The sequence below is a fragment of the Ranitomeya variabilis genome, chromosome 2 (genome assembly GCF_051348905.1).
Source record: "Ranitomeya variabilis isolate aRanVar5 chromosome 2, aRanVar5.hap1, whole genome shotgun sequence".
Lineage (NCBI taxonomy): Eukaryota > Metazoa > Chordata > Amphibia > Anura > Dendrobatidae > Ranitomeya > Ranitomeya variabilis.
In genome coordinates this window covers 741,184,090-741,720,738 of record NC_135233.1, presented here as the reverse complement: position 1 = coordinate 741,720,738, position 536,649 = coordinate 741,184,090, and the positions used below count along the sequence as shown (strand labels likewise).

Genomic DNA, 536,649 nt, shown 5'->3' with positions numbered 1-536,649 from the left:
CCTAAAAGGCTTCACTAAACTGTGTCAACCAAGTTTCAGATGTGCTTTGTCTTATTTTTACATTTATTATATATCTAAAGATATGAGGGGTAATGTCACATACAAACACCCATGTGTCATCGCATATTCATTATCTGTACCTCACATACCATAAAATATGAGATTCCTGTAAAGTGTAACCCTCAGTCACCTGAGTGCCGAGTCATAATCTTTTTATAAGATGCTGTTATTCATCATGTCTTCTCTGAGCAGCTGTGACTAGGCACAGTAATTTCCTTATTTCTGAAATTGCCAAATTGCAAGCATCTGGGTCCAAGTCTCAGAGGACTGAGACACTTTAGAGTATGTGCACATGGTGTCTCATTCAGGCGGACTCCACCTGGAAATGTCGCTCATTAAACGTTAAAAAGAAGAAACTTAGTCTACCCTTACAATTTTATATACAAGTTCTTCTAAATAAATTAGAATATCATCAAAAAGTTAATTTATTTCAGTTCTTCAATACAAAAAGTGTAAATCATATATAGTCATTACAAACAGAGTGATCTATTTCAAGTGTTTATTTCTGTTATTGTTGATGATTATGGCTTACAGCCAAAGACAACCCAAAAGTCATCTCAGTAAATTAGAATACTTTATAATACCAGCTTGGAAAATGATTTTAAAATCCAAAATATTGTCCTACTGAAATGTATGTTCAGTAAATGCACTCATTACTTGCTCGGGGCTCCTTTTGCATCAATTACTACATCAATGCAGCATAGCATGGAGGTGATCAGCCTGTGGCACTGCTGAGGTGTTATGGAAGCCCAGGTTGCTTTGATAGCAGCCTTCAGCTTGTCTGCATTGTTGGGTTTGGTGTCTCTCATCTTCCTCTTGACAATACCCCATATATTTTCTATGGGGTTAAGGTCAGGTGAGTTTGCTGGCCAATCAAGCACAGAGATACTGTTGTTTTTAAACCAGGTATTAGTACTTTTGGCAGTGTGGACAGGAGCCAAGTCCTGCTGGAGAATTAAATTTCCATCTCCAAATAACTTGTTGGTAGAGGGAAGTATGAAGTGCTCTAAAAATTTCCTGGTAGACGTGTGCACTGACTTTGGTCTTGATAAAACACAGTGGACCTACACCAGCAGATGACATGGCTCCCCAAACCATCACTGATTGTGGAAACTTCACATTAGACCTCAAGCATCTTGAATTGTGTGCCTCTCCACTCTTCCTCCAGACTGTGGGAACTTGATTTCCAAATGAAATGCAAACTTTACTATAATCTGAAAGCAACACCTTGGATCACTGAGCAACTGTCCAGTTCTTTTTCTCCTTGCCCCAGGTATTACGCTTCTGGCGTTGTCTATTGGTCATGAGTGGCTTGACACAAGGAATGCGACACTTGTAGCCCATGTCCTGAATATATCTGTGTGTGGTGGCTCTTGAAGCAATTACTCCAGCAGCAGTCCACTCCTTGTGAATCTCCCATACATTTTTTTAATGGCCTTTTTTTAACAATCCTTTCAAGGCTGCGGTTATCCCGGTTGCTTGTGCACCTTTTTCAACCACGCTTTTTCCTTCCACTCAACTTTCCATTAATATGCACTCTGTGAGCAGCCAGCTCCTTCATCAATGACCTTTTGTGGCTTACCCTCCCTGTGGAGTGTGTCAGTGACTGACTTCTGGAAATCTGTTACGTCAGCAGTCTTCCCCATGATTGTGGAGCCTACTGTAACAGACTAAGGGACCTTTTTAAATGCCTAGGAAGCCTTTCTAGATGTTTTTTGTTAATTATTCTAATTTACTGAGATAATGACTTTTGGGTTTTCATTAGTTGTAAACCATAATCATTAACATCAACAGAAATAAACACTTGAAATAGATCACTCTGTTTGTAATGACTCTATATAATACGAGTTTCACTTTTTGTATTGAAGAACTGAAATAAATTAACTTTTTCATGGTATTCTAACTTATTGAGAAGCACTTGTAAGCACAGCAATGTCAAATCGACTCTCTGTGCATCAGTTCAGTCTTTTTCAGCTTCTTCAATTCATCTCAAGACAATATCGACCATTTAACGAGCCTTGCCATATGACTTGGGTTAAAAGCCAAACCAGAATCTCAATTTGCAAACACGTGTTTTGCGATGCTGCCCCTCGTCAGTGCAAAGTATGAGATCTGATAAAATCTTACTTTATAGGAATATGAAAAAATATACACTGTGTGCAGAATTATTAGGCAAGTTGTATTTTGATCACATGATACTTTTTATACATGTTGTCGTACTCCAAGCTGTTCAGGCTTAAGTAAATCAGGTGATGTGCATCTCTGTAATATGGAGGGGTGTTGTCTAATGATATCAAAACCCTATATAAGGTGTCCTTAATAATTATTAGGCAACTTCCTTTCCTTTGGCAAAATGGGTCAGAGGAGAGATTTGACGGGCTCTGAAAAGTCCAAAATTGTGAGATGTCTTGCAGCAGGATGCAGCAGTCTTGAAATTGACAAACTTTTGAAGCGTGATCACCGAACAATCAAACGTTTCATGGCAAATAGCCAACAGGGTCTCAAGAAGCGTTTTGGGCAAAAAAGGCTCAAAATAACTGCCCATGAATTGAAGAAAATCAAGTGTGAAGCTGCCAAGATGCCATTTGCCACCAGTTTTGCCATATTTCATAGCTGCAACGTTACTGGAATAACAAAAAGCACAAGGGGTGCGATACTAAGGGACATGGCCAAGATAAGGAAGAATGAAAAACGACCACCTTTGAACAAGAAACAAAAGAGAAAACGTCAAGACTGGGCCAAGAAATATCTTAAGACTGACTTTTCAAACTTTTTATGGACTGATGAAATGAGAGTGACTCTTGATGGGCCAGATGGATGTTCCAGAGGATGGATCAGTAAAGGGCAGAGAGCTCCACTCCGACTCAGACGCAAGCAAGGTGGAGGTGGGGTACTGGTATGGGCTGGTATCATCAAAGATGAATTTGTGGGACCTTTTCGGGTTGAGGATGGAGTGAAGCTCAACTCCCAGACCTACTGCCAGTTACTGGAAGACAACTTCTTCAAGCAGTGGTACCGGAAAAAGTCAGTATTGTTCAAGAAAAACATGATTTTCATGCAAGACAGTGCTCCATCACATGCCTCCAACTACTCCACAGCGTGGCTGGCCAGTAAAGGTCTCAAACAAGAAAAAATAATGACATGGCCCCCTTGTTCACCTGATCTGAACCCCATAGAGAACTTGTGGTCCCTCATAAAATGTGAGATCTACAGGGAGGGAAAACAGTCCACCTCTCGGAACAGTGTCTGGGAGGCTGTGGTGGCTGCTGCACGCAATGTTGATCATACACAGATCAAGCAACTGGCAGAATCTATGGATGGAATGCTGTTGAATGTCATCATAAAGAAAGGTGGCTATATTGGTCACTAATTTTTGGGGGTTTTGTTTTTGCATGTCAGAAATGTTTGTTTATTTCTAAATTTTGTGCAGTTATATTGGTTTACTTGGTGAAAAGAAACAAGTGAGATGGGAATATATTTGGTTTTTATTAAGATGCCTAATAATTCTGCACATTCTGTGCGTAATAGTTACCTGCACAGATATCCTCCTAAGATAGCCAAATCTACAAAAACCCCACTCCAACTTCCAAAAATATTAAGCTTTGATATTTATGAGTCTTTTGGGTTGATTGAGAACATAGTTGTTGATCAATAATAAAAATAATCCTCTAAAATACAACTTGCTTAATAAGTCTGCACAGTGTATTGTATCACCTAATTCATTATGAAGTGAAGAACAAAGACAACTTTTCAGTCTTTTCATATGGTAAACAGTGCTGAAAAAACGAATACTGGTCTTGCTGCACGCCACTGTATGCATGCATGTATGTGTGTGTGTATATATGTATATGTATATATACATATACACACACACACACACACACACACACACACAAACAAAGGGAACACTTAAACAGAATATAGCTCCAAGTATATCAAACTTCTGTAAAATCAAACTCTCCACTTAGTAAGCAACACTGTTTGACAATCAATTTCACATGCTGTTATGCAAATGGAATAGACAGCAGGTGGAAATTATTGGCAATTGTCAAGACACACTTAATAAAGGAGTGGTTTTGCAGGAGGGGACCACAGATCACATCTCAGTACCAATGCTTTCTGGCTGATGTTTTGGTCACTTTTGAATGTTGGTTATGCTTTCACACTCATGGTAGCATGAGATGGACTCTACAACCCACACAAGTTGCTCAGGTAGTGCAGTTTATCCAGGATGGCACATCAATGCGAGCTGTGGCAAGAAGGTTTGCTGTGTCTGTCAGCGTAGTGTCTAGAGGCTAGAGGCACTACCAGGTGACAGGCCAGTACACCAGGAGACGTGGAGGCGGTCGTAGGAGGGAAACAACCCAGCAGCAGGACCGCTACCTCAGCCTTTGTGCAAGGAGGAACAGGAGGAGCACTGCCAGAGCCCTGCAAAATGACCTCCAGCAGACCACAAATGTGCATGTCAGCACAAATGGTTAGAAACCAACTCTGAGGATGGTCTGAGTGCCCGACGTCCACAGATGGGGGTTGTGCTCAGAGCCCAACACTGAGCAGGATGCTTGGCATTTGCCACAGAACACCAGGATTGGCAAATTCGCCACTGGTGCCCTGTGCTCTTCACAGATGAAAGCAGGTTCACACTGAGCACATGTGAAAGACTGATGTGACAGTCTGGAGACCGTTTGGCAGTGAGTCAGTAATGGTGTGGGGTGGCATTTCTTTGGAGGGCTGCACAGCCCTCCATGTACTCACCAGAGGTAGCCTGACTGCCATTAGGTACCGAGATGAGATCCTCAGACCCCTTGTGAGACCATATGCTGGTGCGGTGGGCCCTGGGTTCCTCAATGCAGGACAATGCCTGACCTCATGTGGCTGGAGTGTGTGAGCATTTCCTGCAAGATGAAGGCATTGAAGCTATGGACTGGCATGCCCGTAACCCAGACCTGAATCCGATTGAACACATCTTGGACATCATGTCTCGCACCATCCACCAACATCACATTGCACCACAGACTGTCCAGACTGTCCGCCTCATCAGGAGCATTCCCAGGCTTTGTAGGGAGGTCATACAGGCACACACACTACTGAGCTTCATTTCCTTGCCTTGAGGCATTTCTACTGAAGTTGGATCAGCCTGTAACTTCATTTTCCACTTTGATTTTCAGCATCATTCCAAGTCCAGACCTCTGTAGGATATTAGTTGTGATTTACGTTGATAATTTTTAGGTTTTATTGTTCTCAACACATTCCACTATGTAATGAATAAAGATTTACAACTGGAATATTTCATTTAGTGATATCTAGGATGTGGGATTTTAATGTTCCCTTTATTTTTTTGAGCAGTATATTATACACACTGTATATTATATATACACAGTGGGGGAAATAAGTTTTTGATTCAGTCATTTTGTATTTCTTTCATTTTCTTACTATTGCACCAAAAGTCGTCTCTTTTTCACACAGCGTCTTTCTTATGGTTTTGTAGCCCATTCCAGCTTTGTGCAGGTCTATGATCTTGTCCCTGACATCCTTAAAAAGCTCTTTGGTCTTGCTCATGTTGTAGAGGTTATAGTCTGACTGATTAATTGAGTCTGTGGACAGGAGTCTTTTATAAAGGTGACTATGTAAGACAGGTGTCTTTAACTCCTTAATCCCATATGATGTACTATCCCATCAAGGTGACCTGGGACTTAATTTCCAGTGACGGGATAGTACGTCATATGCGATCGGCCGCGCTCACGGGGGGAGCGCGGCCGATCGCGGCCGGGTGTCAGCTGACTATCGCAGCTGACATCCGGCACTATGTGCCAGGAGCGGTCACGGACCGCCTCGGCACATTAACCCCCGGCACACCACGATCAATCATGATCACAGTGTTCCGGCGGTATAGGGAAGAATCGCGCAGGGAGGGGGCTCCCTGCATGCTTCCCTGAAACCCTCGGAGCAACGCGATGTGATCGCGTTGCTCTGAGCGTCTCTTACCTCCTCTCCCTGCAGGCCCCAGATCCAAAATGGCCGCGGAGCTGCATCCGGGTCCTGCAGGGAGGTGGCTTACCAAGCGCCTGCTCAGAGCAGGCGCTGGTAAGCCTGCAGCGCTGTAAGTCAGATCGCTGATCTGACAGAGTGCTGTGAAAACTTTCAGATCAGCGATCTATGATGTCCCCCCCCCCGGGACAAAGTAAAAAAGTTAAAAAAAAAAATTCCACATGTGTAAAAAAAAAAAAAAAATCCTAAATAAAGAAAAAAAAAATATTATTCCCATAAATACATTTCTTCATCTAAATAAAAAAAAAAACAATAAAAGTACACATATTTAGTATCGCCGCGTCCGTAATGACCCGACCTATAAAACTGTCCCACTAGTTAACCCCTTCAGTGAACACCGTGTAAAAAAAAAAAAAAACGAGGCAAAAAACAACGCTTTATTATCATACTGCCGAACAAAAAGTGGAATAACACGCAATCAAAAAGACGGATATAAATAACCATGGTACCGCAAAAAATGAGCCACCATACAGCATCATCAGCGAGAAAATAAAAAAGTTATAGTCCTCAAAATAAAGCGATGCCAAAATAATAACTTTTTCTATAAAATAGTTTTTATCGTATAAAAGCGCCAAAACAAAAAAATTATATAAATGAGGTATCGCTGTAATCGTACTGACCCAAAGAATAAAACTGTTTTATCAATTTTACCAAACGTGGAACGGTATAAACGCCCCCCCAAAAAGAAATTCATGAATAGCTGGCTTTTGGTCGTTCTGCCTCACAAAAACAGAATAAAAAGCGATCAAAAAATTTCACGTACCCGAAAATGTTACCAATAAAAACGTCCACTCGTCCCGCAAAAAACAAGACCTCACATGACTCTGTGGACCAAAATATGGAAAAATTATAGGTCTCAAAAATGTGGAGATGCAAAAACTTTTTTGCTATAAAAGCATCTTTTAGTGTGTGACAGCTGCCAATCATAAAAATCAGCTATAAAAAACGCTATAAAAGTAATTCAAACCCTCCTTCATCACCCCTTAGTTAGGGAAAAATAATAAAATTTAAAAAATGTATTTATTTCCATTTTCCCGTTAGAGTTAGGGCTAGTGTTAGGGTTAGAGTTAGAGCTAGGGTTAGGGTTAGCGTTGCGGCTAGGGTTGGGGCTAAAGTTAGGGTTAGGGTTGGGGCTAAAGTTAGGATTAGGGTTGGGGCTAAAGATAGGGTTAGGGTTTGGATTACATTTACGGTTGGGATTAGAGTTAGGGGTGTGGTTAGGGTTACCGTTGGGATTAGGGTTAGGGGCATGTTTGGATTAGGGCTTGTTAGAATTGGGGCGTTTCCACTGTTTAGGCACATCAGGGGCTCTCCAAACACGACATGGCATCCGATCTCAATTCCAGCCAATTCTGCGTTGAAAAAGTAAAACAGTGCTCCTTCCCTCCCGAGCTCTCCCGTGCGCCCAAACAGGGGTTTACCCCAACATATGGGGTATCACCGTACTCGGGACAAATTGGACAACATCTTTTGGGGTCCAAGTTCTCTTGTTACCCTTGGAAAAATAAAAATTTGGGGGGCTAAAAATCCATTTTTGTGGGAAAAAAATATTTTTTATTTTCACGGCTCTGCGTTGTAAACTGTAGTGAAACACTTGGGGGTTCAGAGTTCTCACAACACATCTAGATAAGTTCCTTGGGAGGTCTAATTTCCAATATGCGGTCACTTGTGGGGGTTTCTACTGTTTGGGTACATCAGGAGCTCTGCAAATGCAATGTGATGCCTGCAGACCAATCCATCTGAGCTCTGTCATGCGCACAAACGGTGGTTCCCCCCACATATGGGGTATCAGCGTACTCAGGACAAATTGGACAACAACTTTTGGGGTCCAATTTATCCTGTTACCCTTGTGAATATACAAAACTGGGGGCTAAAAATTCATTTTTGTGAAAAAAAAAAAGAATTTTTATTTTCACGTCTCTGCATTATAAACTGTAGTGAAACACTTGGGGGTTCAAAGCTCTCAAAACACATCTAGATAAGTTCCTTAGGGGGTCTACTTTCCAAAATGGTGTCACTTGTGGGGGGTTTTAATGTTTAGGCATATCAGGGCCTCTCCAAACGCAACATGGCGTCCCATCTTAATTCCAGTCAATTTTGCATTGAAAAGTCAAATGGCACTCCTTCCCTTCCGAGCTCTGCCATGCGCCCAAACAGTGGTTTACCCCCACATATGGGGTATCGGCGTACTCAGGACAAATTGAAGAACAACTTTTGTGGTCCAATTTCTTCTCTTACCCTTGGGAAAATAAAAATTTGGGGGCAAAAAGATCATTTTTGTGAAAAAATATGATTTTTTATTTTTACGGCTCTGCATTATAAACTTCTGTGAAGCACTTGGTGGGTCAAAGTGCTCACCACACATCTAGATAAGTTCCTTAGGGGGTCTACTTTCCAAAATGGTGTCACTTGTGGGGGGTTTCAATGTTTAGGCACATCAGGGGCTCTCCAAACGCAACATGGCGTCCCATCTTAATTCCAGTCAATTTTGCATTGAAAAGTCAAATAGCGCTCCTTCCCTTCCGAGCTCTGCCATGCGCCCAAACAGTGGTTTACCCCCACATATGGAGTATCAGCATACTCAGGACAAATTGTACAACAACTTTTGTTGTCCAGTTTCTCCTGTTACCCTTGGTAAAATAAAACAAATTGGAGCTGAAATAAATTTTGTGTGAAAAAAAAGTTAAATGTTCATTTTTATTTAAACATTCCAAAAATTCCTGTGAAACACCTGAAGGGTTAATAAACTTCTTGAATGTGGTTTTGAGCACCTTTAGGGGTGCAGTTTTTAGAATGGTGTCACACTTGGGTATTTTCTATCATATAGACCCCTCAAAATGACTTCAAATGAGATGTGGTCCCTAAAAAAAATGGTGTTGTGAAAATGAGAAATTGCTGGTCAACTTTTAACCCTTATAACTCCCTAACAAAAAAAAAAATTTGGTTCCAAAATTGTGCTGATGTGAAGTAGACATGTGGGAAATGTTACTTATTAAGTATTTTGTGTGATATGTCTCTGTGATTTAAGGGCATAAAAATTCAAAGTTGGAAAATTGTGAAATTTTAAAATTTTTGCCAAATTTCCATTTTTTTCACAAATAAACACAAGTTATATCGAAGAAATTTTACCACTATCATGAAGTACAATATGTCTTGAGAAAACTTTGTCAGAATCGCCAAGATCCGTTGAAGCGTTCCAGAGTTATAATCTCATAAACGGACAGTGGTTAGAATTGTAAAAATTGGCCCGGTCATTAACGTGCAAACCACCCTCGGGGCTTAAGGAGTTAATGCAGGTAATGAGTTGATTAGGAGTGTCTAACTGGTGTGTAGGAACCAGAACTCTTAATGGTTGGTAGAGGATCAAATACTTATTTCTCACTGCAAAATGCACTTAAATTTATATAATGTATACAATGTGATTTTCTGGATTTTATTTTTGATGTTCTATCTCTCAATGTTAAAATTAACCTCCCCTTAAAATTATAGACTGTTCATGTCTTTGTCAGTGGGCAACTTAGAAAATCAGCAAGGGATCAAATAATTATTTCCCCCACTGTGCATATATAATTAATAAATTATAATTATCCCAAAATTGCTAAATCGTACTAATAAAAATCTCTCAACTCTATCTCAAGCAACAATCCCTCATATAGCTATGTTAAGGAACAAATATAAATAAAAAATTGTGAGTCTCTGAATGAGGTGACGTGACTCAAAAATATATTTTCCTGTAAAACATGTTTTTTTTGTACCAAAATAATACAAGCGAAAAAAAAGTATATTTGGCTTAACCATATCGATAACAAAGCGCAGAATACAATTAATGTATTTTTACTATTGTTTCTCCTGGAAAGGTTAATAAAAGTTTTTCAATAAGTTATATGTATACCAAAATAATGCTACTACAAAATAAAACTCATTGTACCAAGAAACAAGTTTTAATACAACTACATTCATTGGAAATGACAAAGTTATGGCTCTTGAAATGCAACAATGGAAAAATTAAGGAAAACATTTTTTTCAAGGTATATAGAAGATACCGTAAATAATTTGGTTTATTATTAATCTATATGTGCTAAAATTTTGATTCGATTTTCAACTAAAAAAATTGTTTCAACACTTGTACCATATTATTATGCTTTTATTTTAATATTTGAAGAAACTAATATAAAGATGTAACATGAGTAAAATCTGCAATAAAAAAAACTGGTCATCAAAATGGGAAAACTTATATGTTGCTGCCTTATTTGATTGATGGCTGTGTTCTACTGTATCTGTTGTACGTGTAACACGTACATTGATTTTACTGGTACAGTTTATGGAAAATGGGAGGAGGGTAAAGCTACACATATGTTCCAGGAACGTGAAGCCTGCAGCTGCATGCCCCCTAAGGCAATTAAAATAATGTAAAATTTATGGTTGATAATTTGTTACTGTAGGAAGTGGAAAGGATTTACTGTAAAAGGGAAAGCCGTAAGGCCTGTTTTAGATGCATTAGTCAGAACTGTAATGTCTTGCCACACAAATGTTTAAGCCTACCTGTAAAGCCATAATGTCAGTTTTCTATCACATATGCAGGAGCTGATCTATTCAATAATTTAAATAATTTCTGGTAAATTTGCATATGATGAATATCAGAAATATAAATACTTTTTATTTGCCCTTCCAAAATACATTCCCTGGGGTCCTCTGGCAAGTGTACCAAAGACCCATCAGTAACCAACACCAGGGCCCCACTTTTTAAATACATGCAAATGTGACTTTATCCTCAATCACAAATTTCTGTAACAGTGAAAAGGGTAGATTATTAAATGCCTTTGCCACAGCGGCAATGCACCAGCAGGGCAGAGGGCCCGGTGTCACCACAGCACCCATTCTGCAAGACAGAGTCCCCATGACTCAACTCCAGACCGCGCCGCCCCACCAGCACAAAGCCACAGCAACAATGGCCACCACACACCAAAATGAAAGGAGCACTGAAGCTCCCCTTCCTCCAGCTCTTCAGTGAGAGCCAAAATGGGCCAGACCCCTTACTTTGCAGTCTCCTGCTAATTAAAATCACCTGTGCCAAAAGGGTGGAGGAGTGCACATCCAAAGAAAAAAAGGACAGAACATGCAATATGCTGAAAAAAAAGAGAATGGACAGCACCTTCAAAAATCATACTTTGATCTAAAGCCGCTAGGCAAAAATGTATATAACTGAACATGAGGTTCTAAGTTTAACATTCTGATCAGACTGTATGAAGCCACTCCACCAGCACAAAGCCGGATGTGCACTCCTCCCATTTGGCACAGGTGGTTTTAATTAGCAGGAGACTGCAAAGTAAGGGGTCTAGCCCATTTTGACTCTCACTGAAGAGCTGGAGGAAGGTAAGTTTCATTACTCCTTTCATTTTGGTGTGGCGGCCATTGTTGCTGTGGTTCTGTGCTGGTGGGGCTGCGCGATCTGGAGTCATGGGGACTCAGTCTTTCATCATGGGTGCTGTGGGGCACCGGGCCGTCTGTCCTGCTGTGGTGGTGGTCGGTCCATGGCTCTGCTCCATCAGGGCGGTAGGACCCACTACGAGGTTTGCCATGACGTGGTAGTGAGCTTCATACAGTCTGATCAGAATGTTAAACTAAGAACCTCATGTTCAGTTATACTGTATATATTTTTGCCGAGAGGCATTAGATCATTGTATGATTTTTGAAGGTGCTGTCCTTTCTCTTTTTCGAGCATATTGCTTCTTTCCTGAGTCTTCACTCACTTTCAAGTGATAGATTTGTATTTTTGCAATACTGTAAAATAATAAAATGTGATGCCTTGTCAGTCACTAGCCACCCTGTGTCAAGGTTTCCTTGTCCTCGCAGAATATGTTTACCATGATCCAGCAAAGACAAGTCAATGACATGTGACCACTACAGGAAATGGCTGATTGTAGTGGTGACGTGTGATCACTGCTGCAGACAGTGAAAGGATGTAACAATCCCTTTAATTGGGGCAAAGTACAGTTTTCCTATTAGTGCTAGTGGTAATCCATTTCTTAGGAAAGCTGGAAAGAATTATCCTGTGCTGCTCAACCACCTACTCAGGGACCATGTAGCAGCTGCGTAACCTTTCTTTATGACATGCTTTCAGATTGTAAGGGTATGTGCACAGGTTGCGGATTTGATGCTGCGGATTTGCAGCTGCAGCGCCCCCACTGCCCCAGGGCCGAGGGGTACCTGGTACCGGGCCTCTGGGGTTGTCACGGTGGCTAGGCCCAGTCCGTGACCCTGCCGAGGGGCGTACAGTGATAGATATGATGGATGATGGTAGTGGTGGTGGTGCGGTGCAATAAATAACGAGGACACCAGGTTGCAGTCTCTTTACCTCTTTACTGAAGATCTCTGGGTCCTCAGTCTGGAATCCGGATAACCAGGCTGCGCAAGCCCGGCCGGTCCAATGGCACCTCCAGAGTTCTCTTTACAGGTGGAAATCTGTGCCTTCCTTCTAGCGCTATGTGTTGCGGTCCTTCCCTGCTGTGCTTACGGAAAGTCCCCACAACTGTTGTGTCTGTTTCTTAAGTTCCCTCACAACTCGATTAGATGATGTTCTGCTAATCCTCCGTCCCTCCCTGATGTTACGGTTGGGACGGCACCCGTTTGACGGGTAGGCTCGGAGCTCTTCCGGGACCCTAGAGTCGCCCCTCTCCACAAGTTGCCCCCCAAGACTGCATAGGTGATTTAGGTGAGACAGCCCGCCTGAGACTGACTGTCCTGCCGTAGGTTCGAAGTATTGCCTGAAGCTGTATATAGAAATACTTCCTTCGGCGTTCCGGCCACCGGTTGTTTGCGCCTCAGTAGGATGTTGCCTCGGTCTTACAGCACGACCCCCACTGGTATTCTCCTTGTTGCTTTGATCTCGTTTCTCACTGAGCACAATCTATCTCGCTTCTAGTCCTTCCTTGGGCTCCGCCGCTATACTGAGCAGGCACGGTCCCGTTACGTTCTCTCAGTTTGCCAAGCCTCTGTCAGGATCCCACCCCTGACAGAGACCCTACTGAATCTTCTCCTGCAACACCCTCTGCCACAAGGTGTTGCCTGGTTCCCATCCAGTCGGCTTTCTGTCTAACTTCCTGCCTGACCCCCAGTTTTACCTGTGTTGTGGAGAGTGGCCTAGTAAATAGAACCCTTAGCTCCCCCTGGAGGCCCGGCGGTGAAATGTATTGGTGTCTGTGATACCTGGTCAGATGAACTCCTTCAGTGCCATCAGACGTACCATAGCTCCCCTTAGTGGCGGAGCCACAGTACTGCAACGACCAGGACTCTGGGGCGCTGCACAGCAGTTTTCCATGCATTGTACAGTACCATGTAAACCAAATACGCAGTGCACATGCTGCGGAAAAGCTGCGGTTTACTTTCCGCAGCATGTTAATTCTTTGTGCGTACCTATTCCACTATACAGGTGTAAAAATGCATGTGAAAACCACACAAAAACCGTGGTAAATCCGCAGGTGAAACACAGGGTTTTACCTGTGGATTTATCAGATTCTGCACGGAAAAATCTGCACACGAATCCGCAATGTGTGCACATACCCTTAAAGTGTTATTTTAAAACGAGCTGAGCCTGCTCCATACACAGAGGGTGTCGGCTGTGTTATACCGCTGCCACTTGCCTCTAACAGCAGCGATCAGCGCCAGTTAGTTTGAAGATTTAGATGCCAATCTCTCTCAGTGGTATTTAAATGGTTGACTCCCGTATGGTGCTTTTAGTTTAACATGGCAGGGAGGGTCTTCTGAAGTACCCCAATTACCTCCATCTATGTACTCACATCTTCTATAGGAGAGCACCATTTTTACTATTAATGCATGTATTGCAAAATACACTGAAAGCATTCAAATAATTGCAGATTGAGGTTCCCAAGGGTGACTAAAGGTTTAGGGTGACTAAAAAGTAGGTGAAAGTTTAATAAAATTAAAAAAAGTTTACAAAAATGCTGTAAAGAATAAAAAACTACAATGCTTTAATTACTATTTTTTGTGTATCGAAAGATAAAATTAAACAAAAAGGATGAAAGCAAATAATAAACCACTAAAATCTACAGCTCACTAAGACGTGACACAGCTCCAGATGGGAAAATAAAAGTTATGTGTCTCAGAAATGGTGACAAAAACAACAACAACAAAAAATTAAAACAAGTTCCAAGTTTTTAAACAATTTTTTTAACCACTAACATACAAAAACAGAAAGCAAATAAATTTGGTATTGAGGTAATCGTACTGAACTGGAGAATCAGGCTGCAAGTTTATTTTTACTGCATAATGTATGTCATCAAAACGAAACCCAATTTATTAAATGGTAGTGTCTTTTAAAACTACATTTCATTCTGCAAAGAACAAGCCCTCAGATGAGTATGTCCCAAAAGAATAAAAAAGTTACAGGTTTTGGAAGAAGGAGAAAAAGACAAAAACACCAAAGTGAAAATTAGCCCTGTCAGAAAGGGGTTTAAATAGAGTTTGTACTCTAGAGTGAAGACATTCCTTCATTTTGTGGTTAAAAAAAAATGTAATAAAAGAAATCTAAAAGAAACAGATATTCAATGTAAAATCTAGACTGGATTCCTAATATCCCTGGTACAATTCTTATGAGGATATAGAACATTTGTTAGGGCGCTGTTTTGATTTCATTCATATTAGGATGTCACTGAAGGCTTGTTCTCATTAGTGGTTGTGTAAAGTGCTTCTCTTCCTAATTAAAATCCTTCCAGAAGTTCATGTCAAGGTCAATGTGAACAAAACCAAATGTGGAATATGACTTTCGTCTGTTTTAAGAGGAACCTTTTAGCAGAGGTATTCAGAAGGACTACAACTTACACTGGGGCAACCCAAATAAATATTTAGCAGCATGCTTCACAAGGATTAATATGCCATGGATCATATTCAAAGACGTAGACATATGCATATGATATACAACACCTGCATATAAAATAATAGATACAATTTTCCCAAATTTTTCCTTTGGCGTGTAAGACTTCAGTGCCTCCCCATTAGGCTGCATTCACACTTGCGTATGAAGTGTTGGCGTGCTGCTGATTTTTTATCGAACGACACACAGACCCATTTAGTATGCCTTATTCGGATCCACAAAATCAAATCTGAACAGGACCCGCTCTGAATTTCACTGATCTCATTCTCAAATCCCTCATTTTAATGAATGTGTGAATACAACATTTTTACTGGCATGGCAGAGAACCCGATAAGGCAAACCACTCTTGTTATATAATACTAGATGGTGGCCCTATTCTAACGCATCGGGTATTCTAGAATATGTATGTGTAGTGTATAGCACAGCCCATGTAGTATATTGCACAGCCACGCAGTACATTGCGCAGCCCACGCAGTACATTGCGCAGCCCACGCAGTACATTGCGCAGCCCACGCTGTACATTGCGCAGCCAACGCAGTACATTGCGCAGCCAACGCAGTACATTGCGCAGCCAACGCAGTACATTGCGCAGCCCACGTAGTACATTGCGCAGCCCACGCAGTATATTGCGCAGCCCACGCAGTATATTGCGCAGCCCACGCAGTACATTGCGCAGCCCACGCAGTACATTGCGCAGCCCACGTAGTACATTGCGCAGCCCACGTAGTACATTGCGCAGCCCACGTAGTACATTGCGCAGCCCATGTTGTATATTGCGCAGCCCACATATATAGCAATGTGGGCATGATATCCCTGTTAAAAAAAAAAAAAAAAAAAAAGAATTAAAATAAAAAATAGTTATATACTCCCCTTCCGTTGGCGCCTGGATCCAGGAAGCGGTTACCGACGCTTAAAAACCACCGAAGCTCCGACGAGCCGCTCGCGCCGGACGCCATCTTCCGTTCCCAGGATGCATTGAGAAATTACCCAGAAGACTTAGCGGTCTCGCGAGACTGCTAAGTCTTCTGGGTAATTTCGCAATGCTTCGCCGGGAACGGAAGATGGCGGCCGGCACGAGCGGCTCGGCGGAGTACGGAGGGTGAGTATAGCAGGTTTTTTGTTTTTTTTAACATTACATTTTTTTACTATTGATGCCGCATAGGCAGTTCGTTACCGCCGGCATTAACCCAGTGTGAGCGGTGACTGGAGGGGAGTATGCGGGCGCCGGGCATTGAGTGCGGGGAGTAAGGAGTGGCCATTTTCTTCCGGACTGTGCGCGTCGCTGATTGGTCGTGGGTGTTTTGCCACGATCAATCAGCGACTTGGATTCCATGACAGAGGCTGCGACCAATGAATATCCGTGACAGACAGAAGGACAGACAGAAAGACGGAAGTACCCCTTAGACAATTATATAGTAGACCTGTTATGAATAATGAATAAACCGCATTCTTGTAGCAGAAGGTATTGAAATTCTAATTGCTAGTTTGTAACAAGTAGCATGTACTCAAGCAACCACGGAAATGAATAACATGCTTGGTTAATTATGATAATTCTATATAACTTGCTTATGTTGTCAAAGTACATTGAGCTTTTAGAATGTATTTCAGTCTATTTGCTCACTGACAGTGCACACACTATTTTATGATACTACTCAGTGACAGTGCACACACTATTTTATGATGCTCTTGGGTTGTTTAGATTGAACAACCTACTATTATGTACACTGTTTGCTTCAACATTATAAAGTGCTCCTCCCTTACCTTTCCCTTTTCTTTCCTCCCCTCTCTTCTCCTTCCCTCCCCTTCCGTCTTTCTCCCCAGAGAGGTGCTACAGCGGGCAATTTCCCCTTTTCCAAACCCATCAGTTTAACATTAAGTGACTTTGATCAGGTAATGCTCCATAGGAAATAAAGTATGCAAAGTAGCTCATGCCAGTCAAACCAGAGACTCAGTTGTGGAAAGCACTGTTTCGGGGATTGTGCCTCTCATCTGTACACAGCATGGTACTGGTTGACTGAATGTCTAGATATGGTTTAGAATTGTCCTAAAAGCGATGCAACTTACCGAACATTATCATGGAATGATGAATATAAAAAAAATAATTGCCCAGAGATCCACAAAGAGACTCTTCATACACGCAGGAGAAGCAGTTCACGTGCCCCTGAGGAGTGGGGTCACCTGCTCTCTAAAGTACACCTTCATATGTAACATTTTTGAAATGCTGTATGGTTCATGAGGAATGTAACTTTGTTCTACAACAAGCACACCCCGTACGCCAGCTTACCTACGATATATATATATATATATATATATATATATATATATATATATATATATATATATATATATATATATGGTATGAAGTAGTGTGTCCTTTTAATCAGCATTTTTAACTATGCCAACAATATTAATCCCATGTTACAGTTTTTAATTGACAAACCAACATCTGCCCATTGTTTCTTTATCACAAATGCAATAAAAAGTAAACATTCCTTAAATCTTCCGTTACATCAGAAATGAGCTTGTTATTCATAAATGTATGCAATCAATTTGCCTGTAAAATGTGGTTCATTTATTACTTTCCCTTTTTGTGATTGATCATGATTGTTAAGACCTTTAGAGCGGTAGAATGTCATTCTGGGTCCAAAACATATTACTCATTCATTTGCATGATTATGTTGTTCTTTATTTAGCAGGTCTGATTGAAGTGCACTTGCTTTAACATCTCGTTATATTCAGAAATTTCACTATTTTTGGCCAAGTTAGTTGTTCAATGAAGTTCAAAACCTACTTATACTGAGGTTTCCAATATTTAAAGACTTGTTCATTCATTAGAGAAAAGGCATTGTCAACCAACTAATGTGTATGGGAACTCCCCAAGTATTCCCTGACATAAGTCCCAACACTGAACCCAAGCATGCATGTGTATGGGAACTCCCCAAGTATTCCCTGACATAAGTCCCAACACTGAACCCAAGCATGCATGTGTATGGGAACTCCCCAAGTCTTCCCTGACATAAAATCCAACACTGAACCCAAGCATGCATGTGTATGGGAACTCCCCAAGTCTTTCCTGACATTAGACCCAACACTGAACCCAAGCATGCATGTGTATGGGAACTCCCCAAGTCTTCCCTGACATTAGACCCAACACTGAACCCAAGCATGCATGTGTATGGGAACTCCCCAAGTCTTCCCTGACATTAGACCCAACACTGAACCCAAGCATGCATGTGTATGGGAACTCCCCAAGTCTTCCCTGACATTAGACCCAACACTGAACCCAAGCATGCATGTGTATGGGAACTCCCCAAGTCTTTCCTGACATTAGACCCAACACTGAACCCAAGCATGCATGTGTATGGGAACTCCCCAAGTCTTCCCTGACATTAGACCCAACACTGAACCCAAGCATGCATGTGTATGGGAACTCCCCAAGTCTTCCCTGACATTAGACCCAACACTGAACCCAAGCATGCATGTGTATGGGAACTCCCCAAGTCTTCCCTGACATTAGACCCAACACTGAACCCAAGCATGCATGTGTATGGGAGCTCCCCAAGTCTTCCCTGACATTAGACCCAACACTGAACCCAAGCATGCATGTGTATGGGAACTCCCCAAGTCTTTCCTGACATAAGACCCAACACTGAACCCAAGCATGCATGTGTAAAAGGGGACTGGGAAAGATAGTAGTTAGCCGAACAGTTTGGCCAATGGTTATCTAGGAGATATGGACACATTTGGAAAGGACCTCTATAGACCGATTTCTCTAATGTCAGACATTCATTATTTTACTTACATACTTTTTATCTGTCACATTTAGTGCTGGTTTATTCATCAGCATTCTAATTATCTTATTTTAGGCTATTATGATGTGTTCTATTTCTTACATATTTTAATTTAGTAATTGATTTGAGCAATATATTAATCTCCCAAAGATTTGAGACTTTTTCTCTTGCACAGAATTAAAATGTATTTGACAATAAATATAATTTGACATGGAATAGATACACAGTATTATTCGGACAGCTCAATAGAGGAACAAGGGGATTGTGTTTGAACTACGTAATAAAGATGGCTCACCAGTACGGTAGCCCATGTCATATCCCGCACATTATGACATAGCCAATTAATACAATGTATGCACAAGAATCACCAAAATATAACTTCTTGACAAAGTATCACAAACATATATTAACTTTTATTTTATATATTTTTTTGTATTGAAGAATGTTTTTATTAACATATTTTGGATTAAAAAAACAGATAATGTATATAAAAAAAGGAAATAGGAGTAAAAAACTGTTGATTTCACTGTAGAGAAACCATTCTATATATAACGTTTATGATACACAATAATATAGCAGTATAAATTGCTATGACATAGGTTAATGAACAACAAAGTAAACTTTAACAGTGGCGTCAAATGAGCGCCAATAACAACAATTGCCCATGTTTCCTCCTATCTCTCATCGAGGAGAATCATAGTGATTGTAGAGGAAATAGTTGTGGAGAATATAGTAGTAGTAGAGGATTTCATCCTCGTGGTGTGTGGCTTTGTCTCCATGTTGCAAACATGGAAGACTAAGGTAGCACTATCGGAGGATCTCCCATCTTTTTTTATTATTTTATCTTTAGTATTATAGAAAAAAAGTAAGCATGTGCATGTCCCTATTCATTAAGCAAAAACAGCTTGAAATGTAGTAAATTTTTTGTGCAACTCCTTTTTCCACAAAAATGTAGCAACTTTTGGTATTTTTTTATGCAGGTCTGCCAACTTTATGAAAAATAAAAATTCAAATGCCTAACCCGAGGAACTTTGTTGGTGATTTTATTGCTGTGGTAATCCATTGGCATCCTGCAATTGCATCACAGAGCATGGATAGCCCACCCTATGTCATGCACCTTAGATGCTAATGTCAGTATTGACCATTTCACATATGGGGTTAAACTACTGGGATTGTTGTTATCTCAAATTCCAACAGTTGTTCAATATATACCAACTGCACCCATGGTCACCAGGCTCACAAGGCAATGGGTGACATTCATCCTCATGTGTCACTATCATCAAGGTGTTAAGTCTCGTGGTCAATAAAATACAAGTTCTGCATTAGTATTGTTGAGCCTCATCGGACCCATATCCATGCTAAATTTAACAAATGAAAAACTGGCCATACAGAGCAGTCTACTTTTATCACGTAAATATAAATATATACTAGCTGAAGAGCCCGGCGTTGCCTGGGCATAGTAAATATCTGTGGTTAGTTATAGCACCTCACTTCTCTTATTTTCCCATCACGCCTCTCATTTTCCCCCTCACATCTCTCATTTTCTCCCTTACACCACTCATTTTCCCCCTCACTCCTCTTATTTTCCCCGTCACTTCTCTCATTCCCCCCTAACTCTTGTCATTTTGACCTCACATCTGTCATTTTCCGATCACTCCACTATTTTTCCTCACTCCTCTCAATTTGCACTCACACCTTTTCATTTTCATCTCACACCCCTTATTTTCACCTCACACCTCTCATTTTCCCCTCAGTATATACATATTTGTCATCTCCCTTATATATAGTATACACCCGTATGTCATCTCCTGTATATAGTATATACCTATATGTCATCTCCCCTGTAAATAGTATATACCTGCTGTATGTCATCTCCTCCTATATATAGTATATACCTGTATGTCATCTCCTGTATATAGTATATACCTGTATGTCATCTCCTGTATATAGTATATACCTGTATGTCATCTCCCCTGTATATAGTATATACGTGTGTCATCTCTCCTGTATATAGTATATACCTGTGTGTCATCTCCTCCTGTATATAGTATATACCTGTGTGTCATCTCCCCTGTATATAGTATATATGTGTGTGTCATCTCCTCCTGTATATAGTATATACCTGTATGTCATCTCCTGTATATAGTATAAACCTGTGTGTCATCTCCCCTGTATATAGTATATACCTGTGTGTCATCTCCTCCTGTATATAGTATATATCTGTATGTCATCTCCTCCTGTATTAGACCGCGTTCACACGTTATTTGCTCAGTATTTTTACCTCAGTATTTGTAAGCTAAATTGGCAGCCTGATAAATCCCCAGCCAACAGGAAGCCCTCCACCTGGCAGTATATATTAGCTCACACATACACATAATAGACAGGTCATGTGACTGACAGCTGCCGTATTTCCTATATGGTACAGTTGTTGCTCTTGTAGTTTGTCTGCTTATTAATCAGGTTTTTATTTTTGAAGGATAATACCAGACTTGTGTGTGTTTTAGGGCGAGTTTCATGTGTCAAGTTGTGTGTGTTGAGTTGCGTGTGGCGACATGCATGTAGCGACGTTTGTGAGATGAGTTTTGTGTGGCGACATGCGTGTAGCAACTTTTTGTGTGTCGAGTTGCATGTGACAGGTTAGTGTAGCAAGTTGTGTGCAGCAAGTTTTGCGCATGGCGAGTTTTGCACGTGGCGAGTTTTATGTGTGGTGCGTTTTGAGTATGTGCAAGTTTTGTGTGAGGCAACTTTTGCATGTGTTGCAACTTTTGAGCATGTGGCAATTTTTCCGTGTGTGCAAGTTTTGCATGTGGCGAGTTTTCCATGAGGTGAGTTTTGCACGTGTAGCCATTTTTGTGTGAGCCTAGTTCTGCATGTGGCGAGTTTTGAGCTGCGACTTTTGTGTTTCGACTTTTTATGTGGCGAGGTTGGTGTATGTGTGGTGAAATGTGTGCTGAGGGTGGTATATGTGTTCAAGCACGTGGCAGTGTGTGGCGCATTTTGTGTGTGTGTTTATATCCCCGTGTGTGGTGAGTATCCCATGTTGGGGCCCCACCTCAGCATCTGTACGGTATATACTGTTTGGCGCCATCGCTCTCATTCTTTAAGTCCCCCTTGTTCACATCTGGCAGCTGTCAATTCGCCTCCAACACTTTTCCTTTCACTTTTTCCCCATTATGTAGATAGGGGCAAAATTGTTTGGTGAATTGGAATGCGGGGTTAAAATTTTGCCTCACAACATAGCCTATGACGCTCTTGGGGTCCAGACGTGTGACAGTGCGAAATTTTGTGGATGTCGCTGCAATGGTGCAGATGCCAATACCAGACATACACACATACACACACACACATTCAGCTTTATATATTAGATATATATTATACAAATATGTTAATTAAAAAAGAAAATCATCATCAACAACCCTCCCTCCCCCAGACATGTCGCTTTGATTTGTCTTCTTAGCCCTTTTCACTGGTCAAATTTGGCAGATTTTATATTTCAGGAAATAAAGTTCTTTTTTTAATGAATGCTTGAGTGTCTGTGTGAGGCATTGGATGAGGAAGTTGCTCCGGTAATTGCTCATGACTGTTGAACTCAGGGTAATAACACAGAAACATCCTGCAGGAGTTAAGTGAAGGATCATAAGTCAGAGCCGCAGTTAGTGGTAGACCACTGTGACCTGCTCTGTAAGGGAAGTGTGCGCTTGTGTGCATTGGAAATTCAACTACCTTTAGCTTTCTTATTCAGCACTATTTATGGAGGAGGATAAATCAAAAAAGATTAAGTGTATCTACAATAGTCGAGGAATACACAAGTAAATCTAGATCATTCTTCAGCATTTAAGGTTATTTACAATAAGAAACATGTGACACTTTTTAGTTTTCAGCCACTAGTTACTATTTCAATATCAATAATATCAACACAGTTGTCCATAAAAAAGATGCACGCTTCTTTTGTAGTAGAGGGAAAAATGTAGAAAAAAATAAATTATGCTGAAATATAAAGCTGCAAAATAATGTCCTAAGAAAGTGAATAAAAGCCATGTTTTATTTAGAATTGACCTGTATAATACACTTATTATACTTATTTATATTTAGAGCAGTGCAATGGTGGTATGCAGCGTCATAACTTGAAGCTCATGGACCCCTAATTAGTGCAAGTCTTTATAATAGCACTGGTCTTTTCATGTAGGCCAAATAGACTTTTGGGGCCCCTTAGGCTCCAGGGCCCAGGTGCGATTGCAACCCCTGCACCTATTGTAGTTTCGCCCCTGGTGGTATGACTGGGTTTTTCTTAATTCCCTCCCTCCAAAAATGTAATGAAAATTAGTCAATACGTTCGTCAAAAAATGAGTCAGTAAATTATATGCACTACAAAATAATAATGGTAAAAACTGCAACTAAAACAAGCTTTCATACAGCTACGGTGACAGAAAAAGAGAAAAAAGTTATGGCTCTTGTAATGCAGAAGAAGTACATAAATAAAGTTTACATGATCTTACTTCTTCTTTTTCTACCATTTTCTCTCTTAAAAAAAAACAACATTATGTCTCTTGGAATATGAGAATGAAAAAAGAAAGACCCATACATGCTTGGTCATTTAGGATTAATTGGGCAAAATAAGATTGCTGCATTTTGTACAATAGAGATCAGTTGCTGGACCTTACGCACACAGATTAGAGTAGACACAAAGTGTCAGTGCTGCCCCTAGCTTACAATCAGGGCATTATTGTATTTTCAGCCCAGAATGCCATAATCTGGTTTCTATTAGAGAGTGCATAAATCTTTAAGACGTCCATTCTCCATTGATTGTCCAACATGCAAATCACTCTGATTTACTGCAAATCTCAAACCTAACAAATTGATTATATCATCTATATTTGCCATTGAGCACTGTCTATATATAGCAGTTAACTACAGATTCTTGGTGTCAACACACGTCACATTGGGATAATAAGCCTGGCCTTGTTAAAACAAGGGGACTCGCCATGTTGGGCATAGATTTGCTCTTTCAGATAGAGACCATAATGGTTTTTCAATCTGGCTAATGATGGTAGACTTGAATATGTAAGTCACCCAAACTGTCCAGCAAGTCCTAATACAGGATTTTAAAAATGAATTGTCTAAATAAAAAAATCCCCTGTTCTATGTTTTTGATGTTTTCTTTTTCACAAACAAAACATACTCTGTTTGCAGTAATAAAATTGCTTCAAAAAAGCAATTAAAAAAAGCAGGTGTTGCTTAGTTTTTCTTGCCTTTCTGGTGCTTTTTCCCTGTGTTTTTGTCATGGTACATTATCCCTTGCGCCTGCTAATAAACTTTAGTGCATAAAAAAATCTGATTCTACTTCATCAGATTTTGGTACCAAAAACACAGCAAACACTGATACTTGCACCACCCATGAAAAACGCTGAAAAAACGCATAGGCCATGTGCACATGTGCTGCCCCAGGGTCCTGGTCATCACAGTGACATTGCTTTCCTCACGGGGAGAGTGATGTTACGCTTGGAGGCAAGGAAGGATAACTTTCACCAGGTAAACACAAACATGCAACATGTTCACACTCCAGGCCACAAGGGGGAGCTTTTAATCCGATTCCTAGGTGACTCCCCTATATATATTGTGGTTTGGAGGGAAAGAGAAGACAGTTCCTATCAGAAAGACAGCGGGGAAGGAAGCAGAGGGGCCGTGCAGCCACGAGAAAATGCTGCAGCTCCTGGACAGAGATAATACTGAAAGCAGAACAGATTGCAGCGAGCGTGTAGGAGAGCGAAGCACAGGAGAGTGACATTAGGTGAGGACGACTGCAACGAGCGATCCCCCTCTGAAGCGCAGATAACCGGTAGCTGGAACACCAAGGTTGTAAGGGACTCTAAGACTTACAACAGAGACCAGCAGGATAGCTGAACTGCAAGTTACCGCTCCGCCTCAATATCCAGGAGGCACAATTACACATAGAGCCCGGGTCGTGATAGAGACCCTGTAAAAAGGCTCGAGTCACCTGTCATACGGGTTTGTGTCCTATCCTATGTGGAGGACAGAGAAGAACTGTGAGGACCTTATCAGAAGCCATAGGCAGTAAGGGACTACAACACCACCGCGCTAGAGGAAGGCTTTTAACTCCACCTCTAAAAGTGGACTCCCAACTTGCCATTAAGCCGGCCGGACTCTGCCTATCCTGTGATCTGGTACCCTGGACTGTGGCTGCCTGAAGTTTTCAGTAAACCAGGTAAAGAGACTGCAAACCTGTGTCCTTGTTCTTTGCTGCGCCATTCACTATCTTCCATTTACACACCAGGAGCCCTGGGGATATACTTCACCTGTGAGAAGTTATACCATCTAGCTGCCATAACATCAGCCCAGAGGACCCCTTAAAGCAGCATCGGTCCCCACTGACCGAATACCACAGGTGGCATCACGAACATAAACTTTATTCAATTTCCCTTTTACATGGGCGCCCAGGGCCACGGACCAGGTCACCACCGTGACATCCCCATCCCCATGTGAACACCGGACCCAGTACCGGGTACCCCACAGTCCTGGCGGGCAACTCACACACATTCAGTATTTGGTCAGTATTTTACCCCAGTATTTATAAGCCAAAACCAAGAGAGGAACAGTCAGAGGAAAAGTATAATAGAAACATAAGCACCACTTCTGCATTTACAGTTAAGTCCATATATATTTGGACAGAGAGCTCCTTTGACCGCATGTTTACTTCACAGCAAAACCTTCCAAATGCAAGCACCACACCTCAAATCAACTCCAGGCCTTTTATCTGCTTAATTGAGAATGACATAACGAAGGGATTGCCCACACCTGTCCATGAAATAGCCTTGGAGTCAATTGTCCAATTACTTTTGGTCCCTTTAAAAACAGGGTGGCACATGTTAAGGAGCTGAAACTCCTAAACCCTTAATCCAATTATAATGTGGATACCCTCAAATGAAAGCTGAAAGTCTGAACTTCAACTGCATCTGAATTGTTTTGTTTAAAATTCATTGTGGTAATGTCTATAACCAAAATTAGAAAAATGTTGTCTCTGTCCAAATACATATGGACCTAACTGTATCACCCACTCCTGGTTTTGGCTTACAGATACTGATGTAAAATACTGACCAAATACTGAACGTGTGAATGTGGCCTGAAACCACTAACATGCTGCATTTTGCAAAAACCAAGATATTGCACAAAATTCTAAGGACAAAAAAAAAGATGTGTGCATGAGATTTCTGAAATGTCATAGACTTTGCTGGTACTGTGAAATGCAGCTAAAATTTGCATAAAAAAGCAACAACAAAAATGCTGAAAAAACACAATGTGTGAACATAGCCTAAGCGTTGAAATAACTTGAAAAGTTCACATCTTCCATATATTTTCTTGTTGCATCTCCTTCTGGATATATGTCATCTATAACCCCTCTAACAAATAGTTTGAAAACAAAAGAATATAAGGGCCAGCACTGCAGGAAATATTCCTCATACCATTTTTTCTCCCTCTTTTTCTAAGATGTATGCCTCCATTACTGTCATGACTTTGTGCCACCTGCTCTACAGGTAATGTACTTTTCGGGAGACTGATAAGTGGATATAAGCACACAAAAGATAGTTTTATGCTGGTCCAGAAACCTTTATTTTAGGCAGTATACTTTTTAAAGGTTTTATCTAACATTGATCAACAGAAGTTTTGCAGTTAAAAGGGAACCATTTTCATGTAATTTAAACACAATTTGTATGTGTAACATTCTTTTTCTTCTTGCATACATAAACTGAGATGTAATACACCCTTGAGAAGCTGACATGCCATATTAGAGTAGGATATACAGTAGGTAGATATTACATGCTATCATGACGTTACCCTGGGCCATCAGTCTATGTAACTGTCTGAATTAGCAATCCTTGATAAAAAACGTAAAACTTTTCTGAAATCCTGTATGCGTAAATTTATAAATACCCAAATGCACACGCTCACTTATACCTTACAAGAATTTTAGGCAGGTGTGAAAAAAATGCTACAAAAGTAAGAATGCTTTAAAAAAAGGCAAACATTAAAAAGTTTATTTTTTTTTATCAATATGCAAAATGAATGAACAAAAGATAAATCTATCTAATCAACATTTGGTGTGACCACCCTTTTCCTTCAACACAGCATCAGTTCTAGATATAATTGCACAAAGTTTTTGGAGGAACTAGGTTGTTCTAAACCACTGGCGGACACAGACAGTAAAGGGCCCCTGTGCAAACACAATATATGGGCCCTTTGCAGTTCAATGGGTTATCATAATGCAGAATTCCACCAGATTTGGAGGTGGAAAAGGGTCTCCTTACCTCCTCGGCTTCTGTGCGGATATGTCTTGGAAAGAAGTCTTGGAAGTGATAATATGGCCTCCACAGAGCTCTGATCTCAACATCATTATGTCTGTCAGGGATAACATAAAGAGAAAAGTATTCGGGCAGCATACATCTACAGAAGATCTGTGGTTATTTCTCCGAGATGTTTGGAACAACCTCCCTGCTGAGTTCCTCCAAAAACTGTGTGCAAGTGTACCTAAAAGAATTGATGCTTTGATGGTAAATGGTGGTCACCAAATATAGATTTGATTTATGATTTCTCTTTTCTTCATTCACTTTGCATTTTGTGAATTGCTTAATTGATAAAAAGAAACTATTAACACTACTATTTTTTGTAAAATTCCATATGTGCAGAGTTTGCAGTCTCACCTGCCTGTGCCCTGGTACCCAAGGGGCCAATAAGATAGCTGTTAGAGCAATCAGACGAGTGCTTTGTGTCAGGCCCCTGACTGCAGCTATAGTGTAGCATACAAAATATTTTTTTAATTCTTTCATGGTTTCGAAACAAACAAAAAAAATGTTATTGCCAGTTACAATTTTTTAGGAAATCTCAGAACAGAAAAACACACATCATTCACTTAAAGTCGCATTTAATATATTCAATGACTAGGATTTTGCCATCTTTTACTCTGCAGTCACCAGCTTGACCATCTTATGCTACCCTCTAGTGTTGCTTCCTTTTTATGAACCAGATTATCATAAAAGCATATATATTGCTTGTGATGTAGTGATGTGTCTTTGTATTAGGGCTCATACTCACTTGCACGAGACTCGGATGACTCTCGCACGGTAATACCCGGCGCTGCTGCCGGCACTCAGATCGGAGCGTGAGCCAACATAGGAATACATGCAGCCACACACTCCGCTCCTGAGTGCCAGGTGCAGTGCCGGGTATTGCCGTGCGAGAGTCATCCTAGTCTCGCACAAGTGAATATGAGCCCTTAGATGTAAGCATACAATTCTGGGACTCGTAGATCATTATTTCATCTTTCTCAATTAAGAGAAATGCATTTGATTGACGCCATGACAATTCTCAGTGATTGTGACTATGACCCAAAGTTAACGGAAATCCGAAACTCTCCTTTCCAAGATTTTCTAATCAGATTTTGTTCCACATGGATACAGTAAAATATATAGTAAGGCGTGAACTTGGTGTAAATGAAATGGTAAAAAAAATAGTTTTGCACTTGCTACTGTTTCCCCTCATAGTCTTCTACGCCTGCATTTTCCCTTAGATATAATTAGGAACGACAAATTAAATAACATGATAGTGTGTTATTCTTTTATAGCCTCTCACAAATTTATGACCATTATTTTAGCAGTATGTATGTAATGTGCGTGACAAACTTTTGACATTTTATCGTTCATTGAATCTATATTTTGTTCACAGAACAAAGACTACAGGAAATGTTCCTTAACCCCTTTACCCCCAAGGGTGGTTTGCACGTTAATAACCAGGCCATTTTTACAATTCTGACCACTGTCCCTTTATGAGGTTATAACTCTGGAACACTTCAACGGATCCCAGTGATTCTGTCATTGTATTCTCGTGACATATTGTACTTCATGATATTGGTAAAATTTCTTTGATATTACCTGCGTTTATTTGTGGGAAAAAATGGAAATTTGGCGAAAATTTAGAAAATTTAGCAATTTTCCAACTTTGAATTTTTATGCAATTAAATCACAGAGATATGTCACACAAAATACTTACCGTATTTTTCGGACTATAAGACGCACCGGACCATAAGACGCAACCCAAATTTGGGGTGAAAATTGCAGAAAAAAAAGATTTTTTTATAAGATGGGGGTCTGTCTTATTGTTCGAATTTACAGAATCTTACCTGAGGGCTGGTGGTGGCAGAGCAGGGTCACAGGAGGCATGGTGTCGGCAGAGGTGGGGTGATGCGGTACGGCGTGCACCTGAGCAGGGTCCCTTCCTGCTTAGGTGGGCAACGCCACGGCCTGTTGTCCATGGGAGGGTTGCAGCAGTGGTTACCGGCAGAGGTGCGGCGATGAGGAGGCGCAGTGAGAGGTATGGCGTGAGAGGGGTCCCTTTCACCGGTGAGGTGATGCAGCAGCTCGGTAAGCAGCAGAGCCGGGTGAATCCTGTTGTTAATTATCGGTGGTGGCAGCCATCTTCCTGAGGCCGTGCATGCGCAGATGAAGTGCTCTGCTTCCCGGGGCTTCAGGAAAATGGCCACGGGAGGCCGCGCGTGCGCAGATGGAGATCGCGGTGGCCATTTTCCTGAAGCCAAGATCTATATCTGCGAACTCGGCTTCAGGAAAATGGCCACCGCGATCTCCATCTGCGCACGCCCGGCCTCCCACGGCCATTTTCCTGAAACCCCGGGAAGCAGAGCACTCCATCTGCGCATGTGCGGCCTCAGGAAGATGGCCGCCGCCACCGATAACAGCAGGATTCACCCGGCTCTGCTGCTTGCCGGGCTGCTGCATCACCTCACCGGTGAAAGGGACCTCGCTCACTGCGCCTCCTCATCCCCGAACCTCTGCCGCCGCACCTCTGCCGCTGCGGTAAGCCTGCATTACGACTATTAGATGCACCCCCTATTTCCCCCCTTTTTTGAAGGGGAAAAAGTGCATCTTGTAGTCCGAAAAATACGGTAATAAGTAACATTTCCCAAATGTCTACTTTACATCAGCACAATTTTGGAACCAAAATTTTTTTTTGTTAGGGAGTTATAAGGGTTAAAATTTGACCAGCAATTTCTCATTTTTACAACACCATTTTTTTAGGGACCACATCTCATTTGAAGTCATTTTGAGGGGTTTATATTATAGAAACTAACCAAGTGTGACACCATTCTAAAAACTGCACCCCTCAAGGTGCTCAAAACCATATTCAAGAAGTTTATTAACCCTTCAGGTGTTTCACAGGAATTTTTGGAATGTTTAAATAAAAATGAACATTTAACTTTTTTTCACAAAAAATTTACTTCAGCTCCAATTTGTTTAATTTTTACCAAGGGTAACAGGAGAAAATGGACCCCCAAAAGTTGATGTACAATTTTTCCTGAGTACGGCGATACCCCATATGTGGGGGTAAACCACTGTTTGGGCGCATGGCAGAGCTCGGAAGGGAAGTAGCGCCATTTGATTTTTCAATGCAAAATTGACTGGAATTGAGATGGGATGCCATGTTGCGTTTGGTGAGCCCCTGATGTGCCTAAACTTTGAAACCCCCCAGAAGTGACACCATTTTGGAAAGTTTTATCACAAGTCCAAAAACAGTGTTGCGTGTCATGATTCCCAATGGCAGGGACATAGTCAAAATCAGGACTAGCTCTAGGAAGATGGAATCTAAGCTGACCGCGATGCTGAACCTAACGCACAACTAACAATAGCCGGGGAACATACCTGCGTTTTATCCCTAGATGTCTCGCACCAGCCGGAGATCTAGCTACCCCTAATAGAGGAAAACACAGACCTGGCTTGCCTCCAGGGAAACCCCAAAAGGATGATAGTAGCCCCCAACATATAATGACGGTTAGTGGAGAGGAAAACACATACGTAGTATGAATACAGGTTCAGCAAAGAGAGGCCCACTAACTAAATAGCAGAAAATACAAAAGAGGACTTCGCGGTCAACTCAAAACCCTACAAAACACCATCCTGAAATGACTTTAAACTCCGATGTCAACTCATGACACTGGAGTGGTCATTTCAGTTCACTAGAGCTTCCAGCAACAAGATTCACATAAATGAACGCTGGACAAAAACATACAAAAATACAAATGATCCAACTTAGCTGAATCCGCAGACCTAGGAGCACGTAGCAAGCAACAGAGGGACTCTGGTAACATTGATAGCCGGCACTAGAATGACTGAGAAGCCAGACTATATAGGAAACTCCCATTTCCTGATGGGAACAGGTGCACTGGAAATAGGAGACAGAAGTCAGCCCGTACCACCAGTAGCCACCAGAGGGAGCCCACAAACAGAATTCACAACAGTTGCGCACACCTCAAAATAGACATATTTAGACCAAAATCCCCATATGTAAAATACTAGGGAAAAAGAAGCATAGGCAAAAAATATGAATTCAATAAAAACATCTTTTTAATAGAAAAATAATTAAAAAACAATAATATTCAACAGGAGAATCCTCTTAATAAAAAGCAGCTGGGAACAACATCAGAATAAGGTAATATACCAATAATGTTAATATAGCAACAATAATCCAAACTGTGTCACAATATAAGAAGGCAGCACAATGATATTCAATGACCTATAGCCAAACCTAGCTAAATAATATATTCAATATATCTAATTGTCATGGAACATACGCTCCTATGATCCTACAAACAGCCATGAATATAGTCTATAACCCTTAGTGGCGTGCTCAGCCTAAGTAAAGTGCATCGTGCATATCAAGTAAACTACACACAGTAATTTTGCTAGAATTTGTAAACTTACATAGATGTGGCTCCAAGTGAGTAGTGTTCCACAGCGACCCCGACAGCGCCGTTTCGCCTGACTGGCTTCCTCAAAAAGGGGGCATATCTTTTTGGAAAGTAGACCCCCCAAGGAACTTATCAAGATGTGTGGTGAGAACTTTGACCCACCAAGTGCTTCACAGAAGTTTATAATGCAGAGCCGTAAAAAAAAATCATATTTTTTCACAAAAATGATCTTTTCGCCCCCAATTGTTTATTTTCCCAAGGGTAAGAGAAGAAATTGGACCCCAAAAGTTGTTGTACAATTTGTCGTGAGTACGCTGATACCCCATATGTGGGGGTAAACCACTGTTTGGGCGCATGGCAGAGCTTGGAAGGGAAGGAGCGCCATTTGGAATGCAGACTTAGATGGATTGGTCTGCAGGTGTCACGTTGCATTTGCAGAGCCCCTGATGTAAGTAAACAGTAGAAACCCCCCACAAGGGACCCCATATTGGAAACTAGACCCTCAAAGGAACTTATCTAGATGTGTAGGGGTCAATAGCCACTGCCTGCTGTTCTTTTATCACTTAAATATAACTCTCATTATTCTCCCCTGCTCGCGCCGATCGTCGGTGGAGCAGGGGAGAATGATGAGAGCCATGTTCTGCACCCAGTGCCGGGTAACAGTAATGTAATGTAATGCTTCCTCCCAGGGCTGCCACTAGAAATTTAGGGGCCCCATACTGGCAAAATTTTCGGGTCCCCCTTGAGACTCCGCCCAGGCTCCACCCCAGGCCTGCCTCCACCCCTCGAACTGTCCACAGTCCCACCGTTCTCTCTTGGTAAAACTACACTTCTCACCTATCACACATTAACATTTCCCATCACCAGATGACATATATAGCCAGCAGCTTTTGTTTTGGCCAAAAGATTTTTTAAGCCGCCACCATAATACGGTCGACACTTTTAGCCGAGCCCCACTCTGCTGTAGCCTATTAAATACATTTGTTAAAATACGCAATACAATTTAGGTATATTTTTATTTATTTTTCAATTTTTAAAATGACCAATAATATCACATACAAGGAACAAATACCGCTACACCATGTCCAGACACCATATTACCACCACATAGTGACTGAATACTACAATACTGATCAGTAATTTAAAAAAACCCACAATACTATCACCATAAGTGCCATTATACACAGGAGATCTGTACTTAGTATGCAGTGTTCGTGTACAGGTAATACAGTGATCACTGGTGACATTATACACAGGAGCTCTGTATATAGTGTACAGTGTATAGCATCAGTGTACAGGTAACACACTGACTCACCAGTGTCGTCTCTAGGTGAAGTCCTTCATCTTTGTTTTTCATCTTTCATTCAGCACAGACCGCCATCACTTCTTCCAGCCAGGGCTCGTCTGTGCAGGAAATAACGCAGTTATCTAGAGCTCCGTTTGCAGAACACATTACTTAATTTTTTCCAACTTCTACACTACACCACATGAAGAAAAAAAGCGACATAGTGTCGCTCTGCACAGTAACAAGACCACCCCCCATTTAAAACAGTATACTCAAAAAATAAAATAAATACATTACTGCAGTAATAATATCCCTTAATTAGCCCCAATGGTAATAATATTCCCCATCCTGGCCCCGTGTATCTCATTCCTGGCTTCAGCCATATGTTCTCGCATTCCTGCCCTCATGAGTATCCATTCTGCCCCATATGATCTCCCCATCCTGACCCATCTGTCTCCATCGTATCCACCTGCCCCATGATCCTGCACGATCTATCTCCAATCCTGCCCCCAGTGTCTCCAAACATGCCCCCATGTCTTTCATTCTGCCCCGTGTCTCCAATCATGTCCGTATCTCCATTCTGCCCTGGGGTATCTCCAGCATTCTGCCCCCAGTGTCTCCAGCATTCTGCCCCCAGTGTCTCCAGAATTCTGCCCTCAGTGTCTCCAGCATTCTGCCCCACTGTCTCCAGCATTCTGCCCCACTGTCTCCAGTATTCTGCCCCCACTGTCTCCAGCATTCTGCCCCCACTGTCTCCAGAATTCTGCCCCCACTGTGTCCAGAATTCTGCCCCGGGCCCCCCAGATCGCCGCTCTAAAAAAAACCAAAAAACAAGTTCTTCTTACCGGGACGCGCTCCAGCGGCGAAGCTCCCTCCACGCAGCTGAAGCGTGCACTCACCAGCAACTGACAATGATGTCAGACGCCGGAGACGTGCGCTCTGTGGCTGACGTCAGCTGCCAGTCTCCGATTGGCTGGCGGCTGTTAACTATTGACGTGCGGGTCCGCACGTCAATAGAGTTACACTGCCGCAGCGCCGGTAGGGGCCCAGTAAGCAGATGTGATGGGGCCCGATGTGGGCCCCCTCTGCCCACTGGGCCCCATGCGCCCGCAGTAATGCCCTGATGGCGGCCTTACTTCCTCCCTGGTGCCCGTCCGCGTGGTACTGATACAGCATACGGATACCTCACATATGCAGCAAGTATTACACACATGGACACTGACATCTCTGGTTCCGGAAATTTCAGGATGTGTGAAAGAGGGGTGTTTTTATGTTTGGCTGCTGTCACACACTAAAATACGCTTTTTATTGCAAAAAATAGTTTTTGCATCACCACATTTTTAAAGCTATAATTTTTCAATATTTGGCCCACAGAGTTAGGTGAGGGCATTTTTATTGCGGAACGAGTTGACGTTTTTATTGGTACCATTTTCGGGCACATGACATTTTTTGATCGCTTTCTATTCTGATTTTTGGGAGGCATAATGAACAAAAAACAGCAATTCCTGAATTTTTTTTTTTTTTTTTGGGGGGGGGAGGTGGGCATTTATACCGATCCATGAGTGGTATTCATGTGTATCCATTCTTGGGGTCAGTACGATTACAGCGATACCTCATTCATCTCTTTTTTATGTTTTGAAGCTTTTACACCATGTTCCAAATTATTATGCAAATGATATTTTTCTCGGATTTTCCTAAATGGTCAGTGCAAATGACAGTCAGTCTAATAAATTTCATCACCCGTTAGAGGATACATCGAATTTTATTGAAGAAACCTCCCAATGATAACAGTTTAATTTCCAAAATGAATAAAAACTCAAAATGCACTGTTCAAAATGATTAGGTTCAGTAGAATTTCTAAACATTTGATGTTTTAACCCCTTTCTGACCTTGGACGGGACAGTACGTCCGAGGTCAGATCCCCTGCTTTGCTGTGGGCTCCGGCGGTGAGCCCACATCAAAGCCGGGACATGTCAGCTGTTTTGAACAGCTGATATGTGCCCGCAATAGCGGCGAGTCGAATCCACCCACCTATTAACTAGTCCAGGGCCGGTTTTAGACAAAGTGGGGCCCTAGGCAAAAATTTATAGTGGGGGCCCCAAATGTTAACATTGCACTGTGGCCCCCATATTTTGGGGCCTTATATCGGCCAACGGGTGTTGTGAATTAGACTTTTTGGCTCCCTCTTGTGGTTACTAGTGATATTACTCTGGGAGTTTCTTCCCTCAGTTTGCACCCACCTGGGCCGTTAGTCCAGGGGTGTTGCTATATAAACTTCCTGGATCCTTAGTCCAGTGCCTGGCATCGTTGTAATCAGATCCTTTCTGTTTGCTCCTATCTGCTGGTCCCGGTTCGTGCTAAATTAAGCTAAGTCCTGCTTCTTTGTTTTTTGGGTTATTTGCTTGCTCTCATTTTTGTCCAGCTTGTACTAAATGTGATTCCTGACCTTGCTGGAAGCTCTAGGGGGCTGGTGTTCTCCCCCCGGGCCGTTAGACAGTTCGGGGGTTCTTGAATTTCCAGCGTGGATATTTTTGATAGGGTTTTTGCTGACCATATAAGTTATCTTACTATATTCTGCTATTAGCTAGTGGGCCTCTCTTTGCTAAATACCTAGCTCATTCTTACGTTTGTCTTTTCCTCTTACCTCACCGTTATTATTTGTTGGGGGCTTGTATCCAACTTTTGGGGTCTTTTCTCTGGAGGCAAGAAAGGTCTTTCTTTTCCCTTCTAGGGTTAGTTAGTTCTCCGGCTGGCGCGAGACGTCTAGAATCAACGTAGGCACGTTCCCCGGCTGCTGTTATTTGTGGTGCTAGGATTAGATATATGGTCAGCCCAGTTACCACTGCCCTATGAGCTGGTTTTTGTGTTTGCAGACTTAGTAAATATTTCTGAGACCCTCTGCCATTGGGGTCATAACAGTATGCCAGGCCAACATTGAATGTTTATGCATTGCAGAAGTGGGATAATAAGAAAGGAAATTCTGAGTTGTTTTTTTTTTTTTTTCCTCTCTTCCTCCCCTTTACCTTTGAGTGGCTTGTGCTTGCTACAGACATGAATGTCCAGACCTTGATTACAAGTGTAGACCAGCTTGCTGCTCGTGTGCAGGGCATACAAGATTTTGTTACCAGTAGTCCTATGTCTGAACCTAAAATACCTATTCCTGAACTGTTTTCTGGAGACCGATTTAGGTTTAGGAATTTCAAGAATAATTGTAAATTGTTTCTTTCTCTGAGACCCCGTTCATCTGGAGATTCAGCTCAGCAAGTTAAAATCGTTATTTCTTTTTTACGGGGCGACCCTCAGGATTGGGCTTTCTCGCTAGCGCCAGGAGATCCGGCATTGGCAAATATTGATGCGTTTTTTCTGGCGCTCGGATTGCTTTACGAGGAACCCAATCTTGAAGTTCAGGCAGAAAAAGCCTTGCTGGCTATTTCTCAGGGCCAGGATGAAGCTGAAGTGTATTGCCAAAAATTTCGGAAATGGTCCGTGCTTACTCAGTGGAATGAGTGTGCTCTGGCCGCAAATTTCAGAAATGGCCTTTCTGAAGCCATTAAGAATGTGATGGTGGGTTTCCCCATTCCTACAAGTCTGAATGATTCCATGGCGCTGGCTATTCAAATTGACCGGCGTTTGCGGGAGCGCAAAACCGCTAATCCTCTGGTGGTGTTGTCTGAACAAACACCTGATTTAATGCAATGTGATAGAATTCAGACTAGAAATGAGCGGAAAAATCATAGACGTCAGAATGGGTTGTGTTTTTACTGTGGTGATTCTACACATGTTATATCAGCATGCTCTAAACGCCTAACAAGGGTTGTTAGTCCTGTCGCCATTGGTAATTTGCAACCTAAATTTATTTTGTCTGTGACTTTAATTTGCTCTTTGTCTTCTTACCCTGTTATGGCGTTTGTGGATTCAGGTGCTGCCCTGAGTCTTATGGATCTGTCATTTGCCAAGCGCTGTGGTTTTGTTCTTGAACCGTTGGTAAATCCTATTCCTCTTAGAGGTATTGATGCTACGCCATTGGCGGAAAATAAACCGCAGTTTTGGACGCAGGTAACCATGTGCATGACTCCTGAACATCGGGAGGTGATTTGTTTTCTTGTTCTGCATAAAATGCATGATTTGGTCGTTTTGGGGCTGCCATGGTTACAGACCCACAATCCAGTCTTGGATTGGAAGGCAATGTCTGTGTCAAGTTGGGGCTGTCAGGGAATTCATGCTGATTACCCGCCGGTGTCTATTGCTTCCTCTACTCCTTCGGAAGTTCCTGAGTATTTGTCTGATTATCAGGATGTGTTCAGTGAGTCCAGATCCGGTGCTCTGCCTCCTCATAGGGACTGTGACTGCGCCATAGATTTGATTCCAGGTAGTAAATTTCCTAAGGGAAGATTATTTAATCTGTCTGTACCTGAGCATGCCGCAATGCGTTCGTATATCAAGGAGTCTCTGGAGAAGGGGCATATCCGTCCATCCTCTTCCCCTCTTGGTGCGGGATTCTTTTTTGTGGCCAAGAAGGACGGATCTTTGAGACCTTGTATTGACTATCGGCTTCTGAATAAAATCACTGTTAAATTTCAGTATCCTTTGCCTCTGTTGTCGGACTTGTTTGCCCGGATTAAAGGTGCCAAGTGGTTCACCAAGATAGATCTTCGTGGTGCGTACAACCTTGTGCGCATTAAGCAAGGAGATGAATGGAAGACTGCATTTAATACGCCCGAAGGTCATTTTGAGTACTTGGTGATGCCTTTTGGGCTCTCTAATGCTCCCTCAGTGTTTCAGTCCTTTATGCATGATATTTTCCGGAAGTATCTGGATAAATTTATGATTGTTTATCTGGATGATATTCTGGTTTTCTCTGAAGATTGGGACTCACATGTGGAGCAGGTCAGGATGGTGTTTCAGGTTTTGCGTGAGAATGCTTTGTTTGTTAAGGGCTCAAAGTGTCTCTTTGGAGTACAGAAGGTTCCCTTTTTGGGGTTTATTTTTTCCCCTTCTGCTGTGGAGATGGACCCAGTCAAGGTCCGAGCTATTCATGAGTGGACTCAACCCACGTCAGTTAAGAGTCTTCAGAAGTTCTTGGGTTTTGCTAACTTCTACCGTCGTTTTATCGCTAATTTTTCTAGCGTTGTTAAACCTTTGACGGATATGACCAAGAAAGGTTCTGATGTTGCTAACTGGGCTCCTGCAGCCGTGGAGGCGTTCCAGGAGTTGAAACGCCGGTTTACTTCGGCGCCTGTTTTGTGCCAGCCTGATGTCTCACTTCCCTTTCAGGTCGAAGTGGATGCTTCTGAGATTGGGGCAGGGGCCATTTTGTCACAGAGAGGCCCTGGTTGCTCGGTAATGAGACCATGTGCTTTCTTCTCTAGGAAGTTTTCGCCTGCTGAGCGGAATTATGATGTTGGCAATCGGGAGTTGCTGGCCATGAAGTGGGCATTTGAGAAGTGGCGTCATTGGCTCAAGGGTGCTAAGCATCGTGTGGTGGTCTTGACTGATCACAAAAATTTGATGTATCTCGAGTCTGCTAAACGCCTGAATCCTAGACAGGCCCGCTGGTGATTGTTTTTCTCCCGTTTTGACTTTGTGGTCTCGTATTTACCAGGTTCAAAGAATGTGAAGGCTGATGCTCTTTCAAGGAGCTTTGTGCCTGACTCTCCTGGAGTCGCAGAACCAGTTGGTATTCTTAAAGAGGGAGTTATTTTGTCAGCCATTTCTCCTGATTTGCGACGCGTGTTGCAGAGATTTCAGGCTGGTAGACCTGACTCTTGTCCACCTGACAGACTGTTTGTTCCTGATAAGTGGACCAGCAGAGTCATTTCCGAGGTTCATTCCTCGGTGTTGGCAGGTCATCCGGGAATTTTTGGCACCAGAGATCTGGTGGCTAGGTCCTTTTGGTGGCCTTCCTTGTCACGGGATGTGCGGTCATTTGTGCAGTCCTGTGGGACTTGTGCTCGAGCTAAGCCTTGCTGTTCTCGTGCCAGCGGGTTGCTCTTGCCCTTGCCTGTCCCGAAGAGGCCTTGGACACACATTTCCATGGATTTCATTTCTGATCTCCCGGTGTCTCAGGGTATGTCTGTCATCTGGGTGGTATGTGATCGCTTTTCGAAAATGGTCCATTTGGTGCCTTTGCCTAAGCTGCCTTCCTCTTCCGATCTGGTTCCTGTGTTCTTTCAGAATGTGGTTCGCTTACACGGCATTCCTGAGAATATTGTGTCTGACAGAGGATCCCAGTTTGTTTCCAGGTTCTGGCGATCCTTTTGTGCTAGGATGGGCATTGATTTGTCGTTCTCGTCTGCCTTTCATCCTCAGACTAATGGACAAACGGAGCGAACTAATCAGACTCTGGAGGCTTATTTGAGGTGTTTTGTTTTGGCAGATCAGGATGATTGGGTGACCTTCTTGCCGTTGGCTGAGTTTGCCCTTAATAATCGGGCTAGTTCCGCTACTTTGGTTTCGCCATTTTTCTGCAACTCTGGTTTCCATCCTCGTTTTTCCTCGGGACATGTGGAGCCTTCTGACTGTCCTGGGGTAGATTCTGTGGTGGATAGGTTGCAGCAGATCTGGAATCATGTGGTGGACAACTTAAAATTGTCACAGGAGAAGGCTCAGCGTTTTGCCAACCGCCGCCGCGGTGATGGTCCCCGACTTCGTGTTGGGGATTTGGTGTGGCTGTCTTCTCGATTTGTTCCTATGAAGGTCTCCTCTCCTAAATTTAAGCCTCGCTTCATCGGTCCTTACAAGATATTGGAAATCCTTAATCCAGTGTCCTTTCGCTTGGATCTTCCGGTGTCGTTTGCCATTCACAACGTGTTCCATAGGTCCTTGTTGCGACGCTACGTTGTGCCTGTGGTTCCTTCTGCTGAGCCTCCTGCTCCGGTGTTGGTTGAGGGCGAGTTGGAGTACGTGGTGGAGAAGATCTTGGATTCTCGTCTCTCCAGATGGAGACTTCAGTATCTGGTCAAGTGGAAGGGCTATGGTCAGGAGGATAATTCCTGGGTGGTTGCCTCTGACGTGCATGCGGCCGATTTAGTTCGTGCCTTTCACGCTGCTCATCCTGATCGCCCTGGTGGTCTTGGTGAGGGTTCGGTGACCCCTCCTTAAGGGGGGGGTACTGTTGTGAATTAGACTTTTTGGCTCCCTCTTGTGGTTACTAGTGATATTACTCTGGGAGTTTCTTCCCTCAGTTTGCACCCACCTGGGCCGTTAGTCCAGGGGTGTTGCTATATAAACTTCCTGGATCCTTAGTCCAGTGCCTGGCATCGTTGTAATCAGATCCTTTCTGTTTGCTCCTATCTGCTGGTCCCGGTTCGTGCTAAATTAAGCTAAGTCCTGCTTCTTTGTTTTTTGGGTTATTTGCTTGCTCTCATTTTTGTCCAGCTTGTACTAAATGTGATTCCTGACCTTGCTGGAAGCTCTAGGGGGCTGGTGTTCTCCCCCCGGGCCGTTAGACGGTTCGGGGGTTCTTGAATTTCCAGCGTGGATATTTTTGATAGGGTTTTTGCTGACCATATAAGTTATCTTACTATATTCTGCTATTAGCTAGTGGGCCTCTCTTTGCTAAATACCTAGCTCATTCTTACGTTTGTCTTTTCCTCTTACCTCACCGTTATTATTTGTTGGGGGCTTGTATCCAACTTTTGGGGTCTTTTCTCTGGAGGCAAGAAAGGTCTTTCTTTTCCCTTCTAGGGTTAGTTAGTTCTCCGGCTGGCGCGAGACGTCTAGAATCAACGTAGGCACGTTCCCCGGCTGCTGTTATTTGTGGTGCTAGGATTAGATATATGGTCAGCCCAGTTACCACTGCCCTATGAGCTGGTTTTTGTGTTTGCAGACTTAGTAAATATTTCTGAGACCCTCTGCCATTGGGGTCATAACAACGGGTCTGCCACTATTAGCTGTACACAGGGGAGTTGCTAGGATCAGAAAAGATTGGGGGCCCCCAACCCCCTGTTAATTTTTTTTTTAAGGCTACCGTCACACTAGCAGTATTTGGTCAGTATTTTACATCAGTATTTGTAAGCCAAAACCAGGAGTTGAACAATTAGAGGAAAAGTGTAATAGAAACATACGCACCACTGACTGAAAATACTGACCAAATACTGCTAGTGTGAAGGCAGCCTAACTCTTCAGATAAAACAGTGCTAACTCTCTGAGAACAGATAATGTAGTAGATGTCACCTGCAGTCCTATGTAACACCACAGATAGACATAACGTTTAAGACTAAGACTATGTTCACATGCAGCATTTTTTTTCTTTCTTTCTTCTTCTTTTCTATTAGCAGTAAAAATGTTGCGTTCAAAACATCTGTGAGTGAGGACGTTTGGTCAGTATTTCAAATCAGCATATGTAAGCCAAAACTAGGAGGGTGAGAAATACAGAAGTGGTGACGTGTTTTTCAGGCTATGTGAACACGTTGCTGATTTTGCTGTGGATCTGCAGCAGTTTTCCATGCGTTGTACAGTACCATGTAAACGTATGGAAAACAAAATCTGCAGTACACATGCTGCGTAAAATACCGCGCAGATTCCGCAGCGTTGTATTTTCTGCAGCATCTCAATTCTTTGTGCAGATTCCTCAGCGTTTTACACCTGCTCCATAATAGGAATCCACAGGTGTAAAAACGTTGTTAAAAACCGCACAAAAACCGCAGTAATTCCACGATAAATCTGCGGTAAATCTGCAGGTAAATCTAAGGGGATTTAAAAAGCGCTACAGTTCTGAAATCCAGTCAGAAAACAAACAAGCGCCTGCAGGAGATTTCAGAAATCTCCTATGTTTTGCTGGCACTTTGAAAAGCAGAATAAGAAGTTTACAGCATTTTACAGCACAAGCAAAAACTGAGATTTTCAGAAATCTCCTGCACACCCTTTTATTTTCCCCTGACTAAATTTCACAACTGCAGCCTTTTTTAAATCTGCAGCGTGTCACTTCTTTTAGCGATTTTTTTCACCCGTAGAAAGCAATGAAAAAGTTTAAAAAGTGCTGAAAATGTTGCAACGTTGTTTTTCGCTGCGTTTTTTGTGAATAGCACTAACTTTATTAAACATGTACTGTAGACAAAATGCATACTGTAAAAAACAAACAGCAAAAGCCCTAAGGCTATGTGCACACGTAGAGAACCCGCAGCGGATTTGATAAATCTGCAGGGCAAAACCGCTGCGGTTATCCCTGCGGATTTAGCGCGGTTTGTCTTGCGGTTTCCGCTGCGGATTTACTCCTACTATTGATGCTGCATATGCAGCAATATGCAGCATCAATAGTAATGTTAAAAATTATAAAAAAAATGGTTATACTCACCCTCTGACATCCCAATCTCCTCGGCGCTGCACGCGGCGGTCCGGCTCTAAAGATGCTGTGCGAGAAGGACCTTCGTGACGTCACGGTCATGTGACCGCGACAACATCGCAGGCCCTGCTTGCACAGCAACTCTGAGACCGGACGGCCGCGTGCAGTGCTGAGAGATGAGTACATCATTATTTCTTATTTTTATTCTTTTTTTTACACAAATATGGTTCCCAGGGCCTGGAGGAGAGTCTCCTCTCCTCCACCCCGGGTACCATCTGCACATGATCCGCTTACTTCCCGCATCATGGGCATAGCCCCATGCATGAAGTAAGCTGATCAATGCTTTCCTATGTGTGCAGAATCGCCGCAATTCTGCACAAAAGAAGTGACATGCTGCGGAATGTAAACCGCTGCGTTTCTGCGTGGTTTTTCCCGCAGCATGTGCACATCGGATTGCGGTTTCCATAGGTTTACATGTAACTGTAAACGCAATGGAAACTGCTGCGGACCCGCAGTGTCAAAATCGCTGCGGTTCCGCGGTAAAACCGAAACGTGTGCACATAGCCTAAGGGTATGTGTCTACAGTAAGTAAACATTGCGGGTCGGCTGCTGTATACTTGTGCAGCGTCCAACCCAGCATGCCAATTTATCTGGCGCAGATGCGAGTCTCCACAAGAGAAATCTCACCCCTGCAATGTATAGGACGCAGGGATTCCGCACAGATCAATGAACACACGCGGAATCACCTGTGTTCAAAACATGCAACACTTTGGATGCACCACATGTCCGCTGCATCCAAAGGGTTGCCATTTCCGGATCCTCTGCACATACCCTAAAAAATGGGGGCTTTGAAAGCAGTGTTTTTACTACCAAGAGAAGGATTTGGCTGCAAAAAAATGCACCAAAAACGCTGATTCCTATGCACACCTGTACTATATGTGTATGGTTTACCCTTATTATTTCACGTGGCAATTCATTTATTTCTATATAATAAATGCCTTAATTCAGCAGACAATATTCCTGTCTTGTGTCATCCAGACAGTAGTGACAGGAGGTCGCCCTGTCAGATTACAAGCAGTGACTGTGGTCAGAGCCAATGCTGATGGCTGCTGTATGTGACTGTGAAACCTGATCCTACAGCAATCAGCACAGAGCTCCGGGGCCACATGAGTAAATCACAGCACTGAGGGGGTCTCCAGGGGGGTTTGGGAGAGACGCCACTGCTGTACACCCTCTGGGCACTTCATACAAGGGCTGCAGAGGTAGGGGGCCCCCTTTCTAGGTGGGGGCCCCAGGCGTCTGCCTGGTCTGCCTGTGCCAAACGCCAGCCCTGCTGCTGTCAAATGCTGACAGCGGCATTTAACTACCGCTTCCGGCCATCCGGCCGGAAATGCATGCATCGCCGACCCCGTCACATGATCGGTCAGCGATGCCTCAGCATAGTAACCAGAGGTCTCGTTGAGACCTCTATGTTTGCTGATGCCGGCTTACTGTGAGCACCACCCTGTGGTCGGCGTTCATAGCAAGCCTGTAATTCAGCTACATAGGAGCGATCTGATGATCGCTGCTACAGTATGTAGCAGAGCCGATCAGGCTATGCCAGCTTCTAGCTTCCAATGGAGGCTATTGAAGCATGGCAAGAGTTTTAAAAAAATAAAAAATAAAGTTTAAAAAAATATGAAATAAATAAAAAAAATATAAAAGTTTAAATCACCCCCCTTTCGCCCCATTCAAAATAAAACAATAAAAATAAAATCAAATATACACATATTTGGTATCACCATGTTCAGAATCGCCCGATCTTTCAATAAAAAGAGGATTAACCTGATCGCTAAACGGCCTAGTGAGAAAAAAATTCGAAAAGCCCGAATTACGTTTTTTTGGTCGCCGCGACATTGTATTAAAATGCAATAATGGGCGATCAAAAGAACGTATCTGCACCAAAATGGTATCACTAAAAACATCAGCTCGGCGCGCAAAAAATAAGCCCTCACCCGACCCCAGATCACAAAAAATGGAGACGCTACGGGTATCGGAAAATGGTGCAGTTTTTTTTTTTAGCAAAGTTTGGAATTTTTTTCAACACTTAGAAAAAAATAACCTAGACATGTTAGGTGTCTATGAACTCGTACTGACCTGGAGAATCATAATGGCAGGTCACTTTTAGCATTTAGTGAACCTAGCAAAAAAGCCAAACAAAAACCACGCATGGGATTGCACTTTTTTTTGCAATTTCACCGCACTTGGAATTTTTTTCCCATTTTCTAGTACACGACATGCTAAAACCAATGATGTTGTTCAAAAGTACAACTCGTTCCACAAAAAATAAGCCCTCACATGGCCATATTGACGGAAAAATAAAAAGTTATGGCTCTGGGAAGGAGGGGAGCGAAAAACAAACACGAAAAAACTGAAAATCCCAAGGTCATGAAGGGGTTAAAGAACTGAAAATGCTCATTTGTTAAATTTGCAGCATTAGGAGGTAACATTCACTGAACAAAGTTACATGTTAACATAGGACCCCTCCTTTGATATCACCTTCACAATTCTTGCATCCATTGAACTTGTGAGTTTTTGGAGAGTTTCTTCTTGTATTTCTTTGCATGAAGTCAGAATAGCCTCCCAGAGCTGCTGTTTTGATGTGAACTGCCTCCCACCCTCATAGATCTTTTGCTTGATGATACTCCAAAGGTTCTCTATAGGGTTGAGGTCAGGGGAAGATGGTGGCCACACCATGAGTTTATCTCCTTTTATGCCCATAGCAACCAATGACTCAGAGGTATTCTTTGCAGCATGAGATGGGGCATTGTCAGCATGAAGATGATTTTGCTCCTGGAGACATGTTTCTGCTTTTTATACCATCTAAGAAAGTTGTCAGTGAGAAACGCTATATACTTTGCAGAGGTCATTTTCACACCTTTAGTAACCTTAAAGGGCCCTACCAGCTGTTTCCCCATGATTCCGGCCCAAAACATGACTCCTCCACCTCCTTGCTGACATCGCAGCCTTGGTGGCCATCCACCAACCATCCGCTACTCCATCCATCTGGACCATCCAGGGTTGCTCGACACTCATCAGTAAACAAGACTGTTTGAAAATTAGTCTTTATGTATGTGTGGACCCACTGCAACCGTTTCTGCTTGCAAGCACTATTTAGTGGTGGGTGAATAGTAGGTTTATGAACCACAGCAAGCCTTTGAAGGAACCTACACCTTGAGGTTCGAGGGACTCCAGAGGCACCAGCAGCTTCAAATATCTGTTTGCTGCTTTGTAATGGCTTTTTGGCAGCTGCTCTCTTAATCCGATGAACTTGCCTGGCAGAAACCTTCCTCATTATGCCTTTATCGGCACAAACACGTCTGTGCTCAGATTCAGCCACAAATCACGCTTAAGTTTTCGGGAAGTATCTAATGTTTTCATCCCTTGACCAAGGCATTGCACTATTTGATGCTTTTCAGCAGCAGAGAGATCCTTTTTCTTTCCCATGTTACTTGAAAACTGTGACCTGCTTAATAATGTGGAACATCATTTTTAAGTAGTTTTCCTTTAATTAAAATCACCTGGAAAACTAATTATCACATGTGTTTAAGATTGATTTCAGTGATCCATTGAGCCCTGAGACACAATACCATCCACGAGTTTATTTGAAAAACAAAACAATTAAATCTTTATGACACTTAAATAAAATTTGCATAATAATTTGAAACACGGTGTATACAATAAAAACTATTTTATAGAAAAAATAATTATTTTGCATCGCTTTATTCTGAGGGCTATAACTTTTTTTATTTTGATTATTATTATGATGATAAAGCATTGTTTTTTGCCTTGTTTTTTTATGGTGTTCACTAAAGGGATTAACTAATGGGACAGTTTTATAGCTCAGGTCGTTGCTGACATGGCAATACCACATAAATGTACTTTTATTGTTTTTTTTTTTTCATTCAAATATTTATTTAGATATTTTTATCATTATTTTTGATTGTTGAAAAATATTTTTCCAATTATTAAAAAATTATTTTTTACTTTTTTCTAACTCTTTCACTTTGTCCCACCATGGGACAATCATTTTTTGCAGGCTGTTCACGTCTATAGCATGGAGATGAAGCAGCATCTTCATGCTATAGAAACTGTCAGCTCTGCACTGACAGACAAACTTGCTCATCATGCACTGGGCATGATCAGCAAGTTTTCTAGGTCTGGTGACCTGGATGTCATCATGACGACATCGGGTGACCATGGCAACAATTGGGACCCTGCGTCACGCTGCCGGCTTCCGGAATGCTGCAATCGTGTTTGATCGCAGCATTTTGGGGGTTAAAGTGCCAGGTGTCAACTGTCAGAATCAGCTGCCATCTGGCAGCGATCGCCTGTGCACCCCCCGTGTGCGTGGACGATCGCGATGACGTAGTATTTCGCTCCTAGGCCCAGGCACATGGACGGAATATTACGTCCGATGTCAGAAAGGGGTTAAACAAGTAAAAAGACCAAACGCTATTGCATTTGTTATCACACACAAGTTGCATTGGGGTAATGCATTATTTTCACTGATGAATTATCTGAATTCGGCAAAAATAATGATATTTTTTAATTCAGCTCCCTCAAAATACTCTAATTCCATTCAAAAAACTTAGCACCTGAAAATTCTGTTTTTGTAGACCCGTGTCATATAAGCAAAGAAATGTTTCATACATACATAAAGAGCTAATACAGTAAGCTGTCCACACAGGATATCATGTGAACGACACATTTGGGTAGTCGATCATCTGTAACATCAGGGCCAATTTCTGCTTCAGCCTCTAGGTGGAGCCTTTGTTGCAGTTGATGCTTGACAGCATCACTCCTGTTTGGTTCCTGGGACTCAGGGCCGGACTGGGGCTAAAATTCAGCCCTGGCATTTGTAGTTACACAGGCCCACTTGTCACATGGTGACTGTATAATATCTTTATAGTGAGCAATGACTGTAGCCGCCCATGGACACTTGCGTGACTAAAAGCCGGCGGCTCCTTCAGTACAGTGGCCGGGCACCGTCATGATGCCATTAACCTGCAGATTAATCCTATGTTGGCAGGTTGATAACATTATTGGACATGACAGTTTCCCCTTAAGTGCTTAGATCGGAGCTAGGTCTGGTCCCAGCACACATAGCATGAGTTTAGCTGTTTATAACAGCCAGTTTCTGCAGTGGACGGCACAAGTACATCTCCTTTGCCCATGCCAAAATTCATAAATAAACACATTTAAAAGACAAAACACACAGAGAAACATCCACCAGAGGGCAGCATGGTATAACACATACGAAAAATGTCCACACATACAATAATCTAATGCTATAATAATCTAATGAAATAAATGGTAGATAGCAAAACATAAATACATCGTTAGTATAATATAATGCATATGGATGCCATATCCTTCATAATTTACTATGCTATAAATCCACTTATGAAGGTACTACAGAACTGCTGCATTAAATCAAGTGGTCAAGAGTAGAGTAAAGCAAATTTTTCAAAATTCGGTTCCGATTACGATCGACAGCGAATATTGTTTTTGCAATATTCGCCGAACACAGTCAAACGTCTTTGGAGGCAATGGGAGTAGAAATTAATGAAAATGTTCGAAACTGTTCATCAAACCTAAATTCAGCATTAACCCCTTAATCCCATTGGACGTACTATCCCGTCAAGGTGACCTGGGACTTAATTCCCAGTGACGGGATAGTACGTCCAGAGCGATCGGCAGCGCTCACGGGGGGAGCGCGGCCGATCGCGGCCGGGTGTCAGCTGATTATCACAGCTGACATCAGGCACTATGTGCCAGGAGCCGTCACGGACCGCCCCCGGCACATTAACTCCCGGCACAGTGCGATCAAACATGATCGCAGTGTTCCGGCGGTATAAGGAAGCATCGCGCAGAGAGGGGGCTCCCTGTGGGCTTCCCTGAGACCCCCGGAGCAACGTGATGTGTAAAAAAATAAAATAAAAATTCCTAAATAAAGAAAAAAAAAAATTATTACAATAAATACATTTCTTTATCTAAATAAAAAAAAAACAATAAAAGTACACATATTTAGTATCGCCGCGTCCGTAACGACCCAACCTATAAAACTGTCCCACTAGTTAACCCCTTCAGTGAACACCGTAAGAAAAAAAAAAAACGAGCCAAAAAAGAACGCTTTATTTTCATACCGCCGAACAAAAAGTGGAATAACACGCGATCAAAAAGACGGATATAAATAACCATGGTACCGCTGAAAACGTCATCTTGTCCCACAAAAAACAAGCTGCCATACAGCATCATAAACAAAAAAATAAAAAAGTTATAGTCCTCAGAATAAAGCGATGCCAAAATAATTATTTTTTCTATAAAATAGCTTTTATCGTATAAAAGCGCCAAAACATAAAAAAATGATATAAATGAGATATCGCTGTAATCGTACTGACCAGACGAATAAAACTGCTTTATCCATTTTACCAAACGTGGAATGGTATAAACGCCTACCCCAAAAGAAATTCATGAAAAGCTGGTTTTTGGTCATTCTGCCTCACAAAAATCAGAATAAAAAGTGATCAAAAACTGTCACGTGTCCGAAAATGTTACCAATAAAAAAGGCAACTCGTCCCGCAAAAAACAAGACCTCATATGACTCTGTGGACTAAAATATGGAAAAATTATAGCTCTCAAAATGTGGAGACGCAAAAACTTTTTTGCTATAAAAAAGCATCGTTTAGTGTCTGACAGCTGCCAATCATAAAAATCCGATATAAAAAACGCTATAAAAGTAAATCAAACCCCCCTTCATCACCCCCTTAGTTAGGGAAAAATAATAAAATTGAAAAAATGTATTTATTTCCATTTTCCTATTAGGATTAGGGCTAGGGTTAGGGTTAGGGTTAGGGTTAGGGCTAGGGTTAGAGCTAGGGTTAAGGCTAGGGTTAGGGCTAGGGTTAGGGTTGGGGCTAGGGTTGGAGCTAAAATTAGGGTTAGGGTTGAGGCTAAAGTTAGGGTTAGGGTTGGGGCTAAAGTTAGGATTAGGGTTGGGGCTAAAGTTAGAGTTAGGGTTTGGATTACATTTACAGTTGGGATTAGGGTTGTGATTAGAGTTAGGGGTGTGTCAGGGTTAAGGGTGTGGTTAGGGTTACCGTTGGGATTAGGGTTAGGGGTGTGTTTGGATTAGGGTTTCAGGTAGAATTGGGGAGTTTCCAGTGTTCAGGCACATCAGGGGCTCTCCAAACATGACATGGCGTCCGATCTCAACTCCAGCCAATTCTGCGTTGAAAAAGTAAAACAGTGCTCCTTCCCTTCCGAGCTCTCCCGTGCGCCCAAACAGGGGTTTACCCCAACATATGGGGTACCAGCGTACTCGGGACAAATTGGACAACAACGTTTGGGGTCCAAGTTCTCTTGTTATCCTTGAGAAAATAAAAATTTGGGGGGCTAAAAATCATTTTTGTGGGAAAAAAAGATTTTTTATTTTTACGGCTCTGCGCTGTAAACTGTAGTGAAACACTTGTGGGTTCAAAGTTCTCACAACACATCTAGATAAGTTCCTTGGGAGGTCTAGGTTCCAATATGCGGTCACTTGTGCGGGGTTTCTACTGTTTGGGTACATCAGGGGCTCTACAAATGCAACGTGACGCCTGCAGACCAATCCATCTAAGTCTGCATTCCAAATGGCGCTCCTCCCCTTCCGAGCTCTGCCATGTGCTCAAACAGTGGTTCCTCCCCACATACGGGGTATCAGCGTACTCAGGACAAATTGGACAACAACTATTGGGGTCCAATTTATCCTGTTACCCTTGGGAAAAATACAAAACTTTTAAAGGAATTTTTATTTTCACGGCTCTGTGTTATAAACTGTAGTGAAACACTTGGGTGATCAAAGCTCTCAAAACACATCTAGATAAGTTCCTTAGGGGGTCTACTTTCCAAAATGGTGTCACTTGCGGGGGGGGTTTAATGTTTAGGCACATCAGGGGCTCTCCAAACGCGACATGGCGTCCCATCTTAATTCCAGTCAATTTTGCATTGAAAAGTCAAATGGCGCTCCTTCCCTTCCGAGCTCTGCCATGCGCCCAAACAGTCGTTTACCCCCACATATGGGGTATTGTCGTACTCAGGACAAATTGCACAACAACTTTTGTCATCTAATTTCTTCTCTTACCCTTGGGAAAATAAAAATATGGGGGCAAAAATATAATTTTTGTGAAAAAATATGATTTTTTATTTTTACGGCTCTGCATTATAAACTTCTGTGAAGCACTTGTTGGGTCAAAGTGCTCACCACACATCTAGATAAGTTCCTTAAGGGGTATACTTTCCAAAATGGTGTCATTTGTGGGGGGTTTCAATGTTTAGGCACATCAGGGGCTCTCCAAACGCAACATGGCGTCCCATCTCAATTCCAGTCAATTTTGCATTGAAAAGTCAAATGACGCTCCTTCCCTTCCGAGCTCTGCCATGCGCCCAAACAATGGATTACACCCACATATGGGGTATAAATGTACTCAGGACAAATTGTACAACAACTTTTGGGGTCCATTTTCTCCTGTTACCCTTGGTAAAATAAAACAAGTTGGAGCTGAAATAAATTTTGTGTGAAAAAAAGTTAAATGTTCATTTTTATTTAAACATTCCAAAAATTCCTGTGAAACACCTGAAGGGTTAATAAACTTCTTGAATGTGGTTTTGAGCACCTTGAGGGGTGCAGTTTTTAGAATGGTGTCACACTTGGGTATTTTCTATCATATGGACCCCTCAAAATGACTTTAAATGAGATGTGGTCCCTAAAAAAAAATGGTGTTGTAAAAATGAGAAATTGCTGGTCAACTTTTAACCCTTATAACTCCCTAACAAAAAAAAATGTTGGTTCTAAAATTGTGCTGATATAAAGTAGACATGTGGGAAATGTTACTTATTAAGTATTTTGTGTGCCATATCTCTGTGATTTAAGGGCATAATAATTCAAAGTTGGAAAATTGCGAAATTTTCAAACTTTTCGCCAAATTTCCATTTTTTTCACAAATACACGCAAGTTATATCGAATAAATTTTACCACTATCATGAAGTACAATATGTCACGAGAAAACATTGTCAGAATCGCCAAGATCCGTTGAAGCGTTCCAGAGTTATAACCTCATAAAAGGACAGTGGTCAGAATTGTAAAAATTGGCCCGGTCATTAACGTGCAAACCACCCTTGGGGCTTAAGGGGTTAATAGGTACCCTATATGGCACGAATATGGCAAATTCAGATTCAGCGACCAATTCCGAATATATTCACTCAACTCTGGTCAGCTCCTAGTCTGTATGATCTTTCCCTCTCATGGCTAATCAGCTTCTGGTTAGCTATACTTGCAGTCATGATAAAAACTAAGTACACCTTCAAATTGTATGGTTTTATGTATAGAGGTTTTAACCCCTTCATGCCGCGGCCCTTTTTCGTTTTTGTGTTTTCGTTTTTCGCTCCCCTCCTTCCCAGAGCCATAACTTTTTTATTTTTCTGTCAATATGGCCATGTGAGGGCTTATTTTTTGCGGGACGAGTTGTACTTTTGAACGACATCATTGGTTTTAGCATGTCGTGTACTAGAAAACGGGAAAAAAATTCCAAGTGCGGTGAAATTGCAAAAAAAGTGCAATCCCACACTTGTTTTTTGCTTGGCTATTTTGCTAGGTTCACTAAATGCTAAAACTGACCTGCCATTATGATTCTCTAGGTCATTACGAGTTCATAGACACCTAACATGTCTAGGTTATTTTTTATCCAAGTGGTGAAAAAAAATTCCAAACTTTGCTTAAAAAAAAAAAAAAAAAAGTGCCATTTTCCGATACCCGTAGCGTCTCCATTTTTCGTGATCTGGGGTCGGGTGAGGGCTTATTTTTTGCGTGCTGAGCTGGCGTTTTTAATGATACCATTTTGGCGCAGATATGTTCTTTTGATCGCCCGTTATTGCATTTTAACGCAATGTCGCGGCGACCAAAAAAACGTAATTCTGGCGTTTCGGATTTTTTTTTGCTTTTTTTTAATTGATAGATCGGGCGATTCTGAACGCGGCTATACCAAATATGTGTAGGTTTTGTTTTTTTTTAATTGTTTTATTTAGGATGGGGCGAAAGGGGGGTGATTTAAACTTTTATATTTTTAATATTTTTTTCACATTTTTAAAAACTTTTTTTTTCCACTTTTGCCATGCTTCTATAGCCTCCATAGGAGGCTAGAAGCAGGCACAGCCCGATCGGCTCTGCTACATAACAGCGATCATCAGATCGCTGTTATGTAGCTCAAATGCAGGTGTGCTGTGAGCGCCGACCACAGGGGGGCGCTCACAGCCACCGGCGATCAGTAACCATAGAGGTCTCAAGGACCTCTATGGTTACCTTCCTGACTCATCGCCGACCCCCGATCATGTGACGGGGGTCGGCGATGACGTCATATCCGGCCGCCCGGCCGGATGCGGTAGTTAAATGCCGCTGTCTGAGTTTGACAGCGGCATTTAACAGGTTAATAGCGGCGGGTGAATAGCGATTTCACCCGCCGCTATTGCGCGCACATGTCAGCTGTTCAAAACAGCTGACATGTCGCGACTTTGATGTGCGCTCACCGCCGGAGCGCACATCAAAGCAGGGGATGCGACATGCGCAGTACATGTACGGCGCATGTCGCGAAGGGGTTAATAAAAGAAAAATCTGTTCTTTAAGGTCTTAAAATTATGTAAATACAACCTCAGAAGTACATAAACACACAACAGATTACACTGTGTCATTATTCAACAAAAATGAGGCCACATTGCAAAAGCAGTGTGCGGAAAATTATGTACACACCATGAATCAATGCGTTCTAGAACCACCTTGATATAGTTCATTAACCCCTTTCTGACCTCGGACGGGATAGTACGTCTGATGTCAGATACCGCGCATTGATGCAGGGCTCCGGCGGTGAGCCCGCCTCAAAGCCAAGACATGTCAGCTGTTTTGAACAGCTGACATGTGCCCGCAATAGCGGCGGGTGAAATCACGATTTACCCGCCGCTATTAACTAGTTAAATGCCGCTGTCAAACACAGACAGCGGCATTTAACCGGCGCTTCCGGCCGGGCGGCCGGAAATGAGCGCATCGCCGACCCCCGTCACATGATCGGGGGTCAGCGATGCTTCTGCAGAGTAACCATAAAGGTCCTTGAGACCTCTATGGTTACTGATCGCCGGTAGCTGTGAGCGCCACCCTGTGGTTGGTGCTCATAGCACACCTGCATTTCTGCTGCATAGCAGCGATCTGATGATCGCTGCTATTTAGCAGAGGCGATCGAGTTGTGCCAGCTTCGACCAAAAAACCGTAATTCTGGCGTTTCAAATTTTTTTCTCGCTATGCTGTTTAGCGATCAGATTAATGCTTTTTTAAAAAAAAAGTAAAAAAAGTGAAAAAAATAAAAAAATATAAAAGTCTAAATCACCCCCCTTTCGCCCCATTCAAAATAAATCAATAAAAAAAAAATCAAACCTACACATATTTGGTATCGCCGCTTTCAGAATCGCCCGATCTATCAATAAAAGAAAAGCATTAACCTGATTGCTAAACGGCGTAGCGAGAAAAAAATTCGAAATGCCAGAATTACGTTTTTTTGTTCACCATGACATTGCATTAAAATGCAATAACAGGTGATCAAAAGAACGTATCTGCACCGAAATGGTATAATTAAAAACGCCAGCTCGGCACACAAAAAATAAGCCCTTACCTGACCCCAGATCATGAAAAATGGAGACGCTACAGGTATCGGAAAATGGGGCAATTTTTTTTTTTTAATTTTTTTTTTTAGCAAAGTTTGGAATTTTTTTTCACCACTTAGATAAAAAATAATCTAGTCATGTTAGGTGTCTATGAACTCGTACTGACCTGGAGAATCATAGTGGCTGGTCAGTTTTAGCATTTAGTGAACCTAGCAAAAAAGCCAAACAAAAAACAAGTGTGGGACTGCACTTTTTTTGCAATTTCACCGCACTTGGAATTTTTTTCCCGTTTTCTAGTACACGACATGCTAAAACCAATGATGCATTCAAAAGTACAACTTGTTTCGCAAAAAATAAGCCCTCACATGGCCATATTGACGGACAAATAAAAAAGTTATGGCTCTGGGAAGGAGGGGAGCGAAAAACGAACACAGAAAAATGGAAAATCCCAAAGTCATGAAGGGGTTAAGGTTTGTGAGCATTCATTTATGGAATGCTTTCATGTCAGAAACTATAACTTGCTCAAATCATTTACATAACTGTGTAACCCTTAAAGGGATCTACTGCAACATATTGCATTTTGAAGCTGGGTCTAGAAGAGGGTCGCATAAGGGAGTGACTAGGGATGAGTGAGCACTAAAATGCGTTACTGAAACTGAGAAATTCCTAATGCTCGAATGCTCATTTCGAATAACAAGTATAATGGGAGTCAATGAGAAATAAGAGCATTTTTTCTGGAAGACCCTACAAGAAGGTCTGGGTGTCAATGAAAATGTTGAAATGGATGGAAAAAGTACTGAATGGAAGGAGAACAGCATGGGAAAGATCCCTGGAAGCATCTCTGACTCCCAGATCGCTGCTGAGAACAATGGTGTCACACTTTTACTCCACTTTAACAACTGACAATGAAACATTCAAATTCAACGAGAAATTAGAGTTTACAGGAAAAAAAAGTCAAGCAACATTCTTTCCTGTATAATCACTTGTATATAAGGCAAAATTGAAAAAAAAGAATGTACGTAAACTAAAATTGCTTTTTTATATACATTTTTAATAAATTTGTACTATTTTTTTTTATTACAAAATTGGAAATGTCATTGTAATTTATGAAGGAAGCAAGAACTGCTAAAAATTAGATGGAAGTGGGACTCAGATACACCTTGTATTAGACATAAAGGAGGGCCTCATACACATTTTGTTCACATTGTCATGTAGTGGTACTCCTAGACTCATAAAGGCTTTGCACTAAGTCCGAAACCATAACAAAAAATTGCAAGCAGGGTCATCCATAAACCCTTGAAGGCACCAACTGTAGTACCTCATTCAAGTATTGTGAACAAAGTGTAGCTGTGGTACTCCTACACTCATAAAGGCTCTGCACATACTGCATAGTAACATAGTAAGGCTACTTTCACACTAGCGTTTTTCTGCAGATGTCGAAATGCGTCATTTTGTGGAAAAAACGGATGAGTCAAAAATAGTGAAAAACGGATGCAACGCATACAGCTAGGGTTGAGCGACTTTTATTTTTATAGGATCGGGTCGGGTTTCACGAAACCTGACTTTCTCAAAAGTCGGGTCGAGTGAAATCGGCCGATCCTATAAAAAAATCGGGGTCGGGGTCGGCCGAAACACGAAACCCAATGCAGTGCAATGGGATACTATGGTTCCCAGGGTCTGAAGGAAAGGAAACTCTCCTTCAGGCCCTGGGATCCATATTTAAGTGTAAAATAAAGAATAAAAATAAAAAATATTGATATACTCACCTCGTGACCGCCACGCGACCAATCACAGGCCGCGACGTCATCTAAGGTCTTTCAAGCGCTCATTCTGAGGTACCGAAGCTGCCGGTTACATCGGGCTGCGTCGGAGAGGTGAGTATATCAATATTTTTTATTTTTATTCTTTATTTTACACTTAAATATGGATTCCGATACCGATTCCCGATATCGCAAACATATCGGAACTTGGTATCGGAATTCCGATACCAGATTCAGAAGATCGCCGACCTCCTGGCCGACCCCACACAGGGGTCGGGTCGGGTCGGGTTTCATGAAACCCGACTTTGCCAAAAGTCGGTGACTTCTGAAAATGGCTGACCCGTTTCGCTCAACCCTACATACAGCATTTCAATGGATCCGTCGCAAATCCGCTAAACGGTTCCGTCGAAATACTGTAAGCGTTGCATCCGTTTTTACCATCCGTTGCATCCGTTTTTACGACGGATCCGTTTTTAAAATGGGAGGCTCCCAAATTTGATTGGCTACTGTAAAATAGGATGGAAGGAGTACTTGGTAGGATTGCGAGTGTGGTAACTGATGTGATATTTGAGACAAATCGCCTGGATATTATAGTGCGGGAGAAGGAGGCGGCAGCAGAAAGACGGAGGATGCTTCTGCAGCAACGTAGACGGAGACGACTCTGGATACATCCGATAAATGAATTGCGGATGACCAGGGGTGTCCAGTCCACTCTCTACCTGGAGTTGCGGCACAACCCAGACAAATTTTTCAATTATGTACGGATGAGGAAGGAGCATTTTGATTATTTGCTGGAAAAACTTGGGGATGTCATCCAAAGGCAGGACACATGGATGAGGCTTGCCATCACACCAGCGGAGCGGCTGATGGTTACACTGCGGTAAGCCTCTTTTTTTATGTCATAGCTCATATTTAATGTGATATAACATACTGCAGAAAATACTGTGCTGAAACATTGCGTAGCATTTTCTGCATCATGTTATTTTTTTATTGTTTGTGGCCATTACACTGCCTTTTTTTATGTAGTTTTTTATATTTAATGTGATATAACATACTGCAGAAAATACTGCGCTGAAACATTGCGTAGCATTTTCTGCAGCATGTTATTTTTTTTTAATTGTTTGTGGCCATTCCACTGTTTTACACCTGTTTCATGCAGTTTTTATTGTGCGTCCCGTCAGAACAAAAATTTCCACAGTGCCATTTATTGAAACTTTACCATGAAACAAAAAAATTTAAAATGTTGTTGGTCTGTGCAATTTTTTCTAACATATTTTTTTTTTTCCACAGCTTCCTTGCTACGGGTGAATCCCTGACTTCACTCCATTATCAATTCCGGCTTGGAATTTCTACAATTTCCGGAATAGTTAAAGATACCTGTCGGGCCATCTGGGATACTTTACAGCAGGAGTATATCCCCCAACCAACAATGAACATCTGGCTGACAAGTGCAGAACTGTTTGAGGAACTGTGCCATTTCCCAAATTGTGTTAGTGCCGTCGACGGGAAACACATCAGGATTGCTAAACCGGCAGGAACAGGCTCTGAGTACTACAACTATGAAGGTATGTGTCCACGTTCAGCCGCACGGTGTCCACGTTGAGCCGCAGCGTCAAAAACGCAGCGTCCAGATGTTACAGCATAGTGGAGGGGATTTAATGAAATCCCGTCTCCACTGTGCATTAAAAAACGCATGCGTTTTTCCCGCAAAAACGCACATGTGTTGCGTTTTTTCAGAACGCAGCATGATGCTACAATGAGCAAATGACACAGGAACACCGCAGGTGACCTGCCAGTGACCTCAGGTGCATTTTTGGTCAGGATTTTACCTGCATAAAATCCTGACCAAAACCTCAAGCAAACCTGAACGTGGACACATACCCTAAGGGTATGTGTCCACGTTCAGGATTGCATCAGGATTTGGTCAGGATTTTCCATCAGTATTTTTAAGCCAAAACCACGAGTGGAACAATTAGAGGAAAAGTATAACAGAAACACATGCACCACTTCTGTATTTATCACCCACTCCTGGTTTTGGCTTACAAATACTGATGTAAAATCCTGACCAAATCCTGATGCAATCCTGAACGTGGACACATACCCGAAGGCTGCGTGTCCACGTTCAGGATGGCCGGCGGTATCGCCGGAGCTGCGAAGCCGCTCGGCGCTAAGCCCCGCCCCCTTCTGGGACGCAATGATGCCGGATGTGTTAACTGTACACATCCGGGATCATCGCCCCCCTCCCATAGGGCCCTGTGTTATGCCTTGCGGGGACGCTGCGTCCCCGCAAGGTGTACGGACATGCTGCGATCTGAAAAGACGCGCAGCATGTCCGGAGTCGCAGGCCTGCCGCGTGCGGGTTTCCACGCATAGTGGACACGGGATTTCAAAAAATCCCCTCCACTATGCTGGAACATCTGGACGCTGCGTGTTTGACGCTGCAGCGCTGCGCAGCGTCAAACAAGCAGCGTTTACTGACCGTGGACACACACCCTAAGAAGTACTTTTCCATTGTACTCATGGCTATAGCAGACACCAACTGCAAATTCCTGGCTGTGAACATAGGAGCCTATGGCCGGTCCAACGACTCACAAGTATTTAAAAACTCTCCGATGGGCCGTTGCTTGTATGGAGATACATATGATTTCCCGCCAGCCAGACCACTCCCGGGAACAAGTGGACAACCCATGCCATATGTATGTGTAGGTGATGAGGCTTTTCAGTTATCGCCGCACCTACTTAAACCATATGGTAGCCGAGACTTAAACAGAACAAAACGGGTATTTAATTACCGCCTTACTCGAGCCAGAAGAGTTGTCGAGTGTGCTTTTGGAATATTGACGGCAAAATGGAGAGTTCTGCTGACTGCAATAAAACTGCAAACCCAAACAGTAGACGAGGTTGTTAAGGCCTGTGTGGTGCTCCATAACTTTATACTTTCCAAGGAGCCCATTTCCGTTGATGATGAAGAATTGGAGACAACCTTGTGGGATTACCGCAGCAGCTCTGTTCGCTCCACAGGTTCTGTTACCAGAATGAGGGACCACTTTGCGGAGTATTTTGTGTCACCTGTTGGGCGGGTTCCATGGCAAGACACCATTGTGTGACATCTTTATTTCACGTTTCATGTATTTATGTTTATGTACAAATTGTGTTTCCCCCAAAAAAAAACAGTTTCCAAAAGTGTGGTTTTCTTGGTAATAAACCCAATATGTTATACCTTTAAATGTGTGGTGTTTATATTTTTTTTACCTTTTTTTTTTAGTTACCATATTACCTAAATGAAGGCACAGACACAAAGAGTAGAGATTAAATCAAAATGAATTTTATTTGAATTTTTTTTTTTTTAAATCATATTTTTTGTAAAAAATATATATATATTTTTTTAAATAATATGTTCTTTTCAACTTTTTTTTGTAAACTTGTAAACAGTAAAATTTTAACAAAACAACACATTGTTTTACAGGTCTTCAAAGTGTGGGGTGGAGATACGAGCGGAGGAGGGGCTGGAAGGTTGGACCACGTCGATAGGTGGGGAAAGCCTACTGGCTTGGGGTGCAGTGGAAGGGGGGGTAAAAGCAGGAAGCTGACCAGAGGGGGGTGTTGTTGGGGTAGGTGGCATACTTACTGGGGAAGGAAAGCTGGGCAAGGAAGAAAACAGTGGGGAAGACATATGGTTTGGTGGCCGGGATGGGAATTGAGACTGGGTTGGGTATTGGGACTGGGTTGGGTATTGGGACTGGCTTGGGTATTGGGACTGGCGTGGGTATTGGGACTGGGTTTGGTAATGGGGGGCCTGGTGTGGAAATGGGGACTGGGATGGGGCCTGGTGTGGAAATGGGGACTGGGGTGGGGCCTGGTGTGGAAATGGGGCCTGGGGTGGGGCCTGGTGTGGAAATGGGGCCTGGGGTGGAAATATAGTGGCGAGGTGTGGGGGTAATTTGGGGTTCGGACAGGGCCTTAAGTAGAGCATCATGGCAGCTATTCATTACCCGCATCTGTTGCTCAAAAGAAAGCTTTTCCATGCTCCTGAGCATGGATTGAAAAAAAGGTTGGCTGGAGATTGACTTACATCTGAATGCAGCCTATCCAAGCGACTGCTGGTTTCACGGCTGGTTTCACTGATGCGCAGTCACTTGCTCTCCCAAAATTTTGAAAGAGCTTTGGAAGGATGCATTCAGATATAAAAACTCAGGAGCATAGCTCCTTTCCTGACCCCTCTGGCGCTGCCGCCACGAACCTAATGGTGGTCTAGAGGTGGCAGGATCAGAGGTGTGGGGTAAAGGGAACGCTAAGGCCATGTGCACACGTTCAGGATTTTTAGCGTTTTTTTCGCGTTTTTTCGCTATAAAAACGTGATAAAAACGCGAAAAAAATGCTAACATATGCCTCCTATTATTTACAGTGTATTCCGCATTTTTTGTGCAAATGTTGCGATTTTTTCCGCGAAAAAATCGCATTGCGGAAAAAAAAGCAACATGTTCATTAAAAATGCGGAATTGCGGGGATTCCGCACACCTAGGAATGCATTGATCTGCTTACTTCCCGCACGGGGCTGTGCACACCATGCGGGAAGTAAGCAGATTATGTGCGGTTGGTACCCAGGGTGGAGGAGAGGAGACTCTCCTCCACGCACTGGGCACCATATAATTGGTCAAAAATAAAAGAATTAAAATAAAAAATAGTCCTATACTCACCCTCGATGTCTTCCCGCCTCTCCGCTGCATGCTGCCGCTTCGGTTCCTATAGCTGCTGTGCGGTGAAGGACCTGTGATGACGTCACTGTCTTGTGATTGGTCGTGAGCGGTCATGTGACCGCTCACGTGACCGCTCACATGACCGCGACGTCATGGAAGGTCCTGCGCGCACACACCAGCTATAGGAAGAGGAACGGACGCCGCTGATGAGATGTCTGGGTGAGTATAACCATTTTTTTATTTTTTTTATTATTTTTAAACATTCTATCTTTTACTATAGATGCTGCATAAGCAGCATCTATAGTAAAAAATTGGTCACACTTGTCAAACACTAATTACGCTTGCAGAATGCTAAAAAAATCGCGAAAAAAACGGAAAAAAAACGCAAAAAAAAAAAAATGCGGATTTCTTGCAGAAAATTTCCGGTTTTCTTCAGGAAATTTCTGCAAGAAATCCGGACGTGTGCACATACCCTAACTGTTGAGCATCAGATTCAAGTAAGGAAGGCTGCAATGATGCTCCAGTACTTGGGGCGGCTGAAGTGGAGGGGACAGAGGGATCAGATGAGGGGTCAGAGGTGTGGGGCCTACCGACGTGGCCCTCGGTGGCGGACTCCTGAGAGATCGCTCCAGAGGGCGCTGAGGTAGATGCAGGTGCCCGATGGCTGGAGAAGGTGCTGTGAAAGAAAAAACAAAAACAATTAATATATTGATAGGAAAAAGCCCTGACTGAAACCAAACAAAGTTAGACAGGCATGGTTATTTAGTGGGCTGTTGAATACTTACGTTCTACTCAGCATGGTTTGCCTGAGGAAGGAGAGGGCCATGCCATGCTTGTATTTAGTCCTTCTCCTTCCTGCTGAGCCACTCAGGGCCTGCATCTCCAGGTTAAACTCCCTCTTGAAGCGATCCCTCAGTGACCGCCACCGCTTCCTAACCTTTACACCTGTGAAGACAAGAATGAAAAGAAAAAAAAATTGTTAATTACAATACATTACATTCAGCTTAAAACATCACTGAAAAGTGAATACTTACATTCTTTACTCAGCTGCTGTGGATGAAGGTCCTCCCACCTCGGCAATACGTTGTGGCATACTTCCTCCCAGAGCCGACGGGTCACATTGGTATCGGCATGCCTGCGGTCAGCCATGTTCCACAGCGGCTCCCGCTCACGAACCTCCTCAATGAGGCGGTCCACATCAATGCTGTCATCAATGTCTTCATCGGGAGCACGCTGTGAAGACTGTGAAAATAAAGAAAAATAAAAAAAAAATTAGTACACTCAAACACAACCAATAGAAGAAAAAAAATATTACAACTCACTGATGGCCGACCGCGGCGACGATTACGCCGACTCTGGGAGCGGCTGGGAGAACCTTCACAGTGTTCAGAATGTGCAGCAGCAGCAGGAGACTGAAAAAAAAGGAAAATAATTATCTTTAATGTAGGCATGTTTTATGTGTTTAGTTATGTATGAAGATCTGTTTTGTGTTTGGTGCAGTGTGATGTGTGAAGCAACTGTTTCGCCACTACTTACACTCGGTCCCTCCGCTACTTGCATCTCTCCACCCGTCTCGTCCCCTTCTGATAGCTCCTCATCTGATTCAGCTTCCTGTTTAAACATAATTAATGCATGTAGTGATTAACAAAAATGTAAAGTATAAAAAAAAAAACATTTAAAATGTTTTGTTAACTTACCGATACACGCTGTTGCTGTGGAGGGGGGCTGTCAGAAGAAGACATTGTGGCTGTGGGATCACTGGGTGGTCCCTGTGGGATGGCAGGTGGCTGTGGTCCCTGTGGGATGGCAGGTGGCTGTGGTCCCTGTGGGATGGCAGGTGGCTGTGGTCCCTGGTGGCTCTGTAAGTAAAAAGACACTTGCCATCTGCTATACACATTGAATTCGCAGATTTAGGGTCTTCAAAACTTACAGGGCCGGCGTCAGCGGACGGCAGGGTCGGGCAGATGCCGGGGCCCCCTGACTTCTGGGGGCCCCCCGGCCCCCAGGATCCGACGGCAATTTTTTTTTATTTTTTTTTTCTTACTTGGGACTGGCCGCCGACTCGCCGATCCAGAGACAGAGGGGACGGAGGAGACGGAGTCCCCGCTGAAAGCCCCGCCCAGCCATATGTTGCCCGGCCCCTCCACGCGGAACGTCCTTCAGCCGTTGCTTGCTGGACCCGGAAGCGAGCCACTGCTGCACCCCGGCGGAATTCCGGACGCAGAACCCGCCGGCTCGCAGGACACAGGTGGCTCTGTCTGTGTCACAGTCACAGAGCCACCGGCTCCAGACCACGGCCGTCGGCCGTCCACTTGCCCATCTCGATCTCCCCATCTCCCCTCGTATCGGCAGGTTCACCGCCGCTGGCCCGCTGCACACCACTGTCACCACACCTGCCCGCCAGAACCAGCAGACAGCAGCCAGTAAGTACTCAATTAACGTCCACTATGTATATACATATGTGTTACTGTGTATATATCATATGTATTTGTATATATGTGTGAGTGTGTGCAGTCATTATACAGTATGGAGCATCATGTGCGGTCATTATACAATATGGAGCATCATGTGCGGTCATTATACAGTATGGAGCATCATGTGCGGTCATTATACAGTATGGAGCATCATGTGCGGCCATTATACAGTATGCATGCGGTCATTATACAGTATGGAGCGTCATGTGCAGCCAGTATACAGTATGGAGCATCATGTGTGTTCATTATACAGTATGGAGCATCATGTGCAGTCATTATACAGTATGGAGCATCATGTGCGGTCATTATACAATATGGAGCATCATGTGCAGTCATTATACAGTATGGAGCATCATGTGCAGCCAGTATACAGTATGGAGCATCATGTGCGGTCATTATACAGTATGGAGCATCATGTGCGGTCATTATACAATATGGAGCATTATGTGCGGTCATTATACAGTATGGAGCATCATGTGCGGTCATTATACAATATGGAGCATCATGTGCGGTCATTATACAGTATGGAGCATCATGTGCGGCCATTATACAGTATGCATGCGGTCATTATACAGTATGGAGCGTCATGTGTGTTCATTATACAGTATGGAGCGTCATGTGTGGCCATTATACAGTATGGGGCATCATGTGTGGTCATTATACAGTATGGAGCACTGTGTGGCCATATTTTTTTGTTTATAACTATTGTATATGAAACAGTGTGATCAGCAGTGCTAAATGGGTGTGCTTGGGACGTGGATATGGGTGTGACTAATTATGAATGGGTGTGGTCAGAGGCGTGGCCTAAAATTTGCCGCGGCGCGCTTCGCGCGCCGCAAACTTTGTCCCTCTTTCCCATCTTCAAAAGTTGGGAGGTATGTATAAGGGGCTGACTTATATAAAGCCCCTCTGCTGTATGGTTTTATAGAATTTACAATAGCTATCATTCATGTAAGAAGTGAATTCTGGCATTGTACTATACCTATATTTCTCTGCTGTATCTGTGCATCATGAATTGTGGTGTGTGTTAAAGGGGGGGGCCACTGAGACTTTTTCGCCCGGGGCCCTCAAAAACCTGGAGCCGGCCCTGAAAACTTACTTAGAAAAAATTCCAGATGTGTGCACGTCTGGGTGTTGCCGAGGTGGCTGTGGTCTCTGGGTGGTCCCTGTGGGATGGCAGGTGGCTGTGGTCCCTGTGGGATGGCAGGTGGCTGTGGTCCCTGGTGGCTCTGTAAGTAAAAAGACACTTGCAATCTGCTATACACATTGAATTCGCAGATTTAGGGTCTTCAAAACTTACTTAGAAAAAATTCCAGATGTGTGCACGTTTGGGTGGGTTTGGGTGGTCCCTGTTGGATGGCTTTGGTACCTGGTGTATCTGTAGGTATAATGAATTTATAGTTAGACCACCCCCCTAACTAGGTAATGTTTAACGATAACCACCCTGCTACAATGATGTGAGCAATGTTCAGAAAGGTGAACACCCAAAACCAAAAACAGATGGTCCTAACCATTTCCATGTACAAAAAAAAAAAAATTAAATTGAAATGTGAACCCACCATGTTAAAAGATAGTTTCCACATATTTTATTTTCAAAAATCCCTTGAAAAATTCACCTCCCCAAAAAAACCTTTAAAGTATTACCTTTATTAAAAAATAAACCCTCAACCAACTCTGTATTGCATGTGTTACCATTTGTACATACACCATTTTTAAATTTTCCTTTCTGAAATGATACTACGGACATTTGTTATTAAACATTTTATTAATTTCTTTTTTATTTTCTTTTTTTTTTTGTTTAAAACATAACAATTAGGAGCTAAAATGCTCTTTATTTTAAATACAAGTACATCAACTGGGAATGTTTTCAACAGTAATAAAAAAAACAACAATTTTAAAGGCCAGCGTCACACTGGCGAGTTTTACGGACGTATGAGCGCAGAAAATACACCCGTAAAATACGCATAACACACGGCCCAATGATTCCCTATGTCCCAGCTCCTATCAGCCGTATTTTACTGATCCGTATTATACGGTTTTGTACGGCCGTACAAAATCGCAGCATGCTGCGTTTGTCACCGTATTGCACAAAAAAATCGCCAATGAAAGTCTATGGGGGCGAGAAAAATACAGATCACACACGGACCAGCAGTGTGACTTGCGAGAAATACGCAGCAGTGTTCTATAAAAAAGCCGGTAATTCAATTGCCGGCTTTTCATTTCTCCTTCCCAAACCCGACATGATATGAGACATGGTTTGCATACAGTAAACCATCTCATATCCCTTTTTTTGCATATTCCACACTACTAATGTTAGTAGTGTGTATGTGCAAAATTTGGGCGCTGTAGCTTGTAAAATAAAGGTTTAAATCGCGGAAAAAATTGGCGTGGGCTCCCGCGCAATTTTCTCCGCCAGAGTGGTAAAGCCAGTGACTGACGGCAGATATTAATAGCCAGGAGAGGGTCCATGGTTATTGGCCCCCTGGCTACAAACATCTGCCCCCAGCCACCCCAGAAAAGGCACATCTGGAAGATGCGCCTATTCTGACACTTGGCCATTCTCTTCCCATTCCCGGGTAGCGGTGGGATATGGGGTAATGAAGGGTTAATGTCACCTTGCTATTGTAAGGTGACATTAAGCCAGATTAATAATGGTGAGGCGTCAATTATGACACCTATCCATTATTAATCCAATAGTACGAAATGGTTAATAAAACACACACACACATTATTAAAAAGTATTTTAATGAAATAAATACACATGGTGTTGTAATATTTTATTAGACTCTTAATCCACCTGAAGACCATCGTCCTGAAACAAAGTTAAAAAAACAAACAACAATATTCCATACCTTCCATCGTTATGTCCCACGATGTAAATCCATCTGAAGGGGTTAAATCATTTTACACATGCAATCACCAAGACGCACACAAACATGCCTGAAAGCACACAGGTGCATGCACACGCACAAAAGCACACAGGCGCAGGCATAACACAAGCATAACACATAACAGGCATAAGATTGGCGAAGGCATAAGGTGCAGGCAGGTGAAGGCATACATACAAAAGCACACAGCCGTACGAAAATACACAGATGCACACACACACACACACAAGAGCACATAGGCTTTATGCAAACACACAAGGATGCACAAAAGCACATAGGCGGACCCAAACACACACGCACACATACACACGTAAAAAAGGCTGGCAGTCCTCCGGCTGGAGCTGGATGTCTTCACAGTGGCAGGCCTCAGGGTGGATCTGGACTCTAGCAGTGCACTGGCTGTTGCAGGACGATGGCAGGCCTCTGGTTATATTCAGGTTTTAAGCTCTTGCTGTAGTCAGTACGTCATACAGACACAAATGCACACACACACAGACATGCAGACACATGCACACAGACACACACAAAAATGGCAATACTCACACTGGCTCTATGGTGGCTGGAGTCTGGGTGTGGCAGGAGTCTAGCTGGCAGGCTGGAGTCTGGGTGTGGCAGGAGTCTAGCTGGCAGGCTGGAGTCTTGCTTGTAGGCCGGAGTCTTCCTGGCAGGCCGGAGTCTTCCTGGCAGGCCGGAGTCTTGCTGGCTGGGCAGATGCTGGGCAGATGCTGGCTGCAGTCTTCTCTCTGTCTTCTTGCTGGCATATGTGGGGTTGAAGGCCCAGGCCAGGTTTATATAGATTTGGGGGTGTCTGGCCAATTGGCTACAAAATCCTGCTTCTGAGCATGCTCAGTGTAAAAAAACGTATTGCAGCGCTGCATTGCATCGTACAACGTGTCTCGACGGATCCTGCGTCCATAGGCTTCCATTGTAGCCAACGACGCATGCCGCAGGATGCGTCGCGACACGTTTTTTAGGCGGAGACAAAAAACGTTACAATCTATGTTTTTTCCAGACGACGTGTCGCTAAATTTCGATGCATCCGTCGTACAACGTACACGACGTATGACAATCCGTCGCAATGCGTCGCCAATACAAGTCTATGGGAAAAAAACACATCCTGCGGGACATTTTGCAGGATGCGTTTTTTCCACAAAATGACGCATTTCGACGTCTGCAGAAAAACGCTAGTGTGAAAGTAGCCTAAGCAAGGCCGAAAAAAGACATTTGTCCATCTAGTTCAGCCTATACTCCGTCAGAATAAATCCCCAGATCTACGTCCTTCTAAAGAACAGAAACAAAGACTCAGGTCCAGAAACCATAGTCACAAATTGGTCCTGCCAGGATCACCCAGAACCAATTGGGATAGTACCCTGAGATACTTCCTATTATATACCAACCTCAAAAAATGAAGTATAACGACTCACAAACTCACAAAAATGTAAAAAAAAAAAATATTTATTATTAAACACTAGACATACAAAAGAAGATCCATATTCAAATAATATAATACTACAGAGTTATTTAAATATTGGGTAAAGGTGCACCAAAAGAACACGCTAAGTGTCACATCATGAATAAGGGAAGGGCACAATCACATCAAGACTGAATCCCAGTAGTCACTAGTTTTTAGCTCAACAGACTACCCATGTCTTTACAGGGATCCACTACTGCACTATTCTACCAAGAACCAATCCCGCGGTCCAGTGACCCAGAGTTTCACACGGGCAGTAAGGACTGTTAGTCTCATAGTAAAGTCTTACCCTTCTCCTTCTCCATAATGCCGACACACGCCCCTACGCGCGTTTTGCCCACTGCTTCGTCTGGGGGCCCGCATGGTGTCTCTATCTCCAACATCCTGTTTTTATAGTCCTCCGTGCCGCCAATCAGCGGCGCATGTCTCTGACAAAGAACGGGCGCCTCATACCGCATCATCTCAGGCGCCAACATGGCGGTGCGGGTCACCGGGAAATCCCGGATGACGTCAGTGACCCGCACTCGTCATTAACATACACCGGAAATGATGTTGTGGCCATTGCTCGTGTCAGGAACATGCGCACTAGCGGCAAAACAATCTCCTCTAATGCCTGATGCTACCGCTGCAATGTAAAACGACACCAGGTAACTGGATGTGTCACGTAACCCTCCTCCTGTCGGTCAGATACTAATTAAGAAAGTGATCTACGTCCACCACTAAATATAAACAAAATATACTACATACAAAAAATATATATATATAATAATACCAATATAAAAGTTGTGCCCAATCCCAATATATACATAAAATAGTGTACAGTGATAATTATTATTACAACAATTGCATACAATAGTCAAATATACATTCAACAACACATGGAATATAAAATTCACAAGTCCATGATTACAGTATATATAAATATATTAAATAATAATAAAGTGCCATCGTGCAAATTGGAGAGTTCCATGCATCGGTATGAGGGACAACGAGACTCAAAGATCCACATCCAGATTGAATTTATTCGGAGGAATATATGAGTAATAAGAATTCATATAGACATTATAACACTAAATAAATACAAAGAAACAAGAAAATACGAGTTAAAAAACAGGGTAAAAATATATATAAGTAAAATAAGAAACAGTGATTCTCCATCCAGAAATGCCAATAAACTACAAGAATAACGAGAAATTTAATTGCTCATTCAGTCCGAAAGGGACCATTGTGTTTAAATTCACTATCCACCTGCATTCTTTTTGCATTAGGATCCGTACGGCGTCACCACCTCTACTCCCCATGTGGACACGATCAATTCCCCAGACTTTCAATTCTTTAGAGTTGCATTTATGTTTAAGTTTGAAGTGTCTGGGGATTGTTTTTAGAGACTCCACGTCATCCACATCACGAGCGGCTTCTATATCTCTCACGTGTTCACGGGTTCTGACTCGTAACTCACGTGATGTAAGTCCTATATATATCAAGCCACAACTACACATGGCATAATATACGACATGCGTAGTCGTGCATGTAATATATTCCCTGATTTCAAATATCTTAAGGCCACTCGATGATGTTAAGGACGTGGATCTCATATGATTCTTACACGCTAAACAATTACCACAAGGAAAGAAACCTTTTCTGCTATCCTTAATACCAAAAAGAGGGGTAGATTTTGAGATGTAGTGACTTGACACGAGAATATCCCTAAGATTTCTACCTCTCCGTGCTGTCATGAGAGGTACCGGGGACAGATGTTTATTCAAAATTGGATCAGTTAGTAGGACCGACCAGTGTTTCTTCAAAATGGTTCTCATCAGGTCCCATTGTTGGTTATAAGTAGAAATGAATCGTACACCTGTATCTCCTACTTTTTTCCTCCTAGAAATACCATCCTGTGGAGCCAAGAGGTCCATTCTTTTGGTATTTTTAGCTCTTACATAGCCCTTCTTAATGCTTCTGTTGCTATAACCACGATCTCTGAACCTATGCCCAAGGTCACTGGCCTGTCCCTCAAACAACGCATCCGAGGTGCAGATTCTCCGAGCCCGAAGAAATTGACCAGTTGGAATAGCATTGATCGTGGAACTCAGATGTGCAGAAGATGCATGTAATAATGCATTTACAGATGTTTCCTTACGGTACATATCAGTGTGTATCGATCCATCCTCCTGCACTCTGAGCTCCATTGGAGACCATTGTTTGATCATAAGTATAAGTAAGTCTGATGTTGGATTTGTTGCGATTCAGACCCACCATAAATGCTTCTAAATCTGTAGCAGACCCCTGCCAGATAAACAAGATGTCATCTATAAATCGGAACCATCCAAGGACTTGGGGAGCGGCCTGTGCACCATCCAGAAGCAAACCCCTCTCCCAAAAACCAAGAAAGAGGTTTGCATAGGAGGGCGCACACACCGCCCCCATCACAGTCCCCCGTTTTTGTAGGAAGAACCGGTCCTTGAATGTAAAAAAATTGTGGGTGAGAATGAATCGCAACAGATCCAACACCAGCTCCCTCAAATCCGCATCCAAATTACTAGTCTCCAGAAAGAATTGAGATGCTTGTAAGCCATCCTCATGTTGGATGCTCGTGTAAAGAGACTCGACATCTGCTACCACAAGAAATGCGTCTCTGTCCAGGGACAGGCCATCAAGACGCCTCAGGATGTCCGTAGTGTCCCTGACATAGGAGGGCAGCGTTTCCACCTGAGGGTGCAAGTAATGTTCAATGAATTTACAAACAGGGTCACACAGCCCTCCAATGCCAGAGACAATTGGACGCCCCGGGGGAGAAACTGGATCTTTATGGATCTTGGGCAGAAGGTAGAACATGGGCACAACAGGGCATTTAACCATTAAACCAGTTAGAACTTTTTTAGTGATAATGTCCCTCTCAAATGCTATCTCTAGGATACAGGCAAGTTCCTCTTGAAAGGAAGATAAAGGATTCTGCGTTAATTGAGTATATGTTTGTCTGTCTCTTAATTGCCTAAAGGCCTCTTTCTCATACTTCTCTACCGGCCAAACTACCACATTCCCCCCCCCTTGTCTGCTGGTTTAATAATAACGTCATCTAATTGTTTTAACTCCTCCAATGACTTTCGCTGCAGAGGAGTTAGATTATCTCTATTCCTTCTATTTTGAATAGTTTTAAATTCTTCCGCTACTAGTTTAGTGAAGATATCAACCTGCGGACATAAAGACAAGGGGGGGAAAGTGGTAGACTTGGAAAAAATTGACGGCGGAGAGGTACCTGTAATATCCGGATTGGATTCTCGTTCCAATTCCTCTAAAGCCTCAATTGCTTCTTGTTCTGTCACATATCCATCCCTCTGACTAGGTGATGGTTTGGAATGGAGTTTGCGCAGTACCAATTTTCGAGAAAATAAGTGGAGGTCCTTTAATGCTAGAAAAAAAATAAAATTATTAGTAGGAGAAAATGACAATCCTAGACTCAATATATCTTTTTGAGTTTGTATATATACACTGCACAGTACCACTCCTCCTGTCCTGTATATATACACTGCACAGTACCACTCCTCCTGTCCTGTATATATACACTGCACAGTACCACTCCTCCTGTCCTGTATATATACACTGCACAGTACCACTCCTCCAGTCCTGTATATATACACTGCACAGTACCACTCCTCCTGTCCTGTATATATACACTGCACAGTACCACTCCTCCTGTCCTGTATATATACACTGCACAGTACCACTCCTCCAGTCCTGTATATATACATTGCACAGTACCACTCCCCCTGTCCTGTGCATATATACACTGCACAGTACCACTCCTCCTGTATATATATATATATATATATATATATATATATATACACTGCACAGTACCACTCCTCCTGTCCTGTATATATACAGTGCACAGTACCACTCTTCCTGTCCTGTATATATAAACTGCACAGTACCACTCCTCCTGTCCTGTATATATACACTGCACAGTACCACTCCTCCTGTCCTGTATATATACTGCACAGTACCACTCCTCCTGTCCTGTATATATACACTGCACAGTACCACTCCTCCTGTCCTGTATATATACAGTGCACAGTACCACTTTTCCTGTCCTGTATATACGGTATACACTGCACAGTACCACTCCTCCTGTGCTGTATATATACACTACACAGTACCACTCCTCCTGTCCTGTATATATACACTGCACAGTACCACTCCTCCTGTCCTGTATATATACACTACACAGTACCACTCCTCCTGTCCTGTATATATACACTGACCAGTACCACTCCTCCTGTCCTGTATATATACACTGACCAGTACCACTCCTCCTGTCCTGTATATATACACTGCACAGTACTTCTCCTGTCCTGTATATATACACTGCACAGTACCACTCCTCCTGTCCTGTATATATACACTGAACAGTACCACTCCTCCTGTCCTGTGTATATATATACTGCACAGTACCACTCCTCCTGTCCTGTATATATACACTGCACAGTACCACTCCTCCTGTCCTGTATATATACAGTGCACAGTACCACTCCTCCTGTCCTGTATATATACAGTGCACAGTACCACTCTTCCTGTCCTGTATATATACACTGCACAGTACCACTCCTCCTGTCCTGTATATATATACTGCACAGTACCACTCCTCCTGTCCTGTATATATACACTGCACAGTACCACTCTTCCTGTCCTGTATATATACACTGCACAGTACCACTCCTCCTGTCCTGTATATATACAGTGCACAGTACCACTGTTCCTGTCCTGTATATATAGTGCACAGTACCACTTCTCCTGTCCTGTATATATACACTGCACAGTACCACTCCTCCTGTCCTTTATATATACACTGCACAGTACCACTCCTCCTGTCCTGTATATATATATATACTGCACAGTACCACTCCTCCTGTCCTGTATATATACACTGCACAGTACCACTCCTCCTGTCCTGTATATATATACTGCACAGTACCACTCCTCCTGTCCTGTATATATACAATGCACAGTACCACTTCTCCTGTCCTGTATATATACACTGCCCAGTACCACTCCTCCTGTCCTGTATATATACACTGCACAGTACCACTCCTCCTGTCCTGTATATATACACTGCACAGTACCACTCCTCCTGTTGTGTATATATATATATATATATATATATATATATATATATACTGCACAGTACCACTCCTCCTGTCCTGTATATATACACTGCACAGTACCACTCTTCCTGTCCTGTATATATACACTGCACAGTACCACTCCTCCTGTCCTGTATATATATACTGCACAGTACCACTCCTCCTGTCCTGTATATATACAATGCACAGTACCACTTCTCCTGTCCTGTATATATACACTGCCCAGTACCACTCCTCCTGTCCTGTATATATACACTGCACAGTACCACTCCTCCTGTCCTGTATATATACACTGCACAGTACCACTCCTCCTGTTGTGTGTATATATATATATATATATATATATATACTGCACAGTACCACTCCTCCTGTCCTGTATATATACACTGCACAGTACCACTCTTCCTGTCCTGTATATATACACTGCACAGTACCACTCCTCCTGTCCTGTATATATACACTGCACAGTACCACTCCTCCTGTCCTGTATATATACACTGCACAGTACCACTCCTCCTGTTGTGTGTATATATATATATACTGCACAGTACCACTCCTCCTGTCCTGTATATATACACTGCACAGTACCTCTCTTCCTGTCCTGTATATATATATATACACTGCACAGTACCACTCCTCCTGTCCTGTATATATACACTGCACAGTACCACTTCTCCTGTTCTGTATATATACACTGCACAGTACCATTCCTCCTCTCCTGTATATATACACTGCACAGTACCACTTCTCCTGTCCTGTATATATACACTGCACAGTACCACTCTTCCTGTCCTGTATATATACACTGCACAGTACCACTCCTCCTGTCCTGTATATATACAGTGCACAGTACCACTGTTCCTGTCCTGTATATATAGTGCACAGTACCACTTCTCCTGTCCTGTATATATACACTGCACAGTACCACTCCTCCTGTCCTTTATATATACACTGCACAGTACCACTCCTCCTGTCCTGTATATATATATATATACTGCACAGTACCACTCCTCCTGTCCTGTATATATACACTGCACAGTACCACTCCTCCTGTCCTGTATATATATACTGCACAGTACCACTCCTCCTGTCCTGTATATATACAATGCACAGTACCACTTCTCCTGTCCTGTATATATACACTGCCCAGTACCACTCCTCCTGTCCTGTATATATACACTGCACAGTACCACTCCTCCTGTCCTGTATATATACACTGCACAGTACCACTCCTCCTGTTGTGTATATATATATATATATATATATATATATATATATATATACTGCACAGTACCACTCCTCCTGTCCTGTATATATACACTGCACAGTACCACTCTTCCTGTCCTGTATATATACACTGCACAGTACCACTCCTCCTGTCCTGTATATATACACTGCACAGTACCACTCCTCCTGTCCTGTATATATACACTGCACAGTACCACTCCTCCTGTTGTGTGTATATATATATATACTGCACAGTACCACTCCTCCTGTCCTGTATATATACACTGCACAGTACCTCTCTTCCTGTCCTGTATATATATATACACTGCACAGTACCACTCCTCCTGTCCTGTATATATACACTGCACAGTACCACTTCTCCTGTTCTGTATATATACACTGCACAGTACCATTCCTCCTCTCCTGTATATATACACTGCACAGTACCACTTCTCCTGTCCTGTATATATACACTGCACAGTACCACTCCTCCTGTCCTATATATACACTGTACAGTACCACTCCTCTGGCCTGGATATATATACTGCACAGTACCACTCCTCCTGTCCTGTATATACACACTGCACAGTACCACTTCTCTTGCTCTGTTGTCAGAGAGGCGACATTGGTCTTTGGGAAGGTCAATAGTAGTTTGTTATTTTCAGTTTTTTTATTTGCAGTTTTTTTATGGGAAAATAAAAAAAGTATATATTGGAAAACCCATTTAAATGGATTATCCCAAGTAATCTCCTATGCCGAGAACTTTCCAATCGCTGGGGTCCAACCGCTGAGACCCCCATGATCCCAAGAGCTGGAGCTCAAAAGAGCACCATGTAACTGGACCTGTGGTCGATTATGTACACTGTGGCACCATTCACATGTGGCTCTTCAAATAACGCCTTTAAGAGGAGTGTTGAAGGGCGTGACAAAGTAAAGCAAAATCCACTGATCGGGGGTGGGGAGTGCTTGAGTATGTGGGCTGGTGGGGTTTGTGTGGCAGGGCTGCTTTTTTGTCCCAGTCCGACCCTGTGTGTGTTTCTGATTATACAGTGGGGCTCTGTCTGTGTGTATATGATTATAATATATATATATATATATATATATATATATATATATATATATATATATATATATATATATATATATTCACATGCTTGCAGTCACAAGACCACCTGTTCCAGGTGCCGGCTGTTGTGAACTCTGTGTTCAGGCTCCCTCTTGTGGTCACTGGTGGTATGGTGTGACTTTTGCTTTGGGCTCCCCCTGGTGGCTTTGTCTGTTATCCTGCTGGTCTCTGGCTATCAGCTGGTTCGTTGTCCTCTGGGAGGTTCCTATATAGCTCTGTTTTACTTCCTCTTGTTGCCGGCTGTCGATGTAAACAGTGCTACTCAGATTCCTTCTGACTACCTTGCTCCCAGTCCATCCAGGATAAGCTAAGTTTTGTTTGCTCATTTTTTGATCAGCAGTGTTTATCATGTTTTCTGTTCCAGCTTGCTAAAATGTAATTTCCTCGCTTGCTGGTTGCTCTAGTGGGCTGAGTTTCTCCCCACACACCGTTAGTTGGTGTGTGGGTTCTTGAAATCTCAGGATGGATATTTTGTAAGGGTTTTTTATTGATCGCATAGACCCCTGCTCTATTTTCTGCTTTCTAGTACTAGTGGGCCTCTTTTGCTGAATCTGATTTCATCCCTATGTATGTGCCTTCTTCTTACTTCACCGTTAATATTTGTTGGGGGCTTCTATATCTTTGGGGATTATTTCTCTGGAGGCAAGCGAGGTCTATCTCTCTCTTTAGGGGTAGCTAGTTCCTCAGGCTGGCTCGAGACGTCTAGGAATTTTTTAGGCACGTTCACCGGCTACCTCTAGTTGTGTTGGATAGGTTCAGATTTGCGATCAGTCCAGTTACCATCTCCCTAGAGCTTGTCCTTAGTTTAATCACTTGCTGATCTATTTGTGATCCCCAGCCACTAGGGATCATAACAGCCGGCACCAGAGAATCCTCACAGTGCAAAGTGCTCACAATACGAGGATTCACACATAGTGACTGTAGACATGTAGCTTAAGATCCGACAACCCCTTTAAGGACGGGCCGCTACTCATGGGCCACTGCTGTGTGCTTGCCCCCCAGGCTAAAATTTTCCAGCCAGCCCCTGCCTCCTTTGTACTCGCTCTAGTTATTATTATTTATTATTATTGTACATTTTTATAGTGCCATTTATTCCATGGCACTTTACATGTGAAAAGGGGGCAAATATAGACAAATACAACTAAACATGAGCAAAAAACAAGGCACACAGGTACATAAGGAGGGAGGACACTGCCTGGGAGGGCTCACAGTCTGCTTGGGATGGGTGAGGATACACTAGGAGAGGGTAGAGCTGGTTGTGCGGTGGTTCAGTAGGTTGAGGATCACTGCGGGCAGCAGGCTTGTCGGAAGAGGTGAGTCTTCAGGTTCTTTTTGAAGGTTTCCATGGTAGGCGAGAGTCTGATGTGTTGTGGTAGAGAGTTCCAGAGTATGGGGGAAGCACGGGAGAAGTCTTGGATCCGGTTGTGGGAAGAAGAGATGAGAGGGGAGTAGAGAAGGAGGTCTTGAGAGGATCGGAGGTTGCGTGTAGGTAAGTACTGGGAGACCATGTCACAGATGTATGGAGGAGACAGGTTGTGCATGGCTTTGTATGTTACTGTAAGGGTTTTGAATATAGTAGAGAAAGCATTCTTACAGCGTGTTCCACCTCATGAAAGAGGGAAAGGGTTTTATTCTACACTATTCCTTGTATCAAAACCGGACGGTACATATCGAACAATAATAAACCTACAGAAATTAAACAACTATGTCAGAAACCAAAAATTCAAGATGGAATCAATAAGATCCACCATCAAAATACTGTTCCCAGGATACTTTAACCGGGGAGGTCGAAGAATTTCAATACAAAACTCTCCCATTCAGAATATCAATAGCCCCCCAGGTGTTCACAAAATTAGTAGCAGAAGTAATGACCCTTTTGAGAGAACAGGACATTCTAATCATTCCATACTTAGACGATCTGCTAATAGTAAGCGACTCGGCCCAGAACTGCATAGTTCAAAGAGACAGAGTAAGGAGAACCATGGAAAACCTAGGTTGGCTCCTAAACTTGAAAAAATCAAGATTGGAACCCAGCAGAGTCCAGGAGTTTTTAGCTCTAAGTCTGGACTCACAGAAACAAGAATGCCGCCTCCCAGTGCGCAAGACACAAAATATCTTGCATATAGTAACAAAAGCCTTACGAAATCCCTCCATGACACTAAGGAAGGCAATGTCACTACTGGGCTCTCTCTCTGCATTATATCCTTCCTGAACACCGGCGCCCAAAACTGTACATAGTACTCCATGTGCTGTCTAACCAGGGATTTCTACAGAGGCAGTATAATGCTCTCATCATGTGTATCCAGACCTCTTTTAATACATCCCATGATCCTGTTTGCCTTCTCTTGTATTGACTGCTTTACATAGCGTTGTATCATCTGCAAATATCGATATTTTACTGTGTAAACCTTCTACCATATCGTTAGTAAATATGTTGAAAAGAATAGGTCCCAACACCGACCCCTGCTGTACCCCACTGGTCACAGCGACCCAGTTAAAGAATATACCATTTATAACCATCCTCTGCTTTCTATCACTAAGCCAGTTACCCATTTTCACACATTTTCCCCCAGACCCGCCATTCTCATTTTGTGTACCAACCTCTTGTGGCACGGTATCAAACGCTTTTGAAAAATCAACATATACCACATCCAATGATTCACCTTGGTCCAGTCTATAGCTTACCTCTTCATAAAAACTGATTAGATTGGTTTGACAGGAGTGATTCTTCATAAACCCATGCTGATATGGAGTTAAACAGTTATTCTCATTGAGATGATCCAGAATAACATCCCTCAGAAACCCTTCAAATATTTTACAAACAATAGAGGTTAGATTTACTGGTCTATAATTTCCAGGTTCACTTTTAGAGCCCTTTTTGAATATTGGTACTACATTTGCTATGCGCCAGTCCTGTGGAACAGACCCCATGGCTATAGAGTCCCAGAGGCCCTAAGTATAAGAAATAATGGTTTGTCTATTACATTACTTAGTTCTCTTAGTACTCGTGGGTGTATGCCATCTGGACTCAGAGATTTATCTATTTAATCTTATTTAGCCGGTTTTGCACCTCTTCTTGGCTTAGATTGGTGACCCTTAATATATGGTTTTCTCTGTGTCTCGGCATTTCACCTAGCATTTTATTTTCCACCATGAATACTGTGGAGAAGAAGATGTTTAATATATTAGCTTTTTCATCGTCATCTACAACCATTCTTTCCTCACAATTGTTTAAGGGGCCTACACTTTCACTTTTGATTCTTTTATTATTGATATAGTTGAAGAACAGTTTGGGACTAGTTTTACTCTCCTTAGCAATGTGCTTCTCTGTTTCCTTTTTGGCAGCTTTAATTAGTTTTTTAGATGAAGTGTTTTTTTCCCTATAGTTTTTTAGAGCTTCATTGGTGCCATCCTGCTTTAGTAGTCTAAATGCTTTCTTCTTACTGTTAATTGCCCCTCTTACTTCTTTGTTTAGCCACACTGGGTTTTTCCTATTTCTTGTCCTTTTATTCCCGCAAGGTATAAACCGCTTACAGTGCCTATTTAGGATGTTCTTAAACATTTCATATTTATTATCTGTATTCTTATTTCTGAGGTCATTGTCCCAGTTAACCAGATTAAAGGCATCTTTAAGCTGGTCAAACTTTGCCTGACTAAAGTTCAGTGTTTTTGTGACTCCCTGGCAAGTCCCCCTAGCAAAAGACAAGTGACACTGTACAATATTGTGGCCGCTATTTCCTAGATGCCCGATGACCTGCAGATTTGTTATTGTCAGGTCTGTTAGATAGTATTAGGTCTAAAAGTGCTGCTCCTCTGGCTGGATTCTGCACCAATTGTGAAAGATAATTTTTCTTGGTTATTAGCAGAAACCTGTTGCCTTTATGGTTTCACAGGTCTCTGTTTCCCAGTTAATATCCGGGTAGTTAAAGTCCCCCATAACAAAGACCTCATTATGGGTTGCAGCTTCATCTATCTGCCTTAGTAGTAGACTTTCTATGATTTCTGTTATATTTGGGGGTTTGTAACATACCCCAATGAGAATTTTGTTACTATTTTTCCCTCCATGTATTTCGACCCATATGGACTCGACATCGTTATTCCTTTTGCTAATATCCTCCCTTAAAGTGGACTTTAGACAAGACTTTACATAAAGTCAGAAAAAAATTATAAGGAGGGTCATCCAGTCCTCCATAGACCCTTGAAGGCAACAACATGTTGGCCTCATTCAAATATTTTCAAAGTATAGTTGATGTGCTCCTACACTCATCTAGACTTTGCACAAAGTGCAAAGCCAAGAAAAAATGATAAGAAGGTTAATGCAGTCATCCGTAGACCCTTGAAGGCCACAACTGGTGGGCCTGATTCAAATATTTTGAAAGTGTAGTTGATATACTCCTACACTCATAAAGGCTTTGCACAAAGGAGGGTAAGACAGTAATCCATAGACCCTTGAAAGCAACAACTTGCTGGCCTCATTCAAATATCTTAAAAGTGTAGTTGATGTAGAAGAAGCTGATTGCAAAGCGTGAGTCGGAGTGAAAGGGGAATGTTTTGTCTGTCCTGCAGGTGATACCTCCTCGTTCTTACCAAGGTAATATGTTAATTTATCAGTAATTCATTCACATGAAAGAAATACCTCTCTGATTATAATTATTTGAACTGGATAGCTTACTATATGATCCTGACGAAGAAGGACACAGCTCCTTTGAAATGTGTTGGTTTCTCTTTTGGTCCCAGAGCTGCTCCGTAGCCACTGTGACATCACACGCTGAGCAATTCTGTTGACCATTTTTTTCCTTGCTGGTATCTAGGGACGCCACCGGCCGGAGCCTCCCCTAGCTCTACGCAGCTTCACCGCTCTCCTGCTACACCACAGTTGATCCAGGCATACCTTGGTATTCACCACCCAGATATACTGTATCTCTACTGCAACCAAGCTGTTGGTAGCTAACAGTCTTACGCAGCAAGAGTGGTCTCATGTTCAGAGTGCACAGAAAGCCAGAAGCATCGGCGAGTTAACAGTGCGTTTTACAAACCCATCCAATATATTTTACAGAGCTTATGTAAGCATTGTTTTTGGGTTGTTGACACCTTTATCTGACTTTCCCCGGAGGCAATAACCATTTGATGGCCTCTTAACTTCTCATGGTGTGGAACTTATATGCCTCAACCAACATTCTAATTATCTTATTGCCCAAACCCGGGCTCCATGGCACTTAAAGGCTGTATATAATGGTCCAGCTGCCTTATATAGGGTTCCCTCTACTGTGTAATATACCATGCCATTGGGTGGACCTTTTATGCATTAGGTGCACATACATATTCTTCTTCGCTTTATACCCTTAAGCGCAATTCAGCTATTACAAGTACCCATTTCTGAAATCTTGTGACAGGGTTGGCACCCATCTGTCTGACTCCAGCTGCTGAGGGTATTGTTCGGGAGGTAGCACTTGTGTGTTCTAGTGTCCTTATAATCTTACTATATATGTTTTTTCATCCTGGCATCTTTGATTAGCATTTCCTATTTTAAATATATCTTCATTGATACATGTAAATTATGTCTATTTAAGGCTGCTCAGAAACAGTACAGAAACATCTGTACTTGGTTATACTTTTATTTATCATCTTATGTGAGGTTACTATATTTTCATTATTTATTTATATATATATAGTTATATAGTATAATTTATCTGCTTGTTATTTCATGCCACATTATGCAGTGGGGAAAAAATTATTTAGTCAGCTACCAATTGTGCAAGTTCTCCCACTTAAGAAGATGAGAGAGGCCTGTAATTGACATCATAGGTAGACCACAACTTTGATAGTCAAAATGAGAAAACAAATCCAGAAAATCACCTTGTCTAATTTTGGTAAGATTATTTTGCAAATTATGGTGTAAAATAAGTATTTGGTCACCTAAAAACATGCAAATTTCTGGCTCTCACAGTCCTGTAACTTCTTCTTTAAGGGGCTCCTCTGTCTTCCACTCATTACCTGTCCACAACGTCAAATAGTCACACTCCAAACTCCACTATGTTGAAGACCAAAGAGTGGTCGAAGAACACCAGAAACAAAATTGTAGAACTGCACCAGTTTGGAAAGACTGAATCTGCAATAGGCAAGCAGCTTGGTGTGATGAAATCAACTATGGGAGCAATAATAAGAAAATGGAAGCTATACAAGACCACTGATAATCTCCCTCAATCTGGGGCTCCACACAAGATCTCACCCCGTGGGGTCAAAATGCTCACAAGAATGGTGAGCAAAAATCCCAGAACCACACGGGGGACCTAGTGAATGACCTGCATAGAGCTGGGACCATCTTAACAAGGGCTACCATTAGTAACACACTATGCCCCCAGGGACTCAAATTCTGCAGTGCCAGGCGTGTCCCCCTGCTTAGGCCAGTGCATGTCCGGCCAATCTGAAGTTTGCTAGAGAGCATTTGGATTATCCAGAAGAGTATTGGGAGAATGTAATATGGTCTGATGAAACCAAAGTAGAACTGTTTGGTAGAAACAAAACTCGTCATCTTTGGAGGAGACAGAATGCTGAGTTGCATCCAAAGAACACCATATCTACTGTGAAGCATGGGGGTGGCAACATCATGCTTTGAGGCTGTTTCTCTGCAAAGGGACCAAGACGACTAATCCGTGTACATGAAAGAATGAATGGGGCCATGTATCATGAGATTTTGAGTGAAAACCTCCTTCCATCAGCAAGGGCATTGAAGATGTAACGTGGATGGGTCTTTCAGCATGATAATGATCCCAAGCACACCACCAGAGCAATGAAGGAGTGGCTTCGGAAGAAACATATGAAGGTCCTGGAGTGGCCTAGCCAGTCTCCAAATCTCAACCCCATAGAAAACATTTGGAGGGAGTTGAAAGTCTGTGTTGCCCAGCGACAGGCCCAAAACATCACTGCTCTAGAGGAGATCTGCATGGAGGAATGGGCCAACAAACCACCAACAGTGTGTGCCAACCTTGTGAAGACTTACAAAAAACGTTTCACCTCTGTCATTGCCAACAAAGGATATATAACAAAATATTGAGATGAACTTTTGTTAATGACCAACTACTTATTTTCCACCATAATTTGCAAACTAAACCTTTACCTTTTCTGGATTTGTTTTCTCATTTTGACTCTCATAGTTGTTGTCTACCTATGATGTTAATTACAGGCCTCTCTCAACTTTTTAAGTGGGAGAACTTGCACAATTGGTGGCTGACTAAATACTTTTTTTTCCCCACTGTATGGTATATATGTACTACTGTATATTATTACCTCAGGATGTATCAGCAATATCCCCCCTACTGGTCACTACTACTGTATTCACTTAATATTTCATTATTGTTTTTAGTCTTGTTTTTATCTCATACTTAATATTCTTTTTTTATTAATGGTCCTCTTTGTCCAGCTGTGATTTCATGTTAGTCTGGAATTGGGTAGACTGTTCAGAGAGGTGTACTGTTTTTCTTCACTGTAAATCTCCCATTTAAGAAGTTCTCAATAGGGTTTAAGACAGGTGACGAAGGGGGCCATGTCCGTATTTTCATCTTCAAGGCCTTTACCTGCAGCCAAGTAGTGGAGTACTTTGGTGCATGTGATGGAACATTGTTCTGTATAAAAATCATCATTTGCTTGAAAGCTGTAGACTTTTTCCTGTACCACTGCTTGAAGAAAGTTACTTCTAAAAACTGGCAGTAGGTTTAAGAGTTGATTTTGAGTGCATCTTCTACATGAAAATGGTCAACAAGCTCATGCTTAATAATAAAAGCCCAAAGCAGTATCCCACCACCACTTTGCTGCCAATAAAAGTCGAAGTGGAGGTCCTTGCTACTGAGCCAGCCACGGGCCCATTCATCTGGTCCGTCAAGAGTCACTCTCTTCTCATCAGTTTATAAAACCTTTGAAAAACTGCCTTCAGATGTGTTTTGGCACAGTCTCCATATTTCAACATATGTGTCTTGTTAATTGGTGGTCAGGTTTCATCCTTCCGTACCTTGGCTATGTCTGAACATCATGAAGGTTGCAGTTCTGGAATATGACAGCACTGGAGAAAATGAGTTTGTTGATGTTTGATTCTTCTCAAATCTTTGGCAGGTAATGTACATCTTTTTTTTAATCTATTTTGCAACTCTGTTGACTATTTGCAACAAAACTTAGTTTTGATAGTTAGTTTTGTGATCACACCCCAATCATTTCAAGAGTGCTGCCTCCCTCTCTGAGACTTACCAATTTTTGACTTTTCATATTAAGATAAATCTTGATAAAGGGTGTTGATATCCTTAGGCCATGTCCTTCATCATTACAAAAATACTCATCACCTGATCTGCTTCATCCAATAAGCCTCCAAGTTTATTCAGTTTGGAATTGGAAAATCTGAATAAAAATTATGAATTGGTCAAAATACTCACTTGCCTAATAATTGTGCACACAGTATTTCAGATTTATGTCCAGAAGTAAAGAAATTGACAACAAACCCCTTAAGTAATATAGAAATAAAATGCTGGTAAAACAAGTAAAAATAAAACCTACCAGAATGCAGCTTATTATTTGATAAAGCATTTGCTCACCAGATTGCCAGCTGTACAAAAATGTACATTGTACATTTACATTGTCCCTTGTTTCCGAACAAGGTGAATCTTTGCAACTCTGATTTCCCGGTGGTGCAGCACAAGAAATATGTCCTGGAGATACAGTTATCAGAGGTTACAAATTCATGAAGTATTACATAAGGATGTATTCTTAGTTTCACAATATCAAGGATATCTCCCAGTGGAAAATCTTTGGGGGTGGCACTTTCTATGAAATATCTTAGTTCCTGGATGAGAATTGCTAATTTACACTACATTTATGAATACAGCATTGTCAGCTGTCTTGGAGATCTGCCTTCACCACTTACTAAATATAGCTTAAAAAAAGATTTAGTAGCAAACACGGAACCTTGCCAGGACTTTTGTGTACAGCATCAAACACACTTAACCGCCATCCTCTATGACACTGGATCTTGGTTTCCAAGAGGAATGGACACTCTCCAAAATAACTATTAGCATAAACCCAACCATACAATTAGCACCTTACTGGAATTAAAAACAATACTTTGTTTTCTTTTGTGTCAGGTATAGAAATACCAAAACTAGAACAAAAATACTTAATAAAACGGTTTCGCTTTTACTTATATTCATGAATATAAACTAACAATTTGCTAGAAAATAATGTGTATCTGGGTTGTTGGTTATCAACTGGCAATGTAAAAATGAGACTATTACTACAATACTCAATACTAGTTACAAAACTAAAAATGATAAAGTGATTGAAAACTGCATGAGATTGTGAAGGAAGTACAAGTGCTTCTCATTAAATTAGAATGCCAGCAAAAAGTTAATTTATTTCAGTTCTTTGATACAAAAAATGAAACTCATATATTATATAGTCATTACAAACAGTGTGATCCATTTCAAGTGTTTATTTCTGTTAATGTTTATGATTATGGATTACAGCCAGGGCCAGTGTTAGCACCTGGCGTACCCGGGCAAGTGCCAGGGCCCTGAGCAGGCGGAGGGCCCACTCGCCATCGAGAACACCTGCACACTATGGGGGCCCAGTGTCTGTGCTAGAGCAGACACCCACGAGTGGGCCCCTCCGCTTGATCAGGGTCCCGGCACTTGTGATACTTCCAGCACGTGTGATGCTTACCTCTCCCAGCTCCACCGCTGCGGCGTTTGATGACTGTGACGTTCAGGTCAGAGGGCACGATGACTTCACGTCTGTGCGCCCTCTGCCTGAGCAGTCACAGTTCAGAACTGGATGACGCTGAGGAGTCTGGAGCAGAGCAGCAGCCAGCGATGAGAGGTGAGTATTTTTTTATGTTTGGAGCATTATGAATTAGGACCATCATACACTGGAGCATCATCATATATGGGGCTCATTATACACTGGAGCATCATATATGGAGCCCATTATACACTGGAGCATCATATATGGGGCCAATTATATATAGAGCATGATATGGGCACATCATACACTGGAGCATTATATTTGGGGCCCATTATATATGGAGCATTATATGGGAACTATTCTATATGGAGCATTATATGGGGCCCATCATATACTGTGGAGCATTATGTGAGGCTTAATATACTATATGGACCATTATTTGGGGCTCATTATGCTGTATAGAGCAATATATGGGGCTCATTGTACTCTATGGGGCCCATCCTATACTCTATGGAGCCCGCTATATATGGAGCAATATATGGGGCCCATCATATACTGGAGCATTATATGGAGCCCATCATATACTGTATGGAACATTATATGGGACCCATTATGTATGGAGCAATATATTGGGCCCATTATACAGTACGGAGTAATACATGGGGCTCATTATACTGTTTTTGAGCAATATATGGGGCCTATTATATACTGTATGGAGCAATATATGTGGCTCATTATACTGTATGGAGCACTATATGAGGTCTATTATTCTGTATGGATAAATATATGGAGCTCATTATTCTGTATGGAGCATTATATGGGGCCTATTATTCTGAATGGAACAATATATGGTGCCCATAATACTATATGGAGCAATATATGTGGCTCATTGTACTGTATGGAGCATTATATGTGGCTCAATATACTGTATGAAGCATTGCATGGGGTCCATTATTATGTATGGAGCAATATATGTTGCTCATTATTCTGTATGGAGCAATATGTGGGGCTCATTATTATGTATGGAGCATAATGTGGTGCCCATAATACTGTATGGAGCAATATATGGGGCACATTATTCTGCATGGAGCATTATGTGATGCCCATAATACTGTATGGAGGACTATACTTTCCGGTTTCTGACCTATTGAACAGTTTACAATAGATATAACTCATGTAATGTAAGAAGTGAAATCTTTGGCTGTATATGTACTATACCTATATTTCTCTGCTGTAACTGTGCATTGTGAATTGTGGTATGTGTTAACCCATTACTTGCCAAATTAGCAATTTTCATTTATTTTTTTTTTAATTACAGATTTTTAATGATTTGGGTCCTAATGAATCAGAAACATAATTTGCAAAATTTTTTCAAGTACGGATTTTTCAGAAAAGGGCGTCCCAATATTCAATTAAAAATGACAATGACATGATTTCCTATTTTGAAAACATTCATTTTACAAACACAACACAAAAAATTGGACCTAATTATAAAAATTATAAAATCTTAGTTGCTAGAAGCTAAAGATTAGGCGTCCCAAAAAAAGACATTGGTAGATAATGGGTTAAAGGGGCCCACTGAGACTCTTTCGCCCGGGGCCCACGTAAACCTGGAGCCGGCCCTGCTTACAGCCAATGAAAACCTAAAAGTCATTATCTCAGTACATTAGAATAATTAAAAAAAACACATGCAAAGGCTTCCGAAGTGTTTAAAAAGGTCCTTTAGTCTGTCTCAGTAGGCTCCACAATCATGGGGAAGACTGCTGACTTGACAGATGTCCAGAAGGCAGTTATTGACACACTCCACAAAAAGTGTTAGCTACAAAATGTCATTGCTAAAGAAGCTGGCTGTTCACAGAGTGCTGTATCCAAATATATTAATGGAATGTTGAGAGAAAGGAAAAGGTGTGAGAGAAAAAGGTGCACAAGCAACCGGGATAACTCCACCCTTGAAAGGATTGTTATGAAACAGCCATTCAAAAAGTTGGGGGAGATTCACAAGGAGTGGACTGCTGCTGGGGTCATTGCTTCAAGAGCCACCACACATAGACGTATCCAGGAAATGAGCTACAAGTGTCACATTCCTTGTGTCAAGTCACTCATGACCAATAGACAATGCCAGATGCGTCTTACCTGGGAGAAAAAGAACTGGACTGTTGCTCAGTGGTTCAAGGTGTTGTTTTCAGATGAAAGTAAACTTTGCATTTCATTTGGAAATCAAGGTCCCAGAGTCTGGAGGAAGAGTGAGGAGGCACACAATCCAAGCTTCTTGAGGTCTAGTGTGAAGTTTCCAAAATCGGTGATGGTTTTGGGAGCTATGTCATCTGCTGGTGTAGGTCCACTGTGTTTTATCAGCGCAGCCGTCTACCAGGAAATTTTAGAGCACTTCATACTTCCCTCTGCCGACAAGCTTTTTGGAGATGGAAATTTCATTATCCAGCAGGATTTGGCACCTGTCCACACTGCCAAAAGTACCAATACTTGATTTTAAAACAACAGTATTACTCTGCTTGATTGGCCAGCAAACTCGCCTGACCTTAACCCCATAGATAATCTATGGGGTATTGTCAAGAGGAAAATGAGAGACATCAGTCCCAAGAATACAAATGAGCTGAAGGCTGCTATCAAAGCAATCTGGGCTTCCATAACACCTCAGCAATGCCATAGGCTGATAGCCTCCATGCCACACCGCATTGATGCAGTTATTGATGCAAAAGAAGCCTCGACCAAGCATGGACTGCATTTACTGAACATACATTTCAGTAGGCCAACAGTTTGGATTTTAAAATAATTTTTCAAGCTGGTGTTATAAAGTATTCTAATTTACTGAGATAATGACTTTTGGGTTTTCATTGGCTAGTGATTGCATAACCTGTATGGAAGGTCACATCTATGGCATATCTTGAACTGTCCACAAAAAATTCAAAGTCTAGATTTTGCAAGGGGATTTCTGTCACTTTTGCCAATCCAGCTGTCTCTTGTTCCACTAACCAGAGACAATCATGTTCCACTTCCTTTTCCACCTCCATTCTCTCATCACCCTCCTTTTGGAGCATACTGAAATCTGTGATGTCTGGCCATGGATAAGTGTTTGCGCTGGACTTGGGACATAACTCGATGTATGTCATATGTATGAATGACAATTGGAAAGTCAAGAACAATGGTGGATGCTTTGTGAACTATTATGTTAACAGCAGCAATAGCTCTGAAGCATGAAGGAACATCTCTTGCTACTGGGTCCAGGGGGGCCAAATAGTATGCAATAGGGTGTTGACGGGAACCATGGGCCTAAATCAAAGCTACTGATGCAAAGCCTTGGGACTCGGCACAATAAAGGTTAAAAGGAATCTCATAATAAATGGATACGAGGGCTTCGGGGGAATTATGCATTAGGTGACTATAATGGTGTTTGTTATTTTTAAATAAAAAAGTAAAAGCGTTTTGTTTTATTTCAAATGATGGTATGTGCACCCGATCAGGAATGGCTCAGTATTTGATGCAGGTGAAATCTGCACCAAATCTGCATCTGAGATCACTGGCACGTCACCTGCGTTTTTCATGCATTTTTTACATTAATTTTTGATGCGTTTTTTCATTGCATCCGTTTTTTTGTCACTTGAAATAAAGCTAATTGAAAGTTGGCTTCTGGGAAGGAAAAAAAAGTGATTTCCTGTTTGCAGATATAAACGCGCAGCGTTTACTGACTGTGGGACATACTCTTAAAGACTTTATTCTGGCTGTCTTTACCATATAACTATAGAATTAGTAATTAATATGTGTCTTATAGACGCCTCTCCATTACTAATCTGTGGGCTTGATGTCACCTGACAATACAAAGGTGACATCAACCCCGCAAATATGAACCCCACTTGCCACCACTACAGGGCAAGTGGGAAAAGTCTGACACAGCTACAGAATTGGCACATTTAATAGATGTGCCTTTTCTGGGTGGCTGCAGGCTGCTATTTTTAGGCTGGGGCAATATCCATGGCCCCTTACCAGCCTGAGAATACCAGCCCCCAGCTGTCTGCTTTAGCTTGGCTTGTTGTCTAAAATGGGGAGGCACAGCGTTTTTATATGATTTATTTAAATAATTAAATAAGACGTGGGGACTCCTCTTTTCTTGATAACCATCCTTGCTGAAACTGACAGCTGAAAGTTGTAGCCCCCAGCTGTAAGTTTTGTCTGGCTGGTTATTAAATATACAGGGGAACCCACACCGTTTTTTAAAATTATTTATTAACAGCACAGGAAGCGGCTGATGAATACTCCCATCAGCTGTTCCTGCTCTGTTATTAGCGGCAGCAGGTGTGGGCTGATGGTAGTAGTAGTCCCATCAGCCCATGCCAGTGACTGGAGGTAAACTTTAGGTTGGACACCCGACTTGAGCACCACCAGCAGCATTATTCCAGAGTGCCGTGTTATTTATTTCCACGGAGGTAAACTTTATACCTCTGATCACAGCCAAGTGCTGACGCTGTATTTTGACCGGTGATGATGATTTTACCTCACCCAGTATTCAGGGGGCTGAACCCGAAAGTAACACGGACTTCCTGGTGAAGTCTGTGCTCAAACAGAAGGTGTTCGGTATGGATGCCGAACTTTACTGTTCAGGTTCACCCATCTCTAGTCCTGGGTTGTCAGGAAACACTTCTAGGGGGTGCATGCATACTGAATTGCCAACTTCGTATAGTTGAACAGGAGGCGCAGGCAGGGGGAGCATATCTGTATCTGCGGGCAGCTTTGAGGGTAACCGACAGTTTCTTTTGATGTTCCCAGGTTTCCCACAGCTGAAGCAGATTTTTAGCTTATGCTTACAGTATAGTCCCCATCCGAGGCTGCCTGGTAATGCCTATCCTCTTCCACCTCCCCTTGTGTCTCTGACATTTTCTAGGGTGGATTCTACTCCCTTTGCAACTTTTACTAGGTCTACTGGACAAAACCCTTTTCCATTCTGATCAGGACACTATAAGGTCTACCCTGATCCTATCCTTGAGTGCATCTACAAATGCTGAAGTCAGTATTTTCGTCTATAACGGGTTATGAGTTGAAAATCCCATGCCAGACCAAACCATCTGCAGTATATCAAAAATATTTTTAAATGGCTTCATCCTTTTTTGTGTAACCTGAGTCCTGCCTTTGCTTTAGTCAAAGCTTCTAAAACCCTCCAGGTACAATAATAGGTCATTTGTATCTGCTTTACTGATCTGAAAAATGCTGTCAATGCTCTTTGCAGGGCCTGGGAGCTGCTTTAGCATGGCCAGCTGGTCCCCATGGATAGCAGTCATTCTAACCTCCCTTGTGTTGTCACTACCTCACATCAGTTTGGGTATCTTATAAGAGGTTGACGTCTCACCTTTCACATCTCCATCATCTACCGGCTCTCCTGTCTGATCCAGGCTAGTCATTTTTGTAGCAGTGGGGGAGGAAACGTCTAGTCCACGCTGTGGGGAGTGTTTTAATGACATGGGTTTTAGTGTACAGTGGGTACATGTGGGTAGTGCATACAGTATTTGTCAGAGTTGGGTATACACCTTTTGCCATCTTATGTTGGGGAGCACCACAGGCAAAGAAGTACCGTATTTTCCGGCGTACAAGACGACTTTTTAACCCCTGAAAATCTTCTTAAAAGTCGGGGGTCGTCTTGTACGCCGGGAATCGCCTTGTACGCCGGGTGTATATGGTGGGTGGGGGGGGGAGTGGTCCTGATGACGACGAGGGGGCGTCTCACAGGAAAGTGAGTATCCCCCATTACCTTATCATAGCGCTGCAGCGTGGGGTCTCTGTGCTGGGAGCGGCGGCTGCTGTGCTGTGGTGCGGCGGCTCCTCTTCTGCAGTGTGGGGCCTCTGGTGCTGTGGGGCGGCGGCGGCGTATCTTCATGCAGTCGGGGCTCCTCCGGCATCTCAAATCCTGGAAGCCCCGCCGGCAACTCCATCGGTACAATGCGGTGGCCTCCGGGAAAATGGCCGCTGCTTAGATTCAGATCTCGTGTCCCGAGATTTCGGGACGAGATCTGAATCTGAGCATGCGCAGCCCCCAGCGGCCGGGCCACCGCATCGCACCTATTGAGCTGCCTCCGGGAAAATGGCCGCTGCTCAGATTCAGATCTCGTCTCCCGAGATCTCGGGACGAGATCTGAATCTGAGCAGCGGCCATTTTCCCGGAGGCCACCGCATTGTACCGATGGAGTTGCCGGCGGGGCTTCCAGGCTTTGAGATGCCGGAGGAGCCCCGACTGCATGAAGATACGCCGCCGCCACCGCCCCACAGCACCAGAGGCCCCACACTGCAGAAGAGGAGCCGCCGCACCACAGCACAGCAGCCGCCGCTCCCAGCACAGAGACCCCACGCTGCAGCACTATGATAAGGTAATGGGGGATACTCACTTTCCTGTGAGACGCCCCCTCGTCGTCATCAGGACCACTCCCCCCCCCCAAAAGGCACATATTCACCGGCCCTATAAGACGACATACGGGTATAAGAAGACCCCCCGACTTTTAAGAAGATTTTATTTTTTAACTGGTAAAGTTGGGGGGTCGTCTTATACGCCCAGTCGTCTTATACGCCGGAAAATACGGTATCTCTGCAGTCTGGATTCTGTTGTCCACAGTTCCAACATGTCCATCCTACAGGTCCATTGAACGAAGGAGGCATCTGAAGAGTAGGGCTGGCAACAAGACTACTTGGAATGGTAGTCAGCTGAATTGTTTGGTGAGTCATACACATCCAAAAAAGAAAAAGTAAAGCAGCACAACCCACAATAGAGATTTAATCTGTACTCAGCCCTGGAGACCGTGGACCCGACAATATCAGGAGGTGCTCGCGTGTAAAACAGGAGAAACCATGTGGCAGTCAGAGAACAAAACGCGGCAACACTCACAGATCCTGTAGTAAAGGCTTGTCTTTATTGAAGCATACTTTAACACATCTTCACAGCTCGGGGGAGTGAAACAAAGGATGAGGTGAGCAGGATAGGACAAATCATATGCAGTCTAGCTGACTGCGCCTGTGCGGCCGCCCTGCCTGTGAATCCCAGCCCCGCAGTGTCTTCTGATTTATTCTCACTGCGGGGCTGGGATTCACAGGCAGGGCGACCGCACAGGCGGAGTCAGCTAGACTGCATATGAGCACAGAGGACGGGCAGCGCTCACTGCGCCTGCCCAAGACAGGAGAAAAGAGCGCAGGCGCCAGCTGATTTCAAATCAGCGCTGAGGAGGCGGCGCCCGGCGCCAAGAAGACTTGAGTGACGGCTGTGTGGCATCTGCAGCAGGGGGGATAGGCCTGCCTCCAGGACTGAAGAAAGGTATTTATGACAAATTACAAAACGGATTATTTCTGCAGTTACAGCACCAATAACTAAAAGAGCCACCTTGTCAGAATGCAGCATTACTGCTGCACAAGGTGGCTCTTTTAGTTAAAAATGCCTGTGGGGGTGACAGGTTCCCTTTAATGTGCAAAGCCAGATTAGAGGTATTGTGACAAACGAGCTCTGAGAATCAATACAGTACAGTACAAGCACACACTTGTAGGGTCCAGCAAAGATTCCGCTTTAATGAAATGCTGGTGGTGTTTGTATTCACTCCTGGCATAAAAAGGGCTTCAAGCTGCCAAGGAACTATTTTGTGGGATTCGGAGATAGTTGTTTCTAAGTGTCTGGTTCGATCTTGAATTTCAGGGACTTAGAATGAGTGTGGGGGGGTGGTCTCTGTGTAAGGCTGTGTGCCACGTTTCTTTTTCTTCGCTATAAAAAACGCATACATTATGCATCCCATCAATTATAATGCATTCTGCAATTTTTGTGCACATGATGCGTTTTTTTCCGCGGTAAAAAATGCATCATGTTCATTAATTTTGCGGATTTTTTGCGTTTTTCCCGCTATTTAATGCATTGGGGAAAAAAACACGTAAAAAATGCGGAAAAAAAACGCGGAAAAAAAACGCATGCGGATTTCTTGCAGAAAATGTCCAGTTTTGCTCAGGAAATTTCTGCAAGAAATCTTGAACGTGTGCACATAGCCTAAAAGCGCTGTGTGATAGATTTAGATAATAAAATAGGGACTGAGAAGACAAAATAGATCCTGATTTCCCTCAATGGTTTAAACACTTTTCAAAATTAACTTTTAATTAACTCAATTAAAATGAGCCTATCAGACTCCTAAAAACCACATGACAAACAACGTACATAATAATAACAAATGCTCCCAGTGAGCTCTGAAAGATAAGCTCCAGCACAGCACGGTGACCAATAGTGACACCTATTCTGATAGATACTAACACTATACCAGAAGTTTCTTTTCTCACACAACCTGTATATAGTGAGCTTTATAGCATATCAGATCAAAAAAGAGTCATTAATGATTGCTACTAAATATAGGAACAATCTCACCCAAGACATAGGTTGCTTCACAGCGTGTTGTGGTATGGATGTCCATGCGTATAAGGTGGCGCTCTGCGTGCCCGTTCAAAACCTCACTCTTATGGATTTCATCCCACCAATTCTTTCTTCCTCCCTCATTCTGAATTCTCCCAACGCGTTTCTCGTGGCTCAATCATCAGGGGAGAAGCCACTTCAAAAAGTTTTTATATTAAATGTGTGTCATCCGTCAGGCACACATAGGAGGGTCGGTTTACCCGGGTGCGGCCCCTTCATTTATATGGCGCGCCACTAACACTACATACGTGACGCACTCACACCAGCGCCCGGGTTCCGGTTTTCAAGCGATCACATGATTCCTGGTTAAGGGCGCCCCAGAGAGAATCATGTCCGCGTGAAGCGCATACTGACACGCAAACGTCACTTCCGGTCCAAAGGGGAGGAAAGGCTCCGCCCCCCGGGGGAGTACGTAGCGTTGTTTGCATGCAGATGAGCATTGCATGCGTCTCCAAAGATACCAGTGAATTTTAACCCCTAAGGTACCCTAAACACAGGTTTACAAACCTTACTAAATCGGGGGAAAGGATTTTTACAAAAAATCAATAAACAATATATACATATATATATCCTACAACTTCCATACCTCGGAAGGAGGATATTGAATAAGACCTTGGTGGTCTCCAAAACTTAGGGTACAATACATCTACTTAAAGGCGTTGGGAAAGAGAACTATGGGAACCATAGCAAAAACCTTTACCATTTATTAAAGATACATGCACAATATGGTAAAAACAAAGAGGATTCCACATTTTTAGAAATTTTTAAACAAGGCTGTTGTTCATTACTATACAACTTATAGGGTTGGAAACTGAGTGAATTATAACTATAAAAGATCCCTGGTTATTAGATGCAAACTGGAGACCTAGTGGGACATGGGCAGCCTACTTGTCCCTAAGGGGACCCCCTACATTATTCCTACCTAGCCAGTGGGGGTTGGCACCCTAAAAGACGAGAGAAGGCGCCCCCAACTCAACGACGGCTGTCCCTATAAGGCCCTAATAGTCCCTGGCTTAAAAATGATCTAACTAAGTGCCCGAAGGGGGAACTCCATGAAAAAGACAGAAAAGAACAAAAGAGGGGAGGTTTTTGGGAAAGATACAGGAGGATTACTGTCAACACCTAGGGAGGTTCTCACCGGGAAGGTGGGGTAGTTATTTGAGAACCATCATTTATAGAAAACAGGCAAAAGTGAGGGTCTCATTGAGACCCAATGGTTGTTGCGTTTTAAGGCGAAATATCCATTTCGTCTCGCATTGCAGTATCCTCCTGTCCCAATTACCACCCCTTACAGGTGCCACTACCCTGTCAATCCCCATGAACCTCAAGCCCGATGCATCCCCGTTGTGTACAATCGTGATGTGTCTAGCCAATGGTGTGTCTCTCTTGAGGGCAATGTCTCTCAAATGCTCACCCACTCGTCTCCTGAACTCCCGTATGGTTTTTCCAACATACTCCATACCACACGAGCATGTTGCCTTATACACTATTCCTCTAGACCGACAATTAATGAAGTGGCGAATTTTGTATTCTTGTTTGGTGACATTACTTTTAAAAGTCTGACCCGTCTCCATTACAGGGCAACCGACACATCCACTACAACGGTAGCAACCTTTTAGCTTGTTGGTAAGCCAGACTTCACTTTTCGGAGGGGAGAAATGACTGTGTACAATTCTGTCTCCTATTGATCTACCTTTTTGAAAGGTGATCAGGGGATGAGGTCCCACCAGGTCTCCAATATCATCATCCATCCTCAAAATCGACCAATGCTTATCAAGGATTGATCTCACTTGGTCTGCTCCTGAATTGAAAGTAGTAATAAAACGACTCCTCGTGGACTCCTCTTTCTGGCGGGATGAATTCAACAAGACCGTTCTACTCATGCCTCTCGTTTCCCTATAGGCTTTCCGGAGGATCCCGTCAGGATAGCCTCTATTTTGAAAACGCTGACGAAGGTCAGTTGCCTGTTCCTGATAGTCAGCTTCTGAGGAGCAGTTGCGACAGATCCTCATGTACTGCCCTTTAGGGATACCTTTTTTCAAAGGGTGGGGATGGTGACTCTCCCACCTTAAAAGGGCATTTGTAGAAGTGGGTTTCCGGTATGTCTTTGTATCCACATGTCCATCAGAGGTCTTTTGGATACAAATATCCAAAAAGGGGAGTTTCTCCCTGTGATGGTCATAAGTGAACTTTAGGACCAGAGGATTTATGTTTAGTTTGGCTACAAAATCTCTCAGTTCCGAAACTTCACCATTCCAGACTAGCAGGACATCGTCTATATAACGTGCCCAAAACATTATCTTTGAGCATTCCACGTCATACAGATCTCCAAAGACAATTGTCTCCTCCCACCAGCCCAGGAGCAAATTTGCGTACGACGGGGCACAAGAATTGCCCAACGCAGTGCCCCTGAGCTGGTGGAAGGTTTTGCCATTGAAAGTAAAGATATTTTTTGTCAAGCAAAACTCCAGTAGTTCCAGAACAAACAGGTTGTGGCCTTGGCATTGTTGGCCCCTGCCTTTTAGATAGTATTTCACTGCTCTTATTCCGTCCACATGATTGATGGACGAATATAGGGCCTCCACATCTATACTACATAGTATGGATTGGGGGTCAAGGGTCAGGTCCTCCAATTTACGCAGGAGATCTGTTGAATCCCTCGTATAGGAGTTAAGGGCTAGGACAAACGGTTTCAATACCTTATCTAGATATACCCCAACATGATGACTAATGCTCTCAACCCCAGACACTATTGGTCTCCCCTTTAAAGGTGAGAGACCTTTATGCACCTTGGGGAGACAGTAGAAAGTTGGCATTGTTGGATGTTTCGGGTATAGAAATGGATATTAATTCTTATCAATGAGGGATTTGGCAAGACCTCTGTTCAGAATCTCCTTCAAGGTTCTCCCAAAAGTGGGAGAGTCACCATCCCCACCCTTTGAAAAAAGGTATCCCTAAAGGGCAGTACATGAGGATCCGTCGCAACTGCTCCTCAGAAGCTGACTATCAGGAACAGGCAACTGACCTTCGTCAGCGTTTTCAAAATAGAGGCTATCCTGACGGGATCCTCCGGAAAGCCTATAGGGAAACGAGAGGCATGAGTAGAACGGTCTTGTTGAATTCATCCCGCCAGAAAGAGGAGTCCACGAGGAGTCGTTTTATTACTACTTTCAATTCAGGAGCAGACCAAGTGAGATCAATCCTTGATAAGCATTGGTCGATTTTGAGGATAGATGATGATATTGGAGACCTGGTGGGACGTCATCCCCTGATCACCTTTCAAAAAGGTAGATCAATAGGAGACAGAATTGTACACAGTCATTTCTCCCCTCCGAAAAGTGAAGTCTGGCTTACCAACAAGCTAAAAGGTTGCTACCGTTGTAGTGGATGTGTCGGTTGCCCTGTAATGGAGACGGGTCAGACTTTTAAAAGTAATGTCACCAAACAAGAATACAAAATTCGCCACTTCATTAATTGTCGGTCTAGAGGAATAGTGTATAAGGCAACATGCTCGTGTGGTATGGAGTATGTTGGAAAAACCATACGGGAGTTCAGGAGACGAGTGGGTGAGCATTTGAGAGACATTGCCCTCAAGAGAGACACACCATTGGCTAGACACATCACGATTGTACACAACGGGGATGCATCGGGCTTGAGGTTCATGGGGATTGACAGGGTAGTGGCACCTGTAAGGGGTGGTAATTGGGACAGGAGGATACTGCAATGCGAGACGAAATGGATATTTCGCCTTAAAACGCAACAACCATTGGGTCTCAATGAGACCCTCACTTTTGCCTGTTTTCTATAAATGATGGTTCTCAAATAACTACCCCACCTTCCCGGTGAGAACCTCCCTAGGTGTTGACAGTAATCCTCCTGTATCTTTCCCAAAAACCTCCCCTCTTTTGTTCTTTTCTGTCTTTTTCATGGAGTTCCCCCTTCGGGCACTTGGTTAGATCATTTTTAAGCCAGGGACTATTAGGGCCTTATAGGGACAGCCGTCGTTGAGTTGGGGGCGCCTTCTCTCGTCTTTTAGGGTGCCAACCCCCACTGGCTAGGTAGGAATAATGTAGGGGGTCCCCTTAGAGACAAGTAGGCTGCCCATGTCCCACTAGGTCTCCAGTTTGCATCTAATAACCAGGGATCTTTTATAGTTATAATTCACTCAGTTTCCAACCCTATAAGTTGTATAGTAATGAACAACAGCCTTGTTTAAAAATTTCTAAAAATGTGGAATCCTCTTTGTTTTTACCATATTGTGCATGTATCTTTAATAAATGGTAAAGGTTTTTGCTATGGTTCCCATAGTTCTCTTTCCCAACGCCTTTAAGTAGATGTATGTATTAGATGTACCCTAAGTTTTGGAGACCACCAAGGTCTTATTCAATATCCTCCTTCCGAGGTATGGAAGTTGTAGGATATATATATGTATATTTTGTTTATTGATTTTTTGTAAAAATCCTTTCCCCCGATTTAGTAAGGTTTGTAAACCTGTGTTTAGGGTACCTTAGGGGTTAAAATTCACTGGTATCTTTGGAGACGCATGCAATGCTCATCTGCATGCAAACAACGCTACGTACTCCCCCGGGGGGCGGAGCCTTTCCTCCCCTTTGGACCGGAAGTGACGTTTGCGTGTCAGTATGCGCTTCACGCGGACATGATTCTCTCTGGGGCGCCCTTAACCAGGAATCATGTGATCGCTTGAAAACCGGAACCCGGGCGCTGGTGTGAGTGCGTCACGTATGTAGTGTTAGTGGCGCGCCATATAAATGAAGGGGCCGCACCCGGGTAAACCGACCCTCCTATGTGTGCCTGACGGATGACACACATTTAATATAAAAACTTTTTGAAGTGGCTTCTCCCCTGATGATTGAGCCACGAGAAACGCGTTGGGAGAATTCAGAATGAGGGAGGAAGAAAGAATTGGTGGGATGAAATCCATAAGAGTGAGGTTTTGAACGGGCACGCAGAGCGCCACCTTATACGCATGGACATCCATACCACAACACGCTGTGAAGCAACCTATGTCTTGGGTGAGATTGTTCCTATATTTAGTAGCAATCATTAATGACTCTTTTTTGATCTGATATGCTATAAAGCTCACTATATACAGGTTGTGTGAGAAAAGAAACTTCTGGTATAGTGTTAGTATCTATCAGAATAGGTGTCACTATTGGTCACCGTGCTGTGCTGGAGCTTATCTTTCAGAGCTCACTGGGAGCATTTGTTATTATTATGTACGTTGTTTGTCATGTGGTTTTTAGGAGTCTGATAGGCTCATTTTAATTGAGTTAATTAAAAGTTAATTTTTATATTTTAACTACAGTCCTACCTTGCTATTACCACATTTAAATTGATTGGTGGTATTATATTAGTGGTTTAAACACTTTTCATAAAAAAAATTTTTTACCTCATGTTTTATCTTGTCTTTTTTAACGTGTAGTAGCAAGTCAGATTGCTGCTGTTTAACCATTTAGATACTGCTGTCAATTGCTGATTGATCTCAAGCGTTATGCGATCGCGCTAGCGCAGATGCTCCATCTGTGCTAGCGGTGACGGACCCGAAAACGGTGCAGACCGCGTCCGAGGGTCCGTCACAGAATGATGGCACATTGCGAACGCATGCCGATTATGACATGCGTTAGCGATGCGCTACATAATGGCAGTTAATGGGTGCGCTAACGCATCCGTTACATAGCGTTAGTGCCGCTATGTAACGGATGCCGTCAGCGCATTGCCATTAATGCAATGTGAACAAAGCCTTAGTAATGTAACTTTTATTACAAAATCTTCAGGCTTACTCAAATTAGTTGATGGAAAAAATGAATGCAGTGATATGTAAAAGTTTGGGCACCCCTGGTCAAAATTACTGTTAGGCTATGTGCACACGTAGGAAAAGTGGTGCAGAATTTTCTGCACAAAATCCGCATCACCTGGTAGAATCCGCAGCCGTGGATTTGCAGCGGTTTTTATGCGGATTTTGTGCGGATTTTCTGCAGTTTTTGCCACTGCGGATTTCTATCATGGAGGGGTGCAGAAACGGTGCAGATCCACACAAAAGAAGTGACATGCACTTCTTTGAAATCCGCAGCAATACCGCACTGATTTTTCTGCACAACTTTTTTTTTTTCCATTGATTTACATTGTACTGTAAATCACAGTGCAGATCTGCAGCGTTTCTGCGCTGAAAAATCCGCTGCAGATCTGCAGCAAATACGCATCGTGTGCACATAGCCTAATTGTGAACAGATAAGAAAGTTGAAGATAAAAAAATATCTAAAAGGCCTAAAGTTAAAGATGATACATTAAATATTTTGGGCCAAACAAAATTATAATTTTTATTACATTTTAAAAATTACAAAAAGGAAAATGGGCCAAAGCAAAAGTTTGGGCACCCTTGGAGATTTGTGTGCTCAGATAAATTTGATTAAGGTTTCAGACCTTAATTAGCCTGTTAAGGCCCCGTCTCACTAAGCGATTTACCAACGATCACGACCAGCGATACGACCTGGCCGTGATCGTTGGTAAGTCGCTGTGTGGTCGCTGGGGAGCTGTCACACAGACCGCTCTCCCCAGCGACCAACGATCAGGGGAACGACTTCGGCATCGTTGAAACTGTCATCAACGATGCCGAAGTCCCCCTGCAGCACCCGGTAACCAGGGTAAACATCGGGTTACTAAGCGCAGGGCCGCGCTTAGTAACCCGATGTTTACCCTGGTTACCAAAAAAAACAAACACTACATACTCGCCTTTCGGTGTCCAGGTCCCTTGCCGTCTGCTTCCTGCTCTGACTGAGCCGCCGTACACTGAGAGCGCAGCGGTGACGTCACTGCTGTGCTCTCACTTCTCACTGTACGGCCGGCAGTCAGTGAGAGCAGGAAGCAGACGGCAAGGGACCTGACGGACATCAGAAGGCGAGTATGTAGTGTTTGTTTTTTTTTACATTTACGCTGGTAACCAGGGTAAACATCGGGTTACTAAGCGCGGCCCTGCGCTTAGTAACCCGATGTTTACCCTGGTTACCAGTGAAGACATCGCTGGATCGGTGTCACACACACCGATTCAGCAATGTCAGCGGGGCCTCAACGACCAAAAAAAGGTCCAGGCCATTCCGACACGACCAGCGATCTCGCAGCAGGGGCCTGATCGCTGGTACGTGTCACACATAGCGAGATCGCTATGGAGGTCGCTGTTGCGTCACAAAACTTGTGACTCAGCAGCGATCTCGCTAGCGATCTCGCTATGTGAGACGGGGCCTTTAGGCTTATGGCTTGTTCATAGTTATCATTAGGAAAGGTCAAGTGATGCAAATTTCCCAGCTTTATAAAAACCCAGCCTCTTCTAACCTTGTGCCAAAAAACAGCAGCCATGGGTTCTTCTAAGCAGTTGCCTAGCACTCTGAAAATGAAAGTGGTGGAAGCTCACAAAGCAGAAAAAGGCTGTAAAGGAACGGCAAACCATTTTCAAGTTGTCATTTCTTCAGTTTGAAATGTAATTAAGAAATGGAAGTTAACGGGAACAGTGGAGGTCAAGATAAGGTATGGAAGACCAAGCAAAATTTCAGTGAGACCTGCTTGTAGGATTGCTAGAGAGGCAAATCAGAATCCCCACTTGACTGCAAAAGACCTTCAGAAAAATTTAGCAGACTCTATTGTTGTGGTACAGATACCTGCACAAATATGGCTTTCATGGAAGAGTCATCAGAAGAAAACCTTTTCTGTGTCCTCACAATAAAATTCAGCATTAGAAGTATGAAAAAGAACACCTAAATAAGCCTGATGCATTTTGGAAACAAGTCCTGTGGACGGATGAGGTTAAAATAGAACTTTTTGGCCACAATGATCAAAGGTATATGTGGAGGAAAAAGGGAACAGAATTTGAGGAAAAGAACATCTTGCCAACTATTAAGCATGGGGGTGGATCAATCATGCTTTGGAGTCGTGTTGCAGCCAATGTCACGGGGGAATATTTAATGGGTAGAAGGAAGAATGGATTCATTGAAATTTCAACAAATTCTTGACATATCACCATCTGTAAAAAGCTGAAGTTGAAAAAAAGGCTGAAGGTTGTACAATGGACCATAGACTGGATACAAAGATATAGAATTCAAATCAAGCTCACATAAACTAATACCTAAAATTTATTATCTTTATTAAATACAAAACGACAAACAACATTTTAAGGCACCAGGCCGGCACAAACTTATGATTTGGTGCTCCTACATATACAAATCCCTATAAGGCCCTACCGGACCCTAATACACCCTTTCTTACAGCGGAGGTTGGCTCCCTAGTTTGAACGCAAATTGGCGCCCCCGCTCACCGACGGCTTACCCTAAATGCACCCTGATGATAAGCAGGTTATCTAGTATTTATCACTTCATCGGGTTCACCTCCCCCCTCTTTTTCCCCCTAGTCCTTCCAATCACCACGGCACAATTGGTTTATCAATTAGATTTTTTACCATCTGCACTCTGCACCTTTATAGGGAACAGCAGGGTGCATTTAGGGTAAGCCGTCGGTGAGCGGGGGCACAAATTTGCGTTCAAGCTAGGGTGCCAACCTCCGCTGTAAGGAAGGGTGTATTAGGGTCCGGCAGGGCCTTATAGGGATTTGTATATGTAGGAGCACCAAATCATAAGTTTGTGCAGGCCTGGTGCCTTTAAGTGTTTGTCGTTTTGTATTTAATAAAGATAATAAATTTTAGGTATTAGTTTATGTGAGCTTGATTAGGTTGTACAATGGCCCTCACAGTCCCCTGATCTGAACATCATTGAAAATCTGTGGCTTGACCCCATGATATTGGTATCCAGGCGGTGGGACACTTTCTAAGAACTAGATCTGTGGAATGCCGGGAATATAATGAGTTTGTGGAACAACTTCTCAATATTGTCCTCACAAGAAATTATTTCCTTTTCAACAGAAGGTACTTCCACCAGCTCAGAGGCACAGCGATGGGGAGCCCATGTGCCCCCACCTATGCTAATCTGTTCCTTGGCTGGTGGGAGGAAAAGTGCATTTTTGGAGAGGAGGAAAGTTGTTGGGACCCATACATCAGCCTCTGGGCCAGATACATCGATAACATCTTGGTGTTTTGGTCTGGCCCAGAGGCTGAATTCAGTCAGTTCATGGAAGAGATAAATATCAATACTATTGGAATGAGGTTTACTTTTGAATGCCATCAACAGAGGATTAATTTCCTGGATCTAACCATCTCCAAGAATCGAGGTGGAGGTGTTAGTACATGTACGTATCGTAAGCCGACTGCAACCAATAGCTTGTTACAGTGGAAGAGCCATCACCCGGTTCCACTTAAGATGGGGATACCAAAAGGTCAGTTCCTCCATATTAGAAGGAACTGTTCAGATACTGAAACTTTCAAAAACAGGCAGACGAACTCCATTACAGGTTTAGGGAGAGGGGTTACTCTAGCAGTGCTTTGCATAAACCATTTGAGGAAACACTCAGCCAAGATAGCTCCTAGCTCCTCCCTCCTCAGGGAAAGGATTCGACCTGAGGATGTATCTAACGTGGTCAGGATAATTGGGACTTTTGATAATCAGACTGAGAGGGTACACCAGATTATTAATAAACACTGGGGTATATTACTGGCCGACCCGAAGCTAGCGCCAAGACCAAATATTACCTATAAAAGAGGAAGCTCTGTAGGGGATAGATTAGTACATAGCCTTTATCAGAGACCACAGGGGATTGGAACTTGGTTGGATAGGAAACCTATAAGTTTCTTTAGGTGTGGCAATTGTACAAGATGTGGGGTAATGTCACAATGCAAGGAGTTTTGCAGTGCCTCAAATGGTAAGAAATTTTATATCAGAGATTTTGGCAATTGTAGATCCTCGGGACTAGTATATAAAGCAACTTGCACACGCCCCCTGGATTTTATTGGTAAAACGATAAGGGAACTAAGAGTGAGGGTTGAAGAACACCTTGGTGACATAAGAAACAAACATGATACCCCCATTGCTCGTCACATTAATGGTGTACATCATGTACGCTTGGAGGAAATTTATTTTCCCACGATTGAGTTGGATAAACCTGGTATTAGGGGGGAGTGATTTTAATAAGAAATTCTGAAACGTGAGGCAGAATGGATTTCAGGATGCAATCTCTGTCTCCTGGGGGCCTAAATGAGTGCCTTTCTTATACTTGTTTTATTTAATCTGCATATTCTATTCGCTATATTAATATCCTTATGAGCTGATATGTTTGGTGTTTTTGGTACCACAGTTTCTTGGTGATTTTCTGTAATGGTTTCCTGGGCCTGGTTTGTCCAACAAATTTGACTTGTTGGTTTCTCCATTAATGAGACTTTATCCCTGTAGCATCTGTAGTTCTATTATGTATTACTGTATACCTGTGGTTCTCTCTGCCCCAATTAAAGATTTGAAAGCTTTTAATAATCATTGCTTTCATCTGCACATGATTGGGGATGTATCCTGGCGTTCCAGCTTGAAACGCACTGATTTGCGCATGACCGGAAAAGATACCAAAGGTCAATAGTTCTATTTCCTTGCGTTCCATTATGGCACGCAATACGGCATGCTATACTGCAAGTTCTGCGCATGATTGGAAGTACACCAAAGGTCAACAGATCTACTTCCTTGCGCTCCACAGTGGAACGCAGCATGGCGTGGTACGCTGTGTGTTTCCGGTATATGTTTTTAAGCGCACATCGGCCGCCATTGGGGCACGCTGAGGGACGGGCATATGGAGACCTAATTGATTCTTTTCACAGGTGGGTATTATATCTGTAATTTTGATTTGCCCCCTGGTTCCATGGACAGGTATTTAACCCCGCTTTATATGAAATCAGTCAGGTATGCTTCCTCTATCTGGACACCACAATTTTGTGGCATAACATTTACCACACCGGGCCTCCTGATGAACCGCACGGACTGGGAAATGCGTCGAGGCGAATCCTTCTGGATAGGATAAGTTCCCCTTACATACCTCAATAGAGGGATATACTATTCATTATAAGCGTTCTATGTTTTGTCGATATATCCCTATACACCCTGAGTACTTACCTTATATTTGAATTTTTTTCTCTTAAGCTACAATTCATCTCTTTCAAAGCTTTATGTTTTCCCACCTTCATTTAGTCATAGGGTCCACTAAGGACAGATTGGGATAGACGTCGCTGAGTGGGTGTTAAATATTAATTAATTGAATTATTCTTATTCAATTCAGTACTGAGCACATTGCTTCTTGCTGACATTACAAAGGGCTATTTCTGTGTATGAAGCTCAGAGCATAAGTCAACACCATATAAAGGACAACACGTGGTCTGTAGGAAACATATATAAACGTCTCTTAGGAGGGTGTGGGGGCTTTTTGTCACGTGGGGGCTGTCATCTCCTGCCTTCACCATCATTCTCCATAGACATCAGACAAGTCCCTCAAGGAAGCAACAGCTGGTAGCGGTAGCCATGATGACCTTCAGATTTCACACAGACAGACGGCTTCTACCATTCAGAACTTTGGGAAAGATGAGTATCAAGTGCTGATATCTACACATGGACAATCTGTTCGTAACTATTTCATCTATTTTTTATGTTTCACTGCAATGTGTTTTTTTCTGTGGACAATTCAATAAACCACTACTGTTGTGAATTAGACTTTTTGGCTCCCTCTTGTGGTTACTAGTGATATGACTCTGGGATTTTCTTCCCTCAGTTTGCACCCACCTGGGTCGTTAGTCCAGGGGTGTTGCTATATAAACTCCCTGGATCCTTAGTCCAGTGCCTGGCATCGCTGTAATCAGATCCTTTCTGTTTGCTCCTATCTGCTGGTCCTGGTTCGTGCAAAATTAAGCTAAGTCCTGCTTCTTTGTTTTTTGGGTTATTTGCTTGCTCTCATTTTTGTCCAGCTTGTACTAAATGTGATTCCTGACCTTGCTGGAAGCTCTAGGGGGCTGGTGTTCTCCCCCCGGGCCGTTAGACGGTTCGGGGGTTCTTGAATTTCCAGCGTGGATATTTTTTGATAGGGTTTTTGCTGACCATATAAGTTTTCTTACTATATTCTGCTATTAGCTAGTGGGCCTCTCTTTGCTAAATACCTAGCTCATTCTTACGTTTGTCTTTTCCTCTTACCTCACCGTTATTATTTGTTGGGGGCTTGTATCCAACTTTTGGGGTCTTTTCTCTGGAGGCAAGAAAGGTCTTTCTTTTCCCTTCTAGGGTTAGTTAGTTCCCCGGCTGGCGCGAGACGTCTAGAATCAACGTAGGCACGTTCCCCGGCTGCTGTTATTTGTGGTGCTAGGTTTAGATATATGGTCAGCCCAGTTACCACTGCCCTATGAGCTGGTTTTTGTGTTTGCAGACTTAGTAGTTATTTCTGAGACCCTCTGCCATTGGGGTCATAACACACTACCTTTTTTATGAGAATATCATGACATTTTTTCTTTAAGAGTAATGTGGTGAATAGTATTGATTAAATAAATGTGCAAAATAAGCATATTTAACAGTGGGGGCGCCAAACAATCGTTTCTTAGGGTGCCAACCTCCACAGCTAGGCAGGGATATATAGGGTTATACCTAGGGTTATCTAGTTTATTTGTTTTTGTGTCACACGTGTTTTTACACATTTGATTGGTGTTTTTAAATATTAATAATAAAATTTATTTTTAAGGGATTATATGTTATACATAGATATTCTTTTTCCCTAATCCAAAACCTTTTTTGAAATATTGCTTGACCTCAAAATAGCAGTGCATGCAAGACGACCCGGGAATCTCACAGAACTGGAAGAATTTATGAAAATCTCTCCAACAAGAATTCAAAGACGCTTGGCTGGCTACAAAAAGCATTTACCAGCTGTAATACTTGCAAAAGTGGATGTAACTAGGTACTAACCATACAGGGTGCAGTGATCAGGTCCTCCCTTATAGTTCTGGGCTGATTCCTGACCTTTCTCAGAATCATCCTTACCCAACAAGGTGAGATCTTGCATAGAGACCCAGACTGAGGAAGATTGACAGACATCTTATGTTTCTTCCATTTTTTAATAATTGCGCCAACTGTTGTGGCCTTCTCACCAAGATGCTTGTCTATTGTCCTGTAGCCCATCCAGGCCTTGTGGAGGTCTAGAATTTTGTCCCTGGTGTCCTTTGATAGTTCTTTGATCTAGACTACGGTGGAGTGGTTGGAGTGTGATTGATTTTGTAGACAGGTGTCTTTCATACAGGTAACGAGTTCAAACAGGTGCAATTAATACATGCAATGAGTGCAAAATAGGAGGGCTTAAAGAAAAACTACCAGGTCTGTGAGAGCCAGAATTCTTGCTGGGTGGTATCTGATCAAATACTTATTTCATGCAATAAAATGCAATTTATTTATTTAAAAATGATACAATGTTCTGTTTTTTTATAGATTCTGTCTCTCGCAGTTGATGTGTACCTACAATAAAAATCCAGACCTCTCCATTCTTTGTAGGTGAGAAAACGTGCAAAATCGGCAGTGTATCAAATACTTATTTTCCCCACTGTACATATATACTGTATAGGACTGGGGTGCTAAGGGCCCACCAGTAACACTGACCTTGGAGGGCCCACTTTTCACATGCATACAAATCTTACACTACCCATGTTCACAAATGAGATGCGTTTTTTTTCTGCACAGAGTAAATCATGTGAATTATACCAAGTACTAGCCATATAGTGAGGTTGAGGGCCCGTGACTGCACACGGGCCCACTGGGGGATTCCTGTTCCCCTATAGGCCAGTCTGAGCCTGCATATATAGTCATGCCCCAAAGTGTTGGCACCCTTGCAATTGTTCCAGAAAATGAAATATTTCTCCCAGAATATTATTGCAATTACACGTTTTGTTATACACATATTTATTTCCTTTGTGTGCATAGGAAAAACAGAAAAAAAGGCAAATTGGACATAATTTCACACAAAACACCAAAAATAGGCCAAGACAAAATTGCTAGCATCCGCCTCTTAATATTTGATTGAACACCCTTTGGAATAAACAACTGCAATCGATCACTTCCTATAACCATCAACAAGCTTCTTACACCTCTCAACTGGTATTTTGGACCTCTGGTCTTTTGTAAACTGCTCCAGGTCTCTCATATTTGAAGGGTGCCTTCTCATAACAGAAATTTTAAGATCTTTCCACAGGTGTTAAATGGGATTAAAATCCTGACTCATTGCTGGCCATATCAGAGCTCTCCAGCACTTTGTTTCCATCCATATCTGGGTGCTTCTTGAAGCATGGGGCCATTGTCCTATTGGAAGACCCATGACCTAGGATGCAAACCCAGCTTTGGCCTTTTTTATCCTTTGACAATCTTTAGATTTCATGATACCTTGCACACAGTCAAGACAGCCAGAGGCAGCAAAACAACCCCAAGACATATTTGAAGCTCCACCATATTTGACTGTAGGTACTGTGTTCTTTTCTTTGGAGGACTCATTCTATTTTCGCTAAACAGTAGAATGATGTGCTTTACTAAACAGCTCTATATTGGTCTCGTCTGTCCTCAATATGCTTTTCCAGAAGGATTTTGGCTTACTCACGTACATTTTGGGAACTGCAGTCTAGATTTTGTATGTCTATGTCAGTAGTAGGGTCCTTCTGGTTCTCCTGCCACAGAATTTCATTTCATTCAAATGTCGACGGATTGTTTGTGCTGACACTGATGCACCCTGAGCCAACAGAAGAGACAGCTTGAATTTCTTTTGAACTAGATTGGGGCTGCTTATCCACTATTCAGGCTATCCTGTGTTGCAACCTTTCAACAATTTTTTTTGCTTTCCACATCCAGGGAGATTAGTTACAGTGCCATGGGTTGTAAACTTCTTGATTCTGTTGCGCACCGTGGACAAGGAACATCAAGATCTCTGGAGATGGACTTATAACCTTGAGATTGATGATATTTTTCAAGTCAGATAGTTTTCTTCTCCTCTTTCAGTTCTTCATGGTTAGTGGCACACACAATGCAAAGTCAACTTGTACCCTTTTTATATGGTTTCAGATGTGATCTTCAAATTGCCTACACGTTACTTGCCACAGGTGGGTTTGAACAAACATCACATGCTTGAAACAAAGTTGTTTACCCACAATTTTGGAAAAGTGCCAACAATTTTCGCCGGCCCATTTTGGGGGGTTTATGTGAAATTATGTCCAATTTGCATTTTTTATCTGTTTTTTTGTGTCGCTCCAATATACACAAAGCAAATAAATATGGGTATAACAAAACTTGTGTAATTTCAATATTTTTTTTTGAGAAATACTTTATTTACTGGAACAATTTCAAGGGTGCCAAGAATTTTGGCTATGACTGTATCTAGCTGTCTCTTTGTACATCTTTAAAACCTAAATATCTGTCATTTCTTTTCTACGTAATATTCCGTTACGTGTTACATGGATGCTGCACAAGGACGGCATACACATACTCACGGATGTCACACGAATGACAAACACGTACACGGTTTTTCCAGTACTGCAAATATCAGGATGTGTGAAGGAGGCCTTAGTTTGACTTGCCAGTAGGAGGCATGACCACTTAAAGTGCCCTGGGCAGCATGAACATCAAATATGGCCCTGCAAATAGGCTTTCAATGGTTATACTGTAAATTACAAACAAAAGCTTACTCACCAGCTCAGGTTCAGTGATGTTCCCAGTGATTATATTTACAGATTGTAGTAGATATATCACAGCTACAGCGCACATGACTGCTGCAACAATTAATTGGGTTCAGTAGCTTGTGCTGTCTACATCAGCAGAGTCACTGAGCGATTTGCTGCAGTAGTCACTTGCAATTTAGTCACAAAGATACCACTACAGTCTGTAAAAAGTCACTAAGATTGGAAAGTCAGCACCAGTGAGAAAACCTGTTAATGTTTAATCCTTTAAAATACCGTTTAATGCCCCTCAAAAATGACTATATAATTTGCGAAACAGCATAATGATAGTATAGGAAATAAGTAACTAATACCTCTGGGACCTAACATAAGGTTCTTGGGAAATGTTTTTTTTTAATAGAATATTATAGTTTGCAGGTAAAATTGTCATTAGTATCTCAACACTTGTATTTCAGTATTGGTGGTTTACTATTGTCATTCTTCTAAACACACATGTATGTGTACATGTACACATGTACCTGTTAATAAGATATACTGCTTGACGCAGTGGTTAGCACAGCAGCCTTGCAGCGCTGGAGTCCTGGGTCCTGGGTTCAAATCCCACCAAGGACAACATCTGCAAAGAGTTTGTATGTTCTCTCCGTGTTTGCGTGGGTTTCCTCCGGGTACTCCGGTTTCCTCCCACATTCCAAAGACATACTGATAGGGAATTTAGATTGTGAGCCCCAACGGGGACAGCGATGATAATGTGTGTAAAGCGCTGCGGAATATGTTAGCGCTATATAAAAATAAAAAAAGAACTTATTGCAGATGTCAAAAGCAGTGCAAATTAAAGGTATCTTGTGCTTTTCTTTTATTAACACTGAAACAAACAGACTTTAAATGCAATAGACATTCAAATGAAATAGTGAACTGTGTACAAAATAATTCTTGCATATATGATAAAGTGAAGATAATATTCGAATATATGAAAAAGAATCAAATGCATAATTTTAGAAGCCTTGTGGTTATTTACTCTCCAAGTTAAATTTCTTCTTTGGTCACTTCTGTGCTTATGGCAGCCTTTGGATTTTAGTTGCAAGTGGAAAGGCAGGCTCAAACACATCATCCTCAACGCCTTCTTCTATTGGCTTCATCTTGCTAGAACTTCTCATGCAGGGGGACTGACCTGCCAAGATGATCAAACATAACATATTACTTTTTGTCACAATCTGACTGAGCTTTGGTATTGTGAATTTGGAGTTTTCCTCTTGTTAAAAGATTGCTTGTTTTTCACACTCCTGAAGATGAGCCTCCTTCTGTAATACCTTTACACAAATAATAAGTCATTACTTCTTTTGTATTGGGATGTATTTCTAAAATGTATGTCCTTTTACTTACGAGTATTAAGTATATTTTGAGAAAAGAATATCAATTATGCATACTATAAAGGTTCAGATCTGGGTAAAAGTTTAAAGTGTTGGTTTTGCCCATAGGGTAAGCATTGAACCCATGGGCTCATCAGAATATACCAATAACCAGAACAACTTTTATTTATCAAATATTAAAAAAAAATCAAAATGATCTAGAAGCATATGCAGTGCCCAACCAGGCATAAATCAAAATTCTGACTGAAATACGGTGAGGTACAAAGACCAAATTCTTATTCTTGAGGTAAGAACCCAATTACAATAACACAAGTACAGAATCTCACTCGCCCTATATTCTCTCAAAAGTCACACCTGCCTATGAGGGTTGGCACCCTAATTTGAACACTGTGTGTTTAGCCCAGAAGCCCCTAATCTCCGCAGATATCACAATAGTGATGGGGTATCACATCCAACCAAATTCAAAAGCCAAACCAATTAACAATAGTATAGATTTACATATACAGGTAGTCTCTAAAGGAAAGATGTTGAAAACAGGGTTTAGAATGAGATCCTCAAACTTCCAATTTATATCAACACAATAGTCAATTCTAATTAACCCATTCAACAAATAAGACCATATTCCAAACTAAGGCCTATATTCAAGTCCTTAATACCCAAGCAACTCAGCCAGAAAGATGAAAAGATAAAAATAATTAATAACCTTCATATGTCCAGGGGAGTGGTAAAGGTGGGCCCTAATATGCTGCTCACCCTTAGAAGTTAAGGCTAGGTTCACATTGCGTTAAAGCAGCCCGTTCAACACATGCATTAAACAGACTGCGTTAATGCAAGTACCGGCCTGCCATCGCGTTAGCGCAGATAGAGCTAGCAGATGCTCTATCTGTGCTAGCGGTGACGGACCCGGAAACGCTGCAACCCGCGTCTGAGGGTCCGTCACTCAATGACGGCACATCCTAGCGAACGCCCATTTTGGGCGTGCACTAGCGATGCGCCCGAAATAGTGTTTAATGGCAGCGTTAACGGACTGCGTAACATCGCGTTATGCCGTGGTGTAACGCAGTCCGTCTAACGGACTGCATAAAGGTAATGTGAACCCAGCCTAACAGGTGTCCCCGCCTAGCCACAGAGGTTGACACCTTAACTTGTACGCAATATGGCACCCCACCCTTAAAACGCTCCCTCCTATATACGCATCTTCATAACTAATGTGACATGTAAGTGCTTATAAGGAGGATATATTGGGAAGTATGAAAGCAACTATGTGGCTATACTCAGTAGGGCCTGAGACACATATGAGAGAAATTGATTAGCAGGCATATAAAAAATAATAGTTGGTCCATCCAAAGATAGAATCATGCAAAACAATTTAAAGACAAATATAGATGTTATATATGCAATTGATTGGCCTTTCTGATTAAATAGACTATCTCCCTATATACCACGGCAGAAGACTACCACTTATCTCTTTATATAAACATTTTGGGAAAGGAATATCAATTGTGCATAGTATAAAGGCTCAGATCTGGAAAAAAGTTTAAAGTGTTGGTTTTGCCCATAGCGTAATCACTTAACTCACCCTTAAAGTTATACTTACCTGATGTCTATTGTTTTGTAGATTCTTGAGGGTTTTCATTTGGGTGATATCTTAAAAGGGGTTGTTTGGACTTATGCTACAAGTATTCAGTCACTGTATGTGACTGCATACTTGTGAATCCTCACAGTCGCATGCACTGTGAATTGTGGGAATTCACTAGTTCAAGGACCAGAAGCGTTGGGCGCGTGACTGCAAGTATGCGATTTGCATATATGTGGTCAGATGCTGACTAGATGGGCATGGCATCGCTTAATGCAAGTGTATTGCGGGGGCCGTAGAATCCTCACAGCGAGGTGTGTGCAATGTGAGGATTCATAAATCTGTAGTTGTATAGAGTGACTGTACACCTCCAGCATAAGACTAAACAAGGGCCATTCTCAGGTCAGTACAGCTGGTACAAAAACATGAATGAAAGTGTTTTGACACTGCCCCTAGCATTACATTGCTGGCTTACAAGACAAGCTCACTTATATAAAACCCTGAGGAGGTCTAGTCCCACCCAATCCTCACAACAGGTGACATAAATAGATCTTGGATACCTGAGTGCCTGACAGAGTGCACTGTGATCTTGGCTGTCAACACTCCTCTCCACACCTCAAAGTAGGAGAACTGATGGGCCGGGGCTGTGATTGCTGCAGTGTCAGTGCACAGTACCTCAGGTCCAGGGTTGCCATCTTGACTTTTTATTTTTTCAGGAGTGCTTAAAAAAAAATCATGGACAGATAATATTGTTTTACAGACACATTGCAAAACCTTTAGAAATCATTATAAGTAATAAATATCTCCAGCTCATAATGATGTGAAGATGTCAGCTGGATTCACTGTAAACTATAATGATAATTACATTCAAAATAATCTGTATAAGTTTCTTTAGCTTCAAAAAAATCACAAACATCTTAAATGTTTGTTTTTACAGACAAGGCAATTAAGTGCCCTATTTTAACGGACAGTCCTGGAATTTCTGGACAGTTGGCAACCCTGGCCTGTACTACATTTGATACTGGCATCATGACGATTCCAGAAGCCTAGGTTTTTTAAGGTTTTTTAGTTAGGCCTATTTCACACTTCAGTTTTTTTGTTTCCGTCACAATCCGTCGTTTTGTGAAAAAAAACAGATCAAGAAAATGTTGGTGCTGGATCCGTTTATTTCTCATAGACTTGTATTAGCGACGGATTGTGATGGATGGCCTTCCGTTTCATCTGTCATATGACGGATCCGTTGTAAATTCTGTGTCCGTCGGGCGGAGACAACGCATCTAGAAATGTTTTTTGTGTACGTCGGAAAATCGCACTGTCCGTCGTAGGCTGTATTGGAAGCCTATGGACGCAGGATCCGTCGCTGTGTGAAGAGACGGAACTAGCGACGGACTCCGTTTTTTTGACTCTCTGTCTTGAATTTTATTCCTAGAAATTCAGGCAGCACCTGCTTCGACAAAAAAAACCCAGATCCAGTGCATCAGGACTCTGACTGATTGCAAAAAGCGGAAGTGTGAAAGAGGCCTAAGAGCATAAGCTGCAGTGATAGATGTGATGTATGTTTGAGTAATTTTAAATCTGTAAAAGGATAGGGGCTTATTTATAACTACATTTTTGGGATGAAGCTTTATTTAACCCCTTAATCCCATATGACGTGCTATGCCGTCGAGGTGACCTGGGACTTAATTCCCAGTGACGGGATACTACGTCATATGCAATCGGCCGCGCTCACGGGGGGAGCGCGGCCGATCGCGGCCAGGTGTCAGCTGACTATCGCAGCTGACATCCGGCACTATGTGCCAAGAGTGGTCACGGACCGCTCCTCGCACATTAACCCCCGAAACACTGCGATCAAACATGATCGCAGCGTTCCAGGGGCATAGGGAAGCATCGTGCAGGGAGGGGGCTCCCTGCGGGCTTCTCTGAGACCCTCGGTACAAGGCTCACCTTGTACCAAGCGTCTCCTCCCTGCAGGCCCCGGACCCAAAATGGCCACGGGGCTACTTCCGGGTCCTGCAGGGAGGTGACTTACAAGCGCCTTGCTGTGCAAAGTGTCAGAACAGCGATCTGACCCTATAGTGTGATGTCCCCACCTGGGACAACGTTATAAAGTTAAAAAATATATATTTAGATGTGTAAAAAAAAAAAGAAAAAAATTACTAAATTAAAAAAAAATATTGTTCCAATAAAAACATTTCTTAATCTAAATAATAAAAAAATAAAATAAAACTACACATACTTAGTATCGCCGCGTCCGTAACGACCCCACCTATAAAACTGTCCCACTAGTTAACCCCTTCATTGAACGTCGTAAAAAAAAAAGCCGAACAAAAAGTGGAATAACACGCGATCAAAAAGATGGATATAAATAACCAAGGTACCGCTGAAAACGTCATCTTGTCCCGCAAAAAACGAGCTGCCATACAGCATCATCAGCGAAAAAATAAAAAAGTTACAGTCCTCAGAATAAAGCGATGCAAAAATAATTATTTTTTCAATAAAATAGTTTTTATCGTATAAAAGTGCCAAAACATAAAATTATATAAATGAGGTATCGCTGTAATCGTTCTGACCCGAAGAATAAAACTACTTTATCAATTTTACCAAACGTGGAACGGTATAAATGCCCCCCCCCCCAAAAAAAAAAAAAAAAAGAAATTCATGAATAGATGGTTTTTGGTCATTCTGCCTCACAAAAATCGTAATAAAAAGCGATCAAAAAATGTCATGTGCCCGAAATTGATACCAATAAAAACGACAACTCGTCCTGCAAAAAACAAGACCTCACATGACTCTGTGGGCCAAAATATGGATAAATTATAGCCCTCAAAATGTGGAGACACAAAAACTATTTTTTGCAATAAACAGCGTCTTTTAGTGTGTGACAGCTGCCAATCATAAAAATCCGCTAAAATACCCACTATAAATAGTAAATCAAATCCCCCTTCATCACCCCCTTAGTTAGGGAAAAAAATAAAATTAAAAAAATGTAGTTATTTCCATTTTCCCATTAGGGTTAGGGCTAGGGTTAAGGTTAGGACTTGGGTTAGGTCTAGGGTTAGGGATGGGGCTAGGGCTACAGTTAGGGTTGGGGCTAAAGTTAGGGTTAGGGCTGGGGCTAAAGTTAGGGTTGGGGCTAAAGCTAGGGTTGGGGCTACAGTTAGGGGTGTGGTTGGGGTTAGGGGTGTGGTTGGGGTTAGGGGTGTGTTTGGGTTAGGGTTTCAGTTAGAATTGGGGGTTTCCACTGTTTAGGCACATCAGGGCTCTCCAAACGCGACATGGCGTCTGATCTCAATTCCAGCCAATTCTGCGTTGAAAAAGTAAAACAGTGCTCCTTCCCTTCCGAGCTCTCCCGTGCGCCCAAACAGGGGTTTACCCCAACAAATGAGGTATCAGCGTACTGAGGACAAATTGGAAAACAACTTTTGGGATCCAATTTCTCTTGTTACCCTTGGGAAAATAAAAATTTTGGGGGCTAAAAAACATTTTTGTGGGAAAAAATGATTTTTATTTTCACGGCTCTGAGTTATAAACTGTAGTGAAACACTTGGAGGTTCAAAGTTCTCACAACACATCTAGATAAGTTGCTTGGGGGTCTAGTTTCCAATATGGGGTCACTTGTGGGGGGTTTCTATTGTTTAGGTACATTAGGGGCTTTGCAAACGCAATGTGACACCTGCAGACCATTCCATCTAAGTCTGCATTCCAAACGGCGCTCCTTCCCTTCCGAGCTCTGCCATGCGACCAAACGGTGGTTCCCCCCCACATATGGGGTATCAGCTTACTCAGGACAAATTGGACAACATCTTTTGGGGTCCAATTTCTCCAGTTACCTTTTGGAAAATACAAAGCTGGAGGCTAAAATATAATTTTTGCGGGAAATGATTTTTTATTTTCACGGCTCTGCGTTATAAACTGTAGTGAATCACTTGGGGGTTTAAAGCTCTCACAGCACATCTAGAGAGGTTCCTTAGCGGTCTACTTTCCAAAATGGTGTCACTTGTGGGTGGTTTCAATGTTTAGGCACATCAGTGGCTCTCCAGATGCAACATGGCATCCCATCTCAATTACAGTCAATTTTGCATTGAAAAGTCAAATCGTTTTCCTTCCCTTCTGAGCTCTGCCATGCGCCCAAACAGTGGTTTACCCCCACATATAAGGTATCGGCGTACTCAGGACAAATTGTACAAGAACTTTTGGGGTCCATTTTCTCCTGTTACCCTTGGTAAAATAAAACAAATTGGAGCTGAAGTACATTTTTTGTGAAAAAAAGTTAAATGTTCATTTATTTTTTAAACATTCCAAAAATTCCTGTGAAACACCTGAAGGGTTAATAAACTTCTTGAATGCGGTTTTGAGCACCTTGAGGGGTGCAGTTTTTAGAATGGTGTCACACTTGGTTATTTTCTATCATATAGATCCCGCAAAATTACTTCAAATGTGATGTGGTCCCTAAAAAAAAATGGTGTTGTAAAAAATGAGAAATTGCTGGTCAATTTTTAACACTTATAACTCCCTAACAAAAAAAATTTTGGTTTCAAATTTGTGCTGATGTAAAGTAGACATGTGGGAAATGTTACTTATTAAGTATTTTGTGTGACATATCTCTGTGATTTAAGGGCATAAAAATTCAAAGTTGGAAAATTGCAAAATTTTCTAAATTTTCACCAAATTTCCGTTTTTTTCACAAATAAATGCAAGTAATATCAAATAAATTTTACCACTATCATGAAGTACAATATGTCACGAGAAAACAATGTCAGAATCATAAGGATCCGTTTATGTGTTCCAGAGTTATAACCTCAAAGGGACAGTGGTCAGAATTGTAAATTAACGTGCCAACTACCCTTTGGGCTTAAGGGGTTAAAATATTTTGTGTGTGAGGTGGGACTTGTCTCTATATGTAGGATTAACTTGGCTATATATGCGATTTGTGGAGGAAGTGGACCTGACTATATAAGCTGTATGTGGGGGAGGGGTTACTTGGCTACGAGTGAGTATGAGAAGATTTGGCAATATATATATATATATATATATATATATATATATATATATATATACAGTGGGGCAAAAAGGTATTTAGTCAGTCAGCAATAGTGCAAGTTCCACCACTTAAAAAGATGAGAGGCGTCTGTAATTTACATCATAGGTAGACCTCAACTATGGGAGACAAACTGAGAAAAAAAAATCCAGAAAATCACATTGTCTGATTTTTTATCATTTTATTTGCATTTTATGGTGGAAAATAAGTATTTGGTCAGAAACAAACAATCAAGATTTCTGGCTCTCACAGACCTGTAACTTCTTCTTTAAGAGTCTCCTCTTTCCTCCACTCATTACCTGTAGTAATGGCTCCTGTTTAAACTTGTTATCAGTATAAAAAGACACCTGTGCACACCCTCAAACAGTCTGACTCCAAACTCCACTATGGTGAAGACCAAAGAGCTGTCAAAGGACACCAGAAACAAAACTGTAGCCCTGCACCAGGCTGGGAAGACTGAATCTGCAATAGCCAACCAGTTTGGAGTGAAGAAATCAACAGTGGGAGCAATAATTAGAAAATGGAAGACATACAAGACCACTGATAATCTCCCTCGATCTGGGGCTCCACGCAAAATCCCACCCCGTGGGGTCAGAATGATCACAAGAACGGTGAGCAAAAATCCCAGAACCACGCGGCGGGACCTAGTGAATGAACTGCAGAGAGCTGGGACCAATGTAACAAGGCCTACCATAAGTAACACACTACGCCACCATGGACTCAGATCCTGCAGTGCCAGACGTGTCCCACTGCTTAAGCCAGTACATGTCCGGGCCCGTCTGAAGTTTGCTAGAGAGCATTTGGATGATCCAGAGGAGTTTTGGGAGAATGTCCTATGGTCTGATGAAACCAAACTGGAACTGTTTGGTAGAAACACAACTTGTCGTGTTTGGAGGAAAAAGAATACTGAGTTGCATCCATCAAACACCATACCTACTGTAAAGCATGGTGGTGGAAACATCATGCTTTGGGGCTGTTTCTCTGCAAAGGGGCCAGGACGACTGATCCGGGTACATGAAAGAATGAATGGGGCCATGTATCGTGAGATTTTGAGTGCAAACCTCCTTCCATCAGCAAGGGCATTGAAGATGAAACGTGGCTGGGTCTTTCAACATGACAATGATCCAAAGCACACCGCCAGGGCAACGAAGGAGTGGCTTCGTAAGAAGCATTTCAAGGTCCTGGAGTGGCCTAGCCAGTCTCCAGATCTCAACCCTATAGAAAACCTTTGGAGGGAGTTGAAAGTCCGTGTTGCCAAGCGAAAAGCCCAAAACATCACTGCTCTAGAGGAGATCTGCATGGAGGAATGGGCCAACATACCAACAACAGTGTGTGGCAACCTTGTGAAGACTTACAGAAAACGTTTGACCTCTGTCATTGCCAACAAAGGATAGATTACCAAGTATTGAGATGAAATTTTGTTTCTGACCAAATACTTATTTTCCACCATAAAATGCAAATAAAATGATAAAAAAACAGACAATGTGATTTTCTGGATTTTTTTTTCTCAGTTTGTCTCCCATAGTTGAGGTCTACCTATGATGTAAATTACAGACGCCTCTCATCTTTTTAAGTGGTGGAACTTGCACTATTGCTGACTGACTAAATACTTTTTTGCCCCACTGTATATGGGCTTGGTTATATATGCCGCATGTGGAGGAGGGCAACTTAGCTTTATATGCTTTGTGTGGGAGAGTAGGGACTGGCTATATATGATAAATATGTGGGGATGGGGGATTTCACAATATATGCTATAAGTGAGGGAGAGTGGAGTTGGCTACATATGCTATATGTGGGGACGGCTACATATGTTACATATGGAGGAGGGGTGCTTGGCTATATGCTATGTGTGGTGGAAGGGGATCTAGATATACAGTAATTAGGGAAGAGTGAATTGGCTATGTGTGGGGGAGAGGGGACTTTGCTATATATGATATGTGGGGAGATGGGGGCTTGGTTATATATGCCATATGTGGAGTCAGGAAACTTGGCTGTTTATGCTATGTGTGGGAGACTGCAGACTGTCTATATATATGTTGGGGGTTAGGGGAGTTGACAATATATGTCATGGATGGGGGAGGGAGACCTTGAAATATATATGTTGGGGTATGGGGTACTTTACAATATATGCTATGTGGGGGAGGGTGGACTTGGCTGTATATGCTAGTTGAGAGGGAGGGGGACTGGTCTATATATGTCACATATATATTGGAGAGGGAAGACTAGTTTGTATATGTTATGTGTGGGTTAGGAGGACCTGGAAATATGTGGCCGAGGGGAGACTTGCCTATAAATGCACTATATAGGGGAGGTTATTCTTGTCTATATATGGGCTACATTATGGTAGAAGAACTTGCCTATATATACACTACAGTTGTGCTCAAAAGTTTACATACCCCGGCAGAATTTTTGCTTTCTTGGCCTTTTTCAGAGAATATGAATGATAACACCAAAAATTTTTCTCTAATCATGGTTAGTGGTTAGGTGAAGCCATTTATTGTCAAACTCCTGTGTTTTCTATTTTTAAATCATAATGACAACTCAAAACATCCAAATGACTCTGATCAGACGTTCACATACCCCGTTTCTTAATACCGTGTATTGCCCTCGCTAACATCAATGACAGCATGAAGTCTTTTGTGGTTGTGGATGAGGTTCTTTATTTTCTCAGATGGTAAAGATGTCTACTCTTCTTGGCAAAAAGCCTTCAGTTCATGTAAATTCCTGGGCTGTCTAGCATGAACTGCGCACTTGAGATCTCTCCAGAGTGGCACAATAATATTGAGGTCCGGAGACTGAAATGGCCACTCCAGAACCTTCACTTTGTTCTGCTGTAGCCAATGACAGGTTGACTTGGCCTTGTGTTTTGGATCGTTGTCATGTTGGAACATCCAAGTATGTCCCATGCGCAGCTTTTGGGCTGATGATTGCAAATTTGTCTCCAGTATTTGCTGATAACGTTCTGCATTCATCATTCCTTCAACTTTGACCAAGTTTCCTGTGCCTTTGTAGCTCACACATTCCCAAAACATCAGTGATCCACCTCCGTGCTTTACAGTAGGAATGGTGTTCCTTTCATCATAGGCCTTGTTGACCTCTCTCCAAATGTAACGCTTATGGTTGTGGCCAAAAAGTTAAATTTTGATCTCATCACTCCAAATTACCTTGTTCCAGAAGTTTTGAGGCTTGTCTTTGTGCTGTTTTGCATATTGTAGGTGAGATACTTTGTGGCATTTGCGCAGTAATGGCTTTCTTCTGATGACTCGACAATTTAGCCCATTTTTGTTCAAGTGCCTCCTTATTGTGCATCTTGAAATAGCCACACCGCTAGTTTTCAGAGACTCCTGTATTTTAGCTGATGTTATTTATGTGTTTTTCTTTGCACCCCGAAAAATTTTCCTGGCAGTTGTGGATGACATTTTTGTTGGTCTGAATGGACAGGTAGTCCATGGTTTTGTTTTTACAGAGCCCCTGATTTTCCATTTAATAACAGTTTGAATGCTGATAATTGGCATTATCAATTCCTTGGATATCTTTTTGTATCCCTTTCCTGTTTTATACAGTTCAACTACCTTTTCCCATAGATCTTTTGACTATTCTTTTGATTTCCCCATGACTCACAATCCAGAAACATCAGTGGCTGGATGAAAGATGCAAGAGTCTGTCTGGATTCCATAAACTCACTCAGCTTGTATGCACACACACACTTATTACAAGCAAACAGGTTAGTCAAAGGTGAGGATGTTATCTTTAGTAGCCATTCAAACCCATTTGTGTCAACTTCTGTGCATGTTTTTACAGAGCCCCTGATTTTCCATTTGTTAATAACAGTTTGAATGCTGATGATTGGCTTTATCAATTCCTTGGATATCTTTTTGTATCCCTTTCCTGTTTTATACAGTTCAACTACCTTTTCCCATAGATCTTTTGACTATTCTTTTGATTTCCCCATGACTCACAATCCAGAAACATCAGTGGCTGGATGAAAGATGCAAGAGTCTGTCTGGATTCCAGAAACTCACTCAGCTTATATGCACACACACTTATTACAAGCAAACAGGTTAGTCAAAGGTGAGGATGTTATCTTTAGTAGCCATTCAAACCCATTTGTGTCAACTTCTGTGGATGTTATCAGGCCAAAATCACAAGGGTATGTTAACTTTTGATCAGGGTCATTTGGATGTTTTGAGTTGTCATTATGATTTAAAAAGAGGAAACACAGTAGTTTGACAATAAATGGCTTCACCCAACCACTAACCATGAGTGGAGAAAAAGTTTTGGCGTTATCATTCATACCATGGGTTTCCTGACCTGAAGTAAAGTCTCATAGGTAAGTTGTTGAGTTCTAGTCAAGGCACGGTGGAATTGCCACTTGTTAAATGATAGAGACTTGACAACAATGCTAGAATAGTAGTATTAGGGTGACTTAAGCAGTAACAGTAATGTTTCACTAACAGGCATGGTTGCAGGGGACCCTGACCATTGAACTGAATAGGGCCCAAAATTTTCAAATGGCATTCGCGCTGACAAAAAAAATTGTAAAGGCTGCGGCTCGCATGTGACATGAGTCATGTCATTCTCCTGGAACAGCGGCACTAACATCATTTCAGGAGGTAGTAGGCAACCTGTTTTATTGAATAGATATTAAAGTGATAAAGTGATATATATTACAACATAATAAGTAATACAATATGAAACATTTTGACTTCATGACGATATCAATAAGCAGTGCATATTGCAGTCAGACAATTTCTAGATTACTGTTGCACAAAAAGGAATCCAGATTATATAGGAACCCTGACGGCTAAGTCAATACACCATTAATTCTGCCTTATTCTGGATATCAATATGTAAATTAAAGTCAATAATGGTAATTGAATGTTATAAAGTAAGTTTCCCCAAGTAATACGTTTACTGTGTTTTTATTGTATTTTTTTTCAAGTTGAGTTTCATGCCTAGTCCACTATGTGTGAGCTTCTTAGAGTCATATCTAAATATGTTTTTGTTACTAACTGCTCACATTTTATTAAATTATTTTGTATCAGCATTATCTGAGAACAGATAAAGGTAATATACTATAGAAACAAACTCATAAAATTGGGTTTCCCCCAAACCTACTAAAATAACCTCTTCAATTAATTTACATATACTGTATGTTCTTTGACAATTATACATGAGGATGACTACAAGTACATTTTAATTTATACTCCTCAACATTGAAATTGCAACATGAAGAAGGAAAAATAATGGAATTATGAAAATTACAGGCTGGATAGACATTAATGATACGCAAATGATGAAAAAAAGAAAACATTTTCAAAACATTTCAATTTACTCAGTGTCCAGTATGAGTGCCACGTACAGAAAAACACACACTTACACACTTTGACATGTTATCAATGAGGTTATTAATGGTTATCTGAGGAATGTTCTGCTCTACTGCTGCTGGCTCCTTTTGTAATTACCAACCAATGATATCCCAGATGTGCTTGATCAGAGACAAGTCCAGAGACGCTGCAAGCCGAGCAAACACATTTTGGCCACACAGACTGCTCACAGTAGCATAAGCAAACTGTGGCTTGGCGTTGTAGTGTAGAAAACTGGATTCTGAGGCACTTTCAAGTTCCCTCATGTAGAGATTTTCATGGGATGGCCCACATGATATTCAGTCAAAAGCAGGATGTATAGAATAGACCTTCATTCCACCCTCCACCATAGTCTTGCTCTGCACCAGTATAGCCGATAAGAGGGGTGGAGTGAGGTCAATGGAACACTTGTAGCTGGATGTCGGTCTCGTAGTTCAATTTTGAATAAACACATTCTGATGGTTTGTGTAGACAAGTGTAATGGAATTATCAACTGAACAATAGTAAGAAAATCATGAAAACATGATCTGTTGGTGGCTCTTGGGGACTGGAGTTGGAGAACACTGGTTATGACACTGTTTGATGCCTTATGCTTTGTGTAGGATGTCCAATTTCACTTGCAGTACTGTTATGGTTCTCAATGGCAAGAGAACATAGCCCAGCAAACATACGAACTAGCTCTTGGAAGGATGGAAACTAAACTGACCATGAACTAAACCTGCCGCACAACTAACAGTAGCCGGGTAGCGTAGCCTGCGTTTTATCCCTAGACGCCCAGCGCCGGCCGGAGGACTAACTAATCCTGACAGAGGAAAATATAGTCCTGGCTCACCTCTAGAGAAATTTCCCCGAAAGGCAGACAGAGGCCCCCACAAATATTGGCGGTGATTTTAGATGAAATGACAAACGTAGTATGAAAATAGGTTTAGCAAAATTGAGGTCCGCTTACTAGATAGCAGGAAGACAGAAAGGGCACTTTCATGGTCAGCTGAAAACCCTATCAAAATACCATCCTGAAATTACTTTAAGACTCTAGTATTAACTCATAACATCAGAGTGGCAATTTCAGATCACAAGAGCTTTCCAGACACAGAAACGAAACTACAGCTGTGAACTGGAACAAAATGCAAAAACAAACAAGGACTAAGTCCAACTTAGCTGGGAGTTGTCTAGCAGCAGGAACATGCACAGAAAGGCTTCTGATTACAATGTTGACCGGCATGGAAGTGACAGAGGAGCAAGGCTAAATAGCGACTCCCACATCCTGATGGAAACAGGTGAACAGAGAGGATGATGCACACCAGTTCAATTCCACCAGTGGCCACCGGGGGAGCCCAAAATCCAATTTCACAACACAGTACAGAATCTATCACTATGACTCTTAGATTCTTAGAATCTGAAGAGACCACATGGATAACCCCATGAAAAGGCTTTCACAAGGAAACATCATACCGGTCCTACTCCTAGGATTATGGTCTGGGGAGACTCCACCAGTGTTTATTCCAGGCACACTAACAGCTCAGTGTTACTCAACGTTAAAAGCCATTAGCCAAAACAACAATGTCAGCTTTTGTGTTGCTGGTGCTACTATGAGCAGTGTGTGTCGCCTAAATGTGCTACCATGGCATGGCAGAGCATTCTTTAGACAACCATTAGAGGGAACCTGTCACCCCCCCCCCCCCAGTCGTTTCAAACTAAAAGAGCCACCTTGTGCAGCAGTAATGCTGCATTCTGACAAGGTGGCTCTTTTAGTTCTGGGTGCTGTAACTTGAGAAATAATGAGTTTTATAATTTGTCTGAAATACCTGCTCCTCAGTCAAGCGGGCCGGCGTTTCCCCCCTGCTTCAGACAGCACACAGCTGTCACTCGCATCTTCTTGGCGCCGGGCGCCGCCTCCTCCTCACCGCTGTTTTGAATATAGCTGGCGCCTGCGCTCTTATCCCCTGCCTAGTGCAGGCGCAGTGAGCGCTGGCCGTCTTTCCTCATATGCAGTCCAGCTGACTGCGCCTACGCGGCCACCCTGCTTGTGATTCCCAGCCCGGCAGTGACTTATGATTTATTCACATTGCGGGGCTGGGATTCACAGGCAGGGCGGCTGCGCAGGCGCAGTCAGCTGGACTGCATATGAGGAAAGACGGGCAGCGCTCACTGCGCCTGCACCAGGCAGGGGATAAGAGCGCAGGCACCGGCTACTTTTGAAAACAGTGGTGAGGAGGAGGCGGCGCCCAGCACCAAGAAGATGTGAGTGACAGCTGTGTGCTGTCTGAAGCAGGGGGGAAACGCCGGCCAACTTGACTGAGGAGCAGGTATTTCAGACAAATTATAAAACTGATTATTTCTCGTTACAGCACCCAGACCTAAAAGAGCCATCTTGTCAGAATGCCGCATTACTGCTGCACAAGGTGGCTTTTTTAGTTTGAAACGACTGGGGGGGGGGGGGGGGGTGACATGTTCCCTTTAATAACCTCACTGAGAGCATGAAAATGCATATTAGTGGTACAGATACCGAATAAATTGAGGTGTTCTGAACATTGGTTTCCCCCATTTTATTCACAATTTGCATGTCTATTGATCTCAATCATTCCATGACTTTTCCTTCTTGGTGATGCAATTTCAATGATGAGGAGAGTATTTCATCAGAGAGAAAAGAAGGAAAATCCCACTTTAGCCCTTTAAGAACCATGCTCGTTTTGTTGGGAAAACTTGCGTGTGTGTATGTATTTGATGTACAGTATATCAAGTTGTGTCCAGTAAAAAGTCTATTTTTTTGAATTTAGTCTTCCTCATTCATCTCTACCTCATCTGGTCCTGGCCTGGCAAGTCAAACTGCAGCTTGCAGTCTGCAGAAGCGTATCACCAAAGAGACAATAGCACACACACCTAGTCAGGACCCACATTTTCCTGTAGCATGGTGGGGTGTGGTTGATGCTCCCCTCACCCATGACTGCTGCCCTGGACCCTGTTACATAGGTGTACTTTTATACAAGATGATGCACAACTGAGAACAATGATCTTTTAGGCTGCATAAAGGATCATTTCATCTGTTGAATGATTGTTTCTGATTAGCAGCCTGTAACCATGGCAAGATAATAGTGCAACGAGTGTTTGTAACACCACTCTTTCACAATTATCTTGCAGTGTAAATGCCCCTAAACTCTTTAATGCCAACGGCAAACATTAGAACATTGTATGTGCTGACTTTAGCACATCATGCACGAAAGTCATATTTAATCCATTCTTTGCAGCCAGTTAAAGGGCATGTCAGTTACAACAGCTAGCAATCGATCTGATAAAATAATTAGAAAATGACAAGTGAAAGACAAAGTTAGCAATATACAGAATTCTGTAACTAGAAACAAGAGAAACGTCAGAAATGAAGATTTAAAGTAGAAGATAAAGTAACATGCAAAGAGTCACTTCAGCATTAGCCTTTTTGTTAATACATAAAGATGCTAAAAGAAGAAAACCTTTTTCGTTAGTATTCATTTACACTTAGCCATCTTAAAGACAATTGAATTAAAAAGATTTGCACTACTGAACAATGGTTTAGTGCGGTAACGGCTTTGCTTAAAAGCCTCGTAAACAATGTTGTAAGATGTACCCGTTAGTACCTTGTGAGTAGTTCTTGTATTTTTTAATGGACGAAATCAACAGAAAACACCATGCGTCACACGACCCATTCCATATGAAATATAGAACTCTTGGTGGTTATTTCCTTAATGTAAAAGAAGATGGTTAGTATTGCTTATTAAGCAAACACTTGACACACATTAGTCTCGGCATTACAATACTTTAAAAAGTATCCCTGTAAACAAAAAATGAGCAATTTGATTAGTTCATATATCAAAGTGGCTTAGTGGTTAGCACAGCAGCCTTGCAGCGCTTGAGTCCTGGGTTCAAATCCCACCAAGGACGACATCTGCAAAGAGTTTGTATGTTCTCTCCGTGTTTGCGTGGGTTTCCTCCGGGCACTCCGGTTTCCTCCCACATTCCAAAGACATACTTAGGCCAGTCTCACACGTCCAGATAATTCCGGTACCGGAAAAATCGGTACCGGAGTTATCCATGTCCGTGAGCTCACGTGGCACATCAGTGTGGCACACGTGCGGCAGCCGTGTGCCGACTGGGTACCACACGGACTGTGCAGGAGACAGCGCTAGAGATAAGCGCTGTCCCCTGCATCTGGTGCTGAATCCGCAATTCATTCCTTCTTCCCAGCATCGTTCGCTGGAGAGAAGGAATGAAAAATCATTGTTTTTTTTATTTTTTTTGTGTTTAAAATAAAGATCCTTGTCACCACCCCCTCCCACCCCCTCTGCGCCCGCCCGCTGTAAATAAAATACTCACCCAGCTCCCTCGATGCTTCCTCTCAGCGCCGCAGCTTCTTCCTGTATGAGCGGTCACGTGGTACCGCTCATTACAGTGATGAATATGCGGCTCCACCCCTATGGGAGGAGTCTCCTGCACGGCACACGGACTGCACACGGACAGCATCCATGTGCGGTACGTGTTTTACACGGACCCATTGACTTTAATGGGTCCGTGTGATCCGTGCGCTCCCACGAACACTGACATGGCTCCGTGTTTTGCACGGTCCGCAAAAAATCAATGACATCTGCAGAGACACATTGATTTTAATGTGTCTACGTGTGTCAGTGTCTCCGGTACGTGAGAAAACTGACACCACACGTATCGGAGCCACTGACGTGTGAAACCGGCCTTATAGGGAATTTAGATTGTGAGCCCCATTGGGGACAGCGATGATAATGTGTGCAAACTGTAAAGCGCTGCAGAATATGTTAGCGCTATATAAAAATAAAGATTATTATTATTAAGTGTGTACCTATATGAAAGCTGTGTAAGATATAAAGAAACATTCATAACACTTACATGAGCTAGGAAACCAAAAAATAAATAGAGAGATTTACATTTTCTCATAGTATACCCATGTTATTGTTACAACACCCCTCATACTGTGAGGGCCTCAAAAGCTACATCTAAGGTTCAAACATCATATCCAGCCAGGTAATCATCAACAGATTGGCATGCAGACATACATGAGAACCAGACCTTAAACAAGAAATGTAAGGGTCCCTTGACAGCCCCCAATTACTACTATAGTGGTATGGGTGAAAGTTTCATTATTCTAACAAGGTTTTTGATGTAACTGATTAGAGCTACAATTTCTGAACACTGTTGTTTTATTCAGCATCCTGTAAAGGCAGGACTAGTCCAGCAGGACGTTACATCCCCCAGACTAGTCCTGCCTCCCTGGGCTAATGACTTACATCAAACACATTATTAGAAAAAAGAAATCAGCACCATACAGCTATATTATTATTATAACGCCATTTATTCCATGGCGCTTTACATGTGAGGAGGGGTATACATAATAAAAACAAGTACAATAATCTTAATCAATACAAGTCACGACTGGTACATGAGGAGAGAGGACCCTGCCCACGTGGGCTCAAAATCTATATCAGACCTTTCTCATAAAAAAGTAGTGCAAACAGAATGTTACTGTATTTGTAGAAGTCATGTAGATGTATTTATCATGGGTCACAAAGCAGCATTCATTGTGTTAGCAATGTTCGCCCCATTCAGATCTTAATGTCCATCAAGATGTTTAATAAGCCTTACAATATGCAGTTATAGATTGCATTACCATCTGTTCCCAAACATGAAGACAGATGCTGGCATGAAGATTTTTTTCTAAAGGGGCACTTACGCAAAGAAGAAGCCGTTGATGTTCCTCGTAAAAAGTTATGCAAACCATCCTCACTGTCACTTGTGCTGGCCATGCTGTTTCTCATCTGCATGACCGACAGCTGGGAACAGAGACTAGACTGACGGTCGATTTTTTTTGCAACCTAAAAGAAATAGGAAATGTTTTCCATCACATATATCCATTTACTGAAAGTACCGTATATATATATATATATATATATATATATATATGAGTACTTTTGAAATTAGTTAGTATTCAATACAAAAAATAGGAATTTTGTTTTTCCGCTTAATTCTGCAAATTAAAAACAGAGAATAAAACCCTTTTTTTTAAAGCAGTATGATTGAAGGGAATTTGTCAGAAGGTTTCTTGCCATGTAATCTGGTACGACCATTATGTAAGAGCAGGAATACTGTATATTCAGAATAAGCGGTTTTGTTTGTACATGAGGAGTAGAACTATTTATGGCCATTATGTACTTGTATCTTGCATTTATTAACATACAAACACTTTAACCCCTCCAAGCCTGTTTTAACCTTCCTGACCAGGTCAAATTTTACAAATCTGACTAGTGTCACTTTATGTGGTAATAACTCTGGAACGCTTCAACGGATCCCAGTGATTATAAGATTGTTTGTTTTTAGTGACATTTTGAACTTGATGATAGTGGTAAAATTTGTTCGACATGACTTGCATTTCTGGAAAAAAAAATTGGAAATTTTTCAAACTTTTTATCTCTATCCCCTTAAACCCGAAAGTTACAAAAAACATTTTTTAGGGACCACATCACATTTGAAATGACTTTGAGGGGCCTATATGACATAAAATACCCCAAAATGACACCATTATAAAAACTGCACCCCTCAAGGTGCTCAAGACCACATTCAAGTTTATTAACCCTTCAGGTACTTCACAGGAACTGAAGCGATGTTGAAGGAAAAAATGAAATTTTTTCACAAAAATGTTACTCTAGGCCCAGTTTTTTTTATTTTCACAAGGGTAACAGGAGAAAATTTGATGTGCAATTTCTCCTGAGTACGTTGACACCCCATATGTGGAGGAAAACTAGAGTTTGGATGCACTGCAGGGCTTGGAAGGGAAGGAGAGCCAGTGGACTTTATTAGCGCAAAATTGTCTGAAATCACTAGCAGATGCCATGTCACTTGCATTGCAGAGCCCGTGATGTGCCTAAATGTGCTCCACAAAAATGACCCCATTTTGGAAACTAGACCAATCAAGGAATGTATATAGATGTGTGGCAAGTACGTTGATCCCCCAGGTGCTTCATAGAAGTTTATAATGTAGAGCTGATATAGAAAATGTTCAGCACAGCCTAAAAGAGGAGGTGCATAGATATAGGTTCCCAAACCTTAATACGTGGAATAGTTACAACTAGCACACTCCAATGTGATGCAAAAAAGGGGGTATTTTATATACATACAGTAACCACAAACGTTTCGGACTGCAATGGACCTTCATCAGTGTGCTAAATATAGCATGACTGGTATATATAGTGGAACCCCGATAGGAATTAACTGATTCGCATCAAAATGTAAATTTTACTGGAAAAATTGCACTGAAAACAGTTTTGAATGGTAGGTCAGTCCGGATAGCGGGAGAGGAAGAGACACATTGTGTTAGTTGTAACTATTCCACTATAATGTAGAGCTGTGAAAATACAAAAAATATTTTTTTTCCCACAAAAATGTTCTTTTAGTCCCAAATGATTTATTTTCACAATGGTAACAGGAGAAAGTGAAAACCAAAATGTGTTGTGCAGATACCCCATATTTGTGGGAAAACTACTGTTTGGGCGCACTGCAGGGCTCAAAGGAAGGAGTGATGCTTTTGAATGAAGACTTTGATGGATAGGTCTGCAGGTGTCATGTTGATTTGGAGAGCCCCTGATATACCTAAACAGAAACCCCCACAAGTAACCCCATTTTGGAAACTAGACCCCTCAAGGAATTTATGTAGACATGTGGTGAGCACCTTGAACTCCTGGGTGCTTCACAGAATTTTACAAAGTTGATCTCTGAAAATGAAAAAAATATATATTTTTCGACAAAAAAATGTTGTTTTAGCCCCAGTTTTTCATTTTGACAAGTATAGCAGGAGAAAATGGACCCCAAAATTTGTTGTGTAATTTCTCCTGAGTACACCGATACCCCATATGTGGTCAAAAACTACCTCTGAGGCACAGTGCAAAGCTCAGAAGGGAAGAAGAACCATATTGGGGTTCATATATTGTTGGAATTGTTTAAGGGTGCCATGTCACATTGGCAGAGCCCCAGAGATGCCAGATCTGCAGAAAGCTCTCATAAATGACCTAATTTTACAAACTACACCCCTCAATGAATTAATCTATGAGTGCAGTGATCATATTAACCATTAGACCATTGGGCAGTGAAGAAAGAATAATGTGGTTTTAGCCCAAAGTTTCACATTTTTCTAAGGGCTAGTAGGAAAAATAGTCCTCAGTTTGTTGTAAGAGTTTTTCCTGAGTGCGCTAATGCCCTACATGTAATCGGGAACTACTTTTCAGGCAACTGTAAAGGTATGTGCACACGTTGCGGATTTGGCCCTGCGGATCCGCAGCAGTTTTCCATGCGATGTACAGTACCATGTAAACCTATGGAAAACAAAAACTGCAGTGTACATGCTGCGGAAAAAAAAGCGCAAATTTGCAGGTTTTTTTTCTGCAGCATGTCAATTCTTTGTGCGGAACTGCAGCGTTTCTGCACCCATTGACTTCCATTGTGTCAGGCCAATCTGCAGAAAACCTGCAGACGTAAAAAAGATCTGCAGTTTTTCTGCGGTTGTGGGTGCGAGAAACGCTGCGGCCCGGGAAGAAGGAAGTGTGTGAGTGGCGTGTGGGCGGTGACTGTGTGCGTGTGTGTGTAGGTGGGGTCTGCGTGTCTGTGTGTGTGGGTTGGCGGGGCTGTGTGTGGGGTCGGCGGGGCTGTCCGTGGGTCTGCCGGGGCTGTGCGGGGGTCTGTGGGCTGTCCGTGGGTCTGCTGAAGCTGTGCGGGGGGTCTGCGGGGCTGTCCGGGGGTCTGCGGGCTGTGAGTGAGTCTGCGAGAGTCTGCCGGGGCTGTGCGGGGGGTCTGTGGGCTGTCCGGGGGTCTTCCGGGGCTGTGTCAGTGTGTGTGTGTGTGTGCAGGCATCGTCCGATGGGACTACAAGTCTTATCCGGCTATGCCTCCTACAGTGACAGTGATTGACACATTAGCCAATGATGGGACAGTAGTAGTCCCATCATGCGGCTAATGTGTTGAATGTAAAAAAACAAAACAAAAAAAAAACAACACATACAGTACATACAGGTCCTTCTCAAAAAATTAGCATATAGTGTTAAATTTCATTATTTACCATAATGTAATGATTACAATTAAACTTTCATATACTATAGATTCATTATCCACCAACTGAAATTTGTCAGGTCTTTTATTGTTTTAATACTGATGATTTTGGCATACAACTCCTGATAACCCAAAAAACCTGTCTCAATAAATTAGCATATTTCACCCGACCAATCAAATAAAAGTGTTTTTTAATACCAAACAAAAAAACCATCAAATAATAATGTTCAGTTATGCACTCAATACTTGGTCGGGAATCCTTTGGCAGAAATGACTGCTTCAATGCGGCGTGGCATGGAGGCAATCAGCCTGTGACACTGCTGAGATGTTATGGAGGCCCAGGATGCTTCAATAGCGGCCTTAAGCTCATCCAGAGTGTTGGGTCTTGCGTCTCTCAACTTTCTCTTCACAATATCCCACAGGTTCTCTATGGGGTTCAGGTCAGGAGAGTTGGCAGGCCAATTGAGCACAGTAATACCATGGTCAGTAAACCATTTACCAGTGGTTTTGGCACTGTGAGCAGGTGCCAGGTCGTGCTGAAAAATGAAATCTTCATCTCCATAAAGCATTTCAGCAGATGGAAGCATGAAGTGCTCCAAAATCTCCTGATAGCTAGCTGCATTGACCCTGCCCTTGATGAAACACAGTGGACCAACACCAGCAGCTGACATGGCACCCCACACCATCACTGACTGTGGGTACTTGACACTGGACTTCAGGCATTTTGGCATTTCCTTCTCCCCAGTCTTCCTCCAGACTCTGGCACCTTGATTTCCGAATGACATGCAAAATTTGCTTTCATCAGAAAAAAGTACTTGGGACCACTTAGCAACAGTCCAGTGCTGCTTCTCTGTAGCCCAGGTCAGGCGCTTCTGCTGCTGTTTATGGTTCAAAAGTGGCTTTACCTGGGGAATGCGGCACCTGTAGCCCATTTCCTGCACACGCCTGTGCACGGTGGCTCTGGATGTTTCCACACCAGACTCAGTCCACTGCTTCCTCAGGTTCCGGTCACCTCTTCTCGTTGTACAGCGTTTTCTGCCACATTGTTTCCTTCCAACAGACTTACCATTGAGGTGCCTTGATACAGCACTCTGGGAACAGCCTATTTGTTGAGAAATTTCTTTCTGGGTCTTACCCTCTTGCTTGAGGGTGTCAATGATGGCCTTCTTGACATCTGTCAGGTCGCTAGTCTTACCCATGATGGGGGTTTTGAGTAATGAACCAGGCAGGGAGTTTTTAAAAGCCTCAGGTATCTTTTGCATGTGTTTAGAGTTAATTAGTTGATTCAGAAGATTAGGGTAATAGGTCATTTAGAGAACCTTTTCTTGATATGCTAATTTATTGAGACAGGTTTTTTGGGTTATCAGGAGTTGTATGCCAAAATCATCAGTATTAAAACAATAAAAGACCTGACAAATTTCAGTTGGTGGATAATGAATCTATAGTATATGAAAGTTTAATTGTAATCATTACATTATGGTAAATAATGAAATTTAACACTATATGCTAATTTTTTGAGAAGGACCTGTATATAGTCCATACTCACCATCTACACCTAATCTACGAAGCTATCACTCACCTGAAAAAAAATTAAAATAATAAACCAACAATATACTCCCTGTGTCCGACGTAATCCAATTAATACGATTGTCCCACGATGATCTCCAGTGGAGAGCTGTAACATGAGCTGATGTGACCACTTTCCAAGGGCTCCGGGATACAATAACGAAAGGTATCCTTCTGCACTGTATCCCTCCGCCGCTGTGAGTACAGTATAGTTCATACTGTCACTTGCGGCACAGCTGCGTGGGAAAATTCCCACGCAGCATTGCCATAAAGCGAGAAAATGAACTAAAGTAACCTCTTCAGTGACGCACTGCAGGAGCCATTGTCTCCTGTCAGTGTGTCACTAGAGGCCTATAGAGCTGTACATCTCCTGATGTGACAGCTCTATAGGGGACACTCGTTATTAATTGGACTGCGTTGGACAGGGAGTATACAGTTGGCTTTTTTTTCTTTTTCTCAGGCGATCGAGGGTGTCGCAGGAGTTAGGCATGGTTGTAAGTATGGTGAAATTAAGAATTTTAATATACTTTTTTCTGGCTGTGTCTTTTTTTTTAAACTCTTTCACTACTACAGGATTAGTAATGGATAGGTGTCTTATTCACGCCTCTCCATTACTAACCAGGCTTAATGTCACCTTACAATAGCAAGGTGACATTAACCCCTTATTACCCCATATGCCACCACTACACGGCAGTGGGAAGAGAGGGGCTAAGTGCCAGAATTGGTGCATCGTACAGATGCGTCATTTCTGGGGCGGCTGTGGGCTGGTGTTTGTATATCCAATATCCATGGCCACTTCCTAGGCTATGAACACCAGCCCGCAGCTGTCTGCGTAGCCTTTCTGGCTATAAAATATAGGGGGACCCCACGTCATTTTTTGGGTCCCCCTATTTAAAAGCCAGTAAAGGCTATGCAGACAGCTGCAGGCTGATATTCATAGCCTGGAAAGGGGCCATGGGTATTACCCCCTTTCCAGGCTACAAATATTGGCCCCTGGCCATTGGCTTTCCCCCTCTGGCACAGAAAATTGCGGGGGAGCCCACGCAATTTTTTTTTAAATTAAACATTGCTCATTAATAAACATTGGCCTTGCTATTATATATCTATGGACATATCTATAGATATATCTATAGATATATCTAGGGATATACAGTTACGTCCATATATATTTGGACAGAGACACAACATTTTTCTAATTTTGGTTATAGACATTACCAATATTGAATTTTAAACAAAACAATTCAGATGCAGTTGAAGTTCAGACTTTCATTTGAGGGTATCCACATTAAAATTGGACGAAGGGTTTAGGAGTTTCAGCTCCTTAACATGCGCCACCCTGTTTTTAAAGGGCAAAAAGTAATTGGACAGATTCAATAATTTTAAATAAAATGTTCATTTCTAGTACTTGGTTGAAAACCCTTTGTTGGCAATGACTGCTTGAAGTCTTGAACTCATGGACATCACCAGACGCTGTGTTTCCTCCTATTTGATGCTCTGCCAGGCCTTCACTGCGGTGGTTTTCAGTTGCTGTTTGTCTGTGGGCCTTTCTGTCTGAAGTTTAGTCTTTAACAAGTGAAATGCATGCTCAATTGGGTTGAGATCAGGTGACTGACTTGGCCATTCAAGAATATTCCTCTTCTTTGCTTTAATAAATTCCTGGGTTGCTTTGGCTTTATGTTTTGGGTCATTGTTTCATCTGTAGTATGAAACGACAACCAATCAGTTTTGCATTTGGCTGCATCTGAGCACACAGTATGGCTCTGAATACCTCAGAATTCATTCGGCTGCTTCTGTCCTGTGTCACATTATCAATAAACACTAGTGACCCAGTGCCACTGGCAGCCATGCATGCCCAAGCCATCACACTGCCTCCGCCGTGTTTTACAGATGATGTAGTATGCTTTGGATCATGAGCTGTACCACGTCTTCGCCATACTTTTCTCTTTCCATCATTCTGGTAGAGGTTGATCTTGGTTTCATCTGTCCAGAACTGTGCTGGCTTTTTTAGATGATTTTTAGCAAAGTCCAGTCCAGCCTTTTTATTCTTGATGCTTATGAGTGGCTTGCACCGTGCAGTGAACCCTCTGTATTTACTTGCATGCAGTCTTCTCTTTATGGTAGATTTGGATATTGATTCGCCTACCTCCTGGAGAGTGTTGTTCACTTGGCTGGGTGTTGTGAAGGGGTTAGGTTACTCTTCACCATGGAGATTATTCTGCGATCATCCACCACTGTTGTATTCCGTGGGCACCCAGGTCTTTTTGCATTGATGAGTTCACCAGTGCTTTCTTTCTTTCTCAGGATGTACCAAACTATAGATTTTGCCACTGCTAATATTGTAGCAATTTCTCAGAAGGGTTTTTTCTGTTTTCGCAGCTTAAGGATGGCCTGTTTCACCTGCATGGAGAGCTCCTTTGACCGCATGTTTACTTCCAATTGCAAGCACCACACCTCAAATCAACTCCAGGCCTTTTATCTGCTTAATTGAGAATGACATAATGAAGGGATTGCCCACACCTGTCCATGAAATAGCCTTGGAGTTAATTGTCCAATTACTTTTGGTCCCTTTAAAAACAGAGTGGGACATGTTAAGGAGCTGAAACTCCTAAACCATTCATCCAATTTTAATGTGGATACCCTCAAATGAAAGCTGAAAGTCTGAACTTCAACTACATCTGAATTGTTTTGTTTAAAATTCATTGTGGTAATGTCTATAACCAAAATTGGAAAAATGTTGTCTCTGTCCAAATATATATGGATGTAACTGTATGTGGCTGTACATAACTGTTTAACCATACGGCTAGACTCAGGAGAGTAGGAGCGCTATTTGCCTCCCGAAGAGCAGATTTTCTTAGAATAGTTTGTGAACTGCATGTATAGAACGCCTTAGAAAAGCAGAATCACCCCTCGAGTCATGCTATAAACAAGCAGCAGTGGAAGTTGCTGAGTGAAAATTGCAAACGGTCATTGTAGTGCCCAGTAAATTGTAGTCACCAGTATGTCGTAGTGCTCAATATATTATGCCCAGTTTGTGTTTCTGGAGATACGCAACTGTAAATTAGGCAGGCTCTCATTACTACTTTAATGCCAAACATATGGATGATAAATGTGGTTTAGGCAAGATTCCATTTAGCTTTTCCGGAGCCTTTGTACTACCAGTAACTTGGAAGCCCCTAAATTTCCATCAACAGATGACAGACCTGAGTGGGGACTTGCTTTTTTTGGGGACCGAGTTGAAGCTTTTGCTGGGAACATTTTACAAAACATTTTACATTGCATTTATCCTGCACTCTACTCTGAACATTTACTTTGGAGGTTCCATCTAAATCTCCAAGTGATGTGATTCAGATGAAACCCCCGAAGGATCCATTCACTATAATGAGGCAGCAGAGTTACTCTGGACTCAGTCTGGCTTTTGTTCAGCGGTGTCCTTTTCAGAGGTGCACAAAACTCTGACTGAAGGCACTCTTATGCACACTTAAAAAGATGGACACCGCTGGATCACAGGTCAGATGGCATCCACAGTACCTCCATCTGCCTCACTAAAGGGAATCTTCACATATTTCAGAGATTTCCATGGAAACTCTGTGTAAGTGCTCAGCGTAGAGCGCAGGATAAAAGTGAGCATAGACTTACTGCGATGTTTGGGAGGCAGAATGAACAATTCAACAGCAGGTGAAGAATTGGTTTTATTTATTTTTTATGCCGTTTCTCGTGCAGTGTAAGCAATGAGACGCCTTTATTCTCCAGGTCGGTGCAATTACAGCAATACCAGATTTATAAAGGTTTTTTATGTTTGACTGCTGTCACAATAAAAAAAAACGCTTTATATTGCAAAAACAAGTTTTTACATCGCCATGTTTTGAGAGCTATAATTTTTCACATTTCATCTGACAGAGTCATGTGAGGGCTTGGTTTTTGCAAAACTAGTTTACGTTTTTATTGGTACCATTTTCTGGCAAATGACATTTTTGATTGCTTTTTATTTCAATGTTTGGGAGGCAGAATAAACAAAAACCAACAATTCAGGAAATGTTTTTCAGGTTTTTTATGCAGTTCACCCTGTGGCAAAATTGATAAGGCAGCTTTATTCTTTCGGTCAGTACGATTACAGTGATACCACATTTATATCTATTGTTATGTTTTGCCGCTTTTACACAATAAAAACTATTTTATAGAAAAAAATAATTATTTTTCCATTGCTATATTCTGAGAACTATAAACTTTCTATTATTCCACTGTTGGAGCTGTATGGTGGCCTTTTTTTGCAGGACAAGATAACATTTTCAGCTATACCATTTTTATTTACATTCGTCTTTTTTATCGCATATTATTCCTCCTCTTGTTCACTGGTATGATGAAAAAGCATAGTTTTTTGCCGTTTACATTTTTTTATGGTGTTCACTAAAGGGGTTAACTAGTGGGACAGTTTTATGTGGTGGGTCGTTCCGAACGCGGCGATACCAAACATGTACTTTTTTTGTTTATTTTTTTTACATAAAAATACAAATTTATGGGTATAATGTATTTGTCATTGTTTTATGATTTAAAAAAAAATAATTTTTACAATGTTGTTTTTTACTTAGTCCATTTATGAAACTTTCATGTGCCTGATTGCTGGTTTAAACCATTGAAATGCACCTGCGTTGCAATGGTTTATAACGGTCAGTTTGGCACTGACACAAGCCCCACAAACCGATGTCTAAGGGGCTTGCTGTAGCCTGGTGACCCAGATGTCAACGTCGGGTCACCATGGCTACAATCGGGCCCCTGCAATCGATAACACTATTGCAGCATTTAGGAGGTTAAACTGCCTGGAGTAGTGTGGGCACAGCTTCTGGCAGTGAGAGTCAGGTGTCAGCTATGATGTTAGATGAACACCCGCTCGCGATCGTGAACACACAGCTCTAGTGCACGCAAAATCGCCAGGGCGTACTCAGTACATCCAAGGTCGGGAAGTCATTTCCAACCAGGACGTACTGAGTGCCTCCAAGGTGGGGAAGGTGTTAATATTTAATTGCATTATTGCTATGTAGACTATACTTTCACATTTGAGGCTCATTTTCAATAAATTTTTGAGCCCACATGACAATAATAAGGCAACATCTTCAGATGGGACCCTACACTAAAGTTCTCTGCACACATTGGACTAACGGCAGAACCCGCGATATTGCACGGTCTGAACTTAGGATGAGTTTTATGGGATGTCCAATCCTGGGAAAATTTACCTTTCTTGGGTATAGACCAACAAATTAAAAGGCAAGTAGAATCCAGCTCTACTTTGCTCTAATTTAAGCAGCTTTGGGCAGCTGTAGAGAATTTCATGACCAAAATGGAAGTGATCATTTACCCCCAAAATTTAGGGTCCCATATGAAAAAGTCACCTTGCCATTAGCAGATAGGCTCCCCCATTTAAAACAAACTGTGAATAAAGAACATCAAACTTATAAGCATAGGCTACATTGAATATATTCCTTTTTGAGCAGCATTATTCCCAAGTCTGCATGCACATTGGCAAGTGAAGGACACTGTTTGGATATAGAAAAATGAAGTGTCATGACTCTGTTGACCAGGGACTCCTTCCCTGTCCCTAACGCTAGGGACATCCTAGATCGCCGGATTACTTCTGATGGTGAAGATGCCGGAAACACGTGCCTTGCCCCTTCCCCCACCCAGGGAAGAGGGGAAGTGGCAAGATGGAGATACACCTCAAGGGAAAATGCATTAGCAATATGTACATTATATTTGATGCAGTTTACAAACAAAATGCATTGAGTACAATGTAATAGATTTTGCCAGCAAATTCTACATGGTCATTATAATTATTATTTAGATTTGTACTTATAACCATAATTGCTAGTTCAGACTACATCACTCTCACAGTTCTTATACACCATTTTTGCATTACAGCAAGTGATGATGATCCCACAACTAAAGACATTTTTGCATTACAGCAAGTGATGATGATCCCACAACTAAAGATTTCCATTATTGCGTCATCGGAATTCAAAGTTTGCAGATGAAGCCAATTTAAAACACAAATTGAAGTTTTAATGCTCTTGTTCTTCCATTCCTACATGTTTATTTTATGCAGATATATTACAATGGGTTTAAAACAATGGAGATTATCTGTACCAGTTTCCTAGCTCAGGAAAAGTTCTGATATAGAAACTGAAAGTTATAATCCTTATCCCTATTTTATTTATAGTATATGCCATAATTCAATGTGGGTTAACTAAAAGTTAAAAGTCTGGACTCTTATTCACAATGTCTAAATGTAGAAAACCCTGCTGCAAATACTAAACACGTGCACATATCCTGAATTGTGACAGAGTAGTAAAGACATTTGTCTTCTGTCTCCAGGATAAGTAATTTACGATCACTGAGATTGGACCCCTTATCACCCTGGAGTTTCTCCATTTCATCTTTTTGCCCATACCTGGTAAAGAGTTTGAATGGAGTGGTGATCATGGTGCTTTAATAAAAGTCTATGGAACTGAAACAGTCAAGACTTTAGTGGTCCCAAATCTATAGACACGCAATTTTCTTGGAAACGCCCTTTAACATACTATATATACTGCAGCATAAACTAACATCCTGGTGTCAATTATGAGTTTCAAAAAGATATGGCTCAAATAATATGTAATAAGGTTTATACCTTGTCACTTAATGTTGGGTCATTTAAGGAGTACAGCTTATTTGTAATGTCTTTACCGATCAAATACTTAAATATTTCATCCAAGAAAGGTTCAGACTCCAGGAAATAGGTTAGCCTTTCCCGAGACCAGCACAAAAACACACAGTTATCTTCGGCAGTTATTGTGACCTAAGAGTTTAAAAAGAGAAAATCGTTGGTGAAAGGAAAAAAGTTTAATTGCATAGGTTTACTTGAGCATGTGACTAACTGCTAAACATATGCACATTTTTCTCCTTAAATTCCTTACTAGAAATGTCATGTTTATTTTTTCTGCAATAACCAAAGAGATACTTGACTACCAAACCTAAAATGCTAGACAGTCAAAGAGAAAAAAATGGAAATATATTTATATTTTCCAGCTTAGCATGCATCAAGTCCTGTTGATTAATCAACCATTGCCTAATGAGTTTCCTGAACTGCTCAAACATTATTTTTGTTTCCATTGTCTTGCCCATCTTTGTGCTGCACCTTTGTTTACATGCTGCCAGAGATTGCGGTGGGCACGATTACCAGTGTAAAGGACTACAGTATCCATCATTTCTCTGTCCTTGCAAGATACTGCCTAAATTACAACTGCTTAATTCCTACCAGATTACAATTTTCATGGTAATGCTGCAATTACTTCCTGTCTGATTTATGCTTGTTTTTCTGCTGCTCAGCATCTAAAACACAATGGTCTCAATTGAATAACACTGGAGTTTCATACACCAGTTTTAAAGAACGGCATGCAGGAATAAGATGCGCCAAATTTATTAAGAGGTGCACACCAGTTTATGAATTTGGCTCATCTCATCAGTGATGTGTGCTTCACCAAAAATGTTATTGATGTAGACTGGAGTAACAATTCTGACATAAGAATTGGCAGCAATTCGGCTGGCAAAGTCAAACTCCATACAGGTTAATCTCCAGACCCCACAAACTGGCAGGAAGGTTTTCTGACGTAAAAGCTTAAATGAATGCCTTCTAAGACAAGGAAGAAGGTGGGAGAGTCAGTATCAGTGGATATAAGAGGCATGTGTGATATGTGATATAGGCGACAAATGTATTTGGGGGAAAACCTCTGAAAAGGAAAAACCACTGGTTTATGAAAAAAAACCTACTCTACACTACACAAATATGAATTAACCCATTTTTAAAGATGATTTCAGAATTTATAATTCGTGGCAGTAAAAATTATACATTCTCTATACATTGTATCTAATGTTACAATTGTTATAATCAGAATAAAATATTTAGAAAGTTTTACTTATAGCTAATCAGGAGACAATTTTCTCTTTCTTTAGTACAGAGCATGGTTCCTTTACTTTAAAACTTGCAAATGTCACATTAGACTGTTGTCCTATAGGGAGCAGGAGGCATCTAAAATTTTAGGATGATATGCGTGGTGCGTCACAGTGCGCGAATCTCACGCTTGCGCAGTGTGGCGCTTGGAGCCACACTTGCGCATTGACGAGTGGGCAGCCGAACTTGCGCAGTGTTGAGCAGGAAGCCATGCTTGCGCAGTGCTGAGAGGGGATAAATAGATAGAAAATATAGACATAACATTTGTATTGAATTGGTTTACCTGAAATTTTTCACCCCTGTCCATCTCTGTTGATCTGAATTCAGGAGAATCAATATATGCATTGGGATAAATGTTATGTAGAAAATGACCTCTGTAGGAAACCTTCATCCTGATATTGTATTAAGACAAATAAAACAGAAATTAGTGTATATTCTGAATTAAGGATTTATGAGTTACTCACTTGAACAAAGTAAGTACCGTAAGTATGGTGAAAATTGAGTGGCCCAGATCTCAACCCCATTAAACACTTTTGGGATAGATTGGAATCCAATTGTGAGCCAAAAATTCTGCCCAACATCAGTGAGCAGTAAAAATGTCCATTGACGCCCTCTACAATCTTGTGGAAAGCCTTAACAGATGAGAAGAGCTGTGAAAGCCACACACGTGGGCCTAACGCCATGTTAAAAGGCATGGTTTTGGAATGTCCAACATAACCAGGTAATAAAAAATACAGCTGTGGAAAAAGTTTTTGTTTTAGTCAATCAGGAATACTAAAATTAACACTATCTATCCCCTCCGAGACTGAGTTTATTAACACCTTCTGTGACAAGAGACCCACAAGGATAAAGACACAAACTATTTCACTACTCGACACCCCAGGAGATGGTTTCAGTAACCTTTTTACTGTTTTAGACTACCAGAGGGGCAAACAATAATCCCTTCTCTGATCTAGTGTAAGGATGGTAAATCAGGACTGTCGCATTCCTGCCCTTGCAGACAACAATTGTGTCATGCAGACAACAATTGTGTCATGCAAACAGTGTCGCGCGTCTTTATATAAAGATATGTTAGGTAGCCATGTGCTATGATGTGAATTGTCACATATTGTGTTATGGTAATGTACAGCGTATAATAATGTAAAGCGTTAATGTAAAATGTGAGTAAGGTGTAGTGCAGAATGTGCATAGGGTAAGCACAGGATAAGGCTAGTTTCACACTAGTGTTCAGCACGTGATGCCCCGCCCACTGCCGCGCTTCTTATTCAGCTCCGCCTATGACTGCACGCGTCCTGCATACCCTATCTTTAACATTGGGTACACAGGCCATGCGGATGTATGCGGATGCCTCCGCATGCGTCGCTTTCACGTGCGCTAACCGCAACAAAATGCAACATGTTACGTTCGGCGCAGCATGAAAACGATGCATGCGGAGGCATCCGCATACATCCGCACGGCCTGCGTACCCAATGTTAAAGATAGGGTACGCAGGATGCATGCAGCAATGAAGAAAGAGGCGCAGCAGTGGGCGGGGCTTCACGGAGGAAGTCCGCAGCCCTGCCGAACGCTAGTGTGAAACTAGCCTTAGACATAGTTTAGTGCCTAAGGTAAAGGCAGATACTGTTGGTAGTGTACAGCATAGACTGCATAGGATAAGATATAGATTACTATTTAGTGAATACTGTTATAAGATAGTGTTTGTAAGGGAGATCTGCACAGCAACAGACTGCAGGGACAGATATAGCTAAGTGTTTGGTCTAGCTCACAGTGGGAAGGGTTGAGGCAAATAGAAAGGAGACTGCTTCCTGTTTCTAGAAGAGAGGTTTTTTTGCTAAGTGACAAGGTGACATTCAAGGTGCGGTGGGCTGATAGCAGAAGCAAGTACAAAGTGCTCTGAGTGGTATGAGGTCTGAGGTCTTAAAAACTTCCTGCAATGTAACGCACCTTACATTAGACAGCACACTGGGGTTGGGACACGATTTTCCAGTAAAGTGCCAGGGTGTTATGGAGATGCAGCTCAACCATGGCTACTGCCCACTGGCACCTTACACTAGTCTACCAGGGATGTTGGTATTATTTTTTACAGTTCAAGACCCTCAATGATAGTGTTATTAATCACCTGTCCTACACCACCATTAATCCTGACAAAATAGCCAGGTATGCTAAACTATCCTAGATAACCACAGTTGCAGATATTTATGTCTACTCCATAGACCCTGGGAAAGTTATCACGTTTATATAAAAAAGGAAACAAAAAAGCAGCAAAGTTTTGCAATTCTCCCTCTGGCTGCTAAGCCTAATAATTGGCCCATACGTCCTGTTTGGTAGTGATTACTTTTCAGCAATCTCATTAAAATCATTGACAGAATTACAATAAAAGGTAAACTGCTGCTATAAGCCTTATCTCTAAATTCTGTTTGTGTCACAGGGTTACCGCAACAGTGTGGAGCCAGAAGACCGCAGCATCTAATTGTTCCTACTCCGGCGCTGAGAAGAAACACTTCTCCGTTATATTAAATGTGTTTTTTTCTTCTGGCAGAACAGGGGTCAATCGGCCTAATTGGAAATCCCGGTGCTCAGCTGTGCACGTTTAGCCACTCCTTTTCCCTTTATAATCTGGGCTCTATTACTAATCCTCATCAGAGCTAGCTTTATTGCTGCATGGCTAACAGTGGGAAAGGAGTTGGTATGAGAAGGAGAGTTGGACAAGTTATTAGTGACTGTTGCTTGGTTTGTATGCGTGGTAATAATTCGTTATCTTTCTCTATTTTGTTTCTTCCCCTTCCTGCACACTCCAGTGGATTCCTCTGTTATATGTGAGTGAAAATTTTGAAAGTCTGGAAATTTCTGTTAACCCTTGTCTGTGTTGCCCTGTTTGTCAGGTTGGTGTTCCGCGGTGCACAGTGGGGGAAGAGAACAGACGGAGGGCTAACTTAGGAGACAAGGCAAGGACAGAGGCTCTGACATCTTCGTCATCTGAAGTATCCCAGGGAGCAGGGCGAGCTAGGGCACCCCCTAGTGTTAGGGACAGGAAAGGAGCCCCTGATCACCCAACAGCTGTGTCGTGACATTATCTATGACCACTACCATTTTCTCTGATCCATGATGGATCCAATCTCTGCTCTGACAGGGCAATTGCAGCAGCTCAGTCTGGAAGTGGCGGATTTACACACGGTGGTTTTGCAGAACTCTGATACATCTGATGTGGGGATCTCATCTCTCAGACAAACCATAGTGGAGCCCAAGGTCACATTGCTGGTCAGGTTCTCTGGGGGAATGACAAGTTTGTTGTTTTCTGAGAGGCCTGTAAACTGTACTTCAAGTTACATCCGTTTTCCTCTTGTACAGAGGAGCAACATGTAGGGATAGTTATCTCGCTCCTTCAGTGGGACCCCTAAGCATGGGTGTTTTTTCTCCCGTCTGACTCACAGTCGCTTCAGACGGTGGAGGGATTTTTCCAGGCACTGGGCCTTGTGTATAATGACCCTGATCACATCACCTTAGCCGAGTCGACACTGCAAGGAGACCACCCAGCGTAGGAACATTGCTCTGAGTTCCAGAGGTGGGCCACGGATACCAAGTGGAATGACCCTGCACTCTGTAGTCAGTTGTTTGGGGCTTACAGTAAGGGTGAAAGATGCCTTAGCACTGTATGAGACCTCTGACTCCCTTGAGGCAGCCATGACTGTTATGGTCTGGTGATGTAGGAGCGACATGCGACTAGCTCTGAGCAGGTGGTGACTATACAGACCGCAGTTCCTGATCTTAACACAGACACTAGCAGTAGCCGTGGGATGTTCCTGTCACTCCCTGGACACCTCGTCACAGCCGGAGAACTAGCTACCCCTAAAGGTAGAAACCGGAAAGCTATCTTGCCTCAGAGAAAATCCCCAAAGGATAGGACAGCCCCCCACAAATAATGACTGTGAGAGGAGAAGGAAATGACATACGTAGTATGAAACAAGATTTAGCAAAGGAGGCCACTTCTAGCTAGATAGAATTAGTACAGGACAGAACACTGTGCGGTCAGTAATAAAAACTAGAAAAAGTCCACCGCAGAGAAATGCAAAAATCTCCACACCTGACTAAAGGTGTGGAGGGCAAACTCTGCTGCCCAGAGCTTCCAGCTTAGCTGAATAGGTTCATACTGATAAGCTGGACAAATGAGCAAAAAATAGAAAGTGCTAAACAACAAAGTCCACAACAAGTGAACTGCAAAAGGAAAAGCAAGGACTTAGCTTTGCTGAACTGGTCAGAGTGTCAGGGAAATCCAAAGAGCCGTGACTCCAGGCTGGAACAATTGACAACTGGCATTGAATGAGGGAACAGGCCAGACTAATATAGCCGAGCCAGAAAGACGATCAGTGAAAACAGCTGCTGATGCTAAATCCCAGAAGCAGCCATACCACTCAAAAAAACAGGAGGGAGCCCAAGAACAGAATTCACAAAAATGCCACTTACAACCACCGGAGGGAGCCCAAGAGCGGAATTCACAACACATGTCTCTGGCAATCCGAGTTGATCGCCGTCTTCACCAGAGACATCGGGAGCCATCTCTGAGTGCGGGAGGTTCGGGGTCGAGGGAGGTCAGCACTGAGCCTACTGAGGAACCCATGCAGATGGATGTGGCATCACATTCTGGTAAACTGTCTGCTGTCTTGCATAAGGGGGGTGTGTATTTCTTTTGTGGTAAAAAAAAGGCCACTTCGTGGGCATGTGTCCTTCCCGACCACTTAGTAAACAATAGCCGGAAAATTAGTGGCCCCGGGTTGGTGGGAGGTTAGCAACCCGGGCGTACTTATCACCTCTGTGGGTAGGACATAGATTTTTCTACCAGCCATAATACACGTGGGTGGAATTTAGGTGGACGTGTCAGTATTTCTGGACAGTGGGCCGGGGTTCAATTTGAACGTTAGGTTCGTCCAGGTCCAAGGCCTCATCCCACATACTCTGTCCAGAACCATACCCATAATTGCCATCGACTCCGCCCCCTTAAGATTGGGGCACTTTACTCAAGCTATCCGAGATTTCCAGCTTCAGGAGGGGTCCATGCACACTGAGGTGTTGGACTGTTATGTGCTAGAGGGTCTGCCTTCACCTGTAGTAATGGGACTTTCTTGTCTCGCTCTGCACAATCCTGTAATAGATTGGCAGACTCAGGAAGTAGTTAAATGGAGTGTGTTCTGTTAAGGACAATGCTTGGGTACCCAGTTGACTAGGATAGATACCCATATAAGAAAAGCACGGCACTCCATTGTTGAAATTGTTGAAATGCTGTTGGTGCACAAGTAGGGTATCCGATCCGCCATCAATAGTCTAAAAAAACTTGGCACTCAAAATTCAAAGAAAAAAGTGGTTCATTTATTATGCATCCAGACAATAATAGTTGAACGTTTTCGGTCCTTACTTGGACCTTCTTCAGAACATACTAGCGGTGTGGATATCTCCTTAATTATATTGTCTCAGTGGGAGATAAAAAGTGTCTGTTGCCTGGGTTTGATGCACATGGGAACTGAGTGTCCACGTGGTATGTTAGCCCGGGTTCTGTACTGTGTGTCTGGTAAGAGGAGTCAGCGCTTTTCTTTGCTGCGAGCTGCGTCACTGTGGGTCTGCGCTGTAAATGGTTTTCTAAGATGGACCTCAGGGGGGAAGTATAATCTCATCCCATTAAAGAGGGGGATGAGTGGAAGACTGCGTTCAATATGCCTGAGGGACACTATGAGAATCTGGTGATGCCTTTTGGATTGACGATTGCGCCCACTGTCTTTCAACACTTTATAAATGACATCTTTAGTCACTTGGTAGGCAGATTCGTTGTGATCTATGTGGATGACATACTAATTTATTCACCTGACCTTGAGTCACACCAGGTACAGGTCAGGCAAGTCTTACATATACTCCAAGAAAATAAATTATATGATAAACCCGAGAAGTGTATGTTCTTGGTTGAGGAGATCCCTTTCCTAGGATATGTGTTGTCTTCCACCGGTTTTCATTATTGGATTGGGATCGTCTAGAGGATTTGAGGGTGTTACAAAGATTTTTAAGTTTCGCCAACTACTACCGTAAGTTCATAAAAAAAACTTTTCAGTAGTAGCCATTCCTCTTACAGATATGACCAGAAAGGGGACGGATTTCTCCAAGTGGTCCAGTCCTGCCAGGGAGGCATTTGATACGTTGAAAAGGTGTTTTACTTCTGTGCCGATTCTTGTTCAGCCTGACGTCTCTCAGCCTTTTATCATTGAGGTTGATGCATCTCAAGTGGGAGTGGGAGCTGTATTATTACAAGGTGTATCTCCTGGTAAATGGCAACCATGTGCTTATTTTTCTCAAAAACTGTCACCGGTTGAGAGAAATTATGACATTGGTAACAGGGAACTCTTAGCAATCAAATGGGCTTTTGAGGAGCGGCATAATTTTTTGGAGGGAGCGGTTCACCAAGCGATGGAAGGGTGGTTATGGCATCTATATGCTCTGATCTGGAAAGAGAGGTGTGGAGAAACGGGGTCAGTGGGTGCTCTCGTCCGCTGGCCCGGCTGTCTTTAGCAAGACTGCATGGACTACGGCTCATACCACTGAACGCCCGCTCTATCTCCCCGTGGGCAATACACTACACAGACAACACAGGGTTAAGGTAAAACAGTGTGGCAATACTTTATTGAACCACAACACACAATAGCAAACAGAACAATCTCACCATGGCTGGAATTGTTTGGTTACATGGGCGCATATAAAATATCACTGCGTCTCCATGTATTTCCAGTATGACACGATGTCAGGGCTGCCAGGGTCACATGGGCGAATATAAAATATCACTGCGTCTCCATGTATTTCCAGTATGATATGTCGGAGCTCCCAGGGTCACATGGGCGCATATAAAATATCACTGCGTCTCCATGTATCTCCAGTATGACATGATGTCAGAGCTCCCAGGGTCGCTACTCCATCTGTGGATGAACGCACAGAGAAGGGGTAACGACAAGCATAGGGAGATGACCAAGAACTGTCCATAGAGTCCATACAAGGTCCAAAGCCAGTTGCCACGAGAGCCACCACCTGGCTTATCTGACCATCTCCATGGAACCAGGCGACCAGCGGGTCCCAACCCTGGCTTTCTCCAAACATATCCATGGTGCAGAGATGGTCACTGGATCAGATCTGTGTCCTTCCACCCGGAGGCGAAAACCCCTAGGTTGTATCCTATAGAATCCTAGATCAGTGTCCCTCGTGATGGTGCCATGATGAATTGGCTGCAGTCCTTTCTCTTGTCTGTTGGGTGTTTTGCAGAATGTCTGGCCGGTAGCTCTGTATTACTTCAGACACCCAGGATGTGATCTGAGTCTTTTTTATACCTAAGGCATGTAAGCTATTTTTAGAATTACCCAGGGTCTTTCAGTCCAACATCAAGATAAGGTAAACAATGGTGATGGGATTAAGTAGCACTATTAGCATATAAGCACACATAAATAAACAAAGCTTAACCCACTCAATCTCTTGACCCACCAGACACAAACATCTAAATTCACAAGCCAATATACAGACAAAAAGCCAGTTCTTTTGGTTTTGCAAAAACATGGTTGTCTGGGAAATTAAGATACAATCTGGTTTCTTCACAAGAGGTGTAAGGGTTCCTGTATTTTAATGCTGTGGGGAGAGCTGCACATGGCAGCAAGGGAGCAGAGCTAAACGCCGGGTACTAACCTGGTAACCAACAGGACCATACACATGTGACAGAGTGGGAGGAGGTCAGGAGGCGGAGCCAGATGCAGGGGAACAGAGAAGAGAAAAACACTAGAGAGTTATCAACAAGCAAAGATCGGAGCCAGGAGATCAGGAGGTACCAAAAGGGAGAGACAAGGGATAGTCAGAAGCAAAGCCAGTGTTCAGTAATCCAGAAGAACAGACAGAGTAACGCACGGAGAGCAAGATAAACACAATGCAAACCGGGCACACACTCCAGGGGTCTAGAACACAGACTAAAGCAGAACATATAGAGATAGTGACCACGGCACTCAGGGCTTCTTGGAGGTGCACAAGTTAGGTATCCAACCCATCAAGCATAAATAAGAAGTACTTGGCACTATGGAGATCTTTTTTGCAAGTTTTAGAAATTGATTTTATTCGGTGCATCCAGCTCAACATATAAACGTTTTCGGTCTATACAAAAAGACCTTCATCAGAAACAATTGTGAGTACTGGAGACCACAGTATGTGTGTGTGGACCTACACATAAGGTCAAACGTCAGCTGGGGCACGGGAGCGCAAGGCGCCTTGATGAATGTGGCGATATGTATACAAAGCGCTGCAGGAGAGCGAGGAACTCGCAGGGGCAAGAGCGCTGAAAACCACCGACGCCACGAACGTCGTGCTGCAGGAATGGAGACGCCATTGTCGGTCAATTTTATCACGGACCTATCCGCATCGACGGGGAATACTGTAATTCTTGTGGTTGTGGAATCCTACAGAGAACAAGGAGTTAATCAGAAATACGTATTGATATAATGTTAAGTGAGACTCTTCAAAGAGACTTAAATAGAGTACAAAACATGTCTTTATTGTATAAACTCACTCACAAAAATACATACGGGCATGTAGCCCAGATACAAAACAGGATAAAATGGGGGGACAGACCAATAAACATCACAAACTGCCGCAAGACCTCTGCTTAAATATTGACAGCAAAAAGAGCACAGAAGTAATTATGACCCAGAGCAGAAAAAAATGCATGTGCAATTCTCCATAGAAAGAGACAATCTTTCCAGCAAGTGCTAGGCAAAGCCCCGGAAAAGAGAACAAACTGCTCATCCGGTCTAAACAGAAGTGATCTAATGCTTACCCATGTGGGGAGGAGACCCGGCAGGGAGTGAACGCACAAGCCCTGACGCACGTTTCGCGTGAATGGCTTCCAACCTTGTGGTTGTGGGTAGATTTAGTTACTGTTACTGTTAACCTGTAAAGAACTGCGGAATATGTTGGTGCTATATAAAGATTATTATTATTCTTCAGTAAAATGTCTAATTTTATCACTTTACCAGTGTTACCAAATGCCAAATCTTTGATGCAAATTTTTGTCTGAGAAATTAGATTACATGTGATCCCGACACATATGGTTTCTGATCAGGGGTGCAGGATGTCTCCAAGTTTTGGAAGGAATTTTGCACCAATCTGGGGATCCATTTGTCATTTTCTTCCGCTTTTCACTCGCAGTCTAATGGGCAGACTGAACGGGTTAACCAGAATCTAGAGACGTACCTCAGATGTTTTGTTTCTGATAATCAGGAGGACTGGGTTACCTATTTACCGTTGGCCGAATTCACTGCAAATAATCGTTGTCAGGAATCATCGGTAAGTCCCTGTTTTGGGGGGCATATTGGTTCCATCCTCAGTTTAGTTCTTTTAATGGTAACCGCCATTCTGGATTACCAGAGGAAGAACGGTTTTCATCTTCCATTTCTACCATATGGCAGGGGGTTACGAATAATTTGAGGAAGATGGGATCCAAATATAAGAGTGTGGCTGATCGAAAATGTTTGGTGAGTCCGGACCTGTGTGTTGATGACTTGGTGTGGCTGTCCTCTAGGAACATTAAGATGAAGGTTCCATCTTGGAAACTGGGTCCCAGGTTTATCGGTTCTTATAAGATCATAGCCATCATCAATCCCATAGTATTCCACCTTGCTTTACTGTCTACCTTTAGGATCCATAATATATTTCATTGTTCTTTCCTCAAAAAATACGATGCATCTTCACTACCATCGCCTCTACCACCATCTCCTGTCATTGTCGATGGTAATCTGGAGTTTCAGATTGCGAAGATCTCTCGTCTTATTTGTTGGTCGTTTCAGCATCTGGTACATTGGAGGGAGTATAGTCCTGAGGAGAGGATATGGGTACCAACATCTGCTTTTCATGGGGTCAGACTGGTCTGGGCTTTTCATGAGGCACACCCTGATAAGCCTGGTCCTGAGGTCAAGGAGGTTCCTCATAGAAGGGCGGGTACAGCCACGAGGTTACCGCGACAGTGTGGTGCCAGAAGACCACAGCTTTTGATTTCTCCTACTCCAGAAGCACTTCTCCGACATATTAAATGTTTTTATTTCTTCTGGAAGAACAGGGGATAATCGCCCATGTTGGAAATCCCTGTGCTCAGCTGTGCTCAGTTAGCCATTCTTTTTCTGTTTATAATCTGGGCTCTGTTTCTAATCCTCATCAGAGCTAGCTTTATTGCTGCATGGCTCACAGAGGGAAAGGAGTTGGCATGAGAAGGAGAGAGTTGTAGGAGTTATTAGTGACTGTTGCTTGGTTTGTACGTGTGGTAATTTCTTATCCTTCTCTATTTTGTTTTTCCCCCCCTTCCTGCACATCCCCGTGGATTCCTCTGTTATATGTGAGTGAATATTTTGTATGTCTCGAGTTTTCTATTAACCCTTGTCTGTGTTGCCCTGTTTGTTGGGTTGGTGTACTGTGGTGCACAGTAAAACCCCTCTTCCCTGGGTGGGGGAAGAGAACAGACTGAGGGCTAACTTAAGAGATAAGACAAGGGCGGAGGCCCCGGCATCTTCGCCATCTGAAGTATCCCGGGGAGCAGGGCGAGCTAGGGTGGCCCCTAGTGTTAGGAACAGGAAAGGAGTGCCTGGCCCCGGCACCCGACAGCTGTGTTGTGACATTTGGCAAATAACATGTACAAAAATAGAATAGTATGATCTGCAATTATAAGATTAAAACATACTTTTTAGAATATATTTTATTATTAAAAAAATAAAATAGATTTTACATTTCATTTCAATGTGATATATATTCCCTGATCAGCCATAATCCACAAAGCACAAAAACATAATTTACATTCACATACATGATGTGCACTTTCAAATAGAAGGGCTGAATTTCAGTTCCAGTCCAGGCCTGACTACATGGTATCTAATTAGGAATCCAGAGGTTAGGTGTACATTCCTCTGTATTATGTAAATGTACACATAACATGCATACTGTACACATTACACAAGATGCATACTGTACACACAAGATGCATACTGCACACACAAGATGCATACTGTACATAAACCTACGTTTGATCTGGTAAAAGAATATCAATTTAGCAGTACCTGGTATTTTGTAAAGTTGGTTACACTGTTTTTATTAAAGACTGCAAAACAAAACGATCTGTCTTTTACCACTAGAGAGTATGCAGTATTGCACTTCACATAAAGGTCTAACTTCAGGGCAACACAACTCAAATATGTAACAAAGGAAAATTAGACATCATATAAAATATCTAGTTTTATAGTCCCACTGCAGCTCCATACTGCTTTCTGAACAGAAGGCACACAACATTCATATTTATTATCAGCTCTAAGCACTTGATATTTTCCACAACCTTGAGCAGCCAAGAGAGCTCATGGAGCTCTTAAAGGGAATGTGTCATAAAAAATTAATACGTTTTAATTTTTAAATAGGATAAAATATGAAAATTTTAAAAGGTTTTATATTTTTAAACACTAGGGGGAGCAGTTGCTGACATTTGTCGCGAAAACCTAGTATACTGCTAGCTCACATTGTGACTGCAGTAAATGTGAGCCAAATCTGATCACACGTTTCTGACGTTACTCCTCCCCTCCTCTTCTGGGTGCTGATTCTAAGATCCTGCTAACTAAAGCCAAACGTGAAATGGTGCCACTCCCTCACTAAATACAATTCCTCCATTTATGGGAAGGTTTACTTACTGCTTTCACTGAATGATAAAAATTACCTGTTATCATGATTCTGGCTATACAAAACTTGTATTGATTTTTTTCTTATTTAATGCAAAGAATAAAATCTGAAGTTTAATAATGATGCACACATTTATTTATTTTATTAGAGGAGGGCATAACTTTGGAATAGAGGGGTAGAGAGGAAAGGGAAAACTTCCAGATTCAGTGGATCAGCGTAAAATGGAGGGGTTTCTCCATTTTAATAAAAGAAAAATACAGGAAAAAGTCCTTTATAAGCAACTTTGTAAAAAAAAAAAGTGGGTCCAAACTCCTCCAGAATGCTGTGAGACTAATAAAGTTATACCGAAAACGATTACTTCATATGAGAGAACAGAATCAGACTATTAATATGCCTAAATTAAATTAACAAAGAAATTTGGAGCAATAAGGTCCAGGGAATAACATAAAAACTTATCATTTTTTTGCAAGAACATCATCATGACAATCAAATTAATGCATGTGACATAAAATAAAAATAGTAGGAGAGACACATTAGAAAAGAGATCAGGTAGATGGCAGCGTGTGCAACCCTATTACATCGGGTAATGACATAATAAAGTGCAGAGTGCGATTCTAGAGTATGAGGGACAAGAATGAGGTAGTGGGGTGGTAAATATGGAAAAAATATGGAAAGAAGCCTGTTCTTTGTTTTCCTGATTTAAAGGGGTCTGGAGATTTGGCGACATAGAGGCTATCAACCAGAATGTCTTTTAACCCCTTAACGTCCAATGACGAGTAGTGTCCGCCCCCCCAGTTTGTTGTGGGCTCCGGCGATGAGCCCGCACCTTTTCCGGCACATGACAGCTGATCTGATCAACTGTCATGTGCCCCTAACAGCCGTGGGTAGAATCGTGATCTACCCACGGCTGTTAAAATGTTAAATGCTGCTGTCAAACTCTGACAGCGGCATTTAACATGCACACGCTGGAAGAGCATCATTACCTCCTCCCATCGGTGCCAGTGTCACATGACAGAGGGTCGCCAATGGGTTGGCATGACAACCCGGGTTCAGTATGAGACCCCTGTGGTTGTCATAGCCGGATAGCTATGAGCGCCACCCAGAGGTCATAGCAAGGGAGCATTTCTTATCTATGGAGTACAAGAGATCGGATGATCGCAGCTTTAAGTTTCCCATGGAGACTATTGAAGCAAGTAAAAGTAAAAAAAATGTTTTAAAAAATATTAAAAAAAATATATATAAAGTTCAAATGACCCCCCATTCATAATAAAAAATCAAATATACACATATTTGGTATCGCCGCATTCAGAATCGTCCGATCTAGCAATATATAAAAAGAATTAATAAAAATCGGTAAAAGTCCTAGCAAGAAAAAAAAAAAATGGAAAATCCAGAATTACGTTTTTTTGGTCGCTGCAACATTGCAATAAAATGCAATAACGGGCGATCAAAGGATAGTATACACACCAAAATGGTATCAATAAAAACGTCAGATCGGCGCACAAAAAATAAGCCCTCACCCGGCCCCAGATCCAAAAAAATGGAGACACTACGGGTCTCAGAAAATGGTAACTTTATGTTTTAAAAACTTTTGAATTTTTTTTTCACCACAGATAAAAAAGAACCTATACATGTTTGGTATCTGTGTACTCGAAAAGACCTGGAGAATCATAATGGCAGGTCAGTTTTAGCATTTAGTGAACATTGTTAAAAAAATCCCAAAAATAATTATGGAATTGCCCTTTTTTGCAATTACACCGCATTTGGAATTTTTTTCCAGTTTTCCAGTGTATGATATAATAAAATCAATGGTGCCATTCAAAACTACATCTAGTCCCGCAAAAAAAAAGCCCTCACATGGCCATATTGATGGAAAAATAAAAAAAATGTTATGGCCATGGGAAGACGGGGAGCAAGAAATGAAAATGTAAAAACGGAAATACCCCTGGTCCTTAAGGGGTTAAATTACTACTCCTTCATGCTGTCATAAGGGGTAATTGTGGAAGGCATTCTTGTAGGATTGGATCTGTTTTCAGTATTGGCCAATGTCTGTTTAGGACAGTTCTCATCATATCCCATCTATGGTTGTAAGTAGACATATATCTGAGATTCGCATCTTTAGGTTGTCTCCCTCTGGTAACTAATAGATCAATTCTTGAAGCATTTTTTGCCCTTAAGTATCCCTTCCTAATGCATCATTTGCTGTATCCTCGTTGCTCCCCAAGGTCCACAGCTTGCTCCTCAAATAGATGGTCTGATGTGCAAATCCTCCTGGCATGGAGGAATTGTCCAGTGGGCATGGCCCCAATCGTGGAACGCGGATGTGAGGATGAGGCATGCAAAAGTGCATTTACTGAGGTTTCCTAGCGGGACATGTCAGTGTGCACAAAACTACTAGCCTGAGTGTAATATCCAGAAACGAGATTTAATTATGATGGTACTTGTAGGCGAGACTGATATTGGAGTCATTGCGATTCAACCCCAACATAAAGTCATGTAAATCACTAACTGGGCTCTGTCAAATGAAGAGGGCATCATCAATAACATCATCCGGGACATGTGCGCCACATGGACCGGCATTTAGGGGCTGACCTATTTAAACCCCCGGGACATGGCACAAGACACTCCCCTTCTTTAAGAAGCATCTACGCAAAACGCGCATTAAGGGGCCAGCAGGGAGACACACGGTCATTGCCAGCTACAATGGGTGAGCAGTAGTAACGGTGGGGTGCTTAGGAGTTTGGTGGTTTCTATATTTGGTACCTTTGATCTATCACCAGCCCTCTCTGCACCTCATATTGCCTTTACATTTATACAATTGTTTTCATATGAGTTATGATCTGACTTACCCCTGGTTACTCCATTGTCCCTGGTTTCTCCTCTGCTGTATCAGCATGTCTCTGCATTTATCCCCCCTTTTTGATGCCAATATATGTGGCTTGTATTATATGTATGTAATTTTCCTTTAATAACATTTTTTGGGGACTTTATTATCCTTTTTGTGGCGTATGTACTCCATTTTCCTTTCGGTGTTATCATCAATATACCTATACCATCCAAGGATTTGGGGGGTGGCATGTGCCCCATTCAGAAAAAATACCTCTCTCCCAGAATCCCAAAAACAGGTTAGCATAGGATGGCACACGTGTGGCTCCCTTTGCTTTTCCCTGCTTCTCCAGGAAGAACCGGTCCTTAAAGGTGAAAAAAGTATGAGTTAAAATGAGTCGCAACAACTCCAATACCAGCTCAAGGTTACTGGTGTCAAGGAAAAACTGGTGGCCCTTAGCCCATCATCAGGGCGGATGCTGGTATATAAAGAATCGACATCCACTGTGACGAGAACCATATCCGTGTCCACGAAAAGACCATCTTAGGCTACGTTCACATTAGCGTTGTGCGACGCAGCGTCGGGCGCCGCTGCGTCGCCGCATGCGTCATGCACCCCTATATTTAACATGGGGGCGCATGGACATGCGTTGTGCTGCGTTTTTTTGGCCGCAAGCGTTGGGCGCAGAAAACGCAGCATGTTGCATTTTTTTTGCGTCCAAATTTCGGCAAAAAAGGACGCATGCGTCGCAAAACGCAGCGTTTTTGCGTGCGTTTTGTTGCGTTTTTGTTTGCGTTGTGCGTTGCGTCTCCGACGCAACATCGCACAACGCAAATGTGAACATAGCCTTACCCGCCTTAGGACGTCTGTAGTGTCCCTGACATAGGAGGGCAGCGTCTCAACCTGTGGACGTAGGTAATGTTCTCTAAATTTACAAGTCGGATCACATAGCCCTCCTATGCCAGGGACAATAGGATGCCCAGAGTGAGAGACCAGGTCCTTATGGACCTTGGCGAGAAGGTAGGGATAACTGAAAAATGTACCAGGAGTCCCCCCAGAACTTTTTTGTCAATTATTCCCCTTTCATATGCAATTTCCAAGATGCTTTGCAGTAGGCTTTGGAAGCTTGATAAGGGACTCTGGGGCACCTGTGGGTATAGGGGTCTTTTTTATGTAATTGTCTAAAAGCTTCTTTTTTGTACCTCTCCACCGGCCATATAACCACATTTCTCCCTTATCTAGAGGCTTGATAACTATATCATCCCACAACCTAATTTCTCCCAGTGCTCGTCATTGGGGAGGGGTCAAATTGTCCCTTTTGTTATAGTTGATAATGGTTTTAAAATTCTCAACACCTAATCTAGTAAAAATCTCGACCTGCGGACATAAAGACAAGGGGGTAAACGTGGTATACCTAGCAGAAATTAAAGGCGGAGAGGCACATGTATCCAGCATGCTGCGATCTGGAACATTGCCTATGGCACCCGGTAATGACATGTGCAGGTCAGTTACGTCAGCGCAATGATCACTGTGACCCGTAGTGCCATGTTGTCAGCCGCAAGCGATGTAATCTCCGGCATAGATGACTAGACAGATGAGCTGACATCAGCAACTCTACACCTCGTGGGGTGGATATTTAAGATCTGGCTCGACACACAATGCAGCATAGCCCACTGAGGAAGCCAACGGGAAACACTCGTTGGGGCTGTGTGGCGTGTGACCCGAGACATCTTTATTATGGGTTAGAATCTTCAGGACATGGGGTGGTCATACCAGTTTGTTGCACTATTGCTCTAGATACCACTATCATTGTTACATATTTACCGCCCCACTACCTCATTCTTGTCCCTCATACTCTAGAATCGCACTATTCACTTTATTATGTAATTACCCAATGTAATAGGGTTGCATACGCTGTCATCTACCTGATCTCTTTTCTAATATTTCTCTCGTACTGTTTTTATTTTATGTCACATGTATTAATATGATTTTCATTATGATGTTCTAGCAATAAATTTATACCTTTTTATATTATCGTTTTGAACTTGTTGCTCCAAATGCTCTTCTTTAGTTTAACCCCTTAGTGACAGAGCCAATTTGCAGCTTAATGACCAAGCCAATTTTCACAATTCTGGCCACTGTCACTTAATGTGGTTATAACTCTGGAATGCTTAAACAGATCCCACTGATTCTGAGACTGTTTTTTTCATGACATATTGTACTTCATGTTAGTGGCAAAATTTTTTCGACATGACTTGTGTTTATGTATGAAAAAAAGAAACCAGGCAAAAAAGATTGAACATTTTGCAATTTTCAAACTTTTAATTTTTATGCCCTTAAATCAGAGAGTGGTGTTACACAAAATAGTTAAAAAATAACATTTCTCACATGTCTACTTTGCATCAGCACAACTTTGGAAAAAACATTTTTTTTCTGTTAGGGCGTTATGAAGGTTAAAAGTTGACCAGCGATTTTTCATTTTTTCAAAAAAATTTACAAAACCATTTTTTTAGGGACCATCTCACATTTGAAGTGACTTTGGTGTGTCAGAAAATACCCAAACAGAACAGAAACAGAAAATACCCAAAAGTGACACCATTCTAAAAACTGCACCCCTCAAGGTGCACAAAACCACAGTCAAGAAGTTTATTAACCCTTCAGGTGCTTCACGAGAACTAAAGCAATGTGGAAGAAAAAAATGAACATTTTACTTTTTTCACACAAAAAATTACTTGGAATTTGTTTTATTTTAACAAGGGTATCCAGACAAAATGGACCACAAAATTTGTTGTGCAATTTCTATTGAGTACGCCGATACACCATATTTGGGGAAAAGCCACCATTTGGGTACAATGCAGGGCTCAGAAGTGAGGGAGCACCATTTGACTTTATGAACTCAAAATTGGCTGGAATCAATTGTGGCGCCATGTCGCATTTGGAGAACCCCTGTTGTACCTAAACAGCGGAAACCCCCCAATTCTAACTCCATCGCTAACCCCAACACACTCCTAACCCTAATCCCAACCCTAACCACAACCCTAACCACAAACCTAACCCCAACACACCCCTAACCCTAATCCCAACCCTAACCACAAACCTAACCCTAATCCCAATCCTAACTCTAACTTTAACCCTAGCCCTAACTTTAGCCCAACTCACTTTAGCCCAACTATAACCCTAACCTTAGCTTTAGCCCAACTCACTTTAGCCCAACACTAACCCTAATGGAAAAACGGAAATAAATGTACTTTCTTTATTTCATTATAGTGTCTATCACAGTGATCAAAATTAACCAATAGGAAAATGTTCCTATTGTTGCCGGGTGTCGGCCAGCAGATATCGACCCACCATCTTCTCCTAGAAGAAGACACCTGGGGACAGCAGAGGGGAATTCCTGGACTTCAGAGGTACGGGGGGGGGGGGGGGGGGGGGGGGGGCGATCAGGAGACCCCACACATCAGAGGAGAGAGAAATTAAATGGAAAATCAAGCTTTTTTTTCTTTTTGCAGTTGCCGTTATATTATTAATAACGGTGATCACAACACACGGGGTCGGTAAAAACTGACCCGAATCATTTTATCTGGGGTCTCAGCTACCCCCGGTAGCTGAGACCCCGGAGAAATTCCGACTCTGGGGGCGCTATACACTTTTTCCACAGTACCCGTAATTGCCGTTGTGAAAAGGCATATCGGCAGTCGTTAAGGGGTTAATTCAGTCCTGGAGTGTCCTTCCTTAATCTTCTGTATTGGACCTCTCCACAGGGTTTGGGGTCCCTACAGCAGATCTTTATTAATGGTTCCTTTTATGGTCTGTATTTACCTTAATAATATGCCTAATCACGAAAAACTGGCAAAAAATTGTCAGGAAGTGTTAATACATGAGCCAAATCCTGGTCAAATAGAGCAAATACGTCACTAAGCTTAACCCCTTCACCCCAAGTCTGTTTTCACCTTCCTGACCAGGCGAAATTTTACAATTCTGACCAGTGTCACTTTATGAGGCAATAATTCTGGAACACTTCAACGGATCCTACCGATTCTGAGAATGTTTTCTTGTGATATATTGATAGTGGTAAATTTTGGTCAAAATGCTTTGCGTTTATTTAGGAAAATATCCAAAATTTGTCAAAAAATTGCAAAAATTTTGCAATTTTCAAACCTTGAACTGTACATCAAAATAATTTTTTTAATTTTTTTTTTCATTAGGACATTAAAAGGGTTAAAAGTTAAATCAGCGGCACCAAGTGTTTGGCTACTATCACACTTCTCTTTTTTACAAACATTTTTTTGCATTATCATATTTTGAGCGCTATAATATTTCTACATTACTGTCGCCAGAGTAATGTAAGGGATTGTTTATTGCTGGACGAATTGGTACCCTTTTTGAGGCACATAACATTTTTTGAGCACTTTCTATTCCAATTTTTGGATGCAGAATGAACAAAAACCAGCAATTCAGGAACTATTTTTTTTTTTTATGCTGTTCAACGTGTGGTAAAATTGATAAGGTATCTTTATTCTTCGGATCAGTATGATTACAGCAATACCACATTTATATCATTTTTTTAATGTTTTGCACAATAAAAACAATTTTTAGAAAAAACAATTGTCTATGCATCGCTATATTCTGAGAGCTATAACTTTATTTCTCTGCTGATGGAGCTTTATGGCAGCTTATTCTTTTGTGGGACAAGATGACATTTTCAGTGATAACATGTTTATCTGCATTCGACTTTTGGATTGCATTTTATTCCACTTTTTCTTCGTTGGTATGACGGAAAACCATTTTTTTACGTTGTTCACTGAAGAAGCAGTTATTGTCCATCCAGACGCGGTGACACCAAATGTGTACTATTTTTATTTTTGTGTTTACATAATTATATGTATTTATTAATATAATATTTTTCAGGTTCTTTTTGTCAATTTGCTATATAAAAAAATTATACATTTTACAACTTTTTGTTTTACTTTATTTCATTTTCTTTCTTAGTACCTCTATGGGAGTTTAACTTCCATTACTCTGATCATTGCAATTCCATGTATTATACCTGTCAGTATTACACTAACAGAACACCTTTTAGACCATGCTCCTGCCATGGTCTAACAAGCCACCGTAGCTAACTGAACCAGAGGTCGTCATTTGACCTCCAGTTGCCATGACTACCATTGGCAGTCCAGAATTACGGGGGGGGGGGGGGGGGTAACGATCGGAAGGGAGAGGGGGCACCACATCCTAGCCTTCTAAATCGCCATTGATCGTGGCATTTAGAGGGTTAAACAGCCGGGGACTCTGTGGTGTAATAATTATAGGGGATAACTCAGGAGACTCTTTGCGTGGAACAAGACAACTACAGGACACAGTTTTATAAGTGGTAAAGTCTATATTATCACACGGTGATTCAAACAGGTGCAGAGAGAAACTCAAGTCCACAACACTTGGTGCAAATATCAAATGCAGCTCAGCAGTCTATAGGAAACTTCAGAGGAAAATGCAATCACGCAGAAAGTCTATGAAGCACAATTATTCTTGAGGATACTTGACACGAATAAGTCCTTGCTTAGTCCACAACACAGATAGATATGCTTATAAGGCAGTTCAAATAATATCTTAGCTCAACCAGGGAGGTCTGAGTAATAGTCGCAGGTTCTTGCAGAGCAGAAACAGCTTACATGTCCAGCACATGCAGATGGAAGCAAACACGAGCAGCAGATGAAGGAGGATTACTGGAACTGGTGTATGCAGCAGGAGTAGCAGGATAACCCCACAGGTTCACAGGAGCAGGTATATAGCCAGGGAGTCACCAGAGGTCAGGAGCTGGATGCAAGGCAGAATACTCTAGCACAGACTGAAGGCTGGGGTGGAGTTTTATAGCAGGAAGACACAGTGCACATGAGACCAAAGACGCCATCTTGGAAAAGGGCAGTAATGCACAAAAAGGTAATAAAAAAGTTCAGAGTCCTGACATTACTCCCTCCTTAGAAGCGGCCTCAGGACGATCCTGGACCTGGTTTCTCAGGGAATCTCTGATGAAAACGAGAAATCTTCTGTTGGGCATTGATGTTTTCCACAGGTTCCCAAGAGTCTTCCTCAGGGGGATATCCCTGCCATCTTATCAGATATTGGAGCTGATTCCTGCGAATCCTGGAATCAACAATTTCCTCCACCACAAATTGTTCTTGCCCATCAATCACCACAGGCTGCGGAGGTGGCACAACACGTCCCTGGAAGGTATTAGGAGATACAGGCTTTAGTAAAGATACATGAAAAACTGGGTGTACCTTCATAGTCCTAGGCAGCTTCAGCCGGCAGGCCACAGAGCTCACAATACCGTTGATCTAGAAAGGACCAATGAATTTCTGTCCAAGTTTTTGTGAAGGAACGTTTAACTTCAGATTCTTAGTTGCTAACCACACGGAATCTCCTACCTTGAACATGGGTGCAGGTTTACGGAATCTATCAGCCGATCTCTTATAACGTTCTTGAGCTGTGGTCAGGGGGATTCCTTCAGAACCTCCAGATTTTGCCTCATCGCAGTCAGCCTTTCCTCCACTGCCGGAACCGGGGGAACTGATTGGAGACCTAAGTAAAATACACAGATGATAACCCAGATTGGCAAAGAAAGGTGTAAATTTAGTGGAGGCGCTCTGAGAATTGTTATATAAAAAGTCGGCTAACGGCAGCAACTCCAACCAATCATCCTGGACATCCTGGAGATGGCTGACATAGCATCTTAGATATCGTTCCAGCGTCTGGTTGGTACGCTCAGTCTGACCATTTGTCTGGGGATGGTAAGCGGAAGAGAGACAGACATTAATATTGAGTGCAGAGCAAAACCCCTTCCAGAATCTTGAGGTGAACTGCACTCCACAGTCAGAGATGATCTCATCCGGAACCCCATGCAACCGAAAGACATTCTGTATAACCAAGTTCACTGTATCTTTAGTGCACGGAACAAAATGAGCAGCTTTAGTCAGGCGATCAACTACCAGCATGATTGTATTCATGCCCCCCGATGTAGGCAGCTCCACAATAAAGTCCATTGATATAGACCCCCAAGGGCGGGACGGAACAGGTAATGGTTGTAGAAGACCCGTAGGTGCCACATGAGGAGTCTTGTAACGAGCACATACCTCGCAAGAGAGAACATAGTCCTTGGTATCCTTCAGGCAAGTTGGCCACCAGAAGAATCGGCTCAGGAACTCTTGTGTCTTCTGTACCCCCCTGTGACCAGACAACTTGGATTCATGTACCAACTTGAGGATCTGCAGACGGACGACCTCAGGGACGTAGATATGTCGATCTCTGAACCACATGCCACCCTTAAAGACAAGATTAATATCCACAGGTGGGTTGGCCAGAAATACATCACCGTCATAGGCCTCCCTGCACTCCTTCCACAAGTCCTGATCGTGGATAACTCCGATGAAATTGGCATCAGATAGAATGGTCTTGGACAGGGCTCCAGGTACGGAATCCGCAGCATGGTTTCGGGATAAAGCATCAGCCTTCCCATTACGAGAACCTGGACGGTACGAAATAAAGTTAAATTGATTTAAAAATAACGAGCCTGACGAGGAGAAAGACATCTAGCGGATCTAAGGAACTCTAAATTGCGATGGTCAGTTAGCACTATGATTTGTTGTGCAGCTCCTTGCAGATGATGCCTCCATTCTTTGAAAGCCGCAATAATAGCCAGCAATTCCTTGTCTCCCACATCGTAATTCTTCTCTGCTGAGGTTAGTCTACGGGAAAAGAAAGCACAAGGATGTAGCAGACCCTTCTCTCCAGTTCTTTGGGAGAGAATAGCCCCCAAAGCATTATCAGAAGCGTCCACCTCCACAATGAAAGAAAGTGTTAGATCTGGGTGTATCAACAGCGGTGCTGATGTGCAACAGATCTTAAGCCGATCAAAAGCTTCTTGAGCCTGTGATGACCACTTAAAGGGCTTTTCCTTCTTTGTCAAGGAAGTAATGGGACGGACAATATCAGAAAAATTTCAAATGAAGCGTCTGTAGAAATTTGCAAAACCAATAAAACGTTGGACCTCCTTAACGTTCTTGGGTAACGGCCAGTTAAGGATAGCCTGAATCTTACCAGATTCCATGTTCAGCCCCTGGGGAGAGATGATATAACCTAAGAACTGTATCTCAGAACGATGGAACTCGCATTTATCCGGCTTAATATACAGATGGTTCTCTTTTAGACGTCTTAAAACAGTTTTGACATGTTCTTCATGTTCCTGTAGAGAGTCAGAAAAGATTAGTATATCGTCCAAATAGATCACTACAAACTGGTCCAACAAATATCTGAAAATGTCATTAGCAAAGTGTTGAAATGTTGCAGAGGCGTTACAAAGCCCGAAGGGCATCACAAGAGATTCAAAGTGTCCATACCGGCATCTGAATGCTGTCTTCCACTCATCCCCTGGACGAATACGCACCAAATTATAAGCCCCACGAAGATCCAGTTTAGAGAACACCCTAGCATGGCGGACTCTTTCCAGTAGTTCGGGAATCAGAAGCAAAGGGTAACAGTTTCGTACGGTTACCTTATTGAGTTCCCAATAGTCAACACAGGGTCTCAGGGTCCCATCCTTCTTCTTTATAAAAAAGATAGGTGCCCCTGCTGGTGAAGAAGAAGGACGTATGAAGCCTTTGGCCAGATTTTCATCAATATACTCCTTTAAGGCTTGAAGCTCAGGTGCCGCCAAAGGGTATACGTTACCAAAAGGAATAGCTGCCCCAGGAAGCAACTCAATGGGACAGTCATAATGCCTGTGTGGAGGAAGCTGATCTGCATTCTTCTTGTCACAGATGTCAGAGAACTCTTTATATGCTGGAGGTAAAGAAAATACCTGTACATTTGGTTCCGTAGCCGTGGGCTCAGGGACAGCTTCTGTTAACGCTGAGTTGCTCCTTGTTGGAAAGATAATCTCCTTGGTCTCCCAGTTGATGATTGGGTTCTGAGAACGCAACCAAGGAATGCCTAAAATCACAAGAAAATGAGGAGAAGAAATTAGCAAGAAAGTTGCTCCTGAAGATTAGGCTCCAACAAAATTTCAAGGGGTACGGTCTCCTGATCCACAGGCCCAGAGATTAAAGGTGACCCATCCACTGTTTCCATGGTAATTGGAGAGGCTCTTTGCTGAATTTCAATACCATATTCCTTGGCAAATGCGATATCCATGAAATTGCCACCTGCACCTGAGTCAATCATAGCTGCACTAGAACTCCACTGTCCTGAACACAGGATCTTAATAGGGAGAGAACAGTGAGAGTTCTTTTCCTTCAGCTCCTTGGGGGGTGAAGTCATAGAAAGTGAATGGAATACAGCGTTTAAAGGCAGGCTACATTCAGAGATGTCAGATTCATCATCACAGTTGTCATACTCCCCTAGTGCTGCTAGCACCTTGTTAGGCCGTCTAGGACACTAGGACAATCTAGGACAATTGATCAAGAAGTGGTCAGACTCGCCGCAGTAGAAACATAGACTTTCACAAAGGCGATGCTCCCGGCGCTCATTGATCTCGCGCCTCTGAACGGAATCAATTTGCATGGGCACCTCCTCCACCTCCCGAGATGTTTTACCTGCAGGCTCTTTGGAAGGAAGGGAAAAGTTAGAAATACGGTTATATGCAGCAAACGTCTCCTGCCTACGCTCAGTAAGGCGAATGTCAATGCGCACACAATGCTGTATAAATGTCTCTAGCTCTTGTGGTGATTTAGAGAGTGAGCTAGTTCATCTTTTACAATACTAGACAGACCCCTTTTAAAAATATGCAATTGTGCATAACTGTCCCAATTGGTATCTACTGCTAATCTCCTGAATTCAGTAGCATACTCAATAACAGAATGTTTTGCCTGGCGTAAAGACAATAAAGCAGATTCAGCGGTTGCACGGCGATTAGGATAATCAAACATTAATGCCATAGCGGCCAAGAAATCATCCAAGTTATTTAACCGTGGGTCACGAGACTCAATCATCGGATTCGCCCAAGCGAGCGCTCGTGCGGTCAGCAGCATTATTACACACAATACTTTGGATCTATCATTAGGAAAACGGTCAGAATGCACATCAAAATATAGCATACATTGATTCACAAAGCCACGAAATTTGTTGCGATCACCATTAAATCTGAATGGGGGCAACTTAGGTGGGCTAGTTGGTGGCGGTTGCCAAGAGGGAAAAGTCGCTTGTGCAGCTATTTGCGTGCTTATGTCCTGAAAAGCCCGTCCATACTGGGACTCTATGCCAGCAAGTTTGTTTTCCTGGGCTGCCATGCGGGTGCTTAAGTCCTGCAAAGTCTGTCCAAACACTTGTTGATTGAGTTCAAAGCTTCCAAACTTCTTTTGCAGACCTTCCACATCTTTCTGCAGTGATCTAATTATGGAAAACACCTGCTCTAGTCTGCTTTCTGCAGTCATTGTTCCAGCAGTCTCCTTTTTTTTTTTAGGCTAGAGTATCCTGTAATAATTATAGGGGATAACTCAGGAGACTCTTTTCGTGGAACAAGACAACTACAGGACACAGTTTTATAAGTGGTAAAGTCTATATTATCAAACGGTGATTCAAACAGGTGCAGAGAGAAACTCAAGTCCACAACACTTGGTGCAAATAATAAACGCAGCTCAGCAGTCTATAGGAAACTTCAGAGGAAAATGCAATCACGCAGAAAGTCTATGAAGCACAATTATTCTTGAGGATACTTCACACGAATAAGTCCTTGCTTAGTCCACAACACAGATAGATATGCTTATAAGGCAGTTCAAATAATATCTTAGCTCAACCAGGGAGGTCTGAGTAAGGCTAGTTTCACACTAGCGTTTACCTGATCTGCGGCGGGCTGCGGACTTCCTCCGTGAAGCCCCGCCGCACCTCCGCCGCTAGCTCCGCCTACTTCTGCAAGCGGCCTGTGTACCTATATTTAACATTAGGTACGCAGGTCGTGCCGCAGTATGCGGATGGTGCCGCATGCGTCGTTTTGACGATGCAGCACCCAGCGTAGATGCAGCCATGTAGCATTTTTTTTTTCCGCATCGTCAAAACGACGCATGCAGCACCATCCGCATACTGCGGCACGACCTGCGTACCTAATGTTAAATATAGGTACACAGGCCGCATGCAGAAGTAGGCGGAGCTAGCGGCGGAGGTGCGGCGGGGGGCGGGGCTTCACGGAGGAAGTCCGCAGCCCGCCGCACATCAGGTAAACGCTAGTGTGAAACTAGCCTAATAGTCTCAGGTTCTTGCAGAGCAGAAACACTGTACATGTGCAGCAAATGCAGATGGAAGCAAACACGAGCAGCAGATGTACGAGGACTACTGGAACTGGTGTATGCAGCAGGAACTCAGAGCAGAGTAGCAGGATAACCCCACAGGTTCACAGGAGCAGGTATATAGCCAGGGAGTCACCAGAGGTCAGGAGCTGGATGCAAGGCAGAATACTCTAGCACAGACTGAAGGCTGGGGTGGTGTTATATAGCAGGAAGACACAGTGCACATGAGACCAAAGACGCCATCTTGGAAAAGGGCAGTAATGCACAAAAGGTAATAAAAAATGTTCAGAGTCCTGATATGTGGGCACCATGCCTGGCTGTGAGAGCCAGGACTTAGCAGTTAAGCTGAGATACCACTCCTGTGTCCGCCCGATCTTCAGAACGTACCGGAACTACCATTTGCGGGAACGCACTGCAAAATAGGACGTACTGGTACATCTACTGTCGGGAAGGGGATAATATACATATCAAACTTATGGAAACAGTATAACCCCCCACAGGCCATTAACATAGTCCCTGATAACCCCATTAATTTTAAGGTATCATCAATGTAATAAAGTGAAGGCAACTATGCAGATGTCAAGTAACAAAATAAAACACTCACTTTCCTCTCAGGAGTATACTTAAACGGTCATCAACAGAAGTCTTGTCTTCTACTGCATATGTTTGCCCTTTTTCCAAAGCTTGAATATTACAAAATTGTCCAGTGAGTCTCTTAAATAGCTCAGGAGGCACATGAAGAGGTTCAAACATTTTATGGTAGATGCCTTTTAGCTCTTTTTCTATTTTGATCTAGAATGCAAAGAAAAAGCAGAGATCAATTAAATTAAATCATCTATTTCTAGGGTCCTCATAATCACAATATTCAGATGCACAGCCATTCACAGGTCTGCTATCTAAATGGGGCAAATACTGGTCAGCACAATTATTCTTGTCCACATTTTCCACAATTTCTTACAGGCCTGTATTGACTGAAAGGTTATGGTCACAGCACCAGTATTTGGTCAGTATTTTACATCAGTATTTGTAAGCCAAAACCAAGAGTGGAACAATCAGGAAAAGTTTAAGGCTGGCTTCACATTTGCGTCTGTGTGCGCAGCGTATGATCCACATGCGTCATGCGTACCTATCTTTTACATGGTGTATGCATGGACATGGGTTTGTATGCGCTCGCATGCTTTTGCTTTTTGACGGTGTGCGCCGGGGCATGGCGAACGCAACATGTTGCATTTTTGGAAGCGTCAAAAATCAGTCAAATATGCGCAGGTATGCGCTTGCGGATGAGTGCCTTAAAAAACACATTACTGTCTATGGGAACGCAAGGACTTGCATACGCATGTGTTCGATGCGCTTGTCCAGGAACTGTTTTGAGACACATCCATTGAGACACGCCCTCCTGGAAATATGAAACCCATGCGCATAAAAAGCACAAATGCAAGCAAAAACGCATGCAAACGCTGCGTTTATTGCAGTCATGCGTAAGCTGATGCGGATAAAAAACGCTGCGTTAGAAAGCGTTTTTGCATGCGGTTGCGGATGATACGCTGCGTACATAGCCAAAAATGTGAAGCTAGCCTAAGGCTATGTGCACACGGTGCGGTTTTTCCGCTCGGAAATGGGCCAAAAACTCTATGTAATCCTTATGCCAGCTGATTCAATGAGAATCTTGAACTGCTGTGCACATGATCAGTAATTTTCCTTGAGTATTTGCAGTGTCTTTTTTTCTGCAGCATGTCAATTCTTTGTTCGGATTTTTAGTGTTTTTCACCATTGATTCTCACGCTGTCATCTGTGCTGCAGACTACTCCTCCCATCAGGCTACGTCTGCTGTCACTGATAACAGTGATATTGGCTCCTTCCCAGAATATTAACATCAGCACTTAGCCAGTCGGCTTTCCCTTTGCTGGTTATGAAAATTACGTGGGAGCCCACACGATTAAAAAATAAAAATTGGAAAAATTAACAGTTGCGGTTTGATTACAGCCTATGTAGGTTTATTCTGTTAACACTCCTATATGGGTTGGTTACAATGTGTGTGTTTGTGTTTACTTATCGGCTTAGTAATGAGGGTGTCTGGCTGACACCTTTTTATCACTAAACAAAGGGCTTGGTGTCAATGACAGCTGGTGAAACAGAGCTCTAATTACATTACTCTGATGCCACACATCAGAATGAAAAATTTGGTGTCGAATCAAGAAATTACATCACAATTTTTTTTTTTAAATATTTTTATTTAGCTCAAAAAATACTTCATTGATGTACAAAAAGGCATACAAAAACCGAGGCTAACACGCACCAAAAACATTTTTGCTGCCAAGAGATGCAGAAAGCAAGAGAAGAGAAGCAAATACTCAACGTGCACACATACCCTAATAGAAACACGTCACCACTTCTGCATTTTTAACCCACTCCTGATTTTGACTTACAAATACTGATATGAAATACTGACCAAATACTGATATTGTGACCGTAGCCTAAGACAAAATATATATACATTTTATCCTACAATTCTGCCCCATTTCTCTTGTGCCGTTCATCATTTTACAAAAATCATGATTTTTATATATTTAACACTAGGACTACTGGACTCGTGACCCTGCCTAGAACTACTGAAAGGAGTCATTTTGACTCCTTGCTTGTTTTCGTATATTTTTAGAGTTTCATTTGTGGTTATTTATTAATAATTATATTTTTTGTAATGTATTATTATTGTGAGATCCAACAGTAATGCTTTTGATTGTTTTTTTTCTGCTTTTCTTACTTTTCTACAGAAAATAACAATAATTATAATAGACGTTTTTCAAACATTTTTTTTTATTCAAGTGCACACATATAAACAACAACTGAAGAACAAAAAGCAGAGAAAATGTAGGTGGAGGAGCATAAAAATGAAAATATGGCGCAGAATTCACCTTCTAAACATTTGGTGTTTCGCATTTTAGGCATTGCCTTTGATTTATGGCAGTACATTGCCCACACAAAGACTTACCACAAGTCTTACAATTGCCGACAGATCTATTTTTCTTGCACTTTTCTTTGATCTGGCAAAATTTTGTTTGAACCATCACTTCTGAACATGTAGAAACTTGGGACGTGGAACCCTTTTCCCTATCTGTGACATAAGGACCACTCAACTCTCTCACAAGCGTTTGCAAAAATGCCTTGCGTGACATTTTTTGGTGGGTAATCTCCTTGAATATTATACATGCATTTATACCCGCAAAGTCTAAGGCATTTTCAAATGCATGAACAGGCCATCTCCTTGTGGATGTTCGTGTGGTATATTTTCGTGCCATCTGATCCACTACATCTACTCCATATTTTGTTTCATTGTAAAACTTTACCGTTTCTGGAGTTTTTTTAGCGGAATCAGACGCAACAACAACATCTGGATGGACGGAACTCAAAATGACAACATTTTTGTTGGGCTTTCCTTGATATACTGTAAGTGTAAAATTGTCTTCATTTCTAAACACTTTAGTGTTGTACAATTCCTCTTTCATGGATTTTATTTCTTTAGGCACTTCTCGCCTTATCTTATTCAGTGTTCCCACGATGGTTGTTCCTTTGCTTTTTAGCTGTTTAGCTAATTTTACTGAAGTAAAATAATTATCGGTTGTAACATTGCGACCTTTTTTCAAAAACGGGTCCAATAACTTCATTACCACATGGTCAGCTAAACGGTCCTCAGCACGGCGTGTGTCATCTTTGCCTAGATAAGGGAAGCCATTTGCCAGATATTTGCTCTCCTTATCAACAGCTAGCCAATATTTGTGGCCATATTTATCTGGTTTGGAAGGCATGTACTGCGTGAATGGACACCTAGTTTTGCTTGGGAAAAGTTGCTCATCCACCGTTATGTATGGGCCAGGTTTGTAACACGCAATACAATTTGCAATAAACCTGTCCCACACAGTAGAAAATAGAGCAAACTTGTCCGTTTGCAGTCTCTCCGATCGAGTAGATTTCTCATCAAATCTGAGAAACCTCATAATTTCAACAAAGCGGTCCCTAGACATTGTCGCTTTGCAAAACGGTATTCCCCAGTCATTACACCAAATACTGCTAATCGAGTGACGGTTTGTGCCAGATATTCCACGAGCATAGAATATCGCAATGAATGCATCTAGCTCCTCATCAGATAGAGTAAACTGTAAATTATTGTTCCTGCATGCTTCTGCAAGCGTACAGTTCTTTATATGTGTCAATATATATGAATCAAAAAATAAACGCCATGCGCTCAAAGGACTATCGATAATGATATTTCTTCTGGCGTATCCTGTAGGGCCAGGTGCTTCTCGAAGAATATTTTGGCTGTCACGCCTACCAGGCAAGTGTTGTCCAATTTCAACAGGTTTCCATTGAATACCATCCGCTGAAACTAGTATTCCTTCAGATTCGCCTTCTCTGGTGTTTGTTGTTGCATTACCTTCGCCGCCATCGTTATCTGTTGTTCTTTCATTTCTGGGACGTTTTGCTGATTTTTTCTGTCCACGACCAGGAGGATGGTCACGAGGCAACATAACTGCATGAGCCCGATCCCCAGTTGATGTGCTTGGAATATCTGGAAAAAAGTTGATGAATATTTAGAATTTTTGTTTTGTAAGGGTCCGTGCACACTGGCTGGATTAGCGGCGGAATATCCAACCGGATATTCTCACCACAATCCGGCCCGTACCTGCCCGCTCAGGTACAGAGCGGAGTTTCATACCTGAAGCTCCGCTCCGAACCCCGGGCTGGAGCCGCTGTCTGGGACGGAGCCGTGCTCGCGCGTAAGCAAGCGCTGCTCTGTCCCTGACAGCGGCTCCAGCCCGGGGTTCGGAGCGGAGCTTCAGGCATGAGCGGGCAGGTACGGCCTGTATTGCGGCAAGAATATCCAGATGGCTATTCAGCCAGAATTCTGCTAGTGTGCACAGGCCCTAACTCAGTGTGTGGAAGAACAAATAAATACACATAACTACTTACCTTCTGGATTTGTTCCTTCTGAGTCTTCAGATTCACTTGATATGTTCTGAGGAATGAAATCTTCATCACTGTCAGAATCAAATACATGTTCCTGCAATTCGGATTCCGATTCATCCTCCGGTATGGATTGCAAAGTAGCCAGAATATCCTGAGGCTTTATCAAACGTCTTCTCTCCATATTCCTCACAAATTCCATAATTCTATATAGTTCCCTGCTGAAAAATAGAAATGAAAACTAAAAGAAATAATAACTGTTCTGCCACCTTCAAAAGTAGGTGGGCTGAATCAGTTGACAGACAGCTAAACTATTTCATAACAATTCATACCTGTATGAGTCTTCAGAGCTCGTATGTCTGCGTCTGTTCTCTTTGTCTCTTCAGCTGAACTGAAAGTAAAGTTACTATCCAGAATACTGTCTCCTGCTAGGACCTTAGAAAAACACCACCCTTCATTAGCATAAGATAAGAGCCTAGAGTAAACAAGCTATTTTGTTCAGCATTACACAGTAATACAAGCAGGTAAAACACAAGGAAAATGTGAAAAGTTGACATGTAAATTGAACTACATCTATATGAACATCAGGGTAAATAAGACAGAGTGAAAAAATTATGCACAAAACTTTATAGCAACATTTAGTGACAAAAGGACCTCAAAATATAGTAGGGAGTCAAAATGACTCCCTTCAGTAGTTCTTGGTAAATTTTGAAAAAAACGCGCACATTTTTTACCAAAATTATTTATTCTCACAAAATCTTTTTTCACATCATATTTGAGGAAAAGTCACCGAGTTTCAAGCCGGAATTCTGAAAAATGTAGTCACAGAAGAGAAATAAAAAACGAAAGGAGTCAAAATGACTCCATCAGTAGTTCTAGTGTTAAAGTATCTAAGGAACAAATAGGGGAAGAAGCATATACCTGTACGCTCACTCCTCTTTGCTGCATCCACTTCTTCAGGAGATAAGGTTTCCGCCACTCGTTGCATGGGTCAAATCCCTGGTTTTGGCTTACCCTAATATGGACCAAAATGCTGCCCAAACTACTGCTGTGTAAAAGTTACCCTAAATAGATCTGAAGTGGAGCACAGACTGAAATGTTGTTTATCACCCACCACTGGGATCTTTCGCAATGCTATTTGGACATGAGGGGCTGACAGCAATGACACTAAAATGAAACTGTGTGTCACTTGTCTTTTGAAAAAAAAAAAAGACAGCATCAAATATTCATGTGATCTGCTGCATTTTACAGAAAAAAATCTCACAGCAATGCAAACATCACACAGTAAGAAATGTTCAGCATTAAACTACTGTTAACACTCACTTCCAGATGTAATTATTTATATACTGTATGTGTATTATCATATATTGTTATATGTGTGGGGAGATATATATATATATATATATATATATATATATATATATATATATATATATCTCCACACATATGTACAGTCATGGCCGAAAGTGTTGGCATCCTTGAAATTGTTCCAGAAAATGAAAAATTTCTACCAGAAAATTATTGCAGTTACACGTTTTGTTACACATGTTTATTTCATTGGTATGTATTGGAACATCACAAAAATAACCGAGAAAAAAGGCAAATTGGACATCGTTTCACGCGAAAACCTGGAAAAATGAGCTGGACAAAATTGTTGGCACCCTGAACTTAATATTTAGTTGCACACCCTTTGGAATAAATAACTGCAATCACTTCCTATATCCATCAGCAAGCTTCTTACACCTCTCAACTGGAAGTTTGTACAATTTTTCTTTTGCAAACTGCTGCAGGTCTCTCATATTTGAAGGGTGCCATCTCCCAACATTACGACCCAAAATCCTTAGGTAAATCTTTTGATTTCATGATGCTATGCACAGAGTTAAGGCAGCCAGAGGCAGCAAAAAACAAAACAAAACACCCTTGAAGCTCCACCATATTTGACTGTAATTACTGTGTTCTTTATTTTGTAGGCCTCATTCTGTTTTCGGTACACAGTAGAATGGATGTGCTTTACCAAAAAGCTAAATTTTGGTCTCATCTGTCCACAAGACATTTTCCCTTGGAAATAAATGTCCCAGAGTCTGGAGGAAAAGTGGAGAGGCACACAATCCAAGCTGCTTGAGGTCTAGTGTGAAGTTTCCACAGTCAGTGATGGTTTGGGGTGTCTGGTCATCTGGTGGTATAGGTCCACTGTGTTTGGAGATGGAAATTTCATTCTCCAGCAGGACTTGACACCTGTCCACAATGCCAAAAGTACCAATACCTGGGTTAAAAACAACAGTATCATCGTTCTTGATTGACCAGCAAACTCGCCTGACCTTAACCCCATATAAAATCTGTGGGGTACTGTCAAGAGAAAGATGAGAGACACCAGACCCAACAATGCAGACAAGCTGAAGGCTGCTATCAAAGCAACCTGGGCTTCCATAACACCTCAGCAGTGCCACAGGCTGATTGCCTCCATGCCACACCGCATTGATGCTGTAATTGATGCAAAAGGAGCCCTGACCAAGTATTGAGTGCATTTGCTGAACATACATTTCAGTAGGACAACGTTTCGGATTTTAACCCCTTCATGACCTTGCCGTTTTTTGCAATTCTGACCAGTGTCCCTTTATGAGGTAATAACTCAGGAACGCTTCAACGGATCCTAGCGATTCTGAGATTGTTTTTTCGTGACATATTGGGCTTCATGTTAGTGGTAAATTTAGGTCGATAATTTCTGAGTTTATTTGTGAAAAAAACGGAAATTTGGCAAAAATTTTGAAAATTTCGCAATTTTCACATTTTGAATTTTTATTCTGTTAAACCAGAGAGTTATGTGACACAAAATAGTTAATAAATAACATTTCCCACATGTCTACTTTACATCAGCACAATTTTGGAAACAAATTTTTTTTTTGCTAGGAAGTTATAAGGGTTAAAATTTGACCAGTGATTTCTTATTTTTACAACAAAATTTACAAAACCATTTTTTTTAGGGATCACCTCACATTTGAAGTCAGTTTGAGGGTTCTATATGGCTGAAAATACCCAAAAGTGACACCATTCTAAAAACTGCACCCCTCAAGGTGCTCAAAACCACATTCAAGAAGTTTATTAACCCTTCAGGTGTTTCACAGCAGCAGAAGCAACATGGAAGTAAAAAATGAACATTTAACTTTTTAGTCACAAAAATGATATTTTAGCGAAATTTTTTTTATTTTCCCAAGGGTGAAAGGAGAAACTGGACCACGGACGTTGTTGTCCAATTTGTCCTGAGTACGCTGATACCTCATATGTGGGGGTAAACCACTGTTTGGGCGCACGGCAGGGCTCGGAAGGGAAGGAGCGCCATTTGACTTTTTCAATGAAAAATTGGCTCCAATCTTTAGCGGACACCATGTCGCGTTTGCAGAGCCCCCGTGTGCCTAAACATTGGAGCTCCCCCACAAGTGACCCCATTTTGGAAACTAGACCCCCCAAGGAACTTATCTAGAAGCATAGTGAGCACTTTAAACCCCCAGGTGCTTCACAAATTGATCCGTAAAAATGAAAAAGTACTTTTTTTTCACGAAAAAATTATTTTAGCCTCAATTTTTTCATTTTCACATGGGCAACAGGATAAAATGGATCCTAAATTTTGTTGGGCAATTTCTCCTGAGTACACCAATACCTCACATGTGGGGGTAAACCACTGTTTGGGCACATGGTAAGGCTCGGAAGGGAAGGAGCGCCATTTGACTTTTTGAATGAAAAATTATCTCCATCGTTAGCGGACACCATGTCGCGTTTGGAAAGCCCCTGTGTGCCTAAACATTGGAGCTCCTCCACAAGTGACCCCATTTTGGAAAGTAGACCCCCCAAGGAACTCATCTAGAGGCATAGTGAGCACTTTAAACCCCCAGGTGCTTCACAAATTGATCCGCAAAAATGAAAAAGTACTTTTTTTTCACACAAAATTTCTTTTAGCCTCAATTCTTTCATTTTCACATGGGCAACAGGATAAAATGGATCCTAAAATTTGTTGGGCAATTTCTCCTGAGTATGCCGATACCTCATATGTGGGGGTAAACCACTGTTTGGGTGCACGGCAAGGCTCGGAAGGGGAGGCGTGCCATTTGACTTTTTGAATGGAAAATTAGCTCCAATCGTTAGCGGACACCATGTCGCGTTTGGAGAGCCCCTGTGTGCCTAAACATTGGAGCTCCCCTACAAGTGACCCCATTTTGGAAACTAGACCCCCCAAGGAACTTATCTAGATGCATAGTAAACACTTATAACCCCCAGGTGCTTCACAGAAGTTTATAACGCAGAGCCGTGAAAATAAAAAAATAATTTTTCTTTCCTCAAAAATGATTTTTAGCCCAGAATTTTTTATTTTCCCAAGGGTAATAGGAGAAATTGGACCCCAAATGTTGTTGTCCAGTTTGTCCTGAGTACGATGATACCCCATATGTGGGGGTAAACCACTGTTTGGGCGCACGGCAGGGCTCGGAAGGGAAGGCACGCCATTTGGCTTTTTGAATGGAAAATTAGCTCCAATCATTAGCGGACACCATGTCGCGTTTGGAGAGCCCCTGTGTGCCTAAACATTGGAGCTCCCGCACAAGTGGCCCCATTTTGGAAACTAGACCTCCCAAGGAACTAATCTAGATGTGTGGTGAGCACTTTGAACCCCCAAGTGCTTCACAGAAGTTTATAACGCAGAGCCATGAAAATAAAAAATAATTTTTATTTTCTCAAAAATGATTTTTTAGCCCACAATTTTTTATTTTCCCAAGGGTAATAGGAGAAATTGGACCCCAAAAGTTGTTTTCCAGTTTCTCCTGAGTACGATGATACCCCATATGTGGGGGTAAACCACTGTTTTGGCACACGTCGGGGTTCGGAAGGGAAGTAGTGACGTTTTGAAATGCAGACTTTGATGGAATGCTCTGCGGGCGTCAGGTTGCGTTTGCAGAGCCCCTGATGTGCCTAAACAGTAGGAACTCCCCACAATTGACTCCATTTTGGAAACTAGACCCCCAAGGGAACTTATCTAGATGTGTAGTGAGCACTTTGAACCCCCAAGTGCTTCACAGAAGTTTATAACGCAGAGCCGTGAAAATAAAAAATGTGTTTCCTTTCCTCAAAAATATTTTTTTAGCCCAGAATTTTTTTATTGTTGCAAGAGTAACAGGAGAAATTGGACCCCAAAAGTTGTTGTCCAGTTTCTCCTGAGTACGCTGATACCCCATATGTGGGGGTAAACCACTGTTTTGGCACACGTCAGGGTTCGGAAGGGAAGTAGTGACGTTTTGAAATGCAGACTTTGATGGAATGCTCTGCGGGCATCAGGTTGCGTTTGCAGAGCCCCTGATGTGCCTAAACAGTAGGAACTCCCCACAAGTGACTCCATTTTGGAAACTAGACCCCCAAGGGAACTTATCTAGATGTGTGGTGAGCACTTTGAACCCCCAAGTGCTTCACAGAAGTTTATAACGCAGAGCCGTAAAAATAATAAATGTGTTTCCTTTCCTCAAAAATATTTTTTTAGCCCAGAATTTTTTATTTTTGCAAGAGTAACAGGAGAAATTGGACCCCAAAAGTTGTTGTCCAGTTTCTCCTGAGTACGCTGATACCCCATATGTGGGGGTAAACCACTGTTTGGGTACATGCCGGGGCTCGGAAGGGAAGTAGTGACATTTGAAATGCAGACTTTGATGGAATGGTCTGCGGGCGTCACATTGCATTTGCAGAGCCCCTGATGTGCCTAAACAGTAGAAACACCCCACAAGTGACCCCATTTTGGAAACTAGACCCCCGAAGGAACTTATCTAGATGTGTGGTGAGCACTTTCAACCCCCAAGTGCTTCACAGAAGTTTATAACGCAGAGCCGTGAAAATAAAAAATAATTGTTCTTTCCTCAAAAATTATGTTTTAGCAAGTAATTTTTTATTTTTGCAAGGGTAACAGGAGAAATTGGACCCCAACAGTTGTTGCCCAGTTTGTCCTGAGTACGCTGGTACCCCAAATGTGGGGGTAAACCACTGTTTGGGCGCACGTCGGGGCTTGGAAGGGCGGGAGCACCATTTGACTTTTTGAACGCAAGATTGGCTGGAATCAATGGTGGCGCCATGTTGCGTTTGGAGACCCCTGATGTGCCTAAAACAGTGGAAACCCCTCAATTCTAACTTCAACACTAACCCCAACACACCCCTAATCCTAATCCCAACTGTAGCCATAACCCTAATCACAACCCTAACCCCAACACACCCCTAACCACAACCCTAACCGCAACACAACCGTAACCCTAATTCCAACCCTAATCCTAACCCTAATCCCAACCGTAACCCTAATCCCAACCCTAACCACAACTGTAACCCCAACACACCCCTAACCCTATCCGTAACCCTAACCACAAGCCTATTCTTAACCCTATTTCCAACCCTAGCCCTAATTCCAACCCTAACCCTAAGGGTATGTGCCCACGTTGCGGATTCGTGTGAGATTTTTCCGCACGATTTTTGAAAAATCTGCAGGTAAAAGGCACTGCGTTTTGCCTGCGGATTTACAGCAGATTTCCAGTGTTTTTTTGTGCGGATTTCACCTGCGGATTCCTATTGAGGAACAGGTGTAAACCGCTGCGGAATCCGCACAAAGAATTGACATGCTGCGGAAAATACAATGCAGCGTTTCTGCACGGAATTTTCCGCACCATGGGCACAGCAGATTTGGTTTTCCTTAGGTGTACATGGTACTGTAAACCTGATGGAAAACTGCTTCGAATTCGCAGCGGCCAATCCGCTGCGGATCCGCGGCCAATCCGCTGCCAATCCGCTGCGGATCCGCGGCCAATCCGCTGCCAATCCGCTGCAGATCCGCGGCCAATCCGCTGCGGATCCGCTGCGGATCCGCGGCCAATCCGCTGCCAATCCGCTGCAGATCCGCGGCCAATCCGCTGCGGATCCGCTGCCGATCCGCGGCCGATCCGCTGCAGATCCGCGGCCGATCTGCTGCGGATCCGCTGCCGATCCGCTGCGGATCCGCGGCCAATCCGCTGCCAATCCGCTGCAGATCCGCGGCCAATCCGCTGCGGATCCACTGCGGATCCGCGGCCGATCCGCTGCGGATCCGCGGCCGATCCGCTGCGGATCCGCGGCCGATCCGCTGCGGATCCGCGGCCGATCCGCTGCGGATCCGCGGCCGATCCGCTGCGGATCCGCTGCCGATCCGCTGCGGATCCGCGGCCGATCCGCTGCGGATCCGCTGCCGATCCGCTCTGTGTGCACATGCCATAACCCTACCCCTAACCCTAACCCTACCCGTAACCCTAACCCTACCCCTAACCCTACCCCTAGTTCTAACCCTAACCCTAGTGGTAAAAGAAAAAAAAATATTTTCTTTATTTTATTATTGTCCCTACCTATGGGGGTGATAAAGGGGGGGGTTTATTTATTATTTTTTTATTTTGATCGCTGTGGTAGAACCTACCACAGCGATCAAAATGTACCTGTAACGAATCTGCCAGCCTGCAGATTCGGCGGGCGTACTGAGCATGCGCCCGCCATTTTCCAAGATGGCGGCGCCCAGCGAGGACACGGCCGGACACCGGGAGGATCGGTAAGTATGAGGGGGTGGTGGGGGGGTGGATCGGAGCACAGGGGGGGGGATCGGAGGACGGGGGGAGCGGACAGGAGCACGGGGGAGCGGACAGGAGCACGGGGGAGCGAACAGGGGGACGGAGGGGGGTACCTGACAGAACGGACGACTGGGGAGGAGATCGGGGGTGGTGGGGGGGGCCAGTACATGATTTCCAGCCATGGCAGATGCTATTGCAGCATCGGCCATGGCTGGATTGCAATATTTCACCATTTTCATAGGTGAAATATTGCAAATTGCTCTGATTGGCTGTTGCACTTTCAACAGCCAATCAGAGCGATCGTAGCCACGTGGGGGCAAAGCCACCCCCCCTAGGCTGAAGTACAACTCCCCCTCTCCCTGCAGATCGGGTAAAATAGGAATTAACCCTTTCACCCGATCTGCAGGGATGCGATCATTCCATGACGCCGCATAGGCGTCATGGGTCGGGAAGGGGTTAAAATCATTTTTCAAGCTGGTGTTATAAAGTATTCTAATCTACTGAGATAATGACTTTGGGGTTTTCATTAGCTGTAACCCATAATCAACATTAATAGAAATAAACACATGAAATAGATCACTCTGTTTGTAATAACTATATAGGAGTTTCACTTTTTGTATTGAAGACCTGAAATAAATTAACTTTTTGATGATATTCTAATTTTGGGAGAACCACCTGTATGTATTTTGACTGCAATGATGTACTAACTGTGGGTCTCCCAACCCAAATTTCCAGGCTCATATGCGTCTATAAGACTGCAAGTTCTAGTAGGGAAACCGTTGTCAGTCCGGGAATTGCGGTCCATATATAAACCATGAAATACACCAGTGTGAACTGGGTCTAACACTATTTAATGCATCCATTTCATTTACTGATAATTGATAAAAATTGATGCATGTATTTGCTTAGTACTTACGGGTCTTTTCTTATATACCAGGTAAACAAAATGCATAAAATTGATACCCAGAAAACTGGAATTCCATATCATTATGTCCAAAGCACAACGGAACAGAGTGGCCCAGATAATGAAGAAAGAACAACCTATAGAAAACAAAACAGAGGCTTTAATATCCATCATCTGAATATAATTAATTTTTTTATCTATTTCTGAGGTTAATTAAAGGGTATTTAGGTTAAACACAACCTGCCACCTAACCTCTTTGTATGTGAACACTATTAGATCAGGACGGTCCAATTGTTAGGATCTGTGGATTTGTGTCCCCTGTGGTCACACATTTGCCCTACTGCTGCATTTATAAAGATGTCTCGAGGACTCCCATTCTGGTTATTTTTGGGGTTCCCAATGATCATACCACTTGCAATCTAAAATTTATTCTCTAACCTGAGAATAAATGTGTTTAGTGGGAAAACCTATTTAAATTTTGATCATGTGTATTACATAACTATTTACATTGGATTGTAGTGTGAATATAAAAATTCATATTTTGAGTCCATATTGAAATATACAGAATGATTCAAATGATGACAGAGCAGCATTACTGGTCATACATTTACAGACAGACAAAGTTCATAGTGACACAATCTTGAGAACTGTTTACTCCAATTGTCTGAAGGTTTTTACCTCACAAATAGTTCTACGTTTGTTGTTTGTTATTGTAAAACATGGAGATTTATTTAACCTCTGTCTGCTGTGGATTTATGCTATCCTCGGGAGCTTTTGAATTGTGTGGGTTTATTGCCCCATTGTCTGATGTTTGCCTTGTATCTCTGATTCATCTTATCCCAAAGGCTGGCCACTAGACGGCAAGGCTGAACCAGACTTACACATAGGGCAAATTACTATATAACCCCAGAGAAACATGACTAAGACAGAAGCAGAAACTTGGGTACCTGTACTTATAAGTGTACAGTGTTGTAATACCTGCATAAGTGGGAACGCCCATGCAGTGTTGTGAAATTTCCAGGAATTCTCTGTCTTGGTGCTTGCTTCTCTGATATACCAGATGGATGATGTTTAAAAGCTCCTTGGTGATGATGTGAGTATATGTACTTAATCTTTATATGTATTTAATCTGTATATGTACTTACCCTTGGTTTGTTAAAATATACAAAAGTGTACACAATCATACTATTCCTTTAATTTTGTAATTTGAAATAAAATTGTGTTATATCGCAAGTAATAGCCTTCTTTAAAGTCGTATCCGAACCTTAGTTTTAAAAACTTGGCAATACATGGATAGAGGAAACAAATAAAAAAGGTAAATTGAGAAATATTTCTATTTTGGCATGGACTTTGCATGTAGCAATACACAGACTTCACCATCTCCTATCTGGTGAGGCCCAAAAGGCTACAAACAAAAGTTAATTTTAATCAATACTGTATTTTTCGGACTATAAGACGCACTTTTTTCCTCCAAATTTGATTCTGGGGAGAATCTGTGTGTCCGGGGGAGGAGGAGGCAGCAGCAGGGGCCAGGAGATCGCTGCATACCTGCCTGTGCTGGACGCTGAGCTGTGCAGGAGGACCTGTGTGATGTCAGAAGTGGGTGGGCTGGAGCATCACATGGCAGCTCAGAGCCCTCCCTCTTCTGACATCATCACAGGTCCTTCAAACTCCCACCTAGAATCTGCAGCTTCCTCTTATGTCCTGCGCTGTGGAAAGGCAACAACAACAGGGAGGGCTCTGTGTGTGTGCAGCCATGGGATGCTCCAGCTTTTACCTCACAACAGTGTGGCTGGCTGCCACAATTAAGAGGTCAGTCTTTACAAAACACAATAAAGCACTCTGCCACTCCTTTGGTGAACTATAACTACCAGCATGTCATAGGATCTGCAGGACATGCTGGGAGTTATAGTTCTCCCATGGGATTTTAAAGCAGCACTCCAGTGTTATTTTGCAGTGCTGGAGTGGTGCTTTCACTATAAGCCCTGTGCCCCCATTCTTAAGGCTCATTTCCACATGCGATGCACACGTCCGTATCTCGCATGTGGAAACCAAGCTGTGGAGCCGGCACTCCAGAGCGCAGCGTGCGGCCGCATAGGAACACATGGAGCTGCACAGCTCCGCTCCAAAGTGCCGGCGCCAGAGCTTGGTTTCCACATGCAAGATACGGACGTGTGCCTCGCATGTGGAAATGAGCCCTTATACTCACCCTCCAGCGTCTTCATATCGTACTTCACAGACACCACACTGGTCCCACAGCTTCCAACATAATAACATACTATTATATATAATAACACCACATATAATAGTATGTTATTTATGTTATTAAATATTTTACATTTTTTTTGCTTCAAATATTTTTTTCCCTATTTTCCACCTCTAAAACCTGGGTGCGCCTTATAGTCCGGTGCGTCTTATAGTCCGAAAAATACGGTAGGTCTTGGAATAATAAGTTCCACAATTAGATGTGTATAAATAAAATGTTCCTGTGCTGAGATAATCTTATAAATGTGCTCTGCTGTCTACTGTGTAATGGCTGTGTCTGACCGTACTGGGACATGGTCTGATGATACAACATCTAGGCGGTGGGGGGGGGGGGAGGTTGGAGTATACAGATATTACAGCAGGGGATCACAAATTATTCTTTTTGTGAGGTAAACATTTCACTGTCTGTTTTTAAACAATGTGTTAATTTAAAGAAAGAATCCTTTGTGATCCTGTGCTGTAATGTCTGTATAAGTCTCCCAACCCTCTCCCTCAGGAGATGTGGTATGATCAGACCATGTCCCTGTACGGTCAGACAAAGGCATTACACAGTACACACAGGGGCACATCTATATGATTTTCTTGGCACAGGAACATTTATTTAAACACATCAAATATGGAAATTATTATATTTCCAAGATCTATTGATTAAAATGAATTGTTGCTCAGGGAAAACCCCTTTAAGAAGTCCTGTTCTACATCACTTACAGGGAGGGGTAAGGTATTGTCTGGTCTTCTCATGAAAATCTGCAGTCTTCTGAATCCTTGCAGTGTGCACACCACACGCAGTCAGGATTCTTCCATGTTGCTGGTAAGAGTGGGCAGCCACGTGACCACAAGTATGCGATTTGCATACTTTTGGCCACACTCATTTGTATTGAGTGAAGCCACTCACGTCTAGTCGCCATATGACCATATGTATGCAAATCGCATACTCGCGGTCACCTGACTGCCCGCTCTCACCGGCAGCACCTGAGAATTCTGACAGCATGTGGTGTGCACGTTGTAAAGATATCACTGCATACTTTCACCAGAAGATCCATTTAAATAATTTTATTTTTACATGAAATTCCACCAACTTTACAAATTCAGGACTACTACCTATGAGCTATATTATATTCAGATATTTCTTTCAATCCATACACTTCATTTTACTGGATTCAACTTAAAATATCTCACGTTTATAATAAATATGGACACCTTTTAGGAACTTCTTTACTTAAATGATAATTGATGCTTGAATAAAGTTATCTGAAAATGAAAGTAGATGTCATACTGTAAATAGTCAAATTGTAATATGGAGAAAATGTTGTGTTTCTCCCTAAAAATACCCCCAAATTAACTGCCACCAAGTTCTTCACTTCTAGCCAACACTGCTTGTCAGGAGAAATCTCTCTCTAGGAACTGAAACACAGACTGATTTAAAAATTAAGGGCAGGTCTTCATCTTTGTGCCCGCCAATGTGACGTCTCTCCTATCTGTCATACTACTGTCAAAAGAGAGGAGGTGGAGAGTTCAGGGCAGGCATCCACTTTATCAATGAAATCCAATGTATAAGAATAAAAGAAAGCCGCACTGCCTCAAATTTGAGGGCTACCAATTGTCATGGCACTAATCAGCTCGGAGTCTGAAACACATATGGAGGTGCTTGCGTGGATGCAAAGTCTTTAATGAAACAACTGACAGTAGAAGAAACGCCACAGCACTCACCAGGCTTGCAGTTCAAGTTTTTCTTTATTCAGTGACACATAAAGGCATCTTCACGGCACGGGAGTGTAGGAGGAGTGCAGATATAGAACAGATGAAACGACGACGGCCGTTTCGCGCTAAAGGAGAGCGCTTCCACAGGTCCGTGGAAGCGCTCTCCTTTAGCGCGAAACGGCCGTCGTCGTTTCATCTGTTCTATATCTGCACTCCTCCTACACTCCCGTGCCGTGAAGATGCCTTTATGTGTCACTGAATAAAGAAAAACTTGAACTGCAAGCCTGGTGAGTGCTGTGGCGTTTCTTCTACTGTCAGTTGTTTCAATTTATCAATGACTTTCCAAGCTAGGAAAGGGAGGTACCAGCATTCACAGCGCTGGTAGTCTTTGCAGTGTGTGTACATGTGCACATAAATCAAGTGGATGATCCAACTGCTTTGGGACATTCTTAGGGGTTAAATAAAAAATATGAACAGTGGAAAAACTTTCTTTTAGTAAAAACTACAACAGGTTTTCTATAATCATATTTATTTTTAGCAGAAAATATATTTTGCTGTATGCTTTTATTAAAAACTTATTTTGTTTGCCTTCTACAGTTGTGCTCAAAAGTTTACATACCCTGGCAAAATTTTTGCTTTCTTAGCCTTTTTTCAGAGACTATGAATGATAACACCAAAACTTTTTCTCCACTCATGGTTAGTGGTTGGGTGAAGCCATTTATTGTCAAACCACTATGTTTTCTCTTTTGAAATCATAATGACAACATGGTTAACATCATTCTGAAGCAACCCGATGCCCACTGAGAGCCCCGCCACCGGGAGAAAGTGAACTTTATTCCTCCCACCAGCCTCAGGCTTTCAGTCATAGAGGTGGGCCAGCGCAGTATAGTGAGCAGCGGCTGTATTCGTGCCCCCAGCACTGACAGGCAGTTGTAATGCATCCCATGATGTACAGTAAAAAATAAAACCAAAAACATGCATTAAAGAGAACCTGTCAGCTGATTTATGCTGCCCAAAGCGTGGCGCCATCCCAAGCCAGCTATTTTCAGAACCACTACAGTTGATTGCCTGCTCTCTCACATAGTTAGAGACCTGTCCATCACCTGGAGCAGTGTGGGTGTGACAGCAGTGGGTGTGGACCCATGCGCCACTATCTGGGCTTACCCTAGGGGTGTAACTAACTGACAATCTGGTCTTCATAAAGCCTTTAATGGAGAGCATAGGCTTGGGTCGTTATGGTAGTCACCAGAAGCCACTCTAGGACAGCCCCTGAACCTGCAGCAGCTGACCTTCAGGTCAAAGCAGAAAAACGAAGAACAGAGGGTGAAGACAGAAATGTGGTCAGACAATTCAAGGTCGGGGCAGGCAGTAATACAAAGCCAGAGTCAGGAGTGGAGAGGTCAGACAAAACGTGTAAACAAGCCGGGTCAGGAAAGACAAAACAAGAATGCACATAGACACGTTACCTAGAGACATACTGCAACTAGAACCTATGCTTAGACAAGGTTCCCAGCAACGAGAATTGCCTTATCGTGGCTGCCAAGTACACATGAAGTGACCAATTTATGTGCTGCGTATTCCCAATTTTTCATACTTTCTAGTGCAGTATTGCACGTCAAATTTCATATTTGCATGCGATAGCGATACAGATTGCTACTTTATTTGTTGGTTAGGCAAGGTGTGGAGAGAGGAGATGCCTAATGTATCCACTGCTGGCAGGAGATAGGCAAGGTAAGCAAAACTCTGCAAGACACAGTGGTTTTAAATTCCTGCAAAGTCTGGCCGCGCCTACCAATTGCCGGGTGGAGACTCACCAGCAACATAAGGATGTAGCAGTGGTTTGAAACTGCGAGGAGCACGGTGCACGCAGTGAGTAGGATGGTGGTTACAAACTGTGAGAGTCATTGGCATAATACTGGGTATAAACAATTCGGGTGTGTCATCGGACTAGTCTCGTCCACAGTCTGATCTGTAAAGTATATTTTCTCTGAATGCCATTAGCGCTTTAGAAAAAAATATAACTGGTTGCAGTTGGGTTTGGGCAGCATGATTCAGATGATAAGTTACTTTTTATAGAAACTTGACTCTAGCTCACCCAGTTGCTCTATGCTCATCCACCTGGGGCTCAGACACCGGCCTCGCCCTGGCTTCACATCAAGGATAATAGAAAAAAATTGGAGTCCAGCTCAACAGGATTGAATTTTCCTTTTCTTATTCAAACGAAAATATAGTGCATACAAAAGAAAAATGTACATGGTCGACATAACCCAGTCGACGCATTTCGACTGCAATAAGAAGTCTTGCTCATGACTGTATGCACTGTATTTTCGTTTGAAAAATAAAAAGAAAAGGAAAATCCAGTACTGTTGAGCTGGACTCCAATTTTTTCTAAGTTACTTTTTAACATATACTTTTTATCAAGGAAATCTATGGGTTTCAAATAGTACTGTGTAACATCGACCACAGGTATCCATTAACCCCTTTTCCCCCCAATGCTGTTTGCACCTTCATTCCTGGCCAAATTTTATCATTCTGACCAGCATCACTTTATGTAGCAATAACTTTTGAACACTTCAACTGATCCCACTGATTCTGAGACAGTTTTTTTGTGACATATTGTACTCCATGATAGTGGTAAAATTTCTTCAATAAGACTTATGTTTACAAAACCATTTTTTAGCGACCACAGTAAATTTGAAGTGACTTTGAGGGGTCTATATGACAGAAAATACCAAAAAGTGACACCATTTTAAAAACTGCACCCCTCAAGGTGCTCAAAACCACATTCAAGAAGTTTCTTAACCCTTCAGGTGCTACACATGAATTTTTGGAATGTGTAATGAAAAAAAAACATTTAGTTTTTCAGAAAAATTTTACTTTAGCCCCTGATGTGCTTAAATAGTGGAAAACCCGCCCAAAAAGGGACACCATTTTGGAAGCTAGACCCCTGAAGGAACGTATCTAGATGTGTGGTGAGTACCTTGAACTCCCAGTTGCTTCACAGAAGTTTATAAAGGTACAGTAGTGAAAATAATAAAAAATTAAATTTTTCCCACAAAATGTTATTATAGTCCCAATTTTACTATTTTTTCAAACATAGCAGTAGAAAATGGACCACAAAATCTGTTGTGCAATTTCTCCTGAGCATGCCGATACCCCATATGTGGGGAAAATACACTGGGTGAATGGCAGGGCTCAGAAGGGAAGAAGCGCCATTTGAGTTTTTCAATACAAAATTTGCTGGAATAATTAGTGGCTGCAATGTCGCATTTGGAGACCACCTGATGTGCCTAAACAGTAGAAACCTCCACAAGTGACACAATTTTGGAAACTAGACCCCTCAAGGAATTTATGTAGACATGTGGTGAGCACCTTGAACTACTGGGTGCTTCACAGAATTTTACACACAGTTGATCTGTGAAAATGTAAAAAAATATATTTTTCCCATAAAAATGTCGTTTTAGCTCCAATTTTTTCATTTTCACAAGTATAGCAGGAGAAAATGGACCCCAAAATTTGTAGTAAGCACCTTGAACCCTCCAGTACTTCACAGAAGTTTATAACATTGAGCCATGGGAAAAAAAACAACACATTTTCCCCACAAAAATGTTTTGTGGTCCCAAATTTTGTAAAGCAAAGGTAACAGGAAAAATTGCACAACAGAATTTGTTGTGCAATTTCTTCTGAATACGCCGATACCCAATATGTGGAGGAAATCTACTGTTTGGGCACACAGCAGGGCTTGGAAGGTGTGCCATTTGACTTTTTGAATGCAAAATTTGTTGTAATAATTGGCGGAAGCTAAGTCGAGTTTGGAGAGCCCCTGATGTGCCTAAACAATGGAAACCCCCCCACAAGTGACACCATTTTGGAAACTAGACCCCTCAAAAAATGTAACAAGATGTGTAGTGAGCACCTTGAACCCTCTTCCCCTCCCCCCCAATGCTTCACAGAAGATTATAATGTAGAGCCATGAAAATAAAAAAATCTTAGAATAGTTTGCAGACTCGATATACAGAGCCCTAAGTGCTAGAAGAGCAGGTGTAGTGATGATTTTGACTATGGATGTTTTCCAGAAACAAGCAGTAGTGGATATTGCTGAGTGAAAATTGTAAATTGCAGTTGTATTAACCAGTACATTGTAGTGACAAGTACATTGTGCCCAGCTCATGCTTCTGGAGACACGCATTAAAAAAATTAGGTGGGTTCTCATCAGTACAGAAACACATCTAAAGTCGTGAAGGAGATAGAAGGAACCTGTCAGCTGATACAGGCTACTCAATCCACAGGCTACTCAATCCACGGGCAACATTTATCAGATAATAGCTGTATAAACTCAGCCAGATGTAGTTATGACCGAAAGTGTTGACACCTTTGAAATTGTTCCAGAAAATGAAGTATTTCTCGTAGAAAATTATTGCAATTACAAGTTTTATTATACACGTTTATTTCTTTGTGTGTATTGGAACAACACAAAAAGCAGAGAAACAGGCAAATTGGAAATAATTTCACACAAAACTCCAAAAATGGGCTGGACAGAATTGTTGACACATTTCAAACATTGTGGATAAACAACTTTGTTTCAAGCATGTGATGCTCATTCAAACTCACCTGTGGCAAGTAACAGGTGTGGGGTTTATGAAAAATTACACCTCAAACCAGATAAAAGGGGAAGAAGTTAATTCAATATTTGCATAGTCTGTCTGTGTCTGACACACTAAGCATGGAGAACAGAAAGAGAAGAAAACTGTCTGAGGACTTGAAACCTTCAGATTGTCGATATTTGTCAACAATTTTGGTTCTTAAGTCCAACTGATCTTGATGTTTCTTTGTCCACAGTGCACAACATAATCACGAAGTTTACAACCCATGGTATTGTAGTTAATCTCCTTGGAGGTGGACGGCAAAGAAAAATTGCTGAAAGGTTGCGTCAGTGTCAGTGCGAACTATCCAACGACATTTGAATTAAATGAAACGCTATGGAAGGAGACCCAGGAAGACCCCTCAGGAGACACAGAAACATAAAAAACTAGACTGCAGTTTGCCAAAATGTAAGTAAGCAAAAATTGGTCTAAATAAGCATCTTGTGGACAGATGAGACCAAGATAGATATTTCTGGTAAAGCACATCATTCTACAGTTTACCGACAATGGAATGAAGCATACAAATAACAGAATAAACCCATAGGTGTCCAGAATTACTAATAACTGGCACTTCACATCAAATAGTCACCATATTCAGACTTACATAAACATTGCCGAACGAAGAAACCCAGAGAATGACTAAAATATCAAATGCTTTAATAATAAAATTTAAAAAACAATAAGTGTATAGGACAATATAATAGAGAACTAAAGCGCCCTAACTGGAGAGGGACGATGGGTTATAATATATGATATATAGTGTTAAGAGCCCATACCAGGGACAAACATGTCTCAATAATTAATCAAGATTTGTAGACAAGCCTCATACCTACGTTATCAGGCTCAATGAAAGCTAACCAAGTATGCAATCATATAAAAAATGAATAATACATATTACCAGAAGTGATGGTAAAGGGGATGGCTGCCATACATAGACCACAACGACCCTCCTCACCCCAACGCATGTTTCGCATCCAGCTTCGTCCGGGGGCGTGTTTCCCTGATAAGGGCTCTTAACACTATATATCTTATATTATAACCCAGCGCGCCTTCCCCCCAGTTTGGGCGCTCTTGTACTCTTTTATATTGCCCTATACACTTTTTGGTTTTTAAATTTGATTAATAAAGCATTTCATATTTTATTCATTCTCTGGATCTCTGCAATGTTTATGTAAGTCCGAATATGGTGACTGTACAAAGAGCAGAACAACGTACCTACAGTCAAATATGTGGAGGTTCAAAGATGTTTTCTGGTTGCTTTGACTGTGTTCAAGGCATCATGAAATCTGAAGATTACCAAAGGATTTTGGGTTGCAATATACTGCCAAGTGTCAGAAAGCTAGGTTTGTGTCCTTAGTCATTGGTCTTCCGGCAGGACAATGACCCATGGTGTGCAACCAAATATTAAAGTTGAGGGTGCAAACAATTTTGTCTGGCCCATTTTGGGGGTTTTGTGTGAAATTATTTCCAATTTGCCCTTTTTTCTGTTTCATTTGTGTTGTTCCAATACACACAAAGGAAATAAGCATCTGTACAACAGAACATGTGGAATTTCAATAATTTTCTGGGAGAAATACTTTATTTCCTGGAACAATTCCGTCCATGACTGTATGTTTGACATTGAAATGCCGCATTTAAGAGAAAAAAACATACAATCTGCTTCCCTGGACTGAGAGGTCTATGGCTATATGTGCATGTAGGCAGACACCTGTCAATACTTGAGATGAGCAAACTTTTCAAGGTTTGGTTTAGTTCGGTTCGCGGAACGTTTAGACGTTCACCAAACAGTTCGACAAACGTACCCGAACCCAATTCAAGAGAGGGAGGACAAATAAAACGTATATACAACACCTTAGGGGTGACAATTACCTTTCCAAACAGCTAAAATTAAGGGAAGACACCATGAAAAGTGGCATCATTTGACCCACAGTAGAAATTTGCAAATGGCACAGCAGCAGTCAGCCATGGGCCATGCATGAAGTATCAGGGTGTGGGCCAGCACTTACAGCTTGGAATTGAAATTTCAATTAGGACCTAGTGGTTAACGGAGTGGTGTAAGCCTTCTTTGCTGGAAGCCCTGATACCTCATACAACAGCTCCATTTTCTTTTTCCCAGTCACACTCAAATGGCACAAAAAGTGTTTCATACAGTACTATCGGTACAAAAAAGGAAGGAAAATAACACAGGTAGTTGACTAAAAGTAAGTGCAGGCCTGCCTGTCTTGGAGTCCTATTTACAGAGACAACCACCAGGTGGAGACCCAACTTTGAGTCTCCACATTTCAAAAAAATATTGGCACACACGACTAAAGTGGCATCCATTTCCATAAAGTAGAAACAGTATAATAGACCTTTGACACCCCTTGGAGTCTTCACATTTCAAAAAAATATTGTCACACATCACTAAAGTGGCATCAATTTCCAGAGTAGAAATGTGGTAGTAGGCCTCTGACACACCTTCCACCACATGCAACCCAACAGATGGAGACCCAACTTGGAGTCTCCACATTTCAAAAAAATAGTTTGTAACATTAGCAGCAGTTACAACAGTGGGCACAGAAGACACCACAAACATGGTACAGACTGTAATAATGCAAGATCAATGCATGACACTAAAAACTACACCATTGCCAAGTCTGCGACTGGGGTACAAAAGTAATTGGAGATCCATGACTTGTTCATTTTGATGAAAGTTAGGCGGTCTATATTTTCATGGGACAGCCAGATGTGCTTATCCTTCAAGACACCACCAGAAGTGCTGAAGACACCTTCTGAGAGAACGCTGGCTGCCAGGCATGACAAAACCTCCAAGGCGTGGAGCTCAGGCCACTCTTCCATTTTTGAAGACCAAAATGCAAAATGGTCCAAACCCCCAATAGCATGGATATGGAGCTCCAGATACTCCTGCACCATCCTCTCCAGTAGTTGACAAAGTGTCAGACTTGTACTCTGTTCTGCTGGTGCACGGGCTGGTCTAAAAAATGTGTGAAACAATTCACAGAAATTGGTTATGCCACCTACACTACTGCTACTGATGTTTTTGCAATGATGCCTTGACGTTTCTGGGGTTGGACATCAAGAACAGGGGTGCACACTGTGTGCCTTACTGCTGTCTTGGGTAAAACCACTCTTAAGATTATCTACAAGCGCGTTTCGATACTCCAGCATGTGCGTGTCCCTTACCGGGGGGGGGTTGGCATCTGGCAAAGTTTACTCTTGCACCGTGGATCTAACAGAGTGGCAACCCAGGAGTCAGCACTATTTCTAACCCTAAGAATACGGGAATCTGTTGTGAACTCTATTTCTGGGCTGTTGTGATTTTGGTTTTTGCTCCCTCTAGTGGTCATTAGTGATTTGACTCTGGAGCTTCTGTCTTTTCCTATATCCTCACCTGGGCCGTTAGTTCAGGGGCGTTGCTATATAAGCTCCCTGGACCTTCAGTTCAATGCCTGGCATCGTTGAAATCAGAGCTAATCTGTTGTGCTCTTGTCCTATGATCCTGGTTCCTGTATTTCAAGCTAAGTCTGCTTCCTTGCTTTTTGCTTTTGTTTAGTTTTGTATTTTTGTCCAGCTTGTTCCAATCTGTATCCTGACCTTTGCTGGAAGCTCTAGGGGGCTGGTGTTCTCCCCCCGGACCGTTAGACGGTTCGGGGGTTCTTGAATCTCCAGCGTGGATTTTTATAGGGTTTTTGTTGACCAGATAAGTTATCTTGCTATATTCTGCTATTAGTAAGCTGGCCTCTCTTTGCTGAACCTGGTTCATTTCTGTGTTTGTCATTTCCTCTTACCTCACCGTTATTATTTGTGGGGGGCTTGTATCTTGCTTTGGGGTCCCTTTCTCTGGAGGCAAGAGAGGTCTTTGTTTTCTTCTCCTAGGGGTAGTTAGATTCTCCGGCTGGCGCGAGTCATCTAGCGATCACCGTAGGCATGATCCCCGGCTACTTCTAGTGTTGGCGTTAGGAGTAGCTATTTGGTCAACCCAGTTACCACAGCCCTATGAGCTGGATTTTTGTATCTCGCAGACTTACACGTTCCTCTGAGACCCTGTCCACTGGGGTCATAACAGTATGCCAGGCCAGTATTAAATGTTTAATGCATTGCAGAAGTGGGATTATAAGAAAGAAAATTTTGAGTTTTTTTTTTCCCTCTCTCATTTTTTTTTTTTCTTTTCCCCTTTACCTCAGAGTGGCTTAAGCTTGCTGCAGACATGAATGTCCAGACCTTGATTACAAGTGTGGACCAGCTTGCCGCTCGTGTGCAGGGTATACAAGATTATGTTACCAGAAATCCTAGGTCTGAACCCAAGATTCCGATTCCTGAACTGTTTTCAGGAGACCGATTTAAGTTTAGGAATTTCAGGAATAATTGTAAATTGTTTTTGTCCCTGAAACCTTGTTCGTCTGGAGACTCTGCTCAACAAGTAAAAATTGTTATTTCATTCTTACGGGGTGACCCTCAAGATTGGGCTTTTTCGTTGGCGCCAGGAGATCCGGCATTGGCTGATATTGATGCGTTTTTTCTGGCGCTCGGTTTACTTTATGAGGAACCCAATCTTGAGATTCAGGCAGAGAAAGCCTTGTTGGCTATGTCTCAGGGCCAGGACGAGGCTGAGGTGTATTGCCAAAAATTTCGGAAATGGTCCGTGCTGACACATTGGAACGAGTGTGCACTGGCCGCTAATTTTAGAAATGGCCTTTCTGAGGCCATTAAGAATGTTATGGTGGGTTTTCCCATTCCCACAGGTCTGAATGATACCATGTCCCTGGCTATTCAAATTGACCGGCGGTTGCGGGAGCGCAAAACCGCAAATTCCCTCATGTTGTTGTCTGAACAGACACCTGATGTGATGCAATGTGATAGAAAAACCGCAAATTCCCTCATGTTGTTGTCGGAACAGACACCTGATTTGATGCAATGTGATAGAATCCTGACTAGAAATGAGAGGAAAATTCATAGACGCCGGAATGGCTTGTGCTACTACTGTGGTGATTCTACACATGTTATCTCAGCATGCTCTAAACGTATATCTAAGGTTGTTAGTCCTGTCACCGTTGGTAATTTGCATCCTAAGTTTATTCTGTCTGTAACTTTGATTTGCTCACTGTCATCTTATCCTGTCATGGCGTTTGTAGATTCAGGTGCTGCCCTGAGTCTTATGGATCTCTCATTTGCTAAGCGCTGTGGTTTTATTCTTGAACCATTAGAAAATCCTATCCCTCTTAGGGGTATTGATGCTACGCCATTAGCAGAAAATAAACCGCAGTATTGGACACAGGTTACCATGTGCATGACTCCTGAACACCGCGAGGTGATACGTTTTCTCGTTCTACATAAAATGCATGATTTGGTTGTTTTGGGGCTGCCATGGTTACAGACCCATAATCCAGTCCTTGACTGGAAGGCTATGTCAGTGTCTAGTTGGGGCTGTCGTGGTATTCATGAGGATTCCCTGCCTGTGTCTATTGCTTCTTCTACGCCTTCGGAAGTTCCGGAGTATTTGTCTGATTATCAGGATGTCTTTAGCGAGTCCAGGTCCAGTGCATTGCCTCCTCATAGGGAATGTGACTGTGCAATAGATTTGATTCCAGGCAGTAAATTTCCTAAGGGAAGACTGTTTAATCTGTCGATACCTGAACATACCGCTATGCGTTCATATATCAAGGAGTCTCTGGAGAAAGGACACATCCGTCCGTCTTCTTCCCCTCTTGGTGCGGGATTCTTTTTTGTGGCTAAAAAGGACGGATCTTTGAGGCCTTGTATTGACTATCGGCTTTTAAATAAGATCACTGTCAAATTTCAGTATCCTTTGCCGCTGTTGTCTGACTTGTTTGCCCGGATAAAAGGTGCCAAGTGGTTTACCAAGATAGACCTTCGTGGTGCGTACAACCTTGTGCGCATTAAGCAAGGGGATGAATGGAAAACCGCATTCAATACGCCCGAAGGTCATTTTGAGTACTTGGTGATGCCTTTTGGGCTCTCTAATGCCCCTTCAGTTTTTCAGTCCTTTATGCATGACATTTTCCGGAACTATCTGGATAAATTTTTGATCGTTTATCTGGATGATATTCTGTTTTTTTCTGATAATTGGGACTCGCATGTGGAGCAGGTCAGGATGGTCTTTAAAATTTTGCGTGAAAATTCTTTGTTTGTCAAGGGCTCAAAGTGTCTTTTTGGTGTACAGAAGGTTCCCTTTTTGGGGTTCATTTTTTCCCCTTCTGCTGTGGAGATGGACCCAGTCAAGGTCCGAGCTATTCTTGATTGGACTCAGCCCTCGTCAGTTAAGAGTCTTCAGAAGTTCTTGGGTTTCGCTAACTTTTACCGTCATTTTATCGCTAACTTTTCTAGCATTGTGAAACCTTTGACGGATATGACCAAGAAGGGTTCCGATGTGGTTAATTGGGCTCCTGCTGCCGTGGAGGCTTTCCAGGAGTTGAAACGTCGGTTTACTTCGGCGCCTGTTTTGTGCCAGCCTGATGTCTCGCTTCCCTTTCAGGTTGAGGTGGATGCTTCAGAGATTGGAGCAGGGGCCGTTTTGTCGCAGAGAGGCCCTGGTTGCTCTGTTATGAGACCTTGCGCCTTTTTCTCTAGGAAGTTTTCGCCTGCGGAGCGAAATTATGATGTGGGCAATCGGGAGTTGTTGGCCATGAAATGGGCATTTGAGGAGTGGCGTCATTGACTCGAGGGTGCTAAGCATCGTGTGGTGGTCTTGACTGATCACAAAAATCTGATGTATCTCGAGTCTGCTAAACGCCTGAATCCTAGACAGGCCCGCTGGTCATTGTTTTTCTCCCGTTTTGACTTTGTTGTCTCGTATTTACCAGGTTCAAAAAATGTGAAGGCCGATGCTCTTTCCAGGAGCTTTGTGCCTGATGCTCCTGGAGTCGCTGAACCTGTTGGTATTCTTAAGGATGGTATTATCTTGTCAGCTATGTCTCCAGATCTGCGACGTGTGTTGCAGAGATTTCAGGCTGATAGGCCTGATTCTTGTCCACCTGACAGACTGTTTGTGCCTGATAAGTGGACCAGCAGAGTCATTTCCGAGGTTCATTCCTCGGTGTTGGCAGGTCACCCAGGAATTTTTGGCACCAGAGATCTGGTGGCCAGATCCTTTTGGTGGCCTTCCTTGTCTAGGGATGTGCGGTCATTTGTGCAGTCCTGTGGGCTCGAGCTAAGCCTTGCTGTTCTCGTGCCAGCGGGTTGCTCTTGCCCTTGCCTGTCCCTAAGAGACCTTGGACACATATCTCCATGGATTTCATTTCTGATCTTCCGGTGTCTCAAGGCATGTCTGTTATCTGGGTGATATGTGATCGCTTCTCCAAGATGGTCCATTTGGTTCCTTTGCCTAAGCTGCCTTCCTCTTCCGATCTGGTTCCTGTGTTTTTCCAGAACGTGGTTCGTTTGCACGGCATCCCTGAGAATATTGTGTCAGACAGAGGATCCCAGTTCGTTTCCAGATTCTGGCGATCCTTTTGTAGTAGGATGGGCATTGACTTGTCGTTTTCGTCTGCTTTCCATCCTCAGACTAATGGACAGACGGAGCGAACTAATCAGACTTTGGAGGCTTATTTGAGGTGTTTTGTCTCTGCTGATCAGGACGATTGGGTGACCTTCTTGCCATTGGCTGAGTTTGCCCTTAATAATCGGGCTAGTTCCGCCACCTTGGTTTCGCCGTTTTTCTGCAACTCTGGTTTCCACCCTCGTTTTTCTTCGGGTCATGTGGAACCTTCTGACTGCCCTGGGGTGGATTCTGTGGTGGATAGGTTGCAGCGGATCTGGAATCTTGTGGTGGACAACTTGAAGTTGTCACAGGAGAGGGCTCAGCGCTTTGCCAACCGCCGCCGCGGTGTGGGTCCCCGACTACGTGTTGGGGATTTGGTGTGGCTTTCTTCCCGCTTTGTTCCTATGAAGGTTTCCTCTCCCAAATTTAAACCTTGTTTTATTGGTCCTTACAAGATATTGGAAATCCTTAATCCTGTATCCTTTCGCCTGGATCTTCCTGTGTCGTTTGCTATCCACAACGTGTTTCATAGGTCCTTGTTGCGGCGGTACGTTGTGCCTGTGGTTCCTTCTGCTGAGCCTCCTGCTCCGGTGTTGGTTGAGGGCGAGTTGGAGTACGTGGTGGAGAAGATCTTGGATTCTCGTCTCTCCAGGCGGAGGCTTCAGTACCTGGTCAAGTGGAAGGGCTATGGTCAGGAAGATAATTCCTGGGTGGTCGCCTCTGATGTTCATGCGGCCGATTTAGTTCGTGCCTTTCACGCCGCTCGTCCTGATCGCCCTGGTGGTCGTGGTGAGGGTTCGGTGACCCCTCACTAAGGGGGGGGTACTGTTGTGATTTTGCTTTTTGCTACCTCTAGTGGTCATTAGTGATTTGACTCTGGAGCTTCTGTCTTTTCCTATATCCTCACCTGGGCCGTTAGTTCAGGGGCGTTGCTATATAAGCTCCCTGGACCTTCAGTTCAATGCCTGGCATCGTTGAAATCAGAGCTAATCTGTTGTGCTCTTGTCCTATGATCCTGGTTCCTGTATTTCAAGCTAAGTCTGCTTCCTTGCTTTTTGCTTTTGTTTAGTTTTGTATTTTTGTCCAGCTTGTTCCAATCTGTATCCTGACCTTTGCTGGAAGCTCTAGGGGGCTGGTGTTCTCCCCCCGGACCGTTAGACGGTTCGGGGGTTCTTGAATCTCCAGCGTGGATTTTTATAGGGTTTTTGTTGACCAGATAAGTTATCTTGCTATATTCTGCTATTAGTAAGCTGGCCTCTCTTTGCTGAACCTGGTTCATTTCTGTGTTTGTCATTTCCTCTTACCTCACCGTTATTATTTGTGGGGGGCTTGTATCTTGCTTTGGGGTCCCTTTCTCTGGAGGCAAGAGAGGTCTTTGTTTTCTTCTCCTAGGGGTAGTTAGATTCTCCGGCTGGCGCGAGTCATCTAGCGATCACCGTAGGCATGATCCCCGGCTACTTCTAGTGTTGGCGTTAGGAGTAGCTATTTGGTCAACCCAGTTACCACAGCCCTATGAGCTGGATTTTTGTATCTCGCAGACTTACACGTTCCTCTGAGACCCTGTCCACTGGGGTCATAACACTGGGCTCCCTCTTGTGGTCACAAGTGGTACTGTGTGAGTGCTGTCTTTCTGCAGGTTTGTGACTGGCATCAGCTGTCTCGTTATCTGTGGGCTGGTTTTCTATTTAAGCTCACTTGGACTCTCAGTCTATGCCTGCTGTCAATGTATTCAGTGCTATTCTGATTCCTTCTGACTACCTTGCTCCCAGTCTCTTCAAGAGAAGCTATGTTTCCGTTTTGTTCATTTTTTGATCATCAGTGTTCTATATGTTTCTTGTCCAGCTTGCTAATATGATTCCCCAGCTTGCTTGAATTCTCAGCGTGGATATTTTGGTAGGGTTTTTTACTGACCGCACAGTTCACTATCTGTCTTCTGCTATCTAGTATTAGCGGGCCTCATTTGCTGAATCTGTTTTCATTCCTACGTGTGTCTTTTCTCCTTACCTCACCGTTATTATTTGTTGGGGGCTTCCTATATCTTTGGGGTTATTTCTCTTGAGGCAAGTGAGGTCTTGCTTTCTCTTTAGGGGTAGTCCGTTTCTCAGGCTGCGTCGAGACGTCCAGGATTTTAGGCACGTTCACCGGCTACCTTTAGTGTGTTTGGATAGGATCAGGTTTTGCAGTCAGTCCAGTTACCACCTCCCTAGAGCTCGTGTCTATGTTTAGTTACTTAGCTAGTATTTCCTGTGATCCCCAGCCACTGGGATCATAACAGGAATCATATTGAAGATAGTGCAGCAAGAAACTGATCATGTGTTGGGCGCTTCCATGAGGTCCAAGTCCATGGTTTGTTGATGGCGGGGTAACAATCAACATGGCTTCCTCCAAAACCCAAAGCTGTCAGTCACCTGTCACTAAATGAACAATCACTATCTATTTTCTAAGATAGTGTGCCTCAACAACACTGTTATGAAATGTGGCCTTCTGATTTCTCACTGAAACACAGTTTTATCACAAATGATTTGGATTAGCTAATTGGGCCACCTCACTGCACCCCAATATTAGGCCTAATGATTTTTCAGTGGAAATCTGGCCTTCTGATTTCTCACTGAAACAGCTTTAGCACAAACGAATTGGATTAGCTAATTGGGCCTCCTCGCTGCACCCTAATATTAGGACTAACGATTTTTAAGTGGAAATCTGGCTTTCTGATTTCTCACTGAAAGACAGTTTTATCACAAATGATTTGGATTAGCAAATGGGGTCTCCGGAGGCTGCCACACAGTTTTTGCACAATCTATTAGATGCTGGAAGATCGATTTCACACAGAACAAGATCTTATCTAGCTTGCAGTACTTTCAGGAGTGGCTTCTCTACACTGATACTGAAAACAAGATGTCCGCTTTTCATATGGCCAGGGACATGTAACTTCAGGAGTCAATCACAGAAGACCTTGTGTCATGACATTGTTCGCAGTTTCTGTGTCCCAATTGGCTGGCAGAATCAACACACAAAGTTAAGAGAAGAAAAAAAAAAGCGCGCTGCTCCTCTAACCTCTCCACACACCCTCCCCTCATTAAACATGTCCCGTCCACTCATCATACAGCACCACTATCCTAGCCAAAGTAGTAATAAAAGCATTAGGCCGGCGCCACACTCAGCGTATGAAAATACGGTCCGTTTTTTTATGGCCGTAATATGCAGAAATGTTCCCAAAATAGTGATCCGTATGTCATCCGTAGGCAGGGTGTGGCAGCGTATTTTGCGCATGTCATCCTCCGTATGTAATCCGTATGGCATCCGTACTGCGAGATTTTCTCACAGGCTTGCAAAACCGACATCTAATGGATTTATGGGCTCAAATGTTCGTTAAAACATATATACAGTATACATACATATATATACATATATATATATATACACTCACTGGCCACTTTATTAGGTACACCTGTCCAACTTCTTGTTAACACTTAATTTCTAATCAGCCAATCACATGGCGGCAACTCAGTGCATTTAGGCATGTAGACATGGTCAAGACAATCTCCTGCAGTTCAAACCGAGCATCAGTATGGGGAAGAAAGGTGATTTGAGTGCCTTTGAACGTGGCATGGTTGTTGGTGCCAGAAGGGCTGGTCTGAGTATTTCAGAAACTGCTGATCTACTGGGATTTTCACGCACAACCCTCTCTAGGGTTTACAGAGAATGGTCCGAAAAAGAAAAAAAATCCAGTGAGCGGCAGTTCTGTGGGCGGAAATGCCTTGTTGATGCCAGAGGTCAGAGGAGAATGGGCAGACTGGTTCGAGCTGATAGAAAGGCAACAGTGACTCAAATTGCCACCCGTTACAACCAAGGTAGGCCTAAGAGCATCTCTGAACGCACAGTGCATCGAACTTTGAGGCAGATGGGCTACAGCAGCAGACCACCACACCGGGTACCACTCCTTTCAGCTAAGAACAGGAAACTGAGGATACAATTTGTACAAGCTCATCGAAATTGGACAGTAGAAGATTGGAAAAACGTTGCTTGGTCTGATGAGTCTCGATTTCTGCTGCGACATTCGGATGGTAGGGTCAGAATTTGGCGTAAACAACATGAAAGCATGGATCCATCCTGCCTTGTATGGAGCATCTTTGGGATGTGCAGCCGACAAATCTGCGGCAACTGTGTGATGTGTTGTGAATTCTGTTTTTGGGCTCCCTCTGGTGGCTACTGGTGGTACTGGTTGACTTTGGTCTTGTGTTTCCAGTGCACCTGTTTTCATCAGGAAATTGGGAGTTTCCTATTTAGTCTGGCTTCTCAGTCACTCTAGTGCCGGCAATCAATGTTACCAGAGCATCTCTGTTGCTTGCTACCTGCTCCAAGTCTGCAATTCAGCTAAGTTGAATCTTTGGCTTTTTTTGTGTTTGTTTTGTCCAGCATGCATTTATATTTCTTGTGCTGCTGGAAGCTCTAGTGATCTGAAATTACTACTCCGGTGTCATGAGTTGATAACGGAGTTAAGGTAGTTTCAGGATGGCTGCTTAGGGTTTTGAGGTAACCGCGAAGTCCTCTTTTGTATTTTCATCTATCTAGTCAGAGGGCCTCACTTTGCTGAAACTATATTCATACTGCGTTTGTGTTTTCCTCTTACCTAACCGTTATTACATGTGGGGGGCTACTATAACTTTTGGGGTTTCCCTGGAGGCAAGCCAGGTCTGTGTATTCCTCTTCTAGGGGTAGTTAGCTCTCCGGCTGGCGCGAGGTGTCTAGAGATCAACGTAGGCACACCCCCTGGCTACTTCTATTTGCGTGTTAGGTTCAGCATCGCGGTTACCTGAGTTACCATCTTCCTAGAGCTAGTCCGTTTTTGCCCATGTCCCTGCCATTGGGAATCATGACAGTATTGCCGGCCATAATGTATTAAAGGTATTGGCTAAAGAAGGAGAGAAAAAAAGAAGTTTCTGACACTTTTTTTTTACTCAGAGGTTCTGTCTAGCCATAATTGCAATCTGCTGTTTTTTGTTTTTTTTTCTCTCCTCTTAACCCCTGAATGGCTCAGACCTCTGCTGTTGAGAAATGGATATCCAGGGTTTAGCTTCAAATCTTAATACTCTTGCCTCTAAGGTTCAAAATATCCAAGACTATGTTATACATGCTCCTATGTCTGAACCCAAGATCCCTATACCTGAGTTCTTTTCTGGAGATAGATCTCGCTTTTTTAAATTTTAAGCACAATTGTAAATTGTATCTTTCTCTGAGATCTCGCTCCGCTGGAGACCCCGCTCAGCAGGTTAAGATTGTTATTTCCTTGTTGCGGGGTGACCCCCAGAATTGGGCATTTGCATTGGCACCAGGGGATCCTGCGCTGCTTAATGTGGATGCGTTTTTTCTGGCACTGGGGTTGCTCTATGAGGAACCTAATTTGGAGATTCAGGCTGAAAAGGCCTTGATAGCCCTCTCTCAAGGGCATGATGAAGCTGAAATATATTGTCAAAAATTTCGAAAATGGTCTGTGCTTACTCAGTGGAATGAGTGCGCCCTGGCGGCGAATTTCAGAGAAGGTCTCTCTGACGCCGTTAAAGATGTCATGGTTGGGTTTCCTACGCCCACAGGTCTGAATGAATCCATGACTATGGCTATTCAGATTGATCGGCGTTTACGGGAGCGCAAACCTGTGCACCATTTGGCGGTGTCTTCTGAGCAGGCACCAGAGATTATGCAATGTGATAGAATTCTGTCCAGAAGTGAACGGCAGAATTATAGGCGTAAAAATGGGTTGTGCTTCTACTGTGGTGATTCTGCTCATGTTATATCAGCATGCTCTAAACGCACAAAAAAGGTTGATAAGTCTTTTGCAATTTGCACCTTACAGTCTAAGTTTATTTTGTCTGTAACTTTGATCTGTTCATTATCAACTATTTCTGTGGATGCCTATGTGGATTCTGGCGCTTCCTTGAGTCTTATGGATTGGTCCTTTGCCAGACGTTGTGGGTTTAGCCTAGAGCCTTTGGAAGTTCCTATCCCTCTGAAGGGTATCGACTCCACACCTTTGGCTAGGAATAAACCACAATTCTGGACACAAGTGACTATGTGTATGACTCCTGACCATCGGGAGCTTAGAAGGGTGCTGATGTTGCCAATTGGTCCTCTGCGGCTGTGGAGGCCTTTCGGGAGCTTAAGCGCCGCTTTTCCTCTGCCCCTGTGTTGCGCCAGCCTGATGTTTCGCTCCCTTTTCAGGTTGAGGTTGATGCTTCCGAGATTGGAGCGGGGGCGGTTTTGTCGCAGAAAAGTCCCGATTGCTCAGTGATGAGACCATGTGCATTCTTCTCTCGAAAGTTTTCGCCCGCCGAGCAATCGGGAGCTCTTGGCTATGAAGTGGGCATTTGAGGAGTGGCGTCATTGGCTTGAGGGTGCTAGACATCAGGTGGTGGTCTTGACTGATCACAAGAATCTGATTTACCTTGAGTCCGCCAGGCGTCTGAATCCTAGACAGGCGCGCTGGTCATTGTTTTTCTCTCGGTTTAATTTTGTGGTTTCATACTTGCCGGGCTCAAAAAATGTGAAGGCAGATGCTCTTTCTAGGAGTTTTGAGCCTGACTCCTCTGGTGATTCTGAGCCTACGGGTATCCTTAAGGATGGAGTGATTTTGTCTGCTGTCTCCCCAGACTTGCGACGTGCTTTGCAGGAGTTTCAGACTGATAAGCCTGATCGTTGTCTGTCTGGGAGATTGTTTGTTCCAGGTGAGTGGACCAGTAGAGTCATCTCAGAGGTTCATTCTTCTGTGTTGGCGGGCCACCCTGGAATTTTTGGTACCAGAGATTTGGTGGCCAGGTCCTTCTGGTGGCCTTCCCTGTCTCGGGATGTGCGTACCTTTGTACAGTCTTGTGATGTTTGTGCTCGGGCCAAGCCTTGCTGTTCTCGGGCTAGTGGATTGTTGTTGTCCTTGCCTATTCCGAAGAGGCCGTGGACGCACATCTCTATGGACTTTATCTCGGATCTCCCGGTTTCTCAGAAAATGTCTGTCATTTGGGTGGTGTGTGACCATTTTTCTAAGATGGTTCATTTGGTACCCTTGCCCAAATTGCCTTCTTCATCGGAGTTGGTTCCTTTATTTTTTCAGAATGTGGTTCGCTTGCATGGTATCCCGGAAAACATCGTGTCTGACAGAGGATCTCAATTTGTGTCTAGGTTCTGGCGAGCGTTCTGTGCCAGGATGGGCATTGATTTGTCTTTTTCATCTGCGTTCCATCCTCAGACTAATGGCCAGACGGAGCGAACTAATCAGACCTTGGAGACGTATTTGAGGTGTTTTGTGTCTGCTGATCAGGATGATTGGGTCGCCTTTTTGCCGTTGGCAGAGTTTGCCCTCAATAATCGGGCCAGTTCTGCTACTCTGGTTTCTCCTTTCTTTTGCAATTCAGGGTTTCACCCTCGTTTTTCGTCTGGTCAGGTGGAGTCTTCGGATTGTCCTGGAGTGGATTCTGTGGTGGATAGACTGCACCGGATTTGGAGTCATGTGGTGGACAATTTGAAGTTGTCTCAGGAGAAGACTCAGCAGTTTGCTAATCGTCATCGTCGTGTGGGTCATCATCTCCGTGTTGGAGACTTGGTGTGGTTGTCTTCTCGCTTTGTCCCTATGAAGGTCTCTTCTCCTAAGTTCAAACCTCGGTTCATAGGTCCTTATAAGATTTTGGAGATTCTTAATCCTGTATCTTTTCGTTTGGACCTTCCAGCATCTTTCACCATTCATAATGTCTTCCATAGGTCGTTGTTGCGGAGGTACGAGGTACCGGTTGTTCCTTCTGTTGAGCCTCCTGCTCCTGTGCTGGTGGAGGGTGAATTGGAGTATGTTGTGGAGAAGATTTTGGACTCTCGTATTTCCAGACGGAGACTTCAATATCTGGTTAAATGGAAGGGATACGGTCAGGAGGATAATTCTTGGGTGACTGCCTCTGATGTTCATGCCTCTGATTTGGTTCGCGCCTTTCATAGGGCACATCCAGATCGCCCTGGTGGTTCTCATGAGGGTTCGGTGCCCCCTCCTTAAGGGGGGGGTACTGTTGTGAATTCTGTTTTTGGGCTCCCTCTGGTGGCTACTGGTGGTACTGGTTGACTTTGGTCTTGTGTTTCCAGTGCACCTGTTTTCATCAGGAAATTGGGAGTTTCCTATTTAGTCTGGCTTCTCAGTCACTCTAGTGCCGGCAATCAATGTTACCAGAGCATCTCTGTTGCTTGCTACCTGCTCCAAGTCTGCAATTCAGCTAATTTGAATTTTTGGCTTTTTTTGTGTTTGTTTTGTCCAGCATGCATTTATATTTCTTGTGCTGCTGGAAGCTCTAGTGATCTGAAATTACTACTCCGGTGTCATGAGTTGATAACGGAGTTAAGGTAGTTTCAGGATGGCTGCTTAGGGTTTTGAGGTAACCGCGAAGTCCTCTTTTGTATTTTCATCTATCTAGTCAGAGGGCCTCACTTTGCTGAAACTATATTCATACTGCGTTTGTGTTTTCCTCTTACCTAACCGTTATTACATGTGGGGGGCTACTATAACTTTTGGGGTTTCCCTGGAGGCAAGCCAGGTCTGTGTATTCCTCTTCTAGGGGTAGTTAGCTCTCCGGCTGGCGCGAGGTGTCTGAAGATCAACGTAGGCACACCCCCTGGCTACTTCTATTTGCGTGTTAGGTTCAGCATCGCGGTTACCTGAGTTACCATCTTCCTAGAGCTAGTCCGTTTTTGCCCATGTCCCTGCCATTGGGAATCATGACAGTGATGCCATCATGTCAATATGGACCAAAATCTCTGAGGAATGCTTCCAGCACCTTGTTGAATCTATGCCACGAAGAATTGAGGCAGTTCTGAAGGCAAAAGGGGGTCCAACCCGTTACTAGCATGGTGTACCTATTAAAGTGGCCGGTGAGTGTATATATATATATATATATATATATATATATATATATATATATTGTATTCATATTTCATTCAAAGCGAAATAGCAGACAAGCCGGTAATTCAATTGCCGGCTTTTGCCATCTCCTTCACAAACCCGTCAGGATATGAGACATGGTTTACATACAGTAAACCATCTCCTATCCCTTTTTTTCATATTCCACACTACTAATGTTAGTAGTGTATATGTGCAAAATTTGGGCGCTCTAGCTTGTACAATTAGGAATTAGTCCTACCGGTAATGGTATTTCCAGGAGTCCATCATGACAGCACCACCAGGAGGTTGCCTTTCATATCCTTGATAGGGACAGGAACATAGAAGAGGTTTAATAGCCCCTCCCCACCTCCACCCTTCAGTGATTTTACAAAGTACCACACCAGGATGGATACAATGCAATTTTATTGAACTTCCTCTATATACATGTTTATATCACACATCAGACAGGAGTTCAAGGGAGGGTAAAGAATGGGTGCTGTCATGAACTCCTGGAAATACCATTACCGGTAGGACTAATTCCTAGTTTCCAGGTCATCCCTCCTGACAGCACCACCAGGAGAAATACCAAATAACTCCTATTTAGGGCGGGATAACAGCTTGGAGGACCTTCCTCCCAAAGACAGTCTGTTGATTTGACAGAATGTCCAGCTTGTAGTGTCTGCAAAAGGTATTCGAGCTAGACCAAGTTGCCGCCCGGCAAATTTGGTCCATGGATGCACCTGCGCTCTCTGCCCATGAAGCAGATATCGCTCTCAGCGAGTGGGCTTTTAGGTGTTCTGGAGGAGATTCACCGGCTGAAATATACGCAGCGCAAATGGTAGATTTAATCCATCTGGCTAGAGTAGCCTTTGAGGCTTTTTTGCCTCTATTCTTCCCAGACATCTGGATAAAGAGGTTTGGGTCAATTCTCCAGCCGTCTGTAAGTTTCAGATATTGCAATACTGTTCTTTTAACATCCAGGGAATGAAGAGAACGTTCTTTGTCATTGTTGTAGTTCTGGCAGAACATAGGTAAAATAATTTCCTGGTTTCTGTGAAAGTCTGTCACTACTTTTGGGAGAAACGAAGGATCCAATTTTAGGATGATGCAATCCTCTTGAATTTTTAAGTATGGATCTGTTATGGACAGGGCTTGGATCTCGCCTATTCGCCTTGCTGACGTTATTTCGACTAGGAAGACAGTCTTGAATGTTACAGACTTTAGGTCTGCCTGATCTAGTGGCTCGTATGGAGCTTTCCGTAATTCATTCAGTACCAAGCTGAGGTTCCATGGGGGTACTGAACTTCGTATTGTTGGTCTGATACGTTGCGTAGCTTTGATGTACCTCACTATCCAGGGATGATCCGCTAGCGGATAATCATAGAAGGCACTTAAAGCTGAGATTTGTACTTTTAGCGTACTAGGCCTCAAGCCCATATCAAAGCCTGCTTGGAGGAAATTTAAGATCTGAGGAATATCTGGTTCTTGGGAAACGGATATTGGAGTATTGCTCTGTGCACAAAATTTCTTCCAAATTTTTAGGTATACAACCGAGGTCACCGGCTTACTGCTTCTTTGCATGGTTGAGATGACCGAATCCGATAGTCCTTTTGATCTTAGGATCTCTTTTTCAAGATCCATGCTGAGAGTTGTAACATGCTTAGATTTTGATGGACCAGCGGTCCCTGCGTTAGAAGATCCCACCTCAGTGGTAGTAGAACTGGTTCTTCTACTGCCATCCACCTCTGCAGAGGAAACCAGCTCCTCTTGGGCCAATATGGCACTATTAGGATTACCACTGCAAGACTTTCTTGAATCTTCCTCAAGACTCTGGGAATTAAAGCAAGTGGAGGGAACGCATAGGCAAGTTCCAAGTCCCAATGTTGAGCCAAGGCATCTACGCCAGTTGGATTGTCTCTTGGATTTAATGAAAAGAATTCTTTTGTCTTTGTATTTTGCTTTGAGGCGAATAAATCTATTTGTGGAGTGCTCCATTGTTGAGTTAGCTGAACAAAGACTTCTCCGTTTAGAGACCACTCCGAAGATTGCACTTTTTCTCTGCTGAGAAAGTCTACTATCTGGTTTTTTGAACCTTTTAGATGTACCGCCGTGATGGACTTCACGGTGCCTTCCGCGCCCAAGAGAATATTGATTCTGCTAGTCCCTGGAGGTGACGGTGCCTCGGACCTCCCTGATGAAGAAGAAAAGATACCGTGGTCGAGTTGTCTGAGAAGATTTGGATGTGATGTCCCTGCATCTCATTTTGGCACATTTTTAGTGCTTCCCAAACCGCTCTGAGTTCCCTGTAATTGGGGGAACTGTCGCGTACCGATGATGGCCATGTTCCTTGAAGGTAACATCCTTCTATGTGGGCTCCCCAGCCCCTTGAGCTTGCATTGGTGGATATGTTTACGCATGGAGATACTCTCCAAGGTTTCCCTCTTTTAGGTTTTTTATGTCGATCCACCATGAGAGGGACTGTTTTACCTTGCTGGGTAACCACGTCTTGTTGTCTAATGAACTTTTCTTTACATTCCAGACCGAAAGAACTTCCCGTTGAAGCGTTCTGGAGTGAAACTGGCTCCACTGTACGCTGGTGATACATTAAGTCATCTGTCCTAGAACCCTCATGGCTTTCCTGATGGAAATGTATTTGCGTTTTCTTAATGTTTGAAGTTCTTTTTTGATTGACCGTTGTTTTTGGTCTGGTAGGAAGGAGTATTCCAGTTCGGAATCTAGTAGCACTCCCAGAAATATTTTCTGTGTTTCTGGTTTGAGACTCGACTTTTTTAAATTTATTATCCACCCCAGACATTTCAGGAGTGATATGGTAATTTTTAAGGATTCTTCCATCTGTTGAGATGAATCTGCTACCAGCAACAGGTCGTCCAGGTATGGAGCGATGAGAACTTCCTTTTCTCTTAGATGAGCCATGACCTCTGTCATGAGCTTTGTGAATATCCTTGGGGCAGAGGCAAGACCGAAAGGTAGACACTGAAACTGGAAATGAAGTATCTTCTTGCGGTTTCTTATTGCAAATCTGAGGAATTTCTGATGTGAGGGATGGATGGGCACATGATAGTATGCATGTTTGAGATCTAGTGTGCACATCACAAAGTTCTTTTTTATTAACGGTATGATCGATCTGAGAGATTCCATCTTGAAGTTTGTAAGCCACCCATTTGTTTAATGGTCTTAAGTTTATTATTGTACGGTATTCTCCGCTTGTTTTTTTTAATGGAGAATAGACTGGAGTAATGACCTTGAAACCGCTGATGATGGGGTACCGGGATTATGACTTGCAGCTCTAAGAGTTCTTGTAAGTCTGTTCGAAGCCTTTGATGAACTGCTGACGACTCTGTGTGTGTCAAACAGAACCTCTTGGGGGGTAGATGAGTAAACGTTATTTTGTACCCCTGTGCAACTGTCTGTAGAATCCACTGATTCTGAGTAATGTTCTGCCATCCCTCTAGGAAGTATTGTAGTCTTCCTCCTATATTGTTGGCGTCATTGTTTGCTGGGTCCTGATGACTGGTCTCGAAAGGAACCTCTTCCTCTGCCCCCTTTAGGGTAGCTCCATCTGCCAGACTTCCCTTTCCCACTGTAGTCCTGCCTTGGGTGGGAGCGAGTTTTCCGAAAGAATTGCGTTTTCTTCGGTTTTTCTTTGGGAAAGCCTTTTTTCTTGTCAGATGCTTTCTCAAGCAGCTCATCTAGGACTGGACCAAAAACGTGAGATCCTGAAAATGGAATCGAACACAGTTTGTTTTTTGATCGGGTATCTCCCGTCCAAGATCTCAGCCACAAGGCCCGTCTTGCCACATTTGACAGCGCGTTATTCCTGGCAGCAAATCGCACTGATTCCGCTGAAGCATCCGCCATGAAATCAGTTGCCATTTTCAGTACTGAAAGAGATTTTAGGATTTCTTCCCTAGAAGTCCTGTCTTTAATATGACCTTCCAGCTCGTCTACCCGGAGACTCATGGATCTTGCTACAGAGGTGGCCGCTATGTTTGTTTTCATAATGGCGGCTGACAACTCTCAGGCTTTTTTAAGAAGATCTTCTGATCTTTTATCCATTGGGTCTTTTAACCCCGACGAGTCTTCAAAAGGAATAGCTGTTTTCCTTGAGACTTTTGCTACAGGAATATCAATTTTTGGAACAGATTCCCAGACTTTAGTTTCTTCTGGATCAAAGGGAAGATGGTACTTGAAGTCCCTCGGGACTACTAGCTTTTTCCCACGTCTTCCCATTCTTCCATTATCATTGCTGTAATGTGGTTGTGGAAATACTCTATTTCTGCGGGTTCTTAGGCCCCCGAACATTTCGTCTTGAACCGATAGTGGTTCAGTCGAGTCCTCTATCTTCATAGTGCTCCTAACTGCTTTTAGTAGCACATCCGTGTTTTCGGACGAGAACAGGTATCTTTTGGCGTTCCTCTGGAAACACAACCGAGGAATTGCCACCATCATCTGAGTCTGGATCGGAATAACCTGAAACCTCTCCTTCTTCAAAACTTAAGTCCATATCCCATCTGGGCCTCTTAGGGCGCGGAGACTGGGGTGGCACCAATGTTGATACTGTAGCCTGGACTTTGTCTCTAATCATGGTTTTAATTTTAGTTAATAACAAAACCTGTTCGTCCTTTAGTAGTTTAGCGATGCATTCTTCGCTTAACTTCTTTTTATAACCATCTGGGAGCTTGGTGGTGCATAACGGACATCTGATAGTCCTTTTCTTAACAGTTGACCGTTTGGGAATGTCCTTGTCCTACAAATGTAAAGGAAATCCCTGTAGCTATGGATCTAAAGTCCTGTTAGGTACCCCACACCACGACTACTCACATGGTCCGTGGTCAGCTCTAAGGATTGGACGTCTGGACAACTAGCACCTTCCATCTTACAAAGTCAAGTGTGCTGTCAGCTGTCCGTCATTAAATAGTCAGTCTTACCCGGCTTCAAGACATCTGATTCGTCCACCTTCAGAGCGCAGCTGCTGGCATCTACGGTGATTTCAGGTCCCCAGCTGTACTGCGCATGCGTCATCTGGAACGCACGCCGACCAGCTTGGGACCTAGATCCTGGCGCCATCCTGTTCCGGCCTCTATTTTTGCCGTAGTTCCCTGGCGTACCCGGAAATCCACCAGCGCCGCCGACCCTGGGAATTCGGCCACGCCCCACGGAAGTCGTCATTGGCGCCCTCCGACCCGGAGCGCCGGACCGGAAGTTCGGGGAACGCCGGCTGCACATGGAGCCCGAGGAGGCGCCGGACACCGCAGCAGCAGCCACTGCCTCAGAGCCCCTTTTGCGAAGGGATGAGGCAGCCAACGGGAGCACACAGCTCTACCTTGTCACGGAGGGACCTCCTTCGGTATCCTGCGACTTGGGGAGCCCCACTACGAGACTCCCGCGGCCACAGCCCCCTCCAGGAGGATAGGACCGCACTCAGGAGCACCTGCTCTACCGAGATCTGACTCCGGTAAATCTGATCTTCTGGAGAACTCTCTCCTGCGTCTGTCCCTGATAGGGACAGGAAAAACACTGAAGCGTGGAGGTGGGGAGGGGCTATTTAACCTCTTCTGTGTTCCTGTCCCTATCAAGGATATGAAAGGCAACCTCCTGGTGGTGCTGTCAGGAGGGACGACCTGGAAATAAAGGGTTAAATTGCGGAAAAAATTGGTGTGGGCTCCCGCGCAATTTTCTCCGCCAGAGTGGTAAAGCCAGTGACTGAGGGCAGATAGTAATAGCCTAGAGAGGTACCATAGTTATTGGCCTCCCCTGGCTAAAAACATCTGCCCCCAGCCACCCCAGAAAAGGTACATCTGGGGTAATGAAGGGTTAATGTCACCTTGCTATTGTAAGGTGACATTAAGCCAGGTTAATAATGGAGAGGCGTCAATTATGACATCTATCCATTATTAATCCAATAGTACGAAATGGTTAATAAAACATACACACATTATTAAAAAGTATTTTAATGAAATAAAGACACAGGGTGTTTTAATATTTTATTATACTCTTAATCCACCTGAAGACCCTCGTTCTGTAAAAAAGGAAAAATAAAAAATCAACAATATCCCATACCTTCCGTCGTTCAGTCACGTCCCATGATGTAAATCCATCTGAAGGGGTTAAATCATTTTACACCCAGGAGCTCTGCTAATGCAGCTGTGCTCCTGTCTGTAAAATTTTGTGAATGAATGGAATGCAGGGGAATGTCCTGTAGTTACCTTGAGTCGCGGTGATGCGCCCTCTGCTGGATGTCCTCATATGAACTCGAGCGTGGGAACTGTTTTAGTATTTCATTAAAATACTTTTTAATAATGTGTGTGTTTTATTAACCATTTCATACTATTGGATTAATAATGGATAGGTGTCATAATTGACGCCTCTCCATTATTAACCTGGCTTAATGTCACCTTACAATAGCAAGGTGACATTAACCCTTCATTACCCCATATCCCACCGCTACACGGGAGTGGGAAGAGAGTGGCCAAGTGCCAGAATAGGTGCATCTTCCAGATGTGTCTTTTCTGGGGTGGCTGGGGGCAGATGTTTTTAGCCGGGGGGCAATAACCATGGACCCTCTCTAGGCTATTAATATCTGCCCTCAGTCACTGGCTTTACCACTCTGGTGGAGAAAATTTGCACGGGAGCCCATGCCAATTTTTTCCGCGATTTAACCCTTTATTTTACAAGCTAGAGCGACCAAATTTTGCACATACACACTACTAACATTAGTAGTGTGGAATATGCAAAACAAAGGGATATGAGATGGTTTACTGTATGTAAACCATGTCTCATATCATGTCAGGTTTTTGAAGGAGATAGGAAAAGCCAGCAATTGAATTACCGGCTTTTCTATAGAACACCACTGCGTATTTCTCGCAAGTCACACTGCTGGTCTGTGTGTAGTCCGTATTTTTCTAGCCCCCATAGACTTTCATTGGCGATTTTTTTGTGCAATACGGTGACAAACGCAGCATGCTGCGATTTTCTACGGCCATACAAGACCGTATAATACGGATCCGTAAATTACGGCTGATAGGAGCTGGGCCATAGAGAATCATTGTACTGTATGCAATCCGTATTTTCTGCACCTCTCATACGTCCGTAAAACTCGCTAGTGACGCCGGCCTTAGTGGAAACACAATGATTTACCGAACTGTGACTGAATTTTACCGACGATGAGTAAAAATGCTCATGAAACCGAACACGAATAAAAATGAGCTACATTCGTGGAGAATTTGAGATTGCCGAATGTTTTCCGAACTTGTTCCCTCATCTCTAGTCAATACAGGGCAGCGGGCGGGGAGAAGCTATTAAATTATGTTTTTCTCTGAAACGTCACACCGTTCAGAGTCAAATTCATCTGTCTAAGCTCATACAGCCAGTGCCTGATACATGGTGCCTATGGGCTGGACAGCATGTATCACCTAGTTTCATTTTAAACATATGTTATGAGCTTTTCAATAGTTTTTCATGAAATATCCACTAAAGTGATATCATTATAGGTTATGAGTGATGAATGTGTTATATAAATGCCTAATAAAGGTATCCATCAGCTAATGATAATAGCATCTTTAACACCTTTCTGACATGCGCCATACATATACGGCGCCGTGGTAGCTGCATTCACGAAAACCGCTGTATAGGTAAGACACTGATCGAGTGGGCTCATGCTGAGCACAGCCGCGATCAGGAGCGGGTGTCAGCTCTGTGAGAGCTGACACATTGCAGTCACGACCATGATCAGTGTCAGCACCAATCGCGGACGTTTAACCCCTCTGATGCAACTGTTAACTGTGATACCATCATCGAGGAGCATCGTAGAGGGAGTGAGCTCCCTCTCTGCGATAATGTTGTGTCAATGGTATACATGGTGACCCCAGGCTTTAAGATGGCTGCGGGATCCTTCAGGGTCCTGCAGGGAAGGTAGTCTGTGAGCGCCTGCCAAGAGCAGGAGCTGACACGCCTCCTCCCCTGCATGTCAGACACTGCTGTGTTGCCCTGCAGTACAGAAGCTTTGCAGAGTATCAGATCAGCGATCTGTCGCTATACAGTGATGTCTCATCCTGGGACAATGTTAAAAAGTTAAAAGTTATTAAAAAGTGTACAAAAAAAATTTTTTTTTAAAAAAAATCACCAAATAACAAAAAAATTAAAAAAATATTAACCCCTTTCTGACCTCGGATGGGATAGTACGTCTGAGGTCAGAAGCCCCGCTTTGATGCAGGGCTCCGGCGGTGAGCCCGCATCAAAACCGGGACATGTCAGCTGTTTTGAACAGCTGACATGTGCCTGCAATAGCGGCGGGTGAAATCGCGATTCACCCGCCGCTATTAACTAGTTAAATGCCGTTGTCAAACTCAGACAGCGGCATCTAACCCGCGCTTCCGGCCAGGCGGCCGGAAATGAGCGCATCGCCGACCCTCGTCACATGATCGGGGGTCAGCGATGCTTCTGCAGAGTAACCATAGAGATCCTTGAGACCTCTATGGCTACTGATTGCCGGTAGCTGTGAGCGCCACCCTGTGGTCGGCACTCATCGCACACCTGCATCTCTGCTGCATAGCAGCGATCTAATGATCTAAAAAGGTCGGCGTGATAACAGGAGAAGTGTATAATTGGGTGTCGTCAGCATAGAGATGGTACTGGAAACCAAATCTACTGATTGTTTGTCCAATAGGGGCAGTATACAAAGAGAAGAGGAGGGGGCCTAGGACTGATCCTTGAGGAACCCCCACAGTAAGGGGAAGGTGAGAGGAGGAGGAACCAGCAAAACATACAGTGAAGGATCGGTCAGAGAGATAAGAGGAGAACCAAGAGAGAACTGTGTCCTTGAGGCCGATGGAGCGGAGCATAGTGAGGAGGAGCTGATGATCCACAGTGTCGAATGCTGCGGAGAGATCCAAGAGAATTAGCATGGAGTAGTGACCATTAGATTTAGCTGTTAGTAGGTCATTAGAGACTTTAGTGAGGGCAGTTTCAGTAGAGTGTAAAGAGTGGAAGCCAGATTGAAGAGGGTCGAGAAGAGAGTTATCTGAGAGATAGCGGGTAAGACGGGAGTGGACCAGGCGTTCAAGGAGTTTAGAGATGAAGGGAAGATTAGAGACAGGTCTATAATTAGCGGCACAATTTTGGTCGAGGGAGGGTTTTTTAAGTAATGGATGTATGCCGGCATGCTTAAATGAGGAGGGAAACATACCGGAAGTGAGGGAAAGGTTGAATATTTTTGTTAGGTGAGAGGTGACAGCCGGGGAAAGGGGACTGGAGGAGAAGTGACAGAATGGGGTCACTGGTGCAAGTGGTCGGGTGAGAAGATGCAAGGAGCCTGCTTACTTCGTCTTCTGTAACTGGTTCAAAGTCAGAGAGTGAACTAGATGCAGTGGGGGAGGGAGGACAGTGCATGGTATGAAGAGATTGGGAGATGATTTCCTGTCGAATGTGGTCAATTTTTTCTTTGAAGTAATTGGCCAGACCGTCAGCGCGGAGATATGTGATTGGGGCCTGCTCTCTTGGGTTGAATAGGGACTGGAAAGTGTCAAAGAGACGGTTAGGGTTATTTGACAGTGAGGTGATGAGGGTGTTGAAATACGTTTGTTTGGAGAGGTGAAGGGCAGAGTTGTATGTTTTTAGCATGAACTTATAATGGATGAAATCTTCGGGTAGATTAGATTTTCTCCACAGACATTCGGCGCACCTGGAGCACCGCTGCAAGAAACGTGTTTGCAGCGTGTGCCACGGTTGTCGCCGTCTGTGCCGAGTTGTTCTATGTATAGGAGGAGCCGCTTCATCCAGGGCACTTTGCAGGGTTTCATTGTAATGCTTCAGAGCAGAATCAGGACATGAGATGGAGAAGATTGGGGCCAATGAGGACTGCAAGTTCTTCATAAGTTTCTGGGTGTTAATGGCCTGTATGTTTCTATAAGTGTGGAAAGTGGGGGTGACCTGAGCGGGGAGGCAGTTCTTGATAGAGAATGAAAGAAGGTTGTGGTCAGAGAGCGGGAGAGGGGAGTTTGTGAAATCATCCACTGAGCAAAGCCGGGAGAAGACCAAGTCAAGGGAGTTTCCATCTTCATGCGTTGGAGAGTTAGTATGCTGCGAGAGGCCGAAAGAGGTTAGAGATAAAAGGTGAGAAGCAGATGGGGAGAGGGGAGAAGCAATGGGGATGTTGAAATCACCCATGATAAGGGTGGGGGTGTCACAGGAGAGAAAGTGTGGAAGCCAGGTGGCAAAGTGATCCAGGAACTGATGAGAGGGGCTGGGAGGACAATACACCACCGCCACTCGCATGGAGAAGGGGACGTAGAGTCTGACAGCATGGACCTCAAATGAAGGGAATACAAGTGAGGGTACTTGGGGGATAACTTGGAAGGTACATTTGGGTGAAAGGAGCAGACCAACGCCTCCACCTGCTCTGTTGTCTGATCTTGGGGTATGAGAAAAGTGTAGTCCACCATATGAAAGAGCAGCAGCAGCGGTGGTGTCTGACTGCTGGATCCAGGTTTCAGTAAGAGCCAGGAAATTAAGAGAGTTAGAAAGGAAAAAGTCATGAATGAAGGAGAGTTTATTACACACAGAGCGAGAATTCCAAAGGGCACAATTGAAAGAGACAGAAGGCATGCAGGCAATATTAATAAGGTTAGAGGGGTTTCTGGGTGAAGCAGTTGGGAGGTTTGACTGGCTATAACATGGGGGGCCGGGGTTGGGAGAGATGTCTCCAGCGACTAGGAGAAGGAGGATAGAAAGAGTGAGCAGATGGTTAAGTGATTTGTGAGAGCGTTTCTTGTGTTGGATGGTGGGACTAAATGGATCTGCGCTGCTAAGCAATGTGAGCAAGAGCATGAGTGCTATACATAGGAAAGGCAAGGACAGAGGGGCCGATATGGATGGAGTGTAAAGAGTTTACGCAAGGGCGGTGAATGTGAGTGAGTGCAGCAGCCAGGATATAGATTATACAGATACATATGGGGAGTATTTGTTCTGTTTCAAGTGAATAGGGAATTAGTTTAGAATGTCTTACCTGTCTAACTGCCATGTTATAACTGCCGAATACATAGAAAAAAATACTTTGAATAAAAGTACACGAATAATAGTGCACGAATGCACCCCTGCACAAATGCATCCCCAAACTATGTCTACATTTATAGAAGGCTAGCTCTTAGATCTCACTTTTTTTTTTTTTTTGGGGTGTTTCTCCCCCTCTCGTTACAAATCAATCTAACTCAGTTGAGACAGCAGGACACAATAAATGTAGTGATCAGATAAACAAATGTCCAGGTCTACATGGATCATAAACCCCTTTGAAACAGTTATGTGATTTCTCTGCATAAGGACAAGCAGAAGTGAGTTAAATATCTATAAACACAAACAAATGCATAATAACAAAAAAAAATAAAAAAACAAATCAAACCTACACATATTTGGTATCGCCGCGTTCAGAATCGCCCGATCTATCAATAAAAAAAGCATTAACCTGATCACTAAACGGCGTAGCGAGAAAAAAATTTGAAACGCCAGAATTACGTTTTTTTGGTCGCCACGACTTTGCATTAAAATGCAATAACGGGCGATCAAAAGACCGTATCTGCACCGAATTGGTATCATTAAAAATGCCAGCTCAGCATGCAAAAAATAAGCCATCAACCAACCCCAGATAATGAAAAATGGAGATGCTACGAGTATCGGAAAATGGAACAATTTTTTTTTTTTTCAGCAAAGTTTGGATTTTTTTTTTCACCACTTACATAAAAAATAACCTAGTCATGTTAGGTGCCTATGAACTCGTACTGACCTGGAGAATTATAAAGGCAGGTCAGTCAGTCATTTAGTGAACCTAGTGAACCTAGCAAAAAAGCCAAACAAAAAACAAGTGTGGGACTGCACTTTTTTTGCAATTTCACCGCACTTGGAATTTTTTTCCCGTTTTCTAGTACACGACATGGTAAAACCAATGATGTAGTTCAAAAGTACAACTGGTCCCGCAAAAAATAAGCCCTCACATGGCCATATTAACGGAAAAATAAAAAAGTTATGGCTCTGGGAAGGATGGGAGCGAAAAACAAACACGGAAAAATGGAAAATCCCAAGGTCATGAAGGGGTTAATCCAATTAACACATTTATATATATATATAAAAAAATAAAATAAACAAAAAAAAGTACACATATTTGGTATCGCCGGGTATGGAATGACCCAACCTATAAAACTGACCCACTAGTTAACCCCTTCAGAGTATACAGAGAAAAAAATAAATAAAAATGAGGCAAAAAATTATGCTTTATCACCATACCACCGAACATACAGTGCAATAAAACACGATCAAAAAGATTAATGTAAATAAAAAAGGTACCGTTAAAAACATCATACTATTCCACAAAAACAAGCTGCCATAGATGTTATGATCTGGTGGCCTAGGAGCAGCATGAGACATACTCTAGAGAAGGTGGTACCTGTACTGACCGCAGACCCTGAACTTAACACCGCAACTAGAAGTAGCCGTGGAATGTACCTATCACTCCCTAGACATCTCGACACAGCCGGAGGACTAATTACCCCTAGAGATAGAAAAGGGAAAACTATCTTGCCTCAGAGAAAATCCCCAAAGGATAGACAGCCCCCCACAAATATTGACTGTGAGAGGAGAGGGAAAAAAACATACACAGACTGAAATCAGAATTTAGCAAAGGAGGCCACTTCTAGCTAAATAGAAAGGATAGGACAGAGTACTATGCGGTCAGTATTAAAACACTAGAAAATATCCACCACAGAAAATACAAAATCTCCACATCTAACTAAAGATATGGAGGGTATATCTGCATCTCCAGAGATACCAGCTTGGCTAAACAAACCCTTATACAGACCAAGCTGGACAAGACAAAAACATGGAAAAGAACTGAACAATAAGGCCCACAGCATGTGGACTGCAAAAATCAAGGCCAGAACTTATCTTTGTTGAAATGAACAGCAAAGCAGGAGAGACCAGGCAGGGATGTGAATCCTCCAGGAACAATGAACAACTGGCACTGACTAAAGGGTCAAGCAAGACTAAATAGCCCAGTCAGAATTGCAAAACGTGGACACACCTGATGAATGCTGTGATCCAGAGACAGCAGCGCTACCACTTATAACCACCGGAGGGAGCCCAAGAGCAGAATTCACAACACATAGAGCTCCATCAGCGGAAAAATAAAAAAGTTATATATTAACGGTATAAAAAGACAATCCAGAAAACAATTTCTGAATTGCTGGTTTTTGTTCATGCTACCTCCCAAAAATTGGAATAGAAAGTGATAAAAAAAATGCCATGTGCCAGAAAATACTAATAAAAGCATCAACTCGTCCAGCAAAAAATAAGCCCCCACATGACTTTGTTGGCCAAAATATAGAAAAATTATAGCTGTGTAAAGACGGCGATGCAAAATCTAGTTTTTGCAATAAAAAGCGTTTTTTACTTGATGACAGCTGCCAAACAAAAACGCGATATGATCTGGTATTGTTGTAATCGCACCGACCCGAAGAACAAAGTTGTCTAATCATTTATACCACACAAGGAACTGCGTAATAAATAAATAAAACCAATTCTTTACCTGCTGTTGATTTGTTCATTCTGACTCCCAAATATCACAGTAAGGCTTGGCACACATTTATTCTGCGCTCTAGGCTGAATGCTTTCCATGTAAATCTCTGAAATAAGTGATTCAGACGTAACCCCTGATGGAAGATCCCCTATAATGAGGCAGATCGAGGCACTGTGGATGCCTGTTATGATCCTGGTGGTAGGATCTCAAACTGACCTGACACATATACCCTGAATATATAGGACAAGTTCTGGGGATGTGGAAGCTATACTGACCGCAATCCTGATCCTATCCAAACACACTAAAGGCAGCTGTGGAACGTTACCTGAAAACCTAGACGTCTCGTCACAGCCTGAGAAACTGACTACCCCTAGAGAGAAAGCAAAGACCTCACTTGCCTCAGAGAAATATCCCCAAAGTTTTAGATAGCCCCCCACAAATAATAACGGTGAGTTAAGGGGAAAACACAAACGTAGAGATGAAACAGGTTTAGCAAATGAGGCCCGCTAATACTAGATAGGCAGAAAATAGATAGGTGTCTGTGTGGTCAGTACAAAACTATCAAAAGTAAACCACGCAGAGAATACAAGAACCCCCACACCGACTCACGATGTGAGGGGCGCACTCTGCACCCCAGAACTAACCAGCAAGCAAAAAATCATATAAAAGCAAGCTGGGCTGAACTCAAAATATAATAAGAAACGTTTTCAAGGAAATAATGAGAAACTGAACAAGCAAACTTAGCTTCTCATAGCAGGAGACTGGTCACAAGGAATATTCAGGAGAGCACAGGATCAGGACTGAATACACCGACAGCAGGCGACGAGTAAAGGTCCAGGTGAGTTAAATAGGCCCAGCCTAGCAGGAGATGAAACAGCTGAGCCCAGCCAAGACCAGCCATATCGCTAAAGGCCACCAGAGGGAGCCCAAGAACAAACTCACACAGTACCACTCATGACCACAGGAGGGAGCCCGAGAACGGAATTCACAACAGACGCCATAGAACCTGGGATCCGGCAGTGTTGTCTTTTTAGACGAGCATAAAAGCACGGTTGACCAGTCTTGTGCTCTTCTGAAAAGAAAGACACTGCTGAACAGAGGCGAGATGGAATCCAGAGTAACACTGCTGCCTCATCCTAGCGAATGGATCCCTCGGGGGTTTGATCTGTCACGTCACTCAGAGATTTAGATGGAAACCTCAAACTAAGTACTCAGCATAGAGCACCAAACAAATGCGATCCCAAACATTTTGTAAAATGTTCCCAAGAAAAGCTTTTGTTACGGCTGCGACCGCAGACGCGGCCGAGCCAACGCCTCCACGTCGCCTGACCCCAAAGACATGGGCGAGCGTCCCAAGAAGGAACGCAATGTGGACCCACTGGACCACAGAGTAACCTGGACCTACACAGACTAGGGAAGGGCAGAGAGCAGGGTCTGTGGTAGCTGAACATGTGAACAGGATGTCGATATGCAGAACTAGATTACATTGCAAAACTTCAGGTATGAAGAAATAAAGTTTACTCAAATGAAAGCAAAGTACATAACAAAATATAACGATGTCAGGATCCCGATTCCACACGTGTAGGAAGGGTACACGTCTCAGGATAACAGACGAAGGCAGGAGGACATCACGGGTTGATGCAGTCCCAGGTTATCTGGCTTGGGCATACTAGGACGGCCTCTCTCTCAGGCCTCAGGCGTAGCACAGGCTCAGCAGGAGAACATCAGTCACCGACCTTGGACAGACGTCAGAACTCATCACGGGTTGATGCAGTCCAGGATCATCTGGCACGGGCATACTAATACGGCCTCTCTCTCAGGCCTCAGGCGTAGCACAGGCTCAGCAGGAGAACATCAGACACCGATCCCGGAAAAACGTTATCACTGGGTGGACCCCGGGGAACCGGTGGAACATCGGGTCACAGGCTAGACATCAGGACATCGGATACAGGCTGGACATCAGGACATCAGGACACAGGCAGGACATCAGGACACAGGCAGGACATCAGGGGTCATCAGGACACAGGATGGACACCTTGGACAGTCGTTAGACGATGGCAGGAGTCATCATGGGTTGATGTAACCCAGGGTCATCTGGCACAGGCATACTAGGACGGCCTCTCTTTCAGGCCTCAGGCGTAGCACAGTGTAATAATTATAGGGGATAACTCAGGAGACTCTTTGCATGGAACAAGACAACTACAGGACACAGTTTTATAAGTGGTAAAGTCTATATTATCACACGGTGATTCAAACAGGTGCAGAGAGAAACTCAAGTCCACAACACTTGGTGTAAATATTAAACGCAGCTTAGCAGTCTATAGGAAACCTCAGAGGAAAATGCAATCAAGCAGAAAGTCTATGAAGCACAGTTATTCTTGAGGATACTTGACACGAATAAATCCTTGTCTTAGTCCAAACACAGATAGATAAGCTTATAAGGCAGTTCAAATCATATCTTAGCTCAACCAGGGAGGCCTGGTTAATAGTCTCAGGTTTTTGCAGAGCAGAAACAGCTTACATGTCCAGCAAATGCAGATGGAATTAAACACGAGCAGCAGATGAAGGAGGATTACTGGAACTGGTGTATGCAGCAGGAACTCAGAACAGAGTAGCAGGATCACCACACAGGTTCACAGGAGCAGGTATATAGCCAGGGAGTCACCAGAAGTCAGGAGCTGGATGCAAGGCAGAATACTCTAGCACAGACTGAAGGCTGGGGTGGAGTTTTATAGCAGGAAGACACAGTGCACATGAGACCAAAGATGCCATCTTGGAAGAGGGCAGTAATGCACAAAAGGTAAAAAATGTTCAGAGTCCTGACATTACACCCTCCTTAGAAGCGGTCTCAGGACGATCCTGGACCTGGTTTCTCAGGGAATCTCTGATGAAAACGAGAAATCTTCTGTTGGGCATTGATGTTTTCCACAGGTTCCCAAGAGTCTTCCTCAGGAGGATATCCCTGCCATCTTATCAGATATTGGAGCCGATTCCTGCGAATCCTGGAACCAATAATTTCCTACACCACAAATTGTTCTTGCCCATCAATCACCACAGGCTGCGGAGGTGGCACAACACATCCCTGGAAGGTATTAGGAGATACAGGCTGTAGTAAAGATACATGAAAAACTGGGTGTACCTTCATAGTCCTAGGCAGCTTCAGCTGGCAGGCCACAGAGCTCACAATACCGTTGATCTTGAAAGGGCCAATGAATTTCTGTCCAAGTTTTTGTGAAGGAACGTTTAACTTCAGATTCTTAGTTGCTAACCACACGGAATCTCCTACCTTGAACATGGGTGCAGGTTTACGGAATCTATCAGCCGATCTCTTATAACGTTCTTGAGCTGTGGTCAGGGATTCCTTCAGAACCTCCAGATTTTGTCTCATCGCAGTCAGCATTTCCTCCACTGCCGGAACCGGAGAATTAATTGGAGACCTAGGTAAAATACATGGATGATAACTCAGATTGGCAAAGAAAGGTGTAAATTTAGCGGAGGCGCTCTGAGAATTATTATATGAAAATTCAGCTAATGGCAGCAACTCCAACCAATCATCCTGGAGATGGCTGACATAGCATCTTAGATATTGTTCCAGCGTCTGGTTGGTACACTCAGTCTGACCATTTGTCTGGGGATGGTAAGCGGAAGAGAGCCAGACATTAATATTGAGTGCAGAGCAAAACCCCTTCCAGAATCTTGAAGTGAACTGTACTCCACGGTCAGAGATGATCTCATCCGGAACCCCATGCAACTGAAAGACATTCTGTATAACCAAGTTCACTGTATCTTTAGCTGAGGGGAGGCCGATGCATGGAACAAAATGAGCAGCTTTAGTCAGGCGATCAACTACCACCATGATTGTATTCATGCCCCCCGATGTAGGCAGCTCCACAATAAAGTCCATTAATATAGACCCCCAAGGGCGGGACGGAACAGGTAATGGTTGTAGAAGACCCGTAGGTGCCACAAGAGGAGTCTTGTAATGAGCACATACCTCGCAAGAGAGAAAATAGTCCTTGGTATCCTTCAGGCAAGTTGGCCACCAGAAGAATCGGCTCAGGAACTCTTGTGTCTTCGGTACCCCCCTGTGACCAGCCAACTTGGAGTCATGTACCAACTTGAGGATCTGCAGACGGACGACCTCAGGGACGTAGATACGTCGATCTCTGAACCACATGCCACCCTTAAAGACAAGATTAATATCCACAGGTGGGTTGGCCAGAAATACATCACCGTCATAGGCCTCCCCGCACTTCTTCCACAAGTCCTGATCGTGGATAACTCCGATGAAATTGGCATCAGATTGAATGGTCTAGGATGGGGCTCCAGGTACGGAATCCGCAGCATGGATTCGGGATAAAGCATCAGCCTTCCCATTACGAGAACCTGGACGGTACAAGATAACAAAGTTAAATTGATTTAAAAATAAGTTCCAACGAGCCTGACGAGGAGAAAGACATCTAGCGGATCTAAGGAACTCTAAATTGCGATGGTCAGTTAGCACTATGATTTGTTGTGCAGCTCCTTGCAGATGATGCCTCCATTCTTTGAAAGCCGCAATGATAGCCAGCAATTCCTTGTCTCCCACGTCGTAATTCTTCTCTGCTGAGGTTAGTCTACGGGAAAAGAAAGCACAAGGATGTAGCAGACCCTTCTCTCCAGTTCTTTGGGAGAGAATAGCCCCCAAAGCATTATCAGAAGCGTCCACCTCCACAATGAATGAAAGTGTTGGATCTGGGTGTATTAATAGCGGTGCTGATGTGAAACAGATCTTAAGCCGATCAAAAGCTTCTTGAGTCTGTGATGACCACTTAAAGGGCTTTTCCTTCTTTGTCAAGGAAGTAATGGGACGGACAATATCAGAAAAATTTCGAATGAAGCGTCTGTAGAAATTTGCAAAACCAATAAAACGTTGGACCTCCTTAACTTTCTTGGGTACCGGCCAGTCAAGGATAGCCTGAATCTTACCAGATTCCATGTTCAGCCCCTGGGGAGACATGATATAACCTAAGATCTGTATCTCAGAATGATGGAACTCGCATTTCTCCAGCTTGATATACAGATGGTTCTCTTTCAGACGTCTTAAAACAGCTTTGACATGTTCTTCATGTTCCTGTAGAGAGTCAGAAAAGATTAGTATATCGTCCAAATAGATCACTACAAACTGGTCCAACAAATCTCGGAAAATGTCATTAGCAAGGTGTTAAAACATTGCAGGGACATTACAAAGCCCGAAGGGCATCACAAGAGATTCAAAGTGCCCATACCGGCATCTGAATGCTGTCTTCCACTCATCCACTGGACGAATACGCACCAAATTATAAGCCCCACGAAGATCCAGTTTAGAGAACATCTTAGCATGGTGGACTCTTTCCAGTAATTCAGGAATCAGAGGCAAAGGGTAACAGTTTCGTACGGTTACCTTATTGAGTTCCCGATAGTCAACACAGGGTCTCAGGGTCCCATCCTTCTTTTTTACCAAAAATATAGGTGCCCCTGCTGGTGAGGAAGAAGGACGTATGAAGCCTTTGGCCAGATTTTCATCAATATACTCCTTTAAGGCTTGAAGCTCAGGTGCCGCCAAAGGGTATACGTTACCAAAAGGAATAGCTGCCCCAGGAAGCAGCTCAATGGGACAATCATAATGCCTATGCGGAGGAAGCTGATCTGCATTCTTCTTGTCACAGATGTCAGAGAACTCCTGATATGCTGGAGGTAAAGAAAATACCTGTACATGTGGTTCCGTAGCTGTGGACTCAGGGACAGCTTCTGTTAACGCTGAGTTGCTCCTTGTTGGAAAGATAATCTCCTTGGTCTCCCAGTTGATAATTGGGTTCTGAGAACGCAACCAAGGAATGCCTAAAATCACAGGAAAATGAGAAGAAATTAGCAAGAAAGAAAGTTGCTCCTGATGATTAGGCTCCAAAAAAAATTTCAAGGGTACGGTCTCCTAATCCACAGGCCCAGAGATTAAAGGTGACTCATCCACTGTTTCCATGGTAATTGGAGAGGCTCTTTGCTGAATTTCAATACCATGTTCCTTGGCAAATGCGATATCCATTAAATTGCCACCTGCACCTGAGTCAATCATAGCTGCACTGGAAATCCACTGTCCTGAACACAGGATCTTAATAGGGAGAGAACAGTGAGAGTTCTTCTCCTTCAGCTCCTTGGGGGGTGAAGTCATAGAAAGTGAATGGAATACAGCGTTTAAAGGCAGGCTACATTCAGAGATGTCAGATTCATCATCACAGTTGTCATACTCCCCTACTGCTGCTAGCACTTTGTTAGGCCGTCTAGGACACTTAGGACAATTGATCAAGAAGTGGTCAGACTGGCCGCAGTAGAAACAGATTTTCAGGAAGGCTCATTGATATCGCGCCTCTGAACGGAATCAATTTGCATGGGCACCTCCTCCACCTCCCGAGAGGTTTTACCTGCAGGCTCTTTGGAAGGAAGGGAAAAGTTAGAAATATGGTTATATGCAGCAAATTTCTCCTGCCTACGCTCAGTAAGGCGAATGTCTATGCGCACACAATGCTGTATAAATGTCTCTAGCTCTTCTGGTGACTCAGAGCGAGCTAGTTTATCTTTTATAATACTAGACAGTCTCCTTTTAAAAATAGGCAATTGTGCATAACTGTCCCACTTGGTATCTACCGCTAATCTCCTGAATTCAGTGGCATACTCAATAACAGAGCGTTTAGCCTGGCGTAAAGACCACAAAGCAGATTCAGCAGTTGCACGGCGATTAGGGTCATCAAACATTAATGCTATAGCGGCCAAGAAATCATCCAAGTTATTTAACCGTGGGTCAGGAGACTCAATCATCGGATTCGCCCAGGCAAGCGCTCGTGAGGTCAATAGCATTATTACACACAATACTTTGGATCTATCATTAGGAAAATGGTCAGCATGCACATCAAAATATAGCATACATTGATTCACAAAGCCACGAAATTTGTTGCGATCACCATTAAATCTGAATGGGGCAACTTAGGTGGGCTAGCTGGTGGCGGCTGCCCAGAGGGTAAAGTCACTTGTGCAGCTATTTGCGTGCTTATGTCCTGAAAAGCCTGTCCATACTGGGACTCTATGCCAGCAAGTTTGTTTTCCTGGGCTGCCATGCGGTTGCTTAAGTCCTGCAAAGTTTGTCTAAACACTTGCTGATTGTGTTCAAAGCTTCCAAACTTCTTTTGCAGACCTTCCACATCTTTCTGCAGTGATCCAATTATGGAAAACACCTGCTCTAATCTGCTTTCTGCAGTCATTGTTCCAGCAGTCTCCTGTTTTTTATGGCTAGGAGTATCCTGTAATAATTATAGGGGATAACTCAGTAGACTCTTTGCATGGAACAAGACAACTACAGGCCACAGTTTTATAACAGTTATTCTTGAGGATACGTGACACGAATAAATCCTTGTCTTAGTCCAAACACAGATAGATAAGCTTATAAGGCAGGTCAAATCAGATCTTAGCTCAATCAGGGAGGCCTGGTTAATAGTCTCAGGTTTTTGCAGAGCAGAAACAGCTTATATGTCCAGAAAATGCAGATGGAATTAAACACGAGCAGCAGATGAAGGAGGATTACTGGAACTGGTGTATGCAGCAGGAACTCAGAGCAGAGTAGCAGGATCACCACACAGGTTCACAGGAGCAGGTATATAGCCAGGGAGTCACCAGAAGTCAGGAGCTGGATGCAAGGCAGAATACTCTAGCACAGACTGAAGGCTGGGGTGGAGTTTTAAAGCAGGAAGACAGTGCACATGAGACCAAGGACGCCATCTTGGAAAAGGGCAGTAATGCACAAAAGGTAAAAAATGTTCAGAGTCCTGACACACAGGAGAATATCAGACACCGATCCCGGAAGGACGCTGTCACTGGGTGGACCCAGGAGAACCGGTAGAACATCAGGTCACAGGCAAGGCATCAGGACGTCGGACACAGGCAGGACATCTGGACATCAGGAATACCGGATAGACATCTGGGACACTGGCGTGGCAGCCGGGTCATCGGTTGGGACACTGGCAAGGCCGCCCAGGGCATCAGTTAATCAGGACATCGGACACAGGCAGGACTGTTGTGAATTCCGTTCTCGGACTCCCTCCTGTGGTCATGAATGGTACTTTGGTTAGTTCTGCTCTTGGACTCCCTCTGGTGGCTTCGAGTGAAACTGCTGGTCACTGAGGTTGGCTTTATCAGCTGCTCTCATTTATTGCTATGCTGGCTTCCCTATTTAACTCCACTCAGATCGTTACTTCATGCCAGCTGTCAATGTTTCAGTATTGGTTCAGATCTCTCTTGGACTTCTCTGAGGACCTGTCTACTCCAGCAGAAGCTAAGTCTTTGCTAGTTCATTTGTTGTTACTGCTTCCTGAATATATTTCTTAGTACTGCTTATTTCTAGTCCAGCTTGCTATCATGATATTCCCTTGCTAGCTGGAAGCTCTGGGGGTGCAGAGTGGCACCTCCACACCGTGAGTCGGTGTGGGGAGTCTTTTTGCTTACTCTGCGTGGTTTTTTGTAGTCTTTTGTGCTGACCGCATAGTTCCCTTTTCTATCCTCTGACTATTTAGTGAAGTCTGGCCTCCTTTGCTAAAATCTGTTTCATTCCTGTGTTTGTGACTTTCCTCTTAATTCACAGTCAATATATGTGGGGGTCTGCCTTTACCTTTGGGGAATTTCTCTGAGGCAAGGTAAGGCTTCTATTTCTATCTTTAGGTGTAGTTAGCTCTTAGGCTGTGAAGAGGCGTCTAGGGAGAGTTAGGTACGCTCCACGGCTATTTCTAGTGTGTGTGATAGGAGTAGGGTTTGCGGTCAGCAGAGTTCCCACTTCCCCAGAGCTAGTCCCGATTTTGAGTTTACTCATCAGGTCATTCCGGGTGCTCCTAACCACCAGGTCCATAACAGTACAGCTGGCCTTAAAGTGTTAATGCATCTCAAAAGAGGGATAAGAGAAGTTCTGAACCCATTTTTTTTTCTTTGCAGTGTGTTTTGTCTCTCTTTTCCCCTTAACCTCTGGGTGGTTCAGGACTCAGGTGTAGATATGGATATTCAAGGTCTGTCCTCTTGTGTGGATTATCTCACTGCAAGGGTACAAAGCATTCAAGATTATGTAGTTCAGAATCCGATGTTAGAGCCTAGAATTCCAATTCCTGATTTGTTTTCTGGGGATAGATCTAAGTTTCTGAATTTCAAAAATAATTGTAAACTGTTTCTTGCTTTGAAACCCCGCTCCTCTGGTGACCCCATTCAGCAAGTAAAAATTGTTATTTCTTTGTTGCGTGGCGATCCTCAGGACTGGGCATTCTCCCTTGCGCCAGGAGATCCTGCATTGCTTAATGTAGATGCGTTTTTTCTGGCACTTGGATTGCTTTATGACGAACCGAATTCAGTGGATCAGGCAGAGAAAATCTTGCTAGCTTTGTGTCAGGGTCAGGATGAAGCGGAGATATATTGTCAGAAGTTTAGAAAATGGTCTGTGCTTACTCAATGGAATGAGTGTGCCCTGGCAGCAATTTTTAGAAAGGGTCTTTCTGAAGCCCTTAAGGATGTTATGGTGGGATTCCCCACGCCTGCTGGTCTGAATGAGTCAATGTCCTTGGCCATCCAAATTGATCGGAGTTTGCGCGAGCGCAAAATTGTGCACCATTTGGCGGTGTCCTCTGAGCAGAGTCCTGAGCTTATGCAATGTGATAGAACTTTGACCAGAACTGAACGGCAAGAACACAGACGTCAGAATAGGCTGTGTTTTTACTGTGGTGACCCCACTCATGCTATCTCTGATTGTCCTAAGCGCACTAAGCGGTTCGCTAGGTCTGTCACCATTGGTACTGTACAGCTTAAATTTCTTTTGTCTGTTACTCTGATTTGCTCTTTGTCATCCTACTCGGTTATGGCATTTGTAGATTCAGGCGCTGCCCTGAATTTGATGGACTTGGAGTTTGCCAGGCGCTGTGGGTTTTTCTTGGAGCCTTTGCAGTATCCTATTCCATTAAGGGGAATTGATGCCACGCCGTTGGCCAAGAATAAACCTCAGTACTGGACTCAGTTGACCATGTGCATGGCTCCTGCACATCAGGAAGATATTCGCTTTTTGGTGTTGCATAATTTGCATGATGTGGTCGTGTTGGGTTTGCCATGGCTACAGGTTCATAATCCAGTATTGGATTGGAAATCAATGTCTGTGTCTAGTTGGGGTTGTCAAGGGGTACATGGCGATGTTCCGTTGGTGTCAATTTCTGCTTCCACTCCTTCTGAAGTCCCTGAGTTTCTGTCGGATTACCAGGATGTATTTGATGAGCCCAAATCCAGTGTCCTACCCCCTCATAGGGATTGTGATTGTGCTATAAATTTGATTCCTGGTAGTAAGTTTCCTAAGGGCCGACTTTTCAATTTATCTGTGCCAGAGCACGCCGCTATGCGGAGTTATATAAAGGAGTCCTTGGAGAAAGGGCATATTCGCCCGTCTTCATCACCGTTGGGAGCAGGGTTCTTTTTTGTGGCCAAGAAGGATGGTTCTCTGAGACCCTGTATAGATTACCGCCTTCTCAATAAAATCACGGTCAAATTTCAGTACCCTTTGCCTCTGCTGCATGATTTGTTTGCTCGGATTAAGGGGGCTAGTTGGTTCACCAAGATAGATCTTCGAGGGGCGTATAACCTTGTGCGTATTAAACAGGGCGATGAATGGAAAACAGCATTTAATACGCCCGAGGGCCATTTTGAGTACCTGGTAATGCCATTCGGGCTTTCAAATGCTCCATCTGTGTTTCAGTCCTTTATGCATGACATCTTCCGAAAGTATCTGGATAGATTCATGATTGTATATTTGGATGATATTTTGGTCTTTTCGGATGATTGGGAGTCTCATGTGAAACAGGTCAGAATGGTATTCCAGGTCCTTCGTGCTAATTCCTTGTTTGTGAAGGGGTCTAAATGTCTCTTCGGAGTTCAGAAGGTTTCCTTTTTGGGCTTCATTTTTCCCCTTCTACTATCGAGATGGATCCTGTTAAAGTTCAGGCCATTTATGATTGGACTCAACCTACATCTGTGAAGAGCCTCCAGAAATTCCTGGGCTTTGCTAATTTTTACCGTCGCTTCATCGCTAATTTTTCTAGTGTGGTTAAACCTTTGACTGATTTGACAAAGAAAGGTGCTGATGTGGTGAATTGGTCCTCTGCGGCCGTTGAGGCTTTTCAGGAGCTGAAACGTCATTTTTCTTCGGCCCCTGTGTTGCGTCAGCCAGATGTTTCGCTCTCTTTTCAGGTCGAGGTTGATGCTTCTGAGATTGGAGCAGGGGCTGTTTTGTCTCAAAGAAGTTCTGATGGCTCTGTGATGAAGCCATGTGCCTTTCATTTGGCTCGTCCTGATCGGCCTGGGGGCCCTGGTGAGGGTTCAGTGACCCCTCCTCAAGGGGGGGGTACTGTTGTGAATTCCGTTCTCGGACTCCCTCCTGTGGTCATGAATGGTACTTTGGTTAGTTCTGCTCTTGGACTCCCTCTGGTGGCTTCGAGCGGAACTGCTGGTCACTGAGGTTGGCTTTATCAGCTGCTCTCGTTTATTGCTATGCTGGCTTCCCTATTTAACTCCACTCAGATCGTTACTTCATGCCAGCTGTCAATGTTTCAGTATTGGTTCAGATCTCTCTTGGACTTCTCTGAGGACCTGTCTACTCCAGCAGAAGCTAAGTCTTTGCTAGTTCATTTGTTGTTACTGCTTCCTGAATATATTTCTTAGTACTGCTTATTTCTAGTCCAGCTTGCTATCATGATATTCCCTTGCTAGCTGGAAGCTCTGGGGGTGAAGAGTGGCACCTCCACACCGTGAGTCGGTGTGGGGAGACTTTTTGCTTACTCTGTGTGGTTTTTTGTAGTCTTTTGTGCTGACCACATAGTTCCCTTTTCTATCCTCTGACTATTTAGTGAAGTCTGGCCTCCTTTGCTAAAACCTGTTTCATTCCTGTGTTTGTGACTTTCCTCTTAATTCACAGTCAATATATGTGGGGGTCTGCCTTTACCTTTGGGGAATTTCTCTGAGGCAAGGTAAGGCTTCTATTTCTATCTTTAGGTGTAGTTAGCTCTTAGGCTGTGAAGAGGCGTCTAGGGAGAGTTAGGTACGCTCCACGGCTATTTCTAGTGTGTGTGATAGGAGTAGGGTTTGCGGTCAGCAGAGTTCCCACTTCCGCAGAGCTAGTCCCTATTTTGAGTTTACTCATCAGGTCATTCCGGGTGCTCCTAATCACCAGGTCCATAACACAGGACATCAGGACACAGGCAGGACATCTAGACATCAGGAATACCGGATACCTGGGACACTGGCGTGGCAGCCCAGGACACAGATGGCACAGGACCAGGCAGTGGTGGTCATCAGGTTCCTAGCTACAGCCGTCAGGCTTCGGGCATCGGACCTAGTAAGGAACTCAAGCGTGATGGTGCAAGCACCGCCAGACTGAACATGGGCCGGACGCAGTTAGCACTACATAGCAGGCTGAGCACAGCTTAGTATAAGCTCAGTAAGAACACCGGACTCCATCTTAAAAAGATTAGACCAGCAAGTTCACAGTCACTGGGTACGGGGTGTCAGACACAAAAGGACTTCAGGAACATAACAGGACACAGTTCAGACAGGGTCAAGTACTGGATATGCAGCCTCCAGAATAGGTGGATCTGGGTACTCTGCCCCCAGAACAGGTGGAAAAACAAGACACAAACGAATCTGGGTATTCTGGGTATTCTGCCCCCAGAGCAGGCGGGATCTGGGTACTCTGCCCCCAGAACAGGCGGAAGACAGGCATCAGCGCTCCCAGAACAGACTGCAGACAGAACGGGAGATGGATACCTAACGTACAAGGCAAGACTCAGAAACACAATGCAATGCTCTGGCCCCGCCCAACAGGAAAGAGTTTTTATAGGAGCTGCCCCTCAGCAATAGGCTGAGGGAGCAACACAGGTGTACATTCAAACCCTAATAAAAGCAGGGTAGGTGTGGCTGCGCGCACCCTAAGCACAAACAGAAACCATTACAGCACAGAGAGCACAGGAACTGTGGCTTAGGGCACCTGACAGCGACTAAGCAGCATCCATACAGGTAACAGACAACAGTATGCCTGCAAATTAGGAGAAGAAAAAGGGTTAAAGCAGAGACATGCAGAGTAACGCTGAAGTATCAAGGTATAAACCCACCGGTGTTACAGCTTTAAATCATCCACTAAAAAGCAAATCCCCATTCAGGTCCATTATGTGTCAATGGAAATATAGGGAGCTTCCACGTTACAGGTAGTACAGAGGCTCTGGAAAAGCGAAATGGCTCCTCACACCTCAAAAGAAATTCAGCAAATTCTTCACTCCCAACTCCAAATGGCCCCCTCCCTTCTGAGCCCAAGTGTGTCTAAACCACATTTAGAGCCCACATGTTTGGCATTTCTGCAGCGATGAGAGCCCACCTAATGTATGGGTGAGTGTCTCCAGAATGATGAGCTGGGCATAATGTACTGATCACTGATATACTGGTCACTACAATGGCAGTTTGCAATTTTCACACAGCAACATCCACTACTGCTTATTTCTGGAAAACACCCATGAAGTAAAAATCATCATTACACCTGTAGACAAATTCCCAAAGTGGTATATTTTCCAAAATGAGGTCACTTGAGGGGGAATTCTGATTTTCGAGCGCGTAGGCGCTCTGTACATGGAGTCCTCAAACTATTCTAGGAAAATCTGCGCTCCAGGAGGCAAATAGCACACCGTTCCTCCAGAGTCTCACCGTGCAGCTAAGCAGTACTGTACACATATATATTCAGGAGAAATTGCGGGACAAATTATTGTGCCATTTTTACTCATTTCTCAATATGAAAATGTAAAAATTGGGACTAACAATCTTGGTGGTAAAAATGTAAATTATTTTTTCTTCACTGCCCAATGGTATAAAAATCTGTGACACACCTGTGTTGTCAATATGATCACTGCTCCCCTAGATGAATTCATGAGAGGTGTAGTTTGTAAAATAGGCTCTCCTATGTGGTGGGGTTCTGCTGTTCTGGCAACTCAGGTGCTCTGCCAATGTGACAAGGCACCCTCAAACTAGTGCAGCGAAATCTGCACTGTAATATGATGCTCCTTCAGTTCCAAGCACTGCCGTGTGCTCAAACAATAGTTTTCCTCCAGGTATTGGGTATAGGTGTACTCTTGCGAAACTGAACAAATTGTATAGTGCAATTTCTCCTGTTGCCCTTATGAAATTGCAAAATTTGGTGATACAAAACATTTGTGGGAAAAATTAGATTTTTTTTATATTCACGGTTCAATGTTATAAACTTCTGTAAAGTACCTGGGGGTTCAAGGTGCTCACCACACATCTAGATAAGTTCCCTGAGGGGTCTAGTTTCCAAAATGGTGTCACTTGTAGATGGTTTCCATTGCTTAGGTACATCAGGGACTCTCCAAATGCAACATGGTGTCTGCTAATTATTCGAGCAAATTTTAAATTAAAAAAGTCAAATGGCGCTCCTTCCTTTCCGAGCCCTGCGATGCACCCAAACAGTGGTTTTCCCCCGCATATGGGGTATCAAAGTTCTCAGGAGAAATTGCACAACAGATTTTGTGGTCCATTTTTTCTGTTATGCCTGTGAGAAAAAAAACTGGGTCTAATGAAAAAGATTTGTCAAAAAAAGTTAAATATTCATTTTTCCTTCCACATTCCATTAATTCCTGTGAAGTACCTGAAGAAAGATCAGCATCCGCTTTGTGTAGTAAGGTTAACATTAAAATGAGAGGACCGTGGTACATAATTAAAAAAGTCAGGACTAAGAGCCTTTAGCTTGATATGAGTTGACAACTGTCCTTTTTCTCCCCCTCCTCCGAATTCAGTCCCCCTACCTCCTTTTTTAATTATATACCATGGTCCTCTCATTTTAATGTTATCATTAAAAGTCATGTTTTAACCTTACTACGAAAGCGGATGCTGAAACCCTCCTTCTTTTTTGACTGTTGTGCAGCCGCCGAACTGGAGTCCGTGAACTACATATCGTGATAGAGGCTACAATTTCACATTCTAGGAGCTGAATAATCCTGTTTCTCCTTTCTGTGTTTTTGTTTTTGAAGCACTTGAAGGGTTTATAAATGTCTTGATTGTAGTTTTCAGAACCTTGATGAGTGTAGTTTTTAGAATGGTGTCACTTTTTGGTATTTTCTGTTACATAGATTCCTCAAAGATACTTCAAGTATGATGTAGTCCCTAAAAAATAGTTTTGTAAATTTTGCTGGAAAAATGAGAAATCGCTGTCATCTTTTAACCCTTATAACTTCCTAATAAAAAAATTGTACTGATGTAAAGTAGACATGTGGGAAATTTTATTAACTACCGTATATACTCGAGTATAAGCCGACCCGAGTATAAGCCGAGACCCCTAATTTTGCCACAAAAAACTGGGAAAACTTAATGACTCGAGTATAAGCCTAGGGTGAAAAATGCAGCAGCTACCGGTAAATGTCAAAAATAAAAATAGGTACCATTAAAAGTAAAATTATTTGAGACATCAGTAGGTTAAGTGTTTTTGAATATCCATATTGAATCAGGAGCCCCATATAATGCTCCATACAGTTCATGATGGGCCCCATATAATGCTCCATACAAAATACGCCCCATATAATGCTCCATATAGTTTATGATGGGCCCATAAGATGCTCCATATTAAAATATGCCCCATATAATGCTGCACAAATGTTGATTGTGACCCCATAAGATGCTCCATAGAGATATTTGCCCCATATATTGCTGCACAAATGCAGATTATGGCCCCATAGGATGCTCCATACAGACATTTGCCACATACAATGCTGCACAAATGTTGATTATGGCCCCATACAATGCTTCATAGAGACATTTGCCCCTTATACTGCTCCACAAATGCTGATTATGGCCCCCATAAGATGCTCCATAGAGATATTTGCCCCATACAATGCTGCACAAATGCCCCATAAGATGCCCCATAGAGATATTTGCCCCATATGCTGTTGCTGCGATAAAAAAATCACACACTCACCACTCGTCGCTCAGGCCCGACACTTGCTATATTCACCTGTCCCCCGTTCCACCGTCGGCGCCACTCTGTCTTCCACATCCTCTGCACTGACTGTTCAGGCAGAGGGCGGCGCGCACAGTATTCGCGTCATCGCGCCCTCTGACCTGAGCGTCACTGCAGAGGATGTGGAAGACAGAGTGGCGCCGATGGTGGAACGTGGGACAGGTGAATATGCCCCCGTTATACTCACCTGCTCCTGGCGCGGTCCCTACAGGTCCCTGGTTCTCCGGGCGCTGACAGCTTCTTCCTGTATTGAGCAGTCACATGGTACCGCTCATTACAGTAATGAATATGCAGCTCCACCCCTATGGGAGTGGAGTCGAATCCATATTCATTACTGTAATGAGCGGTACCATGTGAGCGCTCAATACAGGAAGAAGCTGTCAGCTCCCAGAGAACCAGGGACATGCAGGGACCACGCCAGGAGCAGGTGAGTATTGTTAGACAGCTGCCGCTCCCCCTCCCCTACCGACCACCGGGAATGACTCGAGTATAAGCCGAGAGGGGCAATTTCAGCCTAAAAAAATGGGCTAAAATTCTCGGCTTATACTCGAGTATATACGGTATGTTGTGTGACAAAACTCTGATTTAAAGGTAAAAAAAATTAAAAGTTTGGAAATTGCAATATTTTTGCAAAATTTCATTTTTTTCCACTAATAAATAAAAGCAATTTCAAACAAATGTTACCACTATCATGAAGTACAATATGTTACGAAAAAACAGAATCAGTGGAATCCGTTGAAGTGTTCCAGAGTTATTACCTCAAACTGACACTGGTCAGAATTGTAAAATTTGGCCTGGTCATAAAGAAGACAACAGGCTCGGGGATCAAGCCCAAAAAAAGCAATGAGGCATTTGCTATTCTGACTCATGGATATGTAGAACGTAGTAGTGCTTGGATAGACCTCTAATTTTAGGCGCTTCCGTATTCACCTGTACTCACGTTCATACCGATTTAATCAGACAGCTTAACTCAGCCACGATCTCATGTAAGAAGACTCCAGGAAAAGAGGGTTGCTTTAACTGAAATTCTTGTATTATGATGAAAGTAGCAGGTAAAAAGGAATATTCATCAGAGGACATGCGGTAAGATGCATACAGATGGAGAAATGATGACAAAATGGAGAATAAGGGCGAGAACAAACATACATCACAAAATTACAGGGAGAGAGTTGGGACAAAATACAGAGAAAGGCAAACTTCTGCCTAGAAAAAAGGATTGAACACAAGCAATGCAAATATTAAATGATTTCTCAAGTCGTGAGACATGACACTCCCCGTCTGAAATCCTTGGATTTCACGATGTCCGTAATTCTTCGAAGTCGTTCGAACCTGAAAAGGCAAGAGGAAAGAAAACATGCATGCAATAATAAACATCAACATTTTTAAGTCAAACTCGTTGTCGTCGACCCGTAGATCACAGCGAAAGATAAGTCCAAGTATATAAAACCCATCTTCAGATTGGGGAAGCCGCAACATGCCAACTCTTCCACCAACCCAGAATCCAATGGGAATGTTAACAGTTCAATCCAATGGAAAATGTCAATATCCAATAAAACTAGGGAACGAGGAGGAATGCTCCCCGCCGTGAGCGACGTCGGGAGCATGTTCAGTTCATGTGATGTCTTCCTTTAGTAGAAGCAGCACGAGTTCAGTCACCGGGCGGAAGAAGGTTCGGGTAGAGCCCCCTTTTGTCACCTTAACTTCTGATGCGCTCTACTCTGTTGCTCACATATGTATAGAACTGCTTCGTTTGGTTGTGAATGTACCCGAGTACCACCCTGCTGTCTGTGTAGAAGGTAAAATAATCAATTGTAATGCCCATTTCTACTGCCAATACCGCAGCGCAAAGCTCGAGTCTGGGTACAGAGTGTGCAGGTTTTGGAGTTAATTTGGTCTTACCCAGGATGAAACCACAATGTACCTTGTTGGCTCCTAAGGTCATCAGATAAGCTACTGCGGCTATGGCTTCTGTAGATGCGTCAGAGAAAATATGGACTTCTCTTCTGATTGCAGTCAAAGGTGATCTTGGAGAATAACAACGTGGGACTTGGAGTTGCTCTAAGAACTCCAGAGACTTCTTCCATGCCTCCCACCTTTGCTGTTTCTGAGTTGGCAGCGGGGTGTCCCAGTCCGTGTTCTCGGCCGTGAGCTGTCTTAACAATATCTTGCCTTGAATAGTGATGGGTGCTACAAACCCGAGAGGATCATAGATGCTATTTATGACAGATAGGACTCCTCGTTTGGTAAAGGGTTTGTCATAGGGTGACACTTGGAAGGTGAAGGTGTCCCGTTTGATATCCCACAGTAGACCAAGGCTGCGCTGTGTTGGAGGAACATCAGAACCCAAGTCGAGGTCCTTTAGGTTTGAGGCATGGTCCTCAGATGGAAACGCGTTCATTACCTCTTGACTGTTAGAGATAATCTTGTGGAGTCTGAGGTTTGATGTGGATAGCATTTCCTGTGTCCTGGAGAGTAGGTTAATTGCATCTTCACTTGTGGGCAAGGACTTGAGCCCATCGTCCACGTAGAAGTTCTTCTCTACAAATTGCCGAGCATCGGATCCGTACTCTCTCACCTTCCTGGGCTGTTCGTCTCAGTCCATAGATCGCCACAGCAGGTGAGGGACTGTTGCCGAAGACATGGACCTTCATCCGGTAGTCTATGACCTGATTGTTGACATTGTTGTCTTTGTGCCATAGGAACCTAAGATAGTTTCTGTTGTCTTCTTTCACGATGAAGCAATGAAACATCTGCTGAATGTCGGCCATTATGGCAACAGGTTCTTGTCTGAAGCGGATCAATACTCCAAGGAGGCTGTTGTTCAGGTTGGGCCCAGTTAGGAGCAGGTTATTGAGAGAGAGGCCTTCAAACTGAGCGCTGGAGTCAAACACCACTCTGATCTGATTAGGCTTGCGAGGGTGATAGACACCAAAGGATGGAAGATACCAACATTCTTCTCCCTCCCTCAGTGGTGGCGCAGGTTCAGCATGATTTCTGTCAAAGATGTTCTGCATAAAGTCAATGAAATGCTTCTCCATCTCTGGTTTCCTTTATAGGGTACGCTTTAAGGATGAGAACCTCGCAGTTGCTTGCTGCAGGTTGTTCGGCAACCTCGATCTTGGGAAACGAAAGGGTAAAGGAGCTACCCAACTGTTGGAGTCATCTTGAACAAATTCTTTATCCATAACCTTTATGAATTCTTTATCTTCCCTTGTGGGTGCCAACTTGTTGTCATTACTTGTGGAAACGAACACTGATGACCCGAGGTTTTCATCCCAGGGCTGGTGCGTGTTCATGTTGTTGAAGGATTCCTGTTGCCAGTTGGTGTTGCTCACTTTCTCCTTCACCCAGTAGTGATGTGGGTATGGTTGGAAATGGGTGCTGCGACCATTTGACAAGATGCGTGTCTTGTAAGAGGAGATGTTGTTAGGTCTCTTCATCTTGTGTATGCAAACATTGTCTATGATTACCCAGCCTAGATCTAAGCGTTGGGCAAATGGTGCATCGTGTGGTCCGTTAATTTGCTGACGTACCTTGTGCAGCCGGAGAATGTCTCTGCCCAGCAGAATCAGGATATCTGCATTGTTGTTGAGGGCTGGTATCTTGTTTGCTATCCTCTTGAGATGTTGGTGATGAAGAGCAGCCTCTGGCGTTGGGATTTCATCTCGATTGGACGGAATCTGGTTGCACTCGACCAGTGTAGGTAACGGTATCTCGACGGTGTTCTCGAGAGATGTCGCTGTAAGACCACTGGCCCTTCTCCCAGAAACCTCTGTAACACCACTGCAGGTACCTAAGGTGTAAGGGTAGGCATTTCCCTTTAAGTTAAACATATCAAAGAGTTCTGACCTTGCACGTGATCGGTTGCTCTGATCATCCAGAAGGACATACACCTTCACGGCTTTCTCTGGGTGACCGTTGGGATATACGTTCACCAGGCAAATCTTCGCACAGGACTTGTCCCAGAGGTCTTCTCCGCAGACTTCTGTGCATGAAGAAGATATTGTGGTATGGCTTGCAGTTTGAGCTGCGTCCTCCCCGCCATGGCTCGTGGTGGGGGAAAGAGTAAGTGTAGAGTCAGGACTGAATGGGTGGAGTGCTAGTACGTGGTCCTCACTGTCACACTCCATGCACTTAATTGTAGTTTTACAGTCTTTAGCAAGGTGTTCAGTAGAAGCACAACATCTGTAGCATACCCCGAACTTCTTTAGAAGCTCCTTGCGTTCTTGGAGCGGTTTCTTCCTGAAGCCGATGCACTTTTTTAAGGGATGTGGCTTCTTGTGGATGGGACACTCACGATTTGGGTTCTCTATCTTTTCACCCTTGTTACTCTTGTCTGGGGGTGATGTTGGTAAGGGAAGAATATCCGTCTTCTTCACTGACACTGGACCCCTGCGGTTTCTATCATTCGAGCGTGCGCTCACGTATTTAGAAGGAGGTGAAGCTGGGCCACTGGATTCTTCGTAGGAAAAGCTTGGGTCGTTCTTACGCTCTACCACATCTTTTATAAACTCACAGAAGTAGGAGAACGGAGGAAATGACACTTGATGGTCTTTCTTGTATTTTGACCCTAGTGTAGTCCACTTTTCTTGTACACTGTACGGTAGCTTGGAGATAATGGGATTTACTCCACGAGCAGTGTCCAGATAGCTGAGGCCAGGTAGGTGGGTGTCTGCCTTGGCCAGATGGAGCTCTAACAGCAAGTCACTGAGCTCCAGGAACTTTGAACTGTCTTTGCTTGATATCTTTGGAAAACTCTGTAGTCGCTTGAACAGTGCGTCCTCTATGGCTTCTGGACTGCCAAAGTTTTTCTCTAGTCTTTCCCATGCAGCCATACCAGCCGTTGGATTACTGATATGTACAGACCTGAGTCTCTTGACACGCTCGGTGGATTGTGGTCCTAGCCATCTGATTAGCAGGTCCAGCTCTTCGGCAGCAGTGATGCCGAGGTCACTAGTTACGGTTCTAAAGGCATTTTTCCAACCTTTCTAATTTTCAGGTTGGTCGTCAAACCTTGTGAGACCGGTTTTACTAAGTTCGCGTCGAATCATGTACCTTGCGAAGTTGGACATGTCTGTTCCTTCTGACTTAGGATGTACGAATGTAGGCTGAGCGGAGTTGTACATAGGGGTGGAGACGTCCTGGCCTTGAAACGTGGGTAAGTATGGAGAGGCATATGCATTTAGTCCAGCAACTGGTTTGGTGGGTATAGTCTCTGCTACATGCGGAGCTGGCACTGCGCGGTTGTTGAGAGTATAATGACCTGCCGGCATATTGGGTTGCGTGTGGATATTAGCCTGTGGAGTTTGGTGCGATGCGGGGTCTTGGCGCATACTGGAATACGAAGGAAGTTCAAGTTTGGGAGCATTGTACTGACCTTGAATGCAGGGTTCTGTAAGTGGATTGGCATTCTGGTGCCCTGGAGAAGCATGAACGCCATCAAGAGTGTTAGTAATGATCTGCGGTTCGCCATTTTGGCTTAGCACGTAGTCTCTTGTGCGTTCAATAGGGTCCTCTCTCTCCACTTCACACAAACTGATGTTGTCTCTTTGACTCCCACTGATAGCTCGTTCCAGGATCCTTAGCTCTGCCATGGCTGTTGCGTGCTGCATCCGCATCCATTTCTGCTCTCTTTTGTGCTGTGGCTGCATCCATTTCTGCTCTCCTTTGCGCAAAGGCAGCTTGTATCTTAGACGTTTCTGCCTTCGCACGTGCTCTTATAAGCTGCTCGCTGAGGGTGGAATATTTTGAAGAACTTGACCTAGATGAGCGTTTTGAGTGCTTGGACGATTTGGATGAGCGTGTTGATGCATCTGGTGTCCGTGCAATTTTAGCCTCTATCTTGGTTTTAATGTCATGTACGGTGCAGTCCCTTTCAGAATTAAGCTGCTGGAAACTTTGCAATTCGTTTAAAGTCTCTGGCAGATTCAGTTTTTTCAGGAGAGTAATGTATTGGTCAGTCTTCTCCATATACATTTGGTATGCTGTGCATAATTGTTCTAGGACTCCCTCTAGTGGTAACTCATGAGAAGCAGGCCTTGATACAGTGTCTATGTGACTCAGCACTTTCTCTCACAGTGAAGACACATCACGATATACGACACCTTTTGCAGTCTCTAAATTCTCCATGACTTTCCATGTAGGTTTGACTGTACGTTTTCCTCTTTTACTAGCTGGTGGATGGGGATCTGGGTCTCTTTCCTGTGTTTGTAAGTCTGGTAGGGACATTGTATTCCTTGCTTCAGACATGATTTGATTGCAGGCAGGAAGAGTGGATGATGAGGATTATACTTCTGACTGTTTATCTGCGGTGTGTGCTTCTATGCACGCTGGGGTCTGGCTGGAAACTGGGTTACTATCTATCTGGGAAATGTCCTTTTTACTGAAGTTCAGCACAGACCTTGAGTTACTGTCTCTGAAGGCAGGATATTCCTTTTTACTATTCTGACTCATGGATATGTAGAACATAGTAGTGCTTGGATAGACCTCTAATTTTAGGCGCTTCCGTATTCACCTGTACTCACGTTCATACCGATTTAATCAGACAGCTTAACTCAGCCACGATCTCATGTAAGAAGACTCCAGGAAAAGAGGGTTGCTTTAACTGAAATTCTTGTATTATGATGAAAGTAGCAGGTAAAAAGGAATATTCATCAGAGGACATGCGGTAAGATGCATACAGATGGAGAAATGATGACAAAATGGAGAATAAGGGCGAGAACAAACATACATCACAAAACTACAGGGAGAGAGTTGGGACAAAATACAGAGAAAGGCAAACTTCTGCCTAGAAAAAAGGATTGAACACAAGCAATGCAAATATTAAATGATTTCTCAAGTCGTGAGACATGACATTTGCAGCAGATCAGCTACATACAAGCTATGAAAGCATCTAAATAACACCACTGCGAAAAATATAATATGAAAAGAAATCAAATCTTTATTCAACAGTATACACATTAAAAAATTAGAGAAAAAACACTCCCCTTGAGAAAGATCATCTGCGAAACGCGCGTTGGGGCGTTCAGTGGTGTCGCAGATAAGTGGCTTACAGCAGTATGGGTAAGATATACGGTACTCTGTAACCTTCTCCCATTAGGTCAGATTTGGTTATGCTTTAACTTTATGCACTAGTCTACTAATTGGTATATTCCTGGCCTTATGAAAGTTGATTATGGTTATTTAATACCTGCAGCCTGATTTGTATCTGCTTCACCACTTATGTGGATTTGATCTTTTTCCTCTATACCTCATACAGGTTTCATTGGTTATCCTAGTTCATGTTTTTTTCTCTTATTTTTTAATGTGTTTACTGTTGAATAAAGAGTGATTTATTTTTGCATTATATTTTTGTAGTGGTGTTATTTGGATACTTGAATCCGCTTTTTGCTAGTATATGCTTGATAAGCACCCATTTACATTTTTCATCATGATGGGGATATTGGTTTACTTGATTTAAAGCCCCTTTATAGTTTGAAAATGTTTGTGGATATTTTTTTTGGTTATACAAGTTATAAAAGTAGCCAAATGTTCTATAATCTATGGATGTATGAAAGTTGAGAAAATGTACCTTTTTTTTTTAAAGGAAGCTTCAAACTATCTATTTTTTTTAAGGAAAAAGGCATTATTTTTCATTTTGCCACTTATTTTTAGCTAGTACAGAAATACTTAGCACATTCTGAGGCTGACTTACATTTAGACAGCGAGAACTAACATTTGACAATTTTAAACTAAACTGAAGGGTCCCATACACATTAGACTAATGTTGACTGAATGTTGAGGGAGATGTCGATTGGCAGTTCGACATTGAACATGTTCAATTGTATCGTTCTCCTGGAGATAAGCTGCTGGCTGACATGTCAAGTCGGTGGCTGTATCATAAAAGCACATGGGCTCTCAGCTAACGCTGTGGATGACAGCCGTCCTTGAAGCAATGGTGCAATGCGAAATGGCTGTCGTCCACAATGTTACCTGCAACCAAGTTTTTAATGTATCTACAATATAGTAACATTTTATGGGATGGTAAGTACCACTTTTTTCCTATGTTTTAGAGAACATCTAAAGTTATTCCTTTTTTGAAGTTGAGCACCACAATATCCCTTGGTCATATGGAGAGTTCTAGTTACTTCTTAGTGAAGATTCTTGATGGTGCTGAATCAGTCTTGTACAGTTCTCTCTCTCACGCATACAGGAAGAGACCTTTCAATCCAGGTCAGCGGGCGGGCAGAATCTGTCGGGGACAGTCTATCGACTGCGACTGGTCCATCTCAGCTTTTAAACTATATTTTTCTCTGAAACACTGCAGAGATTCAGAGTAGACCAAACCTGTCTGAGATCATGCAGCTAGGTTCCCTTTAGCCCAAGCTACTGGTGTAAGTAGCATTGTAAGTCATCCCAATTATGTTTTTGGTGACTTCTTTTAATACTTGAGAGTTTTGAGAGTTTTTTTTTTTTTTCAAAACTGCAGCATGCCTTAAGTGTACCATTGGTCTGAAAAGAAGGTAATCATGAAGTGAAACAACCTGCTTGGAAAACACCTTGGGCCTAGTGAATATTATTATTATTATTATTTATTGTTATAGCGCCATTTATTCCATGGCGCTTTACATGTGAGGAGGGGTATACATAATAAAAACAAGTACAATAATCTTAAACAATACAAGTCATAACTGGTATGGGAGGAGTGAGGACCCTGCCCGCGAAGGCTCACAATCTACAAGGGATGGGTGAGAATACAGTAGGTGAGGATAGAGCTGGTCATCCAGCGGTTTGGTTGATCGGTGGTTACTGCAGGTTGTAGGCTTGTTGGAAGAGGTGGGTCTTCAGGTTCTTTTTGAAGATTTCGATGGTAGGCGAGAGTCTGATGTGTTGTGGTAGAGGGTTCCAGAGTAGGGGTAATATGCGAGAGAAATCTTGTATGCGATTGTGGGAAGAGGAGATAAGAGGGGAATAGAGAAGGAGATCTTGTGAGGATCGGAGGTTGCGTGTAGGTAAGTACCGGGAGACGAGGTCACAGATGTATGGAGGAGACAGGTTGTGGATGGCTTTGTATGTCATGGTTAGGGTTTTGTACTGGAGTCTCTGGGCAATGGGGAGCCAGTGGAGGGATTGACAGAGGGGAGAGGCAGGGGAATAGCGGGGGGACAGGTGGATTAGTCGGGCAGCAGAGTTTAGAATAGATTGGAGGGGTGAGAGAGTGTTCGAGGGGAGGGGAATATACTATTTACTAAAAGGCAGCCTATTTTAAACTTCTCCGATTTATTTAAAATAACTTCTACCTATAAAGTACTGAAATATATCAGATGCTAGAAAAAACACATTAAGCATCACTAAATTGCTTTAATTTAAATAGGAAGCATTACCAATCACTCATAGCTGTCACATTTCCTAAATATCAACAAAGAAATATGTCACTTCTGAAGGGCCCTCTGATCTATGGCTTATAATTTTCAGGATTTGTAGCAAGCCGCAAATCTTGTGTCAAGCCCTGGCATTTAATCTAGCCGATATAACTCTTTGACCTATTTATATTTCCTCACAGCAATCTGAAAGTTTGGAATGCAAAGCCACTAAATGTGCAGGAAAGTGAATGACATATTTAATTAAAGGCAGAAAGAATAATCTGAATTTAATAGAGAATGCATAAGGTCACGACTGGAGAGCACAATATCGTTTCCTTTGCACATACTTTAGAAACTTTTAATGAGAACTTATTTAATAGGGCAATAATAAATAGTATAATATAATCACCAAAAAATGACTAATAGGCAGTAGAAGGAAAATTATGTTCTATGTTTACAATTTCAGATGCCACTTGGGCACCTAAACAAAACAAAAACTTTTTTCCCTCTCTATTAATTTACTGAGCCCCTACTATGTACAAAGAGTATAACTTTTATCTATTTAGAAGTGATAGGAACACACTGGTGAAGAGATGAAAAGTTGGTAGAGTTTAGCCAGCTGTGGAACCAACCATTATTTATACATATCTCTGGACCTGCTTGCAAGCATTGTCACTAAAGTACAGCCACTACTGATTGAATTGGTGCGCAAGATGCCTGCAGTGCCCCACGTGTTATTGTCACAATGATCCTTAAACATCAATTTAAAATCAGTTGCACATCTCCCTTTATCCAACAAGTTTCGTCTGTCCAGGCAACCTCAGGGGTCTTTGGGGAAATGGAGTCTCATACCTCCTGCTAGTCTATACTGTGCATGCCATTAGACTTATGGCTTATTTACACCGGCTGATTTTAGGTCAGTAATGAGCACTGGTAGAATTCACATCATTAAGTGCTTGTTTACTGGACTATTAACACAGGCCGGGACATAACGCGATAGTTCTGTACCCATATATACTGCATGTTATTGGCAGCGCATCACCTGTTTATGCATGCATAAAAATCAAATTACCCAACAAGACTTTTGCTCATTTGTCCAGTGACTCTTGGCATGTGTGCACCAGCAGATACAGTGGGGCAAAAAAGTATTTAGTCAGTCAGCAATAGTGCAAGTTCCACCACTTAAAAAGATGAGAGGCGTCTGTAATTTACATCATAGGTAGACCTCAACTATGGGAGACAAACTGAGAAAAAAAAATCCAGAAAATCACATTGTCTGTTTTTTTTATCATTTTATTTGCATATTATGGTGGAAAATAAGTATTTGGTCAGAAAAAAAATTTCATCTCAATACTTTGTAATATATCCTTTGTTGGCAATGACAGAGGTCAAACGTTTTCTGTAAGTCTTCACAAGGTTGCCACACACTGGTGTTGGTATGTTGGCTCATTCCTCCATGCAGATCTCCTCTAGATCAGTGATGTTTTTGGCTTTTCGCTTGGCAACACGGACTTTCAACTCCCTCCAAAGGTTTTCTATAGGGTTGAGATCTAGAGACTGGCTAGGCGACTCCAGGACCTTGAAATGCTTCTTACGAAGCCACTCCTTCATTGCCCTGGCGGTGTGCTTTGCATCATTGTCATGTTGAAAGACCCAGCCACGTTTCATCTTCAATGCCCTTGCTGATGGAAGGAGGTTTGCACTCAAAATCTCACGATACATGGCCCCATTTATTCTTTCATGTACCCGGATCAGTCGTCCTGGCCCCTTTGCAGAGAAACAGCCCCAAAGCATGATGTTTCCACCACCATGCTTTACAGTAGGTATGGTGTTTGATGGATGCAACTCAGTATTCTTTTTCCTCCAAACACGACAAGTTGTGTTTCTACCAAACAGTTCCAGTTTGGTTTCATCAGACCATAGGACATTCTCCCAAACCTCCTCTGGATCATCCAAATGCTCTCTAGCAAACTTCAGACGGGCCCGGACATGTACTGGCTTATGCAGTGGGACACGTCTGGCACTGCAGGATCTGAGTCCATGGTGGCGTAATGTGTTACTTATAGTAGGCTTTGTTACATTGGTCCCAGCTCTCTGCAGTTCATTCACTAGGTCCCCCCGCGTGGTTCTGGGATTTTTGCTCACTGTTCTTGTGATCATTCTGACCCCACGGGGTGGGATTTTGCGTGGAGCCCCAGATCGAGGGAGATTATCAGTGGTCTTGAATGTCTTCCATTTTCTAATTATTGCTCCCACTGTTGATTTCTTCACTCCAAGCTGGTTGGCTATTGCAGATTCAGTCTTCCCAGCCTGGTGCAGGGCTACAATTTTGTTTCTGGTGTCCTTTGACAGCTCTTTGGTCTTCACCATAGTGGAGTTTGGAGTCAGACTGTTTGAGGGTGTGCACAGGTGTCTTTTTATACTGATAACAAGTTTAAACAGGTGCCATTACTACAGGTAATGAGTGGAGGAAAGAGGAGACTCTTAAAGAAGAAGTTACAGGTCTGTGAGAGCCAGAAATCTTGATTGTTTGTTTCTGACCAAATACTTATTTTCCACCATAATATGCAAATAAAATGATAAAAAAACAGACAATGTGATTTTCTGGATTTTTTTTTCTCAGTTTGTCTCCCATAGTTGAGGTCTACCTATGATGTAAATTACAGACGCCGCTCATCTTTTTAAGTGGTGGAACTTGCACTATTGCTGACTGACTAAATACTTTTTTGCCCCACTGTAATTGTTAAAGAATGGTTGAAGTAATATTGATTTGACAATATCGGCTCATGTAAAAGGTCCATTAGTTTGACTCAGCTGCGTCTGTATCGCCGATGCATGTCCATTACAGCTAGGGATAGGTTTACTTATCAGGCCTGCTGCAGTTTATTTTAAAATCAAGCTATACTTTATTCAACCTACCTAGTTACAGTGCTCAGTCTCCACCATGGTGTCTGTTATTGTCTGCATCGCTGACGTCACATCGACAGCACTGCTGCCAGTAACCCAGCTCAGCAGCTTTGCCCGAGTTGATGGCACGAGCCACTCAGCTCACTGATTGGTTGCAGCGCTGTTGACATGATGGCACAGACACTACTGTTAAAAAAAATTGTGCCTATACCCTAATTGTGCTGTATCTGCATTCCACCTTGGATTCACTTGCTTACACGTGCTGAATTATTGCTTCTCCAATTATTTGTGGAGCTTATGGTCCATGACACTTCTATCCAAGGGGCTGATACGGTGACAGAAGTAATAAACATTCTCTGCTCATAGGCAGAGGCTGAACCCACATGATAGAGGTAATAGCTGAATTGCCAGGGGAAAGAATATTTGAACATCACAAGCTAAAGGATCTTCACAAAATGTAACTAATTGCTCATAAAGTTTCCTGGCAATTTCTTGAAGTAGTGGTCTCCATGCTACACATATGGCGGGATTGTCTGCTGATATATCACTTATGGGACAAGGTTTGACATCTTTTCTCACATCACTTTCTTACTGCCAGATGAATGATTATTCCATGTCACTGGCATTGCACTGTGACACAGGTCTATTTGGAATGGATTCTAGAGGTTGACCTTCTCTACCGAATAAAGGACAAAGTAGTAGACGAAAGCGATAAGTCGTAAAGACTGAGACATACTACGCGCATTTCCACATATTATTGCATGTGATATGGTAATAGATACAAGTGCAACATATTGCATTCCATTTTTCCCTATGTCTTTTGTTCTTGCACTACTGCCTCTTTGTTAAGATGGGCATCCTTTTGCTATATGAAGGGGGGAAGCCTTTATAAAACCGCATATTAGCACTACTTTTTGGGGGATTCCAAAGGCAGTATGAGTGGGGCCTAAACTGAGCACATAAACAAACCCCCTCCCCCCACCCCCACCTCCAAAAAAATAGCTTATACAATAAAGGAGTATTCATTTATCTGGAAAGATCTTTACAAATAACAAAAAACAATCCCGCAAACTGTGCTTTCTTCACACTCCATAACTTACCTAGACACAGTAAAGCACGAAGAAATATCATATGAAGGTTTAATGTTGTAGGAATAATCAGTCCCAAGGCAAAACATAGATTGGCTAAATGAAAAACCAGGTGGTGAATTTCTCTCCAGTTTTCACACACCTCATCTTCTGTAGTGTTCTGAACGGCAGCTGTAGAATTTATGGGTAGAATTATACTTATTATGTTTTCTGTAGCCATCCTTACAAATCCTGCCAAATAAACAGAAAGCACAAATTTAGATTCTGGCAATATCAGCAACACCTAAACTTTATATTGTCATTACAAAAATTATTTAAAGAGGACCTTTTAATTGATTTTTTTTTTTCAAACGGAGTATCAAAAGTCACTGTTCAACAGATTCCGGACGTTTTTTTTCCCATGATCTTCCGTTGCAAAGTTCTCCCCCCCCCCCAGCAAACAAGTTTTCCATCTTTATTTAATTAAAGCTAAATTACTACACTGCTCAAAAAAATAAAGGGAACACTAAAATCCCACATCCTAGATATCACTGAATGAAATATTCCAGTTGTAAATCTTTATTCATTACATAGTGGAATGTGTTGAGAACAATAAAACATAAAAATTGTCAACGTAAATCACAACTAATATCCCACGGAGGTCTGGGGTTGGAATGATGCTCAAAATCAAAGTGGAAAATTAAGTTACAGGCTGATCCAACTTCAGTGGAAATGCCTCAAGACAAGGAAATGATGCTCAGTAGTGTGTGGCCTCCATGTGCCTGTATGACCTCCCTACAATGCCTGGGCATGCTCCTGATGAGGCAGCGGACGGTCTTCTGAGGGATCTCCTCCCAGACCTTGACTAAAGCATCCGCCAACTCCTGAACAGTCTGTGGTGCAACGTGACGTTGGTGGATGATGCGAGACATGATGTCTCAGATGTGTTCAATTGGATTCAGGTCTGGGGAATGGTCAGGCCATTCCATAGCTTCAATGCCTTCATCTTGCAGGAACTGCTGACACACTCCAGCCACATAAGGTCCATAAGCCATATTAGGAGGAACCCAGGGCCAATCGTACCAGCATATGGTCTCACGAGGGGTCTGAGGATCTCATCTCGGTACCTAATGGCAGTCTACCTCTGGTCAGCACATGGAGGGCTGTGCGGCCCTCCAAAGAAATGCCATCCCACACCATTACTGACACACTGCCAACCGGTCATGCTGAAGGATGTTGCAGGCAACAGATTACTCTCCACGGTGTCTCCAGACTCTGTCACGTCTGTCACATGTGCTCGGTGTGAACCTGCTTTCATCTGTGAATAGCACAGGGCCCCAGTGGCGAATTTGCCAATCCTGGTGTTCTGTGGCAAATGCCAAGCATCCTGCAGGGTGTTGGGCTGTGAGCACAACCCCCATCTGTGGACGTCGGGCACTCAGACCATCCTCATGGAGTCGGTTTCTAACCGTTTGTGAAGACACATGCACATTTGTGGCTTGATGGAGGTCATTTTGCATCCACCTGATGAAGACGGTTTAACTGTTGAAACGCGTTGTGGTTCAACACTAAAATCCTTGTTTTGGTCTCATTTCCAGCGCTCCTAGGACCGTTATTACTATTCTTTACTGCATTTTGCAGGGCTCTGACAGTGCTCCTCCTGTTCTTCCTTGCACAAAGGCTAAGGTAGCAGTCCTGCTGCTGGGTTGTTTCCCTCCTGTGGCCCCCTCCTGGCCTGTCTCCTGGTAGCGCCTCCAGCCTCTGGACACTACGCTGACAGATACAGCAAACTTTCTTGCCACAGCTCGCATTGATGTGCCATCCTGGGTGAGCTGCACTACCTGAGCCACTTGTGTGGGTTGTAGAGTCCGCCTCATGATACCATGAGTGTGAAAGCACAACCAACATTCAAAAGTGACCAAAACATCAGCCAGAAAGCATTGGTACTGAGATGTGGTCTGTGGTCCCCACCTGCAGAACCACTCCTTTACTGAGTGTGTCTTGATAATTGCCAATAATTTCCATCTGTTATCTATTCCACTTGCACAACAGCTTGTGAAATTGATTGTCAAATAGTGTTGCTTCCTAAGTGGACAGTTTGATTTCACAAAAGTTTGATTTACTTGGGAGTTATATTCTGTTGTTTAAGTGTTCCCTTTATTTTTTTGAGATGTGTATATAAATTGTATATAATGTTATATTAAACTATACATCTCTCTACATATATGCAGGAAGATTTACTGTAATAAATGTATCAACCTTCTAGTATTAAGTAAAAATTTAATACAAAAATTTGGCCACTGTAGAATACACATACTTGATGCCCTCCTTTTGAAAACCATTTTGTAGACAGGTAAATGAGGCTAAAGGTATGGCATTAGCAACTTTCAACCAGATAGCCAATGTGCAATACATATATTCGGGGCTAAGTATGATAAAATTTATACTTCAAACTGTAAGTAAGCTTATTATTCTGTCCCATGAAGTGGGAAAAATGCTATAATGATGTCTAGTCTCTCTAAACAGTTTTGAAAAGGGTACAAAAAAGGTGGGAGTGTTTTAACCCCTTAGTTACCACCAATACGTCTTTTTACTGACCTACGTTGTAAGAGACCAGCATCTCCCTACGGGTGACAATCCAGCAGCGATCGGGTGTACACTATCGCTGTATCAGCCATGATGTTGGTATCAACTATAGCCGTTTAACCCCTTAAATACTGCTATCAATTATGACTACAACATCTATGTGGTTAACAGAGTGTGGGAGCTCCCTCTTAAACCCATTGGCACCTTGCGATCTTGATCATGTGGTCCTGAGTAGAGATGGGAGGATACCTGGATGTTCGGGTCTGGCGGGTTCAACAGTACCTGGATCCGAACCTGGACTCCATTCACTTGATTGGGGGCTCGAACATCCAGTGTTTGCCACACTGTCATGTGCATTACAGCACGGCAAACACCGCTTCTGATCGGCGTTGAAATCATCCCCGCTGGTCAGAGTGCTGCAGTTCCCACGCTGTCAAAAAACAGCATGAGCACTCACCTGTGTTTGGAGATTCAAATTTTACCTCCAGTCAGTGGTGTCAGCAGATGGGACTACAGCTCCCATCATCCGACACCTACTGGCACTAACAACAGGGAGAGCAGGAGCCGCTGATGGGTGTATTCATTAACCGGCTCCTGCACTGTAAATAATTAAAAAAAAATGGCTTGGGTTTCCCTGTATTTTTGATAACCAGCCAGGCAAAACTCACAGCTGGGGGCTGCAACCCTCAGCTGCCAGCTCCAACAAGACTGGTTATCAAGAATAGAGGGGTCTCCACTCCGTATTATTTAATTATTTAAATAAATAATTAAAAAAATTGGTGTGGGAGCCCCCCATTTTTGACAACCAGCCTTGCTAAAGCAGACAGCTGGGGACGGATATACTCAGGCTGGTAAGAGGCCAGGGATATTGCCCCCCCAGCCTAAAAATAGCAGCCCGCAGCTGCCCAGAAAAGGCACATCTATTACATGCACCAATTTTGGTGCTCTGCCTGGCTCTTCCCACTTGTCCGGTAGCAGTGGCAAGTGGGGTTAATATTTGTGGGGTAAAGTAGTGTCCCTATACTTTTAGGCTGGGAAGGTCCATGGTTATTGGGCCCTTCCTCCTTTCAGCTGATAAGTGGATTCAACCATCAGTAAAAGAATTATTAAGATGATGCACTTTTTCCTGACACCATATTTGAGCACATGGATGTCATAGTGGAAACAAAGAATGGCAGTTCACCAGCATATCTGACCCAACAATAATTTACAGTCATGCATTTGGCGGTCTGGGAAGTAATGCTACACCACGGGAGAAAATAGGACAGGCCAGCTGCAACGTCTTTTGGGAAAGGTAACGGTTCACCACTGGTTTCAGAAGCTATACTTGTGACAATCATTTGATCAGCAGGTTTTTCTTTATGAGATAACATCTGTAAAGACCTTTAAAAGCGGTCAGGCTAAAATCCATTGACAGAACACAGACAGAAAAGACAATTGTATCATGTTTGCTCCAATTAAATATTAACGGCACATTGTTTCTACAACAAAGTCATTCACCAGCCACAGTAAAACATAAATTATATTACATTTTCCACATCGTGTCCTGAATATCCTATAACTCAGTGCTCTCCGTGGTGCTGAATTACATAAAATGTTGTAGGGCATGTATAATATGTAGCCTATCATTTTATTAGATTTGTTATGTGAAGTCTAATCAATATTGAGAGTATTTCTTTTACAGCTCCTACAATCAAGGTATGAAATCAATGCTTCAATAACTGAAGCAAGGCATCCAGACACAAGATATCCTAGGTATTTTATCATTAGTGCATTGTCAGGTCATGTCTTCAATGTCTTTGCAATCAAATTATTGTCAGTCTTTTCACAGTATACTGACAGCAAAGTTACATACTCTTGCAAAGTTTTTTCTTTTTTTTTTTATTACAGCAAATCTCACATTGATTCTTCCAAGATGTCTGCTGTTGGCATGCAGAGTAGCAAATTGAACATTCACTCAGGTCACTTTAATTTTTTCCTCCTCTTCTTTCATTAGCCCATATTTTTTTTGTTTTTCAGCCAATATAGCCATGTTTTGGTTTTTTTTTGTGCAGGACGAGTTGTACTTTTGAATGACACCATTGATTTTACCTTATAGTGAACTGAAAAGCAGGAAAAAAAATCCACATGCAGTGAAATTTAAAAAAATGTCATTTTTATTTTTTAATTATGATGTTCAGTATATGGTAACACTGACCTTTTAATGTGATTCCCCAGGTCAGTACAAGTGCACAGATACCAAACATGTATAATTTATTTTATTATATTTTATAGTATTTTATAGTTTATGTATAGTTTATTATAGTATATAGAGACATGATGTCAGGCATGACTAAACTTTTGTGGCATAATACACATGACTGGAATACAAACCCTGAAGTCTGCAACTTATTTATAATCAACAGGCTTAACAAGTGGGGAGGAGGTGTTGCATTGTATGTTAGGAAAGCGTATATATCTCCACAGAGATTCAAGCTTCAGAGAATGGTAGCTCTGTAGAAACTGTTTGGGTAAGAATACAAGGAGAGAACAGAAATTACACTATTGTAGGTGTTCACTATAGGCCACCTGAACAGACTGAAGAGATGGATAAACTCTTTTTATATCAGATGTCTCTGTTCTCAAAAAAGTAGGACAGAGTGATCATGGGAGATTTTAACTATCCAGATATTTGCTTGGAATCTTTCTCAGGCCAAAGGAATGAGTCCAGAAAATTCTTCTTATCTTCTCTCACTGATAACTTTATCTTTCAAAAGGTAGGAGAGAGAACAAGAGCATCTGCCATCTTGGACTTGATTCTTATGAACAGGGAGGAAATTTAGATTACAAGAGGAAGAAGCCCTGCAAGAATTCAGGCTAAAGTTGCTCTTCAGAAAGGCAGATTTTAACCCTTTTCTGACGTACTATCCCATCCATGTGGGCTGGGCCCGTATGACCATGGACGGGATAGTACGTCGAAGCCAATCGGCCGCGCACATGGGTGGTGTGCGGCCAATCGGGGTCGGGTGTCAGCTGATTCTCACAGCTGACACCCGACACTAAGTGCCAGGAGCAGTCACGGACTGCTCCCGGCACTTTAACCCCCAGAATACTGCAAGATTGCAGCGTTTCGGTGGCATAAAGAAATATCGCACAGGGAGGGGGCTCCCTGCGTGCTTCCCTCAGAAAAATGCGATGGGATCGCGTTGTTCTGAGGTTCTCCCTGCCTGCAGACCCCGGATCCAAGATGGCCGCAGGGTCCTTCTGGGACGTGGCTACTCAGTGCCTCTTTCACTGACTCTCAGATCGCTAATCTGACACAGTGATGTGCAAAGTGTCAGATCAGCAATCTGACTTTATACAGTGATGTCCCACCCTGGGACAATGTAAAAAAGTAAAAAAAATATATTACACTGTAAAAATATATATTTTTAAAATTCCTAAATAAAGAAAAAAACAAAAATAAATATTGCTCCAATAAATACATTTCTTTATGTAAATAAAAAAAACAAACAATAAAAGTACCCACATTTAGAATCGCCACGTCCGTAACGACCCGACCAATAAAACTGTCACACTAGTTAACCCCTTCAGTGAACACCGTAAAAAAAAATAAAAAACGAGGCAAAAAACAATGCTTTATCATCATACCACTGAACAAAAAGTGGAACAACAAGCGATCAAAAAGACGGATATAAATAAACATGGTACCGCTGAAAACATCCTCTTGTCCATTACAAAACAAGCTGCCATACAGCGTCATCAGCGAAAAAGTAAAAGTTGTAGTTCTCAGAATAAAGCGATGCAAAAACAATTATTTTTTATATACAATAGTTTCTATTGTATAAAAGCGCCAAAACATATAAAAATGATGAGGTATCGCTGTAATCGTATTCACCCGAAGAATAAAACGGTCTCATCAATTTTACCACACGCAGAACAGTATAAACGCCCCACCCAAAAGAAATTAATGAATTGCTGGTTTGTTCATTCTGCCTCACAAAAATCTTAATAAAAAGCGATCAAAAAATGTAGTGTGCCAGAAAATGTTTCCAATAAAAACATCAACTTGTCCCTCAAAAAACAAGACCTCACATGACTCTGTGGGCCAAAATATGGAAAAATTATAGCTCTCAAAATGTGGTGATGTAAAAACTATAATTTGCAATAAAAAGGAGATTTTTGTGTACTCACCGTAAAATCTTTTTCTCCGAGCCAATCATTGGGGGACACAGGACCATGGGTGTTATGCTGCTTGCCACTAGGAGGACACTAAGTAAACACAAAGAGTTAACTCCTCCTCTGCAGTATACACCCCTTGACTGGCCGGAAACGACTCAGTCCGTAGGGTCCCGTCCTTCTTTGGGACCACGAAGAGGTTAGAGTAAAACCCCTTGAACCTTTGGTCTCGAGGGACCGGAGCGATGACACCGTCCCTTTGAAGCACCTGTATGGCCTGAAGATGTGACGCCCTTGATTTGGGAGGGGGAAGACTGGAAGAAGTGCAGAGGGGGGGATGGAAGAAAACTCGATTTTGTATCCGGAAGACACGAGCTCTCTGACCCACTCGTCGTGAACGACCAAGAGCCAATTTTGACGGAACGAAAGAAGGCGTCCGCCTACTTTGTCGGTGTCCGCCAGACACGTCGGCGAGTCAATTGTGTAGAAGGTTTAAGGGATGCGGATGGCTTAGGGGCAGAAGGTCTCGGTCTGGGCTTCCAGGAATGGTTTGGCCTGTATGAGACCTGGGGATTTCGGTTTTCCCGTGGTCCCGAAACAAGGGGAAGAGGAGGACCAACTGGAGTTGTTACAAAAGGACCGGAATCGAAACTGATGTTGATTCCGAAAAGGCCGGGCAGGTTTTTGTTGGGGAAGAAATTTACTCTTCCCTCCGGTAGCGTCAGAAATAATTTGGTCTAGTTTCTCCCCAAATAAGCGGCCCGCTTGGTAAGGCAGAGAAGTCAGCGACTTTCTGGAAGCAGAATCTGCTCGCCAATTGCGGAGCCATAAGGCCCTCCTGATGGAAATTGCGTTTGCAGCCGCTTGTGTTGCGCAATTAGCCGCATCTATGGAAGCGTTGACTACGAATTCTCCGGCCTGAGTTATCTGGTTAGCTAGTCTGGCCGCCTCTGGGGGAAGATTACTGCCATGGACGGTAGAGGTTAACACCTCTGCCCAGGCCACCATTGCCTTAGCCACCCAGGTAGCTGCAAAAGAAGGAAGGAGAGCTGCTCCTGAGGCCTCAAAGGCTGAGCGAGCTAGATAATCAATTTGACGGTCAGAAGGATTTTTGACTGATGAACCGTCGGACAGGTATAAGACTGTTTTGGATGCGAGACGCGATATGGCAGGATCCACAGAAGGAGAGAGAAGCCACTCCTTCACCAGATCCTTGGAGAAAGGATATTTAGCTTCCGTGGCTTTAAGAGCGGTAAAACGTTTCTCCGGGTGTTCCCTGTGTTTTTGGATAATGTCCTGAAACTCAGGGTGATTAGTAAATATCTTTTGGACGCATTTAGTCTTTTTAAAAGATGCGACATGTTCCTGAGAGGAAACAGATTTGTCGTCCACCATTAGCATTAGTGTTTTGTTGACTGCCTCAATAAGGGAGTCAAGTGTCTCCTGACCGATAGAGGAGTCTTGGGTTACAGACTCCTCCGACTCGTATACCGAGTCATGTACGCTGCGACCCTCAGGGGAGGGGAGCGAGAAGATGAGCTCACAGATGCTGAAGCTCGAGCATAGGCAGGAGATGAGGGAAGGGTTCTTTTTCTGGCACCTCGAGAGTCCCGTAAAACGGTACGCCCCCTGTGTTCGGACGGCCCCGCACCGTCGTCAGATTCTGTCGCAGCCGACGGAGGTGAGTTCTGGCTTAAGGAGGGCCCTCGGAAAGAGTCCAATGCCTTGGCCAAGGACTCCATTGAGTGTGACAAGGATGCGGCCCACTCAGGAGGGTTAGGCCCGACAGGGTCAGTGGGGACATTGGAGGGGGAGGCAGAAGGCGGCTGCACACCGGCCGGGTCACAGTTCTGGCACAAAGGAGTAGTGTGAGCACGTGGCAAAGAAGAATTGCAAGTGGCACAAGCGGTAAAAAACACAGTGTGCTTTTTGTTGCCCCTTTTTGCCTCCTTAAATTGAGACACAGTTTACTGTATGTCTGTGCCTCCAAAATACTGTGGAGCCCGGGAGATGCACATGAGAGATATACTCTATGTGCTCGCCCTCCTATATGGGGGAGATCGGGACCGAGTAGGAACCGTCGCCCTGGGTTTAGGTTAGGCGTGCCCCATTCGTCGCAGGAGAGGTATGGGGAGGTATACTCGCCGTGCTCGCCTGTTGATGGTTCGGGGAAGAGCGGACCCTAGAAAGGAGTCCGTCGCCCCTTTCACTCCGTTAGATAAAAAATAAAAATTTACAGAAAAAAATAATAAATGGTGGGGTCTGAACAGACCCAAGTGCCTCCTACAGACACTAAGCAAGAACTGAGTCGTTTCCGGCCAGTCAAGGGGTGTATACTGCAGAGGAGGAGTTAACTCTTTGTGTTTACTTAGTGTCCTCCTAGTGGCAAGCAGCATGACACCCATGGTCCTGTGTCCCCCAATGAGGCGTAGGAGAAAAGCGTCTTTTAGTGTGAGACAGCTGCCAAACATAAAACCCGCTATAAATAGTAAATCAAACTCTCCTTTATCACCCCCTTAGGGAAAAATAATAAAATTTTAAAAAAAAGTATTTAATTTCCATTTTCCTATTAGGGTTAGAGTTGGGCTTAGGGTTGGGGCTAAAGTTAGGGTTGGGGTTAAAGTTAGGGTTAAGGTTTGGATTAGGGTTGGGATTACGTTCATGGTTGGGATTAGGGATAGGGTTGGGATAAGGGTTGTGGTTAAGGTTATGGTTGGGATTAGGGGTGTGTTGGGGTTAGGGTTGTGGTTAGGGGTGTGTTTGGGTTAGGAGTGTGGTTAGGGTTATGGTTAGGGTTGGGATTAGAGTTGTGTTAGGGTTAGGGATAAACTTAGAATTGCGGAGTTTCCATTGTTTAGGCACATCAGGGGCTCTCCAAATGCGACATGGCGTCCGTCTCAATTCCAGCCAATTCTGTGTTGAAAAAGTCAAACGGTGATCCTTCCCTTCCAAGCTCTGCCGTGCGCCCAAACAGTGGTTTTCCCCCATATATGGGGTATCAGCATACTCAATACAAAATGGACAACAACTTTTGTGGTCCAATTTCTCCTGTTACCCCGTGTGAAAATTAAAATTTGGGGGCTAAAAAAATCATTTTTGTGGGAAAAAAATTATGTTTATTTTCACGGCTCTGCATTATAAACTTTAGTGAAACACTTGGGGGTTTAAAGTTCTCACAACACATCTAGATAAGTTCCTTGGGGGGTCTAGTTTTCAAAATGATGTCACTTGTGGGGCAGGTTTCTACTGTTTAGGTACATCAGTGGCTCTGCAAACACAACATGATGCCCGCAGACCATTCCATCAAAGTCTGCATTCCAAAAAGTCACTACTTCCCTTCCGAGCCCCGACCTGTGCCCAAACAGTGGTTTTCTCCCACATATGGGGTATCAGCGTACTCAAGACAAAATTGCACAACAACTTTTTGGGTCCAATTTCTCCACTTACCCTTATGAAAATACAAAATAGGGGCTAAAAAATAATTCTTGTGGGAAAAAAATGATTTTTTATTTTCAAGGATCTGTGTTATAATCTTTAGTCAAACACTTGGGGGTTTAAAGTTCTCACAACACATTTAGATAATTTCCTTGGGGGGTCTAGTTTCCAATATGGGGTCACTTGTGGGGGGGGGTTCTACTGTTTAGGTACATCAGGGGCTTTGCAAACGCAACGTGACGCCTGCAGACCATTCCATCAAAGTCTGCATTGCAAAATGGAACTCCTTCTCTTCCGAGCTCTGCCATGCGCCCAAACGGTGGTCCTCTCCCCCACATATGGGGTGTCAGCGTGCTCAGGACAAATTGGGACAACTTTTGGGGTCCAATTTCTCCGGATACCCTTGGGAAAATAAAAAAATTGTGGGCTAAAAGATCATTTTTGAGAAAAAAAAAATGATTTTATTTTCACGGCTCTACATTATATACACTGCTCCAAAAAATAAAGGGAACATTAAAATCCCACATCCTAGATATCACTGAATGAAACATTCCCGTTGTAAATCTTTATTCATTACATAGTGGAATGTGTTGAGAACAAGAACACCTAAAAATTATCAACGTAAATCGCAACTAATAGCCCACGGAGGTCTGGAGTTGGAATGATGCTCAAAATCAAAGTTGAAAATGAAATTAAAGGCTGATCCAACTTCAGTGGAAATGCGTCAAGACAAGGAAATGATGCTCAGTAGTGTGTGTGGCCTCCACGTGCCTGTATGGCCTCCCTACAACACCTGGGCATGCTCCTTATGAGGCAGCATATGGTCTCCTGAGGGATCTTTTCCCAGACCTGGACTAAAGCATCTGCCAACTCCTGGACAGTCTGTGGTGCAATGTGACGTTGGTGGATGGTGCGAGACATGATGTCCCACATGTGTTCAATCGGATTCAGGTCTGGGGAACGGGCGGGCCATTCCATAGCTTCAATGTGTTCATCTTGCAGGAACTGCTGACACACTCCAGCCACACGAAGTCTGGCATTGTCCTGCATTAGGAGGAACCCAGGGCCAACCGTACCAGCATATGGTCTCACAAGGGGTCTGAGGATCTCATCTCGGTACCTAATGGCAGTCAGGCTACCTCTGGTGAGCACATGGAGGGCTGTGAGGCCCTCCAAAGAAATGCCACCCCACACCATTACTGACCCACTGCCAAACCGGTCATGCTGAAGGATGTTGCAGGCAGATCACTCTCCACGGCGTCTCCAGACTCTGTAACATCTGTCATATGAGCTCAGTGTGAATCTGCTTTCATCTGTGAAGAGCACAGGGCGCCAGTAGCAAATTTGCCAATCTTGGTGTTCTGTGGCAAATGCCAAGCGTCCTGCATGGTGTTGGGCTATGAGCACAACCCTATCTGTGGACGTCGGGTCACTCAGACCATCCTCATGGAGTCGGTTTCTAACAGTTTGTGAAGACACATACACAATTGTGGCCTGCTGGAGGTCATTTTGCAGGGCTCTGGCAGTGCTCCTCCTGTTCCTCCTTGCACAAAGGCTGAGGTAGCGGTTCTGCTGCTGGGTTGTTGCCCTCCTACGGCCCCCTCCACGTCTCCTGGTGCACTGGCCTGTCTACTGGTAGCGTCTCCAGCCTTTGGACACTACGCTGAAAGATACAGCAAACCTTCTTGCCACATCTCGCATTGATGTGCCATCCTGGATGAGCTGCACTACCTGAGCCACTTGTGTGGGTTGTAGGGTCCGTCTCATGCTACCACGAGTGTGAAAGCACAACCAACATTCAAAAGTGACCAAAACATCAGCCAGAAAGCATTGGCACTGAGATGTGGTCTATGGTCCCCACCTGCAGAACCGCTCCTTTATTGAATGTATCTTCATAATTGCCAATAATTTCCATCTGTTGTCTATTCCATTTGCACAACAGCATGTGAAATTGATTGTCAAACAGTGTTGCTTCCTACGTGGACAGTTTGATTTCACAGAAGTTTGCTTTACTTGGAGTTATATTCTGTTGTTTAAGTGTTCCCTTTATTTTTTTGAGCAGTGTACTTCTGTGAAACAATTGGGGGTTCCAGATAAGTTCCTTTTGTGGTCTAGTTTCCAAAATGTTGTCACTTGTCGAGGGTTTCCACTGTTTAGGCACATCAGGAGCTCTCCAAACGCGACATGGCGTCCGATCTCAATTCCAGTCAATTTTGCATTGAAAAGTCAAACGACGCTCCTTCCCTTCCAAGCTCTGCCATGCACCCAAACAGTGGTTTACCCCCACATATGGGGTATCAGCATACTCAGGACAAATTGCACAACAACATTTGGGGTCCAATTTTTCCTGTTACCCTTGGTAAAAAAAGCAAATTGGAGCTGAAGTAAATTTTTTGTGAGAAAAAGTTAAATGTTCATTTTTTTTAAAACATTCTAAAAATTCCTGTGAAGCACCTGAAGGGTTAATAAACTTCTTGAATGTGGATTTGAGAACCGTGAAGGGTGCAGTTGTAACAATGGTATTACTTTTGGGTATTTTCTATTATATAGACCCCTCAAAGTGACTTCAAATGTGATGTGGTCCCTAAAACAAATGGTGTTGTAAAAATGAGAAATTGCTGGTCAAGTTTTAACCCTTATAACTCCCTAACAAAAAAAAATGTTGGTTCCAAAATTGTGCTGATGTAAGGGAGACATGTGGGAAATGTTACTTATTAAGTATATTGTTTGACATATCTGTGTGATTTAAGGGCATGAAAATTCAAAGTTGGAAAATTGCAAAATTTTCGCCAAATTTGTTTTTTTCACAAATAAACGCAAGTCATATCAAAGAAATTTTACCACTCTCATGAAGTACAATATGTCTTGAGAAAACAGTGTCAGAATCACCAAGATCCGTTGAAGCGTTCCAGAGTTATAACCTCATAAAGGGACAGTGGTCAGAATTATAAAAATTGGCCTGGTCATTAACATGCAAACCACCCTTGGGGGGTAAATGGGTTACCAGTGCAAAGTGGAGATCTGGTTTGGATGTGTGAGAGGCGTCCGTCCGATATCCAAGAAGTATCGTTTCTCCTTGCGGAGATTGACATGCTAAGCATGCCGAGATGAGGAGACTTAAAGCTGCATGCTCCTCTGGGAAATATGCTAATTATCCAAATTGATCTCCACTTTGCACTGACGAGGGGGAGTACCCCGAAACACAGTGTCTGGAAATTGATATTCTGGTTTGGCTATTATCCTAAGTCATGTGACAAGGCTCATTAAAGGGTCGACATTGACTTGTAGGATTGCTACCTTCCAATAGGTGGCCCTAGAGTTCTAGTCCTCTTCCTCTCTGAAGAGAAAATTTGCATAATTAGCATCCTAGGGTACTGAAAGAGATAGAGGAAATTGCAGAACCACTAGCCAGGATCTCTGAAAATTCCTGGAGTACAGGATAAGTCCCAGAGGATTGGAGATGGGCAAATGTCCCTATCTTCAATAAAGCAAAGGAGATGGAGCCAGGACATCACAGGCTAGTGAGCCTTACTTCTATATTAGGAAAGAAAACAACAAAGAAAAAATGGAACAAATTATTCAACAGCATGCATGTAAGTATTTGGATAAGAATACAGTAATTAACCAGAGTCAGGATGGGTTTGTAGCAAACAAGTCATGCCAGATTAATCTAATTTCCTTCGGTGATGGAATCCCTGACCGGGTGGATCAGGGAAATGTGGTAGATATCATATATTTTGACTTCAGCAAAGCATTAATAAAGTATCTCATACTATTCTAATTGAAAAAATGACCAAGAATGTGATTGACAAGGCTACGGTAAGGTGGATTCATAACTGGTTCAGTGATCGTACTCAAGAGTGGTAATAAATGGTTGCACATCCAATTAGAAGAGTGTTTCAAGTGATGTACCACAAGGCTCTGTCCTGGCCCCAGTGTTTTTCAACATTTTTATAAATGATCTGGATAAGGGAAATGAAGGTAAATTAATCAAATTTTGCAGAAGACGCAAAGCTAGGTGGGATAGCTAACACTAGAGAAGGCAGAGAAAGGATTCAGAAGGATCTAGATATGCTTGAACAATGGTCAGCAACTAATAGAATATTTTTTAACCAAATTTCTGCACCAAATTTATTCGGGTACATTCACACATCATGTGATACTTTTGATTTATGCCCCACAACTTCGCACTGTAATGTTAGTGAGTGGAGTTTTACCAAAACTCCTTCACTTGGGATAAAAGATTTGACACAAAATGTCAACAACCTGACTGGACTACATTTCTGCTACAATTTACACCAATTTTGTGGTGTAAATTAGAATGGATTTGTCAAGCCATTCTAGGCCACATCCCCTCAACTGAACAGCAAAACTTTGCAACGAGGGCAACTACATGCTGTGCAATATTTGTAAAAAAAATTTCATAACATTTGCAACATTTTTATACCAGATACCTTGGTTCAAAACTGTTTGGAGTCATGCGTTTGTTGTTTTTTTTCTATGATAGATGTCTTGAAAGAAGACTTATAGAAATCCTGAAAATGACCTAGTTGAGGTAGAGACAAGGCAAAACCCTAAGGCTGCCGTCACACTAGCAGTATTTGGTCAGTATTTTACATCAGTATTTGTAAACCAAAACCAGGAGTGGAACAAATAGAGGAAAAGTATAACAGAAACATATGCACCACTACTGCATTTATCACCGACTCCTGGTTTTGGCTTACAAATACTGATGTAAAATACTCACCAAATACTGCTAGTGTGACGGCAGCCTAAGGCCTCTTTCACACTAGCGTCGTGCACTGCACATCGCTATGAGTCGTTCTGTAGAAAAAACGCATCCTGAAAAATTGCTTGCAGGATGCGTTTTTTCTCCATAGACTTAAATTAGCGACGCAGTGCGACACATTGCCACACGTCGCAACCGTCGTGCGACGGTTGTGTCGGACCGTCGGCACGAAAAAAGTTGCATGTAACTTTTTTTGTGCGTCGATAGCGCCTTTTCCGACCGCGCATGCGCGGCCGGAACTCCGCCCCCGCCTCCCCGCACCTCACAATGGGGCAGTGGATGCGATGTAAAACAGCATCCGCTGCCCCTATTGTGCGGCACTTCCACACTATGGGTCGGTGCGCTGCAACGTCGCATAGCGACGTGCAGTGCACGACGCTAGTGTGAAAGTAGCCTAATTCATTTAGACAGGACAGTTCAGAATTTGGCTGCCTGTGTACCTAGATAACTGTAATTCTTGCTGCTTTTCAAGTATTGTGCAGAGATTAAAAAAGGACATTAATAAACTGCCCTATATGATTACACTATATATCTACTTGACAGATAAACAAGGACAAAAGCTGAATGAGAAGACCAGCAGCCATTTAACTGAAGTAATAGAATGCTATCATAAAATAAGTAACAACTCAAAAACTAAAACAAAAAATTTGTGTCCAAATTTAAGCGCCTTTCACAATAATAATCACCTAAGCAATTATTTTGCATGTTTACTTCCAATTATTATCCTGTGACCTTAACCTTCTCTATGGGGTATTGTCAAGAGGAAGATGAAAGACACAAGACCCCACAATGCAGACGAGCTGAACGCTGCAATCAAAGCAACCTGGGCTTGCATAACAGCTCAGCAGTGCCACAGGCTGATAGCCTCCATGTCACGCTGCACTAAGGCTGCTTTCACACATCAGGGTTTTTGTTTCAGGCACAATCTGGCAAATCCGGAAAAAAACGGATCAGTTTTTTTTACACGCCGGATCCGTTTTTTTCCCATAGAGTTGTATTAGCGCCGGATTGTGCCTGAAGGACATGCGTTTCATCCGTTTTTTGCTGGATCCGTCCCTTCAGGCTTTTTTTTTTTTCTTCTCTCTCTCTCTCTCTCTCTCTCCATACATTTCAGTAGGCCAACATTTCGGATTTTAAAATCACTTTTCAAGCTGGTGTTACATAGTAAACTAATTTACTGAGATAATGACTTTTGGGTAGGAATTGGCTGTAAGCCATAATCATCAACATTAACAGAAATAAACACTTGAAATAGATCACTCTGTAATGACTCTATATAATATATGAGTTTCACTTTTTGTATTGAAGAACTGAAATAAATTAACTTTTCTGAGAAGCACCTGTAAACAAGTGCAGTGAGCACTTCCTCTTTTGTTTTGCTCAGTTATTGTTGTGGTTTTTTTGTTGCATTTTTGGGGCTTTTTTGTACGGGTTTCTGTCAGGGTACATTTGTCTCTTGTACATGCTGATAAAGTTTAGTGCATAAAAAAAATCTGACTCAACTTTATCACGTTTTGGCACCAAAAACTCAGCAAAACCGGATACCGCATTTTTTCAGTATTTTTTGCACCACCCATTGCTATAAATTGGAAAACATTAAACGAAGTGGCATTCTGCAACATGCAAAAACCAAGGTATTGCACAACATTCTGAGGACAAAAAAAAACCAAGCTGAGTCTCATAGACTTAGCTGGTACTGTAAAACACAGCAGAAAATTTGTATTAAAAATATGCTGAAAAAACGCAATGTGTGAACAGAGTCTTACTTATGTCAGCAGGAATCTGCCTGATTTTTTTAATGAAAAACTGAGGACAACAAGCTATCATGCAAGTGATTAGAAGCACAAAAATACGCAGACTTGTAACATAATTACAGACTCTATCTGCTCTGTAAAATATCCCATACATTGTACTGCTTTTTAAGATTGACAGCTTGTTGGAGGAGACCTTCCTGTGAGTGTTGAACTGATAAGTGCATGTCCTGGACATTCTCCCAGGATTATTCCTTTGCAGCCAAGAAGATAAACAGGACAGCGATAAGGACTGATTTCTTCACATTCTGTGAGAACATGGCACCCCTTCAGAATCTATATTTAGCCTCTCTTGTCTAATTTCAAAGCAATTCATACGTAATACGTGGACAGCATGTAGCTGCAACGTGTAAGAGACAGCACTAGCTCCTGTGGTCTTATGAGTAGACTTCATCAAACGCTGACGGAATGGCAATATGTTTGGTCAAGGTTTTTATATCATGAAATAACACTTGATGGTTAGAGAAGCACTCCATCTATATATATTTTTATTATATATGTGTATACCTGCATGTAGTGTAGTATGAGTGTATTAATACACTCATCTACTGCTGCTCTCTACGGGATCCAACACCATTCTTCTCTTCTCAGTGACGTCACCACTCTGCACTCTCTGGATGGGGCATCACAACAAGGCTCCACAGATTTTCATGATAAGGCCACGTGCACACTAGCAGTATTTGGTCAGTATTTTACATCAGTATTTGTAAGCCAAAACCAGGAGTGGGTGATAAATCCAGAAGTGGTGCAAGTGTTTCTGTAAGGGCTCGCTCACATGAGCAGATAACTCGGATAGCTCTAGAAACAATCTACATATATAATCGTCTAAGGTCCATTTCCGTCTGTTTGTCTGTAACGGAAATCCCGCGTCGCTGATTGGTCGCGCCAGCCGCCGGCGACCAATCAGCGACAGGCGAATTGGCGTGGGATTTGAACCACGCTTCGCTTTGGGATTTAAACACCAGCGAAGCGGTGTTTAAATCCCGGGCCAATATCGCTGATTGGACGCGGCCGGCTGGCGCGACCAATCAGCAACACAGGATTTCTGTTACAGACAGACAAACAGACTAACAGAAATTCCGCGTCGCTGATTGGTCGTGCCCGGCCAGCCGCGACCAATCAGCAACAGGCTTTACTATTGATGCTGCCTATGCAGCATCAATAGTAAAAAGATATAATGTTAAAAATAATTTTAAAAAAAAAATCGTGCTATTCTCACCTTCTGGCAGCCCCCGAAGCTGTCCCGCTCTTCGCGATGCTCTCGACAGCTCCGTTCCCAGTAATGCTTTGCGAAATGACCCCAGATGACGTAGGATCACGCGAGACAGCTATGTCATCACGGGTTATTGCCGCAAAGCATCACTGGGAAAGGACCTGGCGAGAGCATAACTAACTCCTGGGCTGGATCCGGGGGCCGCCGAAAGCTGAGTATATAACTATTTTTTTATTTTTTTTTAACAGGGATATGGTGCCCACACTGCTATATACTAGTGGGCTGTGTTATATACTCCATGGCTGTGCTATATACTACGTTGCTGTGCTATACACCATGTCGGCTGTGCCTGTGCTATATACTACGTGGCTGTGCTATATACTACGTGCACTGTGCTATATACTTCGTGGATTGTGCTATATACTATGTGGACTGTGCTATATACTGCGTGGGCTGTGTTATATACTACGTGGACTGTACTATATACTATGTGGATTGTGCTATATACTAACTGGACTGCTATATACTACGTGGCTGTGTTATATACTAGGTGAACTGTACTATATACTACATGGACTGTACCATATACTACGTGGGCTGTGTTAGATACTACATGGCTGTGCTATATGCTACGTGGACTGTGTTATATGCTACGTGCCTGTGCTATATAGTACGTAGGCTGTTATATGCTACATGGCTGTGCTATATGCTACGTGGGCTGTGCTATATGCTACGTGGGCTGTTATATGCTACGTGGGCTGTTATAAGCTACGTGGGCTGTTATATGCTACGTGGCTGGGCTATATGCTACATGGCTGGGCTATATACGACGTTGCTGTGCAATATACTACGTGGCTGTGTTCTATACTATGTGGCTGTGCTATATACTATGTGGACTGTACTATATACTACGTGGGCTGTTTTAAGGGCTACATGGGCTGTGTTAGATACTACATGGCTGTGCTATATGCTACATGGCTGTGCTATATGTTACGTGGCTGTGCTATAGGCTACGTGGCTGTGCTATAGGCTACGTGGGCTGTTATAAGCTACGTGGGCTGTTATATGCTACGTGGCTGGGCTATATGTTACATGGCTGGGCTATATACGACGTTGCTGTGCAATATACTACGTGGCTGTGTTCTATACTATGTGGCTGTGCTATATACTATGTGGACTGTACTATATACTACGTGGGCTGTTTTAAGGGCTACATGGGCTGTGTTAGATACTACATGGCTGTGCTATATGCTACGTGGCTGTGCTATATGTTACGTGGCTGTGCTATAGGCTACGTGGCTGTGCTATAGGCTACGTGGGCTGTTATAAGCTACGTGGGCTGTTATATGCTACGTGGCTGGGCTATATGCTACATGGCTGGGCTATATACGACGTTGCTGTGCTATATACTACGTGGCTGTGTTCTGTACTATGTGGTTGTGCTATATACTACGTGGGCTCTTATATGCTACGTGGCTGTGCTATATGCTATGTGGTTGTGTTATATGCTACGTGGCTGTACTAAATACTATGTGGACTGTACTATATACTACGTGGGCTGTGTTAAGGGCTACATGGGCTGTGTTAGATACTACATGGCTGTGCTATATGCTACGTGGGCTGTGTTATATACTACGTGGGCTGTTATATGGTACGTGGCTGTGCTATAGGCTATGTGACTGTGCTATAGGCTACGTGGCTGTGCTATAGGCTACGTGGCTGTGCTATAGGCTACGTGGCTGTGCTATAGGCTACGTGGCTGTGCTATATACTATGTGGCTGTGCTATATACTACGTGGGCTGTTATATGGTACGTGGCTGTGCTATAGGCTATGTGGCTGTGCTATAGGCTACGTGGCTGTGCTATAGGCTACGTGGCTGTGCTATAGGCTACATGGCTGAGCTATATACTACGTGGCTGTGCTATATACTACGTGGCTGTTATATACTACATGGCTGTGCTATATACTACGTGAACTGTACTATATACATGGATTGTGCTATATACTATGTGGACTGTGCTATATACTATGTGGGCTGTGCTATATACTACGTGGCTGCTATATACTACGTGGCTGCGCTATACACTTCGTGGGCTGTGCCTGTGCTATATACTACATGGCTGTGCTATATACTACGTGGACTGTACTATATACTACGTGGGCTCTGTTATATGCTATGTGGGCTGTGTTAGATACTACATGGCTGTGCTATATGCTACGTGGCTGTGCTATATGCTACGTGGCTGTGCTATATACTACGTGGGCTGTTATATGCTACGTGGCTGTGCTATATGCTACATGGCTGTGCTATATACTACGTGGGCTGTTATATGCTACGTGAGTCGTTATATGCTACATGGCTGTGCTATATACGACGTGGCTGTGCTATATACTATGTGGCCGTGTTATATACTATGTGGCTGTGCTATATACTACGTGGGCTGTTATATGCTATGCGGCTGTGCTATATGCTACGTGGCTGTGCTATATACGACGTGGCTGTGTTATATACTACGTGGCTGTGCTATATGCTATGTTGGCTGTGTTATATGCTACGTGGCTGTGCTGTATACTATGTGGCTGTGTTATATACTATGTGGACTGTGCTATATACTATGTGGGCTGTGTTATATACTACGTGGCTGCTATATACTACATGGCTGTGCTATAGACTACATGGCTGTGCTATATACTACGTCGACTGTACTATATGCTACGTGGATTGTGCTATATACTACGTGGACTGTACTATATACTACGTGGGCTCTGTTATATGCTACGTGGGCTGTGTTAGATACTACATGGCTGTGCTATATGCTACGTGGCTGTGCTATATGCTACATGGGCTGTGTTATATGCTACATGGCTGTGCTATATACTACGTGGCTGTGCTATATGCTACGTGGCTGTGCTATATGCTACGTGGCTGTGCTATATACTACGTGGGCTGTTATATGCTACGCAGCTGTGCTATATGCTATGTGGTTGTGTTATATGCTAAGTGGCTGTGCGATATACTACGTGGCTGTGTTATATACTACGTGGCTGTGCTATATGCTATGTTGGCTGTGTTATATGCTATGTGGCTGTGCTATATACTACATGGCTGTGTTATATACTACGTGGCTGTGCTGTATACTATGTGGCTGTGTTATATACTACGTGGCTGTGCTATATGCCACGTGGGCTGTTTTATATGCTACGTGGCTGTGCTATATGCTACGTGGGCTGTACTATATGCTACGTCGGCTGTTATATGCTACGTTTACGTTTACTGAACAAGTTCTGTTATACATATTCTAGAATAACCGATGCGTTAGAATCGGGCCACCATCTAGTGTTATATAATTGGGATGTGCAGATTTGCGTGTTTTTCAACAGACCAGATCTATCTGTGGGGGGAAAAAAACGCAGCACGATGCAATTTGCTCCGCAAATCGGATTCCATTCAAGTCTATGAGTGCATGAAAATTATCAGAGTGCAGTCCGACATCAGCGGACTCAGACAATGGAGTTGATTGAAAAATTAAGTTCTCCATCTTCTCCTCACCTGTGCTACAATTCTCTTTTCCGAGACAATTGTATCACAGTAAACTGACACTTGGATCAAATTCAGATCATAGTTTGATTAAAGTGTCATTAGCATAACTGATCTGATTCTCTCACGTGAGGAAATCTACGTCTTGATTTTGGCTTTCAAATACTGATCTAAAAAGCAGAAAGTATTGTAAGATGGCCGCCGGACGAGTCCTTGAGGGGAGATATGCGTCACTGCAGCTGTTAGCTGTGGTGGTGTGAGCTCGGAAGCATGCTCCAGCATGTATAGTGCTGAGAGAGTTATTTGGCCATTCCAGGGCCGGGTTTTACGAGCGGTCATAAGAGATAGGTGGTAATGACCACTCACAGGAGTGTGGTTTGGCAGATAAAATGGAGGCCGAGTCCCTCATTCAGTGTCTGTGGCTGGAGGTATGGAGACCTCCAGTGTGTGTTGTCAAAGACAATGACCTGAGCGTTCGGACCTGCAGGGCGATATGGACTATTTACTTGCAGTTTGTGTTCACCTTCAGTGTGTGCTAAAGGCACTGACCTGAGCCAAAGGAACCCCCAATACCATATGGACTATTTTTTCATGTTTGTTTTCACTGTGTGTCAGAAAAGGCTGTTCATTTGTTTTTCTATTCAGAGCAGTATATGCAGTTTTAATATACTGTATATACTCGAGTATAAGCCGACCCGAGTATAAGCCGACCCCCCTAATTTTGCCACAAAAAAACTGGGAAAACTTAATGACTCGAGTATAAGCCTAGGGTGGACAATGCAGCAGCTACCAGTAAATTTCAGAAATAAAAATAGATACCAATAAAAGTAAAATTAATTGAGACATCAGTAGGTTAAGTGTTTTTGAATATCCATATTGAATCAGGAGCCCCATATAATGCTCCATACAGTTCATGATGGGCCCCATAAGATGCTCCATATTAAAATATGCCCCATATAATGCTGCACAAAGGTTAATAATGGCCCCATAAGATGCTCCATAGACACATTTGCCACATACAGTACTGCATAAAGGTTAATAAGGGCCCCATAAGATGCTCCATAGAGATATTTGCCCCATATAATGCTGCACAAATGTTGATTATGGCCCCATAACATGCTCCATAGAGATATTTGCCCCATATAGTGCTGCACAAACGTTGATTATGGCCCCATAAGATGCTCCATAAAGATATTTGCCCCATATGCTGTTGCTGCGATTAAAAAAAAAAGTGACATACTCACCTCTCGTCGCTCAGGCCCCCGGCACCTGCAATACTCACCGGTCCTCGTTCCGGCGCCGCTGTGTCTTCCACGTCCTCTGCACTAACGTTCAGGCAGACGGCGCACACTAACCATGTCATCGCACCCTCTGACCTGAGCGTCACTGCAGAGGACGAGGAAGACGGAGCGGCGCCCGGAAAGAGGAGAGGTGAATATTGGGCAGTACTCTCCCCTCCCCATTATACTCACCTGCTCCTGGCGTGGTCCCTGCATCTCCGGTCTCTGACAGCTTCTTCCAGCGTTGAGCGGTCACCGTTACCACTCATTACAGTAATCAATATGCGGCTCCACCCCTATGGGAGTGGAGTCGGGTCCATATTCATTACTGTAATGAGCGGTACCATGTGACCGCTCAACGCTGGAAGAAGCTGTCAGCGCCCGGAGACCGGAGATGCAGGGACCTCGTCAGGAGCAGGTGAGTATGTCACAGCCACTGCTCCTCCTCCCCCCTGGGACAATGCCTCGAGTATAAGCCGAGAGGGGCACTTTCAGCCTAAAAAAATGGGCTTATACTCTAGTATATACTGTACTTGTTTGGACATTTCAACAATACCGCTTCCCATGCCTACCTCAACCGCAGCCAAGTGAGTACAGATCTCTACAGTATGAACACGGCCTAAGATAGACTTCTGGCTCATGGATATAGCGAGACAGCTAGTCTTAAGTGCAGTGACATCACTGAGGAAAAAAGCAGAATATCGGAGAGAGCAGCGGTAGGTGAGTATATCAATAACTCACACTACGTTACATGCATATATACACATTAAATTAAAATAATATATAGATGGGACTCGTGAGTGCTTCTTTAAACAGCCAAGTATATTTGACAAATGCTGTACGTAAATTACATTAAAAAAAATGTACAGCACAGAGTTTATTTTATGGCAAAAACTAAAAATAATCATTAAGGGCAAACATTTCACATACAAATATGAGCTGGCTGACAAGTTAACCACAAAGTCCTTGAGGACAAGAATAATTTCTCCACTGCATTCTAAAAAGTCACAACATCTGAAATCTTGATCTATACAAGATAAGTACCTTTAAAAATGAAGATGCTCTGCTAAAAAAATTAAAATGAACATACCGTAATTTACCTCCTGCCACTCCATCATGACCACAGCACGCGCATGACAGTTTACGCTGTGATTTTCATGTCAGATTTCACCTGTCGACAACGCATAGGAAATAGTGATGAGAGAGTGTACTCGTTGCTCGGGTTTTCCCGAGCACACTTGGGTGACCTCCGAGTATTTGTTAAGGCTGCCGTCACACTAGCAGTATTTGGTCAGTATTTTAAATCACTATTTGCAAGCCAAAACCAGGAGTGGGTGATAAATACAGAAGTGGTGCATATGTTTCTACTATACTTTTCCTCTATTTGTTCCACTCCTGGTTTTGGCTTACAAATACTGACCAAATACTGCTAGTGTGATGGCAGCCTTAGGCTATGTGCACACGTTCAGGTTTTTTCGCGTTTTTTTCGCGATAAAAACGCTATAAAAACTCATTAAAAACGCATGCATTATGCATTCTATCATTTAGAATACATTCTGCATGTTTTGTGCACATGGATGCGTTTTTTTCCGCGAAAAAAACGCATTGCGGTAAAAAAAATGAGCATGTTCATTAATTTTGCGGATTTTCTGCGTTTTTCCCGCAATTCTATGCATCTGGGAAAAAACTAACAAAAAAACGCATCAAAAAAGCGTCATAAAACGCATGCGGATTTCTGGCAGAAATTTCCGTTTTTTTGTCAGGAAAATTTCTGCAAGAAATCCTGACGTGTGCACATACCCTTAGTGTTCGGAGATTAAGTTTTCATAGCGGCAGCTGAATGATATACAGCTATTAGCCAGGCTGAATACATGTGGGGATTCTCTAGCAACCAGGCAACCCCCACATGTACTCATATAAGAAAACAGGCTACACAATATGGCACTTCCTAGAACTCAAGAAAAACCTACACAAACATGGAAGCCAATGCCACAAATAAGAATAAAGTTTAAACAAATTTTTTATTAAACAATAAAATTTCACACAAAAACGGAGACACAAATGCACAAAATAGTGCCGCCATATACAGGGTAATATGGTTAGCAAAATATGTATACAAAAATCCATATACTAGTAACAATCCAAAAAAAGACGCAAAAAAACCCAATCCAAATTCAAATAACAAGAATAGGGCTAACTATGTAGATGCCCTGGATATATCAACCAAAATGTAGCGCTAAATATGTACCCTTAGGCCGGGGACACACTGGTGCGAGATACGGCCGAGTCTCGCTGGTTAAAAGCAAGCTGTGGCACCTGCAGTCCGGAGCGGAGCGTGCAGCTCCATGTATTGCTATGCAGCCGCACGCTCCGCTCCGGAGTGCAGGTGCCACAGCTTGCTTTTAACCAGCGAGACTCGGCCGTATCTCGCACCAGTGTGTCCCCGGCCATATAAGGATAATATACAGGGTGAAATGCTTAATGCATATGTAGCCACATAGAAATAGTATATAAAGTGTAGTACTTAATATATGCCACATAAGGATAGTATACAAAGTGCAGTGCTTAATATATATACATAGCCACATAGGGATAGTATACAAAGTGCAGTGCTTAATGCATATATAGCCAGATAAAAATAATACACAAAATGCAATACTTAGTGTATATATAGCCACATAGGGATGGTATAAAAAGTGCAGTGCTTAATATATATATATAACTAGCCACATGGGAATAGTATACAAAGTGCTTAGTGCCATACAAGTAGTTGCAATAATGCAGATAAGTAATAAATCCCAGACTATTATAGTCATATCGCTACTGCCATAGCCATACTATTAAAAGCTATCATGGGTAAAAGACAATCCATAGCAAATGCTATGGATTGTCGTTTACCCATGATAGCTTTTAATAGTATGGCTATGGCAGTAGCGATATGACTATAATAGTCTGGGATTTATTACTTATCTGCATTATTGCAACTACTTGTATGGCACTAAGCACTTTGTATACTATCCCTATGTGGCTATGTATATATATTAAGCACTGCACTTTGTATACTATCCTTATGTGGCATATATTAAGTACTACACTTTATATACTATTTCTATGTGGCTACATATGCATTAAGCATTTCACCCTGTATATTATCCTTATATGGGTACATATTTAGCGCTACATTTTGGTTGATATATCCAGGGCATCTACATAGTTAGCCCTATTCTTGTTATTTGAATTTGGATTGGGTTTTTTTGCGTCTTTTTTTGGATTGTTACTAGTATATGGATTTTTGTATACATATTTTGCTAACCATATTACCCTGTATATGGCGGCACTATTTTGTGCATTTGTGTCTCCGTTTTTGTGTGAAATTTTATTGTTTAATAAAAAATTTGTTTAAACTTTATTCTTATTTGTGGCATTGGCTTCCATGTTTGTGAAGGTTTTTCCCCACATGTACTCAGCCTGGTTAATAGCTGTAAATCATTCAGCTGATGCGATGAAAACTTAATCTCCGAATACTAAGGCCGCTGTCACACATGCGAGTTTTACGGACGTAAGAGCGCAGAAACTACGTGCGTAAAACTCGCATAACATATGGCACAATGCTTCTCAATGGGTCTCGTCCTATCAGCCGCATACTACGGATCCGTAATATACGGCGTTCTACGGCCGCAGAAAATCGCAGCATGCTGCGTTTGTCAGCGTATCACGCAAAAAACACGCCAATGAAAGTCTATGGGGGCGAGAAAAATACGGATTCCACACGGACCAGCAGTGTAACTTGCGAGAAATACGCAGCGGTGTTAGTGAAAAGTCGGTAATTCAATTGCCGGCTTTTCATTTCTCCTGCCTAAACCCGACAGGATATGAGACATGGTTTACATACAGTAAACCATCTCATATCCCCTTTTTTTTTGCATATTCCACACTACTAATGTTAGTAGTGTGTATGTGCAAAATTTCAGCGCTGTAGCTCCTAAAATAAAGGGTTAAATGGCGGAAAAAATTGGCGTGGGCTCCCGCGCAATTTTCTCCGCTAGAGTGGTAAAGCCAGTGACTGACGGCAGATATTAATAGCCTAGAGAGGGTCCATGGTTATTGGCCCCCCGTGGCTAAAAACATCTGCCCCCAGCCACCCCAGAAAAGGCACATCTGGAAGATGCGCCTATTCTGGCACTTGGCCACTCTCTTCCCATTCCCGTGTAGCGGTGGGATATGGGGTAATGAAGGGTTAATGCCACCTTGCTATTGTAAGGTGACATTAAGCCAGATTAATAATGGAGAGGCGTCAATTATGACACCTATCCATTATTAATCCAATTGTTTGAAAGGGTTAAAAAACACACACACATGATTTAAAAGTATTTTAATGAAATAAACACAGCGGTTGTTTTAATATTTTATTGCTCTCTCAATCCATTTGCAGACCCTCGCTTGGCAAAACAATAAACCCACAATATACATACCTTCTGCTGACCCATCACATCCCACGAGGTAATCCATCTGAAGGGGTTAAAATAATTTACAAGCATAAGCCCTGCAAATGCAGCTGTGCTCGTGCTTGTAATTCCCCGGCGAATGAAGGAAATGTAGGTCATTGACCTACATTTCCTTCAGTCGCGGTGATGCGCCCCTGCTGGATGTTCTCATGAACTGCAGCCTGGGAACTTTTTCCCACGCTCCAGATCATATGAGGACATCCACCAGGGGGCGCTGTTATGACCCCAATGGCGAGGGTCTCAGAGGAACGTGGAAGTCTGCAGAATACAAAAATCCAGCTCATAGGGCAGTGGTAACTGGGTTGACCATATATCTACTCCTAACGCCAACACTAGAAGTAGCCGGGGATCATTCCTACGTTGATTCTAGATGACACGCTCCAGCCGGAGAATCTAGCTACCCCTAGTAGAGGAAAACAAAAGACCTTTCTTGCCTCCAGAGAAGGGGACCCCAAAGCTGGATAGAAGCCCCCCACAAATAATAACGGTGAGGTAAGAGGAAATGACAAACACAGAAATGAACCAGGTTTAGCACAGAGAGGCCCGCTAACTGATAGCAGAATAAAGAAAGGTAACTTATATGGTCAACAAAAACCCTATCAAAATCCACACTGGAAATTCAAGAACCCCCGAACCGTCTAACGGTCCGGGGGGAGAACACCAGCCCCCTAGAGCTTCCAGCAAAGGTCAGGATATAGATATGGAACAAGCTGGACAAAAATACAAAACCAAAACAAATAGCAAAAAGCAAAAGGCAGACTTAGCTGATATAACTGGAACCAGGATCAGTAGACAAGAGCACAGCAGACTAGCTCTGATAACTACGTTGCCAGGCATTGAACTGAAGGTCCAGGGAGCTTATATAGCAACACCCCTAACTAACGACCCAGGTGCGGATAAAAGGAATGACAGAAAAACCAGAGTCAAAAAACTAGTAACCACTAGAGGGAGCAAAAAGCAAATTCACAACAGTACCCCCCCCTTAGTGAGGGGTCACCGAACCCTCACCACGACCACCAGGGTGATCAGGATGAGCGGCATGAAAGGCACGAACTAAATCGGCCGCATGAACATCAGAGGCGACCACCCAGGAATTATCCTCCTGACCATAGCCCTTCCACTTGACCAGGTACTGAAGCCTCCGCCTGGAGAGGCGAGAATCCAAGATCTTCTCCACCACGTACTCCAACTCGCCCTCAACCAACACCGGAGCAGGAGGCTCAGCAGAAGGAACTACAGGCACAATGTACCGCCGCAACAAGGACCTATGAAATACATTGTGAATAGCAAACGACACAGGAAGATCCAGACGAAAAGATACAGGATTAAGGATTTCCAATATCTTGTAAGGCCCAATAAAACGAGGTTTAAATTTGGGAGAGGAGACCTTCATAGGAACAAAGCGGGAAGAAAGCCATACCAAATCCCCAACGCGTAGTCGGGGACCCACACCGCGGCGGCGGTTGGCAAAGCGCTGAGCCCTCTCCTGTGACAACTTCAAGTTGTCCACCACATGATCCCAGATCCGCTGCAACCTATCCACCACAGAATCCACCCCAGGACAGTCAGAAGACTCCACATGACCCGAAGAAAAGCGAGGATGGAAACCAGAGTTGCAGAAAAAAGGCGAAACCAAGGTGGCGGAACTAGCCCGATTATTAAGGGCAAACTCAGCCAACGGCAAGAATGTCACCCAATCGTCCTGATCAGCAGAGACAAAACACCTCAAATAAGCCTCCAAAGTCTGATTGGTTCGCTCCGTCTGTCCATTAGTCTGAGGATGGAAAGCAGACGAAAACGACAAATCAATGCCCATCCTACTACAAAAGGATCGCCAGAACCTGGAAACGAACTGGGATCCTCTGTCTGACACAATATTCTCAGGGATGCCGTGCAAACGAACCACGTTCTGGAAAAACACAGGAACCAGATCGGAAGAGGAAGGCAGCTTAGGCAAAGGAACCAAATGGACCATCTTTGAGAAGCGATCACATATCACCCAGATAACGGACATGCCCTGAGATAGCGGAAGATCAGAAATGAAATCCATGGAGATATGTGTCCAAGGTCTCTTCGGGACAGGCAAGGGCAAGAGCAAACCGCTGGCACGAGAACAGCAAGGCTTAGCTCGAGCACAAGTCCCACAGGACTGCACAAATGACCGCACATCCCTTGACAAGGAAGGCCACCAAAAGGACCTGGCCACCAGATCTCTGGTGCCAAAAATTCCCGGGTGACCTGCCAACACCGAGGAATGAACCTCGGAAATGACTCTGCTGGTCCACTTATCCGGGACAAACAATCTGTCAGGTGGACAAGACTCAGGCCTATCAGCCTGAAATCTCTGCAACACACGTCGCAGATCCGGAGAAATAGCTGACAAGATAACTCCATCTTTAAGAATACCAACAGGATCAGCGACTCCAGGAGCATCAGGCACAAAGCTCCTAGAAAGAGCATCGGCCTTCACATTCTTTGAACCTGGTAAATACGAGACAACAAAATCAAAGCGGGAGAAAAACAATGACCAGCGGGCCTGTCTCGGATTAAGGCGTTTAGCAGACTCGAGATACATCAGATTTTTGTGATCAGTCAAGACCACCACACGATGCTTAGCACCCTCGAGCCAATGACGCCACTCCTCAAATGCCCATTTCATGGCCAACAACTCCCGATTGCCCACATCATAATTTCGCTCGGCAGGCGAAAACTTCCTAGAGAAAAAGGCACAAGGTTTCATAACCGAGCAACCAGGGCCTCTCTGCGACAAAACGGCCCCTGCTCCAATCTCTGAAGCATCCACCTCAACCTGAAAGGGAAGTGAGACATCGGGCTGGCACAAAACAGGCGCCGAAGTAAACCGGCGTTTCAACTCCTGGAAAGCCTCCACGGCAGCAGGAGCCCAGTTAGCTACATCGGAGCCCTTCTTGGTCATATCCGTCAAAGGTTTCACAATGCTAGAAAAATTAGCGATAAAACGACGGTAGAAGTTAGCGAAACCCAAGAACTTCTGAAGACTCTTAACTGACGAGGGCTGAGTCCAATCAAGAATAGCTCGGACCTTGACTGGGTCCATCTCCACAGCAGAAGGGGAAAAAATGAACCCCAAAAAGGGAACCTTCTGTACACCAAAGAGACACTTTGAGCCCTTGACAAACAAAGAATTTTCACGCAAAATTTTAAAGACCAACCTGACCTGCTCCACATGCGAATCCCAATTATCAGAAAAAACCAAAATATCATCCAGATAAACAATCAAAAATTTATCCAGATACTTCCGGAAAATGTCATGCATAAAGGACTGAAAAACTGAAGGCGCATTGGAGAGCCCAAAAGGCATCACCAAGTACTCAAAATGACCTTCGGGCGTATTGAATGCGGTTTTCCATTCATCACCTTGCTTAATGCGCACAAGGTTGTACGCACCACGAAGGTCTATCTTGGTGAACCACTTGGCACCTTTAATCCGGGCAAACAAGTCAGACAACAGCGGTAAAGGATACTGAAATTTGACAGTGATCTTATTTAAAAGCCGATAATCAATACAAGGTCTCAAAGATCCGTCCTTTTTTGCCACAAAAAAGAATCCCGCACCAAGAGGGGAAGAAGACGGACGAATATGTCCTTTCTCCAGAGACTCCTTGATATATGAACGCATAGCGGTATGTTCAGGTACCGACAGATTAAACAGTCTTCCCTTAGGAAATTTACTGCCTGGGATCAAATCTATAGCACAGTCACAGTCCCTATGAGGAGGCAGTGCACTGGACTCAGACTCACTGAAGACATCCTGATAATCAGACAAATACTCCGGAACTTCTGAAGGCGTAGAAGAAGCAATAGACACAGGCAGGGAATCCCCATGAATACCCCGACAGCCCCAACTTGAGACTGACATAGCCTTCCAGTCCAGGACTGGATTATGGGTCTGTAACCATGGCAGCCCTAAAACAACCAAATCATGCATTTTATGTAAAACCAGGAAACGTATCACCTCGCGGTGTTCAGGAGTCATGCACATGGTAACCTGTGTCCAATACTGCGGTTTATTTGCTGCCAATGGCGTAGCATCAATACCCCTAAGAGGAATAGGATTTTCTAATGGTTCAAGAGTAAAACCACAGTGCTTAGCAAAAGACAGATCCATAAGACTCAGGGCAGCACCTGAATCTACAAACGCCATGACAGGATAAGATGACAGTGAGCAAATCAAAGTTACAGACAGAATAAATTTAGGTTGCAAATTACCAACGGTGACAGGACTAACAACCTTAGCTATACGTTTAGAGCATGCTGAGATAACATGTGTAGAATCACCACAGTAGTAGCACAAGCCATTCCGGCGTCTATGAATTTTCCGCTCATTTCTAGTCAGGATTCTATCACATTGCATTAAATCAGGTGTCTGTTCAGACAACACCATGAGGGAATTTGCGGTTTTTCTATCACATTGCACCGAATCAGGTGTCTGTTCAGACAACACCATGAGGGAATTTGCGGTTTTGCGCTCCCGCAACCGCCGGTCAATTTGAATAGCCAGTGCCATAGTATCATTCAGACCTGTGGGAATGGGAAAACCCACCATAACATTCTTAATGGCTTCAGAAAGGCCATTTCTAAAGTTAGCGGCCAGTGCACACTCGTTCCAATGTGTCAGCACGGACCATTTCCGAAATTTTTGGCAATACACTTCAGCCTCGTCCTGCCCCTGAGACATAGCCAGCAAGGCCTTTTCTGCCTGAATCTCAAGATTGGGTTCCTCATAAAGTAAACCGAGCGCCAGAAAAAACGCATTAATATCAGCCAATGCCGGATCTCCTGGCGCCAGTGAAAAAGCCCAATCCTGAGGGTCGCCCCGTAAGAACGAAATAACAATTTTTACTTGCTGAGCAGAGTCTCCAGATGAACAGGGTCTCAGGGACAAAAACAACTTACAATTATTCATGAAATTCCTAAACTTAAACCTGTCTCCGGAAAACAGTTCAGGAATCGGTATTTTAGGTTCTGACCTAGGATTTCTGATAACATAGTCTTGTATGCCCTGCACACGAGTAGCCAGCTGGTCCACACTTGTAATCAAGGTCTGGACATTCATGTCTGCAGCAAGCATAGCCACTCTGAGGTAAAGGGGAAGAAGAAAAAAAAAAAAACTCAGAATCTTCTTTCTTATAATCCCTCTTCTGCAATGCATTAAACATTTAATTCCGGCCTGGCAAACTGTTATGACCCCAATGGCGAGGGTCTCAGAGGAACGTGGAAGTCTGCAGAATACAAAAATCCAGCTCATAGGGCAGTGGTAACTGGGTTGACCATATATCTACTCCTAACGCCAACACTAGAAGTAGCCGGGGATCATTCCTACGTTGATTCTAGATGACACGCTCCAGCCGGAGAATCTAGCTACCCCTAGTAGAGGAAAACAAAAGACCTTTCTTGCCTCCAGAGAAGGGGACCCCAAAGCTGGATAGAAGCCCCCCACAAATAATAACGGTGAGGTAAGAGGAAATGACAAACACAGAAATGAACCAGGTTTAGCACAGAGAGGCCCGCTAACTGATAGCAGAATAAAGAAAGGTAACTTATATGGTCAACAAAAACCCTATCAAAATCCACACTGGAAATTCAAGAACCCCCGAACCGTCTAACGGTCCGGGGGGAGAACACCAGCCCCCTAGAGCTTCCAGCAAAGGTCAGGATATAGATATGGAACAAGCTGGACAAAAATACAAAACCAAAACAAATAGCAAAAAGCAAAAGGCAGACTTAGCTGATATAACTGGAACCAGGATCAGTAGACAAGAGCACAGCAGACTAGCTCTGATAACTACGTTGCCAGGCATTGAACTGAAGGTCCAGGGAGCTTATATAGCAACACCCCTAACTAACGACCCAGGTGCGGATAAAAGGAATGACAGAAAAACCAGAGTCAAAAAACTAGTAACCACTAGAGGGAGCAAAAAGCAAATTCACAACAGGGCGCATCACCGCGACTGAAGGAAATGTAGGTCAATGACCTACATTTCCTTCATTAGCCGGGGAATTACAAGCACGAGCACAGCTGCATTTGCAGGGCTCCTGCTTGTAAATTATTTTAACCCCTTCAGATGGATTACCTCGTGGGACGTGACGGGTCAGCAGAAGGTATGTATATTGTGGGTTTATTGTTTTGCCAAGCGAGGCTCTGCAAATGGATTGAGAGAGCAATAAAATATTAAAACAACCGCTGTGTTTATTTCATTAAAATACTTTTAAATCATGTGTGTGTGTTTTTTAACCCTTTCAAACAATTGGATTAATAATGGAGAGGTGTCATAATTGACGCCTCTCCATTATTAATCTGGCTTAATGTCACCTTACAATAGCAAGGTGGCATTAACCCTTCATTACCCCATATCCCACCGCTACACGGGAATGGGAAGAGAGTGGCCAAGTGCCAGAACAGGCGCATCTTCCAGATGTGCCTTTTCTGGGGTGGCTGGGGGCAGATGTTTTTAGCCACGGGGGGCCAATAACCATGGACCCTCTCCTGGCTATTAATATCTGCCGTCAGTCACTGGCTTTACCACTCTGGCAGAGAAAATTGCGCGGGAGCCCACGCCAATTTTTTCCGCCATTTAACCCTTTATTTTAGCAGCTACAGCACCCAAATTTTGCATACACACACTACTAACATTAGTAGTGTGGAATATGCAAAAAAAATGGGGATATGAGATGGTTTACTGTATGTAAACCATGTCTCATATCCTGTCGGGTTTGGGAAGGAGAAATGAAAAGCCGGCAATTGAATTACCGGCTTTTCACAGATATCGCGCTGTAGTAAATATAAATACAGACTATATATACAGTGGGGCAAAAAAGTATTTAGTCATTCAGCAACAGTGCAAGTTCCACCACTTAAAAAGATGAGAGGCGTCTGTAATTTACATCATAGGTAGACCTCAACTATGGGAGACAAACTGAGAACAAAAAATCCAGAAAATCACATTGTCTGTTTTTTTATCATTTTATTTGCATATTATGGTGGAAAATAAGTATTTGGTCAGAAACAAACAATCAAGATTTCTGGCTCTCACAGACCTGTAACTTCTTCTTTAAGAGTCTCCTCTTTCCTCCACTCATTACCTGTAGTAATGGCACCTGTTTAAACTTGTTATCAGTATAAAAAGACACCTGTGCACACCCTCAAACAGTCTGACTCCAAACTCCACTATGGGGAAGACCAAAGAGCTGTCAAAGGACACCAGAAACAAAATTGTAGCCCTGCACCAGGCTGGGAAGACTGAATCTGCAATAGCCAACCAGCTTGGAGTGAAGAAATCAACAGTGGGAGCAATAATTAGAAAATAGAAGACATTCAAGACCACTGATAATCTCCCTCGATCTGGGGCTCCACGCAAAATCCCACCCCGTGGGGTCAGAATGATCACAAGAACGGTGAGCAAAAATCCCAGAACCACGCGGGGGGACCTAGTGAATGAACTGCAGAGAGCTGGGACCAATGTAACAAGGCCTACCATAAGTAACACACTACGCCACCATGGACTCAGATCCTGCAGTGCCAGACGTGTCCCACTGCTTAAGCCAGTACATGTCCGGGCCCGTCTGAAGTTTGCTAGAGAGCATTTGGATGATCCAGAGGAGTTTTGGGAGAATGTCCTATGGTCTGATGAAACCAAACTGGAACTGTTTGGTAGAAACACAACTTGTCGTGTTTGGAGGAAAAAGAATACCGAGTTGCATCCATCAAACACCATACCTACTGTAAAGCATGGTGGTGGAAACATCATGCTTTGGGGCTGTTTCTCTGCAAAGGGGCCAGGACGACTGATACGGGTACATGAAAGAATGAATGGGGCCATGTATCGTGAGATTTTGAGTGCAAACCTCCTTCCATCTGCAAGGGCATTGAAGATGAAACGTTGCTGGGTCATTCAACATGACAATGATCCAAAGCACACCGCCAGGGCAACGAAGGAGTGGCTTCGTAAGAAGCATTTCAAGGTCCTGGAGTGGCCTAGCCAGTCTCCAGATCTCAACCCTATAGAAAACCTTTGGAAGGAGTTGAAAGTCCGTGTTGCCAAGCGAAAAGCCAAAAACATCACTGCTCTAGAGGAGATCTGCATGGAGGAATGGGCCAACATACCAACAACAGTGTGTGGCAACCTTGTGAAGACTTACAGAAAACGTTTGACCTCTGTCATTGCCAACAAAGGATATATTACAAAGTATTGAGATGAAATTTTGTTTCTGACCAAATACTTATTTTCCACCATAATATGCAAATAAAATGATAAAAAAACAGACAATGTGATTTTCTGGATTTTTTTTTCTCAGTTTGTCTCCCATAGTTGAGGTCTACCTATGATGTAAATTACAGACGCCTCTCATCTTTTGAAGTGGTGGAACTTGCACTATTGCTGAATGACTAAATACTTTTTTGCCCCACTGTATATATATGTGTCTCAATGACATTATATATATATATATATATATATATATATATATATATATATATATATATATATATATATACTGTATATATGTTTTCCCGAACATTTGAGCACATAAATCCATTAGATGTCGGTTTTGCAAGCCTGCGAGAAAATATCGCAGTACGGATGCCATACGGATTACATACGGAGGATGCCATGCGCAAAATACGCTGACACACCCTGCCTACGGATCACTATTTTGGGAACATTTCTCCGTATTACGGCCGTAAAATACGGACCGTATTGTCTTACGCCGAGTGTGACGCAGGCCTAACAAATACTCGGAGATCACCCGAGCATGCTCAGGAAAACCCGAGCAACGAGTACACTCGCTCATCACTAATAGGGTACAAACTGTTGAAACTCAGCACACAACACATTTGTGGATTTTGATGCAGATTTACTTCACACCGATGTCAAGATCAGCAGAGCAAAATGTATAGACTATTTTGTGACTCATATTGTAAAAAATGTGAGTTATAAAATAGTGTTTCCTCTGAGGTGAAAAATTGCTACAGTGGGGCAAAAAAGCCAAAAACATCACTGCTCTAGAGGAGATCTGCATGGAGGAATGGGCCAACATACCAACAACAGTGTGTGGCAACCTTGTGAAGACTTACAGAAAACGTTTGACCTCAAGGATATATTACAAAGTATTGAGATGAAATTTTGTTTCTGACCAAATACTTATTTTCCACCATAATATGCAAATAAAATGATAAAAAAACAGACAATGTGATTTTCTGGATTTTTTTTTCTCAGTTTGTCTCCCATAGTTGAGGTCTACCTATGATGTAAATTACAGACGCCTCTCATCTTTTTAAGTGGTGGAACTTGCACTAATGCTGAATGACTAAATACTTTTTTGCCCCACTGTATGTACTAAAGTATTCACAATGCCCAGAGCTCAAACATAAATCTAGTCTATTTATTGTTAGAGTCTGCAGTAAGTGTAGTTGTTTCCACAGCAATCCCTGTGCCCTCAGAGAAACAAAACAATAAGGCTACTTTCACACATCAGGTTTTCAGTGTCAGGCTAAATCCGGCGAATGTTGGAAAAACTGGATCCGGCGCATATTGTGAAAAACTGATAAGAAGGATCCGTTTTTTGGACGGATCCGGCTAGCCTATCTAGATTATTGGATAAAAGCCGGTAATTCAATTGTCGGCTTTTGCTATCTCCTTCCCAAACCCGTCAGGATATGAGACATGGTTTACATACAGTAAACCATTTCATATCCCTTTGTTTTGCATATTCCTCACTACTAATGTTAGTAGTGTGTGTGTGTGTGCGCAAAATTTGGGTTCTCTAGCTGTTAAAATAAAGAGTTAAAATCGTGGAAAAAACTGGAGTGGGTTCCCGTGCAATTTTCTCCGACAGAGTGGGAAAGCCAGTGACTGAGGGCAGATATTAATAGCCTAGGGAGGTACCATGGTTATAGGATCCCCCCCCCCCCTGGCTAAAAATATCTGCCCCCAGCCACCCCAGAAAAGGCTCATCTGTAAGATGCGCCTATTCTGGCACTTAGCCTCTCTCTTCCCACTCCCCTGTAGAGGTGGGATATGGGGTAATAAAGGGTTAATGTCACCTTGCTATTGTAAGGTGACATTAAGCCAGGTTAATAATGGAGAGGTGTCAATAAGAAACCTATCCATTATTAATCCAATAGTAGTAAATGGTTAATAAAACACACACACATTAGGAAAAAAGTATTTTAATGAAATAAAGACACATGGTGTTTTAATAGTTTATTATATTCAATCCAAATGACGACCCTCGTTCTGTAAAAAAGGAAAAATAAAAAAACAACAATATCCCATACCTTTCCGGTGCTCAGTCACGTCCCATGATGTAAATCCATCTGATGGGGCTAAATAATTTAACAGCCAGGAGCCTGCTAATGCAGCCGCCCATGCCTGTAAAAACTGGGGAATGAATGGGAAGAAGGGGAACGTAGCTACCTAGACTTGCGGTGCTGCGCCCCCTGCTGGCATAACCTCATATGAACTCGAGCGTGGGAATTTTTCTGAATATTTTCTCATGCTGAAAATACCCCGTATGTGGGGGGAAAGCCACTGTTTGGGCACTTGGCATGGCTCAGAAAGGAGGGAGCACTGTTTGACTTCTTGAATGCAAAACTAGCTGGAATCGATGGGGAGCACCATGTCGCGTTTGGACACCTCCTGATGTGCCTAAACAGTGGAAACCCCTAACTCCAACCCTAACACACCCCTCATCCTAACCCCAACCCCTACCCTAATCCCAACCCTATCCACAGCTCTAACCCTAACCCCAACCCTAATTGCAAAGAATGGGAAAAAATTATTATTATTATTAAGTTTATTTTGATCACTGTGATTGATCACTGTGATAGACCCTATCAGAGTGATGAAAATGAACCAATAGGAAAAATCTCCTACTGATGCCTGGTGTTGGCTGGCAGATCTCGGGGGGGGAGGGGGCTCACTGCACATGCGCCCGCCATTTTCTTCCAGAAAGATGACGTGGAGAGCTGGGGGACTGAGCAGGTGGGTCTGGGAATGATGGAAGTACCGGTGGGGCTCGAGGGACCCCATTTCTCTCTCCTCTGGTATGCTAGATTATATCAGAGGAGAAATGAATTGAAAATCTGACTTTTTTTTGTAACCTCCGTTATTCGGTGAATAACAGTGATCACATTACTGGGGATGGTAGAAACCGACCCAAATCATGTTCTCTGGGGTCTCGGCTACCCCAGGCGTATCGGTGGTCGTTAAGGGGTTGAACATTTTTTTCCGTATGGAAGCCACGTTAGATTGATGAATGAGACCACTGCCACAAGTGAATACTAATGCCATTTATGGGGTGTACTTGGACTGCAACAACCTTTGGGAAAGTGGTATACGTCAGAGTAATATCCAATTGAATGTCAGGACCCTAAGTTTGCCAGCAAAACACTGCTAAGAGAATCATACAGCTGTAAGGTGATACAAAGGTGGTACTATATGCCCCACACTCGTCTCGGTATGTCTTATTGTGAATATTATATGTACATGTTATGTACCTAGATGTCTTACGGTATTTTGGATGTGACGTTGTATTTAACTATTAATGCTGCAGTACATATTTTCCATTGTGCATCTTTAGTAAATAGGGTAAGTGCAGTTATAATATTAGCCACTAGATGGGGGGTCAGCTGCAGCTGACAGGGAGGATTTCCTGATTCGAGTTAGTCGAGCCAGGGTGCCCATACCGCCTGCACAGGCTTAAGTGCCTGGAATCATAGCAGTGACCACGCAACGTTCAATAAGGGAGAAGCCCAGCCATCCACAGCATCGGGCCTGATCAGCAGTAGACCAGTACAGCAGCAAGCAAGGAAACTAAAGGCAGAAACTGTGACAGGACTGAGACGCCGGTAGCTCCAGTATGTGGCAGCTTATAGCATGGGCATATGCCCTCAGAACTGGTGCGAAACGGCTGAGGGAACTCTCAGATGTAGTGAGCTTGGACCAGGAGTGCGCTGGGTCATCGCAAAGTACAGTACAGATGGGCAAGTGGCCACTGACTTCGGAGGCTGATGGTCTCTTGTCTGGGACGAAACAGACTAAGGAAGGACTATCCGTAGCAGAGCTGAGTTGGGAGGATGCTGGGGAACTGTGTGGTATGGTTCAACCCGGGTATGTGCTGTGTGACCGAGGGGAAGGTGCAGGGAAAGAGGAAGAAATGTGCAATGTGAAGCCTGTTGTAAATGCTGTGAAGAATGTGGATGTGCTGCTTGGGAAGATAGTGAAGTTGTTTATTTGAAAGTTGAAAAGGACTGTGTCTCAATCTGAGCAAAATCATTTAAAGGGAGCCTACAGCAGAGCAGAGAGGACCCTGACAGAACAGAAAGTGAAGCCACCGGTATGCAGAATAATGGACACTATTTTCATGTGACGGGAGGCCAGGGCACAAATGCCCCAGTGCCATTGGCCATGACTACGGCCCTGGCCCTCCCTCACACAGCCATGCCTTATTAATTCACATGTATGTTTGTTACTTACCTGGTGCCATTTCTTTACCGGGTAAGTAATATACATGCACCCAGCCACCCATGTTATGGAAAAATGTTATTAGGCCAGGCCACTTCTTCCGTTGTTCTATGACCCAGTGCAGATGTTCATGTGCCCATTATATGGACTTTCGGTAGTAAACTCTAATCAGTTTGTGGATATACAGCCCCATAACACAGCAAGCAGTGATGACACTTTGTTATCATGACCAGCATTACCATGTAGAGAAAATTTGTGCTACAATAGCTCTTTTGTAAAAATGGACCAGATATACTAAACTTCACTTCCCATGGCGCCATGACAAAAGTTGCTAATTCACAAGTTTCCCACCATTGGGCAACTTTCAGGCAGTACTAACCACAGCAGACTGATAACATCCAAAGAGACCTACTTGCTTTGGAGATGCTCCGAACGAGCGTATAGACATCACAATTAGCCACTGTCAAAGTGAATAAGATCTTTACACTTGCCTTCTTTACTAACTTTTCTGGCTTGCAACAGATCAGTTTCAAGAACTGATTTTTCACCTGCTGCCTTATATATAATCTTACCTTTTGATATGCGCCAGTCTAACAAAATAATGTTATTCATTCACCAGGGGTTTTACCATTAGGTACGATAACACAAGTGGCTGTTCTCTAGCACTGCTACTCAGATTCTATTGAGGTGACAAAGGACATGTAAAAAGGGCAAAAGACAATAATGGGCATGTCATTTAAAAGCAATCTGTAATAGACGATTCAATACATATAGGTTGCCAACAATTCACTTCCTAGAATGATAATCTGTTATGCAGCCAAAAAGATCATTTTGTCTGACGGGCATGAGCGTTTTCAGCTGATCGGCAGCTTGTACAGACTGCATGATTATTGTGAGTAAGCATTCCTGGAAACACTAGCTCACAATAATTGGATATCTGAAGAGGACCTATCATCAGTTCAAAAATGCGTTTATGGATGATGTCACCAGTTTGCTTCAGAATAATGTCAGGCAACTAGTACTCAATTCCAAAATATTTCAGATGTGACAAGGAAATTAATGCATTAATGCACTCTTAAAGGGAACCTGACAGTATCCCCATGTCCACCAAACCGCCACCATGTGTTTAGTCTTATAAGGCAACGTGCACACATTGCGGAAAGTGGTGCGGATTTTTCTGGACTGATTTTGGTAAATCCGCAGATATGCGGATATCCTGTGGAATTACCGTGGATTTAATGCAATTTTTTTGCAGATTTTGTGCGGATTCCACCTGCGGTTTTACACCTGCGGATTCCTATTATGGAGCAGGTGTAAATCGCTGCAGAATCCGCACAAAGAATTGACATGCTGCGGAATAAACAACGCTACGTTTCCGCGCATTTTTTTACGCAGCATGTGCACTGCGGATTTTGTTTTCCATAGGTTTACATGGTACTGTAAACTTAGGGAAAACTGCTGCGAATCCGCAATGTGCGCACATACCCTAAACCCTTTGTACAGTATAAGAAAGTTAAGTGCATGCTAAAAAAAGAATGTTAAAAATCAATTTCCATTATGATTAGTTTCATTTTAGCCCAGTGTAATCAGAAATGTAATAAAATATAAATAACGATCAGGAAGGCAACAATAAAAATGAAAAAAATACAGGGGTGCACACCCCGAATTTATAAAGATAAAAACAGTACAGCACAGGGAGAAAATTTTACATTGTACCATACTATGCCAGTAGGTGCATAAATCCATACATGATGTGAAGTGTATAATTATCAATACAGCATATATCACGAATAGCAAGGTGCAGAAGTGTTCAAAGTATAGCATCAGTGCAAAAATCATTAGCGGATAGTAGGGGCAGTACTTACTGCACTGTAAGAGGTAGCTGAGGACTCGCTTCTGAGTGGCATCCATTTTGACCACGTCTGTTCCTTGCATTTAGTGATATACCGTACTTTTCAGATTATAAGACGCATTTTTTCCCCAAAATTTTGGGAGGAAAATGTGGGTGTCTTATAATGCAACTGTAACTTACTGGGAAGGGGGGGTCACGGCTGCAGTGGGGCAGGGTCATTGCCGCAGCCAAGGCACACCTCAGGGAAATCACTGAGAAATTGTGGGGACTCCACTCAATGCCAACATTTTCTGTCAGTCCTGGGCCAGCAGCCTTGGGACACTCTTGGGCCACGTAGTATATAGCACAGCGAGGTAGTATGTAACAGCCCACGTAGTAAACAGCACAGCCAAGTAGTACATACCACAGCCACGTAGTATATAGCACAGCCCACGGAGTATATAGCACAGCCCATGGAGTATATAGCACAGCCCACGGAGTATATAACACAGCCCACGGAGTATATAACAGCCCACATAGCATATAACACAGCCACGTAGTATATAACAGCCCACGCACGCAGAATATAACACAGCCCACGTAGTGTATAACAGCCATGTAGTGTCGAACACAGCCCACGTAGTATATAACAGCCCACGTAGTGTATAACACAGCCCACGCAGTATATAACAGCCCACGTAGTATATAACAGCCCATGTAGTGTATAACACAGCCACGTAGTATATAGCACAGCCCACGTAGTATATAGCACAGCCCACGTAGTATATAGCACAGCCACAAAGTATACTGCACAGCCACGTAGTATATTGCACAGCCACATAGTATACTGCACATCCCACGTAGTATATTGCACATCCCACGTAGTATATTGCACAGCCCACGTAGTATATTGTACAGCCCACGTAGTATATAGCACAGCCACGTAGTATATAGCACAGCCACGTAGTATATTGCACAGCCCACATAGTATATAGCAATGTGGGCACCATATCACATTCAGTTGGCCCCTGGATCCAGGCAAAGTGTTTACCGATGCTCATCGCGCGCTCCGGTCCCAAGAGTGCATTGCGGTCTCACGAGACCGCTACGTCATCATCTCGCGAGATCTCAATGCATGGAGCGGTCACCGGAACGTCGCGAGGAGCGGGAAAAGCCTGTTCTGGAACCGAGGGGCCGACGGACGGTGAGTATATAACTATTTTTTATTTTTTAAATTATTTTTAACATAGGAGCTGTCCCTATGCGCGTGTAATAATTATAGGGGATAACTCAGGAGACTCTTTGCGTGGAACAAGACAACTACAGGACACAGTTTTATAAGTGGTAAAGTCTATATTATCACACGGTGATTCAAACAGGTGCAGAGAGAAACTCAAGTCCACAACACTTGGTGAAAAATATCAAATGCAGCTCAGCAGTCTATAGGAAACTTCAGAGGAAAATGCAATCACGCAGAAAGTCTATGAAGCACAATTATTCTTGAGGATACTTGATACGAATCAGTGCTTGCTTAGTCCAAAACACAGATATGCTTATAAGGCAGTTCAAATAATATCTTAGCTCAACCAGGGAGGTCTGGGTAATAGTCTCAGGTTCTTGCAGAGCAGAAACAGCTTACATGTCCAGCAAATGCAGATGGAAGCAAACACGAGCAGCAGATGAAGGAGGATTACTGGAACTGGTGTATGCAGCAGGAACTCAGAGCAGAGTAGCAGGATAACCCCACAGGTTCACAGGAGCAGGTATATAGCCAGGGAGTCACCAGAGGTCAGGAGCTGGATGCAAGGCAGAATACTCTAGCACAGACTGAAGGCTGGGGTGGAGTTTTATAGCAGGAAGACACAGTGCACATGAGACCAAAGACGCCATCTTGGAAAAGGGCAGTAATGCACAAAAAGGTAATAAAAAATGTTCAGAGTCCTGACAGCGCGCGTCTTCATCTCGCGGGACCGCAATGCAAGGCCCGGTGTGTTGCGATAAGCGGCAAATGCGACGGAAGGTGAGTTTATCTTGATTTTTTATTTTTTTCTTAATTTTAACATTAGATCTTTTTACTATTGATGCTGCATAGGCAGCATCAATAGTAAAAAGTTGGTCACACAGGGTTAATAGCAGCGTTAACGGCGAGCGTTACACCGCGGCATAACGTGGTCTGTTAAAGCTGCCATTAACCCTGTGTGAGCGCTGACTGGAGGGGAGTATGGAGCGGGCACTTACTGCGGGGAGTAAGGAGCGGCCATTTTACCAATCAGCATCTTGGGATTTCCGTGACAGACAGAAGGACAGAAAGAAAGACGGAAGTGACCCTTAGACAATTACTGTATATAGTAGATATATATCTTGGAAAAAAAACCCCACTTCTGCAGTCAGGTGCCGGCGGTGGCGCCTGCGCTGCAATCTGATCGCATGTGTTATGTGTTGTGGTGCAGTGACCCACGTTACAGCCAGGGGGCGCTGTGTGTGTGCTTCAAGATGCGCTTAGAGGCATAAATGTGATGAGACAAAGTCCGGCAGGAGTGTAAATGGCCGGTGTGTGTGTTGCAGAGGAAGACACTCTGCGCTGTCAGTCTGAAGTTAGGTTGGTGTGCTGCGACCTGTAGTCCCACAAGTAGTTGTGTAGTTCTAATGGGAGACTGGCAGGGCTAGTTATGAGAGATGGGAGGGTCAAACTAGCCACACACACCCACACTCCCACTCAGGGGAGTGGTTACACCTAGATAATGTGACCAGGGTGTGGGTCACATTGTCAGACTGCATGGATCTGTTGGATCCATGTGCAAGGTCCTGGACGGTTGGTGTTGGAGTCTCCTGGCATGGAGATGTCCTGGAAGCACCTGAGACCGTGGACCTAGTGGACGGTCAGTGTTGGAGTCTCCTGGCAGCGGAAATGTCCTGGAAGCACTGAAGGGAGATGCCCTGGAAGCACTGAAGAGTGAGTCCTGCAATAGCCTGTGTGTTGGATTATCCTGAAGGGGGCTGGAGTCCTAGAAGCACTGCTGAGGCTATGGACTGAATGCTCAAGGGTGTTGGATTGTCCTGATATGGGCTGGAGTCCTGCAAGCACCTGGTAAGAGTGTGAGTCCTGGAATGGTCAGGGTGTTGGATTGTCCTGGGATGGACTTGAGTCCTGTAAGCACTTGGTAAGATCATGGACTGATGGTTGTGTGTTGGAAGTGCCTGTGATTGGACTTCCTGGAAGCACATGGAAAGGCTGCATATACAGAACCTGAGACGGTTTCTGTGTTGGGGAAGCTACAGTTCCTACTGTGGGTCTGGACTATCCGAGGGCCCTGGACACAAGGACGGTGATCCCAGTGAGGCAGTTTCCCTGTGAACCAGCACTGGCAGGAGTCAGTGTGTGGAGCCGAAGCTCCTGAGAGGTAACCCCTGGTATGGGGAAAAACCTGTAATATACGGCAGAGACTTATCTGCCATTGGAACAGACTGCTGGTGGTTAATATGTTCCGTTGATACATGCAATGAACTGTAATGAACTGTGCAGTCACCTGGTGACTGAAGAGATAAGGCGTGACTATTGAATGCTTTGTAAAGCCACACATGTTAAAGTAACAGACTATGTGTAAGCTGGTGGTGTGTAACCTGGCTTATGGTGCGGTTTATGACGCTTAATAAACCGGAATGGACTAAATTTGTGTGAGATATCATGCCTGTATGCGTTATTCCCGTATTCCCGTGAAAAGCGAGTGTCCCCCAAGACCCAAAGTAAGGGAATTGCTACAGTGTATATAATTCATTTGTTTGAGGTTATCCTGAAATTCCTAAAAAAAAATAAAAATCTCTTTGAAAATGGCACCAGCCGAGTCTGTGCAGTAGCAGCTATCTGTGATCCATTAGCGGCTACTGCGCAGGCTGCGCCATCTGTGTAGAGAAAAATAATTTCCTCCTTCAAGATGGCGCGATTGCAGATAGGTGTTATTGTGCAGGCGCCAGCGGTACCATCTTGCTAAAGAAACTAAAAATGTTCTTCTCCAAGATTGGGCTGCCGGAGCCTGCGCAGTAGCAGCTATCGGCAATTGCCAACAACGACCTGACAATGTCTAGTTTAGTGTACACAAATCTCCTGACAGGTTCACTTTAAAGGTTTTTGTGCATATGGCAGCATGCCCGCAGAGTTTGAGGCCATGTGCACACGTTGGGTTTTTTACTGCGGATCCGCAGCGTTTTTGACGCTGCGGATCCGCAGCAGTTTTCCCATGCGGTGTACAGTACCATGTTAACCTATGGAAAATAAAAACCGCTGTGCACATGCTGCGGAAAAAAACGCGTGGAAACGCTGCGGTTTATTTTCCGCAGTATATCAATTCTTTGTGCGGAATCCGCAGCCGTTTAACACCTGCTCCATATTAAAAAACCGCAGGTGTAAAACCGCAGTAGAATCCTCACAAAAACCGCGGTAAATTTGCGGTAAAACCGCGATAAATCCGCAGGAAAAACGCAGTGTTTTTGCCCTGTGGATTTATCAAAATCAGTGCGGAAAAATCTGCACACTAGTCCGCAGCGTGTGCACATAGCCTTAGAGGAAGAAGAAAACGCTGAGTGTTTTTTTTTCCCCAATACGTCTTTTTGGCAGCATCTGTTTGAAAAATTCATTATGTGTACATACCCTTAGCAGCATTTCTACATGAGAACTGTCTGCACCAATATACGCAATAGCAATCTGCTCTGATTATTGTAGTTTTTATTCTTTTTTCACAGCAGAATTGCATGGATTAAAAATCCAGTTGCGTTTTTTCCCATGCATTTTTCAGACTCCCAAAAGACACCTGCTGGGCAAAAAAAATAACCAAAAAACCCTGCACTGTTCCTCAGCGTATTTTAAGTGAATCTGACAGCTGATACAGGCTGCCCAATTCATGGGCAGCACGTATACATATAGTCAAAATTGTTGGTACCCCTCATTTACAGAAAAATCCACAATGGTCACATTGACAAAAGTAATAATAAAGTAATAATAATAAATAAATCTATGAAAATGAACAAATGAAATTCAGACATTGCTTTTCAACCATGCTTCCACAGAATTAAAAAAAAAATAAAACTCATGAAATAGGCCTGGACAGAAATGATGGTACCCTTAACTTAATATTTTGTTTTGTGGCAATCACTGCAATCAAACGATTCCTCAATGAGACTTCTACCCCTCTCGACAGGTATTTTGGCCCACTCCTCAAGAGTAAACTGCTCCAGTTGTTCTCGTGTTTGAAGGTTGCCTTTTCCAGACGGCATGTTTCAGCTCTTTCCAAAGATGCTCAATAGGACTTAGGTCAGAGCTCATTACTGCCCTTACTACTGTATGGGGCCCGGTGATTAGAAGCAGAAAGGGGGGCCCGAACACGCTAGCAGCCCGGTCCTTTCGGGCCCCCCTCTCTTTGCTTCTCCTCATCGGGCCCCTAGACATTTTGTTCAAGGCTTCCGAATGCCCGATGCATAACAACACTGTGGTGTTTTAAAGATACACCTACAGTGTTGTTAATGCATCCGGCAAACTGAAATTGGCACTGCAGCTTTAAGCTGCGGCCGGCCCGGGTACATCATGGTCCTTCCTGACGTCACACGCTGCTCCACTTCCTCATTCCGGAGCACAGCAGTGTGTGGTGTGTCACGAGGGGGCAGACGGCGGATGACGAATGAGCAGGTGGAGGCGGCTGAGCTGTATCTAATCCTATTCTGTGTGATCCCGTCTGCAGAGCCGTGTATCTAATCATCTGTGTGATGACTGCTGAGCCGTGTATCTAATCCTCTCCTGTGTGATACTGACTGCTGAGCCGTGTATCTAATCCTATCCTGTGATACTGTCTGCTGAGCTGTGTATCTAATCCTCTCCTGTGTGATACTGTCTGCCGAGCTGTGTATCTAATCCTATCCTGTGTGATACTGACTGCTGAGCCATGTATCTAATCCTATCCTGTGATACTGTCTCCTGAGTCGTGTATCTAATCCTATCCTGTGTGATACTGTCTGCTGAGTCGTGTACCTAATCCTCTCATGTGTGATACTGTCTGCTGAGCTGTATATCTAATCATCTCGTGTGATACTGTCTGCTGAGCTGTGTATCTAATCCTCTCCTGTGGTATACTGTCTGCTGAGCCATGTATCTAATTCTATTCTGTGTGTTACGTTCTGCTGAGCTGTATCTCATTCTCCCTCTGTGTGACACTTGCCGGTGGGCACTGTGGTATAACCCCTTCTCACTGTTGCAGGTTGGGTGGTCTTGAAAGTAGTCGCTTCTTCCGTTCTCTTCTTCTACTGGGGGCGACGGATGAGAAGGCGGTGGGCGGATGAGAAAGGTGAGGTGGCGGACCAGACGAGGAGGCAGCGGGCGGATGAGCAGGGTGAGTCTCTCCAGTGAGAAGAGGCTTTATGTGGCTCACTGTGGCTGCATCTGGACTGGTATTGCGTGACTAATGATGGAAGGCTAGTGGGGACTGGGGCTGCATCCAACAGGGTCCAGGGGGAGACTAGTGGAACGTATAAGCTACTGGATGATCGTGACCTGCTGCAAAACCAAATTCACAGTTATAACATCAGGCAGCAGTGCTCAGGGTCATCCAGTAGCTTATAAGTTTTGGTCGGGGTTTGGAAGGGGGGGGTGGGGAATTATTGGTGCAAGTTGGTATATATGATTGGGAAACATCTTTATTATTATTATGGCAGTGTAATTTTTGAAAGGGGGCTATCGGTCTGCGCTCGCACAGGAGTGCATGGACTGAGCGCCAATCTCCTGACCAGCATCTTCATATATGCTGTGAGGCTGCTGGGTTCAGGTCAGGAGACCCGCGGTCCAAGTGCAGACCGATATTCACCAAAAGTAGAGCTTTTCCAAGAGAGGGCGGAGAAACTGTGGAAGGCTCAAGGGGTGGAGCTAGGGTGGAGGTGGAACTGGGGGAGGTGCCTGGACAGCGTTTCAAGGGGACCCCGAAATTTTGGCAGTATGGGGCCCTGAAATTCCTAGTGGCAGCCCTGCCTGTGACTGAGATCAAGATTTCTGACACTGGGCAGCATATTTCTCTCTAGAATCCCTTGATAGTCTTGAGATTTCATTGCATCCTGCACAGATTCTAGACACCCTTTGCCAGAAGCAGCAAAGCAGCCCCATACATTTGGCTCATACAACGACGGATGTTGTTATCTGACACTGATGTTCCTTGAGCTTGAAGTTCAGCTTTAATCTGTTTAGAAGTTTTTCTGGGCTCTTTTGTTACCATTCGTATTATCCGTCTCTTTGATTTGTCATCAATTTTCCTCCTGCGGCCACATCCAGGGAGGTTGGCTACAGTCCTATGGATCTAACATTTCTGAATAATATGTGCAACTGTAGTCACAGGAACATCAAGCTGCTTGGATATGGTCTTATAGCTTTTACCTTTAACATGTTTGTCTATAACTTTCTTTCTAATCTCCTGAGACAACTCTTTACTTCGCTTCCTCTGGTCAATGTTGAGTGTGATACACTACATGTCGCTAAACAGCACAGTGAGTATCTGTAGCCCTATATACAGACCCACTCACTGATTCTAAGATTGTAGACGCCTGTGATGCTAGTTAGTGGACACACCGCGATTTAACATGTCCCTTTTGTCACATTATGTTCAGGGGTACCATCATTTCTGGTACCCTATGGTAGGCCTATTTCATGAGTTGTTTTTTTTTTATTCTGTGGAAGCATGGTTGAAAAGTAATGTCTGACTTTCATTTGTTCATTTTCATAGATGTTTTATTTATTATTACTTTTGTCAGATTCAAGTTATTTCTGTGACCATTGTGGGTTTTTCTGTCATTAAACGAGGGGTACCAACAATTTTAACTACGTGTATCAATCATTGGCTGTATGAACTTAGTCTGGTATGTTTGACTCTTAAATGCTGCGGCATTTTAGAGAAAAAAAAAAAAAAACTTCCATGGCCTATACGTGCACATATAGGTAGAGAACTGTCAATCCAGGGCACTGGGCAAGGAGAAGCCGCTGGGGGCCCATCTGTCCACCAAGTGTACTCAGTCGCCGAAAGCTATTAAAGGGAACCTGTCAGGTCCCCATGCCCTCAAACCCAGCAGCATTCCCTATATATTACTAAATTCCCTGCCTAACTAGCCCTGTATAATGTTATTCATTTACATCCATGTTTAAAAAAGTATTTATAACCTCCGTTTTTATTATGCTAATTAGGCCTTTAACTAGTCCATGGGACATTAGTTTCCCCCGACTAGTCAGCCCCTTCCGCATGTTATCACACCCCTAGAAACTATCAATTTGTAATTATTTTTTTAAAGGGGTTTCCTGGACTGCAATATTGATGCCCTATCTATAGAGGTACAACACTTGGTATCCCCACTGATCAGTTGTTACCTAGTCCTGGAGTATGAACTCGGGGTATAAAAAGTTGGAAACCCACAGTTTTGTACACTGTGCAGTCGCCATTCTTGGGTTGTGCATCTCACCTACAATTTACTTCAATGTGATTTGTGCAGCAATACCCGAGAATGACCATTGCACAGTGTACAAAGCTGTTTTCTCACTCCAAACATAAACTGTCCTGAAATAGCAATTTTCATAAACTAATATTCGTATAACATGAACAATCAAGAGATTTTGCCACTTCTGAAGGAATGTATTATAGTGTGATATATTTACATAGTGCACAAGGGAAGCTATAAATTCATGGCAATGTCTCTTAAGCACCGCATACCTATGCAATAGAATAACATATGGAAAAATGCTCCTGGTTTTTATCGAGTAGCCACCAACATCTCTTCTCAGCTCTAGCTTAGGCCGGTTTCACACGTCAGTGGCTCCGGTACGTGAGGTGACAGTTTCCTCACGTACCGGAGACACTGACACACGTAGACCCATTAAAATCAATGCATCTGTGCAGATGTCATTGATTTTTTGCGGACCTTGTCTCCGTGTGCCAAACACGGAGACATGTCAGTGTTCGTGGGAGCGCACGTATTACACGGACCCATTAAAGTCAATGGGTCCGTGTAAAACACGGACCGCACACGGACGGTCTCCGTGTGCAGTCCCTGTGGCGTGCAGGAGACAGCGCTACAGTAAGCGCTGTCCCCCCCACATGGTGCTGAAGCCGCGATTCATATCTTCTGTGCAGCAGCGTTTGCTGCATAGAAGATATGAATAATAGTGTTTAAAAGAAAGATCTATCTGTCCGCCGCCCTCCCACCCCCTGTGCACCCCCCCGCTGTTCTGAAAATACTCACCCGCTTCCCTCGTTGGCTGTAGCTGCTTCCTGCTACTGTATGCGGTCACGTGGGGCCGCCGATTAGAGTCATGAATATGTGGCTTCACCTCCCAAATTGGTGGAGCCGCCTATTCATGACTGTAAATGAACGGCCCCACGTGACCGCATACAGTAGAAGGTGCGCGGCCAGGACAGGAAGCAGCGACAGTCAATGAGGGAAGCGGGTGAGTATTTTCAGAACAGCGGGGGGGCGCACAGGGGGTGGGAGGGCGGCGGACAGATAGATCTTTCTTTTAAACACTATTATTCATATCTTCTATGCAGCAAATGCTGCTGCAGAGAAGATATGAATCGCGGATTCAGCACCAGATGCTGGTACGTGTCGTACCCAGCACGGTGCGTGTGGTACCCAGTGGGCACATGGGCGGCACACGTGTGCCGCAAGTGTGCCACACTGCTGTACACCAGAAACGTAGGGGCACACGGACACGGATAATTCCGGTACCGATTGTTTCCGGTACCGGAATTATCTGGACGTGTGGGACAGCCCTTACATAGTATGTGCTCTTCTGAGGAGTTTCAAAGAATACTCCCCTCTCTAAACCCCCCCTCCCCCCCCCCCAAAAAAAAAAAAAAAAGAAAAACAAGCAAACAATCAAATAAACCATACTTGAGGTGGAGTTGAGACTTTCTGCTTGTGGGTAATGCACATGGCTTCACTTTAGTTCGAAGCCACATGATCCTCGTTTGTTTAGAATACAGGCTTGGAAAGTCATAGCACATAAAGGGGGAAGGAATCAGGGGAATGGGAGGGTCCCTTTGAAAACTGGGAAACCATGTTCTGTTTTTCTATAGTGCTTTATATCTAAAATTAAAATTACATCAGGCCACTTGATCTTACAGGTTACTGGTTTATGTAGCAAGTTTGTTCAGTGCAGCAAATAATTAGATCTGCCAAGAAACCTTCATAGCCCTGGTCTAGATGACTGTCAGAGCCCAAATTATTTACTTTACTGACAACGTACATCTGGATTATTTCCTTTATTATACGGCTGATGGTACATAACCAGGGCCAATTTATTTCAGCTTGATTCCACAAGCAAACACCAGACTACCAGTGTCAGGGAGAAATGTACTTTTTATAAATCCATAGCAACATTAAAAGGAAATAAATATTTTTTTGCCATAATTACAATGTTTGTAAAAAAAAAAGCACACCAGTAGGCCTCAATCACATATCAGTGTTGTATCTGTTTTTTTCACAATACAACATGTACCTATTAAAATCTATGGTGCTGTTCACATGTCTGCTTTTCACGGACTGTGTGTCCATGGAATATCCATGGAGACACAGCCGTTTTGTTTCTGGCAGCATGGATGACAAGGACATCCGTGCGATGTGTATAACACTGCAAAGTATAGGATAAGCTGTGTTAATGGTTTGTTTCTTTATTCATGAAAAACACTGATGACCCTAACGGTAAAACGGACACACTGATAACACTGATCCAAAATATTGATGACACCATTTTTTCACGCACGTGCTTAACACAGACGTGTGAAAGAATCTGTAGGCAGTGTGAAAATTCTAAGATAACTTTTTTTACAGGGCCACATTCACACTTTCAGTATTTGGTCAGTATTTTACATCAGTATTTGTAAGCGAAAATCAGGAGTGGATGAAAAATTGTAGAAGTGGTGACGTGTTTCTATTATACTTTTCCTCTTACTGTTCCACTCATGGTTTTGGCTTACACATACTGATGTAAAATACTGACCAAATACTGAATGTGTAAACATGGCCATAAACTCAAACTTCCTGCCCTAAAACGATTGCATTAAAGGGATTGAACATTGATGGGTTATCCTTAGGATAGGTCATCCATGTCTGATTGGTGGGGTGCTCCACTCTGCATCCGTCGATCAGCTGTTCTCAGTGTCAGACAGAACTGACCTATTATGGTGCTGCAGATCACAGTTCTGTCTACTGTACAGTGGCCGCGGGTGGGTACTGCAGATCCACCCCCTATTGATTTGAATAGGAGGTGGATGTGTATGGTGCAGTACCAAGCAGCGGCCACAATACTGTAGACTGAGCTTGCACTGTATCTGGTCAGTTCCAGACAACAACAAGAACAGCTGCAGGGTGTTGCACCTCCACCGATCAGACTTTCATGACCTATCCTAAGGTTAGGCCACCAATGATAAAGTAGTGGACAACCTCTTTAAAAAAAACTACAGTGGTTTTCTAAAAATAAATGTTGCCTAGCCCAAGTCAGAAAAGAAACTGGATGAAACTTGACTATTTTTTTTTTTTTTTTAACACAAATAGATTTTTATTAAGAATAATATCACAGTATTCATAGTACAATACTTTCATTTTAGATTTTAACAGTAACAAACCCCAACATCACAAACGTAGCCCCCCACCCCCATCCCATTTAGACAGCTCACACTTTCATTAACATATCCTTCAAAGATGTATATTAGCCATTATCACCAACCGTAACCGCGTAGACAATGCTTCCTCCAGATAAAGGCCCCCGAAACCTTTCCCCTCTTATCCACCTTCTAGTCCATTTCCATCCAAGGAGTCCACAATTTGTCAAACACCCCCATTTTCCCCGTTTTCCAGAGCAAGACCATGCTTCACATATTTAAAGGGCACCTGTCACCCCGTTTTTTCCGTATGAGATAAAAATACTGTTAAATAGGGCCTGAGCTGTGCATTACAATAGTGTATTTTGTGGACCCCGATTCCCCACCTATGCTGCGGGATGCCGCGCGTGCGCAGATGGAGATCGCGGCGGCCATTTTCCTGAAGCCGAGATGCAAACTCTGCTTCAGGAAAATGGCCGCTGCGATCTCCATCTGCGCACGTGCTGCATCCCGCGGCCATTTTCCTGAAGCCGCGGCCAGCAGAGCGCCGCTTCTGCGCACGCGCAGCCAAAGGAAGATGGCCGCGCCCACCGATCACCAATGAAATACACCACATCTCGCTCTTTTCACTCCCCTGTGACGTGGATTTGGGACCTTGGGCATGCGCACACCACTACGCCACCAACGGAAAACTAAGCAAGATCTGGGGGAAGACACCACGCCCTTTTGATCAGACCAGCCTGATTGACAGGCGAAAACGACTACTTTGGTAACGTATTTCGGCAGCATAGGTGGGGAATCGGGGTCCACAAAATACACTATTGCAATGCACAGCTCAGGCCCTATTTAATAGTATTTTTATCTCATACGGAAAAAACGGGGTGACAGGTTCCCTTTAAGGTATTCCCCTCTTGAAGGCGGTTCCTCTTTTATCCTATCCCTCACTATTACCTTTCGAGCCATATATATTAATCTAGCGATTGGTATCTTCTGGGTGTTATCCACTTTAATCTCCTCTACATAACCCAGCAAACAAACCACCGTCTCCATTGGAACCACACATCTGTAAGCTCCTTCCTTGGTTTACCTTCACCTCCTGCTTCCCGCCACCATAAAACCCAGAACTCTTTACAGTTACCAAAAAACATTCCAGCACATATAACAAAGTAAAGAAATTACAAAACAGAATTGCAGTACACCATTTAATCCCTTCTCCTCCCTCCATATTAATTATTACAGCACCATCTGGCCATTCAATCAAAATGGCCAAGCTCAATACCTCAAAAGTTGATAATAGCCCAATTATTAAGCAGGTATATCATATGCACAGTTCTCCTCCTCCAGAAACAAAGAAATAACACGTATATGGGTCTCCGCGGATTCTCAGTCTCCTTTGGCTTTTAATTTCTTAGCATTAATGTCAATCCACTGGGTAGCGTCCTCTGGTGTCAGAAAAAAATGGATTTTGTGAAAAGCCACCACTCGTAGCTTCAAGGGAAACAACATAGAATATTACACCCCCAGCTCCCTCAGTCGTCTCTTGAGACCAGTAAACTTCATTCTCTGTTTCTGGACCGCAGCAGAATAATCCGGGTAAGTGGCAATCCTCTGTCCTCCAACCGTTAGATCCTCCATTTATCTGGCCTTCCGGAGAACAATGTCCCTGTCTCTATAGTTCAGTATTTTGGCCAGCATGGTACGGGCGTTAGCTCCAGGGGCAGGGGGCTGCGGTGGGACCCTATGAGCTCTCTCAACTGCAAAAACTATTGTCAACACCTCGACCCCAATTTTCTCTCTCAGCCAGCTTTCAATAAACTCAGTAGGGTTTCTCCCCTCCGTTTTTTTCAGGCAGACCCACTATACGGAGGTTGTTTCTTCTGGATCTATTTTCCAGATCCTCATTTTTTGCTGCCAGTTCTGATATCACTTGAGCAAACTTTTTCTCCACCTTTTGCAGCTTTACTACATGATCTTCTGCAGTGCTCACCTTCTCCTCCACTACACGCATGCATTTGTCCATCTTTTGTAGGGCAGCATTTATCTGCACAATTTCCCCTTTAACCTCCTGCATCTGGAGGGTTAAGGCATTTAAGGATTGCTTACATGAGGAGACTAATGCAAAAACGTCCCTCAGGGTCAGCTCTCCTCCCGGCATCACTTCTTCTGAAGCCCATTACCACCGCCATATTGCTTTCCCCTGCCCCCTTCTGTACCTCATTCTCCCTTGCAAAGATCGCTTCCTCCTCCTCCTTATCAGATCAATCTCCAACAAGTGTCTTCATCTCCACCGCTCCTTCCACCCGGGCAAACTGTTTGAGCTTTGCAGGCACCTCCATGCGCCGCTGACATGCATCGTTAGTTTTACCAACGTCCTCTCTGGCCGCGTCGCCATCTTGGATAGCTCCTGCATCCCCAGCACCCGCGTCTTTCTGCCTCCGTCGGGTCATCTCTTCCTTTACCGGGCCTCCAAAACAGCACCGCTCAGCTCCCAGGACCTTCAGCCAGCAGGTATGGCACAATTTAGAGCAGACAGCAGTGCCTGCACAGGATTTTATCAATAATAGCAGCGGGAGCGCTCTCCTATGCGTCCGCTCACGTGGCGAGCTAGGACACGCCCCCAAGCGACTATTTTTTACAAAGAAAGATCTCAACATCTTAAGCCATCAAGTCTCACTATTATGAGATCTAGCAAAAATTATGATTAGATCAATTTAACAGGAATGTTATGACTAACTACGCAGTCCTTATTCACACATTCATGTTGCATCCATTTTCTTTTCTCATAGATAGAACATGTACTACATTCCAAAAACATACTGATAGGGAATGTAGATCGTGAGCCCCATTGAAGACAGCGATGATAATGTGTGTAAACTATAAAGCGCTGCGGAATATGTTAGCGCTATATAAAAATAAAGATTATTACCCATTATAATCTATGGTGCAATTCATTTGAAGTGTTTTTTCCCCAAACCGTGTGTCCTTGCAAAACACAGGGAACCATATCCATTTTTCTTACATTATCACGGATAACAAGGGCCATTACAAGTTTGTGTCCACGAAAAACATGTACATAACAATGTGCTGTCCGTATGTAACATTGAGTGGCTCAATGATATTGAGGTGAGGAGCCTGAGATGGCCACTCCAGAAACTTCACTTTGTTCTGCTGTAGCCAATGACAGGTCAACTTGGCCTTGTGTTTTGGATCATGTTGTCATGTTGGAACATCCTCGTACGTCCCATGTGCAGCTTCCGGGCAGATGAGTGCAAATTTGCCTGCAGTACTTGCTGAAAACGTGCTAAATTCATCTTTCCTTCAACCTTGACCAAGTTTCCTGTGCCTTTGTAGCTCACACATCCCCAAAACATCAGGGATCCACTTCCGTGGTTTACAGTAGGAATGGTGTTACTTTCATCATAGGCCTTGTTAGGCTAGGTTCACATTGCGTTAGGGCAATCCGTTTAGCGCTAGCGGATTGCGCTACCGCAATGTTTTTTTAGGGGCCGCGTTAGGGGTCGCGTTAACGTCCCCGCTCTCGCAGATCCCCAATCTGCGAGAGCGGGGAACGGACCTCGGGTGCGCCGCGGACGCTGCAAGCAGCGTCCGAGGCGCGCCACAGAAGAACGGCACATCGCTAGTGCGAGCCGAAAAAGGCACGCGCTAGCAATGCGCTACAGGGAAACTTCACATTGCTGTCAATGGGTGCGCTATCGGACCCGTTGCACTGCGTTAATTGCGACATTTTCGTCGTGCAACGCTGTCCGTTAGCGATCACCCAATAACGCAATGTGAACCTAGCCTTAACCTCTCTCCAAATGTAACGTTTATGGTTGTGGCCAAAAAGTTGAATTTTGGTCTCATCACTCCAAATTACCTTTTTTCCAGAAGTTTTTAGGCTTGTCTCTGTTGTTTTGCGTATTGTAGGTGAGACAGTTTGTGACATATTTGCGCAGTAATGGCTTTCTTCTGGTGACTCGTCCATGCAGACCATTTTTCTTCAAGTGCCTCCTTATTGTGCATCTTGAAACAGCCACACCGCTAGTTTTCAGAAAGTCCTGTGTTTTAGCTGATGTTATTTGTGGGTTTTCTTTGCATCTCGAACAATTTTCCTGGAAGCTGTGGATGATATTTTTGTTGGTTTTGTTTTGACAGAGCCCCTGATTTTCCATTTGTTAATCACAGTTTGAAATCTGCTGACTGGCATTATCAATTCTTTGGATATCTTAGTGTATCCCTTTCCTGTTTTATACAGTTAAACTACCTTTTACTGTAGATTCGTTGACCATTCATTTGCTTTCCTCATGACTCACAATCTAGAAGCGTCAGTGGCTGGATAGAAGATGCAAGAGTCTGTCTGGTTCCCAGAAACTCAGCTTTTATGCACACACACTGATTACAAGCAAACAAGTCACAGGTGAGGATGTTACCTTTAGAAGCCATTCAAACCCATTTATGTCAACTTCTGTGCATGTTATCAGGCCAAAATCACCAGGGTATGTGAATTTTTGATCAGTGTCATTTGGATGTTTTGAGTTGTCATTATGATTTAAAAAGAGAAAACACAGTAGTTTGACAATAAGTGACTTCACCCAACCACTAACCATGAGTGGAGAAAAAGTTTTGGTGTTGTCATTCATATTCTCTGAAAAAAAAAGGCCAAGAAAGCAAAAATCCTGGCGGGGTATGTAAACTTTGGAGTACAACTGTATAAATAGAGCGGATGAAATAAGTATGGAACACGACACCAATTTTCAAAGTAAATATATTTTTAAAGGTGCTATTGACATGACATTTTCACCAGATGTCGATAACAACACATCCAATCCACACAGGCAAAGAAATCAAACAATAGATGTCCATAAATTAAGTTATGTGTAATAATGGAAAAAGTATAGAACACGTGAATAGAGGTGCAAAAAACTGTGGAAACTCATGACGCCTGCTGAAATCTATCAATAACTAGAAAGCAATCCTGCCATTTAGTGAAACATTATATCAGCCGGTTTAACTGAGGGCCTATAAAAAGGTGTCTCATCACCAAGGTGCCACACAAGAAACCTCTCATGATGGGTAAAATCAGTGTGCTGTCTCAATACCTTAACAACCTTATTGTTGCAAAACATACTGATGGCATTGGTTACTGAAAAATTTCTAAACTACTCAAGGTTGTAATAACCACTGTTGGAGCCATAATCCAAAAGTGGAAAGAACATCATTTCACCATTAACAGGCAACATGCTCCCCACAAGATTTCAGACACAGGAGTGAAAATAATTATCAGAAAAGTTGTCCAAGAGCCAAGGCCTACCTGTGGTGAGCTACAGAAAGGCCTGGAATAGGCAGGTACAATTGTTTCAAATAAAACAATAAGTAATGCACTCGCCCTCGACTGCCTGTATGCACACTCAACACGCAATACTCCACTGCTGAACAAAAGCACGTGCAAGCACGATTAAAGTTTGCTCAACAACATTTAGATGAGACTGTGAAATGCTGGGAGAATATAGTCTGGTCAGAGGATACCAAAATGGAACTTTTTGGATGCAGTAATACACATGTTTGGAGGCCAAAGGACACAATACCAATAATGAAGTTTGGAGATGGCATCATGGTGTGGGGCTGTTTTTCAGGTTACGGTACTGGCAAATTTCATGTAATTGAAGGGAGGATGAATGGACAAATGTACCAAGACATTCTTGATAAAAAAAAAACCAAACTGCAGCTATCTACCAGGATGACAAAGATGAAACGAGGATGGATATTTCAACAAGACAATGATCCCAAACACACAGCAAAGTAAACTCTCAATTGATTTCATAGAAAGAAAATAAAGCTGCTAGAATGACCCAGCAAATCACCTGAGCTTAACAGAGTATTTATGGAAGGGACTAAGGCTCAGAGTTCATAGAAAGCCCACGAAACATTCTGGATTTGAAATGTGTTTGTGTTTAAAGAATGGACCAAAATTACACCTGTGCAATGCATGCCAGTAGTTTCTCCATACAGGAGGTGTCTTGAAGCTTTCATCTCTAACAAAGGCTTTTGTATGAAGTAATAATTACATTTCAGTAAGAGTGTTCAATACTTTTTCCAGTGTCATTTCTCATTATCTCACATAATTTATGGAAATCTATGGTTTGATTTCTTTGCCTGTGTGGACTGGATCGCTTGTTATGGACATCTGGTGAGAATTTCATGTCAATAGCACCTTTAGAAATATATTTACTTAGAAAATTGGTGATAAGTTCCATACTTTTCCCACCTCCTGTATGTACAAACTCCCCACTTAAAGTTTTTCAGAGTACTTGTTTGCAAAAAGGATTTGCTTTTTTTGAGTTATAAATTTAAATTTCCATGCAATTTTGCTTACAATTACTACTTGATGCAATTTAGGTGAAGTTATGTCATGAGTGTGCTGCACCCAGCAGGGACCATTGGTGCACCTGGTATCAGAAAATCACAGATTCGTTGATCACAGGTCTTCTTTGGACCCTATGCAACCATTCACATGAGTGGTACAGGTTTACTCTTTCTTTTAGTATGGAAGAGGTTGAGTTCTTGGTTTAAGTCAGCTGACATTCCATCTGGCTTTGGTCTACTGCTTATTGGTACACTCCCCCTTCACTATTTAAACTCACTTCTGGCTTTCTCCCATGCCAGCAATAAGTTTTACTATCCTGAAACTTACTTACCTGGAATAGCTGTTATGTTCCTGTAGAAGCCAAAGTGTTCTTGTAGTTGTTTGTGTTCCTTTTGATTCCTGTGGAAATCCTTTGTGTGTTTCCCTATGTCTTTGCCTTTTTATTGTTGTCTTATTGTAGGAGTAAGACTAGTGTCTTGATGCCCAGGTCACTATCTGGGGCAAAGACCCAGGGTCAGCCACACATGACTGTGCATGGGGGAAAGGAGCCATCTAGGGCGATAGATTGCGCAGGTGTCAACATACGGTGAGTGCGGAGTGGTACCATCTTCCCCCCTACCTACTTTCGGGGTTCCCCTTTATCAGCTCCCTCACCCCCTACCTTTGCGTCACACGCATCTCCCTGCCCAGGCGTTATATTATTTCTGGCCCCATTTTTTCGCAAGATCCCAACATGGATGTGGTTCGGGTTCTTGCAGAACAAATGCAGACTCTGTCTCTGGATGTGACAGATCTGTGGTTGTTAGTGGTGCAACAGACCTTAGGTCTGTTGGTCTCGGCTGTCAGTCAGACCCAGCTTGAACCCAAGCTGACCCTTCCGGTCTGGTTTTCTGGGAGACGGGACAAGTTTGCAGTCTTCAGGGAAGCCTGCAAACTTCGTTTCAGACTGCACCCTCATTCCTCTGGAAACAGGTAGGAACTGTCATTTCCCTACTTTAAGGGGGATCTTCAATCCTGGGCCTTTTCCCTTCCGGTTAGTAGATGAGTTTTTTGCAGCCCTACGTCTCATCTAGGATGATCTTCACCTAGTCACCCTTGCTGAGTCAAAGCTACGTAAGCTACAGCTGGGGATCTACCAGAAGAGGTGTTTTGTTCGGAGTTATGCAGGTGGGCCACTGACACCAAGTGGAACGATCCGTCATTTAGAAGCCAATCCTGTGAGGGTCTGCCAAAAAGGCTTAAGGACGCCCTGGTTCTGCATTAAATTACTGAGTCTTTAGAGGCCGCTATGGCTTTAGCCATTCGGACTGACAGACCTGTAGTGACCCATTCCCCAGTAGAATTCTCCAACGGTAAAAGATCTTGTGGTTCACCATAAGATGGGGGTTTTTGTTTTGTGGTCAAAGAGGTCACTTCATTGCGGTCTGTCCTCCCGCACGTAAACTTAAAAATCCGGAGGAAAACTTCTGACCTCAGGTTGTGTGGAGGATTACAACCTGGGCATATATATTTCCTTCGTACGTACATCTGTTTGTCTTCCCTGCAGAGGTTGTGGTAAGTATGAAAATTGAGAATTTCTATAGGCTTGGATAGGGGGGTGGGATCCAATATGGTGTATGCCTGGCTTGCCCAGACTCATGGTCTCACTTGTGACATTCTGGCGAAACACATTCCCATATTTGCTATTGACTCTGTGCCTCTCGTTCAGGGGTATTTCATGTAGATGGTGTATAATCTAAATCTGTGAATAGGGGCCCTTCACACAGAACTCACTTCATGCTATATTCTTGAAGGTCTACCTACTACTATTGTACTAGGCCTCCATTGATTGGTTACCCATAATCTTGCGGTAGGTGGAGAGATTTCTGTAATAACTGCATGTCTCCACCAAAACCCCACCTCCTTTTCTGTCCAGGTTTGAGGCTGCATTTTCAGGAAAGGGTTATCAGGAACTGCCTTCCCATCGTGCCTATGAATGTCTTGTTAACTTGCTCCCTGGAGCAAAACTACCTAAAACCAGGTTATACAATCTTTCTGACACGGAAAGGCAGGCTATGAAAAATTATATTTCTGAAAGTCTTGTTAAGGGACATATCAGATCCTCCTTTTCTCCCATGTCAAGGCAGAAGTATTATACCAGAGGTTTCCTGGGGGTGGTAGTACTGAGGACTCTGTTCCTATCCATCAAGAGTGAGTGATTATTTCTACCATATGTTCAGATCTTGAGGGTGAGGTAATGAAGGCTCAGGGGGATGCTCCTGCTTTCTGTCATTCAGGGGGATTATTTGTACCACCACATTTGCATCTTAAAGGGAACCTGTCAACCTCCCCCCCCCCCCGGGGGGTTTTAAGTAAAATTGCCACCTTCAGCAGCACTAAGGCTGCATTCTGTAAAGGTGGCTGTTATGTTTCTTATCCCTAGGAACACTGAAATAATGATTTTTATAAATTTCCCGCCATACCTCTATTGTGTCCCGGAGGTATGTCTTCTCCCCCGATGTCACCTGCCTCAGAGCCGTCAATCATGCCCCTCTTGCATCTGTGCACCGCCTCCTGTGTGTCTCTTACATGCCCGGCGACTGCGCTCTGCAATCAGTTCTTGGGCATGCGCCGTGTGCGCTGCCAGTGAACTTACATCAGATGCCTGCGTGTAGCGGAGGCCCCAGATCACGCCCCGCAGTGTGTTATAATGTATTCACACTGCGGGGCTGGGAATCTAGAGCCTGCTTAGTGGAGCTTGCTCTAAGGTTTGTCTTTTGGTCCTAGTGAGGCTCCATAGGCCTGTGACGTCACACGCTGCTTGTCAGCGTCGGCCATCTTTGTTTCCTAGTGCAACCAGGGACGCCACCGGCCGGGACATTACCTGGCTCTGCACTCAGCAGCGGCACCCTATCTCAGCCTCGTCCGTCCGCACTCTTGTGTACCCACTCTTCGGCTACCGCTTGCAGGATCACACTTCCTCCGCACCCACCGTAGCACTCGCGGAACACTACACATCCCCAGGGACATTTATCAGGAACAGCAGAGCGTGCAGACAGTTTCAGCACACGGTAAGGGATTCTCATCATTTTTGGGCTTTTTGGCCGTCGCATTTGCCTTGTTTCGTTCCATTTGGACACATAGCGTTGGCGGATGTAGGGTGTATGTTGCAGCATTTATAGGTCATTTTGCTGGCTTCCAGTGGAACTTCCAGCACACTGTTGCATTTAGGGGGAGGTACACTTACCAGCACATCCAGGTTGACTGTACCCCCGTGACCAGGCATAGGCCACCTTTATAACCCAAGCGCAGTACCAGTTATTAGTACATATATTTGGTCTTTACAGAATTGGCACATGTTCTGAGGCTACCAGCAGCTGGGTTATTGCATTAGGTATTTATACAGACGCAATAGGCATAAGTGTAGGGCGCCGGTGATATTGCATTTTTATAATTTAATAAACGTTTTGGATTTTTAATTAAGTTGTGGTGGTTCATGTACTCCAATTTCCATCTGTTCATGTGACTTATGCATTAATGCATTTACTTTGGAAGTAAGACTTTGGTCCTCCTCGGCCGTGGTATTTTGGATTGCTTTTGGTAACGTTGCTCTTAGATGAAGTTGCAAAAACTTTGTGACAGATTCACTTTATTTGAAATGATGTATGGAAAAAAGGAAATGGATTTCTCAACAACCCCTTACAGTATCACAAACGTTGAGCTTCAACTACTATAAGAACATTGTAAAAATCACAAATTTACTATAATTTATACAATGTAACCAAATATATTAACCCCTTTACCCCCGAGTGTGGTTTGCACATTAACCCCTTTGTGACATCTGACGTACTATCCCGTCGAGGTGGGGTGGGCCCGTATGACCACCGACGGGATAGTACGTCATACGCGATCGGCTGCGCTCACGGGGGGAGCGCGGCCGATCGCGGCCGGGTGTCAGCTGCATATCGCAGCTGACATCTGGCACTATGTGCCAGGAGCGGTCACGGACCGCCCCCGGCACATTATCCCCCGGCACACCGCGATCAAACATGATCGCGGTGTACCGGCGGTATAGGGAAGCATCGCGCAGGGAGGGGGCTCCCTGCGGGCTTCCCTGAGACCCCCGGAGCAACGCGATGTGATCGCGTTGCTCCGAGGGTCTCCTACCTCCCTCCTCGCCGCAGGTCCCGGATCCAAGATGGCCGCGGCATCCGGGTCCTGCAGGGAGGGAGGTGGCTTACCGAGTGCCTGCTCAGAGCAGGCGCTGGTAAGCCTGCAGCCCTGCACAGCAGATCGCAGATCTGACAGAGTGCTGTGCACACTGTCAGATCAACGATCTGTGATGTCCCCCCCTGGGACAAAGTAAAAAAGTAAAAAAAAAAATCTCCACGTGTGTAAAAAAAATAAATAATTCTAAATAAATAAAAAAAATATATATATATTATTCCCATAAATACATTTCTTTAGCTAAATAAAAAAAAAAAAAACAATAAAAGTACACATATTTAGTATCGCCGCGTCCGTAATGACCCAACCTATAAAACTGCCCCACTAGTTAACCCCTTCAGTGAACACCGTAAGAAAAAAAAAAAAAACGAGGCAAAAAACAACGCTTTATTATCATACCGCCGAACAAAAAGTGGAATAACACGCGATCAAAAAGACTGATATAAATAACCATGGTACCGCTGAAAACATCATCTTGTCCCGCAAAAAACGAGCTGCCATACAGCATCATCAGCAAAAAAATAAAAAAGTTATAGTCCTGAGAATAAAGCGATACCAAAATAATTATTTTTTCTATAAAATAGTTTTTATCGTATAAAAGCGCCAAAACATAAAAAAAAATGATATAAATGAGATATCGCTGTAATCGTACTGACCCGACGAATAAAACTGCTTTATCAATTTTACCAAACGCAGAACGGTATAAACGCCTCCCCAAAAAGAAATTCATGAATAGCTGGTTTTTGATCACTCTGCCTCACAAAAATCGGAATAAAAAGCGATCAAAAAATGTCACGTGTCCGAAAATGTTACCAATAAAAACGTCAACTCGTCCCGCAAAAAACAAGATCTCACATGACTCTGTGGACTCAAATATGGAAAAATTATAGCTCTCAAAATGTGGTAACGCAAAAAATATTTTTTGCAATGAAAAGCGTCTTTCAGTGTGTGACGGCTGCCAATCATAAAAATCCGCTAAAAAACCCGCTATAAAAGTAAATCAAACCCCCCTTCATCACCCCCTTAGTTGGGAAAAATAAAAAAATTAAAAAATGTATTTATTTCCATTTTCCCATTAGGGTTAGGGTTAGGGCTAGAGTTAGGACTAGAGTTAGGGCTAGGGTTAGGGTTAGGGTGAGGGCAAGGGTTAGGGCTAGGGTTAGGGTTGGGGCTAGGGTTAGGGTTGGGGCTAGGGTTAGGGCTAGTGTTACGGCTAGTGTTAGGGCTAGTGATAGGGCTAGGGTTAGGGCTAGGGTTGGGGCTAGGGTTGGGGCTACAGTTAGGGTTGGGGCTAAAGATAGGGTTAGGGTTTGGATTACATTTACGGTTGGGAATAGGGTTGGGTGTGTCTGGGTTAGAGGAGTGGTTAGGGTTACTGTTGGGATTAGGGTAAGGGGTGTGTTTGGATTAGGGTTTCAGTTATAATTGGGGGGTTTCCACTGGTTAGGCACATCAGGGGCTCTCCAAACGGGACATGGCATCCGATCTGAATTCCAGCCAATTCTGCGTTGAAAAAGGAAAACAGTGCTCCTTCCCTTCCCTTCCCTTGGGCTCTCCCGTGTGCCCAAACAGGGGTTTACCCCAACATATGGGGTATCAGCGTACTCAGGACAAATTGGACATCATCTTTTGGGGTCCAATTTCTCCTGCTACCCTTGGGAAAATACAAAACTGGGGGCCAAAAAATAAGTTTTGTGGGAAAAAAAAGATTTTTTATTTTCACAGCTCTGCGTTGTAAACTGTAGTGAAACACTTGGGGGTTCAAAGTTCTCACAACACATCTAGATAAGTTCCTTGGGGGGTCTAGTTTCCAATATGGGGTCACTTGTGGGGGGTTTGTACTGTTTGGGTACATCAGGGGCTCTGCAAATGCAACGTGACGCCTGCAGACCAATCCATTTAAGTCTGCATTCCAAATGGCGCTCCTTCCCTTCCGAGCACTGTCATGCGCCCAAACAGTGGTTCCCCCCCACATATGGGGTATCAGCGTACTCAGGACAAATTGGACAACAACTTTTGGGGTCCAATTTATCCTGATGCCCTTGTGAAAGTACAAAACTGGGGGCTAAAAAATCATTTTTGTGAAAAAAAAAAGAATTTTTATTTTCACGGCTCTGCGTTATAAACTGTAGTGAAACACTTGGGGGTTCAAAGCTCTCAAAACACATCTAGATAAGTTCCTTAGGGGGTCTACTTTCCAAAATGGTGTCAATTGTGGGGGGTTTCAATGTTTAGGCACATCAGGGGCTCTCCAAATGCAACATGGCGTCCCATCTCAATTCCAGTCAATTTTGCATTGAAAAGTCAAATGGCGCTCCTTTCCTTCCGAGCTCTGCCATGCGCCCAAACAGTGGTTTACCCGCACATATGGGGTATCAGCGTACTCAGGACAAATTGTACAACAAATTTTGGGGTCTATTTTCTCCTGTTACCCTTGGTAAAATAAAACAAATTGGAGCTGAAATAAATTTTGTGTGAAAAAAAATTAAATGTTCATTTTTTTTTAAACATTCCAAAAATTTCTGTGAAGCACCTGAAGGGTAAATAATCTTCTTGAATGTGGTTTTGAGCACCTTGAGAGGTGCAGTTTTTAGAATGGTGTGACACTTGGGTATTTTCTATCATATAGACCCCTCAAAATGACTTCAAATGAGATGTGGTCCCTAAAAAAAAATGGTGTTGTAAAAATGAGAAATTGCTGGTCAACTTTTAACCCTTATAACTCCGTCACAAAAAAAAAATTTTGGTTCCAAAATTGTGCTGATGTAAAGTAGACATGTGGGAAATGTTACTTATTAAGTATTTTGCGTGACATATGTCTGTGATTTAAGGGCATAAAAATTCAAAGTTGGAAAATTGCGAAATTTTCAAAATTTTCGCCAAATATTCATTTTTTTCACAAATAAACGCAAGTTATATCGAAGAAATTTTACCACTATCATGAAGTACAATATGTCACGAGAAAACAATGTCAGAATCGCCAAGATCTGTTGAAGCGTTCCAGAGTTATAACCTCATAAAGGGACAGTGGTCAGAATTGTAAAAATTGGCCCGGTCATTAACGTGCAAACCACCCTTGGGGGTGAAGGGGTTAATGACCGAGCCAATTTTTACAATTCTGACCACTGTCCCTTTATGAGGCTATAACTCTGGAAAGCTTCAACGGATCCCGGTGATTCTGACAAGGTTTCTCGTGACATATTGTACTTCATGATATTGGTAAAATGTCTTTGATATTACTTGCGTTTATATGTGGAAAAAATGGAAATTTGGCGAAAATTTTTAAAATGTCGCAATTTTCCAACTTTGAATTTTGATGCCCTTAAATCACAGAGATATGTTAAACAAAATACTTAATAAGTAACATTTCCCACATGTCTACTTTACATCAGCACAATTTTGGAACCCAATTTTTTTTGTTAGGGAGTTATAAGGGTTAAAAGTAGATCAGCGATTACTCATTTTTACAATAACATTTTTTTTTTTAGGGACCACATCACATTTGAAATCACTTTGAGGGGTCTATATGATAGAAAATACCAAAAAGTGACACCATTCTAAAAACTGCACCCTCAAGGTGCTCAAAACCACATTTAAGAAGTTTATTAACCCTTCAGGTGCTTCACAGGAATTTTTGGAATGTTTAAAAAAAATTTAACTTTAAAAAAAAAAAATAATTACTTCAGATCCAATTTGTTTTAATTTACCAAGGATAACAGGAAAAATTGGACCCCAAAAGTTACATAGTTATTAAGGTTGAAGGAAGACTTTAACCCCTTCCCGACCTGTGACACAGCGTATGCGTCATGAAAGTCGGTGCCTTCCCGACCTGTGACGCATATGCTGTGTCACAGAATGATCGCGTCCCTGCAGATCGGGTGAAGGGGTTAACTCCGATTTCACCCGATCTGCAGAGACAGGGGGAGTGGTGCTTCAGCCCAGGGGGGGTGGCTTCACCCCCCCGTGGCTACGATCGCTCTGATTGGCTGTTGAAAGTGAAACTGCCAATCAGAGCGATTTGTAATATTTCACCCAAAAAAACGGTGAAATATTACAATCCAGCCATGGCCGATGCTGCAATATCATCGGCCATGGCAGGAAAACCTAATCTGCCCCCACCTTACCCCACCGATCGCCCCCCCAGTGCTCCGGTGCGCGGTCTGCCCCCCTAATTCGTTCTGTCCGCTCCTCCGTCCTCCTGTCCGCTCCCCCCGTGCTCCGATGCCCCCTCCCTGTGCTCCGGTCCCCCCCCCCTGTGCTCCGGTCCCCCCCCCGTGATCCGATCACCCCCCCTTCATACTTACCGGGCCTCCCGATGTCCGTCCGGCTTCTCCATGGGCGCCGCCATCTTCCAATATGGCGGGCGCATGCGCACTGCGCCCGCAGGGTCTGCCGGCTGGCAGATTCATTTCAGAAGTATTTTGATCACTGCGATATAGCCTATCGCAGTGATCAAAATGAAAAAAAAGTAAATGACCCCCCTTTATCACCCCCATAGGGACAATAATAAAAATAAATAAAATTTTTATTTTTTTTTCTGCTAGGGTTAGGGTTAGAACTAGGGTTAGAATTAGGGTTAGAATTAGGGTTAGGGGTAGGGTTAGGGCATGTGCACACAGTGCGGATTTGGCTGCGAATCCGCAGCGGATTGCCGCGGATCCGCAGCGGATCGGCCGCGGATCCGCAGCGGATCCGCAGCGGATTGGCCGCGGATCCGCAGCGGATTGGCCGCTGCGAATTCGTAGCAGTTTTCCATCAGGTTTACAGTACCATGTACACCTATGGAAAACCAAATCTGCTGTGCCCATGGTGCGGAAAATACCGTGCGGAAACGCTGTGTATTTTCCGCAGCATGTCAATTTTGTGCGGATTCCGCAGCGTTTTACACCTGTTCCTCAATAGGAATCCGCAGGTGAAATCCGCACAAAAAAACACTGGAAATCTGCTGTAAATCCGTAGGTAAAACGCAGTGCCTTTTACCTGCGGATTTTTCAAAAATGGTGCGGAAAAATCTCACACGAATCCGCAAAGTGGGCACATAGCCTTAGGGTTAGGGTTGGAATTAGAGTTAGGGTACCGTCTCACAGTGGCACTTTGATCGCTACGACGGTACGATCTGTGACGTTCCAGGGATATCCATACGATATCGCTGTGTCTGACACGCAGCAGCGATCAGGGACCCTGCTGAGAATCGTACGTCGTAGCAGATCGTTTGGAACTTTCTTTCGTCGCTGGATCTCCCGCTGTCATCGCTGGATCGTTGTGTGTGACAGCTATCCAGCGATGCGTTCACTTGTAACCAGGGTAAACATCGGGTTACTAAGCGCAGGGCCGCGCTTAGTAACTCGATGTTTACCGTGGTTACCAGCGTAAAAGTAAAAAAAAAAAAAAAAACGTACATACTCACATTTCGGTGTCCTTCAGGTCCCTTGCCGTCTGCTTCCCGCTCTGACTGTCTGCCGGCCGGAAAGTGAGAGCACAGCACAGCAGTGACGTCACCGCTGCTCTCTGCTCTCACTGTACGGCGGCACTCAGTCAGAGCGCGAAGCAGACGGCAAGGGACCTGAAGAACACCAAAATGTGAGTATGTACGTTTTTTTTTTTTACTTTTACGCTGGTAACCACGGTAAACATCGGGTTACTAAGCACGGCCCTGCGCTTAGTAACCCGATGTTTACCCTGGTTACCCGGGACCTTGGCATCGTTGGTCGCTGGAGAGCGGTCTGTGTGACAGCTCCCCAGCGACCACACAATGACTTTCCAACGATCACGGCCAGGTCGTATCGCTGGTCGTGATCGTTGGTAAATCGTTATGTGAGACGGTACCCTTAGGGTTGGAATTAGGGCTAGGGTTGGAAATAGGGTTAAGATTAGGCTTGTGGTTAGGGTTAAGGATAGGGTTAGGGTTGTGTTGGGGTTACAGTTGTGGGTAGGGTTGGGATTAGGGTTAGGATTAGGGTTGGATTTAGGGTTACGGGTGTGTTGGGGTTAGGGTTGTGGTTAGGGGTGTGTTGGGGTTAGGGTTGTGATTAGGGTTATGGCTACAGTTGGGATTAGGGTTAGGGGTGTGTTGGGGTTAGTGTTGAAGTTAGAATTGAGGGGTTTCCACTGTTTAGGCACATCAGGGGTCTCCAAACACAACATGGCGCCACCAATGATTCCAGCCAATCTTGCGTTCAAAAAGTCAAATGGTGCGCCCTCCCTTCCAAGCCCCGACGTGCGCCCAAACAGTGGTTTACCCCCACATATGGGATACCAGCGTACTCAGGACAAACTGGGCAACAACTATTGGGGTCCAATTTCTCCTGTTACCCTTGCAAAAATAAAAAAATACTTGCTAAAACATAATTTTGAGGAAAGAACAATTATTTTTTATTTTCACGGCTCTACGTTATAAAACTTATGTGAAACACTTGGGGGTTGAAAGTGTTCACCACACATCTAGATAAGATCCTTTTGGGGTCTAGTTTCCAAAATGGGGTCACTTGTGGGGTGTTTCTACTGTTTAGGCACATCAGGGGCTCTGCAAATGCAACGTGACGCCCGCAGACCATTCCATCAAAGTCTGCATTTCAAATGTCACTACTTCCCTTCCGAGCCCTGACGTGCGCCCAAACAGTGGTTTACCCCCACATATGGGGTACCAGCGTACTCACAACAAACTGGGCAACAAATATTGGGGTCCAATTTCTCCTGTTACCCTTGTGAAAATAAACAATTGCTTGCTAAAACATCTTTTTTGAGGAAAGAAAAATGATTTTTTATTTTCACGGCTCTGCGTTGTAAACTTCTGTGAAGCACTTGGGGGTTGAACGTGCTCACCACACATCTAGATAAGTTCCTTGGGGGGTCTAGTTTCCAAAATGGGGTAACTTGTGGGGGGTTTCTACTGTTTAGGCAAATCAGGGGCTCTGCAAACATAACATGATTCCCGCAGACCATTCCATCAAAGTCTGCATTCCAAATCGTCACTACTTCCCTTCCGAGCCCCGCCATGTGCCCAAACAGTGGTTTACCCCCACATATGGGGTATCAGCGTACTCAGGAGAAACTGGACAACAACTTTTGGGGTCAAATTTTTCCTGTTACCCTTGGGAAAATTAAAAAATTCTGGGCTAAAAAAATATTTTTGAGGAAAGAAAACACATTTTTTATTTTCACGTCTCTGCGTTATAAACTTCTGTGAAGCACTTGGGGGTTCAAAGTGCTCACCACACATCTAGAAAAGTTCCCTTGGGGGTCTAGTTTCCAAAGTGGGGTCAATTGTGGGGAGTTCCTACTGTTTAGGCACATCAGGGGCTCTGCAAACGCAACGTGACGCCCGCAGAGCATTCCATTAAAGTCTGCATTTCAAAACGTCACTACTTCCCTTCCGCTCCCCGACGTGTGCCAAAACAGTGGTTTACCCCCACATATGGGGTATCAGCGTACTCAGGAGAAACTGCACAACAACTTTTGGGGTCCAATTTCTCCTGTTACCCTTGGGAAAATAAAAAATTGTGGGTTAAAAAATCATTTTTGAGGAAAGAAAAATAATTTTATATTTTCATGGCTCTGCGTTATAAACTTCTGTGAAGCACTTGAGGGTTCAAAGTGCTCACCACACATCTAGATTAGTTCCTTGGGAGGTCTAGTTTCCAAAATGGGGTCACTTGTGGGGGAGCTCCAATGTTTAGGCACACAGGGGCTCTCCAAACGCGACATGGTGTCCGCTAATGATTGGAGCTAATTTTCCATTCAAAAAGCCAAATGGCGTGCCTTCCCTTCCGAGCTCTGCCGTGCGCCCAAACAGTGGTTTACCCCCACATATGGGGTATCATCGTACTCAGGACAAACTGGACAACAACATTTGGGGTCCAATTTCTCCTATTATCCTTGGGAAAATAAAACACTCCGGGCTAAAAATCATTTTTGAGGAAAGAAAAATATTTTTTTATTTTCATGGCTCTGCGTTATAAACTTCTGTGAAGCACCTGGGGGTTTTAAGTGCTCACTATACATCTAGATTAGTTCCTTGGGGGGTCTAGTTTCCAAAATGGGGTCACTTGTAGGGGAGCTTCAATGTTTAGGCACACAGGGTCTCTCCAAACGCGACATGGTGTCCGCTAACGATGGAGATAATTTTTCATTCAAAAAGTCAAATGGCGCGCCTTCCCTTCCGAGCCTTGCCGTGCACCCAAACAGTGGTTTACCCCCACATATGAGGTATCGGCGTACTCAGGAGAAATTGCCCAACAAATTTTAGGATCCATTTTATCCTGTTGCCCATGTGAAAATGAAAAAATTGAGGCAAAAAAATTTTTTTGTGAAAAAAAAGTACTTTTTCATTTTTACGGATCAATTTGTGAAGCACCTGGGGGATTAAAGTGCTCACTATGCATCTAGATAAGTTCCTTGGGGCGTCTAGTTTCCAAAATGGGGTCACTTGTGGGGGAACTCCAATGTTTAGGCACACGGGGGCTCTCCAAACGCGACATGGTGTCCGCTAAAGATTGGAGCCAATTTTTCATTGAAAAAGTCAAATGGCGCTCCTTCGCTTCCGAGCCCTGCCGTGCCCACAAACAGTGGTTTACCCCCACATATGAGGTATCAACGTACTCAGGACAAATTGGACAACAACTTTTGTGGTCCAGTTTCTCCTTTTACCCTTGGGAAAATAAAACAATTGTTGCTAAAAGATCATTTTTGTGACTAAAAAGTTAAATGTTCACTTTTTCCTTCCATGTTGCTTCTGCTGTTGTGAAACACCTGAAGGGTTAATAAACTTCTTGAATGTGGTTTTGAGCACCTTGAGGGGTGCAGTTTTTAGAATGGTGTCACTTTTGGGTATTTTCAGCCATATAGAACCCTCAAACTGACTTCAAATGTGAGGTGGTCCCTAAAAAAAATGGTTTTGTAAATTTTGTTGTAAAAATGAGAAATCACTGGTCAAATTTTAACCCTTATAACTTCCTAGCAAAAAAAAAATTTCTTTCCAAAATTGTGCTGATGTAAAGTAGACATGTGGGAAATGTTATTTATTAACTATTTTGTGTCACATAACTCTCTGGTTTAACAGAATAAAAATTCAAAATGTGAAAATTGCGACATTTTCAAAATTTTCGCCAAATTTCCGTTTTTTTCACAAATAAACTCAGAAATTATCGACCTAAATTTACCACTAACATGAAGCCCAATATGTCACGAAAAAACAATCTCAGAACCGCAAGGATCCGTTGAAGCGTTCCTGAGTTATTACCTCATAAAGGGACACTGGTCAGAATTGCAAAAAATGGCAAGGTCATTAAGGCCAAAATAGGCTGGGTCATGAAGGGGTTAAGTCCATCTAGTTCAACCCATAGCCTAACCTAACATGCCCTAACATGTTGATCCAGAGGAAGGCAAAAAAAAACCCATGTGGCAAAGAGTAAGCTCCACATTGGGGAAAAAAATTCCTTCCCGACTCCACATACGGCAATCAGACTAGTTCCCTGGATCAACGCCCTATCAAGGAATCTAGTATATATAACCTGTAACATTATACTTTTCAAGAAAGGTATCCAGTCCCCTCTTAAATTTAAGTAATGAATCACTCATTACAACATCATACGGCAGAGAGTTCCATAGTCTCACTGCTCTTACAGTAAAGAATCCTCATCTGTTATTATGCTTAAACCTTCTTTCCTCCAGACATAGAGGATGCCCCCTTGTCCCTGTTTCAGGTCTATGATTAAAAAGATCATCAGAAAGGTCTCTGTACTGTCCCCTCATATATTTATACATTAACATAAGATCACCCCTTAGCCTCCGTTTTTCCAAACTAAACAACCCCAAGTGTAACAACCTATATTGGTATTGCAGACCCCCCGTCCTCTAATAACCTTGGTCGCTCTTCTCTGCACCCGCTCTAGATCAGCTATGTCTTTCTTATACACCGGAGACCAGAACTGTACACAACATTCTAAGTGTGGTAGAACTAATGACTTGTATAGAGGTAAAATTATGTTCTCCTCATGAGCATCTATGCCTCTTTTAATGTATCCCATTATTGTATTTGCCTTTGTAGCAGCTGCCTGACACTGGCCACTGAATATGAGTTTGTCATCCACCCATACACCCAGGTCTTTTTCATTGACGGTTTTGCCCAGAGTTTTAGAATTAAGCACATAGTTATACATCTTATTACTTCTACCCAAGTGCATGACCTTACATTTATCCCCATTAAAGCTCATTTGCCATTTATCAGCCCAAGCTTCTAGTTTACATAAATCATCCTGTAATATAAAATTGTCCTCCCCTGTATTGATTACCCTGCAGAGTTTAGTGTCATCTGCAAATATTGAAATTCTACTCTGAATGCCCCCTACAAGGTCATTAATAAATATGTTAAAAAGAAGAGGGCCCAATAATGACCCCTGTGGTACCCCACTGCTAACCGTGACCCAGTCCGAGTGTGCTCCATTAATAACCACCCTTTGTTTCCTATCCCTGAGCCAGCTCTCAACCCACTCACACATATTATCCCCTATCCCCATTATTCTCATATTATGTATCAACCTTTTGTGTGGCACCGTATCAAAAGCTTTTGAAAAGTCCATATACACTACATCTACTGGCTTCCCTTGGTCCAGTCCGGAACTTACCTCTTCATAGAAGCTGATCAAATTAGTCTGACATGAACGGTCCCTAGTAAACCAGTGCTGATACTGGGTCATGAGATTATTCCTCTTCAGATACTCCAGTATAGCATCCCTTAGAATGCCCTCCAGGATTTTACCCACAGTAGAGGTTAAGCTTACTGGCCTATAATTTCCGAGTTCAGTTTTTGTCCCCTTTTTGAATATTGGCACCACATTTGCTATACGCCAGTCCTGTGGTACAGACCCTGTTATTATGGACTCTTTAAAGATTAAAAATAATGGTCTATCAATGACTGTACTTAATTCCTGCAGTACTCGGGGGTGTATCCCATCCGGGCCCGGAGATTTGTCAATTTTAGTGATTTTTAGACGCTGCCGTACTTCCTGCTGGGTTAAGCATGTGACACTTAATGGGGAATTTTTGTTATCACTGATCATATTGTCTGCCATGGGATTTTCTTGTGTAAATACTGATGAAAAAAGTCATTTAGCATATTGGCTTTTTCCTCATCCTCCTCCACCATTTCACCCAGACTATTTTTAAGGGGGCCAACACTTTCATTTTTTATTTTCCTACTATTTACGTAGTTAAAGAATATTTTGGGATTATTTTTACTCTCTCTGGCAATGAGTCTCTCTGTCTCAATCTTTGCTGCCTTGGTTTGCTTTTTACAGAATTTATTTAATTTTCTGTATTTAATGCCTCATCACTACCTACTTCCTTTAATTCTCTAAATGCTTTCTTTTTGTCACTTATTGCGCCCCCTAAAGCTCTATTTAGCCATATTGGTTTCCTCCTATTTCTAGTAGGTTTATTCCCATACGGTATATACTGTGCACAGGTCCTATCCAGGATGCTAATAAATGTCTCCCATTTTCTTTGTGTATTTTTATGTCTCAGGATATCGTCCCAGTTAATTGCATCAAAATCATCTCTCATCCGTTGGAAATTTGCCCTCCTGAAGTTTAGTGTCCTTGTCACCCTTCTACTACACATCTTATTAAAGATACACGAAAACTTATTATTTTGTGATCACTATTCCCCAAGTGAACCCCAACCCTTATATTTGATATGCGGTCTGGCCTGTTGGTTAATATTAGGTCTAGCAGTGCCCCCCCTTCTTGTTGGGTTCTGAACCAGTTGTGAAAGGTAATTGTCTCTCATAGTTGTCAAAAACCGATTACCTTTGCTGGAACTGCAGGTTTCTGTTCCCCAATCTATTTCAGGGTAGTTGAAGTCCCCCATAATAATGACTTCTCCTTGAGTCGCAGCTTCATCTATTTGCTTTACGAGGATATTCTCCATTGCTTCCATTATTTTTGGAGATTTATAACAAACCCCTATCAGTAATTTATTATTTTTTCCCCCTCCCCTTATCTCCACCCACAGGGACTCTACATTTTCATTAAATTCACCTATATTATCACGCCGGATGGGTTTTAAGGACGATTTTACATACAGACACACCCCTCCCCCTCGCTTATCTGTACGGTCATTTCTGAAAAGGCTATAGCCCTGCAAGTTAACAGCCCAGTCATGGCTCTCATCCAGCCATGTTTCAGATATCCCCACCATGTCATAATTATGCTCCAACAACATTAATTCTAATTCGCCAATTTTGTTGGCGAGGCTTCTGGCATTAGTATACATGCACTTGATGTTCCTCTCTGTACCTCTATTCTTTCTTAAATTATTAACTGTTCTAACCCCACCCCCCATACCACCCCCAACTTCCTTATTTGTGCCCATGTCTCTATCTGCCCTATCTTCCCCTCCTATAAATTGAATACCCTCCCCCCCAATCCCTAGTTTAAACACTCCTCCAACCTTCTAGCCATTTTCTCCCCCAGCACAGCTGCACCTTCCCCATTGAGGTGCAGCCCGTCCCTAGCGTAGAGCCTGTAGCCCACTGAGAAGTCGGCCCAGTTCTGCAGGAACCCAAACCCCTCCTTCCTACACCAATTCTTGAGCCACTTATTAACCTCCCTAATCTCCCGTTGCCTCTCTGGCGTGGTACGTGGTACAGGCAGTATTTCGGAAAATACCACATTGGAGGTCCTTGCTTTCAGCTTGCAGCCTAATTCCCTGAAATCAACTTTAAGGACCCTGTTGTACAATTTGTCCTGAAAACGCCGATACCCCATATAAGGGGGTAAACAACTGTTTGGGTGCATGGCAGAGCTCGGAAGGGAAAGAGCTATTTGACTTTTCAATGCAAAACTGAGATAGGACGCCATGTCGGGTTTGGAGAGCCTCTGATGTGATCCTAAACAGTGGAAACCCCCCACAAATGATACTATTTTGGAAAGTAGACCCCTAAGGAACTTATCTAGATGTGTGGCGAGCACTTTGAACCCCCAAGTGCTTCACAAAAGGTTATAATGTAGAGCAGTAAAAATAAATAATCATTTTTTTCACACAAAAATTATTTTTTTAGCCCCCAGTTTTGTATTTTCCCAAGGGTAACAGGAGAAATTGGATGCCAAAAGTTGTTGTGCAATTTTTCCTGAGTACGCTGATACCGCATATGTGGGAATAACCACTGTTTGGGCGCATGGCAGAGCTTAGAAGGGAAAGAGCACCGTTTGACTTTTTCAACACCCAATTGGCTAGAATTGAGATTAGATGCCATGTCAAGCTTGGACAGCCCCTAATGTGCCTAAACAATGGAAACCCCCAACAAGTGACCCCATTTTGGAAACTAGACCACCTAAGGAACTTATCTAGATGTGTGGTGTGCACTTTGAACCCCCAATTGTTTCACTAAAGTTTATAATGTAGAACTGTGAAAATAAAAAATCATTTTTTTCCCACAAAAATGATTTTTTTAGCCCCCAGTTTTGTATTTTCCCAAGGGTAACAGGAGAAATTGGATGCCAAAAGTTGTTGTCCAATTTGTCCTCAGTACGCTGATACCCCATATGTGGGGGTAAACCACTGTTTGGGCACACAGCAGAGCTCGGAAGGGAAGGAGCACCGTTTTACTTTTTCAACGCAAATTTGCCTGGAATTGAGATCAAACGTCATGTTGCGTTTGCAGAGCCCCTGATGTGCCTAAACAGTGGAAACCCCCCAAATTCTAACTCCAACCCTAACCCCAACACACCCCTAACCCCAAAACACACCTAACCCTAACCTCACCACTAACCCGAACAGACCCCTAACGCTAATCCCAAACGCAACACACCCCTAACCCCAACATACCCTTAACTCTAATCCCAACCTTAACCACACCCCTAACCCTGACACACCCCAACCCAACCATAAACGTAATCCAAATCCTAACCCTAACTTTAGCCCCAACCCAAACCCTAACTTTAGCCCCAACATTAACTTTAGCCCCAACCCTAACAGGAAAATATAAATAAATACATTTTTTTTATTTTATTATTTTTCCCTAACTAAGGCGGTGATAAAGGGGGGTTTGATTTACTATTTATAGCGGGTTTTTATGTTTGGCTGCGGTCACACACTAAAAGACGCTTTTTATTGCAAAAAAAATAGTTTTTGCGTCACCACATTTTGAGAGCTATAATTTTTCCATATTTTGGTCCACAGAGTCATGTGAGGTCTTGTTTTTTGCGGGACGAGTTAGTTTTTTTATTGGTGCCATTTTCAGGCACATGACATTTTTTGATCGCTTTTTATTCTGATTTTTGTTAGGCAGAATGAACAAAAACCAGCAATTCGTGAATTTCTTTTGTGGGGGTGTTCATACCGTTCCGCGTTTGGTAAAATTGATAAAGCAGTTTTATTCTTCGGGTCAGTACGATTACAGCGATACCTCATTTATATCATTTTTTATATTTTGGAGCTTTTATACAATAAAAAATATTTTATTTAAAAATAATTATTTTTGCATAATTTTATTCTGAGGGCTATAACTTATTTTTTTGCTGATGATGCCGTGTGGCTGCTCGTTTTTGCAGGACAAGATGAAGTTTTCAGCGGTACCATGTTTATTTATATCCGTCTTTTTGATCGCATTTTATTCCACTTTTTGTTCGGCGGTATGATGATAAAACATTGTTTTTTGCCTCTTTTTTTTCACAGTGTTCACTGAACGGGTTAACTAGTGGGACAGTTTTATAGGTACAGTCGTTACGGACGCGACGATACTAAATATGTGTACTTTTATTGTTTTTTTTAAAAATGTATTTATTTGAACAGTATTTATTAATTTTTTTTCTTTACTTAGGAATTAAAAAAAAATTTTTTTTACACAGTGTAATATATATATATTTTTTTTACTTTTTTACATTGCCCCAGGGTGGGACATCACTATATAGTGTCAGATCGCTGATCTAACACTTTGCAGAGCACTGTGTCAGATCAGCGAGCTGACAGGCAGTGCAGGAGGCTTGCCAGCGCCTGCTCTCAGCAGGTGCTCACAAGCCACCTCGCTGAAGGACCCGCAGGGACCCCGTGGCCATCTTGGATCCGGGGGCCTGCAGGGTTGAGACATGAGGAGGCCCTGTTCTGAGGGTCTCAGGGAAGCAGGCAGGGAGCCCCCTCCTTGCGCGATGCTTCCTTTTGCCACCGAAACGCTGCGATCTTGTTTGATTGCAGTGTTCCGGAGGTTAAAGTGCCGGGACACATAGTGGCGGGTGTCAGCTGTGATAATCAGCTGACAGCCGGCCGCGATCAGCCGCGCTCCCCCCGTTAGCGCGGCTGATCTCATGTGACGTACTATCCCGTCCATGGTCATACGGGCTCAAGTCACCTCGACTGGATAGTACATCTAATCTCAGAAAGGGGTTAAGAGAATTACAACTTTAAAGGCCCCCCCTTTATGATCGCTAAATATCAATATTCTCTCTGGATACTGGTAGTTCCAGCATGTAATTGTTACATGCTGATACACATTATTACGTTTTTATTCACAAGCTGAAGCATCTGCACACTGGACCTAAAGCCATCTCTTGCGACTCCCTGTACACAGGAATGGTGTCCTCTGAGAGAGCAACAAATAATAATCTTTATTTTTATATAGCGCTATCATATTACACAGCGCTTTACATACAGTACATTATCATCGCTGTCCCCGATGGGGCTCACAATAAAATTCCCTTTAGAAATGATTCTTAAAGGGAACCTGTCTGCAGGATTGTGCACAGTAACCTACAGACAGGCGCGATCTACTTACATCACTTGATGCAAGTTCCAGGGCAGCGCGCACGGCGCATGCCTGAGAAATGCACGAGACAGAGAGGAGGCGGCGCCCGGAGGGATAATGGACGGTTGCGAGGCGATTGAGTCAGGGAGAAATCATACCTCCCTGACGCAATACATGTATGGCCTGAAATTTATAAAAGTGATTTATTTCAGCATTCCTAGGGAGATTTTATATATATATATATATATATATATATATATATATATATATATATATATATATATATATATATATATATATATATACAAAAAAAGCAAAGGAGGGCAGCACTCCAAACACTTTTCAAGGTGAAAAAAAGTAGGGTTTATTTAGCCCACATCTCTGTGCAACGTTTCGGCTCACACTGAGCCTTTTTCAATATATATATATATATACACTCACCGGCCACTTTATTAGGTACACCATGCTAGTAACGGGTTGGACCCCCTTTTGCCTTCAGAACTGCCTCAATTCTTCGTGGCATAGATTCAACAAGGTGCTGGAAGCATTCCTCAGAGATTTTGGTCCATATTGACATGATGGCATCACACAGTTGCCGCAGATTTGTCGGCTGCACATCCCAAAGATGCTCCATACAAGGCAGGATGGATCCATGCTTTCATGTTGTTTACGCCAAATTCTGACCCTACCATCCGAATGTCGCAGCAGAAATCGAGACTCATCAGACCAAGCAACGTTTTTCCAATCTTCTACTGTCCAATTTCGATGAGCTTGTACAAATTGTAGCCTCAGTTTCCTGTTCTTAGCTGAAAGGAGTGGTACCCGGTGTGGTCTTCTGCTGCTGTAGCCCATCTGCCTCAAAGTTCGACGCACTGTGCGTTCAGAGATGCTCTTAGGCCTACCTTGGTTGTAACGGGTGGCGATTTGAGTCACTGTTGCCTTTCTATCAGCTCGAACCAGTCTGCCCATTCTCCTCTGACCTCTGGCATCAACAAGGCATTTCCGCCCACAGAACTGCCGCTCACTGGATTTTTTTTCTTTTTCGGACCATTCTCTGTAAACTCTAGAGATGGTTGTGCGTGAAAATCCCAGTAGATCAGCAGTTTCTGAAATACTCAGACCAGCCCTTCTGGCACCAACAACCATGCCACGTTCAAAGGCACTCAAATCACCTTTCTTCCCCATACTGATGCTCGGTTTGAACTGCAGGAGATTGTCTTGACCATGTCTACATGCCTAAATGCACTGAGTTGCCGCCATGTGATTGGCTGATTAGAAATTAAGTGTTAACAAGAAGTTGGACAGGTGTACCTAATAAAGTGGCCGGTGAGTGTATATAATTGTCTAAGGGGTACTTCCGTCTTTCTATCGGCAACTTCCGTCACGGAAATCCCGCGTCACTGATTGGTCGCGCCAGCTGCCTGTCATGGCTGCCGCGACCAATCAGCGACGGCCACAGTCCGATTAGTCCCTCCCTACTCCCCTGCAGTCAGTGCCCGGCGTCCGCTCCATACTCCCCGCAGTCACCGCTCACACAGGGTTAATGCCAGTGGTAACGGACCGCGTTATGCCACGGGTAACTCACTCCGTTACCGCTGCTATTAACCCTGTGTGACCAAGTTTTTACTATTGATGCTGCCTATGCGGCATCAATAGTAAAAACATCTAATGTTAAAAATAATAATAATAAAAAAATCATTATATACTCACCTTCTGCCGCCTTTCCCGCTCCTCGCGACGTTCCGGTGCCAAGGATGGTATGCCAGAAGGACCTTCCATGACGTCACGGTCATGTGACCGCGACGTCATCACACCCTGGGACCGGAAGCTGCCGCCTGCACCGAACACAGGCGACAGAACTACAAGGGGCCCCTCGGAAGGTGAGTATATGTTTATTTTTTATTTTTTAACCTGTGACATATGTGGCTGGGCAATATACTACATAGCTGGGCAATATACTACGTAGCTGGGCAATATACTACGTAGCTGGGGAATATACTACGTCGCTGGGCAATATACTACGTGACTGGCCAATATACTACTTGGCTGGGCAATATACTACGTGGCTCTGTGCTGTATACTACGTCACTGGGCAATATACTACGTGGCTCTGTGCTGTATACTACGTCGCTGTGCAATATACTACGTGGCTCTGTGCTGTATACTACGTAACTGGGCAATATACTACGTGGCTCTGTGCTGTATACTACGTGGCTGGGCAATATACTACGTGGCTGTGCTGTATACTATTTAACTGGGCAATATACTACGTAACTGGGCAATATACTACGTGGCTGGGCAATATACTACGTCACTGGGCAATATACTACATAACTGGGCAATATACTACGTGGACTGGGCAATATACTACGTGGACTGGGCAATATACTACGTGGACTGGGCAATATACTACGTGGACTGGGCAATATACTACGTGGACTGGGCAATATACTACGTGGACATGCATATTCTAGAATACCCGATGCGTTAGAATCGGGCCACCATCTAGTATTAATCATAAGAGCCACCTTCACAGAATGCAGCCTTAGTGCTGCTGAAGGTGGCTCTTTCACTTAATAGGCCCTGGGGGGTGACAGGTTCCCTTTAAAGTCACTTTGAGGGGTGTACATGACAGGACATACCCAAAAGTTACACCATTCTAAAAACTGCACCCCTCAAGGTGCTCAAAACCACATTCAAAAGATTATTAACCCATTACGTGCTTCACAGGAACCGAAGCAACGTGGAAAGAAAAAATTAACTATTTTTTTACAAACATTTTACTTCAGAACCAATTCTTTTTATTCTCACAAGTGTAAAAAGAAAAAATGAACCACAAAATGTGTTGTGCAATTTCTCCTGAATACGCCGATACCCCATATGTTGGGGTAAACCACTGTTTGTGAGCACGGCAGAACTTGGAAGAGGAGTGCCCCCCCCCCCCATAAGTGACACAATTTTGGAAACTAGACCCCTTAAGGAACTTATCTAGATGCGTGCTGAGCACGTTGAACTAGTGATGTGTGGTTCGCGAACGTTTTGAGTCAAAGAGTCTGCTCCCTGCTGGGAACGACGGGAGCCGGCACCCCAGTGAAAGCCACTAAAATCCCTGAATGGCTCTCACTGGGTGTAAAATCCCGGTGTTCGGCAGACGTAACTCCGCCCACCCAAACAAAACTCCACTCACTCATCAATTTAATTGGCTACTAGCAAGTGGGTGGAGTTTCTGACGCAGGTGGGCCGGAGTTTCGGACGCCTTACATCAGCATAAATATGTGTTCACATATTGTGAACACATACTTACTAGGGATCCATTTAGGATCCAAAAAGAGCCGCCTTTTTTTGGTGAGCGGAGCCATGAGAGCCAGATCACCAAAAAGAGCCAGACTGCCCATCACTACTTTGAACCCACAAGTGCTTCACAGCAGTTTATAACGTAGAGCCGTGAAAATAAAAAAATCTTATTTTTTCCACAAAAATGATCTTTTCGCCCCCAAATTTTTATTTTCACAAGGGTAACAGGAAAATTAGACCACGAATGTTATTGTGCAATTTGTCCTGAGTACGCTGATACTCCATATGTGGGGTAAACCACTGTTTGGGCGCACGACAGAGCTCAAAAGGGAAGTAGCGCCATTTGACTTTTCAATGCATAAGATTAAATGGCAAATCGCGCTTTTTTTTTTTTATAGGTTGCCGTTATACGGTTAATAACGGTGATCGCAACCCGGGGGTCGGTAAACACCGACCCGAATCATGTTCTCTGGGGTCTCGGCTACCCCCGGCAACCGAGACCCCGGAGAAAATCCAACTTTGGGGGGGGCGATATACACTTTTTCCACAGCGCTGTTAATTAACAGCGCTGTGGTTTAAGTACCCTTAACTACCGCCGTTAAAAGGAGTATCGGCGGTAGTTAACGGGTTAATAGCCCATATGGGCTTTCAGCAACATTTCAGCTCTAAATGGGAGCCTTCATTTTTTTTCTTTAACCCCTTTCAGCCCTCGGACAGATTATTCCGTCCAAGGGCAGAACCCCCGCTTTCATGTGGGCTCCGGCGGTGAGCCCGCATCAAAGCCAGGACATGTCAGCTGTTTTGAACAGCTGACATGTACCTGCAATTGGCACGGGTGGAATTACGATCCACCTGCACCTATTAACTAGTTAAATGCCGATGTCAAACTCTGACTGCAACATTTATCAAGCGCTTTCCGGCCATCCTGCCGGAAATGTGCGCACCGAAGACCCCCGTCACATGATCGGGGGGTCATCAGTGCATCGGCATAACAACCAGAGGTCTCCTGCAGACCTCTATGGTTGTTGATGCCGGATTGCTATGAGAACCACCCTGTGGTCGGCGCTCATGGCAATACAGGAATTCAGCAACATAGGAGCGATCTGAGAATCGCCTCTATGTAGCAGAGGCGATCTAGCTGTAGCAGCTTCTAGCCTCCCATGAAGGCTACTGAAGCATGCCAAAATAAAAAAAAAAAGTTTTTAAAAATATGAAAAAATAAATAAAAGTTTAAATCACCCCCCCTTCGCCCCATACAAAATAAAACAATTAAAAAAAAAATCAAACCTACACATATTTGGTATCGCCGCGTTCAAAATTGCCCGATCTATCAATAAAAAAAAGGATTAACCTGATCGCTAAACGGCGTAGCGATAAAAAAGTCAAAACGCTAGAATTAATTTTTTTTGTCCCCACAATATTGCATTAAAATGCAATAACGGGCGATCAAAAGAACATATCTGCACCAAAATAGTATCATTAAAAACGTCATCTCGGCACGCAAAAAATAAGCCCTCACCTGACCTGAGATCACGGAAAATGGAGATGCTACGGGTATCGGAAAATTGTGTTTTTATTTTTTTTAACAAAGTTTGGAATTTTTTTTCCACCACTTAGATAAAAAAAGAACCTAGACATGTTTGGTGTCTATGAACTCGTAATGACCTGGAGAATCATAAAGGCAGGTCAGTTTTAGCCTTTTTTGAACCTAGCAAAAAAAGCTAAACAAAAAACAAGTGTGGGATTGCACTTTTTTTGCAATTTCATTTTCCCCATTTTCTAGAACACAACATGGTAAAATCAATGGTGTTGTTCAAAAGTACAACGCGTTCCTCAAAAAATAAGCCCTCAAATGGCCATATTGACGGAAAAATAAAAAAGTTATGGCTCTGGGAAGAAGGGGAGCGAAAACGCAAAACTGAAAATACCCCGGGTCATTAAGGGGTTAAAGAGGAGTGCTGTCTTCAAGTTTTACATTCTATTTATCTACATCTTTGCATATCTAACACCTAAATATCTATCACTTGTATTCTTCATTCTATTCCAGTACTTGTCACACTGATGGTGCACATGGACAGTACACAAGGACACAGACACATGGACATACGTATGCCACATGTTATGGGGTCACTTTGTCACAGAGATGGCACACGGACACCGACAACATCGGTACTGATTTTTCCAGTACCAGAAATATCAGGACGTATGAAGGGTGACTTACACGTCTCTCGACAAATCTATAAAATAATCAGCATCTTGGCCTATGGGGAGACACATCTTATGAAGACAGATACTCATTCATCATGCAATACTATCAGGGTGGCTTCTGATTGGCACCAAATGTATTCTGCAGCAGGACAACTAGAACTATCTTCAGTATAAGGCCGGCGTCACACTGGCGTTTTAAACGGCCGAGTGCAATGCGATAAAAAAATCACATCGCACTTGGACCAATGTTAACATATGGGGCAGCTCCCAGCAGCCGACTTTTTGTCGGCCGTTTTCTTCGGACCGAGACAATCGCAGCATGCTGCGATTGTCTCAGACCGAGGAAGACTCTCGGCTCACTCGCACCTATATGAGCATATGGGTGCGAGTGAGACAACGCACATCACTTGGATATCATCCGAGTGATGTGCGTTATAAGCGGACCCCAGCAATGAAGGAGATATTCATTTCTCCTCCGCAGCGGTGCTCCGATCCTCCCTGTGCGAGAGAATCGGAGCACAGACTCATGACACTCGGATCCTGCTCTGCTGCGAGCAGGAGCCGAGTGTCATTAGCATATCGCATCCGATGCTCTCGGATCGGATGCAATACGCTAGTGTGACCCCAGCCTAAGGCCGGGATCACACATACGCGAGATACGGCCGAGTCTCGCAGATGAAAACCCAGCTCTGGCGCCGGCACTCCGGAGCGGAGCGTGCGGCCGCACAGCAATACATGGAGCTGCACGCTCCGCTCCGGAGTGCCAGAACCAGAGCTGGGTTTTCACCTGCGAGACACGGCCGTATCTCGCATATGTGTGATCCCGGCCTAAAGAAGAACATAGAGTCCTGCAAGTGACGATATGGCCCCACAGAGCCCTGATCTCATTATCATTGATTCAACACCTGTCTTTTACAGTACCAGGGCACTTCACAATACTATACACAACTAATCCCACATCGTTACATGTGAGAAGAAGAAGAGATCCCATTCACGATTAAAACCAATGTTTATTAATATCTTTTAAAATTAACATGATAAAAAAGCAAAATTTACCGTAGGGGACACAATACAAGACTATTTATATAAGTATACTCAATGGTATATTGTTATGTACTAAATAGTCACTTAACCACATGGATAGATACCCACACCGATACAGCAGATCAATACAATAATGATATACACCAAAAGTGGTACTACAACAATATAATACAATAGTATGGCCAGCATACAAAGCCCAGATAATGCATTAACTGCCTATAGAAAGATTATGATAAACAGCACAGTGGCTTTATAAAGGGCAGCAACACAAATAAAGATAAATGTGACCCAAAACACCCATCCGCAGTAAACCGGGGGCGGAAGAAGCAGGAGGCGAAACGCGCGTCGGGGTGAGGGGACGCCATTAATACAAGGTAATATATTCTTTTCTGCTTGGTACGATATTAGTATCCACACTGGTTTACTGCGGATGGGTGTTTTGGGTCACACGTTGCCAGACCGAAAACATTTATTCGTTAATTTTGTCTGGATGCATCAATAAAAAGAAGCAAAATAATTTTCCTCACTACTGAGTGCCAAGTTTTTTCTATTATTAGGGGGCGCGATGACGTCACTGCCCAACGCCTGCGGTCCGGAGGTGAAAGGGAGCAGTGCAGGAACCAGGAAGAAGAGAGGTATTTATTTATTGTTTTTCTTTATGGGGGCTGCCTTATACTACAGAGTCGGCCAGTTGGGGGGGTTATGCCTTATACTACAGAGTCTGCCTGTAAAGGGGGGGTGCTGCCTTATACTACAGTGTCTGCCTGTGTGTGGGTGCTGCCTTATACTACAGGGTCTGCCTGTGGGGGGTGCTCCCTTATACTACAGGGTCTGCCTGTGGGGGGGTGCTGCCTTATACTACAGGGTCTGCCTGTAAAGGGGGGTGCTGCCTTATACTACAGGGTCTGCCTGTGGGAGGTGCTGCCTTATACTACAGGGTCTGCCTGTGGGTAGGTGCTGCCTTATACTACAGGGTCTGCCTGTGGGGGGTGTGCTGCCTTATACTACAGAGTCTGCCTGTGGGGGGTGCTGCCTTATACTACAGGGCCTGCCTATGGGGTGCTGTCTTATACTACAGGGTCTGCCTATCGGGTGCTGTCTTATACTACAGGGTCTGCCTATGGGGGTGCTGTCTTATACTACAGGGTCTGCCTATGGGGTGCTGTCTTATACTACAGGGTCTGCCTTATACTACAGGGTCTGCCTATGGGGTGCTGTCTTATACTACAGGGTCTGCCTATGGGGTGCTGCCTTATACTACAGGGTCTGCATATATAAAATACATCAGCGGAGCAATTGAGACACTTTCTACTGAAAATATATAGAAAATACGTCAACGCAGCAAGCCAGTGAATTTTTACTGCACATGACAGAATGGGGGCGCAGGATGGGAGCAGCACATGACAGGATGGGGGCACAGGATGGGATCAGCACATGACAGATTGGGGGTGCAGGATAGGAGCAGCACATGAGAGGATGTGAGCACCACATGAAAGGATGGGGACGCAGGATGACAGCACCACATGGCAGGATGGGGATGCAGGATGAGAGCACCACATGACAGGATAGGGGCGCAGAATTGGAGTAGCACATACCAGGATGGGGGCAGCACATACCAGAATGGGGGCGCAGGATGGGAGTAGCACATGACAGCATGGGGGTACAGGATGGGAGTAGCACATGACAGCATGGGGGTACAGGATGGGAGCACATGATGAGATGGGGGTGGAGGATGGGAGCACCACATGACAGGATTGGGGCGCAGGATGGGAGGACATGACAGGATGAGGGCACAGGAAGAGAGTAGCACATGACAAGATGGAGGCGCACAAAACAGGATGAGGGCGAAGGATGAGGGCTGCACATGACAGGAAGGCGGTGCAGGATGGGAGCAGCATATGACAGGATGGGGGCGCAAGATGGTAGCAGCACATCACAAGATTAGGGCACAGGATAAAGCAGCACATACCAGGATGGAGACCATATATCAATATAAATGCTCGCCATCCAGACGTAGAACAGGTTCAATAGCTAGCACTATTTTAATGACACTAGATATCAGTTGGTTTTAGATTTCTCTTTCACACATTCACATTGCATTTTATGATGATCCATGAACACTTCTATATTTATAAGAGCATCCTTACTTTGCAGCTTCCCTCTCGCCTAAAACTTTAGCACAGAGGTGTGTGTGTGTGCGTGCGTGTAAACAGAAGCTTAATGGTTAATTCTGTGACACTGTTAGTAGACTATAGTGGGAATATTTTACTGAAAATGTAGGTACACTGTGATTTGAAATTGGGAATATAAATGGCACGTCTAGTCGCCAGAGAAGCCTCCATGTGTGACAGCAGCACCCATCTCCTCAGCGCAGGCTGTGGGTGGAAAGTTTCCACAGGCTTCCCCACATCTCATGAAATATTCAGCGTGTCCTCTCCGGTTACTGAGTGACAGTGGGGGCTGAGCTCGGCTCCTGCACTTGTCACCGTGTCCTACAGTGAACGGGACACTACATGAGTGCAGTCATGCACACCCCGGGATACACAGCAGGGATAACAGAGGCTCGGGTGTGAGGGGACAGGGGAAGTTTAGCGCCGCTCCCTCCCGCCGCCCTCTTACCTGGCTCCGTCCAGCCGCCGTCCCGGGAAAGTTTGTCAGTGAGGAGCTGACAGCAGCCGGGAAGACGTGACTAAAATAGGCATGAAGAGGGGAGGCTGCAGCCTGAGCCGCACACACTCCCCTTCATAGCAGCGGCAGCTCCCTCACTGCTGGGGAGGAGGAGGAGGAGGAGAGACGGACAGGGACAGCAGCAGGGCGGAGGGAGGATGTGCCGTGAGAGCCGGGAGCTGCTGCTGCTGCTGCTGAACTCAGCGCTGATTACGAGGGGCTCAGTGATAAGAGCAGTCCTAGGACACGGGGCAGAGCACGGTGGCGCACGCCGGTCCTTCCTTACTATAATGGTGTACTAATCTTCTCACCTCCGCATCCTGTGAGCCTTCGGTTCTCGCACAGTAGAAAAGACTGACAATTGTGCTACAAATAGTCTGGTAGTGGTCACCCAGAATAGTTTCAGGACGTAATGGCGGAGTTTTTCACGACAGGGCGACACAGCTGCTGGACTTCCCCAGGCAAAGCTGCTTCACAAAAAACAAGGGCAGTTGTTTACTTGAACCCATTGTGCCTTTGTCCTTGTGGGACAGGACCGACACGGTATTTTACACTATGGGCTCATACTCATTTGCGAGAAAAACGGAAGTGCAATCCGATAAAAAATCGGACTGCACTCGGACCAATGTTATTCAATGGGTGACATCTCATCTGCAATTTTTTTCACAGCTGAAATCGGACTGATACTTGTGTGAATTACGTCCGAGTCTCGCATGGTAACACCCAACTCTGCCGCCGGCACTTGGGAGCGGAGCGTGCAGCTCCATGTACTGCTATGTGGCCGCACGCTCCGCTCTGGAGTGCCGGCGGCAGAGCCGGGTTTTAACATGCGAGACTCGGCCTTATTTCACGCGAGTATGAGCCCTGAGAAAAAAAATCGCAGCATACTGCAATTTGCTGCGTATCTCGGTTGAGACTCGCCAATGTAAGTCAATGGGTGCGAGAAAAAAATCGCATGGCATACGGACCATCCGTATGCCATCCGTTTTTTACAGATACCTTACCATTCTGTGGCATAGAACACTAAATGGTCCTGTAAATGATTGTGGAAAAATAGTTGCAGAGAACGCATTGCATAAGCATGTCATACGGATGCTCTGTGAGAAAAATCGCACTGTATTTCATGGCACTCGTCCGTTTTTTTCAGTCCAGATTACGGACCGGTTTTTTATCGCAAATGAGTGTGAGCCCTAAGACTCAGAGCAGGCAGCTTCTGAGGAGAAGCCGGCGTAGAACGAGCATCATCATGCCACTTCTTTTAACGCCTTCACCAATTTGCAATTTTCCATTTTTGAACTTTCGTTTTTTGCCCCCTTTCCCAGAGCCCTAACTTTTACCTATACATCTAGGGTCATAAATGAGGCTAAGGGTTAAGGGTTTCCGAACACTGAAGTGACTAAAAACAGTGAGTTATGACAGAAAATGTACACAGCTGTGTTGTTTTTTGGCATTGCCGTGTATAATGTTCATTTTATGGGGCGTTTCTTCTGGCAGAATCAGCGTGAAAAAGATGTCATGTGCGTGTTCCCTCTCGTTGGTTTCCTGGAGCATTTTTTTTAGCAGCCTTTTCATTGGCCAGTGCTTACCTTGGAAAGGATTTTAAGAAGAATCGGCCTCACTTCTTTTGTTTGAACTGGTGTTTCTCAAAGCCCCGTCAGGGAAAAATAAGAAAAGAGAAGGGTACAAAATAAATTCCAAGGCATTAGATATTCTATGAAACACTGTGAGAGACGCTTCACCAAGAAGTGGCTTAAGGGTATGTGCACAAAAGCGCTGTGGTGGAAATGCATCAAAAACAGCAACGTGTGCACTGCACACGTTGCTGTTTTTGATGCATTTCCACCACAGCGCTTTTGGACGCGCGGAATTGCCTCAAATCCACAGTGCGTTGTGCACACAATGTTAATCAATGGGAAATTCAAAAACGCTGTGCACATGCTGCGGAAAAAAACACGTGAATTTGCAGCGTTTTTTTCCGCAGCATGTCCATTCTTTGTGCGGAACTGCAGCGTTTCTGCACCCATTGACTTCCACTGTGTCAGGCCAATCCGCAGCAAACCCGCAGACGGAAAAAAGTTCTGCGGCTATAAAATATAGGTGGACCCCACGTCATTTGTTGGGGGGGTCCCCCTATTTTAATAGCCAGTAAAGGCTATGCAGACAGCTGCGGGCTGATATTCATAGCCTGGGAAAGGGCCATGGGTATTACCCCTTAACAGGCTACAAATATTGGCCCCCAGCCGTTGCTTTCCCCCTCTGGCGCAGAAAATTGCACAGGAGCCCACACCATTTTTTTCCCGTTTTTTTATTTTCAAAATGAAACATATTGTTCATTAATAAACATTATTATTATTATTATTTATTTATATAGCACCATTGATTCCATGGTGCTGTACATGAGAAGGGGTTACATACAAGTTACAGATATCACTTACAGTAGACAAACTAACAATGACAGACTGATACAGAGGGGCGAGGACCCTGCCCTTGCGGGCTTACATTCTGCAGGATTATGGGGAAGGAGACAGTAGGTTGGGGGTTGCAGGAGCTCCGGTGTTGGTGAGGCGGTAGCTTCGGTAGTGATGAGGAGGCAGCGGGGTCAGTGCAGGCTGTAGGCTTTCCTGAAGAGATGTGTTTTCAGGCTCCGTCTGAAGGATCCGAATGTGGTGGATAACCGGACGTGTTGGGGCAGAGAATATATAGATATTATATATCTATAAATATATCTAGGGATATATCTATGAATATATCTATAGATGGATATCTATGACAATAGATATAAGGGTTGAGGATAGCAGGAGCTCCGGTGTTGGTGAGGCGGTAGATTTGGTAGTGGTGAGGAGGCAGCAGGGTCAGTGCAGGCTATATCTGTCTATAGATATATTTATAGATATATCCATACATAGATATATCTATCCATATATCTATCTAACTATCCATAGATATATCTATCCATAGATATATCTATAGATATATGAATAGACAGCTATGTATCTATAGATCTATCTATATAGAGATCTATCTATAGATCTATCTATCTTTTTCATTCCTTCTATCTATCTCATTCCATCCATCTATCTATATCTATCTATCTAATCAAGCTAAAGGAATGAGATAGATAGATAGATCTATAGATAGATAGGAATCCAAAAAACGGAGGCAGCACACTATTTGTAGTAGAAAAAGCAGGAGCTACTTTTAATAGCCCATCTCAGCAACGTTTCGGTTCTAACAGATGCGAATCTATACACTTGGCCTGGGACAACTCATAAAGTACCATGGATTCCAGTACCACCTTTATGCTGATGACATTTATGCTGATGACACTCAGATCTACCTTTCTGGCCCAGACGTCGCCTCTCTGCTGTCCAGAATCCCCGAGTGTCTATCAGCCATATCCTCCTCCTTCTCCTCTCGCTTCTTCAAACTCAAAGTGGACAAATCTGAACTCATTATCTTTCCTCCATCTCATAGATCTTCCCTACCTGACCTATCTAACGCAATTAACGACATTACACTTTCTCCTGTACTGGAAGTCCCCTGCTTCGGAGTAACCCTGGACTCTGCCCTGTCCTTCAAACCGCACATCCAAGCTCCTTCCACCTCCTGTCGCCTCCAGCTCAAAAATATCTCCAGAATCTGACCTTTCCTCAACCATCAATCTACTAAAATGCTTGTGCATGCCCTCATCATCTCCTGCCTTGACTACTGCAACATCCTTTTCTGTGGCCTCCCTGCTAACACCCTTGCACCTCTCCAGTCCATCCTTAACTCTGCTGCCCGACTAATTCATATCTCTCCTCGCTACTCCTCCGCTTCCCCCCTCTGCAAATCAATCTCTTCACTGGCTCCCATTCCCTTAGCGTATCTAGTTCAAATTACTAATACTAACCTAATTATGCAAATTGTCTCTTCAGAGAGGAAGAGAGCTAGAACTCAGTGCCACCTATTGGAATATAGCAATCCTACAAGTCAATGTTGACCCTTTAACGAGCCTTGTCACATGACTTAGGATAATAGCCAAACCAGAATCTCAATTTGCAGACACTGTGTTTCGGGGTACTGCCCCTCGTCAGTGCAAAGCAGAGATGTGGTTTGGCTGTGTGAGAGGCGTCAGACCATTGTCCAAGAAGTATTGTTTCACCTTGTGGAGATCGACATGCTAAGCATGCCGAGATGAGGAGACTTAAAGCTGCAATGCTCCTTTGGGTAATATGCTAATTATGCAAATTGTCTCTTCAGAGAGGAAGAGAGCTAGAACTCTAGTGCCACCTATTGGCTCGTTAAAGGGTTAACATTGACTTGTAGGATTGCTATCTTCCAATAGGTGGCACTAGAGTTCTAGCTCTCTTCCTCTCTGAAGAGACAATTTGCATAATTAGCATATTCCCAGAGGAGCATTGCGGCTTTAAGTCTCCTCATCTCGGCATGCTTAGCATGTCGATCTCTGCAAGGAGAAACAATATTTCTTGGATAATACTAACCTACAAAGCCATCCATAACCTGTCTTCTCCATATACAGTATCTCTGAACTAATCTCCCTATATCTTCCCTCACAAAATCTCTGGTCCTCCCAATACCTCCTTCTCTCCTCCACACTTATTTGTTTCTCACCCAACCGCCTCCAAGACTGCTTCCGAATATCTCTCATCCTCTGGAATTCTTTGCCCTAACACGTCCGACTATCGACCACATTCGGATCCTGCAGACAAAACCTGAAAACCCACCTCTTCAGGAAAGTCTACAGCCTGCACTGACCCCGCTGCCTCCTCACCACTACCAAAGCTACCACCTCACCAACACCGGAGCTCCTGCAATCCTCAACCTATTGTCTCCTTCCCCACCATCCTGTAGAATGTAAGCCCGCAAGGGCAGGGTCCTCGCCCCTCTGTATCAGTCTGTAATTGTTAGTTTGCTTACTGTAAGTGATATCTGTAATTTGTATGTAACCCCTTCTCATGTACAGCACCATGGAATCAATGGTGCTTTATAAATAAATAATAATAATAATTAGGAGCACACCTATTGGCACATACAATGAAGTGCCCTCCTGCTTTGCGCGTTAAATGCTGCGCTCAGAGATTTAACAGGATAACAGCCACAGTTAGGCCGGCGTCACACTAGCGAGTTTTACGGACGTATGAGAGGTGCAGAAAATACGGATTGCATACGGTACAATGATTCTCTATTGCCCAGCTCCTATCTGCCGTATTTTACTGATCCGTATTATACGGTCTTGTACGGCCGTAGAAAATCGCAGCATGCTGCGTTTGTCACCGTATTGCGCAAAAAAATCGTCAATGAAAGTCTATGGGGGCGAGAAAAATACGGATTACACACGGACCATGCGTGTGACTTGCGAGAAATACGCACCGGTGTTATAGAGAAAAGCCGGCAATTCAGTGCGGTGTACAGTAAAATCACACTGACAGAATAGAATAGAATAGGTAGAATAAATGTCTACACATAGAATAGATATATATATATATATATATATATATATATATATATATATATATATATATATATATATATATACAGTGTATATATATATATATATGTCAGTGAGACACATATATATACATATATATTTATATTTCATACAGCGCTAGATATCATAAAAGCTGGTAATTCAATTGCCGGCTTTTGCTCTCTCCTTCCCAAACCCGACATGATATGAGACGTGGTTTACATACAGTAAACCATCTCATTTCCCTTTTTTTTTTGCATATTCCACACACCCTCTGCTGGATGTCCTCATATGAACTCTAGCGTGGGAACTTTTTAGAGGGTCTTCAGGTGGATTAAGAGTCTAATAAAATATTAAAACACCCTGTGTCTTTATTTCATTAAAGTACTTTGTAATAATGTGTGTGTGTTTTTTTAACCATTTCGTACTATTGGAGTAATAATGGATAGGTGTCATAATTGACGCATCTCCATTATTAATCTGGCTTAATGTCACCTTACAATAGCAAGGTGACATTAACCCTTCATTACCCCATATCCCACCGCTACACGGGAGTGGGAAGAGAGTGGCCAAGTGCCAGAATAGGTGCATCTTCCAGATGTGCCTTTGATGGGGTGGCTGGGGGCAGATGTTTTTAGCCGGGGGGGCCAATAACCATGGTACCTCCCTAGGCTATTAATATCTGCCCTCAGTCACTGGCTTTACCACTCTGGCGGAGAAAATTGCGTGGGAGCCCAAGCCAATTTTTTCCGCGATTTAACCCTTTAATAGCTAGAGGGCCCAAATTTTGCACATACACACTACTAACATTAGTAAAGTGGAATATGCAAAAAAAAGGGATATGAGATGGTTTACTGTATGTTTACTGTATCATTTCGGGTTTGGGAAGGAGAGAGCAAAAGCCGGCAATTGAATTACCAGCTTTTATGATATCTAGCACTGTCTGAAATATGAATATACCGTATATATATATATATATATATATATATATATATATATATATATATATATATATACTGTGTATATATATATATATATATATATATATACTGTATATATGTTTTAACGAACATTTGAGCACATAAATCCATTAGATGTCGGTTTTGCAAGCCTGCGAGAAAATATCAGTACGGATGCCATACGGATTACATACGGAGGATGACATGCGCAAAATACGCTGCCACACCCTGCCTACAGATGACATATGGATCACTATTTTGGGAACATTTCTGCATATTACGGCCGTAAAAAATGGACCGTATTTTCATACGCTGAGTGTGACGCCGGCCTTAGAGTGTAGCTCTGCTCCACACAGCTGTTACAGGGAGATGACTGAATATCACAGCCATCATTTACTGGGAAAGATGAGGACTCGGTTAACGGAGCAGCAGGAATTTCTGGCAAGTACTGCTTGTGTACTAAACGTGATAACAATACTAAAAATAGTGTCCCATCTCCCTCCATATACAATGGGGGAAATAAGTATTTAATGCCTTGCTGATTTTGTAAGTTTGCCCACTGACAAAGACATGAACAGTCTATAATTTTAAGGGTAGATTAATTTTGACATTGAGAGATAGAATATCAAAAATAAAATCCTGAAAATCACATTGTATAAATTATATAAATGTATTTGCATTTTGCAGTGAGAAATAAGTATTACATTCCTTTGGCAAACAAGACAATACTTTGTGGCAAAACCCTTGTTGGCAAGCACAGCAATCAGATGTTTTTTGTAGTTGATGATAAGGTTTAAGCACGTCAAGAGGAATTTTGCTCCACTCCTTTGCAGATATTCTCTAAATCATTAAGATTTTAAGGCTGTCACTTGGCAACTCGGAGCTTCAACTCCCTCCATAAGTTTTCTATGGGATTAAGGTCTGGAGACTGGCTAGGCCACTTGTTGTGAAATTGGATTCTGGGCTCCCCCGGTGGCCACTGGTGGAATTGAACTTGTGTGCATCATCCTCTCTGTTCACCTGTTCCCATCAGGATGTGGGAGTCTCTATATAACCTTGCTCCTCTGTCAGTTTCATGCCGGTCAACAATGTAATCAGAAGCCTTTCTTTGCATGTTCCTGCTACTAGACAACTCCCAGCTTAGTTGGACTTTCGTCCTTGTTTGTTTTTGCATTTTGTTCCAGTTCACAGCTGCTGTTTCGTTACTGTGTCTGGAAAGCTCTTGTGATCTGAAATTGCCACTCTGGTGTTATGAGTTAATACTAGAGTCTTAAAGTAATTTCTGGATGGTGTTTTGATAGGGTTTTCAGCTGACCATGAAAGTGCCCTTTCTGTCTTCCTGCTATCTAGTAAGCGGACCTCGATTTTGCTAAACCTATTTTCATACTACGTTTGTCATTTCATCTAAAATCACCGCCAATATATGTGGGGGCCTCTGTCTGCCTTTTGGGGAAATTTCTCTAGAGGTGAGCCAGGACTGTATTTTCCTCTGCTAGGATTAGTTAGTCCTCCGGCTGGCGCTGGGCGTCTAGGGATAAAACGTAGGCACGCTACCCGGCCACTGTTAATTGTGCGGCAGGTTTAGTTCATGGTCAGTTTAGATTCCATCTTCCAAGAGCTAGTTCTTATATATGCTGGGCTATGTTCTCTCGCCATTGAGAATCATGACAGTTTGACCGGCCAAAAAGGGTTAAATTATTGGCTGAGAAAGGAGAGAAAAAAGAAGTCTGCTGAAAATTTTTTTTTTTTTTTTCTCTAGTTCTGAGTGTGCTCATAATTGAATCACTTGCTAGTCTGCCTATACTGCAGCCTTCCTCTCTTTCTCTCCTTCTAATCCTTGAATGGCTCTGTGTTCACCTGTTTGAAATGGATCTTCAGAGTGTAGCTACAGGTTTGAATAATCTCGCCACGAAGGTACAAAATTTGCAAGATTTTGTTGTTCATGCACCTATGTCTGAACCTAGAATTCCTTTGCCTGAATTTTTTTCAGGGAATAGATCTTGCTTTCAAAATTTTAAAAATAATTGCAAATTGTTTTTGTCCCTGAAGTCTCGCTCTGCCGGAGATCCTGCACAGCAGGTCAGGATTGTAATTTCCTTGCTCCGGGGCGACCCTCAAGATTGGGCTTTTGCATTGACACCAGGGGATCCTGCGTTGCTCAATGTGGATGCGTTTTTTCTGGCCTTGGGGTTGCTTTATGAGGAACCTCATTTAGAGCTTCAGGCGGAAAAAGCTTTGATGTCCCTATCTCAGGGGCAAGATGAAGCTGAAATTCCGTAAATGGTCTGTGCTTACTCAGTGGAATGAGTGCGCCCTGGCGGCGATTTTCAGAGAAGGTCTCTCTGATGCCATTAAGGATGTTATGGTGGGGTTCCCTGTGCCTGCGGGTCTGAATGAGTCCATGACAATGGCTATTCAGATCGATAGGCGTCTGCGGGAGCGTAAACCTGTGCACCATTTGGCGGTGTCTACTGAGAAGACGCCAGAAAATATGCAATGTGATAGAATTCTGTCCAGAAGCGAGCGGCAGAATTTTAGACGAAAAAATGGGTTGTGCTTCTATTGTGGTGATTCAACTCATGTTATATCAGCATGCTCTAAGCGTACTAAGAAGCTTGACAAGTCTGTTTCAATTAGCACTTTACAGTCTAAGTTTATTCTATCTGTGACCCTGATTTGTTGTTTATCATCTATTACCGCGGACGCCTATGTCGACTCTGGCGCCGCTTTGAGTCTTATGGATTGGTCCTTTGCCAAACGCTGTGGGTATGATTTGGAGCCTTTGGAAGCTCCTATACCTCTGAAGGGGATTGACTCCACCCCATTGGCTAGTAATAAACCACAATACTGGACACAAGTAACTATGCGTATTAATCCGGATCACCAGGAGATTATTCGCTTTCTGGTGCTGTATAATCTACATGTTTTGGTGCTAGGATTGCCATGGCTGCAATCTCATAACCCAGTCCTCGACTGGAAAGCTATGTCTGTGTTAAGCTGGGGATGTAAAGGGACTCATGGGGACGTACCTTTGGTTTCCATTTCATCATCTATTCCCTCTGAGATTCCTGAATTCTTGTCTGACTATCGTGACGTTTTTGAAGAACCCAAGCTTGGTTCACTACCTCCGCACCGGGAGTGCGATTGTGCCATAGATTTGATCCCGGGTAGTAAATACCCTAAGGGTCGTTTATTTAATCTGTCTGTGCCTGAACACGCTGCTATGCGAGAATATATAAAGGAGTCCTTGGAAAAGGGACATATTCGTCCTTCGTCATCTCCCTTAGGAGCCGGTTTTTTCTTTGTGTCTAAGAAAGATGGCTCTTTGAGGCCGTGTATTGATTATCGGCTTTTGAATAAAATCACGGTTAAATATCAATATCCGTTACCACTGCTGACTGATTTGTTTGCTCGTATTAAGGGGGCCAAGTGGTTCTCTAAGATTGATCTCCGTGGGGCGTATAATTTGGTGCGAATCAAGCAGGGGGATGAGTGGAAAACCGCATTTAATACGCCCGAGGGCCACTTTGAGTATTTGGTGATGCCTTTTGGTCTTTCAAATGCCCCTTCAGTCTTCCAGTCCTTTATGCATGACATTTTCCGCGATTATTTGGATAAATTTATGATTGTGTATCTGGATGATATTCTGATTTTTTCGGATGACTGGGACTCTCATGTCCAGCAGGTCAGGAGGGTTTTTCAGGTTTTGCGGTCTAATTCCTTGTGTGTGAAGGGTTCTAAGTGCGTTTTTGGGGTTCAAAAGATTTCCTTCTTGGGATACATTTTTTCCCCCTCTTCCATCGAGATGGATCCTGTCAAGGTTCAGGCTATTTGTGATTGGACGCAACCCTCTTCTCTTAAGAGTCTTCAGAAATTTTTGGGCTTTGCTAACTTTTATCGTCGATTTATTGCTGGTTTTTCTGATGTTGTAAAACCATTGACTGATTTGACTAAGAAGGGTGCTGATGTTGCTGATTGGTCCCCTGATGCTGTGGAGGCCTTTCGGGAGCTTAAGCGCCGCTTTTCTTCCGCCCCTGTGTTGCGTCAGCCTGATGTTGCTCTTCCTTTTCAGGTTGAGGTCGACGCTTCTGAAATCGGAGCTGGGGCGGTGTTGTCGCAGAGAAGTTCCGACTGCCCCGTGATGAGACCTTGTGCTTTTTTTTCCCGTAAATTTTCGCCCGCCGAGCGGAATTATGATATTGGGAATCGGGAGCTTTTGGCCATGAAGTGGGCTTTTGAGGAGTGGCGTCACTGGCTTGAGGGGGCCAGACATCAGGTGGTGGTATTGACTGACCACAAAAATTTAATTTACCTTGAGTCTGCCAGGCGCCTGAATCCTAGACAGGCGCGCTGGTCGTTGTTTTTCTCTCGGTTTAATTTTGTGGTGTCATACCTACCGGGTTCTAAGAATGTTAAGGCGGATGCCCTTTCTAGGAGTTTTGAGCCTGACTCCCCTGGTAATTCTGAGCCCACAGGTATCCTTAAGGATGGAGTGATATTGTCTGCCGTTTCTCCAGACCTGCGGCGGGCCTTGCAGGAGTTTCAGGCGGATAGACCGGATCGTTGCCCACCTGGTAGACTGTTTGTTCCTGATGATTGGACCAGTAGAGTCATCTCTGAGGTTCATTCTTCTGCGTTGGCAGGTCATCCTGGAATCTTTGGTACCAGGGATTTGGTGGCAAGGTCCTTCTGGTGGCCTTCCCTGTCACGAGATGTGCGAGGCTTTGTGCAGTCTTGTGACGTTTGTGCTCGGGCCAAGCCTTGTTGTTCTCGGGCTAGTGGATTGTTGTTGCCCTTGCCTATTCCGAAGAGGCCTTGGACGCACATCTCGATGGATTTTATTTCGGATCTGCCTGTTTCTCAGAAGATGTCTGTCATCTGGGTGGTGTGTGACCGTTTCTCTAAGATGGTCCATTTGGTTCCCTTGCCTAAGTTGCCTTCTTCTTCCGAGTTGGTTCCTCTGTTTTTTCAAAATGTTGTTCGTTTGCATGGTATTCCGGAGAATATCGTTTCTGACAGAGGGACCCAATTCGTGTCTAGATTTTGGCGGGCATTCTGTGCTAGGATGGGCATAGATTTGTCTTTTTCGTCTGCTTTCCATCCTCAGACTAATGGCCAGACCGAGCGGACTAATCAGACCTTGGAGACATATTTGAGGTGTTTTGTGTCTGCGGATCAGGATGATTGGGTTGCTTTTTTGCCATTGGCGGAGTTCGCCCTCAATAATCGGGCCAGCTCTGCCACCTTGGTGTCCCCGTTTTTCTGTAATTCGGGGTTTCATCCTCGATTTTCCTCCGGTCAGGTGGAATCTTCGGATTGTCCTGGAGTGGATGCTGTGGTGGAGAGGTTGCATCAGATTTGGGGGCAGGTAGTGGACAATTTGAAGTTGTCCCAGGAGAAGACTCAGCTTTTTGCCAACCGCCGTCGTCGTGTTGGTCCTCGGCTTTGTGTTGGGGACTTGGTGTGGTTGTCTTCTCGTTTTGTCCCTATGAGGGTTTCTTCTCCTAAGTTTAAGCCTCGGTTCATCGGCCCGTACAAGATATTGGAGATTCTTAACCCTGTGTCCTTCCGTTTGGACCTCCCTGCATGTTTTTCTATTCATAATGTTTTTCATCGGTCATTATTGCGCAGGTATGAGCTACCGGTTGTGCCTTCTGTTGAGCCTCCTGCTCCGGTGTTGGTTGAGGGTGAGTTGGAGTACGTTGTGGAAAAGATCTTAGACTCCCGTGTTTCCAGACGGAAACTCCAGTATCTGGTCAAATGGAAGGGATACGGTCAGGAGGATAATTCTTGGGTGACTGCCTCTGATGTTCATGCCTCCGATCTTGTCCGTGCCTTTCATAGGGCTCATCCTGATCGCCCTGGTGGTTCTGGTGAGGGTTCGGTGCCCCCTCCTTGAGGGGGGGTGTTGTGAATTTGGATTCTGGGCTCCCCCGGTGGCCGCTTGTGGAATTGGACTTGTCATCCTCTTTCCTGTTTCACCTGGTTCCATCAGTAGTGGGTGTCGCTATTTAAGCTCATTTCTCTGGTGGTTTCTTGCCGGTCAACAATGTTATCTGATGCCTCTCAGTGCTTGTTCCTGCTTCTAGACAACTACTAGATAAGTTGGACTTTTGTCCATGTTTTGTTTTGCCTATTTGTTCCAGTTCACAGCTGAAGTTTTGTTACTGTGTCTGGAAAGCTCTCGTTGATCAGGGATTGCTACTCTGGCGTTATGAGTTAATGCCAGAGTTTAAGGTAATCTTTGGATGGTGTTTTGTTAGTGTTTTTCTGCTGACCATGAAAGTATACTATCTGTCTTCTGCTATCTAGTAAGCGGACCTCAAATTTGCTAAGACTATTTTCCTGCTGCGTTTGTTGTTTCATCTGAACTCACCGTCATTATATGTGGGGGGCTACTGTCTTCTTTGGAATATTTCTCTAGAGGTGAGCCAGGTCTTATATTTCCCTCTGCTAGCTATTTAGGTCTTAGGCCAGAGCTGGGCATCTAGCGATAAATAGGAAATGCTACCTGGCTATTTCTAGTTGCGCGGCAGGCTTAGTTCATGGTCAGTATAGTTCCATCTTCCGAGAGCTTGTCCCTCTATAGGCTTGCTATGATCTCTGCCTGCAGAGATCATGACAGTTTGACCGGCCAATAAAGTGTTAAAGACCCAGGTTGAGAAAGGAGAGTTATAAGAAGTCTGCTGGAATTTTTTTTTTTTTTTTTCCTCCAGTCTGCCTTGCTGCAGTCTTTTTTCTCTCTCTCCTCCTAATCTCTGTATGCTCTGTGTGCACCTGACAATAATGGATCTCCAGAGTGTAACTGCGGGTTTGAATAATCTCATCACGAAAGTACAAAATTTACAAGATTTTGTGGTACATGCTCCGGTATCTGAGCCGAGAATTCCTTTGCCGGAGTTCTTCACAGGGAATAGAGCTAGCTTCCAGAATTTCCGAAATAATTGTAAGCTTTATTTGTCCCTGAAGTCTCGTTCAGCTGGAGACCCTGCTCAGCAGGTTAGGATTGTGATTTCCTTGCTCAGGGGTGACCCTCAAGATTGGGCCTTCTCATTGCCAGCAGGGGATCCTGCGTTACGCGATGTGGATGCGTTTTTTCTGGCCTTGGGCTTGCTTTATGAGGAACCTCATTTGGAACTTCAGGCAGAAAAAACTTTGATGGCACTATCTCAGGGGCAAGACGAAGCTGAAGTTTTCTGCCAAAAATTCCGTAAATGGTCTGTGCTTACTCAGTGGAATGAGTGCGCCTTGGCGGCAACTTTCAGAGAAGGTCTCTCTGATGCCGTTAAGGATGTTATGGTGGGGTTCCCTTTGCCTGCAGGTCTGAATGAGTCCATGACAATGGCTATTCAGATTGATAGGCGTCTGCGGGAGCGCAAACCGGTGCACCATCTGGCGGTGTCTATGGAAAAGACGCCAGAAAGTATGCAGTGTGATAGAATTCTGTCCAGGAGCGAGCGACAGAATTTTAGACGGAAGAATGGATTGTGTTTCTATTGTGGGGATTCTACTCATGTTATATCAGCATGCTCTAGGCGTACAAAGAAGCTTGATAAGTCTGTTTCCATTGGCACCATTCAGTCTAAGTTTATTTTGTCTGTAACCCTGATTTGTTCTTTGTCATCCATTGCCACGGACGCCTATGTTGACTCTGGCGCCGCTCTGAGTCTTATGGATTGGTCCTTTGCCAATCGTTGTGGTTTTGATTTAGAGCCTTTGGAGACTCTTATTCCTCTGAAGGGGATTGACTCCACCCCATTGGCTAATAATAAACCACAATACTGGACACAAGTAACCATGCGTATCAATCCGGATCACCAGGAGATTATTCGTTTCCTGGTGCTGTATAATTTACATGACGATTTGGTACTGGGATTGCCATGGTTGCAGTCTCACAACCCAGTCTTGGACTGGAGAGCAATGTCTGTGTTGAGCTGGGGATGTAAGGGTATTCATGGGGACGTACCTTTGGTTTCTATTTCGTCGTCCATTCCCTCTGAAGTCCCTGAGTTCCTCTCTGATTATCAAGACGTCTTTGACGAACCCAAGCTTGGGTCGTTACCTCCGCACCGTGAGTGCGATTGTGCCATAGATTTGATACCGGGTTGTAAATATCCAAAGGGTCGTTTGTTTAATTTGTCTGTGCCGGAACATGCTGCTATGCGGGAATATATAAAGGAGTCTTTGGAAAAGGGACATATTCGTCCATCTTCTTCTCCCTTGGGAGCTGGGTTTTTCTTTGTCTCAAAAAAAGACGGCTCTTTGAGACCATGTATTGATTATCGGCTTCTGAATAAGATCACTGTTAAGTATCAATACCCATTACCATTGCTTACTGATTTGTTTGCTCGTATAGAGGGTGCTAAGTGGTTCTCTAAAATTGATCTTCGTGGGGCGTATAATTTGGTGCGGATCAGGCAGGGGGATGAGTGGAAGACCGCATTTAATACGCCCGAGGGCCACTTTGAGTATTTGGTCATGCCTTTTGGTCTTTCTAATGCCCCTTCAGTTTTCCAGTCTTTTATGCATGATATTTTCCGCGATTTTCTGGATAGATTTATGATAATATATCTGGATGATATTCTGATTTTTTCTGATGACTGGGACTCTCATGTCCAGCAGGTCAGGAGAGTTTTTCAGGTTCTGCGGTCTAATTCTTTATGTGTGAAGGGGTCTAAGTGCGTTTTTGGGGTCCAGAAAATTTCCTTTTTGGGGTATATTTTTTCTCCCTCTTCCATTGAGATGGATCCCGTCAAGGTGCAAGCTATTTGTGACTGGACTCAGCCCTCCTCTCTTAAGGGTCTTCAGAGATTTTTGGGCTTTGCCAACTTTTACCGCCGATTTATTGCTGGTTTTTCGGATGTCGTTAAACCACTGACTGATTTGACCAGACAAGGCGCTGATGTTGCTAATTGGTCCCCTCATGCTGTAGAGGCCTTTCAGGAGCTTAAGCGCCGTTTTGCCTCTGCCCCTGTGTTGCGTCAGCCTGATGTGAATCTGCCTTTTCAGGTTGAGGTTGACGCTTCGGAGATCGGAGCTGGGGCAGTGTTGTCGCAGAAAGGTTCCGACTGCTCCGTCATTAGGCCTTGTGCCTTCTTTTCTCGCAAATTTTCGCCCGCAGAGCGGAATTATGATGTTGGGAATCGGGAGCTTTTGGCCATGAAGTGGGCGTTTGAGGAGTGGCGCCATTGGCTCGAGGGGGCTAGGCATCAGGTGGTGGTATTGACTGACCACAAAAATTTGATTTATCTTGAGACTGCCAGACGCCTGAATCCTAGACAGGCGCGCTGGTCTTTATTTTTTTCTCGCTTTAATTTTGTGGTGTCATACCTACCGGGTTCTAAGAATGTTAAGGCAGATGCCCTTTCTAGGAGTTTTGACCCGGACTCTCCTGGTAATTCTGAACCCACAGGTATCCTTAGGGAGGGAGTAATTTTGTCGGCCGTTTCTCCTGATCTGCGGCGGTCCTTGCAAGAGTTTCAGGCGGATAGACCGGATCGTTGTCCGCCTGATAGACTGTTTGTTCCGGATGATTGGACCAGCAGAGTCATCTCTGAGGTACATTCTTCTGCATTGGCAGGTCATCCCGGAATTTTTGGTACCAGGGATTTGGTGGCAAGATCCTTCTGGTGGCCTTCCCTGTCACGAGATGTGCGAGTCTTTGTGCAGTCATGTGACGTTTGTGCTCGGGCCAAGTCTTGTAGTTCTCGGGCTAGCGGACTGCTGTTGCCCTTGCCTATTCCTAAGAGGCCTTGGACACACATCTCGATGGATTTTATTTCAGATCTGCCTGTTTCCCAGAAGATGTCTGTCATCTGGGTGGTCTGTGACCGTTTCTCTAAAATGGTCCATTTGGTTCCTCTGCCCAAGTTGCCTTCTTCTTCTGAGTTGGTTCCTCTGTTTTTTCAGAATGTTGTCCGATTGCACGGTATTCCTGAGAATATTGTTTCTGACAGAGGTACCCAATTTGTGTCTAGATTTTGGCGGGCATTCTGTGCTAGGATGGGCATAGATTTGTCTTTTTCATCTGCTTTTCACCCTCAGACTAATGGCCAGACCGAGCGGACTAATCAGACCCTTGAGACATATCTGAGGTGTTTTGTCTCTGCTGACCAGGATGATTGGGTTGCTTTTTTGCCATTGGCAGAGTTCGCCCTCAATAATCGGGCCAGTTCTTCCACCTTGGTGTCCCCGTTTTTCTGTAATTCGGGGTTTCACCCTCGATTTTCCTCCGGTCAGGTGGAATCCTCGGATTGTCCTGGAGTGGATGCGGTGGTGGAGAGATTGCATCACATCTGGGGGCAGGTTATGGACAATTTGAAGTTGTCCCAGGAGAAGACTCAGCGTTTTGCCAACCGTCATCGTCGTGTTGGTTCTCGGCTTTGTGTTGGAGATTTAGTGTGGTTGTCTTCTCGTTTTGTCCCTATGAGGGTCTCTTCTCCTAAGTTTAAACCTCGGTTCATCGGCCCTTATAGAATATTGGAGATTCTTAATCCTGTTTCTTTCCGTTTGGACCTCCCTGCGTCCTTTTCCATTCATAACGTTTTTCATCGGTCGTTATTGCGCAGGTATGAGGTACCTGTTGTACCTTCAGTTGAGCCTCCTGCTCCGGTGTTGGTTGAGGGTGAGTTGGAGTACGTTGTGGAGAAAATTTTGGACTCTCGTATTTCCAGACGGAAACTCCAGTATCTGGTCAACTGGAAGGGTTACGGCCAGGAGGATAATTCTTGGGTCAATGCATCTGATGTTCATGCTTCTGATCTTGTTCGTGCCTTCCATAGGGCTCATCCTGGTCGCCCTGGTGGATCTGGTGAGGGTTCGGTGCCCCCTCCTTGAGGGGGGGGTACTGTTGTGAATTTGGATTCTGGGCTCCCCCGGTGGCCGCTTGTGGAATTGGACTTGTCATCCTCTTTCCTGTTTCACCTGGTTCCATCAGTAGTGGGTGTCGCTATTTAAGCTCATTTCTCTGGTGGTTTCTTGCCGGTCAACAATGTTATCTGATGCCTCTCAGTGCTTGTTCCTGCTTCTAGACAACTACTAGATAAGTTGGACTTTTGTCCATGTTTTGTTTTGCCTATTTGTTCCAGTTCACAGCTGAAGTTTTGTTACTGTGTCTGGAAAGCTCTCGTTGATCAGGGATTGCTACTCTGGCGTTATGAGTTAATGCCAGAGTTTAAGGTAATCTTTGGATGGTGTTTTGTTAGTGTTTTTCTGCTGACCATGAAAGTATACTATCTGTCTTCTGCTATCTAGTAAGCGGACCTCAAATTTGCTAAGACTATTTTCCTGCTGCGTTTGTTGTTTCATCTGAACTCACCGTCATTATATGTGGGGGGCTACTGTCTTCTTTGGAATATTTCTCTAGAGGTGAGCCAGGTCTTATATTTCCCTCTGCTAGCTATTTAGGTCTTAGGCCAGAGCTGGGCATCTAGCGATAAATAGGAAATGCTACCTGGCTATTTCTAGTTGCGCGGCAGGCTTAGTTCATGGTCAGTATAGTTCCATCTTCCGAGAGCTTGTCCCTCTATAGGCTTGCTATGATCTCTGCCTGCAGAGATCATGACAGGGGGGGTACTGTTGTGAAATTGGATTCTGGGCTCCCCCGGTGGCCACTGGTGGAATTGAACTTGTGTGCATCATCCTCTCTGTTCACCTGTTCCCATCAGGATGTGGGAGTCTCTATATAACCTTGCTCCTCTGTCAGTTTCATGCCGGTCAACAATGTAATCAGAAGCCTTTCTTTGCATGTTCCTGCTACTAGACAACTCCCAGCTTAGTTGGACTTTCGTCCTTGTTTGTTTTTGCATTTTGTTCCAGTTCACAGCTGCTGTTTCGTTACTGTGTCTGGAAAGCTCTTGTGATCTGAAATTGCCACTCTGGTGTTATGAGTTAATACTAGAGTCTTAAAGTAATTTCTGGATGGTGTTTTGATAGGGTTTTCAGCTGACCATGAAAGTGCCCTTTCTGTCTTCCTGCTATCTAGTAAGCGGACCTCGATTTTGCTAAACCTATTTTCATACTACGTTTGTCATTTCATCTAAAATCACCGCCAATATATGTGGGGGCCTCTGTCTGCCTTTTGGGGAAATTTCTCTAGAGGTGAGCCAGGACTGTATTTTCTGTCATGATCTCCATGGCTAGAGAACATAGCATAAGCCTATATAGGAACAAGCTCTTGGAAGATGGGAACTGTACTGACCATGAACTAAACCTACCGCACAACTAGAAGTATCCAGGTAGCATGTCCTACTTTTTATCCCTATATGCCCAGCGCCGGCCGGAGAACTAAATAATGCTAGCAGAGGGAAATATAAGACCTGGCTCACCTCTAGAGAAATGCCCAAAAAGGAGACAGAGGCCCCCCACATATATTGGCGGTGATTTTAGATGAAATAACAAACACAGCAGGAAAATAGTTTTAGCAAATTTGAGGTCCGCTTTCTAGATAGCAGAAGACAGAAAGAACACTTTCATGGTCAGCAGAAAACCCTAACAAAACACCATCCAGAAATTACTTTAGGACTCTGGCATTAACTCATAATACCAGAGTGGCAATTCCTGATCAACAAGAGCTTTCCAGACACAGTAACGAAACTGCAGCTGTGAACTGGAACCAAAAAGCAAAAACAAACATGGACGAAAGTCCAACTTATCTAGTAGATGTCTGGGAGCAGGAACAAGCACAGAGAGGCTTCTGATAACATTGTTGACCGGCAAGCAACTAACAGAGAAGCCAGATTATATAGCGACACCCAGATCTGATGAGAACAGGTGAACAGGAAAGATGATGACACAAGTTCAATTCCACCAGTGGCCACCGGGGGAGCCCAAAATCCAAATTCACAACAATTTTCCTCTGCTAGGATTAGTTAGTCCTCCGGCTGGCGCTGGGCGTCTAGGGATAAAACGTAGGCATGCTACCCGGCCACTTCTAGTTGTGCGGCAGGTTTAGTTCATGGTCAGTTTAGATTCCATCTTCCAAGAGCTAGTTCTTATATATGCTGGGCTATGTTCTCTCGCCATTGAGAATCATGACAGCCACTCCATGACCTTAATGAACTTCTTTTTGAGCCGCTCCTTTGTTGCTATTGCTGTATGTTTTGGGTCATTGTCTTGCTGAAGAATAGAAGTTGTCACTAAGGATTTTACGGTACGTGGCTCCATCCATTCTCCCATTGATGCGGTAAAGTAGTCCTGTGCCCTTAGCAGAGGAACACCACCAAAACATAATGTTTCCATCTCCATGCTTGACAGTGGGGACAGTGTTCTTTGGATTTTAGGCAGCATTTCTCTTCTTCCAAACATGGCGAGTTGAGTTAACCCCTTAAGCCCCGAGGGTGGTTTGCATGTTAATCACATCAGACTCTCGCCCACCATCGAAACCTTCAAAAAGAATCTGAAGACCCACCTCTTCCGACAAGCCTGCAACCTGCAGTAACCACCGATCGACCAAACCGATGCATGACCAGCTCTACCCTCACCTACTGTATTCTCACCCATCCCTTGTAGATTGTGAGCCTTCGCGGGCAGGGTCCTCTCCTACTGTACCAGTTATGACTTGTATTGTTCAAGATTATTATACTTGTTTTTATTATGTATACCCCTCCTCACTTGTAAAGCGCCATGGAATATATGGCGCTATAACAATAAATAATAATAATAATAATAATAATGACCGGGCCAATTTTTACAATTCTGACCACTGTCCCTTTATGAGGTTATAACTCTGGAATGCTTCAACGGATCTTGGCGATTCTGACATTTTTTTTCTCATGAGATATTGTACTTCATGTTAGTGGTAAAATTTATTCGATATAACTTGCTTTTATTTGTGAAAAAAAGGAAATTTGGCGAAAATTTTGAAAATTTTGCAATTTTCCAACTTTGAATTTTTATGCCCTTAAATCACAGAGATATGTCACGCAAAATACTTAATAAGTAACATTTCCCACATGTCTACTTTACATCAGCACAATTTTGGAAACAACATTTTTTTTTGTCACGGAGTTATAAGGGTTAAAATTTGACCAGAAATTTCTCATTTTTACAACATCATTATTTTTTAGGGACCACATCTCATTTGAAGTCATTTTGAGGGGTCTATATGACAAAAAATACCCAAGTGTGACACCATTCTAAAAACTGCACCCCTCAAGGTGCTCAAAACCACATTCAAGAAGATTATTAACCCTTTAGGTGTTTCACAGGAATTTTTGGAATGTTTAAATAAAAATGAACATTTAACTTTTTTTCACACAAAATTTATTTCAGCTCCAATTTGTTTTATTTTACCAAGGGTAACAGGAGAATATGGACCCCAAAAGTTGTTGTACAATTTGTCCTGAGTACGCTGATACCCCATATGTGGGTGTAAACCATTGTTTGGGCGCATGGCAGAGCTCGGAAGGGAAGGAGCGCCATTTGACTTTTCAATGCAAAATTGACTGGAATTGAGATGGGACGCCATGTTGCGTTTGGAGAGCCCCTGAAGTGCCTAAACATTAAAACCCCCACAAGTGACACCATTTTGGAAAGTAGACCCCCTAAGGAACTTATCTAGATGTGTTTTGAGAGCTTTGAACCCCCAAGTGTTTCACTACAGTTTATAACACAGAGCCGTGAAAATAAAAATTCTTTTTTTTTTCACAAAAATGATTTTTAGCCCCCAGTTTTGTATTTTCACAAGGGTAACAGGATAAATTGGACCCCAAAAGTTGTTGTCTAATTTGTCCTGAGTACGCTGATACCCAGTATGTGGGGGGGAACCACTGTTTGGGCGCATGGCAGAGCTCGGAAGGGAAGGAGTGCCATTTGGAATGCAGACTTAGATGGATTGGTCTGCAGGCGTCACGTTGCATTTGCAGAGCCCCTGATGTACCCAAACAGTAGAAACCCTCCACAGGTGACCCCATATTGGAAACTAGACCTCCCAAGGAACTTATCTAGATGTGTTGTGAGACCTTTGAACCCCCAAGTGTTTCACTACAGTTTACAACGCAGAGCCGTGAAAATAAAAAATCTTTTTTTCCCACAAAAATGATTTTTAGCCCCCCAAATTTTTATTTTACCAAGGATAACAAGAGAACTTGGACCTCAGAAGTTGTTGTCCAATTTGTCCCGAGTATGCTGATACCCCATATGTTGGGGTAAACCCCTGTTTGGGCACACGGGAGAGCTCGGAAGGGTAGGAGCACTGTTTTACTTTTTCAACGCAGAATTGGCTGGAATTGAGATCGGACGCCATGTCGCGTTTGGAGAGCCCCTGATGTGCCTGAACAGTGGAAACTCCCCAATTCTACCTGAAACCCTAATCCAAACACACCCCTAACTCTAATCCCAACGGTAACCCTAACCAGACCCCTAACCATGACACACCCCTAATTCTAATCCCAACCCTAATCCCAACCGTAAATGTAATCCAAACCCTAACCCTAACTTTAGCCCCAACCCTAACCCTAACTTTATGTTTCACAAAAGCAGGCAGCACTCCATGTTCTTTAAGACAATATGCAGGTGTTTATTGAGCCCACATCTCCATGCAATGTTTCGGCTCTAACTGAGCCTTTCTCAAGCAGTGAACAAACCTTTTTACAACATATATATAGGGACATAACCCTACCATCCCCTAAATGCAGCCAATCAGTGAACCTCATAAATTTGCAGGTAATTACATTTCATCATAAAGTGTATTAGTGCCAGCAGTGTACTATTAAAAACTACATAAGACGACTCCTTCATACAGTAACAATCTATTCATTCATTTAGCCTACCTTTGGAGAGACATATCGCTAATGGAGGAGCCAGCATGTTCTCAGCATACCAGAACAGCTACTGCGCATGTCATAGCACTTCTATGTGCATCATAGTCACATGTTAGGTAGGAGGCCAATAGGAACCGCTAATTTCCATCTGGCGTCACGCGCCTGCGCAGTAGCGCTCAAAATCTCCATCTTGGTTGTGGAATCATACCAATGACTCCTTAGCGTCCCGCGCATGCGCCGTAGCGCCAATAGTTGCTATCCTACTTGAGATCATAGGGTGACCTCCTCAACGTTACTATGGACGCAATATAAATAATGTAGCACCTACGGACGCCATTTTACTAGTGGCATCATAGTACTGATAAAGACACCATTTTAGTTGTGGCATATAAGCTACTAGTGGCAATCTATATATACTTCATACTTCATAAAATTCAAAAAATTCAAAAAATTTCCATACTTAACCCTAACTTTAGCAGCAACTCTAACCCTAACTTTAGCCGCAACCCTAACCCTAACTTTAGCCCCAACTCTAACCCTAACTTTAGCCCCAACCCTAACTTTAACCCCAACCCTAACCCTAACTTTAGCTCCAACCCTAACCCTAACCCTAGCCCTAACCCTAGCCCTAACCCTAACCCTAACCCTAGCCCTAACCCTAACCCTAGCCCTAATGGAAATAAATACATTTTTTTAATTTTATTATTTTTCCCTAACTAAGGGGGTGATGAAGGGGGGTTTTATTTACTTTTATAGCGTTTATTATATCGGATTTTTATGATTGGCAGCTGTCACACACTAAAAGATGCTTTTTATAGCAAAAAAGTTTTTGCGTCTCCACCTTTTGAGACCTATAATTTTTCCATATTTTGGTCCACAGAGTCATGTGAGGTCTTGTTTTTTGCGGGACGAGTTGACGTTTTTATTGGTAACATTTTCGGACACATGACAGTTTTTGATCACTTTTTATTCTGATTTTTGTGAGGCAGAATGACCAAAAACCAGCTATTCATGAATTTCTTTTGGGGGAGGCGTTTATACCGTTCCACGTTTGGTAAAATTGATCAAGCAGTTTTATTCGTCGGGTCAGTACGATTACAGCGATACCTCACTTATATCATTTTTTATGTTTTGGCGCTTTTATACGATAAAAGCTATTTTATGGAAAAAATAATTATTTTGGCATTGCTTTATTCTGAGGACTATAACTTTTCTATTTTTTTGCTTATGATGCTGTATGGTGGATCGTTTTTTGCGGGACAAGATGACGTTTTCAGCGGTACTATGGTTATTTATATCCGTCTTTTTGATCGCGTGTTATTCCACTTTTTGTTTGGCGGTATGATAATAAAGCGTTCTTTTTTGGCTCGTTTTTTTTTTCTTACGGTGTTCACTGAAGGGGTTAACTAGTGGGACAGTTACGGACGCGGTGATACTAAATATGTGTACTTTTATTGTTTTTTTGTTTTTTTTTAGATAAAGAATGTATTTATAAGATTAATATATATATTTTTTTTTATTTAGGAATTTTTATTTTTTTTTTACACATGTGGAATTTTTTTTTTTTTACTTTGTCCCAGGGGGGGACATCACAGATCGCCGATCTGACAGTTTGCACAGCACTCTGTCAGATCGGCGATCTGACATACAGCAGTGCAGGCTTACCAGAGCCTGGTCTGCACCCGGAAGTGCTCTCTGCAGGACCCGGATGCAGCCCCGCGGCCATTTTGGATCCGGGGACTGCAGGGAGGAGACGCTCGGTACAAGGTGAGTACATCACCTTGTACCGATCGTCTCAGGGAAGCACGCAGGGAGCCCCCTCCCTGCACGATGCTTCCCTGTACCGCCAGTACACTGCGATCATGTTTGATCGCAATGTGCCGGAGGTTAATGTGCCGGGGGCAGTCCGTGACCGCTCCTGGCACATAGTGCCGGATGTCAGCTGCGATAGTCAGCTGACACCCGGCCGCGCTCACCCCGTGAGCGCGGCCGATCGCATATGACGTGCTATCCCGTCACTGGGAATTAAGTCCCAGGTCACCTTGACGGGATAGTACGTCATATGGGATTAAGGGGTTAAAGGTAACCTGTCACTCTGTTTTGCCGCTATAAGATGTGGCCACTGCCTTTCGGGGCTTATCTACAGCATTCTGTAATGCTGCAGATAAGCCCCGGATCCGACCTGAAAGAGAAGAAAAGCAAGTTTTATTATACTCACCCGGGGGACGGTCTGGTCCGATGGGCGTCGCAGGTCCGGGTCCGGCACCTCCTATCTTCATGCGATGTCGTCATCCTGCTTGCTTCGTGTCACACTCCTGCACAGGCATACTGATCTTCCCTGTTGAGGCGCAGGGCCTCTCTGATCTTTCCCGGCACCTGCGCACTGCAGTACTTTGCTCTGCCCTCAAACAGTGAGTATTGCTTAATTTAGATTCATTAGAGAAGTCTGTTTCATTATTTTAAATAAAGAACTTTATTCTGGGTGTGTGTGTTTTTATATTATCACTGTGGGGTTAGTAATGGGGATGTCTTATAGGCGCCTCTCCATTACTAACCTGTGGGCTTGATGTCACCTGACAATATAAAGGTGATATCAACCCCCCAAACATTACCCCACTTGCCACCGCTACAGGGAACTTGAAAGAGCAAGGCTAATCGCCAGATTTGATACATCTTATAGATGCAGCTTTTCTGGGGTGGCTGACAGCTGATGTTTTGAGTCTGGGAGGGGGCCAATATTCATGGCCGCTTCCTAGGCTACTAATATCATCCCGCAGCTGTCTGCCTAGCCTTTGCTGGTTAGATTTTATAGAGGGACCCTATGTCTATTTTTTTCTGAGGTCCCCCTGTAAACTCGCCAGTATCGGCTAAGCGAACAGCTGTGAGCTGATATTAACAGCCTGGGAACTTTTATGGCTATTCGCTCCTTCCCAGAATATTAACATCAGCCATCGGCTTTCCCTCTGCTGGTTATTATAATTATACGGGAGCCCACACAATTTTTTTTTCATTATTTTTAAATTTAAAATTTGCTGTTTGGTTACAGCCTATGTAGGTTCATTCTGTTAACGCTCCTACATAGGCTGGTGACAATGTGTGTTTGTGTTTGCTTATCGGCTTAGTATTGAGGGTGTCAAGCTGACACCTTTTCATTAACTCCTTCATGACCTTGGGATTTTCCATTTTTCCGTGTTCGTTTTTCACTCCCCTCCTTCCCAGAGACATAACTTTTTTATTTTTCTGTCAATTTGGCCATGTGAGGGCTTATTTTTTGCAGGACGAGTTGTACTTTTGAACGAAATCATTGGTTTTACCATGTCATGTACTAGAAAACCGGAAAAAAAAAATCCAAGTGCGGTGAAATTGCAAAAAAAGTGCAGTCCCACACTTGTTTTTTGTTTGGCTTTTTTGCTAGGTTCACTAAATGCTAAAACTGACCAGCCATTATGATTCTCCAGGTCAGTACGAGTTCATAGACACCTAACATGACTAGGTTCTTTTTTATCTAAGTGGTGAAAAAAATTTCCAAACTTTGCTAAAAAAAAAAAAAAATTGCGCCATTTTCCGATACTCGTAGCGTCTCCATTTTTCATGATCTGGGGTCGGTTGAGAGCTTATTTTTTGCACGCCGAGCTGGCGTTTTTAATCATACCATTTCGGTGCATATATGTTCTTTTGATCACCCGTTATTACATTTTAATGCAATGTTGTGGCGACCAAAAAAACGTAATTCTGGCGTTTCTAATTTTTTTCTCGCTACGCCGTTTAGCGATCAGGTTAATGCTTTTTTTTATTGATAGATCGGGCGATTCTGAACGTGGCGATACCAAATATGTGTAGGTTTTTTTTTTTTTTAATTGATTTATTTTGATTGGGGCGAAAGGGGGGTGATTTAAACTTTTATATATTTTTTTATTCACCTTTTTTTTACTTTTGCCATGCTTCTGTAGCCTCCATGGGAGGCTAGAAGCAGGCACAACGCGATCGCCTCTGCTACATAGCAGCGATCTGATGTTCGCTGCTATGTAGCAGAAATGCAGGTGTGCTGTGAGCGCCGACCACAGGGTGGCGCTCACAGCTATCCGGGATCAGTAACCGTAGAGGTCTCAAGGACTTCTATGGTTACAATGTAGAAGCATCGCCGACCTCCGATCATGTGACGGGGGTCGGCGATGCGCTCATTTCCGGCCGCCCGGCCGGAAGCGCCGGTTAAATGCCACTGTCTGCGTTTGACAGCGGCATTTAACTAGTTAATAGGCGCGGGCAGATCGCGATTCTGCCTGCGCCTATTACGGGCACATGTCAGCTGTTCAAAACAGCTGACATGTCCCAGCTTTGATGCGGGCTCACCGCCGGAGCCCGCATCAAAGCGGGCTTCTGACCTCCGACGTACTATCCCGTCCGAGGTCAGAAAGGGGTTAATAAGCCTAGGGCTTGGTGTCAGTGACAGCTGCTGACACCAAGCCCTAATCCCATTACCCTGATGTTTCAATGCATCAGAATGAAAAAGGTGGCATTGAACCAAGAAATTACATCACAAAACTTTTTTTTAAATATCTTTAATTAGCTCAAAAAGACTTTATTGCTGTACAAACATGCATACAAAACCACGGCAAAACACGCTTTTTTGTCGCAGCATCTTTGTTGCCAAGAGATACAGAAACCTTGCAGAAATTTCTGCAAGCAAATACTCAACATGCGCACATACCCTAAGGGTATGTTTCCACGGTCAGTAAATGCTGCGGATTGGACGCTGCTTTCATCTGCAGCGTCCAATCTGCAGCGGCCAGATGTTACAGAATAGTGGATGGGATATTACAAAATCCCATCTCTACTATGTGTGCAGGGGCACCTCCGGCTTCCCTGCGTATACGCACATGTGGCGCGTCTTTCTAGACTGCAGCATGTCAATTTATCTTGCGGAGACGCTCCATCTCAGCAAGATAAATATCACAGTTCAATGTATAGGATGCGGTGATTCTGCATGGTTCAATGAACACATGTGGAATCACTGCGCGTACAGAAGCTGGCAGCGCTTTGGACGAAGTGGACATGAATTTTGTATGGGATCCTGACGTCAGCAAATGAGCTATTTGTCTGACCCCATGCTCCTGCAGGCGATTAAATCATAACAATGCTGTTTGCAACTAATTTGTATGATTTGTCTCTTTTACATAGTTATAAATTAAAAACTTGCTTCCTTGTGTGTAAAAACGTTACACTGAGTCATTGAGGCGGTATAGCATCCTCGTTAAGAGAAATCCCCCTTTCTCTTTTGAGCGCTCCCATATAAAGGAAGCTGTAATAAAGTATGTGTACTGCCAATTTGAAAACACGTTTTTGTAAATATTTATTAAGTATCGCACCTTACTGATACACTTGACGCAAACTTCACAAGCTCATCTTTTTAAGCATGATAGTACTGTGCTATCATTGATAGAGCAAGAGAGCAATATGTGAAATGTCCCCAGTTAAGGCAACATTATTACAGCAGAAATGTTGACTTTGAAGCATTTTATGCTTGCTAAAGTTGGTTGCAACATAAATTAATTTACATCTCATCTTTAGATCTAATTTTATTTCATTTCAGATATCACCTGTCTACAATGTGCAATGCAACCATAGATATGTCATACTTCATGCTTAATGGCTAACCATACCATATTTTTCTAATCATTTTTAAGTTTTGGCGTAGGTTCTAAAAACGGTGTTGTAAATGGTGTAAACCTTTGATACATTTAGTATAATCATTTATATAAAATGTCACAATTTGGACAAAATATTTTGCTGAAGCTCAGTGATAACTGTCAGCGTGTATAAAATGACTGAGATCGGGTAACTGAATGATTAGCTTGCACTACAGTGTAAAAAAAATCCATGAATTATATACAAATATATTAATGCTAGGAAAGAGTGACTCTCAAATAATAGTTTTTTACTTCCATCTGTGTGTTTTTTTCTGTCTGCTGTGAGTTCTCTATATGACAGCATATGTCAGACATTTACAAATAAATAATATGTGTAATGAGACAAGACAGTCCCTTAGGCCGGTTTCACACGTCAGTGGCTCCGGTACGTGAGGTGACAGTTTCCTCACGTACCGGAGACACTGACACACGTAGACCCATAAAAATCAATGCATCTGTGCAGATGTCATTGATTTTTTGCGGACCGTGTCTCCGTGTGCCAAACACGGAGACATGTCAGTGTTCGTGGGAGCGCACGTATTACACGGACCCATTAAAGTCAATGGGTCCGTGTAAAACACGGACCGCACACGGACGTTGTCCGTCTGCAGTCCGTGTGCGTGCAGGAGACAGCGCTACAGTAAGCGCTGTCCCCCCCACATGGTGCTGAAGCCGCCATTCATATCTTCTCTGCAGCAGCCTTTGCTGCAGAGAAAATATGAATAATAGTGTTTAAAATAAAGATCTATGTGTCCGCCGCCCCCCCCACCCCCTGTGCGCCCCCCCGCTGTTCAGAAAATACTCACCCGCCTCCCTCGCAGTGTTCTGTGCCGGCCGCCCCTTCTACTGTATGCGGTCACGTGGGGCCGCCGATTAGACTCATGAATAAGTGGCTCCACCTCCCATAGGGGTGGAGCTGCCTATTCATGAGTGTAAATGAGCGGCCCCACGTGACCGCATACAGTGGAAGCCGCGGCCAGACCAGGAAGCACCGACAGCCAACGAGGGACCGGGTGAGTATTTTCTGAACAGCGGGGGGGCGCACAGGGGGTGGGGGGGCGGCGGACACATAGATCTTTATTTTAAACACTATTATTCATATCTTCTCTGCAGCAAACGCTGCTGCAGAGAACATATGAATCGCGGCTTCAGCACCATGTGGGGGGGACAGCGCTTACTGTAGCGCTGTCTCCTGCACGCACACGGACTGCAGACGGACAACGTCCGTGTGTGGTCCGTGTTTTACACGGACCCATTGACTTTAATGGGTCCGTGTAATACGTGCGCTCTCACGAACACTGACATGTCTCCGTGTTTGGCACACGGAGACACGGTCCGCAAAAAATCAATGACATCTGCACAGATGCATTGATTTTAATGGGTCTACGTGTGTCAGTGTCTCCGGTACGTGAGGAAACTGTCACCTCACGTACCGGAGCCACTGACGTGTGAAACCGGCCTTAAAGATATACCTCGACCATATGCCTTATTAGTGCCACTGCTTGTGATAAACCACTACATGTGAACCTCTCTAGAGATGCAGCTCACACTCAGGCAAACCAAGGTGGTCAATTTTTTCCATAAATTGTTATTTTTTATTGCAAATTGACGTTGCTTGCATAAAAAGTTATCAGAATTAGCAGCAGTATTAGTAAGCATAAGCAACATTTACATTTGCAATGCGTATTTGCTCTTGGGAGAACTATTACTAGGCAATGACGATACTGCACACTAGGGAGAGGAAACTCCTTCCTGATGATTGCTCCGAGAGAAGCAGCTGCAGTGCAATACGTGTTAAAAAAAAATCCCATCTGAATTCTAATTATTTTTCTCTGACTAATTTTCAGGGCAGTTGCAAGAAGATCATTCAGTTGGTACAAATAACTGGATGAAATGGACCTACAGTGAAAATCAGCTATGTGTACATTATTGATTTGATATGCTGTACATCTAACAAACGTTTTTTTTTTACAGGAGCATATGAAAAGTTATGAGAAAAATTGCAAACAAATGCTATAAGGGTATGTGCACACGCTGCGGATTTCGCTGCGGAACCGCAGCGTTTCCGCAGCTGCTGGTCCGCAGCGGTTTCCCATAACTTTACAGTACAATGTAAACCTATGGGAAACGAAATCCGCAGTGCACATGCTGCGGAAAAAAACGCACGGAAACGGTTTATATTCCGCAGCATGTCAATTCTTTGTGCGGATTCCGCTGCGGGTTTACACCTGCTCCAATAGAAAACTGCAGGTGTAAACCCGCAGCGGAAACCGCAATAGAAACCGCGATAAATCCGCAGTAAAAACCGCAGCGGTTTTGCACCGCGGATTTATCAATTCCGCTGCGGAAAATTCCGCAATGGAATCCGCAGCGTGGGCACAAGCCCTTATACCCTGGCTTTAAATTTGTTAATGTTCAGTGGTATTCAAATTACATTAATTTGTTCACTGATAATACTGTAACTTGAGACCAAAACTGGTTATTGTTCCAAAACCCCTCAAATGTCAACCCAAAAAGACCCATATGTGCATTTTCAAGAAATTTTGCATTATATTAGCATTGAAGATCTATCCTTAGGATAGGTCATCAATGTCTGGATGGGGTCTGACACCCGGCAACCCCGCTGATCAGCTGTTATCAGTGTTGGCAGCTGCCAGCCAGAAGTACTCATTTGCTGAGATGGCCGTCTTCTGATACTGTGGAAGAGAAAGAAAACAGAACATGCCCACAGAATGGGAACACCCGTAACAGGTAAAAAACATACTTTATTATCCAAAAAATACAAAAAATTCACAATTCAAACAATTTTGAACAGGACACAGCAACAACTGTGTTAAAAACATTTAAAAACCATCAAAGATGCAAGTGCTAGTCATGCCTTGTGGTAATGGCAATGACAACCCACAAAACAACCCCTCACAGCATAATGGTATAATATGGCTCACAAAACGGATAGATCAGATGATAGCAATATAATGCTACACAAAACTAAGGCCATATGACCTGCTACGGGTGTTCCCATTCTGTGGGCATGTTCTGTTTTCTTTTTCTTCCATAGTATATTTCACATGTTTATGGAGAACCCCAAGTACATTGTTTAGCGGTGCCCTCCAACCTTTCTTTATTCTACCCGTCTTCTGATACTGGCCGCCACAGGGTACTGCACATCCAACTCCTATTGATTTGAATAGGAGGCAGATGTGTAGTACCCGCCCTTGGCCACGATCAGAAGATGGAGCAGCTCCGTAACTGTACTTGTGGCCGGCACATTTGATCTGCGGACCCCGACCGATCAGACATTCATGACCTATCCTAGGGATAGGTCATCAATGCTAAAGTAGTGGACAACCTCTTTAAGGTACATATTTATACTGTAACATTATAGTGAACAAGGATATGTAGGAAAATCCTGCAGTGTAAACAGACTGCCGATCACCTGACAAAAGTGTGTAAACAGGAGAATGGCAGCCTATGCACACACAATGATCTATACATCATTCAATGCACATCTGAAGAGTAGGCTGCCTATGTAACAGGCTATTAAAATGACCACCAATGAGCAAACAAGTAGCTGATTGGCATTCCTTTTGTGCTGCTGGTCATCATGTGTAAACTAAACACACCTTTAGGCCTTTTTCACTTGTCAGTGGCTCCGGTACGTGTGGTGACAGTTTCCTCACGTACCGGAGACACTGACACACGTAGACACATTAAAATCAATGTCTCTGCACATGTCAGTGATTTTTCGCAGACCGTGTGTCCGTGTGAAAAACACGGAGACATGTCTACGTTTCTCCGGCAGCACGGTCCGCAAAGCGTCCTGCACACGTGCACACGGAGAACAGTGTGCACTCTCCTCCGTACCGCCGCAGGAGAAACAGCGCTAGAGTTAAGCGCTGTCCCCCGCTTTTGGTGCTGAAGCCGGCATTCATTCCTTCTCCCCAGCAGCGTTCGCTGGAGAGAATGAATAAAAAAACAAGGTTTTTTAATTTTTTTTGTGTTTAAAATAAAGTTCGTGGTCACCTCCCACCCCCTGTGCGCCCGCCCGCTTGCATTAAAATACTCACCCAGCTCCCGCAATGCCTCTTCTCAGCGCCGGCAGCTTGTCCTGTATGAGCGGTCACGTGGTACTGCTCATTACAGTGATGAATATGCGGCTCCACCTCCCATAGGGGTGGGAGGCGGGAGATGACCACAAACTTTATTTTAAACACAAAAAAAATGAAAAAACCTTGATTTTTCATTCCTTCTCTCCAGCGAATGCTGATGGGGAGAAGGAATGAATGCCGGCTTCAGCACCAAAAGCAGGGGACAGCGCTTAACTCTAGCGCTGTCTCCTGCATGGTCCGTGTGGTCCTCAGTCGGCACACGGGCGGCACACGGCTGCCGCACGTGAGCCACACTGATGTGCCACGTGAACACACGGACACATGGACACGGATAACTCCGGTACCGATTTTTCTGGTACCGGAATTATCTGGACGTGTGAGACTGGCCTTAGGGCTCATTCTCACATGCGAGAAACTCGAATGAGTCTGGCACGTCTATATCTGGCACTGCACCCGGCATTCAGGAGCGGAGCGTGCGGCTGCATGTATTTCTATGCGGCCGCACACTCCGCTCCTAAGTGCCAGCGGGTATTAACATAAGAGACTCATCTGAGTTTCTCGCAAGTGAGTATGAGCTCTTACTCATAGTTCAGAATTTAACCACTTAAAGGGAAGGTGCCGCAATTTTTTATTGTTTACTCCTCTTCTTCCAAAAGCTATAACTATTTTTGTACTGCAATAGTGATATTGGGGCTTGTTATTTTGCAGGGCAAGTTGTAGTGGTGAATGACACTTTTCATTATATCATACAATGTACTGGAACATGGAAAACAAATTCTAAGTGGGATGAAATGGTGAAAAAAATGCAATTCCACCATTGTATTTTTTGGGCTTGTTTTTAAACTGCTTTCATTCTGTGGAAAGGGTATGCGCTCATGGAGTCATTTTCTGGCAGATGCCTGAAAAAGTGCCACAAAAACCCCAGCTAGAAATGAACAAAATGCACAGCAATGGAAAAATGACATCGCGGTGTACATATTCATTTCTTTTAACTGTTTCAGTGTTTGGAAATCGTAAAGCAAGCAAGTAAAAGTAACATGCTCATTCATCAAGCGGCATCCATTAGGAAGGAGCAATTAGCAAAGCTGCTTCAGGAAAAAGCCTGCCTCTTAGGCCCCTTTCACACATTAGTTTTTGTGCTCAGTCACAATCCGTTGGCTCAATCAACATAAAACTTAGCACTCAACTTAGGATGCTGGAACAGAAGAATTTATTTTGCAGTATACTCAAAACGTTTCGGTTCAACATGAACCTTCTTCAGTTACGTATACGGAATACATGTGATGAATGGGACCAGAAGTCAGTGGGCCACACAAATTCTATGCTGGGGGACCACAGCCAAGGTATGCAGAGAGAAGTGCTTTAGGAGAGCGAGGTGTAGGCATGCATGCCGCCAGACGCGGAGTCCACCGCTAGCATATTCCGTATACGTAACTGAAGAAGGTTCATGTTGAACCGAAACGTTTTGAGTATACTGCAAAATAAATTCTTCTGTTCCAGCATCCTAAGTTGAGTGCTAAGTTTTATGTTGATTAAGTATATGGCGTGGGAGCCTAACTATAGCACCACTTCGTAGCTGTGCTCACGGTGTTGTTTCACATACAATCCGTTGGCTCGACGGATCTGTCACAGATTGTGAAAAACTAATGCGACGGATTTGTTTTTTCAACGGATCCAACTAGCGGATCTGGCTAATTGTATCCTAAAAAAATTGGAGCATGCTCAGTTAAGAAAACAGAATCCGGCACCCATAGGCTTCCCATCGAGCAAACGACAGATGGCGACGGATCCATCGCTGTCTGATTTTTCGACGTACACAAAAAAGTTACTTTGTCCGTTGTCTCTGGGCGCTAGGACAAACAATTTTCAACGGATCTGGCGATCGACGGATGAAACGTGAGGCCATCCGTCGCTAAAACAAGTCTATGAGAAAAAAACGGATCCGCCGGATTCCTTTTTTTCAAAATTCGACGGATTGTGACTGATAGCAAAAAACTGATGTGTGAAAGGGGCGTTAGGCCGGGGTCACACTTGTGTGTGCAATGTGAGACACTCGCATCAATACCCGGCACTGCCGCCAGCACTCGGGACCGGAGCGTTCAGGTGCATAGAAATACATGCAGTCGCACACTCCGGTAACGAATGGCGGTGCAGTGTGGGTATTGATTCGAGAGACTCATGCAAGTTTCTCGCATTGCACACGCAAGTATCACCCCGGCCTTAAAGAAGCACTCCCATTAAAATTTTTATCCTCTTAATATATTGCAGTCATCATATTATATAGCACTGTGTACTTACATTTTACCGTTCTACCAAGTTAATTCTTCTGTTTTCCATTAGGTCTATGACATCACGTGATTAGAAACTGACTAGCTGAATTCTTAGCTTTATGTGGAAACAGGAGATCAATTTTCCCTGTATGGGTCACCAGTCACTGCAAAAGTCAGGGGAAAGAGGGAGCAGCAGGAGTTGAAGAGGGGAATGAGTCATGTGTAACAGTGGTGGGAGATAATGGATTGCTCCCTGATGCTTAAGGGTTAAATGTATTTGATCCCCATATATGTGATAAAGGTATTATACCCACTGGGGCTGCAGTTAGCTGGGACAGGGTTAACTGTAGTCGGCAGCCCAGTTTGGGAGGGGGAACTGAGTGTTAGTGGCAAGTGCAGGAAGTAACAGTCAGTGTGAGAGTAGCAGTTCTGAGGCTGCTAGGGACAGCATGAGACTAATATTCAGGGCAGTGGATTACAGCAAATACCCTTCCATGTTATTCTGTCTAAAAGGCCTGGGGCCAGGGCAGGCTCCACGTTTTCATGGGCCCCAGGCCAAAAAGTCTCAGTGGGCTCCTTTAACACATACCACAATTCATGATGCACAGATATGCAGCGCCCCAGAGTCCTGGTCGTTGCAGTACTGATGCTCTGCCGCTAAGGGGGGCTATGGTACGTCTGATGGCACTGAAGGAGTTCACCTGACCAGGTATCACAGACACCAATACACTTCACAGTCTGGCCTCCAGGGGGAGCTAAGGGTGCTATGTATTAGGCCACTCCTCACAATCTGGTAAAGCTGGGGGTTAGAGAGGAAGTTAGAGAGAAGCTGACTGGGTTGGAACCAGGCAACATCCTGTGGCAGAGGGTGTTGCAGGGGAAGATTCAGGGGGGGTCCCTGTCAGGGGTGGGATCCTGACAGAGGCCTAGCGAACAGAGAGAACGTTACGGGACCGCGCCTGCACTTCATCGCGGCGGTACCCCAAGAAAGGACAAGAAGCGAGGTTTATTGTGCTGAGTGAGAAACGAGATCGACGCAACAAGGAGAAACACCAGTAGGAGTCGTGCTGTAAGACGAGGCAACATCCTACTGAGACGCGTAGCCGGTGGCCGGAACGCCGAGGAAGTATTGAGCTCCAGGCCTTACTTCAAACCTATGGCAGGACAGTCAGTTATAGGCGGGCTGTCTCACTCAAATCACCTAAGAAGACATAGGGGGCAACAACTGGAGAGGGGCGACACTAGGGTCCCGGAAGAGCTCCGAGCCTACCCGTCATACGGGTGCGTCCAAGCCATGTCATCTGGGGGACGAAGCAGAACATCATAATCGAGTTGTGAGGGAACTTCAGAAACAGACACAACAGTTGTGGGGACTATCCCGTAAGCACAGCAGGGGAGGACCACAACACACAAGCGCTAGAAGGTAGGCACAGATTTCCACCTGCAAAGGGAACTCTGGAGGTGCCATCGGACCGGCCGGACTCCCACAGCCCGGTTAACCGTATTCCGGACTGAGGATCCTGAGGCCTTCAGTAAAGAGGTAAAGAGACTGCAACCTGGTGTCCTTGTTATTTACTGCGATCTGTGTTGTGAATTTGCGTTTTGCTCCCTCTAGTGGTCATTAGTGATTTGACACTGGAGCTTCTGTCTTCTCCTATATGCTCACCTGGGCCGTTAGTTCAGGGGCGTTGCTATATAAGCTCTCTGGACCTTCAGTTCAATGCCTGGCATCGTTGAAATCAGAGCTAATCTGTTGTGCTCTTGTGTACTGATCCTGGTTCCTGCTTGTTAAAGCTAAGTCTCTTCCATGCTTTTTGCTTTTGTTTTGTTTTGTATTTTTGTCCAGCTTGTTCCAATCTGTATCCTGACCTTTGCTGGAAGCTCTAGGGGGCTGGTGTTCTCCCCCCGGACCGTTAGACGGTTCGGGGGTTCTTGAATCTCCAGCGTGGATTTTTATAGGGTTTTTGTTGACCAAATAAGTTATCTTGCTTTATTCTGCTATTAGTAAGCTGGCCTCTCTTTGCTGAACCTGGTTCATTTCTGTGTTTGTCATTTCCTCTTACCTCACCGTTATTATTTGTGGGGGGCTTGTATCTTGCTTTGGGGTCCCTTTCTCTGGAGGCAAGAGAGGTCTTTGTTTTCTTCTCCTAGGGGTAGTTAGATTCTCCGGCTGGCGCGAGTCATCTAGCGATCACCGTAGGCATGATCCCCGGCTACTTCTAGTGTTGGTGTTAGGAGTAGATATTTGGTCAATCCAGTTACCACTGCCCTATGAGCTGGATTTTTGTATCTCGCAGACTTACACGTACCTCTGAGACCCTGTCCACTGGGGTCATAACAGATCTGCACCGCACCACTACATCATCACCACCCACACCTTTCATTGGGCGCCCCTCAGCAGGGTCACGGACCGGGTCTAGCCACCGTGACAACCCCAGGACCGAGACTCAGAGGCCCGGTACCGGGTACCCCTCGACCCTGCGGCAGTGGGGGCGCTACAACTTGGCGTCACGAGCAGGATCTACTTAAGCCTGAAGAATCAGGTCATGTGTGCCTTGGAACTGTGATTTATAGTTCTTGGACTGTGACTTATTGCAAAGGCTGTGTGTTGCCACTTGCCGCCAAAAGTTCCCGCCAAAAGCCGCCGCCATTGCAGCACCACAGGGAGCGCAGAGGAAGAAGAAGGGCGTGCCATGGGAGGAGACTACCAAAGCGGCGCCAAAAGTAGTGACTGCCCCCTCCGACTTCTGCTGCGAGATGACGACCTGCCCAGGAGCAGAGGAGAACCGCCCCCTGATTTGCAGCGGCAGGAACAAGGTGCAGAGGGAGCTCGACCTTGGAGAAATGGCAGAGCCAGGTGCATGCGTTGCCGCCGAATGCCGGACAGCGATGATGATCAAGTGCCCGAGCGACGGCGAAGTGATCCTGGCTTACCCTCACCCGCCAGAGGCGGAACCGCATCCACCGCAGCTGAAGGATCTGAACTCCTTGGAGCCGCCGGCGGAGGATCCGAGCCCGCCTATCCCGACCACGGAGCCATGGCGGGCGGAGCCACATCGGGAGGCCGCCTTGGAGGAGCCGCGGTCCGGGCTGCAGCCGACTCCAATGTCCTTGTCAACGGAACAGATCGACATCGGTGGAACCACATCAGGCGCAGGTATGGAAGTCGCCCCTACTCCCCCGGCCGATTCTGCTCCCCCGATCGATCCTGCTCTCCTGACCGCTCCCGCTCCCGCCACCGCTCTTCACCCCAACAACAATAACCGTTTCCTCTCGGTGGAGCGGGTGATCCTCACCCCCAACACGATGGGGAAGCTGGTACCTCCACTACCAACCAAGATGGGGGAACCCCTAGACGTGAGCTCAGACGGGGTGATCCTCCAGTGGGACACCCCCTGGATCGGGCCAGATGGAGCTCAGGAGGAAGGCCTCACCCTTGCTGTGCTCACTTGGGAACATTATAAACAATGCTTGATCCTACATTGGAAAAACCGAAATGAGACAGAACAAACTGACGCACCAAAAGTGAAACACCCAAAGCCTGCGCACGGCAGGAGAGACGTGGTAAAGCGGGGAACTGTGCTGGCCTTTCACCCAAAGCGGGGTTGGGGCTCCATACAGGAACCGGGACTACCGACTGATGTCTTCGTTACTAGTCACGATGTGAAGACTCCTTTCCGCAACCGATATGGTGACCCACTATTGCAAAGGGGGGATCAGGTGACCTACACCCGCCACCGGAGTGCACAAGGATGGTGCGCTCGGAACGTCCAACGATGTGGGCCTGAGGGGGCGTCACCTGTTGCTTCAACCATGATTGAACCAGACTTGACGGATCTTGCTACTATTGCCACCGTACGCCTTGTTGCGGCTACTGAGCTCGCAGCTAGGGTTAGCCTTCGAATCCAGGCACCGGGTGACCTGACTGCACCCGAGAAACCAACCACCGATACTGACATCGCATCAGCCGGAGACCAGGGACCGAGGCCGCCACGGTCAGGAGATGTCCACTACCGGCTGATGTCTTGCAATTTACTATGAAGCCCTAATGTTCAAAAAGGATGTAAATAGTTAACTGTTCGTCTTTCTATGTGGCTTTCTTGCTGCTACAACCCGACTAGGGTTAACTCTTAAAGGGATCCCTTTGTTTACCCGGGATCCCTTCTTCTGCTTTTGTTTCTCGTCTTATCATTGTTGAAAGAACTGCTGGATCATGAACACTGCATGATTACAAACTCATTGTAAATAGTTCGCACCTTCTTAAAGGTGCCCTCTACTGGTTTTACAAGAGAAAGGACTCTTTGCGAAGAAACTGTTCCTGGAAACAGCACCAGAGTCCTTACTGCATATGGACTTGCAGCTTGAGAAGTTGCACTACCTCATAGAGACTTGGTCCCTTCTTAAAGGGGACGTTCATTAATAGCACTTAGAGTATAATGATGCTTTTAAAGGAAGTACTGATAATGCTTACATGTAAAGTTATATGTAGTTAGCTAGTTAATTGTAAGAAATGTTTAATAATGTGTTAGAAAATGAGGACAGGAAGTGAACCCGTACGGGGTTAGTCCGTGAGTCCTCCTAGGAGCCATACAGAGATGGCTCAGTGATCTTGAACTGAAAGATGGATGATACGTTCTATACTGTGTATAGTAGCAGAAAGGCAGCAGGCCCGGGCAGAAAGGGGCGGTCCTGCAACCGAACGAGAGGCAGTAGGCCTGGGGCAGATAGACAGGCGGTCCTGCAGATGTAAAGGAGGAAAATGAAGAAAAGTTGATTAGCCTTATAGTGTTTTATAAGAAGGTCTTTAGTGGATTCAGTGTGTACGTTCTTAAAGGCAACGTTAAGTTATTGTTCAAAAATTTGCACTTAGTAGAATACCCGGTTGGGTAAGAAAAGTTATTTATAGTACGTTATTTAAAGTATTTAACCATGTTTGTAACGTTCAAGTGTCCTCACCTCCCATAAAGGGAAGCTCTGTTCAAATTTGCTTATTGTTATTGCATTTCAAAATTGTATGTCTTTTTGCTGACATGTATTGTTGTTTTCTTCCCAGTCCAGGAGTACTGGATTTGACCGGGGGGAGTGCAGCGCCCCAGAGTCCTGGTCGTTGCAGTACTGATGCTCCGCCACTAAGGGGGGCTATGGTACGTTTGATGGCACTGAAGGAGTTCACCTGACCAGGTATCACAGACACCAATACACTTCACAGTCTGGCCTCCAGGGGGAGCTAAGGGTGCTATGTATTAGGCCACTCCTCACAATCTGGTAAAACTGGGGGTTAGAGAGGAAGTTAGAGAGAAGCTGACTGGGTTGGAACCAGGCAACATCCTGTGGCAGAGGGTGTTGCAGGGGAAGATTCAGGGGGGGTCCCTGTCAGGGGTGGGATCCTGACAGAGGCCTAGCGAACAGAGAGAACATTACGGGACCTGCACTTCATCACGGCGGTACCCCAAGAAAGGACAAGAAGCGAGGTTTATTGTGCTGAGTGAGAAACGAGATCGACGCAACAAGGAGAAAAACCAGTAGGAGTCGTGCTGTAAGACGAGGCAACATCCTACTGAGGCGCGTAGCCGGTGGCCGGAACGCCGAGGAAGTATTGAGCTCCAGGCCTTACTTCAAACCTACGGCAGGACAGTCAGTTATAGGCGGACTGTCTCACTCAAATCACCTAAGAAGACATAGGGGGCAACAACTGGAGAGGGGCGACACTAGGGTCCCGGAAGAGCTCCGAGCCTACCCGTCATACGGGTGCGTCCTAGCCATGTCATCTGGGGGACGAAGCAGAACATCATAATCGAGTTGTGAGGGAACTTCAGAAACAGACACAACAGTTGTGGGGACTATCCCGTAAGCACAGCAGGGGAGGACCACAACACACAAGCGCTAGAAGGTAGGCACAAATTTCCACCTGCAAAGGGAACTCTGGAGGTGCCATCGGACCGGCCGGACTCCCACAGCCCGGTTAACCGTATTCCGGACTGAGGATCCTGAGGCCTTCAGTAAAGAGGTAAAGAGACTGCAACCTGGTGTCCTCGTTATTTACTGCGACCTGCACCGCACCACTACATCATCATCACCCACACCTTTCATTGGGCGCCCCTCAGCAGGGTCACAGACCGGGTCTAGCAACCGTGACAACCCCAGGACCGAGACTCAGATGCCCGGTACCGGGTACCCCTCGACCCTGCGGCAGTGGGGGCGCTACAGATACAGCAGAGGAATATAGGTATATTACAATGCCAAATATTTCCCTTACTTCTTATATTATATGAGTGATATCAATAGCTCAGAAACCGGACAGTATAGTCCTCCATACAGAATTATGGGTACTACATAGTGCCCGATACAAAATAATGAGCCCCTATTATGGGCACCACATAGCGCTCCATACAGAATAATGTCTTGGCAGATATGCAACAGATACAGACTTATTTGTGTGCAGGAGGAGTTTACACTTTTCTGACGGTAGATGGCGATGTTACGGTTATATGCTTAGTTGAATGTAATGCATATACTTGTACTTTGGTTTCACTTTCTCTATAGTAAAAGGTCCTTTAGACTTCCTGTTATGCTGTATTAAGAAGCTGATGCATGTACCTCATGTTCTGTGTAGATAAAAGTTGAATTACCCATTTAATCTACTCTCACAAGTTTCTTCTGCGACCAAACTATGCAACATAATGAGTCCCATATATTGCTCCATACAGAATAATGGACCACATATAATGCTCCATACAGTATAATGAGCCCCATATAATACTCCATACAGTATAGGATGGGCCCCTAATATTGCTCCATACAGAATGGGCCCGTCAGGATTCATTTTTGGATTTGTGGCAGCTCTGGTTCCGCTATAATTTATATGTAGCTTTTTTCCTTTTGGACCAGCAAGAGTTAATGTTAGTTTCCCCTTTCTGGCAGCTGCTTTGTTGCTAGTCAGCTGATGTGGGTGGTGACCACTCCCACCATCCTTTAAAAAGTCACATGACCCATCAGCTGACTGTCGGTGAGAGTTTTCTATGTTGACCAAGCCTGGAGTAAAGAGCTCTCTAGTTTCAGTGGTGCTTCTGCTATGTTCTTGGAGTTCGTGGTCTGGGAGCCTTATCCTCAGCTGTGTGGTGCTTTACAGTGGGGACAGTATTAAGTACTATTTCCCCTTTTTTGTGTGTCTTGTTGTCCCTCTCCCTGTGTTGTTCACCATCCACAGTGGTAAGGCTAGTGTCCTTGCCGGCCAGTGCACTAGCCAGGGAGTAGTGAGGTAACAATCAGGGACTAGGCACATGACGGCGGCGGGGGAAGTACCCATTTAAGGTGTTAGGGGAGTTTAGGGACAGGCACAGGTTGGAGCTCAGGAGGTGCCCCATCACTTGTTCCCTACTGTGAGGGCCTTCCTCTCACCATTCCATCCCATTGTTGTGTTCGTGACAGGGCCCCATATAATGTTGCATACAGAATAGGCCCATATAATGCTCCATACAGTATATCATGGGCCCCATATTTTGCTCCAAACAGAATGGGCTCCATATATAATTGGCCCCATAAAAAGCTCCATATATGATAGCCCCATATAATGCTTCATATATTATTGGCCCCATATAATGCTCCATATATAATTGGCCCCATACACTGCTCCATATATAATGGACCCCATAAGATGCTCCATATGTAATTGTCCCCATAAGATACTCCATATATAATGGGCCCCAGTATTTGTGTGGTATTTCCTGATGAAGAAGTCACTTAGACTTTGAAACGCATTGAATAAACCACCATTTTCTATGTGAAGCACGTCTGGACCTTCAATTATTCAGCAGATATCCACATTAACCCGTTCATTTATCTTGAGTTTAATATTGAGAATATTTAGAAGGGGTACAGCTTCCTGGAGGAAGAGTGCACTGGTGACAAGGTGTATGTAAATCGAGGCGCAGTAAAAAGAAGGTACTTGCACTCCCGTCTGCATAACCTGTACCCCGGAGAAGTGGTGCACTTCGTTAAGTACGAGTGTCGAAGAGGATGGTACGCTGCAGCAATGGTGCGTCCTTACACATGGGAGGACACCCTGGAAAGGCACCGGGAGATCTTTGCCCGGAGGGTCCAGTGTGAGGCCCAGAAGAGGCAGGCTGAGGAGGCTTGGCAGGAATGGGCCAGGGGGCCCCAAAGGGATTCTCAGCCACTTCCAGAATTAGTGATTCCACTCAGGGTAGTTGGGAGCCTGGCCAACTTAGAGAAGAGCTGATAATCGTGGACAAAGTAACAGTTTCTTTTTTATGAAACAAGTGTCTCCTGGATTAATTGCTGCCCTGGTTCCAGAAGAAGGATTCCTGGAGTCAGAAGATGCCTGCAGGCCAGAAGAAAGTGGAAAGCACCACATACTCAGAAGAACATCAGGATTGAGACACGCCTGGTCTGTAAGATTGAGTGGGGACCAAAGCACGCCCACAACTAACTTGCTCGGGTAGGATGATACTACCTCTTATGAAGAAAGCGGGGAAGATATGGCTTATGGAGCAGATGGAAGAGGATAGGGACAGGGATCACGAGTGGAACCCGGTCAAAACCCTTGGAGGGGCGCAGGCTGTTGGCTTGCCCTACTCAGGCTGAAATCCAAGGACAGACCAAGACCTGTGACTGGATAGATGGTCCAAGAATCCCATGTGGTCAACTATGGTCCCACACAAGTGGACTACAGGAATGCAACTGCCACGGAAGAGGATCCTGGCCCAGTCAAGTTCTCCGATCAGCCCTTGAAATGAAGAAAACCATCTCCCACCACTTGGGACGCCTTTATGGAGGAAAGGAGGAAGCCTGAGCAAAGCCCTGAGTGGATACAGGGCGTAGCCTTTGCATAGAAAATCGAAGGAAGCTGCCGTTTTGTTTGTTGTGCAGCGTATTTCTCCTGGAGGCTGCTGCCCCATCCTGAATGAGGACTGTTTTGTTCAACAGAGGGACTGTTCTTTCCCCTTGGGGCCCGAGGGGGCCTGGGACTGATTAAGTTAATTTTTCATTTTGTTGTGCCTGTTGCGCTTTTTTCTGCTGGAATAGTGGAAGTTGTCACTCTCAGAGGGATGTTAAGATCCTTCCCAACAGGGACTGCACCGTTATGGACTGTGCCGCAACGGAAGACTACTGCTGTGTTGGCCTACGGGCCCTATTTGCTGAAGTGTACATGAACATTCTGTTTCCAAGGTCCTTATCGAGAAGGACCGGTGTTGGTGGAAAGGTAAAAGGATATGCACTGTAACGTTTTTAGAAGGGCCGATTCTAAGAAGGTTTCGATATCAGTTTACAGCCTGATGTTTAGAAATGTTAATGGTGTTTGTAATGCCTTGTCTCTGCACTAACTTTTCTTTTAAGGTCCGGCATGGTCAGGGACGACCATTATTAAAGTGTGGGAGAATGTAACAGTGGTGGGAGCTGATGGATTGCTCCCTGACGCTCAAGGGTTAAATGTATATGATCCCCAGATATGTGATAAAGGTATTATACCCACTGGGGCTGAAGTTAGCTGAGGCAGGGTTAACTGTAGTGGTGGCCCAGTTTGGGAGGGGGAACTGAGTGTTATTGCAAGTGCAAGAAGTGACAGTCAGTCAGTGTTGAGTAATGTAGCAGTTTTGAGGCTGTTAGAGGCGGCATGAGCCTAATAGTAGGGGCAGTGGATTGCCACAAATACCCTTCCTTGTGAATCCGTCTAAATGGCCTGGGGCAAACTTGAGATGGACATTGGGGCCAAGACGCGCATTCAGCTTGTGAAGCTACAGGGAAAGATGGACTGAGACTCCATGGGACGGAAGGTATTACAATCTGGATATAATGCTAGAGGTGAGGAAGATCCCCAAGTCCTAGCAAGGCCAGCAAGGAGGACAAGCCACCTATACTGAGAACCAGGGCTGAAGTTGTATCCGATATCTGTGGGAGAGATGAAGATCCATGAAGCGAATTTTTTACGGAATACATATGGTGCCTTTCATATCCTGTATGTTCAGCTTCGGGATCATCCCTTTAAATTTCAACGCTATCTTCGGATGTCCATTGAAACCTTTGATATTCTGCTCCCACATGTGGAGGATGAGATACATCATCAGCACAGCACTTTCTGTGATAGTATTTGTGCGGAGCAACGTTTAGTGGTGACTCTGAGGTAATTATCCTTTTTTTAACATTGTTCTATTGACAAAGACAGGATGTAATTTATCGTGGAGCATGTCTTAATTATGTACACTTTGGCAATTGTCCTATTCCATTTTAACTTGCCTTTATTTTAGTTGTCCTTTAAAATCTTAACAATATGTCCATAGTGTTAATTTTTTTAGGGGGGGGATTGTCGACAGATATCTGGCTACCGAAGAATCTTTTGCGCCACTGCATTTTCAATTTCGACTGGGGAAATCAACCATTTGCCAGTTTGTGAAACTTGTGATGCTATTTGGAACAACTTACAACCACTTGTGCTACCCCGACAACAGAAATGTGGCTATTGATTTCCACACATTTGGAGGATGTGGCTAATTTCCCCAGTTGCATTGGTGCCGTGGATGGCAAGCACATTCGGATTCAGAAACCAGTGCATAGTGGATCCCTATACTATAACTATAAAAAATACTTTTCCATTGTATTGATGGCTATTGCGGATGCTAGATACCGTTTTGTCGCTGCGGATATTGGTGCATATGGACGGACGAACGATTCCAAAGTCTTCAAAGAGTCCAACATGGGGAAATGTTTGTACAGCAACAGCTTCAACATACCCTCAGCACAACCACTTCCGGGGACCGAAGGTCCAAGTTTGCCCTATGTTTTAGTTCGGGATGAGGCGTTCCAACTCGGACGCAATCTCCTAAAGCCGTACTCAAGCCGTAGTCTAAACTCCACAAGGCGCTTTTCTAATTATTGCTTGAGCCGGGCAAGACGTTATGTGGAGTGTGCCTTTGGTATTTTGACCGCAAAATGACGTATCTTACTAACTTGCATGCAACTGCAACCTGAAAATGTGGACCGTGTAATGAAGGCATGCATCTGTCTGCACAATTTTGTTTCCAGACATGAACCCCAGGTGGTTGACCCTGATGACTGTGAGTCGAACCTCATGAGCATTGATTCGACTACTGTTCAGTCTACAGTTGAAATAATGAGGATTCGTGATCAATTTGCAAATAACTTCATACATGAAGGTCTTGTTCCATGGCAAGACATACACGTGTGAAAATGTTGAAACCTGTTTATATTAGTGCAATGTGTGGGGCAATTCTTTTTTTTTTTTACAGTTTATATAACATTAATAAATTTTAAAAAGTTCAATCCATACAAGAATATGAAATGTTAATAATAACAGTAAAATTTACAAAAAATATTTTGAAGACATTGTTCGTCCAACCTGATTGTTGGTAGACATTTTAACATATGAGATCCCATAGGGATGAACAAAAAACATACACAATTAACTTGGGTACACAAAAATTTTACACAAACATTTTAAAGGCTGTAATTGCCAAAGTTTGGTGATTTTTTTTAACAGTAGTTACAGACTGATATTGCGCAGGCGTATTGTCTGCCCACCTGTACGCTGGACTGCTACATTGCCTTTGCATTTCCATACTCGGTTCACCCTGGCCTCTGTATTGTGGTTTGTATGACAGTATGTCCATGGTTCTTGGTCTCGAGGAAGTGGGTTCCTGAGGGGCCAAAAATTCCTCGAATAGGTCATGAAATCTTTGCCTAAACATTAAATTTCTGTGCGGCGGTATCTTTTGGGTTACAGGCACATATGACAAAAACAAGAGCTTCCACTCATTGGCTGCATATACTGATTCACGGGATTGCAATTCCATCAACAATTATGGCATCGACTTCATCTTTGGCAGATGATCGCTTGCGTCCGTGGTGTGCTTGCAAACGGGCACTGACAACAGGAGCCACAGTACTACTCTCCATTGATCGTGGCTCGCTCAGGCCAGACACATCTTCAGCGCCCATCTGCTGGCTTGTTTCTTGTTGAGATGGCTCCGGTTCCTCTGCCTCTCGAGGCGCAGCGGTACTGCATATCATTCTATAACAAAAAATGTATATATTATTTCAGAGATTTTAATTAAATACTTGGTCCTCTCTCACACCGTAAACTTTTTACTTACGAGCGCTGGGACAACGTTTTCTGTAGAAACAACAATTGCTCATAATGAACATAAGGGGTGACACGTTTGCCACCAGATCCACTGGGGGTGTTTTGGCTGCTGCGGAAGTCCCGTACAAATCGATCTCTAATGGATCTCCACTGTTTATGGACAGCATCGGCTTCAAAGAAAAAAACAAAACAAAAAATTATTTGACAGCTTGCAATCTTTACATTTTAGCAATTTAAGTTCAGGAATAATTACCAATTTTTTTCTTAGAGGATGCGGACTTATCCAAATACCGTGCGTCCAACTGGCATATTATTTTCTCCCACAACTTCCGGTTTTTAATAATATCGTTGTGGGACCTGTCACTTTGATCCCATATGGACGGATTCGCTTCCACTAGTGTTATTAGTGTCTCGTTTTCTATCTCCAAGGGCTCTTCATCAACAGCAATGTTCCTTCTTTTTTTGGCGGGCTGCTTGGACTATGTAAACACAAATTGTTATATTAAAATGTATACGTTCATTTTTGGTTGCATACATTTATCTCATCCCCAAAACTACATTATTTTTAAGGACAGTTATTTTTTACATTTTTTAACACTTTTAACTTTTTATAAATTATATTGCAATGTTTAATTGATTGATTATTTTTGTTGGTTGTCCTTGTACTGTTTGGTTTATGTTATGACATGTATGTAGTTTTTTTAAGGATTGATTTTTTAGGATTCTGCACATTAAAAAAGTGATGGTAACCTAGCTAATGCAAAGGCATCTGTATCCTCACAGTTCATGATGAAGTCTTCCTTGGGAAAGAATTCCATGCATGGAAAATGTCAGCTGCACTTTTAAGCCTTGTCATCATAGAGCAAGTGTTATGCAAGTTAGATAACTATGACATTGATAATTCCTTACTAGCTATTACAGGCATCCTAAATCCAATCCATAATGCTACGATACCAATAAACCTAAAAAAAGCAAAGTATTATGAAAGTTAAAAAGGCCACAACATACTAAGACAAGAATTCACATTCTTATGTAATTAGTAGTGTTGAGCATTCCGATACTGCAAATATAGGGTATCGGCCGATATTTGCTGTATCGGAATTCCGATACCGAGTTCCGATATTTTTGCGATATCGGATACCGGAATCGGAAGTTCCCATAGTGCAATAATGCAGTATAATAGAGTGTGAGTGGTGCGTGGGCGGAGAATGCGTGTCTCTGTGCGGGTGGGGTCTGTGCGGGACCGTGGGTGGTCTGTGCGTGCCTGCCGGGGGGTCTGTGCGGCCTGGCGGGGGGTCTGTGCGGCCTCTCGGGGGTATGTGCGGCTTGCCGGGGGGTCTGTCCGGCCTGCCGGGGGTCTTTGTGTCTGTGCAGGCAATGTCCGATGGGACTACAAGTCCCATCAGGCTATGCCTGCTACAATGACAATGATTGACACATTAGCCAATGATGGGACAGTAGTAGTCCCATCATCCGGCTAATGTGTTGAATGTAAAAAAAACAATACTACATACATGCTACATACATACTACATACATGCTACATACATGCTAAATACATGCTACTTACTACATACATGCTACATACATACTACATACTACATACATGCTACATACATGCTACATACTACATACATGCTACATACATACTACATAAATGCTACATACATGCTACATACATACTACATACATGCTACATACATACTACATACATGCTACATACATACTACTTACTACATACATGCTACATACATACTACTTACATACTACATACATGCTACATACATGCTACATACATGCTACATACTACATACATGCTACATACATGCTACATACTACATACATACTGCATACATACTACATACATACTACATACATGCATACTACATACATGCTACATACTACATACATGCTACATACTACATATATGCTACATACTTCATACATGCTACATACATGCTACATACTACATCTTCATACATGCTACATACATGCTACATACTACATACATGCTACATACATGCTACATACATACTACATGCTACATACATTCTACATACTACATACATACTACATACATTACATACATACTACATACATACAATACATACATATAGACATACAGTACATTAAACATAGATTTCATACTCAACATTACTTGTCACTTTGTTCCTCGAAGCCAGTGTCATCTGTTAAAAAGATTAAAATAACAAACAACCAATATACTACCTGTCCGCAGAAATCCACGAGTGTCCCATGATGATCTCCCGTGGACCGCTCTCTAGGGGCTCCAGGAACACAATGACGGGAGGAAGGTATCCTTCCGCACTGTATTCCTCCGCCGCTGTAAAAAAAATTAGTCCCTAGTCTCACTTTATGCCATTGCTGTGTGACAAATTTTCCCACGCAATTGCCATAAAGTAAGACTTGGAACTCAAGTAACCTCTCAGTGATACACTGCAGGAGCCATTGTCTCTTGTCAGTGTGTCACTGAGGGTCCTATAGAGCAGTGACATCACCCATGTCACTGTTCTATAGGGGAGATCGTCGTGGGACACTCGTTATTAATTGGACTACGGCGGACAGGTAGTATACGGTTTATTATTTTACGTTTTTTGCAGGCGCTGAAGTATGGTAAGTATGGTTAAATGAAGAATATTAAAATACTTTTTTCCTAATGTGTGTGTGTTTTATTAACCCTTTATTACTATTAGATTAATAACGGATAGGCGTCTTATTGACGCCTCTCCGTTATTAACCCGGCTTAATGTCACCTTACAATAGCAAGGTGACATTAACCCCTTATTACCCCATATCCCACCACTATACGGGAGTGGGAAGAGAGGGGCTAAGTGCCGGAATTGGTGCATCTTACAGATGCACCATTTCTGGGGCGGCTGCGGACTGGTATTTGTAGCCGGGGGGGGGGGGCAATATCCATGGCCCCTCTCTAGGCTATGAATATCAGCCCGCAGCTGTCTGCATAGCCTTTCTGGCTATAAAATATAGGGGGACCCCATGTCATTTTTTGGGGGGTCCCCCTATTTTAATAGCCAGTAAAGGCAGACAGCTGCGGTCTGCTATTCATAGCAGGGTACAAATATTGGCCCCCGGCCGTCGGCTTTCCCTCTCTGGTGCAGAAAATTACGCGGGTGCCCATGCCGTTTTTTTCCGTTTTTTTTAATTAAACGCTCATTAAGGCCTCTTTCACCCTTGCGTTGGTACAGGTACGTCGCTATGCGTCGGGCTGATGTACCGACGCACGTTATGAAATTTGTGCATGATGTGGGCAGCGGATGCAGTGTTTTAATGCATCCGCTGCCCATTCTGAAGTCCGGGGAGGAGGGGGCGGAGTTTTGGCGCGCATGCGCGGTAGAAAATGGCGGACGTGAAGGACAAAAAACGTTCACTTGAACGTTTTTTCATGCCGACGGTCCGACAAAACACGACGGATCCGTTGCACGACGGATGCGACGTGTGGCTGTCGCGATCCGTCGCTAATACAAGTCTATGGGTAAAAAACGCATCCTGCGAGCACATTTGCAGGTTCCATTTTTTCCGCCGGATCCGTTTTTTTCCGCTGGATCCGTTTTTTTCTGCTGGATCCATTTTTTTCCGTCGGATCCGTTTTTTTCCACTGGATCCGTTTTTTCTCATAGAGTTATATTAGCGCCGGATTGTGCCTGATGGCCACACATTTCATCCGTTTTTTGCCGGATCCATCAAAAAAGCTGTTTCCGCCGGACAGAAAACACATACAGAGGAACGTTTTTTCTGTCTGGCGAAAAAACGCACAGCGACGGATCTGACAAAAAACGTATGAAACTGAGATGTGTCATGATGAATCCGGCCTCCGAATCCGTTTTTTCATGCATGTTTCCATTCAAATCATGCACATTTTCGATTTATTTATTTCCAAAAACCGCATCAAACCCTGCATCAAAACTGTACCAAAAACTGCATCAAAACTGCACCAAAAACTGCATCGAAAACCGCACCAAAAACCTGCATCAAAAAAACACCAAAAAACTGCACGAAAAACTGCAGCAAAAACTGCATCAAAATCCAGACCAAAAACCTACATCAAAAATCGAACCAAAAACCTGCATCAAAAACAACACCAAAAACCTGCACCAAAAACTGCATCCAAACTGTACCAAAAACTGCATCCAAACTGTACCAAAAACTGCATCAAAACTGCACGAAAAACCTGCATCAAAAAAGCACCAAAAACTGCATCAAAAACCACACCAAAAACCTACATCAAAAACAGCACCAAAAACTACATCAAAAATCGCACCAAAAACCTGCACCAAAAACTGCACCAAAAACCGCACCAAAAACCTGCACCAAAAACTGCATCATAAACAGCATCAAAAACAGCATCAAAAACCGCGCCAAAAACCTGCATCAAAAACAGCATCAAAATCTGCGCCAAAAACCTGCAACAAAAACTGCATCAAAAACAGCATCACAAAGCGAGCCAAAACCCTGCAACAAAAATTGCATCAAAAGCAGCATCAAAAACCGCATCAAAAGTGCACCAGTTTTTGATCCATGTTTTGATGCAGTTATTGGTGCAGGTTTTTGGTGCGGTTTTTGATGCAGTTTTTGGTGCAGATTTTTATGCAGATTTTGACGCTGTTTTTGATGCTGTTTTTGATGCAGTTTTTGGTGCTGTTTTTGGTGCTGTTTTTGATGTAGGTTTTTGATGCAGTTTTTGGTGCTTTTTTGATGTAGGTTTTTGGGCTATGTTCACACTTTGCGGTTTTTGCTGCGGATCCGCAGCGGATTTGGCGCTGCGGATCCGCATCAGTTTTCCATGCAGGGTACAGTACAATGTTACCCTATGGAAAACTAAAACCGCTGTGCCCACTTTGCGTTTTTCCGCAGGAAAATCCGTGCTGATTTTCTGCGGAAAAAAAGAAGTACCATGTCAATTCTTTCTGCGGATTCCGCAGCGGTTTTCCACCTGCACCAATAGGAAAGTGCAGTTGGAAAACCGCAGTGGAATCCGCAGTAGAAACCGCACAAAAAACCGCAGTGAAAATCACCGCGGTTTTGCACTGCAGTTTTTGCAAATCCGCTGCAGAAAAATCCGCAGTGGAATCTGCAAAGTGTGAACAAGCCCTTGGTGTGGTTTTTGATGCAGTTTTTGGTGCAGTTTTTGATGCGGTTTTTGGAAAATAAGGCCATGTGCACACACTGCGGATTCCATTGCGGAATTTTCCACAGCGTTTTTGATAAATCCGCAGTGCAAAACCGCTGCGGATTTATCGCAGTTTTATTGCGGTTTCCGCTGCAGTTTTTCACCTGCAGTTTCCTATTGGAGCAGGTGAAAAACCGCTGCGGATTCCGCACAAAGAATTGACATGCTGCGGAAAATAAACCGCTGCGTTTCTGCACTTTTTTTCCGCAGCATGTGCACTGCGGATTTCATTTCCCATAGCATTACATGGTACTGTAAATGCATGGGAAACCGATGCGGATCCGCAGCAAAATCCGCAGCGTGTGCACATACCCTAAATAAATAAACGGAAAATGTGCGTGATTTGAATGGAAACATGCAAGAAAAAATGGATTCGGAGGCCGGATTCATCATTTCACATCTCAGTTTCATATGTTTTTTCCCGGATCCGTCTCTGTGCATGTTTTCGCTGGACAGAAAAAACATTCCTCTGTATGTTTTCCGTCAGGTGGAAACAGCTTTTTTGACGGATCCGGCAAAAAATGGATGAAACGTGTGGCCATTAGGAGCAATCCGGCACTAATACAACGAGAAAAAACGGATCCGGGGGAAAAAACAGATCTGGTGGAAAAAAACGGATCCGGCGGAAAAAACGGATCCTGCAAATGTGCTCGCAGGATGCGTTTTTTACCCATACCCAAGTGAACGTTTTTTGTCCTTCACGTCTGCCATTTTCTACCGCACATGCACGGCCGAAACTCCGCCCCCTCCTCCCCGGACTTCAGAATGGGCAACAGATGCGTTGAAACACTGCATCCGCTGCCCATGTCGTGCACAAATTTCACAACGTGCGACACATAGCGAAGGACCCGTTCCAACGCAAGGGTGAAATGAGCGTTGAATTTAAAAAAAAAAAAAAGGTGTGGGCTCCCGTGCAATTTTCTGCGCCAGAGGGGGAAAGCCGACGGCCGGGGGACAATATTTGTAGCCTGCGATGAATATCAGCCCGCAGCTGTCTGCGTAGCCTTTACTGGCTATTAAAATAGGGGGACCCCCCAAAAAAATGATGTGGTGTCCCCCTATATTTTATAGCCAGAAAGGCTACGCAGACAGCTGCGGGCTGATATTCATAGCCTAGAGAGGGGCCATGGATATTAGCCCCCCCGGCTACAAATACCAGTCTGCAGCTACCCCGGAAATTGCTATTGTAAGGTGACATTAAGCCGGGTTAATAACGGAGAGGCGTCAATAAGACGGCTATCCATTATTAATCCAATAATAATAAGGGGTTAATAAAACACACACATTAGGAAAAAAGTATTTTAATATTCTTCATTTCACCATACTTACCATACTTCAGCGCCTGCAAAAAACGTAAAATAATAAACCGCATACTACCTGTCCGCCGTAGTCCAATTAATAACGAGTGTCCCACAACGATCTCCCCTATAGAACAGTGACATTGGGTGATGTCACTGCTCTATAGCAGTGTTCCCCAACTCCAGTCCTCAAGGCCCACCAACAGATCATGTTTTCAGGATTTCCTTTGTATTGCACAGGTGATGCAATTATCACCTGGGCAAGACTAAGGAAATCCTGAAAACATGACCTGTTGGTGGGCCTTGAGGACTGGAGTTGGGGACCCCTGCTCTATAGGACCTTCAGTGACACACTGACTGGAGACAATGGCTTCTGCAGTGCATCACTGAGAGGTTACTTGAGTTCAGTCTTACTTTATGGCAATTGCTGCGTGGGAAAATTTCTCACACAGCAATGGCATAAAGTGAGACTAGGGACTATTTTTTTTACAGCGGCGGAGGAATACAGTGCGGAAGGATACCTTCCTCCCGTCATTGTGTTCCTGGAGCCCCTGGTGAGGGGTCGCATCAGCTGATGCTGCCGTTCTCCACGGGAGATCGTCGTGGGACACTCGTGGATTTCTGCGGACAGGGAGTATATTGGTTGTTTGTTATTTTAATCTTTTTTACAGATGACACTGGCTTCGGGGAACAAAGTGACAAGTAATGGTGAGTATGTACTCTGTTATATGTACTGTATGTCTGTATGTATGTATTGTATGAATGTATTGTATGTATGTAGTATGTATTTAGTATGTATGTAGCATGTAGTATGTATGTAGCATGTATGTAGCATGTATGTAGCATGTATGTAGTATGTATGTAGCATGTAGTATGTATGTAGTATGTATGTAGCATGTATGTAGCATGTAGTATGTATGTAGCATGTATGTAGTATGTATGTAGCATGTATGTAGTATGAAGCACGTATGTAGCATGTATGTAGTATGTATGTAGCATGTGTGTATGTAGTATGTATGTAGCATATATGTAGCATGTATGTAGCATGTATGTATGTAGTATGTATGTAGCATGTATGTAGTTTTTTGGGTTTTTTTTACATTCAACACATTAGCCGGATGATGGGACTACTACTGTCCCATCATTGGCTAATGTGTCAATCACTGTCACTGTTGCAGGCTTCGTCCGATGGGACTTGTAGTCCCATCGGACGATGCCTGCACACCGCACAGACCACCGGCAGCCCATACAGACCCCGGCAGGCCCGTACAGACCACCGGCAGCCCATACAGAGCCCCAGGAGGCCCGCACAGACCACCGCCAGCCCATACAGAGCCCCGGCAGGCCCGCACAGACCCCACCCACACACACAGACACGCACAGTTTCCGCCCACGCACCGCCCACACTCTTCCCCCCTCCGGAACAGGATGTAGAAGCACAGAAATTGCTTATTTTCATTCCGATATTTGTGTCCCATTGACTTGCATTGGTATCGAGTATCGGTATCGGCGATATCCGATATTTTTTGGATATCGGCCGGTCCACTCAGATACCGATACTTCTGGATATCGGAAAATATCACTCAACACTAGTAATTAGGTAATTTTTCTATCCAGAGTAAAACATTTATATTGAAATACATTACTTCATTATTTTAGTGTTTTAGTTATTCTTAACTTTTATATTGCTCTACCCAGTGGTGTAACTAGAGTTCCCAGTCCCAAATTTGGACCTGGGCTCCCATCTGCATGTTGCTTAGCTGTATGGGCCCTTGTAAGCGTTCCAGATCCTGTGAAGAAATACATGTTCACTCACCCACATGTAATAATCCTGGGCCCCTTCCTGTAATAATGTCCTCCATCCTGGTCCCTTCCTGTAATAATGTTCTTACCCTGTGCTGCTTCCTGCTATAATGTCGTCCCACATCTTGAGCCCTTTTCTGGTATAATCTTCCCAATCCTGGACCCCTTCAAGTAATAATGTCCCCCATCTTGCACGCTTGGAGTAATAAGGTCCCTGTTCTGTGGTTCTTCTCCAAGAAATGTAAAATAAACGATTCTTCTTACCTTCCTCCGCTCCCACATCATATGGGGCACTCTTCTAAACTCTTCTAAATTACTTCAGCGTGCAAGCGATGGCCAGTGCATGACATCGCTGCCATTAGCTGCCCGTGACTGTCATGCCGACCTCTGGTTGTTTGGCAGTGTGTATTGCTATGCAGGGAGCTGTGCTACAATACATTTCAGCTGAATGTGTGTCCTCAGCTGTACATTTAGCTGAAAATACCACTGACATCGAGAACCCCCCTCCAGCATGGGCCTAATTGCAGTCAAACCTCTGAGACTGCTATCATTATGCCCTTGACTCTACCTTATTACTATTCTTCTTTAGGCCGGCATCACACTGGCAAGTTTTACGGACGTATGAGCGCAGAAAATACATCCGTAAAATACGCATAACACACGGCCCAATGATTCTCTATGGCCCAGCTCCTATCAGCCGTATTTTACGGATCCGTATTATACGGTCTTCTACGGCCGTACAAAATCGCAGCATGCTGCGTTTGTCACCGTATTGCGCAAAAAAAATCGCCAATGAAAGTCTATGGGGGCGAGAAAAAGACGGATTACACACGGACCAGCAGTGTGACTTGCGAGAAATACGCCAGACATCTCCAGACATCGCCAGGTGCAAGGAATTGTGACAAACACTCAATCAGGAAGCTCAGACATGCTAATTAGCTGAAAACGCGCCACACACATCCCGGAAGTCTGGTTCTCGCCTCCACAGAGTTGCAAGCAGCATGGCCACCTTCATAAATGTCGATATGCTCCTCATCCTGGTCCAAGAAAGGCCAGAAATCTGGGACCAGCGAGATGCCAATTATTCCAACAGGGCCAGGAAAGAGGCACCATGGCGGGCGATATGTGGGATCTTATTCCCTGATTATGCACAAAGGCCACATGCGGAGCAGACCCAACTTTGTAAGTACAATAATGTCTTTTCATTATGTATCGTTAAAAAAGGCTTGACCAACCTTTTTTTTGACAAAAAATAACTTTTTAACTTTTTATTATGATATTATGTCAACTTTTTGTCAAAAAGCAAAGATGATTAACATGATATAGTGTTAACGGACATAGCTAATCTTGATGTTGCGTTGTGTCCTATTTTTGTAAGCACAAAACTAGTACAGAGGGTTGTGGACCATGTTCTTTTATTCTCTCCAAATTGAGGTCTTAGTTTAGGCTAATAATTTCATAATGCTTTTGAAGTATCGTCTTGAAATTATCCACAAATGTAACTCTGCAAGTACAGGGCATTCTCCCCTCAGTACCAGTCTGTTACTGTAAACTTGTTTACTGTAAAGGATATCTAGAACCCTGTATGTAACCCCTTTCACATGTACAGCACCATGGAATTAATGGTGCGATCTTAACAAATAATAATCCGATTATTTATCTAGCAATGTCAACTGTTTTAAGCAATGTGCAGAATGAGGGATTGGTAATAACAAAATGTTTGACCATGTCATTGCAGTGTATGATGTTATGAGAAGATGGCGCAGCATCCGAGACCAGTACCGGCGGGAACGTCAGATGCGTGCTAGAAGTGGGTCAGCAGCACCACTAAAAAAACGAAAATATATCTATTATGACCGGCTTTCGTTTTTGGATGGCAGTATGGATTTAAGGCAGTAAGTGAAAACCACACAACACTTTTTTCTCAAAAAATGAAATTTAGTTTATTTGTTTTTTAGGGTTATTCCATGCCACTTTGGATGTAAGTAGTGTTAAACCTATGCCAAATCAAAATGGCTAACAAATGTTCAAAAATATGGGCCAGGATGATAAAGGACCCTGGCCGCCAAGCCTCACAAGCTCCAACAAGGGATAGGTGACAATACAGTAAGCGTGGGTCCAGCTGTTCATTTTTTATTTTTTGTCATATGTGGTTACTGCAGGTTATGTGATTGTTGGAAGAGGTGGGTCTTCACTATGTTTGTGTATATTTTGAATGGTAGGCGACAGTATGATGTGTTGTTGTAGTCGTTTACTCAGTTTGGGTGATTCACGGGATAAATCTTGGATCCCATTGTGTGAATAGGAGATGAGATGGGTTTTATGGAATGAGATCTATTGAGGATCTGATGTATTCTGGACATATTTTTAATGAAATGAGGTCACAGATGTGTGAGAAAATAATGTACCAAAAATATTAACCTATTTACTGTTTTCTTTTTGTCTTTATTGTTTAATGACAGAACACAGTCCAACCTCACAGAGAGGGAGACCGGGTCGGATTCGGAAGCAGTAATAGATCCGGTTGGTGTGGATGAAGAGGTGGCAGGCCCATCTTCTTCATCTTGTCCCTCCATCATTCCCAGAGCAACTGCTACAGCATCACAAGACACAGCACCAAGTGTGGAAGATCCAGCACCACCACCCTCAGCAGCACATGAACCTGGAAGCCAGGAGGAGCAAGCCCACAGCAGCAGTCCTACTGGCCCACCGGTGGCCTCCCCACAGGCAGCTGTGCCTTTACCCAGAGGGCGCCGAAGGAGAGAGGTGCAAGCCACAAGGAGGGATGTGGACGCAGGCGTCCTCAATTATTTGTCCAGGGCAGCTATGAATGATGGAGAGGAGGCCTTTCCTCGCAGCCTTGCCCGTTACCTTCGCCCCCTTCCCCGTGAGGTGAGGCTATGTGTGAGAGGGTGCATGCAAATCCTGATTAATTTAAGCACCCCTCCAAATAACCCCTATGAGGTATTTGAATTCATTGAGAGAAGGCAGCTTTCACAAACAAACCTCTTGCGCCTTCAATTTCCTCAACAGGTGCAGGATCAATCAGGATTTGCACCACCTACTCCACGTATGCCTCCAACTCAGCCCATCCCACCCCAATATCTGCAAAGGCCAGCACTGCAGCAAATGGCACCGTACAACCCCCATTCCCAATATGGCCACTTTTCCAGACCCAGTGATGTAGGCTGGTCCCAACCTGGGTTTGGACAACATGGCCATTTTGGGATGGGGTATGACTACACCCAATATCTGCGTCAGCAGGAGTTGCAGAGAGAATTTATTTATGGCCAACAACCAAATGCCCAATATGGACAAGGGCAGAGTTCCGCTCCGCAACCAACAGCATCCTCACAGGATCAAGGACAATTGGGCCAACAAAGGCCCTCTGAACAGGACCCAGAGCTGCCGCTATCTCCCCCGCCTACTTACAGGGATCTGTAATGTTTTTTTTTGGGGGGGGAGGTCCATATATGTTTAGCCAAACCATGGCTGTTGTTGATTTGTAGTGTCTGGTTTTTTTATTTTGTTTGTTGTTTAACCCAAACAAAAAAAATAACAAGAATACTGTGGCAAGTTTTGCCAAAAATTTTTGGTCAGTTTGACAAAAAAAACATATCAAAAACAAAATGATGTTTGTGGACTAATCATTTAAACAACATACACATATGGTCTGCTCAAAATCTGGTAATTAAGGAAATCAAACACACACGTTACCGTATAAAATGGCATAGTAAATTGTATTTAACAAATATAAGTGGCAAAAAATGACATCACAACTGAGACACAACATACTCTTGCCAGGGAGTGGCACCAGGAGGAGAGACAAAATAATTGCTGAAAACATCCCTAACTTTTATGCCAGAAAGGGGACGGCGCGGAGGAGGGCCATGTGGTGTAGGCCTAATCACATTGCTCAACATGTGTTCACCAATAGCATCTGATGAGCAATCATGTATGCGGGTGTAATTGTGCAAAATTACACACACTTTGATCACTTCGTTCACAGAAGTTTCACTGAGCTGAATGGCAGACTGGAGAACACGCCATTTGGCCACCAGAATTCCAAAGGCACACTCCACCAGTCTCCGCGCCCTAGAAAGCCGTAAATTAAAAATTTTCCTCCGGTGGTCGAGGTTGCGCCGTGGATAAGGCCTCATGACATGTCTGGTCAGTTGGAACGCCTCATCTCCAACAAAAACAAAAGGCACTGCTTCCGCACTGGAGCCTGGGAGTTGTTGTGGCGGTGGGAGATCTAACAGGTTGTCAAGTAGCCGCCGACCCATAATGGACGAATTGAAGACCCTAGAGTCTCCAGTTCGCCCATAGGCCCCAATGTCTACAATTATAAACCTGCAGTTACTGTCAACTACAGCTAAGGCTTCTTTCACACTAGCGTCGGGCTCGGCCCGTCGCTGTGCGTCGGGCCGACGTTCCCGACGCTAGCGTTGTCTCCGCCGCACAACGGGGGCAGCGGATGCATTTTTCCAGCGCATCCGATACCCCATTGTGAGGTGCGGGGAGGTGGGGGCGGAGTTCCGGCCGCGCATGCGCGGTCGGAAAAAGCGGACCGTCGTGAGCAAAAAACGTTACATGTAGCGTTTTTTGCTCCCGACGGTCCGCCACTGCACGACGCATCCGTTGCACGACGGGTGCGACGGGTGGCAATCCGTCACAATGCGTCGCTTAATGTTAATCAATGGCGAAAAAACGCATCCTGCAAACACTTTTGCAGGATGCGTTTTTTCGGCAAAACGACGCATTGTGACGGAATGCAGTTAACGCTAGTGTGAAAGTAGCCTAACAGAACTACAGAGAAAAACTGCTTATAATTCTAGAATTGGGAGCCAGAGTTCGGCCGCTTACGTACCCTGATATGTTTCCCATCAACGGCTCCAATGCAGTTAGGGAAGTCACAATTTTGCTGGTAACCATGGGCTATTTGTAGCCAATCAGCCTGCTTTGGCTCAGGCATAACAAGGTCCTTCAGTTTCTCCCATATTTGGCGACAGGTTAAACGCACAATGCCCGAAATTGTTGAGCGACCAAGCAAAAACTCAAGGTGAAGTCCCGCATATGACAATCCAGTTGTCAGGAAGCTGAAAATTAAAAAAAAAAATATTAGCTAGGTTAAAACAGTACACACAAAACATGAATAGGCACAATTTTTATGGGTTTCCTGAAAAACAGGATAAGGTCTTTAAAACCAAATATTTACTTAGGCAACTTCACTAGTAAATTTCAACAAATATTATATATACGTTTGTGACCTACTGTACACATATACCTGTAGAGAACTGATAAATAACAACTGTTTTTAAAAATAAAAACCAGTATGTGAGGATGGTGAATACATACCGTAGGGTTAGCAGAAGACGCTCCTCTGCGGATACGGCTTTGCGCAGCCTTGTGTCCTGATAGGTTATACCGGGACGTAAAATCTCCAACAATCAAATGTTGTGATGTTCATGCGACAGTATAGATAGAATTTGTCGGGATGTGCCCACAGAGCTGTATAGAGCCTCTTGAAATGGCCTTTAGTGAGGCGTTTCGTGAGAAGAGGATGCACCCACATTCTGGTTCTCCTCCTTCGCGGATCAGCAATAACTGGATATGGCTGGCCAAAGCAACGCGACAAGAGCCAGTTATACAAAACCCGCTGCGATGGGGTGAAGTGAAGGAGGTCAGATATGGTGCAAACGTTTCCACAACACACCAACAAATGCACAAGCACCAAATGGCCATATGGGAGGGTGGCACCTGTTGTCGAGGCCTTAAATAGGGTTTCTGATGGTGATTTAAATCAATCACAGCCTCAAAAACCGTTAAATGTCCATTTTGTCATGTTGCGTGAAAAATACGCATTACGGTTGTCATACGGATTACATACGCAACATTACATGCACAAAATACGCTGCCACACCCTGCCTACGGATCACATACGGATCACTATTTTTTGGACTTTTCTGCGTATTACGACCATAAAATACGGACCGTATTTACATACGCTGAGTGTGACGCCGGCCTTACTGTGGAAGTAGATAATCATTAACTATCAGTATAATAAGCGTTAAGCTGACATCTATTGAAAGTTTATTGGCTGCTGGAGATTTTGGGACAGCTGTAAAAATACTGTACACTATTTATTTGTTTTAACTAGATTTCAACAACAAATACAGGACCATTTTTGTAAGCTAGTTAGCTCCAGGCATTCTGTATGTGCCAGATACCAGTTAACTGCGTCATGTTATAAAAAGAGAGAAGTTTTATGCTATACTTTTGTGTACTTTTTCTATACTATTTAATTCACTCGTGCTTTTTATTTTACCTGTTTGTGCTTGATAGTTATGCATGTAGTCTTCAAATGACTATTTTTTGTAAATAGGCACACAACCTCACATATTTTCTATATTCACCACAAACCTGTACATAGGACCGGTTTTAGAAAAAGTGGGGCACTGGGCAAAAGTTTAAAGTGGGGCCCCAAATGCTCACATATTACACCATCACACAGAGACATTTCTGTTGTATTTACATGCGCTGGGTTCAGGCCGCTAAACGAGCGTGATCGACAATATTGAAGTCGTTCGACGCTTGTTTCCCGGCCTCTTTACATCAGCTGGGGAAGAATGATGGGTACAGATAATCCTCGATACAGTATAATGCATGTTCCATATAGTATAATGCACCATCCCTCATAGAGTATAATGCAGCCCCCTCAGAGCATAATGCAGCCCCCCTCAAAGTATAATGCATCCCCATCAGAGTATAATGTAGTCCCATAATAGAGTATAATGTAGTCCCTTCATAGAGTATAATGTAGTCCCAACATAGAGTATAATGCAGCCCCATCATAGAGTATAATGCAGCCCCCCAGAGTAAAATGCAACCCCTTCAGAGTATAATGCAGCTCCCTCAGAGTATAATGCACCCACACACACAGTATAATGCAGCCCCACACACAGTACTGTATAATGCAACACCCTCAGAGTATAAAGCAGCCCCCTCAAAGTATAAAGTAGCCCCCACAGAGTATAATGCAGCCCTCCACACACACCACACACAGTATAATGCAACCCCCTCAGAGTATAATGCAGCCCCAAACACACAGTATAATACAGCCCCCTCAGAGTATAAAGCAGCCCCCTCAGATTATAAAGTAGCCCCCACAGAGTATAATGCAGCCCCCTCAGAGTATAATGCAGCCCCCAACACACAGTATAATGCAGTCCCCAGACACATACAGTATAATGCAGCACCCCCACACAGTGTAATTCAGCTCCCCCACAAACACACAGTATAATTCAGCCCCCACAAACACATAAACAGTATAGTGCAGCCAACCCTCACACAGTATAATGCAGCCCCTCCACAAACACATAGTATAATGCAGCCTCTTCAGAGGATAATGCAGCCCCCCACACACAAAGAGTATAATGCAGCCCCCAGAGTATAAAGCAGCTCCTTCAGAATATAATGCAGCCCCACACACAGTATAATGCAGCTCTCTACATACAGTATATTGCAGCACGCCCACATACAAAAGTATAATGCAGCCCCCTCCACTCACAGTATAATTCAGCCCCCCACACACACATAGTATTATGCAGCCCCATCAGAGGATAATGCAGCCCCCTCAGAGTATAATGCAGCCCCCTCCACACAATATAATGAAGCCCTCACACCCACATAGTATAATGCAGTCCCCCCACACAGTATAGAGCAGCCCCCACACACAGTATAGCGCAGCCCCCCACATACACAGTATAGAGCAGCCCCCACACAGAATAGTGCAGCCCCCACATACAGTAAAGTGAATCCCCCCACACACAGTATAGTGCAGTCCCCCCACACACAGTATAGTGCAGTCCCCCACACACACAGTATAGTGCAGTCCCCACACACACTATAATGCAGCCCCCTCCACACACACATAGGATAATGCAGCCCCTTCAGAGGATAATGCAGCCCCCTCACACACACACTATAATGCAGCCCCCTCAGAGTATAACGCAGCCCCCTCACAGTATAATGCAGCCTCCCACCCACATAGTATAATGCAGCCCCTTCAGAGGATAATGCGGCTCCCTCAGAGTATAATGCAGCCCCCTCCACTGACAGTATAATGCAACTCCCCCACACACAGTATAGTGCAGTCCTCCCACACACAGTATAGTGCAGCCCCCACACGCAGTATAATGAAGCCCCCACACCCACACAGTATAATGCAATCCCCCCACACAAAATATAGAGAAGCCCCACATACAAAGTATAGTGAAGCCCCCCACAAATAGTAACACAGTAGCATAGTAACATAGTTACTTAGGTTGAAGGAAGACTTTAAATCCATCTAGTACAACCCATAGCCTAACCTAACATGCCCTAACATGTTGATCCAGAGGAAGGAAAAAAAAACCCATGTGGCAAAGAGTAAGCTCTACACTAGGGAAAAAAATTCCTTCCCGACTTCACATATGGCAATCAGACTAGTTCCCTGGATCAACACCCTAACAAGGAATCGAGTATATATACCCTGTAACATTATACTTTTCAAGAAAGGCATCCAGTCCCCTCTTAAATTTAAGTAATGAATCACTCATTACAACATCATGGCAGAGAGTTCCATAGTCTCACTGCTCTTACAGTAAAGAATCTGCGTCTATTATTATTCTTAAACCTTCTTTCCTCCAGACGTAGAGGATGCCTCCTTGTCCCTGTCTCAGGTCTATGATTAAAAAGATCATCAGAAAGGTCTTTGTACTGTCCCCTCATATACTTATACATTAAAATAAGATCACCCCTTAGTCTTCGTTTTTCCAAACTAAATAGCCCCAAGTGTAATAACCTATCTTGGTATTGCAGACCCCCCAGTCCTCTAATAACCTTGGTCGCTCTTTGCAACCTCTCTAGTTTAGCTATGTCTTTCTTATACACCGGAGACCAGAACTGTACACAGTATTCTAAGTGTGGTTGAACTAGTGACTTGTATAGAGGTAAAATTATGTTCTCCTCATGAGCAACTATGCCTCTTTTAATGCATCCCATTATTTTATTTGCCTTTGTAGCAGCTGCCTGACACTGGCTACTAAATGTGAGTTTGTCATCCACCCATACTCCCAGGTCTTTTTCATTGACGGTTTTGCCCAGAGTTTTAGAATTAAGCGCATAGTTATTCATCTTATTACTTCTACCCAAGTGCATGACCTTACATTTATCCCCATTAAAGCTCATTTGCCATTTATCAGCCCAAGCTTTTAGTTTACATAAATCATCCTGTAATATAAAATAGTCCTGCTCTGTATTGATTACCCTGCAGAGTTTAGTGTCATCTGCAAATATTGAAATTCCACTCTGCATGCCCCCTACAAGATCATTAATAAATATGTTAAAAAGAAGAGGGCCCAATACTGACCCCTGTGGTACCCCACTGCTATCGGAGACCCAGTCCGAGTGTGCTCCATTAAAGGGAACCTGTCACCCCCCCCCCCCCGGCGTTTGAAACTAAAAGAGCCACCTTGTGCAGCAGTAAGGCTAGGTTCACATTGCGTTAGTGGGTGGTCGCTAACGGATAGCGTTGCACGGTGAAAATGTCGCAATTAACGCCGTGCAACGGGTCCGTTAGCGCACCCATTGACAGCAATGTAAATTTCGCCTGCAGTGCATCGCTAGCGCCCGAGGAAAGCTAGACTGCATATGAGCACAGAGGACGGGCAGTGCTCACTGCACCTGCCCAAGGCAGGAGAAAAGAGCGCAGGCTCATTTCAAAACAGCGATGAGGAGGCGGCGCCCGGCGCCAAGAGGATTTGAGTGACGGCTGTGTGGCGTCTGCAGCGGGGGGGGGGAAGGCCTGCCTCCAGGACTGAAGAAAGGTATTTGGGACAAATTACAAAACGGATTATTTCTGCAGTTACAGCACCCAGAACTAAAAGAGCCACCTTGTCAGAATGCAGCATTACTGCTGCACAAGGTGGCTCTTTTAGTTTCAAACGCCCGGGGGGGGGGGGGGGGAAGGTGACAGGTTCCCTTTAAAAACCACCCTTTGTTTCCTATCCCTGAGCCAGCTCTTAACCCACTTACACATATTTTCCCCTATCCCCATTATTCTCATTTTATGTAACAACCTTTTGTGTGGCACTGTATCAAAAGCTTTTGAAAAGTCCATATACACTACGTCCACTGCATTCCCTTGGTCCAGTCCAGAACTTACCTCTTCATAGAAGCTGATCAGATTAGTCTGACATGAGCGGTCCCTAGTAAACCCGTGTTGATATTGGGTCATGAGGTTATTCCTCTTCAGATACTCCAGTATAGCATCCCTTAGAATGCCCTCCAGGATTTTACCCACAGTAGAGGTTTAGTTTACTGGCCTATAATTTCCGAGTTCAGTTTTTGTCCCCTTTTTGAATATTGGCACCCCATTTGCTATACGCCAGTCCTGTGGTACAGACCCTGTTATTATGGAGTCTTTAAAGATTAAAAATAATGGTCTATCAATGACTGTACTTAATTCCTGCAGTACTCGGGGGTGTATCCCATCCGGGCCTGGAGATTTATCAATTTTAGTGATTTTTAGACGCCGCCGTACTTCCTGCTGGGTTAAGCAGGTGGTACGAAATGGGGAATTTTTGTTATCACTGATCATATTGTCTGCCATGGGATTTTCTTGTGTAAATACTGATGAAAAAAGTCATTTAGCATATTGGCTTTTTCCTCATCCTCATCCACCATTTCCCTCAGACTATTTTTAAGGGGGCCAACACTATCATATTTTAGTTTCTTACTATTTATGTAGTTAAAGAAGATTTTGGGATTATTTTTACTCTCTCTGGCAATGAGTCTCTCTGTCTCATTCTTTGCAGCCTTGATTTGCTTTTTACAGAATTTATTTAATGTTCTGTATTTATTTAATGCCTCATCACTACCTACTTCCTTTAATTCTCTAAATGCTTTCTTTTTGTCACTTATTGCTCCCCTTACAGCTCTATTTAGCCATATTGGATTCCTCCTATTTCTAGTATGGTTATTCCCATACGGTGTATACTGTGCACAGGTCCTATCCAGGATGCTAATAAACGTCTCCCATTTTCTTTGTGTATTTTTATGTCTCAGGATATCGTTCCAGTTAATTGCACTAAGATCATCTCTCATCTGTTGGAAATTTGCCCTCCTGAAGTAGTAGTGCAACCCCCCACACAGTATAGTGATGTCCCCCACACAGTATAGTGCAGTCCCTAAACAAAGTATAGTGCAGTCCCCCCACACACACTATAGTGCAATCCCCCCACACACAGTATAGTGCAGCAGACACACACACTTTGATGCTTATACGCACACACACTAGAATGCATTCACACACACACAGTATAGTGCAGCAGACACACACATACACAATGCTTACCTCTCCTCCTCCCTGCTCTGGCTTCTGCACTGTGCAGAGCATTTCAGCTCCAGTTCTGCCACATGCTGAGTCAGAGGCAGAGGGGGAGTGATGGGAGAGGGAGCATCATGTGACTCTTTCTCCTCCATCACTGCTTTCCACTGTATCAGTGTCTATGATGCCAATAAGTTGAATGCGGGGGAGAGGGTGGCGCTGGGTCCCTCTTACTCACGGGCCTCATAGCGGCTGCGTAGTGTGACGCTATTAGTGGCATGCCACTGGCTGAGGGCCCTGTTGTGAACTCTATTTTTGGGCTCCCTCTAGTGGTCACAAGCGGTACTGTGTAGTGTTGTCTTTCTGCAGGTTGGCTTCATCACCTGGTTCGTTATCCTTGGTTGGTTTCCTATTTAGCTCACCTGGATACTCAGTTCCTTGCCTGCTATCAATGTATTCAGTGCTCTTCAGATTCCTGGTGACTACCTTGCTCCCAGTCTCTCCAAGACAAGCTAAGTTTTTGTTTGTTCAGTTTCTGATTATCAGCGTTCATCATGTTTTTTGTCCAGCTTGTTAAAATGTGATTTCTTACTTGCTGGTTGCTCTACGGGACTGAGTTTCTCCCCTCACACCGTTAGTTGGTGTGGGGGTTCTTGAAATCTCAGTGTGGATATTTTGTAAGGGTTTTTTACTGACCGCATAGACCCCTTTTCTATTTTCTGCTATCTAGAATTAGTGGGCCTCTTTTGCTGAATCTGCTTTCACCCCTGTGTATGTGCCTTCCTCTTACCTCACCGTTATTATCTGTTGGGGGCTTCTATATCTTTTGGGGATTATTTCTCTGGAGGCAAGAGAGGTCTTTCTTTCTCTCTAGGGGTAGTTAGTTCCTCAGGCTGGCTCGAGACGTCTAGGATTTTAGACACGTTCACCGGCTGCCTCTAGTGTGGTTGGATAGGTTCAGTTTTGCGGTCAGTCCAGTTTTCCACCTCCCTAGAGCTTGTCCTATGTTTAGTCACCTTGCTGGAGTAATTTGTGATCCTCAACCACTAAGGATCATAACAGTATAGCAGGCCAAAAAGTGTTTTTTGCATCGCAGAAGTGGGATTAAAAGAAGACCTGAGTACATTTTTTTTTTTTGTTTTTTGTGCTGCAGTCTGTCTAGCTTCTTTCATCCCCTTGAACTCTGAGTGGTTTTGAGCTCAGCTGCAGACATGGATGTTCAGACTCTGACTTCTAGTGTGGTTCATCTTGCTGCACGGGTGCAAAGTATTCAGGATTTTGTTATTCATAGCCCTATGTCAGAACCAAAGATACCCATTCCTGAGTTGTTTTCTGGAGATAGATCTAGGTTTCAGAATTTTAAGAATAATTGTAAGTTATTTCTATCTCTGAGACCTCGTTCCTCTGGTGATTCCGCTCAGCAAGTAAAAATTGTTATCTCCTTGTTGCGTGGCGACCCGCAGGATTGGGCTTTCTCTCTGGCGCCAGGAGATCCTGCATTGCTTAATGTGGATGCGTTTTTTCTGGCTCTTGGATTGCTTTATGAGGAGCCTAATCTTGAGAATCAGACAGAAAAAGCGTTGCTGGCCCTCTCTCAAGGGCAGGATGAAGCAGAGGTGTATTGTCAGAAATTTCGGAAATGGTTAGTGCTTACTCAATGGAATGAGTGTGCCCTGGCTGCAAATTTCAGAAAAGGTCTTTCTGAAGCCATTAAGGATGTTATGGTGGGGTTCCCCACCCCTACAAGTCTGAGTGATTCTATGGCTTTAGCCATTCAGGTTGATCGGCGTTTGCGGGAGCGCAAATCTGCTCATCCTTTGGCGGTATTTTCTGAACAGGGACCTGAGTCTATGCAATGTGATCGAACCCTGACCAGAATTGAGCGACAAAGTCATAGACGTCAAAATGGGTTGTGCTTTTACTGTGGTGATTCTGCTCATGTTATCTCAGCATGCTCTAAACGCTTAAAAAAGGTTGCTAAACCTGTCACCATTGGTACTATACAGCCTAAATTTATTTTGTCTGTAACTTTGATTTGTTCTTTGTCGTCCTACTCAGTTATGGCCTTTGTGGATTCGGGTGCTGCCCTGAATCTGATGGATTTGTCATTTGCCAGGCGCTGTGGTTTTGTCCTGGAGCCTTTGGAATTTCCTATTCCTCTGAGGGGAATGGATGCTACGCCATTGGCTGAGAATAAACCTCAGTATTGGACGCAAATGACCATGTGCATGACTCCCGTTCATCAGGAGGTGATTCGCTTTCTTGTTTTGCATAATTTACATGATGTTGTCGTTTTGGGTCTGCCATGGCTGCAGGCTCATAATCCAGTTTTAGATTGGAAAGCTATGTCTGTGTCTAGTTGGGGTTGTCAGGGAATTCATGGCGATACTCCATTGGTGTCTATTGCTTCTTCCACTCCTTCTGTGGTCCCTGAGTTTTTGTCTGACTACCAGGATGTATTTGATGAGCCCAGGTCCAGTGTCCTGCCCCCTCATAGGGATTGTGACTGTGCTATAAATTTAATTCCTGGTAGTAAATTCCCTAAGGGACGACTTTTTAATTTGTCTATACCAGAGCATGCCGCGATGCAAAGTTATATAAAGGAGTCTTTGGAGAAGGGACATATTTGCCCATCCTCTTCCCCTCTTGGTGCAGGATTCTTTTTTGTGGCCAAGAAGGACGGTTCTTTGAGACCATGTATAGATTATCGCCTTCTGAATAAAATCACAGTCAAATTTCAGTATCCTTTGCCACTATTGTCCGATTTGTTTGCTCGGATTAAGGGTGCCAGTTGGTTCACCAAGATAGATCTCCGTGGTGCGTATAATCTTGTGCGCATTAAGCAGGGAGATGAATGGAAAACAGCATTTAATACGCCCGAAGGCCATTTTGAGTACTTGGTGATGCCTTTTGGACTCTCTAATGCTCCTTCTGTGTTTCAGTCCTTCATGCATGACATTTTCCGAGAATATCTGGATAAATTTATGATTGTTTATCTGGATGACATTTTGGTTTTTTCTGACGATTGGGAGTCCCATGTGAAGCAGGTCAGGATGGTGTTTCAGGTCCTGCGTGCTAATGCTTTATTTGTGAAGGGCTCAAAATGCCTCTTCGGAGTACAGAAGGTCTCCTTTTTGGGTTTTATTTTTTCTCCTTCTACTGTGGAGATGGACCCAGTCAAGGTCCAGGCTATTCATGACTGGACTCATCCCACGTCTGTTAAGAGTCTTCAGAAGTTCTTGGGTTTTGCTAATTTTTACCGTCGTATCATCGCTAATTTTTCTGGTGTGGTTAAACCTTTGACAGATTTGACCAAGAAGGGCTCTGATGTGACTAATTGGTCTCCTGCGGCCGTGGAGGCCTTTCGGGAGCTTAAGCACCGGTTTTCTTCAGCTCCAGTCTTATGTCAGCCAGATGTCTCTCTCCCCTTCCAGGTCGAGGTTGATGCTTCCGAGATTGGAGCAGGGGCTGTTTTGTCGCAGAGAAGCTCTGAGGGCTCTGTGATGAAGCCGTGTGCTTTCTTTTCAAGAAAGTTTTCGCCTGCCGAGCGAAATTATGATGTTGGTAATCGGGAGTTGTTGGCTATGAAGTGGGCATTTGAGGAGTGGCGACATTGGCTCGAAGGAGCTAAACATCGTGTGGTGGTCCTGACTGATCACAAAAATCTGATTTACCTCGAGTCTGCCAAGCGCCTGAATCCTAGACAGGCTCGTTGGTCGTTGTTTTTCTCCCGTTTCAACTTCGTGGTCTCATACCTGCCTGGTTCGAAGAACGTGAAAGCTGATGCACTTTCTAGGAGTTTTGTGCCTGACTCTCCGGGAGTTTCTGAGCAGGCTGGTACTCTCAGAGAGGGAGTGATTTTGTCTGCCATTTCTCCAGATTTGCGACGAGTGCTGCAGAAATTTCAGGCGGATAGACCTGACCGTTGTCCACCAGAGAGACTGTTTGTCCCGGATAGATGGACCAGCAGTTATTTCCGAGGTTCATTCTTCGGTGTTGGCGGGTCATCCTGGGATTTTTGGTACCAGAGATTTGGTGGCTAGGTCCTTCTGGTGGCCTTCCTTGTCGCGGGATGTGCGTTCCTTTGTGCAGTCTTGTGGGATTTGTGCTCGGGCTAAGCCTTGCTGTTCTCGTGCCAGTGGTTTGCTTTTGCCTTTGCCTGTCCCGAAAAGGCCTTGGATGCACATTTCCATGGATTTTATTTCGGATCTGCCAGTATCTCAGAAAATGTCTGTCATCTGGGTGGTGTGTGATCGTTTTTCCAAGATGGTCCATTTGGTGCCCTTGCCTAAGCTGCCTTCCTCCTCCGATTTGGTTCCTTTATTTTTTCAGAATGTGGTTCGCTTGCACGGCATTCCTGAAAATATTGTGTCTGATAGAGGATCCCAGTTTGTGTCCAGGTTTTGGCGAACTTTTTGTGCTAAGATGGGCATTGATTTGTCTTTTTCGTCGGCCTTCCATCCTCAGACTAATGGCCAAACCGAGCGAACTAATCAGACGTTGGAGACTTACTTGAGATGTTTTGTTTCTGCTGATCAGGATGATTGGGTGACTTTTTTGCCATTGGCCGAGTTTGCCCTTAATAATCGGGCTAGTTCTGCTACCTTGGTTTCGCCTTTTTTCTGCAATTCTGGTTTCCATCCTCGTTTTTCCTCGGGTCAGGTTGAGTCTTCTGACTGTCCTGGGGTGGATTCTGTGGTGGATAGGTTGCAGCAGATTTGGAGCCATGTGGTGGACAATCTGAAATTGTCACAGGAGAGGGCTCAGCGCTTTGCCAACCGCCGCCGCGGTGTGGGTCCCCGACTTCGTGTTGGGGATTTGGTGTGGCTGTCTTCTCGGTATGTTCCTATGAAGGTTTCATCTCCTAAGTTTAAGCCTCGCTTCATCGGTCCTTATAAGATCTTGGAAATCCTTAACCCGGAGTCTTTTCGTTTGGATCTCCCGGCATCGTTTGCCATCCATAATGTGTTCCATAGGTCTTTGTTGCGGAGGTATGTGGTACCTGTGGTTCCTTCTGTTGAGCCTCCTGCTCCGGTGCTGGTCGAGGGCGAATTGGAGTACGTGGTGGAGAAGATTTTGGATTCTCGTATCTCTAGACGGAGACTTCAGTATCTGGTTAAGTGGAAGGGCTATGGTCAGGAGGATAATTCCTGGGTTGTCGCCTCTGATGTTCATGCGGCCGATTTGGTTCGTGCCTTCCACGCAGTTCATCCTGATAGCCCTGGGGGTCTTGATGAGGGTTCGGTGACCCCTCCACAAGGGGGGGGTACTGTTGTGAACTCTATTTTTGGGCTCCCTCTAGTGGTCACAAGCGGTACTGTGTAGTGTTGTCTTTCTGCAGGTTGGCTTCATCACCTGGTTCGTTATCTTTGGTTGGTTTCCTATTTAGCTCACCTGGATACTCAGTTCCTTGCCTGCTATCAATGTATTCAGTGCTCTTCAGATTCCTGGTGACTACCTTGCTCCCAGTCTCTCCAAGACAAGCTAAGTTTTTGTTTGTTCAGTTTCTGATTATCAGCGTTCATCATGTTTTTTGTCCAGCTTGTTAAAATGTGATTTCTTACTTGCTGGTTGCTCTAGGGGACTGAGTTTCTCCCCTCACACCGTTAGTTGGTGTGGGGGTTCTTGAAATCTCAGTGTGGATATTTTGTAAGGGTTTTTTACTGACCGCATAGACCCCTTTTCTATTTTCTGCTATCTAGAATTAGTGGGCCTCTTTTGCTGAATCTGCTTTCACCCCTGTGTATGTGCCTTCCTCTTACCTCACCGTTATTATCTGTTGGGGGCTTCTATATCTTTTGGGGATTATTTCTCTGGAGGCAAGAGAGGTCTTTCTTTCTCTCTAGGGGTAGTTAGTTCCTCAGGTTGGCTCGAGACGTCTAGGATTTTAGACACGTTTACCGGCTGCCTCTAGTGTGGTTGGATAGGTTCAGTTTTGCGGTCAGTCCAGTTTTCCACCTCCCTAGAGCTTGTCCTATGTTTAGTCACCTTGCTGGAGTAATTTGTGATCCTCAACCACTAAGGATCATAACAGGGCCCCTGGAGGAGCGGGGGCCCTAGGTAGCTGTCTGGTCTGCCTGCCCCTAACACCAGCCCTGCCTGTACAAGCAGTTTTTATTGTTTGCATAGTGGAAAGCTGGGGTCACACAAGTGTTCTATTTACATGTTGCAATGACTAGACGGTCTTGGAAAATGAAAATGAAAAGTTTTTTAAAAAATGTCACCATGTAAATAAGAAAAAAAATATACGTTTGGCATCTGCGTACTTGTACTGGAATTGTACTTCTAGGTCAGTTTTACCATATAGTGAACATGGTAAACAAAAAACCCCCAAACCAATTGTGGAATTGCCTTTTTTGTTTTGCAATTTCAACAAGCTTGAAATTTCATTCCTGTTTTCCAGAACCCTATGTGGTTGAATGTATGGTGTCGTTCAAAAAAAAAATAAAAATTCATCCACTAAAAAACAAGCCCTTAGTTATATTGATGGAAAACTAAAAAAGTCATGTCTCTTGGAAGGGCTGGAAAAAACAGAAAATCGTCATGACATAAAGGGGTTAAACATCTGAACAGTAATTTTGAAAGAACTAGTACTGATTTGGATTATATACAGTTATTCAACTTTCTCATTTACTTTCGTATATCATTCTTCAGGGCTGCCACTAGGGATTTCGGGGCCCCATACTGGCAAAATTTTCATGGCCCCTTAAGACTCTGCCCAGGCTCCACCCCAGCCCCGCCTCCACCCCCGAACCTTCCACAGTCCCACCAGTCTCCCTTGGAAAAACTCCACTTCTGCACCACATCCTCGACAATCACACATTTACAGTTCCCATCACCATATACATAACCAGCAGCTTTTGTTTTGGCCAAAAGATTTTTTAGTCTGTCACCATGACAAGGTCGACTCCTTTGGCCGAGCCCTACTCTGCTGTAACTTACTAAACATTTGTGAAAATATCCAATACAATTTAGGTATATTTGTATTTATTTGTCAGTGTTTAAAATGACCAATAATATCACATACAAGGGACAAATACCACCGCACCATGACCAGACACCATATTACCAACACATAGTAACCTATAATACCACATACAAGGGACAAATACCGCCACACCATGTCCAGACCACATATTACCACCACAGTGACCGAACAATATCACATACAAGGGCCAAATACCACCGCCCGCACCATGTCCAGATCAGATATTACCACCACATAGTGACCTATAATACCACATACAAGGGACAAATACCAACACAACATGACCAGACCACATATTACCACCACATAGTGACCGAATAATAGCACATACAAGGAACAAATACCGCCACACCATGGCTGGACAACATATTATCACCACACAGTGACTAAATAATAGCACAAACAAGGAACAAATACCACGGCACTATGACTGAATCACATATTACCACCACAGTGACTGAATAATAGCACATACAAGGAACAAATACTGCCACTGATCCATACATAATTCTATGTGTCCATTATTTCTCATCTACAAGGGAAGCCCGTAATCACCTTTCCTCTATTAATGAGATGGTTGTGTATATAGTCCTCCTTGTATATAAGGTCCTGGCCCCTCCTGTCTCCTCCCTCCTCATTTCTTACTTATTATCAGAATCCCATTATATATAGTGTATCGTTTCATCATATAGAATTTATATTTGTTTTTGTTATAAATCCTTGTACCGGGGAATACCTGAAAGCTCGGGGGGACAGTATAGAGAATCAGGGAGGACTGTGAGGAGTTTGGGGGCATCACGTGATCGGTTATTGGGGGTGTGGGGCAGTCATGGCTCCTGATTAAGCCAGAGAAACTCATTTGTCATAACTAGAAGGACATTGCTTCCAACAGAAGGAAACACGAGGATTCATTCCCTGCTGTCCTCCCTACACTGAGCACCAGGGATCTGTGCCCTGACCTGTAATATTATAGATTAATAAGAATTCACAATCAGATAATCATCCAATAAATGTGTCACATTATCTGCAGATATAATACAAGGAATTATGGAACCAACGAAAATGCAGAACATTGCACAGAATGTGAGGATTTATTAGTGGTAAGTGCAGCGATTAGAGCCACAAACTTGTTTGAGATCTGAGATCTCAGCTCTTCTCTGTTCTAAATACAAGTTACCGTCTGCGACATTCTAAGAATATTCTCCCTGCACCAAATGTCTGATCCAGTACTGTGATTATTTGATCAGAACAAAGCTTTAATTTCATGTAGAAACATGATGAACAACCAGAGGAGCGAACAATCACTTTCATCCTATTACAAGAATTAAGGGAACGAGTTCCGTAATGTCGGGTGTGAGATACAATGTTGTGAGACATTATCACTGATATCATCACCCAGCAGTGATTGGAGATATGGAAGTACAACATTATTACCTTTCTCTTATGTTTAGAACAAAGTAAAAAAAAGGATAAACTTTCTTGTGTTAAATAATTTGGGGTCCATTACCTCTCCTTCATCAATAACTCCCCTGCAGCTGCTCCATCCCTCATCTCCCACCTATTATCACAGCAGAGACTCCATGGTCCCCCTTTATTATAATACCCCCCCATCCCATTATTTGCTCCTTGCTGTCCCTGTATAGATGTCAGGACTGGAGTGACAGTTCTCCGTGACTAAGAGCACAGAGCTGCACAACTACCAGACAGGGTGGAGGAGAGACCTGAATTAGCCACATGCTGGCAGATACAGCCACCCGAAGTCTCTTCTCACTGGACGCAGTCTCCTCAGTTTCTCCTGCTCTCTGCCTCAGCCCACCCGACGACAACACACGCCACACTCCTCCGGAATGAGGAAGTGCTCACAGTGTGTAAGGTGACCTCGGGACCATGATGCATCCGGGCCCGCTGCAACTTAAAGGTACAGTGCCCATTTCCGTCCGCCGGATATATTAACAACGCTGTAGGTGTAACTTTAAATCACCACAGTGTTGTGTATCTGGTGGCAGCTTTAAACAAAATATCCCAGGGGCCCGATGAGCATTAGCAAAGAGAGGGGGGCCCGCCCAGACCGGGCTGCCAGCGTGTGCGGGCCACCCTTTTTGCTTCAGCTCATTGGGCCCCATACTGTAGTAATGGCTGTAATGCCCTGATGGCGGCCCTGTCATTCTTTGCACAGTATAGTACAGCCCCACACACACAGTATACTTCAGCCCCCCATACACAAGGTATGATGCAGCCCCCTACACAGTATAATGCAGCCCCCAACACATGGTATAATGCAGCCTCATCAGAGTACTGTATAATGCAGCCCCCTACACTCAACAGTATAATGCAGCCCCCCCACACTGTATAATGAAGCCTCCCACACCCACAGGATAATGCAGTCCCCCCACAGACAGTATAATGCAGCCCCCCACACTCATAGTATAGTGCAGTCCTCCCACACACAATATAGTGCAGCAGACACACACAATATGAGGCTTATATACACACACCAGGGCCGGACTGGCCATCGGGCACTTCTGGCTAATGCCAGAAGGGCCGGTGGCAGTAGTGGGCCGCTCGCCAGTGCTGACTCCCCCCCAGCACCAACTCACCCCCCGCCAGCTCTGCCGCATTCAACTATACCGGCATAGACGCCAGTACAGTTGAATGCAATGATGGAGGAGAGAGCATCTGCTATTGCTTCCTCTCCCATCATTCCCCGCTCTTCCCGACACTGCGGGTGCACGATGACGTCATATCATCGCGTACCTGCTGTGTGTTGGGCGGGCAGACTGCAGCTGCTGAGAGCGGAGTCGGAAGCAGCGCAGGGCACGAGGAGAGGTGAGGAGAGTGTTTTTTGTTTTTTTAATATATCAATGAGTGATAGCAGGATTGTGGGGCTATTGGGGGGCTGTAATACATTCTATGGGGGCTGTGCTGTATTACATTCTTTGGGGCTGGCTGCATTACATTCAATGGGGGCTGGCTGCATTACATTCAATGGGGGCTGGCTGCATTACATTCTATGGGGGGGGCTGGCTGCATTACATTCTATGGGGGGCTGGCTGCATTACATTCTATGGGGGCTGTGCTGTATTACATTCTATGGGGGCTGGCTGCATTACATTCTGTGGGGGCAGGCTGCATTACATTCTATGGGGGCTGGCTGCATTACATTCTATGGGGGGCTGGCTGCATTACATTCTATGGGGGCTGTGCTGCATTACATTCTATGGGGGCTGTGCTGCATTACATTCTATGGAGGCTGTGCTGCATTACATTCTATGGGGCCTGGCTGCATTACATTCTATGGGGGCTGGCTACATTCTATGGGGGGGCTGTATTACATTCTATGGGGGAGGGCTGTATTACATTCTATGTGGGAGGGCTGTATTACATTCTATGGGGGGCTGTATTACATTCTCTGAGGGCTACATTATATTCTATGGGGGGCTGTATTATATTCTATGGGGAGGTGGACAGTATTACATTCTATGGGGTGCTGTATTATAGTCTATGGAAGGGCTACATTATATTCTATGGGGGGCTGCATTATGCTATATGAGGGGGCTACCATATATTATATATGCAGGGGCTGCATTATACTATATGAGGGGGCTGCATTATATTCTCTGGGGGGTTACATTATACTCGGGGCTACAATATATTCTGTGGGGTGGCTGCATTATACTCTGGGGTGGCATCATTATACTATATGTGGGCTGCATTATACTGTATCAAGGACTATGGGGAATACATTATACTATATGAAGAACTATGGGGTGCATTATACTATGGGAAGTGAATTGTACTACATGGATGACAATGGCGGGGCATTATACTATATGGAGCACTATGAGCAATGTATTATACTATTTGGAGGACTGAGGAGTGTATTATACTATATGGAGGACTGTGGCAGTACATTATACTATATGGAGGACTGAGGAGTGTATTATACTATATGGAGGAATTGCAGTGTATTTTAATATATGGAGGACTATGAGGAGTGTATTATACTATATGGAGGACTGAGGAGTGTATTATACTATATGTAGGACTGAGGAGTGTATTATACTATATGGAGGACTGAGTAGTGTATTATACTATATGGAGGAATGAGGAGTGTATTATACTATATGGAGGACTGAGGAGTGTACTATACTATATGGAGGACTATGAGGAGTGTATTATATTATATGGATGACTGAGGAGTGTATTATACTATATGGAGGACTGAGTTTCACGTTCTAACATATGGAGGACTATGGGGTGTATTATACTAAACAAGCAAAATGCTGCCTATTCATCGAGTGATTGGATTGTTTATGTGGTAACAGAAATCTTTGCAGCACATCGCCAGTGTAAACTGTAGATGTGCTGCTGATAACATGATACTGAATGGGGACAGATTGATCTAATTGTGATTGTTCTGTTCCCTTCATTCTTTCTCAGTTGGTGTAAAGAGGTTGGGAAACAAGCGAACGACTTCAGTATTGTCGATCACACTCGTCTAGTGGCCTGAGATCAGCGCATGTAAACACAGCAGAAATGCTTCGCAGGGAGACCAGGCAAGGATGATGACAGTTGTAGTTAGCACCCGGCGCCTGGGAATAGCGCTAACTCTACTGCTTTTCCCAGCCGCCAGAGCATTTAATTCTGGTATGTGTAATGATTTTTAGGGTTGATGTCAGCTGCGTAATGTCAGCTGCTATCAATCCCTGGTGTAAGTAATGGAGAGGTGTCTATCAGACTCCCCCACTACTAGCCAAGACCTGGTGAGATCCAGCGACTTTGAAGAGCGGTGACGGTAGTAACAATACCGCTCTTCAGTTATCGAGCTCAGCGCAAGACCCGGAATATCTGAAGAGCGGTGACGTTACTGATGTCACCGCTCTTCAGAGTCACCGGGTCTCATGCTGCGCAGCGGAGCCAAAAGTAGCTGTAGGCAAAGTTAATGGAGCATCAGAATGAGGTTCCATAGCCTTTGGTCATCTCAATCCCTCATTATCTATGAGATCTAGTTATGTAGGTAAAGTAGCGGCTTTTCTTAGTACTGCAACTAAAAGCAATAAATAGGACTGAGCTGTAATGCTGGATACTGCTGTAATTATATGTTACACTCCCCTCACTTCTTGTAACCAACAAGTGTACAAAGATATTATACAGTCACCATGTGACAAGTGGGCCTGTGTAACTTCAAATGCCAGGGCTGAATTTTAGTCCCAGTCTGGCCCTGACACACACACTAGAATGCATTCACACACACACACACACACACACAGTATAGTGCAGCAGACACACACATACAATGATTACCTCTCCTCCTCCCTGCTCTGGCTTCTGCACTCTGCAGAGCGTCTCAGCTCCAGTTCTGCCACACGCTGAGTCAGAGGCAGTGGTGCGAGAGGGAGCATCATGTGATGCTCTCTCCTCCATCACTGCTTTCAACTGTATCAGCGTCTATGATGCCAATAAGTTGAATGCAGGGGAGAGGGCGGCGCCGGGTCCCTCTTACTCATGTGCCCCATAGCGGCCGTGTGGTGTGCCACTATTAGTGGCATGCCACTGGCTGGGGGCCCCTGGAGGAGCGAGGGCCCTAGCCAGCTGTCTGGTCTGCCTGCTCCTTACGCCGGCGCTGCCTGTACAAGCAGTTTTTATTGTTTGCACAGTGGAAGGCTGAGGTCACACAAGGGTTCCATTTACATGTTGCAATGACTAGACGGTCTTGGAAAATGAAAATGAAAAGTTTTTTTTAAAAATTCACCACTTAAATAAGAAAAAAAATATACGTTTGGCATCTGCGTACTTGTACTGGAATTGTACTGCTAGGTCAGTTTTACCATATAGTGAACATGGTAAATAAAAAACCCAAAAAACAATTGTGGAATTGCATTCTTTTTTGCAATTTCAACAAGCTTGAAATTTAATTCCCGTCTTCCAGTACCCTATGTGGTGGAAGGAATGGTGTCGTTCAAAAGTAAAACTCGTCCAGTAAAAAACAAGCCCTCATAAAGCTATATTGATGGAAAAATAAAAAAAGTCATGTCTCTTGGAAGGGTTTGAAAAAAACAAAAAATTGACGTGCCACGAAGGGGTTAAAACATCTCCTCAGTAATTTTGAAAGAACTAGTACTGATTATATACAGTTATACAACTATGTAATTTACTTTTGTGTATCATTCTTTGCATGTTTTCATGATTTGACTTTTTATCAGTGAATGAAAACATTTTTATTAAGATGTAGAGGCAGAAAACCATCATGATTGATGTTTTTACAAGCAAACATTTTATGAAAAGAAAAGTAATATGGACTTTTTTATTTTTCAGTTCATTTTGATTGATTGGGTTTAAATAGTATATAACAGACTGCAGAATGAGTTAATTATGAATCAATAAGAGAACTTTTCTAATAGCAAAATTTATAACTCGTATATCATTTTAATATGTCACAAATATATGAGATGACACAATTCCCATAAAGAGCTGCTGTGTATACAGTACCTTGACAACTTGAATTTGAGGGAGCAGAGTGAAATAATGGCTTTTCTAGGATACATTACCTTTGCTAGTCTATGTTATTAAAATTATTAATGTTAACAGGTCTATTATGGTCTTATCCAATGAGTAAAGTGAAGCTCTGGGAAAAATTTTCAGAATTAAGAGTTGATGGTCTATCCTTTGTTTCTGACAAATGTAAAGGATAACCAATCAATAGTGTGATCCAATAAAACTCTTAGTTATGAACATTTTCAGAGTTTCACTTAACTTATGCTGGACTCCCATAGACTTTAAAAGTCTTGGTGGACTGGCTACTACTCTTCTAAAACGTGACTGCATTGCAGTCCAGCTACACAAGCTTGTGTAGCTGTGAAAGTGAGGATACAGCTGTCAGAAATAGATCCTGTCTTCATAGAGAAGACCCAGGTGGTGGTTTATTACCATCTCTGTCGCTATATACACAGTGCTAAACTAGTAATATCAATAAGGAGCACTGACGGTGCGGTCATGTGATCTTTGCATATAGCGAGGAAGTAGGAGATCCTGGGTCATAGGAGACCCACACGTAACTGCTGGGTATCCAGAAGAATGCATTTCCCTTGTAACTGGGGACAATATACCAGCCCCAGATAGAAGGGAAATAAGACGAAAATATAAATCTTGAAGCATTTGACATGCTCCCCAAACCTTTTTTATGACATACTATGTGTACAATAAATGAATTAAAAAAAGCATGTAAAAAAACTATCTAAAATTCATAAAAACGCCACCATTAATCCAAATCTGTTACTAGACAATATAAATAAAAATAATGTTAAACAATGACGATCAATTTGTTAAATGTGTTTTAGTGGTTCTTTGTGTCATAAAAATGGAAAAAACTTCTACTTTAAAGACATGATGATAGAAATGTTAACATTTTTAAGGAACTTCCACTTACCATATCTGACACAAGTTATTTTCTTTCACACGGATTTTACAAGTTACAAAGCTTCTTGTCAATGGTACTATTGATTTTACTTTTACAAGAAAACCTTTGTTTAGACTTTTTTTTCAGGCAAACTAGTCCGTGCTTAGCAGAATAGTGTGAAGAAAGCTGTTCCATCCACTGCACAGGTCAACGATAGGTAAGCATATAACCCAAGCCCATTCTCCTGTACATAGGGTGGGCAACAATCCACTAAATATATGAACATACTGATCAATTAGTCATTAAACTATATTAAATCAAGAAGTGTCTTTATGTTTTTTTGAATAAAAGTTTTTTTCCTTGATTTAGACATATAAAAAAATCTACACACAAAATGAATATAGTGCCTCTAAACCAAGATCAATAGTTCGCAGGAGATCAGCTAAAGCACATACATATATATCCAAAGAAAGACAGGGGAGACTGCAAATTCTTTAATGCTCCTAAGTAAATGTGAATTGCTGGCTATGGAGACTAAGGGTTATATTCGCATAATATCCTCACCCATAACTTGTAAAGTATGCGGGAATATCCATGTTAGGTGAAGCAAATTGTAATCTAAAGTGCTATGTATGTGCTTTAGCTGACCTCCTACGGACTATTGATCTTAGTTTAGAGGCACTATTTTAATTCTGTGTACATTTTTTATATGTCTAAATAAAGGAAAAAAAAACTTTTATTCAAAAAACAAAGACAATTGTTCATACAGGTCAACGATAGTCAAGTCAGAAATTCTAAATGTACATACCTTTACATTAGAGTTAGAGTTCAAAAAGCAGACACATCTCAACATCAACTATTCACAAGAAACTGTAAATCAAGTCTCTGTGGTAGAGTTGCAACAAGAGAAACATTAATGAGGGAGAAAAATAGATGATGGTCTCTTTTCACGGACCAACTGGTGGAACTCAATGAACACCGATCACTAAACCTTTACCAATCGGTGGTCGTTTAATAACCTGTTTATAGAGAGCCATTTATTCAATCTGCATTGGCTGGCATAATTCTCTTCAGTGCGAGACCTGGATGACGAACTGCCGAGAATGACTTAAATGACTTTAAGCTGCGCAAGATATAATTTCACTTGATGAACAAGCAACATGCTTTTCCATTTGGTTTGTTCTTTGTTGGGCCGTTGTTTTTTTTTTTTTTACAAGATATTATTATTATTATTATTTATATATGCTATATAAATAAAGCACCATTAATTCCATGGTGCTGTACATGAGAAAGGGGTTACATACAGGGATATAGATATCGTTAACAGTAAACAAATTTACAATGACAGACTGGTACAGAGGGGAGAGGACCCTGTCCTTGCGGACTTACATTCTTCATATTGACCCAAACACACACCTACATGCTATGTACGAGTTCCCCAGTAATAATAAGGACTTGTCTTGTCTTCTATAGTCCCATGAACAAAACTCAACATGGCTGGTTTGTAATGAACTGGACAATCAAAGACAGAGCTGCTGACACAGCAGACATATTTACAAAACGCATGCAAATTTCTTCTTCCAACTGAATTGGTTAGCATTTATGCAATTATGTAGTATCATTGTCAGAAATAAACATAATCAATATCTGTAGCAACGCTACAGAATATATTGTATGCTTTTATTATTGCGAGGCAAATGTCTCAAATTCTAGCAAAGCTGTGCCACGATCTCCATTTATAACATTATATCAGCAATTACTGAAGCAGCTGCTGATGTCAGAAGCCTGGTAGAAGCTTTTGTGCCTCAGCAATTCAATTTGTGTGATGAGCGGGACTCCTAAAGGAAATGAAAAAAACGTATTACAAAGGATAACATTGAGTATGGTAATATTGTCTATTAATTTATTTGCTTGACATCTGCAAACACATCTGTGTGAAAATGTGAGCTTTTGTAAGTATGGCAGATGTTTGAACTAATGATAGGCCATGGTGACAAGCAGAATTTTCTACAGATTACAACCCCTTCTGCAGCATACACATTACCTACAGCCTGTGAAAAGTGGCACAGAAAACAAGACTTTTCCTTGAGCTCGGTGACTGCAGGATAAACTTTACCAATACAATACCTTTGGAATTAGTCAAAGCAAGAGGATACAACCAGCAACTGCAACTCTAAAATATGTCAATTTCCTAAAAATATCAAATCTACTGGACTTTTAAACAGACTGACATTTCCCAAATCACAATGGGGTCTTATAATAATGTACGCAGACACATACACTATATATATATATATATATATATATATATATATATATATATATATACATACATGCACAATGTAGACTCTCAGTTGGTTTCCTGCTAGCATAGCTCTGCCTCCACTTCGATGCGTATATTCTACCTTTACAATACACTCTTAGCTCCTGTACACTATATGCTCCTTTACAGTATTCTGCTGACAGATTTTAGTTTCTGCCATCCATATCAAAGATGTGGGTGTTTTTACATCTTTGTAAGCTGGTATCCAGCAGAGCTCAACTCTCCTGCACAACGGAGCATGTAATAACTAGTAATCGCTGAACTGTGTTTCTTGCTTGCTGCTGACAGATCCGTGATGGTAAACTGTAAATTATGCTCTTTTGGTGCATATTGCAGAGTATTATCTTCTGCCATATGCAGCAGTACCACAGCAATTGCGATTTCACATCACTGATCTCTCAGCAGCAATCAACAAACAGAGCTCAGCAATTACTAGTTATTACATGCTCCGTTGTGCAGGAGAGTTGAGGACAGTTAGTAACCAGCTAACAATAATGTAAAAGCTAACTGCCAGCCACACGGATGTAGATGGCAGAAGATAAAATCTGTCAGGCAATGTACTGTACATGATAATAGAGTGTACAGTAACATAAGGTGAATTCTAGATTTAAATTAGCTTGGTGGTGACTCAGAGGTGGGACTAGTCAGAAGCACACATGAGAGGGGGTGATGTGTCTGCAGCACTGAGCAGAAGCAAGGTGCTATTGAGAAATGTAGTTTCACCAGTGAAAGAACAAGACCGTTCACTCAGCTATATAATGCTTGATGCAAAAAGGGTAGATAAGAGATGAAAAAATACATGAAGGTGCAAGAAATTAGCTTTGTTTATATTGCATAGCCTATATATTAACAATAAGTATGCATTTACTGTGTTCTGTGAAAAATAATGAAATTGTAGGAAAAACCCTTTATGTTTTCCAGGCACAGTATTGTGCACTACTTTTTTTCCAGTGGTTTTATGATTCTGTCATTACTCTGACATTTCTGTAATGTTAAAGGAGAACCTTAAAATCTAGCTTATTATGTCTAATTTCTATTAGAATATGTCGAAATTACCTGAATTATCCTCATTTATGCACTGCTGACAATCTGAACAAGCAGAGCATATATCAAAGGATAGAGAAGCAACCAGAGTATCTGATGAGACAAAGTGAATTTGAGCATTACATACTCCATTTAAGTTTGAATCAATCAGTGATCCCACAGCTACCCTATTATAACACACCTAGAAAAAAATTATTTAAAATTATTTTCATGTGATTTTTGAGAACACAACTGAGGAAATCTTTGCAAGTCAGTGATCTGATTTTTTTTTCTCGTTTTTGCCAGTAATATGGATAAATTACTTGCTCACAATACGAAGTTTGTCCTATACATGATTTGGTCTGAGAAATCACTCAGTTCTTCTCAATAATTGAATATAAATAATTAATAATGTTTAGAAGCCACATATTCTTGACCTTGATTGTGCTCAGGAACCACACATTTTCACCTCTCACTTGCTCCCCACTGAATAAAATGAGGAAACTAAGCTCTATATTTAATGCTGAATAAGGCTGCCTGGAAGCCAATTATATAGCTCTGGTAGAAATATCTTGTTTTCAGGACAGAACAGAACAAGTGGATATAATTGGTTGCCAAGAGTTCTTATGATTATTTGGAACTATCAAGAAGATACAGGTAAAGAAGATTTTCTCACAGGACAGCTGATTTAATCTGATGTGATATTGAGATGCCGATGGGTTGTCATGACAGCCAAGGGTCTGCTGAAGAACCCTGTGCCTGTTATTATGATACTCCAGTGAACAATAACTCATGGCTGGCGTTCATAGATCACAATTTCTGCTGCATAGCACTGCTATGTATGGCACAGGAGATCAGGTAATTGCAGTTTCAAGTCTCCTAATGGGACAATTAAATATATCAAGGAGGATAAACACCTCTGTCAGGATATGGGTATCCCTGACTTCCTCTTACCTGACATCGGGTTTCTTTATAATCCGTCAAAGATTCCTGGAAGTTAGTGAGATGAGGGCCCTTTCCTAACTTAAAGAAAAAGAGTAACAAAATGCCACCGATCCAAGGTGATTTCTCCAACAGTTACATTTTTGTACAACTCTTAAAAAATGATTTAGAGGAATTTGGTGTCCAAGACAAGAGCAGGAGATTCAATTTAACCAGGTTGGAAAAGGAATCCCTTTTTAACCTTGAAAATCTTGTTATAAAACCTTCTGGGAAAGGGGGAAATGTAGTTGTCATGGATTTTACCCAATATGTAAACATGTGCCTGACCATCCTCAATGACACTTCTAACTGTGGAAAACGTACTTCAAACCTAATGCCATTATTTACTAGTCAACTCAAAACCATGCTGGTAGAGGGCCTCTCAATTGGTCATATCGACAAAAATGAATTTGACTTTATGCTCCCCTTACATCATATCCAGGCAACCTTTTACTGTTTCCCTAAGATCCATAAAGGGTTATCACAGTTGAAAGACCGATAGTCTCAGGAGTGAGTAGCTTCTGCCAGAATTTAGGGTTCTACCTTGAGGAATTGTTAAAACCATTTGTACTCTCTCTTAACTCCTTTACCTGTGATTCTACCAATTTTTTAGGAAAACTGGAGGGCATTACCATTGAACCAGATATGTATTGGGGAGCATTGATGTAGAGGCCTCAGACTGATTTACAATTCATTCTAAGGGTCTTCAAATGGTATAGTACTTTCTACAAAGTAGAGGTCACCAATGTGCAGAACACAATGGCTTCATCATGACACTACTCAAATGTTATCTCATCAGAAACTTCTTTCTCTTTAATGTATCTTACTACTAGCAGCTCAGTGGCATGGCAACGGGTAGCCCTTGTGCACCTTTATAAGCCAATTTCTTCCTGGGATCGTGCGAGGAGATGGTTGTTTTTGGTGAGAACTGTTTTGAGGACACCCACAGAATATTTCTGTGGACAGTCTATTGACGATGTTTTGGTCATATGGAATGGCAATCCAACCGGTTTTTCCAATTTTATTGGTAAACTCAACCGTAATTCCCTAGGTTTATCCTTTACATTTGAATGTCATCACTCGCCTTTCTGGATGTCTCAATACAGAAAACTTCGGAAGGTATCTTGCACACAAAAAATCTATAGAAAACTCACTTCCTCCAATGCCCCACTATGCTGGGATACCCATGACCCCATACCACTAAAGGTATCCCGAAAGACCAATATCTCAGAGTCAGAGGCAACTGTTCTTCTGATATAGACTTTGGGGATCAGGCTAGGGATCTCTGCAAACGATTCCTTGAGAGAGGATACCCAGGTGGCATTTTAAGAAAGGCTTCAAGAAAAAGAATAGGACACATCTTTTAATTCCAGCCCTGCCAAAAGAAAGCCAGGTTCCCCTTCGATACGTCACAACCTTTGATAATGGGTCAAAGCATGTTCACTCAATCTTGCAGAAACACTGGCCAATTCTACAAATGGATGGGGACATTGGTGAGATGGTCGGACAACCCCTTAGCACAAAAGGGGAGATCCATAGGTGATAGGCTTGTACATAGCCACTTCATTCCTCCCGAAACAAACAAGCTAGGTACCTTCAAACACCAGAGGTTGTTTCAAATGAAGTGGATGCATTGCTTGCCCAGTGATGACAACAGGAAACAGGAAAGGAATACCAAATACATTCCTTTATTGTTACATCAAAGATGTTATATGCAAGGCACCTGGGGCCTTGAATATATAGGGAAGAAAAAGCGTGAACTGAGGAGAAGTATGGGGAGCATCTCAGAGAAATTACTAACAAAAAGGACACCTCTGGCAAGACACATGAACATCAATTATAATGGAGATATTTCACTATTGAACTTTGTGGGAATCGTTAGAATGAATGCCCTGAAGAGGGGAGGAAATTGGGACAAACGTGTCTTATAATGAGACAAAATGGATTTTTCGTCTCAAAACTCAAGCACTCCTTGGACTTAATGAGACACTTACTTATAGGTGTTCACTTTAAACTAGGGACTGCTAGGAATTTCCAGGGGCAGCCTACATGGAGTGGGAGAGGCATATCGCTATTCTAGGGTGCCATCCCCCTCGATCAGGTAGGTCTCCAGCCTCAGCTCTGTCCAGAAATTTTTTTTTTCATTCTCTTCATATAATTTCCTCCTCTTTTGACCATCTCCCCTTGGACCCATCCATTCTATATTTATCTATATTTCCATCTCTTTTTATGTAAAAAAAAATGTAATATGCAAAACGTCAATTGCCTCCAAGGCCATACTGATTGTTCCGCCCCTACAATGTAACGTTGAGCCGAATAATTAATACTCCAGGAGGGTTTGAGTACTATGATTATCTCCTTCCCCTTTAATTACACGAGGACCTGTGATGTAATTATATGGGCACGGCCCCAGTATATATGCAGACACCCCCAAATGTTTTTTGAGTTGTCTCCCATTATAATGTATTACCTTTGTAAGCACTGTGACTGATGTGTGTGTATCATCTGTGCCATCCACACACCATCTGTCACTTCTCCCCATGTGCACTGTTTAACCCCATGATGCTTGCATTCCATCCATGCGCTCCATAGAGTGGCGAGCTGGAAATGACCCTTGCGGTTCAAATATGCGCTCCACCAGGTTAGGTGTTGAAGGTGATGTACTTCCGCCGCCAATACATGTTATAAGCAGGCATCGGCACCAAGTTTATACCAGGCATACCCAATCCGCAACACGTTATGGGATTTATTTCAGCCAACACAGCTGTCACTTTCCCCCTTTCATCTCTTCTGAAGAGTCTATAAGTGAAACGCATCAGAGTACTGTGGGGCATGTGTATGTCTGATCCCTGGAAGAATTGTGTGGCTTTTCCTGTGATTGGGCCCCCTCTTTCCTCTATCCAACACAAGAGATCAGTTACCTGGATTCGTATTATTTGGACTCCATCAAGAACCTAGGGTGAGACTATTCCATATTACATTTTAGATTATGAAGAAAAAAATTCCAAACGTCGGCAACTGGCAACTTCAAAGTTTTATTTCAAGACATAGGATTAAAATTCATGATGGTAGATGGGACAATGCTCAGTCGTATTCCAGATAAAAAAAATTCCTTGAAATAGATCTTTGAAGATTTTATCTGATTGCCAACAGTTTTTTTTCTTCATATTTTACCATGAGTTTTCCTTGGAGCACCAATGCTATATTGTGAATGGTTTTGATATTGAAGAATACTGTGAGGCTCTCAACTTTTTTTTTCTTACTACATGAACATATTTTATATTGTTACGTAAAAATAATCACTGCGCCAAAGAATATGAGACTGGGCTGAGAGCTGAATATATGGGCACTGATGTTGCTGTTAATATATTTGGTTCAATAAATAAATTTTGGTATACAGGTGTTAGTGGCATAGTGTACCGCAAGTTCAGAGACCCAAAAACTGCAACAGAGCAGAAGTTGTGTTGTTAAATCCCTATTTGCTCTGTCGATATAGAGCAAGAGGGAAAGAAAAGGTATCTCCGTTAATAAAGCACTTACAGTACTTGTGTTATCGGTGGTGGTATAGTGTGTTGGAGTTGCAGAAAAAAGATTAGTCCCAAGAAGGAGTTCCAGCACTGATCGAGCCTGTAGTGCATAGCGGACCCCCGATACAGGACGCTGTTGGTGCCAGGAGGTGATGCAGGAGCATCCTCCCTTCAAGATGATCCTCCTGGCTGACTACAGAGAACCGTCGGCTCCTGGCGTGCTCTGACCGGAAGCGACACCGAGGCTGTGGCGGGGTGCGATGGGGGCATGGCAAAAATATGACGTCAGGAGGCTAGTGGACGGGTGTGTAAAGAGGCCAAAACAGCCCAACGCGTTTCAAAGGATACATTTCTTTGTCAGGGCTTTGGGTCCTCCATGTATCCTGTCCTAATATACCACCGCCCACCTATCGCTTCCGCAGCCCGTTTGCGTGAAATATGTAGCAGGTCGCATAGTCCTTTAAAGGATTTGGACTTGTGTTACTGTTTATGCTGAACACTCATTGGGGCAGATGTGTGTGGTGTATATGATATGATATGAGTGCATGGCATGTTGATTGCCTAAAGGAATTCACCAAGTTACATTAAAGTCAGTTACGCTATCTGCCATATGTATTAGTAGATGTAAATTGCGCTAAGAATTAAGGTGAAGAATAGATTAGTTAAATTGAGTTAAAATGGATTTTTTTTAATTAAAACCATAGTTTATTACTAATATATGTTAAAATATGTATATGTGCCTTAAAATCAGATTATATGTACCTAGAAAAAATGTCAAAAAAATTAATACATTTAAACAATGGAATAAAAAAACAGACAAGTGATATGAATCACATATCTAGCCTACTAGCGAACAGAATTTAAAGGGCTTATATTACATAAGAATTCATAATTAATGTTTATCTACTAGTAATACTGAGTATAAGAAATTCTGTTTCTTAGTTAGGGCGCTAAAAGGCGTATAGTTCAATTTCAGAATTACGGTAAGTCCTTTAGGTACTAGGCTATCAAGTGCAAAGATCCATTTGGATTCTATCCTAGACATGGATTTTAGGAAGTCACCTTCCCTGGGATTCTGTTGGACAGTTTGGATGCCGCAAAAGGAAACACCCACACAGGATTGATTGTATTTTATATTGTGTTCCTCAGGGGCGGACACAGACGATTTGGGGCCCCTGTGCAAGAAATGTGTTTGGACCCCCCTCCTTTTATGGCTACCAATGTACAGCTATATACATACCATATTTTTCGGATTATAAGACGCTCCGGATTATAAGACGCACCCCAAATTTTGAGGAGAAAAATAGAAAAAAAAATTTTTCTTAATAAAATGGTGGTGCTTCTTATAATCCATGCGTCTTATTGCTTACTGGGGGTAGTAGCTGCGATGAAACGGGGTCCCAGGGTCGCTGCTGGAGGAGGGAGATGCTGCAGGCTGGGATGAGGGGGTGTTCCGATGTGGGCGCGCCACAGCAGGTGTCCGGTGGTGCTACTGTGGGTGTCTCCGCTGCTGCAGGTGTCTGGCGCTGCTGCTGCGGGTGATCTCCATCTGTGCATGCGCCGCCCCCAGTGCCATTTTCCTGGAGTCCACTGCACAGGAAACCATGGAACTGCGGGGGGCTCTGGCCTTTCACAAAATGTCAGCAGAGCCCCCTGCAGCATCAGAGACACCCGCTGCAGCAACGGGCATCATCGCCAGGCACCCTCGCAGCACTGGACACCCCTGTAGCACCGCCGGACACCCCCTCATCCCAGCCAGCGGCAAAGGTACCGGTAAGGTATATACACATTATAAGACGCACACCCATTTTCCCCCCAAATTTGAGGGGAAAAAGTGCGTCTTATAATCCGAAAAATACGGCATATTGCATAGTCTCCTCTCATTATGTATATTGCCACCCGTTATTACACAGTCCCCTCTCTTGTTATGTGTAACGCCGTCACTTATTACACAGTGCCCTCTCGTTATGTCCAGCATTGCTATTTATAGTGCCCTGGTCTATTTCATACTGCCCTGTTTTGTTAGTTATACACTGAAATGATAAATGATGGAGCGTGATAAAGCTTTTTTTCTGTTGGAGGAGGCTAAGGGTATGTGCAGATAGAATTCTATATACGGTATATATTGTGTGAAGCAATACAAATGCTGAATCGGAGGAAGGATGGGGACAGGAGCCACTCTGAGCCTGGAGTTATTGCTGCAGTAATGGCAGGAGGTGTCTGGGGTCAGTGATTACAAGCAGTGAATGCCTGTGAGGCAGCTCCCTGCTATCTGATCGTGCAGGATCAGGTGTCTCAGCCATTCACTGCACCGACCAGGAAGCACAGAGCACACAGTCACTAAGTCACTGCTGTCATCAGGGACACGTGCCTCCTGACACTGCTGCTCGGGGGATACTAACCAGCAGCAGTGAGAACTCCCGGCCATCCCTCACCTTGTGCTCTGGAAGAACAGGCTGCAGGAGACCTGTGGCAAGCAGAGAACCCAGAGGACTGGAGGAGCTGCGCAGACCAGGGCAGCGGGGGTGCACTCAGCCACTCACTGAGAGGCTGAAGTTTGCCATCGAAACAAACTTTATTTAAAATGTATACACTGCCTAGCCACGCCCCTGCATGTGGAACTGGGAAGCGATGCTGTGATTGTCCTGCTGCATAGAGCCAGCAGCAGCGTCAAGAGGAGACGAAGGGGGCCCCTACAGCGTCTCCTGCAGCGTGCAGGGCCCTCTCTGACGGCAAATGACCCCGGTACCGGCCGCCTTCCTCCCCACTTAGTGGAGATGCTGCCGCTGGCTCTATGACAGAACAAAACACTTTTAACAGCTGATTGGGCCCCCTCTCCTTCGTGGCCCCTGTGCAGCCGCACCGGCTGAACCGGCGGTATGTCCGCCCATGGTGTTCCTGTTAAGCTTGCCCTATACCTCATTAGATATGATGATTTTTACTCTATTTGAATCACACAAAGTGATATTTGCTACTCGAAGTTATATCTTCATAAATGTCGTCTATCAATTAGCCTATGGATTTTTATCTTTTTTAGCACATCAAAAGTTAGGTTTTAGCATTCCTACCATGCAGTAACACAAAAGTTTAAATCACCCCCCTTTTGCTACATTGAAAATAAAAAAAATAAAAACAAACCACACTTATTTGGTATTGCAGTGTTCAGAAATGTGCGATCTATAAAATAGATTAAATATATTAATCCGATCGTTAAACAGTATAAACGATAAAAATAAATAGAAAATGCCAGGATAACTTTTTTTGGTTGCCACAACACTGCAATAAAATGCAGTAAAAGGTGATCAAAACATTGTATCTACTGCAAAATGGTATCAATAAAAATGTCAACTCAGGGCACAAAAGATAAGCCCTCACACAGCTCCATATCCCAAAAAATAAAAACGTTGCAGGTCTCGGAAAGTGGCTACAAAAGTCTTAACTTTTTTCGTACAAATTTCACATTTTTTTTTTCACCACTTAAAAAATAAACTATACGTTTGGCATTGGTGTACTCATACTAACCTGGGGAATCATATAGCCAGGTCAGTATTTCCATATATTGAACATAGTAAATAAAACAAACCCCCAAAACAATTGTTGAATTTCACAGTACACTATGTGGTAAAATCAATGGTGCCATTCAAAAGTACAACTTGTCCTGCAAATGACAAGCCCTCATAGGACTATACTGACTGAAATGTAAAAAAAAAAAAGTTAAGGCTCTTGGAATAAAAGGAGGAAAAAATGAAAAAAAAATGTGCTGGGGGTGAAAGGGTTAAATTAGCTTTAAGTATAAGAATATTCCTCTCACCAATCCTGCAATGTTAATTAGAATAGATTGATATGCAGGCTATGTTCACGTCAGTTTAGGAAAAGTTTGCAATGGATCCAGTTGAAAATAATAGAAATGTAAAAAACATGCATTTGTTTGATAAATCCATTTAAAAAAATAAACTCTGGTTTACATTTTGTATCTGTTTACATTCATTTTAAACAGATCGGTTTCTGCGTCTCTAAACACCTCTAGTGTACAGCATTTGCGCAGTGCTTAAAAATGAATTCATTAAAGGGAACCTGTCAGCAGGATTGTGCACAGTAACCTACAGACAGTGTCAGGTCGGGCACGTTATACTGATTACAATGATACCTTGGTTGATGAAATCCGTCTTGTGGTTGTTGTGTAATCTTTATTTTAGTTTTGAGTTTATGAGATTCTTGTGAGATTCATAATGAAGACTGCTGTGACAGGTTGCTGATCCCTCACTGATCTGCCTCCTAGTTTACATAATATTACATAAATAAATAAATATATATATTCTTGAAATAAAAACCCTTCTACAGGCAGGCGCCAGCTGTGGCACCTGTGCTGCAGCATAATCGCATGTATACGTTGTTTATGATATTAAAATAAAAAAATCCATTTGAAAATGGCACCCGCCGCGGCTGTGTCGTAACAGCTATTGGTGTACATAGCCGTGATCCAATAGCTGCTATTGCGCAGGCGGCTGTAGAAGAAAAAAATTTCCTTGACCAAGGTGGCACCGCCGGAGCCAGCGCAATATCAGCTATCAGACCACCTCTATATATACCTATAGCTGCTACTTTTTTTTTTTAAATATCAGGATATTCTCAACCACATTAATTATAAACACAGGAAACATGCAGGTGCTGGCGCCTGCCTGCAGAATGTTTTTTTTCTTTATATACATATAATATTCATTATGTAAACTAGGGGGCAGATCACTGAGGGATTAGTGACCTGTCAGCAGTCTTCATTGTGAATAGCTAAGCAGAGTACCACATGAATACCCCCCCCCCAAAGGCCGCCCCCGAAGCATGAGCATGTCATTAACTCAAAACTGAAAATAAAGATTAAACAACCACCACAAGACAGATTTCATCAACCCAGGTATCATTTTAATCAGTATATCGGCGCCAACCTGACACTGCCTGTAGGTTACTGTGCACAATCCTGCTGACAGGCTCCCTTTAAATGGATGACACAATAGTTAACTTCCCATTATGATCCATTTCCCATAGACTTTAATGTTAAAATAATCATCAAAAACTTACTATGTACAAAAAAATGTATAGCAGGCAGAGCAATGTCTTTTTCATCTATGCCAAAAACGAAAGCAAATGGAACAAACATAAGCTGATGAAATTTCAGAAAAAATAAAAAACATTAAAATGACTGGGTCGCCAAATGGATCAGAAAAACGGAATTAACAACTTACGTGTGAATAGGTAATTGTAGGAATTCTGCTTACAGCTTTTATAACAGGATAATTTATCTAAAAAACTGAAAGCATTTCTAGGTTAAAATTGTGAATGAAAATGACTTGACCTAAATCTGCCTGTTCTTGGAAAATCCCTTAAATGACTGTCTTCCCTTCTAGTAGACCCTTCAAGTTATGCAGCACCTGTCATGCTTCAGACTAATTCTGGATTGTCATATTTTGACACAGTTGTAGAAGAGTGAAAGCCAGCCTTGAGGATCACAGCATGAGATCAGGTAATTTGTCGTAATTCAGGACTGTTATCTCTCCAGGAACATTCTTTCATAAATATTCATTAGTTCCCACTAATATAAGGTACAACGTGCTCTGATATGAGCAAACAGATGTGCTTTATTAATAACATTTCTTTCCTGTCAATGAGTGTCTAATAGTTTGCATCTGCAATGTGCAATCTCAGTTTTAGTTTAACATAAGCAGGAAAACCATGGCTAAGTCTGACGTACAAACAAGGAAAAGAAAAAAACAACAAACTTATAACTGAATACATTTTTTTTCTGTGATTACACTGGTGTTGACTTATGATTCACTAATATTAGAAATTCCAAGCAGAATATCTTGCTTACAAAATTCTTGATTACATATCAAGTCTGGATGTTGGAGAAGTTCCCAGTAATCATGAACTGTCAAGACATAAATAACTATTTTCTGCAGCTCATACGACACAAAAACCAGGGTAGAGAATGCATGACAAGAATATCCTATGTCTTACATGTATTACATTTAATTGGCAGCCGTTCAGTAGAAGATGGGTCACATGTCTACAACATATTTATATACAAGGATTAAGTTTGATTATCTTACGAAATGCCTCATTTACCCTTAGGGTAATACCATGGGTGCCTGCAATGTCTTTAACATTTTCTTTATTAAAATGGCAACTATTAGAAGGCATTGTCAAGAAATCAGTAGACAATCGGAATAAAAAAAAACAACCAGTGAATATTAATAAATTACTGCTAGAGATGAAAGCAGCAAGTGGCACTTTGCTTTGAATAGTTGATGAGTCTTGACTATTATGAAGCTAATATTCCAAGCGTTAGAAAGTTGAAGAATGGTTTGTTATGGTCACTTTACTGCTTTTTTTCTTTGTGGAGAAGTCATGAACATGGATGGTGGGAGCACTCGAGTGTGACTGGTCTGGCGAGGCCATATGATAATAGTTTGGGAGCCGGATGTCAAATCGAAATCCACTGTCTACATAGACCTTTTCATTTAATGCATAGAGTTTGTTTGCAATATCTCCCCTTATTAACATTGAGAAAAGTCTTGAGATGAAGCGATGTTTCGCAAATAATAAATAGAGCTTTTTCCTCCTCCAAGTAATGTACTTGCACCTTGTTTCTGCAGTAAGTGTTACCTAGAAAAAAAAAGAGCATTAAAATATAAAAAAAAACAAGTACAGATACTTAGCTTAACCAGAAAATGTAAAAGTATAGTTTATTGTCAGACATTTTGAAATTGTCTTAAAGCAGCTCTCTCTGCATTTTTTTTGGCTAATCTTTTCTAAAATATGTGTGTAGTGTCATGTGAGTGTAGTAAAATACTTACTGATTGCTGTATTCTCTGCTTTCCAGAGCTGTGCCAGTTCACTTCTGGATAATATGACAATTCTTCAGCTTTGCCGGCTCTCAGATAGTCTATGTTACGGAGCATTAGCTGCTTTCCTAATGTCTATGTGATTTAGAACATGGCTGTCAAAAACTTACACAGAGATAGAGACTTCCGGTCCACACAAACTGCTGTGGAAACCAGCTACTCTGATTTGAGGTCACATAGTCCAGAAGAGGACGGGAATCAAGCTAGAAATCGGAGAGGACAGCAATCTGTTAGTATTTTAACACAGTTGCACTACACATAAACTTGGAAAGGATTAGGGGGAAAATGTTGGGAGAGCTTCTTTAGGATCCGTTGTAACTTTCCCGTGGAGAATACCTGCCATCATGCATGACTTAAAGTGGCGTTCTAGTCCTAATCAACAACCATGTTGAGAACCCAAATATTTACAGCCAATGAATTACTCCCAAATAAGCTACATTTTGCCAAAAAAGCTGACACTTTTTACCTGAAAAACACCCTCTTCAGAAGGTCTCAGCGAGTCCCATTCTGGAGAATCCAAAAACTGAAGTGGGAAAATATAATGAAGAAACTCTCCATCGACTGTCACACGTATTCTGTAAAATTGATATGATATCCATTATTACATAGCCACTGACAACCTCAGATTACCAGAACACAGTGTTTGCTGTTTGGAGGTTGTTCAAGAGGAATTCAACTTAAAAAAATGCTTGTAATTCCATAAAATGTCATTTGATTAGTGTAGTCTATGAGTGTTTACTATTACTATAGTAAGGCTATGTGCACACGTTCAGGATGATTTTTCACATTTTTTTCACTATAAAAACGCAATAAAACCACGAAAAAAACGCATCCATTAAGCTTCCTATAGTTAGAATGCAATCCGCAATTTTTATGCACATGTTGCTTTTTTTTCCGCAAAAAAAAACGCATTGTGGAAAAAAAAGCAGCATGTTCATTAATTTTGCGGATTTTTTGCGTTTTTCCCTCTATATTATTCAATTGGGGAAGCTCTGGAAAAAAATGCGAAAAATCCACGCAAAAAAACGCGTGCGGATTTCCTGCGGAAAAAGTCCGTTTTTTTGTCAGGAAATTTCTGCAAACATTTCTGACGTGTGCACATAGCCTAAAGGTACCGTCACACTCAGCGACGCTGCAGCGATATAGACAACGAGCCGATCGCTGCAGCGTCGCTGTTTAGGTCGCTGTAGAGACGTCAAACACAGCAGCTCCAGAACGATGCAGGAGCGATCCTGTGACGTAACGGCGACTCATTTATCGTTCTCACAGGTCGTTAGCTCCATGTAAATCATTGCTGGCATCGTTGCTTTTGCTGTCAAACACGACGATACACGCCAACCTAACGACCAAATAAAGTTCTGGACTTCTAGCTCCGACCAGCGATATCACAGCAGGATCCTGATCGCTGCTGCGTGTCAAACACAACGAGATCGCTAACCAGGACGCTGCAACGTCACGGATCGTTGTCGCTCTCGTTGTAAAGTTGCTGAGTGTGAAGGTACCTTAAGGGATATGCCACAGTCAGTTTATATGGTAATGTCTGGATTATATGTAGATGAGGAGAAAGCAGGAGATCTGCCTCTAGCTCTTCCCCTCTAATCTTATCAGTTGCAACTGCCATTTCCTATCTCAGTAATGGGAAAATTTATCTTCACTGAATACAGATTTTACCAGTAAATTGAGAACTAGGAGAAAGAATGATCAGTCCGGGAGGCGAAAGAAGCAGATTTCTTGGATATGACACAATTCCTTGTTTTCACGTGTAGTATTGATTTATGGAATAAAAATTAAAATGGCAGTTACTCTTTAGATTTTTAGGTTTAGAACCTTTGCTAAGGTCTCTTATTTATGGTCAGTCATAATAAATATAGAATTCTCAATATTAAATGTTAAATTTAAATTCAAGTTGTGTAAAAAATATATCTTCATTTACATGCTGTATAATTCAATTAGTTTTCCTCTATTTTGCTCCCTTTGAAATTAAACGAGTTGCCAGTCAGCCCTCAGAATATGTTGGTGTGAAAGAATAGTAGTTAGGAACATCACTTTTGAATTTAACAATTGACCTACCCCCTTAATTAACTAACTTGCATTCTAAATGACTTTATTTTGGGGTCTCAAGAGATTCTAATCAAGTATTGAAATTCCCTAAAGTAACAGAATGTCTTGGTTTACTACTTTTTCATTAAAAGGGTTGGCTATAATGGAAATGTATCACTCACCCACAAGATAGGAGAAAATTGTCTAATCATAGTGAATCCCTTTACTAGTATCCCCAAGGATCACTAGAACGAGGATCCGAAGTACAATCTAACTCCACTAAAACTTGTAGTCATGAGGTGAAAAGGAACACGAAAGCTCAGAAACTGTTCAACTGAGGGGGATCCCCTTGGTGATGTTCCCAGCAATCAGACATTTATTGCCTATCCTGTGGTTGATAAATCTCCACTGTGAAACTACCACTTTAAAGGGAATCCCCCCAAACAGTTTGGTCTTGATGAGGGGTGTGCTGGAGCATCTGACAAGTGGAATGTGCTTCTGTATAATAAGGAAGAACTTTCATTCCAGTCAGGTACTATACATAGAAAAAAAATTGAAGTTGACAGGCCACATTGCTTACAGGACGAGGTAACGTTTTTAGGGATACCATTTCATCATCACAATCCCAGGGTGAATAATATCAGTCCTTTCAGGTTCTAATGAGAAGTGGCACTGTCCATTAGGAAATGAAAAGCCAGTGCAGTGATGGGAAATGTTAAGGGTGCGAGTGCGCTCCTCGTAAGGTACCGTCACATTAAGCGACGCTGCAGCGATATCGACAACGATGCCGATCGCTGCAGCGTCGCTGTGTGGTCGCTGGAGAGCTGTCACACAGACAGCTCTCCAGCGACCAACGATGCCAAAGTCCCCGGGTAACCAGGGTAAACATCGGGTTACTAAGCACAGGGCCGCGCTTAGTAACCCGATGTTTACCCTGGTTACCAGTGTAAATGTAAAAAAAAACAAACACTACATACTTACATTGCCATGTCTGTCGCGTCCCTCGCCTTCAGCTTCCCTGCACTGTGTAAGCGCTGGCCCTAAAGCAGAGCGGTGACGTCACCGCTGTGCTCTGCTTTACGGCCGGTACTGACACAGTCAGTGCAGGAAGCTCTGAGCAGCAGCGCAGACGCCGGGGGACGTGACAGACATCAGAGGGTGAGTATGTAGTGTTTTTTTTTTACTTTTACAATGGTAACCAGGGTAAATATCGGGTTACTAAGCGCGGCCCTGCGCTTAGTAACCCGATATTTACCCTGGCTACCATTGTAAAACATTGCTGGCATCATTGCTTTTGCTGTCAAACACGACGATACATGCCGATCTGACGACCAAATAAAGTTCTGGACTTTCAGCAACGACCAGCGATATCACAGCAGGATCCAGATCGCTGCTGCATGTCAAACACAACGATATCGCTATCCAGGACGCTGCAACGTCACGGATCGCTATCGTTATCGTTGCAAAGTCGTTTAGTGTGAAGGTACCTTTACTCTCTGCTGTCCCAACAATGTCTCAGCAGGTCTAGTGCCCTGTGGGCAGTAGATGGAAGCCTCATGGGTTGCATGCAGCCAGCGGGTCATGTTTGAGACCTCTAATAAATACTTTCACATAAGTACCCATTTAAAAGGGAATTAGTAGTCAGATAATCACCTAATGTTTAAATGATCTTTGTGTTTTACATGGGTTTTTCTCTACAGGATAACCTATGCTTTATCTTCACTCACATTAGCATGTGAATTAATGTCTGGGGAAGTGGCCCACAGGAGTGAGTGTGTGGGGGCTCAGGAGCTGAGTTCCCTCTACACATGGCTGGTGCTGGCCATATTACATAGCTGGCATCTGTGTCTAACAGTCTGTTAACCATTTAAATTCCATCAATCTGATGTTAATGGAATGTTGGTGTGCACTCGACATTGATTAATGATGCCGATTGAACTGAGAGTGATCCCAACAATCAGTAGAAGAGAAGAATCAACCGCACTCAGTTTAAATGTTTCACAGGGAGATGCTTAATTCATGTATTAATCACAAAATCAGTGAAGGGTTATGTAGAGCCATAGGCGACCATTTAGAGGATCTTTTGACCCATCCAGGGTCTCTATCACTCAATCACTGTAGGGTCAAGAAGCATTATATCAAAGTGCTGTACATATAAAATGGTGTAAAAAACAGGAGAAATACAGCAGTCTTGCAAATTCTGTAGATTAATAAAATTACTTTTTTATTCCAAAAAAAGAATATTAAAAATTCAGCACATGAAACAGCGAATAGTGCTATACATATATAACAATATAGGTACATATTAAAAAAAGAATGCAAAGGAAAAAATCCATAACAAAAACAAAAAGGTTGAAAAAGGGAAGAGTAATTCAAAGTGGGTAGCACACAAAGCAATTTGATAGTGTAAACATGACAAAGAATTCATAGTAGAGGGGTATAGGTCAGAATCACAGTTGCCGTATATAAACAATATACAGTGGGTATGGAAAGTATTCAGACCCCTTTAAATTTTTCACTCTTTGTTTCATTGTAGCCATTTGGTAAATTCAAAAAAGTTCATTTTTTTTCTCATTAATGTACACTCTGCACCACAGAAATGTAGAAATTTTTGCAAATTAAAAAAGAAAAACTAAAATATCACATGGTCATACCCTTTGCTCGGACACTCATATTTAAGTCACATGCTGTCCATTTCCTGGTGATCCTCCTTGAGATGGTTCTACTCCTTCACTGGAGTCCAGCTGTGTTTAATTAAACTGATAGGACTTGATTTGGAAAGGCACACACCTGTCTATATAAGACCTTACAGCTCACAGTGCATGTCAGACCAAATGAGAATCATGTGGTCAAAGGAACTGGCCAAGAAGCTCAGAGACAGAATTGTGGCAAGGCACAGATCTGGCCAAGGTTACAAAAGAATTCTGAAATACTCAAGCTTCCTAAGAGCACAGTGGCCTCCATAATTCTTAAATGGAAGAAGGTTGGGACCACCAGAAGTCTTCCTAGGCCTGGCCGTCCAGCCAAACTGAGCAATCGTGGGAGAAGAACCTTGGTGAGAGAGGTAAAGAAGAACCCCAAGATCACTGTGGATGAGCTCCAGAGATGCAGTAGAGATGAGAGAAAGTTTCATAAAGTCAACTGCAGCCCTCCACCAGTCAGGCCTTTATGGCAGAGTGGCCCCACGGAAGCCTCTCCTCAGTGTAAGACATATGAAAGCCTGCATAGAGTTTGCTAAAAAGCACATGAAGGACTCCCAGTCTATGAGAAATAAGATTCTCTGGTCTGATGAGAAGATAGACCTTTTTGGTGATAATTCTAAGCGGTATGTGTGGAGAAAACCAGGCACTGCTCATCACCTGCCCAATACAATCCCAACAGTGAAACATGGTGGTGGCAGCATCATTCTATGAGGGTGTTTTTCAGCTGCAGGGACAGGCCGACTGGTTGCCTTTGAAGGAAACATGAATGCGGCTAAATACAGAGATATCCTGGATGAAAACCTCTTCCAGAGTGCTCTGGACCTCAGACTGGGCTGAAGGTTCACCTTCCAACAAGACAATGACCCTAAGAACAGAGCTAAAATAACAAAGGAGTGGCTTCAGAACAACTCTGTGACCATTCTTGACTGGCCCAGCCAGAGCCCTGACCTAAACCCAATTGAGCATCTCTGGAGAGACCTGAAAATGGCTGTCCACCAACATTCACCATCCAACCTGACGGAACTGGAGAGGATCTGCAAAGAAGAATGGCAGAGGATCCCCAAATCCAGGTGGAAAAACTTGTTGCATCATCCCCAAGAAGACTCATGGCTGTACTAGCTCAAAAGGGTGTTTCTACTCAATACTGAGCAAAGGGTCTGAATACTTATGACCATGTGATATCAGTTTTTTTTTTTTTTAATAAATTTGCAAAAATTTCTACATTTCTTTTTTTTTTTTTCTCTTTCAGTCAAGATGGGGAGCAGAGTGTACATTAATGAGAAAAAAAATGAACTTACCAAAAGGCTGCAATGAAACAAAGAGTGGAAAATTTAAAGGGGTCTGAATACTTTCCGTACCCACTGTAAATGTGTCCACGATAATATAAATACATCCAGGGAATTTCAATAAAGAGAGGCGCCCATATGTCAATATATCAAATAGGAGTGGTCACATAGATCCAATGGAATATCCAGATATCAATTAAAAATGCAATCATGTATAGATACACAGGTAGAATCGTAGGAACCAGGAAATAGCAGGTCAAATAAATTGTAGAAAAAATGTACGTATGTAAGTAAGAGCACTGGCTCAATGAATTACCTGCCCAGGGTGGAGGAGAGGTGAGTAAGGTGCATTAAGTGCTGCAGGTGAGTGGGGGAGGATCCTATGTAAGCGGTTTACCAAAGCCAGGTAAGACAGGGTTAAGTCCTACTTCTGTTACATAGGTTAAAAAAATACCTAGCTCCATCAAGTTTATTCTTTCTCCACCAATTATACATCTTTTGTCACTAAATTATCTATAATCCACAATGTTATGTGTACTGAAGAAATCATCCAGCCCTTTATTATAAGCGGTTCATGGTCTTTGGAAATAAGTTGAGTGCCATTTCATTGTATTACCACATGTGTAAATAATTAAGAAAAACAGCGTAGGAACCCCTCTATTCTTGATAGCCAATCTTGTTGAAGCTGACAGCTGAGGGTTGCAGCCCCCAGCTCTGAGTTTTGCCTGGTTGGTTCAAGAAAATAGGGGGGAACCCACATCGGGATTTTCATTCATTTATTTTGTTAGATCGTATGCGGCGGTTGTGGAATACCCCGATCATCCGCTCTTGCTGTCACTATTATTAGCGGCAGCAGGTGTCGGATGATGTGAGTAAGAGTCCCAGAAGCCCCCACCTGCTGTCATCATTCGGACTTTATTATAACTCTCATCATTCTCCTCTGCTCGTGCCGATCGCCGGCAGAGCAGGGGAGAATGATGAGAGCAGTCTTCAGCACCTGCCACCGGGGAACAGCGCTTACAGTAGCGCTTCTTCCCCGTTGCCAATGGGCATCACACGGAGGACATCAATGTGCTAATGGTAAAAAAACGGACATGTCTACGTGTGGGGCACACGGACACACGATCCATGGAAACACACTGACATGTGCACAGACCCACAGACCCGGTACGTGTGAAAACTGTCACCACACGTACCGGACACACTGACGTGTGAAAGAGGCGTTATAAACACTAATGTGAAATACTGACCAAATACTGATAGTGTGACCATAGCCTAACCACTGATAGTGTGACCATAGCCTAACCAGAATACCCAAGTCCTTCTCTTGTTCTGTAGTCCTGAGCATAGTTCCATTTAATGTATATGCAGCAGTAGGATTACTCTGCCCTAGATGCACTACTCTACATTTATCAACATTTTAAATATAATTTGCCATTTGTTTGCCCACTCTGATATCTTACCAGATCGTTTTGTAATATTGTACTGTCAAGGTCAGTTTTTAATATCTTACATAGTACATAAACCAAAATCACCAAATATATATAAAAACAAAATATTTTACTGGTATTTAGCTTTAAAAAAAAAGTTTAAATATAAATTGAGGTCTACCAGAAAGATTACAATGTAAATTAGGCTGGGCGAAAACCCAAAAAGGGTAATGGTGATTATGGAACAAGTTATGTGACAAGGATATTGGGGAGGGGAAGACAGATGTTCTATAACATTCACTGGTTGTCTACAATATTGCACATAAAAAAGTACAATTTAAAGTGGATTATTGCAAACACACAATTAATACTATAATAATATGGTAATAAGGTATAATTCTATATACAGATCAGTAAATAAATATAGCAATAATACACTTACATACCATGAAAGAGAACATGAAAAATTGTATTATGAATGATCTAGCATCAGACCAACAGATCTGTATTGTACAAATGAAGTGCAAGTGCTAATAAAGTATTATCTCTCTGTCAAAAAGACAGCGCAGTGTGTAAAAGTGTCACAAGGTTTAATGCATGGCCGTCCATACATCACCATATTGGAGTATTGATAAAAAAAATTCATTATAGCTAGTGCTTACCCATATTGGTAAAGGAGAGTAATTGCCTGTCGTCAGAACCCCAACCTGCGTTTCACTATTGCTTCATCGAGGGGCGATCTTGAGTTTGTATAAGAGAGCCTTATATGGATGGCCATGGAAGAGGAGCAGGGTGAAGTATGAAATTGGCTCACCTTGTGTTAGAAAAACTGGTGACAAGTTCCCTTTTTCTCCAAACAAATGCCACCACCTTTATCTGCTTGTGTGCAGATTCCTCAAAAGTGTATGACCTCCTAACTACCCCTGTATAACACCAAAAATGCAATTTTAATGGCTCACTGACAAAACATCACTGCTCAAGAGCCAGGTAACACCATTCCGGCTTTAACGTACCTTACCATGGGAAATTACTGTAATCTCGTCTCTCAGGCAGTGATATTTTATGCACTGCTTGCACTAAGGAAGAACACAGTGAGACTGCTCGGGCCTGTGAGGCTACTGCACAGCCACAAAATCTCGTTTCGCTATGTGGATGACACAAGAAGCGTCATCAATGTCAATCAAAGCCGGAGGATGGTAATTAGAAGCACAGAGGAGCTACAGATGCCGCAGCGAGAATGCCCAACGGACCGGACCATCCCCATTCAAATACATTGCAGGAACAATTAAAATTGTATTTTTGTGGGTATACAGGGGGAGTTAGGAGATAAAGTGTGAAATTTTGTGCAGGAGCAGATACTTGTGGTGGAATTTGTTCAGAGACTCAAAAACTTGGGACAGGTTTCCTTTAACACCTGTATATAGAGTTGCTACCAGTCATTGTAATCCTGATATGAAGCCAGCAGAAAACTTCCTAAAAGTAAAAGAAGCACAAGTCTAAAATAACCACAGTGAACAGTCTGAAAATTGTAAGAGTGCTTACTTTGTTTTTTGTTTGTTTTTTAACACAGATTGTGATTTACAAAAAAAACCAAAACCAAAATACAACACATTGCTAAAATAGAAAAAATACACTCAACACAAAAACCTGTCTAAATATTTCTTCAGGAGCACACTGCTCCAGTTTCCTGCTAGTCAGGGGTGAGTGGTGCCCTCCTGAAGATTGACAGCTTGGATCAGCTGTGTTTGTGCTGCTGGTCTGAAGCCTGCCCTCTTCATTGCTACAAGCAGAATCAGATGAGCGCAGGGGCACTGTAGCTGACTGGAGTGGTCCCGCCAGCTTCGCAGCTGCAGTTGCAAGCTCTATAACAAACAGCTTGAAAGAGCTGGTGCTTTTTCACTAGGTAATCGGCCCAACTCTGATAGACACTTTTGATAAACTGTCCACAAGTGGCATGGGGGATGTACACTCCACATGCAAGTGTGGCGGCCTCCTTAAAAGCAGGAGGGAATGGAATGCAGATTGATCAAAGAAATCAAATATAGAGCATCAAGTAAGGGCACTGCATGTGAGAAATGTAGACACTATTCAGCTCTTAGGTGGAGGGTCGATTTAACCTATTAAACATTTCATTTTCCCTATTTAAATATTTTTTAAATGGAGTCTAGTAACCTTGATAAAATGGTTTTAAGTGCACACAGGTATTATTAAGACTTGAAAGTTTTCAGATAAGTTTAGTATAATAATATACTACCAATCAATCCTGTTAACAGCAAGAGCTACACTGTCATGTAAATGGTTAACACCATCAATAGAACAAAAAGTACCTGCTTCAAAACACTATATGTAAAACTTAATGAGGGAAAGTGAAATTATCAAAGTAATTAATGATATACCAGTTCATCTATATCTGCTGCTATGCCTGTGTATTTCTGACAAGGTCTTGCAGTATGCTCCTGTGCTTGTCATACAATCTATAACCCTGCCCAGTGTCACAGGCACATGTAGGTCCCAGTCACAATTGGTTTCCTAGGGTCCCTCCTTATCTGCAGGTCATCTTTCTATTCTTGGCACACATACAATGGCTGTTAGAGATTTCATTCTCCTATTTGGGAATGTGCTCCTTGTAAAACCAAACAGAGCAGGACAGAATCCTGTTATGACAAGTAACAAGTGTACAAAAAGTGATAAGGTTTGAAGCTTTGGTGGCAAATCTATGCTGCCTGGAAAAAAGGCTTCTATATATTTGCATTCATATTAAGGCTGTGTGCACACGTAGCAGATTTTTCACGTTTTTTTCGCGTTTTTTCGCTATAAAAACGCTATAAAACCGCAAAAAAAACCGCTCACATTAAGCATCCTATTTAATAGAATGCAATCCGCATTTTTTGTGCACAAGCTGCATTTTTTTCCTGAGCGGAATCGCATTCCGGAAAAAAATACAGCATGTTCATTAAATTTGCGGAATCGCGGGTATTCCGCACACCTAGGAATGCATTGATCTGCTTACTTCCCGCAGGGGGCTATGCCCACCATGCGGGAAGTAAGCAGATCATGTGCGGTTGGTTCCCAGGGTGGAGGAGAGGAGACTCTCCTCCACGGACTGGGCACCATAATTGTTAAAAAAAAAAGAATTAAAATAAAAAATCATGATATACTCACCTTCGATGGCCCCCGGAGTCTTCCCGCACCTCAGCGGTGCACGTGGCCGCTTCCGTTCCTATAGATGGTGTGTGTGAAGGACCTGCGATGACGTCGCGGTCACATGATTTTTCTGCTGCAAAAACGCATACACAACACAACCCAGGTTAAAAATAATACAAAAAATAAAAAATCGTGATATTCTTACCTTCCGGCGTCCCCCGCAGCCTTCCCGATGCTCGCGATGCTGCCGACAGCTCCCGTTCCCAGTAATGCCTTTGCAAATGACCCAATGACGTAGCGGTCTCACGAGGAACTTATCCGTGCAATGAGAAGAGCTGCAAAGCCTGTACTCATGTAGAGACCACAGACAGGATACAGATTTCCAACACACAACAGGACTATAAGATTCCCAGGACATTCACATGTTCTTCTTCCAATGTGGTGTACTTAATTATTATTTTGGGGGCCTCTATGTGGGAGAAACATTACAGAAACTGAGAGCAAAGATGAGGTCTCATCACCACACAATTGCAGATAATAAAAACCATTTACCAGTGGCCAAGCATTTCTGTAGTCCGGGACACAACGTATACAATATAAAAGTTATTATATTAAAAGGCAATTTTAAATCACAAAAACATTGCAAGGTTTTTGAATACAATCTTATTAAAGCCTGTGATTCCATCCACACAGGACTAAAGCCCCCGTCTCACTAAGCGAGATCGCTAGCGAGATCGCTGTTGAGTCACAAGTTTTGTGACGCAACAGCGACCTCAGTAGCGATCTCGCTATGTGTGACACGTAGCAGCGACCAGGCCCCTGCTGTGAGATCGCTGGTCGTGTCGGAATGGCCTGGACCTTTTTTTGATCGTTGAGGTCCCGCTGGGTAGCACACATCGCTGTGTTTGACACCTTACCAACGACCTCGTTGACGACTCAGACACTGAATCGTCATAATAGCTCCCATGTGACATCGTTGTACAGGTCGCTACAGGTCGCTGGTGAGATGTCAAACAGTGAGATCGCAGCTGCGATCGTTGGAAGATCTCACTGTTTGACATCTCACCAGCGACCACATAGCGACGCAGCAACGATCCCTGACAGGTCGTATCGTTGTCGGGATCGCTTTAGCATCGCTAAGTGAGACGGGGCCTTAAATCTGTCAGAAGGATTTATGACTCACTACAGAATCTGAAGAATCTGCTTGAAAGAAGTTGAGGGCACCAGACCTCTGATCTTAGGCTTCTTTCACACTAGCGTCGGCCCGACGTGCCGACGCGCGTTGTGAAAGTAATGCCCGACGTGGGCAGCGGAAGCAGTCTTATGACGCTTCCGCTGCCCCATTGTAATGTCTGGGGAAGAGGGGGTGGAGTTTCGGCCACGCATACGCGGTCGAAAATGGTGGACACGACGCGCAAAAAAACGTTACATGTAACTATTTTTGTGCCGACGGTCCGCCAAAACACGACGCAACCGTCGCACGATGGATGCGACGTGTGGCCATACGTCGCAATGCGTCGCTAATGTAAGTCTATGGGAAAAAACGCATCCTGCAGATAACTTTGCAGGATGCGTTTTTTCTCCTAAACGACGCATTGCGACTTATTAAAAACGACGCTAGTGTGAAAGTAGCCTTACTTACAACCTGTAATGACCACAGGGCCACCTCAACACCATCAGAGCTACTGCAACCCCCGACCTACTGTCTCCTTCCCCACAATCCTGTAGAATGTAAGCTCGCAAGGGCAGGGTCCTCACCCCTCTGTATCAGTCTGTCAGTGTTAGCTTTGTTTACTGTAAGTGGTGATATTTGTATTTTGATGTAACCCCGTCTAATGTACAGCACTATGGAATTAATGGTGCTATATAAATAAATAATAATGAAATATTGGGACTGTAAAACTTTCACATCACTAATCTAATCCAATTAAGGATTCAGTCTCTAAGCTTAGTTTATTAAAAGGTTCATTTATTATACCATGCCCCTCTTATTCTTATTTTTTTTTCTCTTTTTTTGCTGTTTGTTCATATATTTGTGTTTCTTCAGAAACTTTGTTTTACCATGCCTGAGGAACCAACCTAAGAAATCCCAAAAGTTTGCTTTGTAACAACTTATTTTATTTTTGTTAACCATTAAAAGGTATCATAACTACAAGATTATCTTGTTTTTCACACTGACAGCATTATTTTTTTCAACTGGCTAACATGGTAGAAAACCCCTTTTCTTTCTTGTAGGGTCAGAGGCGACCTGCAGCGGTGTAATATGGTCACTTTACCATATACGAGCTGATGTCACTGCTGTAGCACAGCGATAAGGAAGACATGGGCTATAAGCACTCCCGTAGTGAAGATACAAGGGACTTGGGGGGGGGGGGGGGGGGGCGGTGTTAGTGTGAAAACACATTATGGAAGGGACAGTATGCAAAGTTTGAAAAAAGTGTGAAAGGGACTTAAAAAAAAGATGTATAGAAAGTGGGCAGCGTGGGGTTGTACAGTTTAAAGGTGTGCTATGAAGAGGGGCTTCATGGGTGGGTGTCACTGATGGCAGGGACAATGTGTTGCAGCAGCTGTATGGAGAGAGACACAGCATCAGGGGGGCATAGCATTGAGTAGGAACTGTGAAAATGGGGAGAGTTTGTAGAGTGCAGCTTGGGAGAGATATGCGGATGGTGTGGAGTAGTTCATAAGAGCCAATAGAGGGTTGGTTAAATTTATTTCAAAAGCGTCAACGCTGTGAAGGCCATAGTTCTGAAGAGTCATGGAGACTACTGTTCATTTGAGGGGACAGATCATAGTTCATAAGGAGGGACAGCGTAGCCGTTATAGATCATAGAAGCAAACGGTGAGGCAGTTATAGTTCATAAGGGGCGGGTCTGGATGTTGTAGATCATCGGGAAGTACAGTGTGAAGGCAGTATCTTATGGGACAGGACAGTGTGGGGCCAGTGTACCACGGGAGGGACAATATGGGAGATGTATTTTGTGCAGATATTTTGTGCATTGAGCACAGTGAGGGGCAATTATTTCTTCAAGGGCACAGCTTAGTCATTATTTTGCCCCCTGAATAAAAAATGTAATTTTTAGGCTAGAGCTACACAGCGACATGTGTCGTATCACTGAAATCACAATTAAACATTGCAACATTGGATTTAACTATTTCTCAAGGTGTCATGTTGTGTTGTGACATATGCGAAGAAGCTTTTATTTATTAGGACTTTAATTGCCAAGTTTCTACTCTTGCACTTGAGCCACTGCAAGTTTTTCTTTATTTACTGGCATTTGTTTGACAGGTTTCTATAGTCTGTTCTAACGTCTAAGACTAACTAAGTCTGTACTAACTGCTGCCCCTTATGTTCTGGATTACTTACTTGCATCCATTTGCCAATACTAATCCTGCACTCTCTGCGCGTGCACAATCATCTATTTCTCCTTATTCCCACTTCTTTTTCCCCAAGGAAGGTGCTCTTCCTTCCGCGATACATGTGGGGTCTCTTCACTCCTTCAGCTTGCACTTATTTTTTTACTTTTATTTCTTTGACATATGACACACGTCAAAATCTAGCCCACGGGCCACATCTAGAATGCAGGGCTATTATATTTGGCCCACGACCCTGGCATCAGTCCCCACCCCGCCCAGACTTGCACTTTCAACTGTATCAGAATGCAGCTAAAGTTGAAAGCAATGATTGAATATTGAAGCCATCCGCTTCCTCCCCAATCATTTTCCCTCTGCGTCTGACGTCTCAACATAGCAAGCGTGATGACATTACCATTTTGCACTGCTGTGCCTAACAGTGAAGAGCTTCAGAGCGCTCGTTGCGGAGACTGGAGCAGTGGGGGAATGAGAGGAGAGTATTTATTTTTTTAAATGCGGGGCACATTATACTCTATGGAGGTCTATGTGGAGCCCATTATTCTGTCTACTGGACTATGTGGGGCCATTATTCTTTATGTAGGACTATGTGGAAACATTATTCTGTAAGAAAGATTATGCGGGATCCATTATTCTATAATGAGGTCTAGGCAGGGCCCATTATTCTATAAGGAGGACTATGTGGGCCCATAATACTGTATGAAGGACTTTGTGAGGCCTATCATACTGTGTGGAGAGCTGTAGGGGGATCACAGTTGAGGCATCATACTGTGCTGGGGGTCACCTTACTTTGCTGGGGATGTTGAGGGGGTGGTACTATAGGGTCAGGAGGGTATCAATGTGTTTGGGGAGCACTTTTGTTGACATCATAAAAAATTGACAGAAAAAACCCCAGTGGAAATATGAAATATTTAAAATATATCCTTTACTAAATAATTTCTAAAAAATCTTAACCAGTGCATTATTCAAAACATCACCATTATAAAATACATACAATAGAAAAGGCCAAGGAGTTGCCTGACCCTATACTGCACTATATGCACCCTATCAGCGGAGGTTGGCACCCTATACCTGCGCAGATGGTGCCCCCGCTCACTGTCATCTGTCTCTTCTACCCCTATGTAACCCTATGGGGTGGGGTAGGGAAAACCAATTACATGGATGCGGTGTGCCCAATGATATAAATAGAGTCTCTAATAACTAGGGGCCAATAATAAGAGGAGCGGGGGTGCCATTTACGTAAAACAATAGGGTGTCAGCCGCCGCAGACAGGATCATAGCAGGGACAGCCTATTATTGGCTCCTAGTTATAAGAGACTCCATTTATATTATTGGGCACACCGCATGCATACAATTGGTTTTCCCTACCCCACCCCATAGGGTTACATAGGGGTAGAAGGGACAGACGACAGTGAGCGGGGGCACCATCTGCGCTGGTATAGGGTGCCAACCTCCACTGATAGATAGGGTGCATATAGTGCAGTATAGGGTCTGGCACCTCCTTGGCCTTTTCTATTGTATGAATTTTATAATGGTGGTGATGGTTTTGAATAATGCACTGGTTAAGATTTTTTAGAAATTATTTAATATATTTTAATATTTCATATTTTCACTGGGGTTTATTCTGTGAATTTTTTGTCATTAAATTGGACCCCAAAGGTTATCTTTTTTCTGTGATTACCATATTATCCATATACCGTATATACTTGTGTATAAGCTGAGTTTTTCAGAATTTTTTTGTGTGCTGAAAACGCCCCCCTCGACTTATACATGAGTCATTGTCCCAGAAAGACGGGGGCCACAGAGGCAGGAGCCGGCGGCTGCAACTAAAGCCTGTGCCCAATGCTAAAGAGAAATGAATATTCACTGTGCTGGCAGTGAATATTCATTTCTCTTATAGCGTGCAGTTACAGCTGCAGCCGCCGGCTTCCAGCACACATCCTACTTAAGGTACCTTCCCTGCACGCCCTCGCTGAATCTCATTCTGGCGGGCGCCAGCAGCTCTTTCAGCCGAGCGATCACGTGTCCCCTGCTCATTAAGGTAATGAATATTCACGTCTCAACTCCCATAGGCGTGGAGCGAATATTCATTACCTTAATGAGTAGAGATATGTGAACTGTTGTGAATTCTGCTCTTGGGCTCCCTCTGGTGGTTGTAAGTGGTAGCGCTGCTGTCTCTGAATCGCAGCATTTATCAGGTGTGTTCACTTTCTGCAAATCTGACTGGGCTATTTAGTCTTGCTTCACCCTTTAGTCAGTGCCAGTTGTCCACTGTTCCTGGAGGATTCACATCTCTGCCTGGTCTCTCCTGCTTTGCAGTTCTTTTCAACAAAGATAAGTTCTGGCCTTGATTTTTTGCTGTCCACATGCTGTGGCCTTATTGTTCAGTTCTTTTCCATGTTTTTTGTCTTGTCCAGTTTGGTCTGTATAAGGATTTGTTTAGCCAAGCTGGTATCTCTGGAGATGCAGATATACCCTCCATATCTTTAGTTAGCTGTGGAGTTTTTGTATTTTCTGTGGTGGATATTTTCTAGTGTTTTAATACTGACCGCATAGTACTCTGTCCTATCCTTTCTATTTAGCTAGAAGTGGCCTCCTTTGCTAAATTCTGATTTCAATCTGTGTATGTTTTTTCCCTCTCCTCTCACAGTCAATATTTGTGGGGGGCTGCCTATCCTTTGGGAATTTTCTCTGAGGCAAGATAGTTTTCCCTTTTCTATCTTTAGGGGTAATTAGTCCTCCGGCTGTGTCGAGATGTCCAGGGAGTGCTAGGTACATTCCACGGCTACTTCTAGTTGCGGTGTTAAGTTCAGGGTCTGCGGTCAGTACAGGTACCACCTTCTCCAGAGTACGTCTCATGCTGCTCTTAGGCCACCAGATCATAACAGTGAACGCTCGGCCGGAAGAGCTGCTGGCGCGAGATGCAGCGAGGGCGCACAGGAAAGGTAAGTAATATGTGTTTTTTTTTGTAAGAACCATGCATACAGGGAAAGGGAATAAGGAGCCATGCATACAAGGATGGGGATAAGGAGCCATGCATACAGGGACAGGGAGCCAAGCATTCAAGGACAGGGATAAGGGGACAATTCATACACGGCTTATACTCAAAAAAGTTTTCCCAGTTTTTCGTGGCAAATTTAGATGCCTCGGCTTATACTCGGGTCAGCTTATACTCGAGTATACACGGTATATTTATTTGCACTGGTGCCTATTACCTAATATTTATAATGTATGTATTGATTTATTAGTTTCTGGTTTTGATTGTTTTTAATTCTGGAGTTATTGTGTCTAATAAACTAATATTTTTATACACATAAATGTGCCCCTGTTTCTGTATCCCTTTCTTTTTTTTTCATTTATGTGTGCTGTGACCTGTGACATAAGTCACAAGTGTTTACAAAGATATTGAATTTTCTGTCACTGGTTGCAAGTCGCACTTGACACACTTTCCGCAGACTTCAATGCAAGTCGCAAGTGACTTGCATGCAGCTTGGCCGTTTTATTAACAGCAAAATAAAATCTCTAAAATAGTCATGCTACAGCTAGTCACAAACAAGATGCACAAATGGATTTGGTCACGCAACAAGTTGTCAAGTAGCAAAAGTCTTAGGGGCACCATATTGGGATATGCTGCAAAAGGAAGAGAGAAGTCTAGAAGCCTATGGAGATGAGATGTGGATGTGAAAAATCCTCATGGCTTACTGATCAAACGGAGACAAAAGGGATGAACAACTCCAGTTAGAGAAGACGTCACCTACCAGATACCTGGATGTAAATGTTTATTTGTGATATTGACTACTTCTAATCAGTACTGTGTTTCCTGTATGGTTCTCAGTCTGATGACTGTTTAAACAACTCCTAGTATCACCTTACTATTGTTAACAACATACTGGGAGTTTTATGTTCATGCTATACAAATGCAGGGGCTGACTTGACATTGCAAATTATTACTGTACTACACTTGGTTGTCTATTCGTGCACGAATGGTGGTTTTAATGATAGTTTCATGTACTGATGGTGCTTCTGGTGCTATATTCATGTATCGATTTCTATTCTGATGTTGATAGCGGCATTAAAATTTCTGATAGTGACATAAATGGAGCAGTCTCAGATGCCCAGCAACATATTCATTGAATATAGATGAGTCTGCAGTGGATGGCCCTCCTGTTGCTGCCATTTTGGCTTTCCTGTGAAGCTCAGCCACTGGTTGAATTTCATATCAGACGTTTGCGCCACATACTGAGATAGTGTAGTATTGCAGTACACAGTGTAAGGGTACCGTCACACAGTGGCATTTTTATCGCTACGACGGTACGATTCGTGACGTTCTAGCGATATAGTTACGATCTCGCAGTGTCTGACACGCAGCAGCGATCAGGGACCCTGCTGAGAATCGTACGTCGTAGCAGATCGTTTGAAACTTTCTTTCGTCGCTGGATCTCCCGCTGTCATCGCTGGATCGTTGTGTGTGACAGCGATCCAGCGATGCGTTCGCTTGTAACCAGGGTAAACATCGGGTTACTAAGCGCAGGGCCGCGCTTAGTAACCCGATGTTTACCGTGGTTACCAGCGTAAAAGTAAAAAAAAAAAAACCGTACATACTCACCATCTGATGTCCGTCAGGTCCCTTGCCGTCCGCTTCCCGCTCTGACTGTCTGCCGGCCGGAAAGTGAGAGCAGATCACAGCGGTGACGTCACTGCTGTGCTGTGCTCTCACTGTACGGCCGGATCTCAGTCAGAGCAGGAAGCGGACGGCAAGGGACCTGACGGACATCAGATGGTGAGTATGTACGGTTTTTTTTTTTTTTACTTTTACGCTGGTAACCACGGTAAACATCGGGTTACTAAGCGCGGCCCTGCGCTTAGTAACCCGATGTTTACCCTGGTTACCAGCGAACCTCGGCATCGTTGGTCGCTGGAGAGCGGTCTGTGTGACAGCTCCCCAGCGACCACACAACCACTTACCAACGATCACGGCCAGGTCGTATCGCTGGTCGTGATCGTTGGTAAATCGTTATGTGAGACGGTACCCTAAGTGATTAGACCATTCCAGGTGGTCTCTAAGGAAACAACAAAAAAAATATATAAAAAAGAAAAAAAAAAAAAAACACTTAATCCATTTCTTGTGAGTCAGAATTAACAAAAATAGCAATTCTGTGAGGATTTTTTTTTCTTAATTTTTAATTGTGTTAATTCTTTTCTTTCACCTGATCACTGTATGGCAGAACTGACATGGTAACTTTATTCTGTTTAACAACTTTTGTAAAATAAATGTAAAAAGTACAAAGAAAACCATAATTTGTGAAAAGAGCTGTAAGAGGGTTTGTTTCCCTCAACACAAGTAATCGTTTTTATTGGTACCATTTTAGAATACTGGAATATTTTATTACCTTACATGAAATCTCTGATTGAGCAGTAATTATATAACTAGTTTTATGTTTTTGTTTTTTTAGTGTATTTCCTGCATGGTTGGCATGATAACTAGTTGTAGGACAAAACACCTGTGACAATTCCTGTTATATTACAACCCCAATTCCAAAAATGTTGTGATGCCTAGTAAACTCGAATGCAATGATTAGATAATCTTTTATAACCATATTTTATTCACGACAGAACAAAGAACATATCAGTAGTCTAGACATGTTTCCATTTCACTTGAAAAAATTATCTCATTTATACATTGATTGCAGCAACAAACATCAAAATGTTGGGACAGGGTGAACAAAAGTCTGGAAAAGTGGTATTAAAAAAAAAAACCTGCCGTTGTCATATGACTGAGCATGTTAGTGGAGTCCCACAGAAACAAAGATGGAAGAAGGTTCACCTACATCTACAGCACATAATACCAAAACATTCAGAGATTCTGTAGAAATCCATGTGCACAAGGGACAAGGCCGATGGTCAATATTGGATGTTTCTGATCTACAGGTCGCCATGTAGGACTGCATTAATAAGACATGATTTGGTCATGCAAAGCACTGCATGGGCTTAAAAATTCTACATGCAATGCACAAGTGCAAATTAAAAAGCCATATATTCTCTCAATCTAGAAACCATGCCATCTTATCTGGGCCAATATTTAATTAAAATTGACCGATACAACATGGAAAACTATTATGTGGTCAAATTAATAATAATTTTAAATTCTGTATGGAATTCCCAGACGCCATGATCAGTGGACTCAAGAGGTGACGGATCATCCAGCTTGTTATCAGGGCACAATTCAAAAGCTTGTATCTGATTGTATGGGGTTGTGCTAGTGCAGGTGGCATCGACAACCATTTTGAAAGGCACTATCAATCCTGAGCATAAGGGCTCATACTAATCACTGTGAATTAAATCGGTCCAATGTTAGTCAGACGAGCGGCATGCGATTTTCATGCGAGTTCCATGTGATTTTTATCACCTAGCATCCAAACGACATACAAATACAACCCGTGTACAATGAGATTTTAACTTTAGCTTTTAGGCTGCCGTCACACTAGCAGTATTTGGTCAGTATTTTACATCAGTATTTGTAAGCCAAAACCAGGAGTGGGTGATAAATGTAGAAGTGGTGCATATGTTTCTATTATACTTTTCCTCTAATTGTTCCACTCCTGGTTTTGGCTTACAAATACTGATGTAAAATACTGACCACATACTGCTAGTGTGACAGCAGCCTTACATAGAGAAATACTCTGTCATTTAAAGAGTTTTCAAAGGAAATATTCTTTAATACATATATTATATAGAGTAGGTAGATAGAAACATGCAGGTGAGATATATAATTTTTGCTTTGCATGTGTAGCTTACTGCATGAATTGTAATATGCAAGTTGCCTCTTCAGAGGCAATATTAGTACCGTAATTAATAAAATTATTGAAAAAAAAAAAAGTGTGGGATCCCGCAAAATTGTATTAACCAGCAGACTGAATGTGGACAGCTGGGGGCTGATGTTTATAGCCTGGGACGGGGGTAATAAACGTGGAATAAAGAAAAAAAAATGATGATATGAAGGCTAGTGTAAAGCACAAGCGCTCGCTACTCGAGTTTGCATCGGGTGCTCAGGTATGCACGGAGTATTGCGGATCACCACGTTTTGTTTTTTTAATGTTTAACAGTCGCAAAACATGCGGGGCAAGGTCATATGTCGTTAAGGGGTTAAATTATGATTTCTGTTTCTTTATTTACTATTTTTTATAATTCAAATTATTTTTTATTTTTTTACAATATTTATTAATCCCACAAGGAAACTTGCCATCTTTTGATTGCTTACATAACACTGAACCCTACCCTTATGCAGTGTAGTAAGAGGTGTCTGAAGATGAAGCGTGAACCCACGTGAAGATCAAAGTCACAACAGTGCACTTCACAATGCTTGAGAGGAATGTATCACCTGTCTATTCTGATACATATTATCCTAGATTTTTTTATTCTGCTCTTGTACAGAATTATGAAAGCTGCCTTCTTGTCTAAGTTGTAACACAGCATACAGAAATATGCTTTACAGCTGCCACATGGGCGGTAGGAGCCTGTAGATTGCAGATGATCATGACACACTGTATATGGCATGCTATGGAAAAAATATATATCACAGAGATATGTCCAATTTTGATCTGAGTCATGGAGCAAAACCACCCATACAAGTCTGAGGGCCTGCTTTAAACATTGCAATGGATAGAAGCTTTACAATTTTCTTTTTTTGCATACAAGAAATCACTGATAAAACTGACAGTGTTTTGTTCGGTATTTACCGAGGAAAATTAGAACCAAAATACTGATGTGCTATTCATACCTTTTTTGTGTCAGAGAAAAATAAAATCACTGTAGGCTGAATGAAGCCTAAGGCCTTCAATGTTTCATCATTCTAGAAAATATTTTTTGTGGCCTCATCAGTTTTTTTTTTAAATTTTTTATCATCCCATTAATAGATTACTAACTTACATTTGTATTGGCACTGTTTTGGACTATATACAATAACGGTAACTGTTCAACTTTTATTTTATTTTTTTAAATCAGGGAAGATTGATGGCAAAGGAAAGAAACAGCCACTAATTGCATTTTGGACTTACACCGTTTACCATGAAGAGCAACTCCCCCGAGTCCTGCTCTTGGCCCTCACATAAACAGCTGATTTGACCATGTTAAGCTGCAGTCAAGCAGGCATTTTCCTTGCAGCAGGGAAATGTAGTATCACATGGTAGTATTACAAGGAGTCAGGAAAGGAGGTCTACCCTCCCCGTCTAGGTTGTCCATATACCCTATATAATGCGGTTCTATAATTGATGATAATTCAGCGTAGATTAATTATTGTAGACTTTATGAAACACCGAGATCACTCATGGAGTCTCATTTCTGTTTAGTATCCATTAAATACTTGGCGTTACCAGCATTTTAATTTTTATTTCGTAAATCAATAGTACATATGAAAATAAGCAACTTTGTAATCAATCTCATCAAAGAAATCTTCTCTTTCTCCTCCAGGACTGATCGTTCACATTCAAAATTCTCCACTCTGGGGTAAAATTCGTATTCAGTGTAGACAGATTCCTACATTACTGAGATAGGAGATGGTAACTGTTACTGAAAACACTCTATGACGATGTGAGAAGGAAGGAGCTACAGGCAGAGCTGTCATCTTCTATCTCCATAATGTAACAATCTGTCTTCACGGACTACAGATTCTACTTGAGAATTTTGAAAATGAATAATCAGTCCTGGCGGAAAAAAAAGAAACACATTTTTGTGATAAGATATATTACAAAGTTTCTTATTTTTATATGTACTATTGATTTATGGAAAAAAATAAAACAGACTGTTACTCTTTAACCCTTACACGACCTTTGACGTACCTATATATCGTGATATGGTAGGGGTTCCGGATCTTTGATGTATGGGTACGTCATGCCTATCATGTGTGGTACAGGAGTTGTGCCAACGCGATCGCCACCAGAAGCTCGGCTTACATGATAGGTGAGCCCCAGCTGTCATTGCCAGGAGCGGTGCCCGCACTGATCATAGCAGTTTAACCCCTTCATGACCCAGCCTATTTTGACCTTAATGACCTGGCCGTTTTTTGCAATTCTGACCAGTGTCCCTTTATGAGGTAATAACTCAGGAACGCTTCAACGGATCCTAGCGGTTCTGTGATTGTTTTTTCGTGACGTATTGGGCTTCATGTTAGTGGTAAATTTAGGTCGATAATTTCTGAGTTTATTTGTGAAAAAAATGGAAATTTGGCGAAAATTTTGAACATTTCGCAATTTTCACATTTTTAATTTTTATTCTGTTAAACCAGAGAGTTATGTGACACAAAATAGTTAATAAATAACATTTCCCACATGTCTTTACATCAGCAGAGTTTTGGAAACAAAATTTTTTTTTGCTAGGAAGTTACAAGGGTTAAAATTTGACCAGTGATTTCTCATTTTTACAACAAAATTTACAAAACCATTTTTTTTTTAGGGGCCACCTCATATTTGAAGTCAGTTTGAGGGGTCTATATGGCTGAAAATACCCAAAAGTGACACCATTCTAAATACTGCACCCCTCAAGGTGCTCAAAACCACATTCAAGAAGTTTATTAACCCTTCAGGTGTTTCCCAGCAGCAGAAGCAACATGGAAGGAAAAAATGAACATTTAACTTTTTAGTTACAAAAATGATCTTTTAGCAACAATTTTTTTATTTTTCCAAGGGTAAAAGGAGAAACTGGACCACGAACGTTGTTGTCCAATTTGTCCTGAGTATGCTGATACCTCATATGTGGGGGTAAACCACTGTTTAGGTGCACGGCAGGGCTCGGAAAAGAAGGAGCGCCATTTGACTTTTTGAATGAAAAATTGGCTCCAATCTTTAGCGGACACCATGTCGCGTTTGGAGAGCCCCTGTGTGCCTAAACATTGGATCTCCCCCACAAGTGACCTCATTTTGGAAACTAGACCCCCCAAGGAACTTATCTAGAAGCATAGTGAGCACTTTAAACCCTCAGGTGCTTCACAAATTGTTCCGTAAAAATGAAAAAGTACTTTTTTTTCACGCAAAAATTATTTTAGCCTCAATTTTTTCATTTTCACATGGGCAACAGGATAAAATGGATCCTAAAATTTGTTGGTCAATTTCTCCTGAGTATGCCGATACCTCATATGTGGCGGTAAACCACTGTTTGGGTGCACGGCAAGGCTCGGAAGGGAAGGCGCACCATTTGACTTTTTGAATGGAAAATTAGCTCCAATCGTTAGCGGACACCATGTCACGTTTGGAGAACCCCTGTGTGCCTAAACATTGGAGCTCCCCCACAAGTGACCCCATTTTGGAAACTAGACCCCCCAAGAAACTTATCTAGATGCATAGTGAGCACTTTAAAACCCCAGGTGCTTCACAGAAGTTTATAACGCAGAGCCGTGAAAATAAAAAATAATTTTTCTTTCCTCAAAAATGATTTTTAGCCCGGAATTTTTTATTTTCCCAAGGGTAACAGGAGAAATTGGACCCCAAATGTTGTTGTCCAGTTTGTCCTGAGTATGATGATACCCCATATGTGGGGGTAAACCACTGTTTGGGCGCACGGCAGGGCTCGGAAGGGAAGGCACCCCATTTGGCTTTTTGAATGGAAAATTAGCTCCAATCATTAGCAGACACCATGTCACGTTTGGAGAGTCCCTGTGTGCCTAAACATTGGAGCTCCCCCACAAGTGACCCCATTTTGGAAACTAGACCTCCCAAGGAACTAATCTAGATGTGTGGTGAGCACTGTGAACCCCCAAGTGCTTCACAGAAGTTTATAACGCAGAGCCATGAACATAAAAAATAATTTTTCTTTTCTCAAAAATGATTTTTTAGCCCACAATTTTTTTATTTTCCCAAGGGTAACAGGAGAAATTGGACCCCAAAAGTTGTTGTCCAGTTTCTCCTGAGTATGCTGATACCCCATATGTGGGGGTAAACCACTGTTTGGGCACATGCCGGGGTTCGGAAGGGAAGTAGTGACGTTTTGGAATGCAGACTTTGCTGGAATGGTCTGCGGGCATCATGTTACGTTTGCAGAGCCCCTGATGTGCCTAAACAGTAGAAACCCCCCACAAGTGACCCCATTTTGGAAACTAGACCCCCCAAGGAACTAATCTAGATGTGTGGTGAGCACTTTGAAGCCCCAAGTGCTTCACAGAAGTTTATAACGCAGAGCCGTGACAATAAAAAATAATTTTTCTTTCCTCAAAAATGATGTTTTAGCAAGCAATTTTTTATTTTCACAAGGGTAACAGGAGAAATTGGACCCCAATAGTTGTTGCCCAGTTTGTCCTGAGTATGCTGGTACCCCATATGTGGGGGTAAACCACTGTTTGGGCGCACGTCGGGGCTTGGAAGGGAGGGAGCACCATTTGACTTTTTTAACGCAAGATTGGCTGGAATCAATGGTGGCACCATGTTGCGTTTGGAGACCACTGTGCCTAAACAGTGGAAACCCCTCAATTCTAACTCCAACACTAACCCCAACACACCCCTAACCCTAATCCCAACTCTAGCCATAACCCTAATCACAACCCTAACCCCAACACACTCCTAACCACAACCCTAACCCTAATCCCATCCCTAACCCTAATCCCAACCCTAACCCCAACCCTAACCACAACTTTAACCCCAACACACCCCTAACCATAACCCTAACGACAAGCCTATTCTTAACCCTATTTCCAACCCTAGCCCTAATTCCAACCCTAACTCTAATTCCAACCCTAAGTGTTGTGAAATTGGATTTTGGGCTCCCCCGGTGGCCACTGGTGGAATTGAACTGGTGTGCATCATCCCCTCTGTTCACCTGTTCCCATCAGGATGTGGGAGTCGCTATTTAGCCTTGCTCCTCTGTCACTTCCATGCCGGTCAACATTGTAATCAGAAGCCTTTCTGTGCATGTTCCTGCTGCTAGACAACTTCCAGCTAAGTTGGACTTTAGTCCTTGTTTGTTTTTGCATTTTGTTCCAGTTCACAGCTGTAGTTTCGTTTCTGTGTCTGGAAAGCTCTTGTGATCTGAAATTGCCACTCTGATGTTATGAGTTAATACTAGAGTCTTAAAGTAATTTCAGGATGGTCTTTTGATAGGGTTTTCAGCTGACCATGAAAGTGTCCTTTCTGTCTTCCTGCTATCTAGTAAGCGGACCTCAATTTTGCTAAACCTATTTTCATACTACGTTTGTCATTTCATCTAAAATCACCGCCAATATATGTGGGGGCCTCTGTCTGCCTTTCGGGGAAATTTCTCTAGAGGTGAGCCAGGACTATATTTTCCTCTGCCAGGATTAGTTAGTCCTCCGGCCGGCGCTGGGCGTCTAGGGATAAAACGCAGGCAACGCTACCCGGCTACTGTTAGTTGTGCGGCAGGTTTAGTTCATGGTCAGTTTAGTTTCCATCCTTCCAAGAGCTAGTTCTTATGTTTGCTGGGCTATGTTCTCTTGCCATTGAGAACCATAACACCTAAGGCTATGTGCCCACGTTGCGGATTCGTGTGAGATTTTTCCGCACCATTTTTTTAAAATCCGCAGGTAAAAGGCACTGCATTTTACCTGCGGATTTACTGCGGATTTCCAGTGTTTTTTATGCAGATTTCACCTGCGGATTCCTATTGAGGAACAGGTGTAAAACGCTGCGGAATCCGCACAGAGAATTAACATGCTGCAGAAAATACAACGCAGCATTTCCGCGCGGTATTTTCTGCACCATGGGCACAGCGGATGGTACTGTAAACCTGATGGAACACTGCTACGAATGCGCAGCTGCCAATCCGCTGTGGATCCGCAGCCAAATCCACACCGTGTGCACATAGCCTAATTCTAACGCTAACCCTAGTTCTAACCCTAACCCTAACTCTACCCCTAACACTACCCCTAACCCTAGTTCTAACCCTAGTGGAAAAAAAAATATTTTCTTAATTTTATTATTGTCCCTACATATGGGGGTGATAAAGGGGGGGTCATTTACTATTTTTTTTATTTTGATCACTGTGATTTTGATGGTTTTATCACAGTGATCAAAATGTAGCTGGATTGAATCTGCCGGCCGGTAGATTCGGCGGGCGCACTGCGCATGCGCCCGCCATTTTGGAAGATGGCGGCACCCGTGGAGAAGACGGACGGACACCGAGAAGCTCGGTAAGTATGAGGGGGGGGATCGGAGCACGGGGGGGTGATCGGAGCAGGGGGGGTGATCGGAGCAGGGGGGTGGGATCGGAGCACGGGGGGAGCGGACAGGAGGACGGGGGAGCGGACAGGACGACGGAGAGGAGCAGAGCACAGGATGGAGGACTGGGGAGGAGATCGGTGGCGGTGGGGGGGTGCAGACCAGTGTTTCCAGCCATGGCCGATGATATTGCAGCATCGGACATGGCTGGATTGTAATATTTCACCAGTTTTCATAGTGAAATATTACAAATCGCTGATTGGCTGTTGAAAGTGAAACAGCCAATCAGAGCGAACGTAGCCATGGGGGGGTGAAGCCACCCCCCCTGGGCTGAAGTACCACTCCCCCTGTCCCTGCAGATCGGGTGAAATTGGAGTTAACCCTTTCACCCGATCTGCAGGGATGCGATCATTCCATGACGCCACATAGGCGCCACTGGTCGGATTGGCACAGACTTTCATGACGCCCTGGTGGTTCCCTCACCTTTCCGATCGGCGCCCTTGCAATGTCGCCCGATCGCTGTTACGACGATCTCTGGGTACGCCAGCGACGTTGGCCTGCTTAGACCATGCCAGGATGATTATGTCATTGTAACAATGACAGGTATAATGCTTTGCAATGCATATCAGCGATCAGATTGATAAAAGTTAAAGTCCCATAGAGAGACAGAGTAAAAAAAATATACACTGCTCAAAAAAAATAAAGGGAACACTAAAATCCCACATCATAGATATCACGGAATGAAATATTCCAGTTGTAAATCTTTATTCATTACATAGGGGAATGTGTTGAGAACAATAAAACCTAAAAACAATCAATGTAAATCACAACTAATATCCCACAGAGGTCTGGAGTTGGAATGATGCTCAAAATCTTGCATTGTCCTGCATTAGGAGGAACCCAGGGCCAACTGCACCAGCATATGGTCTCACAAGGGGTCTGAGGATCTCATCTCGGTACCTATTGGCAGTCAGGCTACCTCTAGCGAGCACATGGAGGGCTGTGCGGCCCTCCAAAGAAATGCCACCCCACACCATTACTGACCCACTGCCAAACCGGTCATGCTGAAGGATGTTGCAGGCAGCAGATCGCTCTCCACGGTGTCTCCAGACTCTGTCACATCTGACACATGTCCTCACTGTGAACCTGCTTTCATCTGTGAAGAGCACAGGGCACCAGTGGTGAATTTGCCAATCCTGGTGTTCTGTGGCAAATGCCAAACGTCCTGCACGGTGTTGGGCTGTGAGTTCAACCCCCATCTGTGGACGTCGGGCACTCAGACCATCCTCATGGAGTCGGTTTCTAACAATTTGTGCAGACAGATGCACATTTGTGGCCTGCTGGAGGTCATTTTGCAGGGCTGTGGCAGTGCTCCTCCTGTTCCTCCTTGCACAAAGGCTGGGGTAGCGGTCATATTGCTGGATTGATGCCCTCCTACGGTCCCCTCCACATCTCCTGGTGTACTGGCCTGTCTCCTGTAGTGCCTCCAGTCTCTGGACACTACGCTGACTGACACAGCAAACCTTCTTGCCACAGCTCGCATCGATGTGCCATCCTGGATGAGCTGCACTACCTGAGCCACTTGTGTGGGCTGTAGAGTCCGTCTCATGCTTCCACGAGTGTGAAAGCACAACTAACATTCAAAAGTGACCAAAACATCAGCCAGAAAGCATTGGTACTGAGATGTGGTCTGTGGTCCCCACCTGTCGAACCACTCCTTTATTGAGTCTGTCTTGATAATTGCCAATAATTTCCATCTGTTGTCTATTCCATTTGCACAACAGCATGTGAAATGGATTGTCAAACAGTGTTGCTTCCTAAGTGGACAGTTTGATTTCACAGAAGATTGATTTACTTGGAGTTATAGTCTGTTTAACTGTTCCCTTTATTTTTTTGAGCAGTGTGTAAAATATTATACCAATAAATAGGTATATCTATGTAAAAACCAACAAAAAAGTACACATATTTGGTATCGCAGCATATGGAACGACCTGACCTATTTAGTTAACTCCTTCAGCGAACACAGAAAAAAAAAAAAAGGCAAAAGAACCCTATGTTTTTTTTCCTCATACTGCCGAACAAAAAGTGGAATTTAAAGCAATAAAAAGTCGAATGGAAATAAAAATGGTATAGCTGAAAAAGTCATCTTGTACTGCAAAAAAACAAGCTGCTCCATCAACCGAGAAATATAAAAGCTATTACAGCTCTCAGACTATACTGATGCAAAGATAATTATTTTTTCTTTAAAAGTATCTTTTAATGTGCAAAAGTGGCAAAACATTAAACACTGACCTGAAGAATAAAGCTGTCTTATCACTTTTCCTGAATTGCTGGTTTTTATTCACTCTGCCTTCCAAACGTCGAATAAAAAGTGATCAAAAAAATGTGTGTCTGAAAATGGTAACAATGAAAGCGCCAACTCACATGAGTCTGCTGGCAGAAACATAGAAAAATAATAGCTCTCAAAATATGATGATGCAAAAACTTGTTTCTGCAAAAAAAAAAAAAGAAAGCATCCTTTAGTGTGAGATGGCAGCCAAACATAAAAAAACCTGATACATATGGCATCGCTGTAACTGCATCGACCCGAAGAATAAAGTCGTCTAATCACTTATACCGCACGAGGAATGGCGTAAAAAAAATAAATTAAACCAATTCTTGACCTGCTGTTGATTTGGTCATTTTGCCTCCCAATGACTGCAGTTAAGTTCAGCTCACATTTATCCTGCGGGTTTTCCATGTAAATCTCCGAAAGATGTGATTTAGATGAAACCCACAACAGAAGATTCCCTATAATAAGGCAGATAGAGGCACTGTGCACTGTCTGTCCTATGATTCGGTGGTGTCAGTCTTTTCAAGCATGTGTAAACGCATGGTATACCACAGTTTTGTGCTCCTCTGAAAAGTAGGGCACCACTGATCGTAGACCAGACGGGAGTCCAGAATAACTCTGCTGCCTCATTATAGTGAATGGATCCCTCTGGGGTTTCATCTGATTCACGTCATTTGGAGATTTAGATGGAAACCTGATGTAAGTACAGGATAAATGTGATCCAAAATGTTATGTAAAATGTTACCAATAAAAGCTTCAACTCAATCCACAAAAAAGGTCCTCACTCAGGTCCATCATCTGTCAATGAAAATACCGTATATACTCGAGTATATCATATTTTTTTCTGATTATAAGACGCACTCCAAATTTTCATGAGAAAAATAAGAAAAAAACTTTTTCTTTTTTTTTAATAAAATGGTGCTTCTTATAATCCATGTGTCTTATTGCTTATCGGGGGGTGGTGGCTGCGGTGAAGCGGGGGTCCCAAGGTCACTGGTGAAGGAGGCAAGAGTGGAGCGTTGCCACAGACTGGGATGAATGAGTGTTCCAAAGTGCGGCACGCCGCTGCAGGTGTCCTCAATGGCGGTGCTGCGCTGTGTCCACTGTCCACGGTGGTGGTGCTATGCTGCACTGTGTCCCCGGACCTGCGGGGGGCTCTGCCGACATTTTGTGAAAGGCCAGAGCCCCCCACAAGTTCTTCCATGGTTTCCTGTGCGGCGGCGGACTCCAGGAAAATGGCCGCCGGGAGGCGTCGCATGCGCAGATCAAGATCTCGGCGCCGAGATATACTATATCCTGTGGGGTTCGGTAATGATTTAGAAAAAGCCGACAATTGAATTACCCTCTATTCTGCTATCTATCTATGTACATGTACACTGTATATAGGGGTTAACTAGTGGGACAGTTTTATAGGTCGGGTCGGTACAGACGCGGCGATGCTAAATATGTGTACTTATATTGTTTTTTTTATTTCGATAAAGAAATGTATTTATTGGAACAAATTTTTTTTTTCTTTATTTAGGATTTTTTTTTTTTTTTCACATGTAAATATTTTTTTTCTTTACTTTATAACATTGCCCCAGGGGGCGACATCACTATATATTATCAGATCGCTGATCCGACACTTTGCAGTGCACTGTGTCAGATCAGTGATCTGACAGGCACTGCAGGGAGGCTTGCTGGTGCCTGCTCTGAGCAGGCGCTTGCAAGCCACCTCCCTGCAGGACCCGGAAGGAGCCCTGCGGCTATTTTGGATCCGGAGCTTGCAGGGACAAGGAGGTAGGAGACCCTCTGAACAACATGTTTGATCGCAGTGTTCTGGGGGTTAATGTGCCGGGAGCAGTCCGTGACTCCCACAGGCATGGAGCATATTCATTACTTCAATGAGCGGTACCATGTGACCGCTTGCACCCAGGAACAAGCTGCCGGAGACCATCAGAGAAGCAGGGACATACAGAGAGACCGCTCCAGGAGGGGGCGAGTATGAAGGGGAGGGTGAGCAATGCAATATTCACCTGTCCCCATTCCACCGCCGGGCTGTGCCTTCCGTGTCCTCTGCCTGAACAGTCACTGCAAAGACCCGGAAGACACAGCGGCACACGGCGGTGAAACGGGGACAGGTGAAAATCGCAAGTGCCGGTGTCCTGATCCAGCAGCAACCCCCGCACCTGGCTCACATAGCGTGCCGGTGTCCCCGCCTGCTCAGGCCCCCGGCACCCAGCAATGAGAGGCTAGTATGTCTTTTTTTTTTTTTTCAATCGCAGCAGCAGCATACAGGGCATATTATTCTATGGAGTATCTTATGGGGACATCAACCATTGTGCAGCATTATATGGGGCATAATATTCTATGGAGCATCTTATGGGGCCATCATTAACCTTTTATGCAGCATTAGATGGGGCATATTTTAACCCCTTCACGACATGCGTCGTACTAGTACTGCGCATGCCGTGTCTCCCCCTTTGATGTGGGCTCTGGCGGTGAGCCCACATCAAAGTCGCGACATGTCAGCTGTTTTGTACAGCTGACATGTGCGCGCAATAGCGGCGGGTGAAATCGCGATTCACCCGCCGCTATTAACCTGTTAAATGCCGCTGTCAAACGCTGACAGCGGGATTTAACTACCGCTTTTCCATGCAGCCGCACATTCCGGTCCCGAGTGCCGGATCAGTGCCGGGTATTGATGCGAGAGACTCGTGCGAGTTTCTCGCATCACACTCGCAAATGTGACCTCGGCCTTAGAAGGAGGGGAGGCATTTGGATTTAGGAGTGCAGAATTCACTGGATTTCTTTTGGGGAGCGATGAGCCATAGTGCTTTTCCATAACCTATGTACTACCAATAACGAGGAAGCCTCCTATACCGTACTGTATATACTCGGGTATAAGCTGACCCGGAGTATAAGCCGAGACCCCTAATTTTGCCACAAAAAACTGGGAAAATTATTGACTTGCAAGTGTGACCCCGGCCTTAGCCTCAGTGTGCCTATGACGCATTTAGAGTCTACATATTTGACATTTCTGTAGCAATGAGAGCCGACTTAATTTACGTTTCTTCAGAAACATGAGCTGCGCACAATGTATGGGCACAGCAATGTACAGGCACTACAATGGCAGATTTTCAATTTTCACTCAACCATAGCCACTGCTGCTTGGTTCTGTAAAACAGCCATGGAGCCATAATCATTAATACACCTGTAGATTAATTCCCAGAGAGATGTAATTTCCAAAACGGGTTCACTTGAGGGGGGGGGGGATTCTGCTCTTCTGGCACTTAGGGGTTCTGTATATGGAGTCCGCAAAATATTCTACAATAATTTGTTATCCGAGAATCAAATAGCATTCCTGCCTTCCAGAGTCTCGCTGTGTTGCTAAGCAGTACTGTACAGCCATATATGGGATATTGACACCTTCAGCACAAATTGTACGCTAAATCTTGGTGACATTTTTACATATTACCCTGTGTGAAAATGTAAAATCTGGGGCTAAAACAAAAATTGTGCCATTTTTTCCTCAATACCAAATGGTATAATTATAATTCTGTGACACTTGTCTTTTCAACATGATGACTGCTCCCTTATAATGAATTCTTGGGAATTGTAGTTTGTAAAATGGGGTAAATTATGGAAGTTCTGCAGTTTTGGAACCTCAGGAGCTCTGCCAATGTTACATGGCACCCTCAAATCATTCCAGCAAAATCTCAACTCCAATATTGCGCTCCTTCCCTTTGGAGCATTCCACTGTGCCTCAAAAAGTAGTTTTTGACCACATGTGGGATATTGGTGCACTTGTGAGAAAATAAGGAATAACTTGTATGGTCCATTTTCTTCTATTATCCCTTTTGAATAATGAAAACTTTGGGCCAAAGTAACAATTTAGTGGAAAAAAAAAATTAATTTTCCAAAGACTCAGGCCAATGTTTTACAATTCTGTGACTCGCCTGAGGGTTAAAAATGCTCACTTCATCTCTAGAGGAATTCCTCAAGAAATGCATTTTCCAAATGAGGTCACTGGTGGGTTTTTTTTTTTGTCATTTTGGCATGTCATGGGGCTCTTCAAATGTGACGTGACATCCATAATCTATACCAGACAAAAATTGCACTCCAGTATTCAGTTTGCGTTCCGTCACATTCAAGCCCTGCCGTGAGCCCAAACAGTACTTTTCCGCATCATATGAGGAATCTGTGTACTCAGGAGAAATTGCACAACAAATTGTATGGTCCATTTTCTTCTGTTACCCTTGTGGAAATGAAAAATTTGAGAGTGAAGCAAAAATTTTTGAAGGAAATGTGTTTTTTTTTTTCCATTTTCACTGCAAAACTTTATAAGATTATGTGAAGCACCAGTGGGTTCAATGTGCTCACCACACCTCTAGATAAGTTCCATGAGAGGTGCAATTTTCAAAATGGGGTCACTTGTGGTGGGTTTCAACTGCTTAGGCACATAAAGGGCTCTGCAAATGCGACGTGATGTCCACTATCTATTCCAACCAATTTTGTGCTCCAAAAGTCATAGGTGTTTCTTCCTTACAAGCCCTGCTGCGCACCCAAACAGTAGTTTTCCATCACATATAGGGTATCGTCGTACTGAGGAGAAATTGCACAACAAAATGTATGGTCCATTTTCCTTTCCTTCCACCCTTGTGAAAATGCCAAATTTGGGGCTAAAGCAATATTTTTATGGAGAAAAAGTAACATTCATATACGCACTAGCCTACTCCATCCTTCTAGCAATTCTCCCTTTGTGTTTACAAAAGGACACTGCCACTTATCCAGCAGGGCAGTAAAGATCTTTAAGAGAGATAATGTTTAGATCTCATCTGTGTAACCCCCTTGAATAATTTTCATCTGAAGAAAAAGTGCAGGTACACTAATGGAAACCAAAATGATCCCATTATAGACAACTAGTGGAGTGGAGTCAGAGTCTGAGTCAGGGTTGTGGAGTCTGGGTCAATTTTGGTGGAGTCAGAATAAAATGGACCCACTCAGAAAATAACTAAATTGGCTAGAGTAGTTCAATGCATAATGTACTGTAATTTTAAAAAAAAAAAATTGGGAAATTTATGAAATGTCCTATAAATGTCTTACTTTCCTGATGTAAGGATCTCGGCTTTAAGTGGAGAGGAATCTGTGTGCACTTTATGTACATGCTCAGTAGTGACCAGTGCTGTGGAGTCGGAGTTAGGGAAAATGAGGAGTTGGAGGTTTGGTTTACCGATTCCACAGCCCTGTTGCCAACAGGGCCCATCTGGTGTTATTTGTGTCTGTCTATTGATGACTCACTTCCCTGCATGAATGCCAGTTTTCTTTTCCTATAAAGTAGCAGAAACACTAAATTCTAAATGCAGAAGTGAGTCTTTAAGTCACTTCAAATGATCCTCCAGTGTAGAAAATGGACGATACATAGCAAATGTATGCTTCACATAACTGGTGTATACAAATCCTTCTTCTGAAAGCGGTTGTCATTATTTTGCATTCTTGAACCTTATTCGCACTCTGTAAAATGACTTCTAGGCTCACATTACCCTATACACATTGGGGCTGGGGTGGATATGTCTGAGATTTCCTAGAATGCTCTACCATATGTAGTACTGGTCTTGAGACCTAGACAATCAGTACTGTCATGATGAAACAGCACGCTGGAGCCCTCTCTCCCAATCTATAACTGAGCTTGCTTAAATTAGCCAAACAAGTGTGATCTTTTAAATGGATAAAAAAAACTATACCGTAGATTGTTAGATGCCTTGTCTTAAATCAACGGACTTGAGAAACGTCCATCTGATGTGTGTGTGTAGATTAAAGTGAAATGTCTTAGAACAAAAAGAACGTCTTTAAATCAATTTAACCCCTTCACCCCCAAGGGTGGTTTGCACGTTAATGACCGGGCCAATTTTTACAATTCTGACCACTGTCCCTTTATGAGGCTATAACTCTGGAACGCTTTGACGGATCTTGGCGATTCTGACATTGTTTTCTCGTGACATATTGTACTTCATGCTAGTGGTAAAATTTATTCGATATAACTTGCGTTTATTTGTGAAAAAAATGGAAATTTGGCGAAAATTTTGAAAATTTCGCAATTTTCCAACTTTGAATTTTTATGCCCTTAAATCACAGACATATGTCACGCAAAATACTTAATAAGTAACATTTCCCACATGTCTACTTTACATCAGTACAATTTTGGAACCAAAATTTTTTTGGGTGACGGAGTTATAAGGGTTAAAAGTTGACCAGCAATTTCTCATTTTTACAACACCATTTTATTTTAGGGACCACATCTCATTTGAAGTCATTTTGAGGGGTCTATATGATAGAAAATACCCAAGTGTGACACCATTCTAAAAACTGCACCCCTCAAGGTGCTCAAAACCACATTCAAGAAGTTTATTAACCCTTCAGGTGTTTCACAGGAATTTTTGGAATGTTTAAATAAAAATGAACATTTAACTTTTTTTCACACAAAATTTATTTCAGCTCCAATTTGTTTTATTTTACCAAGGGTAACAGGAGAAAATGGACCCCCAAAGTTGTTGTACAATTTGTCCTGAGTACGCTGATACCCCATATGTGGGGGTAAACCACTGTTTGGGCGCATGGCAGAGCTCGGAAGGAAAGGAGCGCCATTTGACTTTTCAATGCAAAATTGACTGGAATTGAGATGGGACGCCATGTTGCGTTTGGAGAGCCCCTGATGTGCCTAAACACTGAAACCCCCTACAAGTGACACCATTTTGGAAAGTAGACCCCCTAAGGAACTTATCTTGATGTGTGGTGAGCACTTTGACCCACCAAGTGCTTCACAGAAGTTTATAATGCAGAGCCGTAAAAAAAAAATCATATTTTTTCACAAAAATGATCTTTTCGCCCCAATTTTTTATTTTCCCAAGGGTAAGAGAAGAAATTGGACCCCAAAAAATGTTGTGCAATTTGTCCTGAGTACGCTGATACCCCATATGTGGGTGTAAACCATTGTTTGGGCGCATGGCAGAGCTTGGAAGGGAAGGAGCACCATTTGACTTTTCAATGCAAAATTGACTGGAATTGAGATGGGACGCCATGTTGCGTTTGGAGAGCCCCTGATGTGCCTAAACATTGAAACCCCCTACAAGTGACACCATTTTGGAAAGTAGACCCCCTAAGGAACTTATCTAGATGTGTGGTGAGCACTTTGACCCACCAAGTGCTTCACAGAAGTTTATAATGCAGAGCCGTAAAAATAAAAAATCATATTTTTTCACAAAAATGATCTTTTCGCCCCCAATTTTTTATTTTCCCAAGGGTAAGAGAAGAAATTGGACCCCAAAAAATGTTGTGCAATTTGTCCTGAGTACGCTGATACCCCATATGTGGGTGTAAACCATTGTTTGGGCGCATGGCAGAGCTTGGAAGGGAAGGAGCGCCATTTGACTTTTCAATGCAAAATTGACTGGAATTGAGATGGGACGCCATGTTGCGTTTGGAGAGCCCCTGATGTGCCTAAACATTGAAACCCCCCAAAAGTGACACTATTTTGGAAAGTAGACCCCCTAAGGAACTTATCTAGATGTGTTTTGAGAGCTTTGAACCCCCAAGTGTTTCACTACAGATTATAACGCAGAGCCGTGAAAATATATATTTTTTTTTTCTCAAAAATGATTTTTTAGCCCCCAGTTTTGTATTTTCACAAGGGTAACAGGATAAATTAGACCCCAAAAGTTGTTGTCCAATTTGTCCTGAGTACGCTGATACCCCATATGTGGGGGGGAACCACTGTTTGGGTGCATGACAGAGCTCGGAAGGGAAGGAGCGCCATTTGGAATGCAGCCTTAAATGGATTGGTCTGCAGGCGTCACGTTGCATTTGCAGAGCCCCTGATGTACCCAAACAGTACAAACCCCCCACAAGTGACCCCATATTGGAAACTAGACCGCCCAAGGAACTTATCTAGATGTGTTGTGAGAACTTTGAACCCCCAAGTGTTTCACTACAGTTTATAACGCAGAGCCGTGAAAATAAAACATCTTTTTTTTCCCACAAAAATGATTTTTAGCCCCCCAAATTTTTATTTTCCCAAGGATAACAAGAGAACTTGGACCCCAGAAGTTGTTGTTCAATTTGTCCCGAGTACGCTAATAACACATATGTTGGGGTAAACCCCTTTTTGGGCGCACGGGAGAGCTCGGAAGGGAAGGAGCACTGTTTTACTTTTTCAACGCAGAATTGGCTGGAATTGAGATTGGACGCCATGTCGCGCTTGGAGAGCCCCTGATGTGCCTGGACAGTGGAAACTCCCCAATTCTACCTGAAACCCTAACCCAAACACACCCCTAACCCTAATCCCAACGGTAACCCTAACCACACCCCTAGCCCTGACACACCCATAATTCTAATCCCAACCCTAATCCAAACCGTAAATGTAATCCAAACCCTAACTTTAGCCCCAACCATAACTTTAGCCCCAACCCTAACCCTAACTTTACCTCCAACCCTAGCCCTAACCCTAACCCTACCCCTAACCCTAAACGTGACTGAAATACGTGGCACTGAAATACGTGGCACTGAAATACGTGGCACTGAAATACGTGGCACTGAAATACGTGGCACTGAAATACGTGGCACTGAAATACGTGGCACTGAAATACGTGATACGTGGCACTGAAATACGTGGCACTGAAATACGTGGCACTGAAACACGTGGCACTGAAACACGTGGCACTGAAATACGTGGCACTGAAATACGTGGCACTGAAATACGTGGCATTGAAATACGTGCAACTGAAATACGTGCAACTGAAATACGTGGCACTTAAATACGTGATACGTGGCACTTAAATACGTGGCACTGAAACACGTGGCACTGAAACACGTGGCACTGAAATACGTGATACGTGGCACTTAAATACGTGGCACTGAAATACGTGGCACTGAAATACGTGGCACTGAAATACGTGCAACTGAAATACGTGCAACTGAAATACGTGCAACTGAAATACGTGGCACTAAAATATGTGGCACTGAAATACGTGATACGTGGCACTTAAATACGTGGCACTGAAACACGTGGCACTGAAATACGTGATACGTGGCACTGAAATACGTGGCACTGAAATACGTGGCACTGAAATACGTGGCACTGAAATACGTGGCACTGAAATACGTGGCACTGAAATACGTGGCACTGAAATACGTGGCACTATGACTGTCAAAATGTTCATTAAACGGTTAGGGGTGAGGTTAGGGGTAGAGTTAGGGTTAGGGTTTGGATCTCTTTATCACCTTGATGGTGGTGGGTGGCTTTTCAGTGTGTTTTCTGTTTTTTTTCGATAAAAACGCATGCGTTTTTAACGCAAACGCATGTGCTTAAAAACGCAAGAAAATACTGCAGGTTGTATTTCTGAAAATGAACGCATGCAGAAAAAAAACGCATGCGTTTGAAAACGCGACCAAACCCGTACAAAAAAACGCATGCGTTTTCAATGTTAAATATAGGGAAAAAACGCATGCGTTTTTTTGTGCAAAAAACGCTGCAGACAAAAACGCAAGTGTGAAACCAGCGACGCTTTTTATAGCAAAAAAGTTTTTGCGTCTCCACATTTTGAGACCTAGAATTTTTCCACATTTTGGTCTACAGAGTCATGTGAGGTCTTGTTTTTTGCGGGACGAGTTGACATTTTTATTGGTAACATTTTCGGACACGTGACCGTTTTTGATCACTTTTTATTCCGATTTTTGTGAGGCAGAATGACCAAAAACCTGCTATTCATGAATTTCTTTTGGGAGAGGCGTTTATACCGTTCCGCGTTTGGTAAAATTGATAAAGCATTTTTATTCGACGGGTCAGTACGATTACAGCGATATCTCATTTATATCATTTTTTTATGTTTTGGCGCTTTTATACGATAAAAACTATTTTATAGAAAAAATAATTATTTTGGTATCGCTTTATTCTCAGGACTATAACTTTTTTATTTTTTTGCTGATGATGCTGTGTGGCGGCTTGTTTTTTTGCGGGACAAGATGACGTTTTCAGCGGTACCATGGATATTTATATCAGTCTTTTTGATCGCGTGTTATTCCACTTTTTGTTCGGCGGTATGGTAATAAAGCGTTGTTTTTTGCCTCGTTTTTTTTTTTTTTTTCTTACGGTGTTTACTGAAGGGGTTAACTAGTGGGACAGTTTTATAGGTTGGGTCGTTACGGACGCGGCGATACTAAATATGTGTACTTTTATTGTTTTGTTTTTTTTATTTAGATAAAGAAATGTATTTATGGGAATAATATATATATTTTTTTTATTATTTATTTAGGAATTTTTTTTTATTTTTTTTTACACATGTGGAAACATTTTTTTTTTACTTTTTTACTTTGTCCCAGGGGGGGACATCACAGATCGATGATCTGATAGTGTGCACAGCACTCTATCAGATCACCGATCTCACTTACATCGGTGCAGGCTTACCAGTGTCTGCTCTGAGCAGACACTCGGTAAGCCACCTCCATCCCTGCAGGACCCGGATGCCGCGGCCATCTTGGATCCGGGACCTGCAGCCAGGAAGGAGGTAGGAGACCCTCGCAGCAACGCGATCACATCGCGTTGCTCCGGGGGTCTCAGGGAAGCCCGCAGGGAGCCCCCTCCCTGCGCGATGCTTCCCTATACCGCCGGTACACTGCGATCATGATCGCGGTGTGCCGGGGGTTAATGTGCCGGGGGCGGTCCGTGACCGCTCCTGGCACATAGTGCCGGATGTCAGCTGCGATAGGCAGCTGACACCCGGCCGCGATCGGCCGCGCTCCCCCCGTGAGCGCCGCTGATCGGTGATGACGTACTATCCCGTCGGTGGTCATACGGGCCCACCCCACCTCGACGGGATAGTACGTCCGATGTCAGGAAGGGGTTAATGTCATTTTTGGAAATTTTGATAATTATTTTTCACATCAAAATGTGTATTAAAAAAATTGTACTCCTGCAATTTTACTGGGGTTTACATTGATACTTCTTGTTCTTTCAGTAAACTCACGTGCACTTTACTAGCAGAAGACTATTTTTTTTTTATTATAAGCTTCTCTAGCGTGGAATTTCCTGAGGTCCTCCTCTGCTGCATTAGGGGTTGTGGAGGTGAAAGAACATTATTTCATATGTGAGATTTTGGTCTCATTACTATCACTTTATACAATCAGCTACTCATATTTTATTATTATTATTATTATTATTATTATTATTATTATTAATAAAGTATTCTGCCCCCTGGAACTTTTCAACTTTTCCCACATACAATTGTGGCCAAAAGTATTGACACCCCTGCAATTCTGTCAGATAATACTCAGTTTCTTCCTGAAAATGATTGCAAACACAAATTCTTTGTTATTATTATCTTCATTTAATTTGTCTTAAATGAAAAAACACAAAAGAGAATGAAGCAAAAAGCAAAACATTGATCATTTCACACAAAACTCCAAAAATAGGCCAGACAAAAAAGTATTGGCACCCTCAGCCTAATACTTGGTTGCACAACCTTTAGCCAAAATAACTGCGACCAACCGCTTCCGGTAACCATCAATGAGTTTCTTACAATGCTCTGCTGGAATTTTAGACCCTTCTTCTTTGGCAAACTGCTCCAGGTCCCTGATATTTGAAGGGTTCCTTCTCCAAACTGCCATTTTTAGATCTCTCCACAGGTGTTCTATGGGATTCAGGTCAGGACTAGTGTTGAGCATTCCGATACCGCAAGTATCGGGTATCGGCCGATATTTGCTGTATCGGAATTCCGATACCGAGATCCGATACTTTTGTGGTATCGGGTATCGGTATCGAAACAACATTAATGTAAAAATGTGTAAAAGAGAGAATTAAAATAAAAAATATTGCTATACTCACCTCTCCGACGCAGCCTGCACCTTACCGAGGGAAGCGGCAGCGTTCTTTGTTTAAAATTCGCGCTTTTCTTTCCTTACGTGAAGTCCCGGCTTTGTGATTGGTTGCGTCGCAGTCACATGGGCGACGCAACCAATCACAGCAAGCCGTGACGTAATTTCAGGTCCTTAAGGATTTTAAAATTACGTCCCGGCTTTGTGATTGGTTGCGTCGCAGTCACATGGGCGACGCAACCAATCACAAGCCGTGACGTCACGGGAGGCTGGACACGCGCGCATTTTAAAATGCGCGCTTGTCCAGCCTCCCGTGACGTCCCGGCTTGTGATTGGTTGCGTCGCGATCAACCAATCACAAGCCGGGAGGCTGGACACGAGCGCATTTTAAAATGCGCGCTTGTCCAGCCTCCCGTGACGTCCCGGCTTGTGATTGGTTGCGTCGCGATCAACCAATCACAAGCCGGGAGGCTGGACACGCGCGCATTTTAAAATGCGCGCTTGTCCAGCCTCCCGTGACGTCCCGGCTTGTGATTAGTTGCGTCGCGATCAACCAATCACAAGCCGGGAGGCTGGACAAGCGCGCATTTTAAAATGCGCGCGTGTCCAGCCTCCCGGCTTGTGATTGGTTGACGTAATTTTAAAATCCTGAAGGACCTGAAATTACGTCACGGCTTGCTGTGATTGGTTGCGTCGCCCATGTGACTGCGACGCAACCAATCACAACGCCGGAACGTAATATTAAAATCCTGAAGGACCTGAAATTACGTCACGGCTTGCTGTGATTGGTTGCATCCCGGCCACATGGGCGGCACGCGACCAATCACAAGCCGGGACTTCACGTAAAGGAAAGAAAAGCGCGAATTTTAAACAAAGAACGCTGCCGCTTCCCTCGGTAAGGTGCAGGCTGCGTCGGAGAGGTGAGTATAGCAATATTTTTTATTTTAATTCTTTCTTTTACACATTAATATGGTTCCCAGGGCCTGAAGGAGAGTTTCCTCTCCTTCAGACCCTGGGAACCATCAGGGATACCGTCCGATACATGAGTCCCATTGACTTGTATTGGTATCGGGTATCGGTATCGGATTGGATCCGATACTTTGCCGGTATCGGCCGATACTTTCTGATACCGATACTTTCAAGTATCGGACGGTATCGCTCAACACTAGTCAGGACTCATTGCTAGCCACCTTAGAAGTCTCCAGTGCTTTCTCTCAAACCATTTTCTAGTGCTTTTTGAAGTGTATTTTGGGTCATTGTCCTGCTGGAAGACCCATGACCTCTGAGGGAGACCCAGCTTTCTCACACTGGGCCCTACATTATGCTGCAAAATTTGTTGATAGTCTTCAAACTTCATAATGCCATGCACACGGTCAAGCAGTCCAGTGCCAGAGGCAGCAAAGCAACCCCAAAACATCAGGAAACCTCCGCCATGTTTGACTGTAGGGACCGTGTTCTTTTTTTTTTAATGCCTTTTTTTTTCTCCTGTAAACTCTATGTTGATGCCTTTGCCCAAAAAGCTCTACTTTTGTCTCATCTGACCAGAGAACATTCTTCCAAAACATTTTAGGCTTTTTCAGGTAAGTTTTGGCAAACTCCAGCCTGGCTTTTTTATGTCTCGGGGTAAGAAGTGGGGTCTTCCTGGGTCTCCTACCATACAGTCCCTTTTCATTCAGACGCCGACGGATAGTACGGGTTGACACTGTTGTACCCTCGGACTGCAGGGCAACTTGAACTTGTTTGGATGTTAGTCGAGGTTCTTTATCCAACATCCGCACAATCTTGCGTTGAAATCTCTTGTCAATTTTTCTTTTCCGTCCACATCTAGGGAGGTTAGCCACAGTGCCATGGGCTTTAAACTTCTTGATGAGACTGCGCACGGTAGACATAGAACATTCAGGTCTTTGGAGATGGACTTGTAGCCTTGTGATTGCTCATGCTTCCTCACAAATTTGGTTTCTCAAGTCCTCAGACAGTTCTTTGGTCTTATTTCTTTTCTCCATTCTTTAATCTATGTCAACTGGCTGCAAGTGTGATTTAGTTATTGCCAACACCTGTTAGGTGCCACAGGTAAGTTACAGGTGCTGTTAATTACACAAATTAAAGAAGCATCACATGATTTTTCGAACAGTGCCAATACTTTTGTCCACCCCCTTTTTTATGTTTGGTGTGGAATTATATCCAATTTGGCTTTAGGACAATTCTTTTTGTGTTTTTTCATTTAGGACAAATTAAATGAAGATAATAATACCAGAGAATTTGTGTTTGCAATCATTTTCAGGAAGAAACTGAGTATTATCTGACAGAATTGCAGGGGGTGTCAATACTTTTGGTCACAACTGTATCATGCTTCAAATATAAAGATACCAAATGTAAAGTTTTGGTGAAGAACCAACAACAAGTGGAACACAATTGTGAAGTTGAATTAAATTTATTGGTTATTTTAAATTTTTGTGGAAATTCAAAAACTGAAAAGTGGGGCGTGCAATATTATTCGGCCCCTTTAACTTGATACTTTTTTGCGCCACATTTTGCTGCGATTACAGCTGAAAGTCGCTTGGGGTATGTCTCTATCAGTTTTGTACATCGAGAGACTGAAATTCTTGCCCATTCCTCCTTGGCATACAGCTTGAGCTCAATGAGGTTTGATGGAGATCGTTTGTAAACCGAAGTTTTCAGCTCTTTCAACAGATTCTCGATTGGATTGAGATCTGGACTTTGACTTGGCCATTCTAATACCTGGATACGTTTATTTGTGATCCATTCCATTGTAGATTTTGCTTTATGTTTGGGATCATTGTCTTGTTGGAAGACAAATCTCGGTCCCAGTCTCTGGTCTTTTGCAGACTCCAACAGGTTTTCTTCAAGAATGGTCCTGTATTTGGCTACATCCATCTTACCATCAATTTTAGCCATCTTCTCTGTCCCTGCTGAAGAAAAGCAGACCCAAACCATGATGCTGCCACCATCATGTTTGACAGTGGGGATGGTGTGTTCAGGGTGATGAGCTGTGTTGCCTTTATGCCAAACATATCGTTTGGCATTGTTGCCAAAAAGTTCGATCTTGGTTTCATCTGGTTTAATCTGACCAGCGCACCTTCTTCCACATGTTTGGTGTGTCTCCCAGGTGGCTTGTTGGAAACTTTAAACAAAACTTGTTATGGATATCTTTGAGAAATGGCTTTTTTCTTGCCACTCTTCCATAAAGGCCTGATTTGTGCAGTGTACGACTGATTGTTGTCCTATGGACAGACTGTCCCACCTCAGCTGTAGATCTCTGCAGTTCATCCAGAGTGATCATGGGCCTCTTGGCTGCATCTCTGATCGGTCTTCTCTTTGCTTGAGATGAAAGCTTAGAGGGACGGCCAGGACTTGGTAGATTTGCAGTGGTATGATACTCCTTCCATTTCAATATGATCGCTTGCACAGTGCTCCTTGGGATGTTTAAAGTTTTGGAAATCATTTTGTATCCAAATCCGGCTTTAAACTTCTCCACAACAGTATCACGGACCTGCCTGTTCTGTTCCTTGGTCTTCATGATGCCCTCTGTGCTATCACAGAGCAGGTGCATTTATACAGTGACTTGATAACACACAGGTGGATTATATTTATCATCATTAGGCATTTAGGACAACATTGGATCATTCAGAGATCCACAATGAACTTCTGGAGTGAGTTTGCTGCACTGAAAGTAAAGGGGCCGAATAATATTGCACTTTTCAGTTTTTGAATTTCCACAAAAATTTAAAACAACCAATAAATTTCGTTTAACTTCACAATTGTGTTCCACTTGTTGTTGATTCTTCAATAAAAATTTACATTTGATATATTTATGTTTGAAGCATGATATGTGGGAAAAGGATGAAAAGTTCCAGGGGGCCGAATACTTTCGCAAGGCACTGTATATAGCACCATTGATTCTATGGTGCTGTACATGAGAAGGAGTTACAAACAAATTAGAGATATCACTTACAGTAAGCAAACTAACAATTACAGACTGATAGAGAGGCGAGTCTCCTTGGGAGGCTATGTTAACTAGACCGATATCCCAAAACACATTCAGAAAGTCATATTATTCATGTTTCTTGCAGCTAGGATATCATTGCAAGTCCCTGGAAGTCTACCTCAATTAACCTTGATAAAGCGCAATTGAATTCCCTTTAAAGGCACTTTTTAATGAGCTACAATATTTTTGACCAATATGTGGTAATGTTCTTATTAAATAGATGAGATCATCCACATGCTTTTCTGTAAGGATGCCGCACGATCCCGAGACCAGAGAATCTCATCTTTTATCCTTCTTCTTGCTCTTCACAATACAAGATTTAAAAAAACTGCCAAATGCTGCACAAAGCTTCTCAAGATCAGTAACCTGAGGTTAAATTCCTGTGAAAATTGTCTGGTGTAAAGTTTCTAAAATAAATATTAACAATCTAATAAATCAGGGTATAGTTAAGAAACCGAAATCAGCAGGGCTTACTATACTATACAACTCAATTCTGCTTTAGGCCCCTTTCACACATCAGTTTTTTGCTGTCAGTCGCAATCCGTCGAATTTTGAAAAAAACGGATCCGGAGACTGATGCCGCCGGATCTGTTTTTTTCTCATACACTTGTATTAGCGACGGATGGCCTCATGTTTCATCCATCGTTTGCCGGATCCGTCGAATATTGTTTGTCCGGCGGCCAGAGACAACGGACATAGTAACTTTCTTGTGTCACTCGAAAAAACGGACAGCGACGAATCTGTTGCCGTCAGTTGTTTGCTAGAATGGAAGCCTATGGCGCCGGACCTGTCAAATGACGGAATCCGGCAACGGATTCCGTTGTTTTTTTTAAACTTAGCATGCTCCGATTTTTTTTAGGATCCAATTAGCGGGATCACCTAGCCGGATCCATCGCATCAGTTTTTCACAATCTGCGACGGATCCATTTTTTTCAAAATTTGATGGATTGTGACTGACGGCAAAAAAACTGATGTGTGAAATGGGCCTTAGCAAACCAAAGTAGCATATAATTTTGAAGCATATTTACCAGGCAATACAAATAATTTTTACTCCACATGTAAGTTATAGAAAATCCACTAACCTTCCAGACACAAGTAAAGAAAGTTTATCAATTGGCGTTTTCCCTTGAATTGCATAGCAATGTTCCCTTTCCAATGTTATCACCTCGGCGTTACAGTATGAGATGATCTTTCGGAAAACAGTTAGTGAGATCCCCAGTGGTTGAAAGACTGAAGTATAGACATCTTGAAATTCTTTCTCAAAGGTGACACTCCTCAGCTGATAGGTCAAATGAATAATTTGCACAATACAGATTACCAGGAGGATGAAGTTCCAGGAGAAGACATCAGCGGCACAGACATTCATCCAGGCCCAAATAGAAGTACAGAGAAAACTCAGGGCAAAGAAAATGTAGACATATAAAAGTCCCGAAAAACCACTTCCTCCCATGCAACCCAATACAAAGAGAATACTGGCCAGGTGGTATATAGATCCCTCAGCCTCTTGCTTCCAGCTGATGCACACAGGATGTCCAGTCACAAGGCTCTCCCAAAAACTCACATTTCCGTCCATGCTTTCTGTTGTCATGTTGGCTTCTACACCTGAATTGCAGTGTTTCTTTCTTTCAAGTAACCAATCATGTTGTTTTCCCATATCTTTTGTTTCCTGAAATGTAACAATTTCACATCCACTCCAAAAATAACTCGATGGTCATGACAGCTCAGAATGAGGTTTGCGTTCATCCATATTAAATTACCAGTATGTATTTCAAGTAAGGTTCTCGTCATTAGGGAATGAGCAGATTTAGAGCCGTGTTTCACAGCCACAGCAGCATCCTTATCCTCAGTAGTATTCGGATTTGTGCTAGCCTGTGGTGTCCCAGTGTAAAAAGCATTGCCTGTCTTAAAAGAAATTAAACACAATTATATGTATGCAGATATACTTCTTATATTCTACGACGATCAGAAAGAGCACCACGAGAATATATTATTCAATAAACTTGAATTTGCAGTGGACGGTCATGTTATGCAAAGGCATGCTTACCTCCTACTTACTGCTGACACACTTCCACTTCATTTCTCATTTATTTGGCTTCCCATGAGCATGTTTACCTACTACATATGATTTCTAGTGTGATGCCACACTTATCTTTGCTGATATTATTTATAGAAATGTATTTGTCATTTTTTGATATATAAGGCATGTATTTGGTGTTGGAGGGTAATTTTACTTTGCTTTATGTTATTTCCTATACTATCCATACAAGTCACTGCGAAAACCCTTCGGAAGTGCCTATATTTCTTGATTAATTACTAATAAAATGAGGTCTGATTGTTAGCAAAGTGACAATCATAGACAAACACAATATAAGCAAACTAATAAAATTGACAGTTGTACAATTTGTGTATTTTATTAGGTACACTGAGTAAACATCCAGTGCAGAGTGTATAAAAAAAAAAAGTATGTGAACCCTTGATGCTATTAACCTGGAGATCTACAATGATTTGAAGAGGAATTTTCAATAATTCCTTAGGATTGTGCCTTCAGTCTTCAATATTTCTGGGATGCCTTACATGCACAGAACTCTTTACACTATGTCACAAAATCTCAACACAGTGGTCCAGACTCATTTTTTAGCTTAATTTATGTACCAATGTCCCTTCAGCTTGAAGTCATAGACTATTGTCATTACGCTCTACTATAAAATGTTTTAATACACTATTGAATTCATTTTTTCCTCAATGATCACATGGCATCCAGGTCCTGAAGTAGAAAATCAATTCAAAACCATGAAGCTCCCTCCACCATGCCTCACAGTTGGGATGGAGTATTGGTGTTGTTGTGCAATGTTCTTATAACGTTTGCGCGAAAAAGTTCTATTTTTGTTCCATTTTTTCATAAATTATTTTCTAAAAAGCATCATGGAAAATATAGATGGTCTCAGCCAAACGAGATAGATTTCCAGGGCTGTGGAGTCGGTAAGCCAAACATCCGACTACTCAATTTCCATGACACTGACCCCACCCAAATGGGCTCCGACTCTACAGCCCTTTGGGTCACAATGTTTGTTGGATGGTAGTGGCTTCCTTTCATGAACATTATTCTTGTTCAGTATTTTTCTAGTAGTAAATACACAAGGTTTCTGCAGGCAAAAATTTTCACTGTTACCCTTTGGACCTTCCTCACCTCTCTTAAGATTACTTCTTTTGACCTTGGGGTGATCTTACTAGGACACTTACTCCTAGTGAGAGGAGCAACAGTTCCATATTTTCTCTATTTGTAGACAATTTGTCTGACATTGCTTTTGTATACTTTTCTAGCATCATGAGTCTGCATACCATTTTTCTGGAACTTGTTAGGTCCTTTACCTCCAGGCATGTTTCATACCAGCTAATCTTTCTAGAAAATAACAGATATGTCAATAACCAGGCTTTGTATGCTATGATTTACTAGAAAAAGTACATGGGACACACAAAATTCCAATTATCTCCTTTACCGGAAATAAGTCTTTGCCAATTAGCTGTTGGTGACATCATTAATTGGGATAAAGAGAAAGGTGCACACAGCTTTTGTACTTTGGAGGTGCTGGCTGAGCCGGAATCATCCAAACACATCAGAAGGAGTTAATCAGCCGCACTCAAGTGGATGCAAAGTGAAATATTTAATTCTTGTATGAAAACAGTCACACCACGAAATGGAATAATGTCAAAAATGATGAATAACAATATGTTAAGCAGCGAGCGTAACGTTTCGACCTAGTCCTGGTCTTTTTCAAACATCGCTAAACTTAACCTTGGGTTGGAGGGTATGTCAATCCCGGAATGCAGGAAAAAATGGATAAGTGAGGCTTAGGCTCCTGTTCATTGGGTTACTCTCACTCTGTTTCCCAGGTGGGGGTAGGGTTGAGGTATGGGTCCGGTGGCTCAATATGGCTGTCCTGCAGAGTGATGCAGCAGTGGTGGTGTGTCACAAGTTTAACGATGTTTGAAAAAGACCAGGACTAGGTCAAAACGTTACGCTCGCTGCTTAACATATGCATCCACTTGAGTGTGGCTGATTAACTCCTTCTGGTGATGTCATTTACAGAGGTTCCCTGAAGGCCCATTTAAAGGGGATGATATGGGAACAAGCACTTCAAGAAAACTTTGCTCTTCATTATTGGGCTGTTTAAATCAGCTCTCTCCAGATGAATGAGCAAAACGCTTGTTTGCTGGGAGCGATAATTTTTAAAGAAACTTAAAAATATTCGTTAGCAGCATATTGTCCTGTGTAAACAGGTGTTGTGCTGCTAATCAAATGAGATTCTATGTACACAAAACAATCTTATTAGTGATCAAGCTGTGCATATAAAACATTTATTGGTCTGTCTAAACAGGCCATTAGACAACAGCTGATTGGCAGTCATTTAACAGGCATGGACAGCACGTCTAATAGCTCTAACTTGCTCTCCATGCCCTGTGAATGTTTACTCAATGTATAAAATAAAAGGCATGAAATATACATGGTTGTTTGTTATTTGTTTAGTTTGAGTTTGTTTACAATTCTGATGTAGAGAATATAAAATATTCGAACCACACAGTATTAATAACAGGTATGCAAAATTTGTGCTTATGACTGATTCTTATGCACAGATTTAAAAGAGAAAAAAACACACTTCTATTTTTAACCATTACGTAAGGATTTCACACCAGATGCATGTGAAATTACGTACAAGAGAAATGAGCAAGAAAAATCTTTATTTTAGCCAAAAATTTACATAATATTATGTAGAAAAAATTATTGAACATTCATTCTACAATGCTTCTCACATTCCATCTCCTTAATATCCTGATGAAATCTTTCACCTTGCTCTTCTCTAACAGCACCAAGGTTTTTAGGAATGAAGTCCAAATGGGAATGTAAAACGCAAATTCACAAGACAACCTAGGGCTTTGAAACCTTTCAGCATGTTCTCCATGATGGACTTAAATTTTGTATATTTATTGTTACCTACAAATGTATTCACGACTTCTTGAAAAGAATCCCAAGCCCTTTTCTCAACAGCTTTCATTTTTGTTTTGAATATGAGGTTCTGAATATCTGGACTCACAAAAATGCCTTCCTTCGGTTTCGCTTCGGACAGTCCCTGAAACTTGGTACACAGGTACTTAAAAGTCTCTTTCTTTCGGTAGAGCTTTCAGAAACTGCTTCATCAGTCCAAGCTAAATCTGGAGTGGTGTCAGGAGAAGTTTAGTTGGATCAACTAAACTTTCTGCAATGATATTCTTGAGTTCAGGTTGCAAAGAGGTTCTCGTTGGCCATCTTTTTAGGCTCCAGTGATTAGTCCTATGCTGGCTATCCCATTCACATAAAAAGCATGGGTAAGTTTGTGTACCCTCCTTGCTGCCTAAGGAGCAAAGACAGAACTTTCAGATCACCACGTATTTACCTTCCTTGATCCACGTAGTTAAGTTTCTTGAGAATAAAGTCTAAATTCACATAGCTTTCCTTCAAATGCACAGAATGCCATACAGTTAATGAAGCATACTTTCTGCCATTGTACAGTAGCACAGTTTTCAGACTTTTGTTTTTTTGATGAATCAATAAAAATCGTCTCCACTGGCTCACATTGTACTCAATGTTACATTTTTCCATCATCCCAGTAACATCACTGTAATAAATTACAATACCATCATGCGAAAATTATGGAAGGAATTCCATGCCATTCAATGAAAAACAGGCACCAGGAGCGAGCAGGTTCTTTTCCTTTAGTCTAGAGCCTAAAAGTTCTTCAGAATGTTTAGGAAGATCCAAGTCCTTGACTAAATCATTTAAATTTGAGCAGTGAAAAAAGCTGAGGTTCGAGGGGACTAGCATGAAAGTCAGGATTGTTAGAATCCTGCTCTTCATGTTCGGAATCAGGTGTATCTTCAAGTTTCTAAGGTGAGGAGGGACAGATATTCCGGTAACATGAGGCACAGGGCAAATCGCTGATGTGAGGACCGGGTATATAATTTCCTTTTTATTTTTTAAGGTTGAATCCCTCCATGCTGCACATACAAAAGTAGTAGTCATCACTAGGAATTTGTGGTTCCCTCCAGATCATGGGTACGCCAAAATGAAAAGCTCTCTTTCTTCCCTTTAGACCACTGTCGCAGTTCTTCTACACAAACAGAACATACTACACTACATGTGGAGCCCACGACTTGTCCTGATCACCTAGTTTTACACCAAAGTATGCATAATACACTTTTCTAACGAAGTTCGTAATGTTCCTTCATTGTTTCTTCACTAGAAAACAACTGCAAACGTGGCAAAAGTTGTCAGGTGAATTACGACACCCCCTTGTAGCCATTCTGAGCTTGATGTTATAAGTAGAAGCTTAATACATCACGACTATTAAACACTGAAATGAATCGTGGTAAGCACACCACCACACTCTTCTGAACTCTGTCTAGAAGAAATTCTGCTTTTGCATAGCAACCAATCACACTGCGGCATTCAGTTCCTATGTACTGCTGAGGCAAAATGAAAGCTGTGCTCTAAATCAGTAGTGGACTTATAGCCGGGCAAATAGAAGGATGCGATGCTGCGGGGGAACGTACGGAGAGGAGTGTGTGTTTTTTAACCCCTTCCCGACCCATGACGCCACGTAGGCGTCATGAAAACCCGTGCCAATCCGACCCATGACGCCTATGTGGCGTCATGGAATGATCGCGTCCCTGCAGATCGGGTGAAAGGGTTAACTCCTATTTTACCCGATCTGCAGAGACAGGGGGAGTGGTACTTCAGCCCAGGGGGGGTGGCTTCACCCCCCCGTGGCTACGATCGCTCTGATTGGCTGTTGAAAGTGAAACTGCCAATCAGAGCGATTTGTAATATTTCACCTAAAAAACTGGTGAAATATTACAATCCAGCCATGGCCGATGCTGCAATATCATCGGCCATGGCTGGAAAACCTGAAGTGACCCCCCCACCCCACCGATCGCCCCCCCAGTGCTCCGTTATGGGGTCCGGTCCCCTCCGTCCTGTGCTCCGCTCCCCCGTCCTCCTGCCCGCTCCCCCCCTGCTCCTATGTCAAATCCGCTGTGCCCATGGTGCGGAAAATTCCGTGCGGAAAATTCCGTGCAGAAACGCTGCGTTGTATTTTCCGCAGCATGTCAATTCTTTGTGCGGATTCCGCAGCGTTTTACACCTGTTCCTCAATAGGAATCCGCAGGTGAGATCCGCACAAAAAAACACTGGAAATCTGCTGTAAATCCGCAGGTAAAACGCAGTGCCTTTTACATGCAGATTTTTCAAAAATCGTGCGGAAAAATCTCACACGAATCCGCAACGTGGGCACATACCCTTAGGGTTAGGGTTGGAATTAGAGTTAGGGTTGGAATTAGGGCTAGGGTTGGAAATAGGGTTAAGATTAGGCTTGTGGTTAGGGTTACGGATAGGGTTAGGGGTGTTTTGGGGTTACAGTTGTGGTTAGGGTTGGGATTAGGGTTAGGGTTGGGATTAGGGTTAGGATTAGGGTTGGAATTAGGGTTACGGGTGTGTTGGGGTTAGGGGTGTGTTGGGGTTAGGGTTGGGATTAGGGTTATGGCTACAGTTGGGATTAGGATTAGGGGTGTGTTGGGGTTAGTGTTGAAGTTAGAATTGAGGGGTTTCCACTGTTTAGGCACATCAGGGGTCTCCAAACGCAACATGGCGCCACCATTGATTCCAGCCAATCTTGCATTCAAAAAGTCAAATGGTGCTCCCTCCCTTCCAAGCCCCGACGTGCGCCCAAACAGTGGTTTACCCCCACATTTGGGGTACCAGCGTACTCAGGACAAACTGGGCAACAACTGTTGGGGTCCAATTTCTCCTGTTACCCTTGCAAAAATAAAAAATTACTTGCCAAGACATAATTTTTGAGGAAAGAACAATTATTTTTTATTTTCACGGCTCTGCGTTATAAACTTCTGTGAAGCACTTGGGGGTTGAACGTGCTCATCACACATCTAGATAAGTTCCTTGGGGGGTCTAGTTTCCAAAATGGGGTCACTTGTGGGGTGTTTCTACTGTTTAGGCACATCAGGGGCTCTGCAAATGCAATGTGACGCCCGCAGACCATTCCATCAAAGTCTGCATTTCAAATGTCACTACTTCCCTTCCGAGCCCTGACGTGTGCCCAAACAGTGGTTTACCCCCACATATGGGGTATCAGCGTACTCACAACAAACTGGGCAACAAATATTGGGGTCCAATTTCTCCTGTTACCCTTGGGAAAATAAAAAAAATTGTGGCCTAAAAAATCATTTTTGAGAAAAGAAAAATTATTTTTTATTTTCACGGCTCTGCGTTATAAACTTCTGCGAAGCACTTGGGGGTTCAAAGTGCTCACCACACATCTAGATTAGTTCCTTGGGAGGTCTAGTTTCCAAAATGGGGTCATTTGTGTGGGAGCTCCAATGTTTAGGCACACAGGGGCTCTCCAAACGCGACATGGTGTCCGCTAATGATTGGAGCTAATTTTCCATTCAAAAAGCCAAATGGCGTGCCTTCCCTTCCGAGCCCTGCCGTGCGCCCAAACAGTGGTTTACCCCCACATATGGGGTATCATCGTACTCAGGACAAACTGGACAACAACATTTGGGGTCCAATTTCTCCTATTACCCTTGGGAAAATAAAAAAAATTCTGGACTAAAAATCATTTTTGAGGAAAGAAAAATTATTTTTTATTTTCACGGCTCTGCGTTATAAACTTCGGTGAAGCACCTGGGGGTTATAAGTGCTCACTATGCTTCTAGATAAGTTCCTTGGGGGGTCTAATTTCCAAAATGGGGTCACTTGTGGGGGAGCTCCAATATTTAGGCACACAGGGGCTCTCCAAACGTGACATGGTCTCTGCTAGCGATGGAGATCATTTTTCATTCAAAAAGTCAAATGGCGCTCCTTCCCTTCCGAGCCTTACCATGTGCCCAAACAGTGGTTTACCCCCACATGTGAGGTATCGGTGTACTCAGGAGAAATTGTCCAACAAATTTTAGGATCCATTTTATCCTGTTGCCCATGTGAAAATGAAAAAATTGAGGCTAAAATAATTTTTTTGTTAAAAAAAAGTACTGTTTCATTTTTACGGATCAATTTGTGAAGCACCTGGGGGTTTAAAGTGCTCACTATGCTTCTAGATAAGTTCCTTGGGGGGTCTAGTTTCCAAAATGGGGTCACTTGTGGGGGAGCTCCAATGTTTAGGCACACGGGGGCTCTCCAAACGCGACATGGTGTCCGCTAAAGATTGGAGCCAATTTTTCATTCAAAAAGTCAAATGGCGCTCCTTCCCTTCCGAGCCCTGCCGTGCGCCCAAACAGTGGTTTACCCCCACATGTGAGGTATCAGCGTACTCAGGACAAATTGGACAACAAGGTTTGTGGTCCAGTTTCTCCTTTTACCCTTGGGAAAATAAAAAAAATTTCGCTAAAAGATCATTTTTGTGACTAAAAAGTTAAATGTTCATTTTTTACTTCCATGTTGCTTCTGCTGCTGTGAAACACCTGAAGGGTTAATAAACTTCTTGAATGTGGTTTTGAGCACCTTGAGGGGTGCAGTTTTTAGAATGGTGTCACTTTTGGGTATTTTCAGCCATATAGACCCCTCAAACTGACTTCAAATGTGAGGTGGTCCCTAAAAAAAAATGGTTTTGAAAATTTTGTTGTAAAAACGAGAAATCACTGGTCAAATTTTAACCCTTATAACTTCCTAGCAAAAAAAAAAAATTGTTTCCAAAATTGTGCTGATGTAAAGTAGACATGTGGGAAATGTTATTTATTAACTATTTTGTGTCACATAACTCTCTGGTTTAACAGAATAAATATTAAAAATGTGAAAATTGCAAAATTTTCAAAATTTTTGCCAAATTTCCGTTTTTTTCACAAATAAACTCAGAAATTATCGACCTAAATTTACCACTAACATGAAGCCCAATATGTCAAGAAAAAACAGTCTCAGAATCGCTAGGATCCATTGAAGCGTTCCTGAGTTATTACCTCATAAAGGGACACTGGTCAGAATTGCAAAAAACGGCAAGGTCATTAAGGCCAAAATAGGCTGGGTCATGAAGGGGTTAAAAAAATATATACTGGGGGGAGCGAGGGAAAACACTGGGGAAAGGACGATGAGAGGGGGTTGGTGGAGGGTTGAAAAGGGGACCTCAGGGACTTATAATAAACAAGTGGAGGAGGACTTTCGATATGGATTTAGAATTGGGTGATAGCTGATAGTGTCATAATTAATTGTGGGCTTGGAGAAGACATTGTCAGGTACTAAAACATCCTCCCCCACTGCCAATTCATTATAAGGCTCTGATTGCTCAATTATGAATTATGAGATGGGAGAAGACACCATTAGGGACATATAATGACTGGTGGGGTGGATGAAGGACAGGAACCAAGATGATCTGTACACATTCAGGATTTGCAGCAGAAAATTCTCTCCACATGATGCCCTTAAAGATAGCAGTGTCAATGTAATGCTACTGAATAAAAATATCTGCCCTACGCTGAGCCCCTGAATAAATAATCACTATATGCCCTGCACAAAATCTGACCAACAGTGGGTACAGAAAGCATTCAGACCCCTTTAAATTTGTCACTCTTTTTTTCATTGCAGCCATTTGGCAAATTCAAAAAAGTTCATTTTTTTCACATTAATGTACGCTCTGCACCCCATCTTGACAGAAAAAAAACAAAATGTGGAAATTTTGGCAAATTTATTAAAAAAGAAAAACTGAAATATCACATGGTCGTAACTTAAGTATTCAGACCCTTTGCTCAGTACTGAGTAGAAGCACCCTTTTGAGATAGTATAGCCATGAGTCTTCTTGGGAATGATGCAACAAGTTTTTCACACCTGATTTGGTGATCCTCTCCAGTTCTGTCAGGTTGGATGGTGAATGTTGGTGGACAGCCATTTTCAGGTCTATCCAGATGCTAAATTGTGTTTAGGTCAGGGCTCTGGCTGGGCCAGTCAAGAATGGTCACAGAGTTGTTCTGAAGCCACTCCTTGGTTGTTTTAGCTGTGTGCTTAGGGTTATTGTCTTGTTGGAAGGTGAACCTTCAACCAAGTCTGAAGTCCAGAGCACTCTGGAAGAGGTTTTCATCCAGGATCTCTGTACTTGGCCGCATTCATGTTTCCTTCAATGGCAACCATTAGTCCTGTCCCTGCAGCTGAAAAATAGCCCCATAGCATGATGCTCCACCACCATGTTTCACTGTTGGGATTGTACTGGGCAGGTGATTTAGCAGTGCCTGGTTTTCTCCACACATAACACTTAGAATTATCACCGAAAAGGTCTATCTTCGTCTCATCAGACCAGAGAATCTTATTTCTCATAGACTGGGAGTCCTTCATATGTTTTTTTAGCAAACTCTATGCAGGCTTTCATATGTCTTGCACTGAGGAGAGGCTTCCGTCGGGCCAATCTGCCATAAAGGCTCGACTGGTGGAGGGCTGTAGTGATAGTGGACTTTGTGGAACTTTCTCCCATCTCCCTACTGCATCTCCGGAGCTCAGCCACAGTGATCTTGGTGCTCTTCTTTACCTCTCTCACCAAGGCTCTTCTCCCACGATTTCTCAGTTTGGCTGGATGGCCAGGTCTAGGAAGACTTCTGGTGGTCCCAAACTTCTTCCATTTAAAGATTATGGAGGTCACTGTGCTCTTAGGAACCTTGAGTACTGCAGAAATTCTGTTGTAACCTAGGCCAGATCTGTGCCTTGCCACAATTGTTTCTGAGCTCCTTTGGCCAGTTCTTTTGACCTCATGATTCTCATTTGGTCTGACATGCACTGTGAGCTGTCACAAGGAAATGGACAGCATGTGACTTAAATATGATTGTCTGAGCAAAGGGTCTGAATACTTATGACCATGTGATATTTCAGTTTTTCTTTTTTAATAAGTATGCAAAATTTCTACATTTCTGTTTTTTTTTTCAGTCAAGATGGGGTGCAGAGTGTACATTAATGTGAAAAAAAATGAACTTTTTTGAATTTACCAAATGGCTGAAATGAAACAAAGCGTGAAAAATGTAAAGGGGTCTGAATACTTTCAGTACCCACAGCCCTCTCCTTTCCATACTGGGCCCCCTTTTCACACTGTGTCCCCCTTACCTTATAGGGCCCAGACTCTATACTGTGCCCCCTCACCACACCCCCCCTTGGCTTACTATCCCTTCCTGGCTGTGCCCTTACACTGTCCCCCCATAATACCCTGCACACTACTCAGCCTTTATTCTGTGCACACTCACTTTTCTCCCTCCATACTGTCTCTTCACATGTTTTCCCCTCCCTCCTCATGTGGGAGGAAACCGATGTCACAATCCCACCAGGGGATGGTCAGCGGACAGCACGACACACATACACACGGGATGGTATAGTGGAGAGGAAGGACCTATCGATAGGGAAAGATAGATGGGACACCTCCTGAGCTCCAACCTGAGCCTGTCCCTTCACTCCTCTAACACCCTAAGTGGATCCTTCCCCCCATCACCTTCACAAACTTTGTCCCTCGCTGTTAGCTCGCACTGCCTTGGCTATTTCACTGGCCAGCAAGGGAGCTAGCCTCACGACTACAGATGGTACAACACAGGGGGTGGTAGCAAACACAAGACAGACAAGGTAAAAACACAACACTTAGCTTCCAGACTTCGCTGCTAAGCTCCACACCGCAGATGACACAGAAACAGGACTCCAAACTCCAGAAGAAGCTGACACCAGAGAGCTGCAACTGCAAGGCTGGTCTCCATAGAGAAACTCTATCACCAACAGTCAGCTGATGCATCAGGTGACCATTTAAAGGATGGCGGGAGTGGTCACCACCCACATCAGCTGACCTAGCAATTCTGGAGTTACAGCGGGCTGCCAGCAGGGGGAAATGACATTAACCCCCCGCTGGCCTGAAAGGAAAAAAGCTACATTTAAAACATAGTGGAACCAGAGCGGCCACGAATCCAAAAATGGATCGTGACAACCGGAGATCCTGGAGGAAACACACACACACAAACACGGGAGAACATACAAACTCCTTGCAGATGTTTTTCTTGGTGGGATTTGAACCCAGAATCCTAGTACAGCAAGGCACCACTGAGCCACCATGCTGTCCATTTTATTCAAAGTTCTATGACGTGTTTGTCCATATAGATAGTTTAAGGCGCCTGGCCCTTCTGATTGTCTTTAAAGTGGTTGTTTGGGCTTGGTATCAACAACTGCAGCAGCGTGACGAATAATGACAGCATTCATTTCTTGGCTTTCCTGACGTATGCGAATGTGGCGGTGTCACGTAACCACATGTTTGCGATTTTCATATCTGCAGTCACGTGCTGACTAGACACGTATGGTTTTGTATGGTTTCTCTCAGCAGAAGAGAATTGAAAGAAGCCAGATGAGATAAGCCTAGTTGGCACATGACTGCAAGTACGCAAATTACATACATGAAGTAATGTTACACCCTGCTTGCACTGGGAATACCGCAAAATTATGACAGCACGCGCACCACAAATTTTGAGAATTTAATAGTAGTCATCTACTAAAATGACTATAAAAGAGTTACCCATTTGTTAGGCAATCCCTGCATGTGTTACGGATGTCGAATAGCTGAGAGGCATTCAGCTGCAGTGACTGGAACATTTTTCTCGAGCATGTCGAAAATACTTGGTTATGACACGAGCGTGCTCGCTCATCACTAATACGGAGGTACCACATTAGGGGAACAGACGTCGCAGTGTAAATGATGTCCGATTTTCTTGTGGAAAAAAAAAAAAGTAGTACAATTAAAAAATTTTTATTGCCGGGTAACTTCTAGTACATTAGGGAAATGTACATCGCAGTGTTCATGACTTCCGTATTTCTTTTGCAAAAAAAAAATAGCGCCTAGTAACTTTATAGGTAGGGCATTAGTGTAGTGAATGTCACTGATATATATATATATATATATATATATATACAAACTTTTTTTCCCTACATCTACTGATTTTCTTTCATTTTTTACATATAATTGTTTCTTCTAAATTTTTTCCATTTTTGCTTTTTTTCATAATTTTTATAATAAAAAGTACGTTTTACATAAGCCCCACACAATACACGTGTAAAAGCACCAGTTACACACACATCCCCAGTGTTTTGAAGAATAAAATAAAAATAGCCCATTCAACAAAACGACGGAAGACGCTGTTTGCCAGAGGAGGCATATGCTTTCCTTGCCTCTGACACAGATTCAGGTAGTGAGGAAGATCTCACATTCCTCTACTTCTCTTCCTCCTCCTTCTCACCTAGTGAGGAGGGACCCCCCAGCAAGGCGCCCTAGGACTGAGGCAACCCATTCAGTAAATCGATCCCAATTGGACTTTACCATCGCCCCCCGAAAATTATCAGCCTGTTATTCTGGATTTCACGGGCAGCTCAGGAATCCAATTTGATGTTGCAGGCTTCACTGAAAAGAATTTGAAAAAGTCAATTTCAGAGAGGAAATAATAAATCTTATGGTGGCCCAGACAAATTTGTATGCCCATCAATTTTTCACACAAAATCCCACAGCATCATATGCCAGAGGGACCTCTTGTCTTGTGCTGCATATGGGCATAGTCAGACAACTAGAGCTTTGTCAATAATGGAGTCCTCCCCGAGACAATCCTAACTTTGATTGCATATATAAAATTCAGCCAGTAGTTGACCACTTCAGCAGAAAATTTGCTGAGGCGTACACACCCCAGAGGGACATCTCTATACATAAATCTCTGATTCATTTCAAAGAGAGGCTAAAATTCCGACATTACCTGCCCAGTAAGAGGGCCAGGTACGGAATTAAACTGTACAAGAGTACCTCAGGGTACACTTACAGATTTAGGGTCTACAAAGGGAAGGACAACCATATTGACCCCCACCCAACCGAATGACCACCTGTTCTGGTGGGAGGGATGAGTGAGAAAATTGTGTGAGAATTGCTGCACTCACTGCTCGATAAGGGTTATTACCTCTACATAGATTACTTTTACACCAGTATCCCACTCTTCCTCACCCTCTCTGTCAAAGGTACAGTTGCATGCATCTCCGCGTGACAAAAATTAGAGGCCTCCCTAAGCCGCTAATTAGGCAACTGCCAGGAAAGGGCGACAGCAGAGCCCAATGCAGTAACAACATGCTGGTGGTCAAGTATAAGGACAAGAAAGATGTCCTTATCTTGACCACCATACAACGTGACAACAGCTCCCTTGTCACTGTCTGAGGTACCACAACATAAGTCCCAAAGCCAGATTGTATCTTGGATTATAATAAGTACATGGGGGGTATAGAACTCTCAAATCAGGTCCTCAAACCATTCTGTACCATGCAATAAGCTAAAGAATGGTACAAAAAAATTTGCCGTGCACACTGTACAGATGGCTCCGTACAATGCTTTTGTGTTTTTTTGATCTGCAGGCAATATGGGGACCGTGCTTTAGTTTCAGGAGGTAGCCAGCAATGCCCTAATGTTCAGCACTCAGGAAGGTGAAGGCCCCAGTACTTCTGAAACTGATGGTGCCTGTATCGTACCAGGTCAACATTTTCCAAGAGAGGTTACCCAAACCTGGTTTTAGTTGCTTACTATAAAAAACCCTCTCTAAAATCTAACTTTTATTTGATTAATAAAACCTAAATATGACCTAATTAAAGGTGACACAGTGTGTGCATCAAAGACACAAAAAAGTGTAAAATACATACATATGAAAAAATACAAAAAACACAGGGCTATCTACCACCCAAGGAGATCTTTTACTGATCATAGATAGATAACCTTGGGATTAAAACAGATACTTCTAAAGTACTGTTTTAAACAATCTCTGATAGAAAAAATGCAGAGTATAGCCCCTGCGAACCTAGCCTCACAAAAAACCCTACAATAATGGGTACTACCTGGGGTGTACATAAAGTATACTTAGTTGCCACACTATATTGATCTATAATAGTGCTTAACACATGCCATTCTTACTCAGCCGAGGTGTTGAAATGAGAGATATAACCCTGTCTTAGCACCTGTCTGAGAACCTACCTAGATGCGGAGGTTGGCACCCTAAGATAACGAGAAGTGGCGCCCCCGCTCGTACGTCGGCTAGCCCTTTACTCCTATCTGACCCTAAGCAGACGTGTAGTTAGAAAAAGAGCGCCAGATGGCCTGTATCCAATATGTGTATATGATGGTATAAAAAAATTGGAAAAAAAATTGTTATATAGTAAAGGGAAATAGTTCTCACACGTGCAAGTCATATACACTTAATGCCAATAACAAATACCCCCACATATATGTAAGAGTACCCTAAGATCAGGGACAAAAATATTGATATACAGATGTATGAACGTTACTTGACATCGAACCAACATGCGATCATTTTGAAACATACAAGCAACCAATACAGAAAATACTGATTATATGTTATGATGCATCATAACTAACCCTACCGCAGACAGATAGCAAATATTTCATTTCCAAAATGAATAATCATACAGTAGACAGTCATAGTCTAAAACAAATAATAATAATAATCTTTATTTTTATATAGCGCAGCGCTTTACAGTTTGCATACAATATCATCGCTGTCCCCGATGGGGCTCACAATCTAAATTCCCTATCAGTATGTCTTTTTTTGAAATGTGGGAGGAAACCGGAGTACCCGGAGGAATCCCACGCAAACACGGAGAGAACATACAAACTCTTTGCAGATGTTGTCTTGGGTGGGATTAGAACCCAGGACTCCAGCGCTGCAAGGCTGTAGTGCTAACCACTGCAACCAAGGGTTGATATACTAGTTAAGAACAAATCACATGTTGTTAGATATCAACACATAAAGTAACTAACTCACACACAGAGAAAAGATATATAATAATAAATATTCCTGTATCGAAAGATAATTATGGCGATGCTAGGAAGCCACCATGATCATTATACTTCAGACACTGGCAGATATAAAGATCCCAAACTGGATCAATCTTACAGATATAGTAACACTTATCTGTACATTCATGGTAAAGAATCCAAACGACCATGGGCCATGATACACCAAACAGACTACTTGAAAGCTCTCAACGTGTTTCCCCTTGAAAACAGGTTCATCAGGAGAGACCGATATATGATAGTATGGCAGTGGAGAATTATCCAAATGATGAGGCTAAAACCTGGTTTTAGCTTACAAATACTGAGGTAAAATACTGACCAAATACTGAACGTGTGAATGTGGCTGAATACTGATTATAGATCAATCTGCTCTCCAACATGGTATCTGCAGATCGGACTGCATTTTCTTGGAGTCATCTTCCATTTAAGAAGACTTAAAATAGACTAGACTACAAATGAATAGTCAGGCTAGCTATTTTGTAAACACATAAAACTCAGGACAGCTGCAGTGTAGGATACGGATAGAAAATCAGTCACATAAAGAATTGTATATAACTTAGGATTTTTTTAATGACTGTCCACAGCACTCTTTCCATCATCTTTTTGTTCCAAGCTAATGTTTTCAATGTAAAAGGAATTAACGCAACTGTATTAAACATTTCCTATCATATTGTGAACATTAAAAACAGTAATAAAAATACACTAAACAGTAATAGTGCAATACTATAATAGATGTATATGACAAATCACGGGATGTGAGGCTATTGCAGTCACAGAAGATTACAATTGCAGATATATTTTATTTGAACGCCTTGGTTAGTTTATTTTTTTTCGTTAGATGGAGATAGTCCGTGGTATAAAGCATTTAACCCCTTAAGCCCCGAGGGTGGTTTGCACTTTAATGACCGGGCCAATTTTTACAATTCTGACCAGTGTCCCTTTATGAGTGTCACGCTCACGCCACTGTCTGGTGGGGGTGTGAGCACGCGGGGGTATGTGGCCCCACTGTGCCACAAACCAGACTACCCTGGAAGGGGCGTGACTATGACAGCTGCCTGGGTTTTCACTGGAGCCCCTGATGGTGAGGTCAGGCTTGTGCAGCAGGCAGCTGCCAGGTGCTACTCCAGGGCGGTGTCTGGCTGTGGCTGCTGATCCCACTTGGGAGACAGGAACACCAGGATTGGTGCGGGCATCAGGCAGGACTGGCAGAAGAGCACAGCTGAGACACAGACTAGTAGGCTGGCACGGCTGAGACCAGGGCTGGCAGAGACACGGCAGAGAACACAGGGCTAGCAGGGACACGGCAGAGAACACAGGGCTGGCAGGAACACAGGACTGGCAAGAAACACAGGACTGGCTAGGACGACAGGAACACAGGACTGGAAGGCACGGCAGGAACAACTGGACTGGCAGGAACACAGGATAGGAAGGCACGGCAGGAATGGCTGGACTGGCAGGAACACAGGATAGGAAGGCACAGCAGAGAACACAGGACTGGTTGATGTGGTTTATGAAGAAACAGGTTGGGACCTGTTCACACTAGAGGTGCAGGTACGGAAATGTAGTATGGAGGAACAGGTTGGGACCTGTTCACACAGGAGGTGCAGGAACAGATATGAAATATGGAAGGAACAGGTAGGGACCTGGTCACACTGGAAGAGAACCGCAAGGCTGCGGATAGGAGCGGTAGAGTAGCAAGAGATAGCGCAGCAATAAAAGCAAAGCAGAGCAGAGAAGAACGGAGTAGAACCGCAAGGAATGCGGAGAGGAGCTGCAGAAAGATTCTTACAGCAACGGGAGCGGGGCAGAGATGAATGGAGCGGTACCGCAAGGAATGCGGAGAGGAGCTGCAGAAAGATTCTTACAGCAACGGGAGCGGAGCAGAGATGAATGGAGCGGAACCGCAAGGAATGCGGAGAGGAGCTGCAGAACATAAGCAGACTGAGAACACAAGGAAAGACACAGCAGGGAAGGAAGCCACAGACAAGGAGACGGAGAGAAGACTAAGCACAGACAAGGCAATGGAACAAGACACAAGGACAAAGACACAGGGCCCAGGATATTCTGCCTCCAGGAGGGCGGACAACAAGATAAAGGCAAGGATACAGAGTAGAGCCTCCAGCGAGGGAATAACAGAGCAAGGCCTGGCAAACTCAGCAGCTAGACACTAACTGAGCAAACACATTGCACAGGCCCAGAACACTGGGTGGAGCTGCACTATATACTGGAGGCCTCTTGGTAATTGGTCAGGAACAGATTAGACAGATGCACCTGATTTCTATAAGAACCAGAGAGTTCAGGTGCCGCCCCCCTATACACAGAACCATGAAGCATGCAGAGAGCAGAGACACAGAACATGGAGCTGGCAAGAAACAGAAACCACATCATGACCTGGAGCAGTGGGTAAGATAGTGTGAGAAATGCGAGGCCATGCCGTGATGCCAGCAGAGTTGTTACAGTACCCCCCCTTTACGGCCCCTCTTCTTCAAGCCCGCCAGAATAACTTGTAGAAGGATGGGAGCATACATAGTCCAGGCCAACATGATATCTTCAGGGTAGAAGGCGGCAGGAGGGTCACCAGGTATCTCAAAAGTCTCTTTGTGCTCTGCAGGCTTAGCTTCATCAGAAATCTCGGATAGCAAAGTCTCATTGTACCCAATAGGGTTAGCTTTCTCAATGGACTGGACCATTTCCTCAGGGTAGACAAGAAGCAGGGACTTGGAAGCTACCGACTTGTTATCTTCACCAGCCGGCCACATGGAAGCCGAAGGAATACTCACAGGATACACCTTCTGCCCGATATCCAGAAACAAACTTTCAGATAGGAGAGATGTTCTAGAGTACTGAACACAGGAAAAAATCAGTAGAAATGAGTGTGGAGAACAACAGCTCCACCGAGTCAGAGAAAAGTTGAGGAGAACAAACTTCAGTTTTGAAATCTTCACCAGCCGGCCATAAGGACGCAGAAGGTATAAACATAGGAACCATCTTGTGCCCGTTATCCAGAAGAAATCGTCCAAGCGGCGGGGATGTTCCTAGGAACGGATTACAGGTATAGTCGTTGGAGATGTGTGGAGAGATAGTCACCGCCTCCCCATGTTCGGTGACATTAGCACACCTTGACTCGACGACTAAGTGTTTACTGGTATAGTCGCTGGAGATGTGTGGAGACATCGTCACCGTTTCCCCATCTTCGGTGACGTCAGCACACCTTGACTCGTCGACTAGCAGACCAGCTGAAGAAGATGACACTGCTGAGTGTCTTTGACGCATGGGAACCAGACAGTTCTCAAGACTGGGTAAGTTCAAACGAAGCACTTTACTGGAACCCTTGACCAGAGCGGGTGGCAGAGTCCTTGGCTCAGAATGACCCATGGGCATAACAGACAGCATGTGGAAGACAAACTTCTTCGTGTATAAGGCTCCAACTTGGAGCTGTAGTTGTCCTTGTAGGACTAGATTGCTCTTTAGCAGGGTTCGGCCATTATCAGGCAACGCCCACACCGGGTTCTGGAGCTGTAGAACGGAGACCATACACCGACTCCGTATGACAGGCGGCTTAGACACACCAAAGCTCCCAGAAGGGAGAGAAACAGTCATAGACTTTAGCGGCAGGGAGTTATTCTCACCAAGGGCAGTCTCTCCTACTGACCCGAGGTTTTTGAGCTTTAGATCCCCTGGACAGAGGCCATCCAGGTGTTCCTCACAACAGCAGCGACATTGTATGCCCTTCTTATGGCTGATTTCAGGCTGCTGCTTTGCCAGCCCACTCTCATAAACCTTCTTAGGCTTCATACGGGTAGCTGCTTTAATGGGTAAAGGAACTGGAGGGTCACAGACGGTCATGGCTTGACGTGGGGGTTTCTTCACGGGTTTCGCCCGTCTGGAGCGCCTCTCGGATCTAGATGGGGAAGACTTAACAGGAGCAGCAGGACAAGGCTTGTCAAATACTTTACGGAAGGCCACTAGGAAGGCCCCTAGGTTCATGACGATAGGATCCCCTGCTTCCCAGAGGGGAGTTATCCATATTAGAGCATCTTCGGCCAGGTAGGACATGATGTAACCCACCTTGACCCGGTCAGAGGGGAAACAAGCTGCATTCTGCAGGATGTAGCGCAAGCACTGCTTCATGAACCCCTGGCATTGTTCAGGATTCCCATAGTACATAGGTGGGTCAGCTGGATAGTGCTCCTCCTCATAGGCCTGAAGTTGCTTGAAGAGAGCATTAGAGACTATAATTGGGTCAGAGGTCTCTTCAATCTGAACCACCCTTGATGGAACAAATTTTCCAGGTTGCTCATACGGGCAAGAAAAAAGTTAATCATGCTCTGCGAGCGGTAGGACATAGGATACAGCGGAGGCCATGGCCTGTGCAAACTGTCACGCTCACGCCACTGTCTGGTGGGGGCGTGAGCACGCGGGGGTATGTGGCCCCACTGTGCCACAAACCAGACTACCCTGGAAGGGGCGTGACTATGACAGCTGCCTGGGTTTTCACTGGAGCCCCTGATGGTGAGGTCAGGCTTGTGCAGCAGGCAGCTGCCAGGTGCTACTCCAGGGCGGTGTCTGGCTGTAGCTGCTGATCCCACTTGGGAGACAAGAACACCAGGATTGGTGCGGGCATCAGGCAGGACTGGCAGAAGAGCACAGCTGAGACACAGACTAGTAGGCTGGCACAGCTGAGACCAGGGCTGGCAGAGACACGGCAGAGAACACAGGGCTAGCAGGGACACGGCAGAGAACACAGGGCTGGCAGGAACACAGGACTGGCAGGAAACACAGGACTGGCTAGGACGACAGGAACACAGGACTGGAAGGCACGGCAGGAACGACTGGACTGGCAGGAACACAGGATAGGAAGGCACGGCAGGAACGGCTGGACTGGCAGGAACACAGGATAGGAAGGCACGGCAGAGAACACAGGACTGGTTGATGTGGTTTATGAAGAAACAGGTAGGGACCTGTTCACACTAGAGGTGCAGGTACGGAAATGTAGTATGGAGGAACAGGTTGGGACCTGTTCACACAGGAGGTGCAGGAACAGATATGAAATATGGAAGGAACAGGTAGGGACCTGGTCACACTGGAAGAGAACCGCAAGGCTGCGGATAGGAGCGGTAGAGTAGCAAGTGATAGCGCAGCAATAAAAGCAAAGCAGAGCAGAGAAGAACGGAGCAGAACCGCAAGGAATGCGGAGAGGAGCTGCAGAAAGATTCTTACAGCAACGGGAGCGGAGCAGAGATGAATGGAGCGGAACCGCAAGGAATGCGGAGAGGAGCTGCAGAAAGATTCTTACAGCAACGGGAGCGGGGCAGAGATGAATGGAGCGGAACCGCAAGGAATGCGGAGAGGAGCTGCAGAACATAAGCAGACTGAGAACACAAGGAAAGACACAGCAGGGAAGGAAGCCACAGACAAGGAGACGGAGAGAAGACTAAGCACAGACAAGGCAATGGAACAAGACACAAGGACAAAGACACAGGGCCCAGGATATTCTGCCTCCAGGAGGGCGGACAACAAGATAAAGGCAAGGATACAGAGTAGAGCCTCCAGCGAGGGAATAACATAGAGCAAGGCCTGGCAAACTCAGCAGCTAGACACTAACTGAGCAAACACATTGCACAGGCCCAGAACACTGGGTGGAGCTGCACTATATACTGGAGGCCTCTTGGTAATTGGTCAGGAACAGATTAGACAGATGCACCTGATTTCTATAAGAACCAGAGAGTTCAGGTGCCGCCCCCCTATACACAGAACCATGAAGCATGCAGAGAGCAGAGACACAGAACATGGAGCTGGCAAGAAACAGAAACCACATCATGACCTGGAGCAGTGGGTAAGATAGTGTGAGAAATGCGAGGCCATGCCGTGATGCCAGCAGAGTTGTTACAATGAGGTTATAACTCTGGAACGCTTCAACGGATCCCGGTGATTCTGACATTGTTTTCATGTGACATATTGTACTTCATGATAGTGGTAAAATTTCTTTGATATTAGGCTGGTTTCACACTTGCGTTTTGATCTGCAGCGTTTTTAAAAAAAACGCATGTGGTGAAAAAATGCATGTAAACGCGGCAAAACGCCGCGTTTTTTAGACGCATGCATTTTTGCATGCAGAAAAAAAAACGCGGCGTTTTCATGTGTTTTTTCCTGCGTTTGCGTTTTTTAAACGCATGCTGAGAAGTGTGTGACAGCTGCCAATCATCAAAATCAACTAGAAAACCCACTAAAAACAGAAATAGCTAGGGTTAGGGTTAGCATCCCTAGTAACCCTAGGGATCCTAACCCTAACCCTACCTTTAACCCTAACGATGCTAACCCTAACCCTAGGGATCCTAACCCTAACCCTAGGGATCCTAACCCTAACCCTAAGGGTTAGGATCGTAACCCTAACCCTAAGGGTTAGGGTTAGGATCCCTAGGGTTACTAGGGATCCTAACCTAAGGGTTAGGGTTAGGATCCCTAGTAAACCTAGGGTTAGGGTTTTCTTGTGTTTAGGGTTAGGGTTTTCTTGTGTTTAGGGTTAGGGTTTTCTTGTGTTTGTCTATAAAAACGCATGCGTTTTTAACGCAAGCAAACGCATGTGCTTAAAAACGCATGAGTTTACATAGACAGCAATGCATTTTTTTGCCGCGAATAAACGCATGCGTTTTTTTGCTGCAAAAAAACGCCGCTAGAAATTACTACAGGTTGCATTTCTGCAAATGACCGCACGCGTCAAAAAACGCATGCGTTGCCGAAAACGCGTCAAAACGCACGCTAAAAAATTAATGCGTTTTTTAATGTTAAGTATAGAAAAAAAACGCATGCGTTTTTAGCGCTAAAACGCTGCAGATCAAAACGCAAGTGTGAAACCAGCCTTACCTGCGTTTATTTGTGAAAAAACGGAAATTTGGGGAAAATTTTGAAAATTTCGCAATTTTCCAACTTTGAATTTTTATGCCCTTAAATCACAGAGATATGTCACACAAAATACTTAATAAGTAACATTTCCCACATGTCTACTTTACATCAGCACAATTTTTGAAACAAAATATTTTTTTTTTGTTAGGGAGTTATAAGGGTTAAAAGTTGACTAGCAATTTCTAATTTTTACAACACCATTTTTTTTAGGGACCACATCACATTTGAAGTCATTTTGAGGGTTTATATGATAGAAAATAACCAAGTGTGACACTATTCTAAAAACTGCACATCTCAAGGTGTTCAAAACCACATTCAAGTAGCTTATTAACCCTTCTGGTGCTTCACAGGAATTTTTGGAATGTTTAAAAAAAATGAACATTTAATTTTTTATTTTTTCACAAAAAAATTACTTCAGCTCCAATTTGTTTTATTTTACCAAGGGTAACAGGAGAAAATGGACACCAAAAGTTGTTGTACAATTTGTCCTGAGTACCCCGATACCCCATATGTGGGGGTAAACCACTGTTTGGGCGCATGGCAGAGCTCGGAAGGGAAGGAGCGCCATTTGACTTTTCAATGCAAAATTGGCTGGAATTGAGATGGGACGCCATATTGCTTTTGGAGAGCCACTAATGTGGCTAAACATTGAAACCCCCCACACGTGACACCATTTTGGAAAGTAGACCCCCTAAGGAACTTATCTTGATGTGTGGTGAGCACTTTGACCCAAAAAATTCTTCACAGAAGTTTATAATGTAGAGCCGTAAAAATAAAATATAATATTTTTTCACAAAAATGACCTTTTCGCCCCCAATTTTTCATTATCCCAAGTGTACTAGAAGAAATTGTACCCCAAAAGTTGTTTTGAAATTTGTCCTGAGTACGCTGATACCCCATATGTGGGGGTAAACCACTGTTTGGGTGCATGGCAGAGCTCGGAAGGGAAGGAGCGCCGTTTGACTTTTCAATGCAAAATTGGCTGGAATTAAGATGGGATGCCATGTTGCATTTGGAGAGCCCCTGATGTGCCTAAACATTGAAACACCCCACAAGTGACACGATTTTGGAAAGTAGACCCCTAAGGATCTTATCTATATATGTGTTGTGAGAGCTTTGAACCCCCAAGTGTTTCACTACAGTTTATGACGCAGAGCCGTGAAAATAAAAAATTTTTTTTTTTCCACAAAAATAATTTTTTAGCCCCCAGTTTTGTATTTTCCCAAGGGTAACAGGAGAAATTGGACCCCAAAAGTTGTTGTCCAGTTTCTCCTGAGTACGCTGATACCCCATATGTGGGGGAACCACCGTTTGGGCGCATGGCAGAGCTCAGAAGGGAAGGAGCACCATTTGGAATGCAGACTTAGATGGATTGCCCCTGATGTACCCAAACAGTAGAAACCCCCCAAAAGTGACCCCATATTGGAACCTAGACTCTCTAAGGAACTTATCTAGACTTGTTGTGAGAACTTTGATCCCCCAAGTATTTCACTACAGTTTATAACGCAGAGCCGTGAAAATAAAAAATAATTATTTTCCTACAAAAATGGTTTTTTAGCCCGTAAAATTCTTATTTTCCCAAGACTAACAAAAGAAATTGGACCCCAGAAGTTGTTGTCCAATTTGTTCTGAGTACGCTGATACCCCATATGTTGGGGTAAACCCCTGTTTGGGCACACGGGAGAGCTCGGAAGGGAAGGAGCACTGTTTTATTTTTTTCAACGCAGAATTGGCTGGAATTGAGATCGGACGCCATGTCGCATTTGGAGATCCCTGATGTGCCTAAACAGTGGAAACCCCCAATTCTAACTGAAACCCTAACCCAAACACACCCATAACCCTAATCCCAACCATACCCCTAACCCCAACTCCAACACACCCCTAACCCCAACCATAACCCTAACCACACCCCTAACCCTGACACACCCCTAACCCTAATCCCAACCATAAATGTAATCCAAACCGTAGCCCTAACCCTAGCCCTAATCTTAATGGGAAAATGGAAATAAATAATTTTTTTTATTTTTCCCTAACTAAGGGGGTGATGAAGGGGGGTGTGATTTACTTTTATAGCTGTTTTTTTAGCGGATTTTTATGACTGGCAGCCGTCACACACTAAAAGACGCTTTTTATTGCAAAAAATATTTTTGGGCGTTACCACATTTTGAGAGCTATAATTTAGCCAGAATTTGGTCCACAGAGTCATGTGAGGTCTTGTTTTTTGCGGGACGAGTTGACGTTTTTATTGGTAACATTTTTGGGCACGTGACATTTTTTGATCGCTTTTTATTCCGATTTTTGTGAGGCAGTATGACCATAAAACAGCTATTCATGAATTTCTTTTGGGAAGGGGGGGCGTTTATACCGTTCCGCGTTTGGTAAAATGGATTAAGCAGTTTTATTCCTCAGGTCAGTATGATTACAGCGATACCTCTTTTATATCTTTTTTTATGTTTTGGCGCTTTGATACGATAAAAACTATTTTATAGAAAAAATAATTATTTTTGCATCGCTTTATTCTGAGGACCATAACTTTTTTGCTGATGACGCTGTATGGCGGCTCGTTTTTTTGCGAGACAAGATGACGTTTTCAGCGGTACCATGGTTATTTAGATCCGTCTTTTTGATCGCGTGCTATTCCACTTTTTGTTCGGCGGTATGATAAAGCGTTTTTTGCCTCTTTTTTTTTTTTACGGTGTTCACTGAAGGGGTTAACTAGTGGGACAGTTTTATAGGTGGGGTCGTTACGGACGCGGCTATACTAAATATGTGTACTTTTATTGTTATTTTATTATTTAGATAAAGAAATGTATTTATGGGAACAATATATATATTTTTTTTATTTATTTAGGAATTTTTTTTTTTTTTTTTTTTTTTACACAAATATATATTTTTTTTACTTCATAACATTACCCCAGGGGGGGGGCAACATGTTATAGTTAGAGATGAGCGGTGTTCGAGTCAAATTGTTCACCAATTTCAAATTCGAGCTGTTTTGGGCGGTGTTCGGGTCATTCGACGAACCCGAACAATTTGCTTAAAATTCGGCTGTTCGATAACTGTTCGTTCACCAAAAGCTTAGCTTGATTTGCACATTAAAACTGTTTATCATTGTTAATGGACTGTTTCAGTGTATAGTGGGGGGGGGGATAGATCTGTGCTGAAATAACGCCGATCTCCATTTTTTTTTTTTACTTTCCCGCATTTAACAAGGGGCGGTGCAGTCTCTCAGCCTATCAGCAGTGCACACACACACAGCAATGTGCATGTGATGCACACAAGCAAGGGCATGTGTCATTCGCTATGTATGTCACATGTCCTTGCCCTATAAGAACCAGCCATTTGCCCAGTCGCCACCATTTCCTCACTGCTGCAGCTTAGTGTTAGACGGCACCGCTTCTGCTGTGGGCGCTATACAGACTAAGAGTGTTTTTTTGGAGCGAATTGTCAGAGAGATAGGTTTAAGGAGTCGGGAGGAGTTGGGACTAGTTGCAATATCAGCCCTTTTCAGGGTAGGTTACAGCATAGCACTGTTTGCCAGGCAGGTCTGAGACCGTGCTGTGCAAGTGTTTGTCACAGCATTTGGTGTAATCTAGCTCAGCCAATCCTTTTGGGCTAGTAGTATTGTCAGATAGTCATCTGAGTAGCCCGCCTGTGAAGCTAGCTACACCGCCTGTGTATCTCAATTTTTACTGCATCTAACCCAGTAAATCGTTTTGGGGTTTTGGGCTTAGTAGCAGTGTCTGCACATCAGCAGAGTAGCCCGCCTGTGAAACTAACTATACCACCTGTGTATCTCAATTTTTACTGCATCTAATCCAGTTAATAGTTTAGGGCCTAGGAGCAGTATCTGCACGTCAGCAGAGTAGCCAGCCTGTGAAACAAACTATACCGCCTGTGTATCTCTATTTTCACTGCATCTAATCCAGTTAATAGTTTTGGGCCTAGGAGCAGTGTCTGCACTGTCCGAAGAGCCCTGGTGCAATAAGTTATGATGTATAGCCTGGGCCAACGAGCTCAAGAGGTGGGGCAAATCACGCTGCAGGAGTGGTCTCAGATCAGGGACCTATGCACCCTTCTGCACAGTTTTGAAATAGCAACGAAGATGTTTAGTGCTGACGATGCCATTATCAGCATGACCATTCCGGTGATTTACATGCTGGAGCACACCTTACACAGTGTTTGGAGTCAGGTGGTGGAACAAGAGGAGGAACAGGAGGAGTCGTATGCGGAAGGGATCATATCTCCAAGGTCAAGAAGGTTGGCAGCACCAAGGCGGTGGCATTGGAGGCTGGGGGAGAGGGATTACCGAGGGCGCATGGTAGCAGCCAAACTGTTGAGGAAGGTGCAGGAGGCGAGGAAGAAGTGGAGGATGAACTGGCGCTGGGCATGGAAGACTCATCAGATGAGGGAGACCTTGATCAAATTTCTGTTGTGCGAGGTTGAGGGGAGAGGGCAGACGAAGGAAGCATGATTCTCACCTCGCCACCACCAAGACAACAAGGACTTGGTCCTCCTGGATGCGCAAGACACATGAGTGCATTCTTGCTGCACTACCTGAAACATGACCCTCGGATTGTCAGTATCCGAAGTAATGCCGACTACTGGGTTGCCACACTCTTAGATCCCCGATACAAAAGCAAATTTGTCTAAATAATTCCTGCCATATAAAGGGATTCACACATGCAGGAGTATCAGCAGAGACTGTTACAGAATCTAACATCTGCTTTTCCACAAAACACCAGTGGTGCACGTAGTCAATCTCTGAGTTCTAACTTGCCAACCGTGGGACTATCGAGTCATCACTCTAACCGTAACAGTAACATCGTATCTGGTGGTAACAGCAATTTCTTCCAATCGTTTCAAGATTTTAGACCATCCTTTGCAAGGCCACAGGAGACAAGAAGTCTGACGCACAGCCAATGCCTAGAGAGGATGGTACAAGAGTATCTCCAAGTTATCATCGATGCCATGACTGTGGAACTGGACCCTTGCTCATTTTGGGCATCCAATCTTGAATAATGGCCTGAGCTCGCCACTCAATTCTTGGAGATCTTGTCGTGCCCCGCAGCCAGCGTTCTCTCTGAACGTGTGTTCAGCGCTGCTGGTGGTGTGCTGACAGATAAGCTCACGCGGCTGTCCAGTGACAATGTAGACAGACTAACGTTCATCAAGATGAAGAAATTCTGGATCTGCAAGGACTTTTCTACCCCTGTGTCATCTTGGGGAGACTAAAAGCTTGATGATTTTTGAAAATCACCTCACCAACCGTTTTAAAAAACTCTGGCGAAATTTATGCCACTTAAGTGGTGTCTGTGGCCAAATTTTTTGAAAAAAATGGAGACTCTTATTTAGTCCCCTTGCTGAGTTTTAAATGACGTTGCCATCATCAATTCCAGGTGGGTGGGGTCGTCTGCAGAGTTGTTTACTCATACTATGGCCTGGGATTCAGAGGTCTGCTCCAAAGCTTCAGTGTCTGCTAGTCAGCAAAGTAGCCTAGCCACCCACCGCCTGTTTACCTAAGTACTATTTTTAACGGCATCTGGCCCAGGAAATCCTTTTGGGCCTAGTAGAATTTAGTGCTACTCAGCAGCGTGCCCTGTTGTGAATTCTGTTTGTGGGCTCCCTCTGGTGGCTACTGGTGGTACTGGCTGACTTCTGTCTGTTATCTCCAGTGCACCTGTTCCCATCAGGAAATGGGAGTTTTCTATATAGTCTGGCTTCTCAGTCATTTACTTGCCGGCTATCAATGTTACCAGAGCTCCTCTGTTACTTGCTACCTGCTCCAAGGTCTGCTGATTCAGATAAGTTGGATCATCTGTACTTTTTGTGAATTTTTGTCCAGCGTGCTTTTATTTGAATCTTGCTGCTGGAAGCTCTAGTGAACTGAAATGACCACTCCGGTGTCATGAGTTGATACCGGAGTTAAAGTTATTTCAGGATGGTATTTTGTAAGGTTTTGAGTTGACCGCGAAGTCCACTTTTGTATTTTCTGCTTTCTAGTTATTGGGCCTCTCTTTGCTGAACCTGTATTCATACTACGTATGTGTTTTCTTCTTAACTAACCGTCATTATATGTTGGGGGCTGCTATCACTTTGGGATTTTCTCTGGAGGCAAGCCAGGTCTGTGTTTCCTCTATTAGGGGTAGCTAGATCTCCGGCTGGTGCGAGACGTCAAGGGATAAAACGCAGGCACGTTCCCCGGCTATTGGTAGTTGCGCATGAGGTTCAGCATCGCGGTCAGCTTAGATTCCATCTTCCTAGAGCTAGTCCTGTTTTTGCCTATGTCCCTGCCATTGGGAACCATGACAGTATAGCCGGCCTAACTGTGTTAAAAGTATTGGCTGAAGAAGGAGAGAAAAGAAGTTTCTGATCCCTTTTTTTTTTTTTTTTTTTTTAACTCTGAAGTCTGTCTAGCCATAATTGAAGTCTGCTGCTTTTCCCTCCTCTTAATCCCTGAATGGTTCAGATCTCAGCTGCTGAGAAATGGATATCCAGAGTTTAGCTTCAAATCTGAATAATCTTGCTTCTAAGGTTCAAAATATACAAGATTTTGTTATACATGCTCCTATGTCTGAACCTAAAATTCCTATACCAGAGTTTTTTTCTGGAGATAGATCTCGTTTTTTGAATTTTAAGTACAATTGTAAATTGTATCTTTCTCTGAGATCTCACTCCGCTGGAAACCCCGTTCAGCAGGTTAAGATTGTTATTTCCTTGCTGCGGGGTGACCCCCAGAATTGGGCATTTGCATTGGCGCCAGGGGATCCTGCGCTGCTCAATGTGGATGCGTTTTTTCTGGCGCTGGGGTTGCTCTATGAGGAACCTAATTTGGAGATTCAGGCTGAAAAAGCCTTGATAGCCCTCTCTCAAGAGCATGATGAAGCTGAAATATATTGTCAAAAATTTCAAAAATGGTCTGTGCTTACTCAGTGGAATGAGTGCGCCCTGGCGGCGAATTTCAGAGAGGGCCTCTCTGACGCCGTTAAAGATGTCATGGTGGGGTTTCCTACGCCCACAGGTCTGAATGAGTCCATGACAATGGCTATTCAGATTGACCGGCGTTTACGGGAGCGCAAAACTGTGCACCATTTGGCGGTGTCTTCTGAGCAGGCACCGGAGAATATGCAATGTGATAGAATTCTGTCCAGAAGTGAGCTGCAGAATTATAGGCGTAGAAATGGGTTGTGCTTCTATTGTGGCGATTCTGCTCATGTTATATCAGCATGCTCTAAACGCACAAAAAAGGTTGATAAGTCTTTTGCAGTTAGCACTTTGCAGTCTAAGTTTATTTTGTCTGTGACTTTGATTTGTTCGTTATCATCTATTACCGTGAATGCCTATGTGGACTCTGGCGCCGCCCTGAGTCTTATGGATTGGTCCTTTGCCAGGCGCTGTGGGTTTAGTCTAGAGTCTCTGGAAGTCCCCATTCCTTTGAAGGGTATTGATTCCACACCATTGGCTAGGAATAAACCTCAATACTGGACACAAGTGACTATGTGTATGACTCCAGACCATCAGGAGGTGATTCGATTCCTTGTGTTGCATAACTTGCATGATGTTTTAGTGCTTGGATTGCCATGGTTACAAACTCATAACCCAGTTCTTGACTGGAAAACAATGTCCGTATTAAGCTGGGGATGTCAGGGGGCTCATGGGGAAGTACCTTTAGTTTCCATTGCTTCATCTACTCCCTCTGAGGTTCCGGCATTTTTGTCTGACTACTGTGATGTTTTTGAGGAGCCTAAACTTAGTTCGCTCCCTCCTCACAGGGATTGCGATTGTGCTATAGATTTGATTCCTGGCAGCAAATTTCCTAAGGGTCGTTTGTTCAATCTGTGCCAGAGCATGCTGCTATGCGAGAGTATATTAAGGAGTCCTTGGAAAAGGGACATATCCGTCCATCCTCATCCCCTTTAGGAGCAGGTTTTTTTTTCGTGGGTAATAAAGATGGTTCCCTGAGGCCTTGTATTGATTATCAGCTGTTGAATAAGATTACTGTCAAATATCAGTATCCTTTGCCACTGTTGACTGATTTGTTTGCTCGTATTAAGGGGGCAAGGTGGTTCTCCAAGATTGATCTTCGGGGTGCGTATAATTTGGTGCGGATAAAGCAAGGAGATGAGTGGAAAACTGCATTTAATACGCCCGAGGGCCATTTTGAGTATTTAGTAATGCCTTTTGGTCTTTCTAATGCCCCTTCAGTCTTTCAGTCCTTTATGCACAATATTTTCCGTGAATATCTGGATAAATTTATGATTGTGTATTTGGATGATATTTTGATTTTTTCTGATGACTGGGAGTCGCATGTTCAACAGGTCAGGAAGGTTTTTCAGGTTTTGCGGGTCAATTCTTTGTTTGTAAAGGGTTCAAAGTGTATTTTTGAGGTTCAGAAGATCTCTTTTTTGGGGTACATTTTTTCCCCTTCTTCTATTGAGATGGATCCTGTCAAGGTTCGGGCTATTTGTGATTGGACGCAACCTACTTCTCTTAAGAGTCTTCAGAAGTTCTTGGGCTTTGCTAATTTCTATCGTCGATTTATAACGGGTTTTTCAAGTGTTGTTAAACCTCTAACGGATTTGACTAAGAAGGGTGCTGATGTTGCCAATTGGTCCTCGGCTGCTGTGGAGGCCTTTCGGGAGCTTAAGCGCCGCTTTTCTTCTGCCCCTGTGTTGCGCCAGCCTGATGTTTCACTTCCTTTTCAGGTCGAAGTTGATGCTTCCGAGATCGGAGCGGGGGCGGTTTTGTCGCAGAGAAGTTCCGATTGCTCGGTGATGAGACCATGTGCGTTCTTTTCTCAAAAATTTTCGGCCGCCGAGCGAAATTATGATGTTGGTAATCGGGAGCTCTTGGCTATGAAGTGGGCCTTTGAGGAGTGGCGTCATTGGCTTGAGGGTGCTAGGCATCAGGTGGTGGTCTTGACTGATCACAAGAATGTGATTTACCTTGAGTCTGCCAGGCGTCTGAATCCTAGACAGGCGCGCTGGTCGTTGTTTTTCTCTCTGTTTAATTTTGTGGTCTCATATCTACCAGGTTCAAAAAATGTAAAGGCAGATGCCCTTTCTAGGAGTTTTGAGCCTGACTCCCCTGGTGATTCTGAGCCTACGGGTATCCTTAAGGATGGGGTGATATTGTCTGCTGTCTCTCCAGACTTGCGACGTGCTTTGCAGGAGTTTCAGGCGGATAGGCCTGATCGTTGTCCGCCTGGGAGACTGTTTGTTCCAGATGAGTGGACCAGTAGAGTCATCTTGGAAGTTCATTCTGCTGCGTTGGCAGGCCACCCTGGAATCTTTGGTACCAGAGACTTGGTGGCCAGGTCCTTCTGGTGGCCTTCCCTGTCTCGGGATGTGCGTACTTTTGTACAGTCTTGTGATGTTTGTGCTCGGGCCAAGCCTTGTTGTTCTCGGGCTAGTGGATTGTTGTTGCCCTTGCCTATTCCGAAGAGGCCTTGGACGCACATCTCTATGGACTTTATTTCGGATCTCCCGGTTTCTCAGAAAATGTCCGTCATCTGGGTGGTGTGTGACCGTTTTTCTAAAATGGTTCATTTGGTACCTTTGCCCAAGTTGCCTTCTTCATCTGAGTTGGTCCCTCTATTTTTTCAGAACGTGGTTCGTTTACATGGTATTCCGGAAAACATCGTTTCTGACAGGGGATCCCAATTTGTGTCTAGATTTTGGCGGGCGTTCTGTGCCAGGATGGGCATTGATTTGTCTTTTTCGTCTGCATTCCACCCTCAGACAAATGGCCAGAGCGAACTAATCAGACCTTGGAGACTTATTTGAGGTGTTTTGTGTCTGCTGATCAGGATGACTGGGTCGCCTTTTTGCCATTGGCAGAGTTTGCCCTTAATAATCGGGCTAGTTCTGCCACTCTGGTTTCTCCTTTCTTTTGCAATTCGGGGTTTCACCCTCGTTTTTCATCTGGCCAGGTGGAATCTTCGGATTGCCCTGGAGTGGACACGATGGTGGATAGACTGCACCGGATTTGGAGTCATGTGGTGGACAACTTGAAGTTGTGTCGTCGTGTTGGTCATCGTCTTCGTGTTGGGGACTTGGTGTGGTTATCTTCTCGTTTTGTCCCCATGAAGGTCTCTTCTCCTAAGTTTAAACCTCGGTTCATAGGTCCTTATAAGATTTTGGAGATTCTTAATCCTGTATCATTTCGTTTGGACCTACCAGCATCTTTCACTATTCATAATGTCTTCCATCGGTCGTTGTTGCGGAGGTACGAGGTGCCGGTTGTTCCTTCTGTTGAGCCTCCTGCTCCTGTGCTGGTGCAGGGTGAATTGGAGTATGTTGTGGAGAAGATTTTGGACTCTCGCGTTTCCAGATGGAGACTTCAATATTTGGTTAAATGGAAGGGATACGGTCAGGAAGATAATTCTTGGGTGACTGCCTCTGATGTTCATGCCTCTGATTTGGTTCGCGCCTTTCATAGGGCTCATCCAGATCGCCCTGGTGGTTCTCATGAGGGTTCGGTGCCCCCTCCTCGAGGGGGGGGGGGTACTGTTGTGAATTCTGTTTGTGGGCTCCCTCTGGTGGCTACTGGTGGTTCTGGCTGACTTCTGTCTGTTATCTCCAGTGCACCTGTTCCCATCAGGAAATGGGAGTTTTCTATATAGTCTGGCTTCTCAGTCATTTACTTGCCGGCTATCAATGTTACCAGAGCTCCTCTGTTACTTGCTACCTGCTCCAAGGTCTGCTGATTCAGATAAGTTGGATCATCTGTACTTTTTGTGAATTTTTGTCCAGCGTGCTTTTATTTGAATCTTGCTGCTGGAAGCTCTAGTGAACTGAAATGACCACTCCGGTGTCATGAGTTGATACCGGAGTTAAAGTTATTTCAGGATTGTATTTTGTAGGGTTTTGAGTTGACCGCGAAGTCCACTTTTGTATTTTCTGCTTTCTAGTTATTGGGCCTCTCTTTGCTGAACCTGTATTCATACTACGTATGTGTTTTCTTCTTAACTAACCGTCATTATATGTTGGGGGCTGCTATCACTTTGGGATTTTCTCTGGAGGCAAGCCAGGTCTGTGTTTCCTCTATTAGGGGTAGCTAGATCTCCGGCTGGTGCGAGACGTCTAGGGATAAAACGCAGGCACGTTCCCCGGCTATTGGTAGTTGCGCGTGAGGTTCAGCATCGCGGTCAGCTTAGATTCCATCTTCCTAGAGCTAGTCCTGTTTTTGCCTATGTCCCTGCCATTGGGAACCATGACAGTGCCCCACCCATGAAGCAAGCTACACCGCCTGTTTACCTAAGTACTATTTTTAATGGCATCTGGCCCAGGAAATCCTTTTGGGCCTAGTAGAATTTGGTGCTGCTCAGTAGCGTACCCCACCCATGAAGCAAGCTACACCACCTGTTGATCTAATTACTAATTTTTAACTGCATCTAGCCCAGGAAATCGTTTTGTACCTAATAGCATTTTGTGCTACTCAGCACAGTACCCCACCCATGAAGCAAGCTACACCGCCTGTTTACCTAAATACTATTTTTAATGGCATCTGGCTCAGGAAATCCTTTTGGGCCTAGTAGAATTTGGTGCTACTCAGCAGCGTACCCCACCCATGAAGCAAGCTACACCGCCTGTTTACCTAAGTACTATTTTGTAACGGCATCTAGCCTGGGAAATCCCTTTGGGCCTAGTAGAATTTAGTGCTACTCAGCAGCGTACCCCACCCATGAAGCAAGCTACACTGCCTTCTTTCTTTCTCAATCTAACCCCCTCGGCTCTGGGGTGTCCACTCTCCCTCCAGCTCTCTCCTTCTCACGGGTGGACTACCGCGTGTTTTCACACTGTGGCAAATCTTTTGGGCCCAGGCATAAGTCGTCGAGGTAATGGATAATATGTGCCGCCTTACAAACGTCCATGACAACACATTCGAGGAAGCAACTAAACGCCTCAAATAGTGAGCAGGATATGGAGCACCCCATGGGCAAACAGCGATCTATGTAGTATGCTCCTTCACAGAAGCAGCCCAATGGGAGGACACTATTCGGAGGCACAGGTAGTAACCGGAACGCCCCCTCAATGTCTGTTTTAGCCATTAGGGTGCCCCTTACCAACTTCTTGACCCGCCTGATTGCCTTGTCAAAGGAGGTACAGTACATAGTACTGTACTTGGTTCCACGTCGATGTTGTCGTTTACGGACCTGCCCCTTGGATATGACAAATGGTGGATTAGTCTGAATGTATTGGGTTCATTTTTTTGCACAATTCCCAATGGGGGTACCACTACGTCTTCTAGGGAAAAAGTGTTCTGAATGGACCCACCGCCATTCTACCTAAAGATATTTATTTTTTTATTTTTTTTGTCAAGATGTCTGGGTGTTGGTAGAGTGAGTTTAGATTTTTACTCCAGCCTTTCTTGACTTTAGAAGGGCATGACATGCCTATATCTGTGTCTCCTCCTCCTTTTATTCCTCCACCTCTTTTCTTTTCGCATGAATATATGTAGTGACTTTTCCATGTGTTTGTTGTGTCTTCTGAGCAGTTTTGTCAGCTTTTGGACACCTTTTAACCCCTTAGTGACAGAGCCAATTTGGTACTTAATGACCGAGCCAATTTTTACAATTCTGACCAGTGTCACTTTATGAGGTTATAACTCTGGAACGCTTTATCGGATCCCGCTGATTCTGAGATTGTTTTTTCGTGACATGTTGTACTTCAAGTTAGTGGTAACATTTCTTCGATATTACTTGCGATTATTTATGAAAAAAATGGAAATATGGCGAAAATTTTTAAAATTTTGCAATTTTCAAACTTTGTATTTTTATGCCCTTAAATCAGAGAGATATGTCACAAAAAATAGTTAACAAATAACATTTCTCACATGTCTACTTTACATCAGCACAATTTTGGAAACAATTTTTTTTTTGTTAGGGAGTTATAAGGGTTAAAAGTTGACCAGCAATTTCTCATTTTTACAACACCATGTTTTTTTTAGGGACCACATCACCTTTGAAGTGATTTTGAGGGGTCTATATGATAGAAAATAACCAAGTGTGACACCATTCTAAAAACTGCACCCCTCAAGCTGCTCAAAACCACATTCAAGAAGTTTATTAACCCTTTACGTACTTCACAGGAACTAAAACAATGTGGAAGAAAAAAAATGAACATTTAACTTTTTTTTGCAAACATTTTACTTCAGAACCATTTTTTTTAATTTTCACAAGTGTAAAAACAGAAATTTAACCACAAATTTTGTTGTGCAATTTTTCCTGAGTACGCCGATACCCCATATGTGGAGGTAAACCACTGTTTGGGCGCACCGCAGAGCTTGGAAGTGTCGGAGCACCGTTTGACTGTTTCAATGCAGAATTGGCTGGAATTGAGATCGGACGCCATGTCGCGTTTGGAGAGCCCCTAATGTGCCTAAACAGTGGAAACCCCCCACAAGTGACACCATTTTGGAAACTAGACCCCCCAAGGAACTTATCTAGATGTGTGGTGAGCACTTTGAACCCCCAAGTGCTTCACAGAAGTTTATAACGTAGAGCCGTGAAAATAAAAAATCGCATTTGTTTTCACAAAAATGATTTTTTCGCCCACAAATTCTTATTTTCACAAGGGTAACAGGAGAAATTAGACCACAAAAGTTGTTGTGCAATTTCTCCTGAGTACGTCGATACCCCATATATGGGGGTAAACCACTGTTTGGGCGCACCGCAGAGCTTGGAAGAGAAGGAGTGTCGTTTTACTTTTTCAATGTAGAATTGGCTGGAATTGAGATCGGACGCCATGTCACGTTTGGAGAGCCGCTGATGTGCCTAAACAGTAGAGACCCCCCACATATGACACCATTTTGGAAACTAGACCCCTTATGGAACTTATCTAGATGTGTGGTGAGCACTTTAAACCCCCAGGTGCTTCACAGAAGTTTATAACGTAGAGCCGTGAAAATAAAAAAAAAATCGCATTTTTTCTACAAAAATGATCTTTTTGCCTCCAAATTTATTTTACCAAGGGTAACAGGAGAAAATGGACCCCAGAAGCTGTTGTACAATTTGTCTTGAGTACGCCGACACCCCATATGTGGGGGTAAACCACTGTTTGGGCGCATGGCTAAGCTCGGAAGCAAAGGAGCGCCATTTGACTTTTCAATGCAAAATTGACTGGAATTGAGATCGGACGCCATGTCGCGTTTGGAGAGCCCCTGATGTGCCTAAACAGTAGAAACCCCCCAAAAGTGACCCCATTTTGGAAACTAGACCCCCCATGGAACTTATCTAGATGTGTAGTGAGAACTTTGAATGCCCAAGTGCATCACAGAAGTTTATAATGCAGAGTCGTGAAAATAAAAAATATATATTTTTTAACAATAAAGATTTTTTAGCCCCCAAGTTTTTATTTTCACAAGGGTAACAAGAGAAATTGGACCCCAAAAGTTGTTGTCCAATTTGTCCTGAGTATGCTGGTACCCCATATGTGGGGGTAAACCACTGTTTGGGCGCACGGCAGAGCTCGGAAGGGAAGGAGCGCCATTTTGGAATGCAGACTTTGATAGAATTGTCTGCGGGCGTTATGTTGCGTTTGCAGACCCCTAATGTACCTAAACAGTAGAAACCCCCAACAAGTGACCAAATTTTGGAAACTAGACCCCATAAGGAACTTATCTAGATATGTGGTGAGAACTTTGAAAGCTCAAGTGCTTCACAGAAGTTTATAATGCAGAGTAGTGAAAATAAAAAAATATATTTTTTTCCAACAAAAAAGATTTTTAGCCCCCAAGTTTTTATTTTCACAAGGGTAACAGGAGAAATTGGACCCCAAAAGTTGTTGTCCAATTTATCCCGAGTACGCTGATGCCCCATATGTGGGGGTAAACCACTGTTTGGGCGCACGGCAGAGCTCAGAAGGGAGGGAGTACCATTTGACTTTTTTAGCGCAAAATTGGCTGTCGTGTTTGGAGACCCCCTGATGTACCTAAACAGTGGAAACCCCCCAATTCTAACTCCAACCCTAACCCCAACACACCCCTAACCCTAATCTCAACCCGATCCATAATCCTAATCACAACCCTAACGATAATCACAACCCTAACCCCAAAACAGCCCTAATCTCAACCCTAACCATAACCCTAATCAAAACCCTAAATCCAACACACCCCTAACCCTAATCCCAACCCTAATCCCAAACATAACACTAATCCCAACCCTAATCCAAACCCTAACCCTAATCCCAACTCTAACCCTAACTTTAGCCCCAACCCTAACTTTAGCCCCAACCCTAACCATAACTTTAGCCCCCGTCGTCACAAAAAAAGTTCAATGTAACCTTTTTTTTGTACGTCGCGTCCGCCATTTCCGCGCATGCGTGGCCGTAACTCTGCCCCCTCCTCCCCAGGACATAGACTGGGCAGCGGATGCGTTGAAAAAGTGCATCCGCTGCCCACGTTGTGCACAATTTTCACAACGTGCGTCGGTACATCGGGCCGACGCATTGCGACCGCCCCGTACCGACGCAAGTGTGAAAGAAGCCTAAGGCTACTTTCACACTAGCGTCGTACTCGGCCCATCGCAGTGTGTCGGGCCGACGTACCGACGCTAGCGTTGTAAGCGCCGCACAACGGGTGCCGTGGATGCTGTTTTTTCAACGCATCCGCTGCCCCATTGTGAGGTGCGGGGAGGCGGGGGCGGAGTTCCGGCCACGCATGCGCGGTCGGAAATGGCGGACACGTCGCACAAAAAAGTTACATGTAGTTTTTTTGTGTCGACGGTCCGCCGAAGCACGACGCATCCGTCGCACGACGGATGCGACATGTGGCAATCCGTCGCAATGCATCGCTAATGCAAGCCAATGGAGAAAAAACGCATCCTGCAAGCACTTTTGCAGGATGAGTTTTTTCTCCAACGACGCATTGCGACGGAAGCCAAAAAACGCTAGTGTGAAAGTAGCCTAACCCTAACCCTAGCCCTAACCCTAAATTTAGCCCCAACCCTAACTCTAACCCTAACTCTAACCCTAACCCTAACCCTAACTCTAACCCTAACCCTAACCCTAATTTTAGCCCCAACTTGTCTTCTCCTGCCGGCCGGCAGATGGCAGCAGATGGCGGGCGCACTGCGCATGCGCCCGCCATGATGAAAAAGCCGGCTGGCAGGAGAAGACAGAAGAGGACCCAGGGACCCCGTGTGAGTATGATAGGGTCCCCAAATCCCCCTATTTCTCTGTCCTCTGATGTGCGATCACATCAGAGGACAGAGAAATAACTGATCGCTTTTTTTTTTTTTTTGCGGTCGCCGGTAAACTGTTAATTACCGGTGATCGCAAAGCAGGGGTCGGTGCAAACCGACCCCGATCATGTTCTTTGGGGTCTCGGCTACCCCCGGCAGCCGAGACCCCAAAGATCTTCCGGGTGCCACGCATTTTTTCCCGGAAAAAAAGATGGCGGCGCCCATGGGGAGACACGAGGAGCACCGGGGGAGGTAGGTGAGTATTTGGGGGCTATTGGGGGCCATCGGGGACCACATTTCTCTGTCCTCCGATGTGCGATCACATCGGAGGACAGAGAAATTAAACGGCAAATCGCGGTTTGTTTTTTTTTTGTTGCGACCGCCGGTAAAAACCCCCCGAATCATGTTCTCTGGGGTCTCGGCTACCCTCGGCAACCGAGACCCCAGAGAAAATCCGACTCTGGGGGGCGCTATTCACTTTTTCCACAGCGCCGTTAATTAACGGCGCTGTGGATTAAGTACCCTTAGCGGCCGCCGTTAAAAGGCGTATCGGCGGTCGTTAAGGGGTTAAGGTGTTTTCTATGTGTTTTCCAAGTGTTTGTATGTGTTTGTGTTTGCCTGCCATTGGTTCAATGGGGTTCGACGGTGTTCGTCGAACGTTCGACGAACAGTTCGTCGAACACGTCCCTGTTCGACGAACTGAACCGAACCCAAACACTAGGGAGGTGGCTCATCTCTAGTTATAGTGTAAGATCGCTGATCTGACACTTTGCTGTGCACTGTGTCAGATCAGCGATCTGACGTGCACTCCTGGAGGCTTCCCGGCGCCTGCCCTGAGCAGGCGCTCGTAAGCCACCTCACTGCAGGACCCGGATGCAGCCCCGTGGCCATTTTGGATCCAGGGCCTGCAGGGAGAAGGCAGGAGACCCTTGGAGCAACGCGATCACATCGCGTTGCTCCGAGGGTCTCAGGGAAGCCCGCAGGGAGCCCCCTCCCTACACGGTGCTTCCCTATACCGCTGGGGGTTAATGTGCCGGGGCGGTCCGTAACCGCTCCTGGCACATAGTGCCGGATGTCAGCTGCAATAGTCAGCTGACACCCGGCCGCGATCGGCTGTGCTCCCCCCGTGAGCACGGCCGATCGCTATGACATACTATCCCGTCCCTGGGAATTAAGTCCCAGGTCACCTTGACGGGATAGTACGTCAAATGGGATTAAGGGGTTAAGGAGGTTTTTCTGCAGACCATCTGCTGTGACTCAAGATGTGTCACATAAATGACCCATGTCACTACTTTAAGACTTAGGCCACCAGGGTCCGAAGTCATCTTATCAGCTGTCCTGCAATATTCAACCTGTAAACAAGAAATTACTGTGGATTGCCATTACTGCATACAACAGATCAATTTACACAGAAGTATTTGGTGTGATGACAAGACACTGCCTCGTGTTGTCTAAAGGGGCGTGAACCTATAAGTTGGAGGTTATGTTACATAAGTGAAAGCATAATTCACAGTGAAGCAGTGCACGTTTCAGTTATAGAGCTATTCCCATCTCAAATGTCACCATATATCTAAAATGTGCCAACTTTTGAAACCCAAAAGACCCCATTAATTTTATTTTTAAAGCTGTGCTGCAGAGGAAGTGGCCAGGCAACATAAAGAAGTTGCAGCACTAAAACAACATTGTGACCCTTCAGTGTAGTCCCAATAGGCCAGAAAACCCAGACCATAGGAATCAAAAGTAATTTGGAGTGTAATACTGAATGGAAAATTTGCAGACATTTTAACCAGAAATTGTTTTAGTTTAGCAATGCATTTTACATGTAAAATATGCTTATTTATTATGCTTGCTTATACACAACTGCTTATACACAACGAAGCTGCGGAGCCAGCGAAACGTGCGTCGAGGTATTCGTGTGACCTTTGTCATGAATCCCCAATGGCTAGGGATAGCACAGGACAAGCAAAGTATAACAAATATCGGACGAGCTCTAGGGTGATGGAACCTGGGCTGACCGCTGCCCTACGCCTGACAAACGCAACTAGAGATAGCCAGGGAGCGTGCCTACGTTGGTTCTAGACGCCACGCACCAGCCTAAGAGTTAACTAGTACTGCAGAGAAAACAAGACCTCACTTGCCTCCAGAGGAATTAACCCCAAAGGTATAGTTGCCCCCCACATGTATTGACGGTGAAATGAGAGGAAGGCACACACAGAGATGATGTATATAGCTTTAGCAAATAGAGGCCCGCTGAAAACTAGAAAGCAGAATGATACAAAAGGGGACTGAGCGGTCAGCAAAAAACCCTAATCAAAAAAACCATCCTGAGATTACAAGAACCCATGTGCCAACTCAAGGCACATGGGGAGAACCTCAGTCCACTAGAGCAACCAGCTAGCATAGAGACATTCTAAGCAAGCTGGACCAAAAACCAAACAACTGAAAATCAGCACTTAGCTTATCCTGAAAGATCTGGGAGCAGGTAGGCAGGAACCAAACAGAGCACATCTGAACACATTGATAGCCGGCAAGGGAAATGACAGAAAGGCCAGGTAAAATAGGAAACACCCAGCCTCTGATGGACAGGTGGAAACCAAAGGCCGCAACCCACCAAAGTCACCCAGTACCAGCAGTAACCACCAGAGGGAGCCCACCAACAGAATCCACAACAGTACCCCCCCCTTGAGGAGGGGTCACCGAACCCTCACGAGAACCCCCAGGGCGATCAGGGTGAGCTCTATGGAAGGCGCGGACCAAATCAGTCGCGTGAACATCGGAGGCGACCACCCAAGAATTATCCTCCTGACCATAACCCTTCCACTTAACCAAATACTGGAGTTTGCGTCTGGAAACACGAGAATCCAAGATCTTTTCAACAACATACTCCAATTCTCCCTCCACCAGCATCGGAGCAGGAGGCTCGACCGAAGGAACAACGGGTACCTCATACCTCCGTAACAACGACCGATGGAACACATTATGAATAGCAAACGATGCTGGGAGATCCAAACGAAAAGATACAGGGTTAAGAATCTCCGAGATCCTATGCAAACGAACCACGTTCTGAAAAAACAAAGGAACCAACTCAGAAGAGGAGGGTAACTTAGGCAAGGGCACCAAATGAACCATCTTAGAAAAGCGGTCACACACAACCCAGATAACGGACATTTTCTGTGAAACCGGGAGATCAGAAATAAAATCCATGGAAATGTGCGTCCAAGGCCTCTTCGGGATGGGCAAAGATAACAACAACCCACTAGCCCGTGAACAGCAAGGCTTAGCTCGAGCACACACTTCACAAGACTGCACAAAGGTACGCACATCCCTAGACAAGGAAGGCCACCAAAAAGACCTGGCCACCAAATCTCTTGTACCAAATATTCCAGGATGACCAGCCAACACAGAAGAATGGACCTCGGAGATGACTCTACTGGTCCAATCATCCGGAACAAACAGTCTTTCTGGTGGACATCGATCCGGTTTATCCACCTGAAACTCCTGCAATGCGCGTCGCAAGTCTGGGGATACGGCGGACAATATTACCCCATCCCTAAGGATACCAGCAGGCCCAGTGTCTCCAGGAGAGTCAGGCACAAAACTCCTGGAAAGAGCATCTGCCTTCACATTCTTTGAACCTGGCAGGTATGAAACCACGAAATTGAAACGAGAAAAAAATAATGACCAACGAGCCTGTCTAGGATTCAAACGCCTGGCAGACTCAAGGTAAATGAGATTCTTGTGATCAGTCAAGACCACCACGCGATGTTTAGCACCCTCAAGCCAATGACGCCACTCCTCAAATGCCCACTTCATGGCCAAAAGCTCCCGATTACCCACATCATAATTGCGCTCGGCGGGCGAGAATTTTCTAGAGAAGAAAGCACATGGCTTCGTCACCGAGCCATTAGAACTTCTCTGTGACAAAACCGCCCCCGCTCCAATCTCGGAAGCATCAACCTCCACCTGAAAAGGAAGTGAAACATCTGGTTGACACAACACAGGAGCAGAAGAAAACCGGCGCTTAAGTTCCCGAAAGGCCTCCACGGCCGCAGGAGACCAATCAGCAACATCAGCACCCTTTTTAGTCAAATCAGTCAAAGGTTTAACAATACTGGAAAAATTAGCAATGAACCGACGATAAAAATTAGCAAACCCCAAGAACTTCTGAAGGCTCTTAACAGATGTAGGTTGTGTCCAGTCACAAATAGCCTGAACCTTAACGGGATCCATCTCAATAGTAGAAGGAGAAAAAATGTACCCCAAAAAAGAAATCTTCTGGACTCCGAAGAGACACTTTGAGCCCTTCACAAACAGAGAATTGGCCCGCAAAACCTGAAACACCTTCCTGACCTGCAGAACATGAGACTCCCAGTCATCAGAAAACACCAAAATATCATCCAAATACACAATCATAAACTTATCCAGATATTCACGGAAAATATTGTGCATAAAGGACTGAAAGACTGACGGAGCATTGGAGAGTCCAAAAGGCATTACCAAATACTCAAAATGGCCCTCAGGCGTATTAAATGCGGTTTTCCACTCATCACCCTGTTTTATCCGCACCAGATTATACGCACCACGAAGATCTATTTTAGTGAACCACCTAGCCCCCTTAATGCGAGCAAACAAATCAGTAAATAATGGCAATGGATACTGGTATTTGACTGTAATCTTATTCAGAAGGCGATAATCTATACAAGGCCTCAGGGAACCATCTTTTTTTGCCACGAAAAAAAAACCTGCTCCCAGAGGGGACAAAGATGGACGAATATGTCCCTTTTCCAAGGACTCCTTAATATAATTCCGCATAGCAGTATGCTCTGGCAGTGACAGATTAAATAAACGACCCTTAGGGAACTTACTGCCAGGAATCAATTCTATAGCACAGTCACACTCTCTATGAGGAGGGAGCGAATTGAGCTTAGGCTCCTCAAAAACATCCTTATAATCTGACAAAAACGCAGGGATCTCCGAAGGAGTCGATGAAGCGATAGAAATCGGAGGTGCATCATCATGAACCCCCTGACATCCCCAGCTTAGCACAGACATTGTTTTCCAGTCCAGGACAGGATTATGAGTTTGTAACCATGGCAGACCAAGCACTAGTACATCATGTAAATTATACAGTACAAGGAAGCGAATCACCTCCTGATGAACGGGAGTCATGCGCATGGTCACTTGTGTCCAATACTGCGGTTTATTCATAGCCAATGGTGTAGAATCAATTCCCTTCAGAGGAATAGGAACTTCCAGAGGCTCTAGACTAAAACCGCAGCGTTTAGCAAATGACCAATCCATAAGACTCAGGGCAGCGCCTGAATCCACATAGGCATCGACGGAAATGGAAGACAGTGAAAAAATCAGAGTCACAGACAAAATGAACTTAGACTGCAGAGTATCAATGGCAAAAGATTTATCAACCCTTTTTGTGCGTTTAGAGCATGCTGATATAACATGAGCTGAATCACCACAATAAAAACACAAACCATTTTTCCGCCTATAATTTTGCCGTTCACTTCTGGACTGAATTCTATCACATTGCATAGTCTCAGGTGCCTGTTCAGAAGACACCGCCAACTGGTGCACGGGTTTGCGCTCCCGTAAACGCCGATCAATCTGAATGGCCATAGCCATAGACTCATTCAGACCTGTAGGCGCAGGGAACCCCACCATAATATCCTTAATGGCCTCAGAAAGACCATTTCTGAAGTTTGCAGCCAGGGCGCACTCATTCCACTGAGTAAGCACCGACTATTTCCGAAATTTCTGACAATATATTTCCGCTTCATCATGCCCCTGAGAGAGGGCTAATAAAGCCTTTTCAGCCTGAATCTCTAGGTTAGGTTCCTCATAGAGCAATCCCAATGCCAGAAAAAATGCATCCACACTGAGCAACGCAGGATCCCCTGGTGCCAATGCAAATGCCCAATTCTGAGGGTCGCCCCGTAGGAACGATATAACAATCTTGACCTGTTGAGCAGGGTCTCCAGAGGAGCGAGATTTCAAAGAGAGAAACAATTTACAATTGTTCCTGAAATTCAGGAAGGTAGATCTATCTCCAGAAAAAAAACTCTGGAATAGGAATTCTAGGTTCAGACATGAGAGTGTGAACAACGAAATCCTGTATGTTTTGAACCTTTGCCGCGAGATTACTCAGGCTGGAAGCCAAACTCTGGACATCCATGATAAACAGCTAAGATCAGAGCCATTCAAGGGTTAAGAGAAGGTAAGAAGCAGCTAGACAGCAATTAAGGGCTAGGCAGCAAAACTCTGAAGGGAAAAAAAAAAAAAAAAAAAAATTTTCCTTGAACACTTCTTTTCCTCCTGCTTCAGCCCAAACAATTAACACTTTGTGGGCCGGCTATACTGTCATGAATCCCCAATGGCTAGGGATAGCACAGGACAAGCAAAGTATAACAAATATCGGACGAGCTCTAGGGTGATGGAACCTGGGCTGACCGCTGCCCTACGCCTGACAAACGCAACTAGAGATAGCCAGGGAGCGTGCCTACGTTGGTTCTAGACGCCACGCACCAGCCTAAGAGCTAACTAGTACTGCAGAGAAAACAAGACCTCACTTGCCTCCAGAGGAATTAACCCCAAAGGTATAGTTGCCCCCCACATGTATTGACGGTGAAATGAGAGGAAGGCACACACATAGAGATAATGTATATAGCTTTAGCAAATAGAGGCCCGCTGAAAACTAGAAAGCAGAATGATACAAAAGGGGACTGAGCGGTCAGCAAAAAACCCTAATCAAAAAAAACCATCCTGAGATTACAAGAACCCATGTGCCAACTCAAGGCACATGGGGAGAACCTCAGTCCACTAGAGCAACCAGCTAGCATAGAGACATTCTAAGCAAGCTGGACCAAAAACCAAACAACTGAAAATCAGCACTTAGCTTATCCTGAAAGATCTGGGAGCAGGTAGGCAGGAACCAAACAGAGCACATCTGAACACATTGATAGCCGGCAAGGGAAATGACAGAAAGGCCAGGTAAAATAGGAAACACCCAGCCTCTGATGGACAGGTGGAAACCAAAGGCCGCAACCCACCAAAGTCACCCAGTACCAGCAGTAACCACCAGAGGGAGCCCACCAACAGAATCCACAACAGACCTTACCCCCTGTCGACATGACCGCAGGTAATAGATTTACTTCACTATTATATGTCCTTTAATGGTATTCCATCCCTGTATATATGGGTTTGGTTCTCTTGGAGGGCTTTGGTACTATGCGTAATTAGCCTACATCTACCCCTATCTATATCGATATAACTACAGATGATAGATTTATTTCACTATAATATATCTCCTTGATGATTTTTTCGCCTTGGTAGATATGGGCTGGTTCTAGTTATCATGCCAAAGTTGTTTACATTTATCCCTATATATATATATATATATATAGGCCTAATAATCTATTTATAAAATCTATTGAGATATTATATTGGCATGCTCCATTAGTTCGACTCTTGAGAAGGGGCCATATTAATCCATAACTATGGACTATTGTTTACTTAATATCTTTTGTATTTCGTATGGAGTAACGGCATTGGGATAGGTCACTCTCTACATTTTGTCTTTGTTACCTAAGTCTAGTTTAGTCCATGTGCAATAGTGGGTTCACCACTGCTGCTTATTATATCTACGGTTATTTTATTATATATAATTATGGTATATGTATTGATATATATGGAATATCCCTGTCTAAATATATGAATAAATAATTATATTTTATATAATTTGGATCGTGTTTTTGACTTCACTACCTCAGTTGGTTGTATGTTGTCTTATGTGAAGAGGATCATAGTTAGTTGTTATAGAGGAATTTTGTTGGTGGTTTATACACAACTTTATCCACCTCTGAAAACTGTGAGGTCAATAAGTATATTATAACACTGGAGGAAATTTCCAGTATTCTTGTTTTTCCCCCGCACAGTAATTGGTTGTGCTGCACACTACCACCAAAGTGATGACATAGCCTATGGCATCTCGATACGTTGGGTATAAGTACACTGCTCAAAAAAATAAAGGGAACACAAAAATCTCACATCCTAGATATCACGGAATGAAATATTCCAGTTGTAAATCTTTATTCATTACATAGGGGAATGTGTTGAGAACAATAAAACCTAAAAATGATCACCGTAAATCACAACTAATATCCCACGGAGGTGTGAAGTTGGAATGATGCTCAAAATGAAAGTGGAAAATGATCCAACTTCAGTAGAAATTCCTCAAGACAAGAAAATGATGCTCAGTAGCCTGTGTGGCCTCCACGTGCCTGTATGACCTCCCTACAACGCTTGGGCATGCTACTGATGAGGCAGCGGATGTTCTCCTGAGGGATCTCCTCCCAGACCTGGACTAAAGCATCCGCCAACTCCTGGATAGTCTGTGGTGCAATGTGACATTGGTGGATGTTGCAAGACATGATGTCCCAGATGTGTTCAATCGGATTCAGGTCTGGGGAACGGGCGGGCCATTCCATAGCTTCAATGCCTTCATCTTGCAGGAACATCTGACACTCCAGCCACATGAGGTCTGGCATTGTCCTGCATTAGGAGGAACCCAGTGCCAACCGCACCAGCATATGGTCTCACAAGGAGTCTGAGGATCTCATCTCGGTACCTAATGGCAGTCAGGCTACCTCTGGCGAGCACATGGAGGGCTGTGCGGCCCTCCAAAGAAATGCCACCCCATACCATTACTGACCCACTGCCAAACCGGTCATGTTGAAGGATGTTGCAGGCAGCAGATCGCTCTCAACAGCTTCTCTAGACTCTGTCACGTCTGTCATATGTGCTCAGTGTGAACCTGCTCTCATCTGTGAAGAGCGCAGGGTACCAGTGGCGAATTTGCCAATCCTGGTGTTCTCTGGCAAATGCCAAGTGTCCTGCATGGTGGTGGGCTGTGAGCACAACCCCCATCTGTGGACACTCAGACCATCCTCATGGAGTCTGTTTCTAACCGTTTGTGCAGACACATGCACATTTGTAGCCTGCTGGAGGTCATTTTGCAGGGCTCAGGCAGTGCTCCTCCTGTTCCTCCTTTCACAAAGGCGGAGGCAGCGGTCCTGCTGCTGGGTTGTTGCCCTCCTACAGCCCCCTCCACGTCTCCTGGTAGCGCCTCCAGCCTTTGGACACTACGCTGACAGACACAGCAAACCTTCTTGCCACAGCTCGCATTGATGTGCCATCCTGGGTGAGCTGCATTACCTGAGCCACTTGTGTGGGTTATCGAGTCCTTCTCATGCTACCACGAGTGTGAAAGCACAACTAACATTCAAAAGTGACCAAAACATCAGCCAGAAAGCATTGGTACTGAGATGTGGTCTCAACCTGCAGAACCAGTCCTTTATTGAGTGTGTCTTGATAATTGCCAATAATTTCCATCTGTTGTCTATTCCATTTGCACAACAGCATGTGTAATTGATTGTCAAACAGTGTTGCTTCCTAAGTGGACAGTTTGATTTCACAGAAGTTTGATTCACTTGGAGATATATACTGTTGTTTAAGGCTGGTTTCACATTTGCGTTTACCTGATCTGCGGACTTCCTCCGTGAAGCACCGCCCTCGGTCGCACCTCTGCCGCTAGCTCCGCCTACTTCTGCATGCGGCCCGCATGCTTCCTGCGTACCTATCTTTAACATTAGGTACGCAGGTCGTGCGGCTGTATGCGGATGATGCCGCATGCGTCGTTTTGACGATGCGGATTAAAAAAAAAAAAAATGCTACATGCTGCTTCCTACGCTGGTCGCCGCATCGTCAAAACGACGCATGCAGCATCATCCGCATACAGCCGCACAACCTGCGTACCTAATGTTAAAGATCGCATGCTGCCTGCGTACCTATCTTTAACATTAGGTACGCAGGTTGTGCGGCTGTATGCGGATGATGCTGCATGCGTCGTTTTGACGATGCGGCGACCAGCGTAGGAAGCAGCATGTAGCATTTTTTTTTTTTTATCCGCATCGTCAAAACGACGCATGCGGCATCATCCGCATACAGCCGCACGACCTGCGTACCTAATGTTAAAGATAGGTACGCAGGCAGCATGCGGGCCGCATGCAGAAGTAGGCGGAGCTAGCGGCAGAGGTGCGGACGAGGGCGGGGCTTCACGGAGGAAGTCTGCAGCCGTCCGCAGATCAGGTAAACGCAAATGTGAAACCAGCCTTAGTGTTCCCTTTATTTTTTTGAGCAGTGTATAAAACCCAATGCATTACTCTAATAAAATATCCAAAACAAAGTTCATTGTAGTCCATATGCCAGAAACCTTACCATATGTCTCACATCCGGAAAAATCTCACTTGCAGCAGCTGAAGGCATACTGGCGGCCATGTACTTTGTACACAATGTCACTTTATTCCATTCAGTTAACCACACAAGCTGCTTAAGCACAGCTGCAATATGTCACACATTGCTCTCTGCCATCACCCTAACCTATGATCAATTCTAATCAGGGTACAAGACCATGTCTGGTGTAGAGGAGAAGTAATAATCCTATGTGCAAATAAAATATGTAAAAAGTATGAGGATGATCCAAATTTTCTGAGAAGAAAAAAAAACTGCAGCGACTTACAATAGCGGCAATGTGGAAGAGATTTTATCAAAGAGCCCCGTGTGCTGCGGAATTCGGATGGAAACTGACCTATTGAATATTTGCAAAGATTAAAATAAAAAAATAATATTATACTCCCATCCCCTGAAGCCTGGTCCTTTGCCAGTCTCTGTATCACCTGCCATCTGTGAGGAGGTCTCATTCCTTGTGACCCCTGTAGCTAATAACTGGCTACATGATCACATGGGACAAGTCATCATCACAGGAGGCTGGTTTTCAGAAGAACAGCAAAGGATGACGATTTATCAGCAGTTTGTTCACATCTCCATTAGGCCAAGTTCACACAATCATATTGTAATCTGTATGTGGATCGCCCCCACGTGTAGGGCAATGGGGTACTCGGCACCGAGTCCTTCGGTTCGGGGGATGTCACGGAGGCCCGACCAGGTCCGTGCCCCTCAGGGGTGTCCAGTAAAAGGAATAGTTCTTATGGGGAGGGTCTTTAACGGGGAAGTGTTCATGACGCCACCTGTGGTATTTGGTCAGGGTGACCGACGCTGCTTAGGGCTCCACTGGGGTGATTTGATGGCAGCAAGATGGTATACCTTCCCACAGGTGAAGTGTATCCCCAGGGCTTCCCAGAAGTGTAGATGGTGATGGTGGAGGCTGCAAGGCACAGGGAATAACGAGGACACAAGGTTGCAGTCTCTTTACCTTTTTACTGAAGGCTTCAGCATCCACAGTCCAGGGCACCGGATCACAGGGTAGGCAGAGTCCGGCCGGTCTGAAGGCAAATCCAGAGTCTCCTTATCCAAGTGGAATTAAATAGCCTTCCTATGTGCACAGTAACACAGTAGGTCCTCACTTGCATAAGCTCCAATAAGGTCCTCACTGTTATTACTCTTCTCACTGTTCCCTGTGGTCGGATAGAACAAAACACTTATGACTGGTGGCCTGAGGCTTTTTATAGGGACCCTAGAGACGCCCCGGCCCCCACAAGTTGCCACCGTGTCTCTTGTGTATAAAGGTTGGGCAGCCAACGTAGAATTAACTGTCCTGCCAGTCTGAAGTAAAGCATAGAGATCCTTACTCCCTCGGTATTCTGGCCACCGGTATTCAGAAGGAGGCAGCCTCTCACAGGACAGAACTCCTTCTGGATTCCTCTCCTTTTGCTATGACTTCATTTCTCACTCACTGCAATACACTTCCTTTCAATGTCTCTTTCTTAGGATGCTGCCGCACGTGGGGCAGGTGCAGCTCCGTGGACCCTCGTCCTCCTCCGACCGCAGTCTGGATCTAGCTTCTGCCAAACTCCGTCGGGTTCTGACTAACTTCCTAACCAACCCACCAGTTTTACCTATATGTGAGGAGTGGCCTAGTAGATAGAACCTTTGCTCCCCCTGGTGGCTGCAGTGTGAAGTGTGTTGTGTGTGGCTGTGATACCTGGACAGAAGATCTCCTTTATTGCCTCCAGATGTAACATTGCTCCCCCTGGTGGAAAAACAACATTACTGCAACGTCCAGGACTCTGGGGCGCTGCATATGCCATTTGTTTTTTTACAACAGCAGTGAATAAAATTTACAACACCACAATCAGTTTCATATGTTAAGAATTGCAATGCATATGTAAAAATTGGCTTCTGTGTGTATGGATGAACCATATAGGATGCAATTTTTCTGTGCACTCAAGACTTGATGAATCGAGTTTCATCTGAAATACGGAAGAGAATACTCAGTGGTAAGCACTGCTACTCTGCAGCACTGGGTTCAAATCCTACCAAGGACAACATCTGGGAACCAAAGGAAGAAAAAACAAACAGGCAAGTACAATTAAACCTACCATTATTTAGGTGAATTGTGTATGTGGCGGCACAGAAGGCACTCACACAGAAAAGTGGAATAAAATATATAGATAAGTCGCATATCAATGATTATAATATTGCAGCATATGGTATCACACAGAAAACAGGATCATTGCAGCAAAGCCCTTAAAAGGTGTATCAGTGCAACTAATATACATGATATCATACCAAAGGGTAAATAAATATATTGCACATATCTCAATGTAGAGATGTAGAGTATCTTGAGATCTCCACTAAAAGCCGAGATCCTTAGATCAGGAACAGAACAGACATTTATAGGACATTTCATAACTTTCCCAAATTCTTATGAAAACATTTACAGCACATCCTGCATTGTGCTACTGCAACCAACGTATTATATATTTTAGGAGTCGGAGTTGGTGCATTTTATACCGACTCCACCAAAATAGACACTGACTCCACAGCCTTGCTGTGTATAGGTGGAGATGAGGCAGTGCTGCTCCCCTCATGTCACCAGGGACAGAGGTGGGGTGGGTGTGATCTGAGAAGGCTGTCCTGGAGGTTACTCCAAGAGGTGACACAGAAGGACCTGAAGTCTGCACACACCGCACTGCCATCACATCGACAACTGCACACGCTGCACTGCCACCACATCGCCATCTGCACACGCTGCACTGCCACCACATCGCCATCTGCACACGCTGCACTGCCACCACATCGCCATCTGCACACGCTGCACTGCCACCACATCGCCATCTGCACACGCTGCACTGCCACCACATCGCCATCTGCACACGCTGCACTGTCACCACAGCACCAACTGCACTGCCATAACAGCAGCAAATGCACTGCCACCACAGCACCAACTGCACACGCTGCACTGCCATCACATCACCAACTGCACACGCTGCACTGTCACCACAGCACCAACTGCACTGCCATAACAGCAGCAAATGCACTGCCACCACAGCACCAACTGCACACGCTGCACTGCCATCACATCACCAACTGCACACGCTGCACTGCCATCAAATCACCAACTGCACACGCTGCACTGCCATCAAATCACCAACTGCACACGCTGCACTGCCATCAAATCACCAACTGCACACGCTGCACTGGCACCACAGCACCAACTGCACACGCTGCACTGGCACCACAGCACCAACTGCACACGCTGCACTGGCACCACAGCACCAACTGCACACGCTGCACTGGCACCACAGCACCAACTGCACACGCTGCACTGCCATCAAATCACAAACTGCACACGCTGCACTGCCACCACAGCACCAACTGCACACGCTGCACTGGCACCACAGCACCAACTGCACACGCTGCACTGCCATCACATCAACTGCACACGCTACACTGCCATCACATCACCAACTGCACACGCTACACTGCCATCACATCACCAACTGCACACGCTGCACTGCCATCACATCGCCATCTGCACACGCTGCACTGCCATCACATCACCAACTGCACACGCTACACTGCCATCACATCAACTGCACACGCTGCACTGCCATCACATCACCAACTGCACACGCTGCACTGCCATCACATCACCAACTGCACACGCTGCACTGCCATCACATCACCAACTGCACTGCCATCACACCGCCAACTGCACACTTTGCACTGCCATCACATGGCCAAATGCACACGCAGCACTGCCATTACATCACCAAATGCACACGCTACACTGCCATCACATCACACACTGCACTTCCATCACAGTGCCAACGAAACAACATTGTGAAAAAAATTACAATTTTCAATATGACAACCTTATGTTATCAAATACCGTGTAGATAAACTACTTGTAGTTTCCAAAATGCACACACTGCACTGTCACCACAGCACCAACTGCACTGCCATAACAGCAGCAAATGCACTGCCACCACAGCACCAACTGCACACGCTGCACTGCCATCAAATCACCAACTGCACACGCTGCACTGCCATCAAATCACCAACTGCACACGCTGCACTGCCATCAAATCACCAACTGCACACGCTGCACTGGCACCACAGCACCAACTGCACACGCTGCACTGGCACCACAGCACCAACTGCACACGCTGCACTGGCACTACAGCACCAACTGCTCACGCTGCACTGGCACCACAGCACCAACTGCACACGCTGCACTGCCACCACAGCATCAACTGCACACGCTGCACTGCCACCACAGCATCAACTGCACACGCTGCACTGCCACCACAGCACCAACTGCACACGCTGCACTGGCACCACAGCACCAACTGCACACGCTGCACTGCCATCAAATCACAAACTGCACACGCTGCACTGCCACCACAGCACCAACTGCACACGCTGCACTGGCACCACAGCACCAACTGCACACGCTGCACTGCCATCAAATCACCAACTGCACACACTGCACTGCCACCATAGCACCAACTGCACACGCTGCACTGCCATCACATCGCCATCTGCACACGCTGCACTGCCACCACAGCACCAACTGCACACGCTGCACTGCCACCACAGCACCAACTGCACACACTACACTGCCACCACAGCACCAAATGCACACACCGCACTGCCATCACAGGCGCCGCTGCTGTCTCATCTCTAGCCCTGCTGGTTCCATATACACTGTACCGGCGCTGCCTAGGAGGGGAAGTTTAGCGCCGCTCCCTCCCGCCGCCCTCTTACCTGGCTCCGTCCAGCCGCTGTCCCGGGAAAGTTTGTCAGTGAGGAGCTGACAGCAGCCGGGAAGACGTGACTAAAATAGGCATGAAGAGGGAAGGCTGCAGCCTGAGCCGCGCACACTCCCCTTCATAGCAGCGGCAGCTCCCTCACTGCTGGGGAGGAGGAGGAGAGACGGACAGGGACAGCAGCAGGGCGGAGGGAGGAGGGCTGTGTGCGCCAGTGGAGCGCGCAGTGAGGTGAAGCCTGCATTGCCAGTGACCCCTCATGAGTGAGGAGGACGGAGCCACACATTATACAGTGGCCGGCGGAGCACATGTGCTCTTCTCACATTACAGGCTGGGCTTCTTCAGGTCGGGATACTTTTTATGGAAAAAAATACACAAAACTGGGGGGAAAAATTTTTTTTATTTTACTTTATTCTGTAATTGCTTCATCAAATTAAAGTTACTACATGAACGTTCCCCTTGGCCCTGAGCACATTGCCATGCTTCCCTGTGGCAGTAAGGCAGAGGAGCCCATTATTAGCCAAAGTTCACACCAATTACTAAAAAATCGTTTGGTTTTCATCCGGAAAACCGTCAGTATGTCATGTGTCTTGTCATCCGTATAACAACAAGAATTGACATGCTGCGGAATAAACGCAGCGTTTCCGCACATTTTTTTCCACAGTATGTGCATTGCGGATTTTGTTTTAAATAGGTTTACATGGTACTGTAAACTCATGGATAACTGCTGCGAATCCGCAGCAAAATCCGCAGCGTGTGCACATAGCCTAACTATGGTTGGCTTTTGTGTGAGTGGACGAATCTTATCCAAAATACGGGAGAGGCTTGTGTATGTTGTAATTCTTTTCACGTGGACATTTGGTCCTTGCAGATTCAGATTTTTAACACCAGGTCCCTTGTTTATATTAGGAAACCACGCACATTTTAAAAGCCACGCCAATTTAAGTGCCACTCGCATTTTCATGCCCGATTTCCTCAACCACAAAATACAATTTTTTTCCCTTCTTTACCCCACCTGTACCTTCATGTGTAGTCTCATTGCCTCCTGTCAAGTACACATTGTTCCAGTCAAACTATCAGTCACTTCTTAGGCCGGCGTCACACTAGGCGTAAGACAATACAGTCCGTTTTTTACGGCCGTAATACGCAGAAATGTTCCCAAAATAGTGGTCCGTATGTCATCCGTAGGCAGGGTGTGTCAGCGTATTTTGCGCATGGCATCCTCCGTATGTAATCCGTATGGCATCCGTACTGCGATATTTTCTCGCAGGCTTGCAAAACCGACATCTAATGGATTTATGGGCTCAAATGTTCAGTAAAACATATATACAGTATATATATATATATGTAATTGAGACACATATATATATCTATATTTAATTCAGCGCGAGATATGTGAAAAGCCGGTAATTCAATTGCCGTCTTTTCATTTCTCCTTCACAAACCCGACAGGATATGAGACATGGTTTACATACAGTAAACCATCTCATATCCCTTTTTTTTGCATATTCCACACTACTAATGTTAGTAGTGTGTATGTGCAAAATTTGGGCGCTGTAAAATAAAGGGTTAAATCGCGGAAAAAATTGGCGTGGGCTCCCGCGCAATTTTCTCTGCCAGAGTGGGAAAGCCAGTGACTGAGGGCAGATATTAATAGCCAGGAGAGGGTCCATGGTTATTGGCCCCCCTGGCTAAAAACATCTGCCCCCAGCCACCCCAGAAAAGGCACATCTGGAAGATGTGCCTATTCTGGCACTTGGCCACTCTCTTCCCACTCCCATGTAGCGGTGGGATATGGGGTAATGAAGGGTTAATGTCACCTTGCTATTGTAAGGTGACATTAACCCCTTCACCCCCAAGGGTGGTTTGCACGTTAATGACCGGGCCAATTTTTACAATTCTGACCACTGTCCCTTTATGAGGTTATAACTCTGGAACGCTTCAACGGATCTTGGCGATTCTGACATTGTTTTCTCGTGACATATTGTACTTCATGTTAGTGGTAAAATTTCTTTGATATAACTTGCGTTTATTTGTAAAAAAAACGAATATTTGGCGAAAATTTCGAAAATTTTGCAATTTTCCAACTTTGAATTTTTATGCCCTTAAATCACAGAGATATGTCATGCAAAATACTTAATAAGTAACATTTCCCACATGTCTACTTTACATCAGCACAATTTTGGAACCAAAATTTTTTTTTGTGACGGAGTTATAAGGGTTAAAAGTTGACCAGCAATTTCTCATTTTTACAACACCATTTTTTTTTAGGGACCACATCTCATTTGAAGTCATTTTGAGGGGTCTAAATGATAGAAAATACCCAAGTGTGACACCATTCTAAAAACTGCACCCCTCAAGGTGCTCAAAACCACATTCAAGAAGTTTATTAACCCTTCAGGTGTTTCACAGGAATTTTTGGAATGTTTAAATAAAAGTAAACATTTAACTTTTTTTCACACAAAATTTATTTCAGCTCCAATTTGTTTTATTTTACCAAGGGTAACAGGAGAAAATAGACCCCAAAATTTGTTGTACAATTTGTCCTGAGTACGCTGATACCCCATATGTGGGGGTAAACCACTGTTTGGGCGCATGGCAGAGCTCGGAAGGAAAGGAGCGCCATTTGACTTTTCAATGCAAAATTGACTGGAATTGAGATGGGACGCCATGTTGCATTTGGAGAGCCCCTGATGTGCCTAAACATTGAAACCCCCCACAAGTGACAACATTTTGGAAAGTAGACCCCCTAAGGAACCTATCTAGATGTGTGGTGAGCACTTTGACCCAACAAGTGCTTCACAGAAGTTTATAATGCAGAGCCGTAAAAATAAAAAATCATATTTTTTCACAAAAATGATCTTTTCGCCCCCAATTTTTTATTTTACCAAGGGTAAGAGAAGAAATTGGACCCCAAAAATTGTTGTGCAATTTGTCCTGAGTACGCTGATACCCCATATGTGGGTGTAAACCATTGTTTGGGCGCAGGGCAGAGCTCGGAAGGGAAGGAGCGCCATTTGACTTTTCAATGCAAAATTGACTGGAATTGAGATGGGACGCCATGTTGCGTTTGGAGAGCCCCTGATGTGCCTAAACATTGAAACCCCCCACAAGTGACACCATTTTGGAAAGTAGACCCCTTAAGGAACTTATCTAGATGTGTTTTGAGAGCTTTGAACCCCCAAGTGTTTCATTACAGTTTATAACGCAGAGCCGTGAAAATAAAAATTCTTTTTTTTTTTTCACAAAAATGATTTTTAGCCCCCAGTTTTGTATTTTCACAAGGGTATCAGGATAAATTGGACCCCAAAAGTTGTTGTCCAATTTGTCCTGAGTACGCTGATACCCCATATGTGGGGGGGAACCACTGTTTGGGCGCATGACAGCTCGGAAGGGAAGGAGCGCCATTTGGAATGCAGACTTAAATGGATTGGTCTGCAGGCGTCACGTTGCATTTGCAGAGCCCCTGATGTACCCAAAAAGTACAAACCCCCCACAAATGACCCCATATCGGAAACTAGACCCCCCATGGAACTTATCTAGATGTGTTGTGAGAACTTTGAACCCCCAAGTGTTTCACTACAGTTTATAACGCAGAGCCGTGAAAATAAAAATTCTTTTTTTTTTTTTCACAAAAATGATTTTTAGCCCCCAGTTTTGTATTTTCACAAGGGTATCAGGATAAATTGGACCCCAAAAGTTGTTGTCCAATTTGTCCTGAGTACACTGATACCCCATATGTGGGGGGAACCACTGTTTGGGCGCATGACAGAGCTTGGAATGGAAGGAGCGCCATTTGGAATGCAGACTTAAATGGATTGGTCTGCAGGCGTCACGTTGCATTTGCAGAGCCCCTGATGTACCCAAACAGTACAAACCCCCCACAAGTGACCCCATATTGGAAACTAGACCCCCCAAGGAACTTATCTAGATGTGTTGTGAGAACTTTGAACCCCCAAGTGTTTCACTACAGTTTATAACGCAGAGCCGTGAAAATAAAAATTCTTTTTTTTTTCACAAAAATGATTTTTAGCCCCCAGTTTTGTATTTTCACAAGGGTATCAGGATAAATTGGACCCCAAAAGTTGTTGTCCAATTTGTCCTGAGTACGCTGATACCCCATATGTGGGGGGGAACCACTGTTTGGGCGCATGACAAAGCTCGGAAGGGAAGGAGCGCCATTTGGAATGCAGACTTAAATGGATTGGTCTGCAGGCGTCACGTTGCATTTGCAGAGCCCTTGATGTACCCAAACAGTACAAACCCCCCACAAATGACCCCATATCGGAAACTAGACCCCCCAAGGAACTTATCTAGATGTGTTGTGAGAACTTTGAACCCCCAAGTGTTTCACTACAGTTTACAATGCAGAGCCGTGAAAATAAAAAATCTTTTTTTTCCCACAAAACTTATTTTTTGGCCGCCAGTTTTGTATTTTCCCAAGGGTAGCAGGAGAAATTGGACCCCAAAAGATGATGTCCAATTTATCCTGAGTACGCTGATACCCCATATGTTGGGGTAAACCCCTGTTTGGGCACACGGGAGAGCTCTGAAGGGAAGGAGCACTGTTTTCCTTTTTCAACGCAGAATTGGCTGGAATTCAGATCGGATGCCATGTCCCGTTTGGAGAGCCCCTGATGTGCCTAAACAGTGGAAACCCCCAATTATAACT

At 43.5% G+C, this 536,649-nt stretch overlaps 2 protein-coding genes across 6 annotated transcripts; both read right to left on the bottom strand.

Moving 5' to 3' along the window:
- Positions 1-109,218: 109,218 nt before the first annotated feature.
- On the bottom strand, positions 109,219-336,559 carry POPDC1 (popeye domain cAMP effector 1). 4 transcript variants are annotated; one of them, XM_077289644.1, is made up of 10 exons: positions 336,392-336,559; positions 271,557-271,637; positions 247,688-247,906; positions 179,677-179,801; positions 166,802-166,989; positions 140,672-140,780; positions 139,069-139,236; positions 127,483-127,624; positions 125,363-125,466; positions 109,219-109,572 (listed from the first exon to the last, which is right to left on the bottom strand). In XM_077289644.1, the coding sequence occupies exons 2-9, from the start codon at positions 271,582-271,584 to the stop codon at positions 125,399-125,401; spliced, it is 1,047 nt and encodes a 348-aa protein (XP_077145759.1). In that variant the 5' UTR covers positions 271,585-271,637; positions 336,392-336,559; the 3' UTR covers positions 109,219-109,572; positions 125,363-125,398. The 4 variants fall into 4 exon arrangements, with proteins under 4 accessions (XP_077145759.1, XP_077145757.1, XP_077145760.1 ...); XM_077289642.1 differs by lacking the exon at positions 125,363-125,466 and having other exon boundaries at positions 336,392-336,558; XM_077289645.1 differs by lacking the exon at positions 271,557-271,637 and having other exon boundaries at positions 336,392-336,557.
- A 93,784-nt stretch (positions 336,560-430,343) lies between these two features.
- POPDC3 (popeye domain cAMP effector 3) lies at positions 430,344-532,313 on the bottom strand. Of its 2 annotated transcripts, XM_077289646.1 has the most exons (5): positions 531,976-532,245; positions 528,176-528,245; positions 478,020-478,839; positions 432,094-432,202; positions 430,344-431,388 (listed from the first exon to the last, which is right to left on the bottom strand). In XM_077289646.1, the coding sequence occupies exons 3-5, from the start codon at positions 478,589-478,591 to the stop codon at positions 431,068-431,070; spliced, it is 1,002 nt and encodes a 333-aa protein (XP_077145761.1). In that variant the 5' UTR covers positions 478,592-478,839; positions 528,176-528,245; positions 531,976-532,245; the 3' UTR covers positions 430,344-431,067. The 2 variants fall into 2 exon arrangements, with proteins under 2 accessions (XP_077145761.1, XP_077145762.1); XM_077289647.1 differs by lacking the exon at positions 528,176-528,245 and having other exon boundaries at positions 531,976-532,313.
- Between the last annotated feature and the right edge of the window lie 4,336 nt (positions 532,314-536,649).

Coding starts and splice junctions, on each gene's coding strand:
- POPDC1 (XM_077289642.1), bottom strand. CDS start 271,584: ATGATGGAGTGGCAGGAGGTAAATTACG. Junction 179,802..247,687: donor TCGTGCTTTACTGTGTCTAG/GTAAGTTATGGA, acceptor TGTTTTCTATAG/GTTGTTCTTTCTTCATTATC. Junction 166,990..179,676: donor TGGTATATAAGAAAAGACCC/GTAAGTACTAAG, acceptor TTTGCATTCTAG/ATCAAAATAGAAAAAGAGCT.
- POPDC3 (XM_077289647.1), bottom strand. CDS start 478,591: ATGGGAAAACAACATGATTGGTTACTTGAAAGAAAGAAACACTGCAAT. Junction 432,203..478,019: donor TCTTTACTTGTGTCTGGAAG/GTTAGTGGATTT, acceptor TCAATTTTACAG/AATACGTGTGACAGTCGATG. Junction 431,389..432,093: donor CTGAAGAGGGTGTTTTTCAG/GTAAAAAGTGTC, acceptor TTTTTTTTCTAG/GTAACACTTACTGCAGAAAC.